This window comes from Opisthocomus hoazin, chromosome 4, assembly GCF_030867145.1.
Source record: "Opisthocomus hoazin isolate bOpiHoa1 chromosome 4, bOpiHoa1.hap1, whole genome shotgun sequence".
Lineage (NCBI taxonomy): Eukaryota > Metazoa > Chordata > Aves > Opisthocomiformes > Opisthocomidae > Opisthocomus > Opisthocomus hoazin.
This window is the reverse complement of record NC_134417.1, coordinates 68854912-69431627: the sequence shown is the minus strand read 5'-3', so window position 1 is coordinate 69431627 and position 576716 is coordinate 68854912. Positions and strand designations below refer to the sequence as shown.

Here is a 576716-nt window from a genome sequence, read left to right as displayed (position 1 = left end):
ATTCTTTGTGCTTCCACGTTCCCAGTCCTAGGCACAATTTACAGCATAGTCAAGCTCCTTATCATGGCTAGATCCAGGTGTGCATCTAGTCAACCCTCAGTACTGGAGTCTTCACGGAGGGGAAATCCAGGCATGCTGGCCAAACAGACTGTATCAGCTAAGCAGAATGGCAGCCAGTGTTGATTCTTGACATTACTGGTACCGAAATTTGGGGGAAATTTTTGTCCTCAGCACAAGTTTTGAAATATTCTAAGGAAAGCTATGCCTGAAATGATAACCAACTCTTAGTATAAAAGTGCAGTATTACTGTAATGTTAATGGGATCTTCTATATTCCACAGTATTCTGAAAATCAGGACACCCACATAGGATTTAAAGAACTATGCTTTAGCTTAATAACTTTCAAATGCTTCTGCTGAGATAAATGGAACTAAAAGGGGTGTGCCTCATGAATAAGATGAAGGGCAATATGCAGTTGGTACCCAGTTCCCAAATCACTTCACTACAATTTGGGCACCAGTGTCTTTTTGACATTTCAGCTTGTAAATTGTCTTTGAAGTAGCTCTAAAAATAACACAGATTGCTTTAATTCTCCCAAAACAGTCTACATGAATTTTCCTGGTTTAATTTCATTTTAAAGAAAGTTCTTCCCTCTCCATTCAAATGTGAAAAATGTATCTGTTTTCATCCACGTAAATTTCTTTCTAATTGGCTGGACTTCTTTGTCCACTGTATATACCAAGAGAAGAATTTCAGATCATCAGTGACCTCATCCGAAAACTTTAAATGAAGGAATTACTTCAAGTTTATGTGAAATAATAGCAATCCAATCAAATGCTTCTTCATTATTTTTTAATTGACAGACAACTTAAGATTTTTTTGGAAAAAAATCCCCAGATACTGCATCCCACTATTCTTCGGCAGCTGGTAAAGAAGGTAGTTGTTTTATTGTTTACAAATCATCATTCTACTGTTATAACTATAAAGGATTTTTTTTGGAAATACTGCTTATCATCTACAACCTACCTTCCAGCAGGCAGCACGTCCCTCTAATTGTAACACACAAAAAGAAAAGACTTTTTAAAAACACTTTTTGAACTTAGGATAAATTTCAAAATATGATATGCTGTCTCTTATCCAAAACGCACTATTTTGTCTGTCTTTTTTGTCAGTTTCCAGCATCCAGCTGTATTTTCCAATGCCTATCAAAGCCTTCTACGTATGCCTTAAGTAGATTGCATGTTTAGAAGACAGAAAAGGAACCAGAAGTCAAAGTAGGTCCCACTGTTTTGAGTAGGTTAACACAGGAAGACTGTACCCAGTCAGCAAACAAACAAAAAGCAACTTGTTCTCCTCTAGGCATGAGTCCCATTTGCTGCAAGGATGCTGCCAGGGATGCGGTGGCATTTCCTTAATTCCATGTAGGAATCTGAGCTCATTTGAGCACTGAGTTGTTTCGTCACGATGGGGAGAACCAACCACTTTGCCTCTTTCCAGCCTCAGCCTGACATGCTCCCAGCACGTCCTTCCTCCACCTCAAGAGCTTTATACATCCAGCAATGATAACACCAGTACATGGGAAAGAGTGAAAGTAATGCCATTGAGAGGGGCATAGATTTCCTTAGTGCCACATCTGGCTAGAGAACTTTGCAGCTGCAGAAGATCCACCATAAAAAGTTCCGTGTCAGGGACCCAAATGAACAGTGTGCAATTTTTGTCCAGCACAGAGAGAGCACCGCATTGGTACAAGCAGTGCTAATGAAAGAGGCTACAGCCATCTCGCGGGTAAGTCCACTTGCACGCATTTCCAGTGCCCATTCCAATGGGGAAGCAGCTCTACTGACTACGAACCAGCTGGGAGTTTCTCCCATAGCCACCTTAATAATCCCAGGTAACTAGTCAAAGCTTTTATCCGGCACCTTTACTCTGACTGATTTAAAAAAAAAAGAAAAGAGTTAAAAGGATGTAGCTCAAAAGGTGCCTCACTCAGCATGAACTTAACCAAAACAGCCACTTCCATATGTCAGTGTCTGCAAGTATTTAACTGTATGTTTCTGATTTCTTCATCTCCTTGATTTCATTTCATCTGCTCAGGGTTCATCAATAGTCTGCAAAGAATTTAGTTAGGGCAACTTAACTAAGTATTTGCAATTGCTATCAAAAGTGCACAGACATTCCAAACTGAGCAAACCTAAGAAATCTGTAGCTGTGTGTCCTTAGAAGAATAAGAAGCCCAAACCACAGAAGCTCTGCAGCATCTTCATTTAATAAAATTAGAACTTTCATACATTCAAAAAGAGATGGGGTTCAAGTAAAAACATTTAGTGTATCTCTTGCCAGTGGCTTCCCCTAGGTGACTCAAATCATAACGAGAAAAAAAAAATCTTAAATAAATATGCTGAAAGCTGGGAAGATAGGAAAAGCATTCTGCAATGCTCCTGTTGAAATTAAAGGATTGCTGTTAGTAGAGTAAGGATTGATTTTCCCATCCTCAATGTCAAGCTAATTTGTTTCTAATTTTAATGGGATTAACCTACACAAATTATCCATTGGTCAGTAAAGGCTTCTAAGAACACAGCATCTTACAGCACTGCAGCATTTGTAGGTTTAACTTCCAGCTTATTACAAGCTTACAAAACAGTGGTTAGTATAAACTATACTAAATATCTTTTGAAGATTTTGTATTTTTGTTTTTGAATTGGCACCTGATGAACATCATGTGATTGCAAGGAAATCTGGGCTGCATGGTATGAAAGTTTCTGTGCAAAGAAATCTCTGACACAGTGGAGCAACTTCCCAGAAGACAGGCTGTCAGTTTTTTAAACTGGATGGATCAAATGGTCAGCAGGATACCGGCTGTGTTATTTAACCTCTTTTCATATAGAGGACGATTTACAGCTTTAAAAAAAAAATACAATAAAACTTAAAGACTGTCTTGTATCTCACAATACCTTGTCATTTCCAACCAAATAAAAATCAGGCTAAATCTTGAATATTTGATACTCTTGTTGCCCACTATTTTATTTGCTTACTTCTTTGTTTGTATTCCAGGGACATTGTAGCTGGTTTTTTACTAACTTTTTCCAGGGCAAGCTTTTGATGTCTTACAGATCAACAGCGATCCATGGATCACAAGGTGTGAAAAGCAGTCATACAGATAAATGAAGCTAACGTTCATGATATATACTGCCCTTAGTTTCCGTAATATATTTTACTAACATTCAGGAGGAAATGTGTTGAGAAATACACAGTCTCAAAAGACATTTACAGGTATTCGACCTTATCAATGGGCTAGACCCAGAAACAAAATCTGAGTGCTTCAGCAATGACGTTTAAAGATACATGTGTATCTACTTCAAATTTTATGCTTCTGTGCAAATGAGGAACAATTTCAGAATGGAAAAGGAAACTAAGCCCTAGGGTATAAGTATTTGAGGGAGAAGCTATCTTTTTAATTAGTATTTTCTATAGAGCACAACTAGACTATTTAGCTACAGTCATAACGAATAAGGTTAATAAAGGGAAGTACATTTTTAAGATAAAATCAGTTGCTGGGGCAGAAGAGTGCAATGTCATCTGTGTTACTTACCTGGATAAACACTTGGCAGGCCCAGCTGAGGAAAGGCCATAGACCATGTTTCTGTGCATGCAACAGTGAATGGAACATCCTTACAGATTACAGCCGACAAAGCACAGCAGACGAAGATTTTACCACGGGCTGAAGCGCTGAAGTGTTGGCTTACCCTTTTGCCTCGGCAGTGACTCTCAAATAGAGCTAGAAAAGGAAGAGCAAAAGAAAGGCTGTTCAGACACGTAGAGCGTGCACTGGGAATGATGGATGAGCAGTGCCTTGGGTGTTCCCATCTCGATAGGAAGAGCCATCCGAACCCTCTGTGATCTATTCTCTGAGCAGCAGGAGGTTAGATCAAGGCAAAGCCATTCTTTTCCTGTCTTAGACACCGCGCACACACGAGTCAATAGCTGGCTTTTATCAAGCAATAAGTTACTTCAGTAAGTCAAACTCCTTTTGGAGTTTTTACATTAACATGCAGCCTAACTGGTAACATTTTTAACAATGATGCTCTTGAAGCTTAGGTGAATCAGATTTTTCTTTTAAACTGTTCACTATTCAAATGTAGGATGGCATATTTTATGTGTCTTCACTGCCACCTTTTGGTCAAACTTTCTTTGTATTGCTTTTTTTTTTATTTTTAGTTTTGTTTCTTTTTAAAGCACTACACAAAGAGCAATATAACAAAACAAATAAACCGAAACAAAACAAAACAAAACAAAAAACTCTAAAGTATATCCAGAGCAAGAGAATGTGCAAGATGATACAAATCCAACTTTTTGGTATCAACGTTTTCAAAGCCTAAAACTAGAAAGAAAAACAGAAAACACAAACAAGAAAAAGGTCAGATGAGAAAAAAAACAAACCTATTTTATCCTGAATTCAGTTACAGAAGGGTTCACTGCTGTTGACTCCCAGCCCTCCTGAGGTACTGTGACTGAATACAGATTTATAAAGCTGTCTCTGGATATGCTGACTTCAGAGCCAGCATTTACTTGTTTTCTCTCCATACATCAATGCCTCCCACTTTTCTCTTGATAGTTAGCTGCTTTTTCAGCAGTATTAGAATGCACATTTGTTTTGTGTTAATGCACAGCAGAATCCTATTTCACGATGAAGGCTGCTTGGTGTCACTGAAATATACACAAAACATTTTAAGAAATTATTATTACTGCTATATTAATGTAACATTTATACAGCAAAAGCACTTAAAATGCAACTGGAGAAGACCTCACTGTATATAGACATTAGCAAAGTGATTATTCATGACCAAAGTATTTACTATTCCAAAGAAAATAAGAATATTATTGGATTTGTTGATTCCTCAAGTAACCTTTAATGGTCTTCAGTGTTGGGGAGCCTCAAAAAGGCATGGAGTGGGCAGTCAGCTTTCTCCCTTTGCTTTCTGTAGTCTTAGCAGAGGGAGGCAGGGAAAGGCTGCAAGGAGGAATGCCTATCACCATCCACCCTGTTATTTCCACCCAGTGAAAGGTTCTGAAGAGGGCAGCTCTGACTGGTATTAGTTAAAATAATTTTCAGGCTGTTCTAACACGTGCTGCATAGTAGCAGAGCACCAGAAACTACTAATCCCTGACAGTCTTTTCTCACAGCCACCACCAAAGTCATCTGCTATCCTCAGGAGACATAGCACAAAATCTGCTTCCAAGTGAAGCTATTTTGCATTCTGTTAAATCAGAAAAAAAGTACATGCAAGAGAGCTGAACATTATTTTAATTTGTACCTCTGCAAAAGAGAGTCATTTACAAGTATCTAGCACATGCTGACATCAACCAAGATCAGGACCTATAATGTGCCTGCTCATTTATTAAGGGCTTAACTCTTCATTCATCAAACAAAATGTTACACAGATAGCAAGCAGCATTACTCCTTTCTGGCTGCCACAAAGCAGCCAAATGAATTGAAATCAGTAAGAACCCAGAACACCCTGGGCAGGGATATTCCTTCTCTAGGAGACTGGGTAAGATGAAGGAACGTGTGGTAGAGAAGCGTATCAGCCTGTAGGAGTATATACAAGTAACAGAGGCATTTGTACTTTGGTGCTACACACTTAATAAAGTCTCCGGCTTACAATTTAGCACATCCCAAGCCTAGTAAGTACAGCAATTGCTACTACCCTTGCTCTGCTCTACCATTCACCCTTCATGATCTCAAAATATTTTCATAGACATCAGGATGAACAGCCTTATGTTAAAGAGGGGGAAATGGAGACACAGAGCAGTGATGAAACTTCTCCAAAGTCACACAACACACTGTCAAAAGCGGCCAAGAAGGAAGTCATCAGAGTCCTACTCCAGGACACTTTCTTCCAGCCCACCTTGGCTCTCCCACCAACCATGCAATGGCTCCTCTGAGAATGCTCCCTCAGGACGCTGCCCATCACAGGCAGTGTCCTGGCCTAGGGGACAGATGTTCAGTTGAGAAAACTGATATTCTGAAGCGGTTGGGAAGCACTGTTGCATTTGGGCTTACATTGCTGTGCATCTTGTCAGGATAAACACAGTGAGCATCGTGGAAGATATCATTCTGAAATCTCTCTCCAGCATTAATAATCACTTTAATACTCCATGATTTGTCAAAAGTTCTGATGAGCAGAATATGCTGACTCATACACTGGCACCTTTCTTTTCAGCCCCGGTGATAACTTGGTGGACTTCTGTTTACAGTGGATTTAGGAAGTAAACATCTATTGAAGAAACAATCAATGACTAAAAAATAAAATTAAATAACCTCAGCGAAAATATTAGTTTACTTTACTGCTTATTTCACCTTTCTGCATCCTTCAGGGTAAGTTTAGGCCTCCATTATGAAGTATTTAATTACAGAGATTTCATTGCTTAATTCTAAGTGTTTATTACTTCAGGAAGGCATTTCAAATAAGTGTCTAATACTGTTTCATGTCACTCAGTTTATAAGGAAATAGATGTTTTCACTGTGTTTTTGTTCTTGTTGGACATGACTTAATGCACTTCTATAATTAAAACTGATTTACTCCTGCTATAAAAACCATAATTGATACAACATTTTAATTCCAATTTGTTGCTAGGGGTGGTAGTTGTAGTCATGCTCAGACTTAGAGTCTCGTTACAATCTGACAGCCACTTAACAAGTTATTGAACATCAACAGAGTTATTGTAACTTTACATGTGCTCCTTCTTGGTGCACAGCACATATGAGATACTGCAGCTTCACATAAACCCCAACCTCATCTCTCAGGTGCCTCTGCGGAGTGTCAGCTAGGCACTGTGCACATTCACCATGGAAATCACAGCAACGTTCTTCTCTAGTGCTCAGCTTCAGAGGAAAGCAAGCATCAAGTCTGACACTGACCTTCACTTTGGAGCTTTTGGGGTAAGAGCTTCTTACAAAAGCACCAGACATGAAGTCTGTTGAAGTCAATGAAAAAAATATCTGCCCTTGACCTCAAAGATCTTTTGATCAGGCTTTCACCCCTACAAAAACTCTGTGCTATTTCAGTGTGAAATGGATTGGTGAAATAGTGGCAGAGCCCCTCCGTTCCATCAGCAGGCCCTCTCAAGAGCAGGAGCATGTTCCATCACAGTCAGCCTCTGCGAAGCGAGGACCACTGACTTCTTAAATCATTTTAATTTAAATCATTTTAACTTAAATCATTTTCACTGAAATCTTGGCTGCTGCAAGCTGAAGAGTCTTAGGGCTGTATCAGGATGTGGGCGTGTTCTTGCATTGTAGCTAATTTAGCAATAGTATTGGGCATGCAGCAAAACCAACTTGCCAGAGAACCCAAACCAGACGGACACAACACCGGATATTGGTTTGTTTTTTCACACTCAGAGCTTTCCTCCATTTTACTAGAGTTGGACTTTGCACAGGCTTTTTCAAAATGAAGTCACTCACATCCAAGTTTCAGTTTCTCCCAGATAAAACAAAACAGATGAATTAGGACAATGGAAATAGCTTCTTCAGTTTATTTTTAATCTTAACAACAACAAAAAAATCTTCTACTGAAGTTTTACTCTTCAGGCCACAGAAGGTGGCCAAGAAAGTGGGGTGGAGAAAAAGAATAGAAAAAAAAGAGTAGAAGCTGTTTTCCAGAAACAGAGTAATTCAGTTTCCAAAGTATGTTCTTCTGGAGAGGGAAGGTCGTCACAGGGAAGCAGCTGGCTGCATGTGGAAAAGGCATCAGATGGGATAAGGAGGGAAAATATGTGGGAAGTAGTTGTCATTTTTTTCACTGAGTCAAAATATCACTTTATCTGTTTCGGATACATAGCTAGATAGACTGGGGGGAGGAGGAGTGCATGTATGCGGCTGCGTATGTAAACACACATACAAGCACACATGGGGTGTTTCAATTAGGCAAAGACAGCAAGGCCACTAAAATGTTCAGGACTTCTGAATGAAAAGAGAGGTGGCCAACATGGCATTAAGGGAAGATGCTATCTCATGGGAGAGTTTTGCCACTTGCTCGTACCATCAAATCTCGAAAGCTGTTCTAGCAGAAAAAAAGGGTTTGGGAGTACATGGATTAACATTCCCCCTGTGGATTACACTCTAAAGTGCTGCTGTTCAAGGGTGAAAGCAAAACTAAGAGTATAATTTTCCAAAATTTAAAGCACCACAGCAGCAAGCTCTTTCAGTACGGAATAATCCAGTGTCTCACACATGAATGAAATTGTCCCCTAACTTACTGAAGAATTTCCACAGGGCATACTTTATCAGGCTAAACCGTGTTCTGTTGTGATGATAAATAAGAAAAACTTCCAGCAAAAGTAACACAAGACAACACTAGTGTCAAGTAGATGTGATGCTGAATCAAGTCCACAACAGCTGAATTAAGCATCTCTACCAATAGTTTTCAAATTACTGAGATAATTTTAAATACAGGCCAACTTCTTTCTCTGCCCCAATGCAGCCCCACTTCTTCTAAATCATATACACTACTCTATACCAAACACCTTCAGAGTTTCTTTTAATATTCATTTAATATTTAATATTTCTGACTTCACAATAGAACTACATTTTAGAGCAGGAAGAAAGACTTGTATGAGGAAACTGTATTTCTTTTTATCTTATATAATTTCTACCCTTTTTTTCATTATAATTGTATGTATACTTGTTTAGTACTGCTATAATATTTGACTTGTTTAAGAAAATCCTTGCAACATCTGAATGTTCTGTGTAAACTTGTATTTGAAATTAATGTTTTACCAAAAGAATTTATTTCATCACAATTTTACTTTGCTCTACTGATCTGTGAAATATGTTGCACGTCTCTTCCTTTCAAAGGCATTATAAAAAAGACTGACTTGGGGGTTTTTTCTAGAATTACGAATAACTACGCACGTTTTATAAAAATTAGCTGTGCAAAAACATACAAAGGCAGCATTTGGGGTTTTTTCTTCATGACCAAAGCAGTAATAGTAAGGCAGAGCTCAGTATGAATAAAACAAAAATTGGACAATATTCTGTAATTTATTTTTGTTACGTTGCCAGCACCTTTACTGAAATGTAATTAATCCCTTCAACGATATTTATACCAGTGATTTTTAGATAACATAGAAACACATATTTTTCAGTTATTTTTAAACAAGAGAGTCAAGATAAGTGAAGAAAATCAAGATTTCCAATTTCTGTCCATGTAAAATAGCCTTTGTGAGTCCAAAAAGTTAAGTAACACTCTAGACTATAATACACAAAGAATACTAAATTACAGCTTTTGAAAGTATTTTGTTCTAACTTTCACTTCTAAATTGTGTTTTGGGAGTGTACATTAGGATGGGTTGTCAGGATTTCTGTTTTGCTGAAAGCGCTAAATTTACAAGAGGCGGCTGTAGGCAGGACTGAACCTTTGAGTCATGAGTCAGTCAAAAGGAGTATCTTCTTACAAACAAAGAGGTTTATGGTTTAACAAACCAGTTTGTTGAAGAATATTCATTAAATACTTCTATAGCAGTCATTTAGGCAAGTTCCTCAAAGATGCTAAGGCATCCTTAAGCATATCAGCCTACTTTTAGGTTTCTTAGGGATGCAAAGCACCACAGTATCTAAAAGTTAGATCAACGCCCTGCAGAATGGAATTCACAAAGCTCCAGACAGTTGTTTGAGGCAATACGAAGAAAATGCTCATAAACATAAGGGATCACTTAAGTGAGAGTAAAGGATGAAAAACAGCACTCAACCCCTTGTAGATCACCTAATAACATTCAGGAGCATTCCTGTCTTTGAAAGCTCTATTTTTCCATGAACTGTTGACTAAGGAAATCAGGGCAATGTTGTCAGCTGATGCAGATTAGGAAGGAAAAAAAAAATCATGTTGTTGTTTATGCCAAAGCCAGGATTGTTACAGATCCATATTGACAGTCAGGGAACTATAATAATAAATCATTTTAAGAAAAACTTGTTTCCTTATCTTTGCTGCTCTTTATGAATGCTCAGAATGAGTTTCTCTATACTGATTCATCTTCTGATAGTTTCTGAAAACAGATATAGGAAATGAGACATACGTAATTTTTCTACTGTCTAAGTAGTATAAAGATCTTCTGGCTTGACTCATCTCTTTGTGAAGGTATTGCCAAGCTTTCATTTGTTAGCCTGCAATGATTAAATCCATGTCAACATCTGTCTTTGCTTTCACTGCGCTCTCCCTGCTTCCATTTTCACTGAGATCTCAAGTAGATTTGGCAGAGACAGAGTTCTCAGAGGGTCATTAATGCTAAGTCACATAAGGTCAACAGCTCTAGTAAAACAAGTCTGCCAAATAGAGTAGCAAAATAGCAGAAAACCAAACTTCTACTCTAGACTTGAAGTATGGGCAATAACCAAACAAAAGATTACCTGAACGCAGATTTCTGAATACACTTCCTATGATATGGATTTAAAATTCTCATCAAATTCTTGTGCCCAACATTCAATCTCCATATTCAAGCTAGTGCACTCTCGAGTCCAGTTCCTGAAACCATCCATAGTCATTCGGGTCACATATTGCTGCGGAGTTTGATTTCAGTCTTTTCACAACCAATGCACCTTCTCAATCACAGCCAATCAGGATTATTTTTCTACTGTTTAAATGGAATGCCCTGTATTTCTGTTTGTGCCCATTGCCTCTTGTCCTGTCACTGAGAAAAGTCTGGCTGTTCTTCACTCCCTCCCATCAGGTATTTATACACATAAATAAAATGTCCCATGCCTTTGCTTCTCCAGGCTAAGCAGTCCATCTTCTCTTATGTCACATGCTCCAACCCTTTAATCATCTTTGTCACCCTCGCTGGACATATTCAACTACAGCCATGTCTCACTCGTACTGGAGAGCCCAGAACTGTACACAGCACTAGATGTGGAGAGCCAAGCAGAGGAGAAGGGTAAGCTTCCTCAACCCAATGGCGATGCTCTGCTTACTGCAGCCCAGGTGACTGTTGGTCTTCTTTATTGCAAGGGTGTTCATGTTCATTTGGTGTCCACCAAGACCTCCAAGGCCTTTTTGCCAAGCTTCTTTCTAGCTGGCTGGCCACCAGCCTGTACTGGCATATGGGTTTACTTCTTCCCAGGTGCAGGACTTTGTTCATGAGGTTCCTGTTGGCCCATTTCTCCAGCCTGCTGAAGTGACTCTGAATGGTAGCACAACCATCTGCTGTATCAACCACTCACCCCAGTTTTTGTGCCTCCTGCCAAGCTTACAGATGGAAGCTTACAGTTTTTCTCTGGAGCCTGCAGCATGCTAGAGCTTGCTATTCTTGCTCTGCCTGAGCTCCCTGTCTCTGTTCCAGTCCTGCCTGATTTACCGCTCCAGCTCTTCCTTGAGTCCCTGCTCTGCTTCTAGAGTAGACCAGGCAGCAGCAAAAGGTCTGAACAAAGATGTCAGCTCTTGGACTATTGCCCACAATTAACTTCAGCTATCTACTGTTGTTTGTAGTATGTAGTGAGAGAGCATAACTAGTGCTTCTGGATGACAGGAACATTTTAATTTTGACCATGGATAGTATTTTTGAACAATCAGAATATTGAGCTAGAATTCCAGTATGTAGTTTTGGATAAAATATCTTTTTCTTCGTAAGTAATAAAACTGTCTGGATTTAAAAATACTCTTGCTCTAAGAATTTACAATTGGTATGAAATATCAATATTAGCACTTCAGTTGTTGAAAAATAATTCCAAATCTTGTAAAGTATCCAACTTAACAAGCTCTAATTAGCACAATTATTTCCATATTGAAGACATATGTGTAACTGTGTTGTCAGTCTTTGCATGTGAGCAACAATTCCCTTACCAGCCAATGTATTAATGTAGTAGTTCCACATAAAAAAAATTGCCCAAAATCTGATGGCAGACAACTTTGAAGTATTTATTGCTTTATTTAAATTAATTATGGTATTATTTAAATTGTTCATAATTATTAAATTATTTAAGTAATTCCAAATGTATTGGCAGGTTCTGTTCAACATTTATTTAGATTGTATCAAATTTGTAACAACTGTCTGATCAACCTGGGGTTTTTTTAAGTACCTCAGTACCCTTAACATAGCATTTTAAAATTTCTCACATCTGCTCACATCTGCAAGACATCGTGGTAACCAAGAAACGACTTACAAGTTCTGACAAAGGAATTTCTTGCCTTCCTTCAAATCCCTCTTCAAAATTAGGAAGCTGTTGTTACTACAGTGGCATCCAGCAGTTGGAACTGCTGTCATCACACTGGAGAGTTATCACCACAGCCTGACATGCTAACCATCATCGTCTCGCTACGTTCCCAAAGTTGTGTTCAGCTCTGCTTCTTCCCTACGTGCTTGCATCACCCCTATCCTATTGTTTCAGATGTGAAACCTACGTTGTAGCCTGCAGAGAAAGTGTCAGTATTTGTGTTTCACCTTTGCATAGCATCTAACACTAGGGACTATGGTTTGTAGGCACTATGGTAATAGGACAAAAAAAATGATATAAATGCTAGATATAGTGTCAAAAAATCCCCTACACACTGTAAGGGTTTTAAAATATGGTATCGGAAGCAGAAAGGTTTTCTCAGAAATTCCTGAGGTAGAAGGCCTGGGAAAGGACGTGGTTGTGGGAGAGATCCTGTAACATTTTGACAGTTTTGTGGTCTCACCACATGCCTTCATAAGTCTTCAGTGGAAAATATAATGACATTAGAATGCCTTTGCTAAACAACAAAATCTGTCAAAGAGCCTTAGTTATGGGCAATAAACCACGCTAAATGTTTTTCACAAGGTATGCTCCAAAGCATCTTAATCTCAAATAACTCTTGTAGAAATACTGTAAAAAAAAAATCTTTTTTAACAATTAGAGGTAAGAAAACCCCATATACATCTCAGCAGAAAATATACCACCACTATTCGCTACTATATAATCAGATTTAAGCAAAATTATTTTCTGTAGAAAAAAAAGAAGAGGCAGAAATGTAAAAGAACTCGTGAACTGGGGTGGATCAATGCCTACCTGCATGCCAAATATTCTGGCCTTGCTCAGTAACCCGCACCCGTGGGTCCACTCCTTCCCCCGTATCCTTTACATTTTACAGTCTCGAAGTACTACAGCTTTTTTTTTAATCTGTATATAAATTACTGTTAATTTTGCTATCACTGGTTTCATTATTATAAGTATTTTAGGGCTGCCAGCTCTATACTCCAGTGACGTGTGCAGTAAAATCATGAAATCATCAAACAACACAATCAGAGAAGTATCATAACTGCTTCAAGGGATAACGGTACAATCTTAGATGTTATGTAAGTAAAAGTGACAAACACACTTAGAAAGGCAAACATTACTTGTGATTACACACAAAGAATATCACTATGCCTGATTCAATCAAATTTTATTTTTGTATATCAGACAAATTCTTCTGTGTTACTTCCAAGAAATTACATGAATTATCAGAAAGGATTTCTGTGCAAGGTGTTAGTTCAACAAACTAGGAGTGGAAGTGCTTTCTGTACTTGTCTATAAATTATATACTTGACATCCAGAATGTAATTTCTTTTACAAGGAATGAGAAAATAAAATACTGCTGTTCTCCTCTACTTTGAGTTGGTTTTCAACTCATTTAATTGAACTTTAACTGAAGTAGTCATGTGGTCTTTACTTGTACTTTAAACAGTGTCTAAAAGTATCACTGTTAAAAATTATTTGGGTGTCATGCAGCTCTATTGATTTTTCATAATTCAAGAGAAGCAGTACATAATTTTGTTTCTTACATGTGTTGGACTGGGTGGAACAGCACTCTCCAACAGTTTTGAGCCTCTGGGTTTTTTCACTGCATTTCTTATCCTCAGCTTCCCGTAACTTGGCACTGATGACTTAAATCCTCCAGAGGAATTCAAGTATTTCAAGTAGTCTGAGAGCCACTTCTTTGAACCAGAATTTGTGTGATAAATCCAGGCCAAGTAAGAAATTTGTTTGACTTCAACAATGTTACTCACTAAAAACAGCTGGTCCTTTACCTCACATTCATTCATCAGGGGATACAGCAGTTGCCTGCTTATCTGATCTCTTTCTATCATATTCCCTTGGATAAAGCAGTTTATTAAATGACAGTAAACCACATATGTTGTCTCGTGTCCCTGTTCTCAGATGGCCTTAGCCCACAAGGAACAAGCATTCCCTGCCAGGTGCATCTGCAGCTCCCACTCACAATATGAACAGAGGGCACTTATCACTTCCATTCCCAACTCAGCTCCGTCCTATTTAGGAGCCAACACTGCAGTTTTTTACGTTGCAATTTTCAAAATCAGGTTAGACTTGACTGCATTTCAAAATGAATTATTTCATCATTTTCCAGGTTCATACATGGTTCTTTGTAATGCAGGTTTTTTTAATATTCCTTTTTGCAGATTGCTGTGGTTTTGAATTTTGAGCAATAGTCTTCTTTGTGGCATCTCACACATCTTCATGGCCAAAAACATTAATGCAGTTGAATTTTGTGTCCACTGTCCCACCCAGAGGAAGACCTCTGCCAATACCAGGTCAAGTCCTAGGCTGCATTACGAAGAACACTGCAAGCTGGTTGAGGCAGGTGATCCTTCCCTTTTTCTCAGCAACTTTGAGAGCCATCTGCAGCGCTGTGTTCAGTTCTGAGCTCCCTCATGCAAGCAAGACACAGATGTACTGCAGCTACTTCAGTGCAGGTCACTACAAAGATGATTAAGGGACCGGAGCATTTCTGCTACAAGGAGAGGCTGAGAGAGCTGGGACTATTCAGCCTGGAGATGAGCAGGCTCAGGGAGGCTCTTAACAATAAACACCTGAGGGAGGAAGGGGAGTAAAGAAGATGGAGCCAGATTCTTCGTAGAGGAACCCAAAGAAATGACAAGAAGCAATGGGCACAAACTGAAATACAGGAAATTCGATTTAAAAATTAGAAACTCCATTTAAACATAAGATTAAAGAAAAAAATAATTTACTGTGACAGTGATCAAATACTGGAATAAGTTGCCCAGAGAGGTTGTGGAGCCTCAGTCCTTAGAGATATTAAAAACCCAAGAGGACAATGCCCTGAGCAACCTGCTCTGTTAACACTGCTTTGGGCCAGGGGAGTGGACGGGGGTGGGCTAGATGATCTCCACAGTTCCCCTCCAACCTCAATAATCCAGTGATTCTGTGAAGTCATCCATCACTCTGTATGGCAAATTTTTTACTATTTCTATGATTCCACCATCCCTCTGGATTTACATAACCCTCACAGTGAAGAATTTTTTCCTAATATCCAGTATGAACCTTTGAGCTGCACCTTGTCATCGCTGACTTTCTCACACTCCCTGGCACTACCAAGGGCTTCATCACCTTTGTACCTCCCCTTCAAGCAGCTGACGCTTCCTACTACATCACCCCTTAGTCTGCTTGTCACCAGACTAACCACGCCAAGCTCCTCCATGTGTCTCCTCAGGGAGCACGTGCTGTAAGCCCTTCACCACCTTGGCAAGCCCGTGCTGAATCCCCTCCAGCGCCATCCCGGAAACCCAGCCATTGTTTCAACAGCTGAACCAAGCCCATTTGCACTTGTTTAAATTACAGGGAATGGCTTCCACCCTTCCACACTGCTTCCCCCTATGTAGCATAATTTCTGAGTCACCCAAGGGCATGCTAGAGTCATCTTGCTGACAGTAATAGTTACATTTAGCTTACTCAACAAGTTCCAAGTGAGACTAAGTGTTAGTATGATTATATGTAGGCCTGTGTGTTACTGGAAGGCTGCACAACTTTTCCAACCATTTGGCAAGTTGTTCTCAGAGCTTCTAGTCCAAAGAGCAATTGCAGAAGCAGGCAAATCGCCCTGACCACAGACTTCTCCCTGTACAAACTGTGGTGAAAATGTTCTACAAGATTAAAGCACTGTCAGGCAATCTTGTCAATGATGCAATAATTTTTTTTCCTCCAGAAAATGCAATCTACCATTCCCTCACATCTTTTGTCAACATCACACACAGACTCTGTCCAGAATGAAGCAGGACTAAAACACAGACAGCCTTAGACAGAGTGACTAGAGTGTCTTTCATCTCTGGAAAATACTCTGTCACACTTCAGCAGCCACAGAAGTATTACTCTTTCTCACCCAACTCACCCAACAGTTAAAGAATGCTGACACTCTTCTGAACGTTTGGAGCTAGCTGGATCTGCACAGCTTCGCATTTTTGTCAGTGAGATCATCCCCATTCTGCATGTGCCAAGAGAAATTATCTCATTTTGAATCAACTCCTGATTGCTGTGGTGTTTCCTACCTTAAGTCTCATACTTCTTGCATAGCACTTTGCATAAACATCAGTTCAAAGCTGTCAGCATGCAGAGGCACCATCTGGGTGTAACAGTCTGCAGGAGTATTGCCATGCAGTCTGCTTTCCAGTAACCACTCTAATACAAGGGGTACTTTGAACAACCTGGAAGTCATGCCTTAGGGTAGCTAAGTTTTCCTAAAGGAGAGTTTTCCCTAGCATTTGAATCTATTTCTACCTTGTCAGCACCTACGTAAAATGAGCTTCCATTTTTGTTCACAGACAGGCAACTGACAGTGCTCAGGATGCAGAGACTAGAGAGAGGATTACCTGGCCAGAGGTACCTCGGAGCGCCTGCGCAGAGCAGCTCACTAGGTACGTGTTTAACAGCCAGGTTCGCCTTGGCTGGCTTTTCGTCTCATCTTCTGAGAATGCTTATGCAGGAGCTTAGCTCTTACGTGTTTTATGAAAAGGCTGAGTATATCTTGAGGGTGTCTTAAGTACATCCTATCCTTACGATAGGATATCCAGGTGCTGAAATCTCTCAGCATCTTGAGCTACCTTTTGGTCTATAAACGTAGTCCCCATCACACTGGCTTACACCAGCGACTGCTGAGGAGAGCTTTACCATGGAGTCTACTTGGAACAAGAGGACGCTTTCAGCCCTTTGGGCTGGGAATTCTCTTCTCCGTGGTGGGTAGGTGCGGCCCGGTACCCCTTGCCGCAGGCAGCCTCATCCTGTGAGCTCCCACTGCCAGGCATCCCCCGATGGATGCCACGTACTGGGAACGGAGGGGAAAACCCAAACTGACAGCACCGAAAAGGAGTAGAAAAGAAAATGAAACGGCACTTCCACAAAGCAAGGGCATACAAAAGTTAGCATCCCTTTCAAAAAAGTAACTAATAGAAAGCACATAGAAAATAGCCTTCATGCAAATCACAGACAAATATTCTAATGAAGGCAACTATAAAGAAAAATTAGAAGTTACAGTTTTGCTTTAACGCAGGAGAATCAATTATTCTATGTTCTATCTCTTTTGATGCAGTCTCCTCTTTTCTGCCAGAGCTGGCATTCAGCTGGAGGGAGTCTATGTCCATCTACCGAAAACGAGAAAAAGTATGTTCCCAAGATATATAAAAAAAAAGATGGAACTTGGCACTATTTCTGTGAAGACACCCCGAGGAAGGTGCAATGAGCTCTGCGTGAAGAAACGAAAACTTTTTTGAGACAGATTGCCTGTGTTTTCTGCAATGTCAGTAAGCCGCTAAATTTCAACATACCCACTAAAACAGAGCTTTCACAAGATGATGCCAGTTCACACTACTGCGTGACTAAACTTTCGGGACACTACTGCCTTTTCAGAATCGCCAGCACAGAAAAACGGTGCGAGATCACGGTATTTGGAAAAAAAATTACATTTTTTGAAGCGAGGACTGCTCGTGTTAGAGGCAGGGTCTAACACAGCGAGCCGCTGGGCCGTGAGGTTTGGAAGCGGCAGTGGGGAAGGGAGAACGGGCTGACAGGCGAGGGGGCGGTCTCCCGGGCAGGGGCGTGCGGGGTGCAGGCAGCGGGCAGCCGGCGGGGCGGGGACAGCCCGCTCCGGCAGCCCCCGGCGCGCCCCGGCAGCGGGAGGCGAGGGGCGCCCGGGGAGGCAGCGCTTCCTCCTCCTCCTCCTCCTGCGGGGCGGGCAGGGCGCAGGTGAACGTGCCATTTGTCCGGCCGAGGCCACAGCTTCTTGGGGCGGCCGGGCCAGGCACCGCGGCCCCGGGCGGTGCCGGAGGGGAGACCCCGAGACGGGGCCGCGGGTCGGGACGGGGGCCGGGACTCCGGCTCACACCCCGCCGGCGCGGAGGGGAGCGGGATGGGCGCGGGAGGCGGGGCCGGGAGGGGAGGTGGAGGCTGCGGCCGGGCCCCCCCCACGCTCCCCTCTTCAGAGCCCGGCCGGCGCTCCGCCGCGGACCTCAGACCGCCTTCCCCGACAGAGCCGCGCCGCGGCTGGGCACCGCCGCCCGCACGGCCGCCGGCGGGGGCTGCCCGCCCCCCCGCTGAGGGAGCGGAGCCGGGCCTCCGCTGCCGCCGCCCCCTCGGCGGGGTCTCCGGCCTCCGGCGGGAGGAAGGGGCTGCGCCGGCGGCGGGCCGAGGTGGGTGAGCCCCGGCGCGGCGGGGGGGCGGCGGCCGCTGGCGGAGCCGCCGGGGAGGCGAACGCGCGCGCCCGCGTGGCCGGGTTGCGGCTGGGTTCCGGCGCGGGGCCCCGCCCGCCCCGCGGCCGCCGGCGGGACGGGACGGGGCGGGACGGGACGGGTCCCACGGCGGCGGGGCTCCCCCGGGCAGCGGCCGGGCGCCGGGCTGGCAGCCCACCCGGCCCTGCCGCGGTCCGCCCCGGGCGCGCTCTGTCCGCGGAGGAAGGCCGAGCGACGCTCCCCGGCCGCAGCCCCCCGGGGGTTTGTGAGGTTTTTCCGCGGAGCTGAGCGGAATTCCTGAAGAGCGGGGAAAGTTCCTGGCCGCGTCCCGCCACCGGACGGCTCGGTGCGGCGGGGGGCAGCCGCTCACCCCGGGGAGCCGCTGCGCGCTGTCGCTTTCCGGCGGCGCCGAGGGAGAGGGACGTGGTCCCTGCCCCGTGCCCCGTCCATCGCCCCGTCGCCGTCAGCTGAGCCGGTTGATTTCAGCCTCTTCTTTTCCTCCGTGCAGCCAGCCCTGAAACCCCTCACCCCCGAGAACCGCTCGCTGACTCTGGGTGATGGTTTCTCCGGGTAGCGTCCGCGCCGTGTGGATCCCTGTTGGATCAGCGTTATAGCGGGCGTTATAGCGAGCCCGTTCTCGGTACAAAACGCAGTCGCGTTCTCACAGCGCTGGAAGCTCGGCTGTCGGCAGCCGGACACCCTCCGTCCCCGTTCACAGCTGCCTCCCAGAGCAGGAGGGGGGCGCACCGGGGATGGACCTTGCGACAACTGTTGCCTTCCATGACAGCTGTGACTTAGATGGGGCCATCACTGATTGGTTTCTGTCTCTCACAGGACTCCTAGACGGTTTTCTTCAGGTGTGTTCCAAAAAGACACGTGCTGTAGATGGCTCCTCGCTGGCAATTCATAAGACAGCGAATAATGGAATACGAGTGTCTTGTGTTGAGGGTTTTCCAAGACTATTGCTGTTCTTTGTTATTGGGCATACCCAAGAAATAGTTTTGTGTTAACTGGTATCAGAAGCCAAGTGGACTATTATGGTTTGGCATCTATGTTTCCTTGCATGGTGTCACATAGCTGTAACCCATATTTCCATGGATAAGCATATGCATTCATTCACACACGCTTTCCTTTTTCTTTCCGTTTTGTCTTCTGCTGCACAAACCATTAACACTGTATTTAACATTGTATTAACCATTGTTTCCCAAAAGAACTGATAAACAGGCTTTTAGGATCAGCAGCTGGCATTATAGCTCATGGATTTTTTTTTCACATCGTGGTATCGTTTACTGCCTCCTCATCAATACAGACCTTTAGCTAAAAGCTGTTACTGGTCTCTTCATTTCTTAATTTTCTAAATGAAGAGTGATAGCAGCATAAGAATCAGGTAAGTCAAGCTCTTCCAGACAGAGCTTCCCAAGCTGAAATAAATATGCTTTTGGACCCCCAAGATAGTGTGGTAGCCAGAAGAGGTGAGTTATGAAGTGGCTGGGATCACTGTGTAAGCTCATGTAGACTCGTGATATTAACAGTTGAAAGCTCAATGGAGATCAGCACAGAAAAAAAAATTAAAAGCAACAAAGATCTGAGCCACAAGCTGTTTTAACAATTTTAAGAAGTCATTCTCATTACATAAAAGAGTAAAAAGTCAGAATATATGTTTATGTCCTTTTTTTTTCCACATCGAGCTTTAAAAATCAGAGGGTAGGCCTCAAAAACAGTGTGACTGCCCTGCATGCTCTTGAGTTCTTTTAAAAATAGATCTGGAGTTCACTTTATTTGTTGTAGTTTTTTTCCAGGTAACTACATTATGCTGAGTTCTGTTTGTAAACTATTTTCCATTTTAACATCTAGAAATACAGTAAACTAAAACACACAGAAGTAGAAATTCTTAAGTAATCATGGGACTGCAGGAGCTGAGGTTTTATGAAAATATCTCATACCCCTAAACTTGTGATAAAGTCACTAGGACCAGCCCGAGGAATAGGGGGGGAAAACAGCAATGTACCTTCATTAGCTCAAGCTTTCTTGTGTGCAGGATATACAAACCATCCATTAGCTGGTGTAGGAAAGGGTTAACAGCCTGACCTTCAGACAGAAGCTCTTGTTGACCCTACTCTGCAACACTTGGCTGAAAGGTTATGCCCAAAGGGAGAGCTTGCTAGCAGGAGGGAAAAATCCAAAGAGAAATACTTGGGAAAAGAACACTTTGGCCTCAGGAGTCTGGTGGTCTGGCAGAAAGCAAACCCTCGTAGCAGACATTACAAGACTGTAGGACTCATCCACTGAAGGAACCAGACAGTAGAAAGAAGGACAACTGTCAAAGTCGGATTTGTCTGTACAATTTTCCAAAAGGTTTACAGATATAAAAGAATGAGTAGTTAGCAAAACAGTTTCATATCTAGTAATTCAGCTGTTCAGTGGGAAGGTACGTGGAGGAGCTACCTAGTCACTGTCTCAAAGATAGCCACAGAAAGTCATGGTGGTGTGTCACCCTGAGCTTCCAGTGGTGTGGTGCCAGTGCCTGTCCTCCTCTTTTTTTCCTGTTTTCTGTTTTTCTTGTAATGCTTAATAGTTTAGAACCATTTCTGGTGGTACTTGTGGTTGATGGGTGTTGCCAATGTGCCTTGGAACAGCATTAGTGAAGCTGCAGCTGGAGTTTCCTGGCAAAGGGAGAATACACCTCTAAAGCCACAGAGTGAGTGTCAGGTAGACCAATCCTAAAACCTAAATCTCAAAACCTAAAAAATATTAGGAACAACACATTTGCATGGGTTGCTTGCATCAGCAAGTCTCAGGAACTTAACATTTTACATGTTATTTGTTAAGCTGTTTCAAACTTATTTGCTGTAATTTAAAAACTTTCCGCCTGAATTAATGCATTCATTCCACACAGGCATTTAGCTTAAATATTATTTTTCATCGGTGATTTTGTTCTGTTGATTCATATCCTCTCTCAGTCTCTGCTTTACTTAAAAAACAAGCTGAGCTTTTCTGTTCTCTGCTCAGAGGACAGGCTTTCCTTTCCCTAGATTATTGTACATTCTCCAGCAAATGGGCGGAGAAGAGGGAAGAAAACATTTTGAGGGAAAATGGGCCTCAAAGTTCCAGTAGGGCATTTCAAAACCTGTTTTACATCCTGTGTTTGTTTTGCAGGGAGTTTCCGCCATGGAGAAGAGGGAAGGTGATAATTACGCCATTGATCAAAATGCAGGTCAGACCATCATGCCGAGAAGAAATACAGGAAACCTTAGCAACTTGGTAATGTTTCTGTAGAAAAGCAGCTCATATATCACACAGAATACTGCAATCTTTTGTTTGATTTTGTCCAGAAGCACTGTGTTCCCATCACACTGGCATATCATCAGTACTTCTACAGTCTTGTCACAATATTGACACGAAGAGATAAAAAGATAAGGAGCATCTCATTCAATTTAATCACAGCCCATGCTAAAAAATACATGAGGTTAGTTGTTAGTTGCATTCTACCAGATGAGCAAGGCTCTGTAGAAATAATTTGGGGTTTTTATACAGGAATATAAAAAAAAAATTTCCGAGAAGTCTTCATAATTGCCATATGGCTTTTAATGAGTTTTGCTCATCACACAAAAAAGTCAAAAAAAAAAATCCTCTCCAACAGCATTTGCCTCTGTGACTGCTGATGCACAGAAGTTCAAGCCACAACTTTCTATTGTAACATGAACTGTCTCACAGGTTGTGAAATACTAAATTAGGCTTTACAGACTATCTCTTCAAGAAACAGGTATCTCTAGGTGAAATTGGGTTCAGAAGCGAATCTCGGTGTAATTTATACCAACTTCTGATTCTACAATGCATAGACTACACTCTACTTTTCTTCACAGATTAGAGAATAGGTTACTTAGGCTACACCTTCACTATTTCAAAGATGTTTTTATCATCAGATAAACATGTATTAGCTACTCAGCTAAAAAATCCTAAAGAAGACCATGCGCTTTAATTTTACTGTGAGGCACTGTAGGCAAGTCAGTCACACGTGGTGGGAAACAGGATACCTTGTCTCCATTTAGGATTTTACAGCAAGAGAGCAGTGTACATTTTTTATCTCTCCATTAAAACAAAACAAAACACCTAGGTATCATTGAAGACAAACACAAGACTTGCACCCACTTACCCTTGCATTATTTACGAGTAATGCCTTGTTTGAATTGACCCCTTAATCAGCTTCAATGCAATATTTGAGTCTTAAGAATAAAGCCAGATAATATTGCTGAGATAGGAAGATCTCCCATATGCTAACAGAATGCTGACTTACAACTTTCAAACTACTAGTGTTTGCCTTCCTCAAAACGGACAGTGCCATTTTGCTTTCTGGAGGTCTGGACATCTGCCGCATTAGCCATTCTAAAGCTGAGCCATTGCAGCATTAGTTCAGTCTTACTTTATATTTCACTGGAACATTAAAGGACTTACATGTTTATTACCTGATGTTGTCAGTTCGCAGTTCTCCACCCCTGGACAGCTCAAGTGCAATGTCCTGCTGTTGGTACATGTATTTTCATTTTGTAAGTGTACTGATCATGTACCTATTGCATGAACTATAACTATGGGACAATGTTTAAATATATTATCTCAGTGTGGAATAGTTTATAATGTTACACTAAAATTTTGTACTAGTTTAGCTCCTTCTAAAGTCTGTGATAATTCTGCCAAGATCTGTAAGACTAGAATCAAGCCATGCCTACTTGGCAGCAGAATAGTCATCTTTTTAAACCGAAGTGACTCAGTTTCATAAGGTTTCATAAAAGTTAAGAGGACACTATTACATTTGTGAAGGAAAGGAAGAAGACCATGGGACTTGATGCTGGAGTTGACACATGTGCAGCTGATCTAATACACTGGATCCCAAACATTTCTACTTAGATCCTTATTCCCCCAGTTAAATGCCATTAAAATAGCAGTGACTGAATGAAATAGTTTATTGCCTCAACACCAGATTCTGTTATTTTGCATAGTATTTGGGCGCATCATGAAGTCTGTAGCTGAAATTTGACACTTGAATTCTGTAGCTCATATCATAAGAAGCTGTAATGATGCTTCATATAATGTAATCCATCTTCCCTTATGGTGTAGTTAACTTCCTGGAATTAAAATTTATTTTGAAATTACCACAGATAATGAATGAGTAATGAGAAATCTATGCTGAAAGTGCCTTGCTCAACTACTGACTATGCTGTTTGAAACATTATATTTTCAAGCTACCTTGTGTTTAATAGTGTGTATGTTTTGTATATGGTTTCAGTGCAGTATGGTATAAAAGCCACGATGGCAAATACTGTCGTTACTGAAGTTTTTGATCTTCTCTTGAACTCACTTAGTGTTTCCTTTCTGTCATTTCCAGAATGTGGCTATGCAAGTCACCAACCCACCAGAAGCAGCTGCACTTTTTAATTTACATCAAGCACACCATTTTGGTGAGTTTGAACACTCTTCAGAACAACACTGCAAGCAGGATCTGTTCCCCAAGTGGCACTTACCAATGAAGATAGCATCTGTGATCTCATTATTAACGTTTATTTACACTTCTGTGAGAGATGTCATATATCCTTTCATAACCAGAAAGGAAAATGTTTCCTATAAAATTCCAATCCTTGTCATAAACAAAGTTTTACCAGTGGTTTCAATTACCCTTTTAGCCCTAGTATATTTACCAGGAATATTAGCTGCTGGTTTCCAGCTGTACTTTGGCACCAAGTATAAAAGGTTTCCCCGGTGGTTGGATAGATGGATGTTATCGAGAAAGCAGTTTGGACTTCTCAGTTTCTTCTTCGCTGCAATGCACGCCTGCTATAGCCTATGCTATCCAATGAGAAGATCATACAGATACAAGCTGCTGAACTGGGCATTCCAGCAGGTATGATGGGCACACAAATGCCAACCTTCCTGTATTCAGAAAAACCTTGTTCTGGTCATTCAGGCAAATGTGGATTGAGGGGGAAGCCATTTTCATTGCCTTTGTTTAATTTTGAAACAGATCCCCACAGAGCACTGTTAAGGGAAGGAGCGGGACCTAGTTGTTAAAGCATGTAACAGACAGTCAAGAGTCATCACAGCTGTGCCAGTGTGTATTAAATAAGTCATTTTCTTCATTTGGGATTTTTTATGTCTGTAAAATGCACATAATTATACCTGCCTCATGGGAACATTTAAGTCTTTCGCTCACTGTTCATTTAGTGTGGATTAATCTTCTCCGCACCAGTGGAATCTAACTATCTACAAAAAACTGAGCACACACCATTTTTAGACATCTTCTTTGTAAAGTGAATTAGCCAGTGATGAAGGAGGGCTGAGCTAAATCACTGTAATCTGTATTTGCCACAAACTAAATTTGTGAATACTGATGGCTCCACAATTGGGCTGATGCACACTGACTTGTTAAAAGATGGAATTTCAATCACGCTACCAAGTCATGGGCAATAATTGGCTTGCAAATCTCTCTAAGATCCTCTGTGAGTAGAAAGTTCTTAATACTTGCATATCACCATGGGTACCATGAGTATTGCAGTACAGGGAATATTCCAATATAAGGTATAGACTGCAAATGTACATTTTTATTACCCTCAAAGTCTAATCTAGAGTTTTATTAAAAACACAGTATGATGTTAGCATCTTCTTAAGAATTCTGTAAACAGCTGAACTACCTGTTGAAAACCCTGAAATCATCTTTACCAGTAATCTGACTTGAGTAGATTACCAGAAATTTCTTTGAGAGTCCAGTCCTCAAGATGAAGAAATTATTGTATTTGGGGCATCATTATGCCATGGTGATCACTAGCAGCATCAAAGGGCTGTTGCAAGTAGTCATAAATAGGAGAGGCTTTGACATCAGTTTATTAAAATCACAGCCTTTTCATCCATAACAACCATCATGTTCAATACAGCTGAATGTACCAGAGTTAAACAGCTGTCCTGGCAGGATACCATCATTAAGAATGCCTGCTGAATTAGCTCCCTAAAATAGTGTTGTTAATAGATTTCCTGTTGTTATGATCTCCCAGATATGGTATTTAGCCATAGATGGATTTTTTTTTGTCAAAGAATAAGATTTCTCCTGCTGTGAAGGCAGGCTAACAGGCCTCCGAACCAGCCTCTCCTGGGCCAGGACGCTGATGAATTCTAAATTATTCTCACTCACAGCCCACCTTTGCCTGCAGATACTAGTGGAGACTTTGTCATCAGCAGTAAATAGCAGTTACATTCAGACACATTCAAACAAACAAAAATACTGTGTTTCTTGGCTTATTTCCCGAATATTGTGGTGAAAATAGCTGTATTTCACACAAACGGCTAAGTGTGCCAGTCTGTCGTTTTAAATACGGTGTTCTTTTGGCAGGTCAAACAAAAAAAAGAAAATGCCTGGATTGAACACGACGTCTGGAGAATGGAGATTTATGTGTGTCTAGGAATTCTAGGGCTTGCTTTGCTGGCCTTGTTGGCAATAACATCAATCCCGTCTGTCAGTCACTCTTTGACCTGGAGAGAGTTCCACTACATTCAGGTACGCATAAATGTCACTATTGCATGTCATTAGTCCTCATTTGTAGGACTGTGTGTTACCAACTAAGACCATTAGGAGTTAGAAATATCAAACACAGAGGAGTTAGCGAAACCAATCTGAAAGTTTGTTCCGTACTCTTTGTTAATCGCTTTGCAAGAAACATTCATTTCATTTGTTATTTTGTCAGGAGAAAAGGCTGTCAGGTTCAGGGTATGAACTGGGAAGAAAGACGGCTCCAAACCACTTTTTTGCTCCTCTGACTTCATGATCAGCAACAGTTGTCTCTTCAGGACGTGTTCTTAGGTCAAAGACCCAAGTGTTGAATTAGGTCCATGAACACCAAAATCTGAAAATTCAGTGACCTACTAAGTACCTGGCATTTGACAATCTGATCTGAATTGGAAAAGTAGATCTGAAATGTATCTATTCCTACATTCTACCCTATGAAGTGCATCATTTGTAAGAAAAGTTTTTAGCTCTACAGAAAATCTGTGTGGACAGGTTTAGTGCATGATTGGTTTCAGAATAAGCATCGTGAAGTAACTCAGAAGAGTAATACTAATATATTGGATTAGTTTTATCAACAAATAACCTTTATACTTGAAAGTGAGATTCGGTAGATTTAGCACTTGGAAGGGCAGTGTTTGACTTCACTGGTGACTAATTCCATTTTTCTAACAATATCAAAATTGATCTGGAACAAGAAACTCAAAATTACTAGTTAAGTCAAGCACAAAATTTTCTTTACTCCTGAATTTCGTAGACATCCTAAGCCACATTTATCGCTGTAAGTGGAATGAAAGTCTTCAGTTTCCTGTAGCTGTGCCATTGCTTTTGTCATAGTACTGCACTTACTAGAGTTTTCTGACCTTAAAGTGTTTCTTTGCAAACAATCACTTAAGCCATTTATAAATCTGCTTTTGGACTCATAATAATTTATCACAGAAATAAGTAATTTAGAATACAGATGACGTCTATAAATTGAGATATTGAGAACTGACCCTTTTTCAAGAATAGCCTGTAATCCATGATCTCTTCTGTGTATTAGCTAAGTATCACAGCAATAGTTGAAAAACGTGCCTCATCTGTTTTCTCTTAAGGTGGCACAGAGGGTTGCAGTTAGATTCTTGAATTACAGTTCTTAAATTTTAGTTCAAAGCCAATGGTCTCCTTTTTTTGACTTAAGTGTGTTGGTTGAGGCCCTTCCTGATTTCCATATTTGCTTAACAGACTACTTCTGTTGCCAAGTTGGAAAAAATAAATAGCTTGGTATTTTCCTTCTTTTTTCAGAGCAAGATGGGATATTTAGCTCTGCTGCTATGCACTGTTCACGCACTGGTGTTTGCTTGGAATAAGTGGGTTGATGTTAACCAATTTATCTGGTATACACCACCTTCATTTATGGTAGCAGTTTTTCTTCCTATTGTAGTTCTGCTGTGTAAATGCATACTGCTCCTCCCATATTTTAGGAAGAGGATAAAAAAGATCAGATGTGGTTGGGAAGCTAACACTCAAACCAATCAAACCAGCATGACTTCCAGACTGTAGATCAAATATGGACATTTCCTGACTACGTAAATACGCTCAAGGCCATGAAATGCTGACTTGCGAGCTCTGTTTTCGTATTTTCCATAGATACTTCTTTTTTACTTCTCATTTCAACTTCAGGAGCATGGGATACTTGATGCAGTTTGGACTTTTGCTAAGAGAGGAGGTGGAAACATTCATTTTACACTTCAGTCTATTCAGTGTTCTGGTATTTGATAATTTCTTTCTTCTGACTCACTGCTTTTAACATCCAAGGGCTTCATTGCCTCAATAGTAATTCTTTCGTAGGCAAAAGCAATCATAAATCATTGCCTCAGATGACCACAGAAAGTAAATAAACAATTAGGCCACAGAACCCAGGAATGCTTTCTGCTTCCCTGAGCCATGTTTGTTCCTCCGTTAAATCTCAGTATTATGATGGGACAACAACTACAGTATTTATCATCCCATTCCCCCTTATCGCCTGCATCCTATGTTTCACTCTGCAGAATGGGGACCTTGGCACATGAGCCAGAGAAAACTGTATTCCCACCAAGTCTTGAACTTTGACAACTGGGCAAGCAGAATTGCAGGGAACTTGACAAGGTGAATCTCTCCTGAGGCTTGGGCACTGTCTAAAAAAAGAGTTTTTAGACTCAGATCTCCATCTTACACAGGACTAGGTGTGTCTCTGTTTACTTGAAACGATAAAACATTTCCCATTTTTGATTCCATGAACATGTTTCTTTTGTTTCTGATGCTGGAAATTTTCCATGCTTTTGACCTAAGCCTGCAGCCCTTGAAATGTGCTAAACTATTTGAACAAATTATTCCAGTGGGATAACTCATGTCAGGTAAATGTGTTTACTCTTTGCCAGCACAATTGTGTGACTGGAAGAAAAACGTTAAAAATAGACATTTGAATTTTGACATTGATTTGGTGAGATTTTCATGTAAAATGGCTTCTGAATGCATTTGCTTTTACAAAAATTTTCACATAAGCTAAGTAAACCTCACTTTCTTTATGTTGCATAGGTCTGGCTGAATGTTTTAAATGACTAATTCATTTGTTAGTATCTATTTTAAAATATGTTATGTAGTAGTTAATATTTTGACCCAGCATCAGGAATATTTCTGCCAGTCTTCCTGCGTGAGTTGACTATGACATGGACTGATGATGCCACCTATTGCTGAGATCATCTGAATGAGAATTGTAGTTGGTAATGGCTCTGGTATTAAAACAAACAGGAAAACAATGTATGCGTAAAAAAATATGTAATACATGGTGCTAATGATTCTGCAGCTAATGATACTGTTGTACATTTGTGGACTTGGTACACTGAGCATAAATAACAGACAAATAGCTACAGGGATACTACATTTTGTATTTTCTGGTTATAACTCCATTCAGTTATTGCAACTTAAAAGTTGGCCTTGTTATTTGCACTTAATGTAGTACTGTTAAAATAACCGGGGACATGGTGGCCTGTATAGACTGAAGAGAAGTGAGTGGCATTGTGTATCAAATCAGTAATGCATGACAGAGGCAAACACTCTGTAAAACACAGGAAGCTAGCCTGCAGTGTGAAGATATACGAAATTTCTAACAGAACAGGAAAAGTGTGGTTGTCAGTGCATTAGCATTTACATTTCTATAAATGAAATAAATAAAATCTTTTAGAAGTCATATTAGGGATAAAGAATAATATTTGCCAAAGGCTTATTCAGAATATTACTTGCACTTTGTTGTCAGGAGTTATAAAAAAATAATAAAATCATGTTTCTAATTGTCTTTGTATTGTCCACTAGCTACCCATAAAGTGTGCTCAAACTTACTACTTAGGGCAAAGCTGAGACCCTTAAGTCCTCCAAGCAATCACTGTATGCACCCATTGAATAGAATGACATTTGGTTTTATCAAGATGTGTGCTAAATTGTGTTAAATTGTGTTCTCCAGAATCAGCCCTGCTGCTCCTTTATTTAGAAAGTCTGGAGAATTTAATTCAACCTCCAACTTTGTTAAATTCTGGTCAAATAGTTGGACTAACTGTTTACGGCTGGTCATAGAAGCCAACCCTTCCTCAACACAGAGGAATATAAACAGCTTCAATGTAACAAAGAGAGCAGAACCTGACCCTTGATAACTGAAAACTGAAAAGAGGTGAATGAAGACACTCCTTGGAAGAAGCCATTCAAAGCTATTCATATGGCATGTACAAAACAAAATCAAGGCAAATTAATATGTCTGTGCGTTTGGAGAGCAAAATAGTTCAGAGGAATGATAATGGGCTTCAGGGATTTTCATTTTATTATCAACATTACCAACTGTGATCTTTTGCACAGGGGCTCCATTATGGATCACCTAGATCAGTAAGAACTGAGTAGAGGAATATGGTCAGTATGGTTATGAAATTAATAGAAGCTGAAAGTTAAGCTTCTGTGCCTTTGGAGTCTGCATCTTACTGCACAGCAGTAGGATTTAGGCCACTAAGTCGCTTTTGAAAATGGGACTTTAATTCCAAGGTTGGTTTGGCCCTTCTGAAATTTTTGTCCAACTTCTTAAAACCTTCTCTCTCTGTAAGATATTGTCCAATTTAGAGATGAACAGACAGATCCTTATTGCAGAAATTACTATAGGTACCACTGCAAGAAAACAGATCAAGAACTCCATGTGCGTGTAAACATATTACCTACATTCAACTCTTTGTAAAAGTTTTTTGAGCCATCTGTTCTAACACAACTTTATCCAGGCAGCAGGAGGGAACTGTTGTCTGTACCATTGTATTTAGTGCATAAAATCAGAACAAGGCACATCAAAAGCACAGAACTCCTTTCAGGAAGTACTAAAGAAAATGTTTGTATGTGTACATCTTTCTTTATCTTCTATTCATGGTGCAGCAGTGATAAATTTAGATTCATCCCACTTCAAGTGGTTGACAAATTGTGTCCTAACTCTATTGTAATAACCTGCTCTCGCCACTTGTTACACAAGGTAATGCAGACTAGCAAAACTTCATTAATTTAAATCTGTTAATATGGGCTGAAATTCTAATACAAATTACAAATGAAAACCAATTTAAAGATCATCACATACTATCCAAACTGACTTTACATTTGTCATTTAGCAGGGGACATTAAGCACACTTCAGATTCTTCTCTCTAGCATTGCTCAGGGGCAAAACCAGAAGTGTCTTCTACCAGCTGAAATTTGCATACTATCTACAAAAGCTGTTCCTAAAATCACACATGATATCTAAACATTCAAGCAGGCTTTTTTCCTACTGCTTCTCTCAAGCAGGAGCCAGATTTTCTGTCACAGCTAGATGTGTCTCTAGAAAGCATCACTGAATGTTTAGAGTGAGAATTTGAGACCTTGTGTCATGTCTGTTCCCTGCTTTGTAAGCCTTCAGTAAACTACTTCACCTCTAACTCACTCACTTCCCAATCTGCAGAACTGAAGCAGTAACACTTTACAGGACATTGCAACAGTCAAGCTTTTAAAGCATCCAGTGAGGGAGGAGGGTCATGTAAGGGCTATAAAGGGTTACAGAAGAAAGTGCTATTGACAGTATTTTATTCCTCCCTTTGTCATAAATATGCTTTACTTCAACACTAAGTGCGTATGGACTTTTAATTTATGGTTATCTACCTATTTCAAAATTCAGTGTATTAATATGCTTATATACTACTCTTAATACATAAAATCAATGTGTGTGCAAATTTTAGGCGCTTATTTGTATAACGATTACTTTTATAAAACTGAGGATCATTAAATGCTTCCATGTATACCGTATCTGCCATTGTGTCATACACATCCAGGGTATAAGGGTAAAAAGGCACAGTAGACTCTAGAATAGAGCTGCTGCCATGAACAATAAAAACGGCTTCAGTCAAGGGGAACCTTTCTCCCCACGCTGGTGCAGAGCCTGGAGTCTCCAAAGGAGAGAAGACAAAAATGTGAACAGCAAAATGGACACTTTTCGTAGGGGGACGTAATGAAAGCACATTTTTCCTGACAGATCTTTTAACTGACAGACTGTACATTCTAGCATTCAGAGGAGACCTTGTGGGAAGGAAGAGATGGCTGAACTGGTTGTGGAGTGCTTTGGAGGGATACCTATGATCCCTGAAAACACTGATCAAAGACCAGGAGAAGCTCAAGAATGGTGAGGACTTTGAGGAGAGGAAAAGAACACAGGCATATTTTGGGGTAAGAATCCATCACTCTAGCATAAGTGGGTTTGCAGTGCCTCTACAAAGGCTGCAAAGTCCTTCCTTCAGTTGTTATATTTCCCCAATGTACTTAAATCAGGGACAGAGAATTGAAACTCTGGAGAGATACTCATAAATTGTTGAAGCGACTTGAGGAATTTTATGCCAAGTTTACCTGGGGTAGTCAGATCCCAGAATACTATTCCAAAGAGTGGTACCAGCAATCAGTGCCAAGGAATCTAGAGCCAGGGCTGTGCTGGCTATGGTTTAATGTAAATTCCTGTTGTAAGCAGTCCCTCCCTTTTGCCACTCTTCTCTCAGTTCTGGAACTTGATCCAGTTGAAAAGTAATGCAGGGAAAAGAATGATTTAGCCAGATCCCTTCACTGGTCTGAATCACCTGACAGCCATGCACATATGCCAGCAGGAAGGACAAGAAAAGGAATGGCATAAAGGGGCAGCTTAACTTAAACCAGCTTAGACTGCACAGTTGCCAGTGCTCCTAAAATTCAAAACTTAAGTTATTTCATCCTGTTTTGGTAGCAAGAATGTTCCATAGCTTCACTTACTTGTCATGTTCTTAGTTTTCCGTGAATGAGTAGCAAAAATGTGTTCTAGAAATTGTCACTAAAAAACTTACAAAGCTGACTGACCTCTACATGACTGTGGACCACGTGGCTTCATTTGTAGAGATGATGATCTCACGTCTTCCCTTCTTTTCTGCTAGAGCCATAGTTTCTAGTACTGTCCCTTGATAACATGAAATATTAATGTTAACCATTTTTGAAATTCAGACTAATTTCTTTCAAGCTGATTTTCTTAAAATGGCATTAAAAGAATCATTTAAAAGAACAAAACAAAAAGATTTGTGAAAACATGCTGAATCCACCCCTGGAGAGTGTAGTCTGCTGTAGTCACTGTAAGTGTCTGGCAATGGCTGATCGTTGCCACTGACTTTTTTTCAGTAGTGCCTGGATTTTTTGATCCCATCAGCATGCTCTGTTGCTGATGGCAAAATCATTTCTTTTGGTGAGAACTTGGACTCTTTAAAAAAATCTCGCTGAATTCAGTTGCATCAGGGTTCAACTTTTACATCGATTGAAATTTTCTGTAGATTGAATGTAACATTTGAATGTGTGTGATGAGGCTAATTTATTAAGTATGCACAATAAGTTTTCAGAGATATTCAAATGAAAATATACAAATCCATCAGTGAACCAAACTCTATGAACTATAAAAGAAGACCACAGCTACTTCCAATAAAGATCGTGCAACAGAAGATACAATTATTTTGTCTTTTGTTTGTTTGTTTCTTTTTATGTATATTTCATCTTTGTAGCATGAAAGTATATTACAGAGATAAATATGCTATGTCCTTGACTTGGTTAAAGATGTGTAGTCCCTGTGGAACTGGTAGAATACTACCACTGCTATTGATGGAAGTATTTGGTCCTTAAATGTCATCTTTTTGGGCTCACTATTAAAAAAGAAGTGAGGCAAGTGTGGGTTTTTTTTAATTGGACAGTCAGTCTTGTAGTTTGCAGTCATGTGCAGTCTTTATATACATGCTTACACTGTTCTGTTGAATGTACTCTACTGAAAAAAATTTTCCACGTGAATGTCTCCATTACATGAAATGCTGAAAAGTATCTTATTGCTGGACTTGAGGAATAGCCACATAACCCATGTCTGTTTTTTTCTCTGTCTTTTTTTCCAGTCCTGTGACTCATGTATACAACTGAATGGCATGTCTCTCTTGCCTGCCCACCTATACCTGTGCATATACCAGAAAAACTCTTGAACAGTGCATCTCATTCATTCAAAAATATTCTAAGTGTTCTAACAGGAAATCCTTAAAAAGAAAAAAAAAACAAGAAGCTGCAATGGGTAAAAAACGAGCCACTTGCAGGGCACCTCAAGCACCTCTGCAACAGTTTAGCCATCTAACAATTATTTGATGGCACCCATAATTAAAATACTTTTGGCTTTCTCTTGTGCCTTCTAATTTGCAATAGACTTAGTATATTCACAAGGATATGAACATACTAAATTATTTATTCCCGACAATTAATAACAGACAAAAGGGTATTCTGGGGCAGAGGAAGGCTGGGCCTTTGAAGCTGTGCAAAGAGGCATTAACATGGAATGGGAAGGAACAGGACAGTTGGAGATCTGGGACAAAGAGGAAAGGAGATATTGCAAGCACTCATATTTTCTTACGAGAGGAAAGAGTAAAGGAGCCCAATGCATGCTAAAGAGGAAAAATATAGGTGGAAGACACTGAATGAGATTAACGCAACATCATCAAGATAGTAGGGAACAGAAATCCTTAGTTGGGGAGATGGGTAAAATGGAGGGCAAGTGAATGCCAGATGGGGGAGAGTCCGAAAAAACTGAAATGAATCCTTGAAACAGAGTGGATGGAAGGGTTGGTTATCCGCATGGAGCTGGGGAATGGAATGAACAAATACAAAGAGCCCAGGTGTGTGCAGAGTTTGGCCTGCAGAACCTATTAAGCTGCAAACACTTCTCCATCATTGAAATACCATTTGAGGCATTTCTGGGGAAATCAGTTCAAATTCCACCGATACGTATGAACACCAGCAAAGTTAACAGTGGTTCTGTGACTTGGAGGAATTATTCTCTGAGATGTAGCCCTACAATTTTATTATGGGTGAAGAACATACTGTTTCTGAAGCTGGGGAGACACGAGTCATAGATATTTCTCCACTTTTCCTAACAATGTAAACATAAACTGAGTTATCTTCAAATAGATTGTGCTTATAGTGGAGCAGATGTGGCTGCTTTACTTCCTGGTAAAGTGTATAGTATGTTGTGCTAAATGAAGGAAAACATTTATGTAAGACAAAATGAAGCTAAGCCACATCACTTATGCAAAATAACGAACCAACTGAAACCAGAGAATTAGATGCTGCATTAGACTATATTCAGAAAAGTAGTTCCTAGTAACTTCAGTTTTATCCTTGTTCTGTTATCACTATTCTATTGCAAATATTTAATCCTCACTATTTAGTTCTTGCAGAGGCAAAATTCTCAGTGAAATCAACGGGACTTTTACTTTAGCTACTCAGAGTCAGGTTTGTCCCCTGCAGTCACATAAATACTTTGGGTCTGCCTTCTCCTTGACACAATTACCAATAAATTGCTTACCTTCTCCAGTGCTTGGGATGCACTCTATTCTGCCATGTACCCTCCATCAAGACAGCCTTATCAAGAGACCAGCACTAAAATTTATTACCATTCCTCCATTACCAGAGCCTGGCCTGGAGCACTCCACATCACAACACAGCAGCTGAGCCACAAAATCTCCTCCTCACCAACTCCCCAGCTTCATTCAGCCCTGTTTTAACATCCTATGCTTGTTTAGTTATTTCTAAGTTCCTCCCTGAAAAATACTCCATATAATTGGGTTCTTACACCTTTCTGACCCCAGGGTGCTGAAGGAATAAGGGAACATTGGTGGTGGGGAATGCCGGTGGTGAGGAAGAGAAAAATGAAGTACATAGGGTAAGTGTGAATGGGATACACTTACGTACTAGAATAAAGTGAGGGTAGGTGAATGAAACAGGGGGAGACTGAGAGCCTACCAGAAGTTTGGGAGATGGAAGGGAGGGGTGTTATTTACAGACTGGCCCTTTTAATACGATTTTTCCTCTGTTTTCTCAGTCTTATTCCTCTCTGATCCACCTTGGTCCCTCCCTTTCCCCACTTTTGGTCCTTTCTCTAGACATCCCACAGTACGTCTTGCACAATCTCACAATCCCTTTCAAATAGCCCGTAATAATTTTCATACAATTTTCTTACCCTCGCATACCATAAGAAGTCCCACATGCCTTTAGGAAAACACCTCTTTAGTTCGCATTACATTTCAGGGGAAAGAATTTCTTCCCTTGATCACTTTGGTGGGGTTCCCCCCAGGGACAATGATCTGGTCATTCCCTTTGCATGGTCTAGGCAGTAGGCAGTTTGGCTTCATTTTCATTGATTAGCTTGCTGGGATTCCTTTGCCTGTTATTGCTCCTCTGACCCTCATTAGGTCTTTGTGTTCACCATGATTAGCCTTTGATCATTTAACCTAACAGTACAGAGAAAAGCATGTCAGACAAGCAAGGTGTGGAGCAGCTGCTCTACAGGAAGAGACTAACAAGGTGGAGGGTCTTCAAATGAGAGGGGAGAAGGTGGAAGGGGATAAAATCAAGGTTTACAAAATATTGAAGACAGTGGACTATTTTTCACCAAATCCACATTACCAGGACTAGAGAGGATTCAATGAAACTAGCAGGAGATCAGTTTATAATTGATTAAGAAAGAGTATCTTCATGCAGTGCGCAGAGAACCTCTGGAGCTTGCTGCCACAAAGGGCTGTGGAGCCGAACACCAGCAGGTTCAAAAGGGGGTTAGACAAATTCAGAAACAACAGCCCCTAAAGTGACATGCAGGCATGTGCCCTATGACATCACTAAGACAAATATGGATTTGGGAGGAGAGTACAAAATACAGCGGCCAGACTTGCACGCTCTCCTTAAACAGCATTTTGTTATGCTGCTCTTGAACATCTACTAACCGGTTAGATAGGCTATTGGTCTAACCAAGTAGGGTGTTTCTTATGTTCCTATACTTCAAGAGGAAATCTCTCAGACTGATACACTCCTCTAAGTTTTATGGCTGGAAAACAAATGTGTTAGGAATGACCAGTTAAATCCTGAAGAACAAGCTATTGCCTTGATCTTGAAAAGAACTGCTTAGCTCTCAAGCTCTGTAGCAACTCACTGGCCTCAGTTCACTTCTGTGCAATTAACTACATAAATGTTCATAGGATGGGGAACAGAATTACTATTTTGTTGTTCTATAAAGATACCGATTTTCCTCTCACAGTGCTAAGCTGCTGTTAAATTATCACAGTTTCATTTTTATTTGTCAGGGAATATTTTACACACCTGGCATGGTCTCATGCAGTGAAAAAAAATGTTCATGTAGCCTATAAAAACGTACATGTAATAATGTAATAAGAAGGCTACAAATATTTTACATGTTAAATGATGTATTTTTGCATTTTCACAACCCCGATGCTACATACTACACAGTGTGATCTTGATTAACTTTCATTCCACTTCTGCTCTCAAGAAAAACCTGTGATCTGCAGATTTGTGAAGGAAATTTGAACTCAAAGAGCTAAAATCCTGTTAGTAAAACAAACATGCTAGTCTTTCGCTGCCAAATGGCGGTCAAACCATAACATGGCCTATGCTTCCCTCAGCCACTTTAGTATTCAGGCAAGTATTATTGTCTTTTAAATGAGTTTTTCAGTTTTGCAATATCTATGCTCCACTAGGAAGGACATACGTCTGCTCTTGGTTAACAGGTTAACTAACTGAAAGTTTTGCTCTAGATTTAATTGCTTGCATTCTAAAAATAATCTATTTTTCTCCTGACTTTCGGTTCAACAGTTGTTGCAGGCACAAGATCACACTTGTAGAACCTACTGCCTCACACTGTAGATGCCTTTTACGATGAGCAGCCACAAAACAAGAAGAAAAATTCTGACTTTCTGTAACTTACAGCACAAAGCAAATGTTGTTTCAGCATTATAGGGAGAAGCAGAAAGGTCACACATGACCTTGTACTCCATACAAAGCCAAAGAACAAAGGTTCTGAAACCCCTTAACTGGGCTTCAACAATAGCTATGGAAAACCATAGTCAGAGAAAGCTAGGAGAGGTTTCCTTCCTTCAGCTTCTTTCTGGCGAATAAAATTAATCTGCTAGATCATAAAAGCAGAAACAAGCCTCACTGTTTTTCTACCTGGATTGCCTTAGAAATAGAATTGTAAACCTGGATCTCCTGTACTTTTGGTTGCTTTGGGTTTTGGGGGTTTTTGCAGGCATCTTCTGTTTTGGATGAATCACCCTTAATTTGTAATTTCTCTTGGGAAGAAGGCAAAACCCTGTCTTGTTTCACATGATTTGCTAGGATTTCTCAACTATGGCTTATTAAATGTATTCTATAAAGGCTTTCCTTCTCTTCCTTCATTCTGTCTTTCTCTTTGTATTCTTTGTTTTCCTTTCCCTTTTCTTTCTTTTTTCTTTTTTCTTTTTTACTTTCTGTCTTCCTCTTTTCTCTTCTCTTCTTTTCTCTTTTCTCTTTTCTCTTTTCTCCTTTCTCCTCTCCCTTCCCTTCCCTTCCCTTCCCTTCCCTTCCCTTCCCTTCCCTTCCCTTCCCTTCCCTTCCCTTCCCTTCCCTTCCCTTCCCTTCCCTTCCCTTCCCCCTCTCCTCTCCTCTCCTCTCCTCTCCTCTCCTCTCCTCTCCTCTCCTCTCCTCTCCTCTCCTCTCCTCTCCTCTCCTCTCCTCTCCTCTCCTCTCCTCTCCTCTCCTCTCCTCCTCAAAAGAATATCTAAATATATTTATTTATCTGTTTCAGTTTGTCCTTATTTCCTTGCTATTGACTTCTGAAATTCAGATCCTACAGGGTCTGAAAAAAGTAGTGATAGTGGACAGTTACTGAAAAGGGGACGTCACAAATTGATGAAATCCAAAGAGTGAAGGAAGGGAAGAGATTTTAGTTGAGGTATTTGCCATTCATTTTTGTTTAGTTAGTGGTTAGTTGTTTTTTTTAAAGAGTATCTTTATTAAGAAACAACATCTTTTTAAGTAAACAATGACATCAGATTAATTAAAAAATCAGAAAAAGAACAAAGTACAATTTGTTTCTCCAAAAAGAAGTAAAAATATGTTTCAATTTTCTAAATCCCTCAGATCCATTTTGTCCTTATAAAGAATGGGTAAGAGGTATCAGTTTTATTTTTAGAGTAATTGCAGGCTGCCATAAGAAAAAAATTACTTGGCCTGAATGTTCCTGGCTGGGAAATACTGTGTTTTTCTGCTAAATTGCGACATAGCTGTGTTGAGGGTAGCATGCCAGAAACGATTGTATTTGGGTTTGTTGCCCTGATAGGAAGCAAATTTTTATGGTTTTGTTTTCACTCTCTTTTCACGGGGAAAATCCCTGGGGCTTTGCTTTCCCCTTGCCAAGAGGAAGAACCAGAATATGTGTTTCCATTTGCCAATTGGAAACTCCTTTGTTATGTTCCATCCCTTAAAGGAAGAAATAATAATGCTGCCCTGGACTTTGCTAAAGGAAGAAAAACACCTGCTAAGAGAAAATAATCTCCTTTTTTAACAGATTGCTTAAGACAGCCCTTTAACAGGATATTTGAGAACTATCTTGCCCATAGATCTTTGTATATAATTTGAAAGAACTATAACTATCCAATTTCATCATCGCCCTAAAGAGACATGGTCCAATTTTGTAGAGAGTGTAAGTATATAAAAGATATGTATATACCTTTGTTCTCATGCTAAACTCCATGCAAAACAGGGACCTCTTTACGCTTCTGCTTGAATGGGTCAGTTACACAGCAATGAAAGGGAGGCTGTAGTTGGTTTAGTCACGATTTTAAACAAGGATATTCAAACTGCAAAGCCTCAAAAAGGTGCAAGGAAAACATGAGATCAACTTAAATCCTCCAAACTGCCTGGACTTCAATTTTTAAATGTACTAGATTTCAAGCAAGTGGTGTCTGTTCAACAGGTTGGTAAATGACCACAACTCAAAAGTTTCCTCATCTACCCCTGTGCACAAAGGCTAAAGTTAGGTAGGCTTGCACACAGTGAGAGGAGAAACAACTGGAGAAGAAATGGATAAGGTAGGTGAGAAATGAGACTGAATGACACCCATGGGAACCCAGGTGGATTAGGCATGAAGCACCAGGGTTGGAGCTGGCACACCCTACATAGCGCAGGCTGGAAGACAGAACCTGTGACGCTTTCACATGGAAAACATAGCTAGTGAGCAACCACAGGCCAAACAGCTGCACAAGAAACGGGTAATGGTATTCAAGAATCATTAACCATACTATTTGCATAAGAAAAAATCCCTCTGCCCTCTCCTTGTTACAAAACCAACACAGATCTTCTAACACATCATCTCCTAAAGGTCTGAGTCTTCTGTTCAAGACTTTATGCTGCAGTAATAATACAAAAAAATCCCACAGGAAAACAATCACAAACATTCAGATTTACAGCCTTCTTATTACAGCTATAATTCAACTAAATTAAGAATTACAGGATTGTGACTACTCTTATTATGTATGATGCACTGTCATCCTGAGGTGCACAAGCTAGTCTCATGACTAAATATGCCTATTTTAATGTAAATACTTTTGTGGCTACAAGAGTCACATAACATAGCATATGAGGAAAATCAACCACAAATAATGCCAAAAAGAATATTCAGCTTTTTTCTTTCGATGTATTTGTTGGTTGGACTAAAATTTTTGAACTCATACTGCCATAGTTGTACTGACTACAGAAAAACAAGCCTAGGGTGACAAATTTTGAATCAATTTCAAAGAAAAGGAGAATATTAGAACAAGAAATGGAAGGGCTGAAATGCTTATTCTTGCCATGGAAAGGCCTTTCTGAGAAGTCCGTGGACTCACCTTTCCATTAACTTCTGTGGAGTATCGACCCAGTCCTCACCGTCTGGGAGTTGAAAATGCAGCCTGATAAATCAGGCAATAGGTTTTCTGTGCACCTGTTTACCAAATTAGAAAATACTTTAAAAATACATGTTTTCAATGTTGGGAAAATTACTTATTTAGTAACTGGGGGGAAAAGGGCTGCTGACAAACAATGGAAAAGTTTCTCAGCTCCCTTTTCAAATTCTACAGCATGGTTGCTCGTGATCGTATACTGAAACAAATGTTTGAACTGATTATATGGTTCATTCTGCGTAAGTCCTCAGTCAATGCACTACAGAAACAAGTCAGCATGCACACACCAAGGATGAAAACAGGTGTGTTGAGTGTTTCACCGTGGTCATACAGCTCCTCTTCAATCATCTGTGCACGTGTTAGTTTTTTGCTGCAATATGAGTGACATATATTATGATATGTGTTGGTCAGTTTTCAATGTGTTAAACACAAAGGTTCGAGGGTTACCTGTTATAGGTACGGCATAGCTTAATGAAAGATGGAATTTGTTTGGTAAATCAGAAAATGCTAAAATCAGACGCTACATTTTTTCAGTAAAAAGCTCCATTTGTATTCAACCAGAAATTTCCTTGGCTAAGTAATGTAGAATTCAGATCTTGGGGTTTAGCTTTGATTTTATGTGGTTGAACCCCGTATGTCGTCTCATTTTGTGTAACACTGAAATCAGAGCACAACTCCCACCTGCGCAGAGTACAGCGGGTGCACAGGAAACACGGGGAGCGACCTCCCCACTACCCACACCCAGGGAAGCCAGCCTGGGCCGCAGCGACATCCAACATCCCCTCGGAATTCATTTTTTATGGTGAGGGTGGCGAAACACTGGAACAAGCTGCCCAAAGAGGTGGTAGATGCCCCATCCCTGGAGACATTCAAGGTCAGGCTGAACAGGGCTCTGAGCAACCTGGTCTAGTTGAAGATGTCCCTGCTCACTGCAGGGGGGTTGGGTTAGATGACCTCTAAAGGTCCCTTCCAACCCAAAGCATTTTAGCAGGCAGGGTGGTGGTGGGTTGATAGTTGGACTTGATGATCTTAGAGGTCTTCTCCAAGCTTAATGATTCTATGATTCTACAATTCCTCAGCTGCAGCCCCGCAGCCAGCACTGCTTGAGGGCGAGCAGCACCCTTCTGCCGGGACGGAAGCAGGAAAAGCGGCCGGAGGAGGGCTGCTGCTGGAGAACAGACCCGGGCCGCAGCAGCCGAGGCCGGGCAGGGCCCGGGAGGGAAGGTGTGCGCTGCCCTCAGCGCCGCGAGCCCTGCCAGCGGGCCCCTGGGTGCGGGCCTGGGTGTGCTGGGGCTGCGGCGCAGGTCCGGGGGCTTTGTGGCCGGAGCGCAGTGACCACCGGGGGGGGGAGGAGCGCCGGCCGACCCCCGGTGCTGTCACGGCAGCGGCAGCGGTGGAGCGGCCGCAGGGGGCGGGTCGCAGCGGCAGGAGAGGCGCCGCCTTCCCGCCCGCCTGGCACTGCGGGGCCGGAGTCTGAGGAGGAGAGGCGGCGGCGCTGGTTCCGCGGGCGGGCGGGAGGAGGTGAGCGGCGCCGCGGCCGGGTCGGGAGGGGGCCCCATCCCCGCCGGGCGCCTCCTCGGGCCAGCCGGGCCCGCCGTCGCCCCGCGGGGTTTCCCCGCTGCCCCTCGCCGTGGCGGCGGGCTCCCGCCGCGGCCGCCCCCGTCTCCGGGCGGGCTCTGGCGGGCCTGGCGGTGTCGGGGTCCCCCCGGAGCAGGCCGGGCGGCGGGGCTGGGTGCGGCCCGGCGCCCCGAGGGGCGGCCCTGTGCCCAGCGGTGGCGCGGAGCCCGAGTGCCTCCGCCCCGGGGCGGCCGGGCCTGGCGGCGCTGCCCCGGCTCTGGCCGGGCGGCGGGGAGCGGTGTGGCCGCCGCTCCTGTCACGGGCGATGTTGTCGTTGCAGCCGGAGATGCCGGCCAGGACCTGGGTCCCGCCGAGCTCCTCTGGGGCTGACGCCCGCGCCGCGCTGCCGCCCGCCAGCCCGCCGAGGGGGCTCCGGCCTGCGCCCGGCCTCCGGCCGGCCCCTCACCTCAGCCCGCGCCCTGTAAGTTCCCGCCCGAGCCGGCGGACACAGGCTCAGTGGCTGCCCGGCTTTCTGTTGGCTCGTTTTTCTCCTCCAGTAGTTATTTTTCCGAGAGCAGTTCTTCACGTCTGTGTCGCCTTATGGCTGGCATGGCTCTGTAGTGCTTGCTTAGCTTATCTAAGGGCAAATGTCAAATTTATGTTGCTTCTACTGTTTTTTGTGCCTGTGAAGCCAGATATTTTGTAAAAGAAGGTTGGTTTTGTTGCAGTCCATTCCTGAACAACCCACCTTAGCTACTTATCATCTGCTTCCCATCTATTTGTTTCCCATCTAACTATGTACAGATTGATTGCTCAATAACTTGATGTAAAATCTGTCCAGAGGCTGAAGTTAGGCTAACAAGTCTTTGCCTACCTCGTTCCTCCTCCTCCCCTCTTCCAGAGGTTCGTGCTAGTCTGCCTCTCTTGTCCTCTCCAAGTTCTCAAGATGTCAGCATTTTAAGCATCAAGGCTGGATTTCATGACTGTCTGCTGTCTTGAAAATCTTATCTTTAGCTTTATCCTTTATTCTTAACCTTTTTCCACTTTGACCTCACCTTCTGTCTCCCTGTAGAAGGAATTTCATTAAATATCTGTTCACAGTTAACCTTTCTGCTGAGGGCTGAAATAAAGAAGACATTCAGCACTTTGTCCTACTTTGTGACACCTGTAATTTGTTCCTTTTGCTCTTAAGTTACAAATGTTGCCTTCTGTCTTTTATTGTATTTGTGGAACCTGTCCTTGTTACCCTTCATGTCCTTCACTAGTTATAACTCATTTCTGTACCATTGCTGTTCTGATTTTATCGCTACATGATAGCTTTGGCTCTTTATACTGTTCCTTAGCCATGCACACCCCTTTTTGTTTTTTGGGGATTTTTTTTTTGCTTTTTGTGTGATTTTTGAGGTCATGAAAGCTCTCTTGATGCAGTTGAAACAGTCTTATACACTCTCTTTCCTCTGAATTGCTTTTGTGCATTTAATATAGTCCCTTTCAGTAGCTGCCCTCTCTCTGATCTCTTCCATCTCTTAGGTTATTTGCCCGAGAGTTGTGTCTGCCTATTCCCTGAGTTTTTTTTATGAAGTCTGTTAGGTTTGTTATGTTCCTCACACTCTACTTTCCTTGGAACAGGCAGTGAGAAACTTTGGCCAGTGGGCCAAATTCAGCTCACCAGAACAATTCATCACGTCCAAATCCTTCATGCCCACAGTCCTAAGGATCCTTTGGACAAAACCTGAAAGTAGGCTGCAGTATGGTTAAATGGTACTTGTAGTGCATTTCCTCATGGTGGTTCCCTTTCTACCCCAAAGTTTTGCAGCACCTTCACGTCACATGGCATGAATGGAAACGGGCCTCTGTAATCACATGGTGAATGCATACATGTTCATTCCTACCCAGTTGATGTATATCTCTTATCTGATCAAAATACAGCTATTCTCATTATGTTCCTGGATGAGAAACCATCATGGTACAGGAAATACTGGTATTTTTGTCATGTGTTAGATTCATTTCAGGTCATGTGGTAAGAAAGAGGTCAATGTTTTTTCAGTCCCTGCATAAAAATCTACGTGATCTGCCTCTGCCAGAGAGATTCATTGTTAGAATCTTTTCTTAGAATACTGATTTTGTGGTCACTTTCACATACTGCTTTCCATCTTTAGTCTCAGTCCAGTTTCAGTGAGTTCTTCGCTTCTAGTCGAAGCTGAAAAGTGCCTGTTCTTCTAGTAAGTTCCTCAAATTTGTGAAACACAAAGCCACTTTTAATTGTGGGAGGTTGTTCACCACGCATGCTGTATTCCTAGCTGGTGGCTGGGTGAAGACCGCCACTGGTGATTAGTTACTATCATGTCAGCACCATCGGTGGATGGTGGCTCAGGAGGAGGTTCCTTCCTCTCCTCCTTTCTATCTGTGCTGTTCTTGATTGCTCCCAAGACAGTAACCTCATGGTTTCTGTTGTTCCTCCTTAGCCTGCCTTTCCTCATTGCTTCCTTCATTTTCAGAACTCATTCCTGTTCTACAGTGCAGAACCACTTATAAGTATGGTTTCACATGAAGAAATCTCTCCCAGGGGGGTTGTTTCGTTGTTTTTTAATGTCTTTTTGTCTTTGTTACAGCTTTACTGCAGTTCTGTGACCTCTTCTCTCCAAAACTATGGCAATATTCATTTTAATTTTCTGTGAACCTTAGCCTCTGTTCTTCTTCAAAGCCTCGCTAACTGCACTGAATTTGAGTCCTAAAACTCTCTTCCCTTTTATTATTGCATTAAATCTATCCCTTCCTGCGATTAGCTTTTTGTGGACTGCTATTCCATATGTTTGTCTCCAGGATTTATCTGCTCTGCCTGGTGAGAAAAATTCTGTTAGGCAAGTTTGTGACCCATAGCCTTGAATCCTTTACCCTTTCACCAACGGTTAATCCTTACACATCCATGGCCAGACCTAGCAGGCTGACCTAGCAGTGTCATGAGTGATCTCATGACTAGGCCTTGACAAATTTCCCTTGTTGTCTGTGCCACTGGATCCGTGTGTGCCGCCCGTTTCCCCAGCTGACAGGTGAGTATGTCAGATGGATGGCTATGTCATGGTGGTAGCCATGGCATTTGTGGCTATGAGACTTTTTCATCCCTTTCTTCCTGGCCAATATAGGATACCACGATAATAACCTGCATAAGCTTTTAATGGAATTCAGCTTCCATGAACTCACTGTTCTTATGCCAGCTACAGGCCAGCTATCTCTACCTTCTGATATTTTCCATAATTACCCAGTTTTCCTCACATGTTTCTTCTCATTATTCCGTTGACCATTAGTTTCAGGAGCACAGGATTATCTTGTGGTCCTATATTCTGGGGCAGTGGAACATAGAGAATAGGCGAAGATGGGAAAAGTATCATTTACTTCTGTAACTGCATTGTTGAAGTGCTTGAAGTATTTTATGTTTCTTCTTGTGTTAGTGACACATTGCAAGACAAAATTGATTAGCACATATCTTGTTAAGGAGAAAATATAATACGAAACTTAGAACCAAATATTTTGCTCCCAGAGATGCTTATGGATTCTGATGTCTTGTAAAACTCTATGATGCTGCGTTTTTCTTTCTGTTGTTTTCTCTTCTTTCTTTTTTTTCTTTTTTTTTCAGAAGGAATTACTGTAGATTTGGTGTCTTGCAAGTATGGAATCAATATCTATGATGGGAAGTCCCAAGAACCTCAATGAAACTTTTCTACCAAATGTTGCCAATGGCATCAAGGATGCCAGTAAGATAACAGTAGGCATCATTGGAACGGGAGACTTTGCTAAGTCATTGACAATTAGGCTTATCAGATGCGGGTACCACGTGGTTGTAGGAAGCAGAAACCCTAAACTTGCTGCCGAGTTGTTTCCCCATGTTGTTGATGTCACTCACCATGAAGATGCAGTAGCAAAAACAAACATCATTTTTGTCGCTATACACAGAGAACATTATGCCTCTTTGTGGGACCTCAAGCATTTACTCACTGGTAAAATTCTGATTGATGTCAGCAATAACACAAGAGTAGACCAATATCCAGACTCCAATGCAGAGTATTTGGCATCACTTTTCCCAGATTCCCTGATTGTCAAAGGATTCAATGTTGTTTCAGCTTGGTCACTGCAGTTAGGACCAAAGGATGCCAGCAGACAGGTAAATGTTATATTTGTAATAATTTAAGTTGTTTCTAAGATGAAAATGACAGGAACAGAGCACTAGAACTCATGGGATTCATCCTGCCTGACCTAACGTACCTAAGATGCTGGGCCTTTAGTTTAAGTTTTAGTAGCCAATAAAACTTTCAGAGTCTAGTTCATCCCAGTGTAAGACATATAGAGTAAGTGGTCCAAATTGTCCCCTGGCATACCTGTTTGTCTTTGAAGATTGCAGAGGAAATGTGGTTGCTAACTTAGACTAGACAGCTGAGCTTTAGATGACTACAGTCAGAGGAAAGGAGTTGAGTCTTCATGTCTTCTGTAGGAAATATGTTAATTTTTATCCCTATGCTGTATACAAGGATAGAGGCAGCCTTTCCCAGTATATTTTAGTTTCAGTATAGGTTTACATGGGGTGAACTATTGAAAGAGATGCACAGAAACCTGAGGTCCAGATCCCAGGGCTCAAGAGTCAGCTGTTCTAAAAATGCTTGCATTCAACATAACAGCAAAGTGAAGGAAAGAAATTATCTAGCTTTTAGAATACCCCAAGATCATAAATATGAGAAAACAGAAGGAGGCACATACGTTTCTAAGAGATCATTCATTTGATCCAGGACTGCTTGGGAACATCATGTTCAAATTCCTTCCCAGTGCATTCTCCAAATCCATCCTGCATAGAGAAAAGGCAGCTTTATGTTTTTCATGCTTTGCTGAAATGATACAAAGGATTTAAGCCTATGCAAGAACCCAGTCATTCACAGCTTTGTGGACCCTGAGAAATGCATGAGAAATGACTGGTGTAACGTGACCACTGGAGACTAAATTGAGTTTTTTATCACTTCAGGTAGATTTCAAATGGAATGCAATTGATATAGAATTAGCATAATTTTAAAAATAATCTTACTATACTATTTTTATCCCCTTTCAGATTAGCACTGCACTATAAGTAATTAACTTCTGTCAAAACCGATTATGTTTGCTCTAATGCAGATGAAAAGAAAACAGTGTTGGGCAAACTACAGCCCACTGTAAATTTTGAAGGAACTTTAAAGTACTTTGTAGCAGTACATTTCTATCAATATGTAATAAACAAGTCTTTAGAATGAGTTCTTATTTGGCTGCTGTTTTTTGTCTTTTCTGTTAAACGTTCAATTTTTGTGGAAATCTGGATTGTGAAATTAAGCTAAAATTGTTACACATGGAGAGATTACACAGTTCTCTGCTTTGCATTCTGTTTGTGCTACAGCTGGTCAACATTTGTATTTTTGAGAGACTTCTGATTTTCTGAAATGCTTTTAGCTATTGTTTCAAGCTGAATCCAGTCCTGTAGACATTTTGGGGGGCGGCGGGGGGGAATTTCAGTGTGCAGATTACCAGTGCACCCCACAATCAGCTCATTATTAACTCCAAGAAAAAGCCAATTTTGTTTTGGTTACTCTGTTGCTAAAGCAGTGTGCATCTTTCCACTTGGACTGGATTTGTGTGTGGTTTCATTCTTATCTCAGTGATACAAGCTGGGATAATGGTGTACAGTTTTAGCAGTAGTGCTTTGGTTTTGACCTGGAGGGCCTTAAGGGTTTTTTTCTCGTTTGTTTTTTGTTTGGTTTTTTTTACCTTTGAGTCTCTGACTACAGACAATTCACTTGACTTTCCCAACAGGTCTATATATGCAGTAACAACATTCAGGCTCGCCATCAAGTTATTGAGCTTGCCCGTCAGCTCAGTTTTATTCCTGTTGATTTGGGGGCATTGTCATCTTCAAGGGAGATTGAAAACTTACCTTTGCGTCTGTTCACGCTGTGGAAGGGGCCTGTAGTGATTGCCATCAGCCTGGCAACGTTTTTCTTCATCTATTCCTTCGTCAGAGATGTAATCCATCCATACGTGAGAAATCAGCAGAGTGACTTTTACAAGATCCCCATTGAGATTGTGAACAAGACTCTGCCAATTGTTGCTATCACTTTACTTTCTCTAGTGTATTTATCAGGGCTTATTGCAGCTGCTTATCAGCTTTACTACGGTACGAAGTATAGGCGATTTCCACCTTGGCTGGACAACTGGCTCCAGTGTCGAAAGCAGCTTGGACTGCTCAGTTTTTTCTTTGCAACAGTGCATGTGGCATACAGCCTCTGCTTACCTATGAGGCGGTCAGAGCGATACTTGTTCCTCAATATGGCATATCAACAGGTAAGCCAGTCTTTAGTTCAGTAAGCCAAAAATGCCTTGCTGTATCAATATGGCTCATTAATACAATATCTATGTTTTCTTAATGTGTTCAACTGTTTTCAGCAGAGAACGTTATGGGTTATCTTATGTATAGCTAGTGCCGAGTAAGAAGGGAGACTAAAAGAAACATCTGTGCATTGTGCTCACCTCGTGGGTCAAGCTGCAGTCAAGTTTGTGTGGTAGGGGGAATCAAGGATGTGTGCTACTTAAATCCCTGATAGGAAGATACACAAGGAGAATGTAGGTTAGACAGGATAAAAGCAACAGCAGGAAACTTGTGAGTTTCTGAGGTATGTTCCTCTCTGTGCATACTGAACATATGGGGGAAGTGGCGTATATCATAAGTGCATTTACAAGTGTGAAAAAAGTATAAGGGTAGAGACCATAATAATGCTTACAGATACATCTGTGTTTACAAAATGTAAATGTTGTTACTTTGTAACATTTTGGACTGTCAGTAAAAATATTCATTAAAAATTCTGTAAACATCATCTATTACACGCAACAGAAATTGACTCACAGTTCCCAGGAGCAATTGGTCTCGCATAACCCTGAAACAATCTCTGTCAAATCTGTCATCCTTTAGAAGAGAGTCTGATGCTCCTTTGTCACCTTTAAAGTGGCAAAAAAGCAGCATTGCCATTCAGCACATTAAATCTGCAGGAGAGAGAGATGGAACAGAAAGAAAAGCAAACTAAGGAAATCAAATCAGATGGAATAAATTAAGGGAGATTGGGTCCACAAATTCGGAAAGGGCTGGCATGAAAAACTGAACTTAAGAGAAAGGCAGGAACAGCAAAATTATAAAAGGCAGCAAGAAAAAACACACTTGGTATTAGTAAAGGACTGAATGATACTTTTACTAAGAAATTATCTTGGTTTTAATAATATTGTAAAACTCTCACTTGCTAATATTCCCAGTGAACCCCTTTCAAGACACGCCATATCACAGTAGTTCACCTGAAAGTGGAAAAATAACTGAATATCCAAGCCTCTTAAGGACCTGAGTTGTTACTTTTTTCTGGTAAAGCTCTCCAGTGAGAACAATCTTGAATGTATCTGATGTCAACAGTGAGAGGCAAAATAAATTGGATTCAGCATGGGGAGCTGAAGCAAAGATAGGAAATGAAGCTAAACTCTTTCTAAATGTAACAAACTAAAAACAAATTGCAGGTTTACCCGATTTGTGTTAGAGAATTTAAGTTTCCAGGGTCTGAAAAACACAGCTACTTTTTTACAGTATATAGGCATGCGCAGATTGATCTGTTTTTATGACATAATTGTTGCAAATGGTATGTAATGTTACATTTTCTTTTAACAACTCGTCTTAGTTTCTGTGTTTAACATTTTTTTGATCTAACGAGCCAATACAAGCAGTAAGGAAATAGTTGTTTTTCACCAAGACATGAGGAAACCTCTGAAATATCTGACCCCATTTTATAGTTGTCCTGTGACTGTAGACTTTTACTCAGCAAAATAACTTCTGCTGGTATTTTAAATATTCTGTTAAAGTACTTCCTTTCTGTTATTTTGCCAGGTTCATGCAAATGTTGAAAATTCTTGGAATGAGGAAGAAGTGTGGCGAATTGAAATGTATATCTCCTTTGGAATAATGAGTCTTGGATTACTTTCTTTGCTGGCAGTAACTTCCATCCCTTCAGTAAACAGTGCCTTAAACTGGAGGGAGTTCAGTTTTATTCAGGTATGCTACTTTTTAAATAATAAGGTTTTGTTGTTAACAAGAATTCTTGATGATGATCATGATCATGAACAAAAGCACTTCACAACATGATGAGAGCTTTTTTTACTTCCCCTCTCTCCAGTAAGTTAATAAAAACAACATATCCTTACTCAGCAGATATATTACCATGAAGGCATGTTAAGCATTTCATAAGAGTTAGAATAGGAATTTGCATTTTACACTTCTTGGTCTTAAATACCCAACATAGCTAAGACCAAATGATCACTAATCTATTCCTTTTCCATTGTTAGAATTTCTTGCTAAATTCAAATTAGATCAGTTTGGACAAACTCTAAAAACAGTGATACTGATGAGGTACTCCTGTATGTAGATGCACACAGCTGTTAAAATTGAAGACTTAATTGGTCCTGCAGGATTTTTATTGCGCAGCCCTGTGACAGCCGTGGTGTCATTGATTCAGTTTTGCTTCCCCTCCACTGTGCGGGAATTTATATAGCTCTCAACTGCATTGTTCCAATTAGCTGAAAATACCCATTAGGAAAATACAAAGCTTTGTTTACTAAAAGCAGAAGCTTTTCGAGGTTCTGGCATGCCTGCTGCTGCTCTCCTTCCTCAGATAAATATCTACAACAGGCAGACCTAACCAGCATAAAATACTGAGAAATATAGGCTTTAACAAACATCTTAATGTTCATGTCCAAACAGAATTGCTATTAGTTTTAGGTAGCAGTCAGTGAAGATAACAAATTTCATTAGGATTCATTCTTGTGATAAATTTCCCAAGCGTGTACACACAGTTTTGGGCTTTTTTATGTTTTGTTCTGTTTTCTGACTTTGGATTCAGTACTCTAGTCTTAACTCACACTTTTCTGATTAACATTTTTTCAACATAGCCACTGTAATAATATTGCGTAATTCTTAGTCCTGTCACCACACTGACTTCACTGTTCAGGGCCTGAGTTGTGCTTCATAATTTACAGACATTTTAAAGTGATAGCAAACACTTCTTTGGCTGTAGTTGTTAGAGGTCTTCTGTCTGTAAAGTCATGTCTTCCCTTCCCCTAGGGTTTCCATTGGTGGAACACTCCAGGTAAGCCAATAGAAAGTTTGCTGAAAATTTTTTCAAATTGGAGTTACCCGGACAGAACTGTTTATTCTCGCTCATGGTTTTGAGCCTTCAGAGGGAGTAAATACCCATTTTGTATTGTTACACCATCCCTGCCACCCAGAGTTCTTTGTGCAGGGACAATAGTACTGCTGTTGGGTGGTATAAAACATTAGTGCAAAAGGGAAAAGTATGTGTTCACTCATGAGTGAGGTGCTGCCTTTATGACTTCCAGCCACAAATCCAGCATTTGTGGCTTATTTTTCCTTACTCAAATTTCCAAATTTCAGGCTTGTGTGACTGAGTCAAAACCCACACAATGATCATACAGTGATGTGTCTACAAGGGCTTTTTTTTATTGTGTCATATTTACTGCAGTTATTTCCACTGTAAATAAAGTAAAAATAGTTCCAAAGTTAAATAATTATGAAGTTCAATGAATCACCTGTCAGTATTTTGAGGAATTTGATTGGAAACAAGTTGTTTGCTCTGGAGGTATGTTATAGTTGGTACTGCATTACATGCTGAAGAGAACTGGTATTGGTAATTAATTGTGGTCATTTGCAATTTTTAATCACAAAAAAATACTGAATACTAAAAATTTCCTTAAAATTAATGATCATTAAAGGTACTTTACTTTCTCATTAATTACTTCTCAGGATGTAAGTTGTTCTTCATTTAGTTACTTGTCCTTTAGTTAAATAAAGCTTGCTTTATTTAATCAGAAAACAGAATTTCAGTGATTCCTCACTAAAGTGAGTCTGCATTTCTGCACAAGCTTCATTGTACCCAGTATGCAAGTAGAACAGATTTCTTTTCTCTTTTAATTCTACTGAAGTGCAATATGATGAAGTGAATTTGAACTTAATTTTCTCAATCTTCTCTAAGTCAGAGGGACAAACAGTCTAACTATTAGCCCATCGCAGCAGTGCTGCTATTTTTTAGCTGGGAAGAGCAGTATGTCTCTAGCCTTAGTCCCGAATCTCAAGATGATTTGCCACAATAATTGCTGAGCTTGTTTTGCATCCGGCAGATGAAGAATTACTCAGCATACTCAAGACAGTTTGTCACCTCAGCACTTTCTACTGAAAGCAACATACTATTGCTTGCTCACCTTAGGAAATGCAGTTTCATCAAAATAAAGGTCTGGCCTCTTTTAAAGAGTTTTACTGCTAAAATATACTCAGTCTTGAGTCCTACTAGGAAACTCTGAGTTTAGGATTAACAAATTAGTAACATATACAGTATAGACTATTTTCTAGCCTCGTTCCTGTAGTACGTGCCCTGAGCAGCATCTCCCCTGCCTACAGTAGTTCAAACAGACCTCTACCATAGTCCTCCAATACTGTAAAGAAACCTCAGTTGTGAATGTTTTTGCCCAGAAATCATTGCTGCCTTTGATATCCCCAATTATTTTGGAGATGTCTCCATCTTACCTAGCCTGGTTTCACAACACAGGTGTCAGCAGCCCCAAAAAATCCAGCCTGCTTGATCAAGCAAAAAGGACTTTTAAGAAGAGAAGCAGTGCAGGTTGTGCTCGTTCCCTCAAAGTATGAATATGAACAAAATGAGATGTGAGAAGGTTGAATAGTGATGTATAATGAAGTTACTGTGTCAGCCCTACCAGGAGCTGAGAGACCAGCAGAAAACTTGGAGTTGCTGCAGTACAGAGGTGACCACTCTATGAAACAAATATCTGATTACTTCATCATGATTTGGAGAGAAACACTCGTAGCATCCAGATGGAGGAGCCACAGAATGAGACAGTGATGAAGAGTTTGCTCAGTAGGAGATCCTAGATGATGAAAACTTAGCGTGAAATTTTGCAGGCATCTTAACACAACTCAGAGTTGGAGCTTACTGAAGAAGGAAGCAGCAAGGAAACTGGGGCTTGTAAACCAATGCATCAGTTTTCTTAAACACTACTTCAGTACTCTTCTAAACATATTTGGATAAGGAACAAAGATAGACATGCGCAATAAATAAAAAAGGATTTGTATTTTGTTAGAGCAGGGAGAAGAACTAGCCTAAACCAACACACTGCAAACAGAAAAAGACATTTCTTGAAACCAGCCCTTGAGTGTTCACGTAAAATACATCAAAACAGAGACTGTTGGCTGCAACCAGTGCTGCACCGGGTCCTTCAGCCTTCTGAAGGAAGTTAAATTGCAAATATATAATGTAAGCGTAAATGACTGCTGCTTTTGTTTTCGAGTCTGAGTTCAAGTCCAAAGCACATCATTCAGAGGTGCACTGGACAGAGCAGACTGGCTTTGAAAGCTGAGCTTTATGTTTCTTAGCAAAAATCAGTGCAGATCTGCCATTTGCATAATAGGAAGCTGATCTTTTTATAAACATTGCTTTTGTCTGCTAGCACAGTCCTAAATTTTTTTGGATACTATTGCTAAAACTTTTCTTGCTCACATGCTTTGAGGAAATGCTGTCTGCCTTGGTTCTCCCACAAGAATAGGATACTTTTCCCCCAGAGTAAAGAAGAATGAGGCCTGAGTATTTAGCAAGTTTATGGATGAGATTCCAGTCAGAATCTGAAGTATACCTTGCATAAATCTAGGCTGTGGAAAATACCTTTTGTATATATAAATTCCTTGGAACTTCTTGACCACTGTGAAGGTAGAAATTCCTGAGGGAGATTTGTGTCTCTATATATGTACATCCTCCTGGTAACATTTCAGAGATTTTTCTCCTGCATCTTTTCCATGCCTCTAACACTTTTTTTTTCACCACAAACAGTGCCAGTTTGTCCAGTTTATCAGTGGCCTTGGCTGGGAATCTCCCACACTAGCTAAAAAACCGACTGTGATCAGGAAGGAAAAGAAACAAAACAGGGAAGGCTTACAGAAAAGCTAGAAGATTGGGGAATCCGTAGGAAATGTGCTAATTCATTACTCAGCTTCCAGGAAACACAGCATTATTAAGATAAAGCAAAGCAACCAAAGATGTTCTTCCCCTTTTTGCAGCAGCCATCCTAGCACCTCAGCAGAGGGTTCCCAAGACTTATAATTGATATTGTTACTCATTCACCCATGTGAATTTACCAGTCAGGGAAAAGTTTCCCTTCCTGCTGCTTTCAAAAGTCCTCTGCTCTTAAAGAAGTTATCATACGGTGCCTCTCCTGGGCTCCCTGTGGTAACATCAGTGTAAGTGATCTTCCAGCTCTCGTAGACATATTCATCTCTTTCTTAAGGAGCCAGGAAAAGATGATGGAAATATGTATATTCCATCTGAAGCACAACTACGTTTTAGGAAATCCATTGCCTTTAATCCCTGTATTCCCTCGTCCACATTGTCCAGTCATAAACTTGTGCAGAAGAAAATAACCTTGGATACCTGAATGATAGCAGCTCTCTCACCTTTCCAGAGTTTAACAGATTGCTATGTAGAAATTAATAACTCCCACAGCACAAACATCATTTATTTCTCAATAACTGAAATATCTTTCATGTTAGCATACGTAGGGATCGTCAACTTTGGAATATGGCTATCTGACACTACTGCTGGCCAAGATTTGTAGTATGATGCAGTGCTACCAACTGATGTTATTTTTACTGTTCGGCTGCCCGACAGTGCCTTTTCCTGTGCTAGCTGATGTCTTTTTGTCCAACCCTGCTTCAATCAGTTCTGAGTTTCCTCACTTTACTGCCATACATCCATTGCTGTAGTCTTTAAACATTTGCAGATACAGAAAATTCAAGTCTTTGTAACAAACACAGAAGTTTTGTACTGACACAGCCTCCTGCAGCGGGGTTTTACTTAAGTAGCAGTCTTGATTGTGCTTTTGGAAAAGTCATTGTTAGAAGCTGCAAGCTGGGATAAATGGTCTTAATGGAATGTTCTAGTGCAGATCTGCCCTGACTAAACAAACCGAAGACTGCAGAACGCTAAGTTGTGTGGAGGACATCCTCTTTCTAGCTAAGTGGTGTTATTACTGTCAAAAGTACAGCACAGAAATACAGCAAAGAAGGGCCTGGTAGAAGAAAATACCATCAGTAGCTGACAGAAGCTCCTAGAGGAGTGTCTTTGTTGTCAGATTTTTAGATGAGTGGTTGAAATGGTCCTGTATGTACTAGCACATGCCCTACCAACACTTCAAATAAGCATATGGCAACTTTCCACAGGGCAAAAAAAAAAGAGCTTGATAGAGATGCATCATACATATTACTTGTCTTTGTGCTGTTAGTTCAAAATGGACTGATAAACTTACCGATGTACTTCTTAGCTTCCATTTTGACCATCAGATAGAAAGACATGTATAGATGTCTCAAAACTGTAGTTTGCAGATGGAATTTATATAAGCATTAAATTTTTTCTTTCTTTTTTTTTTTTTAATTTGGGAAGAGTCTGTATCACATTTCCCTCCTGTTTCTTTTTCAAGAATTGTTATAGTTCTTATCAGTAAGCCTGATGAAGAAATGAGGGATATGATTCACTTATGCCCTTTTCCCTGCTGGCAGTGATATAACAGCAATGAATTCAAGACAGTCATACCAGCAAAAATCTGCAATAACATACTCAAATACAAGGTTTGATAGTGTTGTTTGCTGTTCGAATTTCTTAACCGAATTTCTGTTCAGATACTGCATATGCCATTTTCATATCCATAAGTGGTTCTCTAATTTTTCTGTTTCATATGGAATATTTCGGGAGCAAATTGTTCTCTTTTTTTTTAAAAAAAAAGGTGCAGCATATCTAAAACATACCAACATGGCTCTGAAACCACTGGCAAAAAACCGCATAAATATTGGCAAGTTAAAAAACATGATACCCATCTCTAGAAATTAACAAAAGTATTTTCCTTTTTATACCATTATATCTGTGAATCCTTGCAAATATTGTTAGCTCAGACATTTTCCTTTCCCTAGAAACTGGTTAATCTTGAAGTAGAAAGAATTGTTTCTTTCACTAACAATTACAGAACCTTAGGCTGCATTTTTCTTTACCTCTCTGTTTACTGGAATTAAACCAAACCTTGGTAGCCAGTTACCTTTCGTAGTATTCATTCTCTGTTTCAATTATTTCCTACAAATGTTTCCCAACCAAGTTTGTCATTAAATCAGTTTCGGCCAAAAATAGTTTTTTTTCATTTGATCACCATCAGAATTCAAAGCATAGTACTCTTTTTTTACCATGGTTTGGGAAAGTCAAGGTTAATACATTTAACTGAAGTCTGCAGAGCAATGCTACAGGTTCTTATAAAGGTCAGAAATGGTGAATGACCCCTGTTAGCGCTACCTTCTGTGGCGCGCTCTAGATCACGTGATAAGAGGTCCTCTGCAGTATGCTGTGGCAACCTGCTACTTCATGTTTCATCCAGCAGTGGCCGTTACAATAAACTGCATTGTTGCCTTGTGCCATTATGCCCAAGTCCTACAGTCCAGATATTCCCATTAACCAGTAGACAAAGCTGATGGAGAAAGGTAAGGAATGGTTTATGCTAACTTCAGACAAGTGGATGTAGGCCATTGTGAGGAAGAAGCAAAATGCTCCTCTCAGAGTGATAAAAATCTGGAGTGTTAGGCCCAGATCTGTTCCGGCAGAATTGCATTGTTCCATAATCATGAATCTTGGAAGTGATCTACCCTCATAGTTAAGAAACAGGGAACTTGTTTTCCAGTCACAATTGATGTTGTTCCAGTAACTTCACTGAGATTGCTCCTTACTTGCACACATATTCTGAAGCTGACGTCCATTACTTAGAATCTGGGCAGACATCATCTTCATTTCATCTTTGTCTAACGCTTATAGATGCTAGCAGAGATACATTGTAAATCAGTGTTCAGTCCGTAGTTTTCAGAACATGGGAACTTAAAACCACATATTGCCAATTTAAAATAGTGTATAGGTAAGAGATTTTAACATGATGTGTAATAGAAATGTTAAAATAATGGGGTAGAGCTGTTGGATGAAGGACCAAGTACAATTATCTCTTCTTTTTTTCCCTGTTTTCTCTCTTTTCAAAGTCTACACTTGGATACGTTGCTCTGCTCATAAGTACTTTCCATGTACTAATTTACGGGTGGAAAAGAGCTTTTGAAGAAGAATATTACAGATTTTATACGCCGCCAAATTTTGTTCTTGCCCTTGTTCTGCCTTCCATTGTAATTCTAGGTAAGATCATTTTGCTTTTGCCATGCGTAAGTAGAAAACTGAGGAGAATTCGAAGAGGATGGGAGAAAAGCCATGTTATAGAAGAAGCAAGTGGGTCTGCTCCACATCTCTCCCCAGAAAGGATAACTGTGATGTGATGATAGGCTAGTATTTGTTAGCACCGTTTTAGATTTCTTTTTCCATCATAAACTTGTATGTTCAGGAGTTTAGTTAAAGTATGAGTAAAGTCACTGTGGACTTGCTTGGCATATAGTACAAGCTCTCAACCAAACTATGAGAAATTTATAACTAGAAGACTACTACTTCAGATAACTACTAAGTATTTATGTTTTGAATTACAGAGGGAAGATGATTATGAAATCAGAATTTTTTTATGCTCCTTTGCACAGTTATATCACAACAGTATTTTATTATAACCATGCTTTCCAGATATTTCTTTGACTTAGAATGTATGTGTCAGAGTGCTGTTTAATAATACCACATTTTCTGGGCAGTGTTTCTTTTATTAAAACCACACTTCTGGGTTACTGAGTTCAGAATATATACTAATAGAGTTAATAATTTAGGGAATAATCAGGTTTTGAAACAAATTAATTTGTAATGATGTGTTGCATATATACAGTATATTTATTTGTGTGTGACTTTACACCATTACATGATTTGAATATGCAAAACCAGTTTCAGTTATGGTGTAGTTGTACATGTTGTAAGCAAATAGTATTGTACTAACAGGGTCGTTTTTTTCAAAGTATCACGTAGGATTTTAGAACTTTGGCATCTTTTTACTTCCACACATGATACAATGAAAATTCAAAACAGTTTTACACATGTATAGAAAGACTTGCAGATATGTCTGCAAGCAATGAGTTTTTGATTTTAGAATGGTTTTGAAATATCAGGAAATATTAAAAAAAAAAAAAAAGCTGAGAAATCTGCAACAGTAAAAATGCATTTTCACTCTGAAACTTCCAGCATGTTGGTACAACAAGGAAGCATCACAATACTCATATTCTATGTGTTTGTACACTGGAGTTTCAGTTATTATATACAAATTTCCCAGAGTCTGTCTTACAAACTTAGTGTCTTTTTGTGCAAATACAATCTTCTATTTTTATATAAAAAGTCTTACTTTTACAGCAAGTGTCTCTGGGCTATGCCTGCATTTTTGAGAAACAAAATTATTATTCTTATACTTAAAAATGAAAATTTATCTCTAAAACTTGACATTTGCATTCCCTGTGGGATTCAGAAGAACATTCACAATTATTTATTACAACCGATTTGTCAAGTTCTACTCTTCTCTAACAAAATAGCCAAACTCAACTCCTATGCCTTCAGGCCACTCCTGCTTAATCAGCAAAACCTTTATTTCAATGAATCAGAATGTGTATTTGGTCCTAATTTTCTTTACTTGTAAGAAATTATATTTTTATTACCTGTCGTTGGACTGTTTAGGATCTCTGACTTTCTTAGCTGAAACTTCACATATTATTTATTACTTTGGAAAAATTTGTCATCAGTATGATACCTCAGAAATATACAGTACCTAAGCCTGAATTTATCCTTAAACATCACTAGTCCTGTAAATCTGTTTGCAATGAAATCAACAGGTCCACAGAACAAGAATCTAGAATCAAACTCTGCCCTCAGTTACACCAGACTAAATCTAAAGATTTCATCATAGTTGTTCTTAATTTCATTTCAAACTCAGTAAATCTACGACAATTTTATCTTCATCGTAGTATCCATATTCCCCAAACTTACACATCAAGCTTGTGTATATTCAGGGTTTGTTGCAAACGAAGAGACAGTTGAACTTTCTTTCATTTTAAGCATGTTCAAATCTAGAGATGAAAAATAAAATATTTGTATTATTTTTTCCAGAATTAAAGCATTTTTATGTATCTTTAAATGTGTTTTGTGTCTAATAAGAGATCAGTGAATCCTGTTTCTCTTTGAAAACGAAGGTTTGTGAAAACATTCTTTTGAAGAAAAAATCAACTCTATTTCATGTCTGTCAACAGAAATTTGAGAATTTTTTTTCAGTTCACAAATTTTCAATTTCAAATAGTGGCAATTTCAGTAGTTTTAGCCTCCTTTTTGAGCTACAGGGTGAGACGAAGCAATTGGAAAGAGAAAATTCATTTTCTTTCACTATTGTTTGAAAAGTGAACGATAATTAACAGCTATAATTGGCCACACTAAGGTCTTTGAGACTTGTGTCCGATAGCTGACAAGTGGGAGATGCTTCCAGAAAGAGGGCATACGTCCAGTAATTCTGCTCCTGACATCATCTCTCAGCCTCTTAGAAATCAATATCCTAAGGTTTATTTCAGACAGGTGCTGCCTCTAGACAACTGTATTTAATAGCTACTGCCTCCAAAATGGATCTCACTTTTTTAGAAACTTTAAACTTTCCCATTTTTTTCCAGGAAAAGAAAGGAAAATATGGAAAAATGTTTAATAAATTTATCAAATTTATAAAAAAAAAGCATTTTTTTTTTTTCCATAAATAAGTTAGTTTCAAGGTACTGATTTTATTGTCCTTCTTCCAATATGCAGCTATTTCAGTGATACTTGTGGTGACACACATGCACAATATTATTTTATCAAACATTCTAGGCATCGAGTGAAAAACTTGTCATTGTTGGAGACAGACAAGAGTGTAATCTAGTACAAATGAGACTTCTACATAAGAATGAAAAACAAGTGACAATTACAAAATCTAACTTACTTTTCCTGTCTGTAAATACATTCCATTACAGAAAGCTGTAGATTTCTTGAAAGGCTTGCAGAATTACATGTAACTTTCTTTCCTGGCCTGTTTCCTGTTCCATTATTGCAGAGGGAAACCACACAAAGCTTAGGCATTTGTGCTTAAGTCCTTTAAATAAAATTAATTTACAAAATCTTAGAATACACAAAGTCTTGGAGAATTTTAGTGGGATACCACACTACATTCTACCCCAGTCCTGTGCGTGAAACCTGACTGAAACCGCTAGAATGGGATGGTATAACTGAGAGCAGAATTTCATACCTCTGAACAAATTTAGGGCAGAAACCATTACTGTTGACAATCTGATTACATTTCAAAATTAAATATGCTTCTATTATTTTATAGTAATTCTACAGTTCTGTAGAATAGGTAATTAACAGTCATGTTCCCTACAATTATCTAATTCATTTGATGCAATAGCGATAATGTTGCAGAACTAAGATACTGTACTAAATGAAAATTACTGTCAAAGTCCATATATTTTGTGCTGTAATGCACCCACTCACACAGTATATACAGAAATGTTTTGGCCCTCTTTCCCATGCAAAAAGTAATTTCATCATATTTCTTCAAGAATGTTTGAACTGTTACATTTTGAACTGCCAAAGGTGTCTGGAGAGAATAATGATGTCTTGTTTCTTTTTCCAAACACTGTATGTAGAAAATAAAAAATGTGTTTTGATTTTAGAAGTTACTTGAAAGGTTGAAATGTTAAAGTATTAATAAATAGATTATATTTTTAGATCAAATATATGAAGATATTTTGTTAAATATTTGTGCTACAAAATGACCTATGGTTTCCCGTTAGGCCATGTATTTACTTGTGACTGGAATAACAAGTTGACTTGTGATTCAGTAGCTTGTAGTGTTCTTTAAAGACCAACTGACTCTAACAAGACACTGTAAGTCTGAAAGTAAAATGGCACTCATTTACTACACATTATATGTCAGATCGTGCATATGTTTGGTCACATAAGGAATCTTTATTCCTGTGATCAAACACATTTGTTTCTGTAGAATTCACATTAGGACTTCTCATTGGAAAAAGGCCTGAGGCTAAAAGTTTAGTTTTGATTGCCTAAATATAAACAACTAAATTAATTTAGACGTCTTAGTTACTTAGGAGAATAAATACAGATTTTGAAGAATAGACTGCTATAAAAATATTTTTGTGTAGCTTTATATAAATTGCTTACTGCCTAATGAAAAATGAATAATGAAATAAACTTAGTTTCTCTTCATTACTGTTCAGTAAAAAAAAATAGAGCTTACTATGTAATACAGAACTGTACACTTCATATTAGAAAATGGAGACCTCTGTATCTAGCAACAGGTTATTTGTTTTCTACGGATATTAAGGTATTCTTGCTTAACATTCTCTAAAATACAGTTTTATTACAGGTTCCATATGTGTCTTTAATTTTATCTTACAATTCTATTAACTGTAGCAACTATGTACAAGTTAAGTAGCCAGCCATGTTCTTGAATTATTTAGAGATTAATTATTTTGTAATTGTTTTGCAAGTTCTTTGCATATCTGGCTTGTGGTAATGGTTACTGTGAACTGGTGCCCTGTTTAACTTTTTGTTCCAACATTGTGCGTTATATGATGTGTCAACATGAGAAAGTACATTTGTATTTTCATTTGGCATTAATTGCCTATAAAATAGTATGTCTCTGTGTGTGTATGTCTGTATGTTATTAGCTATACATGCTGCCCAACTAGCTCTAAGGGAAATTATTAATTAAAATAAGGCAATGAGTTCCCAAGTGGCTATGAATTTCACAGGTATGAATAGTTAGGAAACAGCTTTCCTCTGAATGTGAAGATTTCCTCTGAAAATTACGTATATCAGGTGCATAAAAATTAGATAGATTGAGTTTTTCAGTATAACATTTTCATATATGCAGTGGTAATAGAGGCATATGCATAGTTCCTTTCAGACAGTGCATCTCCTAATACACAAGTTCTTGATCTTTCGGCTCTTCATCCTGTAGTATTTTCTATCAATGTAATGAGTAATGTTGCAGTACTGATATTGTATCATTATATAATACTGGTTGAATTAATTACATTACAGCCTTTAGATAAGTGACACGTTGAACTGACTTGAACAATGATGTCTATCATTATGTATTGTTTCTCATACCTTGCTGGCAGTGTCTTGGAGCAAGCATAGTGCTTCTCCCATGTGCAATATTCTCTTTGTAGTTGTGTTTGTCAATTCATTTGTGTTGTCTTTCTGAACAGGGCTATTATAAATTATTAGTAATGCTTTTATCTATTTTTCCATAGACTGTGTTTTACAAAAAAATCAATAAAAAGTCAATGTCAGGTATTTGGCTTTTTCTCCTGTGTTTATGCATAATAAATTTTAGCTTGCTTTGCTTCATAATGCATGTGTCCTCCTCTGATCAACATTTTCTCTGAGAGGTAGAACTTGAATATGAGTTCATAAAAAAAAAATCTAAAAGGCAATTTGTTTCTTTTGCAACAGCTGGATAACAAATACTTCACGCAAACACACTGGAAAGATATATCCCATCTCCTCCTGTAAGGTGTTCTCCGTGTTTTCAGAACACAGTGTGAACACTACAGTACTATCAGCATATATTCAGTCCACTTCTCATTCAACAAATAAAAAGTTTGGCAGAAGTGACACTGCTAGACACAAGCAAGTTTGCCAGGCAGAGACACTCTTCCTCTGCCATTGTGTGTGGGAGAAAGCATTACTGTTTAAATGAGAAAAACAGGTGAACTACTTTGCAGTCCTTCATTGGAAAATATATAACTTTTTTCCAAATAGGCCAACATAAGAGGAAAGAGGAAAAGAATACGTGAGAGATGAAATCCTGCTTAACTAGAGGTCAGCACCATAAACTGTTCTGTGTTCAGAGAAGTTAAGTTGTGTGACTCAGTGAAGCTGGCAGGATTCACATTGCTTTCACATTACGTTACATAGCCTTCCCAGATTCCCAAATGGAATTCAGGTATTTTTAAAATTCAAAATATTTAATATCTATTTGTGCCATGCCTGGCATAACAGTAATGTTTTGCTCCTTGAAGTCTGTCATTTCTTAGCTTTTTTTTAAACCTCCCAATTTCTCTGTATCACAGTGCTTGTTTTATGTAGCGTAGGTAGCAGCTAGCAGCTGGGGCCCCGAACTTACACCTTTGTCCAGCTGTACCTTGTACTGTACAGAGGTGTAAGTTGTGTCTACTGTGACTTACTGCATTTCCTTACAATAATAAAGATCAGTGTGAAAGTCCCCCCCAAATCCGTACCACCCAGTGACCTGAACACTGTATTTCAATAGTGTAGGCAGGTAAATCCAGATGTTGGAAGCTCTGTTGACTTTACAGCTTTAAGGCAGAGCCTACCACCAGTGATTTCACAGGTCTTTTCTTTTTTCTGTGGATATCAAATGCGGGAGGTCTGGCAGGACAGTTCTGCACTTTCCTGTTCCTGTGCCCTGCCTTCTTCTTCCCCTTCCTACTGACCGAAAAAAGAAACAAGAATGAAAAGGAAGACAAGGAGTCAACAGACTGATTCTTACAAAGACTCTGATTTCTGTACGATAAAGAGCTCAGTGTCGTATTTGATAAGCAGTGCACGTGGCTTTGGAAAAAGTCTGCAGGTTCAATACAGCCACGGAAAGGACATCACTGTGCTAGGGCTGAAGACCCCCAATGCAGCACATGAAAGGTGTATCCTGCGCTGAATAATAGTCCTTCAAAAGCTTGCAGCTGAATTTGTAAGACAGCAAATAGAGAGTGGTAGAGGAAATAATTCACTCAGCAGAAGCGAGCAGGACATTAATGGCAGACCTAGATATGAAACCTTGATCTTCTAATGCACCGCTGTCCCCTACATGTTCAACTACATGGTCCTGTAGTTTTATGAAATTTAACTTTACTTGAAGTATAGAGTTTGCTGAAACGTCTCTTCACACCAAAAGCCTTTGTCCTCAGTCAAAACAGAAATCCTATCTACATCAAGTCTGCTTTTTAAACATACTTCTTAGCGTCTGTAAGACTAAACATTTAATACTTTTGAGTTAATACTCTCACAAGTAAGGTACTAGAGCCTTGATGTCTCAAATGTTATTTGTTGCCAACGGAAGACGTAGAAGTGATAAAAATATAAGCCTGTTTGGGGCAGGAAACTGTCAAGTAAATATTTTCACAGTTGATTGCAGGTTTTTGAGGATGGATGTTTGCCACTTGCCAGGGGCAGCAATCCCTGTAGTCAAACTTGCACAGTGTAGCTTTCATCCCAGTTTTAAAAAGCTTCATTTATGAAGAAGGTGCACAGTGAGCAAATGGAGCTTTGCAATACGATCTTTGGAACAGTCAGCCAACAAATGGCATGTGACCTAAGCTTATAATTTACAGACGAAGTTGCCCAATTTAGTCTGTATGGTATAGTTCTCCATACATATGTCATTCAAAACACAAATTAATAGAACTGAAAACCACTTAAGCCACAATAAAAGAAAATCGTAGCGCTTTTTTTTTCACAAGCTTAAAAACTGTGAATACATACAACTTCATTAATGTCTGGGCACCAACCAAAAAAATACATAATCCAGATTGTTCAGTGATAACTGCATACAGACCTGTAAGCATTATCATTACAATTCATCATAAATACTTAATAAAAGATCTTCTACCACCCAGTGCACGTCCAGATACAAGACCGCCGCTGAGCATACGTTCACAGAAACAAATGCTTAAGTAGAACATGGAAGGGCTAGTAGAATGGTCAGAGGAATGGAGGGACGTGTGTACAGGGATGGATGAAAAGCGCCAAACACCAGCTCCAAGCCTGGCAGCTGCATCGTCAAATCGGGTGAATGCACTGTCGTGTCCTACGGGTCCTGCCCTTGTGTGACCGGTGTTCCTACGAAGGCAACTCAGGAGGTTAAGGATGTCAAAGTGGCCATTGCGTTTTCCAAGCTGGAGTCCCACTCTACGCTAGGCTCTATTTTTGCTATCATTTTGGAGTGGTGTGCAGGATGAACTTCTACAAAATGTAGAGTGTGGATGGTGTTGTGTATTTCACCTTTGACGGAAGGAGGTCTGCGTAGTGTCTGTCAGTACTAGACATGATAGGCATCTTATTTATTTCTGAAGAAGGCAGATGGGAAGTGGCAGGGGTGTAGCATGCGAGCTGGGAAGAGTGAAAATAAGAACTGTTATAGTTGGAGCCAATAAATGTTTCTTGTTTCTGGTATCAATCACTTCTTTTCCTATAAAAGCTGTCTGGAGATTCAAACAGCCATGCTAGCGATTAATTTATTTACGTATTTTGGAACCACAGGATTTAAAAGTGACTTGTTAATAAAAACAGAGCTTGATGCCAACAGCGCCTGCAGTCCAAGACGTGGGGTATGTGCACACCCAAAGCTGCGTATGCGCAGCCTGTCCGAAGCGTATCCAGATCCCGTGGCGGGCAGCTGGAGTGCCTGCGGCCACGCCGCGACCTGTCGCCTTCTGCTGCAGCCACCTCCCGATGGCCAGCGCTGCTCCTCCAGCCACGTCCACCCGGCGCAGGCAGGCAGCGAGGGGCCTGGCGTTCCCGGACGGCGTGGCCTTGGCGGGCTGGGCCGCGCTGGGGAGTAGAACCGCTCGCCCGTCAGGCGCACACATCGCCGCAGCAGCGGCTGTGCTGGCAGCGGAGAGCTGAGGTGGCGAACCCAGGGATGAAAACTGCCAGGAGGCAGAAAGCACCCAAACCTCCTCACGCTTCCGTCCCTGCCTCTGTCGCTCCCCAGGCATCAGTCAGACGGTTTTTATCGGTCAATGCGGAGGAAAGGCTCCTTTCCCCCCCTTCCCCGCAGCCGCGCTACCCCGGGCACGGTTGTCCCCTCTGCGCTAGGCTCTGTCACGGTGGGCTCTCGTGGATCTTTTCACTGTCAGAAGTCACGGATCGCGCGGCCTCTCTCCTCCAGCTCCCCAGCGAGCGGGCAGAGCCCGGACCCCGCACCGCGCAGGGGTGGCGAAATGGTTTTCTCGCCGAGGAAGCGTTTTGTCGCAGGGCACGGGACGGCGGGGCGGCGGGGGGTAACCCGTGGGTGTCGCGGCACGGGTGTCTCAAGGTGCAGCACCCCAGTGCGGGTGGGGCAGGACTGGGGCCTGCAGGCCGGGGAGGGCCCCCCACTGCCCGCCGCCCCGCCGCGGGTGCCGTCAGCCGGAGCCGGGAGGCGGTGCCGCCCCGCTCACATGGCAACGGCGCGGGGCCGCGCTGCGGCGGCGCCGGGCGGCGGTGCCGGGCGGCACCATGACCTCCGTGCCCCAGCCCCCCGCCCCACGGGCGCCCTCCCGCTCCCCGGCGCTGTCGCCGGCCCCCGGCCCCTCTCGCTGCGGCGGGGAGCGGCGCAGAAACGCCTCGGACGCCGGAGGGGACCTCGGCGCGGCCCAGGTGAGCTCCCCCGCGGCCTTGAGTCGCCGTCGGCCGGAGGCGCTGCCCTGCCCCGGCCTGGCCTGGCTTGCTCCGGCCTGGCCTGCCCCGGCCTGGCTTGGGCGCTGCCTGGGGCTGAGAACAAGCCCCGGTCTGTGCTCCAGACCCAGCCGGGGTTTGCCCGTCCGTGGGTAGGTACGTGTTGGTTCAACGAGGCACTTCTATGTTTTAAGGTTTAAGCACATTTTAAGCACAGTTAAAAAAAAAAAAAAAAAAAAAAAAAACAAAAAAACAAACTCAGTTAAAAGTATGACTTTTCCAGGATACACAGTTAAAATCAGTGGATCTGAGTTGCGTCGTCAAACTGCTTGAAGATTCAGACTCAGTAAGTAAGCCTGACATCACCTTATTTCAGTTACATAGGTAGTTACGGGGCTTATAAAAATGTTTTTATACAATTACTTCAGTACCTGCACTAAATAAACCAAATGGCGCTGGTGGCTGGGGCTGCAGAGCACAAAGCTGAAGTATTTGTTGTGGTGTTTGAACACTGCTTCTAAGGGTGATCATTTGTAATAGAGAATGGTATCGATGATGTTTTTATATTAAAAAAAATACATATATTACCCAATATGTTCTCACACAGGCACTTGCCCCCCCAAAAAAAGACAAAAGCATATGCATTTAAAAACTAGAGGTGCAAAATTTCTAGCTTATCTGGGAAGTTTTGAGTGCCGAAACAGAAATACATACAGAGTTACTGAAAGTATGTCAGGAATTTATGTAATTGCCTGAGTTAACTGTTAACAATTTCTCCAGGGAGGTGATTTTAAAGGAAAGAGAAATATACAAAAGTCAGTGTTGAGCAACAAATACGACTGCCTAGGCGCACAGGAGAGCGTAATCTACGGGGCTTCCACAGGCTGCTTTTGGTCTCCATGGGAAGATTTGGCAGACTAAATTTTCTAAGCCATCAGTTATTTTTGATCTAAAACCCAAATAATTTATTAATAAAGAACTCGATTAAGCATACCACTTTTTAAGTTAATGCCCCACAAAGAAGTAGTTCATCTCCTTTTGTTTTCCCCTTTTGATACAGAGCTGATAGAATAAACTTACTCACTGAAGAAAAATGTGCTGGATGACATTGTTTACTGCTTCTCTAGAGAGTATAAGATGTATGATAAAATGCCCTTAGGATTGTGGGCTGGCAGATTTCTGGAACAGCTTTCTGGCCTGCCTGAAGTTGCAGTGCTCTTGCCCAGCGTGGAGGTGCTCAGAAGAGCTGGAATGAATGCTGTGTATCACTTGACACACCCTGGCATATCCCCACTTCAGCGATATTCAAATTCGAATTTGCAGACTGTTCCCTAGTGGTGGCAGAGCACCACTCTAAGCCACTTAGATCTGCATTTTTATACATTTATGTCATGTGTGACATAGGTTTGGTTTTCCTAGTTGTTTTTCACAGAATCCTGGACAATTGAAGTGAAAGAGCCCACACGTTTGAACAAAAGACAGTTTTAAAAAGCCTCTTCAGTTACAAGAGCACAGACTCCGTAGTTAGAAATGGGGCTTGATCAAGGAGCTAATCCTGCTGAAAAGCACTTCCAGAATTTCATTGTGTCTTGTGATTTTTTTAATCTGGCTTCCACTTTCATTTGAATTTGAAAGGGGATAAACATAATCATTTCATGTTCCAAGGCAAACTGCAATTAAAACCTGCTTTTCATTCTCTTACTTAAGAAAGATTTGGAAAAAGAGCAGCTGAAAACTCTCAAGAAGGTAGTCAAACATTTTGAAAATGGGCTTGTATCCTTTTTGCCACTTTAGAATTCTGAAGTCTTGGTCATTTATGTGTGATAATACTTTGACTTTTCAACAAAGCAGCTTATGGTGTGCTGTGCTTCCACATGGAGAGCAGTGATAGTCCACATACATTCTCATTATTGGCCTTGTGCAAACAGAGCTAAGGTTGGTAGGTTAGCAAGATTCTTGGATGCTAGATTTGTTGGCTACAAAATTCAGTAGAGAGATCTCACCTGTACAGTGGTTGAAAGTGTTCAAATTGTAATTAGTTTGCTTTTGCTACTTAAGAAGCAGCAGATAAAATAGCAGTGACTTCCAGTGAGGAGAAGTTTTAAAGAAAAATAAAGTCAGACTAATTTATCTGAAGCTTTTTTTCTTATTTACAGTACAAATTGAAAGGCTTCCGATAATCAGAAGTACTAGAGAGGGCGTAGGCATATGGAAAAATGTGATTAATTTTGTACAGTTCATTTAATTGCCACAGTGATTTAAGCTATTTCATTACTTCACAACTGAGTTGTGGCTGAGCACTTACAGGCAGTTTCGGTGAGTGAGCAGATTGGTAGCAACTTCTCAGTCTCAGTGATCTGTTCAAATCTGATCTTGTGCCTCTACCCTAAATTAGATAATATGTGTTTTGGGTCCAGATTTTCGAACTTTAGTCAGTCACTTGGGACTAGAGTAGGAAAGAGTTTAAGTACCTCAAGGCTGTCTCAGAATTTAGATAGGTAAATCTGACACTGTGATGTAAAAACCTTTCATCCTATATTTTTAGATATTCAGTGCTGAACTTCCAGTGAGCTCAGCTGATAAGAAAGCTAAATCAGATTTGCAAGAGTTGTACTTCTGTAAAAGTAAGGCTGTTTCAAAAAACCTAAGTATTGACTCATATGCTTCAATTTAGACATCTAACTTTGAAAGCCTTGGACTTGTTTTTTCTTGGTTGTGTTTCTGAAGTATCATGAATACAGTTTTCAACTTCTGATTCATAACAGTACAAACAATCTGATTTCCTTAACTTTAAATTGAAAGCCCCTTAAGGATTTAGCACAAATAATTGAAATTCTTAACCTGTGTGCAGAAAAAATTAATGAACAAGAAGCTTTCACTGAGCCATTATGTGAACTTATTAAATTATGTGGGTAAGTACTTCAGCCCTTCTTTTAGAGATTTAAACGCTGCTTATGCACATGTTCATACATTTTTCTAAGACAACTAACATATCCATACAACATCTATCTACAAGGCATCTATATCTGCAAGGCATATATTATATCACCCTTCCTTTTCATGAACTGTCTTTTCCTTGAGTCCAGTTTCTTTTGGCATGAAGGAGGGACCCATTTCAGCAGTTCAGTATCTGTGAAGCTACGTATTACATCATTCAAAACTATTGTAATTGGCCCCAGCTTGCTTGGAAGCAGGATTCCCCAGGGTGTCTTACTGCCTGAGTAAATTGTTCTGGGACTGCTGGCCTCAAAAGATTCAGCAGCTAAGTCCTGCTGAGGTACATTTTGCTGTTTCAAACAAGCTCTCTAAGTGAGTTTAAAAAACTGAGTTGACACAAAGATACTTCAATACCTGAAAGTGAGCCTTACAATATGACAGGCCAGATTGCAGAAGAGAGAGAATCGCAACAACTGGAGGATTTGGGATTTATAATTAATTTTAAAACATTTTGCATGAACTTTTGGGCATCTTCATTGTCATTTGTAGAATAGAATTTTGGTGTTATCCACGCTTGTCAGTAGTTTTCTCCTCCTCAGTAATTTAAGGAATTTACTTTTGGTATGCTTTTATCTACAGTTACTCCTGTATTTAATTATAATTGCAGAACATAAGGAAGAGAAGAATTATGCCAGGCAGAAAATGAGTCACATAGTAAACCAAATATTCCAGTAGGTTTTTACATAGCTTCCTCTCAGCTGTTAGGTTTAAAAAATGTAGTACTTTTCAGCTGAATCTTTTAGTTTCCGGAGCACCATCAGTTGTACTGCTTTCCTTTGCTGCCACACAGTGGAGAGTGAGAAAGTATATAACGAAGTTTCATTTTCTTTGGTGTTTGGCAGAAGCGTGACAAAACTGAAAATGAGCATATAAAGTCAATGAAATGTAGCTGTGAGTAAGACTCTTCATCTCTTACAGCATTTCAGCAATAATTGTGGTTTCTGGAATTAACATATTTTGGAAGATAGCACCCTTGGGTTTTACTTTTATTTCTGTACCATGGAAATTTCCCCACAATTCACTACTACTTCATATGACAAATAGAAGTCCATAACTAGAGGAAGGGGCTGTTATTTAAAATTTCATTTCAGATACTAGAACTCCTATAGTAAAATTTTCCACTCTTTCATAACTGCTTCCGTTTACCTGACTTCTTCCCACTTTTTTTTCAATGTCTGTTTCTCCCCCCCCTTTTATTTGCTTTCTGCTTTCTTTTTCTCTGACTGTGTTTACAGAGGTAAACCTACTGGAAAACTGCTTCTACACTGAGCTGCAGAGACCTTAGCATAATATTTTAGTGTTTACTGCTAGAGAATTTTTAGCACTTACATGTTTATGTTGTATCTGAGTATTTTGCAGATGTTACTGAATATTCCTTAATAACCTGTTTTTAAAAATAAATTTGTCGTTGGGCTATTTGGAGTCAGTTTATTGGTTTTATTGTTATCCATTTCAAGAGGTCTTGCCCAGGGATATGATCCTTTATTTCCACTTCTGCACACATCTATGGATAGTCTAGCTGTGCAATAGCTTTATGGTGCCTGGGTTCCAAGATTTAATCTTCCACATTTAAATGACATTTGTTTATTCAGTACCTCTTATTGCACCAATATAAATTATGAAAATGTTATCTATGAGCATGTACCCCTAATGGCCAAAATGTAATTGTCGGGTTATGGAACAGTAACTTTCAGTGTAGAATCAGTATTGCAAAGAATGTGTTTGTCCTGGGGAAGGTGTCCTTATTTGCAAAAAATGTCAAGGAAGAAGAGAAAAGCTATTGAGCTTTTCTGGTGACTTGATTAAAGTGTTCTTCTGCAGTGTTTTAAGTGTAGTTGGAATATTTTTTTAATTTAATTTCACAGGTTACCATTTCAAAAAAAGAAATTATCTGATGAAGTAAACTTTTCTATGGCAGTTTCAAAATCCATTGCACAACTGGGTGAGTGTAAACTGTTAGGCCACAATAAAATTATTATTATGCCATAATGAAATTAACTGTATTATTAAGATGATTTTAATTGCTTGTTACCTCCTTAGTAAATGTATTTCTTTCAATTATTCATTCAGTCCTCTGTGCTTTTTAGTATTAGAAACCATTCTTATTTTGCTGTTCTGCTAACCTGCAGATTAGCTAGCAGGATTACCTATTTGCCAATGTCAGAAGCTACGTGAGATAACTATCAGTACGGCTGAAGAGCTAAACCTCTCTGTAGCCTGTTTCATTCCATTTCGCTCTGAGACACTGATGTATTAATATAAACACTGAAGCCTGGGATAAGGGGACCATGTATCCTTCCTGCTTTTTTGAAACCAAATGGAAGAAACAAGTGAGAAACAGTAACTCCTGACTCACAACTCAAAACTTCAAAACTCTGAAGTCTGAGACCTATCACATACAAAGGCAAACTACAGCGAATCAGTTGAGTGCTATGACTTACTAGGAGTAGCAGTTACTGAGTTCAGCCTCCTACTGCATCTGAGGCATGACCTTCTATCTTTCAGAAATCTGTTTTAAGAGAACTGTTGAGGAAAAGGTGTCAAAGACATGTTTTAATGTCATTGAACCTCTTAGTAACAAAATACCCTTTTATGACCTTGCATGTCATATTTGTGGTTTTCAAAGAAAATACTGCAAACGCTGTAGGTCAAAAAGGATTCAGAATAAAGGAGGAGAGATATATCAGCTCACTTAATGGTAAGATTTAAATGGTAAAGTGGTAGCACAATCAGCCTGTCACACATGAAAAAAAAAGATTATACTTGAAACAGATGAGAAAAAAATGTTTTTGTAAGTCTTTATTTTCACAGGTCCAAGTAGATCACAGAATGGCCTCCTGGTTTCAGATAATTCCAGATTCTCTTTAGCATGTCCAAAAAGGCACTAAAATCTAAAAGGTTGTTTATATTATCTATGTTAGACACTGGTAGCTGTCAGTGGAATGCTCTTTACCTTGTGGGAAAGGATCTCTTTCTGTACTCCCTTTATGTCTGCTAGAAGAAGAGTTTCTGACGTGGTAATGATGACAACAACCTAGGGTAATAGCTTTAATCTCAATTCCATAACTTCTGCAATAGCATCCAGTCTCTTATAAGGATCTGTAGCAATAAAGTAGAGGAGGTCACTTTTTTGATTAACCTTATGCTGCTCCTCCAGGACCCTTTTGTCCTTTTCACTGTGGGACTCCCAGTCCCTTGAGTATTTTATAATCAAACGTTGCATGAAATGACAGATTTGTAGTGGGTATGACCAAAGGAAACACTAAGTATTCTAAACAGAAGTGTTAACATTACTTTCTAAAAAAAATATAAACTTTGTAAATTACATTTTTTTTCTGTTTCTGACAGGTTATTTGATGAGGGTGCCAAGCTCTCAAGTTAGAATACAAATCTGTAAATGCGTTGTTAGCTTTTATGATATGGAACTACCAAGAAAAATACTTTCAGGTAAAACACAGTGTTTTCAAGTATCACAAGAAATGAAGTGTTTGTGATCCCAGCTACTTTAATTAGCTATGGATTAATTTTTCTTTATAACTATAGTTACTCTATCTCATATATTAAATATATAGCATTGGCAAATGTGCAATTAACATGTTTTTATAGAAATGCATGCTCAAAATCTACTACTCTTTATTCCTTTGATCCTTATGATGGTACCAGAGGCTGTTAACGGGCAAAGTCAGTCACGGATCCCCTTCCTAGATGGGCACAGGATCGTGTGCTGTGAGACAGCACTAGATTTGTAGGCAGCCAAGCTACGGGTGAACATTGTCACAGTGTGGATCCAGAGCTTAGGTCAGGGAGCGTGCTGGATGTCAGTGTGCTCTCTTGCTGTGTTCCTACAGTGTGGCGCTAGTTCCTGTGCCCTCTTGCTAGTTTTCATTTGTTTCAGGAGGCTTAGAGAAGCTGCAGCTGCAACAGCCCTCACAAGATTCTAGAAACAGGAAACTATGTAAATCTCACAAACCTTACAAACAAGGCTCAAATCCTGTAAGCAGCTATGCGTGCATTTAGTTGTATACAGTTCCATCAAGAATGTTGAATATTAAGAGATTTTATTCTTCTTCTGCAGATTTAGAAGATATGTTATCTCAAAAATGAAGAATGTATTTCAGTCTGATTTTTAAGGCAAATTCTTCATCTTTAAGCATATATGTAAATATTGCTAAAGTTTTATCCTGCAGAGTTCTCTTACCTAGAAAGTAATACCAACTTACAGCCTATCAGAGTTTATGCTTAGTTAAAACTTGTTTCACCATGTGCATTATCTGCATTTATCAGTCCTGCATTCATGTCACTTGATATATATTTTTTAAGCTATTTAAGATAAAATTTCCTTTCATGAGTTAGCATATATAAATGTAAATTTCTTTTCTCAGTGCTTCCCCTTCACTTGCAATTCAGTAATGAAATACGGATTTGCATATGCATGGACAAAAGTGAAAACAGGGACACGTTAGAAAGTCAAGCTTATAAATCAAAGTTTGGGTTCACATATTTTAAGTAATACGATAATAGAAGGCATTATTTCTCTAGTGAATAGGCTACAGAAGAGATCTAGGTCCTGCACCAACAACTTATTGCATGACCTGAAGAAGATTTTTCACCCCTCTATAACCCTGCTTGTTCTTTCATTCTGTAAACTCTAGGAAGCAAGTAATTTGTGTATACAGCATGTAGTCTTCTTGAGGGTGCTTTAGGCACTATTAATACTCAGATATGAGAGAAGCTGCTCTTGCTGTTTATTGGATTTTTTTTTTCAGTTGGTTTTAGGAGAAAGGAAATATGATACTCTGTTCTCAGTCCTTTCTTGAGGAAGGATGACTATTTTATGAAGTAACCAAAATTCTGAATATTTACTGCATTATAACTAAAGCTATTGTATGTGCAGGCTACCAGCCAACAAGTGCAAACTACAAAATTCAGATGGCTGAATTAGGAGGATTAGCGGAAACTCTCGTTTTGTCACTAGCATTAGTTGAAAATCAACTTACTGAGAAGTTGTGGGTACTTAAAGCTCTCCAGCATCTCTCCAGCTCTGGTTAGTACAAGCTGTTCTTTAAACAACCTCGTTACCTCTGATCTTAGATCATTTGTTCTCTGAACATGCCTAAAACAGTCTGAATCTGAATTAATTATTCAGATTTTCATAATTTCAGGAGTAAATTGCAGACTTATGATGAAGGCCCAAGCAGCCAGCAGACTCTGTTTGTATCTAAATGGTGTTGATCCCTCAGGACAGCTGGTGTTTCGCTCCTCAGAAATCCTATGGAACCTGTTAGAAAACACTTCAAAAGAAGAAGTTGTTAATCAGCTCAGTAGCTTGGAATGTGTACAGTAAGTACAGGGAATTATTTTATGAATTAATATTGTAATTTTGGAGATGTCTAAAGCATTGCTGTTTTGTAGCATTTTGTTTGAAATTAATTGAGAGAAAATAAAAACAGGGAATAGAGGTCTCTTATTAAGTCCTCATTAAGATTTCAGTATTAGCATACCTGATTCCCCAAAATGGAAGCACTACTGGATCATACCTCATAGCCCTCAGGCATCTGTTTCTGTTTCAGCAAGTTCGATAGCACTGTGCCCTGTGAGATGCCAGGAAATCATATATATGACCAAAGAGGTGCTTGCCAGGAAGGTTACAAACTCAGTGGCCAGGGTCCAGCTAAAAGCACATCCAGTCAACTTCAAAACTATTTCATTGTTGAGCCCCTGTTTATTTCATGAACACAGCAATCCACCACCAGTTGTTTCTGTTACAGTGCAAGAGGGAGATCAAGGTGCCTCGCTGCATAGCGCGGGAGGTATAGCCCTATCTGTTGCTTTGTATGATGAAAAAGTTAATTGCATCATCTTCAAGCTTGCATGTTAGGCTTGGTAGGCCAGTATTACTGCACTAGTGAAATGCTTATGTTATAAAATTAGTAGGAAATCCAATGCTATGATATACAAGGCTTAGTTCTAGATCCTCTGCTGGAGTAAATAACAGGTTCTTCCTTCGTGAGTTACACTGTTTTAACTATTAGACCATTTCTTCTCAATAATCATTCAACAACATCTAATTCCGTGCTTGAATAAATATTATGTCTTTCTGTTAATTAATTATAAGACATACAGTGGAAGGTGCAATTTGTAATACATGCACCTTGCATACATGCTTAAATTGGATGTTTAGTGGTACATGTAAGAATCCATTACATAATAAAGTTTTAAGTTATTTCTCTTGCAGTTAAACCCTAAGGCTTTAAAAAGTATGATGCTGAATGAGAATTTGTATACCTAGAGATGTCTAAAATCAGAATATGAAAAGAAAAGGTAAAATATATTTCACTTTCTTTTAAGTGCTTTGAAAGAAGTATTTATAGACCTTCTTATGCATGGTTTCCGGCACTATGATCGTCAGCTAAGGAATGACCTCTTGGTGATGGCCACGTTACTAGCTGAAAACCCTGCAGCACCTATGATTGTAGGTATTTATAGTTATATTCTGGAGACTAATATCTTCTCCTTTGCTATTATATACTCAGTATTTTCCCCATTAGGTTTCTAATATTTTTTCTACTCTGTCTCCAGTGCATTCCTCTTTCTCAGATATGCTGAGCAAGAAATCATTTTTCTTTCTGCAATTCCTTTACCTCAAAGAGACTTCAAATCTGTAGGTCATTAGCCTGGAGTACTAGCATGTACCTTATTTAATACTTAGAAAATTACACTAACACTATTCATGTGCAAAAGTTACTCTCTTGTACAGAATCACAGAATCACAGAATGTTAGGGGTTGGAAGGGACCTCTGGGGATCATCTAGTCCACCCCCCCTGCCAAAGCAGGGTAACCTACAGCAGGCTGCACAGGACCTTGTCCAAGCAGGTCTTGAATATCTCCAGAGAAGGAGACTCCACAACCCCTCTGGGCAGCCTGTTCCAGCGTGCCGTCACCCTCAGAGTGAAGAAGTTCTTCCTCGTGTTCAGATGGAACTTGCTATGCTTCAGTTTGTGCCCGTTGCCCCTTGTCCTGTTGCTGGGCACCACTGGAAAGAGTCGGACCCCATCCTCCTGACACCCACCCTTCAGATATTTATAATCACTTGTAAGATCCCCTCTCAGCTTTCTCTTCTTCAGGCTAAACAAGCCCAGCTCCCTCGGCCTTTCCTCATAGGACAGATGCTCCAGTCCCCTCATCATCCTCGTAGCCCTTCGCTGGACTCTCTCCAGTAGCTCCTCATCTTTCTTGAACTGGGGAGCCCAGAACTGGATGCAGTACTGCAGATGGGGCCTCACTAGGGCAGAGTAGAGGGAGAGGAGAACCTCCCTCGACCTGCTGGCCACAGTCATCTTAATGCACCCCAACATACCACTGGCCTTCTTGGCAACCAGGGCACACTGCTGGCTCATGGTCAACTTGTCATCCACCAGCACACCCAGGTCCCTCTCCACAGAGCTGCTCTGCAGCAGGTCAGCCCCGAGCCTGTGCTGGTGCATGGGGTTGTTCCTCCCCAGGTGCAGGACCCTGCACTTGCCCTTGTTGAACTTCATCAGGTTCCTCTCTGCCCAACTTTCCAGCCTGTCTAGGTCTCAATGAGTGGCAGCACAGCCTTCTGGTGTATCAGCCACTCCTCCCAGTTTGGTGTCATCAGCAAACTTGCTGAGGGTACATCCTAACTCTTTATCCAGGTCATTGATGAAGAAGTTGAACAAGACTAGGCTGAGTACTGACCCTTGGGGAACCCCACTAGTTACAGGCCTCCAACTAGACTCTGCTTAGATGTGACATTCTGTTACAGTGAGTTTTGCACTAAATCTCATTTGTTATTTGAAGAGGTAGGAGTACAGGCTGTATTCACATGGCCTAAATTCAACTGAAGTATCTGTGTCTCATAATCAGGATCAAGATGGGTCCTCCAAAAATCAGCTCAGAAGCTGTAAATAAGATGCTGAGAAAATAATTACTTAGATGCAGTTAGTAAGAGGCACGTAAATTCTTTCTAAGACTAGGTCACCTAAATGTAGCCCAGAATGCACTGTCATGGCTTCCCTAAAAAGTAGATGACTTGTTTTTCTGAGTATATTCTGGAATTTTAATGAGGGAACTGCAGAGAAGTTAACTTTTTATAGATGTTAATATTCCTCTACTCTGTTGTTTTACAGTTGAGATTTAGAACTTTAAATGAAGTTGTGACATACATACTGAATAATTAAACAATCAAATTTCTGTAGATCTGTTGGCTGTTCAGCAACGGAATGCTGGGAATTCATTTCTCAATTTCAGTACAAGTTTCCCAGTTGGCTGTATTACTGTAATGAATCTGTAATGAAGATTGCACATTTTTCATTCAAGCTTTCCATTTTGTCACTAACCATTATGAAATGTCTATTACACTATTGCAGCAACATATTGGATGTCTGAAACATTCAAATTGTTTATCTGGCTGTAGAAACGGGGTGATTTTTTCCTACAAGATAAATCACCAGGACACTTTATTTTAATTCCTTATACTACAAGGGAGAAAATTTGTTTTGATGCAAGGAAAAAATGAAAATGTTTTAATTTAGATTCTGTATTCTCAGCCTCCCTAGAGATTTTACTTCACTTGTGGAGTTAAGGTACAAGGTGTAAATACCAGGTAGACAAAAACATTAACATTACCATTGAATCCTGCCTTGTAGATAGTACCAGAGAAATTTTCATCAGAATGTTCTCCTTTTTTCTTAATATACTATCCAAGCAACTTCAAAAAGCTCAGTCTTCTGTTGAACATAATCCAGAAATCAGCACAGGAATCTGAGCCTATGAAAAGGAAAATAATTTTCTCACCACAAATAAACTGGAAAATATATGTAAAGTAAGGTTATAGTGATATTAATTATGATTATATCTGTGTTAGAACAAAACTGTCTGTTTGGTAATTGCTTACTGGTTTCCAGCAGAATTTAGTACTGCATTAATCAGCAAGGAGAAAACATAGGTTTTTATTTAACCACTTGCAATGGTTTTATACAGAGAATATAGGTACTACAGAGACAAAAACTAATAGGCAATATAGTTATGTACTTCAGTATGTTCTTTAAAATTACTTTTGCAACATTTTTCTCATTGTTAAAATAATTCGGGTGTATGCTAATTTCCAGAACTAGTCGGAACAGATTTGAACCCAGCTTTTTGGGGATGCATCTAAAAAGCTGCTGCAAAACTAGTAGAACCACTTGATTCTGTGAGGATGTCAGTGTAGTGTTCTGTGAGCTCCACTCCTGTTGGGAGCTGATGGAAAGCTCTGTGGTGGCATTGCCATGGTACTGAGGCCAGGTTAATGTATTTTGTTGCTCAAGAAGAGCAATATCCTGGTAACCATGACTTCTGAACACCGCAGAAGCGCAGGTCTTTTGCCTCTAGTGTGCTGCGTAGACACCTCCTGGCCTTGGTCCTTAGACGTAGTTGTCCTTCTGTTAGCTCTCCAGGACCTATGAATTACAAGATTTTATTTTCTGAATTTTTAATACGTAATATTTGTAAATGCATGTTGCTCATACATGCAGTGTTCATATGCTTACTTGTAAATGCACTGAAGTTGGACATAAGCGTATTACTATGCACAACTGAAGGCACAAAATTCTATGTACTGATGACTCTGATGTATAAACTTCCACATGCATAAATGCATTTTAAAAAACACAACTCTAGCAGTACTGAAAATATAGTTTTCTGGTGTGGTACATTTTAGTAGTGAATATGTGTGTTTGGGACTTCCCCGTGCAAGTTCAGACTTATACTGAATGAGACATGGATTTAATTAATTGTACCCTTAGGACTGTGGTTAGTATTGTACAATGTCCAAATGGTTGATCTCTTCTTTAGTAACATTCTGTTTATTCTGCCATAGGATACATTAAACTCTGTGTTCTGAAGAAAAAAGCAAAACTAACATTGAATCATAAGTCTTAATTTCACTGCAGTTTAATTTAATTAATGTATGTTTTTTTGAATGCCCATTAGGAAAGTGGATTTGCAAAGCTGTTAATAGTACTTGCAACATTTACTGAAGGTAAGAGATTTCATACTGCATAATTACACTATTGTTGCTTTTAATGATGATTTTTTTGTAACTTATCTACAATTTCCTTCGTAGTTAAAATTCCAAATCCCTTGGTAAAAGGTCTTAAACTTACCTACTCTTATGAGGACTTCGAGATGAAGAAGTTACTATTTAATGTAATAGGTGTCTTATCTAAAGATCCATGTGCTGTACAGGTAAGTTGTAACGTAACAGAAGATACAGTAAGAAAAAAAAAGATCAAAGAATCACAGGAATATTATTTAGCTGTGCATCTGGCAGAGTTCAGTAGACTGAAATCAGCTGTTCTCCAAATCAAGAATTCATACATAGCCTTCAGACCAAGTCCTGCTGTTTGAAAGCAGAATACAGTTTGTGTTTTAGAAAAGTTACAAACTTAGAAAATGCTAGAAAAATCAGCTGAGAAATGATGGCAAAGTGTTGTTGAAATACACGTGAAGAATGTAATAAAGTTTAACAAACCACAGTCTGTGGGAATGCTACAGAATATAAACAGAGTTTGTCTGTACTTGTACCGTTCATGACATACTTTCTCAATAAAAAATAATTTTCTTAGTGTAGAACAGATAATTGACTCATTGCTTTAGATTTTTCTTATTTGCATGTGAAACCTGTAAGCTGTCTTCTCTCTCTCCTTGTGTTGACTCTGCAGCTTCTCAGTGAAAATGATGTGATGCCAGCTTTGCTTTATTATGTAAAACCAAATCAGAAGCCTGGATTTCATGACTGGTCTGCTGCCCAATATGAAGAATTACAGCTTCATGCAATTGTTATTTTGGCTTCAGTGGCTCCCTTGTTAGTAGATAAATATTTGTCCTTCCAAGCAAATACTCTTCTCCTTGTGTTTCTAGAATGGTGTATAGGCCAAGGTCAGTAGATGCTCATGGCTTTCATACACAGTAACCTCAAAACGTGACTCAGCTGGACTTACTTTCTTTGACAGGAAGGAAGAATGTAAAACTCGTGAAGTCAGAACTATTCTTTTTCAATTGGTCATTTAGGAAGCTAATCTTTCTAAAAAAAAATTGCCATAATATTTTTCTTCTGCTGAAGGATAAGCTGATGCCCCATTCCCTGTCTACCGCTATACTGATATTCCTTCAGTTGTGTGGGCAGCCACACAGCTGTACTGCCCGTGTTTTGAGCTAGTCAGATACACTTACGGTGGCAGCAAGTCCAACCAGTAATTCCTGCCATGAGGCAGGGCGCGTTAACTCAGACTTGGAGCTGTACACAGCAAGACAGCTTCCAGACAAGCTGGCTTGTGGCCATCAGCTAAGAGGATGGGGCCAAACTCTTTTCAGTGGTGCCCAGCGACAGGACAAGGGGCAATGGGCACAAACTGAAGCATAGGAAGTTCCATCTGAACATGAGGAAGAACTTCTTCCCTCTGAGGGTGACGGAGCACTGGAACAGGCTGCCCAGGGAGGTTGTGGAGTCTCCTTCTCTGGAGATATTCAAGACCCACCTGGACAAGGTCCTGTGCAGCTTGCTGTAGGTGACCCTGCTTCAGCAGGGGGGTTGGACTAGATGACCCACAGAGGTCCCTTCCAACCCCTACCATTCTGTGAATCTGTGAAGAGTATGGGCTAAGCAAAAAGAAAACTAACTGCACCCAGTGCCTTGTGCTGGTTTTCTGGGGATGGATAGTTTTCATCATAAAATTGGTAAGTTTTCCTAGGACAAGTTTTTAATTTGGGTCTAACTGAGATCAAAAGGTTGATATTACTTGTCATGATAGAGAATATATTTTGAGTTTTCGCACTGCTCATTACTGAGTAAGGTTAAAAAAAATTGTTGTAATAATTTTAAATGTTCACCAAAATCATACCTGCCTTATGAAAGTAAGTACAGCTCTACACAGAAAGGCTTATTACTAGATGGTTTTGAACAAGAAACCTTTCTAACATTAAGGGATTTTTTTTAATTTGTTTTTAGCTTACACTGATAAGCCTTTTATTTTTTCTGAGCACATTATTATTCTGAACATACACTGTCTGCCAAAAAAAAAAAAAATTCATTGTGATTGCTTCACAGATCCTTTCTTTGGCCAAGGTAACAGTTTCCATGGAACAGGTGGTCGTGGCAACAAACTTGCACAAATGCGCTACAGCCTGAGAGTGCTGAGATCTGTTGTGTCCCTTTATGATGACGCTGTGAACCTTAATTTGTGTGACCAGGGAGCAATTAGCCAGCTACTGGGTAAAGCACAGTTTGTATTAGTACATTTCTGTTGACGCTACGAATGTTTGTGCTTTTTCATGTGCTCTGGTTTTAGTGTGTTACTCCATTGACTGCTGAAAAACTATAAAAACTATAAAAACCTCAAACAATTAATCCAAGATGTAATTGATTTGATTTTTAATTTTTTTACACTTTAACACACAGAATTGGATGAATTAAGCAAAACAGACAGCTGTAAAAGCCTAGGTGTTTAATTTGAGACTGAGGACTGCCCCTTCTCCCTTTGTTGTGCTGCATTTGTTAAATCTTATTTTCATTGTGGTAGCCCCTAGGAACTCCAGCCATAAGTCTTGTTCTACCTAACTCTGCTATGGTGTCGCTCTCCACAACTGCTCTTTAGAGTACAAGGAAATTAATAACAATGTACCTTTATGTGAATAACATTATGAAGAATAAAAGCAGAATAAAACTGCTTAACCACTGCTCCTGCAATTTTAGAGCATTTTCTTGTTCCGTAACACATATCTAGTGTTCCATTTGGTTTTGAGCTCAAATACACACTGGCTTAAGTTCTTTTCTTACAATAATAAAAAGTTTCCAATTCTCTGAAAAAGTCACACTGGAAGAAACAAAATAGGTAAGATCCTTTGGAATTCAAAGAGTGTGTTCTAATAGAAAGCCTGGAAATAAAAGATTTTATATCCTCAGTGGAAAGTTGAGCTCCAGTGAAAACTCTGTGGAAACTTACAGATTTTAGTGAAAGCACAATTAACACTATACCTTACGTATCAGATTCAAGTAGCTTTTTTTTATTTTGAGGGAGTTCTCTCTCTGAATGTCCTCTTTCCCATAGTGGTTCCAAGACTGGTTTTCTCAGCAGTGTGGTGGTATTTTATGTCTCTCCCACATTTCCACTGTCAGTACAAATGTTTGTGAGGCTGTACAGTAGAGCAAATCAGTAAGTTCATTGCCTTTTTCTAAGAGTTCCTTAATTCAGATCAGTTCCCTGGATTCATTGCACTGGCACAATACAAGGGGCAGCACAGAGACTAAACAAGGAAGAACTCAGTGCAGAGTCATTAACTCTGTCACCAAGAGTAAAGTCCATGAAGTTACAGCATCAGTGTGCCGCACTTCTGTAAGCTAGTGTGAAACACAGGAGATAAAACTGAACAGCGTAAGCAGATTCCTTTAAAAATCTCTTGGTGTAAATTTGATTTTTTTTTTTTTAAATCAGCAGCTGTAATAGATTTCTGGCTCGTATATAGGATATTCACATGTATAAAATATATTCATTTATAGACATCCTAAAGTATGCAGCAAACAAATCTAAAGAGAAAGAAGATGCCATTCTACTGGAAATCCAAGCTGATCTATTATTTATTTTGTCTGCTCTCTGTGAAAATGATCTCCACAGAAAGGTATGTGTTTTCCTACTTCATACTGTTCAGAAAATGTCAAAACATGGTATATTTTCATTTAAAGGATACTGCTTTTTTTTTTTCCAAAAGCAGAAGTCAATTGTAGTTCATTGCTCAGTTCAATCAAGTCAGGACTGATAACTGGTTTCTGTGACAGTGAGAGTTAAAATGCAGAATCACTCAGAAATCCAGTAGAAAGTGTCTCACCTATTTAATTGCTAATTTACATTATCTTTAGATGAATATATGAAAGTGTGTTAACAAATGAGATTAGCAGTTTGGAAAAACCGAGTATCTCTCTTTCATATGTATATCATAAGGAATATATCCTGCTCTAACAAGTGGGCCAGATTTATTACAATATAAATACTTAAAATTTTCAGTTTCCTTTGTATTTTCTTATATCTAGCTATTTAGTAAATCTTATTAAAGACATATATTACTTTAATGTTTCAACAGGAACTCTTCAGCTATACAGGAGTGGATATACTTATCCCATTCATTCAGATGGATCCAAAGAAGTTACATAGTGGATTAGGCCACAATTGTCTCCTCTTAAGTGCACTCGACTGCTTGTGGTTAGTAGAGTATTTTAGCAGCGGTAACTCTTAAAAATGTCATAGGAACATAGAATCATAAAGTAGTTTGGGTTGGAAGGAACCTTTAAAGGTCATCTAGCCCAACCCCGCTGCAGTGAGCAAGGACATCTTCAACTAGACCAGGTTGCTCAGAGCCCTGTCCAACCTGACCTTGAACGTTTACAGAGATGGGGCATTTACCACCTCTCTGGACAACCTGCTCCAGTGTCTCACCACCCTCACGGTAAAAAATTTCTTCCTTATATCTAGTCTAAATCTACCCTCTTTTAGTTCAAACCCATTACTCCTTGTCCTATCAGAGCAGGCTGTGCTAAAAAGTTTGTCCACACCTTTGCTATAGGCCCCCTTTAAGTACTGAAAGGCTGCAATAAGGTCTCCCTGGAGCAGTCTCTTCTCCAGGCTGAACAACCCCAACTCTCTCAGCCTTTCCTCATAGGAGAGGTGCTCCAGCCCTCAGATCATCTTTGTGGCCCCACTGCAACAGGTCCATGTCTTTCCTGTGCTGAGGGCTCCAGAGCTGGAGGCAGGACTCCAGGTGGGGACTCACCAGAGCGGAGCAGAGGGGCAGAATCCCCTCCCTTTGTCTCCTGGCCACGCTGCTTTTGATGCAACCCGGGATACACTGGGAGCACACATTGTCGGCTGATGTGCAGCTTTTCATCCACCAGTATCCCCAAGTCCTTCCTGGCAGGTGCTGCTCTCAGTCCCTTCATCCTCCAGCCTGTATTGATACCGGAGGTTGCCCCGACCCAGGTGCAGGACCTTGCACTTTGCCCTGTGGAATGTCATGAGGTTCACAATGGGCCCACTTCTTGAGCTTGTCCAGATGCCTCTGGATGGCATCCCGTCCCTCAGGCGTGTTGACTGCACCACTCAGCTTGGTGTCATCTGTAAACTTGCTGAGGGTGCACCTGATCTTGCTGTCTATGTCACTGATGAAGTACAGACCCTTGAGGGATACCACTCATCACTGATCTCCACCTGGACATTGAGCTTTTGACCACTACCCTCTGGATGCGACCATCCAACCAATTCCTTAGCCACTGAACAGTCCACCCATCAAATCGGTATCTCTCCAATGTGGAGAGAAGGGTGTTGTGGGGAAATGTGTCAAAGACCTTACAAAAATCCAGATAGACGACATCCATAGCTCTTCCCTTGTCCACTGATGTAGTCACTCCATCATAGAAGGCTGCTAGGTTGATGAGGCTACTAGGTTGAGGCAGGACTTGCCCTTGGTGAAGCAATGCTGGCTGTCTCGAGTCACCTCCCTGTCCTCCATGGGCCTTAGCATAGCTTCTAGAAAGATCTGTTCCATGGTCTCCCCAGGCACAGAGGTGAGGCTGGCAGGTCGGTAGTTCCCAGGGTCCTCCTTTCAACCCTTTTTAAAAATACGTGTGATGTTTCCCTTTTTTCAGTGACCAGGGACTTCACCTGACTGCCATGACCTTTCAGATATGGGGAGTGGCTTTGCAGTGACATCAGCCAGTTCCCTCAGGACTCTGGGATGCATCTCATCAGGTCCCATAGAATTCTCTATGTTCAGGCTCCTCAGGTAGTCATGAACCTGATCTTCTCTTACAGTGGAAGGGACCTTGCTCCCCCCATTGCCATCTTGCACTCCATCCACTTGAGAGGTGTGGGAAAAGAGGCTCCCAGTGAAGACTGAGGCAAAAAAGTCAAGTCTTGTATTTTTTAGGTCTGTAATACTATGGCCTCTCTCTGCACAGGCCTTTCTTCTATTTAAAATGTATAAAGAACCTTCATACAATTTGGCTAAATAAAAATCATACAGAATAAATAGAATATTCTGCATGTATTGTTTTCTAAATCGGGTTGTATTATGCCAACCTAACTCCCCACACAGAGTGTCCTCCTGACATGCAGAATTACCTAAGACTTTGTATGAGAGGTGTATGTATGGTTAGAGGCTGTAAATAACTTCACAGAAGTAAGCAGAAGACAAGAGGAAACTAATATTAGTTAAAAACTGTGTAAGCATAAGAAGTGTTTGTAAACTGGCTATATTGAGCTAGAAATACTTTAAAGATTGCTGTCAGAGAATGTCAATACATAGGACGATAACCAAAAGTTAATTTGTTTTAAGGCAGAGCTTCGTAAACACGTCGAAAGCCAAATGATATGTTTGAGAGAAAAGACTGGTGTAGGAGATGCCTTCAGTTAGTGTGTTAATGACCATAAGTGAGGAAATAAGGGAGCAATAGCAACAGAAATGCTGGTTTTATGATCATTTTAAGCTGGGAGAAGCAAACACTGTTGCCAAAAAAAAACAGTCTTGCTTGTCTCATTCCCTTGATTCTGCTGGCAGAAATATTCACACAGCCCTGCAATTAGCCACATCAGGGACATGATCTAGCAAAATTTACCCTCCTTTAGTGAGTTAGTTCAAATCCATATTCTAATCCTATACATTGTGAACCTGCCAAATTTCTTGGGCTGCTACAAGGAAAGTGTGCCACCTGCAAGAGAAGAGCGAGCAGTCAGGCAGGGTATATTTAGTTACACAGTGTAAATGAAAAGGCATATGAAACATGATTTTTCTACTCCCTGAAGGTATGAAGCATATTGCATACCAAATATATTTATGCAATTCAGTAAAATAAATGCAATGCTTGTAGGATGTTCTAAATCATAAAAATGTTCTACACTGAAATTATTTCTGTTTAAGGTCCTGTGTCATTGGATGTTACATTGCAGAGGATTATTTTCTTGAGAAACAGGGTATCTTTCTCCTTCTGGATTTGTTGGCAGTAGGTATTTTTATTATTGTTGTTACAGAATGAGAGAGTAGTAAAACAACACGGAAAATTGCGTTATTTTTGTTACAGTATCTCCTAGGACTATTATGATACCAACAAAAAAAACCAGTGTATGTAATTCCCTGAGACAGGAAGGGAATCACACACCAGGATATCTGCTCAGAAATGATTGGACAGATTTTCCATGTATGTTTTTTAAAAAATAGTATTTGACAGAGAGAGTTTTATATTTACCAAAATTAGTAAGACCAGAGTTAGTATACACCTCAAGGCTTTAAAAATTTTGATGTTTAAAGTTACTTTGTACTTATATTTTCTATGTATTGCTACTTCTATGGATCTTGGACTTAGAGCTGGCACAGGTGTTTCACCTCTCACAAAATAAGCATGTGCACCTTCCTTGTTTTATTCCCTCCTCATTCTCACCGGTCTTACTGCCAGCCTCTGCTGTCCTCGCAGTGCAAGACTGCAGACCCTTCCCTGTTCTCAGCTGCTGCTGCAAAATCTGGCGACAAAATCGAATGGGGGCTGCGTGGTGCTGCTCAGCCACTGCCTTCAGAATCTGTTTCTTGCAAAAATAAATCTTGGTAGCAGTACATTCTCCAGCATATGAGCCTGGAGGCATGTATACAAAACCTGTTACATATTTCTGCACACAGGTATGTGCATCTTATATGATCCTACACTCACTCCCCTCATGTTCCTTGATTTATGGAAGTTTGCGTGGCAGGATTCCAGGAACTTGAAAGATTGACAAGTTTATACACCAGTTTTGTGCGAATAGTTGTGATGAAAAGTTTGCAGTTACTTGATTACAGATTACACAATTTCTCTATTTTTTTGAAGGTAGACATCACTGTGTTTTGAAAAATTTAAACCATTTTTTCCTTTTCCCTTCACCAAGTTAAAGCAAAAGAACCTCCACAATATAATTCTTGGAATCTTGGTTGAATTTTGTGACAACCCTAAAACCACTTCGCACATCAGTATCTGGCGAGGGGCCAAAGATCAAACAGCAGCTAACCTTTTAATACAGTTATGGAGACAGGAGGAGCTGGAGCTAGGAGTCAAACGTGATCCACACGGAAGGATTGTTGGTAAGTTTTAGGATGTATATGAAACTGTGAGCAGTTCCACTGAATAAAGTAAAACAAAGACAGTGTTTGCTTTTGCAGTCTTGAATCCTGATGAAAGTAAGTTGCAATGTTTATAGCTTTATGCTGTAATCCTTACCAAACCCAAAATATATCTGTTTTGCTAGAGTCTGGCCACTAGATGTCATTTTCTACATTAGCTGAGAATGAACCAGGTAATGTACAAAGCCATGACTGGTATCCTGAACAGCTTTTCTAGTGCTGGACAGTTAAACTATTTAATTTCTCCCACAAATGTTACTGTGTTTTGTGGTATGTTGTAAAAAGAAGGAAGGAGGGTGCTGTGGTCTTGCACATCTTTAGTCATGCTAATTAATATTTTCTGGCCCAAATTATGTTCAAATTCCTGGCCAAAGTATCAAAATGATTTACATACTGTTCACAAGGATGGAACTGCCTTCTTTTGGAGGAGACATCACAGAAAAGCACATGTCCATAGCTGCATGCTAAAGATCCTCATACTTCATTACATAGACAGCATTTCCTCTAAGTTCAATAGCTTTGGGAACATACTACCTCTTCATTCTTCACTCTTGTTTTCTATTTTGAAATTATTAGACATGAAGAGACCTATTGCTAGCAGCTTCCAGAAACAGCAAGAGGTCATCCCCATGCCTGCCAACTGTCCCAGCTTTGCCATCATGGAAATTTCAGAAAACATACGGGCAAAACTTTATTCATTATTTTGCAAGCTAGGTAAGACAGGTGAATTGCCTTGTCAGTGTCATATTTGTCATTAAATTGAACTTGTTCACCTGCAATCAATAAAGTCACTGTAAAAAAACAAAAGGTCAAAGGAAACTTTGAGGTGCATCATCAACACTCTGTTATTAATAGATGTTTGCTCATCCTGTTCTTAAAAGTCCCTGTTGATGGGCATTTCAAGGCTTCCCCAGTACTTCGCTGCCCCTACCATTAGGAAGAGTTTTCCTAGTATTAAAGCTAAAGTTTGCTTGAAATTTTCTGTAATTTGTTTTCCCACACACAGTATCTCCTTCACATATTTTAACACTTTTACATTTAATTTATTTCCCTAGATGAAGAAATATTACTTTCTGCAGATGTTGCTCACAGATGTCATTTTCTAGCATAGCCTCTAATTATTCTCATTGCTTTTTTTCTTGAGTCTTTCCAGTTGGTTCACATTCTTCTTGATCCGTCGTGTTCCAAAACTGAATACAGTAGTCTAGCGGAAGCCTCACAGCCACATAGAACTACATTCTTCTATGCATCTTGTAAATAAACATTCTGACATTAATATGACAATTGCTATATTCACAGTGGCATGATGTTGCTTGTTTATTTCACTAAGAATCTTGTACGGTCATCTGCCATCCTGGATTTCTATGGATGACTCTTCCTACATTTAGAATTTTGTATTTGTCCTTACTGAATTTAATTCTGTGGGTTTAGATAATTTTTCAATTGGCAAAATTAATTTGCATTAATTTTCCTTCAAAATGCTGCAGTCCCTCCTAATTCTATGGTTTTTACATTCTGAATATTAATATCTACTATGCCCTTGTCTAAAAACCTAAACTGAAGTCAAGATACATGATAAATTCTTTCATATCTGTAAGATTTCTTACCTGGCTGTAGGCAAAAGCTAGGTCAAATGACATGGTTTGCTTTTACTAATTCATGTTGGGTATTAATGTTTTCACTGCTACCATTTAACTGCATAAACATTATTTGTTTAATTATTTGTTTCAGCCTTTTTGAGAAACTGAACTGAACCAATATTCTCTGGCTTCTCCTTTTCCCCTTTTAAAAATAGGTATTAAGTTTGTTTTTCCAAGTCCGTCCTCCACAGGTTCAAAGATGGTCAGTAATTGTTCTGAGATTGCTTCACCCAGTTCCCTGGGTAACCTAGAGAACCAACTGGTTTGAAAACATCCTTAGTTTCTCTAATAAATTATAGTCAGTTCTTCCTCTGTTGTAACCCAGGTTCTTATTTTTATTAGTGTTACTTGTGTTAAATGTTGGATCACAGCTAAATTCTTTATTAAAGCAAAAAGGCATGAGATCTTGTTCTAGCTTTCTCCTATATTCACGTACCTCTTATGTTAGTTATATACATTGTAATGTCTCTTGTGAAATACTGAAATGACATGAAAGTGGATAATAAAAAGATGGAAAGATTTTTATAGTCTTTTTTCAACACCTTCCTCTTACTGTAGTCATGCTCCATAACAGCCTGTAACATGGTGGTCTAGAAAACCAGTGTTAATTGGCTTTTATTCATGGTATTTCTTAATTTCAAAACATGATGTGATTATACTTGAATAGATAGATGCTACATTCCCAGTTACCACACAGATGGTATGATGAAGTCTAGAATGAGATTTGATAGACTGTCATTTTAAAAATAAAAATAAAGGTATACTTAACATTCAGTGTGCAAAAAAAATGACGCATAGTCTCAGCAATCATACTTCTCTACCTTATTCTTTTACATGTACTGTAAACATTTTTTAAAAGATGGAGCCATTATGCTCAAGGCTCAAATCTGTGAGATGGAGACCTTCATTAAGCAGTTTTGAAACAAAATACTGAAGACCCTGTAGTACGATTTTCCCGTTGGCTACTTCACAGCTAAGGCAAACTCTATTTGTGCTGAATTGCTACTTCAGAAACTGTGACCTGTGGACTCAACTGTTTGTTTGCTATAATGGAAGATCAAACTCTTACCTCAAAAGCATAGCAAATGCAGTACTATCCTGGCCTTCCAAGTGCTTGGAAGTTCACTGGAGACACTCATAAGTAAAGAGTTAGTATAGAGTGAATTTATTATGTAGAAAATAGGTTTTTATCACCAAAACCTTGTTCGGGGTTAGAAGAGTGACTGACTGGTGTATGTGTGATGAAGATTTTGCATGTGATTATGTGATGGGTAAGATGGAATATTTCTTAGAACGTTATATTTTAAGATAAATTCATCATGCTGTTAATACTGATATGATTAATATTCCTTTAGGTTTTGAAAATTTACCTGGCTTATCTGCTAAGGATTTTGTCACACTTGCTATCATACGGCATTATATTGATTTTAAAGTGAGTATTGTAGAACAAAATATTGCTACTGTATCTGTGTTTGCAAAAATAGCAACTATATCTCAGAATACAACAAACAAATATTCAAAAGCTGTCAACTATGTCACAAGTCACCTATAGTTTCACAGAGTGCAGGCCAGTATTCATCATCAAAATACACAGTCCCACTTCCACGATTCCAGCACTCCCCAGCCTCTTCCTTTGTACTGCTACAAATGTTTGTGATGGCACAGAAAATAAGACTAGAAACCAATGCTAGTTAAAAAAACTCGGAAAAAAATGGTTTTAACTGTTTGCCAGCTGAAGAAACAGACTTGTGCCAGAATAGGAGTAAGAAATTGGGGAGGAGCTAGAGAGTAGGACTGCCTCTTTGTGCAGTAAGGTCAGTTGGGTTGGGAGTGGGGGGTAGTTTGCCGTTAAAAATGATCTTAAACACACATTCTGATAAAGGTTTTTCTGTGCTTTCCCATCTTTGTCCGCTCATGCAGTATCCATCCATACTGCCAAAAGTTAAGAGTGACATGCCTACAGGAAACAAGAACAGGATAACAAGCTTTGTGGGAGCCATCCTGTTCAAAAGATGCTTCAGTTTGTGCCAATTTTCTGCTTAGGAACAAAGTCTGTGAGAGCTTGAAGTGTTCAGGAACTAGCAAGACTGGATATTTAGTTGATAATTCCAGCTTCCATTTACATCTCCTGTGGCAGCTTGCCCTGATAATGTGCACAATTTGAGATTTTACAGAAGAAACCAGTAGGGCACACTTGTAATTCAGTATCTTGTAGCTATCTGTATTTCTTCTGAGTTTCTGTAGTTACCAGCATTCCTGTTACTGCTCTGTGGAGCCAAGCTTGGGCTTGAGAAGGCTTAGGGAGGATTATCATGAATGGATTTGGCATAGCATTACTGAAGTCCAACCTGGCGTAAAAATTCTGGGAAGTGAAACAACAATAAGGAGAGAGGTTGTTGCTCTATTCTATTTTGAATAATTGGAACTGAAAAAAGAGAGAAGTATCAAATAGTGTGGTGTGTGTTTCACACACAGGTTGGAGAAGTTTGGAGTGAACTGTGTGCAGAACTAAAAGAAGAATTCAGGCCTATTGCGTCGGATGAGGAAGCCTTGAAAGTTATTTCAGAAGTATCAGAAGATACTGGAAGAATGGTTGCTGCTCTGCAGGCCGAAGTGCTTGAAAGCCAACATCAACAAGAAATCCAAGAGGAGGAAAAAACATACGCAAAGGTAAGACAAGGAGTATTTAAACAAGTAAAACACATGTAAAGCTTTTTTGCCGACCTATGTGAAGATTTTCTTATTATATAATGTTGAGAAGTCTGTAATTGTACACTGCTTGAAGATATTTTAGTCTCTCAGCAGTAAAATTTTAACTTTAAATTAAATTAGGTTAAGCTCAGTTCTCCCAATTTGTATAATTTTGCCAATATTTAGAGAGCAACATGGAAAAGTGAAACAGTCTCACCAGTGATGCATCAGCAATGGTGTAAAGAGAAATGATCATTATGTTACAGTAAGAGTTGCACCTGTGTTCTTCTGTAGCAGATAAAAATTTGAAGTACCTATTATAACCACATCTTCTTCTTAAAATGAAACAGAAGCCTCTGTTATAAGCTCCCTTGGCTGAATATTCACAAAGATTCATTATTTCACAAAGCAGTGCTTTGTGCTTGCCGACATGCTCAGAGTGAGCAGGTATAGACATTTTCCAGCTTTGGATGTAAGGCAAGCGCTTGGCATTTTTGTTTATCTACTGTCCCATCCTCTCCTGCTTTCTGAGAGGTAAGTTCAATTGGTTCAGTTGTCTAAAATCTCATGGTAGTGTTTTTGAGGGATTGTCATGCATTATGATGCCTGCACTTGTCACCAGAACTGATTCTCTGTTATTCAGCATCTGAGAGTAAGAATATACAGAAAGTATTCCTGAAAGAGTTGGGGCTCTTCCAATGTCTGTGTTGGAAGAGGGGAAAATTTGTTTGCAATGGAGAAGGTAAGTCTTTTTTTTTTTTTAAAGACAGTGCATAAGGAGGTCTTTAAAGTACAAGTACATTACTACAACATTGTCATCCAATCTCGTGAGAGGTATGAGCTAAGGTAGCCGGAGGGGCATAGGTGAACATGCTATCCAAAAAGCACAAGCAAAGAGTTCAGGAAAGCTCATGAGAATAGGCTTGTGTTGTGTCTTTTAAATCTCGTTTATATTACAGATCCGGGCTATCCATAAGCAAAGAGAAATGGTGAATAAATCTTGGGAAAATTTCTTGACTCGGACATCAAACTATGAGGCGTTGAAGGTAAGAATTCTGACTGGTGGAGCAAAATTTACATTCACAGTGTAGATATAATAATTGGGAAGTCCCAAACACATTTCTTAATGAATTATGAGGATATTCAAGTAGAAGTTATAGTATATATTCACACAGACATAGATGAATGAATCATGAGATGTATTGGCAAAGCTACACAATCTTTGATTCTTCTGCTCTTTTATGAATCTATGATTCCATGATTTGCTCTTCTGATTACAGTCAAAAATTGGGGATCAGCATTGTTTATGCATTTGTAATTAGGAGCAGTAGAGTGAGTGTGTGTGTATATAGATGTGTATTTGTCCTGAAATTGTTGAAACTAAGTCTGGTCATTCTATTCTTTATTTTTTCTAATACTTTATTCCATATTTTTAATACAGCAGACGTCTTTCAAGATGGGATTTTTTTTTAATGAAAGAAGTTTCTTATAGCAATATTTGTGCTTTTTCAAAAGAACATTAGAGTCCTGGTTCAGTGATAAGACTAAGTTGGAGAATGAATGAAATCACACTTAAATGTTTTGTCAGTAGAATTTAATTTTTCTTCATTTCCCAAAGGACGTGCAAAAGATAACAATTTTCTTCATGTGCAAGCACCTCACTGGCCTGTGGTAAAGACCTATGCCAGAATTAGAAATTAAAAAGGACCAGAAAAGGATTTGGAGAACTACAAGCTGGTTAATTTTAACTGAGTCCCTGGAAAGCTGTTTTAAGCACATGAGGGACAAGAAGGTGATTGGAAATGGCTGTTACGGATTTATCAAGGACAAATCATGCCTTGCCAGCATGTTTGCCTTTGGTGATAAAATTATTAGCTCTGGAGAAGGATGTTATTTCCCTTGGCTTTAGCAAGGTTTTCAGCAGAGTCTTGTGTAGCATCCGTGTAGCCAAATAGGGGAGATATGGATTGGACTACATATAGGTGTTGTCCACTACAGCTGGACTGCAAATTGGATGAAAAACTGGCTGCATTGATGGACTCAAAGGACAGAAGTCGGTGATTAAAGTCTAACTAGCAGTCAGATTTGAGTGATGTTCCTCGGAGTTAATTATAGGGTTGCTACTGTTTAGCATTTTCGTTAATGACTTGGATATTGGGTCAGTATGCAACCTCATCACATTCATGCATGACACTGAGCTGGAGGAAGCAATCCATATTCTGGGAGGTAGGGACGCTATTCAGAAGGACCTTGACAAGCTGGAGGGATGGGCTGACCGGAAGCTCATGCAGTTCAGGAAAAGAAAATGTGAAGTCATGCATTTGGGGTGCGTTAAGGTTTTCATGCATCAGTGCAGCCTGGGGACAGATGGGCTATGTAGAGGTGTACTGTGCATGGGGTGACAAGCTGAATGTGAGGCAACAGTGTGCTCTTGTGGCGATGAAGGCTAACAGCATATATGGCTACATTAGAAAGAATACAGCCCACAGGTCATGGCAAGTGATTATTCCCTTCTCACCCTTGTGAAGCCATGTCCATTTATTCTGTTTTCAGGTCCCCAGTACAAGAGAAAATTATAGACCAGAGGGAGAGTACTGACAATTAAAGGCCAATAGAATTATCACCTCATTTATTTTGTTATTTTGTTTGTATCTTTTCTAACAAATGCAAATCATACAATTCATTCCGATTAAAACAATTTTGCCTTTTTTCTAACTATCTTTAGAAAGCAAAAAGGCTTCAGGAAAAATCAATAGAGGCTTCCAGATCTAAATCAAAGACTCAAAATGGAGCAGTACATTCTACTGATATTAAAGGTCTCGGTACAACAGTAAGTAATCCCCAATAACACTGTTTTATTTTCATTACTATGTAAGTAGTTTGGGGTTTATTCTGGCTGTATATGTGCTGCTGCTTACTTTCTCTCTAATAATGTTGATGTTGACAAGCCCCAAGTATGTAAGAAAGAATCTGTATCTCCCGCAAAGCACCACTTCCCCTTCTGACATATCCTCAGAAAACAGGTAGGTGGTCAGAGTGAGATTCAGATCTGCAAATTACTCATAAAAAGTGTGGGCAAGATGGTCCCTATGCTACTTGACATGCACCTCTAGTGGGACAGCCTTTCATGAAAACCTTGCTGAGGTCAAGACCTCCTTCATTTATTTTTGGGTAAATCTGTGTGATCTCCAGTGTGTTGGTAGAGGTGTCCTTTGTCAGTGAGCGTGTTCCTGACTGTCTGCAGATAAGCCACCCGTTGCATCTGCAGAAAATATTTTTTTTCTCATTTCTATCAATTAGTTGAAGTGTGAGAAAATAAAAGCCATTGTTAAGAACTTATTTGGGCACAACAGCGTATTTAGATGTTTTGAGAAGAATCTCCATTGCAGTCAGTAACTGCTTTTGAGCTAGCTGGATGATTTCTGTGTGAGTATCACAGCTAGGGAGGATTTTAGGAGTGAAGGATAGCTTCTTGGTTGCTTATAAGTTACTCTTGCATGTAAGGAGAAACAAGGAAGAAAAAACATGAGGTGCTGTTTTCAAACTTGCACAAAGGCAAGAGATTGTATTGTCATGGGCTCTCTGGCATGAATGAGTAATGACAACTAAGGTGGCTGCATCCTGAAAAAGAAAAGAGGCAGTTCGTTTTTGATGTGATGAAGAAAGGAGGAGTTCAATAGGAAGCAAGGGGATGGTCTCAGAGTGCTGGAGTAGGATTTGTAACAAATCGTATTTGCCCTAAACTTCTGAAAGATGTAGAGGGACACATCTGGGAATTCAAGGTGAAGTGGGCTGGAATAATTATTTAGTTACGTGCATATATCAGTGAGACTGTTAATCAGCGATATTTTGGAGGAAGAATCTGAAAAATTTAGACATAAACATGAGTATTCTGGAAATTGTTAGTAGAGAGAAATGCATTGTTAGATTTAGTTTTAAAGACTTGGACCTCAAGCCAGGATTATTCATTTGTTTGGAGGGAGAGGATTTAACAAGAAAATATTTTCATGGTTCTATAATCAATATTTCAACAACTGTAGACAAAACCAAGGAAAAGGTTAGTCCATTTGGCAGAATAAGTGTATTAAGAAAAGAAATACATCAGCAACATCAGATAAAATTCCTTGGGTACATTGCTTAGGAGAATTACAAATGACAGATATGGCTGGCAGTTTTTTTCACGGAACAATCTTCTTCCCTCCTCTCTGCTAAACACCCTTAGTAGGGAGAGATGAAAATTAAGCCAAGGTGGTTGTTGCAAACCGGTTAAGGTCAAGTAATCAAACATGTGAGTCACATGCACTCAAAGATTTTCACTGTTTGTTTTAGTAGGTCATGGTTAGAAGACAGAGGTGTCACTCGGGGATTTTTGTGCAAAGACCTGAGCCTATTCAGTATAAAGTGTAGTAATGCGACTGGAAAGTGTATGTCCCTTTTCTTTTTTCTGAACCAGTAGTTATAGGCAATTGTATTCTAAGAGAATCAGGGTCTGTTCCCTTTTTTTTGTTCAAAGTATTAATGCATAGTGAAATTCTGAGTTCAAAAGCTGTGGCTCGTGTTATATACAAATCCAAATAACATTGCACAACAAACTTCTGTTGTAATAAGGGCTTGATTTTCTTTTCCTCTATTCGCAAGATCAGACATGAAGGCAGAAAAGCAGAGTACATAAAGGTACCTGCTGAAAAACCACTCTGTCTTTTCCTTTGTATTGATGGGAACAATTTGTGAATTTGGTACAAAGGACAGTTTGAGTGGACTGCAGAAACCTCAGCATGCGTCTCCACCAGCTGAGTAATAGTTTTGAAAGACAGTTCATGATTTAACTCTCATCTCATTTTAAATGCTAACATGAATGTCAAGCAATACATTTATTTTGTTTTTCAGATTGGATCTGGTCGCTTAGTAACTGTCGAAAGTACACCTCAGTTAATTGGAGGGCCACTGGCTGTTACAGACCTTGCTCTTAGAAAGCCTTCTGTTTGTGAAGGAGCCTTAAAAAAGATCAGAAAAGTTAAAACGTTAGACTCAGTCAAGAAAGATTCGGTACCTGTAGAATAGATAGTGTTCTGAACAATGCTTTTAATATTTCAGTTAACTGTATGTGTATTTTAGATACCAAATAAAATCTGTTTATAATGTTTTGATGAATTGCATAGAGCACCTTGAGAGTAAACTTGTATTTTGTCTTAACTAATTCAAACATGGGGATGATGTATTAATAAAGTACCCGAGACAGTATGGTCCAGAAGTATATTGTGTCCAATAATTTTGTGTGCTAGTGTCAGGTTACCCTGATCCACTATCAGTAGGTCCACTATTTAGATCTCCATCTCTTGTTGGCACATTCCACACACTGTACTTTAAGTGTCTCGTTCTCAGAGCAGGGTGATGAACCTTCACATGAACCCATGCAGTTCCTCATTTTCCTGGATACTGTACCCATGTGCTTTTTGTGCAAGTCCATTTGTTTCTTGAATTGCTGCCTTTAGCGTCAGGACTTCTGACTTCTGTTCTCTCGGTTTTCATCTAAAGACGCACCAAGAAGCTTGTCTGTGCCAACAGTTTCTCCAAGCCTGTTGGAAAGACATGCTGAAGTGTTCTGCTCCTCATGGGTTTTCACAGCTCTTTAACTGGTCTTACTATTCTAATTATTTCTTCAGATATTGACCATATTGTCTCCAAAAAGAACTCATCCTCTTCCACCCCAGCACCTCTAGAATACCAACACAAACGTGTGAGCAGCAGAACTTTTTGTAGGCGACTCAGTTTCTAAGCTATTGTCTCTTTCCCAACTTGGGCAAAGCCAGAATTTGCTATAGAGCAAGATTCCCTGAGGCTGTTACTTCGTTTTAAAACCAGTGGCTATCCGCTGCTATGGCATAAATTGCTGTGACATTGCAAGGGATTCTGGGACATACAAGCTCTGGCATGTAGTCTGTCATTTCTGCCTGTAAGCAATATTTAGAGAAAATACAGGCTTTCACTTTGTTAAATGACAACTTGAAAAATGGAAATAAATTTGAACTAAGCAGGTAGAACTTCATTTCCAACTCCTTTTTTTACTTCCTGAAAGAGGGATGGGGGGTGGGGGTGGGTGTATAAGCATTGCTTAAAAATCTGTTTGTCCCTGTAACAAAACTTAGCAGTGCTGGCATTAAAAATGAAGGCAGAGATTTTTGTTTAAAAATTGTCTACTTAAATTCTATTAAAAGAACCTGAACAAAATAATGAAATAAAAGAAAACAGCCATATGAAATGGTACTTAAACTTTAGAGAAATCTTCACCTGTTTAGTTTCCAAAGATGGGAAGCATTTTCTCATGGGCAGGTCTGTTATACATTACATTCTAGAGTAAGACAGTCATCTAGTGCTTAAAGCTAGAGAAATTAAATCGAGCTATGCTAATTTCGCTGGCCCTTTGCTAATTCATCATTTTTAAGTATAGTCTCGTTTCATTATGTCATTTTTTTCCCAAAATTATCTGCATCAGGTTTGTTTTCTTAAACAAGCCTGTATATGTATTTCTTGCCTGCCAGCAAAGGTATGTAGAGATTATCTAAGTGAAGCCCTGTGTGTCAAGTAAAGTCTTGCTCAGTTGTTTATGTTTGTATTTCTCTGACAACTCTTCAGCAGCTATGCTGCTTTATTACTTTTTTAGAGAATGTGAATATATATCTATACACCGGGGCCAGAAAAAGTGTGCTCCATTGTCTTTTCACAATTAAACCAAATAATAAATATTTGTCTAGGAGAACAAAGACTGTGACATTTAGAGGTTTTTTATATGCTTGCATATATGTGAATGTGTGGGTGAGTCATTACTACTGGCAGCAAGGCAGATTTCCCAAAATGCTTACATTTATACTTCAAGGCAGATTTCCCAAAATGCTTACATTTATACTTCATGAATTAATACTAACACGAGGCTTCACAGCGGCATACGCAGCATTTGAGTTTGCCAGCCAGCTGTGGACTGTGGCCTGACTGCCAGAGGGGGAACCCAAGAAAACTCGGCTTGCTGTTCCTGCTGTAACCCAGGGATGGAAAGAGAGGGAGCACTGAGTGCTGGTGGAGAGAAAGATCATCCCCTTCGCTGTTAATCCCTCTTGCAGAGAGCCAGGAGGAGCCACCTCTGGCCTCCCAGAGCTCTGTCCTAGACAGCACAGGTATATCCACCTGGAATTTGTTTTGCTGCTGCTGCTTGTGGTACTGTGTTGCTGTTGTTCACAGCCACCTGCCCCTTTGGCAGACACTGCAGGGTGACAATAGATTGTTCAAGCATTCTGGAGCCAATTATGGTAGATGCTAAGCACCTTTCTCCTACAGAAAGCTAGTTAAAACAAAGAGTTACAGTCTGAGGGAAGATGGAGCTTTTAAAACTGCATAGGATACCTTGCTCTGGAATTCAATTAAAAGATCACGAATATAGGAAGCATTACCTTTAAAATGTTCTTACAATTTTACACTTCTGTAGGTGATGAATAAAATTATTTGTAAGTGTGAACAAGGGGAATTTATTTCTCTGATTTATGACAGTTAAAACACTTGATTTGTCGCAAATGCAATACAATACACAGCTTTATAAAGTGGATATTGCCTGAACAGATTAGGTGGTGGCTCTCAAATAGCTGCTCATCATGATATATCAATTCCTGAAACTGCTGGGTTTGGATGTGTCATGACTCCCTCTATTTGCTTAAAAGAAAGGGTGTATTTAAAATACGTTTTTGTATCAGGAACTTACAGTGATATTAATTTGTAAGAGAAATTTCTCACTACTTTTGTACCCTCTCTAGAATACAGTAGGAGAAATATTTTACAAGATGCAGGTCAATATTGTATTTACCTAGATAAACATTTACAAATCTATGAGAATTGTTGGATATTTTATGAACTATATATGAGCTAGGCATTATGTGGGATGGATTTCTTGTCACTTATGAAGGTTTATATGCTGTTACTGTGTAAGTACTGTTTCCTACAATAATTAAACCCATCTGGGATCTCATAAAAGGCTAGAACACAACAGGGACTGAACAAGCTGCATTGCCCAAGGAATAAAGCAGAGAACAGTGAGCATCTCTGAGTGTTCTCATTTGTTCTCAGGCTTTCTGTGCCCAGGAGAAATGGATTAACAAAGTGGTTAATCTGCCTGAATTAGCTGACCCATTCTGGATGGTTTCGTGTAATGGGAGCAATAGTCAAGCCAGTCTCTAACGCTTTCAAACCACTTGATGCATGAGTCTCTTCTCAACTGTGATGTTGCCTGCTATGACAGGGATGGATTGTATCATCTTATTTACCTGTATGAATGTGTCAATAAAGAGCAGGCTTGTGTAAAGTACTGTTCTTAATGTCATGTAGTAGTGGTCTTGCAAATAAATTGCTAATAGACAAGAAAATGACTACTATTTAGACACTGCTGCATAGAAAAATACTTTAATTAATCATAGCCTATACTAAGCAGTGATAAAATACAAAGTTTACACTGCACAGGACATTACAATGAGCATAAGCCTTCTCTTTAGCTTGATGTCACACTTTTTTGCAATTCTTAAAAGTAAAATTGATTGTATGTGCAAGACACTGTATCAAATGTTTGTTGACATTTTCTCCATTGCTTAACGTATAAAAATATATTGGGTTTCCTTCAGAATTAACTTTTAAAAAAAGAGAATTATTGGAAAAGATGAGCCTCTACAAAAATACGACACTGGCTTTGACTTACAAGCTTACCTGAGAGAACAAAGGTAAACATAAAAGCATTCACACATGCAGTGGGAAAAAGGCAACCCTGGGAGTTTGCAAGACAGGAAAGCAAAAGTGACAACGTGGGAGTTCATGCACTTATCAGTTTAGCAGTGATTAAAGTACTTTATACAGAGGAAAAAAAAACAGGTTGAACCATGCCATGGATTTGTCTAAGCGTCTACAGTATAGGCTGTGCTTTTGTGTTCCTTCGTTTTGATGTTGCCTTGCTGAGGTATCTTCATTTTCTCCCCTTTTGGCCTAAAATGGGTTGGTGAAAGCGGACCCTGCAAGATCATGAAAGAAAGGTTATTTTCCAAGGTTATTTTCCAAGCAATATGGTTAGGAATGCTAGGATTAAATGATCTTCATGTTCAGTCTGGAAACCTAAAACATCTGACTGGGTACATCAGAAGAAAGTCTGTTGCCGAGGAGGAAGGAAGCACACAGGTCTAGGACTGGCTGATAAAATATAAAGCCAATCGCCTATATAATCTCAGTTCAGACTCATCCCAGACCCCAATGACCAGAATTGGTCAATGTTTGATGATTCACAGAGACCATAAGATCACATTATGTGTCAATAGTTTTAACGGGAAGAAGAGGCTTCAAGCAGCCAGGGATTTGAGCTTCCCTTCTCACAGAGGGTCGATTCCCCAAAGCTGAGACAGAAGTCCAAACACCAGGAAATTCTGCGTATTGTAATGTCATTTATATGCACACAGTGATAAAGAGAGAATGCAGCATCCAGTTCCACACACTCCCACATGCATACCGGACATTTTTTACACTTCATTAAACATAGAAATGTAGTACTCAAACTACTTTGGACCCATGTATTGTGGAAGTAGCTACCACTGAAAGATGCAAACACTTTTGGCAAGTAGAGACAGAAAACTGGAGATGATTATATTGAGTTGTCTAAACAATCAAGGACGAGGATGGAACAGTGGTTCAGTACGCTAGTACATAACAGAGTAACACCATATCCTATAGTTACCTTCTAAAGTTCTATGTGAGTATGTGGAAGAGTATTTGGGAGACATTAATTGTCTTCTGCCCATTCCATGGGATCTTGAGAGCACGCAGTCTACATACATATCCCAGAAGTTCTGGGCTAAATGATTGAAGAGTTCGTTGTGCTTGGGCTTAGGGGATTCCTTTAGGAACATCATGAAGTCCCAGAGAGCAATAACCGTGTCTGCGACCTTGAGTTTCTTCATTTCCACCAGCCCATGGGATGACACCTCCCAGCACTGATGGTCAATCTGACCCAGGCTTGGAGGAGTTTCTTTCTGATAGTCTAGATTGGCATAAACCAAATTCAGTATCAATATACAGCCCAGCTGAAGATACCACCTTCGCTGCCATACAGATTCCATACTCCAGGAAGGTACCTGAAAGAAAGTGGATAAAATCACAGTGATTCTAATGTTACATAGTTCATTCTCACATAACTTTCAAGGATATCCCAAGAGATGATTTATGCATGTATACAGACAAATACTTCTTTTCAAACCATGGAATTAATACCAGGCAGTGAACCGTAACGCTGGAGCTAGGTTTGCACCTAGAAAGTTTTAATCCTGTTTAGAACATGAAAACCTGAAGCAGAAAGTTCATAGCCTATGTCGGAACTGCTCCTTGAGCTCAGGACTTCTTCCCTTAAACTCCTGTGCTTAGATCATCAGTGAAATCAGATGAATTGCAGATGCTGAACAAATCCTAGTGGCATTCTCTTTTGCATGATTGCAAACAAGTAACAGAGTTATAAATATAAAAAATATAATGTATAATATGTATATAACAGATTGTATATAGTAGAATAATTATAATATATAATATAAAATGTAGTAGAGGAGACTAAACATAAAGGAGAAAACAAACCCCAAAAAAGAACAAAAAAAAAAAGTGAGCCCAGTAAGAAGTCTGAAGAAAAAGATGACAGTCAAGACTCTCAGATAGAGCCCCTTATTTTGGTGTCCTAAATCAATAGTTGGTGCCATGGTCAGTCCCACAGTTTCCAATCCCCTTGCCAATTCAGAGTGTAAAAGACAATTACAAAATGATGTGAGGTTTTGTGCAGATTCAAGGCAATGCCTTGGGCAACCGTGAAGTTTACGGGGAACTTGGACAGAACTGCAAGTGTGCTCTCCCACTCAGAATATCTTTGGGCACTGGCAGCAGGAAAAGTTAGTCTGTGGCGTCTTCGAAGCATTAACACACTGATGTCCTCTCTGCAGCTCGTAGTGATACAATCAAAGAGAGGACAATCCACAGATAATACAACATCTGTGTGAACTGTCTACAAGAAGACAGAGTTGAGGGGACACCGTGGATTTCATGGTCATACTAGGCTGGGTCGGGAAACAGGACAGCTTGAGTTAAGCCCTTTTGCTGTGGCCTCAGGGTTCTGGGATGATTTTTAGTCTGAATGTGCTATTACACTGCTGCAGCCGTCCGAGGTCCCTAGACCCACCTATTCCTTTACCTCAACTTCAGGACTCAAGAGAATGAGACAGACCCCCCCCCCCCCAACCTAGCTCAGTGCTAAAGCTTCACTTGCTAGCTGCATTTCAGCAGGCAGCACGATCACCTGCCTCAGCATCCCGAGACCTTATGAATATGCATTAAATTTTCTCTTCCTTGGGTTGTTAGAAAACTGGCTCCAGCAAACAAGCAGGGATGGAAGTGCTTCTCTTCTCACTTCCACTTCACCAGGCACCAGAATTTAGAGGAAGGGCACGCTAGCAATTTAGCTACAAAGCGGGAAAACAGCAGTCAGGAAGCCACCAACATTTTGAGTGGGTTTGACTTCATGTTTTAATCCAGCTGATAACTAGAATGCCCAGAGTCCATTTGAACGCCCCAGACAGGAGCAGGGACCACAACAAGCCTCAGAGAGCCGTTGAACTAGTAACTCCTACTATTCAGTGCAAGACAGATGAGTTTCACAAAGGCAGTAACTAAAGAGCCATCATAGAAGTTATACTCACAGTGTTTCTGTGATGAGATGGGAAACGGTACCCTTGAAACAACAGTAGTCAGCCGCCTGGAGAGAAAGAAGACAACTCCTGAGAGGGCTGCAAGTGCCCGGCAGCTGCTGGATGCTCCGCGGGTGCCGGGATCACGCTGCACGGGGACGGCTCTGCCCCCGGCAAAGCAGCAGGAGCAGCAGCCGCAGCAGCATGAACGCAGGTCAGTGGGAACGGCGGACGGCAGTGGTGGCCGTGGCAGCCCCACCTCCGCAGCAGGCACCCAGCGTCAGCCCGGGCCGGGCTCCCACCGGGAGAGGCTGCCTGCGGGTGGGTGGGTGCGGCGCCGGGGGGGGGGGGGGAGCGGCGGGGGGCTGTCTGAGGGAGCCAAACACAAGGGGTGGCAAACCTTTCTTCAAATCAGTAACATTAACACTTTCCTCGTTTTATAAACCCAGGTTTCCACCCACCAGAACATACACCCATCAAAGACAACATTTCAAAATAACGGAAAACAGATGAACGGCCCAGAATTTACAGGCACAATGTGCGCCCGCTATTCACAGAATCACAGAATCACAGAATAGTAGGGGTTGGAAGGGACCTCTGTGGGTCCCTCCTGCCGAAGCAGGGTCGCCTACAGCAGGCTGCACAGGACCTTGTCCAGGCGGGTCTTGAATATCTCCAGAGAAGGAGACTCCACAACCTCCCTGGGCAGCCTGTTCCAGTGCTCCGTCACCCTCAGAGGAAAGAAGTTCTTCCTCATGTTCAGATGGAACTTCCTATGCTTCAGTTTGTGCCCGTTGCCCCTTGTCCTGTCACTGGGCACCACTGAAAAGAGCTTGGCCCCATCCTCCTGACAGTTCCAGTTCCCTTTTGGTAGAAACTCCCTCACTTGAGATCAAATTTACATTATTTTTTTAAAACCTCCCACAACTCTACTGCCAGCGATGTTTTCACTGCCGTTTTATTTCATAGATTCATAGAATCACAGAATGCTTTGGGTTGGAAGGGACCTTTAGAGGTCACCTAGCCCAACGCCCCTGCAGTGAGCGGCAATGTCTTCAACTAGATCAGGTTGCTCAGAGCCCCATCCAACCTGGCCTTAAATGTTTCCAGGGATGGGGCACCTACCACCTCTTTGGGCAACCTGCTCCAGTGTTTCACCACCCTGATGGTAAAGAATTTCTTCCTTATATCCAGTCTGAATCCACCCTCCCTTAGTTTAAAACTATTACCCCTTGTCCTATTGCAACAAGCCCTGCTGAAAATATTTTCCCCATCTTTCCTATAGGCCCCCTTCAGGTACTGAAAGGCTGCTATAAGGTCACCCTCCCAGGATGAACTGCCCCAACTCTCTCAGCCTTTCTTCATAGCAGAGGTGCTCCAGCCCTCTGATCATCTTTGTGGCCCTCTTCTGGACCCGTTCCAACAGGTCCATGTCTTTCTTGTGCTGGGGGCTCCAGAGTTGGACACAGGACTCCAGGTGGGGTCTCACCAGAGCAGAGCAGAGGGGCAGAATCCCCTCCCTCAACCTGCTGGCCACACTGCTTTTGATGCAGCCCAAGATACAGTTCGCCTTCTGGGCTGTGAGCCCACATCATTGGCTCATGCCCGGCTTTTCATCCACCAGTACCCCCAAGTCCTTCTCGGCAGGGCTGCTCTCAATTCCTTCATCCCTTCATCCCCCACCCTGTATTGATACCAGGGGTTGCCCCAACCCAGGTGCAGGACCTTGCACTTGGCCTTGTTGAACCTCATGAGATTCACACGGGCACACTTCTCAAGCTTGTCCAGGTACACACTACCTTGTTTCACCAGCCAACATCCCCTCCAGAGGCTGGTGCCGGAGTTCACACCTCATGTCTTCCAGCCAGCAGCAGCCCAGCTGTGCTGGTGGTCAAAGACTTCTGTCATTTTGTTTCTGGCCAGTTTTCTGTCCTAAGGAACTAGGCTCACGTTTAGAAGAACTCCACTTCCTCTGAGAGAGAGAAGTTTATGCAGGAGTTTACTTAGATTTCTAATTATTTCTTCCATACGTGTTCTTGTGATACACCAGTTGTGATGTCTCATTAGATATTGAAGTGTAAGACCAAAAATAGAGAGATTCTTGTTCCAGCTGCTGTGGATTTTCCATGTGTCTATGTGTTGTGGGTTAATGAAACCAGATCCAGTACACTATGTAAAATAACTTCTGTATCCTGCTAGTAAAATGAGGTTAAAAACACTGTTTTAATTGACAAGGGTCTCAGGGAGCCCAGAGTATTAAAATTTGTAAAAGGCCTTGAGATCCTTTGGTGGAAGATGATCTATTAGTGCAAAGTCTGCTCCTAAAGGCAAACTTCTTTCCATAAATCTGCAATTCTGTTTCTCCCTCAGTCCTCACAACTCCACGCTCAGCAAGCTGCACTTCTGGACCCTGTTCTAGGTATCTGTTGTGCCTAATTCAGGACAGGTTGCCCAAAATCAAATTCTACAAGGATGAGAATTATTACAGCTATCTTATCTTACATAATTAAAGCTTAGATTTCCCAACATGTACATTCAAATCACCTCTTGGATCATCTTCCTCGATGAATTGGCTTATATTCTGAAATGCAGATTATTTTTGAGAGAACTCATACATTGCAGACATGCTTTTCAAACTCTCCAAGGAGACTTTGGCTTTCAAGGAAAGTCATTGGTCTTTCACCCTTCAAAGGCACCGGAGTGCATTCACTCTGTCAAAGTAAAACCACTGGCAGCCAGCATCATTAAACTTGAAGCATTTTTGCAAATACAATGAAATTATGTGCTTTCTAACCTGGTGTGGTTCAATGTCATTGTAACTCCGCATGCAGCTGCCTGTGTCACAAGTTCCTACAGCTGGGAATATGCAACAAAATCAGTTATGAAAAATGGCACTGCTATCGATCACGCCTCAGAGACATTTCAGGATTCCTGTGCCCACTTCTGCGCTGAAGGACTGGATCTGAAACACTGCGGTCGCCCACTTCACTGGTGTCTCCGTGCAGCTCATCACTGTGCAAGGGAAGAGGAGTTCATAACCTGACAACTACCGCTCCAGGGACGTCCCAGCCCTTTTCCTGTTGCACATAACGGAAGGAAGCTGGTTTACTTTCTCCTTACCTGCTGGAGGCTGGAAATGGCTATTGCCAAGAGAGAAAGGCTGGGAGTCCCTGTGGCCCAGTGCCAGGGGTACCACAGAGGCACTTAAAACAAGTGCTCCAAATGTCATCGGCCCGGTGACTGCCTCACAGAAATTATGACTTTGTAAAGGCTGCTCGAAGGTTCACAGCGGGTGTCAGGTATCTGAGGCACTGGTAACACTGGGTCCACGTAGAAACCACATCGCACTGAACCTCTGCACAAACCCAAGGGCTCTTTTCAAGGTTGTGTGTGCAGTTTGACACGGGTAACTCTCCTGCATGGGATGTCGCCTGAAGGGACGTGGTCTGCTCCACAGCAGGAGTGGGCTGACGTAACTAAATTGCAGCTGCTCCTTTCCTGAATTCAGGTGTCACCCAACAGCTCGAGACTGTCATTTAACCTTTGTTTTTCTGTGCCGTACATCACCATGTATGAAAAATAATGTACCCAGAACGGTGATGTCTGAAGCACTTAAGCATGTAAAACTGGTAACGGCCCCAGTTCCAGAGAACCTCCTCTCTCTAAAGGAAGGCATGGCTGATGAGAACATAGGACAAACATGTAGTAAAATTGGGTCTGCCGGTTTCACAACATGCCTTGGTAGAACACAACATGACAGGAACAGTCTGTTCTTTCAAGTGGAAATGTAGTAATTTCTGTCATGAAAACAACGTATACAGTACTTAAAGGCAAATACAAACCTGCTCTGAATTGACAACATTGAGAATAACGAGCTATCATCTTCTGGAAGCCTTTCCAGCTAAGTAATGTAAACACTGTCTCAAAACACTGTTTCAAAACATAAGCCATGTTTGAACCTACACAGCTATACAGAAGAAAACACCTGGAAGATTGGAATATAGTGACTTTATCTCTGAACTGTTTGTATCACTGAAAGAAGCTAAAGCTGTACTAGATGTAATTACTCCTTGGAATTCTAAAGCAGCATTCATAACCAAGTTTCCTGGCGTGATTCATCTCACAGCCCAAATTTCCAAGGCATTGAAAGGCACGTACAGAAGCACGTAGCTGGACAGTTGCCTGGCCACTGCATCCGTTCCTTCTCGTCACATCGCTCCCACTCACGGCACCTGGCTGTCGCAGCACAGGACACTGGTGCACACGCAGGGATTTCGTTCCGCTCCAACAGCTGCTGACGGCAGCCCTCGATCCCTTTCCTTCATCCTACGGATTTATTTTTATCACGCTTCTCTTGCTTTTCCTAACCTAGTTAATAAATTCACAATTTTTAATCTTAAAATGAGGTATTCCCAGAACATAACGATAGAAATAAAAATGCTAAGGAACCGATTTTTCTTAGGAAAATCCTTTCAAATAAAAAATTCTTTTTAAAGTGCCACATCATCAACAATGCTCTCTTAAGAATCTATTTATCCAAAAATTCTTTAGTGATATCTAAAAATTCACCTCCCCAAGTGGAAATGGTTCTGAAGGTTGACTTTCATATTTCATTTTCCTTTATGTTGTTATTATGCATCTCTGTCAGTCAAGACCTGAGGGATCATCACCTATGTGAGAATGCCACCTGGAACAAGGAGGAACCCGTCAATTTAAATTGACAGAGATCAAAGTTATTGGTAACTGATAATCCTGCAGGACGTTACCCAAAGTTTGTAGGATGGAAGCACCATGAAGAGAGACACTGATCGTGTTTATTAGGTAAGCACAGTTCTTACAATTTCTATTACAGAACAGGCAAGGTCAAGGGAAGTCAATCCGTGACCATATTCATACAACCTGACGCACCCGAAAGCTACATAAAAGCTTGGGTTATAGGTGAAAGCCTTTAAAACCAGAGACGCTGTCCACGTACACGGGAAAGCAGATTTTTTTTTCAGCTGGTGACTAAATATGAATGGGATTTAGAGACAAATTGTGTTGTGTTCTCTGTTCCGCGAGGGCTTAGAAAGAATCCCAAAGATGCGGCATACACCACGTGTAAACCCACAAACTCCAGCACAGCCATTTCACACTGTAAGGCTTACGAGATACGATTACAGACAGAAGTGGCTATTTCTGTGATTTTGAGTTTTTTAGCTGATAATCAAAGTAAAATGTTTCCCTCAAAATTCTTCCAATATCAATAGTTTTTCTATAGCATGAGTTCTGAACTGTTGTTCTTCAGCTTATTCTTTTTATTATTGCAGCTGAGGTACCTCCATCTAGTGGCACTTTATTGTACTGAAAAGTGTATCCTTGGCATTCTCTTATTTAAAATTTTTTAAAGAAAAAAACTGTAAAAGTAATACATCAACTTTTTAGAACATCTAGACCTTGGATATGTTGGTGTAGGTATTTCTTTCAATGACAAAGACCTTTATGCCAGCTTCTCAGCATTGCAATGAACCATTGTGTGCATGTTCAGAAAGGCAAGGAAAGAAAATTGACCTGCATTTTTTCATTATTTCAGCTCTACTTTAAAAGAAAGCTACGTTGCTAAAATATTTCAGCTTAACTTTTAAATATTTCCACTGAAGTTAGTTCTTCTCTATACTGAGAAGAACAGCACATAAAGTACAAATTAAAAAAAAAAAAATGCTGCTGGAAACTTTAAAAATGTTGTGGAAAGAGATTTTACAGCTGCTTCTTGTTAGAGTTGACGACAGCCCACAGCTCATGATTTACATCACCAGAGAAAAGAGACAGAGAGGTAAAACCATGATTTGATGTAGCAGTACCCTTATGATTTTCAAGCTACATCATATACAAGTATTTGAAGTACACAATGGGAACAGAAAGAGCAGGAACTGAAGGATTATTTAGCATGAAACTCAGAATATGCATTGACTACGTACAAATCAGCTTGGAGAGTTTTAAAACACTATCAGCCTTTTGTATGACTGAGTTACAGGTATCTCTGTGACCACGCATGTGCACACTCTTAAGTAAACAGGATTCACTGAAGATAAAGAATTGAGTCACCCTCTGCATCACAGATCAGCAGCGTCTGAAGCAAAGCAGTAACAGAGTGATGTTCTGCGATCAGGCTGGACAGTGGAGTGCCTACAGCCCTGTTCCTTCACCTCCAGCACGGCACACCCACTAGCGATTAAGCAGCCGACACCGGTGCCGGTCAAAAGAAAAAGATGATAGGATCAGTGCGGCCCTGGCAAAACAGCGTCTCTTTGGGTGACCAGACAAATTTTTGAAGCAAAGTATTTAGAAAATAAACCATCTAAGTACCCTCAAACTTTAGAGCTTTAAGCGATTCAGTTTCAGTAATTTTTAGCATTGTGTATGTGTGATCATGTACTTACTGGCATAAAAGGTTCCAAAAAATGCACAATGCCACATTTCAAATGAAATGTTACTTAATTCCCTGCTGACATGAGCTTGCTCACTGCCGAAATAAATGTTGAAATGTCGACTCACAACATACACAGGAGACCAGTTTTTCTTTATTTATATTTTTTGAGGTTGAGTTGTGGATTGATTACATGAGTTGAATTAACATTAGTTAGTAGCCCTGCTGGCACCTCTGGACCAGTCTGCACATTAACCTGCTGTTGGATTTGACCTCCTGCTGCCTGTTAGGGAAGTTTAGCACACTGAATATCAGACTCTGCTCAGTCAACAAGCTACAGACCCTGATGCTCTCAACAGTCACAACGATTCAACAGTACCAAATTCAAACAGTATGCACTGCAAAAGCAGAGCAAAGCATGAAAACATGGGGCAATTTGATACATGCTTGTATTGGCATCCAGGGAGAGCTCAGGGCGTATGACTTGATCCTTGGAGAACTTTGGTGATAACCTTCTTGCCATCTGCAACTTCCCCGTGTCTTCTTCGTCTCACTTATAAGTTCTTTTGCTTATCTCCTTTTCTCTGTTCTTCTCTATATAACACTGACATCGTATGCTTTACTGAAGTCACAGTAGCACAGTCTAACTTTTGCATGTGTAAGGACTTCTGAACCTTGCCTGTGATTCAGAGCAGACTGACAAGTCCTTCCCATATTATGAACCATAAATCCGGACAAAATGTTCTGCTATTTGTACTACGAATTGGCATGGTAACACAGAACAGAAAGGTCCTCCTGAATGATAGGGCCCAGGTCCCTGCTGCTACAGAGAGCTCTGTTGTACAGTCGCCTCATAAATTTGTCAAGTGCCACATTAAAAACAGGTATATTTTTGTTCCCACTAATTCCACGGAAAAGCTGTTTCAGAATTTGATTGCTGTAATGACTAGATACATTCTTCTAATTTCCTGATATATTTATTAATGAATAGTACATATCTGTTTGTTCTTGTGTCAACATTGCCCTGCAAATTAAATGGTTTTCATCCTTCATGTTTACTTTCCTGATCTATTTATAGACAGCACTTATATCTCCCCTCTGGTTTTGTTTTACTGAAGTAAACAAGCTGAGCCATCCTAAAATTTCTTTGTATGAAAGGCTCTCAAGCTCTCTGGTGATGCGACTAACCTCCCTCTACCCCTCCTTCAGTTCAGCCTTAGCTCAGCTGTAGAATTAATTGGAAGTTTTCACAGTACCTCAAAGTACCATGGCCTTAAACAATGACATTAATACCTCCCTATTTAAATGAAAATACATCTTCTGAGATACTCTGTGTACTTATGACGATTCCTAAGTATACATCATTACCAGATTTCATCAGTATGGTCTTACTTATTTGATCAGGGCTACTACAAGAAACATCAAGTAAGCCCACCCTAAAACCAACCCTTGATGCCTGACATCTTCCTTTTCAACCTTACTTGTGGCTATCTCGCTTCACAATTTCTGTCCTAACCCCCCGTATTCTGATTCCTTCCCAGGTGATACTATGTCAAATGTTAACATCAATGGGGTATTAATATGGCAAATCTGAATTTTTCCAAAGCTTTGCATGAGATTGAGACCAAGCTTCAGGGTCTGTTGTTGGCCAGGTCACTTTTCAAAGATAAGTAGTTGCGGTCCAGGTTGGCACTGAGCAAAGACATACTTTGAATTCGGGGAATTTAACTTAAGCTCATTAGATGACAGTCACATCTTCTCCTGCTCTCCCATTTGTATCACTGAAAAATATTCTGCTCTAAAAATTCCATTACAGGATGATACAAGCTTGTCCAGTTGGTAGAAATGATAAGTATTTTTAGCTGAAACAGAATACATAGTAGATTGGTAAAAATAACACAGAACAGCAGAAAAAGCAAGTCAGTAATAGTCAACAGAACGAAAAGCTTTTGAATGTATTTTTTCCATACATGTAGGTGGAAAGAAAAGGTTCATAAAAAGGCCTAAGGCCTTCTAAAAATACTAGATAACTCCCATGACATACGACATTTCAACACAAAAAAATTCTAAAACGTTTTGTACTGTAGTATCTTAAAAATTGTATTCAATTGAAGTATATTATTATTTTATTCATTCATCATCAAAAGCCATCAGGAGTAAGCATTCTGAATGGCAGCCACTCTTCTTCTGTACCTCCTTCTGAATAACCCAGTTGCAAAATAAACAGTTTGGTTTTTTCAGTCAGAGAGAGAAGTGTGGGTCAGCTGAAAAGCACTGGATTAGGCATTTGGATTTTTTATTCATTCTTCCTTGATTTCTTTTAAAAGTATTTCTTTTCCCTCATTTATGTCTAAAATTTTAGCAAATTGAAGGTTCCTTTACCCAAATTAATTAATGACTATGTAGAACTATATAGGTAGGTTTTTTAAATGTAGGTATTGGCCTAACTTTTACAGTGTACAAAATAAAGCACAATTACAGCAAACATACAGACCAAACAATAATACATGGAAGAATCTGGCTATGTAACTACTGGTTTGCGCGTACTTTGTAAATCCAGTTTGCAAATCTGGTGTCCTAGGCCATGGAACAACTAAGAAACGGAGCACTGGAACAGGCTGCCCAGGGAGGTTGTGGAGTCTCCTTCTCTGGAGATATTCAAGACCCACCTGGACAAGGTCCTGTGCAGGCTGCTGTAGGCGACCCTGCTTCGGCAGGAGGGTTGGACTAGATGACCCACAGAGGTCCCTTCCAACCCTGAACATTCTGTGATTCTGTGAAACAAAACTAACAACCAACCAACAACACCAAATGTACATCCTTAAAATGGCACTGGAGAACACAGGTTGCGATACATCCTGGATACTGCTTAAATGTTCTGTTGGGCCATTCAGCATATGGCACAACACTGTTTTCTAAATTGCTTTTTTTATTATGTAACAGATGAAGTCCATTGTTGAACTTAAGTATTAAATGACTGTAAATGGTAATGATTCTTCTCTATTAGCCAACTACAACTGAGAATGTACAACCCTGTGGAAAGGCTGTAAGAAGGAATAGATGACTATTTGCTTTTTCATGAGGATTTGTGCTTTAAATAAGAAAATAACACTGAAAATATGCTCTTACTGTCCGAAAAATACTTATCTACAAAATAAAGACTTGTGAAATAACTAACTTGCGGGCGTTTTTTCACCAATTTTACCCATCCCACCTTATTAATGTTGTGCTTTACAAAATAATTTCTCATTTGTGACCATTTAAAAAATGCAAAGCACCATAAGCCTTATTAAAGCCATGTACTTTCAACAGGATCACCCTTATTCTGACACTTTGCCTCATTGAACGGTCAGGTCCCAGCTTCTCGAGGGAGAGCACATTGGCAGTGCGACCAGCAGCCTTTACAGGGTCCAACTGCACGGGCAGAGCCAACAGAAAATGCTGCAGCTTCCAGGCAGAACACGCTGCTGGAGACTGCAGATCTTGCCCGGAGCCCCGCAGCCCCGGCCTTGCTCTCACCTCAGCCGCCCCTGCCAGCACCTCGGCCCGAAAAGCCCCAGCACCTCTCGGCTTGAGACGCTTTGGGGGTCGGGGAGGACCGGAGTGAGGAGCTGACGCGTTGCGGCAAACCAGGCGCGCCCCTCGCCGCGCCGGGGCTACGGGGAGACCGGCTGCGGGGGGACCGGCCCCGCGGTAAGGGCCTCACCAGACCGCGGCGGGACGACGCCGAATCCCCGCCACAACCCCATGCGCCCAAGAGAGGCAAAAGCCGCGCACGCGCCCCCGCGAGCGGCACGGCTCCGCCCCGCCCCGCCCCGCCCCGCCGCGGCTGTCATAGCTTCCGCCGGCGTGAGGGGAGTAGCGGGTGGCTGTCCGCTTCCCTCCGCGCTCTCCCGGCCGGCAGCCAGACCCCTGGGGCCCGGGTGCTGACCCTGCTCGCCCACCCGGTTCTCCCCACGCAGCCCGGTGGGGCAGGGGCCACCGCCCCGCCCCTCCGCGGCCCTCCCCTCCCTTTCTCTCCCGCGGCCGGCCGGGCCCGGGCGGAGGCGGCGGCTGCCGCCATGGTGCGGTGCGGCGGGGCGGTGCTGCGGAAGGTCAGTGGGAGCGGCGCGGACGGGCCCTGCGTGCGCGCAGCCCCACGTGGGCACCGCTCGGGCGGCGGGAAGGGCTGGCGGGGAGCCACGGCTCCGCTCCGGGCCCCGCGGCCTCCCCGGGGCGGGCTGGTGGGGGCTCCGCGGGCACGACCCAGGCGAGCGGCCGCTTCTCTTCCCCCGGGCCGAGCCGCCCCGCGGCCCCCGGCGCCGTTTGTGCGGGGCGGGCCTCTCGCGGGAGGCCGTGCCCGAGGCCCCGCGGCAGCGACACGCGTGTCCCCGTGGGCGCCAGGGCAGGGCCGCGCCCCGTCCGTCCCCTGCGGCCCGGCAGCGCGGGCCCTGAGGTGCCCCTGCCGAGCGTGAGAGGTCGGGCGTTTCTCTTATTGAAAAAATACCCTGGAGGGTTGCAGCTCTGTTTCCTGAACGTCTGTTATAGCCGCCATAGAAGAGCTCTGTCCAGGCAGTTTTACTCACGTTTCAACAAAATAGAACGTAACACTGACATGAAACCGTTGTTTCAGTTGAGCCAGCGGTGTGCCCTGGTTGCCAAGAAGGCCAGTGGGATCCTGGGGTGCATTAGGAGGAGTGTGGCCAACAGGTCGAGGGAGGTTCTCCTTCCCCTCTACTCTGCCCTCGTGAGGCCCCATCTGGAGTACTCTGTCCAGTTCTGGGCTCCCCAGTTCAAGAAAGATGAGGAGCTACTGGAGAGAGTCCAGCGGAGGGCTACAAGGATGGTGAGGCGACTGGAACATCTCTCCTACAAGGAGAGGCTGAGGGAACTGGGCTTGTTCAGCCTGAAGAAGAGAAGGCTGCGAGGGGACCTTATAAATGCTTATAAATATCTGAAGGGTGAGTGTCAGGAGGATGGGGCCAAGCTCTTTTCAGTGGTGCCCAGTGACAGGACAAGGGGCAATGGGCACAAACTGAAGCACAGGAAGTTCCATCTGAACATGAGGAAGAATTTCTTCCCTCTGAGGGTGACAGAGCACTGGAACAGGCTGCCCAGGGAGGTTGTGGAGTCTACTTCTCTGGAGATATTCAAGACCCGCCTGGACAAGGTCCTGTGCAGCCTGCTGTAGGTGACCCTGCTTTGGCAGGGGGGTTGATCTAGATGACCCACAGAGGTCCCTTCCAACTGTGATTCTGTTTTGTTAGTACGGCAACTTCATAGACGATTTACGGCTGTATGTGAGAGGAGGAACTGGTGGAATGGGTTATCCCCGTCTAGGTGGGGAAGGAGGGAGAGGTGGTGATGTCTGGCTCGTCGCCCGAGAACGAACTACCTTAAAGAGCATTAGGGACAGATATCCCCAGAAGCGATTTGTAGCTGGACCAGGAGCCAACAGCAGGTACGAGTCTGTTTCATGCAAATCGTTCCATACGTCTTTTACAGACAGCAAAATGTCAGCTGAAGTTACTAAGCCTGGTTTAATTTCTCCCAGTGTTAAAGCTCTAAAAGGTGAAAAAGGAAAAGATTGTGAAGTTCATGTGCCTCTGGGAATTTCAGTTCTTTGTGATGATGGCAAGCAGATTGGTAAGAACTTTTGCTTTGTTTTAATGGATCTAGCAGATACTGTCGTATTTATTGATAGCATCTGGCAGACTTCTAGCACTAGGATGTTTTAAGGTTACCCATCTCCCAAAATATGTGTGTGTTTTCCTTTGGGCAAGCAGTTGACAAAAAGTACACTGTAGAAATTGTGGGAAAAGCAAGGATCACTTCCAGAAATCAGTAGTGGTCAGTTTGTATCGCTGTATGCAGCAGAAAGAAAATTGCCCTTGCAAACAGGTGTTAAAAGCTGGAAGCCACACTGATCCTGCACAGGATTATTAATGACCTTACATAAATTACGTGTCCACAAATTTGGGTAAGTGTCCCTATAACTTTACTGAATTGTGACATTGCTTAAAAGATAAAGGTCCTTGCTGAGTGTGAACCTTTCAGGTTATCTAAAATACTTACTTGTTTTTTTCCTTTTTTTTTTTTTTGAAGAGTGGTACTTGGTAGCAACCAGGTAGATCTCTATCAGTGCAGTGCTCTCGGAATAGCTCTCAGTGATTGCTTTGCAGTTTCTGACTTCTCATACTGTTCAGAGTTCAAACTAAATTCACAGATGACTCTGGTTTGGATGTATAGCAAGAACTGTTTATGACGTAGGCATGTCAGTGTCTAAAATTATCCTTGAATTATATACTCAAATGATGCCTTTTTTTATTATTCTAACCCTGAGAGAGATATTATAGCCTATTTCTTAATGCAAATGTAGGGAACATCTGCAGAGTTTGCTGTAGCCACATGTCTGTCAATGGAGATGTTTCCTTGCATTCTTGAATTCAAGTATTGGAGGCTTCAGAACTACCCTCTTGGCCATACTTTGCCTGCCTGTAATTAGCACTTTTCTTGAAGTAACTGTGTGACTTAGGGGGAATACTGGGGTGTGATCACTTTTGCTTGTGTCCGAAGAAGGAAAAATACCGTGACCCTGAGTGCACAGCTCTTGCGAGGAAGCATACAGAAAATTTGCTCTTCATTGAAGATACATTTAAGTGGAAAATAACAACTGAACTACTGTAGGGGGTTGTGCTTTTTCATTAGTGAATTTGTTTTTTCAGGAGAGCTTAATGCAGCAGGAGAGAGATTGCTAGCAGCTCGCGGAGGTCTTGGAGGCTCTTTGGCCACAAACTTCATGCCTTGCAAAGGTCAGAGGCGAATTGTTCGTCTTGATTTGAAACTTATAGCAGATGTTGGCTTAGTTGGGTAAGTACTGAAGTTTGAGAAGTGATACTAGAAAACAAGGTAGTAAATTTCAAATAGGATTTCAAAGAAATTTGAGAGTGTGGAGGGTGACCATAACTGTACATTTGCATTGCCACTTAAATTACTTGCAGTTTGCAAAAATCAGATAGAGTTTAAACCTATTAAAATTAATTTTAAGATTTGAAAAGCATTGGTTATGCTTTTGTGGGTGAAAAGCTTCATGAATCAGGGTAATATATAATTATTAATATAATCAGAATTCAGCAATTACAGCAATTATCAAAATACTTCATAAATATTAGCTAGTAGTAAGTAGGAGGTGCAAAACAGACCCAGGAGCACTATCCGTATTGCATCTTCAATTTCATGGTACTGGCACAAGTGGGCCCTTTCAGAAGTAGTGTTAAAGAGAGTTTCAAAGGCTGCGTAGCCTGCGGTCCCAAACAAACAGCTTGGAATGTTGGAAGGAAGTAATTACAGATTGCAATGGTAGGACTTACGTTTCAAAGTTGCTGCTTTATAACAATGCAGATAAATGTATTTTTATTTGGAGAAAGCTTTCAACAAGCTACAATTGTAAAAGTATTGGTCTGCTCAGCATGCTACCCCACCCCACCCTTGGTCCCATGGTCCTTATTAATGAAAACCGTAGAAAAAATAATGATGAGGAGTTTGAAGTGGATTGGTATACACCATTAAAGGATGGAAACTTGAAGACAACGTGGTTTTCTACCTACTTTTTTTTTGTTTATTAGATATGATTCTGTTAATGCCAGATTTATCTAAAGTTATATAATTTTCAAGTGTTCTTCAGTAATTACATGATAGAGAATTTTTTCTTGGTTTAGCATGTGTGAAAACATAGGAGTTTTGTGACACCGATGCTTCTTTAATCTTGCATTTTGGTTTGTATTTTAGCTGGCAGTTTCCCTTTAAAATGGATAAAAAGAATCACTATCAATTAATTAGAGGAGCATGTTGTTTTCTTTTTGAGAGTATGAATCAGCCTCTGGTAGTTTGTGGTTGTACTTTGATCTCTTTGTTATTTTTACTTCAGTAGATTTGCAAGTGGTTTGCTATTAGATCAGGTAAAAAACATACAGACTTGAGAAAGACCCATCAGGTTTGGGTACAGATTGTGATGTGTAGTGTAAGTTGCAATTTAAACTTCAAAGAGCGTATTGTACCTCAGTGGAAACAAAATACTCACTTGAAGAGATGACCGGAGTAACCTTCCGGAATGTCTTTAAGGCACCTTTCAACATCAGAGCACATTAAAACTACCCTCAGTAGTTCTCCTGTTACAACAAGAGTCGTTGTGTCTCTCTCTTAAGAAAGCCCCGTATACAACCCCTTTATAAAGCCCCTTAAAGTAATGGTAGTCTTGTTTTTCATTAGCTTGTGTTCTTATTACTTGCCCCTGCCAACAAGTCATGATTCTGCATGTATTGAAGTGGAGAGTATATGGTTTGCTGTGTGACGCGTGCCTTTGTATCTTGTGAACAAAGTTCAGTTGCCTGTAGACAAAAGTTTCTTTGATCACTGTTACACTGAAATGTTGTGCTGAATAACTGTGAATTTGCCTGGAACACGAGTCTTGTGTGGTCTCCCGTACGGAGCAGGGGCTATGAATAAGGTCTACAGTTTATCCTCTGTGTCAGCACTGGTTTCAAGTTTGGCATCGACAGATGCCAAACAGCATCAGCTGTTTTACAGCTCAGATTAATCTTTAAAATAAGCATGTGTTATAATTTCAGTTTTAACTTAGGTTTCCTTTTCAATGGGTAAGATGTATTCTGTGAAGAAGCTTTGGTAAAAGCTACTGTATCCCTTAAAGAACATTTTTGTTGTAGTATGCAGGTATAGCTACCCCTTTTAAGGGGAAGAGGTTACAACAGTCAGGTCTGCACAGACTAGCTCCTAGAGCTTCACTGGTATGCTTTTTGGTTTACTTGGTAACAAAGCAGGTTAGTCCTAATTTCAGGATCCCTCAGGCAACCGTGTTGCCTTAAAAACATAAACAAACTGTGTGTGTTTGTGTGTGTGTGTGTCTCTATACACAAAGTCTCTGTCTTGCTCTTTCCCCCTGCCCCCCACATACATAGAGATATACATACAGAGTTTACATATGCTTTGCTACACTGCTGTACTTGTAGCATAGATGTCATTGGTACTTAAATTATAGAATGTTTCATTAACCATTATTTGTATACCAAAAGTCTGTAGATCCAGCTGATAGGATGTATTTGCATGACAAGTGTTTAGGGTGTAAGCATGATTTACAAAATGAGCTATAGCATGTGAAGACTGAATTCAAGTAGACCTGGATGCTTATGCTGTGTTTCCATCCAAGTGACATCGAAAGATTTCCCTTAAATCAATTGCACGTGTATTTATGTATCTCTCCTGCCTGCATCCTTGGGAAGCATTGTTGGATTTAGAAAAATTATTCAGATTTGATTAAAAAAAAATCATAGTGATCTGGGTTTTACTGTTTTGTTGTGGGTTTTTTGTTTGTTTTTTTTAAAGTCTGAGTAAATGAGTCTACAAAAATTAGTTGATAGCATTGAGTTTGAATAAGATAATGTAGGGTACTTGGTAATAAAATGTACAGGAATCACATATGTGTTTATTCAATGTATAAATACTGACTTTCCTTCTAGGTTTCCAAATGCGGGAAAATCATCCTTGTTAAGCAAGATTTCTCATGCCAAACCTGAAATTGCAAATTATGCATGTAAGTTCATACTCTTATTTTTAGAGCAGTAATATTTCATGAGAGCAAGAAGTCTTGTCTCTGACTTTGTTTGCAGGTTTGTAATAAAGAACAGGGGATAACCGTGTTGCCTGCTAAATACGGTATGCAGATTTTTAATTATACGAAATACTTCAAAGAGAGACTTACTGTTGTAGTGTCCAGTTCCTTTAACCACCTCAGTTTTTCATGTGTACATGCTCATAATGCTTCAACCTGTTGATTCAGGGTCTAATTAAGATTTATTTTAGTTTCAGCCCATTTTTACTGTGTCTGAGACTCTCGGTGGTGTGTAATATCCTCAGTCAACTGAATATGCACCATCAAGTTCCTTTGCATAAATGTCTTGTATGCTTTGGAAATAGCTACCACCTGTATTTACAACAGAGTAAGATTTTGATTTTGAATCCTGTCCACTAAAAAATGAACAGAAAATTTTTATTATTTTTCTGTCAGTAAATTGTGATTAGTTGTCTGATCATTCTTTAATTAAAAAGCAATAGTACAAGTGCTGATAATTTGTACTGACCTTGTTGTGCCACTTCTGATTCTCTACAGCCTTCTTATGTTTTTCCTCATTTTGAAGAGTCCTGTCTCACTCTGTCTTTCGTTATTTTTCCCTACTTGAAAGCTATTCCATAGTCTGGATAATCATTTTTGTGTCTGAGACTTCTCTAGCTCCTCTATTCCCTTTTGGGGATCATGGGAACAGAACTGCAGACAGTGCCAAGATTTGGTGAACCACTGTTTTTTTGAGTGGTCTGATTTTGTTCTCTCTTGTTTTGCTTTTTCTTTATTCTTTTTCCAGTAATTCTTAACATCACATTTGCCTCATTTTTTTCCGCTACTGAACATTTGTTTCATTTAAATATGAAGTGAGAAAGTCCTGGAACATTTAAGTGTTTTGTAACAGTAACATTTTTGAAAATGTTAAAAAGTTTTGTTTTCTTCTCCTCCTTTTTTTTCCCCTTGTCATAGTTACAACAGTACAGCCTGAACTAGGAAAGATCATGTATACAGATTATAAGCAGGTTGGTATGAAAGTTCATTCTGGTTATTTGTTAAAGTTGTATATAATCATTAGTTATGTTGCTTAACAACTTCAGAAAGAAAAAGGAAACCTGTAGGTTTTTTCATATGTGTATCTATAATGTATACATATAAAATGCGATTACATGGTCTTAATGAGAGTTGTGGAGAAAGTACTTTTTTTGAAGTAATAAGAGAGCGTTATAGCCAAATGCAGTAAGATGACATTGAGCTGATTTCAACTCACTTCAATAAATAGCTTCTTATGTTCCCTTGTCACCTTTCTGTGGTTCTAATCCTGCTTTATAATCTTAGAGTTGTGAGCTTGTGCATGGAATTGAGATTGCTGTGTTTAGGGCTTTAAAAAAAACATTGTTTCAGAGACTAACTTGGTATTTTTGTTCAGAAGAGGCAAATTTTCTGCAAGTTGGCTATACAGAGAGCTCTGGAATGAGTGAGTTGTTTTCAGAATGGATTTTAAGCAGTGGCAAATGTGTCCAATAGCTGCAGATCTGCAGTAGTGAATGACAGGGAATGTAGTGAATAGAACTCATTTACCGTAATTCACTGTTTGGCTCTCTAGGTTGGCTGCTCTAACTTCCTTTTGTGGTTTGGGTTTTGTTTTTTCTTTGATAAAAAAGATTAATACAATAGTATGAAGTAATCTTTACTAAAAAAGATTCATACAATAGTATGAAGTGATAGTGCTTGCCAGGATAGTGCATTGCCTGAGAACCCCACACCTGGGTTCAGTTCCTTTTTGTGGTAGGCTGTAGCTCTGGAGGGCTGGTTGAGCTACTGCCCTACCACGTTGTTTTTTGGGAACCCAACTCTACCTATTTTCAGGTGAAATTGTCAGATAATTGTGTGGTGCCTGAAATCCTTTCTGCAGTATCCACTGAGGGGAAAACCAATGCTAAATGAGACTCTTACTAATAGATTTTGGACCCCGAGTTCATGTAAGGTTACAGCAAACATTTTGATTCCTCAAGCTTAAATCTTCTTTGATGTGCTTTTATTTTGTTTTTGAAGTGTATCATACATGCAGTACTGGACTCATCACTTCCAAGATAAAAGGCGAATCCATAAAAGGGTTTCAGATGACTTAACCAGAAGAGCACACCTCTCATGTGAAAAGACAAAAAATTCCTCTTTTCACTATCAGAAGCAGTCACCTTAGGGGGATTCAGTAGCTGATGCTTGGAACATTCATTTAACAACCTTTAACAAAACTGTGTGTTAAAGGAAGTAACTCTAGTTTGTCAGGTTCCCTGTAGAGATGCACATATCTAAGGGTATTTCTTTGTATAGTAATTTTACCTCCTGGTTTACAGTGACTTATCCTAGAAAGCTGTGCTGCAAATAACAGGGTTGTGTATAGCCTTTTAAAAAAACTTAACTACCTGCCATGATTCAGGACCTCTTGCTCTTACTGGTGTATCTTTTTTCAGCAGGAGAACTACTTGCACTCCTGACTGCTTTTTCTGCAGTCTGTTTCACATCATAGCCAATGACCCTTGTAGTTGGCTGTTTCTGCAGTTCATGGTTTTTATACTATAGTGTTGGGTGCTATACAGGAACTACATGGACAAAATACCTCTTTTTCTAAAATCAAGGGAACCAGTAATTGTGATTACAGGGAGCGTGTGTGAGTGAGAGGAAGTACTTCAGCTCTCAGTATTGCAAAACATAAGCAATTAAGAGTAACACTTGAGGTGACCATCCTGTATCACTCAAGGGAGACTGGCTCATTATATCTGGGGTTTTTTTCCTACAGAATATTGACATCTTTAAGGAAATACTTAGCAATTTTCTTATTGTATCTTAGTACACTATAACGAAGAAAATACATGCAAGTTACCTGGTGCCATCATCTGTTGTTACTACCTGGAAAAGAAAAGCCACAAAAGCAGAGGATCTGAGTATGACTCTGGGTTCAGTTCTTAGTACCAGATCATGGAAACTAGCAGAAGCATTTACATTTTCTACCAGAATATCTGAACCAAGTGCTGTTTCAAGAGAATATGAGTTTCTTTGAGCTCCGTAAAAAATATTCTTTGAAAAAGAACTAAAGTTGGGGAGAAGATTATGATGATGGTACTACACCACCCAAGCGCGTCACACCAGGAAGTGCATGTTTCTGTTCTAACTCTCTTGTTATTTTCTCCTTGTTTCAGTTATTCTGTCCCTGTTTCTAGTTGCAAGTCTGTGGTTCACCCAGCTGTTATCTCCTGTCTCTGTAGATGGAAAATTCTGAAGCAAGGCTTCAAATAGTTAAGAAATGCATAACGGTTAAAAGTTAGTGTGACACGTGAGTGGGAGTGTAACTAACTCGTAGCAGAAAGCCCCCTTCTGCAATACTTAGCACGCTGGAAATTTTATTCTGTGCTGGTTTTGTGGTTTTGGGCATGGTTTAATTGAATCCAGTTGCTGTCTAAATGGGTATTAGATAGATCTGAAGACCCTACTATTGCTCTCCTTTGCTTCACCGTCTGTCTTAGCTTTCTGTGAGTTAATGAGTAGACATTATTTGGGGGTTTTAGTATTCTGCTCTTTTTTGGTCTGTCTCAGCTCTCCTTTACAACTGTGTACAACCCTCCCAACCAGCAGAGAAAATTACAAGATCTCTGTCCATTGTGGCAGTCTTTGCTGGGCTCTTGTTGGAAGCCGATGTGCTAATCAAGATCTCATTTCAGTTGAAGAGCAGAAGACAAGTTCTTGGGGGAGCAATGTTAAGTGGGTTCGCGTTTGGAATAATGATCCTCTGTAGCCGCAAGGAACAGACAGTTTGAATTCTGTACAGCCATGATAGCCCAATCTTCTTGCTTTTCAGAGTCTGTTTTATTCTCAGGTAATAGGTAAATTTTGCCAGATCTCTCCTGGGGTATTATTACCCTATACTTTCTACTTCTCAGACAGCTGTAAATAGAGGGGGGAACAGGAGGAGCACAATGTCTGTGTAAAACTAGCGTTTTGTTAAAACCTGCTTCTGATGATAGATTCTAAATGTATTGAAACAGCCAATGCATACTGCCAGAGAACTGATCACCTGCACAGTTAATTTCAAGGAATACACATAGCTGTAAAGGGAGTCTCTCAAATTAGGTATTGCTGGCATTCCTTTGCCTGGGTTCTTTTGTTTATGTAAGATTATAATAGGTGTTGATAGTTTAAAATCACTGTTTTTTCTTGTTGGAAATCTTTTGTTTTAACTTTTGTTTTCATAGATTTCGGTAGCAGATCTCCCAGGACTGATTGAAGGTGCACATGCAAACAAAGGGATGGGACACAAATTTCTCAAACATGTAGAAAGAACCAAACAGCTTCTCTTAGTTGTAAGTAAAATAAAATCTACAGCTTATTGAAAGCAAAGGCAGCGCAGTAAAGAAAATGTATCTTAATTGCAATGTAGTTGCAGTTTAGGAAATCATTTGTAATTTGCGTGTTTTATGATAAATATAGCTGCAACTGTTTTCAGAATGGAATGCTCCAATGACCGAGGATAAATTAAATCCTTAAATAGAATTTATGATTAAAATTTGCCAATTAATTTAGAGCAATGACGTGTTCAAAACATGATTAAAGCATAGGGTGATCTTCTTTCTTTCTCTCCCCGCTTTCTTTCTCTCCCCACTTTCTCTCTTTTCTCTGTAAGATCCCCTGAAGAAAGAGGTTTGAAAATCAAACCTTTCAGAACTACTGTACCAGAGTCAAACAGTTTGTGCTTCCAGTGTCTATGGTGTTACTTTGGTGTACAGTTGCCCGCTGTTATTTGCCCAGGAAAGAGGGCATGTGCATGGACGTTTTACTGCAAGGAGTGCGTGGATGTTTTACTGCAACGTAGTTGATCGAGAGTACCTTGATACTGTAACATAATTTAATACCACAAAGCTTGTTTTTGTGTAACTTTTTCAGGTTGATATTTCTGGGTTTCAACTGTCTATTAAGACTCAGTTCAGAACAGCCTTTGAGACTATATTGCTTCTAACAAAGGTAAGTTCTCATTTTCCTGATTGACAGTTGTACTTACATGATGAGCCAAGAAAGAGACTCAGTTTTCATCAAGAACGTTCAAATGTTAGTGTGTCTTCTGGATTTATAATATAAGGCCAGTTAACAAGCTTAGGATTTTCGAAAATGATGAAATCTTTTTTGAACTGTGCAGGTGAAGCTGCTCTATTTTATGTTGGGCACAACTGTTCCTTCATTACTCTGTGCAGCATATGGGGTGTTTTTTACAGTCAAATAAAAGTGGAAAGACACATATTTTTCAGTTCCCCAGTCTGGTAGCATTTTAGAGAGTAGAAGTGCATAGGTATAGGTAAATCCCCGCCTTGATGCCCTTACTGCATAGCCTAATGGAAGTGAGACATCAGGCCCCAGCTTTGCAGACATTCAGTGTTTCCATCTCTTATCATTGCTTCTGATTAAATAATACATTTTACATAATTTCAACTTTGGCAGCTGTTCTCTCTCTGGCTATATGTCTTAAGATGATGAATCTTCTGAATTTCAACTATTGCTGTTCAGCTGATTCGTGGTTGTGATTTTATTTCTGATATTACCCGTAGTCCATTAAAATGTTTAAGAATCAGAAAGCTCTCCAAGGAATTTTCTTATATATTTTATAGATCTGAACTTTTTCTGAAATTGATTTTGTGTTTGTGGATATTGGAAAAACAAAACCAAAACTGTCATTCTTTTTGTAGGAGGCTGTTTCAGAATCGGCCAGCCTGTTTACCTGAAACATGTGTGTTTGAGCAAAAAAATCACTGAATCACTGAACATTATTTTCTTCTGTCAGACTGCTTTAATATATCAACCTTGAGCACCTGAGTAAATCTCACAGCTGCCTAAGCATGAAAGACTATTTAGGCAATTAAGTGAGAGAGGGGATGTAAAATTGAAGTAGCACTGGTTAAACTACAAATCCATATTAAGGCAAATTTACTTGTCTTTTAAGGAACTGGAGCTGTACAAAGAGGAACTTCTAACAAAGCCTGCGCTTCTTGCTGTTAATAAAATGGATTTGCCTTGTGCAAAGAATAACTGGAATGAACTTATGGAACAGCTACAGAATCCTCAAGGTAAATTAACTTTCAACAGTTACCTTGGACAAAAGTAGTAATAAGATTTCATCAGGAGTAACTCTGCTTTGGCAAGGAGTTGTTTGAAACTGAAGTAAAGTCAGCTATTAAATTTATTATTTGAGCATGTGTTGTAAAACCACTGCTTGCATTAAGAGCTCTGTTTGTATGCATTTGTAGTGGTGGCTTCACTGTTGGGGAAGTGTTTTAATAACACCTATCCTAGATATCCTAGAAGATCTTTCCCAACTATGAGATGGGAGAGTAAATTTCCAGTGTAGGTATCTGGGGTAACAGTAAGCTCAGTTGAAGGACTCCTTTACAGAGGTTGATTTATATACAATGTATCACGTGACTTTGACCAAAACACTGGAAAATTCTGGACAGGCCTATGCAGGGGTTTACTTCAGTTTTGCTATTACATGGGGGTGAATTTCTTCCTGTTTCCTGAAGTGTGTAAAAACCAGGAAGGCTTAAAACTATCCATCTCCCATGTTCTACAGCTTGCGATTTCTTTGTACTCGTCTTAAAGGAAGGGTATAGCATCTTCTCCTGAGGGTGTAACTGTGCTATGACTGCTAGGTTAGTGCTTGTCTTCTGAGACTTTAGCTATTTTTTTAAAGATTAATTAAGCAGATAATACTTCTGTATTAATTGTTGTTGTGTTTATTACTGTAATTTATTAAAGTTTATTTTCTAAATGTAATGGGATTTTATGGGCTTTGTAGTGATACTGTACTAACTCTTTCAATATATTTTTTCAGACTTCTTACACTTACTACAGGAAGAAATGATTCCTGCAAATACACTTGAATTCAAAGATATAATTCCTGTATCTACATATACTGGAGAAGGAATTGAGGAACTAAAAGCATGTTTAAGAAAATCTGTACATGAGGAGGCAGAGCAGGAGAATGAAGAATATCGGAAGAAGAAACTACAACTTTTACAAACTTCAGTAGAAGAACAAATGAACAGAAGCTAGCATTCTTGGCTAGATCCAACATATTTTAATATTGTTTGTCTGTACATGAACCTGCTACTATGCAGACCTTCCATTCAATTTTTATTCCCTCTATCACCACTGCCATTTCTCTGCTACCCACCCCCCATTGTCTCAATTTCTTGGGTGCAGCACAGTGGGGGGAAAAAAAGCAGGTTTTTCTGATTTACATTGGCTGCTGACTCAACAGAGTAAAGACCAAAGTATGTGCAACTCAGAGCACTGCTTATCAACTGATGATACCTGGAATATTTTTTGCCAGATGGGGTGAACAGAAGGAATATAACCCACAGAGGTAGCGAAGGAGCAAGGTCAACCGCTCTGTCTTTTGCCATGGACATCAGAACTACCCGGGGAAACTTCTGATAGAGCAATTTTCCAGGGCCTGGTGCTTCTAAGGTGAACCAGTTCTGCTGTTTTGACAGGCAGTGGATTGTGGTGGTGGTGGTGGGGGTGTTACTTTTAAAGATCTAAAGGAAAACAAAAATAAATGGCTGCAAGGAAGCGACTTGCAGGAGCACAAAAAAGTGAGGCTGATGTGTACTGGGGTTTTTCCCACCTGCTGGTGGCTGCTGTATTCCCCTTGGTCACACAAATCCTCATTCTGCATTCCCAGACTTGAAAGGAGGGACTCCCAAATTACGGAGCTGGGGACATGTGTTTCTGTGTGGTGAGGAAAACGATGGCTGCTTTTCAACAGAGCTGTGCGGTTTTGGGAATAGTTGATGTTCCAGGTTTTGTGTTACGAGCAGGCACGCTTACATTTTACTTTTTTTTTAAAGTCCTTTACTGTACAGGGTTTTTTCTACTTCAAAGCTATTACGCTGATTGCAAAGCGAAGTAAGATTGAAAACATCAAAGGCTTTTCAATGTGACCTCGGTTTGTCAGTATACCTGTCACTCCCTGCTTCTCTAGATCCTGTTAAAAGCGGTGGCTGGGCAGAAGGATGTGATTCCTCCGGATGCAATTGTTTTATCGTTGGTATTGGTTCTGATCTTCCTCTAATAGTGTTGTGTTTTGAGTTAACATATTTGCACGAGGTCTAAGTATAGGTATAGCCCACAATTTTTGATACTCTGTTTGTTTCATAGTGAAGAATAACAATTTTTTGGTCAGATCTCTTGACACTGATGTTAACCTCACGCATAAAAGGAGGGGGGAGGCAGGTTTGAAACGCGCCGGCTCGGCTCGGCTTTCCTCCAGCTGCGCATACAGAGTTCCGTGAGCTCGCGTTCGGTGCCCCGCATCCGAGGAGCGCGCTTCGGGGCGCTGCGACCTTCCTCCGCGGGGCTGCGGGCGGAGCCGCGCGGCCGGCCCGGCCCCGAGCGCCGCCGTGCGGGGTGCGTCGCGGGGGACGCCGGGAGTTGTAGTTCGCGCGGCCGGCCCGGGCCGGCAGTGCGGCGGCGCCGGACTACAGCCCCACAACCCCCCGGGCGCCCCGACCGGCCGCGGCCGCCCGAGCGGAGGGAGGCGGCGGAGGTCGGGGAGCGCGGCGGCGATGATGCCTTCTGCCGGAAAGGTGAGCGGCGAGAGCGGGCGCGGCTCCGGCTCCGTCCGGCGGGAGCTGCCGGCGGCCGCCTGGCCCTGCCGAGCGGCTGCCGGGCCGCCGCGCTGCCGCTGAGGGGGCTCCGCGCGGGGGCCGCCCGCCGCCGCAGGGCCGCGCCGGGGCGGGGGTTGGTCGCTGCGGCCCTCCCCGGTTTGTCCCAGCCAGTCTCGGCGCGCCTCGGCGGGGAGCGGCGCCTCGTGCGCGGGTGCTCGGCGGGGTCCGGGGGCGCGCACGGCCGCGGCCGGGCCCCTCGGGGTGGGGGCGGCGGGGCGTCCCCGCCCGGGCCTCGCCATGTCGGTGGGTAAAATCGTGACCCGTGCTGCGATTTTTTTCCCGAGGCTCCTGATGTGTTGGCCGGGAGTGGCAGTTCTAAGGCTTTGCGTCTGGATTCAGTTCTTAGTAGGAGTTTTGCGGAACTCGGGACCGTGCGACTGGTTTCCAGAAGGACGAAAAGTTGGCTGGTGGCACTGGTGCTGGGTCAGGTACTTCCAGTGGTCTGGAAACAGGACCGCTGCTGGTCCCCTCTTCCTGGGGATTGGGTCTCCAAAGCTCGTCGTGGTTTTTTTTTTTTTAGAGTGATGATGCTGTTGCGGATGGCTTCAGAATGCGTTTGTTGACAAATTGTGTTTACTGCGAACTGCCTCCTGCAGGGCTTCGCAGAACAGCAGTGGTTCCCAGGCTTGGGTCTTCTCAAAGCCCTTCTCAGTGGGAGCACAGCTGGCTTTACTCGTCGCTGAGTTGTGTCTCTAGCAAATGCCTTGTTTTAATTTGCTTCATTAAGCAGTAAATGATTTACCATTTTTTAACCAGCTTCAGGCACCATCTCTTGTTACAGCAACGTGGAACTATAGACTAGGAGCCATGGTAACATCTGTCCCTGAAGTGGTGTTAGGACTGGTATCTGGATCTGATAGAAGAGCCTTGAGTGTTACAGCTGTGAAATGCTTGGGGTGTAAGAAGCTTGAGCCTAGAATCCAAGGTAAGAGAGGGTTTCACCTATGCTGGCCAAAGTGTGCTTTTTTGCTTTGCACAGCCAGTTCAGAAGTGGCCGAGATCCCTAGCTGTTCAACACTACCAGTGACAGAGAATAAAATCATAGAATCACAGAATGCTTTGGGTTGGAAGGGACCTGTAAAAGCCATCTAGTCCAACACCCCTGCAGCAAGTAGGGACATCTTCAACTAGACCAGGCTGCTCAGAGCCCCATCCAACCTGGCCTTGAATGTTTCCAGGGATGGGGCATCTACCACCTCTTTGGGCAACCTGCTCCAGTGTTTCGCCACCCTCACAGTAAAAAATTTCTTCCTCATATCCAGTCTGAATCCACCCTCCCTTAGTTTGAAACCATTACCCTTTGTCCTGTTGCAACAAGCCCTGCGGAAAAGACTGTCCCCATCTTTCCTATAAGCCCCCTTTAAGTACTGAAAGGCTGCAGTAAGCTCTCCCTGCATTTCTTCCTTGCCGTTCTGTTTGACCAGCAGGCCTCAACTCAGCCATGCTGGTCTCTTGCCTTCCTTGCATGATTTCTTATACCTAGGGATCAAGAGCTCCTGTGTACTATGGAAAGCGTCCTTAAAGATCTGCCAGCTCTGTTCTGCTCTCCTGTCCCTGAGGACTGTTTCCCAGGGGGTTCTCTTGACTAACTATCTCCTTCAAGAGCTAGAAGTTTGCTTTCCTAAAATTCAGGGTCCTGACATTTACTGTTTGCTTGACCCTTAGCCCTCAGATGGACTAAACAGCTAGAGGAACAGAAAAGAAACTCCATGTCTGCGTGCAGAAAGGGAGGTCTCTCTGAGTTGGATGTTGTCGAATATTTCATACATGTTCTGTGTCTGTCTGTTACAACAGCTGGTGGCCACTAGTTTTCATCATTTAATGGGAGTGACTCTTGGGCTGGGCACAGCTCCCTTTCCAACAGGTTTGTTTGCCAGTACCAATTTTCTACTTAATTATTGTTGTTACTGAGCACTGGCTCGTATTTTGGGGTGTGAACCTGCAGAGAAAGATCTGCATGTTTATCTTGGCTTCAGTTGCTGCTAAATGCAGAGCACAGAGCTTGATAATCGCTGAGCAGTGTTAGTGAATGAAAACAGCTGCTCTAGGCTGTGCAGTAATACTTTTATTTTTTGAGATCCAAACTCAAAAAAATAAAAGGTTGCTACTTCTCCTCCAAATACAGTTAAATGTGCTGATACTGACCTCTGCAGCCCTGCACAGTTTTCCCCAATTGCTGCATTTGCTTCTAGCACTCTTGGTTGATTAACCTGGCAGTGGAAATCCAGTGGAATGCTTGATTTGATTGTGCTTGCATTTCTGTGTCGTATATGCAATGGCATTCCTGTTGGAGGATTCCAGACTTGGAAATTCACTTTCTCAGCCAGTGAAAAATCTGGGTTGCCTGAGCGTGTGCTGTCGGGTCTTTTTCTCGCCTAGATGGTTTGATAGAAGAATTTCTTTGATGTTACACTCCACGAGACTATGCATCTATAAATGTTAGAATATTTCAGCTTTTGATATAGGTCATTTAGAAGAAACTCTATGTTCTTGTATATGTTAATATAGCAAACTCACCTTTAGGTTGTAGCTCTTGCAGTCACATGATGACATGCGTGCGGGTCTGACGCTGTCTGGTGGAAAAGCGATTTTGCTCTTATGACCTGCAGAGCTGCTCTTGGGACTTTGTGGTGTGGATCCCAGATGTGGGTGTAAAGAGAATCCACACAAGAATTCTTCCTCTTCCTCTGGAAGAGCTGGACAACCATTGAAAAGGCATCACCAGTGCTTCTTGCCTTTCTCCCTCTACCTACAAACCTTTGTGTAGAAGCCAGGGAGGAATAGAGAACTGCAACTACATAAACAGTACATAAACGCAGAGTCTGTGTTTTGTTCTCTGACATTTAAGAAATCATTGCACCTCTTCCTCCCCGCTGTTTAAGTGCAGCCTGGTACCTAACGTCCAAAATAATTTTATATGACTTTATAAGAATTTTTTTGCTAGAAACAAAAAATTCAGGATGTGAACATCTCCATGTTGTAGAACACAGGTAAGAAAGGGAGTTTTTTTGCACCCTTCTTATCTGTTGCATAAAGACAGAGATGAGCAGATACAAAGAGAACATGCTCGTGGGGAAAAATCCTGAGGGAAGAAAGAAAAAAAGTAGTTTTAGTTGTGTTTTTAAGTAAGAGGAAATTGTGGAAAGGTGATGGAGTTGACGTGGTGTAAACATATCTGAGATTCCTTATTTCTGAATTACTGTGTGAACACTGTTGCTGGAATTGCCTGAAACAAGTGTGATGTTGACTTCTCTGCTTGTTCTGTTTCCTAGATCCGGTAACGCCTTTTTTCCTACTTCTGAAAGTTGCTAAGGTTTCTCTTGATTTGAACACACTGCTGGTGAGTACACTGAATCAGTCTTAATTAAGACAACATCTGTTTTGTTACTGTCTTAATTAGGGATTTGTAACCAAAGCTATAATTAAAGCTATAAAGCTAGCAGTATTTGCAAGATTGGACGAGTTTCCCCTGATGAGGGGATCGTGGATAACTTACCTACAAATTCACTTTTCCTTGATACCCTCTAATGGGAAAAGGAGTTCTGTGGTTTTCCCTTCCTACCTGAAGAGTAGCACTAAGGACTCTTTTATTTTTATTTTTTTTTTTTTCAAAAGCAAGCAAACAGAAGTCCTCTAAAACCCAAATATCACCAACAACCAAAAAAACCCCAAACAAACCCAAAACTCTTTTATTTTTTTTTCCAAAAGCAAGCAAACAAAAGTCCTCCAAAACCCAAATATCACCAACAACCAAAAAAAAAACCAAAACAAGCCCAAACCAACCAACCAAACAACCCCCACAAAATACAACAACAACAAAAACCCAATCAAAAAAACTACCCTTGGTACCTCTACCAGGAATGGGCAGCAAAAACAAGGTATGCAGGGTGGCCTAAACACACCTGGCAACTGTAGGATGAACTAGAGACTAAAGTCTTCTGTCCATATAACTAGTACAACAGAAGTAATAAAAAAATGCAAATTTTTGCGTGCTATCCTAAGTCCTGGCTGTGTAGTCCTTGCCATCGATAATGTAGAAGGAAAGAAAATAGCCCATTTTTTTTCCTTCCATCCTTTTGTGTTAGAGAACATGGGTGAGCCTCACATCACTTCTTGCCCACCCTGCATTAACTCTGCTCAGATTTTCATCATGTACCATTGCAAAAGAATTTGCAGAAACAGTGAGTTTCTGAAAAAGGTCAGTCTTGTGCTTATTCCGACTGCTTGTGGCAGAGCTCTGTCTCAAATTGTGCCCTGCCTGTACGGAAGTTTCATCCAGGTAAAGGCAAGCTCTTCATGGAAGGGCAGAAGGGCAGAAGTACCAAGCTTGAGGAGAACAAAATTTGATGCTGTACTAGATTTACCCCTCAAGCTCATTTGTTATAGTTCCGTTTCCTTGCAAGTTGGTTGCATTGACCTTATTGAAGCTGAGGTTAAGTGCAATATTAAATCAATTATGATGGAAATAAGTCTTGGGTCCCCCAACCTGGAAGGTACCCTATTAATGACCAGCTATCTGAAAAGGTTACTGCCATGAAAACAGTAGCTTGCCCATGCCCAGCTATGCTTAGCAAAAATATAGCACCATCTTTTTGACGAATAAGGTGCCTTTTTAGCATAATGTGGTTGTCATTGTTCAGCAGTGCTTCTTTAAAAGAGTATGATCAGCAGTTAACTGTTAGCCACACACCATTGCAGTCCTACAGGCTTAGATGTCATATAAAGTAAATAAATGCCTAATGCTTTCTTATGAAACAGATTGGACTTTATTTATTTGTCTATAAATCAATAAAATGCTGACTAGCTGTATAGTTTGGTAGTGCTTATAGTCTCCTTCCAGTATACGTGAAAATTCCTTTTCTGAAAAGTTCCCTGGGCATTTGATGTTTGCAGGTGTAGAAGGATAATAAGAGAACAGATCCGATTTCCTCTTTGGTTGAAACTATGCCTGTGACCTTTCTGAGATACGGATACTCAGTTATTTGTGTATGCGTTGGGCAGAACTTTCAGGTACCAAAAGAATTGTTTTGTGACTTTAGACAAATCAGCACAATGCAGTATAATGATTTGGAAGAAGTTTCAGTAGGAGTTTGTGACTTAATGGCTCTCAGAATTTTCAAAGTTTCTGCTCATTTTAGGTCCTATAATTTTTAGTGTCCTGCTTTAGGTACACTCTGGGATGGATGCTCGGTGCCTATTATGTATTAGGTCTCTTTAAAGTATCTCGAGCACCCAGAGATGGGATTACTCGAGTTGCTTTTTTACTTTTGAATAATTTTTTTTTCATCATTGAGGCTGTTTTCCAGGATCTCTGCAGGCAAGAGGCTATACTAGGCATGTGGACAGTGATTGTATTTAAAAGGAAGCAGTATGCTTTAACACTTCATCTGAAGAGAGAAAGGTGAATGCTGAAAAGTCATCTGCTTTATGGAATTGTTCGTGTGCTTGGACAGCTGGTTTTGAAAGGCAGAAGTAGTGTGGAAGAACTATTAATTGTTTCTGAAAAAAGTTGTAGTAAATTACTTAACAGAGCTTCCTCTACTAGCTTGCAGCTCTCATCAGCAATTTGTCCTGTATCAAATGTGTGTAACTGCCTACATGTGCATTCCTTGTCCAGTCTAGTGATGGTGGTTTTAAGCAATTCCCTCTTGCTTACGTGGCAGTGTGGTAGGACTGAAGGTGCACTCTGATATTGCATGTGGGCTAAAGAGAAGGAGCTGCCAGCTGAGGGAGAGGTGAGCTTCTTAACCCACACTTACTCAGTGATTCACCTTCTCCACTCAGACTCTGTGAAGTCCAGGAAGTGACACAAGGTGAAACGCTGTGTAAAACCGCATGTTAAAGTGCTCCTTTTTGATCTTGAATACAGTCAATTTAGCAGTCTGTCAGCTGAGCAATCATAACAATCTGTGAAAATCATCCAGGGTTTCATTAAAGCATGAACTTGGTAGCGTTACCTCCACGTAAGTGTGTGAGGCAGAGAAGCTGCCAGAGTTACTGCCTGCCAGCTACCACACAAGCTCAATAACCTGGTACAAGTCAGGTGTGGTCAGTCCTGTGTCCATAGACTTGCACCTACCAATTTTTAATTTTTCTTTTTAATTGCAGGAAACGACTTCCTTGGGCAAAAATGGGCTGCCGGGATGTTCATGCAGCAACAGTACTGGCCTTCCTCAGTGGAACAGCCTCAGTAGCTGGACTCCTTGCAGCAGTTCTGCTTCCAAACTGGAGGCAAATGCGACTGTACACATTCAACAAGAACGAGAGGAATGTGACCGTTTACACCGGACTCTGGATTAAGTGTGCTCGCTTTGATGGGAGCAGAGACTGCGTGATATATGACCCACAGTGGTACACTGCTGTCGATCAACTGGATTTGCGCGTTCTTCAGTTTGCCCTTCCGCTGAGCATGTTCACTGCTGTCTCCGCTCTGTTTCTCTGCTTGATTGGCATGTGTAACACAGCCTTTGTGTCCAGCGTGCCAAACGTCAAACTGGCCAAATGCCTCGTGAACAGCGCCGGCTGCCATCTCGTGGCTGGCCTCTTGTTCCTGCTTGCCTGTGCCATTTGTCTCACTCCCTCCATCTGGGTCATTTTTTATAACAATTACCTGAACAGGAAATACGAGCCTGTCTTTAGCTTTGACATCTCTGTCTTTATTGCCATTGCCAGTGCTGGCGGTCTGTTTTTCACTTCTGTTCTGCTACTTCTGTGGTACTGCGCATGTAAAAGCCTGCCTTCTCCCTTCTGGCAGCCGCTCTATTCCCACGCCCCTAGCATGCACAGCTATGCCTCTCAGCCGTATTCTGCACGCTCGCGCCTCTCTGCCATAGAGATTGACATTCCCGTGGTGTCACATGCATCTTAAGAAGGCAAAGTCTTGGAAGCCAAGTTCTTATGCTCACTCAAACCGTGAAAGTTGCGGGCTTGATTCTCTCTGCTGCCTTGCATTGAGCATAATCCTTTGTAAGGTCAAGTTTCCCAGGGTGCCAAGCAATGGAGACCTGAGTTCAACAAGTCCGTTGCTGTTCTCGTGTGTTACTTCCTGACCAACTTTCTTTTTTCTGTTTAACTCTGAGCTCACTACAGACAAAATTGCTGCTGATGCTGGGACAGTGCACTAACAGTAGTATCCGTTCATCCTTCTGATCAAAGCAGGTTTGAACCTGTTTGCTATTTGATAAGCTGTTATTAGGTTCTGATCCCATTGTAAGAGTTACATAGGTGGACTCTTGCACCCGTGTGTTATCCAGCTGTAGGCAGTGGAACTGGGTGCGGGGGGTTCATCGAGTTCCGTGTTCATCTAGACACACGTTCTAAGGTGCGGTGTCTGGAAAGGGTATTTGGCAGACTAATTCCATTCTGTAGCACTGTTCGTGGTTTTCCACTGCACACCCAAAAACCTACCTGCTTATGAACTTCTGCAGTAGAATTAGTGTCAAATTACCCTTTATTTTCAAAGTAGCTATCAGAACAAATAAAACTGATTTAATTAATAATGTTCTTCTGTACTGTAATAGCATTTTGTGGATTACTGGAGGTTAGGAACTTTTTTTGAGAATTTTATTTCCAGTCTGTTTTTAAGAAGTTAGCAAATTCACTAGATCTATTTTGTGATTAAAGCAAAAAACACTTGTATTTAAAAATTCTGTTTAGAAGCTTGAATATTTTATTTGAAGGCCATCTTAAAGATGGATTTTCCAAGTAGGCTTTAAAGTATTATTTAGTTCTGGAGAGAACTGTCACTCACTGCAAAACGGATTGGGAAAACCATGAAGAATTCTGAAGGCTCTGAAAGATTCTTTGGAACACTGTACACAAGCTATAACAACATCTCTCTAGGAAGGGGATTATAACCCTGGGGAGAGATTTTTAAAACTAGATTGGTTTTCTTTTTAAATGTATTTACGAGTAACAATGAGCTTGTGTATTTTTCAGAGTTAATCTTCATGGTTGTTGGACTGTTCATGCTGTAGCTTTCTTAAATACTGATTGAGACATAACCTTTTCAGCCACGTTCTTCAACACCTTTCAGGTTGAGCTATTTTAAAATCCAGTTATTTCCTGTGCTGCCACCTCACAGCTGGAGAAAGTTTCCCGTTCCTGTTTTCTATAAGATGAGGTTTTAAATAACTTGTGAGGTTTACCAAGCTTGTAGTTCTACAAGAATGAGAAGGCATTATAAATTCCCAACCTGGGATTCCTTTAAATGATTTCTTTTCCTTCGAAAATGCAGAGCAGCTCAGCCCTAAGGATGAAAGCTTTTCATTATGGGCTTTGAAATTACTTGGAAAGTTGATGACAGCGAGTTGAAAAGTGTTATAATTAAGGCAAGTATGTGATTTGCTCAGATTTTGGCAAATTGAGATCTTGTGTTTAAGATGTCATTCCAGTAAGAAAAGTTATTTTCATTGGTGGCATTCTGGAGCTTAGTGGGTATTTGTATTTCATTAATCCCAGATCAAATTTGCTTTGCTAAAAAATCAAATGGAGTTCTTTAATTCCAATTCTGCAAACTCATCCGAGGTCCTGCAAATCAGTTTGTTTCCTTTTCCATGCATTAGAAATAGGAGCAAATGCTGTGCTGGGAAAAATCTTACTCTGTTACAATCTGTGCAATAGCAGTATATAAGAGGAATCATTTTGTCTTTATTGGTAAGCCTCAGACTTTAGTGGACTGAGTGAGGATCTCTGTCGTAAATTCCTAGCATAGCCAGTAAAGTGACACGCCTTTCAGGCAGAGTGCTTGATTAAACTGCAGTCAAAGGAATTAACTCTGTTGATGATAAAGAATATTTAAGGAGACAGACCTCTAAAATTACATGAATTTAATACCCTCTTAAGTTTACAAGATATGATGTTAGATGAAGTATCTTTTTTTTTCTTTTAATCAGATCATGACTAGTATGGGATTAGAACATGTATAATTACATGCAAGCCTGCTTTTTTTCTTCAAAACTGAACTTTACAGTTACTCTGGTTGTCCAACCATAGATCTTGTTGCTGTTTCAGCTGCCCATATCCTTAGATGCTTTGTCAGGTAAAAGCAAAGGGACCACTGGTTTGTGATTTCACATCAGCTTGCTTCCCCATCACTTCATTGTGCCTTGCTTAAGTTATGAGTTGGCCGGTAAATGTTAGTTTACAGTCAGTGTCTGGTATGCTTTTTGAGCCTAAATTTACAAAACATTTTGATCATTTGTGAGGGATGATGAACGTATCTCTCAGTGACTTTAAAAGGAGCTGAATCTTCAATATCTCCAGAGCAAGAAAGGCAGCCTGGCAAACCGATGTTCTCTATGGAGAGTAAATGCAGCCAGTTTTGTTCTGTACACTTTAAATAGCAGATGTCTCTGACAGCTCTTTTGTATGCTGATTTTGATTTTTATGCACTAAACTTTCGATCAGTATTTGCTGCTGCCTAAGCTGGTAACTTGTTGCTTTGCAAATTTTGTCTTCTCAAAAGTCTGAGATGGATCTGAGTTATGAAAAGTGGGGATCCAAGAGTTAGTGGATTCCAGTGCGGGTTTCGATTAAGGTCATCTTTATCAAAAAGTCTGTTTTGTCATGTTGTATCACTGAAGCACGGCTGGGTTTCTTTCAACAGTGCTGTTAATGTGAGTTTCTGCTGGATCCTATGTGAAATTACCTGAAACTGCTGTGCTGTGTTTCTCCTTCTTTACAGAAGAGGTGGCCAACCTGTGACAGTTGAACCGAGTGCCGCTCCAGCATTTCTCTTGCTGAGGTTGCCATCGTGCCCAGCAGCAGGGCTGGGGAGTGAGAGGCCTCCCTGGATTTGGGGAGGATGGGTGTATCTGCCGGGGAGTAGCCACTGTGGAGTGGTGAGCACCCCTGCTTCTGCCAGCTGCCCCTGCGTGGGCGCTTCGCTGTGTGCAGGACAGGCGCGCTGGGCCTTGAACACAGACAGTTTTCAGCTGTGGCTTGTGCAGTCAAAGGTTGGGTGCTCTGGGGTGACAGGAATCTGTATTTTTTTCAAGTAATTCCTGTCCAACTTCTTAAGTTGTGTTTAATTACAGTATTGATTCTTTTTATGTGAAACAGAAGGTATGTATTTTTAATAAAACATTCTCATGCAGATGCCATTTATTTTGATTAATTTTGTGGAAAACAGTAACTGCTAGAATATGAAAGACTTTACCAGTTTTGATGTTGATCACCAGACTTGCCAGACTGTTTCAGATGCCTTAACAGGCTTAAAACATGGTGTATGTACTCTGTTTTAACTCCCTAATTTTATAGCACTGCTGCTTTAAACTAAAAAAACCACCAACCTCCAAAAATCCCAGGCCACCCTTTCTGCCACTTTCTGAAAGCTGGACTATTATTTATAACTTCCTTTTATTTTTATTGTAAGATATTTTTAGGAAGTGCTAAGATTCCTTTCACCTTTAGAAGGAGGAGAGTGATTTCCCTTCATGTAGATTATTCCTTCTCTGCCTGGGGCCAGGATCTGGTTCAGCCCCACAGCAGAGCCAAGGTGTCGGTGTGACGTGGAAAAGAGCGCAGTCTTCGCCCCACACCCAAAGCTCTCACTTCTGCCTCTCGCTCGGACATCGCTCACCCAGTTGAACTTGTTAACCCAGCTGGGTTAGTTTTCTCCCAGACTGGTGAGATTTGCATTTGCATTGTGTTCGTGTCGCACAAGAACGGCGGAGGTGGCGTTGGCCATCCTCCTTCCCCCTCTGCTGTGCTGTCAGCTGGAGAACGTGCTGCTGCCTCAGGTGTGACATTGTCTGGGCATCCCGGGGACTTGTGACGGTAATGGTTAGTGATGCTCCATTTCTGTTGTCAGCTGCTCCTGGCAGCTACAGCCCAGCAGCATGATGGTGATTCAGCACCAAGCCTTTCCCCATTGTTAGCAGGCTAAATAGAAACCCTTTGAGCATTGGAAATGCTGATACCGTAGTGCAAGTTCAAAATATGAACTATTTATGCAGAATATAGTGAAGCTCACTGGTAATTCCTTTGTAAATTTCTAGTATTCCAAACTGGCATTCTAGGAAGTTGGGGGTTTTAATCTGTTTGGGGAAGTAGTGTTTATATGAGAACAATTCTTATGGAGTATGTACAGTTGTTGCCAGTACTACAACACACTTGAGGGGATGGAAAAATTATTTGGTATTCTTTGCTTCTGTGGGCTCATTTCCTGCTTTGCTGTTGCTTTCAGACAGGCCTCCTGTCTCCAAGATTGGTATAAACCTAGGGACTAGTTGGGTGTTGACATCAATAATGTGATGCAGAGAACACAATTTCTCCCAAAGCATATGGGAGTGCCTCATTTTTTTCGTATTACAATTCCTAAAAAAACTACCCCATGTATTTGTGCTCATTGAAAACAAACCTCTCGGCAGATTTTCCTGTTCTATTTCACAGGTATTGAGTTCGTGTATGTGATTCTGCAGGTGTGTAACGTTACTTGCCCCTTCCTGTGTCTACTGAGCAGGCAGGTAACGTGCCCTAGAAGCAGCACAAGCTTTTTGGTACGTTTTTTGTTCCCCTGCTGCATCGGCATTCATCAAGCTGGACACACAGAGGCCTCATTGAAGGGTAAGAGGGTGGTTTCTGATTTCAAAACCGCTTTTTATCTATGTCCCAGTCAATTTGCTCATTCCGGTATCAGGCTGCTAGGAATGGGGGCTTTGTCTTTTTTGTGTGTAGCAGCTTCAAGGAGATGTAAAGGCTGAGGACAGGGCAGTAGAAATTGGGGTGAGCTGGAGGGTATGTGTGGTTAAGGCTGCTTTGAGGAGAGAGACTTGAAAGCTGGACTGCAAGGACAGGGTTGCTGTCCTAGTTTCTGTTCTAACAAAGAGAAAAATATGTAATTTAAGCTCTAAGTATTTGAATAAGCTTCACTCAGCCCCAAAGACTCCCAGAATATGATAAGCAAACTTTGAAAACACAGCGTGAGTGCTGCCCAAGCGGTGTGGGAACCACAAACACCAACCCAAGCACTGCGCACCACTTCCTAGCTGCGTGCCGTGCCAGAGGCTGCTGTGTAGCCACCACTGCCAAGGTACCATTTCAGCGCCACAGCTTGGCACTCACCAGTCTCTCTGTAGCCTCACTACTTGGCGTTACAGCACTCCCACCAGTCACGAGGTCTGTGGCCACTGATATTGCAACAGTTTTCTTCCCAAAGCCAAAAGATATTAATGAACAAATACGTAAGAACATTTATAAATGCACACTGGAGTTTGCATAAATACTAGCCGTTAGGTCAAAAATACATAATTTCCTAAAACAGCTCCCGAGTGTATCTTAACTTACTGCAGACACTTTTTGGCCTACGATTCTAACGGCTTCAGCATGTGATTTCTTGATGGGCTTAAGCAGATGTAAATATAGTCTGCTACCAGAAGGTGAAATCCCATCTTCTTGCTCCTTTTGCTATTTATCTTCTCCTCTGCTTATTTAGTTGCCAGGTGGCTAACCTGGTCTGCCTTCTGGTCAGGAGCGCTGCTGCCAGCACAAAGGAGGCAGCAGGAATAGGCAAGCAGAAGCAGAAAGGCAAGTTGTGGACCCCAGGTTGGTTCTCTATGAAACCTTACTTTGAGACTTTTGCTTTCATATTTAACGAGCATTTTACATATGAAAGAATGTGTTAATTCTGATTTTTTTTTTAAGACAGATTGCATTTATTAATTGTGGAGGCTGTTGAAAAATGCTGCATTTTGAGAAAAACATTGAACATTTATTAGCAAGGAAAAAAATCATGTTTCAATAGTGTGTTTGCTTTTCTATGTCATCCTCACTTAGAAAAAGAAGGTATGGCAAGGAGAAAAACATAATGAAGCAAAAAAAAAAGTTGATTTTTTTATTTGTATTTATTTGTATTTTATTTGTATATTACAGTTTTAAATTATGTATAACTTAAGAAACGTCAACAGATAATAAGTAAGGAAAAGAGCTAACTTTTGAATAGGTGAATAGTGCTAAATATCAATATTTGCATTAGCTTTATGGTTAGATCAGGATGGGTTAGTGTTATCTCTGAAGACACAGCATCATGGATGACTTATTGCACTGTTTTGACTCTTTAATGAAGTCAGCAACAATAAAATGCTCAGGTTCTTTCTACTGCTGTGCTAAAGGGTTCTATAGACAGGTTGAACTTTCTGGCAAAAGTATCACCTCGAGAAGCAGCTGACAAGGAATTACATTCTTGCAAAATAGGCTCAGTGGGAGGGTGGTTTTTTTGCAGTACAGCTGCAGGTAAATTGGACTGCACAGATTTGGCTGCCTTCTGTCGCTGCCTGTTCTGCTTGATTCAATTATACATCTCCCAGAGACGGCCTTCAGAATACAAGCCCAGTCATCAAAAAAGATGTCCACCTTTCTGCTCTTTCGTAGGCTCGTGGGGCAGGCACCTTCAGATCTGACCTGCCACCAGCAACTCCGACCAAATGCCGTCGGCCCCTCCACAACTGCAGAGGTTGAGGGCGTTTCCCCTGCAAGCAACTGGGAGGTTCAGCCTGGTGACTGGGAAAGAGCTCTGGCTCTGCAAGCGTGGTGGCACACAGGAAGCCACAGCACCTGAGGTTTCTGGCGCTGCGGCTTAGGAAACACTGAGGTGCCTGTGGGGCTTTTCTCCGGTCAGCTGCCGCGGGGTTACTGAGTTTATTATTCATTACAGTACATCGTTTCCAGTTAGTTTGCTTGTACGCTTCCAAACGCCGTGTGGCTGCACCTTAATTAGCCAAGGAGTTATGAGAACCTTGAGAAGCTCTAATCTTAGCAGCTGACGCCTACACGCCTCACTTGAGAAGTCATCTGAGAGCGATGATTCTCTCAGCACTAATCTGCTTAGAGCTTCTGTAGGAGATCTTGAACGCTGGGCAGAAAAGAATTTGCTTGGACTAGATTTCACTACTCATGGTAAGATTCAAACACATCACAGAGACTTTTTGGTTTAAAACACAAGAACTCAAAAAGGTCTTACTAGATAGGTAACATGAAAACAACATAATTTGATTAAACATGCCTCTGAGCTGCTTGTGTATGCATACTGAAGTACAAAACACTCTGCAGCTTCTGAGTTTGCACTCAAGTCAGCGAAGTAAATTACTGTTTCTTCAGAAGAAAGGTTGCCTTTGACAGTTTCTGTCCCTAGAAAATTGTGCTTTTCTTCTAAGACCCTTTCTATGCATCAGAGCTGTCCTTGTTTCACGGGCAGCCCTATTCCCGAAAGACTTCCAGGCTCTTCTCCCTGCTTTCCTCGCCTGGGCAAGTCTGTTCTCTGGGTCCAGATTTCTGCAGCAGCCCTCCAACAGGCAGCTTTTACAAGACAGTGTCTCAGGTGACACCTCCGATGTTTTTTGTCGGGCACCAGAGACAGCACAGGAGTATGTAAAAGCTTCTGTATGGTCTGTCAGAGATAACACAGCCTATGACTGGATTTGCTTGAACACTATTGTAAATTAGCAAACTAAAATGCTTCCTGGGTTGGTCCTGGAAATTATTTTTTCTCACAGCTATTTTTACATTTTTTTGCATTTAATTTTGTTCTTGATAATCCTCTACTGTAGCAATTTAACCCATTCTCTTTGGTTTATTTCCATGCCCAGCTGTCACAACTTTCTCCTAACATGAATAAACACAAGCTCCTAATGGACGAAAGCTATTAATTTGCTTTCTTGGGCTCTTAAACTTTCCTATATGGCTTGAAGTGATTATTATTATTATTTCGTGAAAATATTATCTGTCGAACCACCATGCGTTTTGTGTCTCTTGCTGGATAATCATGTAACTGTGACTGAACGTAAGAAGGGAGAATGCAGCAGAAGGCAGGACTTTCTTTTCCACTGGCATGGACGAAAACATCAGAAATTCGGACATCAGATCTGAACTGAAAACCTCCATTCGATATACGAGCCAGCAGTAAACAAATCTGTCAGCCGCTATTTAGAAAGAAACAGTCTGCAAATCAAAACAAGGACTTGATCAGAGTTGTTTTGAAAATGTCTGGTGTGTAAAGGCAGGCATCTGCAAAGGTGTGAATTCTCGACATCGCAGACCCATGCCACAAGCAAGGAGATTTGGGCAGGATGCTGCGTCCACTGGAACGCTTGCAGTGCTACTGCCTCCTGAACCAGTAGCTCTCTGCTTTGGGTAACACAGGTCAGTCTACATCTTGAAACTTAGTAACATGGTAATCAACGCTAACTTCTCTGTATCTTAACTTCTTCAAAGGAGCAAGACACAAATAATTGCTACAGTCAGGGTTCCAGGTTAAGTAATTCTAGGATCTGTGCTGGAACAATACATTCCTGTTTCTAATGGGAATTTTATACTGCATGTGAAAGCAGCATAGACAGGATTCCTTTTTTGCGATAGTGTAGAACTGGTATTGCACAAAACTCCTGGAAAATAACTAGATAAAGGTACAATTTATCCTTAATTGGCCTGAATTCAGGCGATGGAGAGGGGAAGATAGATCAAAGTTACAGCAAGATGTTTTGGTATTAGGATTCTTGAATTACTTCAGTTGATTCAAGGAGCAAATTATATTAGCATTTTATATTGAAAATAATCAGAACAGAGGTATATGAGATATCAGCACTACAGTCTTTTCAAAGCTATACAGCATTCTGAGCCAAATCCGAGTCTGCAGCATGGGGGGGAGAAAAGCTGAAGTGCTGACAAGCCAGGAAATACACAGTATCAAGAAAAAGATCCAGTGTCCAACAGTATGTTAACTCATATGATAAAGATTGTGAAATGCCAGGAGAAAATCTGGTCCTCTCACAGTTTAGAAAATGGACTAAACAAGAGCAGCTGTGTAGATAAATAGTTCTCCCATACTTTGGCATTAAATTGTTAGCTGATCTTTATCAGTCTTAACAAAGGAAATCTTTCAGAAGATAGATAAGGCCTGGGAAATGGCAGCCAAGGGATATTTTCTGTCAGTTTTTTAATCCAATAGCTTCAATCAAGCGGAGTTATTAGTAGCTGGAATGCAACAGGACCCTTCTTTTGTTGTGCTGCTCCATTTTGTAACTTTCCTGTTCACCCCACCCCAATTGACTGTCGCTCTACACTGTCTCTCTTGCCCCAGCTATGACTGAGGAGATTTGATAAGGCAAAGCCAATGATAAATACAAAATATGCAGTTAAGTCTCATTACATTAATTCATTCTGGGGGAAAAAAAGCAGAATCTTGGAAACAGATTTCTCTAGAGAGCAACAGCAATTTTAAACAGCAGAAAGCAAAACAGCGTGTGGCATTATAGCCATGTTCCCAGGGAAAGCCTGTGACTGGTTCAACCACAAGACAGAAGGCAACCCGCAGGAAATCACGAGTTGCCTATCTTATTTCACAGCTGGATGAGTGCTGCTCAGCACAGTTTTCAATTACAGAGGTGCTGCGGCAAGAGCTGCGGAATTTAAGTTTTATGAGACATACAGATGAAAGTCAAGTTGTCCTCCAGTTATAACTGTGGTGTCGCTGGGTCTTAGGGATGTCCCTGTGTGCACACTCTGTGCACTCCACTCGTTAAGTCTCTGGGAAGACCAGGGAACTCCTCAGCTAGTCCCTGCACAGAAGAGACACTCAACTGAGCAAAGGAAAGGTGACAGACCCAGCTCCTCACCACCTCCACAACAAAGCATTTGACTAACTGCAGGGGGAGATCTTCAGGTAGGGATTTCAGATGGTCCTGAGGATTCCTCCCAGGCAGCTCCTGCCGTGCCAAGACAAATTTCGATGCCTAAATGTGTCACTTAACATCCTGAGTGAAGAACCTGCCCTGCCAGAGACTCCTGGTGGTTCCTGCTGCAGAACTGACCAGATTACATGCAGATAAGATGCTTGTAAGTAGTCTGTAGAAACTGTTCCTGTAGATGCAGAAACGGTCACACAGGACAGTCTTTCTGTACATAGTTAATACAGTAGGATGGTTTAGTTTAAAATAAGCCATAGCGATGGGTAATGCATGTGCTGAAGTAGTGGCACAGGATCAGGGGCCAGCTGGGATGCAAGAACTGAGCAGAGAAGCGGCTAGGGGAGTCTTGTCAGATCCAGTGGCTCAGGTCGCTGCCCAGACTGCAACCAACCGGCCTGCTGGGAGATCTGAACAATGCCCTAGGCCGAGGTCCCAATCATTGCTTTTCTTAAACAAATATTCTGTCCATTTTTTGTGCAACACTGCTCAGCCGAAAAACACATCACTCCTTCCATCCAAGAAACGCTGCATTTAACAACTAGTCTTTGCCTAGGTAGGTCCAATGGTTTTCAAAATAAATTAGTTAGCCCTTCTAGCAGTGATCAGTTCAGTACATGTTATATTAGAAAATTCACTGCTCTCCCTTGTTTGAAAGATTAGAAAGGACTAAATGTTAACAGCTGTTTACGCACTGCCAGATTTTACCAAAATAGAAGTTTTGAAGCACTTGGTTTGTCATTTTGGTCACAGTGGTATTACGATAAACCTAAGAACAGACTATAATTCAATTGGATGGTGATTCAGTTCAACCATTCTGCAGAACCGTGCACATAGCAGTGCTACTTGCAACTTAAAAAAAAAAAACTCAGATGGAACATGAGATGTGAAAGTCAGAAGGCAAAAAATTTTCACTATATGTCTTTTTTGATAAGACTAGTATTTTTATCTCCCAGTATAGCCACAAGATAATTAGGTAATTATGTAGATACTGTTTGAACAGTACATTTACTCCCTAAATAATAAGTGTGTGGTCACCTGAGTATTGTGCAATGAAAAACAAAGAAAAACAGCTGCTACTTACCACCACCCTTAGAAGATACTGAACTCATCCTGTATATTCCCTAAGGTTCTCTCTTTGCAAGCCAAAAATCACCATGGGTGCAAATCTTATTTCCGTGACAGCAAGGACCCACACCAATTGAGAAGACTGACTTATTTTAACTGTCCCAGTAGTATTCAGCTGATCAAGTCTGAATTTATTAAGACATTTAACCGCCAATTTAAGCTCTGGTTTAATATCAGGGTCTGCCTGAAAGATGAAATTGGGCCATGGTATTTATAGCAAAATTGTAAAACCTTGAATAAAGTGTATCACTTGCTCTCTATACTGCATTGTTCTAATCCCTACAAATATCTGCCATCTGTGTATTTGCAGGACTGGAGCTAATCTTTTTATGTTACTTACCACTTCTAATTATTAGGATCTCTAGGAGTTCTGTTTCAGCTGAAGATTATTTATGGAAAGGTGGTTATGACAAGACAGAAGGAGGGTATTGACGTGGAAGATCTGATTTCCTTTGTTTGACCTTGAGAAATAGCCTGAACTCATGGCTGCACCTTTTCCTCCATAAAATGGCATTATTAATACTTTGAATTTTAAGAAGATAGTTGTAAGAGCCAATTTGTTAAAATCTGAATACACTCCTAAGGATGACTATATAAAGGTGTATATTCTTATTCAGCAGATCTGCTTCCTGTAGGTATTTAATCACAGTTAGTACCTTGCTTTAACAAAGTACTACACATGTACCCTCTTGCATGACTTCAACGATGCCTTAATATGAGGTCAACGTGCATTTAAGCTGGTTCTGCAACTGACAAAAGAAAAAAAAAACAAGAGGTCCTCCTTCTTCCCTGGGATATTAGTCGTGTCCTCACAATTCCTCTTCTGCTGTGCCAGCACAAGAACTTGGTCCCCTGCTCAGTGTCACACATAGGGTGTGACTGATCTAGCCAAAAAAAAAATTTCAGCTGCATTAGTTCACTACAGGACTGCAGAAAGTTTTTTTGTTCACATACCACAGTGTTCGTGGGATGCAAGCACAGCATTCAGAGACAGAAGCACAGGCTCCTTTTTGTGGGAACACTGACCTAAGTGCACATCGAACCGCAGCCTGAAGATACATTCGTGCTCCAGCCAGCCACAAACTAAAACCACCTTTCTGAACAATGTATTGCTGGGGTAAAATACCTTTTACCAGGGCCTATGTCCATAAGCCAAACACAGCAAGGGAAAAAAAGTGACATTCTAATTACTTACATGACTTATCAGCTGAATTATTTACGCATATTGTACATAAGGCAAGCTGGGTAAACTCATTCACAATGATGAAGTAATACTGTCATTAAGGGAATTAACTGAACACACACAGACTTTTTAACTCGTATATCACCTTTGAGATTGTTAGTGCTGGTAATAATGAAAAATAAACTGGCTAAATAAAGAAGACAAGACTCTGTCAGCCAAATCTGTTCTTTGTTCAGCTACCCAGTGTACAGATAGTTCAGCAAGGGAGGAGCTGGAGCCGAGATGAGGAAAGGGGACTCTGGCCAGAGCTGCTGTGGAAAATGCATGAGTAGAAACGCTGTTCAAAATGCCAGGCGGCATCTACAGAACTGGAAGAAAACCCCTTGTTATACTTTGAAATGAACATGGAATTATGACAGAAAAAAAGTAAAACCTGTTTAAGTTCTGAGATTTTCCTTTGGTTTGTTATCTTCATACGTACTGGTTGTTCCAAACCCAGTTTCTTGGTAAATCACTTTTTCATGTCTTCTATGCTCCATTTCCTGGGAATTAATGTCTGCTGAGGGAGTAGTTACCTAATCAAGAAAAAAAGCGATTAATTACTGTAGTTATAGCTATTGTGAGAAAATTACCATAGCTGCTTATAAATCATATTAATGTTTTTGTCCTCCAAAGGAATAACAAATCTAAATCAGAGAAGATGGAGGTAACCATACTTCTGAAAAGCTCTCAGGAAATTCTCTTTCTTCCCCCTCTCCCATAACTCTTTGCTCCAGTTAAAAGATACTTCCTTTGGAATAACCATGCTAGAAGAAACTCAAGAAAAAATCACAAACTCTGGCTTGGAATTTGAGCTGTTTTATGAGAAGTCATTCTTCACTGAATACATAAAAACATCCAAAATGAAGATATAAAAAATTAGCTGGAGGACTTCCCCTCTGCCTCAAACATGATTCAGTACATTTAACCAAAATCATGTGGAATAAAACATAAGCTTTTGAGGAAAAGAAAATTAATGAGAACAGCTATACAAAGCCATTTCAAGGACACTTTTCGCTCAGTGTCTCGCCTGAAATGGCAGTCAACAACAGATGCCTAAGCAAGAATGTCAGAGAATAAAGCCATCGTATAATGCATCTTCCTTGGCAATTGCACACAGCTTCTGGCAGTGTGGTTCAGGGACTTACTGAACCAGAGGGGATATCTTGGTATTTAATAACTGTTAACAGACATACTCATGGAAAAAAGACCCAATGTTTTTGGACCTATATAAACTTTCAGTGTCCTTAATATCCAAAGACAGAGCAACTTTGCTACACTTCCACCTGAAGCAGAGTCGTTCAGCACTAAAAAAAACCCTAGACCAGTATTTTGGCTATGGATTGCCCAGCATCAAACTTCCTATTATTTCTGAATATGGTCACAGAGAAGCTAACAAAGCTCAGGATTATTTAATGAAAGCGAAGTTGGCTGTCAAAGCATGGCAAGGTATCTCACTTCATTGGCCATCCAGGACTGGATTTAGAGCCTAACCACAGCTGTCTAAGGCCACTGAGATGCCCCCAGTTTCCTACCTGTCCTTACCCTGCCACCTCAGAGGGTTTGGGGTCTGTTTCTTACGTTCCTGTGTCGCATCTTGCAGCCCTAGCTCGGTGTTTCGTACACCCCCCGGGCACTTCAGAGCACCCTACGTCCTTCTGCAAGGCCACAGCAGGTGGGTCACCATGGAAAACCAAATAATCTCTTAAAATGGGAAGGTCATGGCAAATTTCCACACTTGTCTCCATCTCTTTATTCTGTCCTCAGGCCAGCCCTGACTTGAGGATACCTTTGCCGGCTCTGTTGGCTTTGGCAGCCCGCCGGCCGTCCTCACTGGAGAACACCAGCAAGGAGTCATTTCCCTGCCCTCACAGGGACCGGAGAGGCCACACAGCGAAGGCAGGGAAAAGCAGGGTCGGATCCCAACAGCAGCCAGGCTCGAGGGAGGGGGGAAAGCCCTGCTCCACCGCACCCCTCACAGCCGCTGCCAGGCCGCGGGCACAAGGAGCTCACGGGGGCGCCTCCGGGGCCGAGGCCCCGCCCCGCCCCGCCCCGCCCCGCCCCGCCCCGCCCCGCCCCGCCCCGCCCCGCCCCGCCCCGCCCCGCCGGCTCCTGGCCTCCCCTCGCCTCCCGCCCGGGCCCCGAGCTCCGCCTCCCGCTGCGGCCATTGGCGCCTCCGCGCGGTTGGTTCCCGGTGCGCGCGCGGCCCGGCCCGGCCCGGCGATGGAGGCCCTGCGGTCGCGGGCGCTGTGGCCGCTGTGGCTGCGGGGCTTGGCGCTGGCCTGTGGTGGCGCCGGGATGGGGCTGGCGGACCTCACCGCCACGGCTCCGCCAGCGCCGGCTCGCGGTAAGGAGGGGCGGGGAGCCGCGGGGCTGCGCGCAGCCGTTCCCTTGCTCCCCGCGGGCGCGGGGCCTTCCCGGGGCGTTTCCCTATGGAGGGCCGCGCTCGGCCCCGAGCGGGGCAGTGGCCGGAGGGACGGGCAGAGCCGCCCACCCCGCTCCCCCCAAGGCCCGCAGGCGCCCGGCGCCGCTCGGCAGCGCCTTCTGGAGGGCTGGCGGAGCGCCGGGGTCTGCCTCGGCCCCGGGCTCGGAGCGGGCTGGTGCCGGGCGGGGGAGGCGGGAGAGGCGGCCTGCTCCCCGGGGCCTGGCTCCGAGCCTCCCGCCGAGGAACGGGGCGGTGGCGCTGGGGCCCGTGCTGCTGGCCGGCTGCGGGGCCGTGGGTCAGGAGCCTTGCTGCCAGGAGGCGGCAACGGCCTGGGCTTTCTCTGCCCAGGGACGTGGCTTGGAAGGAGCGGCTGACGGAGGTGCTCTTGCCGTCCCGTTCTCTTGGAATCGTTCATCTCGTAGCCGCTTTTGGAAAGCGGTCGGTGAGGCTCGTCCTCAGATTTGGTTGCCATTAACAGAGGTGACCAGAAAGGTGGATGTCAGCCTAGTGTGCATTAAATTAGGGAATCTCAAGCGGACCTTGGCGTGTGGGCAGCGAGGCTGGTGAGGGCTCTAGAGAACAAGTCTCACTAGGAGGGGCTGAGGGAGCTGGGGCTGTTTAGTCTGGAGAAGAGGAGGTTGAGGGGGGACCTTATTGCTCTCTACCACTACCTGAAAGGAGGGTGTAGTGAGGCAGGTGTTGGTCTCTTCCCTCAAGTAACTAGTGATAGGATGAGAGGCAATGGCCTCAAGTTGCGTCAGAGCGGGTTTAGATTGGATATTAGGAAAAATTTCTTTCCTGAAAGAGTGGTCAGGCATTGGAACAGGCTGCCCAGGGAGGTGGCGGAGTCACCATCCCTGGAGGCCTTTAAAAAACGTGTAGATGTGGCACTTCGGGATATGGCTTAGTAGGCATGTTGATGTTGGGTGGATGATTGGACTTGATGATCTTAGAGGTCTTTTCCAACCTATGATTCTGTGATCCTATGATTCTGTGTGTGTTTAGGGTCCGATTTGAGGTGTTTCATTTCTTTTACAGAAGGGTTTATACTTGAAAAGGAAGTATCCAACTTTGTGAGACAACTAACTTGAAGCAAAAGAGAAATGGAACTATCGGTGTTCTTCAGTTATTAGAGAAGAAAGAACAACAGTTAGACCTGCTAATAACTGCAAGTTACTCAGTTTTTTTTCTGGTAATTCTGAGAAACATAAACAAAACCAAAGAGTTTGGTTGGAGCCAAAAAACATGTTGAATTAGTAGTGGAGCGGCTTCTGGATTCCATAGGAAAGAAGTTTTCACATATTGTTATTCTTATGTGAGTTTAAGAATTTGCTCGTGACACAAAGTTGGTTGTTGATACGGAGGAGGATCATGGCATTATACAGAAAGGTGTGGATGGCCTTTAAGGAATAAATATTAGAAATAAGGTTAATCTGAAAAATAAAAGATGGATTGTTGTGCCCTGTGGCTAGTATTATTTTAATCTTAAAACTAAGACTGTCAGATGCATATCACTTACTGAAGTGATGTTCTTGTGAAGAGAGAGATGGCAGTTTTATGGTAGTTTTGCAAGATTGTGGGACCTGATACGCCATTCTGCTCAGTGTTCCACAAGTTCAGCACCTGCATTCAACAGGGCTGGACTAGCACAAAGCAGGGCTACAGGGCTGTATTGTTCCCAATTTCAGAAAATACCAAGAAGAGTATAGTTTTAATTGCGGGAGCAGGGGGAAGGTTAAGGGGGAGTAAGAGTACTTGGAGAAGATACTTTTATACCAGTAGGAGGGAACAACTGTTGAAGAACAGTGTTCTCGTGAGAATGGGGGCAGAGAACAAATTAAAATAAACTAGCTATGAATTAGTGTAGGTGTTGAAAGGTTTCTGACTGTCTGAGCAGTTGCACTGTTTTGTTTTGTGGGTCATTGTTTTTACCCGCGTTTTGTGGAGGAGCAGCCTTTGTTCTGTATTTGTGCATTGTTACTCTGGTCCATGAGTATGTCTCCTACAAAGTGAGATCATATAGAGAATTGATGTATAGTTAACTTAGTACAATTCTTGTATGTGTAGGCAGCATTGTGATTGTTTTAAAAAAAAAGGTGCATGGACAGTAATAGCTTTTTCTTCCCTTCTGAGAGTATAATCTTCATACAGCTACAGTTCATTCTGTACAAAGTGTTACACAAAACTGTTTTGGTAAAAATAGCACCACTTATCAAGGTAATGCTTCCACTGTTTGGTAAACCAGGCTTGGTATGTAAAAATAATTTCTCATTTTATTCATGTTAGGTGATGAATGCTGATGTTATATGCTAGTAGGGAAGGAATTGTTACATTTGATAAATGCTGTTTAAAATACAAACCGAGTTATTAGTGGTGGTGGTGCTGTGGCTTACATTTATTTTTTTCCCCTATAAAGATAATGCAGTCGTCCCTTGAAATACTAGAGGGGGACTGCCAACTTGATATCTGTTTGAATAAAAAAAAAAAATAATTCAAAGTTGTTTTTGTTTATTGTGCTGGTACACATAGTGCTTTAGCAAGGTGGATTGGAAGGGATGTTTGTTGGGTTTTTCATCTTCTTTTCCAGTTTGAGAGGTGTTTTGTTGTATCTTCTGCTCTTGTGGAGAGCACTGTAACTGGTGGGAATTTTATATGTTTTTGTAAGTTATGTAACCCAGAGAAATATATAAAGCAGAATGGAAAAAAAAAATCACTCATAGTAATGTTAAATTTTGTAGCAGTGGTACATAAAGATGTTTTGATTTTTGAGATATGATGATATATTTTGAAGTATTTTCATTAAGACTCTCTTATGCTGTTCTTTAGAATAAACATAAATAATAGAAGTGTAATTTTTTTATCATTTAACCCCCTTTCTTTTGGTTATATGCCATTATAGGTTATCTGCTAGAATATGTCGGTAGGGAGGCAGTCAAAGAAGATAAACAGCATGAAAAGCTTGTGAGATTACCTCCTTTGATAAGAGTTTAAGGAAAGTTACATTTCTTCACTTTGCTGCAGTTACTGCAAAAGTAACCTAAACCACATTTTTAGAAGTCCTTGGTGTACTTGCATGTTGCTGACAGTACTCGCTAATTCATGTTCAGAAAGCTGGTTTGTTTAGGTGTTGTAAATATCTTAAATTGGAAATTAATGAAGTGTTTTTATAATAAGCATGGTGGTACTCCAAGTGGAATAATCCCATTTGAAAATCATTGAGTTTATACTGAGAACTATTTCCGAATCTGCTTTTCATGTTTTTTTCCCATGAATTGTTATATGGGGCTTACATTTAGGGTGCTTCTCGGTTAACTGGTACCTGTAACAATGTTAATTGGTACTGGAAAAGCTAGTAAGTGTTTTTTTTTCTATGGATATATTAAATAAAGCCAAATATACAGGTACATAAAATACATTTAATGTTAAGAATTAGTACCAGAAAGGTGAAATACTGAATTATGAAATGAAAGTATTGAAATATGCAGTTGTCTCAAAACATGCCAATAATTTATCTCAAGTTGATAACTGCTTGTGACTAATGCAGTTATTCATTAAAAGTAGAACTGGATTCCTGATTTGGAGATGTTTTCCCCTCATGTTTATGATATATGTGGAAATAACCAAAAGTTAGTTTCATTAAAAAGTATTAAAAATTATCATAGGAACTATTGGAAGAAACTCCTAGTTCAGACCAGGAGAGGAGACTGCCCCTCATCTGTCGAGTAGTTCATCTGGGTCAAGACTATGGCATGTACATGGTCCTGCGGGCAACAAATTATGTCTGCATTGTGGATAAAAAAAGATTGGTCATAAGATGACAAGTGTTCAGTACTTCTGAATGAAAGTCGTAGCCTTTGACTGGAATTCTCTCCATGTGAACACAAGTACATTTTCTTTTTTTAGGATAGAAGAGGGTTTTTAAAATCCAAAGAAAATGTGAATAAAGTCCTTCCACATGACTTGGCTTTTTAAACTTCTGTTAAGAGTTCTTGCTGACCTCTTACAAAACAACTTTGTGTCCTATGTTTGAAAATATTTTTTTATTGTTATTTAAAATAATGTTATTTGAAGAGCTTTATCTTTTAAAAACTTTTTTCCCCCAGAAAAAGGTTAAGATCTATGGAAGGGGGACCAAACTTAGGCAAGGGTCAGCTTTTGCTAGGCTTCCAAAGCTTTAAAACTTGGAATGCTCTCTAAATTGAGGTATAAAAATCTTACAACTGCAGCAGAGATGCAGGGAGGCTCCTGGGTTCTATCTCCCGCATTGTCCTTCCAGAAAGCAAACTGAAGTTAAAGGTAAGCTTGAATTGTTTCCCTAACTATGTCAGAGGTCAAACTTGAATGTTTTGTATCTGTTTGCTGCAGGTCTCCTGGAATGGAATTATTTACCTTTCATTACTTCAGTCAAAACTGTTGCTTGTATCTAGAAGTAGAATAAAGAAAAAGGTTAATATTATGTTAAATGCTTGACATTAGTGAGTAAAAATAAATGTATCACCTGTGTATATTTTTCTTTTTTTTTCTAGCATGTTCAGAGTTTTCCCAGAGGTCCTGTGAAGAATGTCTAAAAAATGTTTCGGTAAGATTTTTAATATCCTTTTTGATTGGTAAGAATTTGGTGATTTTTCCACTTAATATGAAATCAAATTGTTAGGATTTGTTTGGCTGTTTGGTGGGGTGTTTGTTTTGTTTTTAATGGTGATTCTAGTCAAATTACCCATAATAAGAGGAAGTCAAGATCAGTCAGTTCTAGTTTTATTTACATGAGTCAACTGATGTGGTGCTTCCCCTCTGTCACCCTCCACGCCACTGTGCTTTCACTTTGCCATGGTTGCTCCATCATTTGGTCACTCAGTATTTCTCTGAATGCCTGGAGAGGACAGATCGTGTAGCATCCAGACTTCCAGTTTCAGCCTGTGCTCAATGCTTTCGTACCACAACTGAGCAAGTTGGTGTTGCTGCTTGTTTAGGCTCATCCTCATTTTGCAAGCAGCACTTAGTTAAATTTCCCATATAAAAGGTCTAGATTAACTGAATCTTCTGTGGCTAAAATGCCTTACATTTCTTGTATGCTGGATAGGAGAACTGGGAAATTCATGTAAATAAACCAGAAATGCCTTTCTCTGGAGATGCCCCAAGAAATGTATTTAAGTGAGGCAGACTGGATCGGCTTTGTAGATGTTCAGACAAGTCAGCCTCTTCACTAATGACATCAGACTGCCAGGCTGGGTCACTGTTCTGGTAGCAGAGTGTTTAGATTTCCAATGAGATTGCGGTAAGACAGACATTTAAAACAATAAATTTTGTTTCTCTGTTCTTTGGGCAAAACCTTTTGAGCTCCATAATAACAGTCGTGATAAGGATGCAAAAGGTGTCTGTCCCTGTAGAGCAGAAGGAACTCCTGTTTAAAGTGAGAGATTGTCTTGAATTCTAACTTCAGATGCCACTGAAAAGAAATATTTCAGGAGTCTAAGTTACATAAGTTACTGCAAAACTTTTTCACTAGGGAAAACTGAGAAATTTCTGAACTTACCTGTTTTATGCTTGTCGTGCATCTTTTGGCTTTTAAATGGAAAAATATTAATTACCTTGTATTGATGTGGTTATTGTGTGTTGTCAGACCTGTATATGGCATTGTGTACAGAACACTTCATCTTCAAAAGCATAAAGTAGTAAATGGAAAATATGGGTCATTAAAGATTAAATGTTCAGCACTACCACTGCTGTGACTGTCACTTCAAAAAAGTGCTGCCACTGCTGCCGCAGATACACGACCACAGCTTTTATTAACCTGGGAGCTATGTGTTCACCTTGTGAGTAAAATAAATCCCTTAGCTGTGTGTGTGTACTGAAGACACTAACAGAGTTATAGATACATTGTTTTCAGAATCTGTCAAACCAATGACAGTGTCCAGGCTTGTTTTGGTGACAGAATGATGGATGATTCAGGGCAACTGCTTGAATAGCATCAATGTTAACCTTGAAGAAAGGAGTTTAGACTTGATTTAGACCATCGCATATACATTAATAAAACAAAAATTAAAGGCTACAGAACAAAGCCATTAGCATTTGTGTGAGCCATACAAAAACAAAGGATTGCTGAAATTACTATGTTTAATTGCTTTAGTAGAAAAAAAAAATCAGGTTTTCATATTGGTGATAATACAGATAGCAGCAGATAAAAATGAGAATTAAACATTTCGTGAACAGATAAAAACAGTTCCAAACAAACCCTAAAATGTAGTAATTTAGTTCAGTTAAATAAAATTATAATTAAAAATGCTTAGGTTTTGTTTATCATAGTTATAACCGAGTTGGTCTTTAGAGTTGGTGAATACCTATTTTGTCATGTTTTTATCAATAAGTTCTGAGTGGTTATTTTATACATATGTTGTTGCATTTCATCTTCTTCCTTACAATATGGTACTAACACGTAAGGGTTTTGATTAGAACTGTTGAATCCCAGAACTTAGTTTATTCAAAGAAATATTTACTATTATGACTAGCAGATTACCAGGTGTATTAAAATTTGAGAACTTTATATATTACCAGATAATGTGTAAATATCTATTGATTAACATCTTGAAAGAGTTTTCTCTTCATATTTCTAACTCCATATGACAGTGTAGAAGACAAAATACATCATGCAAGCACTAGTTAAAGATAGGACTACGTTTTAAGATCAGTGTGCAGGTGTAGAGCCTCAGCATTCTGGAGAACTTTGCAAAGCCTCATTTTTATCTTTCAAGTAGTCTACCAAGATGCTTTTCCCCTCGGCTGTTTATTTTTGTCATTCTCATCTTTGTCCTAATAAAAAACGTATGGAATCTAAATTCTTGTGGAAAATGGATTTTAGGCAAGCTGGGCATTAAAGAAAAAGAAGCTAACAGCTATAGGAAATTACATGATCAATATATACAGCCAATTTTTTTTAAGGAAAGGTGGGGATCATAGTCAATTGCATACATCTGTCTGATTGTAGAGAAGGAAGCATTCATCTTGTGTTCGTAGTTACTATGTTGTATCTTTTAATACTGAGAATATGTCCTTAAAAAGAGTGTGGACTGAATTAATGATGTTGCACTTCATTATCCACGTGAGACTCTACTGAAATAAAGTCAGTGATGTCCATCAGAGTGTGAATGTGGTTCCCAGCATACTCTGCAAAGGATCTATGATTTACCTCTAAATAAAATAAAATCTTTCTTGTCTTCATTTTGAGGTTATGTAGATGAGAATGAAAGTTAAGGAAACGTTTCACCCTTGAGTGTTTAGACTTTTTTGCTTTTTTCTAATGATTATGACGATTAGCTCAATTTTTAGCTTTGGGAAGGAATCGGTTGAAGTATTTTCTCTTACTTCAGCCTCTACACTAATCAGTAGCTGTATCAGGTATTGCCTTTTGGGCTGTACATTTTTTTTAATAGTTACATGCAGTAGTCTCCATCAGAGTGATACAGCTGACCTTTCTGTGCTCCCAGTTGTCACCAACAGTATAGTCGTTCAGGCTAGAAGAGACCTCATAAGTCATCTAGTCCAGCCTCCTACTCAAAACAGGGTCAACATTACATTCGAATGAATTTAGCAATGACTTTTAGTCTGCCCCTATTAGTAATTATCTTTGAACTCTTAATTCTTACTAAATAATTGATCCAACAAAAAAAGCATGTTCTTATCTAACATCCTTGATTAAAATTTAAGCTTAGGAGAGCATTTTTTTTTGCAAAGGCTATTCTGCCTCCTGAATCATTTTTGTTGATGTGTCTTGATGGGTATGCTTGACTTGTACAGTCTACCATCTACAAAATATGAATAAATTTTTCTTGTCTCTTTCTTCACTTTTTTCAAGAGAGCAAGATCTACTACAAATGGTTTCCTTTGTACTTAACGTTTTCTAACCCTTTAGAGCAAGATACAGACTTTGTGCAACTGAGGATGTATGACAGAGATATTCTTGATAGTACTGTTAGATAAAGCATAGTTCCTGGATGAGCTCTTTCTAGAATGAATCCTGAAAAACCCTGTTCTGTCAAGGATTCCTTTTACTGTCATCCAAAACTTCTTCATTGGTTGAGTTGTGTGGTAAAGGAATTTTGAATGAGTATCTATTTTCACAGATGAAAAACAGAACTTAAGCTTGATGCTTAGTGATGACCTAAAAAGCAAAAATGTTGTGCTGGTGTTGTAACTGTAATACATGTAAGAAATTTAAAAAATTTCCAGATACGCAAGTGTGCACAATTAAGGTACCCAATGTACTTTGCAACACAGATTGGATAAGGCTATGTCTTTTACTACCTTGCAGCAAAAGCTCTTGTAGAATTGTAAGGGTTCTTTACTTTTTCTTTTTGTTGATAGTCAAATATAGGGCTGAAGTAAGATTTTAAGTGTGTTTGTATTCCTCAAAAATAGGAAGTGTTTTAACATTCTGAACAGCTGGCTTTCTGATTTTGTGTTTCTTGTTAATTTCAGTAATTCTAAACCCAAAGCCATTTTATCCTCAAGTACATAGAGTATGTCAATATGTTCCTAAATATTTTCAGGCTAGTGTAAATATTTATTACCTATAAGTACAAAATTTACTTATTCACATTTCAGTTTAGGCCTACTAAGGAATTGTACCAGGAGTTCCGTAGATTTTATACTACAAAGCACTTCGGGTATATCTGTACACACTTAAGAATTCTGTCTGTGGAGACGAGCACTAAATTGTAAACTGTTTTTGAAGATCAATAATTTGGGGTTTTTTATTTGTTTCTTTTGCACAGTGCCTTTGGTGTTACACCAACAACACTTGTATTGATTACCCTGTAAGAAGCATTCTTCCACCATCTTCGTTATGTTCACTCTCAAATGCACGATGGGGAGTTTGCTGGAGTAGGTACTAATTTTACTTTTGCTGTAGAGATTTATTTATGAGTATGATTAGATAAGACTACCGCTTACTAGAGCTGATTCCTGATAATTGATTTGGAGGGGTGGGGGGAGGAGGCAGTGATTATGATTTGGAGCCATGATCTCTAACCTTCTGGACTTACAGGACAGTCATTGCTAAGGGTTCTTTGTGAACAGCCAGTACAGTTATGCTAATCCAATGGCTTTAAAACATTTACTATGTAGTGAAGTTCTGTTGGTGCTAAAATCTAAACTGGGAACCAATCATGTTGGAATGTTCCGAGTATTTTATGTAGGTAGTCAGAATTCACCTGTTTTGTAAACCATACTTCTGAGGTACAAGGAAATAAGGTCAGTCCCTGTTGACAAAAGGCGACCATTCTTACTTTTTTAAAAATTTAAAAAAATATTTTATGATATGCCTGGATCCACAGTTTTTATAGTGTATTGCAGTGGTAGCAGTGAACCAGTACCAGCGGAACGGAACCACCCAAAACACTCTTGAATGCTGTTTTTGCTTGAACAACTGAAAAAGTGGTGTGGTCTGTGGGTGCTGACAGCAATGCGGTTAAGGTTAAAAAGGAAACTGCAGAATGCCCCTGTAGGCTGTACTGCTGCATCATTTCCTTGTTCTTAGAGTTCCTTTTGATTTGCATTGTTTATTACAAAATACACTGCAGTGCATATGCTTCCATGGGGGTGAAATGTTTGGAGCTATTTTTGCAATACTGTGTATACAGATCTAAATTCAGACTACACTGGAACAGAGAACGAATAAGACATTGTAAAGCTTGTCATATGAAATAAGAGCATATCTTCAGTCCAGCAAAGCAAAGGCTTTCTGCTTTCTGTGTGTTTGCTTGTGAACACCAGGAGGCTAAAGGACAAAAACAAGTGGTGATGAACTATCAGTGACTATGTTAACTGTAAATTAAAGTTACCACACTTGGAGCAGTGAGATTATGGAGTAGTCTTTAAATTAGAGTAGCAGCGGTAGAAGATTGCTACTAAAATGGAACGTGCAAGTTTCTGAACACTCCCACTTCCTACAATACCTGCAAACTGAGGTACTAGATTGCACAGTACAGGAGAACTTTACCAATTCCTTGCTTGTAGCAGAATGGCTCTATGCTTCGTTTTGTGAGAGAAAGCATTTATGCTTAGACTTCTGGAGTTTTTTTAGATCTAGAGAAGGTATGTAATTTCGCTGATAAGGTGCACTTTTAAGGAAACTGGCCTTTCAATATGATAGTAAATGCTGTTCCTATGATCTGTTAAGTAAACTTTTTTCTGGAAGTGTGGTGTGTTGACTTCTGCTAACAGCTAAGTACCCACACACCTGCTCGTTCCCTCCCTCCCTCTTCTGGCCACAGTGGGATAGGGGAAGAAAATAGAACAAAAAGGGGATGTGTAGGGATGGTGTCAGGAAGGCCAAGGTGCAGCTGGAGCTGAATTTGGCGAGGGACACAAAGAATAATAAGGGCTTCTACAGGTATGTCAGCCAGAAAAGGAAGGTCAAAGAAAGTGTTTCCCCCCACCATGAGCAAGACTGGCAAACTGGTAACACTGGACAAGGAGAAGGCTGAGGTACTTGGCAACTTTATTGCCTCCATCTTCACTGGCAGCCTCTCTTCCCACACCTCTTGACTGGATGGACCGCAAGACAGGGACTGAGGGAGCAAAGTTCCTCCCACTATAAGAGAAGATCAGGTTTGTGACCACCTGAGGAGCCTGAACATAGAGAAGTCTGTGGGACCTGATGAGATGCATCCCAGAGTCCCGAGGGAATTGGCTGACGTAGTTGGCCAGGCCACTCTCCCCGATATCTGGGAAGTCATGGCAGTCAGTCGATGTCCCTGGTGAATGCAAGAAGGGAAACATCACATGTATTTTTAAAAAGGGTTGAAAGGAGGACCCTGGGAACTACCGACCTGCCAGCCTCACCTCTGTGCCTGGGGAGACCATGGAACAGATCCTCCTAGAAGCTATGCTAAGGCCCATGGAGGACAGGGAGGTGACTCGAGACAGCCAGTATGGCTTCACCAAGGGCAAGTCCTGCCTCACCAACCTACTGGCTTTCTGTGATGGAGTGATGACACCAATGGGCAAGGGAAGAGCTATGAATGTGATCTGTCTGGACTTCTGTAAGGCCTTTGACACGGACCCCCACAACATCCTTCTCTCCACATTGGAGAGATACGGTTTTGATGATTGGACTGTTTGGTGGCTAAGGAATTGGTTGGAAGGTCACATACAGAGGGTGGTGGTCAACGGCTTAATGTCCAGGTGGAGATCAGTGATGAGTGGTGTCCCTCAGGGGTCCGTACTGGGACCAGTGCTGTTTAACATTTTCATCAATGACATAGACAGTAGGATCGAGTGCACCCTCAACAAGTTTGCGGATGACACCAAGCTGAGCAGTGCAGTCAACACACCTGAGGGACAGGATGCCATCCACAGGGACCTGGGCAAGCTGAAGGGCTGGGACTATGTGAACCTCATGAGGTTCCACAAGGCCAAGTGCAAGGTCCTGCACCTGGGTCAGGGCAACCGCTGGTATGAATACAGGGTGGGGGATGAAGGGATTGAGAGCAGCCCTGCCGAGAAGGACCTGGGGGTACTGGTGGATGAAAAGCTGGACATGAGCCACCGATATGCATATGCTGGGCTGCATCAAAAGCAGCAGGTTGAGGGAGGGGATTCTGCCCCTCTACTCTGCTCTGGTGAGACCCCACCTGGAGTCCTGCATCCAGCTCTGGAGCGCTCAGCACGGGAAAGACATGGACCTGTTGGAGTGGGTCTGGTGGAGGGCCACACAGCTGCTTTGAAGAAAGTTGACTGTCCTAGCAACACCCATTACAGAAGTGCACTTGTGCTGTGTCCGTTTGCAAAGCAGTGATTACTGGTATCTACTGGTTCTGAGGGTGTTCTTGATGCTGTAATTCTGCTATACAAATGGCTTCTAGCTTCAGAGCTGTTTGTGTTACTAGATTGAATGCAGCTTAAACAGAGAATGGAGCACATTCTCAGCAAAAAAGGTAAAAGTGGGGAAATAAAAAACAAGAAAAATACTAACACAACAACGAAAAACCTCAGATATTAAAATAAACCTATTAAGGAGATGCATAAATTATACACAGCAACATGCCATGGGGATATATAGTCTTACTGAGACCGTCCCCTTTGGACACAACAGGAAAACTAATTACCTTGTGAGCATGGTGGTGTTTTTCCTTTTTGCAAATAAAATGAAGAGACAAGTATTGGCTCAGTGTTGCTGAAAATGAAGGTGAATATTGCAGCTCTCAAAAAGCGAAAAACAAATGACTGTCTTCCATTTACAATTTTTATGGAATAAGTCATGTTGACAGATGCTTAACCAGCAGTGAAAAAAAGATAATAGGATAGAAGCAACATAATACAAAGTAGCTTTATTGTATTGTTTATCATGAATAACAAGCAAATGAAATAGATAGTAGAGACAGGAGTGCAGCCTGAAAACTGATAGTGTTTTTTCTGCACTTGAATAGGTTCAAAATAAATTTTTTGTTTCAATTAAATAGCATTTTAAAAAGTAATATACTTTAAAAATAATTGGAAATTAAAATTTTTGTTTTTACTTCACTGAATGAGATATATTTAATTGCTTATAACTTGTAGGTGAGTAACAGAATGAGAAATGTCGTATGGTGAAATGTGTCACTTTCAAAATTTACATCTTCAGGATTTGCTTGTAACTAGAAGCTATGTATTAATCTGTACTATAAACTGTACCCAATACATTATAACACCTAAGCAAAAATATTTGCTGGGATCTAATCTTTGGCAAGATTACTGAAGGATATGGCTTGGCCAGATGTGAGTTGGGTGAGATCTGTAGCAAAGTAACGGACTCTTTGGCTTGTCCGTGTGATCAGAGAGCGTAGCCCCTCTGAGCTTCTCTTGCTAAATTTGGCTGTCTTAGCACTAGTATCTGGAAGCAGCAAGAAGTGTACATGCAGCTACTTTGTATTACTGCCACAGCATGAAGCTGCTGAATCTGGCTGAGTTCAGGGGCATTTATGTGGGAGAAAGGAGAAGAGACAGCTTCCCTGCCCGCTCCCCCCATCTTGTTTTAAAATAGACAGTGTGGGGTATGTGTGGGGAGAGGAGTTAAGTTTTTATCATCTCTGTTGTTGTAACTTCCCTAAATGATTTCATTTTGTCCTTAATTAGGTCGTTTAATTAACTCCTTGGGGTTGTGTTTATAGCTTTGCTTCTATCTTCCCTGTTTGCTTTCTTCTTGGGCCCTGCTTATTTTCAGGACATCAGGTTTCTGATTCTTTCTGTATGAATGCAAGCCTATTCTGGTTTAGAACAGCTACAGTTGTTATAGTGTATGCAGTTAAAAGAATTCCCCTCGATTTGTTAATCGCTCTTTGGGCGTAGAAGGTGACTCTCTTTGGACATAGAAGATGACTTAGATAGTTTTATGGAGAGTTTTACATTGGCTTCTTCAAATCTCTGATGTCTTATTTAATTGTGCTCTTTCTCTAACTGCTGCTTGTGATATGTGTATGCCGATCCTGCATCTGTATGACTTGTGCTATACATTGGCCAAGATTGTGATTGGGAGGACAACTGTGGAATCCTACCAGTAGATATATATCATATAAAGTATTATAGGATAACTTTTAATAATTTCATATATGTAAAGAGCAACTTTATTTAATGCCTGTTCAGTGTAGATTATGCATAGTAGCAAAATGCTAATATGATATGCTGAGTTTTAATTGGGGTGGTTGCACAGAATTGTGTTTGATTTGTTTATGATTTTTTTTAATACAGAGGTGAAAAAATGCTTGTTAAGGAGGGGAAGAATTAACAGAAAGACAAATGTTAGTGCTGGAGTCTAACAACTTGAATATATTCCTGTTTTTCAGTGAACTTTGAAGCTTTAATTATTGCTATAGCTGTAGTAGTTGGACTCATTCTGCTATCCATAGCAGTCTGTTGCTGTTACTGCTGTTACTGCAGAAGGCATTCCAGGAGGTAAATACATATATTTGTTTCCTTTACTAACTTTGGGTGCTGGTCTTACCTATCTACCTACAATCTTTACTCTCCTATATACTAAGAAGCTTTTCATTTGGAAGCAGTTTTGGTCACTTTGTGTTATTTGTTTGAGAGACAACCAAAAAAAGAGGTGTTTAGTGGCAGGCAGAATGACACTAGAAATGATGCTGGAATGACACTGAAGTGATGTTACTAGTGGTAGCATCACAGATACGTTCTTTAAGCTATTGCTTTACATTTCTACATTTTACACTTCCTTATTAAGATTGGATGGGAAATATTTCAGTGGCGGAGTACATACTTACTTGTTGTGATAACAGAACAAATAATTTCTTTCAAGGCAAGCTCCTGGTACAGCAAACAATGTCCTATGGCAGTTGTTATCCATACTCCAGAGTTTGCTCTAGCATCTGTCATCAGACAGTCGGTATCTAAGTGATTAGCTGTCTTTGATAATTCAACAAGATATTCTAAGCGTAAGATGATACTTTTTGCTCTGAGAAACTAAGAGTGACTGACATTTTCAAGTGAAGTAATACTGCAAACATTAAGTGTTCTTTAGCTCTTGGAGGATTTGTAGAACTTTTTTTTTCTTTCTACTGGCTTACTTTTTTGATTGGATAATATCCTTCAAAGGGAGGGAAATAATTAATAAGCAGCTAAAATAGGTAAGTCAGTGCTGCCATGTGAAGTGATCAGTGCTTATTCCCTGATGAAACACCTGGAAAGCCTTGTTTAGTGGGACAGCACAATATACTTCCTTGCATCACTGAAGCTTTAGCGCTCAGGTTTCTGTGCAATGTAGTTTCAGCTAGCTCTGTTTCTTTTGTCCTTCAGTATTTCTTGCGTGAACTAAATGTGGACCTTATTTCTTGATAGAAAACAATTTCTATACTATTTCACGTACCTATAATTCATTGTTCTTGTTTGAGGGTTGTTTGTTTTTTTAAGAATTTATGCAGCTGTACGGTGTTTAGTGCTGACCTTCAGGCCAGAGAAATACGGTACATTTGTGGCTTTCAGAAAAGGAGATAATTGTAAATAACATGTCATTCCCTTTTCTCTTCTCCAAGGAAGATGAATGCACCTGTTCTGCTGGTAGACTGACCTACCAAATCTGTCCTAGTGCAAAATTTGATAACTCTTTAGCCCTGTGCTGATAAGCCCTGAAGATGTATAGAACTGTTTTTGATTTTTGTGTAAGATCTGCCAGCTTCCTCTGCTGAAGAACTGAGTAGGCTCCTGTGGCTGACATGCCAACAAATAAAGCTTGATTCCTGTGAAAAGAGAGATTTGTACCAGACTTCAGTTTTAGCAGCTAAGTCGTCAATCAGTACTGTAACATCTAATTCTAAAAACAGAGGGTTATATGAGAGTCATCTTATGCCAGAACTCCAAAGGTGTCAAGCTTAATCTTCTGACACTCGGGATATAAAGGTCTTGTGAGAGTGGGGTCCAGCTTGTTTCAGGAGGATTCAGAATGTATTATTACACTGAACCCTGTTATATTACTGGCTTTAAATCCACTGATTCTCGGCAGAAATTCTTTTGCTGTCTGCTTTCTCACTTTGGGGACTCCTTTTCTACAAAACAAACTTCTTTTTTTAATGAATTGGAAGAAGGAAATTTTTAAAAATGTGGTATTAGATCTGTTTTCCTGGCTTCTTAGATGTATTGTCTCAGATCTCAGGCGTAGCCTTGTTTTGCAGAAGCATCAGTATTCCTTCTGGGAATTTTTAAGCTGTGGGGTTTCAGTGTTTAAGCAGCCAGGACTTATCTTCCTTGAACACAGAGAATACTTAGGTGCATTAACCCCCCCATCAGTGGCTCGTGTGAGGCTATCCCTACCACAGGAATCCTATTGATGCATTGTTTCAGTTCATTGTTTTTATCCTCTGCTTGGGCTTTGAGTCTGGTTCCATATACTTGAGATGTAACTATTCGTGAAACTATACTAAATAGACTCTGTTGAGCTTCTTCGGTTTAATAACCACTTTTTTTAAATTTTTATAATTTCAGACTTTCTGAATTTTGAAGAAAAACTCAATTACTTATAAGTGTCTAGAAATCAGAAGATATTTAATGCTCCTTTTAATTATAGGGAAGAAATATATTTTATGAATCCTATACCAGCATTTTCTTGTTTTGGTGGGTTTGCATTTTTGCAACACCAGTGTGAAGTGACATTGTTGCATAGTTACAAGACACTGGGGTCTCCAGTAAAATAGTTTTGCAGAAAGAGTCTCAGGAATGGGAGCTTCTGGTCTTCTTGGGGAATTCGTTAGTTTTACAGAAGTGTCTAACATAGCTTCGTAATAAAGGTGACCTGTTGCACGTGTTTCCTGCTACTAAACTCCCCCAAAATTTTTCTAACTTTTTATGTGGAAACAAAAAAGGAGGAGCTAGAAAATTTATATGTGAAACATTACATGGATTCTGAATTACTGGTTTGTATTTAAATCATAGAATGGTGAGGGTTGGAAGTGACCTTAAAGATCATCTGGTTCCAACCCCCCTGCCATGAGCAGGGACATCTTCCACTAGACCAGGTTGCTCAGAGCTCCATCCAACCTGGCCTGGAACACTTCCAGGGAGGGGGCAGCCACAGCTTCTCTGGTCAGCCTGTTCCAGTGCCTCACCACCCTCACAGTGAAGAATTTTTTCCTAATATCTAATCTAAATCTGCCCTCTTTTAGTTTACAGCCATTCTCCCTTATCCTATCACTACACACCCTTGTGAAATGTCCCTCTCCATCGTTCCTGTAGGCCCTCTTCAGGTACTGGAAGGCTGCTATAAGGTCACCCCAGAGCCTTCTCTTCTCCAGGCTGAACAGCCCCAACTCCCTCAGCCTGTCGTCGTAGGAGAGGTACTCCAGCCCTTTGATCATCTTTGTGGCCCTCCTCTGGACCCGATGACCAAGACGTGCAAAGACATGTATGGTCTGATTGAACAGATAGAAAAATTGAGTCAGATTTCCAGTTCTAATGTCTCTGAATTTTGTATCTGTTAAAACATTTGACATGCTGTAATTAACCACTGGATGTCAGTCTTGCCTAACCTGTATGTTGGTTGCTGCAGATGTGTGGTACTGTAACTATCCATTTCTCTATTAGCAGGTGTGTTAATATTGTAAATATTAATATCAAACATATTCAGATAGTGCATTCAGTTCTGAAAAACGATTAGCACCTGGAAAAGCATGGCAGGTGTCCATTCCCTAATCCTGAAGAAGTGTTATTGATTCTGTCAGGAAAAAATAAGAGACAGATAAATATTCATTGGCATTTGCTTTAGAGTTCTGCAGTTATAATGTGGTCTGTCTGATGGTTAAGAGAAGCTGAGCTTTCTCCAAGACAGGTCACAAAGCTTAAGTGCATGCATTCAGTAGAGCGTGTCTACACATGCACAGCTCAGATGTGCTGTGTAGGCTCAGCATTTCCCGGAATCACACAGCTGATGCACTCGGGTAAATCCTTGCTCGTTCCAGAACAGGGAAGGTAGCTGCCAAGACAGTTCATGCAGACTGCTTTCCTGGAGGCAACTTGAGATTGGATAGTGATGGTTGTTGGAAAGATAAATTGTTCTGGCATCAAAGGCTTATGAACCATCAATCTTCTTTCCAGGGATAACAATGGACTTAACTGTGCATGTGCAGTATGCTTACTCTAAAATGGGGTGTGACACCTGGGGAAAAAGGCAAGTAAGAGACCTGCTTTTGGAGCAGTCTGCAAGCTGTTCGTGAGAGACTTTAAATTCTCCTGTGGAGTTTGAAGGGCACATTGCTACAGTGGGGGAAGGATTTGGGTATTACAAAAAATGAAAGGGTAATTCTGCAAATTTGTCAATTATACTTACTCAGCAATTAAATTTTACATGACTGTGAAGAAGTATCTTGGGTCAGACTAGAAATCCTTTTTGAAAATAAGTCAAATGAGACTAAACAGTGATTGCCTAGTACTGAAATTGCTTTTTTCCCTCCTCTTATGCTTTGCTTCCTTCCTTATTTTTCTAGCAGACCAGATGAAGAAGAAGAACAGCTAGCTAGAAAGAGAGAGGAACGAAGACTACAGTCTCTTCAGAGGTAAGTCTTGACAGCCTGGTATATAGCTATACACTTCCTGATGATACAGGAGTATTCTGCCCTTCTAAGGAATACACTGAGTACTAAACAAAGAGGCATTATGAGTTACGTGTGACAATGTCAGGTTTTTACAAAAAGGGGCGTATTGTGAGGTTTGCAAACCTGATTAGGACCTGTATTTCTGTAAGTAAACATGGAGTCAATGGATTGTTGCTCAGTGTGGCAGGTACAAGTGCACTGTGCCAGCCAAGAGCAAACAGGAGGGATGTGTCTGAAGTCTTGCCTAGTCTATCCTGGACAGGTGCTTGTCTGTGGCATGAGTTAAAGCCCAAGTGAGGCTACGATTCAGAGGCAAAAACCACTTTTCAGCTTCATTTGGTAACTGGTCCTTTTTCCTTTAAAATCTGGCTGGGTAAGGTAGAGAAATTGATAGTGAGATACCTGTTAGAAATTTTGCTCAGGAAATGGAAAACTGGCTCAGATCTCATGTTAGACTTAATTCCACATTTCCATTCTTTCTGTTAAAGCTGTAGAGCGGTGTAGAAAGAAGTGCAAGAGTTAGCAGTGATACAGTGCTTCTCAGTGAGAGCAGCATTCTTTCAGATGTAGGTTTTTATAGCTTATTTCTTCATGTTTTTTACATTATTCTTTAGATAAACAATTCTTATAGGTAGGACTGTGATACCTAGTACAAGCCCAATGTACCTTTTGAATCATACTTCCTTTCACGGTCTTTATTTTGAAGAGTCACAGTGGATTAGCTTCAGCAAGAGAAGAGGAGAGTGCTAACCAAACTAATGCTAGGCTTGGGGCTGTCAGGTGTGGATTTGAATCCTCACAGACTGACAAGGAAATTGATCCTAGTTTTGCTACTTTTGGGTTAGGTTCCCCAAATACTCAGCTGCCAAGTAACAGATGGGCATCTTCACTGCTTTGCTGACACCTGCTGTTCTCTCCTGATCTCAGATTCATTGTTAATATGAGCTTTTGCATGAAGACATTGAGTTTCTCTGTTAGGCACATAAGAAGACAAGGCAGGTAAGCACACATGCTTGGTTTGCTCAAACATGTTACGTTTCTGACTGGGCACAAAAGTGGGAGCCAAGAAGGTTGTCTTACAGAGGTACCTAAGGTTGCTCATGTCTCTGGCTGGCAGGACCTGTGAGAATCTCTCAGCTCCATGCAGATCTGTTTTCTGGTTCTTAACTGCCAGGTTATATAAGCAAATACAGCAACTGTTTGCTCTGAATCTGACAATGGTTGTGGCTCTGAAGTAGGTGTTGTGGTATTAGGAAGCCAAATAGATTCTGCAGTAATGGGTTAAATTGATGTGTCCTTTAGTCTTGTACAAAATTCCTAAACTTGTTGGCAATAGAAGCAATTAGAATAGGATGCAATGGAGACGTTTAACAAGAAAGAATTTTGCAGAGCTGGACTTAGTGTGAAGCTTGAATGGTTAGTTTTGCTTCTATGACTTAAATTTTTTTAGAGCTGTTGCATACTAGCAGTTTAATATATGTACCTATTTCAGTTTTCTACTAGCTGTGTAATACAGTTTAGTAGCTTTTAAACAACAAAACTTAAACTTACCAAATTGTCTTTGTTCTGCACAAATTTTATTTTTACAGCACAGACTTACTGTTGCAGTAATGTGTATTGTGCACTTGTTTAGGCATAAGCTTTAAAGTAACTTTCTGCAGAGGGAAGGTGAGAATTTAGATGTCTCCTAGCGTAGTCGAGCTAGAATTATTGGTTTGAAAACGTGTATTTTTAAGTGTAATGGTGCCACTAATTTAACCTTTTAGATTATGTGTAATCTAAAGATTCTACTTCTGATGTAACTGCAAGCTGCTGATGGAAAGAGCACTCTTACTTTTCTTTCATGGCCAAGGCACAACGTTCCTTAGCTCTGTGCTATGCCAGATTTGTTTTGCAGAAAGCTATCCACATTTCTGTCGGGTTTTTGTCGTTTTTCATTCTGTTGGGTGGGATCAGTGAACAGTCTAAGCATGTATCCATAAGATTCTTGGGATCCACAGGATACAAGAACAGTGTGAATCCAGGGATGGGAGACAAGCAAAGAAAGCATTTATTTGAGGACAGAGTAGAAAGCAGTACTTCCTCTTTCACCATTGCAGGGTAGTGTCAAACTTTATCCAAGAAGAGAATGGATGCAAATTTGTTTTCCTAAACATCTTAATTTGTGAGCTGAAAGTGTCATACTTGAATGTGCACAGAAGGGTAAGGAATAGGTGGCCAGTTTAGGAAGTATGCTCATGCATAGTCATACCACACAGTCTGTCAGATAAGTGATGTTCAAGACTTGCAATGGGTCAGAAAAAAGGGAAATTTTCCACCTGCTAATCCACTTTTAACTAGTCATGGCACAATAGGTAGAATGCTAGTGTGAAGGTGATGTTTCTCCTGTATTACTTTTGTTCTCTTCTAAAGAAAAAGGGATGCTGTGAGGAACATCAACATTTTGTTGTATTTCAAAACCATGTGCCTTGTTGTGGTGAAATGTACATCCTTAATATTGTGCTATGCTGCTCAGTTAAATCAACATTTACCTGTGTTTATTACAAAGCAAAGGCTCATGATCAGGAGCATAGGGGATGATTGTGTAGCATAACCTTTCCCCTATGATTTGTGTATTGACTTTAAATTCTTGGTACAGTTAATCTGTAGGAAGTCTGGTACTTCTGGAGTGTAAGGTTTGCTGTGCACACACAGAGGAAGTGGTGTTGCACCAGGCAATTGGTAATGCAGAGCTAAGTCCAACTCTATTTCTGAATTAAGGCTAGGAACAAGGATCCGTAGGAGCAGACTGCTCTGCCAGAGCAGCCTTAGAGCAGCAGCCCTCTTTCCAAGCTTGTCTTGGGAGTGTGTCTGTGAAAGAGAGTAACTGCTCTCATTGCAGGAGAGAGCAGCCCTGGGGTATTTCCCGTGTTCTGAGCATGCATAACAATTGTGTGTGTGGCTGGGGAAGGACTGGTAGGGTCGTGGGAAAACACGAGGAGCAGGCCACTTCCAGCAACCGGAACACCTCACCTTACCCACCGCTTGCTTTCTGTAAGTCCTTAGGAGGATGAATTGCTAGTAGCAGCCTGTAGAACAGATTAATTGTCTCAAGAAGCCATTTTTGACCAGCAAACTGAAGGGGAAAACACTGTATTGGATTGTGTGGTCTTTCCTTTCTACAACCTATGAAGTTTTTGCGTAGCTTCTGAAGATGGCTCGGTAGATATTCAGATAAACAGTGTGGGAGGATAATAGGCACAGCCTTGACCTTTTGTCTGTCTGGGATTTTTTGTGTTGTTTTTTTTTCTTCTGTGGGATACAGCTACTTTGTGTACAGCTGTTCAGATCCGTTGGTAATGGAAGCAGAAAAGGACTAGTCTGAGCTTCATTTCCTCGTTCCATTAGTGAATGGTAAAAACAATGTGAGGTGGCCCAAGTTGTATAGTGTGTGGTTAATTCAAGCTTCAAGATAACTGCAGCACCTACCATGTTTTGGATTTTTGGGCACCCAGTAAATGTCTGCTTTGTGAGTTTAAAATTTGTGTAAACGTTCAGTTTATTATGGATACCTAGGAAGTGTCTTTTTGTAATACTTGAATGGCTGTTAGAATGAAGATCAAGGGTAATGACATTGGCCTTCTGCTTGTCTTCAAAAGGAAGAAACTAGCTGTCACTTCACCGAGAAGGTTGAAAATCACAGATGAAGTGTAGAGTTTGCACTTAGTGAGGGGCAGGACGGGAAGGAAATCTGGAGTTCAAATTTTGACTGAAAAAAAAACCACTGAAAGAAAACAGGTATCTTACTGCATAGCTTTAGTCCTTTTGATTTCATGTCATCTCTAACATGAAAAATAATTTTTAAACCTGGCATCAAGTAATAAGTCTTTTTCAGTACACTCGTTTAATTACAGCTGTAAATATATGGTACATTTATATGTTAGATTTAAGTAATTTATAAACCATGATGTATATGTTAGAAGTTGATAATCAAATGAAAAGCAATGGGATCTTCGTGAGATAAGCTGCCAAGTACAATTTGGTAGTGTAATGGTAAGGGAGAACAAGGTGGGGGGGTCAGAGAAAGAAAGGACTGCAGTTCACTTGTGAAGAGCCAAGTATGGAAAATCTTTTTGTGAATTGTTAGTATTAGGGAAAATACTTTCTTGGCTTACAGCAGCGGGGACAACTTGCATGAAGATCCAAGAATTTAGCATATAGAAGATGGAGTAATAGCAGCAGTATTAAGAAACAGAACCGACTCGAAAGACTGTAAAGTGAGTTCAGTTGGTCATAATGTAAGACGTGAACAGTGCAGTAAAGTGGCTCTGGGTGGCTGATGCAGTGACTGCCTGTTCAGAACTGCATCTGGTTCATCTCAGTTGCTGTATGCCTAAGACTTATTTACTGTACAGGGATTTAGCCATGATATAATTGTGGCCGCCTGTCAAAGCTTGAAAGTTTCACAAAAATGAGAGGTTTTACCCTTCAAATTTAAGCAATGTAAGAATTTTAGGTGTTTGGTGGGTTTCATTTTGAATAGCCTAGGGAGGTATTCTAAAGTGTTTCTGAGGTTTTAAGGCCTACACACTGATATTTTTTTTTATTTTTTTTTTTTTCTTCCCCACCCCTTTACCCTTCTTATGCAGCTACTTAGTGTTTTCTGTGTTCAGGGCAGATTCAGACTGACTGCTGAAGTACGAAGGCTTCAGCTGAAACTGCAGCAGTGAGTCTGTGTTATTTCAGACAGGGTATGCAAAACAGTAAAGAACATGCCACTAGTACTACCAGTGAACAAAACGTGATTTGAGGTCACAATGCATCACAGAAACTATACAGAAGTAAGGACTGGCTTTATACAGGAGCAGGCTGCTTTAAGCAGAATCTGTTCTCTTCCTGAGATCCCTTGCCTCGTATAATGTCTTCCTCTTACGCAACACAGAAAGCAAGAATCCTGTGGTCAGGTTACCCTCAGTAGGTAAATTTGACTCTGCTTCTTGTGCTCTTCAACCTCTCAGTCCTGGCTTTCCTCCTCTACATGAAATTCACTTAATCGCCCTGATTCCCCAGTTCCTCCCCCTCCTGCAGTTTGGCCAGGTTGCTTTGTTTGCTGTGCTGCCCGGGCTGAATAGTAGAAAGGGATAGAAGGGAGATACCCATGTCAGGGAAGTAATAGTGGAAGGTTTTGAGTCAGTCTTTCTCTTTAGGTTTTCTCACCATGCTTTGTCTGCGTGCTTTCCAGAAGTGCAGTTGCAGGAAAAGGCCAGTTCAGCCCTTCAGCTCTGTGGGAAGCAGGATAATTGCTTCTGAGGACACACAGGATCTGATTAGCAGTGGGAGTTGTCTGGAGGTGGAATATGCATAGGGCAGATGGGATCTTTGGTGAATTGAGCTGTCAGTCCTTAACAGCTTTCTGCTGAATATGTGCAAATTAGAATCAGCCGAAAGTCACAACTTGTGTAACTGGGTTGAATTTTGAGAGGGGCAACAAACAGCGTATTATTTTTTTTGTTAGGGGAACGTTGTTTTGCCAAATTCTATGTCCTTTCCTCAAAATGTATAGAACCTGGATCATCCTGGTGAAACAGTTGTGTAGGAGCTTTTTTGTTTGTTTTTAAACTAAGCAAAATAGATGTTCCCTTTGAAATACAGGAAAATGATCTGAGGAATGATGGAACGATTTCCATTTAAACTTCCTTCATTTTTCCCCCTGCACCTTTGCAAGGGGGAGGGGAGGAAGGGGAATAAGAAATTGACTTGTCAGATACTTGGTTCATGTGAATAATTTGGAAGTTTGGCAATATTAGATGCAGTCTTGAAAACTGTCTTGTGATTAGACAACATAGAGGCATCCAGTTTTTATATAGCACAATATTTTAATTTGTTTTCTGCCTGGATGCCATCCTGGATTTTAGAAACAAGTAGTTTTCACTTTTCCTTGCTGTACTGTTTAAGCAAAACGGTAATACACCTTTTATCTTTTTAGAATTATGATATTGAATTAGGATTCTGAAGCACACTGTATTCACAGCTAAATTTTACAGTTAAGCTCTCTGCTGGAAAGCATTAGGGAATCTTCCAATATTGCAGCTTGCTTCTTATGCATAGATGAATATCTCAGTGTGTGTATCTATATGGGATACCTTACTTCTATATAGAAAACACAATATTTTTCTTTGTACTTGGAAATATATCTTCTTTTGACATTATTGATTATTGAGAAGTTATAAGGAATCTTATAAATACATAAAGTGTATATAGAAAGGTAAAATATAACTGATAAATGTATTTTTTTTAATTTGTAATTGCATACTAATTTAAAAAATGCTGTAATTTCTTTCAGATGTAATTATATTTTGCTTAGAGCTCAAAACAGCCTGAATGTTATTCTGACGCCTTTATTTGTTGCAGGAAACATGAAAGAAAACTGAAGCATGATGAAATACGTAAGAAGTATGGTAGGTGGTAATCTTGTTTTGATACTCAGTATCAGTTGATTCCTTTGTTCCTGCTGTGAATTTTAATAATAATTAGGAAAATCTGCTTTATGAGCAGCAGAAGTAATCAGGCCCAGTTTCCTACTGATGCATGTCTTCTGTCACCTGAACACCTGATCTCATCACTGTTATGCTCCTGTTCTGTTCCTGCAGTCAGCAAGGGACAGTGTGCTGGATGGGGTGTTTGCTTGGGGTGGGCGCTTAAATATATTGATTAAAATAAGTAGTTCTTTCTGCCTCTTCCTAAGTAAGACCACTGATTTGTGGGTTTGTTTTTTTGTTTGTTTGTTCTTGAACTTGATGAACCAATCTAGTTGAAATTGGCTAGTAGACCCTTGGTTATTGAAGGGGAGGATAGACTGACTAGCAGATAGCAAGATTTTTAAATCAAGCTTAAAAAAGAAGGATGGAGGATGCAGCCTAAAATAGGGATTAAAATTGCTGGATTTTTTTGTTGTGTTTAAGTGGAGCTGTGATCCAGTGGGAGAAGCATATCGCAAGACTGTAGGACCTGCTGTGTTGTAAAGGAGGCTCTTATTATCTAGGCTTGTCAGAGCTTGCACTTTTAATTTGATTTGTTCATAGCAAATTTGTTCTGTGTATTCAGAGGCAGATATGCTAAAACTATGCTGCACTTTTTATTATGCAAATTACACTAATGTCAGAGAAGGTGATTCTAGGCGTCTGAACAGTGACTCAAAACTGTTAATTTTCATCCTCTTGTTAAACTGATTGGCAGAGTCTGGGAGTGCCTTCATGAATCTGCAGTGTGCCCTTTGGCTGATGCAGAAGCGATACGGATAATCTCTATAGGGAATTCTGTGCCTGGGGAACATTTGCAAAAGTATGCTTCTTTGCTGGAACGGAGGAAAACTTCAGTGTGAAGCTTGAACTGCAGGAGGAAGAATGTTGTAGAAACTAGCAGTAATTTTTGTTAAACATCAGTCATGAACTTCAGTCCTGTGGTATTTTGTAGGATAAGTGACCCTGTATCCCAACTACAATTCAGTTTCAAAAAGTTTCTTTAAGTGGTTGACAACAATAGTCCAGACTTAAAATAAACAAAATACAAACAACAGCATAAAACACCACACACTTTCTGTGTTTGTTTCTCTGTAGACCCTGGAGTCAACATCAACAAGTCTGAATCATTGGGATAGATCTGGTGAAGAACTTAAGATAGTGTCTATGTCTCCAAAGTAACAGGCAGCACTCTATACAGATACGCATATAACTTTGCATCTCCTTGAGGCAGTGCAGCTAAGAGAAGTGAACACTGTCCTGAATTCAGTATAGCTGTTAGTGTATCAAAGCACTGCACTGAGGTTAAGTGATGTTTCAGAAGGCTGCGTTCAGTTATATTCTGCTTGTGAAACCAGTTCACTTGTCTCTGGTTGGTCCTACATTTTAGTGAAGACACTTCTCTCTTCAGTGCTTAACTTTCAGACCTTTGCAGAATGCTTTGTTGGATATTGCTGGAATACTTGAGTTTCCTGAGGAATGTGATTGTATAATTCTGTGCCCCATACATATACCAAATTCAACAGATCTTGCCTGTAGCTATAGTATGCACACAGTCATATGAGAGCTAGTGTCCTTTTGTCTCCACTTGAAGCATGTTAGTCTATCAGTTACTTAATTAGAGAGACAAGTTCATACATTGATTGTGTTAATGGAAGGTGTACCTTCTTACAAGGAGTCAGGCATGGCATATTCATGTCTTCATGCAGTTATGTTTTGCAATGCAGTTTACCTGCAAAAGATTGTAACTCAACTATAAAACTTAGATTTCAATAGTAAACTTCTATATAAAATTTATTGACAGGTTTGCTTTATTGCCTATTCAAAGATTAATTTATGTTATCAGATATATCAGTTTGAGGCTTGGATTCTCATAATTCATTTTTATCCTAAAGAAAAATCTGTATCTTGCATGACTATTTGGCACGTACTGAATGGATGCATGTAACTGAGGAAATATGAAAGATAAAATATGTATAAATTCTGAAATTCCTAAATATTATTGCTGATATCTATAGTTTATATCCTGATAACAGAGACAAATGGTTGTCAGTGTAGTTCAGTGAGTCATAATGGAGTAAGTCTTGCTATAGCCTTGGATCGTCTGTCTTCATTTTTCACTGTCTAATAAAGACATTTGTTAGCATATTAAACAATCTAATAAAAATTGCTGCAAATAATTATGGAGACACTAGATTATCCTACACTCTTACGTACTGCAGAGAAGATTCTCAGTTAAGTAGGCGTGGATGAGTGGCAGAATGACAATGACTTTGTTAACCTGACTCTGTAGATTAAGATGATCATGCCTGAAATTTCAGTATTTGGTTGGCTTTAAGGGAATGCCTTTTCCCATTTCATCCACCAGCTTTCCTTACCCCATTTAAATGGTAATTACACATTTATAATGCATTGCAGGTGTCACTCTAGCCACAGTCCTTTGGGAGCACTGGAAGCAATAGAGAGCTTTAGCAACCAGGAGTACACACTTTGAATTGTTTCTTTGTTGCACAATCTGATAGTATTTTTCATTTGCTCACATATATGAATGCAGGATGATTACACAAATTATATGTTGACTGTTGGAAAATTTTAAAGTAGAATTCCGAGTACTTCTGCAGCTTGTGTAGTATACAAAGGAACTACAATTTAATTGCTGCTGCATTTGCTGCTATTGTATGTTCAGTGTAGCATTAGTGAGAAGCTGCTTTATCATTTTTTTATTTTAGGATTTTCCTTGGTATTAGTGGAAGGATTCTGTCTTCATATTTACAGAATTATTGCCTTTCATGATTTTGGGCTTCCACACCACTTGCTTCATTCTGCAAAGATTTTGGTCAGCTAATTTAATGATATGTAATCTTATCTCCTTTATTTTATGTGAGGCGTTGATTTTTATATTCAGTAGTTTGTCACAGTAAATGTTCCTTCTGTTCAAGATAAATACTTTATCTTGACCTTCTTCCGTGTTCTGAATTCAAAGCAGGGAAATCGTGTATTGCTGTACACTTAAAGCTGTTTAGTTTTGTATGTTAAGAATAGAGTTGTGAATCTGGGAGTTAAAAATAAGGAAGAGTATAATAGGGGGTGAAGACACACAGCGAACTCGTTCATTTTTTGGAGTGTATACAGCCTCTTGTAAGTTAATTCTATTTTTGGGCAGTGCTGATGTGTGATGAGAGTCAGATATCAATGACTGAGAAGCTCCATAGTTAGCATAGTATCTAATATAAACGAATATGCTGGGAAGAGGTATAAATTTCTTACAATTGCTCTGTCATTTCATACATATTAAGTGGCCTCATTACTTCATACAAGCTAATGAAAGATATTTGACTACTATACTTTTCACATTTTTAAGTGTTTCTTAAATACTGTTAAGTAGATTAAATATTAACCTCAAAACGAAGGTAAATACAAGTAAGATGTTAGAAGTTCTTGTAGCCATCTTGTGTGTCAATGTTCAGGTTCAGCAGTAATATATAATAGATCTTATTGCAAACAAGACTCATGAACCTACAAACATCTAGCTCCTCTGAACCTGGAAGCGTGAATTGCTAGTTGGGTAGTTGCTTTCATGTCAAATGGGAAACAGTCGAGAGAGACAACTCATGTCTGGTTCAAGGCAGCACACGAGCTTGAGTTGAACCAGACATGCTATCCAATTAGCATATGCTTGCAACTCGTCTTCGAGTGTCACAGCTAAGAGCAGCTGTGGCAGCTGACAGGAGCTTTTTGTCATGCTTTTTTATGTCTCTGGATTGTCATTGTCCACTTACTGGAGCCTGATTCAACTTCTTGAGTAAGAATTGGTGCAAGTGATGAGCTGCTGTATCCCTCCTCTCACTTAATGCAATCTTATGATGCACTTAAATGCTGAGGATAAAAGTAAACACTGGATGCAGATTTGAGAGCAAGACTGAGAGGAAGGTCGATCAGATGTTGTAGCCTCTGTGGTTGTCCTTGTTTGGAGAGAGGGCTTGCCACTTCTCTTGGAGTACCTTCTTACCCGGGAGATGAATTTCTGAAGTCATAACCAGTAATACTCACACTGGATTGACCCATAGTTCTTAAGGCGTGTTTAATTCCAGTGTTGTACAACAAAACAGATCAGAGAACTTTAAGTTGAAAGATACGAATGCCTGATTGGTGGTAATTATATTTGTTCATTGCTAAACATAATCATTCAGTAAAATTAAAGCAAGTACTACTGGGAATGGCATTTGCAGTAACAAGTAAAAATGAAACATATACTTGAAATATGAGGACTAGTGATCTAAAATGGCTTTTGGCTGAGTGTTTTGGGGGAGGAACAGATAAAAGTATATTTGCTCCTCGGAGTGGTATAGGAAAAGTTCATCAGGAGTCTTACACTGTCCTCTGATTAATTTGAAATTGGCGCTACTGGGTGTAGAACATTGCATTGGATTTCAGCTGTTTAAGCTGCAAGAGAACAGCGTCCAGTGTTTTACTGTGCTACTTTGAGACCTGTGAAGTGTCAAGTGTCTTGAATGAAATAGAAGAAAGATATAATAAGCACTTGCCAGACTATATATAGAGAAGTATGCAACCTACATGAATTTTGTCAGGGAATCTGGTACCACCTCTTCCCACTTTCGGGATAATTTTTTGACATTTGGTGCCTTGATTTCTAAGTGGAACTTAATGAGTGCAGGGAGTTTATGCAATGCCAGTTGTAATAAAAATGTTAATTTATGGTACTGCTGCTGATTTTCTGTAAATGTTGTATAGATGTGTTTTGTATTTGGAAAGGGTGAAATACAGAAGTACTGCAAAAATTTTTGAAAATTGGACTATTCGGTTGTCTTTCAAGTAACTAAATGTATTAGGATCCATAGATCCTAGCTGCGAAAATACTAACATGTCTGGAGGAAGGAGAGGGTGATGGTGTTCTGGAAATAAAGTAAATGTGTCTTCTCTGTACTTAGGTTGGGGTTATGTTAATACAGCAGTGTTACCTGAAGGCACTAAAGGTTAAATGGTAGACTAAGGATAAGAGCTTTTTTTATTGTGTGTTAGCTTACTTGTCAGCTAGAATAGACTTTAACAGACATTAGAACTTTTTGTTTAAACACTTGAAAGGTAAGATTAAAATTTGAGAAGTAACTGCTTTCTTAAAGTTTAAAAACACAAAAATTTCAAGATCTTGAAATACTGTAGATGATTCTTGACAATGCTGTCATCTAACCATATCCTTCTTGCACAAATGCTTAAAAGAATTTTGTTTTAAAAGCAATTACAGAAAGGGGTAGTACGTTTAATGCAAGGCACTATACCAGGTGAATAGACTCTTATTTCATTTTACCTGGCTGAAGCTTTATATAATGTGCCTGGCTTACCCATTCTTTGACAGGTAGGGGCCATTAAGTATGAGGGCTGGTTTTTATTTTAATGTTTTACAAATTGACTGCTTGTAATCTTGTCAACTTGAGTTACTGTAGGATTTTTTTCATACTTACTCCTTAATATTTGCTGTTCCCTATCAGGTAATTAGTTGCAGTTATTGATACAATAATCAGCACTAAGTAGTTGTGCTTCTTGATTGACATCTTAGAATAACCTGGGAGTTCCAGAGGAATGCAACAACTGCAACAAGGTAGACAAATGTGTAGTCTGCCTTCAGTGCTGTTAGCTTTTGAGTTTCAGATAGAAGAGTAAGCGTGCAGTATCTGTGTGCAGGTGCACATGGAAAAGAGGTATGGTGTGAAAAGGTCTGAGAGGAGTTCTTACAAGATTTGGCAGTGACTCGTGTAATCTTTGTTAGGCTTAGCTGTTTTCTGTCTCCATGCCCTAAACAAATGAGCTAGAGAAAAGTCCAGGCTTGCCAGACATCTGTATAAAAACCTTGGTAGAAAAGATAGCAGTATGTTCCTGTTCTTTCACAACAAAAGGTCAGCCTCTGAACTCTTACGGGACTCCACTATTTTCATTATGCACTTCTGCCTATCCTGAATCTGGTGTGTGGTTTGAAGTCTCTGAAATAATTGCTGTGTGGAACAGCCATTGCTCCACTAACTCGTACAGAAGATGGGTGTGCATATCCAGACACTCCGTGTAATTGGATGGCTTTGCAGTGCTTTTTGTGACAGTGTTCTGGTAAAATCGTTGAGAGTCTTCGTGATGGAAATGCACTGCAACCCGGATTCAGTGATGCTCTTGTTCTGGTCCCCGAAGGTTTTAGTGCATGTAGAAGTGATTCTTCATTTGTTCTTAGAGATTATTGTCCTGTTGCAGAACTGCTGTAACTGGCTGCATGTGACAGATAGTTGTGTGTATTTGAAGTAGAAGTAAGTCAAATTAGCAGCATTTTACATTTTTAAAGGATGATAATCTTATAATAACTGGAATTTATAAACTGGCCAGTCTGACTCTGTTTTTCCTGAACCGTCTCTATGCTTAGATTCAGGTAGACTTGACTCTTTCACAAGTGCATTTTGTAGGGTATACCTCATGAGTAATATTTTTTCCCATAAGAATTTTTTATAGAGAAATGTTCTTGCTGCTAAATCATGAAATACTTACAATAATAGTCTGAGAAATAAGAGTCTTAAGAACACTATCAGTTTATTATTATAGTTGAGCATTTGGGTAATAAAGCAACCATTACAAGACAAGAATTGCCTTTTGGTTTTGTTATATGGAGTACCCATTACAGCAAGGTCAGTAACTCAAGGTTTTTGTGTAATACTGGTAAGAAAATGATAAATGTAATCCTGTTTTGTTTTACAGGTCTTCTCCAGGATTCTGATAATCCATACAGCAGATTTGAGAATGAGTAAAGCTGACCACCTTCTTCTAGAGCTGTAACTCCAGAATACAGGAAGATTGTTTTCATTTGCCCTTGGGCTCTTTCTTTTCAAAGGTTTTTTTTTTCCTGGTGGTAAAACTAGGAATGGATAAAAACTTCCTGAAATACCTGTTTCTGTCATCTTCTACCTATATAGAACTAGTTTTTTCTAAATGTTTTTGGTTGTTGAAATGTTTGCTGATTTTTTTTTTCTTTTTTTTATGGTGACATTTAAGTGTGAAATAGTATCTTTCCTCCTCTTAAAACTGTATTTTGTTACCTGATGTAGATGGCTGATAGTCACAATCATGTGTTGGAATTCAGTCTTAACTGCCACTTAAAACAGTTGTTCCCATGTTCCTAAATAAATATTTTTCCCTACTGTATCTTTTTTTTTTTTTTTTTTTAAATGAAAGGCAGTGTAGAAGCACAGCTTCACTTAGCCAAAGTAGCTGATGTTGGTCCTGATGAGAAATTACTCCAGGCGCATTCTTATGTACTACCATAATGTGAGAACTGGGTGCACGTTTTTTTCTCTGGTAAGATGATCTTCAAGAGTGTAGTATCTAAGGGTTGAGAGGGGGGAGCATATTTGTCTTTGAATAATTCAGCTCAGTCGTGGAAATGTCAGTATGTACTTTAGATATGTCACTGATGTGGAAACAAATTACTTCAGTTAGCAAAATTGGAATAAGGTCATTCTTGAAATAAATGTAGTTATGTGTGCCTAAATTTGAGAAGAAACATCAGCTTGTGTGAACAATTTCTTCAGTAAGCTTAATATATAATTAACAACAAAACCCTGCCAAATGAGCATTGCCAAGGTTCTGCAGTTTCCCAGGGTTGACCCCGGCCAGCAGCTGAGCACCACCCAGCTGCTCCCTCCAGGGGGGCGAGGGAGAGAATGGGAACAGCGAAAGTGGGGAAACGCTTGGGTCGAGATAAAGACAGTTTCATAAGCGAAGAAGAGCAGGGTAGGGGGAACAGGTGATGCAGAGGCAATGGCCACCTCCCAGTAGATCTCTGCTCACCCTCCCCTCATTTTTTGTTGCCGAGCGTGGTGGTGTACAGCCTGGAATATCCCTTTGGTCAGTTCTGGCCAGCTGTGTCGCTCCCAGCTTGCCCACACCCGCTCACTTGCTGGAGCGAGCAGAGCGGGGGGGAAAATGAAACCCTGGTGCTGGGCAAGCAATGCCTGGCAACAGCCAAAGACTGGTGTGTTACCAGCACTGTTCTAGCCATGAAATCCACAGCAAAGCACGTTACGGGCTGCTGTGAAGAAAGTTACCTCCATCCCAGCCAGACCCAGTACAGTAAGAAAACGGTCTTTTCTTAACCTTTTATTGTTCTTTTGGTATTGCCATAATGTGATTTATTTCCTCTGCCTTTTCGTAGAGATGTTTCAGTGGTGAGCCCTTTCGCTGGCTTACCAGTATGATGCAACAAGCAAAGCTCTTCTTTTGCCTGCCCTGTCTAATGCAAGTGCCCATTTATTCTGTACAGTTTAAATAATCTCCCTTGCTGTATATTATCTATTAAACAAATGTACAATATTGAAGATGTTCATGCTATTTTTGTCAAAATAAACACTTTAACATCTTTAATTTGGTGATTTAGTTGTCTTGTTCTGTACAATTTTAAATTAACTTGGTTTAGAAGAAGTGATCGAGTTTGGGAGAACGGAAAGGATGCATTTTTGATTTTGCTGTTTTTCCGACAGAGGAATAAAATCTTAACAGCACCATAGGTGTGGTGGGTGTTAAATCTTGCCTGTGAATGATGAGGTGAATTGCCATTCCTCCCAGTGTCAAAGAACCTGCCCCTACTTGGGCTTTAGTAACTCTCACTTTGTCACTGGTTTTGGTACAGTGTGCACTTCCATTCTTTCGCTGGTTTTACCTCTCTGAACAGTTTCTCTGTACACAGTTTCTGAGGAATTCATGTAAAAATGTTTCTTAATTCCTGAATCTGTGTTGTAATTAGTGTTAATGGAATAATGATAGAGTTTCCCTTTATCTTCCTTTTTTCTTAACTATATTTAGCACTTTATTAGTAGGCACTGTGTTTAATCTCATGTTTCTTCATCTGTCAGCTGTTGTCAAGTCTGAAGTATTATTCAAATGGCTGTCTTTGAAGAATGATGGTCTGTGATAAGAGTGAGTTGATAGTGTGGAAATAAAACCTGCTGATGGTTTTCCCTGGAGATGACTTTTGCAGAAATGATGAAGGTCTGCCTGCTGTCTCACGACCCAAGTAGTGACATTCCTGACTTAATAGAAAAGCATTTTTCTTCAGCACCTGCTGCAGTATATGAAGGGCTGTCACGTATGCTAACAAAGGAGGGAGGAGGAACAACCTTTCCTGCAGTTTCAAAGATGGTAAAGTACTTGGAGAAACAAAATATTTTGAGAACGTGGAGTGGGTGCTGCTTTGCTGGAGGACAGTTGTGTTACATTCAGAAAGAAGGCTGAGTGAAATCAGTGCAGCCTCATACTCTACAGTGGCTTGTTGTTCCTAAGCCACGGTTGTGAGCATCAAAAGGTAATGGTCAAATTTGTCTTAACCAGACTTACTCTATACTAAGCCTTAACTTTATAGTGTAAGCCATAATTTAGACAAAATGTCAAGCTGGACATCTAATACTGTATAATTTTGTTCACAGAGTTAAAGGCAAGACTATTACTTTAATGAGACTATTGCAGACAGCAGCCTTAAAGCTTAATAGAAAATGCAAAAATCCCCAAACAATCCTGACTTTTCAGATTATTTAACTTTTTTTTGCCATGTTCACTGGACCAATTAATTGGATGGAAAATGTACTTATTTCAATATATTAATTGCACCCTCTCTGCTTTCCCGTATGTCAGTATTTCTTACTTCTACAGAAGTGCTGGATTTGGCTTGTCAGTAGAAAGGTTGCTAGTCTTTGTATTTAAGTGTAGCCACAAGTAATTGGGAAAACAGCTGTAGAAAGAGGTGACATAGTATCTTTGGTTCTCAGGTGTGTGAATAAAGGCATTTATCATTTTCAGTATGAGCTTCCCCTCCTCCACAGTTTTCAACAAAAGACAGAAGGGGCACAACATACAAGCAAAATGGAAGTAGGGAAACAGCATAACCTGAGCCTGAGAGCCATAATAGCTCCGCTAATCATCTGTTTTTCTCAAACTTCCCTTTCGTTCACACTCTGTTCTCTCTTTCTTCTGCCTTTACACTTTTTATTTTAGTGGGTTTTGCTTTTAATTTTAATAGTGAAGGTACTAGTGTCTGAAAAGAGCAGCAATCTCAGAAATGAAAAAGTTAAAATGTGTGTTTATCTTTCCACAGAACAGAACATCCAGTACTGACAACTCAAGTGAGTCAGCTTTAAGAGTAGTGTTGCTGGGTGCAATTTATTTGTGTAAAGAGAATTTTAGTAGGTTCAAGCGTGCTGTTTAAACTTACCTTAATGCAGGGACGTGCTTTTTGCTACTTCTGAAATCTTGGATTTGATGAGTCCATTAAGTTGTCTCCACCATGTCTTACTTAATTGTTACTTGATTATTAAGTAGGCATATGGAAATAATTTTGAAAACCAGTCAAATTTCTGGTTTTGTTTTTTTCTTACAATATCTTTGTTTCAGACTCCCATATGTAGTTTTCATCATCTGTCCTTTTAAAAAAATCAGTGTGCCGAACTGCAGTTTCTTATTACACCACTTAGGTGCCTGAGGAGTGGCTCTGAACTGCACGCCCGTGTCTTGCAGCCCCAGGATGCCCCAGCTGAACTGCCCAAGGTGCAGTTCTCCAGATTTTTAGTTGGTTCTGAAAGAAGTGGGAGAGAATCAGTTCACATGCTCTTCTTCCCCTCCTCTTTCTGAGTGTGGGGGCCAAACAGGAACAGAGTGAGGAATGAAAAAGAGAGGAAATCATGTGGAGATGATGAGGGTGGGAGTAGGGAGATAGTAGTCTGAGGAGACAGTGAAGTTGGCAGACATTGCATGTAGCTGTGCCGCCAGTTCCTGCCTGTCTCTGGGCTTGGTCACCTTTGGTGTGGGGCCTCTCATTGGCCAGCATCTCTGACTGACCTGTGCTTCGACGTGTGAATTGGGGAGGTTATGTGGGTGGAGGCTTTTCTAGGCTCACATGTGGTTTCATCTTCCCTAGGACAGCAGGGCCAATCTTGCTGTCAATTGACTGATTTATCCATTCTGTTGGCCTGGTCCTAGAACAGCCACTTGGAGGACAGAGAGGATGGAATGCTTGTCAAAGTAGAGTGGCATTTTGTGATCGAAGTATCATCATCTCCAGAATATTCCTAAAGGTGAGTTTCTGCTTGGTGACACTTGACAGAATCCTCTGAGACCATTCCACAAATGCTCCTTCACCCAAAACTTAAAAAAAAAAAGAGGGTCACGATTCTGATACCTTCAAATAAAATCCAAACCCTATAGATCTTTCATTTATTTTAATGGCTTCACGTGGTTTACACTCAAGCTCTGGCTGAGCAAAGACATTCAGTCTTTGTTGTGGCATCATTAAGGCTTTGGATTTGGCATGAGAGGAACAAATGTTTAAATGTTTAGAAGCGTGCATTGGCTCTCAAGCCCAGAGCTCTATTTTGTCAACTCCGTGTCATCTTCATGTCTAGGTCTTGTCACGTATCTCTGGTTATGTGTGAGTTCAAGTGCATTTGTGCTCAACAACACACTTCAGTTATCAAAATAACAATCTCTGCTTTCTTTTCTCATGCTGAGTTCCTGCAACAGATATTAAATTTCAGAGATGAGAACAAAATTCTTTGTTCCACCATGACTCTTTATTGCTGCTTTAAGCCATGGTGAAGTGGTGAAGGCTGGGCAGTGTGCAAGCAGTGAATGAGCCAAACCATCCATGAACGGGTAAAGTTGTGAAGGGAGGCAAAAGGGAATAGATAGTGGGGAAACAATAGAGCAGCGGTCAAAAAAAGGTGTTTTCTTTATACGTCTTTGATGAGATTTGCTTTTGTAGTTTATGTCCTGTCATCTTAAATAGAAATCAAAGTACACAGCTACATGATATTGCCATATCAAACATTCCCAGGTTGATTCACTTGCCGTATCAATAACCAGGCCTACTGTTGAAGACTGGCTGAAAATCACGAACTTTTCTGACCTATCTTACACAGTTTACAAAGAAACTGTTTAGTGGTGTCTTACCTTATGTGAGCTTCCACAAAGCAGGAAGGGCAGAAGGTAAGGCTAGACCTAGAGAGAACTGCCAGTGGATTTCAGCAGCTTAACAAGTTGTCTTCTGACTGAATGTCTCGACCATCAGTATGTATTATTAATCAGATGGAGTGACTTTTCTCTTGCTGATATAGCGATTGCTTCTAAACAAGAAAAAGTAATAGAGGGCAGAGTTTTTGAGCTGTCACTTTGAGTCAAGTGCTTGCTTGGCAGATAAATGGGTAATAGAGTAAGCAAAGTCACTTTGACAACCGTGTAAGCTGGAACCTGTTTGTGTATTAACATGATGAAGTAAGATGCAGGATGAAGATAAAGTTATTTGCAGTTGGTCCAGACGGAGTTTTTTTCTTTTTTTTTTTTAACTTTGACCTTCAGTGCAATCTGTGCAAGGAGCTGTCAAGTAGCAGCACAGCAAAAAGGGTTAGGAAATGTTTAATTACCCCAAGCTGAGGTGGATTTTCATAGCACTGTTTCTGTCACAGTTCCTGAGCTCACTGTATCTCTGACCTGCATCTCAAGGGCAACCTTTCCTGTACCCCTACTTGTCACCTGGCTTGAAACAGAATCAGGCACTTCGTGTTCTCCAACCAGGACCTGCCCTAGTTACTTATTTCCCATGCATCAGTTCAGGAATCACACACACATGCCACTCCTGCCTGCAAGTCCTTCGAGCTCCCATTACTTCTTTTCATGACTTCTTTTTCCTTTGGATGAACTTGGCACGCCTTATAACCAGATGACTTCTTAAGTCCTCAGCCCTGGCAAAACAGGGTTTGCAACTTTTTGAGGCGGTAATCTCCAAGGTCACAATTTTCCCTGTTGTACTGCAGAAGTAGCAAAGTTCTCATTAATGCTGCAGTCTTCTTGTACGTTCTTGAAGTTCTACTAGTCGAGATCACTACAGAGTGAATTCAGATCAGTTAAGCACTGGACAAATGATGTCGGTACGGAGGAGAGTCAGCATGGCATCTGCGAAGGGAAATCCTGCCTCCCTGACCTCCTCGGTTCTGGGAAGGCACCAGTGAGCACACAGATAAAACCCATGTAGTGAGTGTGATACAGATGGATTTTCAAAAAGCTGTTGACAACGCTGCACACCAGAGGTTACTGAAGAACCAAATTTGTCTGAAAGCTTGTTAAAGGATTGAGAGCAAATGATTTTTCAGAGTGGAAAAGATGAGCTGTAAGGTGTTCCAGGGGTAGGTGTTAGGACTCATCCTAATCAGCATGGTGGTGACCCGGAGAAGGGGGTGTGCAGTGAGATCTCCAGGTCTGCTTGATGATAATGCAGGACCAGTTGTGTCAAAGTCTGTGGCAAGACCTTACAAAACAGTAGATGGGCATATGAGCCTCAGTGCAGAGAAATCTGAAGTAATGCAACTGAGGAAAAATACCATGCCTGCGCGATGCTGAACCTGGAACTGGCACCTGAACCTCAGGAGAAAGATCTGAGAGTCATTGCTGACAGTTCTCTGAAATCATACAGTGGCCAAAAAAAAACCTTAACAGAATAGTGAGTGTCAGGAAGGGGATGAAGGGTGTCACTTGTTGCTGTGTGAAACTCTTTGCTTGATGAGGAGAGCCTAAAGGGCTGGAGCTCTCCAGGCTTGAGGGAGAGAGACTGAGGAGAGAGAGATGAGTGAGGTTTACAGAAATCAGGGTGGTGGGTAAGGTGAGCGCAGAACTGGGATCCCGCATTACCAGAACTAGGACACACTCAATGAAACTAGTAGGAGATCAGTTTAAAACAGATCATAGAATCATAGGTTGGAAAAGACCTCTAAGATCATGAAGTCCAACTGCCATGCCATCACCACCATGCCTGATAAATCATGTCCTGAAGTGCCACATCTAAATGTTTTTTGAACACCTCCAGGGATGGTGGCTCCGCCACCTCCCTGGGCAACCTGTTTCAATGCCTGACCACTCTTTCAGTAAAGAAATTTTTCCTAATAGCCAATCTAAATGAAGTCCTGGAGCTAGCTGCCAGGGGGTCTATGGGGACAGACAGTGTCTGAAGGTTCAGAAATGAATTATACAAACTGGTGGACAGCTAGTCGTCTTCAGTGAAAGAGTTGCTAAATGGACTTTATGGACTCCACTTCATCGTAAATAAAATTGTGGATCGGGGACAGTACAAGAGGAATGGGCTGCAGAGTTTGTGTTTTCTCCCTAAAAAGCAATTCCTTTTGCCACTGACTTCTAATTAATTTTCTTTACAAGCACTGAGTAGCTTATTTTAAAAAGCATGTTTTGTGGCAGAGCTGACTCTGTTGCAACGGATCGGTGAAGTGCTCTGCTGCGTTGTTTGCACAGCACACAGCCAGAGCCTGCAGGACAGAGGCTGCCCTCTGCCTCAGCCCGTTTTTGGGACGCGGGGTGCTGGTACGGCTGTGCTGCTTCCATTGCAGTTCTGAAGCAAGAGGAAGCACACGGGCATCTGCATGGCACCATTTCGCCACAGCTGCGTTTCTGGGCAAGCTGGTGAAGAGACGGCTCGCTCCTGCCTCCACGCAGATGTGATACCGTGTGCGGAGCCAGCTCCTGCCGCAGCTTGTCATTTGGAAAAGTATTTCCATCCTTCAGTACTCACCGGAGGAGATCACGTGCTGTGGATTAGAAGGGACAACTCCTTTCTGAGTTTTAGACTTCACGGTTTCATTTGTATCATTCAGCTTTCCCTTAAGCACGATTGCTTGTCTGATGGAGCTTTTGCAAGGATCGGAATGTCAGCACGGCAGGGTCAGCCTTCTGCATGTCCCCAGGCAAGGGGAATACTGGCCAAAAGGACATTTGATCTCACCCAGGAGAGAATTTCTTGTATTTTCAAGGCTGCTTCCCATCCTTCTTGTCTGAAGCCATTTGTGTAAGACTTACCGATGATCCCTTCCACTGTGCAGGCAACCAGAGCTAATCTTTGGCCACATGTGTGAGAATGACACTAACTGGTGAGAAACTCTTCAGAGAGCAGAAGTCAGGGCCTGAGATCAGGGAGAATTCTGCAAAACACAGAAGAGTTCATCATCTGCTGCAAAGTCTACCTGCTGCCTTTTTTCCTGCATCGTCTTTCCCACTCCCTATTTGTCCCTTATTGCATCTATTTATTTGCTTGCTTGCCTATCTAATAATAACAGCCTTGAAGTCCTTCCTGCTGCTGTGAGAACCTCTTATCTCCCATTTGTGCTGAAAGTTTGCTTCAGACCTTGCGAAATCTCCCACCATGATGTACTCTGATATCTTCACAGCTTTTACTTTTTAAGACATAAGTAATCCTTGCAGTTGTGCTGAATTTGAATTTTCTGCCATGCATGTTTAAGAATGTCATCTCTGTTTATATGTATGCCATGAATTTCTACAAGTTGTGGTCTTCCTTCTCTACTGTTTTTCCATGGTGTAGCACAGCTGACTGTCTCAGAGATGAGAGAACTCTTTTAAGACTAAGCCATGTTTAGATGGTCTCCTGTATTTCTGCACTCTTGTCACATATAACATGGCATGCACCTTGCTCCGTGATATGCAGCTTAATTTTTCGTGGTGAGAAAAGAGGCAGAACTGTGTAGAAGTCCAGTTCAGAGCTACCTGCGACAAAGAGTGACTAGGTTTGATGTCCAGTAAACTCTGCTTCTAATATGAGTCTCTAAAGAACATAGTGAGGCTGAGGCATTGCTTTTAAATTACTGGGAGTCAGCACTGGTCGTAAGTGCCCTGTTGGTTTGACATTTGAGATCCTGTTCCTGTGGAGGGTTAAAAACCACAGAGCTCAGCAGTGAGGCCACCGGCAGAGACCATGCTGGAAACAGGAGCTGAGCCCATGGAGACGGGAGTCAGAAGAGCTAACGTATGCAAGGAGCTCTCCTGGGATGGTGGCAGAGGAGTCCATAGTGGACACTGTAACCACAATCAAGTATCTCACTATCTTCAGACATTTCAGTTTCACTTTGCACTTTTCTCTTTATTCAGTAATAGTATTAGAGGCACGTTCAGAAATCCCCTGCCAGGACTAATTTCTTACTTCTTAATGTGCTGTTACGCATATGGCAATGGGAGCTTTATACCTGAATAACACAAAATATAAACTTTTAGGAAGACATTTTGTAAAAAAAGAAACTAAACATGTATCCTGGGGTACTAAAGTCATGACTAGCTGCATGCTCTGATTAGCTGCTGTGTCTGCTGAAACAGTTCATTTCAGTGCTCAGCTCGGTCCTGGAAATGAGGTTGATTCAAAGGAGATCAAAACTGGGTGTAGGTTGATACAGTGAATATGAGTCAGTGGGATCAGCGGGACTACGACTTCTAAGGGGCAGATACCTCCCCTATACCCAAATTATGAAAGTAGGTAGGATCCAAGCTAATTTCCAATTTCCCTGTTATCAGAATTGGTTTGTTACTGCCATTCCCATCTGTGAGGAAAACAAACAGATCAACATAGGAGTATCTGCATGAGGCAGAACCCCTCAGCCATCATCACTGTTGTCTTTATTAAACATCCGCATTCTAGGAATATCAGAAGTACCAGCTTCAACAGACTGTAACGTGCTTGATGTTGCCAAAATATGTTAATTGTCCCCTACAGCCTATCACACATACGTGCAGACATCTACGTCATATGGAGATGGTGTTTAAGACTCAAACATGGGGCCACAAAACTGATGAAGGGGAGTATTCAAGGCTATCCCAGTGCTGAGCTGGGCCCCTCATCAAATGTAGGGTTTGGTGGTTAGCCAAAGCTACCCAGGCGGCTGACATGCCAAAACTGGCAATAAAATGGTTGGATGCAGAAAATCCTCTAGCACAAGGGGCTTTTCTGCCTCTCAAAATTGAAAAGAGAAGAGTAAGGGGTAGTACAAACCCCTGTTCCTGGAGAGGCTTCGGAGAATCGCTTTTTCAGTGGGTTGATTTCCCGAGGCCAGCTGCACCTTGTTCAGAGGCTTCTCTCTGGGCTGCAACACACTGTACCAGCTGTGCCCAGTTCTTAACTCTGGATTTCAGCACTCTGTGTGTGTGTGTGTGTGTGAGTGTAAAAACGTTACTATCCTTTTAGCTCATTTCTTTTTACATAACTTGCAATAGTGCCAGTTACTTACCCTGTATTTCTATGAATGGCATGAAAACCCTAATCACCCAATTAGAAAGTGTAGTGATATTGTAAAAATCCCTATTAAACTGAGCAAAGGGATATTTAAAAAAGCTTTTAATAGTAGTTACTAGACATGATAGTAGAGGGAGGATAGATACATGAGGTTTATTACATGCAGATAACATGGTACTCTCTAAATTGAACTTCAAAGGACTATGCTCAGTTTATTAATGTAATTATATGAAAAATTAACAGAATATAATGAATAAATTAAAAATGTTATCTATACAGTACGTTATCTGTCTAGTTCTAGAACTGAAATTAAAAAGAACACAAATAATTACAAGAATTTAGGCTCTCATTTTCACATTCACATGGCATTTAAAATACTTCAATATCTTTTCTTAAAGTGTATTATAAATCAGATTTAGATAATGGAAGATAGTAATCTCTGCTTTCATTTGGAAGAATACACAAATTCAGTAATGTTTTCAGATATATATTGCTGGATTTGGCAACTTAAGCACTATGTTCCTCTCCTTCAGAGAATAAATCGAGAGTTTAGAAATTATTGGGAGGGGGGGAAGGTAAATAAATTAAATCCTTCCACTCCTTCTGCTTGCCTGCACTCCAAGGTAAGTTTTACCAGCTATTAACCTTGAGACGGTCTTCTCCTTTTGCCACTTTCTATATTGTTTTGTCTTCACCTCTTCCGAGGTATTAGCATGCCCGCCAGTAACGCGTGCACCCTGGCTGGGGTCTGCTCTCGCAGCAGGGGAGGGGAAGGCCGCGGGGTACGTTAGCGCAGAGCCTTCAGCTGGCTGAAAATTAATCACTTGAGAGGGGAGGTGGTATTAATTGTCAGCAGAATTAGTTCCCTGCCCCTGTGCGGGGCAGGACCAGGGCCTGCAGCTGCGGGGCCCGCACGTGGGCCAGCTGGAGAAATGCACCATGACAGTTTATTTTTAATTCACAAGGAAAGATTTTCCTTTCAAAAGAAAAGATTTTTTTTTTTAACTTTGGAAAACACAAATATATGAACTCTGCAAATATACAGAAATCTGTTAGTCGGAGAAGTTATCTAATGCCCCCGGGCTAGACACCACCAAATGTGGTCATCAGACAGCCCTATATGATGGACTTGGATCTTGGGTATGATGGAATGTTCTGCAGTGTTGGTTTTAACCACTGCATTGGTTATTACTTTTCTTAAATGAGTAGCACAAGGGAACTGTAATTTGAAGGCGTACGTGATCAGATTAGGATGTGAAGCAAAAAAAGGCACCATAAACCTATGTCTTTTATTACAAATTTCCTTCCTGACATTCTTTTCAGTACACCAAATGGATTAAAAAGGCTTTAATTTTTTTCTTTCATCTCTTAGTTGCATCAACTGATGAACTCTAAAATACAGATACATGACTTCAGTCAAATTAAGACAGACAAAAACATACTTAATGGAGGAGCATACTGAAGGAGCATAACTTGGGAATTGGGACTTACAGCAAGAAACAAGTATTGGGAACATTTTAATTCATTTTGAACGCAGTAAAGCAAGTCTTCTCTTAAAGTAATTTTCAGAAGATCTATGATACAAAACTGTGCTCATTTACTTAATGTGAAAGCTGCCCAGCTGGACAGAAGGCTAGATGCAGCCTGAGCTGTTTGTCATTACTGGGACCAATGTTGACATCAAACACAGACCATGAATCACAACAGCTGCATTCTGTGTTGGAAAAGACAGATGATCTTTGGGCAACACTGCACCACAGAAAGCCTGGCTAGGTCACTGGCTATCACTTTCCAAGGCCAACCTCTGATCCTCAGTGTGAAAGGTGAAAAAAAACAGAGCGATGCTGTAGAATCATCCTGTTTCTAGTAAACAATAAAAAAGCACATTTTAGATGCCACGACCTAAAACTGAACTTGGTTAAATGAGAGAAAACGTCCATCCGTGTACAATAGCTGGAGCTGCAGAATCCGATGAACCCTCTGTGAGTAGCAGGAGTTCTGTGTGGTTGCTGTGCCTTGGAGCACACTGGAGAAGGGTCTGGCTTGTAATGATGGTTGGGCACTACAGTGCTGCTGGTTTGAGAGTCCAAAACGGTCCACAGTCTTGAGAGAGCCAGCACCAGGAGTATCTCTGTCATGCAGTAAATAAATAGCAAGACGTTACCTGAGAGCTGTATATCCCTACTGAAGATTTCTTTTCTTCACTCTGATGCAGCAGACTGTTTGCAGCTGAGGACATCTTCCTTTTCCTTGAAGGACCATGCCCTTCACCTCCTAATCTGTTTTGTCCCGAAGAACGTCCAGAACACACTCCCTTTCTCTTCTGCTTGATGGTCTTTGTTCTCTGCTACTGTTCTAGTACCAAGGAGCTTTTTGTGATGACATGGGTTGTTCTGATTTACTCGCTTTCCTCTTCTTGTTCTCACTAGCAACTGAGAAATAGAGTGTTAAATTTTCATACAATATAAGGTTCTTCTATGGCAAAGGAGCTGTCTGAACCGGAGGAACTAGGTGAAAAGGTGGGTCTAAGGCAATAGAGATTTTGTTTCATTTAATTGGGGTGGAGGAATGAGGGCTTAGTGTCACCTCCTTTGGGATGCTCGGAGCACAACATGCAATTATGAGCGCCTCGTTCTGTGACCTCAGGAAGCTGGAATTATCAGGGGCTTTCTTTAGGACTGTATAACCCACAAACTTTTTTTTCTGAAAGACATTTTTCTTAGCAAGGACTCTGTCAAGCAAAGCTTTCGCCAGAAAAAATTACCTTGCAGGGAATTTGTCTTGGGAATTGCTCCTCAGGGACCTTTTTCCCTCAGTGTATGCACTTATTTATATTGTGTATCACCTTTTATAAATCTTAGAAATACATCTATTCTGGATGACCGTAACTGCAAGCGGAATTTCAGAAATACTGCAAATACTTTAGCAAGTAATGTGGCATTACTTACTTTCTAAACTCTTACTATATTCAACTGAATCACACTGCAAGTCCTGTCCATTTTATCACGTTTTATAGCTGTCTCCTTATAAAGGAGAAACATAAAATACAAATTCTGGAAAATTCTATACAAGTGAACGAAGTCCTGCCGCAGTACCTTGTGACTGGTGAATTTTTTCTTATATAAACTCAGAAATAAAAATGGGAATTAGTCCTGAATCAGCTACTTATTTTCATCAATTAGATAAAGGGTTTAGGTACTTAATTTCAAGCTTGAGTCCATGGAATGTGGAAAGAGGGACAGGCCACTTGGGAAGAGTGCAGAAACGTGGTGAGAGCATGCAGGGATGCGACGAGGAAGGCCAAGGCTCACCTGGAATTGAAGCTGGCAAGGGATGTCAAAAACAACAAGAAGGGCTTCTTCAACTACATCAGCAGCAAAAGGAAGTCTAGGGACAACGTGGGGCCGCTGCTGAATGAGGCGGGTGTCCTGGTGACGGAGGATGCGGAGAAGGCAGAGCTACTGAATGCCTTCTTTGCTTCAGTCTTCAGTGCTAAGACTGGCCCTCAGGAATCCCAGGCCCCGGAGGTAAGAGAAGAAGCCTACAAAGAGCACGACTTTCCCTTGGTCGAGGAGGACTGTGTGAGGGATCGCTTAAGTGATCTGGATGTCCACAAATCCATGGGCCCCGATGGAATGCACCCACGAGTGCTGAGGGAGCTGGCGGATGTCATTGCTGAGCCACTCCCCATCATCTTTGAGAGGTCCTGGAGGACAGGAGAGGTGCCCGAGGACTGGAGAAAGGCCAATGTCACTCCAATCTTCAAAAAGGGCAAGAAGGAGGACCCAGGGAACTACAGGCCGGTCAGCCTCACCTCCATCCCAGGAAAGGTGATGGAGCAGCTTATCCTGGAGGCCATCATCAAGCAAGTGGAAGAAAAGAAGGTTATCAGGAGTAGTCAGCATGGATTCACCAAGGGGAAATCGTGCCTGACCAATCTGATAGCTTTCTACGATGACATGACTGGCTGGGTAGACGAAGGGAGAGCCGTGGATGTTGTCTACCTTGACTTCAGCAAGGCTTTCGACACAGTCTCCCATGATGTCCTCCTAGGGAAGCTGAGGAAGTGTGGGCTGGATGAGTGGTCGGTGAAGTGGATAGAGAACTGGCTGAATGGCAGAACTCAGAGGGTTGTCATCAGCGGCTCTGAGTCTAGTTGGAGGCTGGTGACAAGTGGTGTCCCCCAGGGGTCAGTACTGGGCCCAGTCTTGTTTAACTTCTTCATCAACGACCTGCATGAAGAGTTAGAATGTACCCTCAGCAAGTTTGCTGACGACACCAAACTGGGAGGTGTGGTAGATACACCGGAAGGCTGTGCTGCCATTCAGCGTGACCTGGATAGGCTGGAAAGCTGGGCAGAGAGGAACCTGATGAGGTTCAACAAGGGCAAGTGCAGGGTCCTGTACCTGGGGAGGAACAACCTCATGCACCAGTACAGGCTTGGGGTGGACCTGCTGGAGAGCAGCTCTGCGGAGAGGGACCTGGGTGTCCTGGTGGACGACAGGTTAACCATGAGCCAGCAGTGTGCCCTGGCTGCCAAGAAAGCCAATGGGATCCTGGGGTGCATCAAGAAGAGTGTGGCCAGCAGGACGAGGGAGGTTCTCCTTCCCCTCTACACTGCCCTGGTGAGGCCTCATCTGGAGTACTGTGTCCAGTTCTGGGCTCCCCAGTTCAAGAAGGATGAAGAGCTACTGGAGAGAGTCCAGCGGAGGGCTACAAGGATGGTGAGGGGACTGGAGCATCTCCCCTACGAGGAGAGGTTGAGGGAACTGGGCTTGTTCAGCCTGAAGAAGAGAAGGCTGCGAGGGGACCTTATAAATGCCTACAAATATCTGAAGGGTGGGTGTCAGGAGGATGGGGCCAAGCTCTTTTCAGTGGTGCCCAGTGACAGGACAAGGGCAATGGGCACAAACTGAGGACAGGAAGTTCCGTCTGAACATGAGGAAGAACTTCTTCTCTCTGAGGGTGACGGAGCCCTGGAACAGGCTGCCCAGGGAGGTGGTGGAGTCTCCTTCTCTGGAGATATTCAAGACCCACCTGGACAAGATCCTGTGCAGCCTACTGTAGGTGACACTGCTTCGGCAGGGGGGTTGGACTAGATGACCCACAGAGGTCCCTTCCAACCCCTACTATTCTGTGATTCTGTGATTCTGTGATTCTGTGAGCTGACATGGATGTATACTAGGCTTGAAATCTGTGGGTTTTAAATTTGATCTTTAAATTCTCAGATAAATGATCAAAAGTTATAAACTTTGAATAAAGTTAGTTGCAGTGTTGCATGTGTTTGGGATCAGTTCATTACTGATGCAAGCAGACGTATCTTGTAATAATCCATGTTTACATACAGACCACCAACAATGAATTTGATAGGTCAGCAAGGTACCGAGACCTCTTCGCATCTTTAAATTCTGGAGCTGCCGTGGAATTCTGGCTAGCAGCTCTACAGGGATGACTCACGGGGCTTCCACTCCCTGCCAGACTGACTTCCCTCTGCTCAGATCTTGACTTGCTTCTCTGTTAACTCCTCCTGCATGTCCAGCCTAATGGTCCAGTCCACTGCCTTGCTCTTCGTGTCATCTTCTCGCCCACCTCTCCCTGACTTGCCTTCTTGCCTCCAGCTCTGGTACCTCAGAAACGCACCACTGGAACAAACTGGTCGGCCTGTTGAGAGCACTCCCTCCACCCAGCAGTCTCCACAGTATTCACTCACAATCCTATCCTTTCATCACCTATGGAGAGCTGTATGTTTCACGAGGTCCTTCCAAGAGCCAGTGGGATCCCAGTGAGGACTGCTGCTGTGCAGCACTGGTCAGCCAGTGCTCAGGCAATGGATGAAATGGACTCTGGACAGCACAGGCTACAAGAAGTGAAATTAACAAAGACACCATTAAATCTAATGCAATGCTCTCTGCTGTGACTTGTTTCTTGCTAGTTCATATGAAAGATGCTTCATTAAAGTAACTTGTGTTGCCACCTGGCTTATAGGGCAGCCACCTTGAGTTTTCACAGCACTGTCCTGACGAGACTGTCACAAGTGCCATAATTAGTTGGTATGCCTAGAGTCCGTCACAAATTTAGTACAGTAACCTGGGCTTTTCTCCTCCTAATTTTGCAGGAGGTCTCACCTTCTAGCATTTGCTCCACGCATTATTTAAAAAAAACACCGAGGGAATTGTCACATCTTATTTTCACAAAGGTCCAGGTGCTTTAAATCTGGCAGCTCCTTCTCGTTTGGTGTGGCTTTTCCTCTTCCTCCATGCAGCTAAAACCCTCTTCAGCTCACAGGTTGGCTGCCACAAGCTCCCAGCCTTCAGTTTTGACAAAGGTTCTTTATCTTGCTTCCAAAACCTGTTTTATAGGTCATCCTTCCAGCTCATCATACTCAGCATTTCTTTCCTGCTTTGTTTCTTTCTGCTGCCTCTCTATCTTCTGCTGCATTAAACGCCTCTGCCTTTTCTTTCATTTTAAAACTCCTAATTACAGAAATCCATGCACCACTTCAGTTCTGCTGTGGCACCAACCCCTGCCTCTAATTAGTGTCACCAGCTCCTCTTCAGTCGAATTTTCCCTAGAACGTCTTTATACTGTCTCCCTAACTCCTGGAAGCGGGGCTTTAAACCAGCACAAAGCCTCTCTTTCATCTTCCTCAAAACCTCGTCTTTCCTGGGAAATGCATTCCGTAGCGGCCAGTTTGCTGGGCCTTGTGCTTCTGACTCATTTTGCAGATGCTGGGCACTACCGTTCTCCAACTAGCACATCTCCTGTGAGAGTTCTCCAGCGTAAAATTCTGACGGCAATGCTTTTGCGACAGAGACCGTACCTGCATTGCCTGCCTGGATATCACTTCTGTAAGGCCCCTTATCGCTATGTAAGGCCCCTAAACAGCAACTGTGGTCCTTAATTTTGTGCAGTGCTTCGTTACCACAGTGATAGGAACTAAATAAAACTGTAAGATACGGCTTCTGAAACCTTCCCTCAGCGGAGAGTGGCATGTGGGCTGAACTGTTGTTAACTGGTTTAGATGCTGATTTGGGGATAGAGCTGCATGGAAACAGCAAACGATGTTTGAATACATGCCTGAAGTCCATCTAGGTTTTCATATTAAGAGGGAAGATCTCCATTTTGACAAAGCAACCTTTCATGTATAACCCCTGCAAACGTTTTGCATTATTTTGGGGGACAGTTGCTCTCTCTACGGGGAGGTAACATTCCCATTATACTCTGTCCTACAGATTAAAGCAGTCCGAAAAGGAACAGAGAGAGCTGAATAAACAGAGTCCATCCAATATGCTGCGTCTCTAACGTGCTTCTCCAATATGTCGGGTCTAAATGACAGCCATTACAAACGACTAAACTAGACGAGAAATGGGGAAAAAGTCCAAAACCAAACCAACAAAAAGTTGGAGATATCTTAGAAATAAAAGTAGGGTTCATCTTTTAACTTTGTTTTCACAAGATAGCAGCATATGGGTTTATAATTTTACATGTTGCACTTGAATATTCACACCCAGAACCAACTGGGTTTGTGTGCCTGTGTTTCCAGAATCATGAGTTACCTGTGAGAGGACCCTTGCCCAGGAGAAATTCCCCTGGCTGTGTATGTTAGGTATTTTATTTTCCCAGCCCAAGTCAGTCGGGCTTTGCATGCGTACCGGCACAGACCTTGGAGCTGTACAAACAGTGCTACAGTTCTGATGATAGCCAAGGATTTTGCTGCAAAGAAAAGTCGTGATGTTACAGTAAACACCCTGCATTCAGTATTTATGATAAAATGACATGATTCACACATGCTTTTTGAGTGTATCTAAATGGATCGGCCTCAGTCCTCCTGCTGTTTCATTTTGCATCATTTTCATCGTGAGAGTATTTGTTGAACTTTTCAGCGACTTCAAAACATTGGGATCTGATAGCACAATGGTTGAGGCCATTACATTTTAAATCCCATTTTCCCTTTTACTAGACTTTTACCAAGATGGCACAAGAAAATGAGCTCGTTAAAAGGTTTTTCCACTTATTTCACAAGAACAACACTCAGCATCAATGCCATGTTGCTAGGTAGCCAGGTGATCTTCAATTGGAACGCATCTCAGCTCATAAATTCCTGCAAATCTAACACACGTATACTTGCCCAGCAGAGTCTCTGAGATTACACAATTTATACATCAGCATATATTGTAAAAGCTTTAGGTTTATAATCAATAGTTATGTTACTTTGTTAGCTGGAAGTACGCAGGTTTCTGATGCATTGTCATTCGTTATTTTTCCTTCTCTGCTCTGTGTCCCCAGCGTGACTTCCTTCTGTCTCTGTGTGCTAGGTCTGGCTGAGATGGAGTTAACTCTCTTCATGGCGGCTCGCACAGTGCTGTGTTTTAGATTTGTGACCAAAACAGCACTGATAACACGTTCACATTCCAGCTGTTGCTGGGCAGCGTTTGTGCAGCATCGAGCCTGCCGCTGTTTCTCACGCTGCCCATCGGTGAATAGACTGGGGGTGGACAAGAGCTTGGGAGGGGACACAACCAGAGAGAGGACCCAAACTAACCAACGAGATATTCCGTGCCATATAACATCATGCCCAGAAGTTAAAGGGAAAAGAGGGCATTTTAGGGGGAGTTAGCCATCTTTTGTTCAGGAACAGGCTGGGCATCAGCCTACCTGCGGGAGGTGGTGAGTGATCACCTTTGTATCACTTGTTTATTGTTTTCTTTCTTCTTCTCCTTCTCCTTGGCTTATAGAACTATCAACTTACAAGTTTTCTTGCTTTTGCTCTTCCTTTTTTCTTCCCCTGTCCCACTGTGGGAGGGGGACGTGAGCAAGCAGCTGTGCAGTGCTCAGCTGCCTACTGTGGTTAGCCCACAACACTGCATCATGGCCAAACCAGAAAGAGCTCGCGCTTCCCTAGAAATGAAAGTGTACTGGTCTACGCCATGGTGAAGCTGCCTAACTGGGGTAGGAACTACAAGCATCAAAGTTCGAGATGCTGTGTTCCACCTGCAGCCATTTCACCCCTGATGTGATGGTAGAAAGGAAGAACAAAACAGAACAAGTGACCCCACACATTAGTGCATGAACTAAAGTGACCACGAGAGGGTACTGGAGACGTAAAACCACGGGTGGTTCAGTCGGTCACCTCTAACCAGCAGCCAGCCATAAGGCACCAGGAAAGCCAGGTTTATCCCACCGCGCCTTTGCAACGACACGTGTGTGAGCCCCAACTCATCCCTTCCTACCCCACGGAGCAGGGTCTGGCAATGGCAGCCAGGATGGAGAGGCAACATCCGAGCACGGGTGCACGGAATAGCAACAGGGGAAATTTCCACAGGTTAATAAAAACCGGGATTTAATAACAATCACCAATAAGGCAACACACGATACATCAGCTCTGAGAGCTTTTTGAGGGAACAAGTTACGATGTGGACATAGATTGCACAGGTCCTATTCTTCTGTTACTGCCGAAGTTTAATTTTTGTCATTAATGCATTTTCCTAGTAGAGCTTAAAGGTCATGTCCCTAAGGATACAGCACCATTTGTGTTAGCAGAGTGTGCCTTTCTCTTCGGATAACAGTCATCTTGGATTGAGTATTGCTAGAGGACAAGTGAAAGTGAGATTGTGATGGGGGGAAGGTATGTGGCTTTACATCTATCTATCTTCATCACTGGAGGGTCATGAAAGGATTGCTGTGTTAACAAGCAACACAGCTCCTAGCGCTCAGGTCCCAGACGCTGCAGCAGCGGGAGATCTTTTCAAGGTGAGCAGACTGGCCTAATGGAGAACATCCCCAGCCTGGGAGATTTATGAAGATCTACCTTCTACTGGCAGCAGAAGGCCAGGTGAGACTGTGCTCTCCCCGGAGGAGTTACTCTGACCATTCTGTCCTCCCCGGAGAGCCTTGCCGCTCTCCCTGGACAAGCCACTGGAGACGACGGCTTGCTCTGACCGCCAAACACTCCAAACCAACGGCGTTACCTGCCTCTTCCACAAACACACACTGCTTGTTTATGCACTCCTAAGGTCACTTGGCCCAGGAATGTAACTTGAACACACTGCCTGTTAAGAGCCCCTGAAGAGAAATGTTGGGGGGGGGGCACAAACACTGGGGCTCAGAGAGAGCTCAGATCACATGAAATCACTCTGTAAAATCAACAGCAAATGTCCTGAGATCTGGAAAGTGCACAGCTCTGCGGTACACCCTGAGCCACCATCTGCACCAGGCATCAGATTTATTTTTTGTTGTCTCATCTTACCCTGCAAGTAATGAACAGGGCAACCGTGGCTGCTCCAGCTGCAGCAAGGAGACTGCTGGCACACCCCTGGCTTCAGGCCCATGACCACACTGCTTACAGCCTGAAACCATATGTTATTTTACACAATAATGAACAAACTGCCAGCCCTGCTGTCTACCCTTCTTCAGAAATAGCAAACCCAACTCGTACCTCAGTGTGAAACGTTTAAATGATGAGGCTCGCTGGCTCGCGTGGTGCACGGAGGCAAATGTTTCCTGTTGCCCAACTTGCAAGTGATATCTTGGCAAATATTTTTCCTGCACTTGATAATCCTTGCATTTGCAGAGTGATTCAGCATGACTCAGTGGCAGAGGTCAGGATTTGTAGTGAATTCTTACCAAAGCCAGGCAAGGCGATGCTGGGGTCATAAAGTAACTCCAAGCAGGTTTTTATTTAGAGTGTATCTGTGGGGAGTTGATGTGAGAAAGGACACTGTAAATAAAGTGCCTGGCTTTTTATATTCCAGATGCCCCTTTAGATGCAAACATCCTTTACCTTGGTCAAGGCTTGTGGAAGAAGGCAGCAAACAGCAATATCATTTAGCATTTTTTTAATGTTAATTTTTTAATGCCACAAATTCCAAGACTTAAACATAAAAACAGAGCTGAAAGCCTGCCCGTACACGGAAGCAAAACGTCACCACTAGAATAGCTGCTGTCTCTGTGGTTTGCCAATTACACATTTCTGCTTTACTGGTTTCCTGAGATGGGTGATGGAAATACAGAGAACAATCAGAACTACCAGTTTATGAGCTTGAGGAAATCTACAAAAGTGTTCCACATTCCTGAATTCAGTGAATCTCCAGCACTAGTGTCCCTGGAAACAGGAGAGGTTTGGGTGGGGAAGAGAACAAAGAAGGACTTTAACAGAAATATTTCTGTCAAGGAAAGACCACTGAGGGAATAACAACACAGACTGCAGCGTGAGGATCTGCACAGCTTCAAGCTTGTCCTTCCTCTGGAGGAGAAGGTCTGGGTAACATCTCTGCAGACTGAGGTTGTACAGTTCTCAGAAGACAAGGCCTGGGTTTCTCTCACTGGCACCACACCGATGTCTAATTTAGGCAAAACTTTCACTGATTTAAAAGACTCTGACATATGCTTGTAGATCACTCTCAAGCAGCTGCAAAGCCAGATGCTCGTCAGAAATTCTAGGTTGCCTGTTCTTCCGTCAAAGAAAGCTGAACCCACTGCGGTAGCCTGGCAGAGGCTTGTCCTCCACAAGTGCTAAAGTCATCGCTTACCTAGAAATAGGGGCAAAAATGGGAATAGCGTTGCAAATTCACTAGGTGCTAGCATCTGGGCTAATTCACTAGGTAAGACAGCATCGATCAGTTAAGTGTGGTTAATCACAGGTTCCTCAGAAGCTCTCAGAAATGATGTCCCCAGTTGCTGAAAGCAGGCCACGGACTGAATTATAGTGGTGCCGGTAAAAGTCTCAGACAGGCAACGGGGTTGCCCAGCATGAGTGGTGTGCATGGAAAGCACAAAGGGCTCAAATGCTAAGCTCAGTTTGAGTTCCTGGGCCACTATATTTTATTTATGATGATGGCATTTTCCTCTCCACTCAGAGCAGGGATATTCTCCCATAGTAACGTCAGATTTAGACAAGGATGAAACTATCAACTATTATTAAGGACTTAAATGTCATTTTTTGCAGTGATCGAGTAAAATATCCTTAAGCCCCTGTGTGCTCCCTCCCTTTCTCCTTCTAAGCCCCCTTGTCTGTTTCTTCCTAATTTTATTTCTCTGCTTTTTCCCGGTGTTGCTTTCTGCCACGTTTCAGTTTCCACCTTTTCTCAGTTTCCTCCCATAACACGACATAGCCAACACTAAAAATGCCATTTTAGCTCTTGTTTCACAGATGCTAACAGGGTCAACAGGATTCACACTTCTGAAAGCCTTTTTATCGAACTGCCTGTAGATTCAGGGGCTGCGCGGAAGACATTTCACCAGCATTACTGTTCTGCTGTGTAGCAGGACAATTCCCCATGATCTCGTCTGCCACGAGACACAGGCGTAACCACGTACAACAGACGGATCTCCACCTCGAGGTGCTGCAGCTCGCCAGCCCTGCTGCACTGGAATCGAAAGGTCTGATCCCCATGCTTAGAACTGCGGATGGCGGCTACCCAGCCCACCCGCACGCTCGTCTGGACAAACGCGCTTCTAAAATCCAGTTAACAGCTCTTAGCTATGCCACCATCTAATCCCGGTAATTAAGTTCGCTAGCCTCATTAAAACCCAGGTTCATTTTAACCAGATAACATGCATTGAAATACAATATCTGAACCATGCAAACTGGGGCTTTAAAATTTGTCACCTAATGTGTATCGTTCTTGAAAAGTACCTGCTTTAAATATAGACACAGCCATCCATCTCGATGGGTTAAACCAATTTATTTTGCAATAACGTTGGTTCAACTAACGAGATCAGACGCTCCCCACGCTCACTAACTGGCAGGTAACGCACTCGAAGGCCCAGTACCTGGCTGTGCCTGGAGACGCACGCGGCCAGGAGCCCAAGTTTCGCGGCGAGGGGCTGGGTGGGTGCTCATGGCAGGCTGCCCGGCTCCTGCCGGCCTCACCCCGGCGGCCGGGGTACCCCTCCCGCCCGGGGTACCCCCCTCTCCCGGGGTCCGCAGCGAAGCCGGGCCGCCGCCTTCCCCCACCGCCGACCCCACACGGCCTCCACCGGGCTCTGCCAGCGGCGGTCCCGGAGCGCGGAGGGCTCTCTCGGCCCGCCCCGGACCGGCGGCCGCGGCCGCTTGGACGTGCATCCCACGGTGACCGCGGTGCAGCGGCCTCGGGCCGCCGGCAGCCCCGGGGGGACGCGGTGCCTTCCCCCCCCCCCAACGCTTCCACAAGCGGTGGCCGTGCCGCCCCCGTCCTAACGGCTCCCTCTGGGACCGCCACCCGGCCCGGAACGCGCCGGTCCCCACTCTCCCCGCCTCCCCCCTCACGCCCCCGCCACCGCCCCCTCCCCTCTCCCGCCCGGGGCGGGGCGGGGCCGGGCGGGGCGGGGGGGGGCCCGGCTCCGCCCCCTGTCAGCGCGGGCAGGGCCGGACCGCCCGCCCGCCCGCCTCTCCCGGCCGCGGCGCGGGGCTCCCCTGCCCGCCCAGGCTCCGCCCCCTCCTTTCTCTCGGCGCGCACGCCCTCCTCGCTCCATCTCCCTCCCTCCCGCCTCTCTCCGCCGGTGCCCGCAGCCCGTCGTCTTCCCCGCCGCGCCCGCCTCTCCCGGGGCAGCCCGGGGACGCGGGGGCGGGACGGGGCTATGAGCCGGGCGGCGGCGGCGGGGAGCCGAGCGGCGGCAGGGGCAGCCGCCGCAGCGTAGGGCTCCTTTCTCCCGGGCGGGACCGGGGCTGTCCCGCTGCGCCCGTGGGACGGGGACGCGGGAGCCCCGGAGCCGGAGCGGGGAGGGGGGCTGGGGGGGTGTCTCGCCCCCTCGCCGTGTGACATGATCGACTCGCAGTCCGCCGAGAAGATCAGCAGGATGAAAAAGTTGCGGAGAACTTTATCGGAGAGCTTCGGCCGAATAGGTGAGCCCGGGGACCCGCGGCCCTGCCCGGCGCCCCCGGGAGGGGATTGGGGGGGGGAGGTGGGCTGGGAGCGCCCGCGCCGACCCCGTCCCCAAAAAACCCTTCTCGGGAAGAAAGCTCGGGACAATCGGGGCCGTTTCCCGGCAGCGCTGCGCGGGTCTGCGGCGGGGTTAGCCCGAAGCGGGCTGGAAGAACCGAACTGTGCGTGAGAGTTGGCCGGCGGAGGGAGGGGAGAGCTCGGCGAGCAGCGAGCGGCCGTTGGCTTTCGGCTGCCGGTCTGGTGATCCGTTCCGGGCCGCACGCCGAGGCGTGAGGTGCTGCGGCGGCGGCGCGGCGGTTTCGGAGGCCAGACAAAAGGAGCCTGGCTGTCATCTGCCGCCGAGCCTGGCCGCCCTTTCGCCGGCGTGCGGCATCCCGAGGCGGCGTTGGCGGGACCCCGGTCACCTCCCGCTGCCACCGCGCCGCGCTGGGGTTGGGCACCGCTTCATTCTGCGGTCGAGTCCGTTGGCGAGAGCAATGCCGGAGAGTTCTGGTCTGCCCGGACTGGTGTTGCCCTTGGCCTGTGGCGCGGTGCCTGGCTCGGTTCGCTGCGGAGAGCGCCGGTTCCCACCAAGGCAGCTGGGCAGGGAGCTGTGGCGTTTGGTTCTCCCTTTGTAGCCCCGCCGGGGAGGTGCACGAAAGTGCGTGGGCATTATAATTTTTCACGTGTTGTGTATGTATTCAGTGTAATACCTTTCGCTTTTAAGGGCTGCAAACTTTAAGTGTAGGGTAACGCTTGAAATGAGGTATCCTTCATCGTCCTGCTGCGGGATGAGAAAGGCTGAGGAAAGCTCATTCATGTTTGTAGTTTCAAGGGTAAAACGCCAAGTTTCAATTGTGAAGCGAGTGTCAAGTCACGGTTATAAATCTCTCTGTCCCCGTATGAAAATAGCTTTCACCTATCAGAAGTCTTAAACTTGCAAAATGCATTTAACTTTTTTTGATTAGGAAAAATAAAAAAGCAGTCAGGTGTTTGGTCTGCCATGTGTCTGTGTACGTGTGCGTACTGTGTGCGTATATACATGTGTCTACAGAGAGACAAGGTTTTACTAATAGTGGAAGTCCCTGACAGAGAGAGTAATTTGAATGAAGATGCTGCTTTGTTGTGACAGCGGCAGTCCCGTTAATGCCTTCTGGGGAGCAAGGCCCCTCTGGCTGGTAATTTCTGCGTGTTTTAGTTGGCTCTGTTGGGTGATCATCTCTTTTTGTCAGTTCTCACAAATTAAACCTTTGGCTTTCCTTGGGAACTTTGGCCTGATTTTAGGTGCCCGGATTGCCAAGTCTGCCAGCTCCGCCAGTTCTTTGTGCGTGTGCACAGCAGTGCAGGAGCATGGTTGGGTGCCTGGCTTGTCTGTTTGTTTGTGGTGGTTGTTTTGTGATTAAAACTCAGCAAGACTGTTCCATCTTCAGATACTCCAGTATTTTGACCGCCGTTCTGGTAACTGCACTTTGAGCAAAAAGCCTGCTAATTTGTCAGTATGAGGTTTGAACACAGTCCACTCCCTGATACCCAGAGACACAGATAAGCCCAATAGAAGTAAGCCCATGTTTGAAAAAGCTCTTAACTTGCATACCAGGGAATCCTCAGTTAAAACACATGCTGTACTTAACTCTTATATTGAAATGAAGGAGAGTAAACCAAAACCTCATTAGAAGAAGTCTTTCTGGGTATTTGTCACTCTGGTTTTACAGCTGTTTTTTGCAAGAGCTGGTTCCTTGGCGAGATTAGGAAATAACAAATTTAATACGTATCTAATCTGGAATTTTGTCAGTCATCCGTTCAGTTGTGATTTGGTGGTTGGACTTGATCATTTTAGAGGTCTTTTCCAACCTTAATGATTCTATGATTTATTATCAATAACTATGATGATCTTTTAACTTTACCTGTTCTGCTGCAATTTGTGTGTTTTTGTAAGTTGAAGGACACAGTAGAGCATCATGAGCATAACCATATAAATGATGCAAGGGTGACGTGGCGTTTGAGTCAAATAATTAGCGAGTCAAACTTTCACATGCCACAGCGGGGAGCACCTGATGGCTGTTTTTGGAATGGTAAGGCACTGCCAGGCCTCCCGCTGTGCTGGCGGTATCCCAGATGCCAAATGCAATTCTTCCACTACTGCAAGACCCCTTCATTTTGGTACCAAAGTTTATATTAGCCTGTTGGATAAGAGTGATGAAAATGTATCCTAATTGTCATTGGCAATGTTTGTTTGTTTTTCCTAGGGCTTGCAGGTTAATACTTAACTATGTTCAAAACCACCTTCTCCCCACAAATTAATCCTCTCTATTTGAGAGGCTATAGCAGCAATGAATTTACAAGGTGTTTTTTTTTTTTTTTATAGTGTGCCACAGTATGTTAAGTAATGTTTGAAGCTATTTTCTCAGCAGCTTTAGATAAAAGAGGAGGCAGTCTTAAAACCATCTTAGTTATGCCTGGGGCACGGCAAAGGGCCGTTATTTGGTACCAGCGGTAGCCTCAAGTGGACTTGACCCATCTTCTTCACTGTGAATTGATGCTTTCCAGCCGCTGCACCCAGAGACTGGCAGAGAGTGTTGAAGATCTGGCTGTATTATACATACTCATCCTGCAAAATTGTGATCCAGCCCATAACTGTTAAAGTATCTAGTACTGAGAATGTTTATTTTGCTGGACTGAAAACTGTGATGTGTGAAATTGTCCATCTCTGAGCCTTCATTCTGAGCGTTTGTTTTGTGCTGTGCACACGTCTGGTGAAGGACGATACGGCACTGTGGTGTGTTGAAGGAAATGCATATGGCCGATGGTGCCAAACTGAAGTTAATATTCTAAAATAGACAAGATGGCTTTTTAATGCAGAAATTCTGTGCTCACAGTTCTAGAAAAATGAAACGTCTTTGCAGGTAAGGCACTGTTTCTCCTGGCAGAAGTTTTCTGGTGTTTCAAGGAGTCTGCTTCTTAAAATTTAGCTCATCATAAAGAACTTACATTGTTAAGAATCTGAAAAATTTACGTAATTCTTTTTATTGATAGGTTTCTGGCAGCCTATCCATTTTTATACAAACATCCAAATTAGTTTAAAAATTCTGATTTCCTTGCTTACATACCATCTTGTCCATATAAATGAACACATCACACTATGTTAACCAACTTTTTGAGATTCAGTTGACTCACTGTTTATTTTAGCATTTAAACCTTTATTAGGTTTGGTTCTGAGTTTTACACTTTGATAATTATGTAATTAAAATTAATAATGAGTAATTTTATGAAATTATCATCATGTTTTTAGTTATGTGAAGAGTTCTTGGCTATGCATTTGTTGAAGTTCATACAGTACTAAAAATCATTTTTGAGATCTCGTGCTGTTTAGCTTCTGTTTTCTTATGCAGTCTTTTTCATCAAAAGTAACACCAAGGTAGAAAGACAGAAAGGAAGGAAGGAAGAAACAAAGAGAGAAACTGTTGCTGAGATTGCTCACAGTGCGCTGAGAGCAGTCTGTGGCCCTTCTGAGCATCCCTGGGCTTTGTTACTAGCTGCTCACTAACACGAAGGTCATCTCCACTAATCTCCTCTAATGTACACTCACATAGCTCACATACCCGAGATAATGAGATGCTTGTTTGTAAGCAGTTTGTTTTAAGTTCGGCAACTTTTTTTTAATGGTTTAAGGATTGCATTGATGAGAAATCCCCCACATTTCTAATATAACTTTTTGTGTAAAATATGCGAGTTTGATGACTTCTTTTGAAGATGCTATGTAGTGGATTGCTTGACAGCTAAATTATTACTAAACAGAATCTGATTAAATGAATGGCCAGAACTCTCATATTCTTATTTGTGGAGATTCTTAAGAAAACTCTTCTAGTCAAAGGCAGAAGTTAGACAAGCCAGTAATGCACAGTGCACCACAGATTCCCATTTCTTGTTCTGTTACAGTGTTACATTGTGAATTTTGTTTGGTTGGCTGTTGTTTGGCTATTCCTGGAATGTTTTGTCATGTGAAAATCTTGTGTTTTGGTAAGAAAGGAAGGCTTGTCAGCATGACCTAGGTGTGTCGTATACTAATTTATAGCTTGTATGTCGTTCTGACCTAAAGTAAGTGAAAAGATTAAAAGTGTGTTCTCAAAAAGTGTTCCACAGGTTGGGATTTTTTTCCTTTTTTTTTTTTTTTCTTTTCCTTATTTTTTTTTAATGCCCTGACTCATAGTTCTGCGTGCTTGGGATTGGCAGTCTGAAAACGTTTTGTCTGGCCTTCAAAACCATAAAAATGCATTTCATGATAAAAATGTACAATATGTGTCTCGCATCTCATCAGCAAAATGCCAGGGTTTGTTTGTTTTGTTTTGTTACTGAGCATGGAATCTCGGTGAATAATTGTAACAGAGTAATCTTCAGAGAGTTGAGGGAAGACATGTTTCATGTCCCAAAGAAACGGGAGTTTTAAAGCAGAGGAAGGCTGGACCATCCCTGCTTTTCTGTACGAGGAGAACCGGGATTTGTGCCTTGCTGCCCGTGGCAGAGATTGTGGAGCTGCAGCACTTTCTGAGGAGGTGTCCTGCCTCTGCCAGGGCTCTGATACAGCTGCAGCAGTTTTGGGTGGGTTTTTTTTTTGAAGATGATTGATAGCGCTGTTGCTTCTGAAGACAGGGGTTAGAAGAGGTGGTGGTTTAGAAACTGCTAGCAATTCGAAGGCAGAAGGAGGATCTAAAAGAGCAAAGAAACTACTGGAGTCTAGATCCTGAACCGTGCTATTTATTTACTATTTATTTCCTGCAGAAATAAATGCGTTTCAAGTGTACAAAACATTATGCTGGTGAAGTGATGGAGAGGGAGCCTTCTGGGGCAGCACTGCACAAACTGCACGGTCACTCAGATGACCTCCCTCAATTTGCAAACCTTCGTGATTTAAACTGAAGTAGTGCAATCATCAATGCAATCGTTTGTCTTATTTTAGCTCTTCAAGAGAAGTGAATGAAGAGCAGTTTCAGGTCACGACGTGCAGTACATAGTCCCTGGTGGGTCTGGTTGTGGTGTACAAAGAAAAGGAACCAGTCTCGTACCTTCAGACTGACACGGTTCAATGGAGATTTGGGGAAACTAATTTTATTTACAATTCAGTAAAGATACCCAGTATGCTAAAGGAAAAATTTTTGTTAGCTTAATGTTTGCTACAACTCCAGAACTATTCATGTCTTTATTTTCTTGCTTTACCATTTCACATGCAGTGTTTTCCTCTTCCTTGTTTGTTGATTAATTGCTAGTTAACAGTGTAAGAAAGATAGAAATCTCTTCTGCTACAGTGTGAGTCATACTGTAAAAAAAAAAAGAAAGAAGAAAGAAAAAAGGAAGGAAAAAAGCATGCTACAATGCATACTACTTCATAAAGGTTTAGTACTTGACAAACTGAATGCATGGTTAGGTGTTCATTATACTTTTCCTTTTTGAAGTTCAGTCAAGCTCTCCATAAAGTGTTTTCACGCTCACTAGGAATTAAAATAAAAAAAACCCCAAACTTGCAAACTCTTATTTTCTTTAACCTGAGAGGATAATATTTTTCATAAATATGTAAATTTACTTTCTTGGAAGCACGCTGTGCAGTCCTACATTCCATTTACAGATTCAGATTTCGAGTATAAAATTGTTATTCATGCCAGACTGTTCTTTCCTATTATAACAGGAAAATGCTGCTCTGTTTTTCTCTTTTCTGGTGTTAGTTAATTTGTGCTCATTTAAATGCAGTAAAGATAACTATTTCTTTTTTCCTTTTATTTTAAAGCCTTGAAGAAAGAAGATAGCAGCTTTGATGAGGTAGGTTAAATATCTTTGTACCTTACATAGTCCAGGTATTTCTCACTAGTGCTAAAAGAAACCCATAGATAGTAGTGTTACCACGTGCATATGTGTTAATACATGCACATTGCTCGAACATGTTTTCATTTTCCAAATAACTACCGGATGAATTTGTTGGTCAAAGGCTCTGAATGGAATGCTTGGGTTGTTTTGGAATGTAATAAAACTGAATATTGTATGAAAAGTGGTCATTTAAAAACGTTCCATGCAGAGAAATGTTGCATGCGGAGAAAATATCTTATAGAACTTTACCCACTGTAATTCTCATAATTGTAGGCTTGTACTGTAACAGACAGTGAAGAAACATCACTCTTGAGAGAACACCTTATGTAAAGTGCTGCTGCATTGGCTTCATGCTGAATATGTCAACTGAGATAGATGCTTCGTATGAAATAAAAAAAACCAAACCAACACCGCCACAAAACCAACAGCTAGCTGTATTGGTAAAACAGATACTTGATTATTCAGTGTAATCAGTTTGGGGTCCTGACCTGTCTGCAGTATGGTATGTGTGTTAATTTGTAAAATATGCTGCTCACGATTAGTGCTTGCTTTTTCTTATGATAGGCTTTAAGAGGTCCAGGTCGGTGCGAGTTGTCCTGCAGAGCACACTCATGCAGGAAGACGTGTAGGTCCGGGTGTGATGACTGGTCGTATTGTAGTCACTGCTTGCCTTGTACTGCTCTCTGCGACCGTAGCTGGAAGCAAATGGTAGTGTTTTCATGTGTTGATGTTACGCTTCTGGCATTTCTGTGTTTTCTTCTTCATTTCATGTTGTAAGCTTAAATTCTTGGCTGATTACAGTGAGATAGCTGCTGTGTAATGCCAGATTCTGGAATAAATAAATGATGATGTAATATCCTTGATTCTGGATCAAATCAGACTTCATCTCTTTCTAAGCAGATTGCACTGAGTTTTACATCCCTCTGCTCAAATTCAGGAATAGCGATATATATGTTTTGTGCTTTTCTGGCATGCTCTGTAACGAGCTGTAACTCAGATCGACCCCGCTCAGGTCGGGAGTGAAGGTCCTGGGGTTGAATTCTGTTTTCAGGAAATCCTGTCAGATCACACAGTGGTCCTGACTATTGTATTTCTCTTATAACACTGGTAGAACTTGATTCTTCCCTGAAAGTTACTCCCGTGCGTGGTTGGTAGACTCTGAATCCTTGTTTTACAAATCTGGTCTGTTTTTGTCCAGTACTTTCTTCTGAAGGCTGCAGTGGTACATCTGTGGTGTAACATAGCCAGTACATACCTTTTATTAAATTCAATACAGAATTTGAAAGCATCTGTTAAAAAATGCTGTCTTACGAAGATGGCAGTTTTTCTGTCCCCTCCCCTTCCCCAGGATGGTTTATCTACAGGTTACGTGTATTTTCTTTAAACCTGGCTTTCTGTTTGAACAGGAGACAACTTGGGCAAATTTTTATTTAAATTCACCTGGCTTAGGGGAAAAAAATAATCTTTCAAATATGTTTTTAATGGAGTCTGACCGATTGTTGATGTGAGCTACTGCAGAGGCAGGAAGAGAAGACTAGTAGGAAGGGTACACAAAAGAATTTTCTTCCATCTCCTGTAAATAGGGAAGAGCTTGATGTGACATTAGCATCAATTGTTTCCACAGTTTTAGGTGGCATTTTTTAGAAGAAAGAAAAGTGTTCTGAGATTTTATGTTGTCCTTGTTATCTCTTCAACCTCAACACAATGTTTCTTGCCGATCATCTAGCCTGAAGTGTGAATCAGAAAATGGGCTGTACCGCCTATCACTTATTTCCTTCCTTTTCAAACATTCTTCAAATCAGAAGATGAAACAGTCTTTAGTGACAACAGCATACCTGATTGTAACGACACGTGCTTCTAAGGGAGACAGTACCTGTGAGCAGAGGAGTGGATGCATTTGTTGGTCTCAGAAAGCTATCCTGAAAAACACTACTAAGAGAGTACCATGATATAAAAGGAAAGCAATCTGGTCTTCTGGCTAGTGTGAGTACTGTTGATACACCAGGGATGCAGTTAAAAGAGAGTTGTGATGACAAGAAGTGGGAATATCAGATGAGAAGGAGAGAGAGGAGGTAGTTGTTCAAGCACTGTTTTACTTTGACTTTGTAGGTGTCCTACTACGAAAAACTGTAGAGCCAACTGTTGAAACAGAAATTGCATTTTTAACAAGCAGCATGTTCTCCCTGTACAGTTAGTGGTAAGATACTCTTTCTCCATTTGTGGTGCTGAAGGGAGCTGTGTATCTCTTCCCAACGTTTGTCTCTGCTTTCCTGGAGGGAGGTTGGCCTGTGAAGCGGAGCTTAGACAGGTAGCTGTGAACTTGTGGGGAAGGACTCTACGCTGCTGACGCCTCGGTAGAGGAGGACTCGTGTTTTAGCCTTCCAAGCTGACCAGAGCATTGGTAGCAGATGTTGGCCATCAGGGACCCAGAATCTCCAGGGTGGGAGGGAAAGAGGGATGAAGAGGGGGACAACCCTTCTAAAGATGCAAGGTTTGTGTTTGCAGCCCAGTCAGTTGTCAGGTTCATCTGCGTGCCGTAGGGTCTACGAGGTGCTTGCTTGTTTGTTCCTTGGGAACTGAGGGGGAAAAATTGAGCTGTTTAGTGGATTTTAGTCTACCTGCTTTAACTTGCATACAGGTAGAAACGTACAACATGTCGTGTTTCTTTTGGAGAGAAGCTAATAAAAATGAAGCATGACAGGTAAGCGTATCACATAACTGCTTTCAGTGGGTTATGAAATTAATCCCCCCAGTAAATCAGGACGAAAAGAATCATGAACGGTGAAGCCTGTGAATAAGTTGCATGTCAGAAAATGCTTTTAGTTGTTCTAGAAGTGTTTCAGGGGTCTTGGTGGTGTATTTAGTCCTGCCCATAAGCTCAGAGCACGGCAGCAGTGTGAAGGAGTAGTGTAGGATTTGTCGCTTTTTTGTACCTGCTGTTGTGTTGCTTTAATTAAATTTGGAATGAAAAAAACTCTTTTCTGTAGATTCTGCTGGCCTTTACTTCAGTCCATGAGAACACTTGCATTAATTTGTTTAAATCCACTGGTAGTCTATTTACCTTCCTAAGATATCAAGGATCTTCCAGAGATTCAAATGAATAAAGGAGTAGGATACAGACCACCTTACGTATAGTCTTTCATTCAAAGCAGCAAAGTAATAGTGTGCTTTTTGTCATACTGGTCACATTGTGGGAACTGGAACATGGGCCTGCTCCAGTACCTGCTGAAATCAGTGGGAAGATTCTCAGTGTTTTCAGTGATTTGTGGACTGGTTTCTTCGATCGTGATTTGTGGTTGTGTGTGTGTGTGTGTGTGCGGGCTGTTCTTGCATTTTTCAAAGTTAGTTTAGTGGAGTGGGAGAGAGTAAGGCATCTTCTCCTTGTGTCCTGAAATGCTGTTACCTGCTCACTGAAGAGAGCAAACCAAAAAAAAAAAGGAAACAAAGATTGATTTGCCCTCCTTTTCAAAGCAGCCTGAATTTCACTTTCTGAGCAGAAATTCGGCACGGAAAGCATCTGTTTCATTCTTTTAGGCAAAGCGCTGATTGTCTACTCTGGATACCAAGACAGAAGACAAACACCTCTGAGGAGCAGCGCTACCTGCAAAAGGTGGTCTATAAACAAACATTTGGCCCTTGAGTGAACATTTTATTTGTGCTCCAGTTGTCAAAGTTTAGATTAATAACTTCCAACTATGCAGGATTACTTTGATGTCTTTGACCATTAGTGTACCATGTGTCCACTGTATCTTATAATGATGGAACTATTTTCTTCTTCACTCACATGAATGTGATCAAAGCCAATAACACGTGGCTGAATTGCAGCATATTTGTTGGAATGACAACCAGTGTCGATATTGCGACTAACCTCACCGCAAGGCTGGTAACCTGTTCCTTTGGTCAGCTGCTTGCTGTCGTCATTTATTTCTAAATTTTTGTCCGTCAGTCTCGAGCTGTTGGTTCTTGTTCTTCTGTTGTTAGTGGTTTCTCTAAGTGCTTAAATCATGGTTTAAGACCTTCAGTCATATGTATGCACACTAGATAAATTAATATCAATGTCATAATGAAATCAAAACAAAATAATGTTAAGACTCAATATCGTTGTGAATTGCTGTGATTATTGCTTCTTATGTGGTGAGTTATATTGCTGTTGATGAGCTCCATTTTAATGTTAACTTTGCCCAGTATCAACAGCGCCCTTTTTTTATTTAAGGCCACGCTCCTTAGGAAATTGGGATACTGTGATTGTGCCTGCTGCATATGTAATACTTTCTGACTCCAGCCAGTAACTTTGAAGCTAGCCGACAATAGATGCCAAGATGCTTGGTGAAAAAACACGTGAGCTAGCTGAGGGATAGAGATAAGAATCTCCTCTGATGGAAATGCTGGAATGCAAGTTCTTGTGAATGTAGGAGAATGTGTTCGGAGGTGTTACGAATACTCTGACCTCAGCAAAATCCTTAATACTTATCTACTCCTTAGTACATTTAGTGTCTCCAACTTCGAGGAAACCAAATTTTGTTTGTTTCACTCATGGAACAACTTCTTGTTGTGTGTTTGACGTGGAAGTGTGTGAAAGGAGAGGGAATTTTTCCAAGTTGTTTCTTGATTCTGTAATGTGCTTGCTCTCCCAGTATCTCTCTCTCAGAATAAACAAAACAAAACAAAAAAAAAACAACCAAAAAGGCTACTCCCTCTGTGATGAAAAATGTCTTGGCTTAAAGGGCACCCATCTCTGAAACAGAACTCTTGTGTAGAGATGTATTTTGAGTTTGAAGAGTTACAGGGAAATGCTAGTTGTAAAAAAGTAGGGCTCCGTAAAGAATGAACAAGAGGAATTTGAATGCCGTAGTGCAGGAGGCACGTAATACACTAAATAGCATTTGTGCATTTTTAAAAGTTTTTTATTTAGAGTAAGTAGCTTGAGAGAGAAATGCATGTGGAAAGCATAGATCTGGAACTGTATCTTCTCCTCCTGCAGGAGAGGATTATGGGAGACAGAGGAGAGAGAAATCTAGCCTGCTTGAGACTTGGTGTTACTTTTTGTAGGATCTTGGAATAAACATTGATTATTTCACTCCTGGGAGACTTAAAAGGTGGGGTTGGTGTGTGACAGACTTAGAGAAGAGCCTGTGATACAGAGGGTTTCGCAAGACTGCTTGTTGTCCTTCTTGGGCGCAGTGATGCTTTACTGATCTAGATGCAGTAAAGTTGTTATGAGCCATGGCTGAGGTGTCTGCTTCTTGATGACTTCATTTATACTTAGGAAGCAGGAGACTGGTGACTACTGAACTGCTTTGTGTGTGGTATGTTGTGATGGAGAATTTCCAGAGAAGTGGTTATGGGTAACGTTTGTAACCTTTGGGGTGAGGGTGTTGCCAGTGCCGAGAGCTTGGGTTTGACTTGGGGTGTATGATGCTTTGATGCAGTTCTCATCTGCTTACTGCTGGGACAAGCAGGTAGTGTGTGATTATCAGCTGTGACAAGGCTGAAGGCTGATGGGAAGGAGATGTAGGAAGTCATGCTAGGAAAAAAAAAACAACTAAAAGTGAATTTGGAAAACAAACATAGACGTATAGATGTCAAAGCAGTTTCTAAATAATACCAGGGAACTGGGTCAGAAAATCTTTGTGTGGTCATTGAAGTTACTTTGCCAAATGTGTACACAGGTGGTTCAAGTGACTTGAGAAATGGGTCCGTTCAGATGTATGTCACAATACAAATGAGAGGAAACATAATTCCAGGCAGAAAATAACAACTCAGTATTGGAAGTTGCTGCTTGTGAAGCATTACTTGACGTGCGACACAGGCAAATTTTTTGCAAGGGGGGAGAGGGAGGTAAAAGCTCTGAAATGTCACCTGATGCCTTCTGTGGGAGGCCCATCTTCGTTTATGCAAATGTCGGATTCAGAAGATCTTTGTGTGTCGTATATAGATTTTTCTGTTCTGCCACCTTTAGGAGGGAAGATGAGCGCGGATGATGTTGTCTCATGAGCCTTTCCATTACAGAGGAGAAGCCCCAGGAGATAGTTTGGTGGGTTCATGCTCCTACCTCTCCTAACTCTACTTCTTTGTCCCCCCAGTACTGTTCACTTACTCTACTGAGGATCTGGTGTTGGTCCAGTGGTTCCCTAGCAGCAGATGGCTTAGATGTCAGCTTGCCCAAAAGATTTACCGGTCTCTGCTGCCATGTGCTATGTCTTCAAGGCCGTTCCAACAAACTGTGAATCTGAATTGTGTCGCTAGTTCTTAGGACTGGTGTTTGATGCTAGTGTGTGTGTGTTTGTAGCTGAATAGCGCCAGCACTTCAGGTCTTACAAAGCCATTCTCAGCTGCTTAAAGGGAATGGTTGTTCCCTCCAGATTAGGACTGGTAATATGATTAACAGGTGTGCTTCAGGTGAGTCTGAGAATGAAGAGCATGGGTGGAAGAGAGCAAATACTGCCATTCTGCTGGAGTGTGACGGCTTCTTACTGGATCAGCTGTAGGACAGATGTGCCTTTCACTGGTCTGTAAAAATGCTGGTTTGTGAAACTTACGGTGGCTCAAAAAAAACCCCAACCCTTGGACAGCCTCAATTGATTTCTCAGAGAATTACCAATATTTATCTGGTGGCTAGGGATTCCTGCCACTTCCCTGTGCTGTGTTGCATGTGGAGGAAAGTCGGGTTCTGGAAGACATAGGACACATCAGAACCAGGTCTATGGTTCTTAATGCAAGCTAGTTAAGGAATTGAGAAGTGTCAGCAAAGCTACCAAGAAGAGCTGGCTGCAGAATGGCTGCTCTGTTGTGTCCAGTTTCAAGGCTTTGAAGCAAAATCTGAGACCATGTGGAAGATTTTGAGATGTACTTGGCAATGACTTTTTACTCTTTCAGAAGAGGAATTGTTCTTAGTGTTGAGGGATCAACCTGGGCTTTAGGAGACCAAAATTTGAGTAGCTTTCTGTAGTTGTTGGGGGAGAGTTTTAATCTCAGAGGATCCCTTAAATCTATTGAGTGGCAGGGGTTTGACTTTTTGCCCCAGCCGCTAATTTGTTTAGTTGTGCGTTCTTCTGCCTGGCATGTTTGGTGACAGCGCATCCATTTACCTTTCAGAAAGGGTATATTATTTTCATGGGGTAAGAGAAGTGGTTAAGTCAACTGTGAAACTGCTTACTCCTCTGCCTTCTCTTCTCCTGTTGGCACTGGGTGGAAGAAGGATTCATGTTACTAATTAATATGTCTGTGTCCTTTGCTTAATTTTTCTTTGAAAATGGATGGAGCAAAGGAGCAAAAGCTGGTCTGAATCCATGTCTGCAGCAGTGTCTTGTGAGGAACTGGCCAAAATGCTGACATATAAAGCTCTGTTGTGATCTGCAGGCAAGTGTTTTAGCTATCAGAAATAGTGCAAAATGAAGCTGAATTTCCAGGCCTTCTTCTCTCACTTGTGCATGCATATCTTTGTGTTGGATGTTTCTGTGGACCAGATGAGAGGATATATGCATTCCAGAGATGTGGAGTCTGAATGCAAGCTATTACTATTATGCTTACATGTAAATCCTGCTGTTTATTTTCTTGGGATATATGGGATATAGTAATTTGTTGGTAGATTAAGTAAAGTAGAGTAACAAAACATTGTACGTTATGTATGGGATCAGTAGCTTCTTGTTCTTGGCCTTGCTGGGCAATCTCCTGGTTGCAAGGCAAGAAATAACCGTGTGACTTCCATGATAGCTCTGTCTCTTCCATCTTCCTTGTACTTAGATTTTACTGCTTTTTTTAATTTCTTCCAAGCCACACTAGTAACAGGTATATGACTATATTTAAATCTTTTCATGAAAGGATCTAAATGAAAACGATTTCTGTCTACTTTTTAGCTTTCTTGAGAAATTCTGCATGTATGGTGCCTCATCTGCTGTGTGTCACAATACCACTGACAGCCATATATTTGCAAGATCCCATCCACAGTAATCAAGGTTCTAAGTCAATTGACATCTCGCTGTCTGTTTGGAAGGGGTAAGAAAAGGAGATTGCAGGCTATGACTAGTTTACTTAAACAGTAGATTTTATGTGCACAAATCAATGCTGTTTTTATGATATTAAGGCCTAAACTGTCATTGCTGTACATCTCTATATATTCTGGAATTTTTTATCCTTTTTCCCTTTCAGCAAAGCTTTCTACTTCAGTGCCAATTGAGTCATAGTCCTGCTAGTACTTCTTTTGTTCTCTTCAGGTATGGCAATTCTCCTTATCAAGTTTGAAAATTAAAACCTGAGGATTACAAGGTAGTTAAATGTGAAATATTGGCAGTAATTTAATAACTAGGAGTGAATGCTGCTGAAAACTTAATGATAAATGATGGAGGCAAGGCCATCGAGAGAGCATGTAGTGCATTATCAACAATTCCAGGTGACAACTGGAACTATTTGTGTTTGAGCTCTCCTGAGATAGTTACCTAACCTGAGTTAAGTTTCTCAGGAGGATTTACGTGTTCACATTTTCCAGTGTTGAGAAATAAAATCAGCATTACTAGCTTCAGAAGCTGTTCATTGCTGTGCCGGCCCAGGAAAACCAGTGGCTTATGATGTTTTTCCTGCTGCCATGTGCTCCGCAGGGCTTTTCTTTGTATGTGAACTTCTTCATAGTCTGATGGCTCACATATAAAAAAGGTGTTCTTCCATACATACATGTTTGAGGAGTCTTCCTGTTTCTTTTAGTCAGAGTAAAATGAATTTCTTGTTACCAGTCGATTCTTACTTGTACGCAATCACACTCAGCACTGTTTTGTTTTAATGGATCGTTGTCTTCCTTTACTGAAACTGCACATTCAGATTCAGGCACGGATTGTGGCCATGGTGATCCCGAAACTGTAGCTGAGGCTGGCTTCGTGCTGTTCTTGAACTTATTTTCCGACTTCAGTCTTGAAAATTCAGCACTCTGAAGGAATTTGTTTGAGGTCACTTGCTGTGATTAGTTAGGTCAGATATGCCCTTCAGCTTTGAAATCTGGAAGACTTTCTGTTATCCCAAGTATGTTGCAAGAAGTAGTGCAGAGGCTAGGATGCATGTTTTGGTTCATATTATTTTTCTTAAGTTAATATCCTTTCAGCTGAAGCATTTTTTCTCACTGTGTTGTTAGGCAGCTGTGGAATGCAGTTAGAAGGAGAAGGTACTGAAATTCTTATCAAGCTTAATCATTGTCCCCTAGTGTTTCTCTCCATTAACATACAGTGACCGTTACTTTCTGACAGAGACATAAGATTTTCACATGTTGTTTTTTGGAAGTCCTTTTATTAAGTTTGTTTGGTTTTGTTTTTTGGCTTTTTCTTTGGAAACTAGCCACATCCCTCTGTCCCCCCATGGGACTGGTTTGTCCAGCTCTTGTATCTTTTGGAATTAGTTGTCCTTTTATTATAACAGTTTCTGGTTTCGTTTTATCCAGTGTGATGACAAAAACTGCATCGTAGTCCGAATAGGGTGTCAGTAGCTGTCAGTTAACTCTTAGGCACAGATAGATCTTGATCTCTTCTTTTTTGTTTTTCCTGCTGTTTCCTTGTTTCCTTGCCAGTTGCAGAGGCAGCCGCGGGGGCATGGGAGCGCAGCCGGGGTGGGAGCTCCTGTCCTGAGCGGGGTGGGCAGGGAGAGAAGGGAGCACCTGCGGGCTGGCTGGGGCTGCTGGGGCTGTCGGGCAGCGGCGGAGGCGATGGAATGTGTGGTTTGGTGCCTTTTATTTATTTATTTGCCTTCTAAGCAGCCAGACTTATTAGAAGATCTCCAACCTACTTTGCTTTGCTGGTGCCAATTACTGATGCAGTTATACAGTTAAAATAGCAATTTACACTTGCTCAGAAAAAGTTAGGTTTTTACCTTCTCCATGCAAAGAATGATGCCTCTTCCATTTGTCAGATTCACTGTCATTCTTACCGTGCCTTGGCTTGTTCAGATGTCTGAAGTCTCTCATGACTGCAAGTTTGGTCAGTTTTCAGGGAAAAAAGTGTGGCTTTTTATTTTTTTTAAAAAAGGCTATGATTTATCTTGGCTCCCATGCACAGAGAGGAACCAGGCAGACACAAGGTGTTTGTTACAGGCATCTCCTGCTGACCTTGGAGATGCACAGAATTCCAGAAACTAGAGAACAGTGTCTGGAGGAATACTTGACATTTTTTATTTAGTTAGTTATTAGCGTGGTATGGCTCAGTTAAACGCGAGGCGTCTGGCCATCATCATATCATGGCAGGCTCAGAGGAGATGAAGGAGCATGCTTGCCCTTCAAAAAGGCATGTGGTAGCGCTTTAAGACTTTTTTCTGTTCAAATCAGTAAGAAAATGGTATTTTTATCTTTGAAAGTAAGTTTGCAGCAGCTAAGCAGTTATGAGTTAGACTAAGCACATACATTTTTTTATATCTCAAGAACTGGTCTTTTCAGTGGTGTGGAGAGAATGCTTAATCATGCATTTTATACGGACATGAAGACAATGTTAGCGCTCATAATTTGAACCCTGAGTGATGATATTCAACAATGAAAAAGAGTTCTAACATATTTGAACAAGTACTGACAGAGAAGCTGAAACTCTTTTTTGAAAAGTTCTATCTTCTGCATTAATTTCAGCAAAGTTCTAATTGAGGTGCTCTGGTGGGTTTATTGCCAGCACTAATTATTTCATTCTTCGGAAGCGGGGTAGAAATGATGTAGATTTTTACAGTCCAAGTGATGTTTCATTTTAGTGTCACCAGTTAAGCTTCAGAGAAGACAGCTATGGGAATCTATGCCCATAGGACCTAGCAGAGCTCAAGACTATATTTAATACTCACTGATGAGGAGGTGAGCCCAAGAGGTGATTTCAGGAGGCTGCTGCAGTTCAGTGGTGGTGCAAGACTTTGGAGCAGGTGTTCTGCTGTAAGTGGATCCTCATCTTGGAAAACTGTGTGAATTGGGGTTATTTTATTGTTAAAGTTTGCAAGAATGTCATTACTATCTTCCTTCCTCAGTTTCTGTCTCTTGTGAAACATGCAGAGAGAAGGCCTCTTGGAGAGGAAGGCAAAAAGAGGGAAGACGTAATTATTTTTTTCTTTTGCTGAAGAACACAGATGGAATTGGAGATATTCAGTGGGAATCTATTGATTATACTTTGAGTTTGCTTCTAGTTTTCTTCAAAACTTCAAAAGTGATAGCAAATCAGGCAGGAGTTGGACTGAACTTTCGCAGCCTCAGTATTTAACCACAGAACCATATAACTTGCTCTCATGGTCGGTCAGTAATGGCATGAGCCACTCTGAGACACAACATCCAGAGTGAATCCTGTGTCATCCACCACAGCCTTTCACTGGGTACCAGATGAAACTCAGCCAGGGGAAAGGAAGGAGACTCAGTCTCTAAGTTCAGGCAACACTGTTTTCTAAAACTTGCTATGCTGGAGGCTGACCAACTGGAGAGCAGCTTTGTAGAACAGGACTTGAGGGTCCTCGTGGGCACCAAGTTGAACATGAGCCAGCAATGTGCCCTTGCTGCAAGGTGGCTAGTGGTCTCCTGGGCTGCATTAGGAAGAGTGTGGCCAGCAGGTCGAGGGAGGGGAGCCTTCCCCTCTACCCAGCACTGGTGAGGCCACACCTGTAGTACTGTGTTCAGTTCTGGGCTCCCCAGTACAAGACAGATGTGGACATACTGGAGAGAGTCCAGAGAAGAGCCACTAAGGCGATTAAGGGATTGGAGCATCTGTCCTATGAGGAAAGGCTGAGAGAGCTGGGACTCTTCAGCCTGGAGAAGAGAAGGCTCCGGGGGGGATCTTATCATAGAGTCATAGAATCATAGGATGGTTTGGATTGGAAGGGACCTTTAGAGGCCATCTAGCCCAACCCCCCTGCAGTGAGCAGGGACATCATCAACTAGACAAGGTTGCTCATTGCGTATCAATGTCTGTAAGTGCATGAAAGGAGAATGCACAGAAGACAGACCCAGGCTTTTCTCAGTGGTGACCAGTAACAGGACCAGAGGCAATGGGCGTAAACTGAAACACAGGAGGTTCCCTCTGAACATCAGGAAACACTGTTTTTACTGTGAGGGTGACCAAGCACTGGCAAAGGTTGCCCAATAAGGTTGTGGAGTCACCGTCTATGGAGATATTCAGAAGCCATATGGACAAACTACCCATCCTGTGCAATGTGGCCTGCGTGGCCCTGATTGAGCAGAGGGGGTTGGACCAGATGACCTCCAGAGGTGCCTTCCAATCTCCACAATTTTGTGATTCACGCACTGTATTGCAGGGTGTTTTCTTTCTGCAATCCGTTTCAAGCTTTTTATGTCACCCGTGTCACAAGCAATGGTTTTACTCTTATTTATGTCATATAGGATCACCAATAATATTTTAAATGTTTCTGGAAGGAGAGGTGATTTGCTTCACATGTAATTCTGCACAGTACATTGCAAAAAATAGTGGTCCAAGTTCTATAAAGACTGTAAGAGGTACTGCTTCAAAGCACTTGTTTATAAAAGCTTAGAAGAAATCCAAATGTGAAGCTTCTTTAGAAACATCTGTAATAAAAATGTTGTCTTCAGAAGCTCATTCCTATCCACCACTCATCTGCCAAAGACACCTCTGGAGAAGTCCTTCTGTTTCTTTCCCTCTGCAAACCCCAACACTTGGTACTCCAGACCAAGCAACACAGAGCTTATTGCTGGAGTTTGAATTTTTCCTCTTACAGAAATTTGTAACTTTGCCTCTTATCTCCTGTTTCCATGAGGGACAAAAAAAAAGGGGCCCTCATGTTGTTTGTTTTCTTTAATATGAGCAATACATGTGTTTAAGCTTCTTCCCTCCCTGCTCTTCCATGAGGTTAGTTTCAAAATCAAGCGACTCTGGCACTGTAACGTATAGATGAAAACCACCTATATTTATGAATCTCTAAAATAACTAGATGCTTCCAACAGAAATAAAGCTGTTTTCTGCTGGAAGAAGTCCTTTGTAGCAAATTGGTGCAGACATTTTGGGGCTCTTGATTGATTTGTCCGGAAAGAGGAAACGTTTGCTGCCAAAAGCATGGGAGTAAAAGTAAGCTTTGTCAGATTAAGGAAATTCTGCACCATGTCTTGATTTTTCCCTTTTTAAAGGACACTAGTGCAGCTGGGGGAAGGACAGTGTTAGAGAAAAGTGAACAACTTTCTTCTATTTTGTGTCTTGATTGTAGTCGCGTTTTTAGGCAGTAGGGTGAGAGGGGAGATACTGATTTTTCACATGTGGTTCTTCCTCCATAAACCTACGGGGGTTCCCCTGAGGGGAAGGGGGAAACACATATCTGCTGTATGTGTTTGTCTTCCTTGGTTTTCTCGCTTAGTTATTCTTTAGATATGTTTCAGCGTCTTCTTAAATACACATTGCATGGAGGTGTATAGAGCAAGTCTGAAGCCTCTCAATTCTTGATCTAAAGTGTGGCCTTTAAATGCTGCTTACGGTGAATTGCTCTGCTGATGGGCTTGTTCCTGAAATGTTTCCAGTTCTGGAATTGGCATTCACATTAAGAAATATCATGTGGAAACAGCTGAGGAATCAGGGTTTAACCCGAATTACTCATTTCATCTTTCCGACTGTCAATAGGACTCCTGGTTGTAATTCTGGCTTTAACACTTCGGGGTCTAACCCTTGATTTCTAGGAAAGAGTCTGTGAGTTGATGATGATAATAGGGCTGTATTCTTAATTTGAAAAGGCTGTGTTGTACCTATAACTTTTTTTGCTTATGCACAAAAGCTGCCATCAACATCAGTGAAGCACAGCTGAATGACCTCTGTTTGTGAAAGTGTGGCATACCTTTATTTCAGTGTTCTGCCCAAGATTGGCACACAATCATGTGTTTTACCCTTTATATGATCACGTTCTACCCCTTTGTTTACACAAAGTTTACCCTTTAAGGGGTAAACTGGCTTATATTAGCTTATATTTGTGTGGAATTGTCCCTTACATGCTCTTATTCTGGAGTAGCTGCCATTTTGTAATAGCAGGATGGTGCGCATCCTGCAAACTTGTTCGTGAAGCTCTGTCCTGAGTACCAAAGTTTTTCAGTAGAAGAGTTCAAAAGATTGTGCTCGTTATGCTAAAAAATGGTACCCTTAGGCTTCTGCTTCATCAGACTTGGGGATGCTTTGAAACTGGACCATAATTAATCGTGCAGTAAAACAGAACTATTATTAATTTATGTTTTGAAGAGAAGGGACTAAGTTATGCTCACTCTCGCTGTACAGTTTTGGAAAAGAAAAATATGCATTAACAAACAACATGTCTGTAATTAATTAATGATCCCCTGGAGAGGGCTTGCTCCCAAACTCCCAAATAGTAAAATACTAAAAAATTAAATCCCAAGATGCATCATGAAAAATCAGCTATGGGTTAGTGAATTGTGGTGATTGAAACAGATTTTTTTTTTTTTTTGTCTTAATGGCTAAAGTTAACAACCGAGACGGATGATAAAATGCAAAACAAAACTCCAGTGGTGAGGTGCATTCTGTCATTTCTAATTAATGAGCTTTGTGCAGTGCCACTAAAAATACCAAAAGCTCTCACTAGAATTAGTGTGAGCTGTAAACCTATTGTTTACACTGGAATGATTTGAAAAAGAGCACTGATTACTGTTTGTGGTTGTTTTTTTTTAATTACTTAGGAAGATCTAGGCAGGGCCTAAATGTTAGACTTCTCAAATTCATCGTTCCCTGCCTTTTCTGTTACCCCTCTTTAATTTTCTGCTGTGTCTGTTATTTTTCTCCATTTTCAGATAGACTTCTATATCTCTTGAATTTGATCACAAAAATACATTTCAGAAACCTACTGTTCTGATAACCTAGATGGGGGTCAGCAGTTTAAGTACCTTTTAATAAACAGGTTGTGGTGTATTGCTCAGTTGTAGTCATATTGTTGGTAACTGTAGCAGATTTTAGTATTTGGTTCCTAAATTCTTAGTGAAGTTTTTGCAAAGCGTAAAATGCGCTCTGCTTTGTGCACTGAGAGCCTCACTGCCTTCCAGGGAAATACATGAACATGTCAAAAATTTGAGTACTTGTAGAATCAAAGCCTTGATTTGTAAAGTGGTGCTTCATAAGAAAAATGGGCACAAGCTAGTAATTTTCTTGTTGAAAACAATGGTTATTGCTGAGGTAAATGTTAGCAGAATTGACTGACTGCTGACAGGAGGTATAGAAGTGATTAACATGACAATGTACTGACCATGTAATAACTTTTTTTGTCCCTTGCAACGGCAGCAGGCATATAAACTAGACTTTCAGGTTTCTGGTTTTTTGGAAGAAAAAAATGTGTTATGGAAAACTTGGGAGAGAACATTAAAATCCTTCCATACTTAATTTTTCCATATAAAGTCTCTGTGTAATGCTGCTTCAGCCTAACTGGTATCTATTTCTCTTACACTATTTAAGTGAAGCTTTGATGCATGCATAGGTACCTCCCCCCATCACTTTCTTTCCCTGCTCCTGAACCCTGTTATGTTATGCTTTAATATGAACAGATGAACTCTTCTTTAGGCTGCTTCTCAGAAAATGAGTTTTCTAACTCACTCTGCATAAGACTTTCAATCTTTGAAGGTAATGAGTGAGAAACACTTACAAATCTGTCCTCAAATGTAAGGGAAAATTTGGTATTGATTCTAAGTCTATTCAAACCAGTTTTATCTAAAAATTAATGAAACTACAGAATAAATTAATTACTGTTAAACTGCAGGTACCTGTCTTAGGCAGGTTGGGTCTTTACTTGCTCATTTAATCCCGTCTTTATCTGTTACATGGATTGTGTATAAACTTTACCATCTTTACTTGGTATAAATTATGTGTGTTAACCAGAGGGATTTGTGAGGGGAAGCTAGTAGCTGTGTTGCTACCATATTCTCAGCATTTATAGATAGTAGACATGCTGCCCTGCTCCTCCTCTGGTCTTGAGGAACTTGAGGCTTTGAAGGGATTGCGGAGGTGACAGCAGAGGGAGTCAAGGATGTTTCTTTCTTTGCATGCCTTTACAGAAGGAGTCACCATTTTCTTCTTTGATCTCTCTGGTAATCTGTCGAGGTGCCTTCTGGCATCCTTCTTGGAAAGACTTGCTTGAACTGGAGAACCCAAGTAGAGCAGCTACAGGGACATGGCACAGCTGTGTCGTAAGGAGAAATCCAACAGACTAGGATTGTTAAACCTGGAAAAGACCACCGAGGGGGACTATGACAGATATGCAAAACTGTGAATGATGTGGATGAGGTGAGTAAAAAAAAAACCCAAAATAATTAATTGGACGAAGGGAGGTTTTCTGTGGAGATCTTGGTTGAATTGATCTCATTGCCTTGTGGTGCTGTCTCTGCCTTCCCACAGTAGAGGTGTTCTGGGGCCGGGTCTGAAGGTAAAGACTTCACAGGACTTGGGTTAGGGATGATTTTTTTCCCATGATTTGGGAGAGCAAAGCATGTCTGGGCAACAGAGCAGATGCTGGAGGAGGGGACAAATGAAAAACATCTGGAGGTGACTCTCACTGGAAGGGTATGTGCATTCTCGCAACAGAAACCACAGAGTTTATCTGCTGAATGTCAGAGGAAGCATACTGGGCAGAGTGGTTTCATCCAATATTGGCATTTGAATGTTTGGGTTTTATTGCTCAGAGCTAGGCACACATAAAAATTGCAATGGCATAGTAATGTTTCTTAGGGATAATTTTGTTAAACGATGCTACTTCTGCTGGCAAAACTCCAGGCGTAGTCATAGCTTTGTATTGGTTCATCATTTGCAGTTTGTGGTTTATCTTACTCAGATGCCTGGCATAAATGAAGAAATAATTTTTTACTGAAATGAGTTGTCTCTGTTAGAAGTCCACTGAATCTCTAGAGCTGCTGGCAAATCCATTGTAGAATAGCCTCGGGCCAAGAAAGGAGCATGAAGCGAAGAACAGTAAAGAAAAAATGGAATAGAGTATAGTGAAGGCATCTGAGTGTTTTCAAGGAAGGGGAAGATGTCTTATTACTTGCATAGGATTCAAAATGTGACTTCATTCTCTAGAGATCTTACAAACTTCACAAAAACGCTAATGAAAAGGAAGTGTTTTATTATGAAGTTGTCTTCTTTCTGTCTTTTTAATCATTCTTATATACTTTAAAATAAATACTTTGAACTAAACTGTTTTGCTACAGCTCCTGTTAACATTTAGTTTCTCTTTCCATTCCTAGTTGGAATAGTTTCACCTTACAACGTGGGTTTCCTGTGCAGTGTTTTAAAATGGGACTGTGGGGACTTCTTGCTTTAGTTTGTTTGTATTCTGTTTCCTTCAAGCATGGATATCTCTGTGGGCATTTTTCTTGTGTATGTGTGCACGTGCTTTTTTGTTTAACACCAGGGAAGAGCTGGGAGTAGAGGCTCCTTTGCTATAGAAATGTAGTAAGCCTTACTCTTTGAGCTGGGAAATAAACATTTTATCTCTTTTCAAAGTACTGAGATTTCAGATGCTTTTTTTTGTCTGTAACTGGATGAAAACCCTCCTCTATCCTTTTCTTAAAGAAGATCCAGCCCGCGTATAAAAGCTGGTAGTATTTCAGCATGCATATCTTACAGCCCAGTTGAGTTTTGTGATCACCAGATAATATTCTGTCTTACAGAAATGAGGAGGCAGATCTAGCTCTGATTTTGGTTCTGAAAAATCCTTTCTTAATGGCAACTTTCCTGAAACCATTGTGCTTCTGAAAAAAAGTGGAAAATTTTTGCCCAGCCTAATTTTCTATATTTTTCTATTTCTTGACCTGAGACATAAGAATGCTTTATATTTACTGAACATTATGTATGTTTTGACCTCTTTCTTACTGGTGTGCTTATCGTCTGTATTTCAAAATCTTTTGTGTATAAGAGTTCAATTATCTGGCTTGTCGCTCTCATAGTAACATAGCACAGGCTATTGTATATGTCCATTTAGTTTTTCTACTTTGTATGTCTAATTTTGTGGAATCACTTTCATTTCCTCTTCTCTTTATGTTGGTTTTTATGCTTCAGAGCACTGCTTGTCTCAAATTAGCATTTTTTTTTTCCAAATGAGGATATTATTTTTTATTTTCACTCAGGAGTGTTAGAGTTTTTGCAACGTTGGTGCTGTTTGCACTGCTATTGTTAGGGATCTGACAAGCCTGCCGTTGATCTCAGCATTTGCATGAGTTCATAAATATGCAATAAAATAGCTCTGTGTAGGAAAGTGGTGTACAAAAATTTCATCTGAAAGGAAATAATAAAATAGTTTAGGTTGGAAGGGGCCTCAGTGGGTCGTTTTGTCTCCCAACTGAATAATTTAGAAGAATCCTGTAGAAAATACTTAGAAAGCGAGGCAGGCTGGAGGGGTTGTAGTTCTGCTCTGAGTTTAAAGAAATACAGAAGCCTAAAATACAGGCAAAGATTCACTTTAGAAGTACTCTTTTTGGTTTTGCTTCCCCCAAAAGGGGATGGGGGGAGAACAGAGTGTGCATTTCTGTTGGCATGCAGCCTCTTTCCACAAAAACGTTATGATTTACAGTAGTTGCCCGTATTTATGTAAAACTTGAGCAGAACTACAGGTACAATATTATTGGGAAGAAGTACTAGACTTGCTCTGTTTTGTCTCTGGTTATTTAATTACCAAAATTTATTGTAAGTACTTGCAGCACTTCCTAAAGGTGCTCTGCACAACAGCTTTCATTCACAGAGATACGTTTCTTGGTAAACAGGAGATCTGATCCTTAAAGATGGGGATCCTGAAAGTACTTTGCAATGCAGAATCTCTGTTTATTCTCAGCTATGCCCACAGTACCTTGCAGTTGTGTGTTAAACACTTTATTTTCATATTTGGATTTTGAGAATGTGGTACTCCTGCTATTTCATTTCAGGAAATTGTAAGTGTTTAAACTAGTGGAGAATATGAACTGTCGTCTGTAACAGACATATGTATTTTCAGCAGCATAATAACTTCACATTGCACATGTATTTACATTATAGCTTTTTAGAGGAGACCTTATGTGGTGGGTTTACCCCAGCCAACAACCAAGTACCCACCAACTGCTCGCTCCCTCCCCCTTGCAGTGCAGTGTGATGGGGGAGAGAACTGGAAGAGCAAAAGTGAGAAAAACTCGTGGGTTGTTATACAGGCAGTTTAATAAGTGAAGGGAAGGGGAAAAAAAAAACCCCACCAAGTGATGCAAAGACAATCACTCGCCACCTTCCACAGGCAGAGCGATGCCCAACCAATCTCTGAGCAATGACTACCTTGGAAAGATCAAATGCCCAGTTTTTATTGCTGAGCGTGATGTTACGTGTCCCAGAATATCCCTTTGGTCAGTTGGGGTCACCTGTCATGGCTGTGTCCCCTCCCAGCCTCTTGCCCACCCTCAGCCTGCTCATCGTGGGGCCAGCGTGAGAAGCAGAGAAGGTCCTGAGGCCGTGCAAGCACTGCTCAGCAGCAGCTGAAGCATTGCTGTGTTTTGGTCACAAATGCAAACAACAGCGCCATATGGGCTGCTACAAAGAAAATTAACTGCAGCAGCCAGAGGCAGCGTGCCTTACCTTGTTTTCCAGTTTACGTTGCTACAAATGGCAGCACTGAAGTGCTTTGGAAGGGCATTAACCTTGACTGTGCAGGACTCTGGAGACTGGAGCTCCTGCTCTGGCTGCTCTAAGGGAACCATGTTTCCCAGAACAGCTGTGTTTTATGAGGGAAAACTTTTCTGCTGTTAATAACAAGAAAACTTCTGCTAATAACTGCTGTTTCTTAGTATATTTTTATATAAAATTTAGAAGGAAAAGGGTATAACTTTACTAATGCCATGACAGATGTTGTGTCTATGAATTTTTATATCCTGATCATGCTTCTGTAGTGAGTTTCATTGTGTGACTTGGAAGTTTCTGGACATTAGCCTTCTGTATGTTTCTTTGTTGCCGTGAGCGCTATGTGGTAGCTTACTGTAAGTCTTTGTGGGATTTCCCTATTGGGAGAGGGCAGTCTGGAGCTCCAAAGGAAAGGTCTTAGGACACTGAAAACATCAGCAAACAGCATCCTAGTTCCCTCTCACTTGTCTAGCAAAGCCACATTGTCCGGGACCTCTGTAGTTGTTTACAGACCAAAAGAGAAAGAGCTGACCCATTCATGCCTTCTGGCATTATGTATCTCATGTCTGTGCTCTCCTGTCTCCCCATTTTCCCAGTAGACTCTGATGTGCTGAATGACTTGCATTCAAGAAAGAATACAGAACATGGAGTCTTGCACACAGCCATTGATATGGAGACTGTGGTAGAGGGGAAAAGAAAGTATATTGTGTAGAAACGTCTGTCAGAGGCGTAGAAGAAAGAAAGAAGGGCGCCTGGAAATGAGTACACCCCATCTCGTATCAGTGTGTTGGAGAGAGAGTGGGGAAGGACAGTCTTCAGATACCTGTTGAAGGCTCAGGATCCTTATAAGCTGGGTTAGAGGGCTTAGCGATGGTCAAATTAGCAAACAGAAACTTGAAGAGTCGTTCGGAGAGATGGACTGCCTCCGCTTCAGCCAATGAACTGAAATACAAGGAGATAAAGCAATTTAAACAGAACCTAGGTTTGATGTAGTTTACTGAAATATCTTCTGTTTGTTGAAAATAAGTCTTTCAGATGAAGTGAACCGGAATTTTATTACCCCCAAGGTAAAAAGCGGGAAAAGGAGAGGAAGTTAGGAGTGGTTCTGTGAGTGCACATAAGAAAAAAAATATCTTGGAAAGTGATGAAGTACTTCAGAAATGTCATTTGATCTAGGAGTGGGGTTTTTGACATGAAGCTCTGAATGTGGCATACCAACATCAACATGCCAGCTGCTGGGATGAATGACTCCTGGAATTGTTTTAACTTTGGGACTCTTGTCGTTTGGGAGATGCAGTTGACAAGAAACAAATTTCTGTTCAGTTCGTGTGGAAGAAGAGCAGGAATTCGTGAGTCTTTATATAGCATCTCATTTCACGTGCATTTCAACATTTATTATTCAAATAATAGTGAAGTGAAAAATCACTCCCATTAATTAATGACAAAGAAACGTTGACTGTATTTGAAGGACCTTTGCCCAGAAGGGAATTTAAACAAGTTTTAAAACATTCATGAATAGTCAGAAGTCCATGTGTTAAAGCTTCACATAAGCCATTGTCAGGGCTGTTTTTGTGTGTTCATTGGCATCTTTATTCAGTAATATATAGATAGTACAAGTGTGAGTAGGCATCCAAATGAGTTAACGCCAAGGTGTCTAAGGATACTGAGGGGAAAAAAGACATCTTGGCTCTTAGAAATTAGATCTGAACCAGTGTGGAGCTGTCTTATAGCGGAGGAAAGGCTGACTTCCCTTTCAAGATCAAAACAAAAGTTCAGAAGGACACGTGTTAGTGGTTTCCAGTTTCTTTTTGTTACGGAAAAAGGTCTTCACAGACACAGAGCTGGAAAAATTTATCAGTTTTCAAAATGTGGTATGAGGCAGGAGTTACACCAACTTACCTGTGATAAGTTAGTCATGAATGTAGGCTATAAATGACATGAGCAATTTGACTGATCGTCAGTGCTGTCTGTGTTTTCTTAGCAGATCATTCTGTCGGTATGTATAGCAAGTGTTTTCATTAGTTTTTTGGGGGTGAGATTCAGGTAAAGGAGACTGACAGTATGTCACTTTGCCAGTCTCATTTCCTACCAGTCGTGGTCGTGAGAGCTCGCCTCTGTAGATCTGGTGAGGGAAGGCAGTGAATTTGGGTCCCTGAACTCATTCTAGATCGAAGTGCTACATGCAGAAGGATATCATTTTCTATTTTATTCTCACCAGTACCTTCTGTATGCAGAAAGCAAGAAATTGGAAGGAAAGGAACTGAACAGTTATAGAATGGAGATTTTTTTTAAGTGATACTTAAAATTCTTCTTGAAATGTTTTACTGTTTCTTTTCACATAGGTTTTAGGTAGCAGTCTTACAGATAAATACTGCTGCTTTAACGTTTTTTGTGAATGTTTTGCCAAGTTTTTCTAGCTGTGTTTTAAGGTTGATTACTCTTTTCAAGCACTCATCATTCATCAAAAAGCATGAATTTTCTTGTCCAACACTTTTAATGTACTAATGTCTCCCTGGTGTTTTTTTGTTTTGTTGTTGTTCTTTAATTAAAAAATACAAGTGATTTTGTGAATTGTCATACTTCAAAAATACAAAATGAAACCAAAGCTTGCTAAGGTTTTGTGGAGGATATGCCAGTGAAATGGATGGATAGTCTGCTTGTTCTCGCTCTTGTTTCCCCTTTAAGCACAAATACCCATCTTTTTTAAATGGAGGAGGCAGACTGGAGCACTTCTCTGTCACGGGAAAGTACACAGAATATAGTGGTTACATATTTTTGAGGGCAGCAGGGGTGGGACAGAGCCTTGCTGAGTGGAAGCGAGAATCCCAAGACGTTTCTTTTTCTTTCTTCCCCTGACTGTTCTGGGGAATGTCAGCCATCTGAAGTGAACTCTGCATACTCAGAAAATAAAACATTTGCCAAAATATTTCTGCAAACTCTACAAATAAACTCTACGTGGCAGAAGGATGCCAGAAACAACGTATGACTGGGGATATTTACTGTCACTTCCTTCAGTTTTGTAGCATTACCAAGACCCCTCTAGGATATTTGAATGCTTTATTTTTTGATATAAAGACTCTGTTTTGTGTTACTAAGCAATAATGTATGGGAAGGAGAAGGAGTAAGACACGATATCATTTATTTCTCCCATCAGTCAGTGATACTTTGAGGCATTAATCAGATTCTCCTATGGCTGCGCTCAGTATGTTGGAAAACAAATAGGAAAAAGCCACCCTTCCAGCACAGAAGGCAGAAAGTAGAGTGAAAGGAATTAAAAAAAAAAAAAAAAAAAAGAGGTGTCTAGCCTGGCAGTGTTGCCACAAGAAGAGCATCAGTGGGGAATGATGGAGAATGTGGAGAAAAACTTGGAAGCTGAGGTACTAGTTGGGAATGTGTAGAGAGGTTTTTAGTGGCGTATGTCTTTGGGTTTTTCTTTTCTGGATTATGTCACATCATTCATGGAGAAGTCTGTGAGGAAAAATACCCTCCAACCTTTTGTGGTTTATGCATAAATGGAGGCAGCTGGTGGGAGTGATGCCAGCGGTTGCTGTTCTGCTCTCCAAAGCAATTGCCTCTGAGTTACTTGCAAGGACTGAGCAAAATGGAACTGGTATTGCTTTATGAAAAGAAATTGCTCTGAAAAAGGTGTTCTTGTGATTCTGTTGTTGTGAGTCTTGCAAGCAAATGATATATCAAACCAGTGCTTTCTTTTGAAGACTTTTAAAGAAAAACATTGAGACTGTGTTAGGAAGCGAAGTAGAATCAAACCAGGTATCTTTCCTAGTAAAACAATAGTTGATGTGTCACATTCACGATACATGCGAGTTGTTCTGAAGGCTGTCCGAGTCGGTGGTGTGGGCTGTAGGTTGCGGGGTTGTGTGCAGTGTCATCTCCCTCCTCCCCCCCCCCCGCCCCAGATCAAGCCGGTCAAGTGATCTGCCTCTGCTGATTCGGAGTGTATTACATTCAAGCAGCACTGAGATGTACACTGTGTTTTGGCAAGGCCCCTAATTGTCTCTACCAGTCATTGCTAGGAAAAGTAGTTTATGTTGGTGCTGTGTTTCCGATCCCGAGCATCCTGAGCTATCTTCAGTTGATAAGCTAACTAATTGGTGTAGAAAAATGGTGCTCAGGCCCTTGCTGCACAGCACCATGAATATCGTTAGAGGTGGAGATGAATCCAGGACGTAATCCTAAACAAACCACGCATTGCTGGACCTGTGTCAACCCATAGCAGCTGCTGGTTTGAACTCAGAAACATTTAGACTTGATTGATTAACTAATAAAATGGTGTTAGCAGTAGGATTGGGATGTATATGAAGCACCTGATAGGAACACATTACGAATGTACACAGCTGCAAAGTAGTGTATGATCTAAGCGGGGCTGAGATGAACGGGATATGCTCCAAATGAGATGAAGTGGAGCACCCCTTTGCTAATAGACACATAGATGGGTCATATTCGTGGGTATTTGATAATCCTGTCATTAGAGCTGCAAGATATAAGACCCTCTGAGATAACTGTTTGGCAGAATCTAAACATCAGTGTGGAAATGTGATGGGTTACAGTCCATGCACACGCATACCTTTGTGTCCTTCATTTACGTGCATCTGTGCAGCGTTGGCGGTTGCCACAGCTTCAGAAGCATTTGACCAAGTGGAAGGCCAGATCATTCTTTGTTGTTGTATTTCACTCCCACAGTATTCATACAATGTTAGAACGTACTTTCTCCCACTGAGAAGTCTGTAATAGCAGCCAGCTAAACAAATTACTTTGTAAGCTGAAGAGGTAAAGGCTCTCAGACAGAAGTCCTGCCTTCAAACCTGGGCAACAAATGCTCCATACATGCCAAATGCGTGTTGTTTGTGCTTTCCGTCTCAGATGTGGTAATTTAAAATTTAATCATGTGAACGATTGCATTTATTTTACTCATGTGTTACTAATCTGTGTAATTTAACAGCAAGCAGGGACATAAACTTCATTAAGATTCAGATGATAAAAAAGAAAAATTGGCTGAGGTCCCTCTTCTCATGCTAATAATACTGAAAGCAAGAAGTGGCACCAGGAAACTCAGAACTATGATTACAAAAGCTGTTATTTTTTGCTGATGACTGCTTTATAACCTGGGGTGATGGTGCAGTGGTGTTGGAAATGTCTTCTGTTTCTGCAGTTTGTATCCCTCAATGCTTGTCTGCTACGTATTCAGTTTGATTTATTTGGTTGGTTTGTTTGTACTGGCACCTAGGCTACAAATTAGTCCTTAGGATGGCCATGTGCCTTTTGCCTGCCAGGGCTGCGGTGGGTGAGTACCTCTTCTGCAGCAGGGGCAGGAGGTCGGAGAAGCCGGTTGTGTTCCTTAAGTCTTCATAAAAATGAGAAAACCCTGTTTTTTATGTATGCTGTTGTACTTTCTTTTGGTGCCAGGTGTAATCCATTCAGAGAATTCCCCAAAACTATGGTGTTTGGATTTGGTGGTATTTACTTGAACTTTTCGGTACTTTTATACTTATTAAAATACATTTAAAGTAGTGTTAGTTTGAATGAATTTGATAAAATTTCATTCAAGCTACTTTTATCAGATCATTGGGGAGGAGAATTGAAAGAAACTAATGTTATCTGCCTGTTTCAACACGTAAGTGTTTTAAAGCTAACTCTTAAATTCTTCACATTTTTTGACAAAATTATTTAGTTACCTTAGAGCGTCTCTGCACAACAGTAGTTCGATGTACAGTATTTCTTACTGCAAAGTCTATCCTGTAATGGTGTGGAAGTTCAGAATGTGTTTACGGATGATAAATATTTCATGTGTATCTTTTAGCTTTGATTGGTCTCAGGTACTGTAACTACAGGCTATTAAAGCGATGTTGATTATTCTTGGACATGGTGGTTCAGTGGGCTATTTTTCTCATGCTGCGGTTAAATTTGAGGATATGATTTCTCATCAAAAGGTACAATCAAAAGTTGTTTCTCATTTTACTTATCCCATACTTATTTCTGCCAAATTTGTGCCTAGCATGTATAGTATCTTTGTTTTCATTCTTCAGTGTGTTGCACATTTTGACTATTTAGATAGATCTAAGTGAGAGTAAGTAAATAAATAAATACATACATATACACACACATGTAGTAAAGCTTATTATGATGTAGACATACAATACCTGTGAATACCTGAGATACCACCACTAGCACAGAAAACCTTGTAAAAAAAGTATTTACTCTACATTAGTGTAAAAATCAGGTTCTCATGGTTTAAGTCGCCGTTCTAGTCATGTGTAGCTAGCTGCCTGTGTTCTGTACAAACGAATGCATTAATTTTGGGGAGCAGGCTACACAGCTGGAGAAAATGTGCTGATCTGTTTTGCAGAAATTATTCTGCTTCTTATTTTTAATAAACAGTAACCGATACATAAAAAGCATTGTATTTTGTTTGTCATAATGAGACACTTTATTTTTTTTTTAAATGGGGGTAAAAGGTATGTCAGAATGCAAATAAAAGGAGTGGAAGTTGGTATGAAAATGAGGACACTTTAATTTGCTCTATAAGTAGAGGAAACTACCTCATCAGCAGGAAAAGAATAAAAGGCAAAGGAATGAAGAGGACTGGAAAGTTTTTGATGTAAGGGCAATTTGTGGAAATAGTTGTTTATGCCCCTGAACAGGTTCCTGTTTATGTAAGTTCATACTCCTTTTTTTCTAACCTTAATTTTGTATAATTTTATACCCTCTAATACTTGTTTTGAAGTCAGACTTGGTAATAACTGCAACATCATGGATCAACACCCCCACCATCCCAGGGCAAAACTCACTCCAACGCATGAAGCCAGTGAAAGCTGGGGGCTGAGAGCTTGGGTTGCTGCCGTCTGAGGGAAGGAGCCACAACTAACAACAACCCTTGGAAGCTTTTGACACAGTTTCTCCCGATGTTTACAACTTCTTGAAAATGGGTTTGTCAGTCTTATGGGAAGCCTCCTAGGCTGAGGAGTTAGGCTTGGATATCCTTGGTTGCCAGACTACCTGAATGCATCTGGTTCCACATCTGGATAACAGCTTCTGAGAGCATGAAATGCTTTAACTACAAGCACATATTTAATGTCCCAAGCAGATAAACCCAAAACCTCTCCAGTATGCATACATCTGTATTTTTTTTCTTTTCTGTACAGATAGGTGAGGCTGAAGGTGGTTGGGTTGGAACTGAAGTGTAAAAGCTAAGCAACAACAGTATGTCTAATGGTGTCACACGTACTTTGAGGAAGTTATATAGCCCAACTGGTTGAAGATTTCTAGCTCTAGAAGTCAGGTTTTGAGCTCCAGTAACTGCTATTTTTTTCTTTGTCTGGGCATGGATATTTGGTTTGCTTTCTGCTTTACGGCAGCAGTTCTTTTTGAGTATAAATCCCTTTAAAAATAACTCTGCAAGGGAGGTCTCTTTCCTGGCAGTTACTTTTTTGGGAAGAATGAATGAATTTTAAAAATACATCAAGTCCCCAATTTAAAGAATTAGTATACTTAAAAAGCTTTAGTATGGAAAAGAGATATTAAGTCATCTGTATTTGTTGTCAGTAAAGGCTATTCAAATGAACTGGGATGGTATTTGATGTATACCAGCTATTGCTGGGAGTCAGTGACTTGTCATTTGATGCATTGCTGTAGGGTGGTAAGATAGATTTTGTATGGGAGTGACATTTTCTTTATGATAAAATTATTTTTCTTACTGACATAATATAGAGCTCTGAAAATAGGTGTCATGCATGTATTTGGCTGACTGGGTGTGAGTTTAAGGTGAACTAAAACTTACACTGTGACTGAGAAAGCTGGAAAATTTTTAGTTGTGTCCAGTGTATGTTGGTTTAATTCGTTAAGTGTGGCCTTTTGACATACGAAAGTCTGATATGCAGTGGTGTTATTATACTGTGGGAACTGCCTTTAAGAACAAAAGACTTAGCTGTGGAAATCTCTTGTTGAAAATGAATGCTTTCATTTCTGCTGTATAAATTAGTTGTAGTCTCTGGGGTAGTTCTTTCTTCCTGCTTACATCCCCCTTGAATTTAAAATGTTGTCATGGCAGTAATTTGCAGGCAAAAGGGCTATTTTGTTTCTGTTGAATATTTTTTGTGCATTCTGTTCTTGATTGTGCAAGTCTCTTAAAAAAAAAAAGAGACTAATTCGTGGAGAATGTGAGACACAGCATGGGTTAAAGCCTTTGACAACCTATCTGACTGAGCTGTTTTTGGCAGGATCAGTCATATGGCATTCGGTGACTGTACTTCTGATAGTGCTCTTGTTTCAGCAAAGCTTGTTTGAGGACACAACGATGTATGGCTTTGGACTCTGCAGACTTCCTAGTGGTCAGGCTCTCTGGGTTTATGAACATATCCTGAATTTTGCACTGAAGATTTAGCCAAGCTTACTCAGTTTTATTGCTGGGAACTTTAATGTTAAGTATCCCCATTTTTGAAAGGGTTCCTTTGTGTTAATTTTCATATTTGCAACCTCCCTTCATGTTTTGCTGCATTAGATGTTTTAAAGAGTTAAACTTCACAAAGAAAGCTAGGTAATAAACATAGAGTAAGTCTGTCAGAAGAAAATTTAGAAGGCTAACTCTTAATCTGATTTTAAACAAACTGAACCAGTTCTTTTGATGAATCAGCTTTCACTTATACTGGGCTTCTTTAGGGCAGTGGAATAAACTATCATGTGAGAAGTCAAGTGACTTCAAGTTGGAGGATATTAAATTAAAATGTGGCAAACAAATGAGTTCTCTTTGAGTTTGTTTTTGATATTGAAGGGTCCTGCTGCAAAATATAGAGGCCCTTTACTTCTAAAGGGATCTCTGCTTAAAGTCAATGCTTCTGTTAACTCTGTTGTCCAAGGAGAGCATTGTTTTCTGTTTCACAAAGTGCCTTAAAGTCTTAATTTTCATTTGTAACCTGTTCCTTCTGTGTTTAGTACCAGCAAGAGGCTGAAGGAAAATACACCCCTCTCTGTTTCCATTCAGTACAGGAGAATCAAGTTCAGCAAATAATGTTTGAAGACCACTGTACATGGTGCGTGAAGGCAGAAGAGGTAGATCAATACTGAGAAAGCTATTTCCCACAAAATATTTTTACAAATATAATTCAAGTGGATGCGGAGTACATCATTATCCATTCCCATACAGAAGTAGAGAGAATTGCTGCCTACACAGTAATTCCGAGAACCAGTTGTGTCATGATCATCGGGATTGTATTCCCTTTCTATATGTACACACAGACATATATATACAGACACATGTACAGCTAGCTTATCTACAAGATCACTCTTAAAACTTGAACTTACTGCAGCTGGATAGAGGATTTTCAAAACTGTAAAGGAAACAGGGACCCTCAAAATTTTTTTTCTTGATATTTTGGGAAGTATAAAGATGTCCTATTCCTAACTGTTATGGTGCCATTTGAGAGTTAGCAAATGACACAGAGACAGTAACCTCCCCTTGCCCCCAGCCTCACTTGGCACTGAAAGGAAGCAACAGCTGGATTCTAAATGTTTTTGTCCAAACCGGATAACTAAAAAAGCTTAATTTCCCCTAATGTTGACTCTGGATACAGAGGTGATGCTGTAAAATTGTGATCAATGGGGATGTGAAGGGCTCTGCTGGTCCTTTCCTGCTCTAGTGGAATCAATCTTTCTCCTTCTCTCATATTTTTAGATTTTTGGTACAAAATATTTTGACACAGCAAGATATAATGTATTTGGTACTGCAGGTAATTGTTTTTGCAAGGATATTTTAGGAGTACAGTGAGGCTAAATGCTATTGGAAAAGCTCTTAGTTTTCAGTAATTGTATCCCACACAAAACTGATTCCAGAACTGTGCTCTGGGAGTCCCTGCTGTGTGAAGGTGTGGCTAAAGTAGTAAGAGAAGATAAAACAGCTACTTTTTCATTCATTAACTATCTTCCCTTGACTATGCAAAATAAATTTTAGAAGTATGCGGGATAAAGAAAGAAAGTTTAGATAAAATGGATGTGTGAAAAACTGTCTTACTGTGACCGAATTAAATATTGGTGCAGGAGTTCTTAGTAATATCTTTTAGTCTAAATTAATTAACACAAATATACCCTCTAACACAAGATTTGCCAGTATATTTTCATCTGCCTTGGTTTTTTTTTCCAGTTTTGTAAAATGATGCAGCATTCTTTCTCTGCCAGCAGGACGTGTGTATCTATTGCGTCATGAAATGGGAGCAGGTTGAGGTCTTGTAATAAATAGCTCCAAGTATTTATTAAATCATGTTAGATAACTGCAGGATGCGTTACTTAATACCACATGTAATATTATATATATTAAAGTGACTGAACCAATGTGTCTTATGCACATCTTCTCGTTCTGTTTCTGTCTCTCCATCCTTCATCCCCACACAAATTCTAATTCTCTCACTCCCCTTTCAAAATGCCCTTTGTTTTCCCCTCTCTCTCTGCACATCTGGTTGTCCTGCTCTTCCCCCTTCCCCCCTCCAGCTTGACAGTCTCATTTTTAAAGCTTTGTTCCGCAAAGTACATAATTAAGCAGTAAGACACGACAGGGCATGAATATTGTTGTATTAATTGAGGGGGGAGAGAGAGGGAAACCAAAGGAAAACTACAGAGAAACAATACCAGCTGGCGCTCCGTGGGTATATAATTTGCAGTTCATTTAGGAGAAAGCTTGTCCGTGGGGTGGAGTTTTCGCTGGAAAGTGATAGCTGAGCCCATGCACCAACTGGATGCTTCTGGGACAGAGAGCTTTGCTTTGCGCCGGGGCAGCGTTCCTGCTGCAGCTCTTGCATCTTGGACCTGCTTTGGTCTCTGCTGCTGGCCTGTCGTGGCCGGAGGGGCTCTGCAGCCAAAAACCTGTAAACCACTGTGTGGGGTAGATGGTTTCTTTTGAAGGAAGGGCTACTGCAGTGCAAGTGACATTCTCCTGTGGAGAAGTAGGTGTTAATAATGTCATTCTATAGTTAGCCAAAGTGACTGTAACATCTGTCTGGGTGCTAGTAATCGTAACAGCCATTTCCACTTGAAAATGAGCAAAGATGCTAATGAGTGGTTGGCAAGGGCCTGCCAGTGCGAAGTCTCTGCTGCCTGTCAGTCCAAGTGGCATACAGTAAAACTGCATCTCTGAGAGGAGGAGGAGGGATGGCAAACGAAATCTCTCGGTAAGAGAGCAAGCTGGTAGCAGGCACAATGGTAAGAGCTGGGAGAAGCATGCGCAGGACAACCAGCTCCACTGCTCTAAAACGGGAACTGCTCTTCATTTTTCTGTAAATTTAATAGCATTCCAGTAATTTATACACTCCTTACAGAGCTGTAGTGACTTTTGTGCAATTGGGTTGAGTCAGACTGGTAACTTTTAAAAGAGAAATTCTGATTTAATCCAATTTCCATCCCTAGTTTCCTGGGCTTGCTCTGCTTTGCATTTCAAATGCAGTCCTGAGCTGAAGTGAAGCTATAGAACATGCCTATGGATATTTGAAACAACAAGGCTTCTGTGTGTAAATGTCATTGAGAATTAAACACATAGTTTAACTTTATCCTCAGTGTGTGTGTGAGCATAATAATACATTGCTGCCATAGCCTGTAATAGTACAGAATGCTAAGGGCCGGAGATACGCTTTGTGGCAGCTAATAAACTACAGAACATTTTGTCTTCTTTCTCAGGCTCTCATTCCCCTCAGCTGGTTACTAGCTTCCAAAAAAAAGTCCCAGCATTGGTCTTGGATGGTTCAAGAAATAGAGAGAAGTTATTCAGTTATTTATGGCACAAAAAATTGCTTTGTCATCTTCTGTACATTTGCACGTCTGATGTAAGACATGAAAATAGATAGGTGATCTTGGCTGTTTTCTTGGGGGCACCTTCTTTCTGTTCATAAATAAAGTGGCAGGCAAATATTCAGCTCTAAATGTAGTTTAATTACATGGATGCTGTGTACCATGCCTATGTATATATGACTTCTGTATCGTATACGAAATTAATGTATTTGTGTGTGATCAGCAAAGCTCTGGACACTAGTTTTAATGCTGAACAGCTTTTTCATTTGAGAAAGTGGTTTTTAATGTGTAGGGTTTTTTAAAACAAGTTACGATACCAGAGCATCGGAACCATAGCAGGACCAAAATTCTTGTGGGCAGTTGTGCTGTTCAGAAGAAATTCCAGATAAAACATTCCAGCTTATTCTTAGTAATTATCCTGGGCCAGAATAGGAACTGGGACCCACTGTGTTTTCGTGCCTTTTTTTCTGGCCGCTGGAAAAGACAGCCTTGTTCTAATTTTGAATTTAAAGTGAACAGAATCCCGTTATCTCCATATTCCTCCTGTAGACAACCTTGCTTTAAGTAGTGACTTTGACGTTCCAGAATTCCCTGCATCATAGTGATTAGATTTTCCTTCTCTCTTGTAGGGAGAGTAATACTTTTGCCTTTCGTGCCCGTGCCTGGAGGCTGCAGCTTGTGTGCTTTAGGGTGTGTGTGCTCACACTTGATGTGTTTGTTCTTGCTCCTCGTGAGCTGGGCTTCATTCACTTTTCGGGTTCATGGAGGCTGGTGGTTGGTGCATGTGGGCAGTGCCTGCTGATGTTACTGAGAGTTGAACGCGAATATACGTGGGCAGAACGTGGATCTGCTTTGAAAACTGTTGAAGTGAATTTGTTAATTTATTCATCCTGTATTATACCAGAGCAGCCTTGAGAGGGTTGTCTTGGTCTCATGGGATAAATTCCCTCATAAAGATAAATTAATAAATAATGAAAACTCATTGAGTCATCTTTTCAGTTACAACAAAAAAAGAACTTAGGGTATTTCTTCTATCCTAGTCTTCTTAAAATGTTAAAATGTAGCAAATAAGGAGCAGGAAAAAACATTTTTCTCTTCATTTTATGATGTTTTTTCTGTCTAGGTTCTGTCTCTGTTGCTTTATGAGGTATCTTACTTCCATGTTTCCATCCAAATGAGCTAGAATTTTCTGAATCAGGGTATTTTTTTAAATTCTGTTATTTTTTTCCCCCCAAAGGTTTAACTGTGCACACAGCACCATTGGGGAATGGACACTATGGGTTTTGACTGAAATTTTCATAGAAGTAGAGGAGGAACAAGATGCGTTCAGCTGGTTTTGTGGCTTCTGCTGCACGGTAAAGTTGCAGAGCCCTGCGGATCAATCTATCTTCCAATTAAGTGTACTTAAACCTTGTGAGGCTCTTGCTGTAGCTCTTGTTTTTTGTCACAATAGTTCCAGTTTCCCCATTAAGACTTTGTTTTTCACCACACTTAGGTGAGGATACCTTATCCTCACCTGTATAAAGGAGAGTGTACAGGGCATCTTGGGAGACTGCATGACTCCTTATTACTGTAAGTAACTGAAAATGACAATGGAAGCTTCTTTTGTCTGCTTCTCTCTTGTGATTCATTTAGTTCTAGTTTTCACCTCATGATTTTCATACATTTAGTGTGTTTTCTGTGTGTATTTTATTTATTACACAGTAGGAGAACACATCTTGTGTGAGAACGTGATCTTCGTTGAAATCATAAAGTCAGAAAACCCAAACCCCAGTTATTTGTGCTGGTAGTAAAATGGCTAGAATTGGTCATTCTCTTGCAGTATCCTTTAGTGTGTGAAAGATTTTGGTAAGCAGGAAGGATTTCAGACACCAGCAGTAAATAATGAAATATTACTGGGACTGCAAAAACCTATGGCAAGCTATGGCAAATTTGACTGCATAGGGATCGATATTGAAGGATAACTGTTCAAAATATTAATAAAGATTTAAATGTTTGAAATTAAAGATGGAAAGAACCATGAAGTCAATAGAAATGCTGCAACTAGAGGGAATTCTTACCTGTCTAGGCAATCTGTATTAAAAACAATGTCTTCCCAAATTAGTGGTTTTGGGAGTACTGGACCAGTGTTAACCTCAAGTTAATGGGCAGTTGCTGCATGGGAATTAGATTTTAGGTGCCCCATGCATCTCTTTCCAGGGCTGCCAAGTCAGTCTCTAACTCCAACATGATACACTGCAATAGGAAAATATATTGTGGGAATGCCAGATACAGTTATAGCAGGAAGCATAACTCATCTAAGAACACCAGCACATGGAAGAAAGGGTGGGGGAAAGAAAAAGCAGAGCAAGTGGAGCACAATGTTGTCCTATGTAAGTAGAAATATTTTTGGAATGAAAACTGGAAAGGCTTTAATGTTCCTGATTTTTTTTGGCTTTTTTTTTCCCCAGCCACCAAGGAAGAGTAGTGAAGTTCTGGAGTCAGTTTTCTAACGATATTGTAGAATAGTTACTATTTTAAAAAAGTTTAAAAACTGGTTGAGATGAACAGTTGTCAGAAATGGTTTCAATTTAGGCAGTTCTCTGGGAATGTCCTGCTTTCTAAGATTTAAGGATCAACGTAGATGCTTTCCAACCAGTGGAAAAAACTGAAGGTCCTGCAAGTCTCCAAAGCTGTGAACTCTTCCCAGTGCACATAACTTCACAGTAATGTAGTGGGCAGAAATTTATTCCTGATCTCAGCTGGTTATAAGTCTGTGCCCTGGAGCATGAAGACTGAGGTTCTTGCAATTTTTAGTCTAGTTACAGAGGCTATTAATCATTATGTTCAATCCCTTCTTGTATATTGCCAAGCTCTTTGTTCAATATGTTCTGAGCTATTGAACATCGCAGGTCAATTACACAGTGTTTATAAAGCTAATTCTAGATTTTGACCAGGAGTGAAAATGTAACCCTCAGTGGGATCAGGTGTTGCTTTTAAGTCAACTGTTGTTTCTGACATTACATAGGTGAGGGGAAAAAAACAACAATAAACTGACAAGATATTCAGACTTCAAAGAGAGGGAGAGGAGGCTAAATGCAGATGATTTTTTTAAATTTATGAATCTTATCTTTGGTTCTGTTCATGTTTCTCAATGGTAATTTTGGGGTTAATGCTAACTCTTAACAGATTGCTGACATTTCCTGTTGCCTTGAGTGGTTTACTCCAGTGGATGGATGTCTGCTGCTGCGGCAGTGCTGGGATTTGAGTCCCTCCATCTGGAGTATAGCGATGCTCAGCATGTTTAGATAGTGTGAAATTTCATTCCTCAGCCCCCAAAAGGCAAGGCATCTGAACATGGTGGGCCCAGATAGAGACCTGGGACACGATTCCTCTGTTCTTTTCTTTTTCCTCAAGTCAGTGGTAATTTCACTAGCCTAATTCTGGTGATGTAATTAAAAAAAACATCCTAAAAAAACCTCCAAGCACCCAACAAAGCAAAAAACCCTGCCAAAACACCCACAAATGAAAACAACTGGCCCACAGTGTTTTGTTATATATTCTGGAAATGTCAGAAAGTCATGGTTACTGTTAGGATAGCTGTCAATTTATAAAAGGACATCAGCTTCCCAGCCAATTTTGCGGACTTGGGAGAAGACCATCTGGAGGAGAAACAGAGCATATCCAACGATTGCAGAAGAGAATCATCACCGGTATCATACTCAATTAGTGCAAATGCTCAGCTGCTGAATTGCTGCATAAAAAGCTGACACAACAGCACCTTGATTTTCCCTTGGGGAACATTTTAGTAAAACATCACCCTATTCTGGGAATGAAAATTGCCTAGCATTAAGAGCATAAGCCAAAAGTTATATGTTTCTTTCTCTGCTAGAAAGTGTAGTAGCTGGCTAATTTGTATGCCATTAAATGAAAACTTCCTCATGAGCCTGCCATAGTGTAACATGCAGTTCATCGTAGTGGGAGGAATAAAGTCTGGGAAGTTTTCTCCCAAAATTAAAGATACTTCTTTTAGAAGATGTTTTTCCAGCTTGAACAGGCAAATATTACATCCCTTCTTTTGAAATGCTGGCTGTTACGCATCTCTGAATCAGTACTTCCACATATGGGAAGGGATGTATGTGTTCGTTTACCCTGACTGGCCTCTGCAGTGAGGCTGTTTGGGAACTGGCCAGTTTCTGTTCATTAGATAGGAAAGATACCAGACTCACAAATGCCTTCGTTTATAGGTACTAAAACATTTTACAAATTCAAGAAAAAGTTGTATGTCACATTTTAACTATAAACAGGGATTATTTGAGTTGCTTTGTGATTTTCAAAGCAAGACAAATGTGTTCACTGAAGTGACTAAGATATAATATGTTGTTGGTTTTTTTTCCTGCTAGACTCCAAACCTCATTTAGAAGTCATTCAAGTATGAGCAAATGAGTTGGTCTGAGTAGTCCAGTTAGTATTATCACCCTACTTAATATTGTGTCCTTTCAGTTTCTTAGTCAGCGAGTTGCCAGGAACCACTTTTTAGTGCAGAAATGGTCTTTTCAGCAGTAGAAAGAATCCTATGGAACAGTGGAATAATTCAGGTCAGAAGGGACCCGAGGAACTCTCTTGTCCCGCTGCCTGCTGAAGGCAGGGTCAGCTATGAAATGAGACCAGGTTACTTAGAGATTTATCCAGTCACATCTTGAAAACCTCCAAGGATGGAGACTGCACACCGTCTCTGGATAACCTGCTCCACTCCTTGACTGTCAGTGGGGTGTAGGAGTTTCTGCTTTATGTCCTGTCTGAATCGTCACTTTCAGTTTATGCTTGTTGTTCGTTTTCCTCCCACCATAAGCTATCATAAAGAGCTTGTCTGTCTTCTCATAACCTCCTTATAGATACTGGGGAGCTGCTACTAGGTTCCCCTGAAGATGTCTCTTCCCCAGGCTGAGCAAAACTTGGACCCTCAGCTGGAACAGGACAAGTGCTCCAGCCCCCGACCATCTTGGGTGCCCTCAGTAATACAGATGTGGTCTGACGAGTGCTGAGCAGAGGGGCTGATCACTCCCCTGGACGCAGTACCTGTGCTCCTGTTCCAGCTGTTGGCCCCGCTGCTGCGGGGGTCATGGGGGTCTTGTGTGGCTGCTCCCCCCAGGCCGTGTCTACCGAGCTGCCCCCAGGCCATTGTCCCCAGCAGGGAGCCCCAGGTGCTGAACTCTGCGTATGTGCTTGTTGAACTGTGTGAAGTTTCCGTCAGGCCACTTCTCCAGCCCGTCCAGGTCTTTCTGGGTGGCAGCCCTGACATACCAACATCCCCACCCCATCAGCTGCAAACCTGGTAAGAGTGCACTCCATCATCTCCTCCGGGTTGTTGATAGGGATGTTAAACAGGACATGTCCCTGGATGGACCCCCGCAGTATTCCATTCGTTACTAGCCTCCAAGTAGAGTACAACCACTACCCCCTGGCACAATTAACTAAACGTTTTTTTGTAACCCAACTAGTTGTCCAGCCATTCAGAGTGTAACATATGAATACAGGAAAGCTGTGGTAGACTGCCAGAAACCTTGCTAAAGTCAGCAATGTTCACCACTCTGATGTTGTCCAGAAATCCAGTCATTGTATCAGAGAAGGCAATTCAGCTTATTGGGCAAGATTTACCCCCGATAAATCCATGCAGACTGTTCCCAGTCACCACCACTTCCACGTGACTGGAAATGTGCTGCCAGAGGATTTGCTCCACAGTTTTCCCAAGGACCTAAGTAAGGGTGACCAGTCTATAGTTCCCTGATTGTCCTTTTGGTCTTTTTTTGAAGATGGTACTTTGCCTTTCTGTGGTCATCAGGGACCTTTTGCAGTCTCTGTTCCTAGGGGATTGTTATGTCACCCAAAGTCTACTTCAGGCAGATTTCAGCACGTAGTTCTCTACTTTGCAAGCCTGAATTCTTACCTCAGGCTGTCTGAAAATACTTGAAAGAGAAAAAAATGTCCTTTCACTGTTTGTTCTAGAATTTAAAATATTTTGAATTTCTTTCAGATGTGTTTTTTTTCCCTCTAATACTCTGTTCCCTATAGGAAATGAAGATTACGTTTATTATTATTATATTCAAATACAGTGAAGGCATTTCTAAGTTTGTAATACAGTTGATGGTCTACTTATGCATCTAGCCACTTCAGTACCTGGGAACTTCAGAAATGGTTGTGCAGCATGCCTCAGTCTTTTTTCTGTAGCCAGTTTGTCAGAGGCGCTGTGGTTGCCATGACCTGTTTAGCTGAGGATGCCGAGTACTCATGCAGGATGCCAGTGCCAAGGAAAATGGTGAGGTTCATTGTTTGATGATGCTCCCTGTTCTGTCCTTGGAGGGGAGGTTGGTTAAGATTCTGGGAAAAATGGCGGTCGATAGCTTTATTTTTGATGGACAGATGCTGTTACATGAATACCCAATATCAAAGGTGTGTAGGAGTTTGAAAATAAGTGTGTGTGCTGGATTTTTTCATTGCTGTCTGACCTCTCTCTAGCATCACCTGGATCTTGAGCACCGGTAGCTATTGTTCTGACAGAGCTTATTGTGAAGCGTGAGTCAGAGCTCTGAATGTTTTGTTTGTCTGAAAGAGCAACCTGCACAGCATCTACGTCTGCCCAGCTGTTTTCTTGACTCGGAGCATTACTCATTGGGCCGAACACTTGCTTCACTGACCCTTTTGCTCTCAGTAGACTCTGGGCAGGATCCTGGAATGCCTGAGCAAATACTGTGGAGATCTTAATCCATGTTTTTGACTAACACGAGCAGTGGCCTTCAGGTACCCCAGAAAAAGCTCTTTGAGTGTTGTACAAAAACTGAACCATTTGGGTTTTAGATAAGGATTGTGCAAGATACATGGATTTGTCATTACACAAATCATTAACATCTCTTTTTTGCCTCGCAAGGGTCTCTCTGTCACCATTTGCCCATGGCTGGTCTGGCCTCGTGGCGATCTGGTGATGAGCTGCACTGACGGTGTGGGTGAGCCTCATGGTGGTGGTACAGGGAAGCAGCGCTGCTCAAGGAGATGCGAGCTGCCTCTGTGCACGCCTGCTCACCCCAACCCACCCGTGGGTGCTTTGTGCTCAGAACCACCTTTTCATGCCTCCGATGTGCACCGCTAACAGTTGTGTACGTGTGGAACAAAAGAAAAATAGGAAATCAAGAATGTCTTGTTTGTTATAAGTGGCTGGAAATACACTGTGCTATTCCAGATTTATTAGCTTGTAAAATGATGTGGTGGGGCTTCAACAATAGTGTTTTCACTATTCTGAGAAACAGACATTTAACTGTAAATCATACTTGAGTGTGCAGGCTACTAAATACATAGCCTGCTTTTGTGATGTGCACACATACTGTGTCCTTACATCTACCAACTAGTATTGTATTGCAACCAAAGGAACGATGTGATTAGTGTGCAATACGGATCTAAGCACTGGCAGCTCTATTGGTGGTTAGCGTGCTGTAAATGTGTAGTAGGGCCTTATATCCAGCTAATAGTACATTGAATTAATAACTTGTTTTCCTGCGCTTACTTAGAGAAGAAGAGAATTATTACGGTGTATTCAGTGGTAATGATTTGCACTGGGATAAGTGTTGTATTACAGAACTGTGATTGGAGATTAGGTCATTAAGTTAAGCTTTTTATGGGACAGTCTTAAAATACTGCCTGTAGTGTGGTTGATGCAAAAATGAAAGTTATTTCATAACAGTATATCCTACAAAAACTATTTCAAGAAAGTTCTGTGGAGAAAATTAGAGACATTTAAAAGAAAAGTATCTGTTAGATTGAATTAATTGTAATCAGTCAAATATTTTGCCTTGCGGACAGTATTTTATTTGCTAAAATTTATTTAGCAAAAAGCTAATTTACTCATTTAAAGGCTGTATGTCAGTAAAAAGCATATTTTTCTTCTTCAGTTCTCAATTATGTGATAGAAACTGTTAAAGTGCTTGGAATGCCTTTTGTTTAGGGCTTTGCAGTGTGTCATCCTCAACTTCTTAGCTACTGTGGAATGGTTTAATGTGTTAATTTTGATGTATAAATGTGGAAAATCTCCAGGCCTTTTTTATGAGAAGTTTCTTTGCTGCTTGTATTTTGTAGCCACAGCCATTTTCTGGGTTGTTTTCGTGCAGTTCCTGGGGTTAAAACCTGTATCGCATCCCCAGCAAAGCCCTTGTGCTTTCTGAATCCACTTAAATTCTCAAAAGCTACAGAATGTATTGTAACAAATAGTTCATAGGAGAGTGACCCTTTCAATATATATGTGAAGGAATGATGTTTGATGGTTCTGCTTTTCCCTCCTCTTCCTCAGAAAAATCATGGAAAGCCAGATGTCCACAATTTCTAACCTAGAATTGAAATTCCATTACAAAGTAGTTTTCTGTGCCAGGTGACAAGTTTTTTCTACCAGTCTGCATGCCTTAAACTCAGGCTGGTTTTTGTGGGAGTGGCTGTTAAGGTCACCTGGATGCTTTGAAGTCTTAAGTCTTGCAGATAAAGACGGTTCACACATGCGGGGCTGAGCTTTGGTTTCTCTGATACATTACTGTGGTATCTTTTTCCAAACGAGATGAGGAAATTGGTGTTTGGTTTAGTTTAGGATAAAGCCTTTCTATCACTGCTTTTCTTTAAACCCCAAAGTCTTAGCTTGAGAGGTCTCCAGAACACGATTGTATCCATCTCTCTCTGTTCTCCTTGCCAAAAGTGTTCTTTGCCTTCCTTTTTTGGATTTTTTTGGCGCTTTACCTTTTCTGCTTACATCGCTTGAGCTTTTCTGCAGTAAACACCCGCTAAAATTGTGTTGACCCTTTTTAATCTGCCCTGCTCTTTTTGCTAGTTTTATTGCCATCCCTCTCGCCGTGTGTTTTGACTCTGCATGTTGCAGAGTAATTCAGACCACTCTTGTCACATGTTAGTCCATGTAAGTAAGTAAATGTTCCCAGTTTGTTACGGTTCTCCTACGGCGCGCTGTATCAAATGGCGGGTCTCAATAATATGATCCTGAGCAGGAGACTGGATTAGCTACTTGAACCAGGGATTTGGAAGGTGACTGAGTGTCAGATCCTTGTAAAATTGATATCTGCTCTGCGCACAGGAGCAGCTTAATCCCCTGGGATGCCAGCCGTTGGAGTGGGTAAAACGTAAGCAGAGGGTTTGGACTGCGCCAGCTGTGCAGCGGGGAGGCAGCTGGAGTGCTGCCGGAGAGCAGTTGGCAGTGCTGAGCAGCGACAGAGGGGCTTCGGTGTCAGATAGGAATGTAAATGCTCTTCTAGCTGAAATGATTAGAGGAAGTATTTCTGTACTTCCATTATTAACTGTTTGTGAAAAGTGGAGCCAATGTTTTAACCGTAAGCTCCGATATAACAAATAGACTCGTGGCGAATATAGCTTTTTTGGGACTGCAGTGAAACCAATGAAGTGGAAGCAGATTTTCTCTGTATGTTTGGTAGAGGGTTGTGGAAGTGTCATTGAAACATGCCATAGAAGAGTATTTTGTGTATGTTTTTACACAACTAAAACAACTTAAGCATTATGCAAATAGATAGGGTGGTGGAAAAACAATTTAAAGACAAGTGAGCAAAAAAAAATTTGTACATTTTACATTTTTATGATGTTCTGACAACCTTTAAAGCACTATGATTTAAAATAGTTTTAACTGGGCGTGCGGAAGAAATACCTTTTTGCTGAAGTTTCAAGTCGAACTGCTAACATCTTGAATGCTGAATCAGCTTCTGACAGTAATAGTTATTTCTGCAGAAATAAAACTTTCAACAAATGTTTTCTTAATTCAATAACTAGTTTATTCAGACACTAGAAGCTAGTTGGAAGCTGAAAATCAGAATGCTTTGTTCTCATCTTCAGTGTATGTGCAAAAATGAGCCTGAAGCAATGACATGTAGCAGTTCTCCAATCACAAAAAGAAAAAAGCAATGGGAAACCTTCCTGATTTATAGTAACTGCAGACAATAATGTACTTGCTAAAAGATAAATTACTTTTCTGTTTTTTCTTGTCTATCACATAATATGGTTTTATTTACTCAAAGATTTTGAATCTTGTTATTAATGTATTTTAGTTCCAGTTTCCTTTTAAATGCTGCTTAGGAAATAATTTTTGTTTTCTTTTTACTAGACCCCAGTTACATCTTTCTTAATACTGAAATGCAAATAGAGAATTTGAATACATATGTAATTTCTGAAGCTCATCGTTGTGTGTTTCTTACTTGGAAGAAACTGCAAACTTAATACAACATTTCTAGTTCATCGACAACAGATCTCTTGGTATACCAACTGATAATAGTAACCATTTAAGGAAAATAATTTTGTACAAACTTATTACAAGTTCTAAAATAAGTTTTTCAACTTGATTAAAATGGATGATGAAAGTTTATTTTCAATGGAAACAATAAGTAGGACAAACTTCTACATCTGTCCTTGGCTTTTATTCTTGAAGGCAAAAAATCCTGTCATTAGTGGCCCATAGAAGATCCAGACACAGATATCGTGGAGTTAAATCTTTGATCTAGCAATGTGCCACAAATAAAGATGTAGTTGAAGACCCACAGCTCATCTAGGGAGCCAGCAGCTGATGTGTCTGAGAAGAGGTCACTGGTTTTTCATTTGAGGGGTAATTTTCTTTCTATAACACACAGTAAAGAAAGTAGTTTTAATTACATTCATTCCATGCTGCCATTTCTCAACAAAGTCATGTACTTATTGCAAAATGTTTTCCCATGATGACCTTTTTTGTTTGTTATGTAACCATTTGTGTCAGACCAAGAAACCCTACATGAATCAAAGCAATTAAAAAAAAAAAAAAAGCACCCACCAAAAAAAACCCCAGAACCCAAAGAACCGAGTCTACTATGCAGGTTATATAAAAAGTGAAATGACAAGTAAAGTCATGACTTTTACAGTTGTGAGGGAGGTGAGACAAAGCCTGGAGTCATGTGCAGTGACTTTTCTATTTGTCTTCTGAAACCTCATTACATTATGCGAATTTATTGCCTGTATTAATGCTGATCCACTAATGCTAATTCTTTGGAGCTAAATATGATACATTTCTTCTGTTTTCTGACTGTCATCAGTAGCCATGAAGATATTACTTATATCCATATTTTTTAATGCGTTGTTTGGGGCCTTTTATTTGCGGTTGCTACTCATCAAAGCTAAGCTAAATTTTTGGTGACTTAAGTCCAAGCAATGTTGATATTCTAGTTAAAATTTTGGGAGAAAGGACGGTGTTACTTCCTCTGAGAGCAGATAGAGAAAACTTTTTTTTTTTTCATAATATGTTTAACATGAAATAAGATAGAGGCTGGGAATTAAGGTTGAATGGTTTGAATTTGAATGGTTGTGTGGTACAGTTTGCGATGTTTGAGCACAGTAGGCCATACTTTAGCACTTCCAACCCTAAAACTGCTTCAGAAGTGTTTAGGTAACTGTCAGTGCAAAATGTGGTCCAATATTTTTGAGCAATCCGTGGTTAGGCCAGCGAGCCAAGGTGACATGGGGTGCAATGTCGTGTGGAACTGGGGTAATATGCGCCTCCGAGTTGACTGAGTGCATGGTTGTTGGCAAACCTAAGTATGTGTGTGTGGGTGTACGCAGTTACGCATGGATGTGGGTAGGGATCCAATAAAGCTCACGGCCTGAGTTAAATTTGAGAAGCTGCCTTTTATATTTTTTGTTCAAAATCATAACTACAACATTTTCTGGTTGAAAACAAATACCAATGAAAAAAATCCACTTTATATAAAGGGTGTTTTAAAAATGCCTACAAGGAGTTGAGAGGTGATGGAGACGAAGCAGTGCTGACCCTGTGCCACCTACAGTGCAATGCCCAAGCATTTTGATAATGTCATTACTTTTTACATTCAGCTGAGTGCATTACAGCACATTTTCTCTGAAGTGTGTGCTGTAGTTGTGGCATGAGTGAATTCTAGGGCTTTTAAAGTATTGCAAGTGTTGTGTAGTCATGGATGCCTTGCAATCAGTTGCAGTTCAGCACTTGTTAAGAAACACTGTTTCTTTTTTAAAGGAAATGTTATGATGGAGGCGTATATTAATAGATTACAATGAGTGAAGGAAATTATGTTTTTGGATGGAAGACCTGAGCGGTGGGAGTAAAGATGACATGTATATGGTATTGCGCATAATGCCTTAAATCTAACTTTATTTCATGTCTTCAGTACCAATTGATGATGCTAATGTTAAGCCAAGGTGATAGTTTAATAGCGAACTTTAAAGCCCTAAGGTTGTTCTATTGAGTGGAAGACATTAAAGCGGCATCGAAGGAAATGCTGTCATTGGAGTTTGCCAGCCTTATAGCAGAACGAAATTTGTATAAAAGTCCAGGACTAAATGAATACATCAGATTTATCGGTCCTTCTAACCTCAGTACCAAGCTGCATTAAAATATCATGTCTTTTCTTCTGCAGAGAAAGTGCTCTGATGCTTTTGGCAAGTTATTAAACATCTAAGCCTTAATTTTCCATCTGAGGGAGAAGGAAATTATTATCTTTCTCTGTGGTCATTGAAGATGCATTTCTTAGCACATCTTGAAGATATTCAGATGTTACAGTACTAGGAAGGGAGGACAACCTTGGAAATACAAAAATGAAGGCAGACAGAAGTTATTCAGTATTGCTTTCCTTTGCCCCCATAACGCAAAGAAGTTTTATCCTGTCTAATGTGTTTTTTTGGATTGGTGTGGTTTTTTAGCCTTTGGTCAAAAACAGTGAAATGAACCTCTGCCAAGGCTGAAGTTTGGCAGCTTCTGGTGAAAGAGCACTTTTTTCTTAATGTTTTAAGTAAAAGGGCCTTCACATAACAGTCAAAGAGAAATCTCCCTTTCTACTAGAAAATAGCTAACTTAGTTCTGCTCTTAAGATTTTTTTATTATGGTAAACCACACTTTGCAGTGCAAATTAACAGCTGGCTGTGTACTATCCTACCTTTTCCCTAACTTCTGTGATAAAAGAAATGAGGAATCTGTTTTAATTGTTTACTTTAAGAACAAGAGGTGTATTAATAATTTTTTCAGATTAATATGTTAGTTGGACTTGTGCCAAGGTTGCGTTACCATCTTGGTTTGTTCAGATAGGATTTACATGCATTGCCATATGCCAGTTATATGTAATGTGTGATTCAGGGAATGATTGTAGCACTTCAGATTTAAGTTTTCATGTGTGGTTTTGGGGTTTGGCATGGGTTTTTGGTTGTTTTTTGGGGGTTGGGGTGGTTTTGGGGTTTTTTTGCACTCTATTAATGATTCTGCTATGTGTACCCTCTTCAGTCATGCATTGGCCTTTGCTAAAGGAAGATCCAGGTTTGAGGAGTTTTAAATTTATGCTTAGATAATAAAGTGGGGGTTTTATTTTGTGGTTTTCTTTTCTTGCATGAATGTTTAAAAACCTGCTGCTAGGTTTTTTGTTCTAGTACTAATACAGGCTTCACAGTGCGTTGTATGGAAATGGGTTCATGCCTTTAATTGGTATTCATTTTTATTACTTTGACTTGAGATTTTGGTTAAAGAACAGCTGTTTGATAAGGGCAGGCTTAATGTTGTTTGTATTACCTGGGTTTGAAATGAAAAGCAGCAATTAAAAAATGTAAATGAATATTTCTGGAAAGTGACCCCAGGGATGCACTTGATGTATGTTGTTTGCTACAGTTTATGCAATGGAGGCGTATTACACGGTTTAATATTCAATGATATCTTGCCCTCTGCCTTCTCAGAAGTTGAGCTTTAAGGGAATACAGTTGGCAGAAAAAGAATAGAGGCTGAAGTATTAATTTAGTGCAAGCAAATCCCAAACGCAAGCCCCTTGAAATCAGAGATCATATCAAATGATGCACCAACTTTGAAACCTGTATTGTCTTTGTCGGAGTTGCACAAAGACTGGTACATGCGCTCACCAAGTAACCTCTCCTGCTCCCTGCCTTGTGACAGAGCCCCTGTAACTTCTTCATTTGCATTGAAATGGCTTGGGAAATGGCAGCGCCCAGGCCTTGCATAATCCTTGGAATGATCTGGCGGCAAGGCCCATTTCATTTGTTTTATGATAGACACCTGCTACTAGCAGGGAAGAATAAGGATAAGAAAATTATAGTCTAATTATTCAGGTATGGGACAAGATTTTATTTCAGATCTCTGTAGATACTCGTGACAGCTTTTCCTGGTAATCGTTGTATTAAGCAGTCTTCAGTGAGCCAACAGTACTAAACAACACTTTTCAAAGATAAGCTTGAATTACTTGGCCGTCAATTGCCAGCTCTTTTTTTCAAATATGCAGTCAGTAAGTAGGCCTATCAAAAAATCATTGTGTGTGTCATTTTAGTTTCAAAAGTGCTTGTTTCAACCAGAAATACACCAGCCTAGAAACAAGTATGGGCTTTGAGGGATGAGATGGAGGGCATCCTTTATTCTTTATGTTTAATAAAAATCCAAATTATTCTGTTTGCTTTCTCTCCACGTTCCTGAAGGAGCGCAAGCACAGCCTAGAGTCCCTGTGACTGCGTGGCAAGGCAGGTAGAGCTGGTCTTCTCCTTACCTGACAGCATGTGCGCTCTGCAAAGCCAGGCTGTTTGCGGCATCACTTTGCAGATGCCAGTTTTCAGGAAAGTTAAGGAGATGTAACAATGATCAGTAATTTTAGAAATTACACATCCTATTGTCTCAAACACTTAAAGTTTGGTAAGGGGTAGTTTTGATTCCCAAAAGGAAGTTTCTTCTGCTTTCATCATTTTATCTAAGTTTGAGAAAACTTGGCACCCTGAGAATACCCTGAATGATGTTTATTAGAGACTTGTTAAAGCATAGCTAAGACTTTCTAGGATTTCATATTGTAGAAGGATACTGTAGCTCCTCACAGGATCTGTGCTAACCTACCTGTGCATATGCTGAAGCCTGAGAAGGGACTTAATCTGAAAAGGCACAGTCAGACTGCTGCTGTGACGTATCCCCTCAGGATTCAGGTGGTAGTCTGGAGGATGTGAGAGCAAGGGGACTGTTTTTGCCCTGAGTATGTTCAGTGCCTCTAATATGTGCAGGAAAAGGAGCCTAACAAGGAATTTGGAGGGTTTGGGAAGGTGTTGGAAAAGGACATTGGTGTATGTGGATATGTGGGGAGAGTAAGGGCATAAGAGTGGGTATGGAGGACTAGGAGCAAAGGCAGTGTCAGAAGCACCTTTAGGGAGAATGGGTGAGACTTTGGGAGCATAGGGGAGGTTGACCTCTAAAATGGGAGCACAGGGCCCTTTTTGGGAATTGAGAGCTTTCTGTGGAGTCCTCAGCCCCCCCGCCCCGTTCCGTTTCAGCAAATAGGTGTGAAACTCACTAATACGCATGCCCTACGCATGGTTGGTCCATTTTGGGATGGAAGCTATTACTGTTGTCACTGTTTAAACATAGTTACAGAAGTCTGTGATCTAGTCTTCCCATTAACAATATAGCTACAGATTAGTCTGTTTGGGAGAGAGCTGTATCATCATGTATTTTAGAGGAAGGAGCTATGTTACGTTACATACAATGGATTTGAACCAAAATGTCCTGTTAAAATTCAGCTTTAGCTGTGAAGACTGTTTCCTGCACTTCTTTTACTCATTTTTTTTATCCTGGGGTTTCAGTGTTGCCAGTCCTGACAATTTAATTGCAAGTCTCGTAACCTTTGTTCTTGTTCTGAAATGTTTAGAATTTGGCATTTATGTGACAATCTTCTTAGCATTTCAAAATGAAGAGATGAAATCAATGTGTATACTGAAGACCTACTTAAAATTGCATTGGAGATGTTGAATATGTCTTGTAAACTGCAACAAATCTTTTTCCTTTTTTCTTTTTTTGTTTGACCAAGAAGGGCAACAAGACCCGAGGGGGCTCGACATGTGAATTGGTTTTGTACTGCTGGTAGTGGCCTTCAGAGAAATTGGGAAAGGTGGTGTCCCCCTTCCCAGAGCTGTGACAACTGTGAAAAAAACCTATTAGCCATCTGTGCATGTATTGTAATTGGTGGTTCGTGCTGTCATGGGCACTTGCAGAACAACCAGCCCTTTGTGTGTTTATCTCTCAAAAGTACTGGTTGTACTGAGGTTAATGAGACTCCCCAGGAATATAAACACCTCAGATAAAAGTGTAGTGTATGAGGTGTGTATTTTTATTGTAACATTACAAATCAAAACTATTTGGGAACTGTCAGATTTGTGCTTGGCATATGAAATTCAAAGGCAGCCATAAGACATTTTAAAGTGATCTTATGTGGGTCTTTTTATATCACTGTGGCTTCAGTGGAATCTTAGATGGAATTCTTCTTGTCTAAGTTATTTCCACAACCTTTTCTGAGGACAGACAGATACCCTGTTACACATATGAGCCCTCAATATTACAAGCTCTAAAAGCATTGCAGGTTTTTTGTCATTTTTGTCCAAATTTTGCCAGACAGCAGCCATAATGTTATGCCTGAGTACCTCACACAGATACGTTCTCTCAAAGACATCCAGTTCTGTTGGGAATCATACCTCAAAAGAGTTGTTCTTCAGCATTTACATTTCTGAGGCCTGCAAACCTTTCCTCAGTGAAACTTTAAGTTGCACTTTGTCCTTGAAATGCTCTAGGGGAAACATAATTTATATGTTTTGATGCTCCCCATGCTCTAGACGTCTTTTTCCACTTACCATTCTTAATTAAATGCAGTATTGATTTTTATGGTAAAATTTTTGTTTTGCTTCTAATCCTGTAAAAGGTTTTGTAAACAGAGGGTTTTATCCAATGAAATGGGGATCTACACATAGAATCATAGAATATTTCAGGTTGGAAGGGACCCATAGGGATCATCAGGTCTGACTCCATGCTCCTCGCAGGACCACCTAAAACTAGACTATATGACTAAGAGCATCGTCCGGACACTCCTTAAACTCTGTCGGGCTTGGTGCCATGACCACTTCCCTGGGGAGCCTGTTCCAGTGACTGGACCCTCAGGGAAGAACCTTTTCCTAAAGTCCAGACTGAACTTCCCCTGATGCAGCTTCATTCCGTTTCCTCATGTCCTGTTGCTGGTTGTGTACATTTATTTGTAAGCTGGGTTGTTTTTTACTTGAATGACACTTTAAAAGCTGAGTAAAGATTGCCTAATGTTACGTGGGAGGCATATTGTTACTCATAGGTGTTATGTGAGGCAGGCACAACCTGGCTGAAGATGGAATGCTTTATATGAATACCAGACACTAGATAGCATGAGGAAAACAATTATGTAAAGTTACAGCAATTACATTGTTCAGATTGCAAACTAAAACTACATTTTATAGAAAGAAAATATATATTATGGCTGAGAGCACCTAACTAAAATGACAAGTACACGTCTTGCTACAGGTTTCCTACTTGGCTTTTTAGTAGTATCACTACAGTTTTCTTAAGCGGTTCTCCTTTTACCTCTCAACTTGCTTCCAAAACCCCTGCACTGAAGCAGAAGGCAAGGAAGGGTGGGGTTCCCTCCCTCTTACACTTGAATAGATGGCCAGCTTGGGCAGGGATGCTCACCTCGCTTCTCTGTCTATAAAGAGTCTACTAGAGTGGAGTCCTATTTTAATGGCTAGGCTGCTAGGGTAACACTGATTTTAAGTTTTAGCAAAGAAGACATCTTACTAATTGGAAGACCAACAGAACTATCAAGTATCAGTGATTCTGCTTCAGAAGAGTAGTTTCTTAACATCCAGACTGTGAAGAAATTGTGTTCACTGCTGCATAATTTTGTCCATGAACGAAATAGCTTGTGCTGCTTCATTTTTGAGAGTTTACTGTTCCTTTCTAAAAAAGAATGTAAGATTTCTATTCAGAAAGTGTCTGAAATAATACATTCGTATCATTTTAACCGCATGTAGATAGTCATGGGACCTCTTAGATTATGAGGACAACTGATTTGAGGGCTTTTGGTTTTGTTTTATAGTACAGTAGGAATTCTTTACATAGTAGTCTTCTGCTAAATCAGTCAGAAATTAAATATAGTACCAGTTTGGTTTTTTTTTTTTCCCAATAGAAGAGTTTGCAGGTGGGTTTAGTCTTGTGAGAATTTTGAAGAAGGACGTGTCTGAGCATCAAGGCAACCATGCTTAGGAGAGATGCATTTCTGCATCATTCTTCTCCTGCAAAATAGTTTGATATGTGCAGCCTTTTGATACCTTCTGGAATGGGCCCCCCCCAAAAAAAAGTGAAGTATTAAAGCAATGTATGGTGTTTTTGCTATGTGATGACTAACTTGTACAAGTAGTTTTTATCTTTGGTTTTTGGAAGCAAACACCCACCCCCACCCCCAATACTACAGAGAGTTCTCCTACAAAACTGTTAATGTTCAGTACTTCATAGGCTTTCTGGCTTGAAACATTGTGCCGTAAATCCAGTAGCAGTGATTTTAAGTGGAAGAAGATACCCATTCTCAACCTTCAGCCTGTCAGTTCTATGGAATCATTGGCCTGTTTTGTCATAGGTCTTCATTTCTTCAGTTTTCTGGTGTGGCAGGGAGTCTTCAGCTTGGTACAAGGGAGATAGATACAAGGTGGACAGATTAATCAATGTGCTTTTTCCATGTCATTTAACAAAGAGAAGTTTTGTTTGAATTTGAATTTGCTAGACTGAAACAGTGTTTCCTTTAAAGTTTCTTATAAAAATTCAGGAGGTTACTGGATAACTGAAACAAGGTAGTAGAAATTCTCTCTCCCCTCTGAAATTAGTGTTTTGCTCCTTTTTTAATTATTAAAACCTTTGAGCTTTCTTGAATTTTCTTGATAGGCCACTTACTTGCTCTTGAGCTGAATAGAACAAATCTGTTGATGTATGAATCTGTTCCAGCCCTCTGTAGCCACTGTGCTCAATTACATGAAAATCCATGTTCTTCTACTTCACAAGAAGGTGGTGGGGCAGAATATCGCCAGAGAGTCTGTTGAAGAACATACTCTAATGGGGTTCAGCTCCAGAGATGCTGAAAGAGATGGTCTGAGGAGGAAAAAAATGTTTAGGTGGAATTTTCTGTGAGAATAGGGGCACTGTTAACATGTAGGCTGCAGTAGCTTTGCTACCACTAGCTGTACTTTGTAGAGGTAGTGTTTATAGTGAGAGGGAGAGGCTTTATTCTCTTATCCTTTTGGAAGTTTTCTGTCTTCAGCAGCTCACTCCTCGTAAGATGCTTTCTATTTCTTGCCTAAGATGTACTGGGAAAATAGATAAGCTGCTCAACACACATTAAAGCCTTATCAACTTCTGGACTCAAGTTCCCTTCAGTAAGAATGCCCAGGTGAATTCATCCCCGTTGTCTGAATTACTGAGATAAAATGGGTCAAGAAAAGCAGTCTGCAAGGGGCTAGTGACCCAAACAGTAAAGGGCTTTGTAGGTCAAACCCAACACTTTGTATTTAACAAAAGAAGAGATAAATATTAGTGCAATATATGTAGTTCTGGTGCTTGTTTCCTGTGAGCACTTGACTTAGCATTGCATCAGGTTGGGCTTTCACATGGCTTTTCGGTGTGCATCATTCTGTGCCAATTTAATTACTAAAGAAGAAAGGTATGGGCGACTGTAGTGAAACTCTTGTGCATTAGATAGTGCAGCCTTCTGGACAAATATAGCTGGAAGGAGGGGAGATGATTCTCACAGCTGCTTCTCGTATTTGATCATGAGAACCAACAATATTCCCAAATCAGGTATTACTTGAATGTTTCTATTTAATTTTTTGTCAGCAACTTCTTTAATCTCACACCACACCATGATCTGACCTGTGTTTTGCTATCATCAGATTTTCCAATCGTTGTGATTTGCATAATGCGTATACATTTGTCACATCTGTCGTGTATGCCATACAGAACAGGTAAAATATCAATTTGTGAGACTTAGATGGGAATGGCAACTAACCCTCCAAAAAAGACAAAGACATGGAAGAAGGATGAAAAATTGGCAGGTTTAAAAAAGCTATTTTTTAGCTGAACTGCCAAAAGTTGCCCAAGGATTTTGCAGCGTAGACTATTTGGATGATAAAATGATAATAGCATTTCATGCTGAAATGTGCAAACTGATGCATATGAAGAACTTAACTGCAGCTATGCATGTGTAATGGTGAGTCTAAACAAATTACATTATTCTGGATAAGAATTACAGGGTCGCTGGAAAATAGCTTGAAGATAGCGACTCAGTGTTCAGCAGTAGTCTAAAAAATAAGTGAACCTTTGGAAAACAGTAGGAAAAGAAAGGAGAACAAAACCAAAGCTGCCATCATGTTATTGCAGAAATCCTGTTTGTGTGAATATCATATCAAATATTAGCTATCGTAGAACAAAAATGACACAGAAGATGACAGAGAGGGACAAGACAAGAATGATCAGTTGGAAGTGCAATATAGTTTCCATGGAGTTGAAAGTAGTAGATTAAGACTCATTAGAGTGTAAAACAGAGGACTGAGGGAGGATGAGATAGTAACCTGTAAGATCACAAGCTGAATTTATGCCGGTGAAGAGGCAATAATAGCGCAACATTTCTTGAGCTACTTTGTGGTTCCTACTGAGTGAGAGGTAATCAGAGATTTGTTTGATTTGGTTTTCAACTGAATGAATGGTTTCTAACTGCACGGTGTTGTGTAACTCTCTACCACCTGGAGGACAAGGCATGAATTACTTCAAAAGTGGAGTTCCTTCATGAAGTTGTGAAGGAAAGGTCGGGGTTTAATCTTTGAATTACAAAGTAAACTGCTGGTAGTTAGAAGGACATGGAGGTGGAAGGATCACATTTGTCTATCCTTACCCTCTAACAAACTTGGTTGCTTTCAGAAACAGGCTAGATGAACTTTTATTCTGCTCTTGTATGATTATCACTATGTACATTCCTCTGACATCTTTCAATTATGTTAATATTAAAAAAGTCTTCTTTTAAATGAAGGCCTTATACCTACTCTACAGTGATGACCTGTTCAGATAACTGAAAGATTGTAGCATCCCTAGAGGGAAGGCTGAGAACTGAACCTCCATTTAGCAGGACCAAAACAAAAGAGGATGATTTGTACACCTTACTATAGTACATTAGCATGCGATCTGTATTAGTTCAGTGTAACTCTTTCCCTGACATAAGCACATTTGTTGTCTGTTACAGTCACCATAGTAAGACCACAGCCATAGAGACTGATTAATACCATATGTGTCGAATCCATCAAGGCACCTGAGATGGTAGTGAATTGGTTATTTGTTCTTCCATTATGAGTTTAGGGCTTCATTTTCTATAGATTGCTGTAATAAACATGCTTCTATAGTGTCTCATATTTCTCAGTAACTTCCTGTGACAAAGAGCAGAACCTTAGATACCTTCCAGTGGTACTTCCCACAGAGCGTGCCTGGGCTGGTGGTTCTTCTGCCGCTTGTCTCAACTCAAAGACAGTGAAGAGTAAAAATGTAAACAGGTTGTTGGCTTGTTAAAAGGAAATAAGCTTGTGAGGAGTCTGGAATAATTGCTGAAATTATCTCACACCACAAACCACCATATTTAGGATTAAATGTCATTGTTGTGAGGTTCTTTTATTACGGGTTGCAGTTATCTCTGAAAACAGAACCAGTCAGATGCTTTCTTATAGCAACTGCCTGGAGAAGATGTCTTGCAAGATTCCCTCCCCTGCTTCACGTTTAGTACTTGGATATCAAGTTTCAGGCAGGTCAGAACCTGGGGCAGTCGTTCTGCCAGGATTCCACGGGACGTGTGTGCAGGTAAACCTCCTGTAAATACACAGTCATGTAAACCTCTTGAGTTCACTAATTTGGGGTACTTCAAGGTCCCATGTGAGCAAATGAAGACAAGAATAATTGTGACATTCCCTCAGTTCCCTTTTATTGTGAATGCCAGTGAAAGAAGATCTCAGACTTCTTGCTTGGTTTCTAGGTCGGTACTTTATTAGATTTTGTAAAGCGCAGTCCTCACTCTTCTGCAGATACTCCATCAGCCTCCTTCAATGCCTAAAGTGTGGTGCTTACTTAATGGAGCAGTTATAGTCACCTCAACAGTCATAATTGTCTTTGATTGAGAAAATACAGGATAAATTAAATTTTAAAGTAGATAAAATTTTAGGCTTCAAGTCAGTCCGAGAACACCTGCTCAAGCCATCTGACATCCTGTAAAAGTAGTTTCTATGTGCACTGTAGAGTCCACAGAGGAAGCTCTCAGGAGTTCTCATTAATTTTCTGAAAATAATCTGTATAGTGCCTAAGGTAGTTGGCCATATCATCTCACATTTGGGGTGCCTTCAGAGTTTGATCACTTTGTAGTCTGTATTGGCTTGAAGCTATAAAGTGGTAGGATGCTTCTATCCACATACCTTCTACCCTTTCCATAGAGGACATGGGAGTCTTGGCCTGTGGAACTCAGCTCATAGATGAGATGATCTTTTGCTGTGATCCTCAGTGGATTTTTCACCAGAAATTTTGATTATCCTTATTAATAAAGCATGTACAGGAGGGATAGAGGCAGCTAAACAGTGCTGCTGAGATGGTCTTTCACTTGCATGTTGGTAGTTCAGTTCCAGTGCAAGAGTTGTCAACAGTTATTCCCATCTGAAGGTGGTTGCTTTACTGTTCTTATAACATGAATTCACCATTTGTGTTGCGTGGCAAACTCAGCAGATAGCAAAAGCCTTAAGGACTGAAACTGTGCCCTAAAGGAACAATGCCTGATGAAGACGCGTAGCACAGAGACAGTTTTTCAAAGTGGGTTCCCTAAATATGCAACTGATTCTAGCTTCTTATCTATGTTGTAGGAATATGGAGGTTGATTTGGTTTTATATTTTTTTTAACCACAATAGCCTACATTTTGTGCATAAATCTTTTTTTTAGTTACAAAAGCTTGAGATTTTTTTCCATTGCAATGTAGAAAGACATCAGGTGAAATAAAAAAAACCCCACAAAACCCAGGAAAACAGCAAAACCTTTCATGTGAGTATCTCAAAGTGAAAATGAAGGGAAGGTAAAATCCAGTGCTTTCAGAGAAGATGAGAATTCCAGTGCATGACATATTTAAACTTTAGAAAGATAAAGGTGAACTCATCTTTTTGTGTTAAGTTTTTATTCATTTATAGGAAGCTTTTTCTCCTAGCTATAATGCTATGGAGGACTTTGAAATGGGATAATATTGAGCTTTGTCCCTGTATGTGATCCACTGTAGCAATATATGTAACTTGAAAATCAAACATTTTCAGGGATTCTTCCCTGGGGTTTATACTGATAGATATTAAAAAGCTATTGTTAATTCCTTATAACTCTCCCTAAAAAAAACTTTGTAAACTGTCACTAGTATTCATCATTAAAATTTGTGTCATACCCTTTCCTGATTAGCTAGATACTGGTCTTTTTTTTTTTTATTTTGTATTGCAAATATGAGAATTGTCAGCTATGTGGTTTTAGGGATTGCATAGTAGATGGGTTAGTTCAATTTAAACTACTCCACTAAGCCACCTTATCTTCCAGATAGAGTGCATACATTTGAAATTTATGCTACTTGAGTTCTTTGTGGTGTTTTTGAAAAATAATTGACTGAGATACTGATTTAAGTGTTTTTTTTTCTGAGTAGTCTAGGTTGTCGTGCTTTGTACACAATGTATTAGTAACATTAAGACTTAGCACCAGGACTCTTTTCAGTGGTACCCAGCGACAGGACAAGGGGCAACGGGCACAAACTGAAGCAGAGGAAGTTCCACCTGAACATGAGGAAGAACTTCTTCCCTCTGAGGGTGACGGAGCACTGGAACAGGCTGCCCCGGGAGGTTGTGCAGTCTCCTTCTCTGGAGATATTCAAGACCCGCCTGGACAAGGTCCTGTGCAGCCTGCTGTAGGTGACCCTGCTTCAGCAGGAGGGTTGGACTAGATGACCCACAGAGGTCCCCTCCAACCCTGAACATTCTGTGATTCTGTGACATGCAGTTGTATGTATATACAGGTACATTGTAAGTCATGGTAATTATGGTGCATTTTTTGGTCTAGAATTTTATTCATGTATTATGAAGATACCTCCATTTTTGTAGTGAAATGTTGCTGCTGTTGACAGCACATGTTAACTGTAGGATGCTGAGGACAAGTGACTCTAAAATTACTTACTGTTTTTCAGTTGGGGATGAGGAATTTAGGCAAACAAGATGCAGATTATTTTACCTGATGCTTAGGATAGGCTTCATACACTTTCCAGAAGGGTATTGTTTTTACAGTGTAATTTTAACATATTATAAAGATGTGAACGCAGAACTAGCCGAGATAGAATTCTGTCTGTGAGTAATAGTTGGGTTTGTTTTTGCAAGTAGGAGTGAGACATGGCTGGGAAAAGACTGTTTATTTATTTTTCTAAAGCAAGGCGTGCTTTATTATTGCAGGGTAAGGTATACTGGAGTCCTGTTTTGTGTCTAACTAGATGCCCGTCGCACGTGGAAAAGCCTACAGATCTGCTCTCCTCTTAGAAGCAGACTAATTATGAAATTCCCTACCTTGACTAAGCTCTGCATGTGGTGTCTGTGTATATTAACTGCTGGTCACACTGCAGATCTGGCTGCCTTGGGCCTTTGCATTTCTTCTCTTTAAGTACTTTTGGCTAATAAGAAGAAGCTAACAGAATTCTTTAGAATAGTGCTTATCAATACCTTCAACTAAAAGCTTAAAAAAAAAAAAAATGAGGCTTGGAAAATAGTGTTTGACTTCCCTAGCAAGAAATCCTAAATCAAGTTAAAAGACCACATTCAAGTTCTTGTCATAGATACATTGCACCAATGTGTTTTAGTCTGCATTATTTTATATATTTGAGATCTTTACTAGCATGGCACGGAATGCAGAAGTATCAGTAACAAGTAAAACAATCTCAGTGTAATAGTAGTGTTCACAGGAAGATGTGGCTTTGCAAAGAATGTTGGAGTTAGGTTTTCCAGTTGCACAGAAAGAGTATAATTGTCCAAAGTGGACAATTATAAAAGGATTAACCTTTTATATGCATAGGCTGCTTTCAGTGAGTTTAAAATGTATCTGGATTGATTTGAAGTGTTTTTCAGATGTGTAAAATCATTATACAGTGTTCTTCATGTTGTCACCGTTCCCTTTGAACTTGCACTTTAAACATTATTTATAATGCAAAGTATATTTAGAATCAATCCTAAAAATGTAAAATCTCTTTTTTGGTCTTTAGAGTTGCAAAAATAATGAACGCTGTGTTACATTGCATTTTATTTCAGCCAGTGACTTTTTAAGTGAAGTCCCACCATACCAGATAATGTAGATGGTGTAGTTCAAATACTGGTTTTGTGAAGCAAGTTTAACGACATGTTGTACTTGGAATGACTTGTCACGCATTCCATTGTGCAATATTATCCACTGCTTCATTTGCCATTGTAAGATAAAAATTATTTTCTTTGCGTTCAACACATTTTTGTCTCTGCTGGGTTGTTTTATTAAGGTCGTGTCTTGTGTACTCTATGCATTCTAACTTCAACCTAAACCCAAACTTACCAGTTTAGGGAAGGGGTCTTATTTTGTGTTCACCTGTTAAAGCTAGGAACTGAACTGCACTTGGACAGGTATTGTACCATCCAGCCCTCTCTTTCAGGATAAAACTTATTAAGAATCTTGTTAAATCAATTTTTGTGAAATATCATCAGTGGCTTATGAAGTGGCTGACTAGATGTCCAAATGACTTTCACAAGTGAGTAAATTTTCAAAACTGTAAAGTGTGTTTACTTTTTCCATGTATCTTCAGTCTGCAATTGTCAAAATGGAAAGGTATGTGTTGAAGAGCAGTGGCTCTCCTTTGTCATGCAGTTTCTTGTATGAGGAGAAAATGGGCTCATACGGACGTAGGACCCTTGTACAAGTTACTGCATGGGGTTATTACTTCTTGGAGAAGTATCCGTACTGATAATGTGAAACTTGTGTTTGCAGCTGGTTTCCATGCAGAGTTTTAAAACCGAAACCCATAGGTAGTTGACTTTTTTTTTAATTGTATTGAAACTTTTTTTTAGGTCAGTTACTCTCCCACTGCCTTGGAAAACAAACCAGTCCCATGGTACAGAGGGCTTTGTGTGGTCCATCAGTTCCAGCTGTAATTCTAGACAGCCTTTGCCTGCCAGCTGGGTTTCGCAGTCCACGGGCAGCAGCGGAGCACGTATTTGTGTTGAAGCCAAGCTGTGTTCAACCACAGTCTGCAAATGGGGTTGGGAGCAGGGGGAGGGATGGGGCTAGCACAGGGGAAGGAGGTGCAGAAAAATAGTAGGTAGTCAAGCCAAAATTCTGGGAAGCCTGTGTGGATGAACAAGGAGTTCCTAACAAGACTTAAGCGTAAAAAGGATGTATACAGAAGGTGGAAGGCGGGACACGTAACCAGGAAGAAATACAGAGACATCTTTCAAGCATGCAGAGATGCAGTTAGGAAAGCCAGAGTCCAGCTGGAATTGAATCTGTTGAGGGATGTCAAAGGCAACAAGAAGAGCTTTAGTGCAATAAATGCAGATTTTTTTTAAATAGAGTAAAAATAATTAAAATATGAGAGGGTTTGGCTTCTTTGAGTTAGATCCCATTACTTTGTAGGCTGTTTTCCTTGCTTTTTGTCTCCATACCTTGGCTCAACCCCTGTCTTGCTTCTGAAATGCATTTCCATGTTTCTCTGGCTTGCCTTCTGTGTTCCCTTTCCCTGTGGCTGTCCACCACTTTTCCCGTAACATGGTGCCTGTCTTCTCGCGCCTGTTGGTCTCTGCAGTTGCTTGCTTACTAGCTGGTTGTTTTTTTTTTCCTGAGGATCCTACTGTCCTCCTTCATCCTCAGACATATTTGATGTTGACAGAATAAGGACAAGGAATGTAAATGTTTTGAGTGTATTTACTCATCATTTCAGCTGGAAGCTTTTTTCAAGTTTTCTTCGGACTCCCATGCTTGAGACATCCAAGAAGAAAATTTTGGCCTAGAAAGTGTAAGTCTTCTCTTTTCGGGAGATGTGAAGCCTTCTCTTTGCTTAAAAACCGAGCTAAGAAACTCAGTACTCTTCTGCAACATGCCCCTGTGACTAAGGCTGGGAAATAGATGAGGGGGAAAAATAACACGTGTCGCTTGATTTTGGGAGCATCTTAATGGATTTGCTCATACCATTCAAGTTTTATCACCACTGAAGCCACTGATGCTAGATTCAGCTGTGAGCCTTGAGTCGAGAATTATTTAAGCATATGTTTAAGTCTTGGTGACTGTGGTGGGACTCGAGCAAATGTGAGGAGTTTAAGCACGCTGTGTGTTCTTCAAAGTGAGACTCTACAGGGGAGCCCATTTCCGATGGTCTTGTGACGTGCATCATGGGAGCTGCCTGGGGTGTGAGCCAGGGCTGTGTTTTGCCTGCTTAGTTGCATAGCACCTCCTCGCTACATAAAAAAGAAAAATATTTATGTGTGTTCAGGATATCTTCTCAGTTGAGTTGTGTTCTTTATCTCCTGAAGGTTTCACTTATACATATGTTACCATTCCGTGTCCTAGCGTAGTCTGTCCAGCACTTCCCCAAGCCTGAGAGGTTCCTGGGGATCCAGGAGCCATCTGAAGCAGAGGCCAGCAGGGGCTGCTGTAGGAGTAGGAGATGGAGAAGGTTTGCAGCCTCCCATTTGGAGAAGCCCTCCTTGAGGGTTTGCTCTTGCTGCCTGCTCTTCCCTCATACTATACCCCAGCTCGCTTGGGCTCAGCAGTGGCTTCCCAGCACGGAGTAGGTGTCTGTCGCTTACTCACAGCTTTGCATATTTTATATGTTCATAAGTTAAATATGATGCTTCATCATTACAATGTTAGAACTAACTTCAGAGTTCTTAGGTTGGCTCAATAAATTTTAAAATGCTTTTTCGTATTTATTATTTCTGTAGAAGTGGACAGTGGCATTCATAGTGCTTATTTCCAGATGCCCTTAGATTATGGCTTTAATATCATTTGCCACTCAAGAACTTGCTGGTTTCCTTCAGTTCTGGGACATAATTGAGTTGGAGATGATTAGTTGCATCCTTTTGGTTGAACGATGAGGGTTTTTCCTTAATTCCTGCAAAATCATCATTAGCTATTTTGGCTGCTGTTCTGTATTGGGTTGAGGCAGTACTACATTGTAAATCAATATCTTTTTGAAAAGACTGCTGTAAATTGCCTAGATAGCATATGCATGGTTACTTTGGCTGCAATGCTGCTGCAGAGCCTGGATGCTCTGCCTTTCTGGGAACTCCACAGGCAAGTCCATCATATATTAAAAAAAAAAAAATCTTTTTAGAAAGGACATGGTGTTGCTGGTGAAATTTAGACAGAGAAATATTGTACCATCGGTGCTGATCTGTACCTTTTGTATTTTACTCCACTGGGATTACCCTGTCTTGAGGGATTTCTTTGTTTTCTGCTTTAGATTTCCCCCTTTCTTAGCTGTAGTACAGTCGTAGCATTTCAGCTTGCTAGTGCAGAAAGATGTTGTGAATTCAGTTGCTGAATGAGCCCAGCCTGACTGCAAACACTAACATTGCTAGAGAGATGCCAAAGAGTTGCAGGTGAATCTAACCTGATCTGGGCAACAGCAAAACGGTAAGACAGGGCTTGTTTAAATCTCTGGGATTAATTGCGTGCTGGAGTTTCCCGTTTCAACCTGAAACCTAGTTATCACATGCTTCCAACTTGAGCAGGATTCATTCTGTGCATGTCAGGGTGGGTTTTCTCAGGAATGCTTGAAATCCAGGCAGAAGGGAGGTGGTGGGAAGCTGGGAACACCACATGAGACCTCTCGGCAGCCACCCTGGTGAGACTCCCCGGCAGCACTGCCTGCGGTTTGTAAATACCAGGGAAAAGGTAGGGGAAGGCTTAAACGCGATGCTTTTCTCGGTACAGCTTTGTATTTCTCTCTCCATCAGCCTTATTTATTATTGTATTAAGAGGATAGTATGAGCAATTTTTTCCGATACATGCTTGGCTGCACGCCCTCTGGGACGAGTGAGTGAAGGACGTGATCAGCCACTTTTTCATCTCTGCTAACAAGTCTGTGCATCTCGCTCGATCTGAATAAATGTCTTTCTCAGTTACAGATTTGCTTGGTGGTGGAACATATAATTAAAATGATCCTTTATAAATACATGCTCTGTCGTGGATGCCAGAAGATCTTTTTGCCTGGTTAACCTCTGTCATTATTTTATTTCCCTTGTATGCTGTCTTTATTTAATAAAACAAAAAGTGAGGTAGTCATTTTAAGTAGTTGTTCTTGAATGCTTATGTAGGAGTGTGTTGGCAGAGGTTTGGATCTTAGTGGAATATTTCAGTGTATGAAAGCATAGGGCAGCAGCATGTTCAGGGAAAGAGAGGAGGAAAAAAGCAGCAGTTATCATTAGGACAAGACAGAAAGATAAAAATGTGGCCATTGTATGGAATAATTTGAATTCTTTTTGATGACTTAACGGACAGCTAGTGTGTTTTGGTTGTCGATCAAGCCATAGATTATTCTCAGCAGATATCCAGTGGAACCGAACAAAAAGAAATTTTGCCATATGTTCTAGCATTTAAAGGAAAGCAACTGTGGTAGTAATGGTAGAGTGATGAAATATGGGTTATGCTATTACTAGTTAAGGGTAAAAGCAGAGGGTTTTGTTTCTAGAGGAGTGCGTTTATACTTTATGCACTATGTGAATTATACTCCAAGAAGAGATGAGTTATATATCAATGTGGGATCAAATAACTAGTTTGACAGCGATTCATGTTTGCTTTTTCTGTACTTGCCAATTAAGCAGTTTTTCTTCTTTGTCACTGAATATGATTAAAGGGGGAAGATTCAGTTCTGTCTCAATTATTTTCTGAAGGTTTCATTATTATTTTGCTGGAGTCCTTTATTTTTTAAAAAATGTTTTCTAAATGTGTGACACTGTGTACTGTAATGTAAGTGATGTGAAGTGAGCTGTTTCACACTGTATACAAACTTAATTTGCCTGGTTTTGTCTCAGAAAGTAGAGATGCTTTTTTTTTCAGTCAAGAATAACCTTGAATGTTTCTATTTACAATAATTATTGTAAATAATTAGCTTAATTATTTTGCAGCTGCAAGCATTTTTAATGGAAGTTTTCCTTTGCTTATACTGTCATACCTATTAATATATTGCAGACCTTCAGTGCACTGGCCATTGTTTAATGCGTAGAAGTAATCCAGCCATTTGTATTTGCTTTCATGTACAAGGAATGAACATCCGGAAACTCTTAGGCACGTGGGATTTTGTTAAAGCAAATTTTAAATTAGGGTATTTCTTGGTGATATTTTTTCATCTACATCCATATGTGAAAATTGTTGCTTCTGCCAGCTTTCTTCCGCCACGTGTTTTTTTCTCCCTGAATATGGAGCCATCAGCTCCATTCACTGTGTTACTACTGTCTCTGGAGTTCTCCCATTTTAGCTTCCTGAGCTTAAGAAAACAATAGTGTTTTGGACATTTTTTATTGGTAAGTAATGTTCTCTATGGTAATATTTAGCTGAACAGATCTAAAATGAACTAGAGCAGGGAAATAACATATAATGTGGAAAATGTGGCCGAAAGTTAAGAATGCAGGTGGGAAATGTAAGAAATACATAGTTTAACAGGCAGTGGGTGGTGCTGAGTGCTCTATAAAGAAAATTATCATCTCTGTGTGGATCAGTTTTGTTGCGAGGCTGAGGTCTGTCACAGCAGGAGACAAGAGCATACCTGAGGAGTGAATGTTTGCCACAATCTCCTTCAGGTCTCTGACTCCAGACAGAAAGAACTTCAAAAAGTTGCAGCTGAACAGGCTAAAAATCATCAGCATCACGTCTTAGAGCAAGGAGCTTAGCTGGCCTTTGAAGTCCCATGGCAAAAATGGTCACCTAACTATCTCTTTTTAGCTATTTTGAACGAATACTAACAAAAAATTGCTCCTGGAGGAGGCTCCCAGAAGCCCCCCAGACAAGGAGATGGATGGTACCCTTAAAAGCGCCTGCGCTTGGGCCTCCGTGCATGGCTGCCCCAGTGATCCCAAGGGCTGGCTGGCGCGGGCACTGCGAGGGCACGTCGCGCAACTCAGCCGGGCTCCTGTGCCAGCAGCGAGAGGAGATCTTGTCCTTCAAGGGAGATCCTTGCGTGGCGCTGGCCACCCCTGAGCTGCCTGCCTCGTGCAGCTCTCTGTCCCCTGTCCTGGCCTGACTGGCGTGCTGAGTAGGAGTTTAGGGGAAATCATAGAATCATAAAGGTTGGAAAAGGCCTCTAAGATCATCAAGTCCAACAGTCAACCCAGCACCATCATGCCTGCTAAACCACGCTTGTGCGAACGCTCGGTCTGGGTCGGTTGAGGCTTCAGGCTGTGATACGTGGTGACTGCTGAATAAATGGGAGAGCAGGGGTGCCCCGAAAGCTTGCAGGAGCTGCCAAGCAGATCCAGACAGCTTTGTTTGGGTTATTTCCCTTGGAAGTCCTGGCAAGGCACAGTGCTGTACACGGTTTGTAAATTGGGTTTGAGAATGCAAGCGTTATAATTTTCCTAAGTGTTTCAGGTACTGACACAATGATAATTACAGCTTACAAACAATGCTAAAATGAAGGAGAGTTAGCAAATAGTCATTGAAACAACAGAGAGACTATGTGATACCATTGCTCCAAAACCTGTTTCTGAACTAAAGAAAAATATAGCTGGTGTACTTGATTCAGGAAGAACAGGTTAAATACTATGTTTTCTGAGCTTGTGTTCCCAAGATAGGTCCACGCTGCTTCCAACATCTTGGATTAGGTTTTTCTTTTGGTACCGTGGCAGGGAGGTACGTGAATGGGAAGTTGGTTAGGTAAGGAACAGACTCTTAAGGACTTTATTTTTTTTAATCCTGCTATTACAACGTCAATGTCAGGACAGCTACTCCCAGCAGAAGCTCCATCAGTCATGAAGTGCTTCTTCCATGTACCTGATGACTTCTGGGTTTTGGTATAGTTCGGTAAATACCTTTCTTTGACTTTTTTTTGCTCTTGAGATAAGTTTATTGTGTATTGTCAGAATTATTGATTGTATGCGTCTTTTTCTTGTGTGGCAGATCTTCCACTGATATCTTCCGTTCCACTCCCTAATCTAAGCCTATGTGTAATTCTGGAGTTAACAATTTAGTGAAAAGCAAGTAGTGAAATAGCAATTCAGCGTAGTGCTCAGTATTGCATTCAGTGGACTGATTTTGTATTATGAGATTTTTGAATCAACAGCATAAACACTCTGTTTATGCTGTTGATTCCAAAATTTTGCCTCTGAAAGTAACTTTTGGGCTTTTCCTTGTATTGCTGGTGAACTGAAGTAATATTGTGATCTTGCTCTTTTGTTTACCATATTTCTGAGTGGATGGGCTTTTTCTGCAGTTCCTATGTCAGTTCTGGACTGGCCCACAGAGAATACAGAAGTAGACAGTTTTATCTGTTAATTGTCTTACTCCATGACGGTGTGCTAGTCAGAAAATGTGTGACAAGGGTGGGTGATTTTTGTTTTGTTTTACAGTCATTTATAAAATTTATTATTAGAATTCGGTTAAGTTAGTGCTACAGTAGAATTTGCTATCTCATTGTGTTGACTAGGAGATCAGTTGCCGCTTCTGATTGAAAAAGCTTTCTGAGAAATTTCAGCTAGATGTTATATAAATGTGAAGTAATCTAAACTAGTAGCGAACATCATTATCAGCCAGCTTTTGACCCAGTCTGTATTATTCTAGCCTGGAAATTGTGTAGAAATCGTGTTAGTTGTATTTCAGTTTTGCTGTGTAGGATTTTTATAATTTAATATTAAATTTTATACAACTTACCTGAAGAAGAAAATACCAAATTTTGCCAAGTGAGCAGTGAGGAAATAAAACCGCTACACAAAAGCATAATGCCTCTTTATGTATTATGAAAGCTTAGCTTCCTTTAATTCATTTCTGATGCTTTTCAGTCTGCAGGCTTAATATGTTTGAATATATCGTCTCCCAGTTTATTAAATCTTTGTGCAAAGAAAATGTATTTAAACGTGTTCAGAATTTGTGTAATATATGCTTGCCCAGACTTCCCTGTAAATAGCTGTTTTTTTAATGAACAAATGGGTTCCGTTGATAAATAGTGGCTATAGAAATGTTATTTTAATGTCACGCAGCAGAGTTGGCTTGGAAAAGTTCTAGGGTTTAGTGACGGGGGTGGTTGGTTTCGCTGCTGCCTGGGTGGTGGTTCCACCACTTTCCCATAACTTTCAAGTTGGCAAGGAGTTCCCCAATTTTGGCAAAGTAGTCCAGATACATAAAATTATGTAATTATAAAATGTGATTATGCTGCTGGTAGGCAGCTGTGCAGGAAAAGCCAAGCAAAATATCGGCAGTCAGTCTCAGTTTTGTGAAATATTTTCATTGGAAAATTAATGTACTGTAAGGATGGAGGACTTCTCACTGATGTTCTAATTTTCACGATAGATCTGAGTTTTGACCAGTTTGATTCTCGGGATTTGTTGTTCGTTGAAAGTGATTCAGGATGAACTCACAACTTTGGAGGTGCAAATTGCCACCAACTGCAAGAAGGCTTGGCTGTTTTCTACTGTTATGGCTTTCTCTTTAGAATTGATTCGAGCACGGTCTACTGTATCACATGTTTTTGCTTGAACACATCAAAGCAGCAGCAGTGATTTTCACTTCTGTGTTGGAATACCTAGTTTTTTGAAAAATGAGCATTATCTCTATGTTGTTCAGAGAATTCTTGTTATAAGAAGGATGACTGTAATTTCGTGATGAGCTCTTCTCACTGTCAGTTTGAAACCTCTCCATTTGAAGTTTTATGCATATTTGCAAGAAAAGATATACTGGAGTGTTCTTCATATTCTGAATAACCTTAGATACTATAATTTTCATTATGCCCCCGACAAAATTCTGAATTGTGGGTCATGGTTTGTCTACAGAGGTTCTGCCATTTTTTCCTGCATAGCACATTATGTATTGAGAAGCAGGTTTCATTATGGTTTCTTACACCGTTTTGCTTTGAAGGTTATTGTGCTACTGCAAGTCTGACAAACCTGCAATAGCTGTTAGAAAATTCCTTTAAGACTTTCCGTTCAAGTTGTATAGAATTCTGTAACCAGGTCATTTATGTGAGGATAAAAAGAACAAGTTAAAAAAGTCAGGTGTATGTGAGATCCAAATACAGACGAGGACTCTTTTCATTTAACTGTTTGTGAAGCTGGACTTGCCATCCTCATCTGAACTCACAAACTTTCATGAAAGAAAACAATGGCAGAAAGGTCATAGATGGCTGTTACTAAGATTTCTGGGAGACACAGTTGAAATACAGGTTATTCTAATCTCTGAAGAGTACTTGCACAAGAGGATAATGACAAAGTTGAAGCTCTTTTTCTGCCTATACCTTTATACTGTGCTGATTTGATAGAGGATACCTTGTCAAATTCAGTGGTTTGGAAGCTGATATGTAAGGGAGCAGATCTAGAATCACTCAGAGAGCTTGTCTTTCCTTGTGACATTGAACTGCCTTGGAAGCTGCATTTCTTAAGCTGTAGGGTAGTTGACCTCAGGGATGAAGCACCTATAAGAGCAGGAGACATTTCTTTCTTGGTACTAAAATTAAACTTGAAATGCATTGGCAGAATGAAATAAAAAACTCTCATTATGTACTTTTGCCTCTAGCTTTTGCTAAAGGTAGTAAAAAATAAACTTTCAAAGAGAAGGAAGGAAAGGAAAGAAGAAAAAATGCAGAAAAGAGGGAAGAGGATGAAGTGAGTCAATTTTTGTGGTTTTTTTTAAATGATGAAATTGGTCTAAATGAAGGAAAAAGAGCCAAAGTAATTTACCATTCTAGTCTTGAAATATTTCTTGGGAAGCACATTTTCAATGTGTACTGAAGGTAATGTGAGACTCCCATTCATTTGTAAAAATGGTACAACATGCTGCTTCAGTGCAGTGAAGGTTGCTGTCATATCTGACAGAAAATGGTTGTAAAACCTTTCCGCCGGCATATATTTTGCAAAGATGATTGTGTAACTTGTCCCCCTCCTCTTTTCTTTTTAAAGAGAAGTGCTCTTCAGTATGTATGTGAAGGTCAGTCTTGAGTTCTTAAACTATCTTTGTCTGACTTTTCGGTCTGAAACAAACTCTCTGGTTCATTGTAATGGTAAATTAAGTTTTTATCTCATCATATCTCATTGCTTTCATTTGATTTCAGCCTCACCAGATAAAAGAATTTTGTTGACTTCTTAGTTGAGTAGTTGGGCTTAGGTCTTACACTATCAGTTGCATAACCAGATCTGGCCAATAGCAGTATTTGTGTTGCAGTCCCTACTTGTAGAAGAACAATTCTTGCTTTCAGAAGTATTTGATGATACCTGTGAAAGAATCGAGAGACTTGCTGGGGATAGGTAAAAGGCCTAAAGGAAGTAGGTAGAACCTGTTTTCAAGGCATGAGGTTGTTTACCATTTATTTTCTTACAAACTGTACCGACAGCCTCAGAATTTAGCAAGAATAGGCATTTTGCTATCACGTCTCTCAAGATTTCTCACACTTGAATTTGGCAGTGGGAAGTCTTTGTGCATTTGTGGATATGCCTTTGATAACTTCGTGATCGGGGGGAGTGTTGGACAATAGAATAAAGTTATAAACCTGTAAACTCAGAAAGACTTAATAGAATGTTTGTACAGAACTACTAATAATGCACTTACAGAAAGAAAACTGTATGAACTTGCACTGGCACATGTAGCCATCTGTTGGAGCAGGAGGCTGATAATGGGAAAGGGATTGAAAATATTTTTTTAATCTTTATTTTTAAATGCTGTTCATATGGTTACAGGGGAGGATAGACAACAGATACAAATGGGTAACTAAGTAAAAGTGTGTAGAAACCACCTGTCACAATTTCATGGAAGGGTGTTTATGTTCAGACACATTCTTCACCACTCTGCTGGTTACCAAGGTGTTGCTGGCTCATGCCCGGCGCTGGAAGCTGCCTCTCCCACACCGACACCTCTGCTGATCCACTCCTCTCTCCTCCTCTTCAATTTGCTGGAGGAATAACCCTCCTGCTTTTGGATGCAGCAAGTCTGGAACCAGGTTAATGGAAGCGGCAAACTTGTTTGAATTGCAGGAATAGCTTGAATGCTGTATTACAAGCCTCTTACTGCTGGTGAGAGGAAAGAGTTGTGTAAGCACTGCCCATAATAACTTCCAGTATAAAACTTTATTTTTCCTTCATTCAGGTGTTTGCCTTTCTTTTCAGATTTGTATGATCTTGAGATTCCTACTCCAGGTCTGAGCAGTTGGCCTTTCTGTGAGAGTGACTTGTTTCTCACTTGGCAGTTCAGCACAGACATTTAATCTGTTCATTGAGTTCAGTGTTTCAGACGAACACAGAGAATTAATGTCAGAGCTTCCAGTTCAAAAATTCTTCCATCTGGCACTTCAGTGACCTTTTTATATTTGCTTTCTTCCATATGACAAAGACAGTTGGTTTAACATCAGCTTCAACTTCAGAAATAGAACGGCCGTTTTTGGAGAATGCCTTTGAGATGGGCTGTGGGAGATGTATGAGTAAGTTTGTGCTAGGTACAGAATGGAGCATACCACATCCCCGGATACCATTTTCAGTCTCCAAGCTCTGTTTTTGCTTGCATCTGCTAGTTCATAGCTGGCGTTGCGAGCAGTCTCTGCATGCAAATAAAGCTCAACAAATGATACCCAAGAATATGAATTACAGTTCTGGGCCACAGTTGAGCCTGTTACCCCCAGCGGTTACCAGAGAGGCCATCAGGACAGGAAAAGAAATGCCTGTTTTATAATTTTTTTCCTCACGTCTTCCTTCCTTCCTTGTGTGATGGTTACTCTATTTCTTGTCCTTTGTTTTTCCCCCACTTTACTTTTCCACCTTACTCGGATTCTCTCACTGCTTTTTTCAGCTGTACCCATCAAAGCTGTTCCAAGCAAAGAGCTGGTGCCGGTGATTACGGGGAAGAGTGAATGTCGAAGGATCTCTTTCAAATTTGGTCCTGATCGCACTGGTAGTTCCAGTATGAACTCGCTGGTGATGTCATGCAGCATTACATGCTCTACTTCCCCTTTCACAGTTTTATTTGCTCCCTTATCTCCTCGCTTGTTCTTGCTTGATCTTTTCCCATACTGTAGCATTCTCACCAACCAGACACTCTCCTTGACTCGCTTGTGTTTCTGCTTGTGGGTGCAGCCATCTTTTGCTGATCCTCTCGTCTTGGGGGAGATGGAGGGTGCTGCCAGCGGGGCCTGGAAGAAGCAGGCAAGACCTGTGGTTTTAACAAGAAAGATCCACCTACTGCTTTGTTCTCCAGAGAGAGTGATTCTCCGGATAGTTGCGTTTTTATTTTGAACAAAGCTGCTTATAATACTCCAGAACATTCCCAAATTGCATTTTGTAACTAGCAAATGTCAAGTTCCAGTGCTGCCAGGATCTGCAGATGACTTGTCTGGTTCTCAATTGCCATGGTATCAAGGCACGATAGAAGATAACATGCTTATGCAAGGTAATGAAAACTTATATCCAGATACGATTTTTTCAGTGAAAATTAATGCTAGCCTTATGCTCTCAGCAATATTCAGCTGTTAGGTTAGTAGTCACTTAGCTATTTATGATTTTCTCTTTATAGATCTGTCAACTAAATGCAAGTACTAAGTCTTATTCTCTGTTATAATGAGATTGTTGTGCTACCTTCCAGAGGGCTTTGGCTCTACAAATTGTAATCTATATCTTCATAACATTTCACTTAAAAAAGCCCAAGTGCCTTACAAAATTAATTAGTGCTCCCAGTTTCTACTTGTGATAGGGGCAGGATTGATATTATGAACAGAAAAATGGAATTGTGGAGAGGTTAAGTGACTTCCTTGTCTCAAGTCACTCAGTCATTTAGTTTTGCTCAGTGGGTGCTAGATCTTGCGTTTCCTTATATTGGGTCCTTTCATACTGCTTCTCTTGGAATGGTACAAATGAGGGGAATTCAGATGTTTGCTTCTGATTTTTCAGTAAGAATTTTGGGTGTTTGCTCTGGTATTTATCTAACTGACCAGTTTTTCCCAGGATGTACACAGTGGTAATTACTGGTAGAGAATAGTAGATGGATGGCAATTTTTTAATATTTTACAGAAGTCCGTAGGTACCGGATAACCAAAGTAGTCATTTGTAGGATGTTACATGTAGGAATTAAAAAACAGGTAATGCATCTTCCTAAAAGACATGATGAGCTTCGGAGTAGTGTGTCTTTTACACTATATGAACATTTTTAGGCTTTTTTCTGCTGTGTGGTAGGATGTATGGTCTGTCATGACAAAGTTGGTTGTTATTTCTTATTGAGGATATGTTTACTCATGTGGATAAATTCCAATGATATGGGACAGCCTATCTTTTACTAAGTACCCTAACAGGTGATTAATTCGGGGGACATTCATGACTGGTTTTAAAATTCATGAACCATGAGGACTATAAATTACTTACAAGTTTTGGCTGATCAGTCTCACTCTTTAAATGCTGTATTACTTTAAACAGTAAATTAATTAATCCAGCAACCGTTAATTCTAAGAATGCTGTTTGGGATCTCTTAATTTTGCTGCCAGTGATGAAGTGAAAAAATCTTGCATTGAAACTGTATCACAAGAAATAGATCTGATAAACCATTCTTTTTTAATGTTAATCCCAAATGCAGGTTAAGGAGTATTGCTTGAAATGGTATAAGGTGATTCAAAGAGATGTCTTTATTTAGAAATGATTCCATGAATGATTATACTGTTTTTTGTTTATTTAATGGGGCTTATTATGGACTTTATGCATGGAGCAAGAATACACTTGTGATTTCAGTCTCTTAACTTCAGCGGTAGTCTTTATGGGGACAAAGTGACTATTTGCAGACATTCTGTCTTGAGATGTGATAAATACTGTGATGTTAGGGTGGGGGCTGTAGGAAACTATAGCCCAGTGATCCTTACTGATGTAATGATGACTAAGCCTGTTTATCCTAGAGCAGCCTTGGGATCTTCTCAAATTGATTGTGAGATTGAATAGGATGAGAGGGGGAAAAAGACTGTCCATGCTGTGTTGTTGTCTGTCATGCATTGTTTTATGATTTCTGTCTCATCATCTCTCTTTTTGTCTTAGCTTTTTAGTTGAGACTGGGTAAGTGATTGTGGACAAATTCAAAAAGTGGGTTTATTTTAGTGTGGAGAATGTATGAGATGGTGGTTGCTGCAGTGGTTGCTCTGGTGACTACTTGGTGTACTGGCGTACTGTTTGGCAGCAGAGTGTGGAACAACTCGGGGAAATACAGTTGTGTATTTAACATTAATGATCCTTATGTGAGAAATGTAATGCGCGAGATGTTCATGGTGCTTCTGTCGGACCACACCTGGGCTGACAGGCATCTTTTCTCCAAGGCTGAGGTCAGGGACTCTCCACTGCTAATACTGTTACCTTGCTAGGTAAGAACAGTCATTGGTATTTTCAGATGAAATCCTTTCCCGCAAAGATATGAAGTCCCTGGACAGTTTCTGAGTGCTGCTTTGGAAACGCTTTTCAAAACAGTAACTTTGAACACAAAAAATTAGCTTCTGTGGGACCACTCTGTTCCCTGTGAAGAAAAGCAAGACTCCTTCCCAATGGAGATTTGCTGTTGTAGTCTAGTTTAGGTTTTCCAAGACTTTTATCTTGGAACTGAAGCATAGACTTGGAGGATGAATGTCCTGTATGTGAAGTTTTCTGGTGTGAATACCATACGTACCATTGCCATTGTTTTGTTTTACCTTTTTTCCATGTAGGAAATAAATACATACTTTTTTTATCATCTGCCACTCATCCTTACCCCTCTGTCGCTCTTTTTACCATCATCTGTTCTTCAGCATGCTAATCCTGTTGGAATTTGTGCCATGTGGGAATTTAGGTGGTGGCAGAAAGCAGCCGTACCCTCTCTTAAGTTTCATGTCTGGGGCCACCTAACCTACCCAAAGTCAGGGGTGGGGAATCAGCCACTGACTTGCTTCAGCCTTTACTGTCTAACAGAAGGCTTGGAAGGATGATACTGTCTGCTCGAACAATCCTTACATGACAGAGTTTTTTGGCGTATTGCCTGTTCCACTCGTAATAATCTGTAGTTGTTAAATGTATTAAATTGGCTGGCCTATTTTAAAATCCTGTTTCTTATAAATCGAAGATCCCATTCCTCTGCTCCCCATAGTTATGAGATCTGCTGGCAGAAATACCTCTTCTGAAAGTGACAACTGTGATTGATTGGGTTGCAACACTTTAAAAAACCAAATAGTTTCTGAAATAGTTTATACTTCTGAAACTTATGCTTTGAGTGTAGTTTGTGGTAGGAGAAGTACTGGCAGTAGCTCCTGAAGGGGAAAGAATTGCTTGAAGTGTTGATGTTCCTTACTGTTTACTTGTATGATGACTTTTGTTACAGAAACAGTAATTAAAACTGCTTAATGGCTCATGCTGTTTGCGAGACAGAAGTTTCTTTAAATGGATATCAAGTCTGTACTGAAAAGTTCTTGCCTCCTCTTGACTGCGTTTTGTAAACCCTAATTGTCGTCTTGTGCATGACGACCCAAGATATCACCTGTATTGTCTCTACATACATTTGAGCTAAGTACTTGTAATAGTTAAGGTGCCATTGATCACATCTTCATATAGCACCAGCTTTAGACTGTAGTGGCATTTACAGCTCCACTGTTTTAAGTACAGCATTACATAGATTTATAGAGCAAGGGCAAGAAGGGGTGATGAATCAGATAGATTGACTTCCTATATGTCATGAGCTCTTACACTTCTTTAACTTTCTTTTTTATTCCGGTAACTGTAGCTGAAGCACCTATTCAACTAAATCACCCAGTTTTGAGGCCACACTGGCAAGAGATAGTTTCCACTGCTTTCTGGACTGTCATCTTCATTGGAGTGCACAAGGGTTGTTCTGCGTGCAGGGTTAGTAAAAGAATAGCTCCCACTCTGAATGGCTTATGCAGATAAAACAGATGAAGTGGGATAAAAAGAAAGGTCCTGTCTTACAGATGGCAAAATGGACTCAGAGGGAAATTCCAGCTAGCCCAGAGGATCACACAGGAGCATCTAAAAGAGGCTGAAAATGAACCTGCGTCCTTTGTGACAAATACTATGGTTTAACTGAAAGATGGTCCTACTGTCTTACGTAAAAAGAAAGCTGGAAACAAGAGGGTGGGTTAAGCTTCTCCTGACTACCGGCAAGGAACTACCAGGTGGCAGATGGTGGTTTACAGGTCTGAGCTTCTGATGCTAAGTATTTGTACATATCATTTGAGAAGCTGAAATTTATAAGAATCATTTTTGTTATGCAGTACAAGGGAAAAAATATACTTAAAAGGCTGAATTAGTGTAACAGGAAAATTCAAACCTCTACTGTTCCTAAAAGTGATCTGGTCATGCTGGTGAAATCAAAGATCATTTGTATGCTCAGGAGGATATCCAGAATATGTAATGCATCAGTCTTGCTCGGTACACTGTTGGTGTTTTGCATGACAAGTCACTATAGAGTAAGTTTTACTGTTAGCTGTTAATGGCAGGTCAGCACACCCGCTGCCTGGGGGCAGAAGCAAGGCTATTGTGGTAGTTTAGCTCTTGCTGATGGAGGGAAACCCAAAATTACCAATGAGTTTACTGCAGCTTTAAGCTATGTAATTTTTAAGTTCTAGCCAGTGCACAATACTGATGTTTTAGACCTACTCCTTTCAGATTTTACAGAGCAGAGTTTCGGCGTGAAGTTGGACATCGCCTGTCAATGACAGAATATAAAACCACCACCTAAATGTTGTTTCTCTTCAGAGTTTTATAGGCAAGGTAGATGGATAGGAAATGTCTACCCTTCAACAACAGTGTGTGCTCAGCTCGGTTGTCTTCACAGTGCGCTGTGGTCAGCGGTCAGTTGGATAGAATTATTTTATATCTGCTAGGGAGCTATTGATACAGGTGAGAGAGGAGTGATGGATGAAACCCCTTGCCTGTGCTGGTGGGAGCAGCGCTGTGGTTGCAGAGTGGGCAGAGGAGTGCGGGGAGCATCTCCAGCTTTTGCACTTCTCTGTGGCCTTTGGTCTTTTCCACTGGTGACGCTGGTGGTCAGCCTGTGTAGCCACTGAGGTGTTTGACTCTGAGCAGGGGGCTGGTTGATCTACATCTTGGTTTTAGATATCTGCAAGTTCGAAATTCACCATTAGAAGGTGATTGTGGGGATTTTTCTCCTCCTCATTCAATCAAGTGACCTGAAGGTGAAAGTGTCTCCCTTCAATATCTAATTCCAAACTATTACTGCTTCCAGTAGAGATTATCAATAGTAACAGATGTCTTGCCTTTTTTTCTTTTTTAATGCGATTCTTTCTTAGCTCATGTTAGAGCTAGACATGGAGATTTTCCCGTGGAAAAAGGAACTAGAAACAGCACTCATGGCAGTATTAATAGAATAGTTTGGGTTGGCAGGGACCTTTAGAAGTCATCTAGCCCAACCCCTCTGCAGTGAGTAGTGACAGCTACCACTAGACCAGGTTGCTCAGAGCCCCGTCCAGCCTGACCTTGAATGTTTCCAGGGATGGGGCATCTACCACCGCTCTGGGCAACCTCCTCCAGTGTTTCACCACCCTCATTGTGAAAAACAGTCTTCCGTGTATCCAGTCTAAATCTACCCTCCCTTAGTTTAAAACCATTACCCCTTGTTCTGTTACAACAGGCCTTGCTAAAAAGATTGTCCTCATCTTTCTTATAGGCCCCCTTTTAAGTACTGAAAGGCCGCAATAAGGTGTCCCTGCAGCCTTCTCTTCTCCAGGCTCAACAGCCCCAGCTCTCTCAGCCTTTCCTCGTAGGAGAGGTGCTCCAGCCCTCGGATCATTTTTGTGTCACTCCTCTGGACCTGCTCCAACAGTTAGTAGTACTGACAATATAGTATTATCTATGGTATGTTTATAGCTGTGGATTCCAAACTTTTTAACTGGCTTCATTTGGCCCTTGGTAATTTGAAAGGAAGACAAGTACGGCTTGTGAATCTTTTCTCCCTGTCTCCTGCCCCTGTTTTCTAGATCATAGGATTTCAGAGGCTGAGAAATGCTTACTGATTTATCTGCATCCATGTCGATTAAGCAAAATGAAAGTGCTGCTATTTTAATAGTAATATCAGTTTATATGCTGTTATAACATCTTTGTTGGTAGCAAACATCGCAAGAACACAGATTTGGAGAGGACAGTGGGAAGTATGTGTGTGCATGTCTGTGCATGTATGTTGTTGTAGGGAGAAGCAGACAATTAATTTTACAAGAAGCCCAGTTAAAAATTCTTTGTGCAGCAGCTCTCTATCTTTTCTCTCTGATGTAATAGACCAAAATTACATAATTGCCTGAATTTTGGCCTGATAGGAAATTATCATTCAGAATGAAGGGGAGGGCATTCCTTTTCTCAGTTAAAACTTGGTTACATTTTAGTCTTGGAGAAACCATTTTAATGAGAAGAAATGTGAACCCTTGTAAAGCCTAGTTTGTAATGCTAGTAATGATGTCCTTCATTAGAGTTGACCTGGTGTCTGATCGTTAGGCCAGATGGCACTGTGCAGGAGAAGTATACTTTAAATTTTTAATGTACAAAAGAAATCTTTGATCTGCTGTTATAGTGGATCATCAAAACCACGAAACATCAAAACCACAAGGTATAGCCACCCAGTATTTCTATAAACAATTTAAAGAAGTTGGATTTCAAGGCACAGAATTCCTCGGGCAAAATGGCAGAAAATAATTTATTGGGGAAGTTTGTATTGGAGATACTTTGGGTTGTGGGGGAAGACTCCTGATTAAATGCTAACGGTAAATATTTATTTTTATTTTTTTTCACGTTAACTATTTTATGACAGCAAGTGTTGAAAAATGTTTAGATTGTAGGTGCTTTAATGGAACGTTATGCTGCCTTAATTGTATGTACATGAACATTGTGGTTGACAGCAAATTAACACTGCCTGTCTTTAAATACTTGCCAATATCTTGGAAAAAGTGCATTGTAGATTTGTTTGATTCGCCTTATGATTTAAGGAGCCTTTTGGGTCTTCTTGCATCACATTTCATATCTTTCCCCTGTAGCCTGAGAGCTAAAGGGATTTCTTCCCAAGTAAAAGTCGTCTCTTATGGGTCACAGCAGAAGCTGAGGCCTCAAATGTAACCTCACACCAACTGTGTGATTTAAAAAAATGTCTTGTATGTTGGAATGTATTAAAATTGAAAACATAAATTACATGACTGGAGTATCTAAACTTGCTGCTCTGCTTGTTTAGTTCTTTTGAACCTAGCAATAGCGTATTTTGGTAGCTCAAGCAGCAAGTTGCAGTCTTTGAGGCTTGGCAGAGTCTACTGTAACAAAGGATTGAACTTCTGAGCTTCAGTGTGCCATTAAGCTGCAGTCTCACGTTTCAGTGCCTGGGAATTGATTTACTGATTTCATTTTCTGAGACATATGGTGATAATAATAATAACACTGTATAAGCATTATTTAAAAATACAATAATGTACCAGTATTGGATCTTTGGAGGGCCAGCACCGAAGTGCACACACAAACTACCATCATTTATTTAAGTTTAGTCTCATCCAGTTTTAAACAAATGGAAATCAATACTGCTTGCAGATATCGGTGGCTAGATTGGAGAAAGAAGTCAGGTGGCATTGTTGCTAAGATCACGTTGTGCAGGAAAGCACAAATGTATTACTTTTACCTATGTTCCTCTTTTGTCTTTCTTTTTCAGGATCTTTTAGTACACTGTATGAAGATAGGCCTATTATTCTTATGACTCTGTTTGTCATCTATGTAAAATGTATCCCTATGTAAAATGCATGTCTTTTTGCAATTTTAATGTAGAAATAGAAAATAAATGCTTATGAAGTCCAATGCCTTTTTGATGCTGACTGATGTATGGATTGACACGGACTTTAAGCCTCTTAGTCAATGGATGCTGTTTTTTCCTTTCAGATATGTGTCACAAAGATGTCTACACGGAACTGCCAGGGAATGGATTCAGTGATCAAACCTCTGGATACAATTCCTGAGGATAAAAAAGTCCGGGTTCAGAGGACACAGAGTAGTTTTGATCCATTTGAGAAACCAACTAATCAAGTGAAGAGGGTTCATTCGGAGAACAATGCGTGCATTAACTTCAAATCTTCATCTGCAGGGAAAGAATCACCTAAAGTCAGGCGACACTCCAGCCCCAGCTCCGTAAGTGCACAGTTTGGACACCTGCACGCGTACCAAATGGTGGAATTAATAACACCAAATACATGTTTTCTTGCTTAAGAGGGAATTGGTTACTTGGAAACAAAACAAAAAGCTCATGTCTGCTATTAAAGATTTTTCCCATATGTATTTGTAGTGTTAGTTATAAAAGAGAATAAGAAAATAGAACTTGAAAAAGAAAGTATTTTGAAATTACTGTCAGATATTAGCTAGGGTGTCTTACAGGATTTCTAAGCATTTTCCTCTCCTGATCCTGGTATGGCATTACTGCTTCTATGATGTTTGTGTTGCAAATTTTGCAGAGGGTTGCTTATTTGTGAAGAGGAGTTCTTTCCCGGGAAGTTTAGGAAACCACATGAATTGCGTTTTTGATTTTTAGATATAGGTTTTAGAGAAACAGATCATATTTGACAGATTTTGTTTACATTTTAAAATTCTCTTTTTAAAATCAAGTAGTAAAAATAACATTTATTTCCATGTCAGAAACTCTGTGTGTGTGAGAGAGAGAAAAAACTGAGAAGGGTTTGGCAACACATCATCATTGTTATTTTATTCTCAAGTATTTTGAAAGAAACTAGATAAATAAAACATCATATCTTTCATGAATAATGCCCAGAACAGATTTCCCCCAAAAGACCTTCAAAATTATTGAAAAACTATTTCTGTTATGCTTTGGCAAGAAAAATCCATAATAATGTGACCTTTGAGTTGAAGACTACAGATCTAAGCAGAATGGATGTAACACTTCAAATCTTAGTTGGCATGAAACAATTTAAAAGGCTGATTGCCTTTTCTTTTTTCTTTTCTTTCTTTTTTGTTTTGCTCTGTCTTCTAGACATCTTCTGTCTTCCCTACAGAAGTTTGACTGAATCCTGTCAGACTTCTAAGAAGAAATGACAGAGATTTGTTTTCTGTAGATGAGCTTTGTTTAACCCATGTGAATTTAAGGGATAAGATGTCATGCCTCCAGGGGACTGTCCTTTTTAGAAAAGGTTACATTTTAAAATGTAGCCATCCATAGCAAAAGCAAATTTTCTTTTTCATCATCTCCTGGCATTATGTAGCTGCTGCCAAAGATGTCTCTGGCATGTTCCAGATGAGTCTGTAACAAGGAGTTCTTACCATAAAACTTTTACAGTCGTTAAGGATGGATGGAGCAGTTTGCACTGTGTTTATTTGTGCGTGATGCCTGATTACTGTTTGGCACCACAACTGTCAATTTCAATGACTTTGAAAGTCTTTCCTGAAGTTTTTGCGGTATTAACATGCTCCCCATCTCTGCTGTTCTTACCTTATTACTCCTAAAAACTATTACTAATTTCTGTTAGTGCTTTATGTACTTCTTTTCTATTAAAACTGAAGGGTTTTATTTGCTTTACTTCCTGAATTTTGAAGCAGAATTTTTTTGAAACTGTGTTTCTGGCATCTTGTTCTTTTCCGGAGGCCCGGTACTCTACTGCACCTGCGCAATCTCCTACGATCCCAGAATTTTATCATGTAAATGATTTTAATGCTTCCTCTACTAGCATGCTGCTGGTTAGAGCCCTAGCTAAACATACGCTTTTGCTAATGTTCTCCTGTGCTGACTCACACAGACTTGCTGGGGACATCTCATGTGTTAGAGTAGGTGCATAGGAATTTCCTGAAATATGATTCTGATTTCTTAACTTCCCGTAATTCTCGATGAAGTGAACTCACTTCTTCCTTCTGCTTGGAGGTAGTGTTAGTCATTTTTTGACTCTTTCTCACCAAGAGTGCTCTGGAGAGCACCTGGCAAGGAAAAACTTGTGGAATAATGTCAGTGTTCATGTTAGAGAAGAAGGAAGAGCAGACCTTCACAGCAAAAGGTGGCGTTAGCCCTCTGCTGATCACAGGTCACACCTGGTCCTGCCCAGCAGACCTAAGTTCAGACGTCCAAGGCAGAGATACAATCAAGCTGCCCTCTTCCCCCAGAGCCTGAATATGTTGCCTCAGGCAGGAGATGTTCTGATGCACATTTCATTGAGCCTATGTCTGTGTGGTTAGTTGCAGGAATTTGTCGTTCTCTGGTTTTGAATTACACTTGAATTGATGAAGGGGTTTGAGTTTTGTTTTTTTCTAGTCCTGATGTTGTATAGCAGATGCCCTTGCTACTTCCTCTTCATATCGTTACTCCTTTTTCCTGCATGTCAGAGGACTGATACATATTCTCCCTTATTGAGTTATAACTTGATTCTCTGGAAATTTGCCTGCTGTATAGATTGTACCAGTCTGAACGGGCATTTCACTTTCTGTAAGTGTTCTTGAGCATGCTATGCCTTCTGGGTTGTAGTGGCTACAGTTATATAGTTGTGTTTCAGTTTTGGCTCTGCTTTCTGTAAGCTTTATTTTAAGATACCCTAATAGATGTATGCTGCCTTCAATTTGCACTTTCTACGCTACGTAGACTAAATGGAAGCCTACCTACGTAAAGGAACTGAATTAAAGGTAGGCTTCTGTTTAGTCTCTTCCCCTTCATCATTTAAAGACCTCTGTAGCCATTAAGTGGGGAAGTGATACAGAAGGTAGGTGGCTGAGGCTTCCACTGCTTCTACTCAGGTGAAAGTCCTTTATCTGTCTCAGAAGATTTTTCAAGATGTGACTTGAAAGACCTCATTTATAATGTTCTGTGATGTTAGGTTCTGTTTTGATTAGTTTCAGAAGCCTTATCAGATCTCTGGCAGGTATCAGCTTCAGTGTTTGGTAAAGATCACCAAATAATACTCTGCAGGTGGCATGTTACTAATTTTGTGTTTTCTGTACCTTCAAAATGCTCTGCACTTTGTGATGAGCAAGATGACACACACAGGTTTGGGAAAGCTGGAACTCTGTGTCCCTGCCCACAGACTGTCACTTGGAAAATAAATCATTTGCTCTTGAACATGAAGTAGTTTTCTGCAGCTAATGTCACACCTCGTTGCAACCTGGTAGAAATCCTGTGTTGTTAATTAGTGCAGTAGCATAGACAAGAAGTTAGCATGCTATTTTTCGTTCTTATGAGACAAACTTAATTTTTACACTTAAAGTCTTTCCACCTGACATTTAGATACTCGTTACGTAAAAGTCACCTTGCATTGCATTTTCTTCCCCCCTTCTTTTAAACAGAAGAAAACTTCTGTGAGTGTGATTTCCAAATTGTTTAACCTGATTGAAATTGGCTGTTATTAAGGAATGAAATTTCCAGCAGAACAAACTTACCCTTCTGTCACAGAATAATAGATGATACTAACCTTGATGTAGTAAAGTAGGCATCTGCCTACCTGTGCCTCACCTGTCAGCCACTGTTAGAAGAAGGGAACTTGGCATGACAAACCTTTGCTCTGATCCAGCCCAACACAATATGTATGTGTATATATACATATATATTGTATACTTGTAGCTATAGTTGTGTGTGCGTATTTATCTATGTCTGTTTTTCTAAAAATCTTTTGCTGAGTCTTTTGCCCTAACTGAGGAAACAGTAAAGCTACAAAATGAAATGGACAAAATAAAAGAAGCACAATTCAAAAACAAGCACGTGCCACTCTTCCCAAAATAGCACTGGCTTTGGAAGATCGTTTGACCCTAATTCTCTGAAAGTTTTATTTAAGATCCGTGCTCTTTAGGCATGTGACCTTATTTATTTTTCTTCAGTACAGGGTCAAGTTTTATTGTATTTAATGTACACAATTTATACATTCAAATAGTACTTTTCACAGTATGTAAATAGAACAGTGCAAGTGTTATAAGCTAGCCGTCTGGTCAAGATTTAGTTACCTAGTGATACGGATCGGTTTGTTCTCCTTGAATAGCCTAAGATCCATGGCAGTGAATGAAAATGTTATGCTAAGGTATATGTACTCCCTTTCAGTTGCTTTTTAAAAACTAAATGCAGGAAAACACGAATCTTCCACTAACTCGCATAAACGTAAAAAGTTCGTTCGGATAAAAATAATTCGATAAGCAATGTTTTCCTGCATTGACTCTGCCCTCTTTTTGGGAGAGCAGCCCCTCTTCTGGTTCTGCAACGTCTATTAATTATCAGTCCTGTTATAGGCAACTTTCCTCCAAAAAAGTGCAAGGAAAAAGCATGAGGTGATCCTATTAACACGTAGATCAGCTACGTAAGAAGTCTAACTTTAAGGCAGATGCTAAAGTCATATTTTTTTCTAGAATTTAGGCATCATTTTGCCTAAACACTTGGTGTGTCATTCTCGCGTATCTACCTCTTCGGATGTATGCAACCTTCTCCAGTTGTAGGAACCTATTAATTAGTAGGGTAACTGTATCCTTTCTGGTCAATACTTTTTACTGAGGTAAGATAATTTCAGAGTTCAGTGTAGAGAGCAGATTTTTCTTTTCTGGCACAAGGGAAGCTTTAATAATCATTACCCTGGAGGATGCTCTCTAGATGACAAAGCAGATAAAACGTGGCAGTTGGTACAGCTCCTGTGGTTTAATAGCCCAGAAAACAAGAAAACAGCTTAAAAAACTGCATCAAGCCATTTGACGAAGAGCTTTATGGTCAATCCTGCTCAGGTTGCTCTTAATTTACAGCTGCATGTTAAGGGGTTAGAAGGATGCCAGCAACAGGACAAGATCAGATAGTGATACAGCTCAGATTAATGCTAGGTTTGGATTCTTGAACATCTTCATATCCCTTGAACAGTGCCCTAGAAAACAGTACAACTTGCAAGGTTTAAAAAGGCAAGAAAAAAGGGTTATCAAATTGACCTGTTACTTTATGTAGGATAAAACCTTAAGAATGGGGACTAATTACTGTGAAACTTGCATATGGGTTTGTAAAAGAAGCTTTAGCATTGTGTCAAAGAAGACAAAATATAGACTGGTTAAAAAAGAAAGAATCTTCAGTTCTTGAATTTAATCTCGGTTAAGCCTCTTGGCCTGCCTTTTACTTTCAGGTTTTTCTAGCAATGAATTTATTTCTTTGTAGGCATACAACAAAACGGATCTTTAGTTTTGCTTTTCAATAATTTACAGTGGTACTATGAAGATAGTATTTTTCCTGTGAGGGCAGTTTTATATTGAAGTTTAATATCCTGCAGTCTGAAAAAAAAAAAAAAAGATCTATTTAAAACTTAGGCTTGGGAGTGTGCTGGTTAAGTGTGACATTCACAAGCTGTTTTGCAGTTATGAAAAATGCATGAGAACATAACCCACACAGCTTCTATAAGAATAGTCAGGTGTTTTTCAGTGTAATTTTCCATTAAAGCTTTCTTTACTACATAGATTCTGAAAATTTCTGAGAAAGAGAACTATTCATGTGGCAAGGTAGTGCAAGGACTCGTACTGCAAGATCTTGGATTAAGCCTGTTATCCCTCCCACAGTCTTTATCAATGAAATGGCTATTTGAAATGACCTGGTCAGAAAAGACAGTTTCCTCTCATTTCTTTTTCTCTCTGTTATTTTTAATACTCTCATGTCAGTTTGAATTACTAGCTGCTTCTATTTCTGTATTCAGCATTTTGGCATACTCTTCCTTTCACAGAATAGAATAGAATCACAGAATAGAATAGTAGTAGGGGTTGGAAGGGACCTCTGTGGGTCATCTAGTCCAACCCCCCCGCCGAAGTAGGGTTTCCTTGTTACTATGATCTGTGTTTCCTTAACCAGAGGGAAAAAAATATCTAATCTTGGTTATTGTAAGCTGTGCTGCTAAAGATGCTCCCTCCCTGTGCTCAGTGGTGCTCTTAGACTAATCTTGCTCTGGGAGAAATGTAGGCTAACAATAAGAAAACTACCTTAATGGAAACTATTTTCAAGAAAAGTGAAGCATAAAGGCAAACAAGTAAAACCCTCAGTGGGTTTCCTGAAGAGAAAGACGTGCGCTCTTCTGTGCTCCAGTTGCCAATGTCCTGTTGGGGATATAACATGATCTACCACAACCTGTTCTGACTTTCACAGTGAATTGGGACTATGTTCAATTCTTCAGAGGCCTGAGGACCCTTACTCACTTCTGTCGTAGTAATTCATCTGTCTTTCCCATTTGAGGTCTCTGGAAGTTTTCTCCCTAGCATGAAAATTCACTTTTCAGTGATTTTCCAGTGGTATCAGTTTCTTGCTGATTGGTTCTTTACTGCCTGTTTAACTTTTTGCCCATTAAATAGTTCAATCTTGGTCACACATGCACCTGTGTTTTATTTTTTTCTTAGCTTTGAAAGTTCTTATTTGCAGCAAATTCAAAGCTCCAACACTGAGCAATGGGCTTCTTTGTGCCTTTGTAGTCCCACTGATGTTCAGTATATACAAGTCTGTGTGGCCATAGGGAGGAGGTCAGGAGATCTCCCTTTGGCTTATATCCAACAAATCATGATAAAATTTTTATAGAAAGGATCTGAAGGCTTTAATTAAATAAACAAAAAATTTACACATTCAGTAAATAACCAGTTTTCAGACATGGCAAAGATTGTCCTTTTATCACAGTCACGTTATGTCATGACATATTTTGGTCGACAGCCGGCTGAATATGAGCCAGCAGAGTGCCCAGGTGGCCGAGGCCGATAGCACCCCGGCTTGTATCAGAAATGACATGGCCAGCAGGAGCAGGGAAATTATCGTCCCCCTGTACTCAACACTGGTGAGGCTGCGCCTCGAATAACTTCTGTGACAATGTAGCCCACTTAGTGGATGAGGGAAGGGCTGTGGATGTTGTCTACCTGGGCTTTAGCAAAGCCTTTGATGCTGTTTCCCACAACATCCTCCTGGAGAAACTGTCTGCTCATGGCTTGGATGGGTGTACACTTCACTGAGTGAAAAAAAATGGCTGGACAGCCGGCTGAACATGAGCCAGCAGTGTGCCCAGGTGGCCAAGAAGACCAACGGCATCCTGGCTTGTATCAGGAATAGTGTAGCCAACAGGAGTCGGGAAGTGATCGTCCCCCTGTACTTAGCACTGGTGAGGCTGCACCTTGAGTACGGTGTTCAGTTTTGGGGGCGTCACTGCAAGAAGGACATTGAGGTGCTGGAGTATGTCCAAATAAAGGCAACAAGGCTGGTGAAGGGTCTGGTGAAGAAGTCTTATGAGGAGCAGCTGAGGGAACTGGGATTGTTCAAACTGGAGAAGAGGAGGCTGAGGGGGGGCCTCATCTCTCTCTACAACTACGTGAAAGAAGATTGTAGTGAGGTGGGGGTCGGTCTCTTCTCCCAAATAACAGGCACTAGGACAAGGGTAAATGGCCTCAAGTTGCACCAGGGGAGATTTGGTTTGGATATTAGGAAAAATTTCTTCACTGAAAGAGATATCAACATTGGAACAGGCTGCCCAGGTACATGGTTGAATCATCACCCCTGGAGGTATTTAAAAGACGTGTAGATCTGGAACTTAGGGACATGGTTTAGTGGTGGACCTGGCAGTGTTAGGTTTACGGTTGGACTTGATGACCTTGAAGGTCTCCTCCAACCTAAATGATTCCACGATTCTATGAATGCCGTGTTCAGTTTTGGGGACGTCACTACAGGAAAGACAGTGAAGTGCTGGAGTGTGTGCAAAGCAGAGCAATGAAGCTGGTGAAGAGTCTGCAGAACAAGTCTTATGAGGAGCATCTGAGGGAACTGGGGTTGTTTAGTCTAGAGAAAAGGAGGCTGAGGGGAGACCTTATCTCTCTCTACAGCTATCTGAAAGGAGGTTGTAGCGAGGTGGCGGTCAGTCTCTTCTAGGATGAGAGGAAACGGCCGCAAGTTGTGCCAAGGGAGATTTAGTTTGGATATTAGGAGAAATTTCTTCACTGAAAGGGTTATCAGGTATTGGAATAGGCTGCCCAGGGACATGGTTGAGTCACCATCCCTGGAGGTCTTTAAAAGACATGTAGATACGGCACTTAGGGACATGATTTAGTGATGGACCTGGCAGTGTTAGGTTTACGGTTAGACTTGATGATCTTAAAGGTCTTTTCCAACCTAAATTATTCTATGGTTCTGTGTCAGTGTTTTAGAGGGTTAAAAACCAGTAAGGACTGAAGACAGGAACATTAACAGTGATAGAAGTATTGTAATGTTAGATCTTCAAAAAGTAGCTTTGAACAAACATTTATCAAAACATGTGCATTCAGCTAAAATTCACTGAAATTAGGCTAAAATCAGTACTCTCTTCTGTTGAGAAATCTTTCTGGGTCAAATTGGTGAATTGCAATAGCTTTCTAAAAAATTAGCTTTCTAAAATGTAGGGGAACTTCTTCTGAGTCTGCTGCTTGTGAGATATGTCAGTGGCTGATGTAAGGGCTATACATCTGATGTGCTCTGGATGTGTCTCCTCGCTACGTGTATTTCAGTTAACCGCATCCTAGACAGAATATGGGACTCTTGTGACTTAACAAACACAAATCTCTGTGTATATGTGTTTCCATATATTTTACCGGAAGGAATAAAACACTTTAAAAGAAGAAATTATACTTACAGGTGAATTTTCTATATTTGATTTTAACATTTGTGTTTGTTTAAAAAAAAATGGCACTGTAATCTTCCTATAATAAGGCGTATTTTTTTAACAGAAATGGTTGGAAAAGGTAAACTAATATGGAGAAATCAACAGCAAAATTCATGTCCGTGAAGCTGAAAAAAATAGCTATATGAAAGGGGGATTGTGATAATAAAGTGAAGTAGGCTGAAGTGGTTATAATTTTCAGCAGCTGCATGGAACTTCAGGTTGTTTAGATCCCTTCTGTAGCCCTTTATTGAGATCCCTTTCAGCTTAAAACTCAAATTTTGGAAAGTTTCATATTTTTGCATTATCTCAGTCAGTCTTTGCCTCTTTTATAATCCATAAATAAAAGGAAAGGTAAGAGTGCCTGAACTTCTTACCTCTGCAAGCAATTTGTAATTATAAGTTTGAATTAATGTGTGAGGATTCATTTAAAAATAAAATTTGAGAAAATCTTGGGGAAATGATAAATTTGTTCCTTCATTTTCTAAAGTAATGGCATGTGCTGAGTGAGATCTGTCTTGGTTTTTCATTAAGAAATGTCGTGCAAATTAGTTTGCAGCATCTTCTGCTGCCTCAGAATTTGTTTAAATTCTTTTGGATGAAAATCCTCTGAAGTGCTTTTCTACACCAGACAGCTTCCAAAATTGTAAGCCTTTTAAGGTTACAAATGCAAGGAAAAATAATATCTGTGTTCACAAAGGGAGATCTAATAGTGTGAGAGGATGGGATGGGCAATCCCATCCTGTGATCCAGTCGGAATAGAGCTGAGCTCCGCTGTGGAGATGCTGTAACCAGGAAAGAGGAGGACATCGGCCATGTGGTTCTACCATGTGTGGGACAGGCGGTGGCTGGCGGCTTGGGGTTCTCTGGTTGTTTCTGGTCTGCTCTTACCTGGCACGAGCAGGCCCCAGACAAAGGATTTGGGCTGCCTGGGGAGGGTGGCAGGTCAGCCTCGTCGCTGCAGAGCTGAGCCCCGGGGCACTGCGTGGGGTTGCCCCTGAGGACAGGACAGTCGACACCAGCACCTCTTTTCTACCATCAGGAGTGAGCTCTCCTCCCGGTCCTGCCAATGCGAGCTTTTAGCATTTTGCCCCTTCTTGGTGAGGATGCAGCAGCTTCCAGGAGGAGAAGGAGTCCAAAGGCATGACCTTAAATCCATGCTTGTGGCAGCTGGGGTACGGAGAAATGAGCTTGAGGCTGTAGGAATATTTACTGCTGATGATTTACTGTGTGGTAATGGATTAAAGGCATCCTGTTTCCCATCAAGATCTTAAGGCCTTACAAGTTGTTGTGACCTTTCTATTATGGTTTCCAGCGGTATAAAATAAAAGTAACTCTCAGTGTGAAAATAGAAATGGATGTGAAACACATGTATAAACCCTGTCCTTTTTCTTTCTCGCAATGAGGAAACCAACAGTGAGCCATTCACTGTTAACTAGGGCAGGATTTCAACTCCAAACAAAGCTGCTCACTGTGTGTTCACTGCAGCCTGCAATTTGGGAAGTACTTTGCTATCCTTCTTCATTATGCGGGAGACGCTTAAACATCTAAACACTTTTTTTCTATAGTTCTGTAATGTTGCATGAGTCCATAATTGGATACTTAAATGAGAAGGCTACTTGAATAAATATTTTAGTCACCTCTATTAGTGATATCTGTAATAAAACTGTGATTAAAAAAAAAAGTTTCTAACCAGGCACAATGCGTTTGTAAGCGCAGATGTGAAACAGAGAATATTACTGCCTTATCTATAATGAAGTGTTCCAAATAATGTAACAGGAAAATGATCTGAGAGTTCCCATATGACAAATTTTCACCAGTCTATTAATATTTAGGACTTGGATAGCTAAATAATAGTTGTTCTGTGTACTGGAGGGAGATGAAAGGGCTCAATTTTGCGAATATACATGCGTATATCCTGCTGCCATTCGATAAAAATCTGGGGTGTTAGTCTCAGAAAAGGTGTATGTACACCAAAGTGCCAGAATTTTGGCTTAGGACAAATGTAGAATAGTTGGATAAAGAGAACTTGTGATTTTTCTGGCTAAGGTTTAATTGGGTGTAGTGGAGAGGGATGAGGTACCAAGTCATTTTACCTGGGATGCTCTTGTCTGTTTAGATAGAAGTAATTCTTAGGCTCAGTTGATTTAAAACTTTTGATCACGGTTTTAAAGGAATTTACACACAGATGTGTCCTGTACTGTAATTTTTCCCTTTCAAAAAGCTGAAACTTGATTGCTTTCTGTAAATCAGGCGTAAGATTGTAAATGTGAGTGTACACTGCGTGCAGCTGCGCATGGCTTAGAGTCTCCCAGTTGATTTCAGCCCTAAACATGCTGGATTTGCTTGGCTGCTTTTCTTTGTAGTGTTATAACCAGAGTACTAACAAGTCAGTCCCTGTATGTGATTTGAGCATCAGTGCTGGCCCTTCAAAGTTGCTGCTCTATATTCTTTTGGTTGCTTTAGGTACAGGACATCTGAGCACTGCAGTCTAAAATATACATAGATAATGCTGAGGGCAGCTGTAGGTCAGTTTTTTGAAGTGTCCTTCTGGTCTTGGGGAAAAATAAAAAGCCCTTTCCTCGGGGAAAAATAAAAAGCTCTTTCCTTCCAGACAACTGGAAAATGGGGAAATTTGGGAAAATGGGATGTTTTCATGTTTTCGTGTCAGGTGACTTTCTGTTGTTGCAGCATTGTGGTGTTCTCTGTTAGAACTGTGTAAAAGTGGGGCAAGTAGGAGTTTATCACAAAGGTCAGCTGAGCTATCTGGCCCTTTGAGCAAGAATAATTGCTTAGCTTGGTTCAGTTTTAGACTCCTCACTTTGCAGATATTAAAGGTGCAGGACTTCATTCAACTATGCTGCATCTACATGCCATTAAAAGTATGGTGTGATTATATCCACAACCTGAAGACTGTAAACATAATTCAGAATCAAGATACTCTCATTAAGGATGCTTTCCTGTGGTATTTTGACCACTGTCTAAACAACGGTTGATGTATTGGGACATTGACTATTTAGAGCAATGTTTTTGGCTGGGCTATAGTCAAAAAAAAATAAAAAAAGAATTAAGCAGCTCTTTTAATCTGATTTTTGTAGGGCAGATTAAGACTGTTGCTTAGATCTCTTAACAAAGATAAGATAGCTTAGTTGTTAATGATCTTTTTCCCTGTATGAAGTGATAAATGTGCAACATAAAATGTCTCTTTGATTAAGAACAAAATCCTTTTGATAGTTCCAGTGATGTAAATGTATGGTTGATATCAGCAACCACCATCTGGGGTGTTGAATGATGTTTTATTTGAGTAGCCTATTATATTGTTTCATTAGCTCTGCTATTAATTATTTTTTTATTGTTGGCTGCTGAAAACATGCAGGTCTATGGGTTTTGATAGTGACGTTTGGTCTCTAAAAGCTGAATCAAAGCAGTTAATGTGCAATACATGCTGAAGGGTCATCTTTTTTTGTTTTGTTTAGCCTACAAGTCCCAAGTTTGGAAAAGCAGACTCATATGAGAAATTGGAAAAACTAGGGGAAGGGTCCTATGCTACAGTATACAAAGGGAAAAGCAAGTAAGTGGTGTTTTTTAAAATTTAATTTTGTGTGTAAATGAAGATAAGCAGAAAGTATTAACTGATGTTGCTGCACTTGTACATAGATCCGTATGAATGAATGCAAAGTGCTGCTGACTGCCATGTGCTCTAGTGAAAGATGTTGAGACCGTGTAGCATAGATAACAGCTTTATTTAAAAACTTTATCTAGTGAATGATAGATGTGGCAACTTTTCGTTCTTAGCAGAGAGAGTATCATGACAGTCATGGGACAGAATAACTGCTGAAACAAGGAAATACATGCTAATGTTTTCCAGGGTCATGAAGTTAGGTAGGTACTGAAAATTATTTTTCTCACTGAATATTTGTAATAAATCAGAATGAGGAGTGTCCTCATCTCTCAGTAGCTTTGAGACTGATGAGCATAATGGCAGCTGATATGACTGAAAACATGTTCTAAATGTAAAAGATGTATTTACACTTCTGCCATGCCAGTGCACGTATCGTCTTTCACTGGCAGCTTTCTTCAAGAAAATGCGGTTCTGTTGTATTGTTAATGGCTTGGTTACGCATCACCATAAGTTCCAGACATTATACATATGTAAGATTTTTGTTGGGTCTATGTAATATAAGAAAGCCATATAGATATCAGCTTGCACCTTATTACTAAACCCCTTTAAAAATCACAGCGCATATCTGGTGATAGTTATTCCATATGCCTTGGCCTTCAATAAGATTGAACTAAGGCAACAGAGCTGTTAGCTGTCCCGTCAGTCAGTGGAACAGTCTGAAAGTTAAAAACAAAGCAAAGCACTTCCCTGAAGCCATTTCATTCCGTGGTGATTTGTGAACGTGTGATGAAACATAGATTGGTTAGAAATATTCATTTGTTGTAGTAGAGCTGACTGCAGATCTGTAACAAATATTTCAATGATTTTAATGTTGGTTGAATAATAAATTGAAATTACTGGGCTCTGAATTCTCCATTATGATTCTGCTTCTTTATAGCATCTTTTGCAAGGTCTTAAAAATGTACTTTGAAAAAAGTGTGTTTAACTAGAATGTGGATAAGAATGCATATGCAGAGAATATTCCTAATGTTATAGTAATATTCCTTCGCCTTAATTTTCATAGAATGATAGAATGATTTGGGTTGGAAGGGGCCTTTAAAGGTCATGTAGTCCAACCTCCCTGCAATGAGTAGGGACATCTTCAACTAGACCAGGTTGCTCAGAGCCCAGTCCAGCCTGACCTTGAATGTTTCCAGGGATGGGGCATCTACCACCTCTCTGAGCAACCTGCTGCAGTGTTTCACAACCCTCATCATAAAAAAACATCTTCCTTATATCCAGTCTAAATCCACCCTCTTTTAGTTTAAAACCATTACTCCCTGTCCTATTGCAACAGCCCTTGTTAAAAATCCTCTCCCCATCTTTCAAAGTGTCCCTGCAGCCTTCTCTTCTCTAGGCTGAACAGCCCTAACTCTCTCAGCCTTTCCTTATAGGAGAGGTGCTCCAACCCTCGGATCGTTTTTGTGGCCCTCCTCTGGACCTGCTCCAGCAGGTCCATGTCTTTCCAGTACTGAGGGCTCCAGAGCTGGATGCAGGACTCCAGGTGGGCTCTCACCAGAGCAGAGGGGCAGAATCCTCTCCCTTGACCTGCTGGCCATGCTTCTCTTGATGCAGCCCATACGGTTGGCATTCTGGGCTGCGAGTGCTCATTGCCAGGTCATGTCAAGCTTTTCATCCACCAGTACCCCCAAGTCCTTCTTGGCAGGGCTGCTCTCAATCCCTTCATCCCCCAGCTTGTATTGATACTGGGAGTTGCCCCGACCCAGATGCAGGACCTTGCACTTGGCCTTGTTGAACCTCACGAGGTACACATGGGCCCACTTCTTGAGCTTGTCCAGGTCCCTCTGGATGGCATCCTGTCCCTCGGGTGTGTCGACCACACCACTCAGCTTGGTGTCATCTGTAAATTTATTGAGGGTGCACTCAATCCTGCTAAGTCACTGATGAAGATATTAAACAGTACTGATCCCAGTACGGACCCCTAAGGGACACCACCCGTCACCGGTCTCCATCTGGACATTGGGCAGTTGTCCACTACCCTCTGGATGTGACCATCCAACCAATTCCTCATTCACCGAGCAGTCTACCCATCAAATCTGTATCTCTCCAATGTGGAGAGAAGGATGTTGTGGTGGTCCGTGCCAAAGGCCTTACACAAGTCCAGATAGATGACATCTATAGCTCTTCCCTTGTCCACTGATGTAGTCACTCCATCATAGAGGGCCAGTAGGTTGGTCAGGCAGGGCTTGCCCTTGGTGAAGCTATGCTGGCCATCTCAAATCACCTCCCTGTCCTCAGTGGGTCTTTTGTTTGGCTTACTTTTTTTTCCCTGCTGAGAAAGGAATAATTCCCATATTACACAGCATCATCCAGATTCAGCAGCTCCAGTCCAGACATCTTTTTACTGAAGTAGAGAAACAGCTGAACTACTTCTTATCAGGAGGAGATTATTCCTTAAGAACAGAGAGAACACTACAGGGGCTATCTGCTATCTCAAAAGGAGTTGCTGGTTGAGATAATGTGTTGCTGTTACCTCTTCTGTCCCAATGAGAAACAGGAATCTCTGGCCTAGGTGATATCCCTGAAGAAGAGGGAGCATCACTGCTACAACATAGTATTGGGGAAGATAGATGGATGGGGGCTGTTGAACGGATGGGCCAACGTTGGCTCCAGCCATTCCTTGAGAACCTAACTGCTGCTGCTTTTCTGGCAGATTGACTCTGATTTTATAGTTTTATCTAAAATGACACAGGAATAGATGGAGGAATTTTTTTTCAAGCACCTGGTGTAGATACGTAGGGTGGGTCTGTGCTATGCATCACTGTGTTCCCCAGGCTACAGGCTCAGTGGGAAACAAGATGAGCAAAACAGGTCAAAAGAGAGCTGTTTGGTTTGGCATGTGCCCAGTTTTGACTGCTGAACGATTAAGCCCTCATGATGCACCACAGAACTGCAGACATGACATTTATTTGGAAAAGTTGATAACACTTTTACAACAAGAGCATTTTGGTCAAAATGTTTGAGAATCCCTAATTCTCAACCAACTCCAATGCTTAGCTTTCTCATTGTGCCGAAAAGTTTCTGAGATGTGTCCTGAAGTGTAGTTGAAGATGGAGAATTTAAGATCAGATTGAGCTGTTTTGAATGACACTTTGTACTGAGAATTAATATGCTTAATATTTATCACCAGCTGCATGTGGCAAATAGCGAGGTTTAGGTTTTTTAATGCATTTCTTGAGATATATTTCAGCTTTTTAAATTATTTCCCCTGCTGATCATAATGATGGAATGAAAAAATTCTTGAATGTAGCTTACTATTTGGAAAGACTAAAAGGTAGGTACCTGCCTCCAAAGACACAAAATTAGACATTCCTTTCCTAAAATGTAAAGAAATGTGTGCAGTAACTTGCTTTCAGGGGAAGCCTGGCTTTTTACAACTTGGAGTAGGTTCAGTAATACGAGTCCTTTGCCTCCCTATCAGACCCATTACTTTTCTGTCCATTTGAGTATTTGTGGCAGTATCCCAGGAAAGTGCAATGAAGTGGGCTAATTCCTCTTACTGGATGATGGATTTATCTTTTTGTAGTCAGATATAAAAATGATTCCCTGGAGTGAGGGAGCGGCGGAGTGAACAGGACTGTGTTATTGAGGAAAGTGAAGCAGTATTCTCTGAGGCTGGGCTTTTTTGTTTATTGGAGAAATAGCCAAGCAACCATTTGCATCTGGCTGACAATTGCATCAATAGGCAAATCTATTTGATTTCATGTGTTGCATGTCAGGTATGCGAAATGAAACTCATCTTGGCATGTTCATTTTCTACTTTCATTCAGGGTAGATTCTCATGTTACTTTGTTGTTTAAAATCCGAAGAGGCCGCTTACTCCATGAAAGTCAGATCACTTTGAAGTGATTTCTGCTTTTTTTTTTCTAATGTAAAATTTTGGAGATGTAGGCCTAGTAATTTACTGATAACATTGTAGAAAATGATGCAAGTTTCATTTACTGTGCGTTTGGCTAACGCCTTGAACACTTGCCATACAATAGGTGGAAAGCAGTAGGTGCCTTTTGAATTCCTATATCATTTCATTGCACGGTTGAGCTGAAGAAGTGCTGCCTGTCTGTATCCACACGTCTATATCTTCCTGCTGCCATTGACCTTCTTCCCTCTTGAGCTTGATTATAAATTCACCTGAATGTATAGCAGTGGGATCTGGCTTGATCTGGGGCATGTAAATGTTGATGTGAGTTATGAGAGTCTGGAGACGAAGCTGGTGACGGCACAGGGCAGCTGCTGCCAACCAGAGCCCCTTACAACGCACTGTGGAGGCCTTGCATCCCCGCACTGGGAGCGCTGCATATTGCACTTAAGGGAAAAACCTGTGCTTTTGGCAATATGCGGAGTTGGCATGGTTTCCGTCCTCTCTTCCCACAGTGTTCAATTGCCCTTCAAGGCAAAGAATTAAAAAAGATTACCTTGGTTAAAGTATTGTGATCTGTGACTGCTGCTTGCACAGCATGCATCTGTTCTGAGAGGCAAGCCAATGGTATCTCCACTGCTTCTGCACTGCTGTGATCTCGATCTACTTCTTGCTCGTCCGTGTGATTTTTAGCGTACCTTTACTCTTTGTGGCACCTTTACTAAGTTGCAAGTGCTCAAAGCATTGCAAAAATGTGTAGAATTTGTAACAGAGAGCTCAATCAACACATTTTTGCCTAATTTCCCTACCACACAATTACATAATTTTAATTTATCCCTAATAAAATGCTTATCCTAATAAATTGTGGTCCCTATCCCTTTTAACTATAAATATGAGAAATTGGTAGAGTGCTGAGCAGAGCACAGCAAAGGCTGATGCTGTCAACAAGAGCTCAAGGGCTGCAGAGGTGTGGGTCACTGCCTCAGTGGAGGTACCTCTCCTGTTAATGTCTGAAATCTGATTTTTTTGTGTTCAGGGTGATTCCAACGTGTACCCAGAGATGAAGGGTGTTTTTTTCAGGTAGTTGGGGCATTTTACGTTTATCACTATCAAAGGTAGTACCATTTACTATTCACCTGAAAATCAATAGGGAGTTCATGGTATAAAGCATGGATCTTACAGAGAAATTGTGCTCAGGGGGGGCAGGCACCATGCTCTGCACCGGCTGTGGTTTCCATGCCGTGATATTTTTGGGGCAGCAGGGAGTAGCTGAATGATCAGTGGGAACTACTTGTATTTGTTGTTGGCATGATGTGTTGTGGTATGCATTATGAATATCGAGCTGACCATCATATATATATATTTGTGGATGGCTGCTAACAAGTAAAAGGATGATTTAAGTATTTTAAATTTTATAGTTATGATGCTGAAGCCTTCACTGAGGATGACTGAAAGGACTAATTGCTGTTAGGACTTTTTTTTTTTTCAAGTTGCTGAATTTCTTTTACTTGTCATGAAACCTCCCTGACTCTTTCATGTCTTTTCTTCGTTTTATGTGCAATCTATTGCAAGTGCCATAGGCTTGGGATGGCCTGAAGAACTTGCCATAGTTTGTCTGTTGTGCTGTCACTTTTCAGTCATTCCCCTAGCTGTACTCTGTGCCCGTGCGAGGTGTTGTGTTCGCATGCTTCCTGGTGTGTTTCCTGTGCAACCCCCCAGTCCACAGACAGTATTTTCTTCATGTTTTGGCCAATTTATGTAGACTGAATATTTCAAAATTGCTCTGATTCATGTTGCCTGAGTGACCTAAACTTTCTGAACCTTTTCTTTTATTTCCTGCAAATTGTGTGAGATCAGTGTTCATCCACAAATGAAACTCTCTTCATTTGAGGATACCAGATGACTGGAAAAGGAATATATATTCGTGGATTATGAAAAGGCACTTTATGGTTACTTCACAGAGCTTCCCATAGTTTTTTCTTCTTATTTTCCCCCCCCCTTATTATTTTTTAACTGATGTGCTTAACTGATTTTTGTAGGCTGCTTTTTATTATTCATTTTAAAGTCATGACATGGGTTTATAAAATATCTACTTAGATGGTTTTAAAAAGATCTCTAGCACTGTAAATCTTTAATAGAAACAATAACATCAAGTTGAACTAGGTGCAAAACTACTGATAAGTAGATGTTGAACTAAAGTGCCAAATGGTGGAAAAAGTTGTTAAAGTAGTGTAAGTACTAAAATAAGTTACTGAGATTCTAACTAGAAGATGAATCATTGACTATATTGATCACTTACGGAGTGAATTTCTCAGTGTTTAAACGAAATCTTGGGAGATTTTTTCATGATAGGAATGGTAGAGCAAACACTGAAGTAATTTGCCAGCTAAATGCCATTATGCACCAATGTCTTTTCTGTTTAGCCGTGGAACGGCATCTCTCAGAAGATCCCCTGTGACTGTTGGTGTGCAGGGTTGTAAGAGGCCACTTTACTTAGAAGCGATACCACTATGTTTGTCTTCAAATTCTTTACATGAGACGCGAGGTGTGTGGAGGAGGACCAGCGCTGTGCATCGCTCTCCCTGCTGCCAGTCCCAAGCAATCTGCTTCCAGCAGGCATGGGGCGAGTGCAGCCCCTGTGCTTAGATGAGCAGCTGGTTAGTTGGTACTCAGTGATGTAGGCTGGGAGGTAGGGATGAGAGACCTGCAGATAAATGCTCTGATGCTGCTCACCGGCTCCTGTTCAAGTGAGGGCTGCCACATTGTTTGTGTGAGACTGCCTTGAGTCCTGTGAAGAACAGGATCCCTGAGTTCCAGTGACAACACTAATTAATAATTTAAATCCTTCTTCTCTCTTGGAACTCTTTGATCTTCTATTTTTCAGCCCTAATAAATGTCGGCATTGTGAAGTATCTTTAATCCACTGGCTTCTTCTAAAACACAGTAACTTTTGTTCACATTGGAAGTTAAAAGATGGTGGGAGTCAAGAAGAGAAATCGAGGGGCTGTGTTAGGCCCTTGAGTGTTTGCACCATAGGGCTTTAACAGGACTGTAAGTGATTTTTGTAAACTACAAATGTAAGTCCTTTTTAGTAAGAGAAATATGATATAAACCGTGTTTACACTGAACTGTCTTTCATGATGATGATTAAAAGAAGCGTTTCCCTCTATGTGGAATTAGTTACTCGTTGGCAGAATAATCAGAGGTGACTAAACCTGCAGTGAATTTGCCTCTGTCAGGTTTCTTCAAAGGAAAATTCTGGCAGAGCCTGGTTTCATTAGGGCTCCGTGGTCTGTTTGGGGTTTTAGATGCCTGTTTGTGACGTTAATATCACTACAGAGTAGATCTAATTAGATATTCTCAGGGTTTCATCATCAAACTTTGAGCTTTTCATGTAGATAAATATTTAACAATTGAGAGTTACTTTTCTTCATAAGAATTAGTTTCTTGAAATCTGCATCACAAATGAGAGCATTGTCCCAATACCTTCTACTGATTTTTCTTTGCAGAAGTGTTCCCAAGCTGAGTACTTGCTCGAGTTATGAACTCAGCCTCAACTCTGGCCAGTGGTTAAACTCTGTATTAAATAAACGGATTGAAATCAGAGTGGCAGATTTTATGTTAATTGACTCTTTTAAATGTGTTATGTTTAGAACATTTATTGTGTCTAAATGTAACTGAAGAACTTGAGAAAATAGTGTTATTATACTCTTTTGTTCTCTGTGTGGCATCCTCAGCACTATCCCCAGTGAAGCCAATTAAGTCATCAATTGCTTTATATTCATCAGTATTTTATGTTCTTAATGATGCATTAAAGCATGAAATAATTTCTAATATTTTCTACTTCCTCATAAATGGTCATTTTTATGAAAGCATTTATTTTGGTAATGCTGATATGTGCTGTTTTAGAAAAGGCAGAATTACACATATTAGCTTTTTTTGTAATATCTGGCTCATCTGTATTTTTTATAATATACATACTTTTACTATATGCCACATAAACCAATTCGGACTCATTTTTCTTTTGCCTACATTGCATATAAAATCAGAAATGTATTAGAAGAGATGATGTAACATTAAAATGCTGAATTTCTGTAAATTGGAAAACTGTCCATCAGCTGCTGGTGATTTGCCTAAAGTAGCTTTGTGTGGTAATTAGAGAGGCTTCAGGATTTCTGTCCTTTCCCTGAAGATTTTTGGGTGAGAGAGAAAGAGAGAACAAGTTAGTTTAGGAAGGAGGACAGCTTGTAAGTTAGAAAATAGGAGTTTTATAATCACTATTGTCCTTAATAGAAACTAATGAGGCAACTGACAGGCTGGGCATAAGATGCTAAGATAAGTGAAATCCCTGACCTGGTTAAGTGTATCGTTTTGAGAAGCTGTGAAATTGTTTACTTTGGACAGTGAACAAGAGAGGTGATTTAGTGAATCCTAGATGTTAAAAGGGGCAGCAGCATTGCCTTTTCACTGTCTGAAAGGTTGTCTGCCTGTCAGTTTTTCTATATGTATTTGATAACAGTGAAAATACTGAGCATGCTTTGAAAGCTGTGGAAAACAAATGTGAAGTAATATCGGGGAGGAATTCTGCTAACCTTATCTGATCACTACTGAAGACTGCAAAGACAAGTTCTGATAGGTGGTAGAGGTAATTTTCTCTGGGTCTGTCTTGTTCAGTGTTGTTTTTAAGGAAATTGCCACATTATTTTGGCATGTCATCACAAGATTCAGGGAATAATTTCCTAACGTAGCTGGCTTGATCCCGTGGCTCGTTGCTTCTCAAGAATTGGTCCCAGTTCTTCTTTGCTTATATTTTCGAATAGTTTTTGCTTTTAAAATGTGAAAGTGTGCCTTTATTATTTTTTAAAATGTGATTTACTTCTTTTGGAAGGGCCAGTCTTCTCCAATTTAAGCTCCCTAAGCAGTCTCACTGCAGGGTCTAGCAGGAATAAGAGCAAATACAAGATGGTGACAGGAGCGTGCGGCGGGGATTTAGCAGAAGCAAGGCTGTACCCTAAGGTAGCCCTTAACTCATCTCCGCAGCGTCATCTAACTACATCCTGAGATTGCATCAGTGGGAGAATAGTTAGAGGATGTGAGTATACACACCTGTCTCTTTTAACTGATGATACTTCATCATTTCTCACATCTCCAGTTTTATACACTCATTTTTATAGAAAATGAGCTAAAAAAAAAAGGTTTAAATGACTGGGTAGTAAACGAGAATAAGGAGGCTGTTTTATTCTGGAAGTTATAGATTGATATATTGGAGATAAATAATACTAAAGGGGAGAATGAAATTGCAGAGGAACACTACTTGAGATTAGTTAGGCCATTTCGATAGTGCTAAGAGTTGCCATGATGTCTATCGAGATGATGGTAGGTACCAATGACAAAGTGGCAGTGACAACTAAATAGTACAGCTCACCTACTGTGTTTAATTGTGAATTCCTTGGAATGAGTTCCATACTATTGCTGTTTGTGTTATTTATTACTCTTAATGAATTAATGTAATGTAGACCTTTGGATTAAAAAGAACATAATCTGTACAATGCTATGTGCTATTTGCCTGTCTCTCTGGCAAGAGACTCCACATCCCTGTTTCCTTAGGACCTCCTTGGTCTGCTTCTTTCTATTGTCTTCTGCGTTGCCTTCTCTGAACGCACTATCTGTCCTGCTCTTGATCTGCAAAGTGATGTTGCTTTTCTTCTTTAAATTCCTCCTGCACGGTTATTTCATCTGTTCTAAAATAACCGTTAGCCAGGTGTCTTATTTATATGTATGTGATAGGTACAGTGGTGTATTGATGGAGGAATTGAAAACTACACATGTATATGAAATGCACGTCTGTCATCAGTCTTTCTACTGCTTTTATTATGGTTTATTCTCCTGTCTGTATATGACACATCAAGTTACTTGGGGCAAGGCTTATCTTTTTCTGATGCCAGAAGTCCTGTTAAAATCTAAACAAAAATATATGTAAGGCAATTATAAGGAGAAGTCCAGATAATCCAGTAGGGTTAAGCTGGTAATTATCTTTCAACAGTGACTGTTGGCATGAGACTTGAACTGATGCCAGTCTGAAGTATTACAAGTGGTTAGAAGGTGATGAGTAAACCCTCTTTTGATAACCAGGGTTTCTTAAGTTGCTCAGAGTCATTACACAATGCTGTGCATAGGGCTAATGAGATTCTGGCAGTTATAAAAGAAGAATAATCAGAAGACACAAGACAGTAGCCATCCTGTCACTGCAGTCATCTAACTGCAAAAATTAAAAGCCTGAGGGAGAAGATGAGTTCAGACTTGGTAGGTGTCCATATCGTCTTGCTTAGGAAAATGAATACATCTTCTAGGGCTCAGTACAACAGGGATTTACCTCCATGACTACTGCAGTGTGAAAGCTCCAATGCTTCGTTGGGCTTTGTGGCTGTAAAGGCTAATTTTGCTTTTACAGAAAGAAATTGCAATAAAAATTAAAAATATTTTTTTTGCCAACTGTATCATGCTGGGGAGTCTGTTAAAGTTTCAGAGCATGAGTTAATTCATGAGGAGGGTAACTGATACGAGTTTTTATCTTTCATTCAGTTTTTGTGAGATTTACTTTGGATGAACTGAACTAACTGGATTTTTTTGCAAGGCCTTGAATGTGGTTCATGTGTGGTGAAATTTTGAATGCTAGAAGTGAAACCAACCAAATAGATTTTAAACTTGAATGACCTGTTGTGAAGTTTTGTCCCTTGGAGCACAAAAAAATTTTAGTCTTGTAAATGGCAGTCATTATAATCTAAAACCAGCCTGGGCCATATAGTTGAGAAGGTACCTTGTGAAAAATCCCACCCTAATGGGAAATGGCCAGCATCACCTAAAAAATATTTCCCATCTCAAACTTCCAGAGCTTTTTGAGAGTGATAGTTATGGGTGCGATGCAGTGGGAAGGAGGCAATCAGTATAAATATGGATATACTGCAAATGGGGTGGTTGATGAAAATCACATTCCCTTTTCTTTGAACAACTGGATCAAATAAAGGACAGATACTTCAAAACTGTGTTTTACAATGTGATGCTTCTTAACAAAGCTTCAATTTAGCGCTGTGATAGAAAGGAAACAGACTGACTCACAGAAAACTGAGATCATTTCTTGGATTGCATCTTAGTGTGAAAATATAAAGTTGACATTATGGAAGCTATGAAGTATTTCTTACAGTGCTATAAATGAATCACTGGCATTGACAGGAAGAAATTGAATAAGTACATGATGGGAAACAAGTTCTATTATGAGAAATACTGTTTCTGCTTTAATTTTGTTTCTTATTTCTCCTTCCCCTCCCCTCTTTCCCTTTCAGGGTAAATGGAAAGCTGGTGGCACTGAAGGTGATTAGATTACAAGAAGAGGAAGGAACCCCATTTACTGCTATCAGGGAAGGTATGCACTCACATTTAATGATTTTACATGGGTTTTTTTTTGTCATTACATTGCATTTCTTATTTCTGTGCCGTGCTATAGCAAATAGCTTGAGAATTCAAATTATATGGTTATGTTCTCAGTAGGAAGAAACTTTGGGGCTTCAAAAACAAAGCCTTTGGTGTGGGAGTTCTTGTTAAAGAATGCAGCTCTGCCTCTGCTTTGGCTCCTGTTAGATTTACTATACAAATGAGTACTTAAGAGCATGTTTTAAGGTGGGTGTGAGAAGTCACTCTGGAAGATGGGGGAACTGTGTAAGTTGCGCTTCTTGCCTGCAGGCAGAACCTAAGGTGAAGGTCGCTGTAATTTTTCACATATCCGCAACATGAAGCTGTGCTGGTTTTGTCTGGGGTAAAGTTAATTTTCTTCATAGTAGCTAGTATGAAGACTGTTGTGGTTTAACCCCAGCCGGCAAGTGAGCCCCACACAGCCGCTCACTCACTCTCCCCGGTGGGATGGGGGAGAGAATCAGAAGAGTAAAAATAAGAAAACTCGTGGGTTGAGATAAAGACAGTTTAGTAGGTAAAGCAAAAGCTGCACGCACAAGCAAAGCAAAACAAGGAATTCATTCACCACTTCCCATCGGCAGGCAGGTGTTCAGCCATCTCCAGGAGGGCTGGGCTCCATTACATGTAACGGTTACTTGGGAAGACAAACGCCATCTCTCTGAACATCCCCCCTTCCTTCTTCTTCCCCAGCTTTGTATGCTGAGCATGACATCATATGGTATGGGATATCCCTTTGGTCAGTTGAGATCAGCCCTCCCAGCTTCTTATGCACCCCCAGCCTACTCGCTGGTGGGGGGGTGTGAGATGCAGAAGAGGCCTTGACGCTGTGTAAGCACTGCTCAGCAATATCTACAACGTCGCTGTGTTACCAACACTGTTTTCATCACAAATCCAAAACATAGCCCCATACTAGCTACTGTGAAGAAAATTAACCCTACCCCAGCCAAAACCAGCACAGAAGTGAAGAGAAGCATTTCTTGATGAAGGCACTTGGAAGATCAGGGAGCAAAAATACAAGCATCTTAGCTGTGTGTAGTTTGGGACTAACTTTTGTTTGTTTTTCCTTCTCCATGGACTCTAACTTCTGTGGCTTGGGAATGACTCTTATCTAGCAGACACAGAGCTGCCTGTTACGCTTTCTGCTCTGCTCCTTTATCCTTCCTTGTCAGCCTCTTGTGGTCCCTAGTGACGGCTGCTTTATCTCAGCCTGCCTGTGTTGAGCTCCTTTGCAGAAACTGCTGGATGTGCCTTCTCTGTGTGGGCCTCCTCTGCTAGAAGGTACTAAAAATCAGCCTTGGTAGAGGAGTAATAAACAATTTGCCATCACACCACTGATTCCGACTCAGCTGAAGTTGGTAGTGAACTGAAGAGACGAGACTGTTGCGGCTTTTGAGGGACCTTTTAAAATTGTGCAGACTGTCTCAGCACAGTTTCCGAGGTGGGATGAACCAGGGAGGTCCCAAAGCATCAGCCCTCCCAGGCCCTCAGCATGACCCTGCGTGGAAGGCACAGGGCTTCGTGGCCATCGTAGCTGCAGTCCCAGCAGCTGCAGCTCCCTTGTCCCTTGCTCATGCCTGTGTTCCTGCAGACCTCCTTATGCCAGATGTCTGTCTGTACAATGAGCCCATTTTGGGGTGGACTGGGCAAAAAACATACATTTCATGTGATTGACACCCTGAAGTTAGAAACCTTTCAAGTACTGTGGATTTCCATCCCAAGTTTGCGCATTTTAAGGGAAAACCGTGGATGGCAAATTTATGAAAGAATTTCAGCAGTTCTTCTTACTGTTTTGTTTGAGTAATAATTATTGAATGATCTGTCACATTTAGTCATAATGATATGTATTTTATCTGTGAGCTGTCTGTGCCCGCAGCTGTGCTGCGATAACGAGGTGTGCAGAGGGTTACGAGCACAGCTTTCAATATTTGTAATGCCGAGTTCAAGGTGTAACAGCCTGTGTTTCAAATACATTTATTGTTCCCCAGGTTTTTAGTTGATATGGTACTGACTTAACAAAAAAAATAGTAGATACAGCTTTCTTGCGCCTTTTCAGTGACACTTAAAAGTTTTTTTTAATGTGAGCTTGGTCTAGATGAAAGTTTATAGCATTATAATTGTCAAATACAGTATAATGTGTTTTCCTTCACAAATACTTTGCTATGTGAGCTCATTATAAATGAGGATTTGTTAGAAGAAAGAACAGAGATTTTTCCACTTGATGTTTTCTTAAATTATAAAGGCACACTTGCATGAAAATACTTTTTACACCATCACTGGAGAAGTTTTCCTTTCTGACTGCAGCACTGTGGTTGAAGCCAGTTAAAATTCTGGTACTTTAATATTAGTAGAACAAAGCTCTTGTCTAGAAAAGCTCTTAAAGTTATTAATTAATACATATTTTCTTAAGTATGTGATGTCTCACTGATTTTGATAGATACGTCCTTTGTATTTCTAAGTGCTTATCTAGACTGGGACTAGATCCAAAGAATATTAGGCTAATGAAAGGGGGTTTTCTCTACTTTTGTAGACTCTTGGTTAGGTTGGGTCAGACTCAGGTTGTAGGTTGTTTGTTTGTGGGGTTTTTTTGGTAAATGTAATCCTGTCCTCTGGGTAGTGGAACTTCATTCAGATCTGTGGGAGCTATCAGTAGAAATACAGCCCTGTATGTTTTACATCATGTAGAAGTTTACATGATGTGTAAGATGGGAAGGGGAAAAATCTGTATCTAGTTTGGCTTTGGCTTTTCTGCTGTTTGTTTTGATTTTGTCAGAAACAAGTATTAGGGCCAGAAAAGTGAGGAAGGCTGTATTACAAATACAGCTTTCAGAAGGTAATCTCATTGCTTTTGTGCCAGACCCTTACTATTTGACGGTAGCGCTACAGCTGTGGACTGCACTAGCAGAACTCGAGAAAGCTGTTGCTTTCCTTTTAGCAGCATCTGATGTGGTCTTGGACATTCTGGGTTCTGTAATGCTGATCTTGGCTACATGGGTGGAAAAAAAAATGTTTATATAAGCTCTTGAAGTTATCTCATAAGTTTGAGATCAAAAAACAGTAAGAATGGGACACGGTGTTGAGCAGATTTTTCTTGATCTCCATTGGCTGACGGAGGGCTCCAGCCCTATAATTTAGACTGGGACAATTAGAACAAGGACAAATACCACCAAAGATGACATCAACTTCTAATTTCAGTTATCTGAGTAGTAGTGTTGCCCTAATCAAAAAATGCATGTATGGCATCATGAGCCAGAGGTCTGTTGGAGGGCATTTCTTTCCAAAGGCTTTCATAATGGAGAAACCAGGCAGGTTTTGACCCTGACTTATTCCTTATTTTCTTATTTTCCATCAATGCAAGGCAAATTCAGGCAGATGTCTAATTATTTGTAAATCAGAACTACTGTAAGTAAATTGTTTAACATTTCTCATGGCTCCTTCAGTAAAGCAGTGAGAGAAAATAGCCTTCCTGTGCTGTGCTCCTAATAGGGATGCTGTGTGATGTTAATTAGGGGGAAGTTACAGGCTGATATTTTAAGCAGTGGTCATGCTGAGGGAATTTTGTAGCTCTCTGTGTACAGGGAAGCATATTGTTACTGTTGTGACAACAGCAGAATGAAGCTCAAAGAAAAACAAAGCTACAAGGAAAAAAGATTAAGAGAAGTAGGAAGATGTAGGATATAAATATGGAATATGTGACGGCAGAAAAAAGTGCTAACTTGGTTGAGACAAAAAATGGAAGAAAAAGTAAAAAAACCTGCCTAAACAGTAAAACAGCGTTAAGAAAAATTATTGTTAATGTTAGTGACAGCATGAAGCTTAGCTGAAAGTTCGATTAAAGTTTCTGTTTATAAAGTAATTCTGCTTCTACAGCAGATGTAGGTTTGTATCTTCTACCGTTTATCAAAGTTGCATAGGTTTGAATGAAAGTAGTTAAATGTGGCTTATTTATCAGTGCTGCTGAGCTCTCTATTGAATTTCTAGTATGAAATTTAGAAGTAGCCTGTGCTAATTGTTCTTTCAACTTGGTGTGAGTCAGTTGCACCAACTTATTAATGCTTTTATTTAGTGACATGTGTTTTACAGGATATTTCACTCTCAATTTAGCTCGCTTAGTCTGGGGTAATCTAATTTTTTTTTTAAGTGCCGGGGGAGAGCAAAAGGAGAACTGATTGGATATGTATACGTCAGTGAGTTGAACTTATGTGTTCTTTCTGATCACATGTATGGGAGTGGTGCAGGCCACTGTGTTACTGTTCGATACTAAATGTGCCTGCCGCTGTGATATCTGAGACAGTATGGAGTCTGGAAGTAATTTACATGCTATTTTCTCATTTAAACTAAATTTGGTAGAATACAGATTAGCAAATGATTTTTTATTTTTCTGTGTTGGTGTAGTCATGGTTTATTCTTTTACTTGTATTATCAGCTGTTCAGAGATGTTTCAGCATCAGACTTGAAGTGTTATTAAATCCACTGCAGCCAGCAGAAAAGTTCACTAACCTTAAATTGTGTCACAGATATTTCATTCCCCTAATTTCCTGTAATATCATACTTCCATCTAGGCTAAATACTGAACTGTGTGATAGATTCTAATTCTGGAAACAGCTTGATTTACTATTCCGTAGTTATCTTGTTTGATTTCTGAGTAATAATATTGCTTGTATCTAGCAGGACAGAGATTCTGCTTTTTGGGTATGGTAGACAAACATCCCTTGGTTTTATTGCTGCCTTGCTTGTGAGGTTAAGTTGCTGACTGTCTTCCTTTCTTGGGCAGTAAAATTATTTCTTCCCTATCCTAACTGTGCAAACTGTCTTATATTTGGTTTTAATTTTCCACCTTTGAAAATATTGCTGCTCCTTTGCTCTGCTTAATTTGATGTGCTATTAGTAATAAAATTCTATTCTAGTGCTTTGGTATATGGTAATGTTTCATTTCCTGTAGGCCTAGATGATGTGTCAAGGCATCATCCAAACCGGGTATGTTTGGTAGGTATTTTTGTACTTTCCATTTAAATGCCATGATTAGGCAACTTTTAGTTTATTCCTCTCTTTTAATTAATTTTTGTGTTTACATCTTGTAATTAATAAGTATCAGTACCTCTTTGTGTTTTACATGTAGAAGTGTTCAGGTCAGAGACTTTCTCTATGTCTTCGGTTTGACAGATGCCTAGATAATTATTTTCCATCTACTCCAGTGTTGAAAGCTGTTAGCTTAATGCTGAATATGGATAGCAATGTGGAAAAATAGCACATAAATGCTTTGGAAACAGCCAACTGTATTGTATTATAAAATTACAAAGAACACAGGATTTGCTTAATGAATTTCTTTAAGTTAAACTTTTAAAGAGCAGTTCAGCATGTGTACTGGATAGATTTGTTTTGTGACTTTTGGGAGACAACTTAATGCATTTGAGTGCCAGTATAGAGCAGGGAAGAGAGATGCTTAATTCTTGGCCACAAAACATCTTTAGAAGTCTTCAAAGTTTCAGGCCTCTTCCATCCATATCTCACTGTGTGGTAGGAGGGAAGAAGAGAAACAAACAATGAAAACCTTAAAGGGTCTCTAAGAAAGAAGTGCGAGTCTGCCTTTATGCCTGAGACTGGACAGACTTTCTGAGGTTGGGAGGTTTCTGAGGCCTCCCCTTCTGAAGCTGTTGGGCTGGAGAAGATAAATCTTCACAAAACTTTTGTCCATGGAAAACTGAAGCAGGGTAACTGCAAAGAAGAAAGTACAGGGAAGATCAGCGTTTTGCCAAGAGAGCTCTTACCAAAGTGAAATGTGTGATTTATTGCACGGTGTTTCTAATGGGTGCACAATGGAAAATACTGCTTTGTAGTAACAATACTGCAAGTGATGTAAAGCAGCTGTGCTGCTGTATTATCCAAGAGAAATAGCACAGTCTGTATCCAGACCATCTAAGGAAGGGCTACAGAAAATTGTATTTTTACTCAGTAGATATAATTCATGTGAGCTCATATTGAATTATTACCTGCACGCACTTCCCAGCTCAGTGATTTTTGACTGATATATAGCGTAATGATCTTTACAACTTCAACTCAACAAATGACCTCATGGCACTAGTTAGATGACTCACCGTGATAAGCCTCCTGTTGATTGTTTTGGAGTAGGTCTGGAAGGTTGTATGCTGTAGGTCAAGGGCACAGTGAAACAATGTCTGCCAGGTTTTTTAAGAGTCGTTGTTGGTCATTCTCCTGGCAGAAGGTAAACAGGAAAATTGCAATGGGAATCCCGTCTTCATCTGCCAGTAGAGTAAATTATTCTCTTTTTTTTCAGAAGCTAAACCATCCTCTTACAAAAAATAAACCTATTCTTCCTTTTATGCAGGGTTTTTAAATTTTTTTTTTTTAATTAAGGAAGCTTGACAGCTGCTTTCTTTTGAGTGGTGGAAGTTTGGAGGACTTTCACATTTCCTTCACAAAGTCCAGTCAAGAAACTTAAATTTCCATGACTGAAATGCCTAAAAGCTTCACATGTGTCTGGCTCAACAAGCCTCAGGGAACTTCAAGTGATTACATTTAAGATTATGGAGATGTAACTATTCTGAGCATGCATGTCACGTGAGTTACTATAGGGGTTTTGTGTCTTTATGTTTTTAGGGTCTGAGGATAAGTTCACTCTCCCCGGAAGCCACATTGCTTTGGAACATTTGAAGGACAGTAGCTTGGCTGTAGCTTGGGGAACTTGTTCATTGCCTACAGAGGTGGCAGAGCTGGTGTCTACTGCAGGCTAATAGCTACAGTTCAATTAACTGTAAAGTCCCTGCAAAGCCAATGCAGCTTGTAGTCATAACAGCTTTTTTTTTCAGTGCTGTTAAAAATAAAACACACAAGCCAAGAATCTCTGGGACACTTTGTAATTGGATATTTAAGGTCAAGAAGTATTCAAAAGTAAAGGAACTCCAGCAATGTTAATTTCTCTGACTGGTCTCTTTCTGCTATGGGCATCCTGTACCCTTACCTGAACTGCATCCTTCCTCAAGATAAAAGGGGAATACAAGATTTCCAAATTAAGATAGGTTTGGCTTCAAAAACCACAGTACATTTGGAAAAGGGTGTTCCTGGAACATTTCTTATGTTACTTATTAGTAAATAAAATGTCATGTTGTAGAGAAGTGTGTATTCATTCTTAATGAACATTAATAGTAGAAAAATTACCTTTAATTTCTGGAGGGTTTATGACTGAACATTTTCTTGATAGCTCAGATTTTCAGCTGTGTTTTATTTGTGCTTTCTCCTATGTGTGTGTTTGTGTATATCTGAGAGAAGCATGTTAGCTCCTTGGCGATGTGGAGCTTCGAGGCAGCAGAAGCTTTTATCTTTATTCTGCTTTCCCTCCTGCTCTTCTCCTTAGCCCTGACTGACTGCTGACTTTTTTTTTTACTGACAATATTCATTTGCCTTTCTTTCAAAGCAGTTGGACTGACTGGCTGAAACAGGTGGACTGAATTTCTGGTCATCTCAGATGAAGGTGGGAGAGCTGATAGTTTCCCAGTCTTGGATAGAGTGCACATGGTTACTGTGATGTTATTGTATCTTGTTTTTCACTGTGTCCAAATTGCACTGTGCTCCTTCCTCACTTCTTCTTGGTGGACCAAACAAAGGCTTCTGTTCATGTAGGGTGCTCAGAAATGGTAGAGATTAATAAAGTCTGTCCTGCTTGTTTCTTTGTTCCTTGCTATGGGCTGAGCATAGTCTTTCTTCCCCCCCAGCCACACTTTTTTCTTTTTACCCTCTAACAAATCAGTGGTTCGCACATTTATAAAACCTTCAGGAGAATTGGCATTACATAAATGCACCATAAACGTTGGTGTTTCCCTTTGAGAATCATGATATATATTTTAAAGTCTATAATGAACTCCCATCATGTGGGATAAGTGTCATGCTCTTCTGAAAAGTACAAATGAAAATTCTGAATTATTCAGCTTCACAGAACTAAATCTCTTCCACAGAATATTCTGTCCCCTCTGTCCTTCTCCCATTCCCCCTCCAATATTTCATCTGTAGCCTGCTGAGACGGAACACGGCTGTATCAGTTGAATCTTCATTCAGTACTTTCGATGTGCAAGCTATGACCTTCTTCTGGCTTTTGTTCTTGAGCACAGTTCAAGCAAGAAAAGAATGAGGTGACACATGGAAGATTTTTAATATTTTTTTCTTTTTTTTTTTTTTAATATCATCATTTCACCATCAGGAATCATTTCCTCATCCTTGTTACCAGTTAGCTTAATGGTAGACCTTTCAGACTCTGCCCTTTCACTGAAGAAGTTGTCTGTGCATCTTAGGTATTCACGTGGAGGGTATCGAGTAAGGGAACTTGTGCTAGTTCCAGCACTAGAAGGTTACAAATCCGTTAGTTCAGGGACACCACTGAACCCTTCTCAGTAAGGCATTTGCCTACAGTTTCTTCTGACCAGAGTTTCAGGGCTCTCTGACTTGGCTTTTGGCCCTGCTGGGGTCTTCTGCTCTGAGCATTTTTTTCTGTTCAAAACACATTTCTTCTCTTCCCTGTTTAATACAGGACTTGGAAGTTGTGTTACAGAGTTGTTTGGTCTGCCGCTCTCGCTGTTCCTCATAGTATGACAGGAAGGGTAGTTAAAAAGATGGCGATTACAGAACATGGAGGATAAAATGAGGGTGTCAATCCTTTCTTCATATATAACTATAATACATAACTATAAGTCATACAGAACCCTTATGCAGCCCTCGTGACTTTCTTGTTTGAGTGGAAGTTGGTGAGGGTCAATCTTCTTATGCTGCATGCAAATTTATCCTCCTCTTATAGCACATGCTACCACCATAAAACATAGAGCTAAGTCAATCCTGCTGCAGGTAGCATCAGTTTTTATCTTGTGACCATGTCCCAGCTGGAGTGGATTGAATTGGTGATACAGATACTAGCTGGTTGTTAATATGAATGGAGATGCTAGCAAGTGATGGCATCTCAGCTTGAATTGCGTAGAGACCCTAAGGCACCCTTCCAAGTGCCCATACCATCCATGGCCACCTGATGAAATAGAATTTGATATTATCTGGTATTGAGGTAAAGAAATGTCTCCTGGACCTAGCCAGATCTTCAAACTGTTTTTTCTTTGTTATATCTCCCTTTTGTGAAAGGAGTAATCTTAGCAACAGTGTACCATTTAGTCTTGTGATTAAAGTGGGGACTTTAAATCTGCACAAAGACATTTGTCTTTGTCAAGACCTCGGAGTGCTTTGTGTGTATTTTTCCACCATGTGTTCTGTATTTTCAAAGTACCAAGGCAAGGTGGCAACTCAGTGTTTGAACCAGTTCAGTTAGTTTGAGTTTTCTCCTTAGTCTTTTGTGCACGTTTAACTACACAGTAGGTGACTGTTGTATCTCAGCAGAACTGGTTTCAGCATTGGGTAAATGCAAAATAAGGATGTGAGAAGGTTGTGTGGTTTCCTGGTGTTAGATCTCTCCCCCGTTGAAGGAAATACATCAGTACACATATGGAAAGAAGCGTGTGGGCACGTATGTATTTTGTGCGTGCATGTGTCTCTTGTATGTCTTAAAGACTTGGCATAGAAAGCCGATTAACCCTGTCCCGAAACAAGCAAATCCTTTGTGAAGAGTTGTGTATTGGCTCTGATCAACCCTGATGACTAATGTGAGTTGGATGTGTAACCACATCCAGATGAAGATAAAATGCTTCTCATGAAAGGTATGCATTTTCATCAGAAGTTGAGTCTGAGACACGTGACCATCTTCTTGCTACTGACTACAGTCATCATTCATAAACACATCAGCAGAACAGTTTTTTGTGGTTTTAACACAGAAAGTTCACGAGTGAATTATCATAATTCTCCTGATGTGTGCAATTCATTTAGAAATACGGTATGAAACAGTCCTGGTTCATCAGGCATGAGCAGAACAATGAAGACATGCGCGCGCGGCTACTGGATCCGCAACGGTGCCTTTGTTTTCAATGCTTTTATATCCATCCTCAGCACAATAACTACTTTTTTCCTTTGAAAAAAAACCAACTAGTTGATTGCAAATTTGTAACTTCTTTATAAACAGGTCCTAAAATTAAGCACCAATAGTCTCTTTCCAGACATAGGATACCATTCTGTCTTAATGTCTACATAAATCACTCTTATATGAGAAAGAGTCGTATTTGCAAATGATGGGGCCGTGCCTTCAGAAGAGGCTTGCTAGTTGAGAAGACGGGCAGCCTGAAAGAGGATAAGGCCACGGCAGTATTTTGTTCTGCTGCCGATAACTCCCATTTTTTGTGGTAATGATTCAATTCTTCCTTGTTATCTATCCAGGGAAGTAAAAAATCCCAGTACGGTAAAATGCTATGTTTATATCACTGCACTTTGCTTAAGATTTTAAACATGAACTGTTTCTAAACTTCAAAATACTTGGGAAGTGTTTTCAGTAGCCTGCATCTTTATACTGACGTGAAATATGACAGCAGCCACTGTAGTCAATAAGCACACACTAATACCTTCCTCACAGGAAGAAAAACATCAGTTATAATCAAAAAGTGAAAAAAGCGTTAGCAAATACATCTTATAATGAAATCATATATGTGAGGGAAAAAAGACGTTTCGTTTCCTCCCTTGTTTTTGTTTTGCTTTTCTTCACAGCCTGCTTTTTTCTTTGGTCTAGCTGCTGCTGGATGCTGTAGGCACAGTTGTCTGGGTCAGGCCATTCCTTCGGGAGAAAGCAGTGCTCCTTTTACTCTCTTGTATTTTTCCATAGGCTGAAGATTATGTTGGAAACATTGAAGTTCAATTTTTCAGTTTTTACTGAGAGAGGTGGGAGATTTATCATTCAGGAATCACATGGAGCTGAAATACATGCTTTGTAATGGGATCTCTTCTTGCAGGATGGGTGGAGTTAACTGCTTTCAGGCTTTATAATCAATATGAAGAGAGTAGCATTTCAAAATTAGAAATTGACCTTTACTGTCTTCCCCAAAGCAATGAAAATGAATATCCACATTATTTTACTTTTGAATGTTCCTCCCGAGTAAGCAATATAAAAAAAGAAGCTGATAATGTATCGCATTTTTCTGCTGAGATGAAGGGGATCTGGATGGTTCACAGACTGGTAATAGGATACCGTGACCTTACATCTCTGACCCATTTATTAAAATACAAGCCATGCCAGTGGAGTCTAACAGTCATCACTATGGGATATACCGCTGTAGAATCTGTAACTGTATTCTGAATTTTGAAGGTCTGGGCCACTTGTCACAAACTTCCACAGCTTCTCGTCTGGCAGCAGATTTAGCTGCAGCTAAGTGAAAAGTGAACTAACAACGAAATGAATGGAGGAAGCCCTGTAAATAAGTATGTATTAGCTGTGCTAAACTTGGTGATTTATGTCTGTTCTGATCTGATATAGCTTGTTTGTCCTCCTTGTTTTGTGAAGCTTGATTCAGAGTTCGATTAGTCAATGCAAAAGTGGTACCGACTAGTTTTCTTTGACTGTTACTTTGGGATGTTAGGAAGGGGTTAATGCAAATAAGAATGCTGTGGATTTTGCCTTAAGAAAGTGCTCAAAGCTTGCACTGTAAACGAGAGTTAATTTTAAGCATTTGATGGTTTGTTCTGGTTCTCCTGTGGAAGCTTCCGAACACCGTTTTTGTGAGTATGGGTAACTTAAGCTGAGAGTTGGTTATGTGAATTACATCTTGGTTGTACAGCTCAGGTAATTATATAGCAAATATCTTCAGGTTTTAGTTAGTCTTAATTATCACCTGGTTTTCTCTGAGCAGAAGCAATCAAGAAAGTAAAAAAAGGTGGCAGAAATCTTGGTGTACTACCGTGCTAGCTTTGCAGACAGGGTGATTGCAGTGCCAGTGTGGCTGGCTTCCAGCTGAAAGCATCCTCATTTCCCTCCTGTACCCTAAAACGTTAGAGGACAAAGTAACCCAAGTTATTCTGATAGGTTAAATATGACTGACTGGAAAAAAAGATCAAAACTGTACTTGCAAAGTAAAAAGAAAAGCTGTTAAGTCAATATATGTCGAAGTTCTAGTTTGGAAGCGATCAAAATTGACCTACTTTTATGTGGTCCAAATATTGTCAAAATTTTATAACTGGAAAAAAATGTAGTCTACTCTGCTTTTTACAAATTTCACCCTCAAATGGCAGGATAACACACACACACACACGCTCACTTCCTTTCCCCCTATTTCTTTGAAATCCAGGGCGCATGCTTGCTCTTTTGTGTGCTGTGAGGGCTCAGAAAATGTGTTTAATGCTGACAGGAACACTTTCATACATACATTCACTGGATTGTGTGAGGGTTTTATTAAGAAAACTAGAAAACAAAAACCCTAAATGTTTAGCACATTAAACTCAGGACAAGATAAACTTTTGCATTTGCTGTTTCCATTGCTTTTCACAGCGTAGGTGTGCCTCCATTGCTGCTGTTAGGAAACTTTTAGTTCCCGAATGGGCGTCTAACTCAAAGCAAAGCCCAGCGGGTCGCAGGCCCACTGACAAAATATTATAAAGAACTTTCACACTTTCCCAGGTTACTTTATCTCTGTGCATTTGTGGTCCTAAAAGATATTTTTCAATTTGCAATTACGTGTTTCTCAGGAAGTCTTGATTATAAAGCTGACATGGTTGAATTACTGGCTTTGCATCAAGATTTCGAACAGAATTAACATTTGAATCACTTGAGGCCCTATTCACAAAGCAGAGGACGATTTGCATAATCAAAAATGCATTATTTTGCATGCCAGTGGAGAAGCAAAGGGTTGTAGCTGTGGTTCACGGACAGAATTCAAGTGATTGGTATTGATGTGTGTCTGTATGCGGCTGTCTCTCAGCCTTGCTTGCACAAAGAAGTACAAATCTATACAAAAGCAGAAGAAAACATTTTGGAGCTATGTGTAGTCTTCATTCAAAGCCTGACTAAACAGGTTTTGCCTAAGTTGTCAGTGTATGGATTAGATGGACTTCCCATTCTACCAAATGTGGATGAGGGTTGCAGGCACTTTTACGGCTGGGTTGTTGTAAGAGGATGGATGTCTTTCTAAAAATATGTTCAGTAAAAATTTATGAGCTTGAAAATTGCTCCTTCTATTGAGGAGGTCAGACTAAATAACCTGTAAGAGTATTTATCTGTGGATAGTGGGTTCAAGACCTTCTTAACACCTTTCTGTCAGATTTCTGCCAGTAGTCCAAGAGGCTTATGAATTATGTCATGTTCAAAGAATTTGTTTTTTTGCATGTAAATTAATTCCTGATCAGAGCTCAAGAGCATGAAGCAACTTCTAACCTCTCTAAGGCAATATGAAACCTCTGGTCCTTAAAAATACCGTTAGGTATGAGGAGATTTTACTCCTTTCTTTTTTTCTGGAAAGAACTTCTGTTATGCTATTGCTATTAAATCAAATTCTTTAGTGAAGTTTAGATGACGAAAGTTTTAGTTCAATGAAGAAATTTGGGTTATTGTCATTGCAACTTCAGATTATTTGACCTTAAAAAGGAGTATGATGTGTTCCAGCCTTTTAATTGCCAGCATGTATCAACTAATTGAATAAAAAATATCATCAAGGCATGATATGAAATTTTTAAACAAATTTTGTGACGTTTTCAAGTCTTAATTGACCTGCTTTTAGGTGGATTGAACGTTTTTTTGAGTAAGGGACTTGGAGCTTTTGTTATCAGTGCTATTTAGTTCTAATTAATTTATTAAATACTAATTTTAAATAAAAAATAAAAGAAAGTGAGGTTGAAATTACATGAAAATCATCGTGGATAATAGATTATTATCACAATCACAGTATGAACTTTTAATCTGGTGTTTGTTTACTTTAAATTATGCCTCTGGAATATAAGTATTTCTCAGATGCATCTATGTCTGGATATCAGAATAGAGATTGCATTAATCTCTATTCTTAGAATTTTAGGTTTCAAAATACTTCAGAGTCTAAGCACACCATTAAGAGGAGTATGTCCCTTTCTGTATATTGCTTTAGAGCTGTTTTACTCTGGTTCATACAGTCAGGTTCTTTGCAGAGTGTGCTGTTTTTATGGTTGACTGAAGTGCATAAATTTAAAGTAGTTCAGTTTCTCATTCATTTGTTTTAATTACAGAGGCCATTAACCTTGTCAAATCATTGACAGAATTATAAATCTACATCTTTGAGAATTATGTAAACAAGTTTATTAAAGTTCCTCGAGTGAAATGAAAGCCATACTGTACAAAAAGACAAGGTTTTATTAACAGCGATTGTTAAAGCCCGAGAAACTGCTGGAAAAACACCTGCAGATAGTCGCACAGTCCTTCACGACAGTGACGCCACCACAGTTCCGCTGGTGTGCAGCACTTACTGTGTAGTTAAGGTTAAAGATTCCTTCAAAATACAGATACCCGACTGTAGTTTCTTCTCCAATAAATAGTTGTTCTTAATATTTCACATGTAGTTTATCGCGGTCACGCACAGCTTTGGGAGAGGAGTGTGTTTTAGTGCCTCAGGCCAGGTTTGTCTATCCATGGCGATGTTGTCTGTTTCGAATGTTACCAGGTTGTCATACGCAAGCATCCTAACCAGCTGGGGAGAGGCATTTTGATGGGCCTGTCGAAGGCTGTGATCTGTCATCACTGGGATGCTGAGCGCTAATTAGAAATAAATTATTAGTGTTCCTGTGCCTGTTTCATGGGCTGATCTTTCCTTTTTCTGTTCGGGAACATTTCTGTTCTGCTTTTGCAGGGCTTGGTGCTGTTTGAAATACTGAGCTGAGGTGTGAATTCAGGGAGGTTGTTTAGCCCAGCGAGTGTTAGCACTTTGGCTGCCACTATTTTAATATGCATATCTGAACTGGAATGTGCTCTTAGACTTTTGGATGTAATCAGTTCTTGATTTTTAGCCAAAGCTTTCTGGCATGAGTTCGAACAGTATTCCTCATTGAGTAAGTTCCTTCAGAGGCGCAGTTTACTGTTGCGAAGCATCTGATGTAGCATACACACTGACTAGCCATGCTGATGGAGGAAAGAAATTTATTAACATCTGTGGGTACTTGCTTCTGTCCTAATTCCTGTGACCTTTTTCAGGTCAGACTGTGTTCCCTTGGCAGAGAAACTCATCCCACAAAATTTGGTGGCTTTGCTGAAGGCATTCGTTGATTCACTTGTGATGAGGTGATTGTGTTTGACCTTTTGCAGTATCTCAAAATACTGTTGGAGATGAACTTGCTTCAAGAGTTGCTTGGAAAAGGCTTATTTAGAGAAACATGTGTTCTGGAGACTTTTGAAGGTTCAGAAACTGCTTCAAAGCAGAAACGGTTTTGTTATAGTCCTGAACCTTGGCATGCCACTGTTGTTTACACTGGAAACATTCAACTTCTGCGCAGTTGCACAGCACTGAGGAATCTCGTGTCTGTGTTGGACAGATATTTTTGGGTTCAGTTGGCAAGATGATAGAGTCTTATCTTTGACCATGTGATTCTGATCCATTCATAAGGAGATAATATCCAGTAGCTCTGTGATGTTCAGGTCCCATATTGGCAATGTACTGATACGCTGAGTGATCTAGTCCAATCTGTGCTTGATCAAATCACATCAACAGCTGAAGTCTGATTTTCTCCTCACTTGATTTTTGTAAATGCAAAGGAGCTCATCAGTTAGAGTTACTGAATTCTGCCACACAACCCAGTAGTATTTTATTTGCTTTAGTTTCTAACTAAAAATGGAAGTTATAGAGAAAACAATTATCTATGCATGTTTTAGTTCTCCATCTAGATCCTGCTTCTTGCTAAGGTGGCCTAGTTGTTTTCTGTTCCATTTCTCCTCAGGGACAAAAATCTCCATGTCTTATGTTTTTGGTTAACAAGTCACTTTTGTGTTCAGCCATAATAATAAACAAGACAAATTTAAAGAGACCCACTAAAGAATTGTCTTTATCTCAGGGGTCATATACAATGGGAGACGATGAACCGAGATCTAAGCTCTGGTTTTTGGCTTGCTGGCTTGTCCTAAGCTTGTGAATGGCATTCAAGTCCCCTCATGAAACTGGCTTTTCACATGGAAAATTTCATCGCAGAAGTGTCAGACCCCATCCCCCCACACCCTTTGTGTTTAGTTGTGGGTTGGTTGGTTTTTTTTTTGTTTTTTTGTTTGTTTGGTTTTGTTTGTTTTGTTTTTTGGTTTTTGTTTTTTTTTTCTGATATTGACAGAGTTGAAAACTCTGCATGCATTATCCACTTCTTTTTGTCCCTTTTTCCCTCCTGTTTTCTATCTACTGTCCTTGCTCCTGTTCCTGCTGTGCTCTGGTGGCCTTGGAGGTGACTGCCTCACTGAAACGCTGGGCACTGTCCATGCCCAGGCAGTGGTAGAGAGGAGAACTAGCAGAAATGTGATGTTGAAGGTGGCGGTTAAGAACAGACATTGGTGTGAGGATGTTGGGAAGAGGATTACCATTATAACAGTGGGTCTGGAAGAACGCAAATTACAGAGACTGTTCAAAGCAGCACAAGGTATAGAAAGCAGTAACAAGAAGGTCAGAAGGGCTGGTGGCTTTGGCCTCAGCCAGGAGTCTTTGGAATGGAGATGGGGAGTCTACCTGGACAGGGCTAGCATTTCCCAGCCTTTTTGTCAGTGAGGTTGAAGAGTGAGAGGGGAGCAGAAATGAAGCAAGGGACTTTGATATACATTCAGCCAAGAACAGGTTTGGGGTTGTGATTTTGGGGGAACTGTCAGAAGAGTTTTGCTGCTGACACTGTCGCATCTATAACTTAAGTCTGTAGACTTCTTGACTTAAACAACTTCTGTTTCTGCCAAATATCTGGATGTTTAAGCGCACTCAGGGAGGATGCATTCTCTGGGAGATTGTAGCTGTTAAAGTGCAGCTTTAAAGTACAGTTTTCCACTGACTAGATGTAAACTTTGACAAATTGGACAGACTTTCAAATGGGAAAAAGCATGTCCTTGACCAGAAGTGTAACTTTTGAAGGCCGCCTTTCAGTGCATGAGATCTGAGAACTGTTTGAAGAAAAGGTCACCAACATTAAAGAGCATAGTTGTTCTCTAGTCCTCTCTTGGAAAAGACTGACCTGTTTTGGCTGGAACAAACACTGCAACACTAACTGCAAAAAATGAGGACACTTGTTCAAAGTTTGGCAAGGCAATTTTGGCATCTTACAGGAACTGGTACTTTAAGAGGCAGTGCTATCAATTTTGCTACTGTCATTGTTAATTACTATGATTCTATAAAAAGAATTTTATCTGGAAAATCAATCAGTGAATTATTATAATTGATACATGACACAACAGGATGGAAGAACTGAGTATACTTTCAAGGGGCTGGGAAGTGATGTTTTGTATCTGTATGTAGTAGACAGACAAGCTGTTGGCTGTTGAGTTGGCCTTTAAAAAAAAAAATCTTACTGCCTGTGGTGTTAATGGGTTATGCTGGCAGATCACTTTAATGTATTTTCTCATGTTTCTTGGGTGTGTTTTAATTGTGTTGTTGCTCAGAATGCCTTCCAATATGGATTTAGAATCCATAGTTTGCTTGGTATCCTGCATCTACACAGGTAATTGTGAATCTGTACTTGAAAATTATGGGGATGTTTTTAGCAGAAGTAGGAGGATAGAAATGACTAGCTTACCTCAGTTAGGTCTCATCTAAGCATCACTTAACTTTCGCATCACCCTGTCACTGTCAGCTGTGGCTGTCAACTCTGTGAAACTGAGACATTCCTTCAGCCCATCTTTTATATTCTAGCACCTCTCCTGCTTTCTCTGAGGGCAGCTGCTTTTGAAAGAAACATACAGGGCTTACCATCTTTTGCTTAAAGGAAAATTTGTGTCCTTTAGAATGCAAATTTCAAAGTTGAACAGTGTCCACAAGGTTTAAATAAGCACGTGCTGCTCTAGACGATGACGTGGTAATACAGATCTTAACCATCATTTAAAGGTAAATTTGTAAAGTTTGCAGTCATCCTGATTTAGATTCATTTGTGTTCAAGGTGAATAAAGCAAAAATCCTGTGGATCTGTTTTATGGTTTTCTGCTTCCTCCCGATTACTTGCACCTTAAATAGAATTAGCATTGTTGAGGAGTGCTGTAAGAGTAAGTGACATTTAAATGACAGAGTGAGAACCAAGACAATACTCAGAGACCGCAAAGGCAGAAGGAGAACAGCATATCTGTTCTTTGTGAGCTGATAGGGCCTTTAGATGTGAAAAGAACACTTAAACCGTATTTTCAGGTGTGACTGCAAAGTGGATGACCAGCAGTGTTGGCACCAACATGCTTTGCTGTCAGTGGTACAGCATCACGAGCATTTTCTGATACAATCTCTTTCACCTGATTTAGTCTGGAAAAAGATTTAACCTTCACTTGAATTATCACTGGGTTTTGCTGCTGTAGTGTCTGCCAGCTTACTTCATCCCTTTATTGCTTTTTTTTCCCCATGCTGGAAATTAGTTTACAAGTTACTTGAGGGAATCTTGCCATTTTGTAGTTTGCATGCTTAGCATATTTTTGGATGAGAAAGAAAAATTTAATCCAAATTTTAAAACAGGCATCAAAGAGATCTAGCCAGAATTAAGGTTATTTCCTGTCCTTAAAATTTTTTTTAAATGTTCTAGATGTTATTCATATTCTAATTATACTTAAAATCTAGTCATTCACTATTTTGAGTTGCTTTTTAGTGTAAGTTATGCTATGACTGGATTTCATTCACTTTATTATGAAATCCTAGTTCTTTTCCCATACCCACTCCACGTCATTCTCTTTTCAGTTACAGAACAGTATGCCTTATTTTCACTGTGATTGATTTTGTTTACTAAAAATATGCTTATTTTTTTTAAAATGGGTATTTGCTAGCTTTCTACTGAAGCTGACTTTCTTTAACCTCTAAATCATTCCACAAGAGACAAAGCGATGCCATGTTTGTTCCAGCGTTATTTTCCAGCTGTGGGCGAAGAGGCATGTTGAGCCTCATCCACCCAGAAGAAGAAAATTGACATGATCCTTTAAAGGCTCCTGTCTCACTCCCTCTTTGAAAAATAACAAGACATATGCCACAAGCCTTTTTTTTTCCCCTGCCACCTAAAGTGTATGCTGACAAATCTGTCTGCTTTTCATGCAGGGTTTTTGCTGGAGGAGATGGCCCACTGAGAAATATAGCAAAAGGAATTTTTTTTAAAAAACAGCTTTGCTGTAGAATTTCTCATTTGTAAGTAGTGGTTGAAGTATGCTGGTAGGCAACTGAGTTTCATGTTAATACAATTAAATTATTTCCTAGGATGCCTTTCTGTCTTCTACGTACAAAAAAATCATTTGTTGCAGGTACATACAGGTAAATGATTTCTTGTCACACTGACGCACTGGGAAAAGTGAGTAAAGAAACTCGCACTGACTTCAGCAGGGCACGAGTTCCAGTACTGGTACTCAGTTATTTAGTCGCTCATTTAGACACTGTAATACTAATATTGCACGTATATCATTTACAGCATAGGGTCATTATTAAGGTTGCAAATTCAATCATTCAGAAGTTGTCAGAATCAAGTTTACCTGTGAAAACTTAATTTTGTCCCTCTACTTGTACTGTTCATCCCTTAATTACACAACAGCGCCATGTTCACTCCTACTGTGTGATCTCTGCTTATGTTGGATGATGCACGATTAATTTAATTCTGTGTTCTTGATGGGTGGCTCTAGCTGGATGCACCTACTGTGCATTATTAGAACACAGATGGCTTTGAGATTTTCTGGAACACTCATCACTGTACTCTGACTACTTAAATATTTGTTCATCTTCTCAGCACCCCGCTTGCTGAGAGTCCTTTTAAATTATGATTTTGAGATGACTTTCAAAGTGCTTGCATAGCATTGGGTAATATCAGTGTACAGTGTCGCTTGGGGTTCTGTAATAATTGTGTACAGCCTGTGGTTCTGATAAGCGTGAATGAAGATCAGAAGTTGCAGTGTCCAGAAAATGAAGAGCATGGTGATGATACCAGCTTGAGTGACTTAATGTGATGCTCAGGCAATGGTAGAGGTATGGGTAAAGATCTGATTGATTATCTTCTGACTTGATCCTGGTGGACTTTTCAGCTTCTCTGAAGGATGGGCAAGGTTACTAAAGCTGGACAAAAAAGCTGGATCAAGTTCATACCTGCACCTGTATAAAAATAAAATTTAAGCAACCACTTCTTCCATCTGTGGAAAAAAATAAAAATGAAAGAGCCGGGAACAGTTAATGAGTTGCACAAGCGCACAAGTTGGTCACTGCACGATAAGTTAGGCTGCGAACTTACAGGTTGTTAAAGTGTGAGATAAATACAAGACAGATAAGAAGCAGCCATGCACTGAAAGCTTGTACCCAGGCTTATCTCATGTAGTGACTTCAGGAATGTGTATCTTAGAGAAGCTGAATAAAGTGTTGCAGAAGCCCCTGTAATTGTAGTTCGTCTTTGCTTTGAGCACTTGGCATAGCATTCTTTATTCGGATTTTTGTTTGTGTAATTTTCTAAGTGTGTGAAAAAGCAAGGGGAAATCCATATTCTATTTTCTGGTGTTGCATCTGCACTCCAGTGTTTCATCATGCTTGCAAACTCTCATCTGGACGTGTCCTGCTTGAACTGAAATGCTGGCTGGTAGCTGTCATAGGTTGCTTCTGTCTGTAGGCTGAAATCGGAGGAGAATGAGGAAAACTGCCAGGCATTTTCACTGACCCTGCTGAAAGCAGTGGGTTGGTAATCTGTGGGAATCTTGGGTTCTGTTATGAGCGTCAGTGGAGAATATGTGCTAATGTCTGTGGGCTCTTGTCGGCTTCCCCCTAAATGTGAGTGCATACCCACCCCATGCTCTGCGTCCTGTCCCTTTCCTGTCTTGTCTGTGCACTCTCACTTACCACTTTGCCGCCTGTGAAGGCTGTTTGGTTGTCCTCTGGCTTTTCTTTCTCCTTACCCAGCTGTCCTAGCTTCCACTGTGAATCATGGCTCCTCGTGTCGTCTCCCCTTATCTGCATTCCTCCTTCGTTTCACACTGCTGATACTCACTCTGACCCAAAGAGGTGATTTCAAAAGCTTAGAACTTGACCAAATTTAGAGGATTTTCGTAGAGATGGCGAAACGTGTCTGGAAGTTTTCAGTTTAAACAGTTGTTCCCGTCTCCCAAAAACCAGGCTGTAATAACAACTGTAACCTACTGAGTAACTTTCCCCTTGAAAACAAAAACCCTCTAAACCCCATGTTTTGGAGTAGAGACTCAAAATCTGGAAATACAGAGACCTTTAAAATAGGAATGTTTCGACTGAAAACTTCCAGAGAACTCATCCTGATGTAGATAGATATTTATATGAAAACTGTGTCTGAAATTCAGCAAGATAACAAGACTAATAACAGCGAGCGACAGTTTTATTAGTAGATTGTGCTACTAGTCCCAGTCATGCTATGCGTGCATAAAGAAGTAATAGAAAGACTCCTGCTTTTCCATGCTGCCTGCGTGGTAGCGTTGTTTTCTGTACGTGCAGACATATTTTTGGTTTACACAGTTTCCTCCTCTTGAATACTGAAATGGATAGTGAAGGCAAGATATGACTGGCTGCTACAAGATAAGAGTAGCATATTACAGTCTTTTTCCATCAGAGTCTGGCTTTAGTAGGATGATGTCTCATTATTTTTAACCTCCATCTGTACTTGTGTAGAGCATTGGAAAAAATACACAAATTTATCTCTAGAACATGAGAGAGACATTTATTTCGTATGGCAGCAGTCTTCTGTATAGTTGTTAGAATAATATATTGGAGTGCTTTTTGGAGCTTATTTGATCAGTCCTTCCAATGCTTTATTCCAGATGAGTAGGCAAAGAGATTTCAGCAGGTTTGTGACTTCTCTTTTGCTTAGGGGACTCCAGCTGTAGCGAGAAGCACTTCTGAAGGTGTCAATGTGTTGCTACACACACTCTTTTTCTGTATTTTGTATTTAATAGCATACTACACTTCCAAGTAGGAGCAGCAAGTAGAAATTCCACAAATAGAAAAAGTACTTGGTTGAAAGTTTGACCCACTCCTGTGTCAGCCTGAATTTCAGCCTGAGGAGGTAGATACATCTTACGTGATCCATGTAGTCCCTGCAGCAAAGGAGACTACAATTGAAGGGCTAGCAAATCCTTTCTTGCAAGGATGTGAGGCACTGTGCGCTTCCTTAATGCCAGACTGTCTTTTTTTTTTTTTTTTTTTTTTTTTTTACTTAAATGAAATCTAAAATAAGGACCATTTGTTAAACTGGAAGAGACTGTCGTGAGGTTGGAATTGGCGGTAAAGAAGGTGATTCAGTTAAGCCGATGTAATAGCCCACTGGAAGGACTTGATTCTTTTTCTGTTCTTCTTGTAGCTCATGGATTCTTTTGAAATTTCTTAAGAAACTTCCTCCTAGAAATCCTTCAAAGCTGAACAGTGATCTATATATCTTTATTGCGTTGTGCCCACTAAGATCAGAGTGGAGTCTTACTGATTCTGTGCATTTATAGTTGTGCAGCTCTAGAATCAATTACTTGGAATTACAAATAATGTTCACTCTGCAGAATGTATCCTGTGGTGAGAAGATGGGAAGTCTGTGGTCAGTGCGGTCTTACCTAGGATATATGGTTTTCACTGAATTGAATTTTGTCATATTAGGGTTGTAGGAAAGCAAAGCTATTTGCTCGTAGTGAATTATTTCAGATGAGTGAATAGGAAAATAGTAAAGTGTAGATTTGGGGAGTGTATTTCTGAGGAGGAAATTTCTGCACATTTATTACTGCAAAACCAGCAGACTGCTGAATTCCTGTCTCTGTGCTGGAATTGTAAGCAACGTTTTGCACTCAGAAAGTCCTGCTGTGTGGGACGTGGATGAGAAGCATAAGGGACACTGTGCTCTGATGCCAGATTTTAAAAATCGCTGTAGAAGGAGTGTAGATGGAAACATAAATTGCTAGGAAGGGAAGCAGAACTTCTGTAGTTTGTGCAGGCAATAAGACACATTTGAGTATGTTTGTTCAGAAGACATGATGAGGGAAAAAACCCATGAATGTTTTCTCACTAAAGATGCCTTTCCAGGAGAGCTCAGAGACAGAACCCAACTGTTTGTGAGAGGAAGCTGGCACTCTGTCAGAGAGCACCATTGTGTCTGCAGAGTGTGGCAAGCCGCAGAATTCCACAGATACCTCGTTTGGCTCTGAAGCACAACAAATTACTTGCTTTCATGAATTTGTGTTACTGGCTAGAACATACATGCTTTGGCATCTCAGAAATTAAACAGGGCAGCAAACATGCACAGTTGCATTAACAATAGTAGATAGATGCAGACTGCCATGATGTGCTGTCTTCAAGAGTAAAACTCTCACAGTGCGAGATGTCCTCCTAGAGTGACAGTGAGAAAGGGTGACCAGTGGATGTAGCGTGGGAATTGGCTGAGATGGGGAGCACTGGTGCATGGTAGCCTCAGAGGACACCTCAACTACTATATACTGAGCAAAGCAGGCATTTTCATAGCTGTACTTTTTTGGAAAAATTATGCGAATATCACAGCCTCTGCATGTAGTAGGAGATCTGAGAGAGTATCAGCAGCAGTTGTATATTGCGGTGAATATGAGCAATATGAGGTTGAGTTCTGCTGCTGCTGTTGAGAAAAGCTTCCAGGCCACGGAAATATCAGACAATTTGAAAATTGTGAATGATTCTTCTATCCAGGACCACAGTGGAAATTTGTGGTTTTTCACAAAGTGAGAACAAGATGATAGACAGGAATGGCAAGACTGGATTAATTGTGATAGAATGATCATTGTAATTGATATTCAAGCTTACTGTACATGTCCAAAAGTACCAACATTGCTAGTGCTGCTAGTGGAAAGTTCTTCCTCCGTGTGGCCTGGGAGTTGATAGTACTTCTGTTGATTTTGAGATACAGCTATGAAATGTTACTTTTGAGCATGGTGGAATAACCTTTTTGAGAACTCTCCAACAACTCTTCCAGAGGTAAATTCAGGGCTGATCTGAAAGTCAGAAGGCTTTGTTAATGGAGTGTCAGTCTTGAGCTGATGCTCTAAACCCTGCAGGGAGCAAAGCACTGATTTACTGATGCTACTCAGGTTTTGGGTAAGAGTTGGCTGCAGTCCATCTGACTTGGCTTGCTCGTGGAGTGAGCATACTTTAGAACCCAGCTCATCTGGGAACAGCAAAAAACTCCTTGACCAGCACAAGCAACAAGGCAGCTTGCCAGCAGTTCATAACAGATGAGAGCATCCCCTTGTTGGAAGAGAAATCTGTGATGGTTATTCAAGCAAATACAATGTGTTCCCTTCAGGTATGCAAATATGCTTATTAGCCCTTGATGGAGAAGTGCTGAGTGTTGGTACTTTCAGTGGCTCAGGTCATGAACTTCTGTACAAGTCACAGAAACAATCGTCTTGGATGTCATTAATTATTGAAGTATGTCACCAATTCCTCTGCCATGTTTTTTACTGCTAGAATTTGCTGCAATGGAATGTGCAAACACATGTGACAGAGCAAGCACCATCCTGTGCAAAACTATATAATATTTTGCCCAAAGTGTTTTAAAAAAAGCGTTTTAGCATAATTTGCTGCTGTGCCTTCTCAGAACTCTTTGGGGAAATGAATTAAAAATGCCGCCATCTGTTTATATTAGATTTAATACCGAGGATCAAAAAAGAGTGCCAGCAGTTTTGAAGCAGCATTATATAATTTTGTTTTTAAAAATACATCCTGAGGATACAGTGAGTACTAGTATGTTGCTCCCACTTCTGTCAGTTCTTGTAATGATTTTTCGACAAGGTTTAGTCTTTTTATCTTAACTCTGTGTGAAATCTGTAGGTGATAATCACTGGATGGAGATGCATTCTCTGGGAGAATTATTTTGTTCTAGAAGTAACACCAGGCACAGCAGCACCTGACTTCTCACTGAGCTCCAGCAGCAGCTGCATTGGCAGCTTCAAAGGTGAAGTCAGACTTGTCTCAGGCTGATGCTGATAGATTCCCTGGACTCTTTTTCATTCTCTTGGATGTGAATTTCTGGGTTTTGTCTTTGAATTAGTGGAGTTCATCCAAAATTCTATCCCCTTTGAGCAAAAAGTTGCCCAGAAGTGGAGGTGTATTCACTGTTTGTTCTGAAAGGGGATGTTTCTGGGGGAAAAAAAACACTGGGCACCATCAGTTCATACTTCATTTTGTTTTTAAAGTACTCTGCGGAGGAAGAAACAGCTTTCCTGTTTCAGACAACTTTTTTCTTTTTTATTTCATTTTTTCCCCTTTTTTAAGCAACAAAGCAGTGTATTCACAAAGGCAGGCAATCTTACTAGTAAGAGTCCTGATAGAAGATCACATGGGGTCACCAGCTATGCTTGGTTTGTCACAGTACAAGTTGATAGTGGAATTGCTTCTTGTTTCTGCAGTGTAAAATTAGTGTAATTAAGATGATTTTGCTCTCCGTGCTGTATTATTTACTGTATTTCACTTGGACTAATGGAGAAGACAGAAATCTCACCCTGCAGGTGATGTTTAGTAGCTCTAGTAATATATGGCAGATATTGAATATTGAGGCTGTAAAAGGGGAGAATTGGATATTAGAGAAGATAAATAAGAGTGGGGGAGGGGACTGAAGAGGAAAGAGTGTTTGCGAAGACCTCGGGGTAAGCTGCTTTCAATGTACGGTTTAAGCTTTAATGACCCATATACAGATTTTAGCAACAAAGTAATGGCCAACTAGAGGAATTAAAGGCCTCAGGTGATGGTCTAAACAGCAAAAGCTGACAGAAGTCATAAATACTATTACAGTTCAACACAGTCTCTGGTAGGAGGCAGTTTTTGTGTTCCCAGTCTCTCTGCGTGTCTGGTCATTTGACAAGGTTTGAGGGAAGAGCTAGTGAAAGCTCAGTTACTGCAGATGAAATCCTCTTTGGGTTCCCCCAGGTTTCTGGTAGAAGGTACCTTTTGGAACAAGTGTTCTGATTATCTGTTGTTTGTATCCGTACCTTTTTTAGTAGCAATTTTTCGTTGTTTTCGTTTAAAAAAGCCAACATACCCAAATCTCTCTGAGCTTTTACTCAAGAAATTCTGCATATTCTAAGAAGAGGATCCTATGAAAATTGTGCAAAGCTCTCCCTTTGAGGAAAAAGCTTCTACTTCATTTGTGCAATGTTAAAAGTTACTGGAGATGCACTGATCAAATGTTTAGAAACAATAATAGTAATTGCAATAGCTGATTTATAGCTCAGTGGCAACATATTCAGAGCACAGGAAAGACTCCTCTGCGCTTACCCTCTGAATAGCATGAGTTGTGGAGTGCAGTCCAAAGGAAGATCTTCTGAAACATTTCTTCTCACCTCTTAGCAGGTTGAAGAGTTGTCTCATTCCTGGTCATGGAACTTGCTTGCAGGTTTGCCATCATGTCATCAGGATATCTATGATATACTCACTTTGAAGATGTATGTTTTTTTTCCCCTTTGCTATCTACCTTCTGCTTAGCGTTAACTCCAAAGGAGTTTTGCTGCTGAGGATGCTTGTAGAGAGACACTGATTCAGCCAAATGCCGTGTTGCTTCCTAGAGTGACATCAGATTGTCAGATCAATCTCTTAAAGACCAATATGAGAGATGATATGTACTTACCCTAATTGAAAGCCATATGACCCCTGAAGTTACCTCAGCCCGATGGAGCACACTCAGTAGGATAACAAAGGGTAATTGTGTTGTGGAAGCTCCTTAGCTTCCGTTTTGCACAGTAGTGGAGTGAGACACACATTTGGTGTTTCGTTATTTCCTTTAACAGAAGAAAAAGAGTGACAGAGGAAAGTTCCATGTTGCTCAGTACAGAAATATGCCACTCATTTGCACATCTCTGTATCTATTGTTGACTTCGCTGTGGTGACTGGTAGTCCTGCTTAGATGTGTGCGTGAGATGACAAGGCACCAACAGCAGAATGACATTGGTAACAACACATGGTTTGTCAGCATGTGTTGCTAAAATATGCCATGTCTTGTGGAATGTTAAATATGTCATGTGGTATGAACATTAAGTATGTATTATGGTGCAAAGGAAATTTAGTGAAGGAGATCACCTGGAAGTTCACTAGAAAAGTCTTTATTTGTCAGTAGTCCAAAAACGTAACCTAGTGCCATCAAAAAATATATAAAAATATGGTGAGAAAATACCATTTAGTTATTCACACAAGCTAATACAAATACTTGCATCACACCTGTGTTATGCTTGTGAGAAAGGGGAATTGTTGCTTAAAACACTATTTGTAGGATAGATATTGCACTTGGATTAGAAAGCTGCTCTGCTGTGTTAGGAAACATGATGTTTTGAAAAAACATGATTGACTTTTAGCCAAGACAAAAATGATCGTAGAATCATAGAATCATTTAGTTTGGAAAAGACCTTTAAGATTATCAAGTCCAACCGTAAACCTAACACTGCCAGGTCTGCTGCTAAACCATGTCCCTAAGCACCACGTCTACACGTCCTTTAAAGTCCTCCAGGGATGGCGACTCAACCACTTCCCTGGGCAGCCTGTTCCAATGCTTGATAACCCTTTCAGTGAAGAAATTTCTCCTAATATTCAAACTAAATCTCCCCTGGCGCAACTTGAGGCCATTTCCTATTGTCCTATCACTTGTTACTTGGGAGAAGAGACTGACCGCTACCTCGCTACAACCTCCTTTCAGGTAGTTGTAGAGAGAGATAAGGTCTCCCCTCAGCCTTCTTTTCTCTAGATTAAACAACCCCAGTTCCCTTAGCCACTTCTCATAAGACATGATCTTTGAATAGAGAAACGAATTTGGTGTTTGGGTAATCAGAAGTTAGTGACTGGCTCACGTAGGAGGCTGCTTGAGGAAAGCATCTCTAGCTGCAGCTCATTTTTGCCTCAAATGAGGCTGAGTTTGACCAACAAGATGGAGAAAATTGCACTAAATGGGAAGGCGTGATCTTGAAACATATTGAATGTGTAGAACTCATGGATATAGAAAATACCAAAGTACAACTACTGGTTGTCAGGAAACTCAGATGTCAGAAAAATCATCAAAGTCACTAAAAAAACCCCAGCCACTCAGTGTAAAATATTTGGATCCTTTTTAAAATAACATGTATGTTTTGCTTTTCAGCTTCTCTTTTGAAAGGACTGAAACATGCTAACATTGTGCTGCTTCATGACATCATTCACACCAAGGAGACCTTGACACTTGTGTTTGAGTATGTGGTGAGTAAAGTAATTAATGTTCTGAAGATGGTCCAGAGTGTATTGAATTTGGTGGAAAAGCTCTCTTTACCATTGGTGGTCTACGGATCAGGCCAAAACAACCCTTTACTTTCTTCAGGAGAGCAGAGGCTGTAAGAGAGGATGCTTTATAGTGGAGTGGGCTCGAAGTGGAAGGCTGGCTGGCCTAGGCCAGTCAGAGTTGGAGAAGTGGCTACAAGAGCTCTCGAGCGACCTTACGCTGTTCAGCTGACTTTTCAGACTGCTTCATTACTCTGCTTCCTAGTTACAGGTTGCTTGTTAGAGCTGTTTATTCACTGATGTGATCAAGTAATTTTAAAATACGTGAGCATAATGTAGGTAAGAAGAACAGGATTGAAATGCTTAACAGGTAGTTTTCATCAAAGGCATGCAACAAGTTTAAATGGCTTTTGTTGTGACTGCCTTGTGTGTAGCGTCTCTTTATAAGCAATGTCAGTAAAAAGAAGTCTGACACACAATTCAGAATTTGGGATTATTAAATTTTTTTGCCATGACTAATGTTTTAGCTACTAATTAAAACTTCAGTTTACATAGTACACAGTGTAATGATCTAATTGTGTTCAGAGTATTACTTTCCGAAGTCTTGGGCTTGGCCTCCTAATTAATCTTTTTAGTTTTTCTAAGACAAACATATGGTATTTATGTAGAACTACTTCAGCATTTAGCTGTGGAATTATGCAATGTACTATCATAATTAACCTCCCAGTTTTCACAGATGGGTCCAAGAACATGTAATTTAAAAGAAGCAAATGAGTTTAGAGAAGGTTAGATTTTCAGTGCAATATCCGTTATTGTGTTGTAGTCAGTAAGGCATTATGTTTATGAAGGACAGTGATTACTAGTTTGGTTTTTAAAATGGGAAATATTCTGACTGTTTACTCTTAGTACATCCCTACTTCAGACAGATGGAATTGTTTTGTGTGTTTCTTGGGAGCGGGCATTAATTTTTATCTGACAGTGTACACAGCATCTTATCTGGAGAAGCCATTCACCTTGTCTATTTACACAGAAATGCTACATTTTAGTAGTGTGGGTATTCAGCTACAGGAGCCTGCAGAGCAGTTGCATGCAGTACATATTTTTTTACCTCAAGTGTAGGGTTGATTCATTTTCTTAAAACTGGTGATTTTTCTGCTCCTGACATATACACTGAATTAGCATAGGAAAAGCCTTGATATTTAATTTTATCTAATGGTCAGTGTAGACTTATTTGCATAACTTTACATGAATACATTTTACAGTCCCTTTTGTCAGTGGCTATATTTAGCTGAATTCATCAGAAGTGATTGAGAAATGAGATCTATAGAATATGTTTCTCCCTAAAATAGATAGTTTTGCCTATCATATTAATGTCAAATTTCTGGATTTTACATCCAGTAGTAATGTTTACAGACTAGCTCCCAGCCATGTGTTATATCATGTTGCTGTCTGTGATAAGCACAAACACAGACTAAGCGTCATACAGTGACTAGCTCTTCTAGAGAGTTGGAGTTCTTCAGTCTGGAGAAGAGCAGTCTTTGGGGAGACCTCCTTATAACAGCCTTCCAGTACCTGAGGTACTTTTTATGAGGGCATGTAGTGATGTGGTAAGAGGTAATGGTTTTAAACTGAAAGAGTGTAGATTTAGATTAGATATAAGAAAGTAATTCTTTACTCTGACGCTTGTGAGGCACTGGAACAGGTTGCCCAGAGAAGTTGTGGATGTCCCCTTCTTGGAAGTGTTCAAGGCTAGGTTGGATGGGGCTTTGAGCAACCTGGTCTAGCGGAAGGTATCCCTGACCATGGCAGGGGGGTTGGAACTAAATGATTTTTAAGGTCCCTTCCAATCCAAACCATTCTATGATTCTGGATTCAATTAGCTGTTTGTTTTTCAACAGGGTGCTGTTGGGATCAACCCTGCTGGTGCACCTTTTTCTTCCCATGGTGCTTGGTAGCTATTGAAAACTGTTTCAAGATTAAGTTGGTGAAGGGTGTAGAGAACTAGTCTTATGAGGAGCAGCTGAGGGAACTGGGATTGTTTTGTCTGTAGAAGAGGAGGCTGAGGAGAGACCTTTTTGCTCTCTACAGCTACCTGAAACGAGGTTGGTAGGTAGGTATTAGGAAAAATTTCTTTACCAAAAGAGTTGTAAAGCACTGGAACAGGCTGCCCGGGGAGGTGGTTGAGTCACCAGCCCCGGAGGTATTCAAAAAGTGTGTAGATATGGCACTTCGGGAAATGGTTTAGCAGGCATGGTGGTGTTGGGTTGATGATTGGACTTGATGATCTTAAAAGTCTTTCCCAACCTTCATGATTCTATGATAAGATCTTGTTTAGTAATGGTTTCTAGCAACTGATTCAAGTACTGGTTTAGTATTTTGGCTGGTGGACAGAGTCTCTTAATAATGTGGTGTTCAGGAAGAAGGGGAAGGATGCTTTGTTCTCTCCAGTCATCCTAAGGACTGTATTGCAGGGATGTTGTAACTTGCTCCTGTGCCTTGAGGTGACAGAATTGCTTAACAGAAGTTTGTTTTCATTGTTAGGTGATGTGAAGTTATAGTCTGACCGAATAACTAATGCTCTCTGATAATGCATACTGCTTGAGAATGCCAGTGTAACCTGAATTGAATTCTTGTGGGTGTGCATGATACAGGTTTTAACTGCACGACTGCAATGACCTTTTTTGTCCCTTTTGTCAAAGAGCTCTCATTCAGTGCATAACATGAATATGCAGAGGCAAAAATTACAGTTGCCCATTTAAATCCGCATATGTTGGCTGGTTGACTATGCAATCAATCTGTGTAATTGGTGTTACTGAGCTCTGTGTGTGTAATGTCTGTTTTGTTTGGGTTTTTTTCCCCACCTGTATATGGATTAGCTCAATGATATAAGTGATTTATACTGAAATCAGGAGAAATATTCATGTGATTAAAATTACATTGTGGCATACACTTTTGAATGACAGGCCTGACAAACCTAAAAGGGGTTGAATTTGATTTATTTCATGAAGTGACATCATGGAACTGATACACTATTGCCATTAATCAGTATTGGCCATTTCAAATGTAGTAAAAATTATTTGAGTGAGATGTCATGATTAAATTAGGGATGAACAGTTAGTGATCCAAGAGTTCTCAGAAAATGGAAACTTTGGGTCACTAGGTCGGTGATGATTCCATTGGGAAATTAAGACTGATGAAACGTCTGAGGTTATCAGAGGTGTTTGGTTTCAGTATTGACCCTGAAAGAGTAGAATGAAATTTAATTTCATGTAGCACCTTTCATTGCAAAATGCATTGCAGTAATAAGTTAAAAGCTGAAAGCAGAATATCCTCTGAAAGGAAATGTGGCAGTGATTAAATTCTCTGGGTACCTCAAATTAGAATTTTTTTTTAATATGAAAGTCTGTCAGATGAAAACATGACAGAGCTTTTTACCTTTAACCTTGGTGATCACCAGAAGCAAGAAAAGTCAGTCTTTAAAAATTCTACCTGACAGTTGAACATATAAACATTGTGGTGTTGTGTGTGAAGTCCTTCCAATGTTTCTGTGGAGGAAGAGAAGGGGTGCTTGCTCCTTCTGAATCAAAGAACTTAATTAAAAATAGTTTCATATATAGATGCCTTGTTAGTAGGGCATAATTTCTTTGTATGCTTTGGTAACTCTTAAATCAGCTATTTATGACTATTGTTGGGCATTGAAGCGTACTGAAAAGGAAGGTGAGAGCTCAGTTTTGTCACTGCATGACTGAGAGCCTTTGCTCATAACCTGAGGAGTTTTGAGAATGAGCTGCTTGGAATCACCTCTACAAAACCCGAAGGCCGATAGTCTTTCATGTGTGAATGGTAGACAAAATGGTTTCGTTATAGTTAACTGGGATGTGCTAAACAAGACCTGAAAACAAAACGTGAAATTTTGGCACACTTTGCATATGGTATCTGAGACTGCAGTGACTTCCAAGCAAAAAAGGTCAGTTCAGACTTGCAGTTCAGTGGAGGAGTAGGACTGTTCACATCAGTTTTGTTCCCCTCCTCTCCAGCTCTATCCAGGTGTTAGTTTATGCGACCTTGTGGGTCTGCCAGCTGTAGCGCAAGTGTCACAGATACGCACAACTTTGCCCAAGGAAATGATGAATTTTACAAGTGAGATCTCGGACATATTGAGAGATCTTTGAAGACAGGCTCACATCTGTTCCTTCTAAAATTATCATTAGCTACTAACATTTGTTTCTTCACTTGTTTATTTAAAGCGAAGACAACAGTATTTAAAAACACTTAATTGCTGAAAGGCAATCCTAACCAATACATATTGCTACAGGCTTGGTAGAATGATAATGAGGGTTTTAGTATTATGCATAATTATGTAAGTATATTATTACCAATAAATGAACCAGCAACTTATCCTATTTCTGGCATATACAAGTGAGCTTGTATAGCAATACTTTACATTATGCTTTCAATATTTATGAACTAGATTTGAAACAAGAACAGATACATTTATAATTGGAAGTATGAGTAATGAGTAATATTATTTCTGCCTCAACAGTGAAAAAGCTCCAGACTAAACTAATAGTGTAATTTAAACCCAAGCATTTTCAATTGCCCTGACTATTTTGATCTTTGTGTATGTACTTCCTTCTTAAAAATTACTTTCTATTAAAGAAGAAAGTTTAATTCTCGTTGCTTGATTACAGCAGCTAAAATAGGTTGTTATACAATGAGTTGGCTTAATAAAGTTCATTAATTGCATTTCCCTCCTATTTCTTGTACGGAAAAAAAAATAGGTCTGAGTTTCTCATTTTAACGCTGAATGGAAATTGAGATGTTTATTGGAATTGAGAGACATGGAACTGATATTTCAAAACCTCAGATTTTGAGTTAGACATGGGGCATATTAGAAAAGTATTATTCAAGGACATGGTCAACACTCATTGCCTAAAAGGATGAAAATTTTTTGCATTGGAAATGTTGAATTTCTTATCACTTTCCATAATTTGGATCCAATACTATTATTGGCCTTCTGGTTTTGTTTATTTTACTATGGAATACGTGTTGAAACTAAAGGCATTGCTGGTATATGAAAACAAACAAAACCGCACTATTTAGTGGATGAGAGAGCAGGAAAAATCAGTAGAGTCCCAGAGCTGCTTTTGAGCCCTGATCACTGGAGTCGTTCAGTGGTGCTTAATACCTAGAGGAAATTAGGGAAACTGGGCCCAGGAAGGAAGCAGGGCTCTTCTAATCCTCGACTGAGAGTGAAAGTTATTTGGAGGCTACGTTACCTTACTTTGATGAGAGTGAAACAACAGGCAATTTTCTTCCCGTATGAGGTCAAGGTGCTTGTCCAGCCATGGTAAGCAAGGACTGAAAGCCAGCGAAGCTTTGCAACGAGCCAGATGCCTCCTGCCACCCTCCTGGCAGACACCTCTGCTTGCCGTGAACATGCTTCGTCTGTCCCGGGAAGGAGGGGAGCCGTTGAGGGCTCCCACCACAGGAGTGATGGAATTTAGTAGTTTCCATTTGCCTTGACCAGAGAAGGAACCATTCTCCTCTTGTTTTAACCCTGCCTTGCGCCCCAGGCTTGCCCCAAGTTGCACTATTTAAATTGCAGTCAAACAGATGACAGAAGGAAGCTGAGAGGAAGCAGAGAGAAAGGAAATCCCCTACGACTAAGAGGCAGTGAGGGAATACTGCCCTTGGGAAAGCCTTGTTTTTCAAATTTTAATGAGCAGACCAGAGACAGGAGCTGCTGATATCCAAGTATAGGTTGGAAATGCAAACAAAGTCAGCTTCTGGAGGTGGGGATTCAGAAGGGATTTCAGAAAGAAATTGCTTGGTGCTTTGCTGAGAGGTGAAGACTGTGCCAGACATGGGAGTCAGCAGGAAAAAAGGAATGAACAATTGTATTTAAATTTAAATAAAAGTACTCCCTGCTAGGCTAAGAAGTTTACACAGGTCTAGTGGGAGGATTAAAGATGTTACTCACTTTGCCTCATCATCCTGACTTTGCAGGATCTCGCAAAGGTTGTGTAGACTTCATACGGAGAGTGCATAAAATTAACCAAGATTTACAGTCCAACAGATTGTGAGACTGTGTATATCTGAATGTCTATTGTTTGTATAGTTTCCTTCTGTTTTTTATAACCTTACCAAATATTGTTTAGATTTGCAGTGTGCTTTTCACCATTTAATAATTAGCATGTATTATTTATTATTCTTTTTATTAAGTATTAATAACTATATTCAGTGTAAGTATTTAAAAAAATCCTCAACAAAATCAAAGCATAAAAACATCCAGAGTTGAGCTGACAGATGGCATACTGGAAATCAAGTTAGAGATTCTGTCTACGGACAGATCTCAATTACTTTTTTTTTCCTAAATTACAGATAAAAATTTCAAATGTCATTGTAGTCCATCAAAAACACATACATGTAGTAAGATGCATATGCCAGTGATAACACTCTTCTCAATACAGGTAGGGCCACCACCCAAAATGATAAATTGGTATACACAAGGAAAACTTGAATCAACTGGAGACCTGAGGGGGAGAAAACCAAGAATGAGCAAACGTCTAGAATGAAAACTTCTGAGGAAAAGTCAAACAAAGGAGAGCTGTACAGAGTTGGGGAAAAAAAAAAAGGATGAAACTTTAAATATATCAAAGAGTCAGACAGTAGCCTATTTCCATGTCAGTGGTAAAGCGGATAAAAAAGAAAATCTGAAATTGCAGTAAAGGAAGAGAAAGATTAAACCATAGGAGTGCCTCTAATGGTAAGGGCAATTAAGCACTGAAGCAGCTACTGTGGAGTGATGGTTTCTCTAATATTGGCAGTCCTTAAGGACATTTTAGACAAATAATCAGCAGAATGACGTCACTGATAGTAGATATAGGTAAGTTGATTATTTTTGCTTTTTGAGATTCTTTCTATGTGTATCTTCCTGCACCTCAATTCTTATCAGTTAAATATAAATACTGGTAGTCTTTCAGTGAAGTAAATACACTATTACTCTCCTGTATCAGGAACTGAAAAAAAATGTCAGTTTATTTTACTACTTTAAACAAAATTTTTAAAATAATCATTCTAGTTTTAGTATTTTATTTTTTTCATAATTGATTCTTTCTAAGGTACAGATTTCTGGACAGCTCTACCATCAGTAATATTCTGGTGGCATCCCACACATTCCGTATCTTCTGTTTTCAGTAATAAACTGGCATTGTCCAAGTCCCTCTGAGGTGAAACCTGGCAGTATCTCAGCTTGCACTAGAGACTGTCCAATCTAATTAAACTTTTCTCAGTTTCTTTAATAATGTGAGTTGTAACTGCTGTTCAATTCCTCATTAAATGGGAAGCTTTTATTTATTCACTACAGATTGAAAACAAACAAACAAACAAAACACCAACCCAAAAACTGGCTGTTTGGAGAACGATGATTGCCAAAATTCTATATCTTAAAAGTAGATTTTCCTTCCTGAACTAACAGTATGCAACTTCACACTGATATAACCATATTGATAGAAAATATATCTATGAAATCTTTAAAAACAGAAACTTAGAGTGAGCAGTTTTGGCAAAATAATAATAAAAAAATCCTGGAGTCAGAATGAAGAGGTAGTAATTGCAGTTTTCTTCATAGTATGTTTATAGTTTCGTGATACATAAAAATAGTTAAGGGATGATGTATAAGAGGATCAAGAATCAAGCTTGAGTAATAAACGGAGCCAACACTTGAAAGTAATAAAAGCCTGTTCATTTTTTCTTGTTTTACTACTTTGAGTAAAGAGGTTATAATCCACGGAAGCATAATTTTTCTTTTGTGTGCCTTGCAGTCTGAACTGCAATTTTCCATAAAAAATGTTTACTGATCTTATGATCATACATGGACAGTTGGGATTAGGAGGCATGGCAGAAAATAGTCACTCAGCCAGTGTGAAGAGAGGTCTACCATAGGATGACGAAGCTTGTAGAGAAAGTGTTTGCGCTGCTTTTTTTCCTTCCCTGAAGACGGTAATTTCTTTGTAGCCTAGCACACCACCATAGCAAGGGTGTATGTGCCAGCTCAGCTCTTGTAGATATGTCCATGCCGTCCACGGCCAGTTCTGTGCCAGTATTCATGTGGATACCTGGTGCACTGTGGCTGTATGTGGGCTGTCAGCCTCCCTGCTGTGTGTGTGCTCTGGTTACGTGGTCCTGGAGTGAGCTCTCCAACCATAAGCTTAGGGGTATCTGCCATGCTCTAATGAGAAACTCTTTGTATCTTCAAATTTATTTGTTAATATCTGGATATAATGGATATCTATAGGTCACTACTGTGGAAGCCTAATGACTTTACAAGTTAAAGTGCATATGCACACTTGTGCCCATATTACAGCTTGCTCAGCTTGTAAAAATTGTCCCAACCCCACTGACTTTGGGCACTGTAAGTCCATCACAGTTTACACAAGCTGATGATCTGCTGCTAGTTTTGATCATACCAAACAGAAATTCCTACTGATTTTTGGGATGTCATTCTTTTGTTAAAATAATCTCACTAAATAAAATGTTTACTGTCCCTTTAACCTGATTTACTAAGAAAACAAGGCTGATACAATTATTAAGGTGGCCAGAGATTAAGGAAGAGGATAAACTGGCATGTTTAGAAAAATGGGGTTTTGTTGGAGATCTTTTAGTTCATTCAGCAATTCTTTCTGCAGCAGTGTGTGTCTCGCCCACCAGAGTCACAGACCGGACTGTTCTCTCTGGAACAGGCAGACACTTTGTATCAATAAATAAATATGTATTTTCCAATCGCAACCAAAAATCAGACAACAATGCATTGCCCTTTCTCTCTGGGATTTTCAGGTAGGTTGGTATATATATTATGTACTCCCCCACCTCCCCACCTCCTTTTCTATGTAGTATTGTTCGTGTGGTTTGAAGTGTATTTGTCTTTGTCGACAGTGTGAGAGAAATCTAAGGCATTAGAAACATCTGTTAGCAAAATTGTTTTCATTAAAGGTGTCTTGTGGGGTGGGTTTTTTTTCTTTCTTGAATCCCTAATATATACCCTCTCCCTGCTGCTCAGCCCAGCTGCTCTTGTTGCCTTTTGCTGTTTTTCTGGAAGTTGCTTAGTGTCACCCAGAGATAGCTTGTGGGATACTTTTTGTTAGCATGGTTAACACTGCGTCACCTCATAGGGGGAAAAGATTGAATTATAGAAAGCCACAGAAATACTTGAAAATGAGAGTCTGTTGAAAGTACTGGCAACTTTTGAAAGTACTAGCAACATGAAATTAGTTTAAACTGTGGTGCAGTAACCTGCAGAACGCTTAGGTTGGAAGATACATGCCATTTAAATAGAATTAACTTTTCTTTGTTCTCCTGTCACTTCAAATATTCCTACTGCCTGTGCTTTTATTGGTAAATTATATTATCAGTTTAAGAATTTGTTGGTGACAAAAGGGAAAGTATTTTAGTCAGTAAAACTGCTAGGGCGTAAATAATGTGTGCTCTCCTTTGAAGAGAGAAGAATGGCTCGCAACAGCCTCGCTGCCTCAGTGGAGCAGCACAATCCGTCTGCTGCGTGATGGCATCGCCGGCAGCCAAATACTCCTGTTTTTGTTTTAATGGAAGGGTTCTTTCACATTGCTGGTTTTACATGATGGGAATGCGGTTGGAAATGCTTCCTGTTCCGTTCACAAGCCCCAGGCTCTCCATGCATTTCAGCTTCAAAAATGACAGCTGAAACCAATTAGGCAGAATTATGGGACAGCTAAGTCACATGGAGATTTATCACGGCGGAGGAAGGGGGGGGGGGAAAGAATGTATTGCATGGGAAGTAGAAGTGACTAATTTAATTAGAAGAGAATGACAGTCATGTTATTATTATGGAAAAGGGCTGGCGAAGTAGACCTCATTTCATGTCACCGGCCGTGCCTTTGAAAGGAGACATCCTGCCCTTTGTCTGAACACGTTTGTGTTTGGTAACAGAGATTTCTGTGCAAGATAGTTGAGCAAAATAGTTGACGTTAAAGCGAAGCGTGGAGTGTATCTGAGGACATTCAGAGCTTGTGGTTTACTCATCTCTTTGCAATTCGAATTCCTTCTGCAAGTGGAGAAGGGAGGAGTCTGAACTATCAGCGTTTGTCTGCTTTTTTTTCCTGTTTGCGTACTCCTCTCTCCCAGAAGTAGGATGTGATGTATATAAAACTTGCTTCAGCTGTATAAATACCAGCCTGGATTCTTTTCCCTTCAGCAGATGCTTATACATAGTATGCTCACAAACATAAACATGCATGGGTCTACTAACATAAACCAGAGTCTTGATGAATAGAAGTGACTTTCATGCCCTTAAATACTGCCACAAGTTTAAAACAAAACCCCAATTAATTTCTTCATGTGAGTCTGGAGACAGTATGTCATAAGGTAAATGAAACTTTTTGTCGTATTGTCGTGGTAGTTGATGGTGTGAGGGAGAAGTGAGTGAAAAACATTACAGAGAGTCTGAGCAAGCATGCATTTTACCTTTTTTCTTCTTTATTTTTTTTTCTTTGTACTGTGTTTTTTTTCCCCTTGTTCCTTGTCCCAGGCTTGATTTTTCTTAATCCTTGTACAACTTTGTTGATTTTTATTTAGACTCTGAGCAGTTGTATTGGATAAGTAACTTAATCTGTCCCTCATTTTCAGGTACCGTTATGAGTTGTGATACTGGTCTCCATCATAGGGAGGAAAATATTCCAAATTCCTTGAAGTTTGGGTGAAATCTGGGCATTCTCTGATGTGCTTCTGCATAGACTTTGGAAACAGGAGAATGGTGGAACTAGTATAGCTGAGCATGAATTTTCTCCTCCTTGTCCTAAGAGGTGTTGTGCAGTCTCTGGTCTAACCAGAACTTGTGCCATCCGCACCAGGAAGGGTCAAGGGCTAGTTACATGAGATTTGCACTGAGGAAAGGGTTTGTACTTTAAATTGCTGAGAGAAGGTAGAGCAAAGCCTTGACAGAGCCTTTTCAAGGATGTGGAGCTGTGTGTGCTGGAACCCTGAAGAGAAGTCCCAGCCCTGGAGCAATGATGTTCTGGTGCGATTCAGGAAACTACAGCTATTTGAAGAAACAAGATACCAAAGTCTGCCTCAGGTTGCCTATATTTTTAAAAAAATTTCAGCTAAAATGGCCAAGATATCTCAAACCTGTAGTTGGGGGACCCTTATTGTAAATATCCAGGCCTTATAGCACAGGTTTGGAATTTGGAGAATGGGTAGCCTTTTTGGTGTGGGTGGCATGGAGCTATCATTTTGCAAATTGCCCCAAATTTAGTCAAGTGATAAGCTTCAGAAAAACTGTTGTTTGTACTTAAGAACTATTCCTTTGAAGATTCCTCATCTCCTCTCAAAGACTTGGCTTTAGTTTTCCACAACTTCAAATACTGTAGATTGCATCCCCAGAGCAAGTGAAATTGCTTCTGGGGGAGGCAGCAGTGGGAGGAAAGATCAAGTTGTTCACTTAAAGCAGAAAAGTTTTTGCACAAAACATTCTTGTGTTAGTGAGGTAGCAAAGTCACGTTCTTAGAATTGGAAGATGCCAAGATAAAGATGGCCTATGCAGTCTCCTTTTGCCATCCTTGTGGAAGAGCCTGTTGTGCAGCTCTGCAGAGCACTCGCTGGTGTAGGCATGTGGTCATTGTTGAACTTTTCTCATTTTGGGGGGATGTGGGAACTACAGTGCCTTCTGGAGTTCCTGCCTCCTTCAAAGTATCATTTCAAGGCAAGGTAGGTAATAATGCTGTAGAGAACTGGGTTCCATCCCTTCTACATTGGGAATCATTGTCATCACCATAATTTTTATAATGTTGTTGCAAATTGCTGTGATCGCCATTCAGATATGACAGACTTCTGCTATTCAGGCAGGAGATTCCCAGTCTCCCTTGCGAACATGCTATACATTCACAGCTGTACCTGAAGTCAGTGAAAACACAGAAGGTGATATAGTGCCAAATACTCTAAAAAAGTCAAAACCTAACTGCTTTAAAGTGAGTTCCCCAAATCAATGATACTTAAGAATTTTTCTTTTTGCTTCAATTCCCTACCGGATAAAAGGGAATAATGCTGCATCTCCCCTGGATTGCTAGGAAATTATTTTATATTTGTGAAGCATGTGGATAGCGTAGCAATAAGCAGAGCAGGAAAGCCTATGAGATTAGTATTTCTGCCTTCAAAGTAGCAAATAAGCCAGAGACTGCAAGCTGCAAGAGAATGGAAAAAATACTCCACAAAACCAGCACAGCTGTTCTGTAATCAAGTCCCTCCTATTCTGTTCAGTGACTATGTCTAATCCTGTGAGGGGAAAACAGTATGTGATCACATAACACATTTAGAAAGTTATCATAATGTACATTCATTAGGCAAACAAATAAAAGGTTGGATAAACCCTGTTAATTCTGGACTTTCGAGCTTTTGAGTCTTTCACTATGGAAACTTGATTTATCTCTGTTTAATATTTTTGTGTGGCTTTTGTGAACAGAGGAGTGCTAATAGACTATTTGTACGTATAGGTGTGGGTAAACTGGTGGAGTGTTAAGAGCAGGAATGAATGGGATTTTGAATTTAAGCTAAAATATCGTACCTGCTGTCAGCATGGGATTACTTGCGGCGATTTATGTGTGTGTGGGATTAACAGCATGGCTGATACAGTTGTTAAAAGCTAGCTCGAGGCAGACTTGGTCTAGCCAGGTCCACCTGGCATCCGTGTGTGTGTGACGCATATTTGCAGTTACTTGGAAGTCTCTCAGCTGTGTTCCCAATGTATCCTGCCTTCCCTGTGAGGTGTCCTCACCCTCTGAGACAGGGGAGAAAGGACTGTAAACGTGTGTCGGTTGGTTGGTTTCTTGTCTTCCTTCCTTGTTTCAGCACAGTTTTATGTCATTGCCAATAAGAAATTGTACCTTGAATTTTCCTTTAGGGTGTATATTATTAGATCAAGGTGGTAACCACAGCAAAGACCCTAGTGCCAGAGTGTGGCATGCTGTATCTGCAGCCACTGTTCCACTTGGGAAAGCATGTTGCCTTCTACCTCGAAATACAGCGTGAAGAAAAAGACTCCGTTCATTTATATGGTACCAATTTCATAGAATAACATTAGAAAACTGCTTCCATCCAGTTTTCTCTCTGATTTCTTTTTTAATGCTTTCCTGAAACTTGAATTCACGTTGTCTTCTTCAGTGTCAGTTGAGCACACAAGCATTGGAGCAGACACTTGCCTGCCAAAAGGGAAAACAGGTTTAGAAATAGTTGTCCCTGCAGTGCTGTCAGCTTTCCTAGCTATACTAATATTTAATTCAATATGCATTGAGTCCCTGTCTTGGGAAAAGAAGAGCAGCTGATGTTGCCTTTGCTTTACCTCTACCTTCTTTTTTTTTTTTTTTTTTTTTTTTTTTAAAAAAAGTGAGGAGCAATGTACTGTAAGTTGCTTTTCCAGTTGGTACTGTAGTGTTTAGTTGCATTTGTGAGGACTCCAACTTCGTTTTATTCTTGAAAGATATGAACGGAAAAGATTTTGCATTCCTTTTTACTGTCCGAATGAATATTTAGTAGAAGTTTCTCTATGTCTGTAACATGTGTGTGGAAAAAAATAGATGCCAGAAGACTGCTGAACAGTTGACTCTGTTAGGCTTTTAGAATTCTGTAGAAATTGCTGCTCACATTTAATTTTAGGTAGATGTGGGCAATCAGTTTTTGAAGGAGAGAACTACTGATGCAGAAGGTTATACGAGGCTACCAATTGTCCTGGTCCTTGGGTTAAGAAGAGGAGGCAAATGACACATAACACAAACATGACTGTAGTTAATGTTCAAGTATGAGGGAAACGCATCCAAATAATAACTAAAATGTAAGTGCAAGAAGATGGGGTTATCCGCACAATTCGTTACAAGTATATTGGAAACAAAAAGACAACTTACTGCTGTTACTAGTGATGTGACTCTGAGGAGGATGTTCTTAGAAAACTTTTGGTGAATAGAAGAGTGGAGCTAGTGGGCAGGAATGTCCCCCAGGAAGGGGACCTTCAGAAATAACTTTGGGTTTGTCTTCCTCTGATCTGGTTTCTGTTGGCTGACTAGTTGTAAATCCTAGAAATCAGAAGAAGGTGAAGGAGGCAGTAAGTTTCCAAATACTGGGTTATCTGTCACCCACAAAGGCTGGAAGACTGAACTGCAGAGAAGTGATAATCCTCCTCCTTCAGCGAGCCCGCGCAAGGAAGCGTGCTGTGCTTGAGGGCCGGGGTGGGTGCGTCAGAGGACGGGACAGCACTGCCCTCTTCACCCTGCCGGGCTTTCTAAAGCAAAATTTGAGGCTTTTCCTTGAACTTCTCCCAAGCACTGCAGGTGCTGTCACTATTCAAAGATTTGTGTTTAAGTTAAAGAGGAGAATGTGTTCTACCACCAGGCTGACAAATTCTCTTCAACAACAGATAACCCGTTAAAATGGGGGAAAGTCCCCAAACTTCATATATGACACCACCTGTCGTCTGTACTAATGGCATTTCAGGTGATACTTTGCCAGAGGCAGACTATTGTGCAGGGGTTAGTCCTCAAAACCTGTTAGTTTTTCCAAACAAATAACAAGGTTAGCAGATGGCTTTGCTCAAGTATGTTTCCTTGGTGTTGACACAGCAAATGCGGTGATGCATACAGAAGGATGACTGGTCCATTTTGGCACAGTTTATTGGTACAGTCCAAGAAAGCTAACTGGGAGAATAGAAGACGAATACGTACCTGAAGTAGCTAAAGATTTTACAGAAACTAGGAAATAAGTCTTTAAGCTAAACGTAGACTTTATGCAAAATGCACTTCACTGCCAGTAACTCTTCACTGTTAGAGGTGTTTTTTTCCATTTTCCTTGTAAATGCATTCACTGATGTATTAACTGTACATTGGAGTATTGCTTTGCTGTAGCCTGTGTTTTGGAAGAAGCTCTGTGGTGTTGTATTTAGTGTGATTTGCCTGTTTCAGCCTGCCCTCTGCCCTTGTGGCACACTGTTTTGGGACTCAAGTGATTTCGCGGAGACAGGGCACTCTCTTGCTTGAAGCCGTGTAAGAATTCCTGAAAAAAGGTGTCCTAGTGCACAACTTAACCACTACATCCTATGCCATTGCAATGTTAATTCTGCATGCACAGTGTGTTTTCACAGTTTATGACTTCAGAAGAGTGGATTGTACGGAACAGTTGTGGCTAGCTCAAATTTTGTGTCTTAGAAGATGTGAGCTTTCCTGTGTATCCATATAATTCTGCAAAAGAGCACCAGAGAGTGACTCCTGGACTGGGAAATGTTGCACAGAGGAACCATTTCACTGTGTTGAAGGCAGCTTTTGTCCAAAACTCTCACCTTGAAAACTGCCTATATTTAGTTGGGCTGTTCTGTATGTGAGGCAGGTATTGCCAAGTAGCTTTCCAAGGAATGCAGGATGATTTTTACCAGATGTGTTCCGAAAACAGATGTGGAAGGCAGAGTCAGTCTCCAAGTTTTCGGTGGTTAATCTAGTGCGTATTTTTGCTTTGATTATTCTGAACATAATTCCAGAAGCAGAGTTGTGCAAGCAAATCAGAGAAGCAACATCCCATTTCATTGAAAGGATGCTGCTGACTGGTAGGAAAGTGAAGATATGCAAGAAAAAAATCAGAGAAAATAGTGTTTCCATAGTAAAAGCAATAAATACTTACTAATTAAAAATAACATTAATCTATACATCCCAAGCCTGCTTATTTTCTGAAGAGATTTTATGGTATATTTTTAGGGAATATAGGCAACTATGAAGTGAAAATTTAAAGTTTGAAGTCTTCAGTGAAGCTGGTTCCTAAAGTATCTGTGATCAATAGCTGTACGTGTGCATAATATGCGCTTTTTTTTGCGCTGGAAAGTATCATTCAGTACTCTGATACGGAATGCCTTTCAGATTTATTTTCTAAACCATGAAGCCATCTTTATCTAGAATCACCATAAAATTACATTTAAAAGGCAATGTTTTAATGTGAATAAGAAGAGTAGCATGTGAGGTTCTCCCTTTAGGTTCTTCCTCTTCCCTCCAGATATTATTACCTTTATGGTGTTGATGGGGATTGTCTTTACAAGGTATAAAATGATATTAAAATTCAAGTAATTAATTTACCATATAGAGGATGTTAGGATAAAAAAATCGTTTGCCTTTGGTGAATATTCATATCAGTCAAGTTACCATGGTGGTTAAATAAGATGAAGTATACAAGTGTGTGTGTGCCCATGTGGCTGAAAAATCTCCTTATTTTCCATCTGTTCTGTCCACTCCTCACTGGAAGGATATTTATTGCTGCAGTCATACAGATATTAATACACTTTTTTCCATCTGACTTTCTTTTAGCACACTGATTTATGTCAGTACATGGACAAACACCCTGGAGGGCTTCATCCAGAAAATGTGAAGGTAAGAGTCAAAAAGAGCACACATTCAAGGCAAATGCAGTAACAGTAATTTTGTGTAAAATGTTATGTCAGTTTCACAGAAACTGACTGTTAGCTAAAGGGAAAATAATTGGCATATGAACTATATTTTAAAATATTTTTTATTTAAAAATAATTAAAAATGCAAGTATTTAAACATTCCCATGAAAGAACTTGTGAAGTCTGTAAAATTGATCCAGAGCCAGAATATATGAGTAAATACTGTTTCAGTGTTGGTAACCCCTCCCCTCCATTCAAACGTTTGCTCTGAAGAGAAGACAATACTGCCCTAAAACGCCTGAGTAAACTTGCTTTAGGCTGTCAGTACTAGACCTTCAGTGAGGTAAGTCATTGTAGGCACACTGAATTTGAAGGAACTGTAATGAATTGTATTAGCTGAATGTACTGCTTTTTATATGAGCATATAAAATCTTCTGTGATCTTTTTGCTCGCTTACTTTGATGAGGCATTTTCATAGCTCATTTTGCTTTTTAAAAAATTTTTCCTTCTATGGTAGATACTGAGAATCATCACGCAGGAAGGAGAGAGTTTATTAGCAGGTTTTAACGGAAAGATCGATTGGTAGAGACTTGATCCAGTTACTGTCTGGGAAGCCAGCCAAATGATTTTAGCATCAAATGGAAGCCAATCAGACATGCAGAATGTCGTGTGTGTATAGATCACCCAGATGATATTTGTTACACTTGTCTTGCACTTTGACATCAGTCCCATTGTTGTTCCACTTTGGAAGTGTTTAAATCTTCACTTGTCATGCTGAGAGCTTTATTCCAGTATTTAGTTTCTTGAAATTGAGAGGTTAATGGAAAAAAATAAATCTCTCTTTCCTGGAAAACTCTGAAGGCCTGTTTGGTTTAAGGAAAGAAAATATTTTTAAAAGAGGAAAGATTTTTTTTTTCCCCCAATAGCTGATCGTTGTTGTATGTCAGCAAGTTGTGTAAAGTAGATGGATTATTTTCTGTGCTCTTTCACTGAAAAGTGGCATCTACAACATACAAAGTTAGATGATAATGGCTGCCAACTAAAAAAAAGAAAAATCAGAATAATTCTTCGTTGCTGCATGTATTTGGCCAAACTGGGGGGGTAGGGGACGGGGGAAGTGTGTGAAGCTTTTTGAAAATACATGATGTGTATGCAGCAAAAGAGCATCCTTGTAATGTACGACTGTCACTCAGCCATTTTGCTAGCATGGACAGGGCCAGCCCATGGGTCTCCTCCCAGTGCCAGCTTCCCAGTGCCTCTGTGAGTGTGGCACCGTGAAGTGGCTGAAGGTGGGTGGGGTGGGACCTGCTTTTCAACTTTTGAGCTCTCTTCACTGCTCGGTTTTCTAAGGAAAGTTTCATGTGCTGAATGTGCTTGTTAACAGTAATTTTGTGTTTCGTTTCCCTGGGTGGATACTTTTACATTTCACTCTCTGAGGTTTGGGATAAGCTAAGACTGGCTTTGAAAGTTCTTCATGCTGCTTCGGATTTGTAAGACCTACTCAAAGGCTGCAGTATTCATTGTAGCTGTAATTGTTCCCCGCTGAGAAGACATCGTAATTCACATAACTGTACTTTTGCTTGATCGTATCAGGGCCCAGTGAGCTTGTCTTTGAGGAGGATAGGCATATGCAGATAACTGGGCTTGCTAATGCGTCACTCCTCTAAATCCTGAGATACCTGTCTTTTAAAGCAGGAGCTGCAGAGGGAACTGCAGCAGCAGCATTTGCCTTTCAAATTTTGCTGCATGTATTCCCGTGGCTATCTTTCACCATCTAACAACAATGTTCAGCAACATTTCTGAAGCTTATGGACATGTTAGAAATATTTCTTTCAGTAGTGAAGTGTAGAGTCCTGATGTACTGCTAGTTCAAGCTTTTTAAAGTCCAGATGGATTATTAATAAAAAGACAACTGGAAAAAAAGAGAAAAAAATACTGGCAAGTTGGAGCAGATGAAGCTAACCTTCAACCGTGAGCAATCTCACTGGACAATTGCAATTCTTTTTTTTCTGTTAAAAAATATTAATGAAAATTGATTATATGTATTTAGTAGACTTCTTGCCAGGCCAGCAGCAAAGGCTAGCCTTAATTCATGCAGTGATTATTTAAAACTAGCATGATGATTTGAGCTCCTACCATTTTAGAACTGGATCAGCCTGCCTGGGGTTTTCAGTGCAATACCTGCTCTCAAAGCTATGAGTGAAAAATACCTGCGTAGCCCAACAGAGTGATTTCTTCAGCTGAGAGGACAGGAATTACAGAGAGAAGGGAACCCAGTCGTGGCTGCCAACAACTCCCAGACCTTCACCAGCATGCAAAACTAAAAGCTTGTGCTCCTCTCTTCTTACAGAGGAAAAAAGATGGTTACTACATAATATCTTATTCCTTTGTTGTGTGGTGCTCAGTTTGTTGACTTATGTAATTGCAGTTCTGAGACCTTGCCACCTATTTCGGTTTTAGCTTCCAGACAGAGTTGTCTGTCTGGAGCTACAGCTGATTTTTAAGGGTGGAGCTGAGCCATGTTAGTTAGCCTTCTCTCCCTGCCAGCCCCTTCTTGCTAGAGATCATTCAGGAATTTCACTTTTATTCAGACTTTTAGACAGTGTTTGTTCAGAATCACTGGTTATATGATCCCTAAATCCATTTTAAAAAACTTCCAGTTGAGCAATTGTATTCTATTAGCAATAAATTAGTCTCGGCTCTCTGGGCTAACCTGTGGGATTAAGCCATTGATGCTCTCCCAGTCTGACAGAAGGCCCCCTGCCTTTTAATTTTGTTCTTGAGGAAAGTATTACCTACTGATAGATATTCCTTTCTGGCTTGTTGCCAGTTATCATAAATACAAAACCATGTAATCACACATCTGTCTCTTTCCAGAGAATGTTATACAGTAGTTCCTGTAAAACAGTACTTAATAGGAATGCAGCAGCAAAGCCATTATTTATTTATATTTTGATTTCTGTAGGACATCTTCAGCCTAGTTATATTTCTGAATTTTTCTTCATATTTACAAGCTAAAGACAATGCTTGTTACCTCAGGCTTACTTTTAGATTAAGAATCATAAATAGAATAAAATCCAAATTACTTTGATGGACACACATTGCTGTCCCCTTGGGTGTTGTGTTTGGCATTGCCTTTCTTTGTGGTTTCAAATAGGGTATTTGCTGTCACTTAAAAATTTTAAATAAAGAGTAAGCAGAGTATTGTAAGTATATAGAATTGTAAAGAATGACTCAGTTGGGCAGTTGTAGGAGTCTTGGGACAGTATGTTTAAGCAACAAAAAATATTGCTTCCTGAAATATGAGGGTTTAGCATTTTTAGTGTTATGTATGTATTCACACATAATGATTGCAGAATTTTGTAATTCATGCGTGGAGGCGCAAGTCTTACAAATAACCTTAGGTTTTAAACCCTTCAATGAATTTGTGTGTGAGGCTGAGATGTTACTATCTAAAGTTGTTTTTTAAAATACCTATCCCCGAGAATGTTAAACTAAGTATGCTGATGACACAGATGTGGTTAGGTACCTGCAACATCTTCATCAGCTAGAAGGGAAATTAGCAGAAAGCAGTTATTTCAATCCATAGATTCTCCAGACTCTCTTAGCTCCAAATACACAGTTATATACATCTTTGGTAATGAACAAACCTTCTTATCTACCATTTATTTATAACTATATATTAATATACTGTGTACAGTATTACAGTTAGAGATGAGGAGAGAAAAGGTAATTGGTTAATAAGTCCCTGTTTGGTAGCCTCATCTTCTCTGGTTTTGAAGATGTCTTGCTCAGTTTTTCCAAAACTGAAGGCAAGCAAGAAATCCTAAATACACAGCCTCACATATAATTATGTTTCTGTTGGAAGCTACTGCTGCAGCCTTGTGCATGGTTGGAGCTAAGACTTGATTTATGGATGTATACCATGTGGAGCTTGCCAAGCTGCAAAGTGTGCTGTGGCAAACTGAGGTACAAGACTTGCTCCTTACTCTCCCTGTGCTGTTTTCCTGGCTTGGACTACTGAAATCTGTACTCTTGGCTTGCTTTCCTACAGCTGTTGCTGCCTTTAGAGATAGTTCATACTTCTCGGACTCTCAGTTGAAACATCTGGATTGCTTCCTACAGCAGGAACTCTAACGGGTCACAGCAGCTAAATGACCCTGCCAGTGATTTTTTTTTATCATGGAATCATAGAATGTTTTGGGTTGGAAGGGACTTTGAGAGGTCATCTAGCCCAAACCCCTGCAGTGAACAGGGACATCTTCAACTAGACCAGGTTGCTCAGAGCCCGGTTCAACCTGGCCTTGAATGTTTCCAGGTATGGGGCCTCCAATCCCTCTCTGGGCAACCTGCTCCAGTGTTTCACCACCCTTATGGTAAAGAATTTCTTCCTTATATCTAGTCTAAATCTACCCTCCCTTAGTTTAAAGCTGTTACTCCTTGTCCTGTCGCAACAAACCCTGCTGAAAATATTTTCCCCATCTTTCCTGCAGGCCCCCTTCAGGTACTGAAAGGCTGCTATAAAGTCTCCTCGCAGCCTTCTCTTCTCCAGGCTGAACAGTCCCAACTCTCTCAGCCTTTCCTCATAGCAGAGGTGCTCCAGCCCTCAGGTCATCTTTATGGACCTCCTCTGGACCCGCTCCAACAGGTCCATGTGCTTCTTGTGCTGGGGGCTCCAGAGCTGGACATGGGGCTCCAGAGCTGGACACAGGACTCCAGGTGGGCTCTCACCAGAGCAGAGCAGAGGGGCAGAATCCCCTCCCTCAACCTGCTGGCCACGCTGCTTTTGATGCAGCCCAGGGATACGGTTGGCCTTCTGAGCTGCGAGCGCACATTGCCGGCTCATGTCCAGCTTTTCATCCACCAGTAACCCCAAGTCCTTCTTGGCAGGGCTGCTCTCAATCCTTTCATCCCCCAGCCTGTATTGATAGTGGGCATTGCCCTGACGCAGATGCAGGACCCTGCACTTGGCCTTTTTGAACCTCATGAGGTTCACACAAGCCCACTTCTCGAGCTTGTCCAGGTCCCTCTGGATGGCATCCTGTTCCTCAGGTGTGTTGACGGCACCACTCAGCTTGGTGTCATCTGCAAACTTGCTGAGGGTGCACTCGATCTTGCTGTCTATGTCATTGATGAAAATGTTAAACAGCACCGGTCCCAATTGGACCACTGAGGGACACCACTTGTCACTGGTGTCCATTTGGAGAGTGGCTTGGCAACTACATGGGCCAGTTTCCTCAGGACTCTGGGATCCATCTTGTCAGGTCTTCATTCTGTGATGATCTTCATTCTGATTTGTGTTCTTTTCTGTCTGGTACAGGACCATCTCCACCAGCATTTTGACTTGGTTCTCCTGAGCCTTTGTTTGCAGCTGTCCATAAATGTTTCTTGTTTTGTAAATTAATATTTTAATTTTTAAGTATCTTTTTTTTGTGCATTTCAGCAGTCCTGCGAAAATGTAACTGTTCTTAACTTCTTTCAACCTTTGAAATATCATCTTTATTTTAAGTACATCTTTTACTCCTTAGTATTACACTCCCAGTAATGCAAGTAAATTCATCTTTATGTTTTGATGCATTTATTTTATAGTGGAGTCCATTTTCTGTAACTCCTGTTACTTGTGGACCAAGTAGAGCACAGGCTTGCGTCTGTCATGCCTGCATTGCTAGTTTGCATTCCTGCCTTAAGAATAAATCTATTAGTGAAAGCTGATTTGCTTTTTAATTAGCGATGCTGCATTGAAACTGCTGTATTCTTTTGGGAAAAGCATCCTTATTTTTTTTCTCTCTGCCTTTTTTCCTTTGCTTGTAGTGTTAGAGGTAATAACGATTTGTTGTGAACATTGGACTTCAAAAAACCATCTTTGACAAAATAAAACGACAGTTGCCTCTGACCCACTGTTTGTCAATCTGAGCAACACCAGCCTGAATTACAATGGGGTTGTCAATGAGACAAAAACTCTCTCTGTCTTTTAATCACTCTCAAAATCTTTTACTTCAGTCAGCTTGGAAGGCTCCTATCATCTGCAGTGACCATAGGGAGAAGGATCTTCCAGTTTGTTCCTGTTCTGCGTAATGTTGCTGCTCTGATTTCTTCTTCTCCCTGGGCAACTTTTCTCTTTCCCAGGGCCAAAAAGTGTTGTGAAGAAATAGGCAGACCCTCTTTTTGAACTTTGCATGCAGCGAACAGGAATATTCAGCCTTCTCCCAGGAGCCTTCAAGACGTCAGCTCTTACCGATCTCAGTTCTGAGCCTTCCTTGCTCCTAGGAAACAAGGCGTAGCAGTGTTCTATGCATAATTGATGGATATTTCTGAAGCAACACCTCAACCAACTAAGCTCTACCACCACCACAACCTTTAAAAATGTGTTTTATCACTGTAATACCGAGTCAGAGAAAATAGCTGACTGTCAAGGTCACGTGTAAGGTGTGTGGCAAAGTGTGGAGTGGAATTTAGGTATAAATTTTCCTGGGATAGCCCAATAATCTCTATGAAAAATATGCTTAAATTTCATAAAAAAACTGTAACTAGTTTCAGTCTTAAAAATTCTACAAAAATAATTTAAAAGTAATTAATAGGAATTATTGAAACATAATGGGATGCTGCAACATTTTTCTGTGCTGAATGCTCCAGAATAAATCAGTCAACTTCATAGCACTCTAAGTCAAAAAAAATTAACAAAAATCCCATATCAGATATGATAAAAATATTGGGTTTGTTAAACCAAGGTGTTAATACACACCTCCTAAACAAGATGAAGTGCTTGATATATAGTGAATGTTGTCTGATGTTATCGGAAATCTCTGGCACTTAATTGCTTGCGGTATTTATTCCTGTCCATAGTGAAGTACTGTGAGTGCTGTCCTTAACTAATGGTTGCAGTTCTTTTGAAGTTTAATCTGGTTTTGTCAGATGAGTAATTTTGGCATTTAGTGACTAATATGAAAATTAACAAAGAGTCAAAGCCATAGGGTAGGTGTCATCTGCTGTCTTTTGTAAACGTTAATATTTATTGTTGAACTGATTACAGCTTTAGAATAATCTGAAGCACAAAGGGTAGGGAAGCATTCAGAACATGGAAGGATTAGGCAACTCCTGTATCCCATCCACGTGAGGCTTGCTGCACTTGAAATGCAGCTGCTTGAACTTTGACATTAGCAGAGCATTGGGTATTGGCTCTTGCTACACATTAGCTGCATTCGTTATTAGTAAGTTATAAAACCGTGTGCTTGTTAGTAAAGCATAATGTCTGAAAAGTACGATGAAAATGCTTTGGTTTTTCGGTTACAGTTGTGTTACCGGTGTAGGCCTCCCTGGTGTGCTTCTGTTTTCTTTGCATCGTGTGATTGTATAAATATCTGTGGCGTGGACAAGAGGTTTGTGTCCCCCTTCTTTGTGGGAGATGTGTGTTGACTCGCATGGCCAGTCCTGTATCCGCGTGTGACAAATGAGTGATTGCATGATGCAGCGGAAGCTGTGGCATGTGAGCGCCTGCGTGTAATTGGAGGTATCTGACCAAAAGGTTGACTGCCATAGACTTAGGTACACAGGAATTGGACAATTAAACCATGATAATACATTCAGCTTTGAATTTTCATGTCTTGTTTCACCTATCGTGCCTCATTGGAGTTTGGAGGAGACATTCTGTTGTACTAAGGTGAATGCCTGCTACGGTGGTCCTTTTAATTTTATCAGTCGTTACTGGAGGCAAGTCTTAATGAATGTCATGCTTTGGAAATCTCTCTTGTACTCACTGAAATTAGTGGTGCTACTGATGTAGAGTTGAATTAAAAATATATTTCAACAGATATGCTAAGTAGGAAGGGATGCTGTTTAATGTGGTTGAGAAGTTGCTATTTTTCATTCCTCATTCAGCGAACAAGCAGGTGTACAGCAGACAGAATAATGTTATGCCAAATTAAGGTCGTCTTTTGCACATGGCATTGAGAATTGATTATTTAAATTAGACTTTTTAGTTATCAGACATTAAATATGGCATGAGCATTTCACTCTATGTCAGTCTTGTCACTTAAGCTAATGATTTGATAATATGCACAAATGTGAACAGTAAACATAGAATCTTTATCAGTGTGTTAAAATTCATGCTAGAAGAATGTCACTTTCGTATCTAGTGTGCGCATATGAAATTTATTGTCTGTATGATCCACATGGTTCACATACAGCAAAAAATATGGAAATATTGTAGGGGTGAAAAAAACATGTTTTCCAGTGTCTTTAAAATTGGTGAGGCACCAGTTGCCACCCTGACCTAGTTCAACATGGAAGCGAATTGGTGAAAGGTAGAAAAGGAGTTTTAATGGAATTGAATTTATTTTTACTTTTGCCATTCAGAAGAAAAAATCTGAAAGAGCCTCCCACTTACTGAACATTAACAGATGACTATAACTGATCATAAGGGAATGTCATTATACTCAGTTAATTAAGCACACCTTCCTCATTGCAAATGTCTGTAGTAGTACCCAGAGGGGACAAAAGATGATTAAAAGAACTTCAAAGAGAACAGAAGTTAGCATTTTAACACTTTCCAATCTCTTTCCTTTGCAGTTCTGCTGCAAATACATGGAAAAATCTGTAGGTTTAGTATCTTTTTTGAAAGTAACGATACAATGCACATTGCCAGTGGCTGTACTGTATGCATTTCTGTGTGACATTGCCTTTGGTAAGCCTCTCATGTCCAGAATGCAGGAGCAAGTTAGAAGCCTTTATAATTGCATTTTGGGGAGAATTATTTTTAAATTCTTTTGGAGAGAACTCAGATGGTTCCAGGGAGGTCAGATAGGAGAACCTTTTATTGAGATAAAGCTTATTATAGTCATGAAAATCACGCTGGTTCAAATGGCTAACAATTTTTTGTTCAGCTAGGATCCTGTATTCCTAGGGATGCAAATTTATCTCAAGTCAACACTTTGTTTCTGGAATTTCTTCTTCCGACAATTTAAGCAAGAGAGCCTACAAAGCTTTGACCTAAAAAGTTCAGTGTTTCCCCAGGACATTGTTAGAAGTGAACAGCTGAATTATGTGTCGTGGGTATTATGCTGGTTGGGAAGAGGGAAAAGAATAGCAAACCAACAGTGATAAAAAAGATTGTGCTTGATGTGCTTTCGACTTGCTAGCAGACGTCACGCAGAGAAGTGATAATACATATTACCAGGTAGTTTTTTCTTATGTTAATGGCTTAAAATAAGTAGATCTAAAACTCCAAAACAAGCTAATAAACCGATACATAACTGAACATTGTGTTTGGCTGTGTTTATTTCCAGGGCTGTGGGGATTTAGTACCTCCCTTTGCCTTTGTAAATAGCCAGCAATTTGCAGGAGCCTGCAATATCTGCTGGATGATAGGGAGAAGTACACTGGTTGCAAGCATGACGTGAGGTGTCCTGGGTTGGGTTTCTTTTAGTGGTATTTTCAGATTTGATGGCCTATTAAGAGTGAGTCTGATATCGACTGATGCTGAATGCACACAAAGGAATTCAGATGATTACGTGACACCCAGCTGGTGTGCTTTGATACATACAGCAAGCAGGAGCATTTGTGTTACCAGTGATGAGTGGTAATAAAGCTTGTGCAGTATTGTGTATTACTTTTCAAAAGTAACTATACTAATAGAGCAATACGAGCTTGCTAAAGGACTGGCACATTAATCCAATCTTGCTTTCAGCTTTTCTCTGAACTGCTGTGAACTCCTAGTCCAGGTTAGCTCAGCTCCATTTGCAGTCTCTTGCAGAAAGAGCAGAGCCAAGAGTTTTGTGCATCTTCTATAAACTAAAAAGTTCCATGTAGCTTTCTACTTCTGTATCTAGGGCTAGGTCCTTTATTCCCACAATACAGTATGTGGTAAGGGAGCTCAGGTGCGGGAGATCGTTTAGAAATCCCTCTGTGCCATCAGGTAAAGACAGTTCCTGACCTAGAAAAGTCCCCCACAGGCCTCATTAGTCCGTCTGCTGGGGCAGCATCCTTCTTGTCGTTGGGGTCCTTGATGCCTCAGCAGACACTGGGTGGAAATGGTACATTTGCTGGAGAATCTGTCTGGCATGTTGTGAATTTCTTTCTGCTTTTCACTTATCCCAGCATCCTTTGCCAGAAACTCTGAACCATGTCTGGGAATGGAGAGCAACTATGTAGAGTCATCTCAGCACTTCTACGCAGGTCACCTGTACATGAGCATCCCCGCTTATCATTAGAGTTGTGAGAGCTTTCTGAACTTCAGTCAGAAAGTGTTAACTCGCATCAGTCCAACACGTTGGATGTGTTTTGGATGGCCTGTGTTAGTGTTTAGCTTATAAGCTTGTTTGGATGAGAAAAGCTCAAGATCCTATGTGACATTCAGAAGCCAACAAGGTAGTAAAGCATCCTGGTGCACCTGAGCTGTCTTGCAGCTGTTAGATATGTGCGTGTAATGGTCTAGCTTGTACCCTCAGGATCATGAAAAACACAATGAAAGCAGGGCTGTTCATCCGGGCAGCTGGCAAGTCTTTCAGAAAATGTGGTTGGTTTAAACAGGCATTTGGTCAAATGTTGCCTGTAGCTCAAGTGGCTATCCAGGCCTTGTACTTGTGGACGCTAACCTTTTTGTGGAGTTGACTGCTTTCTCTTGTAAGTTTTAGGAACTGCTAATACTCTTTTAATATCACAGTCCATAAACCTCTAATTAGCTTTTACCTGCATGCATTTTTCTCACTGACAGTGAAGTCTTCATTAAAATATGTTTCTCATTAAAGTGAGAACTGCATAAGTGCTAGGGGAAAAGGGTATTTTTTTTTTTTCATGGCTATAATAAATAAGCAAGGCTTGAAGCAGAAGTATTAAATTTTTTTTGGTCTGAGTGTGGAGTGTTGAGCCTCCTAATGTTAAGCTTTGCTGAAAACCTTACTTCTGGAGACAAGTCCTGTTCCTGTTTTCTGTCTTTTCCAGCTGTCATCACAATGATCTTTGTCATTTTATGAATCTTTCATTGTATCACCAAAAGCTCTGTTCTTACTAATAAGCTACAAACTGTACATGAGTGATGTCCTAGTTTGTTTGTTACAGGTTATTTGGCACTTACACAGCCTGTGAGACTGTGAGAAGGCACAAGTGTTTCCTGAAGCGTCAGAAACAGTTCTTTTCAATTCGTCGTTTCTTTTTGTGGAGTGGGAAACCATTGGGAACGGAGAGCCCCTTTTACTGGTCTCTCTTCCCAAGCAGTCTGAAGAGGCCTGTGGTTTGCAGAATGCTCTACTGACAGGCATTAGTCTTGTGTTTTCACTTAAATCTTTTCACATTTAATATTATCAAATAAAAACAAAGGTGAAGAGGAAAAGAGAAAGCAACAAAATAATGGCTGAGTTTACCCTGTAATGTAATTCCCTGTAACTCCGGGAGATTTTTTTTCCTCTTCTTCTTTGTGGTCTTTCTCCAAGGAGGAAGCAATTAATACAGTGTATATGACTGAATTAATTGGCTTTTGTGGAAGTACTCGATGAGTACAGCAAGTTTACAAGTTTGGAATAAAACTACGTTCCAAAGTTGTCCTCAAGAGCAGACATTTATTCTATTTAGCTGTAAAATTGTTGGGTTTTTTTCTTAACACATTGTTTCAATTCACTTGACTCTTTGCATTAAAGCCAAATGAAAGCCCACATTAATAAATATATTTTGAGTTAGAAGGATTACAATGCAGTAAGGTAATATGATAATTGAAATTTCATTGCATATTTAAAAATAATGTTTGAAGTTAAAAACCATTGATTTAGCCTAGCAAACTGGATATTTTCCCTATCTTTTTATTAAAAAAAACCCAACCATTTTGAAGTCATTTAATAGAATTTAATTTGTATTTTAAGGCTGTAATGAAAGCCATTTCTGCTTCCTGCCCTTATTAAAATAGTTTTTAAGTACTGTGGGTTCCATTTTAACCAGAATTCAAAAGGAATGTGCGTGTCACTTATGACTTTCCTGCTATTCTTTCTTTTGTTTCTGTATTTTGGTCTTAGGCTTCCTCAGCACATTGTTAGACCCAGCCCTGGCAAGAAGGTGATTGATATGGCTCTTTGTGCCCTGGTTAAATAGCTAAACATACAGTGTATTGTGTCTGCACTTTGAGAAAAAATGAAATGCAATTACATTCATTTCAACTTCAGTAACATGACATTTCTGTTTCTTTCATGTCAGCCTTTATTCTCTTCTGTAATCAGATTTTGTAACCGTTTTTATAATATCTCCTCACTTCAGCAGTCACTAAATAGGATAATTGTGTTGCAAGTTAATTAGAAATTCTCGTGTGCCCTGGTTGACTTTTCCCAGATCTTTGGTGTGGTTTCCACATCTTCCAAGAGAGCACATCTCATTGGCTGCTGAGCTGTGAGGCACAAGGTCCATGTCCACTCTTGAATCCTCCATGTTTGGCTTTGCAAAGGCTTGTTGTGTTCCCATTGGAAACTGTAGTATTTCTTAAAATATTTCAGGCATCAGGAATGCTCTGTATATTGGGAGAAATTTTTTCAAAACTGACAAGAAAACTCCAGGGAAACAGTCATTCACTCTTTGTGTTGATAAAATCCATGAGAGTCAGCCTTTCACAGAAGGTGCCGATAAGAATGCAGGAGAATGATGAGAGAGGAGGTGAAAAGGGGAGGACAAAAGATCTCCATCATCCAGCTCGTTGTTCATAATTGTAAATTACAGAAGTCCACAATATCAGTGCTTAGCTCTAGGGAAAGCATTTGTAGAGTCCAGTGAAGGGTTAAAAGAAACATGGAGGAGGAGTTAGGTTCTTACCTAAATTTGCATTAAAGGCGAGCATGAGTAGGTTTCAAAAGTCATCTTTAGGTTCAGTGAGAATTATTTCCTATTGAAAAATACATAAGCAACTCCCATTAAAAAAATCTTTAAAGGAGAAAACCTATCATACTTGCAGATTTCCTTGGGTACACAAGCATTATTGTCATACTATTAATTTCTTCTTTGTTTTAGCTCCAGTGTCCCATCCCCCAGCCTTATCTCCCCATCCCTATCCACCCTTTGCTGTTGTTTCCTATAATTAGTGAAGATACACATCTGGCTTCAGGCTACCACCTAATCTCTAAGGCCATATGGGTAAAAGGAATACAATTATAGTTTGGTAGAAACTGAGCCTTCTGCACATGGTTGTATTGCTCTTGTTTTTAAAGCAGGCAAATTGAATCTATGATATAGTAGGGCTTGGAGGCTGGGGTTAGTCCTTGCAAAGTACATATTTTTTAGATGGAAATTTCGCTGTGTTAAATTTGGGTGGGAATTACGCCAGTTTGGGAGGATTTCTGACACAATGTTACCACAATATGCATCACCCTGCATATTGTGAAGAAATCACCTGTGGTTATATGCAAAATATTAACAGAGGTCATTTTTTGTCCCCCTCTTTTTCAGTTATTTTTATTTCAGTTGCTGCGAGGACTGTCTTACATCCACCAGCGTTACATTTTGCACAGGGACCTGAAACCACAGAATCTTCTGATCAGTGACACGGGGGAGTTAAAGCTGGCAGACTTTGGTAGGCAAGCAGTTAATTACAAGTCTCTTATAATGTTGTAGGAATGTCAGACAGATGGTTCCATTGATTTCTCTTCCCCCCACCCTATTACTTAGACACACCTTCGTCATTGTAGATAATTGCACATTTTTCTCCTGAGTGAAGAAATTGATTATGGTCAACAAAATGCTTGATTAAAAGGGAGCAAGTGAAAACCAAATATATACTCCAGTTCTCACAAGGAAGATAATGCTGAAAGTATTTCAGTTTTATTTACCATGAGAACTCTGAATTAGAATTCAAAACCTTTAAAAAGAACAGCAAAAAAAAAAAAAAAAAAACAGACCTGAGGAAATACAGACTATGTGAAGAGCACAATCATTTTATGGAAGTAGCTCTAGGTTTGTGGAGATGTGGATTAACTTTCATAAAATGGTCATTGAAAGAGACTGAAGGACACAAGAATAAATAGCCCTTCTAAAGAATAAAGGAAAGTCCAGGATCACCTGGACTGCTTTCAGTATTTGTTAGTCCCTTATGGGGAAGCCTTATGTGGAGTATAAAGTCAGGGGAAATTGTCCACTGGAAGGTTAACCTTTTTGCCTTTTTTTAATTTAAAATTTTTTTTTAAATACTTTCTAGTGGCTACACCAGGGCAAATACTCTTTTCTCTGAAAACCACTGTGAATGCAGTTGTGGAAAACGGCACTATTTTTCTTTTGTGGTTTTTACAAGATGTTGTAGGAATTTCTTTCTTTCCTGTAGGTCAACTTCTCAGATACTGATGCCAGTAGAACTGGAGTAAGCTGAAAATGTGACCTATCGGCTTTTTAAAAATGTGTTTTATTTTTATGACTGCTGTCCACATTGGGCTTCACATTTCATGCAGCAGCAATAATGAGGGAGCCTTATGTGCTAATTGGCAATTTCGCTGTTAATGTAGTCGTGTTTTTTAGTCTTTTAATTAGCGTTACTGCAATTAACAGCTCAGTGTGTTATTTGCTATACTGGAGAAGGGAACAGGACTTCAGGTGGAGACAGCCCACAAGAACTTGATTGGCCTTTCGATTGTAAGGCAATTAGAGAAATAGTATTAGAAACAATTATTATCTGTTTTTACATACCATTTTCTGTTGCTGTTTTTCAAAACTTGGAAGATGCCAGAAGTGTTCTAAAGATATACTTAAAAAAAGCATTCCTGCATGTTGCATTTTACTGTGAGATTTTATTTTTTAAATACACGAAGCAGGTGAATCATTAAGTGTTTTTGTAGTGAAACACAAGTTAGTTCTCTGTTGAAGGTGCTGTGCTGTTTCAGACGACTAGTTTTGTTGTATCATTTATACATATAAAACACTAGGAACTTATCTGACTTCCAGGTATCCCCATATTATAAGTCTTTCAAGACACTGTGGTGATGGTGCTCTAGCTTTGGTGGATACTGAAAACTCTGTAGATGATCTTACAAACTCTTTTGTATGTAAAATGTTTGGGGAGGGGGGAGGAGGGAAGTTGCTGAAGCTCTATGGCTTTTGTGGCTGGGGAGAGGGAGGCTGCAAAGTTTTCAGCTGTGCTTTAAGAAAACAAAAAAACCCCCGCCGTTCACCAGCACTGTTCAATGCCTTGCTGGAGGTGTGAACTAATCAATGAAATCAGAGTGGTGTCAAGAGGATGATCAAGGCAAGTGTCAAGAGGATGAGACCAAACTCTTTTCAGTGGTGCCCAGTGACAGAACAAGGGGCAACAGGCACAAACTGAAGCACAGGAAGTTCCACCTGAACATGAGGAAGAACTTTACTTTGAGCGTGACAAGAACACTGGAACAGGCTGCCCAGAGAAGCTGTGGAGTCTCTTTGTCTGGAGATATTCAAGACCCGCCTGGACAAGGTCCTGTGCAGCCTGCTGTAGGTGACCCTGCTTTGGCAGGAGGGTTGGACTAGATGACCCACAGAGGTCCCTTCCAACCCCAAACATTCTGTGATTCTTTGAAATGTCTGGCTCAGATGTAGGTTGACCTCTCTCTGGTTGTATTGCCCGATGTTGCCATAGAACAGAGGAAAGGCTGGGACGTTTGCTTTCACCCTGCTGTAGCACAAAATATAACCATCGCTTCTGATTAAATTAATGCCTCATTGTGGCACTAGGCTAAATATCACAGTGATGAGATCAAAGGCATGATTTTCCCAGCTTTACATTGGCAGGAATTTAAGGTTGACTGTTGTGTATTATTTTGAGAGAGACAGTAGAGGCGTGTAAGTACAACCAAAAAAGAAATACCCAGTAGTAGACATAAGAACGTGTAATATTGTGGAGAGGATTTTTTTGATCTTGTAAATTTGTCCTGGTCTAACAGAAACATTTGCATAATCTGCTGTTATACTCTAAGAGAAGATTATATATCTCCATTTTTTTTAAAGCTAGGTTTTCTTTCATGCCTTGTGACCTTGTAAAATTGAAGACCAGATGGGTTAAATTTCTCTTCTGAGAACAAAGATGAAAAATTAGAAGGGATGAGGTTAAAGTCTAAAGGGTCATGACCTCTTTCAATGGAGGCATGAGAAATGAGAGAACACCCGTGTGCTCTGTCTGTGAACCCCTGTGCATATTAACTTATTTAAATACCATATTATTATAGCCCACCTTCCACTTCCCCAGTACAAAAGATTCTTCTTAAACAAGATGTGAAATACAGTCCTGTTTCTCTTTATGTTTTCCTCCCATGAATGACTAATTTGCAATAATGCGCTTGGAAAGGAAGTTGGTTTAGATTGTATATTTGATTAATTACATAAGGAACAGTATGGAAATTAGAGAGATGGGTGTTTTGCTTTCAAATGCACTGAAGGCAGGAGAAAACCTATGAAGAAATCAGTTTCTATCAGAGATAGGATTGACTTTGCTAGCACAATAAATATAATATCCTGGAGCAAAGGCCTGTTAGTCTCTAAGGACAAGACCTTCAGATTTTAGTTTCATAAGTTTACAAAAAATCAACAGTGTGGCTGAAGTTTTTAATTTGGCGTCAGGCTTATTTAATCTCCTCTGTGTAGGATATCAAATACTTACTTAAAAACAGTCTGTAGTAGATCATAGTTCTTGAATAAACAAGGAAAAAGAAAGGCTATTCATGCCTGCCAGTGCATTGCACTGTGGCTGAAGTGGAATCTTTGAATAACTGTGGGCATGTGTTTTTCTACGACTGGGCTCCCAGACAGATATACTCCACTGTGTGGGAGCGTCTTTGTTCAGATGAACGGGGGTTTGCTGTTCTATTCATTGTGCTATAGCTGCTAGGAAATGAACATTTATGAGAAGACTCCGCAGTCAAATGAAAAGGGAGAACAGAACATAGATGCTTTATCAAATTAAAAATAGATGAGCTGTGAAAAATGGCTTTCTTGAGAAGGTACAATAGGGGAGACTACATCCTGAATAATTGTTGCTATGAAAAATAGTCCTTGAACTCCATTCCTGCATTCTTTTTTCAATCTAATTAAAATTCCAGGGGAAATTAAAGTATGTTAGGAATTCTCCTATGAAATTATTAAATAAGTGCAAAAACTATTTTTGATCCTGTGGTGTGAATTTGGCTGTCTATGGGTTGATTTATTTTCCCCCGCACATATGTCTGTCTTGAGTAGAAATAAAGAAATTATAAAACTTCAATAAGCAACACCATAAGCAATTTCAAACTGAAATGAATAGAGCCTTGTGCTTGAAGCTCATCAGCTACTGCACAGGCTGGGCTGCACAGCTGTTCCTTAGTCTTTGGTTAGTAGTTTCTTCACTTTAACTTTTCTCCGCACTGTATCCAGATACATTTGTTTGGCCTTTGGATGTGTGTTGACTTAAAAAAAAGAAAATCCTTGAGCTTTTGTTTAGAAAGTCATTACATAGTGTTAAAAGCAAGTATGTTTCTAGAATAAATGCATTTGTCTTAACTGTGAACTGTCAGATGGCTGGACGGTGCTGGGTAGGAGCATGTACTGAAAGATCGAACACTAAGAATGTCTTTTTCAAGAGTTAGTTGCAATCAGGTGATTAGTAATCTAAGCAAAATAGTTATCTAAGCAAATATGTGATTTGTATTCATATTGAACAGTAACAAATTCTTTGCTTTATTTGTATATAAGAGCTAATTATTATAACCGGTGCCATGTGTCATTTCAGTGATCCCTTATTTTCAAAATATCACTTTGAACCTCTGAGAAAGACGTGCCAAAGACTATAAGAACAAACATAGGTGAAAACACCAAAGGAACAGGCGAGCTCTGCTGGGCTTTTTGCCTTTGCCTCTGCGTGAAGCTGCTTCTGAGTGGCCACAGCCAGAACGGTCTGAGCTGTTGGAAGGGTTTAGATGGTAGCAACAATCTCTGTGCGGAGATTAAGGCACCTGGGAGGAAAATATGTTGAGATGAAGAGGGAGGCAGGCAACAACAGGGTGTTGAGGAAGCAAAGATAAGTTGCTGGAAGAGCAAGAGGGCAAGAAGAAGTATGTGGTTGTGGAAAATGTAGGCACAGTACTAAGTGGGACAGGTGATTTAGTCACAGCAGACTCTGATGAGGCGGAGGTGCTCTATGACTTCCTATGAATAAGATCTCACAGGCCTTTGTTCTCAGAGATGGGGTTCAGGGAGGAAAGGGGTAAGAGGACAAGAATTGAGTCAGGGATTTTCTGAGATATCTTGACCCATACAAGTTCATGGGTCTGGGCAGGAGGCCTCCAGAGGGTACTGGGAAAGCTGACTGATGTCATCGTCATGCTGCTCTCTATCATCTTTGGAAGACTGTGTAGACTGGGGGAGGTCCCCAATAACTGGAGAAAGGTTAATGTTGTACCCATTTCCAAGAAGGGCAAGAAGGATGGTTTGGGGTACTGCAGGCTTGCCTACCACCATCCCCAGGAAAATACTGAAGCAAGTCTGCTTGGAAGTCATTTCTGTATACTTGAAGAAAGTGTTTGCCAGTTTTGATCAAGATAAATCTTGTTTGAGGAATATGATTGCCTTCTGTAATGAAATGATGAGCTCTGCAGTCTCCCAGTACCTAAGAGAGGATTACCAGGGGCACGGTGGTGCGCAGTAGGAACGTGCTTTTTACTGAGATGCACAGTGGGAGAATGAGAGATAATGGTCGTAAATTGAAACAGAACTGGTATAAGGATGGGAAGGTTCACTGTAAGAGTACTTCAGTGTTGGACAATCCCAGAGAGGTGGCAGAATGTCCATTTGGTTCACTGACTGACCAAAGCCTTGAGCTATCTGGTAGGTTGGACTGGGCAAATTCCCAAGCCCTTTCCTTCTGTGACTTAGTATATACTGTGGTGTAGTTTGGTTTGTTTCTTAGCAATGAGGTGTTAACATTTATTTAGTGTGTATGATGACATAAATTGAGATTGGCTAATCAGTTATGTTTGCATCCACATTATCATACTTAATGAACTCCAGCTCAAAGTCCCTAAATACCAGGTAGGAGATGGATCCCACCTTCCATGTGGGACTTTGCAGGAAAAATTACTCTTTCTTTGCCTTGTTTCTTATTCTCTGTCCCAAAACATCCACTAACAGCTTAATATTCTGACTATTTCAGGGACAATGTGGACCTTTACTCTGATCATAGTATGGTTATTCTTACATATACTTTAGTTGGAATAATTTTGTGCTTTCTGGGTTGAAAAAGAGTTATACTTGTTCATAGAGGTTTTCGGTTAAAACATTTACAAAGCTTTTGAGGGTAGCCATGTTGACATCACCTTTTGATGTATTGAGAAAATCCTTAGGGCATGGGTGTAGAGAACAAAACATTTAAACGTGGCTAGTACGTGAGGCGGTGGTAGCACTTCTGAGGGAAACGGGCCAAATCATTAGTAGGGCCCTTGTCCTGCTTTTATCTGTGAGCAGATCAACTTGCTGCTGGGGACTGTATTTTAAGGGACTGTTTCTTTGTGAAACTTCCTTGCAGTTGCTTTTCCCATTTGTCTTTTCTGCCAGGCCTGCAATAGAAGTGAACTGCACAAGGTGGGTGGATGAGGAGTTTGAAAATCTGTTTGGTCTTTATTTTGGATTCTGGAGTTATTGTAAGTGCAAGGACCTTCTGTGTAGTCACATCTTTTAGCTGAGATGCCATTCTTTTTAGTACATACACTAACCTTTTCTCCACGCTATGGCTTCAAGACACAGTGTATGACTATGCAGGCACCTGAGAGGCAGAAGTGCAAAATACGATTTCAAAGTATGAAACAGCAGGTCTTGAAGGTATTGTTAGCTTGACTGTAATTTTCAAAGATGGGAAAACTTGGTGATTGATAATTATTTTTTTTTTTTTAAGACTGGAATAGAAATTTCCCCTTCCTCCCATTTCTTGACCCAGTTTTTGTTAGTTTTGGTCCTTTAAAAAAAAAAAAAATCTTCAAACTGCAGTAATTCCACAACAAATTTTAGTGTTGCAAGGTGAGTGAGGAAGAGCATCAGGAATTTAGTGCTGTAGTGCTTGTTCCTGCAGTCAGAGACTTGCTCTTTCTCATCTGTGGGAGTGGTCTTTAGAGAGCCAAACATCATAAGAATGTTAATGGCAATGTCTTTGCTTTACTCTCACCAATGACACTGACCCTGAAGCTTTTCCTGTCAACTTTTTGTTGTCTTTGGGGATGTACTTGGATGAGTAAGGAGCTGCAGGAGGTCTACATTGTGGTGGAAGTCCTGCCTTATGCTTTCAGAGTTTTGTTAATATAAAGCCCTGTGATGTAGTAAAGGAAAGAATCAAGTAAGTGTGACTGAACCATGCATCCTTCTGGATACATAGGATGATTAATAATAGATAGCAGGAGCAAAGAGGCTTGAGGTTTGTAATAAGGAGAATTACATTCAATGGAGTTGCAGTTTAAAACTGCAGCTGAGTTTTAAAGAGGATGTTTCCATGAATTTCCATATAGATTTTTCTGTGGGGAGCATATCAGGGATATGTCACGAGGGACAAGACTATTGCTGTATAGTTTACTGTTAAAATGATTAAAGCTGTGTTGACAACTTGAAAAAAAATTAGTTCCTTTTTCACAGTAAGAATACCGTAAGGAATTTCTTTACAATGTACCATACAAGATTCATATGAAAGGTTGGATAGCATAAAAGATTACTTGTGTGGATAACTGCTATGTTTTTCTGTGTAAATGCTCCACGGAGTATCAGTTGTTGAAGATGCTGGTATAAGGAGTTGTCACGGTGCCTCAAGAGCTGCTACTTTATATTGTCAGCAATGCTTGATGACATTGTTTGCAAAACTCCTCTGAGAGCACCTCTGCTAACATTGGCTGGATGCCTCTGGCCTTCCTGGCCCTGAGGAGCTCGAGGAGGAGCGAGCCATGGCGCCGCAGCCACCGGGCATTTGCCACGGGCATGGGCTGGAGGAGCAGCCCGGCCACTGCCAGGAAGGCTGGTCCACCACCGGCTCCTTCTGCCGGTTCCTCAGGGAGTGGGAGTGGTGGAAGCAGTCTGGATTTTTGTTATCAGAGGCTGCTATGGGTAGAGAGAACTGGCTTACCCAAATGTAGATCCACAGACCCCTCTAACACCCCATTTGAATTGAACAGAGAAAGAAAGAAAGCATTTATTTCCCGTATTCCTGTGGGAGGTTGCTGTTTCCCCAGGGGCAGCCTGGTCCCCTCTGATAACAGCCTTTGAAATCTGAAGAATTTGTTCGCATAACCCCCAGGAAGGTCAGTAATGGGTTTCTTTGAGGGCTCTATTTGTATTAAATACCAAGAAATGAAGATGACTTCCGTGACTGTGTTGTGAGTAGGTTGAAAAAAAGGAAGTGGGAACCCGGAAAGTGAAACCAAAACTGCTCAAACCTGCGTTAGCTTGCATGTCTTCATAAAAGACAGTTATTTCTGTAATTAACTGTAAATACAGTATTTTCCATTGTGAGCAGAAGCTGGTAACACTGCTCACAGTGGCAGCTGGGCTGGAGGCCTGGAGCAGCCAAGCAGCCTGCGTGCCTTTGTCCTGGCCTAACCTCAGCTGCACACTACTGAGTCACGGAAAAAAGCCCTTGCCATCCCTGTTGCCTTCCAGATGCAGGGAAAGGGAGTTGTTGGCTTCTAACAGTATAACTGGGTGCTGTCAGGGAGCAGCCAAAGTTGTCTCCTTCCCCTCCCCTCCCAGGAGCAAGGGCTTCACGTGCTGTGCTCGTGACCTTCTCACATCTTTCCCAGATCTGTGGTGAAAAGCGAGAGGAGACATGTAGGTGGCAGGAAACTTCAAGCAACAGCGGTGCAAAGGGGTGGATCTGATTTCTGGGATTTGGGCTGAAGAATTCCTCTGTGTGTTGTTTTAGAGGTGAAGATGTAGGAGAATGTGTGGTCTAGTGCCGCTGCAGATGCTTTTTGTTTCTCATATCTGGTTTGTCATTCTCATCGTGGAACTCCATCTAATTAGCTTCATAAATCTGACGGTTTTGTTGAGGTATGAGGTAAATCTAAATAAAAAATTGTGAGAGTCAAAGGATACGTTACAGGCAGAAATGGGTTTCCTAGCCCATAGAGAAGGAATAGATTTGACACACGTTTACTGTCTGGAGATGGCAATTTGCAGAACTGTGAGATTCTGGACAGAAATTTGGTTTCATAGCGTATAGAGGAGGAATAGATTTGACACAGGTTTACTATCTGGAGACAGACAGCAATTTGCAAAAACCGTGAGATTCTGTTTTCAGCTAAGAATTTAACTTCTCTCTACTGCTAGTAAATACAAGGTGGAGCCACACACTGAATTTTTGTCTGTCAGTCTTCATTGATTGCTTTTCAACAGTTGAAATTAAAATCCTTAAAATATACCAGTCTTTTCAGCTATTACTAAAGTAAATGCTGTAATTTAAGCTCTTCCCACCGAGAAGCACTGTGCCGGATTATTGGCTGATAAGGATTTTTTTTTTTTTAAAAAAGCAGCATGGAGCTGGAGATTGGTGTGACTCACTAAGTGGGTCCCCTGTTAAACGCATCTCAGATTACTTAGGGTTCAATCCAGTTTCCCATTGTTACAAGTTAGAGTTGTGTTGAGCCTTTAATAGGACGAAAGCATCTTAATTATCCATTAAGGGCAATAAAGGAAGTTGATTATGACACCATTAAAACAACCGTGATGAAAAATCTGTTTCACTGTTTGGTATTTAAGCAGAACATGGGACTTAGATGTCGTCTGTACCGCAGCTAGCTCAGTGCTGGCTGTGATCTTGCATTATTACCACAATCATGATTTTTGCTGTTGTCATGTATTCCCCCACCTAAGTGTCAACCAGGCTGTTATGTGATAATTGCACAAAAAACATGGAGAACTGTGATCCTCTGTTTGTACAAAAGAGATTCATCCATCCCAATGAATCTGCAGTTGTATTAAAATCTGGGCAGTAATTACAAGTTTTTTACTGCAAAAAACTTTGTTCAGTCGTGTGACCATGTTCTCCTATCAGTTTTATATGAAAACATTTTTTCTTCCTACACATCTTCCTTCTTTTATAGCCTTAGCTTTTTAACTACTGGGGCTACAAGCCCCTGTATTTAGAATATTTTAAAAATAAATTTTAAAAACTGAACCTGCTTTAAAACTTTCTTGTTCTGAAGCTTCTTTGCTTGTTTCTGGTACAGCAGTTATGGGGCAAAAAGACAGCTATGGTCATGGTAAAGCTTTTGAATATACCCATTCACGCTGATCCCACAGTACTCTCCGTCTTCGCTTTCTAGGTCTGACTGTGATTTTGTTTAATGTTTCCATATTTAAGAGAACTTACTGTATTATAATACAGTAGTGAGAAAATTATGCCAAATTTTAAAGTAATTTTAATGTCATTAATGTCATTAATAGTTATACAGATTTGTTTTACACAGGAAATAATCAGCTATGTGGAAATTAAAGGATAAGTAGAAAAAGGTGTGGATTAAAGAAGAAAGAATTCATCATAAGTCAGAACAAAAATAATGGTATGCAAAGAAAAAGATTAACGGGAACAGAGACTGGCAGTTCGTTAAGAGAAATGTGCCATGTTACACGATATGAAACAATTCCATAATTGAGATAGCATTTTAAAGAAATTATGGCTCTGTAATTTATACCACTGTTTGTTTTGTCCTCAACAGATTAAAACCTTACGTTACTGCAATACAGTCACTTTTTATCTGGTAGTTTTTAATGATGTATTCAGGGATTTTTCATTCTTCCTGAAGGACACAGTGCTGCATATATTGATATATTTATAGATGCAAAATTCGTACTGATGTAAATGAAAGTCACACTTGCAGGTACACCTGCATTAACATGAGCATTTCCCGTGCCGCAATTGGCCTGCGCGATAGCCAGAAGCGGTCAGGAAGTGCTTGTCTTAGTAATACTTAATACTTCTCCAGGGATTTACATTTCCGAAGAGCTGTACAAATAAGCGTTAACTCCACATAACCACCATATGTATGTTAGAAATAACAAAACTTCACTTGACCTCTTGGTCTGATAGTTTAAAAGACAAAAAATTAAAAGTGGGAGATCAGGAATCAGCAGCTTTTTATCTGGGTGAGGTGGGGACATTAACAGTTGCTTTGCATGAGGAGGAAATGCTGCTGCATGACTTTCGTGTTTCATGGTAGGGAGAATGGCTGGTTAGATCTTCACCTTGTTGAAGGTGCCCAAGCTCTCCTCCAAGGTCAGTTCAGCTTTTCCCACATTTGGCTTTTATGGCTTATAATATGTCAGATATTATAGCAATTTTTTTTTCTGTGGTCGCTGGAAATAGGAAAGACGGAGACTGTCAGATGTCCTCTCTTTTATTGCCACCCACAGCCACGAACATACTCATATCCTTCTTATTGTAGCAATTCTAAAGTCACTTGGACATCAAATTTTGCAGTTGTATTTGCTCTTGTGGCTATATTTGCTTTTAAGAATATTTCACTGCAATGGTCTTAAAGTTAGATATTAACTGCAGTGGGTTGATCAGACTGTAAAAGCATATACTGAGTACAAGGCACTAGAAGGGGAAAACTTTTGATGTTGATACTGTCATCACTGATGTTAAGTTCTGGACTCTGCGAGCAGGCTGAAAATATGACTCGGCTTTGAACTGTCTGTAGACCTTAGGAAAAAAGCAGGTAAATTTGAAAAAAAAAAAAAAAAGAAGAAAAAAAAAAAGAATGGGAAAAAAAGGCAGTGGCTCACTGAAATGTGCTTTATAAACACAAATGCCTAGTGTTAGCTTCTTGAAACTTTGGCAATTCTTTGCACTTTCTGTCTTACAGTGCTCAGGATTACCACTAACTTTACTGCACAGGTTGCAGGATGTGCTACTAAATGAGATGTGGTCAGCTGTACTTACAATTTGCTCAGACATGCGAACTTGAAATAGTAAGTGGTTTAAATAAAACATGAAATGTTTCAAAGGTACTAATAATATGACAGTAGTATTTTTGTCTGTGGTCAAAATACTGTTAGAGAACCTTTGCTTGCAATTTTTTAATCAAGAATGGAGAATGCATGGAGAAGTATATCCATAGTGCTTAAGTTAAATGAAAGGATAGATAAAAGACTGGCTTGGTTTCAGTACTAACAAATTTTCACGTGTTTTGTTCAGTCGTGATACAGGGTTCTGCAATTCTACTGACTTAGTAGGCTTATATCTGCACATAACAGACTAGATTTGGTTGTATAGCTCAAATTTTGGTGTCTTGGCAGTGGCATTTCAGTGTTTCAGTACCATTGTAGAGAAAGGTGCCGCATGAGGAACAGTTGCTTTTTAACTACCTATTTCCAGAATCATACTGTCAAGGCACAGGCTTAATGCTCTTCTAATGTAACGTTTTTTTAAAAATGATTTTGTCTGTTCTCATTTCTTCTTTTTCTGTGACGAAATTATATTAAGAACTGATTAGGTGCCTCTGTAGGAACACAGATGCCTGATTACTGATGTAAAGTCAAATAATCATTTAGACCTAAGCATATTGAAATGTCTCTCACATAAAACTTTTCTTCTAAGATTTGCGATTCAGCTAATTTAAGATGACATGTACATTAAATGAGTTTTTGAGGAGCGATTCAATTGAACAGGAGGATCTGAGACTCCAGAGATTCCTGTCATAAGATGTTGCTTTATAGTACTGCTTTACAGAAACAACAGTACTTACACAGGTTTTCTTAATGGTTTCACACTTGAAAGCAAAATAAAAGTAATTTTTAAATTTAGTGAAACCTTTAAGTCTCCTATAGTTATTTTCTTCTTTGAAGTATTTCAAAAAGCTTGGAAATAACTGAGAACATTTTTAGTTTTGTTGCCCGTATTGTACTGTACTGATGTTTTCAGATCATTTTTCTCTGACCTAAGCCAGAGCAGGCAGATGTAGTTTTTAGATGCTGTGGGTGTTATCTAGTGTGTGAATGAAGGTACTAATGTGATAGCACATGCAAAATATACTGGAGTTACTTGGCAGAACAGCTGAGACAGTGTTTTACCTGCTAAAGGAAATACCTAAGCTGCAGAATATAACGTATTGTAGCAATGACAAAAATCATCTGAGTATTTGTCTGATCTATAAATAGTCTGGCTCGGGTACTGGAAGCAGCCTGAATTAAACTCCATGATCACTAGAGAACCGTTTGTGCCAGGCAGGGCAGCCCTGGTTCAAAAGATGAGGCTGGATAATGGAACAAATGCAGCTGTGTCCTGCAGCGCAGAAATGTATGCTCGGGTGACACCTTGGCTGGAAAAGCAGGCACATCAAACTTAATTGCATTGGCTGCGCAGTACAGGGGCCAGGAGTCGGTGGCTGATAGTTGCAGAATTGTGCCATTATACATGAGTCAGACCTTGTACTGTAAGAATTGATGGTTTCAATTCCCATGTGGTGACAGTTTTTCAAATTCACAAATTCCACTCCTGCAGGGTAATGTCAAATGGCAGTGATGTTTGATTTATAAATCAAACAGTTGTTAGATCTGCTTTTCAAAAGTACTGTTTGTTTGTAGATGTTAATATTGTTCAAATAGTTGCTTCTCCATCTAGCCCTGTTCTTGTTAAATTAACTATCCTAGACCAGTTCCTGGGATCTGATCTGTTTGTAAATAAAGTTGCAGGTACTTGATTAGGCTTTTAGTAGTTGACCATGACTTGAGGTATTCTCTTCATTAAAGTTCTCCAGATATTTTACCTCTGCATGGGAAGTGATGGATCAGCAAAACTGTATTATCTCACTGGAATAAATCATTCTGTAGAGTAACATCACTGTGGTCATGCGACTGTTGTTGCCTTTCATCAGTGTTCCAGCCCTCCACAGATTAACTGCACTGAGTTGGGGACCCCATTAATAGATGGAGAGAGTGGTATGTGTTAGCTGTGGCATCACCTTGTCACTGCCAGTGTTGTATGGTCAGTTAAGAAACAAAATTACCTGAGTGTAAACAACTGGGATTAGATGTTTAAATATAAAAATCTTGGTGAAACTTAGCTTTTGTTATTCTGTTTGCATGACTGTGAATCACTACAGTAGCACCAAATTGTGCTTATTTAACAGTTCTGCAGCTGTCAGATTTAATACAACATTAAACTAGAAGGATTTAAATGGTACTGCTGCCTTGTACATGATAGGCATGAATCTGGTATGTGTTCCATCCTCTAAGCACCCGAATGAAGGCAGAGGCAGTTTGTCTACATGATGATTTTCTAAAAAAGAGAAGTCTTGCATAGCAGAGAGCAGGCGTGTTTTTCTTTACTGGTATGCCATATTTAGCCTGTCTCATGCAATAGGTCAAGTACCTACTGCACTTTTATCAAGTGGTAAGTTATCAAGGTACCAGTTGATAAGGGTTGGTTCATTTTTACTTGAACCCCAGATGGAGTGATCCAAAAATGGCGCTTGCAGTCCTGCTTTTAATTGTACAGACAGGGATCATGGTAAATTGTTAACTTCATACACAACAGCCTGAAGTAAGTTGTTAACTTCTGTGGCTGGTGCTTGATGGAGTATTATACTTCACCAAATTGGACATCCATAGCTTGTCTGCATACAACACTTTTCCCCTGGATCACTTTATATTTTCTTTTCTGAATTAATTTGATTTGTTAGGGGAAAACCCTAATGACAATGAAACATTTGTACCTCAAAACTGTAGTAAAGTGGTCCGTTACCTTTCTAGTCTTCAGCAAGTTGATTGCTCATGTGTCTTAAAAGTCCACATATAATTTTTTTATTGTTATTCTCTTCTAAACTCAAATCTTTGTCCAGTATTTGGCTCATTCATTCATAGCAGAGACCAGTTTTCTCTGTTTTCTGAGGGAATATTAAAATATCCTGAGATACATTACCTCTCATTTTCAGTGAAGAACTATTTTCTGCCTGTTTTTCCTTTCTAGAACTTCCTCCCTGCACTCTGCAGATCTTCCCAATTTAAAACCATCTGTTCAGCCATTGTTAACTCTTTCCTTCAAACCTAGTAACTTCACTGTGAATAGAGTAATTCTGACATTTTCACTTACAACCTTATTAGCAAAGTGGTGTGTTCATGCTGGGATGTTGTTAGGAGTAGAGGGCATCATCTTCATATGGATTTTTTTTGAGACAACAAACTGAAGGTCATTAAGTAAAAATCCAGAATCTGGAAAGCAAGATTTAAATCAGTCAGCTGTTAAGGTATTGTAGGCACGTATACCATATCCATAATGAATCCAAGTCTTTTCAGTAATGCAGAAGTCATCTTTGATGTGAAATTGCTTGCTGTCCTTGAGTTCTGTTAGCTTTTGTGTCTGTGTGAATGTTTACAGTGTTGGTGCAGGTTGTTCCTTTTTTTTCCCCCTGCCCACACTGTGTTTTTTCTGCTTCCAGATTAGCAAAGGCAGTTTGAACATATTCATGCTAACCCAGAAGACCATGGGAATAGATACATATTTCCAATGTTGAAAATGGAACGTATATTTCATTTGCACTTCCGTAACACTTTTTGATTGGAACCGAATTTTTGGTGTGTTTCTTTCTGCTAATAGACAATGAATGAATTCGGCAGGCATAGTACATGTTCAGCATCAGTGGGCTTTTTCAAAATGTGTCAGAAATCTTTTTGTAAGGATTTTAAAGCAGGGAAATAAACAGCTTTATAGGTAGGATGGCTCTCAGTCCAGTTAATCAAAGGGATCTTTTAATATACAACCACCAGCTGAGCTCTTTCTCATATCCCACTTTTACACTGCCTGTGATCCTTTGGGTGGCTCAGGAGGCAGAGGAAAGAGTTGATGTCAAAAGAGATGCTGCTGGAGTTGCTGAAAAAAGAACACTTTTCACGAGGGCTAGAGTTGTTCTTTATGGTAGCAGAAAAAGTATTTCTGCGTCTCCCCTTTCTGTAGCTTGTGGTTATCAAATTGACGCTAGAGTCCCATTCACAGACCAGAACAGTTATCACTGGCGTTACTCTAAGTGTTTGTCTGAAGACACACATGAGATAAGATTTGCAGGGAAAAATAATCTTTTATTAGAATAACTGATACAGCTGGGAAAACCAGACAAGCTGAGAGGCCCACATGCCTTTTGCCTTACTTACTGCTGTCTCTTGCAGACTGACTCCTGCACTCCAGTTTGTGTCCCAGTCATTGCTCGAGTGCATTTTGGGAATACTAATTTGGGAACCTAATTAGGCTCCCTCTGATAGTGGGTAACTTTTACAAATGAACAGCACTACCATAATCTAGTGGCTATATTAGGACTTGGACATAGGAAATTATGGGTAATTTATCTTATTTGAAAGGAATTTAACGCTGATGCTCTGGTAAAGCTGCATCTTAGAGACAGATGCACTCAGGTAAACAGCGGAGGGGCCTACAGGCTGCAGGACACTGATTGCTGCGAACTGGGTTCTGGGTGAGAGAGCTGGCTGCTTCATTGAAGCAGTGTCAGTGTTTCCACCCATTTTACTGCTGTTTTGTTGTCATTCAGGTATTCACTGAAGAAATATGCTTCTGTTGGAAAAAGCTGAGTAAATAGGTTAAGTGAAGTTGACAGTTCATGATCTACCACAGAATACACCAACAATATTTTAATATAGTTACTGAATCGTAGTTGTGGTTTTGTAAGCCGTTTTACCTTAAACTCTAGGTAATTGTTAAAATAAACAAAATAGGAGGCCAAAAAAGAAAGCATGAAAAGCATCTGAGTCAAGGAAAAACAGCAACAAAATCCCCTTTTATGAGGTATGCCTTGCTAGAATCCTTTTTGATACATCTAAATCAAAATAGTAAATAGCTCAATATTTTTAAGGTCTAATGGAAAGGAAAACCATGCACATGGTTGGCAAGCCCTTGTTTCTGCAGACGTGACTGGTTTCCTCATTTGCAGAATCATATTCGCTGTGAACAAAGGCTTCCTGATTGTTGTATGAACTTGACTAGAAAGCTATCCTGCAGCTTAAGAGATATCAAATATTAATATTGGTGCTCATGTAGCCAAAGGTGTGTGTACTGAATAGGTCTTGAGTCTGGATATAGCTGCAGTCTCTTGTAAAAGCCAAATACAATTTTAAAATTACAGTGATAAATCAGTGCAATGTGTTTTGTCAATAACTGATGCTGGGTAAAATCAGATACAACCTCTGAGTCTCAGATAAAAGATAGAGCCAGACGAAGCAGAGAGAATTGTATTTACCAAGAAAGGAAATATCTTCTTACCTTTTTTATTTTTTTTTAATTCAGAGTAGGAGGCAGCAGGAGGTTTGGTGTGTTAAAGACATATACACATGTAGGCATAGATCATTCACTCTGTGTTTTAAATACAGGGCATTGCAGGGTATCCTGAACTGTTGTTTAATGAATGGGTTAAAAGAAAGTTGTGTCTTGTGTCACAGCACAGGTAGGTGCTGTTGTGCAAGCCTTGCAGTACGTGATGCATCCAAACGGTTTCTGCTTTCAGTTTGGGTAAGTAATAGCCATGGAAGTATGTGCCTGGAGAACACTGAACAGTGTCTGTTCTTCCTGTAATCACACACAGGTTCCCCAGTGGGTCTGACGCGACCTGGCTTTTAATAACCTAGCCTTATGCGTGGCTTCCTTCTCTCAAAATAAGACTGCAACAGCAGGGCATGTGTTGACCTTTTATCTTTTGGAAAACATGGGGAACCCAAGGGGAGTTCACTACTTGTCAGGAGGTCCTCCCTCCACCTTCCCAGGCAAAAAAGTGCTCAAGCTGCAGTATGTAGATACTCGGTACTCACCTGGTGATCTCTCCATTTACCTTTTGGCTTTTATGCACACTGGCCATTAAGGTTTGAAGTTTTGATGATCCCCCATCAGCTCTGTCTTTTTGAAACAAGATTGTCGCTTTTCCTGTAGTGTAACCATGGAAACAGACAGGGAACCCTTAAAGAAGTGATTGAACATGCTGTGCTAATTAATCCTACCCTTCAGTTTTCTTTCAGTTGAAGGATGTGGTTAAATAAATTTTGCATGAGTAAGCATATTTGGATGTGCAAAAAGGTATAAAATATGTAGCAAACTTTCTTGCAGAAGGATATCTGAAAAAAGACCCTGGTAACTGTCATCTATTTGCATCTGGAGCATCCAAACAAGAAATGCAGTATCTTGTCAGTGTTTCACAAATATATTTTGATAGCATTCTTTTTAAACTGTAAATGTATCTGAAAGATGAGGATATTTTTTCATGCCTTAAGTGTGGTGACAGACGTTTGCATTAATTTTGAGTCTTTAAGTGAAAGTGTTCATAATTGCAAATGCCTTCTTTACACAGAGCATTATTCAGAAAAAGCAAACTTTGCTCCTTCCGTGAGAGAAAGCGGCTCCTCCAAGGCGTTAGCCTAATTCAGGCCCTTTCAGTTCTGCACAGGGGCAGCGACTGACTGAACAGAGTGACTGTGCCAGATTGCCCTCTGCCAGATTTTAGCCTTTGTGAGTATTTCCCGGAGTTGTTCACGCCTGCTTTCCATTGGGCCATTTAGTCTCCAAAGTAGTGCCCAGCTAGGAAACCAGTTGGCCACAACTTAAAACATATGGCCTGTACGCATAAACCTCTTAAACTCGGTGATGCTGTCTGATGCCAATGTATGACCTCAACTTGCTTTTACAAATTAAGCTTTTGTTTATAACTTTCTCCATTCCAGGAATGATCCTCTTACTAATTGAGAAACCAGATGTAACAGCTAACCTCAAATGAGGCTTTCATGGTGTTTTGGGAGTGAAGAGCAGATTAAAGAAAAATGTTTAGTTGTCCAACAGGCTTGGATTAGCCCAAAAGGGCCAGCCTTTGAAAACTGGATGGATTTTAGTTCACCTGGAATGAATTAGAGGTGGAGGAGATCTAGAAGCAGTGGGCTGAGGAAACAGGATGGGCAGCAGTCCCAGAAGGATGGGAGGACTGGTTCCGTGCTGGACGGTCGCAAAAGAGGAGGAAAGGTGTACTTGGGCTCACTATACCATTTGCCAAGCTCCATTCTAGCCAGTAAAGTGGCAAAAACTGGCAGGCAAGCATGGTTATTGTATTATTTGCAGCATGATTTCTGGTATGGCACGTTGGGTACTTATTCCTCCCTACATGGGAGATCTCTTAAGTGTGCGGTTCAAAGACTTGTGTCACGGAGCCGAGTTCCTTTTTCACCCCACAGGCTCTAAAGTTTTTTGACAGTTTTCCCCAAATCACATGACATTGCTGGGTGCATAAAAGTGCCTTTTCCCTGCCTGCATATGCCTTTTCTCCTATCAAAGCTAGGTAGAAGATTGGAGAAGAAGTTGTTTGCAACCAAATTCAACCTTCTTCAGGCAAGACTAAAGGGAGGCAGGCCTGAGACAGGCAAAGGAGGAGGGGGGCATTCACCATACAGGCTTCTCAAATCTGTTCGTAATTTTTGTTTACCTTAATAGTAGGTCCACATCCACAGACTTAGGGACTACTGTTTCAGTTTAGTCACGTGGGGTATAGGTGCTCAGAAACTCAGATTTGTTAATGTTTTTCAGGGTTTGGAATAAGAACTATTCACCAGTTAGAGCATTTGGTGGTGTCTTTTCTCCTAGAAGCAAAACATTAATCTGGAGGCTGAGGCACAGCAGAGTGTGTGATGTGACCTCTCCTCTGGGCCTCTTTGGGGCAGTACCTGGCCAACCCTGAGTTGTCTGTGTGAGCCAAGTTATTCATCAAGCTGGTAATCAGGTGCACAAAAGTAAAAGAGAGAGAAGTCTGGGGGGGGGGGGGGAAAAGCTATTCGTATTTGAAATGTAATGGTTTTTAGAAAAGATTCTGGCATACAAGTCAAATTATTCCCCTACACTGGTCTAATTGCTATAATCAGCTGATAGTGTGATCTGCTGGCAAGATTTGCCATCATTACTATGGAGATGTATTCACTGAGATTAACTGTTCTTAAATAGCTTCTCCAGTGTATGAAGAATAAAGGTGCAAAGGACTTTCATCTGCACTCTTACGTGAATTCTTATGTTGTATATTTCTTTCTGAGTGTATGACTTTGATTTCTGTAAGGTGTAAGACATGACCTTCTGTTTTAGTAGTTTCATTTTTTTGTGTATGTGAAAGGGAAATCGATAATTTTTTGTTTAGGAAGACTCAGAAAAATCTAGTAGCACATTCTCCTGATTTCCATTACTTGTGCATATCCAGTGTTCCCAGTAAGGGAGTGGATGGTCTCAAGGCAGTGACTAGAAGCAAATTATTTGGAAAAGGTGTTTACAGGCACACGATGGGAACAGTCAGTGTAGCCCTGAAAATCTTTTTCCATTTCCTGGAGGAAAGAGGTTTCTGTAGGAGAACAGTTAGAAAGATGTGCTCTCTGCTGCTGTTTTTAGCATATGAGGGTCTCTCCTAAAATCTTTCCAATTTTACATGAGATTATGATTATGATTTTGTGGTAATGTGAATTATTTTAAATGACTGACAAGCTTAAAAGACAATTATTGTAAATAGTATATCTTTAGCAGGCCACAGATTTCACTGAAAATATTTCTGCTTCTGAGATTGATGCACTGCCAATATACATTTGTTGAGAGAGAAGAATTTTGCATATACCATTTTCTGGGTATTACTGGAAAATTAATATTTATTTGAATGGTAATGTGTAAGTGTGTGTACTGCTGTCATATATAAACTTGAATAAGCAAGCTGGGGTTTGCAGTGTAAGCTGTGGAAGGTTTGCTTAGGCTTCCCTAAAAAAACATTTCTCATCTGTGCACTATTTATCTGAGAGTTTCCTTTTAATTTCCTTTTTCTAAAGAACATTGAAGTGAAAGACTGTCGATGCCTAAGGATGAGCAGTTAATGGAAACGAAAATCTTTGTTTATTTGTCTTTCATTTAGATATACCACGATGTGTCTTTGCATCTCTCTTGAGCCTATGGTTGTCATTATGAAAAGAATATTTTATTATTCTTTCATAATATTCAAAGATCTGTTTAGCCAGGTACTAAATGGCAGATGCTACAATGTTCTTTCGTTAAGCAACTTATTCTAATACTAGAAGAAAAGAAAGCTTGCAACATGCCATCATGTTATGTGATGTGTGCTCATATATCCTTTTAGAATCGTAACTATACAGCAAACTATTTGTCGTGGTTTAACTCCAACTGGCAGCTAAGCACCGTACTGCCACTCGCTCATTCGCCTCCCCAGCAGGATGGAGGGGAGGAGAACTGGAAGGGTAAAAGTGAGAAAACTCACAGGCTGAAATAAGAACAGTTTAATAACTGAAATAAAATAAAATATAATAATAATACTAATAATTAATTGTAATGAAAAGGAAAATAACAGAGAGAGAGAAATAAAGCCCAAGAAAGATAAATGATGCAAATGAAAACAACTGGTCACCACCAATGTACCGGTGCCCAGCCTGTCCCCGAGCAGCAACCCCCCGGCCAGCTTTCCCCCTGGTTTGTTGCTGGGTGTGACATTGTGTGGTGTGGGACATCCCTTTGGTCAGTCGGGGTCAGCTGTCCCGGCTGTGTCCCCTCCTGACTCTTTGTGCACCCCCAGCCTACTCGCTGACGGGGCAGTGTGAGGAGCAGGAAAGGCCTCAACTCTGTGTAAGCGCTGCTCAGCAATAACTAAAACATCCCTGAATTATCAACACTGTTTTCAGCACAAATCCAAAACATAGCCCTGTACTAGCTACTATGAAGAAAATTACCCCGGCCAAAACCAGCACATTCTTTGTTTTGTTTGCATTAATTTATTTGTTTTTACCCCACAGGTCTTGCAAGAGCTAAATCAGTTCCCAGCCATACATATTCTAATGAAGTGGTAACCCTGTGGTACAGGCCTCCGGATGTCCTTCTGGGATCAACAGAGTATTCCACCTGCCTTGACATGTGGTAAGTATAGAGTCCTTACACAAAACTCTATGTAGGTGCTTTAACTCTGGTTTGGTTTTTTTTAGATGTGTAAAACAAAAACAGCGAGACTAGTGGTACAGGTTGAAAAACTTGTGTGTAGTAATCTGTGTGGTTCACTCAGTATCTGCCTAACAGAATCCCCTCTGCCATCCCGCTGGCTGGCACCTGGCACCTGGCCTTGACATGCCACTAGAAGAGCCATTGGTGCTTTGTTAGAGACTGAGTTGTTACTTGACTGTTGTAGTCTTAATGTGGTACTTTGATATGATATGATACTTATTTTGGAGAAGATAGACTTCCACCATGCCCAGCTGTAGCAAGGACCAAACTAGGATTCTCTGGATGTGAGGATACAGTCTCAGTTCACAATCTATCGTACTTGTTAGCAGTAAATCAGTGTGTGACACATCACTGAATAGTTTTCTTTCAAACCTACAGATTTTCTTTAGACCTGCAGGTTTGAAAGGGCAGTTTGACGGGTACAATATATAGCACCTTGCTCCTTTTTGTTAACATCATTTAGTCCTGTGTTGAACAAAGATGATGTTTGGGTTTTTGACTGTTAGAAACAAAGATGGACATGTATCCTGTAGGTTTTGAGGCCATAGGATCTCTGTAATCTGTACGAATTCTGTAATTGGTAAGAGCTTCAACCGTGTTAGTAGAAGCAGTGCATGGGGATTCAAGAAACAGAAATGTGGAAGAAATGTTTTTCCTTACAAAGAAAGTCTCTTTCTCTGGAAGGCGTTAATTTTTTTTGAATGCATATTTCACTTTTTATATCTATACAACTTGTTTTGTTTGAGAAAAAAAATATACTGAGCAAGTTTCAGAAAAATACAATGGTTCTGTTGTAGTTTGCTGAAATATCTTTCTTTAATAGAGGCAACCTAAACTTAGAATTATGATTATGTTAAAATCTAGAGGTAACTGTAAGACAAGGTTAAAAGGACCTTATGTTTTCATATGGTCAGTGAATAATATTTGTCAAGGTAATCTTGCAGTGGAGTACTGAACCTGATGACCTAGCAGTAGTATTTTTTTGCTGAAGGAAGGGAACTAAGCATGACTAGGTTATGTTCAGTCCTGTAGCTGAGATCAGAGAATGTGGGATGAAAAGCTATATTTTTCTGAAAATCTCATCTAGTTTTTCCCCATAGCACTGTTAAGTCTTGACTCCTAGGGGCAGAGAATCTTCAGCATTGTTTCATTTGAAGGCGTTACAGAATAGAAATACCAGATTACCTAATACTGAAGAGCGCATTTAATGTGACTGGGCCTCTGGCTGCTGTGCATAGGTGAACCAAGAGGCAGGAGAAGAGAGGGTGAACAAACACCTCCAAATGTGAACATTGTGATATTGCAACTGCACCAGAAAGGCAAAGCCAACATCTTCAGTAGTTGTCTGCTTTTCTTCAAACTGTTCTCTACCTTACATTACAGATCTAAAATACTTTGCCCCTGCGTCTCAGCGTCTCATCTATCCTAAAACCATCCTGTTTTCCCGAAAACCAGGTTCAGCCTGGTGTCTTCATAAACTGTATGCAATCTCTGCATCCCATCTGCTCCTGACCTTTTCAGTCACCTCTTTTCCCAGATACACCTCTGACACTCTCAGCAAGAAGCTCGGCTTGCTTGGGCTGAGACAGGACAACTGCATCAAAGGGTGGAAACAGCTGAGAGACATAAATAGTTCCTTCTGCTCGTTTTCTTGTCGTTCATTCTACATGTGTTCAGTTCTTGAGAGTCTCACATTTTTGCGTATATGTGTACATACATGTCTCAATTTGTAAAGAGCAAAGAGAATGAGAGAATATGTGGAAACCGCTAAGGAAATTTTTTTACTGCTTTAATAGAGCAAACTGCTCAAGAAATCCTCTAAAATGCTTTTTTAGTCAAAAGAAACATTGTAATTTTTTCAAGGTTTACCAATTTAAAAAATTACTGCACTTTGAAATTAAGGGGGGGTTTGATTGTGTTTCTTTTTTTCAGCTGAACAAAACATTTTAAAACATATTTGATTCTTACCGAAACTTTTTTCACGAAGAAAAATGGTTCACTGAAAAGTTTGATAGCTCCTAAACCCAGATATTTTAATGTTCCTCCCAGTAAGGATTTTAGTAAAAGAGGTGTTAAAAAGCATAGTGCAACTATGTGATGTTGCTGTGGTAGAGATAAAATTAAGCCATGCAGCTAATAGAAGCATTTAAAATCTATTATAATTGCAGACTGAGCATTCCTTTCATAATCACATGTTTATAGTCAAATTACCATGAACAGCAGGGAAGATCAAGGAAGGACTCAAAATGCTACTTCAGCAATCCAGGTCATATTTTTGCCAGGACTTTTATAATGATGCAAGAGTACTGGGGAAGAACACAATAATTACATCTTCAATTATAACAATAAATGATGTCTTCTTGTACAGAGGGCATTTCATATGGGTATAAAAAGATGCAGTTGCTCAGGGATAGAGGTGGTGAGTTTTGTTTCAAATGAAAAATGATGTGATACTGCTCTAGTACTAGATTAGTAGCCCTTACAAATTTTTGCTGCCCTGTACAAACTGAAGAACTATGAAAAGCTTAGAAAAAAGCGCTAGTAATACAGTTTCTTTCACATGGCAGGAATTTATGTAGAGGCTCAGCTACTGCCACATCACAAATTAGATTAGAGTAAATGCATATTGTATGTGACAGAAGAGCTTTAGGTTTTCACTTCTCTGCTTTGCTGGGTTATCCTAGACAGCGCTTCCAGTTTGATCGCGAGAGGTGTGGTTGCATGGTAAGGTCACTTACGCTTACTTGGCACATCTAACAGTGAGCTCTGCTGCAGCACAGACAGGCTTGGGGCTTTATTTGTACAACAATTGTACATAGCTGGGCCATAATTACATTAAAACCACTTAGCGACATCCCAGAGTGGGAGGAAGGGAGATGCAGAGAAACCCACCTACCATGAGATTCCAAGGTAATTTGGTAATTTGTTATCAAAAGTGTGTTTGTAGCATTAGCATTTTTATGCAATTACTGGCATTATGTCCTTATGGCAGATAGTGTGTGCTCTCCTGTGTCCTTATTGATGATCTACGTGATGACAAAACTAGGCAGCCACTTTACTAAATATTTAAATAATGTTGAGGTAGAAAGCACAGCTGTTTCTTCCGTTCAGGAAAAAACAAAACAGGGGAGCTTTGCTTTTGCCATGATAAATGACATTTCATGGTGGTTCCCAAGGAACAGAAAGTGGAGCTCCTACTGAGTAGAAGACCAGCTGCATGAAAAAGGAGTCCAAATATTAACCACTGGACAGTGGCTGGGAAGCAGGTGGCAGAGGCTGCCGGCTATTTTTACACTTCATTTGCCAGTGTAGGGCATTAGGACAGTAACTAAAAGCTAATGATCCACATGCAGTTTTACATTATCCTGCATTCTTTTTTTACATAGCCACTGGCAATAAAATAATATTAATGAAGACGTACATGCATTAGTGGTGTGAGGCTGGTGATGGAAATCGATGTGGTGGGCTTTGTGATTTACTGCTGACAGCGTCTGATACAGCAGTATTGTGTGAATGTATTATACTACCCAAGACGGCATCAAAGAGATGTGATAACCTTTGATATACCTTCCTCCCCCTTGATGAGGACTTACCAGTAGCAAGGAAAATGGCTTTGCATCGCCTCTGGTGTAACTTGTCCTAATCCTTGAATTTTACAGTCCTTTGAAAGTCAATGGAAAGAAAATAAACTTCAATACATAAAGGGTTTATCAATTACTAAAACCCATATATAAGTAATACAGAAACATAGGGGAAAAAAATCTCCAAATGAACCTATTGTATTTGTTCCTTACAGGAAGAATACAGTACAGTAAATGAAGCAATTTACACAGGTTATTAAATCCTTTTTGATTCTGGTAATGCATGTGCTGCTACATCTGGGTTGCTTACATCAGGAAGTCACTAGGGATAGTTTATTTTGAAGTGCAGCTGGCTTTAAACTGTGTTTGCTAACAGCTGACCATTTTTTCCATATCCTGTTGTTTTGCTTTTTAAAAATACACTCTTATTCACAGTTCGGGTAACCTATGAAGTTACGGGCCATGATATATTTTAAATTCATTTTTATTAACTAACATCAGCTATGTTTAGTGCTGCGGAAGAAAGCACTTAGAACTAGGCCAGCCAAATGTTACGGAATCGCTTGTTAAAACACTGTTATTTAACTTTGTAACATCTGGATTGCTATGCATGATTTCAATTCTGATTTTAATTTAGGGAAAATTCTGTATATATATGGAGTTTTTCTGTCTATCCTATATTTAGAAAAATATGTGGTATTTTTCAAGAACAGACCATTTCCCACACACAGCCTGCTCCCAGTGCAGATTTGAGTGCTCACTGTAATTCCATGCATGCTTCCATGAATATTTGACCAATGAAGACCTATGACAGTAATTAAGATATTTATTAAATAAAAATGAATCTTGTCTTAGACACAGGTGCACCAAATTATGTTTTTTACACGGGGGACATTACAAAGGCATCTTTGTCCTGTATCTACTGTAAACAGTTTGTAGTGAAAGAAATCTGAGAGCAGGAGTCCTGGTACGCCCTGAAGAAATACTGCTTGGGGCCTGAGAGAGAAAACAGCGTAGGGTAAATTAGTTCTTTTTCCCTTGATGTTCTTTACGATTATGACTTCCACTCCAATGAAATGCTAATCTGTAGGATTAGGATATTAAGGTGAGGATATTGCAATAACCGTCAAGGTATTATTAATTAAACTTATCGCATTGATAGTGAGCTCTTCAGAAGTTGTATCAGCTGAACTAGCTTTTGTTTGGAAAATCCTCATAGGGTTGAATTCATAAAAACACTATGTGGGAGGAAACCACCTTGACCATAGTTATTGGAAGGGTGTTTCAGTTCCTGTCTAAAAATTACTTTTATCCATTTGGAACATTAGATTTACTCTCACTTTTCCACTGCTAGAAATACATTTCGTGTGTATCAGGAAAGTACCTTAAAAAGGTATCTGGATCTGGAAAACAAAACCAGGAAGAACATGTTCAACAGGAAAATATCTCATGGCAAAATGTTGCTCAAGTTTGAAGATTATTTTCTTGCACTTTTTTATCATTTTGCTTTTGCAGAACAAGTGAGTCTAGTAGAGAGATTCTTGCGAAAAGGGATCATGTACATTTAAATCCTTCATGAATATAATATTTCTTGATAGAGAAGCTGAGCATTGCTACAGAGGGTTGGGTTGCAAAATAAATTTCTGGAGCTTTTATTTCTAGGTAGTTCAATGATACAGGCAAGAACATGAGCACTCTATTTACTTGTAATTACAATTGCTCAAGAATGACTGTAAAGAAGTACTTTGAACTATCATACTTTCAAGTAAATTGTTTCTCATTCATTGCATCTCAGACAAGATAAAAATCTCTGTGCCCTTCCAACTTGTTGCGTATTTCTCATGGATTTTAGGGAAGAGGTTCCAGTACTGCCTCTTGGTGATAAATCCATAAAAAAAGGAGTAGTTTGGTTTTGAGGGGATTCTCTGTGTGTTTTGGTTTTTTTTGTATTCTGAGATATTTAATGGACAAACTGCATGTAGTTTGGGAAACTTGAATGAAACCTCTACTGTTCCTCTGAATTTCAGGAGTCTTACCAGGAGGACTGCTGAAAGCAATTACTTGGTTTTCATAAAATGCCTTCCCCTTCTGAAGCCAAATCCTGCACACTGAAAACAGTCTTCGTGACCAGACAGAAACCTGATGTGAAGACCCAGCATAGGTCTTCACTATGAGGAACATGCTGAATGTCATCACCTGCACTGAGCCTGCTAGAAAGCAGATCTGTTCAGGGCAGAAAGTCAAACAGTTTAAAACATACATAGTAAGCATATAGGCTGTCTATAATCTTGATTTAAGTGTAAACTGAAACTTGGTTAGGAAACAACTCCTCATTTCAGAGTGTGTCCATAGTCTCTTTTATGGATCCATCAAGAAAAATCAGAGTATTAACAGAAGAACACAACCCTAATAATCTTTTATAGATCATGCCTCACCAAAGCTTTTATGTTTTTTTTACAGTATTCAAGTACAGATAGGCTGGAGATTCTTCACATCACTATGCACAAATGTTACACAGAGACAGGAATGTGAATTTTTAAACCAGAAATATAAAACAAACCCACTAGTAAGCAAGTTAATTTTAAGGCAGTACCCTCCTGAATTATAAAAGCTGTGCAGAATTAAAAAATGCGGTTTTCTGAGGCATCCAACTTCATTTTTACAGGCTCATTTACTATGTCAATTCAAATGCGACAATAACTTATCTGGCTGTGCTATTAACGCTTACTCCATATAAGGCTGTATGGTGACAGCCAGACTTGCAGGAAATTAAGCAGGACAATAGAAGAGCAGTATTAGGTGGTTTGGCCACATATGGTCTCATCAATATATCAATAGGTTTAGTCACGCTTTTTGTCATCAGAGGGTAAGCCACCTATTTCAACATTAAATGGCTGTCACTTCTACTTTGCAAGGTTATCCTATGCTGTTCCATTGCAAAGATCTCTGGATGAAGTTGCAGCATTTGCCTTATGTATTCAAAATCAGAAGTCCTATAAAGTGAGTAGGAAAATCTGAATTGAATACACTGAAATATGTTAGGCTAATGTTAATTTGTCACAAATTATTTCTCAAGTGCTGCCTGAAGATGGCATTGTGTGCTGAGTGTGCACAAACAATATGTAAATAACGTAACCTTGGAGATGCATGCACATTAAAGCCAAGTTAATTGGCTGTATTTCATATTTCAAGAAGTGATCTTTGTGTCATAGAAACTAAAGATGGGAGTGATCTGCGAGCTCATCTTATCCACCCTGCTGTTAATGTAAGTCTGCTCCCTGAAGAATATTCTTAAGTGTTTCTGCTTGTCTAGTTTTACATGACTGCAACTGTGGAGCTTCAAGTCCAGTGGGAGGCTGGGGTATGGCACAGTTGTTAAGTGTATTTCTCTAACACTCACCCTAAAATTTTTATTTTCTAAAGACATTCTGCAATTTCTAGTTATACTGTCTTGGATCTACCTACAGTTCTGGGACCCATTAAAATCCTAATCAGTTATTCCCTGTCCTTCATTCTGCATACTTTTAAATACAGAGTCATCACATTCTCCCTGTCCCTTGTGTTTTCTTGTAGCCATGAATGACATCTTTCTCTTAATTTTTCCTTGCAAACCAGTTCCTCTGGCATAAAAATAATTTTTGCTTTGCTCAAAAATCTCGCTGAGCTGTTTAATAGTTTGTGAGGTCTACAAAAACAAGACTATTTCTTTTTGTGTTCGGTGTGTGTGCACTTAAGGTTTGTGATTCAGGGATCCTATTATATACTCAGTTTCTACTTGCTCTGAGCCTTAGATTCACTGATGCCTCTAAGACATCTAAAATACCATTCAGCCATCTTAAAGCCTTTATGTGCTGTTACGGCTTTCTGGATGTTTCCTATCTGTTCGATGTCATACCTTTTATTATTATTATCATTATTATTATAATTTCTCTTTTTTTTTCAGTATTCATTTAATCGTCTCTTTCTAGTGGGCTTATTCTTCAATGTGCTGAACACCATAAGCTTTGAAACCAAGCATAAGCTTAATTTTTAAGTGAGCCAAAGGGAACAGCACAAACCTCTAGCACAAACCGTGAAGTTTGTTTATGTTTCTGTCCTCAGTGATTTTAATGACCTTTTGATTTTTGTGTTAGTTGTTCATTTAACTCCAGTACTCTTTCACTCTCATTTCAGCTTGTGACTAAATAGAGTACTAGGTTCCACAAGAGTCCAAGACATATGATAGGGTTCTTTCCAACCAGGAAATTTTTCTTCAGTAGGGTTGTTTGCAGTTCTTACTTGATTTTGGGTTCATTCTTTTGTCAGACCCACTAAAAGTGGAAAAATTTGTAAATAGGTTATGTGAAACAGTATAAAATTTGGCAAAATTGTCCTGTTGCTTTTGCATTTCTGTTCAAACAGCTAGCTGAAGTTTCTCTGCAGATAGCTGAACATGCCCTCAAATGATACACTGGTTTAATCAAATGCCTGTTTTCTGGCTGCAAGAATAGACCTCTAATCCTCTTTTCTTTAGTCTAAATTCAGTTGTTTTATTTCTCATCTCAAATAAATGGCTTCTGACTGAAATCTTGAATTTTTCCTTACCTGAGATCCTGATACTGTTTATAAGTATTTGACTAAGATAAATTGTGTCTATCTGTGCCTAATGAAGCACTAACCAGACTAAATGATGAACGGCAGTTTAATCAATTCAGTTCATTCAGCAACCAGCAGAAGCATATGGAACATAAATTTTAACCTCTTTTTTATTACACCTGAATTATTCTAAAATTTGACCAGAACTGTGCTTTCCAAACTTTTCCTCCACTTTTCAATGCCTAAGGAGAAACCTTGCTTATTATATCTATGCTTTGGGGCATAGAATTAGAAAATAGTGATATACGTTTAATTTTCTTCTTAAAGAAATTTGACTATTAACTCTCATTGTCCTGGAACGTAAAATTATTTCAGTATTCAGTAGCAGTCAAAGCCTTCAGAGGTGAGTAGAGCATGGGCTGTCTGTTGATAACCTTAGTTAGGTGATATCTATAAATACTCAGCCCTGGCCTTAATGAAAATATGCAATCTATTTTCACTAAGTTGTTTTATTCTAGACTTCCTCACCAATATATGCACACTTATCCCTAGAATTAAATGCTACTTTCTGAATGCATTGCCACAATGCATAAGCAATGAAAAGGTATGCAATTACTACAGTCCAAATAATTTACTTCTGAAACCAAAGTTAAATTAGAGACTGGGATTTTCTGACACAGAAACACAACTCTCAATTTCAGGGAGAGGTAGTACAGTAGTTAGTTTTGCGGATTCTTATTTCATTTTGATATATATTTTGGGTCATTGAATTGTCATTTGTTTTGGGTGAAGGTTTTTTTTTGTGTGGGTGGTTACTTACACAAACATATTTATACAGCATATGTAGTTGTTTGCATGCGTAAGTTGTAGAAAAATGTATGTAGAAAAATGTAATTGAACAAATTAAAATATATAATCAAATTCTGCATTATTGGTAGCCGGGGGGATGTTGTCTCTTACAATTATTTTTGCTGAGGGAACAAGCAACTCTTGAGGACTCTTCATCCAGAAAAAATTCAAATGCAAGTTTGTAATTTGTTTTGCTTTTCAAACACAGGAGTTCCGCAGGTTATCCGAAATTTGAGTTAGAGAGCCACAGAAACATTCGTCAGCTTTTGAGATTCCATTCTTTGTGATGTAGTTAGTTATTTTTTCCCCCTGATCTCCCAGTACTTATGCCGGTGGCTTAACTGAGTGGGATGAAGGGGACTCAGGTGAAGTGGGTTTTGTGAGAGACCAGGGACAGGAGCTGTGATGAGGGGGCTGTCACGGCGGGAAGAGGAGGGAGCCTGTGGCTGCTCAGCCCATCGCAGCACCTCTCAGCCAGATGTTCTGGGGGACAGGATCAGCAGCCCCCTAGAGCTGTGGGCTCCAGGCTTCCTGCTTTTGTGCTGGAAGAGGGGAGAAGAAATCCCAAACAAGCCCGTCTCAGAAGTCACCTGCATTTGGGCAGTAGCTTAGTTCAGTGGCTGTGAGCAGCCATGTGCCCTTTCCCTTTTTGCTCATTTTTTTTCCAGATTCTCCTCCGATGCTAAGCCCTTGCAGCGTGCCTCCATGCTGCAGTCCTGTCCCCATTCAGCTTCTCCCAGGGGTGCTCTTTCATTGCCATTCCCACATCCCCAGAACTTATTTGGGAGCAAGAGTATGCTGCTCAGGAAGCACTCATACAGAGAGCCTTCATTGGTCTCAATAGCCGCCATCCATATTCCTGCTGCCTCTGCACTTGGCTTCAAACACCTTGAGAAGTATTCGTACATTTGTTCTAGTAAATGCACATGCTTGTCCTTCAGCCTGGTGTTGATTTTTAGAAACAAATTAATATCATTTAAATGCTGGTGTTGGATACAAAAGCGTTGATGCTGGCCGTTTAATCCATAAGAAATCTTTCTAACATTGCATACTTTCTTTTTTTTTTTCCCTCTGTAGGGGAGTGGGTTGTATCTTTGTAGAAATGATACAAGGGGTCGCTGCTTTTCCAGGAATGAAAGACATACAAGATCAACTTGAAAGGATATTTCTGGTGAGTTCTTTATTGCTGCAGTAACGTGCCATAGACAGCAAACAACTGATTGATTGATAAATGTTCCCATATTTCTTTGTGTCAGGAATTAAATTACTGATAGAGCCAAGAATCAGAAGCCTAGTCCACAAGCTAGGTACAGTTTACTTGATATATTCTTGAAGACTATGTAGTAAGTTCAGATCCTAATTTTTTCAATTACTATTTTTCAAATAATCTACAGAAAGATTTTTATACAATTGTGGAAAAAAGCTTTCCGAAGGTAAGGCAATGGAAATCTAGCCAGTTTGTCATCCTCACCTTGCAAGTGATCACAACCAACAACTCTGGTTGGTGCTCTATTGATATTATGCTAATACTGTAATGTCAGTGGCAAGTATTTTTTTGTGGGAAAAGTAAGATAGAAAAATGAGGTGAGAAACAGAATGGGAAATCAGAAATCATGCTTATACTCAAGTTCAACAGGAGTCCTTGACTATGGCTTCTGCAGCCTGGCTGGACCCTGCATAAGGTGTGTGTTTAGCTCATAGGCACTGATGATACGTCCACACCAGGAGAGAAATGAGAGGTAATTTGTATCGAGCACAAACCATCATTTACACATCTTTCTTTCCAGGGTTGTGAGGGGGTTTTGGTTTGTTTTCTGGTTTGTTTTGGGATTTGAGGGTTTTTTGTTTTGTTTTGATTTTAATTGCTCTTTCTCTGGATCGGGCAGTTCCCTTTCAAAAGGATAGGGAACAACTTTTCTTGACTCTGTAATAAAAGGTTTTGTTTACTCCAGTGCCTCCTGGGAGCTGTGCTGCTGTGGAGTGGGTTTATTCAGGGAAGCTACTGCTCACCCAGATGCTAGCCAAAATGTCTCCTGCTACTGCAAGGTGGCCACTGGGAAAAATATCACAAGAGCAGCTTCTTCCCTCAACCTGGCAATCTCTGGTTTGCTTCCAACCACAAATTTAGAAGGGAAGCAAGAGTATGCCCTGGCTTTTAGAGATTATTTTGTTAGTAGCCATTTATTTCAAATGCAGAGGATTTATTTGGGGTTCTTTTTTGGCCCATGGGGAGGGAAAGAAAGTCTTTCATAATGTGTTCATAAAATTTACATTCTTCGTTTTACTCAGTCTTGCATGTACTATGCCCTTCTTGTTGGGACATCAGGGAATTTAGCAACTGCTTTTAGGAGTGACTCAGAAAAAAAATCTCTCTAAAACAGGACCTTATTTGATTGTGATATAAAAATATCTAATTTCCTGTAAAATATTTTGTTATTCTGCCGGCTTGGCTAATACCCTGAAAATTCTGTGCTGTGGAAAAATAGCTGTGCTGCAATGTACAGAAGGAGCAGCAGTTCTGAGCAGTTCCTGTGACATGTCTAATTGCTTCGTTTGTTTGCCAGCTTGTGTATTTTAAGCTAGAAACTTCTGGGCCAGTTTTAGTGACTTACTTTCTTAAATTATTATGCTTCTCATTTATTGGGATGAAATTGCCTCCTTATTTATAGAACACCAAATTTTCAAAAGAATAGTTCTTCTCTGGGTCTTCATCTCATTCAGTGTGGTAAAGTTTTAGGGAGTGGTTTTGCTGAGGACATTAAGTAGACTTCTAACAGCGGAAATCAGTGCTTCCTTTAACTGGGCCTTTTGGTGCTATATCATATGAGATCGTATGATGTAGTGCAAAAAGTGATAGAGATAGGTGTATCATATAAACCTATTTTTATATGCTTCTTGTAAATCTTTGATGTATTCTCATTTTATTTTCTTTTCCCCATACTTGCAATTATTTGTGAGTTAGAATGCCAACATAAATACACTCCAGGATGAGTTTTGAGGCCTGCCAATTTTTTAAAGTTCTGGTTGAAGACTGCAGCTGCAAATATTGAAAACAGTGTTGAAATAACAAGGGATAGTTTATTGATACTGTTTTTTAATTTTATCTTTTACAAACCTTCAAATAAAAAGATAAAATTTTGGACTGGATAGTTTTATAGTCCATTGTAAATCTGAGTTAATTTTTAAATCTCAATTAGGCTTTCTAATGGAAATGTCTAGTTACCCTTAGCTAAATAGTTTCAGCGAGTGCCTTCCTAATGTGCTCCAAGCATCATTAAGGATTTAAGTTATCTATTTAAAAGTGATAAAACAAAGGATTATTCTTGTTTGGTTTTGTATTTGAACAGAAGGATTAAATTTGTTCATTCTCCAGTGAATCATGTATAGTGTGGTAGTTAATAGCGCTGAAGTACAAAATTAATCAGGTTGTTATACCAGATAATTAGCACAATTAACTCCCACACAGTGAGCACTTACACAGCTGTGAAAGAGATCAGCCAGTGAAAGACTATTCCACAAAGTCTTCCCATAGTTCGCATTTTCAACATCCAGCAGTAATGGTTTTCTTGTAACAAAGGATGGTCTTCCGAAAATAGTGTCCGCCTTTGCCCTAATCCTTTTGTTCTGTAGTCCTCTTCTAAAATACACAATTTGCATCAAAAGGTATAGTAATCTGTGTCATAACTGTTGCCGTTGTTATTAGTCATAGCTACACATCCACAGCACCTGAGAGTCCAGGTTGCAGCTTGAGGCTTTTAGGGCCTCAGTTACATTGTAGTAGGAAAGTCACAAAATGCTTGGAAAGAACGGTCAGGAAAAGTGAACAACATTTAATGTGAACAACAGTTTAAAATTCTTAAATGGCTGTTTGATTTCCTATTGTATAATTTCCCATTATTATGTAAATGCAATTAAAATACATTGTATGTATGCTGTTTCAGCGATTATCAAGTGGAAGCCAAAGAGAGATTCTCTAAATGGTTTTGCAGATCTCTACCATGGGCATTCTTCACATCTACATAGCGAGAGTAGATGCAACCCAGCACATATGTTTCACATATGTTTCTTCCTCATTATGATTGATGTTTATTTATTTTTAATAATGGCGTAATTAAGTTATTGTATATAGTAGATTAAGAACAGAGATTCCACTTTCAGTTTTAAGAACTTTTCTCTTTAAGCTTATGTTTCCTGACTTCTATTGTTTTAAACGTGTGGGTTTTTAAATGGTAATATACACTGATTCTCTATTTCTGTAGTGGCATCTATTTGTAATAAGCATTCTTGGGTTCCATTACTGCAATAGGCTTCAATAAAATAGCAAGGGTGTATAAACCAGAATCTGTTCTCAGAATTGGACCAGCACTTAGAGATGATGATGAATGAGCAAGCTGCATGTTGTTATTGTCATACTTAGGATATGACAATATGAATGCTTTTTCCCACCTATACTTAAAAGTGTGAATAATGTCTTTTTAAAAAAAAAATACACTTGCCAAACAAAATGGAAATAACACATATAAATGGGTTGCTTTTTCAAAGAGGCTTAACAGTAAATAAAATGTCTTAATGCAGAGGTGATTTGGTTTGTCAGTGTACTATTATATCTTTACTCCTACTTTTTTTCCTACGTATTGGAACCAAGGTTACTTTCTGGATAGAAATGAATCATAGAAAATAAGAGAGAAAAGTGTAGTTATAGCCTGTAAGAGCTAACAAGCCTTTTGCCTGAAAGTATCAAACTATTGATGTGTCATCACATCTACACAGCACAACTGAGTAGATCCAGCAAACTGTTTGTTTTGCCATTCTCTGAGATAAGCAGCTTGAGGTTTTGTTGCAGGGTGCTAGGTCTCATGCATGGACCAATAACCTGATACAGTGATCTCAGTGTTTCTGTTTAGTCTTGTAATACATGTGCAAGACAGGATGGAGCTTCAGTCAAGTGTGGGTTGAACAGTAAAACCATGGGAATAGGAAAAATATGTGAGGCAATCTGTTGAATCAAAATAAAACCACACAGAAATGAGAAATATCGTTTGGCTTCTGATACGGAATAGCTAGGATCTTTATCAGTATTTTATTTCTGTTGATCATTTGTTAGCATACATTTGTCTAGATGCAAACTTTGAGGTTTTCTGTATCAAGAAGAACCTGCCATTGTATGTAAGCTTTAATGATGTCTAGAAGTAACAGCTGCACCAAATGCCTTCGAGTTAGCCCTGTACTGGGGAGAACTGACAGCTCTTTGGGTCTGGTAATGATCAGCATGAATTAGTTGAGCGTTAAAGATGATTACACTGAGAAGCCTGCAGTATGGCTGTGCGTGCCTTAGCCTGGCCACGCTGGAGGTACCAACTTGGTTACAGCTCTGATTTTGATATAAGGATGTGCTTTTACACTTGCTATTCTTAACAGATTCAAACCAGATCAGAGTTGAATTTCTTCTACTGGCTTAATTTTTCTTCTGGAAAGAAGTTTTTAAGCGGGAAGGTATTTCTGTCTTCTCCACTTTACATGAGGTTTCTGAGAGCCACTGTAGATCAAAGTGAATTTTCCTCCCAGGCTCTGAAGCTTTCCAGAGATGGGAATAGTCTGTGTATTGGCTGAACTTAAGTCTTGGTGCCAGCTACACTGAAAATTACATTTCACTGCAAGAATAACGTACAAAGAGTTCTCCTGATACTTTGTAGATCCCTGTACAGGCAGGACAGCAGCATTTAAATGCTGTTTTATTTGTAAAGGGGCATTCACTCTGCAAACACGGTTGCAGGATGCGTGCGCACCCCCCCAGGAGCCTCATGCCGCAGGTAATGCGGCACAGCGGGAGTGGGAGTTTGCAGCCAGAAGCTTCTGTCTTTGAGGACTCTTCTCTGGTACTGGATGCTATTGCTCTTTTGGGTGCCATAATGCACAGCATTAAAAAGTAATTAAAAGGGAGCAATATCCATTTGTTGAGCCCAGCAGCCTGGTACGCGAAAGGGCAACACCAGAAATGCTACCTTTCTGCATGGAGCTGTACAGCAAAGACTCACAAGAGTTTGCGATTTCAGATAGCTACGAAAAATGGCATTTTCCTTTTAAGTGAGAATGAAAGTGTTGCTTCTGTTACTGAAGATTTAAAAGCCTAGCAATAAATTTTCTTTTACACATATACACATACATATATATATGACTGCACGCCTGAAGTGTCTTGTATCATGTAATGCAGGCTGGTAGTGTTCCTATCGCAACTCTAATGTTAACAGGCATTTGTGAAGCTGTGGAGCTTGCTCCCTGTGGTTCTGTATCTAAAGGTTTGCTTCATGTCGCTGACGTCCTCCAAAGCCTGAAGGAATATATTTTAACAGGCCTCACTTTCATTTAAGCTTATGACAGACCCAAAGGAACCGTGCTTTTTGGTACACTGTGTTAATAACATCTTTTGGGAAGCTGGTAATGTTAAACCCAAGGGAGCAGTACTTTTAACTATTGGGTTTTGAAGTTCACTTGTGTAATGAGATGTTTAGTCAAACTTATTGGACTTTTATTCCTGTTTCATTATTGAATACATTTTTTTCTGTTACTTGGTAAATGCTTTGGCTCTGAAATACAGCTTGTTCATCTCTGATGGAATAGATGTATTTGTGAGGCTGGACCTGAGCTGAAATTTTGTTTTATGTAGGTATGGTATCTATGGTGCCTTACATGTTGCATATGATGAATCTGGTTGGAGAAGTCATCATCTTTATGAAATAGATAGTTCTTGCTTAGAGGGGAAAAGTTTTCTATAAACTTCTTGTGTTTTCCTCCCATCTCTCTCCATCTGTCCTCCCACCAATGACTTCATGAGGAAAGCGAGGGGTTTTTTTTGAAACTTTTATTAAGTAGAAACCTGACTGCTGAGTTCTGGCTTCTGTAACACAGCACGTAAGTAGAATGAAAGGAGTGCAATGTATTATATCCTGCTAATGAATTTACCTCTGCTTTGCTTTATTATAACAATACACAAAATACTTCTCTCCAGCATGACTGAAATTAATTAAATAAATAGCAGGCTTCTCTATGTGTGTCTTCTCTTTAAAGTTATTAGCACTTACTCAGTATTTTACTGCAGTTGCCTGCAGGTTTTGCAATGATGCCACTTTTATAAGATTCCTTTCTGGGCTTTATGTCTTACGCCAAACTTCAAATGAAAGTAAGTCTGAACTAGGCAAGTATGAGGTGAATTAACCTTTAAAATGATCTTTAGAAAACAAACTAAACCTTTTGTGTATTCATGCTTTGTTATAGATTTTGGATTTTTAAGAGGTTTTTAAAGGAGTTTCAGTTCGATTTCAGCTCTCTGACCGCACTGTATTGTCTTCGGCATCACTGCACGTATAGTCTTTTTCCCTTACAACAGGGCACAAGGTATTTAATGCTAATTTGCATTTACCTCTTACAAAGAACTCCTATCCTCACCATGCCTGAGTAGCCATAGTCTGTGTTGTTTTTTGACTTACGTCATTAAACCCATATGGTATTGGGTGAACAAACTAGGCCTTGCATTTTAAAATAGCAATCTTGTAAAAATGTAGGAAATTTTCTTGAGGAATATTGCCTATGTGTGTCTGGAAAGGAGACTTTAAAAACTATTGAAGTTATACCTCACACTCTGTTAACATTTATTTTAGAAAAGGGGACATGTAACCCCCTATCCATCCAAATTTAAAGTCATAAAAACACCCAGCAGTACCTGATGGACACTTGCCAGGAGAACTACCAGCTGGTGGCAGGAGGGAAGAGGAGGAGGGGAAAAAATAAATGGATGTGTAACCCCATCCTTGACTTTCAAGGGCTGGCTGGATGTCAGGCCAGCCGGTCACACTACCTGATGCACATAGGTGTCACTTCTGCTTGCGAGAAGATGTTCCTGTCCAGCTGGCTAATTCTGAGCAAAACCCTGAGCATGGCTGGGATTGCAAGAGCTTGTCTTATCAGCTTGGTCGTGCAAAACGTGAACAGTAATTGGCTATCAGAAAAAGAAAACAAATTAAGATGTAGTTCAGTGGAAAACAATGGCTTTGTGGTTTTCTTTGTAATCTGAATGTTTCTTCAGTGTCTGCCGTATTTCAATTGCTGAAGAAGAAATAGCCTATAATCATAAAGAAGCATTGTTGCTTTTTCAGGCTCGCTTCTGGCCTTCAAGAGGGTGGTTACAGGCAATACACAGAATAAAATGTGCTGAGACTCAGCTGCTGTAAACCAGTGCAGCTCTGTTTACTTACGCTGGTGTAGATCTTTGCAGGCACCTTTCTTGTTGACCCCATACACCGTAAAAACAGATTTTTTTCCCCTCTAAAGTCTCTCTCTGTACAGATTGTGTCCACATGTGTTATGGGGCTGTAGTTGCAAACATTTTTGCATGCAGGTGACACTGAATGGAAATGCAGTTGCAAGCAATTTCTGCATATTATAAATGGAGCTGAAGCCCATTCTGAACAAAAGCGTTAGTCTGTTATCAAAAAACTTGTGCTGCAAGACAGTATTGTGCCGTATAAAAGCACAGGCCCATTCATAAACCTGCTGTCATATGCTGGCTTTATTTACTAAGGAAGATAATAAGTGATTAGACATCGAACAGTCATATTGCTTTCTCTTTCCATTTCATAAATAAAGGAACGATGTTTAATACACTTGAATCTTCTCTTTTCTCTTTCCTCTTTTGCTTGTTTCTGGATTGCATGTTACAAGCCAAAAGCAGGTTTTCTGAAGAGCATCTTGATTTTCAAAATTGTTGTTTATAATCTGCAGCTCAAGTTTAAAATGTCGAAAAATCAATGTGAGGCAGTTTTAGATGATGATTTTAGAGACAGGTGGTGAGAATCTAAGATTGATTTGCGTTACCTGTCTGCATATGTTTCTTAAAAGACTTCAAGAATAACAACTGATTTCTTCTGCCTTCCGAAGAACTGGTAAAAGTACATAGCTTCTTCTGTCGTGGTATCTGGGGGAAACATCCTCTTAAGCCCATGTGCATGCCTGAGGTACCATTTGCAATAGGCCTAATTTGAATAAAGGTAGACTTTAATACCTGTTTTGGTGTTTCCTAAATCGGTGCCCTAGACTAGGTATTAACTTAGCAAGATGTTGACTTGCCATTAGTTTGTCTTCAACTGTCACTGCCATTTACATGAGCTGCTGGTCCTCAGCATCTTTCTATAAGCTGAACATGAATTTTCAGATAAGCTTAGTGATTTCAAGAGGTGTCAGGTTTTCAAGGGCTAACGTTAATCCACCTTGATTAGGACAGCTGCTTTTCTAGTTCATTAAATTTCTATGGTTAAATAATTTAGGCATTTAATTTGACATACGTTAAAATTTGTATAATCTCATCTGAGTTTTAAATGTGCATATAAAAATGCTGTCACAATTTCTGTGTGTCTACTGTTTATGTGTTGCAATTACTTATGTGACTTGCACAGAGGAAAGAAAACCAGAAGGAACACATCTCCCCTGATTTTTTTTTTAGTCTAATTGGTTTATTTATCATTACTGTCTTTTTGTTATAAGAGAAAAGTAACCAACAGGAAAAAAGCTGCACTAGTTTGAAACTGCCTTAAAAAGCATTAGACAAAATCACTATTAATAAGTAGGAAAAGGACAGAAAAAAGAAAAAAGGCTACAGAAATGGAATATATTCTATTTCATAAGAAGATGTCCAAAAAAAGGAGGTCTCATGCAGGAACTGAGAGCAGGAGAATTGACTAAGCTCTTAGTGCAGTAGGTATTCTCAGCTGTTTGAGTGTAAAATGAATAGAGCATGTATTGAAGTGTACAATATTATGTTTCATTCTTGTTGCTTTAGTACTTCCTTCTCCAGTCTTCTCAGTGCTCCGTTTAAAATAACTTTGAGGCCATAGCAAAGCTGGATTCTCTAGCTGTTAGTTACAGGAAGAAAAATGTTCTGTGTTCACTATTTGTCTTTGGAGTGTGCGTGTAAATCACAGTGTAGCAGTATTTCTGGCAATTGAGGTCTGTTTCCGAGTACATCGGAGAGAGCTAATAATATGTTTTGTGAGAACATAATGAGAATTCTTCACGGAGCTTTCTTGGGGCACAACATGATTCAAATGGCCATGGTGTAAAGTCTCCAACCTGTCAGTGACAGAGCAGAACAGCATATGGTAAATTCTTAACGGAGAGTGTAGTATGGTACGATAGGTATGTTCTGACATAAATATGATTGCCCTGATGATGATTACATCCAGAGGAGAAATCAAAGGAAACTTTTAGGCATCTACTTATTACACTGAAAGTTTATGTTGGATTTCTATATTTTTGATGAGTGAGAAAAAAGTTGACCTTGTAAACTTTCAATTTAATTAAACTTAAGGTGTCAGAAAGAGGAATTTATGTTTTTAGCATGACTCTTGCTCAATTTCTTTTACAGTTATTTTAAAATATTCTGCAGTTACTTCCCTTCTTCAAAAAGGAATGATTTGCACTCATTTTCATCTTAGAATGTATTATATTTGTGGGTTTTTTACCTGTGTATCCTGAATGTAATTGCTTTACAATAGCTGGTAATTGTGCTTTTCTTGTACGAGAAAGAAAAGTTGCATAAATTTTGTATCACTGAACTGGCCCTTCAGGAACATCGGAAGGAATACAACCAGGGATTTTGTCAATCCATTAGTTATCCTTGTCTCCTCTTGGTGTGAATCCACACAACATGTTGCCTTAATTACCTAAAAACAGACCTTAATAATTTGGGTGTTGGAGATGCTGGGCATTTCAGTATAGCCTGCTTTGGTCTGATGACTGAGACATTTGGTTATGACATTTCTATGCTGCTGGACCAGCTGGGTAGAGTGTGCTGGTGCTGCTCCTTTTTCTTGGAAAGGGAGGGGTAGAGACGAGGTCCTGCTGACATCACTGTGTCATATCACTCTATCAACTGCTCAGCAGCTCAAAGCAGGATGATAACTGTAGTCAGGGCAACTCCCCTTTTGTTTATTTTATGGAGCTTTTCATAAAATCCCTGCAGTACCCTATTCTGTAAAAAATAAAATAACTTAGCAGACCAGTGAATGTAACTGAAAACTAAGGATAGTGAAACATCTGTTTCTTACTAGAGTCATCTCTTCTTTGGGATTCATTTACGTTCAGTAAAACGTACTTTCAGTGCAATTTCCTACTGCTTTTGCTTTATATTATGTTATTCTTGCTAATGCTTTCATGGTTTTGTTGCTTTTGCAGCCTTTTAACTAGCTTAATGATAACATCGTGCTGCTCATCTGCATTCTTCACATAGTCCAAGAGATCAGCTGTGCCTACACTGTAGAGAGGTTGATTTTTCTCTCTGATAACTTGCATACTTAGTCACCTTATTTCATTGGTGTAACATCCCCCTTTGTACTAATTCAGTGAGATCTTTAAAGTTTACCTCTGAAATATTTTGCCTTTTAAGAGCAGGATTGCTCATGTTAAAGAATTAATGTGGTCATTTTACTGTTCTTGTACCTGATCCCCCGTCATATTTCAGCTGTTGTGTCATCAGCCTGTCAGGCCGTGCATTTCTGTGGACCTTAATGTATTGAGGGGGAGGGATAAGAAACTGTAACTCCAGTCTTTTTCTTCTTCTCCATCATTATTGACTACTAGTGGTACTGAAGCTCTTTGTCATGTGTCTGTGCCAATTTTCATTTCTGTTTTTACATATCCTGTTTATTTATTTATGCATTTCTCCCTCTGGTTTGGTTGTTTTTTTTTTCTGAAAAAGAATGGACCATGATATGCAGGTGTTAAGCAGCTTCAATCTTTTGAGGATTTGCCTTCATTCATTCACTCGTCATTGTTGATGGCTTCAGCGCAAGCCCCCTCAGTTCCTTTTGGAGCTGTAGGCAGTGTGTTCTCCAAATCCTGCCCAGTCCTCACAGCTCCTTTCTCCCGTGAGTGGAGAGGAACAGTTCCAGCAGCTCCAGCGAAGTAGTTCCCTTTTGCCCAAAAGTGAGGCTGCAAAGAGCAAGGACTTCCACCGCAGCTGCCCTGCACGTGGCGTAGAGCAAGTTTAAATGGAGACAGGAGATGACAACACCCTAATCCCCGCTGCCTGCTGTTTTTGAGAGCTCAGAAGTCGTAGGCAGAGTTACTGAGTGGACTAATGTCAAAGCAAAAAAAAAAGGGTTCACTGAAGCTGGGAGGGCAGCTGCCACTACCAGTTGATCAACACCTGCTTTCACCTTCATTTAAATAAGCAAAATGAAAAGTCACAGGCCCCCTGCCAGCTGACTGGTAAAGCCACAGCTGCTAAATGAGCAATAAATGGTTAAATCACACAGTTTCCAATTTTCAGAAGATTTGAGCATCTCAGAATTTGGCACTCTTTCAAACCCACTTCTGATCTCTACATTTTGGCATGTACTCATAGTGTCAGGAAAATGAACTCATTCCTCTTACTGGACTTCCAAGGGAATGGGTAAAGAAGATGTCAGGAAAATGAGTAGATGCTCTAGAAAAAAGTTCACTGGAAACTTCCAGAGTGCTCTGGAGTGAGGTGTGCTAGCTCGCTACAGTGCAGTGGAAGATATAGGGTTCTGTTCAGCCACAGCCTCCCCATTGATCTTACTGTCTTCTGGGTGAGAATGAGTATATCCCTGGGATTCTGCCCCAACCCCACTTAAAATGTCTCGGCTGCTTTTATAGCCAGTATCTCTCCATCAGAAGTAGGCTAACATTTCCCCTATTTTTAGGGAAAAAAAAAAAAAAATCTGTACTACTTAGAGACTTCAATTTTTCATTCCACTTGATTGTTCTGTTCCCATGATTCAGAACGATAGTCAGAACTATAAAACTCTTTTAGCAGCATAATACTGCTGTTTAGAATGAGTACGGCAAGCATCATGCTGTGGTTTGTGGTAGGAGGCACACTTGAAACTGAATCACTTGAAATGGATTTTTAGTGACAAGGTTAGACATTTATAAAAGTGATTCGATTTGGGAATTCTGATAAGGTTCAGTGTAGGAATCAGCAGGATATTTAGACATCCAGGAAAGAGTGCTTTTACATCCACCACGTATACCCAGCACAACTGGAGCTCATTATTAATGTGCTCACTGTTTCAGAAATACTGTAACACCTGGACCTGCACATTCTTCAAATGGCAGCATGACTGGCTGCCTTCATTTACTACAGATTGAACAAATGGTTACTTAAAAAAACTTGACAAAATACCCACTGCTTCACTGGGCTCTGTGTGGCTGCTTGAATCTATTCAAAATGGAGATTATTACAAGATCAAGACCTTAGTTGGCAAAATAGGGAGTTGGCAAACTTCTGGATGATCTGATCTGATTGTAGTATCACGCTGTTCTGTGATGCTGAGCACCAGGCTTAATATATATGTCTTGGTATATGTTACCTCCCCAGGATTTTTAGGTGAGAAAAAGAATTCTTATGGAATTATTTTAGGTTTTTTTTCAGATGGTGACCTCAGTAGCTGAGTTAGCCCAGCTGTAATATTCTGTCTGCCTTAGTACAACAGCTTTCCTCTCCACTGCAGATGTATTTCTGTCACGTAAGCGGCACGTCGTGAGTTTCTGTTGTGCCGTGCATATGCAGTTCCTTGTGCGTGAGGAATGGCGAGTCCTGGTGCAGTCTGACAGCAAGGCACACGCGTTCCTCTGAGGTGATGTGACTGGACACCAGACAAAGGGTCTCCAGTGTCCGAGAACTACAGTGTGCTTCACTGCTTCGGAGTGGGGTCTTGCTTGGGGAAAATGTGGATTGGTTTCTGTGAAACCCGTTGGGTCAGGTCCTGGTGCAGTGAAGATCCTTACCGGGAATGGATCTGATCCAAAATATGCTGGTTTGTTCAAATAGTTGCAGTAAAATGATGGTGTAGTGAAGAAACATAATTTTACTTTAAATTAAAATGTTTTACTTTCTATTTTTTTGATGATGCATAGGAAGATGCATAAGATCGGTGTGTTAATTATTTCAATAAGCTCTCCAGTCAATGGCAACTTTAAGCCCTTAAATATCCTGATGCCATGGTGTAGCTTTGCATGTGCCAATGAGACTGGACACTGCAATAGTCAGTAGGAATTCGTGTGTGTTAAATGAGCCAGTTTTATGGTCTTCAAAAAGACCATAAAGCCAGCTTTATGATCCAAAAGCAGCATTGCTTTTCCGATAAGCCAGCATTTCCAAAAAAATCCTGTGTAGTGCATACCTGGAATTCAAATGAGCCGCTGCTGAGGCAGCACAGCAGGGCTTGTGGAAGTACATTTCATAAAAGCCTCCCACAGGCTTTTGGCTTTTCTTCCCCCCTCCCTTTTTCAGTTTAAAGAAACAAGTCTGTAAAAAAACCTTGAAATACATTTTTAAAGAGCATATTTAGCAGAGGACTGTCTGTTTGGGTGGGTTATTACACAGAATCACAGAATGGTAGGGGTTGGAAGGGACCTCTGTGGGTCATCTAGTCCAACCCTCCTACTGAAACAGGGTCACCTACAGCAGGCTGCACAGGACCTTGTCCAGGTGGGTCTTGAATATCTCCAGAGAAGGAGACTCCACCACCTCCCTGGGCAGCCCGTTCCAGTGCTCCGTCACCCTCAGAGGCAAGAAATTCTTCCTCATGTTCAGACGGAACTTCCTGTGCTTCAGTTTGTGCCCATTGCCCCTTGTCCTGTCACTGGGCACTACTGAAAAGAGTCTGGCCCCATCCTCCTGACACCCACCCTTCAGATATTTGTAAGCATTTAGAAGGTCCCCTCGCAGCCTTCTCTTCTTCAGGCTGAACAAGCCCAGCTCCCTCAGCCTCTCCTCGTAGGAGAGATGCTCCAGTCCCCTCACCATCCTCGTAGCCCTCCGCTGGACTCTCTCCAGTAGTGCCTCATCTTTCTTGAACTGGGGAGCCCAGAACTGGACAGAGTACTCCAGATGAGGCCTCACCAGGGCAGTGTAGAGGGGAAGGAGAACCTCCCTCGACCTACTGGCCACACTCTTCCTAATGCACCCCAGGATGCCATTGGCTTTCTTGGCAGCCAGGGCACACTGCTGGCTCATGGTTAACCTGTCGTCCACCAGCAGTCCCAGGTCCCTCTGCACAGAGCTGCTCCCCAGCAGGTCCGCCCCAAGCCTGTACTGATGCATGGGGTTGTTTTTCCCCAGGTGCAGGACCCTGCATCTGCCCTTGTTGAACCTCATCAGGTTCCTCTCTGCCCAACTTTCCAGCCTGTCCAGCTCACACTGAATGGCAGCACAGCCTTCTGGTATATCTACCACTCCTCCCAGTTTGGTGTCATCAGCAAACTTGCTGAGGGTACATTCTAACTCTTCATCCAGGTCGTTAATGAAGAAGTTAAACAAGACTGAGCCCAGTACTGACCCCTGGGGAACGCCACTAGTTACCGGCCTCCAACTAGACTCAGCGCCGCTGATGACAACCCTCTGAGTTCTGCCATTCAGCCAGTTCTCAATCCACCTCACCAACCACTCATCCAGCCCACACTTCCTGAGCTTCCTTAGGAGGATGTTATGGGAGGCTGTGTCGAAAGCCTTGCTGAAGTCGAGGTAGACAACATCCACAGCTCTCCCCTCATCTACCCAGCCAGTCATGTCATCGTAGAAAGCTATCAGATTATTCCAAAGTTATTCCAAAGTCTTTACAACACAAATAGGATAGGAAATCTGAAATGCAGAGTATATACCTTTCTGTACAGAGTAAATCAGGGCAGATTTTAAAGGATATGTTAAACAAGCATGACTTGTGAGCCAGGGGGTCCTTCTGACAGAAAATTACTGTCTTCCTTCTCCTTCGCAGTGAAGAAAACAGTTCTGTTTGTTCCCAAATGGTAAGGAACAGACCTTCCAGCACAGAAATCAGCAGCAGCTGCTTCTTTGCATGTATTGACACCAAGTTCTTACTTGGTGAAATCATTCCCTTTTTGTAACCTTATTTGAGAGCTCACAAGCTCTGGCAGTGCCAGAAGAGCAAACTTGCCTCCTTGGAGGAAGGACAGAGAGAACTGTTGAGGTCAGCTGTAGTCCTCTGCATGAGTGTTCTTCCCAGCCTTTTCCTGATCCACAGCTTTGAGGTCTATAAAAGCTTCCAAATACCCTCCCCTCCCCTCCCCTCCCCTCTCCTCCCCTCCCCTCCCCTCCCCTCCCCTCCTCTCCTTCATCCTGTTGAGGTGTTTTATAGTTTCTGCAGCTCCAAAGCATGTATTGGAGACACAAAGTCTAATTTAATGTCAAGATTTTTTTATTCTGATGATGGGATTGTTTGCTGATGGAAGGAGGCTGCTCGGCACAGGTGGCTGGGAAAGCTGGAGGGACAGGTTCTCAGCTCTGCTGCTTCAGCCGCTTCAACATGGAGCATTCCTCACAGAGGAGCCCTCTTTTCCTTTCGGAGCTAAACAGTGTCTCCTTTCAGCATGTACTGCACTTTTTAATTGACTTGTAATTTGGCTAAATTGCTGCATGGTTGCACTGGTTTAAGAGAAAGTGCAGTCTCTGTCAGGAGTTTTTGTCTTTTTTCCTTTTGCTGCTGTTTTCAGATTCTCTCCCCCTCTGTTTTCAAAATAAGTTTGCCAAATCCTTTTTTCTTAGTGTTTTTAGCATTCATCTCATTCACAGAAATGTTTTAGTAAGAAGCACTATATAAAAAAAGGTTTTTTCACCACGTGAACCTTTATGAAAATTTTAAGTTACTGAAATAGGGTGTTACGATGAGATGTGCTGACTACCTGTAGGAAGAGGATGCTACCGCCCAGTGAAAGTTGTTTCACACTTGCTTTTTTCTCATTGTGAAATTTAGATTAAATGACTCTGGTTTTGTTCTGTCTCCAATTCAGATTGGATTACGGACAAAATTAGTTTCTAAAAGTCATCTCATTGATGGAGCTGTTCTTGCGATGCAAAGTGTAATGTGTATTTAGTACGTCCTTTTCAGAATAAACAAAACTCTCTCCCCTGACTGAGCAGTTATGGAAGGTGACATAACAAACCTCGGTAGCGCTTTGCGGTAAGGCTGGGGATTTCATTTAATCCTGTGCTGATGATCTGCAGTGTGGTGCTGCTTGCTCTGTTCCTCCTCCTCTTCCTCCTCCTCCTCCCAGCTGTCACGCCTAGCTCGTGCCGAGCGGGTGGGTAGAGCCTGGATCTGCGAAGGCGGATGAGCGTGTTGATGAAGTCTCCAGTCCCTGTCATCCTCCTCGTGTTAGCACAGTGGCAGCCGTGTCGCTGCCAGGGTCACTCAAAAAGGTAGCTGTGGTTACCATTGGGGTGAAGGGAATGGTGAGTTTATTTACTTCTGCCACAAACAGTGTGGAAAATGGTGTTGCAATAAATTTAACTTTTTGATGCAGGCAGCTACTCAAATATCATTTATATACAGAAAGTAAGGTTGGAAAAATCCCATATTAAAAAGGTTTCCTGGCGAGACTTCTTTGTTTTTTGCCTCTGTGGGGAAAGGATGTTAAGAACAGTTGGGTCCTTTACTGTTTCAAGCATGTCATTTTTCATCCTTGACAGAGCTAAAGCAGAAATATTAGTTGAACGTGACTTTTTTTTTTTTAATTAATGTGTGTTGTTAGAATTTTGTGGAAATATTGATAGTAATTTCATGTTTTGCATCCCTCGTCCATACTGGCACATTACCTAAATGTTTTTGAAGCCAGCTTCATCATAAATCACTCCTTATGCTCAAAGCAAGTGGTTTTATTACCCATATATGTATGGATTCCTGGTTTAGGAACTCTATGTGATTTTTGCCATTCATTTAATGAAGTAAGACTTCAATATTTTAAATCTCAAGGGCAATGAATAGGCATATGGTCTTTATTTTTCATGAATCCAAATAAATATATTGTTGCCATCTTAGCTGATAGGCATTTTTTCTCTAGCAAAAAATGAGGTGACTTTTTCATTGTAGCTGGGATCCCTGGAACATCCACAACCTTCCCAAAGTCAAAATGTGTTCAGCCTCAATCTAACAAACGCGTAGTGCATTACAGGAACTGATAGATTTATTGTACCTTACGGAAACTGAACTGGTAAGCTACTTGTGTGAAGAAATGACTGTTATTGAGGCAATTCCATTTCTGTCTCTGTCTTTTGGATATTAAACTTGACACTCATCCATCATGCCCAGTAGAGAGTCGAAGGAAGCCTTGCTGCAGTTGTCAGTCAGCAGACTCTGAGTCAGCATGCGTAATACACAAATAGTTGCTAATTTTTTTTTTTTAACCCGTTATACTAAGACCAAACGCTAAGCTGAAGGACGAAGTTCCTTCTTTGGTCTTTCCTACTACAAATGCTTTGTGCTCACTGGCATTACCAGGAGGTAATATAACATCTTCCCTGATTGTGGCGGGTGTGGGTAAGATCTGCCTGACAGTGACTCCTTGGGAGGGGAGTGTGGCAGTAGGTGGATCATCTGGACAAATGGCTCAGCACCAGGACAGACTGGGAGAGAGAGAGATCGCATAAGCTTCTCCTTTTCCAGACCAGATGGGAAATTCCATGTTCAGAAGTGGCTCTGGGAGTGGTGGAGCTGCTGTAGTGAAACCCTGGAACTCGCACTGCTTCTCAAGAGCCAAATCTAAAGCAGTAACATAGTTTAATGAAGAGCAAAAGAACTCCTAGGTTTTTGACTAAGTTGAAAGCTTCATTAGAGATGCATGTTTTGGAAGAATATAGCAGATTTTTGTTGAAAAACAGAACATCTGAAACCTCCAAATCTCACTCAACAGAAGGAGACTGCTGATTTGGAAATGGCTCTGCAGCACTTACCTCTTCCACTTTTCATTAAGTTTGGTTGCTCAGACAGCTATAGTCTGCCATGGTACATCACAGCCAAGGACTCACTAAATTCAGTGTGTTTTAGCCAGCAAATAGGAACACTGGAACAGAAATCTTGATCATCCTTAAAAGGAAAAATAAAATAATAAAACATTGTTACATCCAGCTTGTAATTTTTCCTAGTTAAAATTCTAGGGCATTTTTCAACAAACTCCTCCTTCCATTAAGAGGGGCAAGGGCGGAAATTCCCTGACTTTTTTTTTTTTTTTTACTGAATTTTCTTTGTTCATCAAGTTGACCTAACATGAAAAAACTTGAAAATTCAACACATTGCTTAGCCTGATTTCCATAAATGTTGTCTACAGAAAGGCAGCTCATTTGCATGCTGATCTTGTTTTTCATTCTGCTCTGTTGCTGCAAAACCCTGAATAATACTACTGGCTGCATATTCTTTGTCTTGATGAAGTCCAAACCATTGCCTTTCTTGAGGATCGCCAGATCTAACAAGGGTTAAAGCATTATTTTAGTAATATACGGCTTTGTGTATTCAAAAGTTGTAGCGCAAATGGAAATACTTATTCTTTATTAATTATGCCAGCACTTGGGAAAGAACTGGTGGGAAAAATTTGCACTGCTGCTCATCTCACAAGAGATTCAGATGACTTCTCCAGATAAATTGTTAGCCAAAATTACCTTATTACATGATAGTGATAGGGAGTGTTTTTGCATTCAAAGCAGAATACAGGACAAGATGACTAATTGTGTTCATAGAGTGGCATAATGCTCACCATAAAATAATGATTCCCTTGCACACCAGGGACTGGGTTAATTAAGGGAATGATGAGTCCTTGTAAAATCAGATGCAAAAAGCAAACAATTTTTTTCTTATATTAAAAAATCACGGCAGTGCAATAGAACTTTATGCATTTGTGTTGCGTTTCCTGGGAAATCTTTCTATATCATGGAGATTTCAACAGCAGGTTCTGTTTTCATAACTTTCTGCCACACTGTAACAATCTCAACTGGCAGTTAAGGATATTTGGCCCTCAGTACCCTGATGTATTGTAAATCTGTTCTTTTCGTATAAATAGATTTCTCACCCTACAAATTAGATTAGTATCTGATCCTGATTTTGAACAGCAAGTTTCAAATTACAAAGTCGTTTTATCTCATTTGTTAGGGAATAAAAGAGCCCAGAGTGTTGTATGTAGTGTGGAACAGCAAAACCCCAGTAGGTTTTGGAGTTTTCCTTACAGAAACCGTTACCATCCTGGCTCCTGGAAAACATTAAATCCATTCAATAATTGTAGATTATTCCTGTGTTAGTTATTCAATTAAAATAATAGGGTATCAAACCATGCAAGTTAAATGTTTACCTTACTGAGAAGCAAATTATTAGTAGAGAAGGCACACAAGTTAGTCTTATTTTTTTCATATAATTCTCGATGGTAGATTAAAGCTTATTTCCAGTATTAAGTTGGGCTTGTTTGCCATGACAGCAGTGGTTATTTTCATGTTTTTGGAACGTGAAATGGAAAGTGTTAAAATGCAGAAGAGACAGAACTACCTTAAAAATGGTAGGCATTTAGATGATAGAAAACCCTGGGTTTTTTTAGCCTGACTGCTGCCCTTGACAGAAGGTATAAATATTGTACGTGGTTTGAGTACTCCAGTGCACAGAACTTGTGTGTAGATGGCTAGCAGCAGATGTGCTGGAATATTATTAAAGAAATGGAATGGAAAACCAGTGAAACAAAAAACTGAGAGTCGCATGAGATTCATTACAAAAGTGATTTGCCATCAAGCCCTCTGTTAATGGACCTGATGTTACTTCAAAAATCAGAATAATCCATTTTTTAGCTCCAAGTTCTACATTGAATTGGTCTGATAAATACTCTACTTTGCACTGGAAGTTTCAGATTTTGTTAGCTGGTTTTAACATTCATCTATACATGCCTTAGCTGCCGAAGTCTCATCTAAAATAAGAGACAATTAAGAACACATATGTAGACGGAAGTGGCTAATTTTCTTTCTTTTCATAACATTTCGTGATAGAATATTCCTTTGATTTGTTAAGAGGGGTTGCAAAGTTGAGGACCGTATTTCTTAATTTGAACTGAGCATACAAGAATCTCTGTTTCTAATCCACGGGCTCCCTCTCCTGGGCTGGAAGGCGCTTGGCACCAGGAGCTTTAATACAGAAGCTAAGTGAAAGTTATTTACAAATTCATTTAGTGACATAGTGTCAACGGTGCCTCCTAACTTCTTCGACATTTAATGAGAGAATTGTGCTTTCCCTAATAGCAACAATGAAATGAATACAGGTGTTGTGATGCATCAGGGTTGCAGGGCCGGGTTATCTTCCTCAAATACGGATTAAGACATGTTTCTCAAGGACTGAAAGCCATGTCCTACAAACAATATTTACAAATAAAATCAGTGAACTTGCAGATCCAAATAACCACATGAACGTATACTGTCTAATTGCATTGGTACTGTCATCTTTGTTTCTCTGGAACCTTGGTGCTCTGCTTTCACCTCCTACTGGTCACACAACATCTAAATCGGACTGTTTGCTTGTTGTGTTTGGTAGTGGAGAAAAATGATGTTGGCGTTAATGTTCTTAGATTAGAAGTGCTTTAGTATTGTAAATTGCTTAACAAATTTGAACACCTAGAGTCATAAAGTACACCTTGCAGGTAAGAACTGTGTCTATTTAAGAGGTCACTTACTTTTGCCTCAAGTTTTTAAGCCCATTTCTAAATTTTATGAAATAAACTTCTGGCAGAGTCGAAGATAATTTTTTTTGTGTTTTAGCTTCCCAGTCTTGCTTCTAAGAATTTTTTTAAGCTTGAATTTATTGACATAAATAAATGTTTACATAGCTTAAGAAGTGTAACAAATATTCCAGAGTGGTCATTCTTTTAATGCTCTTAATGTATATGTATATTGCAGCAGACACAATGAGAAAAAAATCTCTTCAGTGCTGCTGATTGGGAGTAGAAGTCTTGTAGCTTGCTCTGAAGTGGCTCAAACCTTCACATACTTGGACCAAAGTTTTTCACACTAACTTTGTGCTTGTTTTGTGCTGATGTAAGTGACCACAGAAAATCACAGTGACTCAAGATATTCAGGTCCAAAAGATCTATTCAGAAGATCTGCAGTGCAGGTAGGGGCAGGACTGGCAGAGGGGTTTGTTCATTTATGACAATGCAAAACAAGCACCAGACTGGTGTGAAACGCTTTCACTTTAGAATATCAGCCTTTTATTCCAGGGCTTGAGCTTATAACAAATATTGAAAACAGTCCCCAGCATTTTCATTCATGTTAGAAATCGGGTGTAAGTTTGTAAAAAGAAAGATCCCACTAGTGAAATATCAAACTCCACAACTCATTCAGAAATGCATTTCTAGAGCTGCTAATTTAGGTATTCCTCTTGGCTCCACTTAAAGCAAGTGGTGACAGTTATGTCTTATGAAACAAAACCAGGTCTGGGAGAACAAATTATAGCAGTTCTCTCAATTTGCTTATTATTTGTTCCAAAGGCACGGGGAGGTGAACCTTTCCTGTGAGCAGAGGGTAGAAGAAGCACATGAGAAATATTACATACTTTGCTGCTGAAAGTCGATCTGACTTACCCTCCAAGAAGCAGGACAGTTGAAGTGAATAGAAACAAAGCATATTGCCTGAGTGAAAGTTTCTATTTCCTAAAATTTACTATTTTTATGTATACTGCATCCACTTAAAGTGACAACTATTTGCTGTGCATTCTGTGCATTCTTGTTTATGCCATAGTTTTGGTCAGCTGCTTCACTGTCTGTGAAAATCTTCTATCCTAGCATCTATTAGGTATCTGTTCGTCTTGTTTAAGTTTACAGGGATTGAAATTATTTCTGCTAAAATATCTAGTCTCTGTAACTCTGGCACTCTGAGATATGCAGGGAGCTTGACACTTCCCAATGGAAAGTAGCTTTAACATGTATTGGTTAAATAGGCAACCTGACAGGAACACAGCACCATTACATTCTTTACTGACACCACTGGTACCTAGAAACTATGGTAATCATTTAACTTCTTGTCCTCTCTTCCTCGCCCCTGTCCCCGCTCCCCTCCCCCCCCCCCCAATAATTAAGCCTATTTAAAGTTTAGATTGTAAAGTACATTGAGCTTAAATGAGGAGTGGCTTTATGCAATGCTATAACTTGTTAAGTCTTTTCCATTAAAGCAACATGTGTTTCTTTTCTTTTTCTTTTTTTCTCTTTTTGTGCACAGGTACTTGGAACACCAAATGAAGACACATGGCCTGGAGTCCACTCTTTACCCCATTTCAAACCAGGTAGGTTGAAGTACCAAGCTCATGTACATTCTTTTCCTGGAAATACAGGACACAGACAATTACATCCCCATCCACAAGCTTCAAAATGACCTGGTATGCAATGCACGAACCATAATGCACTTTTTCTAGCTGATTCCTTTTTATTGTGCTCTGGGTGTGGGTTTTTTCTTTTGTTTAAGTTCTTTTTGCTTTCTTTTGCATTTTCTCCTGTTTATTACAGTGTGAGCCCTGATCTGCTTGCATGCCTTAGCCCCTGAGTATGGTAGCTTTCAGCTTCCTGGTAGGCTGATCCCCGGTCAGTATTACTTCTCCGCAAACCACTCTGAACTTAGGGATACTAAAGGAAACTAAACAGTAGAGAAAAGACTTTGTGAAAGCTGAAGTTAGTACTAGATCGTGTTAGTACCTTTCTACAAAGGTTCAATTTTTTAATGTGCATTGTACTTGAAGTTGTTGTATTCTACAACCATTCTTGAAAAGCTGTTTCACCATTTGATACCTTTGTGTAAGAGGGAGCCGTTTGTTCCCTAGAGACTAGAAGTACACGATCAACTTTATTATGCTATATATGTATGTATGCATTTATATGTGATATATATAGTCTTGTGAACTTTTGGATAGGGATCTTAGAAATACTGGTTTTTAAACATCCCAGCAGGCGTGTGAGTAGGAGACAGGTTGGCTGGTGAGGTTGTGAAATGCTGGAACTGGTTGTCCAGAGAGATTTCACATCATCCTGTTCAAAACCTGACTGGACAGGGCCTGAGCAGCCTGAACTTGTTGGACCAGCTGTGTGTGGGTTTGAACTAGATGGTGAAGAGAAGGTTACTAGATGCTTTCAAGTGAAGCACTTAATTGGCTCCCAGTATATTTCACTAGGATGAGTCCTCAGTTTATAACCATATGAAGTGAGTGACAGGATTGATCCGATTTCAGATGTTTTTGTCTTTGCAGGCCTAAGGTCTCTTGGTAAACTGGTTCCCCTTTACTGCAGATGATAGTCCCTTCAGCTTTTGTCATAAACTGTGATAACCTGGCATCCTATGTCACTTAAACCTAATTTCCAGGTCATCTTATAGGTTGGACGTAAAGAAGAAATTTCCCTTTTCATTCGAGACTATTTTATTCGTCACATCTGCAGGATCATAGTGACTTATTTGGGGCAGCGAAGAGGCAGGAGATGAGGCAGAGGAGTTGAAAAGGACAAAGAGATCTAGGTAGTTCTCAAAATAAGAGATAGAGAAGCAAATATATTGTAGGGCTTACCCTGATGGTAACACAAAGACTTGGGAAAAGGGAAGGTAGACAGCTTTCTTGCACATCATTGCTTTTCAGTCTCTGTCCTAGTGCTGTCTTATTGCTGTATAGTGAAATCACTCTCTAGTGCTCTTTAGTGAGTTAGTAGAACTTTTTTAACAAGTACAATTTTTCACTGAAATACTAAAAAAACTCAGTGTTCTTCCCCAAAGCAGTTTCTCATTAAATTTACAAGCTTTTGTGATTCTCATCCTATTAAATATATATATTTAATCAGTATATACTGTATATACTGATGAGTATATACACAGAATCCTTACAGAAATATAGTGGGTTTTAACCGCAGTCCGAAGACATTGTTTTTATTCAGTAAAGTATCCAGTAGTAATGAGGAGGAGAAAACCTGGAGATGTCAGTGAGTGCTCTTTGGGTTTGTTCTTGTTTTTATTCTTCTGTGTGATATAGGAAAGTTTTGAACAGTAGATGGCAGCCAAGAAATTTCCTGGGTTTGTTTTTCTTTTTCGCTTCCAAGTGTGTGAAGGGATGTGGATTTATTACCACAGAAGAACATCGGGAAATAAATCCACAGTAGGCACTTCATTAATTCTAATTTTTATACAGGCATTGTGTTAGACTTGCTTTTATTTTCTCCATCCCGGATTATGGATTTTATCAGCTATGAATACATAGTATTTATACAAATGCAGAATGGGAGCAGGAGGAAAGATGTCTCCAAGACAATGGTCATTCGGTGTTTTCACCATTTCTGCATGGTGTGGTCTTTGTTCTCTCAGATCCTTTCCACATTTGTGAAGTGTGTAGATTTGCAAGTCAGAGTAATTACTATTCTCGCTGGCAGTTATTTAAGCTTTCTAGGGCCTGTTAATGCAAAGCTCTGAGCTCCTTAATTCCCGTACACTGTGGAGGTCTGAGAGCACTCCAAAGGAAAAAGCCCTCTTCTGTATACACAGTAAGCCCTCCCTTTGTACCACCCTGTATCCTTCATGGCCTTGGTAAAATGATTTTTTTTTTAATTTTTTTTTTTTTGTCTTATGGTTCCTTCTTTGCTGACTTTAGGAATTACAGCAATAGAAAGCGTAATCTAACTGGACAACCACAACTTGGCTTACATACCCCAAAAATGAGTAATTGAACTTTATGCTGGTAAAGTGTGGAAAGGTTAGAGGAGAAAAACTCATCGTTTCTGGGATCATACTGGGTACCAGCATCTAAACCATGCTCTGCACAAAGTGCTCTGACCTATGGGCTGGGCTGGAATTACACTGTTTGCTCATGCCATTAGAGTTGGTGGAGCTGTTTGGTCATGGATACCAGGTTGTCTGTTGCTTCTTTTAAAAAATGCTTTCCTTCATGTCATTCTGTGCACAAAAGTTTTCTGGCTATGGCAAGGCTGCATTGTCGCCTTCCACAGATGCTCAGCCAGCATTGCAACCCTTCCTCTTGGTCTGAAATTATTGTTACAGCCTGGAGAAAATCTCCTCACTGTATGGGACTGAAAGACTGTTCTTTCCTGACTTCTTTGGAGCAAAAATAGAGGTTACTGCTTTAATAATACATTTAAGATTACTTAATCTTTTCCTTTCATTAGCAGAAGAGTGCAGGAAGGAACCTGAAGTGTCTTGCCAAAACTGAACCAATTCCATTATTCTTTAAGATGTGTGAAATTACTGTATTTAAATATAAATGATATGGGGTTAAGTAACTTGTGTGTTTTGCGTGTCTTTGTGAGGTTTAAGACCAATAGCTACAAAGAGAAAGTGTGATAAACTGAGAAGTGCAGAGAGTGCTGGTGATGAGGATATCAACATCCACTCAGGCAAGGCTTTGATGCAATAAACTGGATTGTGTAAGCATAAAACAATATGATTTGAACAGAAAGTATGAGTGATAAATAGTTACTATAATTTTAAAAATGCTGGGCACATTAAATGCCTGCAGAGTTGTGAAGACTATTGAGAGTAGAAACAAAATTTCTTTGTATTTCTTGTTTGCATACAGACTTCAATAACTAATTTTCATGCTGTGATTTGATAGGGCATAGTCCTTGGCTGCAGAGAGTTGATCACAATTTACTAGGAGAAATGTCTGAAAAACGTGGCGTTAGTCTGTTCTCTACTAGAGTGGACAAAAGTCTGATTATAATGGAAAGCAGCCAGCGGATAAACAATGATGATCTCTGACATCTTAATATGCAGGAACATTTCTGAGGCTGAATAAGAAATGTGTTCCTAAGGGTAGTGGTGGGTGGCTCTACATCATCTAAACTCCTAACCTCAGGGATTTTCACAGCCTGTCATTGTGAAAGTAAAACGGTCGTAATTTGTTTTGCCATTTAAGAAGTCAGAAAATGACTTGTATTTTACCTGCCTGCTTTGAGATCTTTCATTACTTTCTATCTTACAAACACTCTAAGTAATATGGGAGATATTTGAAGCTGAAAGTTGCCCAGCGACAGGACAGGGGGCAATGGGCACAAACTGAAGCATAGGAAGTTCCAGCTGAACATGAGGAAGAACTTCTTCCCTCTGAGGGTGACGGAGCACTGGAACAGGCTGCCCAGGGAGGTGGTGGAGTCTCCTTCTCTGGAGATATTCAAGACCCACCTGGACAAGGTCCTGTGCAGCCTGCTGTAGGTGACCCTGCTTCGGCAGGAGGGTTGGACTAGATGACCCACAGAAGGTCCCCTTCCAACCCCTACCATTCTGTGATTCTGTGATTCTGTGATTCTGTGATTCTGTGATTCTGTGATTCAGTCTTGTGTCTGAGCCTTCCTGATATTTGTGTGTTATTCTCTCCATTGTTATTAAATCTCCCATTTTTCTTAGTCTGGAGTCTTACCGTCTTTTCTTTCCTGCCATTTCTCCTGGATTCAGAATCCTGCCCAAATAATTGAGCAAGATAAGCCTTTGGATCACCATCTACGCTTAAGTGAAGTTTTCACTTTTCCTATATTCTCACTTAGTGTTTGGGACTGATGCTGCATAACCTCCATCCTGCAAAGTTAAACAGAGATTATCAGAAGGTACTGTCAGTGAGCAAAATGGGAGAAGGTAACATACAGTCACAATGGAAGACAAATGTGGTGGTGGCCAGGAAGAGAGGGTAACAGGCAAAGAGGAGTAACTTGTTAGTAAGGTGGATAAAATGCGAGAATGCTCTGTAATGTTCACTGTGCATCAGTTTGCTTACAATACTGTTTCTAGGTGAAAGAAAGTTAAGTATTTAATCTTGGGCTGATAGTGTAGGAGCCTGAACCTCACTATGTTCAACGGATGATCAGATATAATATCAAATACACCTGAAAAGGTGCCTTTATGAGACAATGGAAACATCTACTGAGCACTGATTTTAAAAAGAGAATCCCTAAAGTCAGGATGAAAAAAAGTTAAGAAAAAGGGACTCTCCTTAAGGAGAAGGCAGAAGAAAAAAGAACTAGAGTGAGAGAACAGCATTCATAGGAAATGCTGCATAACACGGAGTCTGCCAAGGATTGACAGATACTTCATGGGTTTATTAAAAAAATACCGAGTCCGTGACTGACGAAACCACTGCAGAGCTGATGTTCTGACTCAGAAATTCTGCTTTGCTTCCTGGGTGGTCAATATATATAGATTTGGTTTAGAAATATGATCTGCCTACCTGCATCTTAACAGCTGATTGATAGCCAAGTTTTTTCAAAGGATTAAGTCTTCATTTAGAATGAGGCTGGGCAGAGGGACTAAACTCTGGCACAAACCCATGGAAACACTGTATATGAGGACATATGGCTTTTCAGACTTTCATAGCAGTTTTTCCTATAGAGATTCACCAAAACCTGTCAACAATTTGTTGCACGCTGAATCAATATCTTGTTTGTTTACATCTACACCAATGCCAATGAATGTTCCCAGGCGATGTGTGAGTCTTTGCTGTTAAACTGCTAGAGCAACCTCTGGCATGCCTTTAGCTCATGACATCTAACACTTCCCACTAATTAATTCCTGGGCATTGTTTGGGAGTTAGTGTGGGCTAGGGACCGTTCCCGTAGGAAGACAGAAGTTCCCACCTCCTGTGTTGGAGGACGGAGCTGGAAGGGTGCTACAGTAGTACAGACACAGGACAGTGATGGTGTCTCAGCCAGACAACAGTCCTGAGCACAGTTAAATTACTGGTACAGATGCAGTCTTGAGGAATTTGAATGCTTGAAGAAAGGAGAGAGAAGGATCTGTAAAGGAGAATTAATTTCAAATTTCTCCCCCTCTTCTTTAGTTTTGGCAAAATTGTAGTATTTGATGTTTCCTCAAGCCTATGGTATCCACAACCCATGAAACTGAGAAGTTAAAGTAACTATTATATATGCAAGGGAGTCAGGGTGAGCACTGCTAAAAGGCAGAACCTTTTAATATAAAAGTCCAGTGCTTTAGACAATGCTGGCTATTAAAATTACATTTTCTAGTCATACTCAGTAGGGTTCTTAGAAAACAGCATCTATCCTTCCTCTTTACACAACCTGCGCTTTGCTAAAGCAGATGCTTTTGGAAGGGAGGGCAGGAGAGGGAATGGGGATGGGGGTGGAGGGCGTTTGAGACGTTGAAGTAATTTTTCTCAAGACATTTGGTATACAAACAAGTAGTTTAACTCATGGTTGTGATAAAACTCCAGTTGTGATTGAACTTCAGCAAAAACCGTAATTGCACAGTAGTGCTGCAAATAGTGCTTGAAAATTTGCTTGTCAGCATGGATACTTGTCTTTATATCTTTAGCTAACATAGTTTAAATATTTTTAGGATTGAATCTTTAATAAAAATATCATGAGTCTTACATATCACAATACAGCATTAGTCACTTCAGACTTATAATTTAAATGTAAAAAAAATTTTCAATATATGAATTATGGTGATTTTTAAATATTTGCATTTAAGCTAATCGCATTTGATTTTAAATAGAGAAGAACATTAATCAAGGAATGCATATTCGACGGCATGTTTTGATTAACAACATAAAAAATGCCTTGAAGTCAAACTGCATTTTAAGTTCTTTGGTTTACAATAGAAGCTGATTAGCAATAGTGCTAAAAAGGAGCTAAAAAATCAAAATGTAGTCTGCTTCTAATTCCTTATGTAGCTTTTTTTGCCTATTCTAAGTCCTTTCAAGGCAAACGTGGCAAAGGTATAATAATTCATGTGTTTTTCTGACTGATAAAAGAGAAAAAATGCTCATCTTGTTTTATGTTACTTAAAATGCAAGTGCTTATTTTTTGAATTCTCACGGCAGACCAGTAATTCCTTCAGTGGTCTGCTAATAAGCTCACTAGTGAGTTCTGCCGAAATTCACTTCTGTTTGAACCTGCCCTTGATGTGGGGCTGTCAGATGAAGCGTGTTTATCAGGCAGATAATGATGTTTGCAGTGGAGACCATGTAAGTATATATGTGGGCACATGAGTGAATATACTGTAGAGCGGTTGTTTAGGGGAATTAAGAATCAGAAATACTGTCTATTTCTGTAAGAGATAGAAATACTGTCATTTCTAAGACCATTTAATACAGCTGGGTGTAATGGATGAGCATTCTGGCACAGGCTTTTCCCCCCCGAAGTCTTCAAGCTGAGTACAATTTGGGAGCGGTTGTTTTAAGAGCTTAATTTTTTGGATGCATCAGGTTTGTCAAATCAACCAGCTCGAGAAATTTCCTCCTTATCTTCCCTCTGGTTGCTCACTTCTGCTTCCATTTTGCGGTTGTTATTCCAGTAGCTTTGTTGATGCTGCTGTTTGTGGGGCACAGTCCTAAAAACTTCCTTGGCACGTGAGGCATTGAATAAGCTGTGCTGCATGGTCTGAAACAAAGAGCAACTCAAATCCATTTACTGCTGGAACAATGTGTAATGACACTGCCCACCATCTCTGAGGCTGGGCTTCTGGCGGTGTGGATGTTATATATTAGGCTGTTCCTTTTCTATACTCTTTTAAAATCTCAGAGTAAGTGGTATGCTACAGGAAGATCTTGCAATAGGTACTTCTTGCAATAAGGAGTATGAGTACTGTATGTTTGCTTTTATTTATGCGGTCCTGTGTAGAGATCTCTTTACACAGCATTTGATTATGAATACACCACTTAATCAAGATTTGGCTAACTTGGCCTTATAAGAAGCAAATGGTAAACACTTCTAGGTGCAGTGAGATTTAAATACAAAAATCTCTTGAATCTTTTTTTTCACATAAGCAAAAATCACCTTTGACTAGTGAAATACAGCACCCATGTGAAAAGCCAGCTCTTTAACAGTGAGACATGATTGCTAGTGAGGATGATAACTGTATATTTGAGATAAAAACAGAGGATCAAATTTTGTTTCCCAAATTTGTTCCCAAAGATTTGCAAATATTTAAGTGTTTGCTTAAATGAAATTAAAATCACACTTTTTACTTTAAATTTCAGATGAGCTTACTGTGTCAGTCTTCCAGTGTTTTTATTCAAAATAAGCACATTTAATACCAATAATCAGAAAAGATTTGAACTCTAGTATATGTACTCACAATTTGAACTATAAAAATTCAGAGTACGTCTGAGATCTAATCTTGGTCTGTAAATGTGCAGTTTTTCAGGTTTCTTTAATCTCAGTGTTCGTGAGAGTGAGCAGCTGCCTCAGCAAGACGGTGTGCCTCACGTTCTTGACAGCGACTCACATGTGCCGCTGGGCGGATGGGTGGGTGATAATGTGAGCGTCTGCGTGAAGTTCTCACGTGTGCCTGGTTGCCTTTCAGTTCTGAGGGAGGTGTAGTAAGTTTGTGCTCCATGGGGTTTCTTCCACAAGGTTGGACCGAGATTTGGATCGCCTGTGCTGCTGCCTTGCATAATGTATGTCAGGCAAAGCTTTCTTTTTTTGTTATTCTGCATTATTCTCAGGATCTTGCATACAGTCAAGATCTACTGACTGATATTACTATTTTTTTATGATGAAATCAGTGGGAGCATCTGAAAAAAAAATACCAAAGATATATGCTTGACAGTGTCATAAAATGTAATTTCATGCAGTTAGTCGTAGTCAGATACGTATAGCTTCAGATCTGGTTGTAGTAAATCCATCTGGCAATAAAGGACAGAGACATTCATACAGGTGTCACATTCAGAGCGAAAACTTTTACCCTGAAAAGTAACTCAGAAGCGAACTTGGGGATGTAGTTGTGAGACTGAATTCCAGTTCTGTCATTAACTGGACACAAGCAGGAGACCCTTGGATAAAAGTTGGGAGGTTAAGTTCCCCTTTTTTTTGCCTGTGTTGTAATTGCAGGATTGGTGTTTGTAGGTATGTAATATTGTGGTTTCACAGTTCAGGACTTACAAAACTGGTCATGATGGCTTAGCTCAAGAACAAGATTATTGTAGCTTCTCTATTCTGACAACTCTGAAATAAAAATCAGCTGGTTTTGTTACTCTGTTTTTTGTTCTCTAAAGAAGAATTAGTTCAGGAAACTTAGTGAGGGCTGACATGTACACGAGGCTGGGCTTAATTACCACAGTAGTCCCATCTAGTTGTACCGTCCATGAAAGTTAACAAGACTGTGGTTGGTGGTATGACCACAAAATTGTGTGGAAAAATGTGACCTGTATTTTATCGATATGTGGTTTCTTTCTTTGTAAAGAATTTAAAGCAAGGAGCCTCTAGCCTGCTTGAAGTACAGAGGAAAAAGGTGATACCAATAGTTAGGAGAAGCATGGTCTGCAGTCACACAGGATATAAATGGAGTTTGCAATTAAGGACTTGGGACTAGCATTTGCCTATAGACAAGGTTTCATCCTGTTGAGGTCACGCTGAATGGCAGCACATTTTCTTTTTTTTCTTTTTTTTTTCCTTTTTTTTACAGCTCCACCGAAATGGAGCCTCAGAAAATTCCTCGACACTCATGCCTGTTCCTCTCCACGGAAATCTTTAGCAAAAGGCGAAAGATTTATACGATCTGAAGAGAAATCAGAGTAGACCTGGTTAGGGTATAACCTATCACCATGAATGTGCTACCATTCAGCGTGACCTCAACAGGCTGGAAAGTTGGGCAGAGAGGAACCTGATGAGGTTCAACAAGGGCAAATGCAGGGTCCTGCACCTGGGGAGGAACAGCCCCATGCATCAGTACAGGCTTGGGGCGGACCTGCTGGAGAGCAGCTCTGCGGAGAGGGACCTGGGTGTCCTAGTGGACGACAGGTTGACCATGAGCCAGCAGTGTGCCCTGGCTGCCAAGAAGGCCAATGGCATCCTGGGGTGCATTAAGAAGAGTGTGGCCAGTAGGTCGAGGGAGGTTCTCCTTCCCCTCTACTCAGCCCTAGTGAAGCCTCATCTGGAGTACTCTGTCCAGTTCTGGGCTCCCCAGTTCAAGAAAGATGAGGAGCTACTGGAGAAAGTCCAGCAGAGGGCTACGAGCATGGTGAGGGGACTGGAACATCTCTGCTACGAGGAGAGGCTGAGGGAGCTGGGCTTGTTTAGCCTGAAGAGTAGAAGGCTGCGAGGGGACCTTATAAATGCTTATAAATATCTGAAGGGTGGGTGTCAGGAGGATGGGGCCAAGCTCTTTTCAGTGGTGCCCAGTGACAGGACAAGGGGCAATGGGCACAAACTGAGGCACAGGAAGTTCTGTCTGAACATGAGGAAGAACTTCTTCCCTCTGAGGGTGACGGAGCCCTGGAACAGGCTGCCCAGGGAGGTTGTGGAGTCTCCTTCTCTGGAGATATTCAAGACCTGCCTGGAGAAGGTCCTGCGCAGCCTGCTGTAGGTGACCCTGCTTCGGCAGGAGGGTTGGACTAGATGACCCACAGAAGTCCCTTCCAACCCCTAACATTCTGTGATTCTGTGATCCTGTCCATGTCTTCCCCCTAGTTTTCCCTCTCCCTGCCTGATAAATAAGGTATATAAGGTATTTCTTTAAAAAGAGGTTTAGAGTAGAGCAGTAGACTGAGTAAAGAAGGAAGATCCCTTTGAGTAATTTATTCATTTTGCTTCTGTATGTTCCTTATAACAGCGTTTATATAACTGGTTCTAGTGTATCACTTTTCCAGTAAAACCTCATGTGGCGTAGCAATTTTTTTTGTTTCTTCGAGAACTGAAACAGATCTTTGGACATTAAGGCATTAAGGCAATTTGGCCAAGTAGTTGACTCCATGTTTTCCTCCCTCAGTGAAAATAGCTTAAATTGATTAAACTAAACCTCTAACAGTCCAGTCAAGAAAATATGTCGTATATGATACTTCTCAACTGTTTTAAGTGAATGTCGCTCTGTTGAAGTCAGTGTTGCTGTGCCAGTTTGAACCAGCTCAGTATCTGACCAAAACATATTGCAGAATGACAGATAAAATCAAAATCTGTCTTTCCCCAGGTCTAGGTTAGCTTTTCAGCGATGCTTCAAGTCAGTTCAGTTCTTTTTCCACCCAGCACATTTCTGCACCAAAATATATCAATGTGCAAATCTGCACTTCTTTAGCTGAAATCTCAGACTTGTTCTCACGCAGCACTGGCTAGTTGCATCTTACTTTGCAGTCCTTTGTCATAAATGAATGGACAGTGTTGTGGTTGGACTATTTACTTACAAAATACAGAAAGTCTTTCTTTTTATTCCAGTTTTTATGGATAAGTATCTGCTTGCATATATGTTTTTAATTCACATTTGTAAACTGAAATTCAAGGATGAGCTCAGGTCCTGCTGAGGCCAATGCAACTTAGCTACTAACCTCACTGGAGCTCAGGCTTTTCCTCTGGAGAGCAGAAGCTGAATTAGTAAACAACAGGTACAATTTGAGTTGTAACGTTGCTCTCCCTTGTAAGTTTGAGTCATACTCTCAATGCCAATATGATGCTTGACCTAATTACTACTGAACATGTACTTCAGTACTGAGTTTTTATTTGTGCTATTGGATATTAAAACATAAGCACTGACTCTGGTGCCATGTTGCTGGTACTGAACCATGGCTGCATCTAATCATGATCCTGATTACTCTGCCTTGCCCTGCCTCAGGGCATTGGCACATCTGTAGTAGATGCATTGCATGCAATGTATAATAGAGATGAAAAGAAGTTGGCACTTCCTGTAGTTTTAATCTGGATGCCACAAGTGTGATAAGTTATTTTGTTGTAATATGCACACAGCAAATTGTAAAGAAGTCTCTTCACTTGCTGCTCTGGGTAAGAATGTACCCAGCAACTTCTGGTTTTCTCCTCTTTAACCCTCATGTTCTGCATTCATTGCAGTATTGCGACAACAGAAAATAGAGAAAAAAGCTACTACAATGGTTTAAATTGCTTTTGCTTTTTGTAGTATCCAAGCTGCTAAGTGCCTGGGATAACTCACATTATTAGTAATTGGAAAGTACTGTAGAGCTTCTAATTTACAAAGTTTAGGATAATGTCAGTAGTGTGGTATTCAATCTAAATGTTTCTCAAGTTCACACGAAGTAGTATGGTAGCATTTTCAACAATGAGACATTTTAGAAATTAATTCAAATATGTTAAGAAATGTGTATGAAATTGGCAATAAAAATATTTTATTTGGTGAGATATATATTATGGAGCAACATATTTTCTGTTAGTAAAATGTGCCACATGACCTGTAATTTATTTCTTACAACATCCTAATCCTAACAACATAATAAAGGTTTATAACACTGTATAACATTGTTCATAAAAATTCAACCTAATAATTTTAGTTTGTTGAGAACTGTGTAATGATAGTACATCTGATAGCTGCTGCGAGTCTGTCTTCTTAGCTAAACTTCTTCATTCTGACAGAGAAGTCAGCTAGGTGCTGCTTCAGTGGTCGTCTACAGTGGTCAAAGATTTTCCAAGTGCGGAAACTGTTTGTTGGTAATACAAAAATAAACCAATCAAACAAAAACCCACAAAAAACCCCGTTCAAACTTTTGTTTCTAAGTTCATCTACATGTAAAAGCCTTTAATAATATGGCTATGTAGTTAGCATTTGGCTTTTATTGCTAAGAAAGTTGTTTGAGTAAATTTAGATACAATATTACATAAGAGATAGTTACAATTTATATTGGTGCTAAAACTAGTTACAGTCACGTTGCTTCCAGTTTCCAGTACACTTGTTGTAGGTATCTAAGAGGGAGTGATTTCCTTGCTTTAACTGCATCAGTATGGTTAAAGCGACAGAATTCGTAAATGTGAAGTGGCCCTCGGACACAGTTTGCAGGGCTACCACTTACCAAAAATTTCCGATAGTCAAGTCAATGAGTGTTGAATTTTCTGCATATGTATTTTTAGTTAAAAAAAAGGCAAATAGTTATAAGAAACAAAATCATCCACTATGATGCTAGAATTTTCTGTGTGCCATAGTTTTGACATCTTTAGAACTGACTACCTATGAAGTATGTATGACAACTTTAGAACTGACATCAGTGAAGTATACAAGTACAGGAATTTGAACATAACCCCTCCCAAGTTACATTTACAGTTGTTTTGCACAGTAAGATGCATGTATATGTGTATGCATATATATATATATATATAAAAATACTGTTGCAACTGTACAGTGTGCTTATTATATGTTGTGCTCATGGGTGGAGAGGAAGCAAAATTAATTTTTGAGGTTTTATGGAGTATTTTGTAAGTTTAGGCCTTCTTCACAGCAACCAATGCCATCACACTAGGTTAGTTAGCCAGGGTGAGTACCAGTCTACATGGTAGGATTTCAGTGTGATGAGCTTTCATGGAAAATGTTGTATTCTCCAGCTGGATTGCAGTTGTTTCTTCGTGAGAAGTGCTTAGCTCAAAGGGCTAACAGAGTACTGACTCTTCACTTCTGCAGCAGCTTTCATAGCGTCTTCCTCTGCCAACTAGAGTCCTACTGCACAGCAAGCATGTTCTTGAATATGAGAAGGAAAGCACTTCTATCTGAACTTGAGAACTTAATGTTTGAGTAAATAAGCTGTCATTGTGCTTGTTACTTCTTCTCATTGTTTATATGTGTTCTTTAGAAAGTGGACTCTCATGTGACCGTCATATTTTACGTGTCCCTGTGTGTCATGCAGACTCATGCTTACCGTTATGCCTCCTGAGAAGCATAAAAACATGACAGTAAGGTCGCAGAGAATTGTATTTATGATGATGAAGAGAATAAAAAATACTAGATTTCAGGCTTCTTTTTTTTACCTAGCAGTCAAAAACTACTTCAGAAATAATTGTAAAAATTTCCATTTCTGGTGATGCTGCAGTAAATGAGCTTTACGTCATGATGGTTTGTTTGTTTGCTTTGATGAGTTGGGGTCTTTTTTGGGTTTTGGTGGTTTTTTTCTCCCTGTTTGTATGGCAATTGCTCCTATGCTGGTTTTCTTTCCCTGTCTTGGGACTTGAGCTGTAGTAGTTACATAAAAATGATGACAATTGGCAGTAGATAAATATATTTGAAAAAAAATCCTGGTTTTAGCGTAAATAATTGAATATGCCTCTTCTTTTTGTTACAGAACGATTTACCCAGTACAGCCCTAAAAACCTTAGACAAGCATGGAATAAGTAAGTCTTCTTTTTTTTTTTACTTACTCCTTTGACTCTTCAAGGATATGATTCATGCCAAGCTGCAGTTACCATAGTTAGTTTAGAATGGCTGTATACTTTTTAATTACAGGACAAATGTAGAATTACTGAAGTATTATTCCTTCCTGCTTCTGCCAGTTCTGCATGTTTTTGAATTGCCAGTTCCCTGTAAATAGAGAGAAACTGTATAATGTTATATTTTCTTCTTGGGAATGTCAGTTGGTAAGTGTATTGAGTTTCTTGAGAGATGCTGTGTTAATTGCTTTGGGCCATCAGTTTTGAATCTTGTTTTCTCCGTGCCACTTCAATAATTAAGAGACTTTTAAACAGTGTGTTTCTAATCAACTTTTGAGTGTTGTTTCCACATAATCATCCCCTGTTGCCAGGTCCATCTGGCCATTGCTGTGAGCTGATGACCATACTGTTGCATATTTTAATTATCATAACTAAAAAAAGTCGACATGAATTTACCACCTTTTATTCAACTTTTAATGTTTCCTGAATTTTTTCACATTTACATCAAATGGACACTGATATAAAGGTACTGTGCTCAAAATCCAGAAAGGGTGCCTAGTAAGCCAGGAACGCCCAACCAATCATCTGTGTAGAGTTTACTAGAAGATTTCTCAGCGCACGAAAAATCTTTGTAGACAGGGTATCTGCGCAGCACTGTATTGAGTGATTAACATCTTTTATATTTTGAAGAAAGCACATACAGATTGAGTTGGATGGGCAGGGTAAGAGCTATGTCAACAATTTGTCTTGCCAGAAAAATTGTTAGAATTTTTCTCTACTCTCTTTTGACCAAAATTTTTTTGCAATAAGCTAAGCCTTTGCTGCACCAGCATTGCTGTTTTCTTTCTGATACTCATTCCAAATTTGTTGTTGGTACCAACTGGCTGTCTTGTTGGTAGTCTAACAGGGAGTTCAAGAGATAAATCAGCAGGAGACTGAAGCATCTCCTCCTCCAAGTTCACCACTGAAGTTGAAGATACAAAATGTTTTGGTGAAGGAACTTTCTCATTATAAGGAAAAAAAGTTACTGGTAGAGTAGAAGTCCAAATCCTTTTTCAATATCCTAATTTATTAGCAGTGGAGTGTGTCTACAGCTCTAAATTTCATAGCATGGTCGCTTGCCCAAGATGTGATGAGGTTTATACTCACTTTGCCATTCCATTATTTCTTCTCCATCCGTTCCTTCCTGAACCAATTTGGTCCAGTGTTTTGGACCGAAGCACAACACCATTTTTCATTTGAAAAAAAAAAAAAATCTTTTGAAATTGTGGTTAACTGAGAGAGGAGAAATCTCATAATGTAGCAGATTCATAGTTAAAATTAGGTGTTAGTTGTTGGATGTGATACCATCAATGTTTACCCTTTGAGCTTGAATTTGTATTTCTGCAGTGCCAGACGTCTTTCATGACCTTGTAGCTTGCTCTGCATTACTACTGGATCCTCCATGGTTAGGAATAACTTTCTAATTCCTGCAGTGAGACACATGAAACTGGCACTGAAGCCAGTGCAGGCTTTCCCAAAGGTTAAGTGTCACCTACCTGAGTTAATTTACTTTCAACAGCCTGTAGAGAATTTCCTGGCTTGTCCAGTTCAGACTGGGAGCCTAATTTAGTGGCTTTCATGGAAGAGTCCACCTCATATGTATTCTAGAGGGAACAATGGGAAGGTTAGCTTCACTTATAGCTGACTTTTGTGAATATCTCAAACAGTTTTGCCAGTTCTTGTGATTCTTGAAGGCATCTTGCAGTGTTTGACTGTACCTCAGTCTTACTGCTTGGAATAATGTAATTCCCTGAAAGTCACAACTTTCATTTTATGAAGTAAGTCACTAGAATTGTCTCTATTCTGTCCTTTAACAATGAACAAACTTGCAAGTTCATTTTTTCTTTGAAAGTAGTTAATGAAATCTAAAAGCTTGGAAGAAGCAATTATATTACAACATAGGCAATTACATCTGGATTGGGAAAAAGGGACAAGGAAACTAATACTGATGTGAATGTGCTTGGGGGCATCTATATGCGTAAGTAATGTGAACAGATACTGGCACGCTATTCCATCCATTCTGCAGGCATGGACTGAGTGTTTGTCAATATTTTAACAGCAGTTAGACCCAGCAGTATCTCCGGTGTATGAATAAGTACAATAATAAATTTGAATCTAAAAAGTTGATATCTTGTGTTTCCTTCAAGAACATTGCATGAAATTTTTGTTTTCATAAAACAGAAAAAAAGAACAAACCCCAGTTTGCTTAAAACAAACCCTCAATCTCCAACACTTCATAATTGACACAAATTATGATCACATCACAGGCTGACTCAAATAAGACCTGAGCATTTTCATGTCTAAGAAACCTCTTCAAAAATATTTATATATTTTCAATGCTCCATGCATAAAGGATTTGCAATTTTTCAGCATAAATGAAGGAACTGAAAGACCGAAAGCAATGACAATACATAGAGTTCAGCACTTCATATGTGTGGTTCTACTATAATAGGAAATATTCAGTGCCTCAAAATTATGTATCATTTGCATTTGAAATGTAAAGGATTTTCTCTTTTTCTAGTGTAAATCTTTGTGTGCTGTATTAGACTGCTGTTGCTTGCACAGCTGTAGTTAAGGATGTATAAACATTTCTGTTATAGACATCACATTCCCAAGGGTTTATAATTCCGCTATAAAACTTAACACATGCACAGACTGATTCATTCTAGAAATTTTCTTTTTTTATTAGCATGTTTCAAAAAGCAGCAATCTCTAATCTGAAAAAAAAATTCCTTTTAAACCTCTTGATTTAATTTCTTGAAGACTGTTAATGACACAAAAATGTGCCATTTGAAATAGAATTGTTTTAAGCGTAGTTGGGATAAATGTGAGACCTAAGATGTGGAGAAAAGCATATAGCCTTTAGTTTTTAAATAGGTATTTTTGTTTCAAATACGTTACAGAGTTACTTCCTCTGACATCTTAGTGCCTTTGAAAGATACATCTTAAAGAGTAATGCTTATGGTCTTGGAAGGATTTACATGTGTGCTTGAACTTCTCTGAGGTGAAGTCCTGTTGCTGCATTTTATAGAAGGGGGATTGAGATACAAAGAAATTGAGGAATTTGTCACACAAAAACTGCCATAGAAACTGTAAAACAGAGCTTGACATTGAACTTTGTGCTCCCAAGTCGGAAGAGAACACCTTTGATTTTCTAAACACAATGAAGCTTTCACCATCTACTGTTCTGTCTTTCAGGCACAGTCTGGCCCTTTATCTTGTTCGTAGGTATGTTTTGAGGTCCTGGTGTGGAAGAGTGAGAGTATGGGTTTAGAAGTCTTCAAGGAGCCTTATCTCAAAACGTACATTGTAATTCAATTTATGCAGGGAGAGGTTACTAGAAAGAAGACTAACGCTTCCAAGATCTACAGAGCCAGCTTCAGGTCTGTGAGGCAGAAGGGACAGGGGCAAAAAAACTCCAACCCCAAACCCTCCAAAAAGCACAGATGGTAGACTGGGGGCAAAATAATTGCACCTGACTCACTAACACCGTCTTCCATGAGATGCGAATTTTAATGGCAGAGCCAGACAATGGAACAATGATGGACACAAGCCAGTAGCTCTTCTATTCCCAGTCTAACTGGTAATTGGCTAAAAGCATGGAATGTAATAGCAATGACAAAGTGAAATCCAGGAGGCGCGTTATACAAGAAGCAAGATCCCTAAAATTCTTAAAATAGAATTAGTCAATATTAGAGGCTACTTTTGGGAAGTGTTTGAGGGAAATAACGTGACTATCACAGTGAATTAAGTTATTTGGAGACTTTAACACTTAATTTCTTCACTGATTGTTGAACTACCTAAAGATTATAAAGAGATAAGATGGGATTTACAAATTTTGTAGGAAATGCTTATAATGATAGGAAACAAAACTTGCATTGACAGTTGCTTCCCTCTAGTATGAAGCTTCACATACATTGCATGACCTAACATATTGTGGAATGTGATTATAAAATACTGGTCTAAAAAGAATTAAGATGTGGTAATCTGATCTTCCTACAGAGTTCATAATGAATTATATTTTCCCCTATTTTTGTGAACTGTTCTGTTCAATTGTCTTTACACAATAAAAACCAAGACCAGCTCTGCCTTCAGAATTCAATGCAACCTGTTTCAATTTGCAAAAGCTTCTCTACGATAATAAACCCTTACAGAAGAATAACAAAAGAGAACTAATTATTCTTGTGTATATTTGGTAGGATATAAAAAGCTTTTTCAGATCCTTCTGTCATAATGGGTTGCATTGTGAGAAATTAGCTTGGAAAGAAAAGGTGCAGGTGAAAACAAATTCTGCTCTGCATGAATAGGACTACTACTTCATAATTCCCAAACATGGCAGTATTTATTATATAAGTAAGACTTTATTCTCCCAGCTAGTCTCACTACTGGGGATTTCTTCCTCTAGCAGGATGGCCTCTGTACTTGAGACCTCCCTTCCTGCGACCAGAGTGTTTAAAAGTTGCATTCCAGGATGAACTAGCCTGTTTTGGGGCTGTTATTCAGTGAAAACTTCCTGAAGAAAGCAAAGTGAGTGAATAGCGATGAGTCCATGTATTTTGAGTCTGTATTTAATTCCAAGCATGACACAGGCTATGGAATTATTTAGAGATGAGACTTTGGAAGGATTTTGGGGTTTTTTGCTTTTAAGAAGATCTTTGCCTAGGTGGGGTTTTGACGAAAGACAAAATTCTCTTCTAATTGTTGCTTTTGTCCCCTTCACCTCCTGTCCCTTCACCAACATGGCTCGTTGTAATGTAATCTGTAGTGCCACTGAAAAAATATTGAAGCGCAGAAGGAACAAAAAGCTTTATCATTGTGATTGCTAAAACCTTTCTGATGGTTAAAACTAAGCAACAAGGATTTAAAAGTATACCTGTGCCAAAGGTGGGGTCTGTGCATACAACTGTGTGCCGTTGGCGTGTGTTGAGGCAGCTGTGGGCTGTCCCCTCCCTCGCGCCTGAGGAGTGGTCGGGAGTCAGGCTGGGGCAAGCAAGGATGGAGACAGGATGCCAAATGAAAAGATTTTCTTGAAGTCTTAGTGATTTAGAGGCAACAAACCTGCCTCTGTCTCCTGATGATTTGCAGTGATGGTTCTGTACTCAAAGAAACATTGTCAATTTCCAATTTTGTTTCATATTTCCCATAACTACCCCTTCATCAAGCGTCATCTTTTGCCCAAGGGACCTTGGACGTCATGTCATGACAAAACCCACATTAACCAGCAACACAAACAAGAAGTCATTTACCAGACAGCAAATTTATTACACTATCTTCGTAAAAAAAAAACCAACTTCTCCACGGGCCGGCTGAGGCGCGGTAGCTGTGGGCCACGAACACGCATGGGCGGCGTGGGGGGGGCGGCAGCACGGTGGTGCCGGCGCGGAGGGGAGCGCTCGGGCCTCGGCCGGGGGCCCATGGGCCTCGGCAGGTTTTTGTTACAAATGTTTTCCCAGCACTGCTGTTTTGTTTATTTCACCACTTAACGGGGTTTATTACATTAATTTCAGGGCGGTGGAAGCTGCTTGTTTACACTCAAGTGCTTTTTTGTATGTCTGCTACCGTACATTGCCCCCACTTAGTGCCGTTCTCTGTGTTTCTGGCAGCAGAAAGGGGCTCAGCTACGACAGTGCAGGGGGCAAAGTTCTCAACCCAGCCCAGGAAGGGTTAGTGCGAAGCTGAAACACACTGCGGGTTTTGTCAGCTTTACTGGAATGAATTGTATGATGCTGACTGATGCCAATGACTGAGAAAGATCTCTAGAGTTTCTGTTTATCCTTTTGCCAAGTTTAAAAATTCTGTACAGTTTATATTTGAATGTCCCTTTCAAACTGGAGCAACTGTAAATTGCTGAAGTGTTACACCTTTTAAAACTTTGGTGGAAGGTTATTCCTAACAGACCTTGTTGACAGAATGTTTATCCTGACATTCAATTTATTTTTGCTTTATTTTAAATTCCCCCTCTTTTCTGTTGCTAAGCTTTAGGTATTGTGTTACATCCTCTTGGCCCAGTCAAAAATATTAATAAACCTCCTAAACTGGACTACAAAAGCCTTTGTCCTCTTTTTCAGAGCACTAATAACTCTGTGTTGTTTCATTAGTAAAATTACGTTGTTATCCTCCTGTACTTTTCCCATCCATGACAGCTGTGAAAACACATCCCCAGTGTACGTGGGTGTTTTTTCTTGTCTTCTGCAACACTTAATTCAGTTTCTGGCATTGGACTAGAGTTTGTTGGCACTATTATCTCTGAACCCATCCATATTTTGAGTTATTTTTCCCTAGAATTAATTGTTTGTAGTTCCCTGTGCTCTATCTTGTTCGTAGATTTTCTGCCCATAGATCTCAGTTCTGTTAGCCTCTTTGTACTAATTTTTTTGTCTTCTATGGTGTTTTCAACGTCGAGTTTCATCTAAGAATTGATTCAGTATGTAGTGTATCCCTTAGTAGTCCAGTTCATTAATAAAGATGTTAAATAAAACTGTGACTAACGCTAATCCCTCTGGCACACAGCTGGACACTTCCCTTCCAACTCAGTACATTGCCACTCATCATTACCCTTCGCTTATAGTCTGTCAGCCAGTTTTCAGTTTATGAGATAGTGTATCACATCCAGCTCTTGGGAGTTTGTCCACAGAGCAAGATATTTAGAGAAATTGTATCAAATATTATCTCTTGTCACTTTGTTCCACCACTGATTAAGTGCATTTTTTAAAATAATAAATTTATCTGATGCCTTGTTCATTAGTCATCTCTTCTTTTGATTGCCATTTTGTCTGACGTTTTTTCCTAATTTTGCTTCCGTATTGTTGATGTTTTGTTTCTGTTGTCTATATTTTGCTTCTGTATTGTGTGTCAATGTCCAGCAAATATTTGCCAAGATTCCCTTCTTTATTTGAAAACCAGAAAGGAAGTAGGTCTATACATATATGTTTTTAAGTCTAGTACAATACGATAGAATGCAGAGGAAAATTAGCTGATGGTACAGTAACTGATCCACAGTAGTAAGCCTGTAAAGAGAAATGAGGAAAGAGAACTAACTCTCCCTGTGTAGATTTCCTGGAAAAACTTTTAAAAGGTGCTTTACATTTGTTAGCTGTCCTCACTAATTCCTTAAGAATTCCTTAAGCTATTGATACGTATATCAGATAGATATGTTTATTTGGTGTTTCCAGGTACGATTTTTTTTTCAAAGTATGTTCTTCATTAACGTTTTTGAGTACTTACTGATCAACTCTTTTCAGATGTTTCCAGTTGTTCGTTCTCCTTATGCATGCCAACGTTTTATTAATTTCTCAGAATTATGTTTTTGGTAGTCTGTTACTCATATGTTGCCATAGTGTCTATGTCCATTTCTTGGTTTGAAGTCTAATACTTTCTGATCAGAGGCACCAGGTATCATTATATCCTCACATTCCTCATTCTGCCCTCTTCCTGGAGTTCTGTACTGTTGACCTCTCTGCTGAAATCTTTCTTGTCCAGATAATGACATTGAGGACAAAATTGAGTCTCTCAGATGCATTTTAAAAATATTTGAGGAATTGAAGAAATACTGTGAAGGCAGTAATATGAGTGAAGTGGACCTTACTGCTGGGTCTCTCATTATTTGTATGTAGCCATTAAAGGCAAGATTTCTCCAAAATGAGAGCCAAAACAATAGGCACCTTGAGAATTGGGCTGGCATTCAAATGTGCTTAGTGCTAAGCAGCCACTGTTGGCTTAAGTGGCTTGATATTTTCCACTGCCTTTCGTCATGTGTTACAGATAATTTTTCTTTGACTGAACAGTTCCTTTGATTCTCATCTTAGGGTCTCAGAAATGTATGTAATTTTGGGAGATGGTGCAGACAGGCAAGAAGTGTAATAATATGAATAATGCTACTGAGTTTTGTCACCTCTGCAGATAGTTTAAGCCAATCTTAAAACCCATGCCATTTGGCTCCGTTGCCAGCCAAAGACTTACAGACAGTAGCTGAGGTTTCTGCAGAGCTACAAATATCACTGAATATCTTTGCCTTAGACAAATACTTATTTTACTGAATTTTATGATGATTTGATGTGGGTTTTTCAGCGTAATTTTGATCACCACCTTTTCTGTGGGAGGATGGTGATCATACGTATTCAGATATTACCATTTGTGAGAAACTCTTGTGATCATCTCCTAAAAGTCATTGCAATTTTGTCAAGAAAATCTTAATTGCTTCCTTTCCTGCATTTCTGGCTGTGGCCTTCATATTCCTGACTTCTTTCCTGCCATATCACAGAATCACAGAATCACAGAATGGCAGGGTCACCTACAGCAGGCTGCACAGGACCTTGTCTAGGCGGGTCTTGAATATCTCCAGAGAAGGAGACTCCACAACCTCCCTGGACAGCCTGTTCCAGTGCTCCGTCACTCTCAGAGTGAAGAAGTTCTTCCTCATGTTCAGATGGAACTTCCTGTGCTTCAGTTTGTGCCAATTGCCCCTTGCCCTGTCACTGGGCACTACTGAAAAGAGTTTGGCCCCATCCTCCTGACACCCACCCTTCAGATATTTATAAGCATTTATATGGTCCCCTCGCAGCCTTCTCTTCTTCAGGCTGAACAAGCCCAGCTCCCTCAGCCTCTCCTCATAGGAGAGGTGTTCCAGTCCCCTCACCATCCTCGTAGCCCTGTGCTGGACTCTCTCCAGTAGCTCCTCATCTTTCTTGAACTGGGGAGCCCAGAACTGGACAGAGTACTCCAGATGAGACCTCACTAGGGCAGAGTAGAGGGGAAGGAGAACCTCCCTCGACCTACTGGCCACACTCCTCTTAATGCACCCCAGGATCCCATTGGCCTTCTTGGCAGCCAGGGCACACTGCTGGCTCATGGTCAACCTGTCGTCCACTAGGACACCCAGGTCCCTCTGCACAGAGCTGCTCTCCAGCAGGTCCGCTCCAAGCCTGTACTGATGCATGGGGTTGTTTTTCCCCAGGTGCAGGACCCTGCATTTGCCCTTGTTGAACCTCATCAGGTTCCTCTCTGCCCAGCTTTCCAGCCTGTCCAGGTCACGCTGAATGGCAGCACAGCCTTCCGGTGTGTCTACCACACCTCCCAGTTTGGTGTCATCAGCAAACTCGCTGAGGGTACATTCTAACTCTTCATGCAGGTCGTTAATGAAGAAGTTAAACAAGACTGGGCCCAGTACTGACCCCTGGGGGATACCACTAGGTACCGGCCTCCAAGCCGGTATATATAGGACAGAGAAACAAGGTTTTTTGCTTTTTCATGCAGTTTTTTTGAAGTATTTTTGCCAAAACATGTGGCTTTTGAGGAGACTAGTGAAAACAGTGATTTTTGTTTCAAAACTTGATGTTATTTGCTAACCAAAAAGTTTTCATAATTAAATTTAGTAATTTCTTTAAATAACCTAGTTTAGAAAGTTTGACACTCTTGTTTGACAATTTGTGAAAAATGCTGGCTGCATCCAGATCATCATGTATATATGTTCAGTGCCTGCTTGACCTGGGTGTCAAAATGGGAAGATAGGAGACAATAATCTTCGCTGGTGCATTAAAGTGGAGAGGTTAGATTATGTATCTTCAGCAACACACTGTGAATAACAAGCCTCAGCATAGGGCTGGTGCACCTGGCATTGCTGGAGGGCAAAGAGGCAACTGGTTCCAAGGGGAACTGACCTTTCTCTTTCAGGCATTGAGTCAATCCCATATCCTAAGGCACACATTCTGTGTTAAAATTATTATAACTCTCCTGGTATTATGCTGAACAACAGACTCTGGTGAAAATCTATGGGAAAAAACCCCTAAAATTATGGTGATGGTAGTTTGTGTATTGTTTTTAATTAAGCCTTTATAGGAAATACATTGTGTAATTTTAAAAGACATAGTCAAAACAGTGAAGTTGTTCTCTGATAAAGATAAATTTAATTGAAGTTTAAAATAAAAAAATTTTGAAATGTTGTTTGTCTGAATTAGCAGTTTGCTGGATACCAAAATGGAAATGACAGTGTTTATCACTAAATGATTCCTAAACAAACTGCATCCTTTTAAATAATGTAATGTATAATACAGTGTATATCCACTGTCTGCTACCTCAGCTGAATTTATATGTGTAACGTCTGACTTACAAATAGACAACTTTCTGTTAAATTATTCACATCTCATAATAATTGATGTAACAGAGTTGATCTTATATTGGAGCATATTTGATCATAAATTCAATGAAAGCAGCCACCATCTTTGTGATGTTTGTCCAACTAAATCCTTCAGTGAATAGAATAATAAAGATACCAGCTGTGTTTGTTTTATGATCACTGCTGCAACAGGAGACTGGAAATACAAATGAAAAAAAGCTCTGATTTTTCATATTGGATTTATAAACTTAGAATCTTACTGCAAAGAATTAAAATGGAAAAAAATAAGATTTTTACTTCTGTCACATTTTCATAGATTTATTATTTACTTTTTTGTTCCTATTGTTTAGGGATCTGGAATAGTTTTAAACTATTGCTGTTGTTTGGACACCCAAAATCCAAGGAAATCTTATAAAAGCAGATGAAATTTACGCTTTTCTCTGTGACACCATTACAAGTTAAGAACGGACCATCATTTTTGTATTCACTTCTTTGGCTGGATTCTGTAGCAGTCTTAAAGCTGTGTTTACTACTGTATACTGTTAGTATGTCTCAAACTAATTTCACCATCCTGACATAAGAAATCATGCTCCAGATTATTATTGGTCTTCCTTCTGCATTATGACTTTTGTAGAATAGTGTTATAGTCCTTTTATTTCTTTCATATTTGATCCTTAAAGTGCCCTTGAGTCAAGCTTTATTCTGCAATCATGAGGGCATGAATCTTCCCTGAGATGTTGACAGCTAGTGTTTGGTGAATATCATTTTTCTGTCAGATACAGCCTGCATCTACACGGCTAACTAAAGTAGAGCCAGGGACTATCGCCTGGCCCCGAGGCCATGCGGCAGACCTTAGCTACAACTGTACTGAGTAACACTCGAGCATGCATCTCCTGTGGGCTTTATGTGGTCCCCTTGCAGCTCTGCAAATGCAATTGTTATTTTTGGGGGATGCTCAGTATTAGTTTTTTAATTCAAAATTTCCAGAATAACGTAAGACCCATGTTGCAGACCACAGGAACTGTGTTTTCTAGCAAAAGACTGAAGGTAATAATTTCATCCCCTTCTTGTAGGAGCCTGGTACATGCCACCTTTTGGGAATGGTCCCTGGCGTGGGTTGTTCCTTGAACTGCGTCTAGGAGTGGTTTTGGAGAGTGCTAGGTGGCATGGGACAAAATAATCCAGGAGCCGGTGTGGACACTCAGTAGTTGAGCAGTCAGTCTCCCTAGCCCTGTTTAATTTGACGATACAGGGTTCAGCCGAGAGGTTCTTGCTGTTCCCTGCCCTGTGCACACCCAAGCATATTCCCAGTGAAGTTTCTCCTCTTACTGTAATGCGTTGTCACCTAGGCCTGCAGCTTTAGGGATCGTTCTTATCATTTCTTTCCTATGTCATGCATCCAGACTGCCATATACATTTTACAATTTTCTTTGCTTTCCAGCTTTTCCAAGATAAGTTTTTCCTTCCCCAACCAACTCTGTCACTCAGAATTTGGTTATTGTAATACTCTTCTCATGTCCTCTCCTGACCAACGCCCTTCCTCAGATCATACAAAAAGCAATCAGTACATTCAGTTTATTTTTTTGTGGATTATTTAGCTCCCCTCCCAACACTGGCTGTTTCACTCCATCATTTCTGAGCTCCTTCTTATCCTTTTCAAAATCCTCCATGATTACATCTCTTCCTCTCTTCCTTCACAAAGCTGTGTATTTGCTCCTGTTCTCTATTCTTATGTCAGTGATCCCCTTACTCATATTTAGGCCGTCTCCAGTCCCCTAGATAGTTCAGACTCACTCTCAACTGCTGTCCTCCATTCTGGGAATCAGATGGGCTTGTGCCTGGGTAGTGCATTTACCAGTTGTTTGCAGTCATTTTCTCCACGCTTCTTGTTCTCAGTTTGGAAGCTTCTAGGACTAGTCTTTGTCTGCCCCAAATGAGAAGCTTAACATCCATTTAGGACCCTAAAATGGCACCTAGATGTTTATTTACCTGCCTGTCCCGCTTTGGTGGCAGCACACATGACCAGATGTGTTGCAGAGCTCTGTGGATTCCACAATTCCACGTGTACAAAATCTTTTGAAAATCCACCTGCTTATTGTGGGTCATTAGAAGTGGCATGAGCTCTACTGGCAGTCAATTTTTAGTGCTGGCTGGCTCTTTGGGAAATCTGACCTTTAGTGGTCACTATTACAGATAACAGTTTTGATTTAGTTCTTAAATCACCTATGCTGATTTGTGCCTAAATAGCAGTAGCTCCCTGCTTAGCTGTCTCTCTTTCATGCTACTTTGACAGGTTAGGATTTTCAAAAATAGTTCAGGTTTGAGTCCTTCCCTACTGCAAGCCAATTTCTGAGTGTCAGAGAGCGCTGCATCCTCACACATATACAAGTACGTGCACTTAAAATCCACATATTTCAGTAATTGGTAGCTAAAATATATGAAATTTGTGGTTTGGTCATTCATCTCCAACACTAGGTGTTTTTTCCCTGTTCAAGTTCAAAGTCAAATGCAGACTTCTTTTAACAGATTGGCACAACTGCATTTGTCTCTTAACAAGTATTACTGCTGTTGGTATCAGGCACTGGATTTTCAGTCTGCCACCTTCTCCCTACGGGAAGATGATCTATTGTTCACTTTAGAAAGTATCTGTCCCCTTTAATGTAAAGAGAAATAATGGTGTGCTAATTCATGAGGGTGAATCTAGAGAAGGAATTATGCCTTCTGCACCACGATGCTGGTGCGAATGTGGCGTCCTATCCTGTGTTCTCTTCTAACGTCACCTGAGCCAAGTACAGGAGGGTCAGGGACCTGCAGCTAGTTCTGTACGATGTAAGTCTGTCTAAGTATCTAGGCGTAATAATACATAATATAGTATTTTTGCCTGCATAGCTTTGAATATATTGCTCATATGCTGTCATTATAACCATCTTGGTCTCCTCCTCTCGATGTTTACTAGTGCTTCATCATTTCCCTCTCATGTCTTAGCTTAGAAGTATAGTTGCAAAAAGACCAGGATGCCTACTTGTACGTAATTTCTTAGTCTCATTGGGTTCAGCCAGGTGACTCATATGCATAAAGTTAAATACCTGAACATGCCTGGGGTCCATCTTCCTGAGCTTCCTAGGCTTAGGGTATTCTCTCTGCCTCCAAATCTCTATCCAACTTTAATGAGCTGTATAAATAAATATAAAGTACTCCTATTCATTACATATCCATAAAAATGTATTTTATTAGCTGAGAGGTATACAGTAATAGAAAAGATCAGACCCATCTGATGTTTTAGGGAGCTGTGGGAGGACAGGACAAGTAGCTCCTTCCAAGTGGTTGATGGATCTGAGGCCCTTGCAAGACGGGTTTGTAGGTTAACTGTGATAAGTGATCTTTGGCTTCACTGACTAAAGCGAGGTCACCCTTCTCGGGGCACTGCCTGCATGCTGCAACCTGGCAGCAAATTCTTGTTGAACTACTGGGCAAACAGACCAGTTCTTGTTTACATTAGAATGAAATTAAGACTTCTCAAACCCAAGATGGTAAAATGCCAGACAAGAGGGCAGAGATTTATAAAGCAGTGCTAATGTTCATTTACTCGAAGTTAGTTTTGTGTTTTTTTCAGTTTTCAAAAGGGAATAGGTCCAAAAAGACAGCTGATTTTTCTTTCTGTAGTCATTTAATAAGGGAAAATAGGGGAAACTTTGTTTACTGCCCTAGTGGCTGCATCCACTTAACAAATTTGAGATTCAGTTTGGTTGTTTTTTCTTTTGAATGTTTTTTGCTTGGATTTTGTTGGAGAGAAACAATCCAGGTCATTGAGGGTGGGAGGGGGAGAAGCACGGAGCTTTTTGTGCCAAAGGTTTATTTCAGTTATTTCTGTTTTTTTGGAGGGGGGTTTATTCCCTCCTTTTCTATGGCCTATGGCCAGCCAATGAGGAAATAAATATGTGAAGAAAGAATGCTATGGAATGTTAACTCCGCTGCCGTATTTTCTTCCTTTTATCATGCCCCAAGATTCAGTGAAGTTGATATAAATTTACCGTGCCTTCTTTTAAAAAGCATAACAGAAAGGCATTCTTCCTTTAAGAGTCAGACTGTAAAAGGTGATTTTCTTTCACTCAGTTTGGTTTAAGCCTGTAAAAAGCATTAAGTGAAAAATCTGATATATTTGTTAGGGCATTTATTGCATTACTAACTTATATTTTCGGTTCTCAGTGAAAGGTTTATAGCGAACATAAACCTTGAAGAGTTTTTTTCAGGATTAAAGATACATTTTCTCCATTTTCTGGTGAAATAATATCTCATAAAATGATTGGAATGTTAGTAATTATTTTTAGCTCTTATTTATTTTCCAAGGATATTCTGTTCATCTTGCAGAAGTGCATGAAGGCAGTCTTTAAAAAACCACTCTCCTTGATCAGAAGATTCATGCCCTTTAAAGAATTTCAAAATAATCAAAAGCTTTTAATGAGATGTAGCCACCATGTTGTTGTTCTTCGTTAATTACACTTACAGCAAGCAAAGATCTTCCAGTAAGCTATAAAGCTAGCATAAACTATAAATCTCTCATATTCAGTAGCAGTCTGTTGTGGTGTGATACACTATGTCTTCCATAATTAGTATCTTTAGGACTGGGCTAATTGGGATGATGAACAATTAAAAATGCTGAAAAAATTTTTTAGGAAATACTTTCGGAAATATCTGTATCTGAGAAACTGCTGAAAACTGAGTGAAATAACATGAAACACTTCAGCTATTCTTCTTTTAGTTTAGAAGTAGTTGTGGTTTTAAGCGGTAGCGTTACACTGTACCCAGCAGTGATGTTGCCTGGAATATCACAACCTCAGAATTCCCAGGAATTAAGGAAGTTACGTGAACATATTACAGGAAGCCACATTCTTAATAGCTTAGAGTATGTTATCACTGGACATATATTGTATATTTGTTGTTTAAATAACCTTATTTTTCTTCTGCCATGCAGACTCCATAGTTCTTGCTTCATTTGGTGCTTCAGCATATGTTATCCTGGTAAAGAGATACCTAGTATCAAATGTAAACCTTATTCTGTATAAAATGGTGTAGAACAAGCAGGGGAAATACCTGCAATATTGTCAATGAGCGGTATTGGCTATCTTCACGCCCTCAGCTCTCAACAGTTGGCACTGGGTTTCTTTGGAAGGTTTCATAGCCCAGTGTATTTATTCTGAGGCATCAGAGCGAGAGCTAGCCTGGGTACCTGTCGAGCTATAGAAGGACAAAACCCAGGATACTGTTAAGTCTGTTGTAAATTGACTGATTTTCTTTAAGCTTAACATTTAAAGCTCAAATCAACCAAATTAGATTTTTAAAGATGTTGTCATCTGTAAGGGTGTTACTGTTCCGCTTTCTATGTAAAGCAAACTTTTAAAGCTGGGTGTCGCAAGCAGCGTTGTGTTGCAGAAATACAATAATACATCTGAAACGGATGCTAAAACACATCAAATCTAGCGCAGAAGGAGTCAGGGAGAAATAAACTCATGTCTAAGTGTTTGTCTTGAGTTACATTCAGTGATGACACATACAAATAACTTTCTGATCCATTCATGACTGAGCTTAATGGCTGTTGTCTAATGTGGATTGCCATGCAAGGTTGGATCACTTCGTTGTCTAGCTTAGGTGTGACCAAACGGGGGCTCTGAAGCCTCACGTGGCTCAGCAGCTGTTTCACTAAGCATCTTAATTCTCCATTCTGAGAAGTTAAGGAGCTGCAACTATAATTATGGTTTACCTACTGGGTCAGTAGATTCTTTTAAAAATTTGCCAAGTGTATAAAATTGATATACCTAGAGGTAAATCTGTGTTAATTAAAATAGAAAAAAATAACCTAGTTGCCTGTATTGTTAGAACCTTGATTTGTTACATTCACTTTTTTTTTCATGAAATGCTATTCGTCTTAGCCGCTTTCAAGCTAATGGCATCTGTGCAACTGTCAAGTGAGAATTATTTCAGATGGGTCAGGGTTATTGTTACCTTTCTGGAATACACTAAATGAACTTGCCTCTACAGCTTTCCAGATGGGGCTTTGACCTCTTTTAGATCTACGTTAACAGCAATACCGAAGAATCAAACACCAATAGACACTTTTAGTTTTGTGCAATATCAGTGGATACCTATAATTGATTGTCATGGCTTTTATTTTAATAATAAACATTTTGACCACCTTTTCAGTACTTCAACAGCTAAGACTGCTGATGCTGTGGTATGGTAAAAGGTATCAAACTAATTTCTAAATTTCCAATTGGATCGTTTCATGCACTCTTATGGAAATTGTGAGGCTCTGAAGACTGTGGAGTGCAGTGTTGTGCAGGAGCACAGAGCAATGACGGATGCTGGGAGCAGTATAACCACGTTAGCACAGGACTTGCCCCAGCCTAGCTCACTGAAGAAGCCTGAGAGGTATGTTGCACTAATGTGGCAGTCTTGCTCCAGTGAGGTACCGAGCTAGATGGGTGCCATTGAACCGATGGCCTAGGGAGCCTGGAGACCATACTTTCCCACCTTGCATGTGTAGAGAGCTCAGTGTTTCTGAATGTAAACTGCTGCCCGCACCTCAATTTGGGAAGAGCAGGAGGGGTGTTTGGAGACATGCCTCTCCTAAGGAGTGTGAGCAAACCAGCACAGCGTTAGGACTGCTGTTGGCAGCCCCGTGCAGGTGTGGGGGACAATCCCAACACTGAAACGTGGTTCCTTTGGCTGTGTTTGACTGCAATGTTTGCTGTCTAGTTTGGCTTGAAGTATCTCTATGCTGTTCTGTAGAGCAAATTCTGTATTTCGTGGTTGATCAGCAACAAGTAAAACCCTGCTTCAGTGGAGCCCTCAAAAGCTTTTGTCTCTCTTTGTTCATCAGTTTCAGTCCTCAGTACCCTCTGTGTAAACACACCGAGAAAAATGGTAATGTCTTTACTGCGTTAGATTGTTATCTTGAGGTGCCGCTTTATGCCTTCATCTGTATCAAAAGCTCAAAGCAGCGCATCAAAACTTGCATTCACTTGTTGCGGTGGTTTCATGATGGCTGAATAAACTCTACAACAGCTCCGTGGAAGCACACCAGGCGCGTTAGGGAAGCGGCTCCCGCACGCTGAAGCTGGCACGTTGGGTCTTTGAAGACGGTAGGTGTTCTCGGCATGGCTGTAACAGCACAAAAGACTGTTGATATTTAGTGAAAAGGAAATATTACTTAAGGTAGGCCCTGCTCCAATTTGTGTGCTGCGTAGCTGCTGCTAGTAGGGTCGTGCATATATTCAGAGGTGCAAACTATCAAGACACACAAGGGCATGTCTGTATCAGTTTTGTGTCAGAACTCAGGAGAGGCCTAAAGCCTGGGCCAAGGGGGAAAGATGCCATCCTTGAGCAGAATTGGGTGAAAACAGGGAATGTGACCCTCATGGCGGTGCTATGGTAGGTGGGATGCCACAGGGACCGTACAGGAACCCTGTTGTTAAGGGGAGCACAGTGTCCCCTGCAAAACCAGCTGCGAGGAATGGCCTGTCTGATTTGCACCAAGATGTGAAATTTTTCATTTATTCTCTTCTTGCCATTAAATTTTAAACTCTGCTAAATGGTGTGATCGTTCAGGTTAACTGTGGTTTTGTCTTTCAGCACTTCAGGTTGCAAGGGATTACTTAGAATAAAGAAGCAGAGCTGAGGTTTCCAAAGGGAATTAGGTGCCTCACTCCTCTAGGCCATGCTGTAAATGGCAGTCAAGAAATGAATTAATGACACACTGCAAGAGTTGTAATATGCACAGTAACGATTTTTGCTTTGGGAAGTATTTACCTCATGCTGTTACGAGTATATAGACAGCATATTATCTCCATTTGTTTTAATGCCCATTTGTCTTAATTATTAATGTGAATTTGAGCTGCCTTCTTCGTTGCATTTAAAAGCAAATCGCCCCAAGTTCAGAAGTTCACTGCACATGCCCAAAACTATTTTCTTCTCAAGAGCTTAAACCAAACTTCAGTGATCTTGGTCATGTTCTGCTTGACCAAATACTGACCTTCCCCTGCAGTGGAAAGACATTTAACACTGTTTTCTGAAATTAAATCAAATTCTTGTAATCCAATGAGATTTACAACTGCTCAAGTCTAGTCAGATTCATATATGTTTAAAGTGAGACAGGTTCATATAGTGTTTGCTTTTGTTGAACTAAGGCTGCATATAGTGTTTGGGATTAAGCTGAAAATCGACGTGTTTCACAACTGTCATCAGAGAAGGTCTGTAAAAATATTCCCAATATTTCTCGAAACAATATCTACGTATTATTTAATACTCATTGCCAAAGGTTTCTCTGTATTCTGCTGTACACCACGTTTTCTGAAAGTATGTATGCTGTCATGGCTAGTAACTATTCCTCAGTGATTAGTATGACAGTAAGTGAAGCGTGAACATTGAGACTTGCCATATCGTGCATGCCAAGTTCCTATATGGCCCAACTGCTGTGAGACAAAACATGCTATTATGTTTTCAACACAAAGCCATATTGTATGAAATTCCATCCTGTCGCATATTGAAGGAGGTGTATTTAAAAATCAAATCTTTTTTTTTCTTTAGTTTTTTTTGTTAACTTTTCTGTATTAGATACTTGGACTACTGAACCCCATCAGAAAATTCAGCCTTTGTCCCTATTGAGGAATCATATTTCAAACTTACATCAGATAAATTGTTAATGTTTTAAGGAAGAGATTTTAAAGAGACTATTGGCAAAAAAAGGGAGGGGAAAGAAACAAAATCAAGTGTTCTGATGTTCCAGACCACTGAGGTTACGCACTAAATGGGTTTCTTCAAACAGTTCTGACATAGGAGATGTAATTTAAATACTTGGTCATACAGTGCATTTTTCAGAAGTAAAAGAATAGGTTGTCCTTAAACAAAGCATCAAAATTAGTCATGCATTCCACTAAGACATCAGTTTTAAGACTGACAGCCTTAGGAGCCCACATGCTTATGCCTTTTGCAGTGTCCACTGATTTCCAGAGGTGACCTTTGCAGTAGACATGGGTTTTGGAGAAGAATATTTTTCATTGCTGTGGAAAGCTCTGTAAACAAAGCAAGAACTTTGATGTAGAAATTTAAAGATACAGGTGAGGCTAGCTAAAAGTGATGATTTAATCCAAGAGTTACTTGGATGATGTTCTTCAGCCTGTATTAGACAGGAGGTGACACTTGATTGTTACGGTTCTTTCTGAGTTTAAAATCTATAAATACTTGGGAACGTAATACTAGTAGTGTAGCAACTGGAATCTTCAAAGCACTGTGTAAACAACTAACACCCGCCCCCACTACTACTCAAGAGTATTGTCAGGGCAGGTAAGTGTAATAATTATAGCAGATTGAATGATTTTTGCAGACCGTGCAATGAATTTAGTCTTTCTTCTAATTACTAATTATAAAACAAGTTCCAATTTTGACCAATTTATTGACAATTATTTCATTAGTTGATATGATTATGTTGCAGTCCTAGATATTTTTGTTGGGTTTATACTGTGTTAATGTATAATCTACAGATTTGATACTTATATTTGGCTTCTTCATTGATCTCAGTAAACTGGTATCTTTTCTGTTTCTAAACTGGGAAGGTGACTTTGGCATCCTAAACTGTTCTTGCTCAAAATGTTTTCAATTTATGTTAGTTAATCTCACTTTCTTGCCAAAGAAATCTTTGCAGTATGCCAGGTACTTTGGTGACCATTAATACAGTCAAAATGTTGGCACTACTCTGTTCAGGAGCACCAAGGACCTAGGGTGTCACCATCCATAATTTCACGTGTAATTCAGAATTCATTAATGTTTTAATGTTCTTTTCTCATGCTTTGCCTGACTTAATTAGCATCTTCACTATACCCGTGGATCAGCTAAGGGATGGTACAATTCTTATAATGGAGGGTAATATTTCGCTACTTAAATTTAAGTGACCTCATTTTTCTGACTTAACAGTAACTTTCATTCAAGACAGAGCAAATTTACTATGGTTCTTAAAAGGATGCATCTACCTCTGTGAGGGAAAAAATATGTTGGTGAAATGATTTGCCAGGACCTCTGAACAAATAATTGGTGCAGGTAGGATTAGGACACAAGGAAGGCCTCACAGGCTCAATTCTCATCGGTCCATGGGAATTTTGGATGTGTAGAAGAATTAATAACAATTCTCCATGAGTATTTACCCTTCCTTTTCCTTTTTTTTCATTAATTTTTCTGTGTTCTGTAATGAACTTTCCTGTAATTTTCACAAAAGTTTAATGAAGCAATTTCTACACGTGGGTAGTTTAAGAAGTCTGGAATGAATCTAATTTATAGTCTAATTTATAGGCAATGACTGTTTCATTCAAAATGCCTTGATTTTGTCATGAACTGAAAATGAAAACAGAAAAAATGATACCCATCAGAAACACTGGAGTTCATCTTATGTTTAACCTGGCATAGTAATTCCAAATCCTAATCCTGGGAATTCTGTAAGATTATGGCTGATGAAAAATAATGTCCTCAAGTAGTCAGCACTTCTAGGCAATTGATGCCTGGGTAATTTCTGGACAAATATCCTGCCGGTTCTCAAGAAGAGATCAGATAGGCACAGTATTCAAAAATTCCTATCTAGCATACAGTTGCTAGAAATTAAAAAGACAGCCAGTGGCATATTTTTTGAATCATTACAAATATCAGCATATCATACGTATGCCAGCACATAATTTAGTAGAGATGTTTTTGACTTTTAAATTTATCTTTTTTTTCCATACTGAGCGTAGTATGGGCATGGACAAAAAGTTGTTCCTATGACATTTGTGACTTAAAGTTCTCAGTGTAATAACAACATTTTTTCGTTTGGTGTTTTCAGAGTTATCTCTTCTGTGTTGCAGATATAGTTTTCACCTGTGCGTACACTGATCCTTATAAATTATGCCATGTCAGCCCAATATAATGTGAAAATAAAAGAGTAGCTCTGTTCAATCCATCTTCCTTGAATGGTTTCCCAGAAAGTCCACTTGAGCTGAACAAAAATGAGTATTTGCATGAAACGTGCTCTAGGATTATCCTTTCCCGGGATGGAGGTGAGGCTGACCGGCCTGTAGTTCCCTGGGTCCTCCTTCTTGCCCTTTTTGAAGATTGGAGTGACACTGGCCTTTCTCCAGTTCTCGGGCACCTCTCCTGTCCTCCAGGACCTCTCAAAGATGATGGAGAGTGGCTCAGCAATGTTTAGGAGACAGCTGTAGGTTACTAGACCCAAGTCACATCTCGACGATTTCCATTTTACTCTCTCCCTTCCAAATCTATTATTTTTACTTTATATTTTCTTGTACTATTCCCAAGCACAGAGCTCCCGGTAAAACAATGAATTTTCTCAGAATTCCCTTGGTAGCATAGAAAAGATAATTCACTTACAGTTCAATGTTTGCGTTGCATTAACACCTGATGAAGAGTCAGCCCCCTGCTGTGTGCATATATGAAAAAATAAGAAGTCAGTGCTTCCTGAAAGACAAATGCCTTTATGAAACATGATGCATGTGTTGCGTGTTAAGTGTCACTGGATTTTAAAATTTGATACTTCACAAAGTTATGTGAATACTGCTGTTATTTTAAGCTTGGATTTCATGGGTTTAGATAGTAATAATCATTTGTTTCCAGCACAGTAAATTTTCACTCTGTCAGTATGCTCCAGTAAAACATAGATGGAAGAATCAAAACAGTTGCTTTCAAGATGCTGTTGCTCGTGATGCTTTAGTGTGCTAGGCAGGGCATATGTGATATGGTATATTATATGCCCAGCATTTGTAAAATTTGTATGAATTTTGAGCTGTCAATCCAGAAATAATTCATTGACTCCCTAACCCATGCAGTATCTTTTCTGGTAGTTCTCCCAAATAGGCTTTGTCTTTGTCCTGGCAAGCAGGACTCGGTGTTTCAACTGTGCTGACTGCAGATGGAATTAGTAAACAGAATAATGAGATTGTTTTTGAGAATAACCTTCTTGTTTGCGTTTCAGGCTGAGCTATGTGAATCATGCGGAAGATCTAGCCTCCAAACTACTCCAGTGTTTCCCAAAGAACAGATTGTCAGCACAGGCAGCCCTGAGCCATGAGTATTTCAGTGATCTGCCCCCACGGCTATGGGAGTTAACCGATAGTGAGTATAATCTCCTCTGAATCAATTAAAGACAAAGACGCTGGTTTATACAGATGCATGCATGTATGCTGACCCTCACATGCAGGCAGCTCCATGGACATACACAGCCACACACAAAATACATGAGTGCATTTGTGTAGTTTGAAAATTATATAGTTAGCTTGACACGGGAAGAAATGGATTCTTTTTTTTTTTTTTTTTTTGCTATCTCTGCTCTGCAGTCTGCAGCCAGCTATCTTTGTATTTGGTAATGTGTGCAGCCAAAAGAATTATCTGAATTGTCATAAAGCAAAAGGAAAAATACAATTTACATATTTAGTGCTTTTCACTTTATAGCATACAGTACTGCTTAACTAGCTGCAGCATACAGGATAAAAATCCGGCTGTGTTTGATCCACAGAATCTCTATCTGTTATAACAGTAACCTTTAAGAAAGGACTTGGCATTTGGAAGTCTGTGAAACACAAAGTAGACAATCAGTTAATTTGCTGAATTAGACTGTGTAAGAAGAGGATGGCAGATGATATTGTTAACTAAGAATGCTTTCATTATTTACATACATCTTTTTATTTCTTTTATTAAACAAAATGCATTCCAGTTGGCTTGGCAAAAATGTTCCTATCATCATGTATGTTGTTAATTATCTCTTTAGTAATTGTAAATCATTAATATCATATATATGTCCGTATCTTTTTCCAGTATTAAAAGCACACTACTATTTACTCTGGGGAAAAATATTATCATGCACAGTAATTTTAATTCAGAGAAGGTTCTGTTATTGAAAATAGATTTCACAGGGGAATAACAATCAGCATTTTGCTTTAACTCAATGTGTTGAAGAGAAGCATGCTTGCATTAGAATAGCATGTTATTTTCTGCTTTCAAACACACATCCATTAGCAAAAGATCTAAATCCAGTACTCTGAGGCAGAAAGTTCAGAGATGCAACAATGGCGTGTGTGTGTGTGTAACTATGGCTGATTTATAAGTTTGCTTGTAAAAACTGAGCTCCCTTTCTGAATATTAATCCACAATAGGTTCTGTTTACATCAGTGTCAGTATGAAAACTTTGTCTACCAAAAGTTTCTCTCTTCCATCATTGACAGCTCTAGGAGTCACATTTTGAGCTGGTTCTGTGGCCTGGCTGTCCAAGTACCCTAATCCCCGAAGAGCACTCTCCCATTGGTAGAATATAAACACTAAGATCAAACTAGCACCATTAATTTTTGTCCATGACCGGCTCTGTCATAGGCCTGTGTCCTTGCTCTGCAAGAAGATTCCCAGATTCCTCCTCTGCCATGCTAACCCACCACTCAGTTTGCTGAAAATTGAAAGGATGCAGTGTAAATTAGGGCTGCTGTTGAAAGTCTGCCTTTGCTGAAACAGATGCAAAGAGAGTCATTTCTTCAGGAATAACGAAACATCAAGAATGCCAGTTCATTTATCCTTTTTCCACTAAATGGAAAACAAAAATCACTCCGCAGTGGTGACATCTCAATCATTCTGACTGTGTGATTTAGTCTAGCCAGGATTTTGAATTCTGAATTCTGCAGTAGTACTTTTCTGTTAATATGGACTGATTACCCACTTGCCACTTAGTTTATCAGTCAGTGGTTAAATCCAGTTCTATCAGTGAAGTAAATGCCTACACATTATCACTCTGCAGCAGGCTGCCAACAGAGACAGTCTTGTCCTAGTCATTAACAAGCACAATGTATGCAGAACACCAGAGGGGAATTAAAACCACAAAAAATACCTCAGGGTGGTATTTTTAATATGAGAATTTAATTTGTAATTTCACAGATTAAGAATTTTGGCTGCATTAATCCTTTTATCAGCTCACAGCAGGTTATTTGCAGAAGCATAACCATAAGGCGATATTCATTGGCAGAAACACGTCTTTGCATAACGTTAAACATCAGGAGCAGTGAAACCTTTTGAAGGGGGGAGAATAAAGATGAAAAATCATTATATTTTAAAGCAAGGTTCTTCTGAATGCCTCCAGTAAAATTTTGAGTTTCAGAAAGACTGTTTCTGTGTCTAGTAGATAATCATTATGAAGCATAAATCCAGATGCAAGAAAGGACAATCCCAGTATCAAATACTACAATCATTTCTATTTAGTAGGACTTGGATATACTTGTAAACATATTTACAAAACAAAGGAGTCCTATACTTTGGAGAATTGGGAAAATGTTTACTGTGTAGTGAAATTACCAGGTTTTGTGATTGTAGTTCTCTGGGTTAATATTCTATATTGGGAAGGACTTGCTACTGATAGTATATTAAATGTATGTATAAATACAGTGAGACTTTATGCACAACAGAAGTGTGTGTACTCACAACATCTACTGCTTTCTAATCAAGACACCGCTGCAATTTTACAAAACTCTCATGTATTCATCATGGAATATGTTTGGTCCAATTTACTCCTAGTGCTGAATTGTAGATTTTGGGATTTAGCACTAAAAATCAGTGAAAGACTCTCAGGTGAGGAGGAAGAAAGAGAGAGGAAAAAAAATCAGTCAAATGATTTTCCATCAGAAAATATTGTTTCTTTGGAATCACAATATTTCACAAAAGTATGGTGTCTCTGTCTACATTGAAAAAGTCAAAAAGAAGTGTTTCCCTTCTTGTTTTGACTTCATTTTTGCGTATTTATATTCTGTGTAATAATTTACAGGATAACATTTTGATCTTGTCTTTTATTTTAAAAATGTGCACAAAATGAGTTTATGTGAAAAGCAAAATTTTGGGTTTTGATTCAGTTTGGTCAAGATTCAGTCAAGGCATCCTTTCAACTGCATTAGAAATTCAGTTTCCAGATGAGCTCTGTCTACCATCTAGCCACTTTCAGTTTTTAAAAATATTACATTAAAAATGTAAGAGTTGTGCAATTCTGCTAAAAAAAATATTATTGGGGAATACAATACAGTTGATGAAGAAACATAGCCTTCATTCATCTCAGACCTGGGCAGTAATCTACAGATTCACATCTTTTGCTAAATATGTGTACTTGTCATTTGATATCAATAATAAAAAAAGAATCAGTCCTTCCCCTTTTCTGCTTTCATATATGAGAGCTCATACTGATTTGTTTGCATAGAATATATGCCATTCATAATGTATATTATCAAGGCTAGCAGAATATTAAATGGAAGTTGAGATGTCAAAAATACAATGGGGAAACCTTGTGTGTAAAACAATAGCTGGGTCTTACATGCATTCATTTTTGTGAATGAAAGATTAGCTCAAAAAACTTACAGCTGTACTCGTTGTTAGTGTGAAAACAGAGAAAACTGTTTCAGCCCTGATCAGCTCTTTAAACAGTCTATTAACATCTCCTCATGCAATCCTGCAGTGGCAGCTCTGCAAGGATATTTTTATGTGGACATTAGTTCTTAGAAGATATTAAAAGTCCATGATTTTTCCCCACGAGTTTGAGGCATTCGAAGTAAAAATGAGTTTTTGTATCATCAATGTGTGAGTCCTTAACCGTGTTCAGTTTGATCCTGGTGATTAATATCACCATGTTTACTAATAAGTAGTTGCCTGGTCTTATGTGGAAATCTTCAAGGTTTTTCTAGCTCATGCAGGAGGGCGTTTCTTTATGTAAAGGCTTTTTGAGTTGTTGAGATATTTTTAACAAGCTTAGTTGTCTTTAATAATAAAATGGAGTAAAACAAAGTATCTCAGTTCTTCTGGCATCAGGATTTTGAAAATGTAATACATGATGTCAAATTATTGAAAAACCTTGCTGCATTTTTTACATTCTTACTTCTAAATGCTGTCAGAGAAAAAATTTTAAAATGGAAAATATGAATTATATAGCAGTGTAAGGACAAGCAAACAAACACACACACCCTGGAAACAGTTTTTGGTGCAGACGGATGCAGCTGAGAATGTTTGCATCATACATCTGCCCTCATAGTGCATGCAGGTTCTTTCCATTTGCAATTTTTACAGTGCTTACTTGCATAAATACATGGTATATGTAAAAGCTGTATATACTTACTCAGTGTTGGGTTTGCCATATATGTTAACTAGTTATTTTTAAATTGCTACTTTCACTGAAATAAACAGTTTCTGAACTGACACTCTTTTTTTGCAGTGTCTTCTATTTTTACTGTTCCGAATGTACGATTACAGCCAGAGACTGGAGAAAGCATGAGAGTCTTTGGAAAAAACAATAGTTATGGCAAAGGTGTATCAAACAGCAAACATTGAACAATACCCATGATCACAACAGATAATGCAGGTAAGACATGGTTATTGGAGGGCATATCTTTGAAAATACTCCTGACTTTCATTCTCTTTAGAGAAACAAAATATAAAATTCAGCTGCACTGTTCTTATGTTGCTCATGTTCAAGCAGATAATCTGTAGTTGCAGTATAGATGGTCAATATGAGAAGTGTAAGTTCCTGGCCTTGCGGGCAGGATCAGTGTCACTAACAAGTTGCAAATATTGCAGAAATTGGTGCCAGCAGATTAAACACTAGGTTGCCTTTAATTTGGACTGATATTTTTTTCCCATGGTAAGATAATGCAAGATAAAATATCTCTTGCAGTTCTGTTGTTAAACTGTGGGGCAAGGACAAAAAATTATTCATTTAGCAGGTTTGGCAGAAGGATCCTTCATAGCAGAAGGATGTTCTGGATACAGAAGGAGATGCTGTCGTGTTAATGAATTTGATCTATGCCTCTGAATTTACTAGAACTGGATTTGTTCTTGGATGGCTTTTATTCAAGACTTCATCTTTTCAACCCTAGTTATTCAGCAGTGAAAGAGTGTGCAATATGACTTCAGATTACCTAACAGTAGAATAGACCTTGGGAAGGGCAGGGGAGTAGAGAGGCTACTTACTAGCTTATAGTAAGGGGATGGTGGTTGTTCTATCACAGCAATAACTCTGTTCTGCCCATATGCATCGCGTCAGTGTTTGTTCAGTGGGATTTACCACTTGACAGACACTTCCAGGTTAGCAGTATTCCCTTCACAGATTCACAGAATCACAGAATGGTAGGGGTTGGAAGGGACCTCTGTGGGTCATCTAGTCCAACCCCCCTGCCGAAGGAGGGTCGCCTACAGCAGGCTGCAGAGGACCTTGTCCAGGCGGGACTTGAATACCTCCAGAGAAGGAGACTCCACCACCTCCCTGGGCAGCCTGTTCCAGTGCTCCATCACCCTCAGAGTGAAGAAGTTCATCCTCATGTTCAGACGGAGCTTCCTATGCTTCAGTTTGTGCCCATTGCCCCTTGTGCTGTCGCTGGGCACCACTGAAAAGAGTCTGGCCCCATCCTCTTGACACCCACCCTTGAGATATTTATAAACATTTATTAGGTCCCCTAATATTTTACTGCTGTATGTTTATGTGCAATTTTTTTTTTAACCCTGTAACGTTATGAAGGCTGTTTGCCTGACAGGCAGCAAGTACTAAAAAACTGAAATTAATAGATTTCAGTCTTGACAGCCTGTCCCAATTTTTGCACGTGCTCTTCACCAGCAAACCATTTAAGATTTTCTAATGTCAGAAATGAGGCTGCCTCAGAGCAGTCTGTTTACATCTTCATTGACAAGCTAATCCCTGCTTTTTCCTGGGGCTGTGTCCCTGCAGACATCTCTTCAACCTTGTCTGTTCTAACGTGACATATCATCCATCTGAAGTAAAATTAGAATGTGCCCATCTGTGCTAAAGACCTTTTGTGTGGAAACTTATGTACAGAATCTCATTTCTCCTATACAGAATCTCCTTTCTGTTGCTTCGAAAGAAATGCAATTTTTCATTTATACAATATGCAATTGAAAGTTTGTATTTGCAGACAAACATGTAAAATAGCACAAAAGATTATTCTTACTGAATATCTGTTTAAGGAGGTACAAGTGACATTTTTAAATTTTATATGTAAGCAGAAAGAGAGAGCCATGCATACCTTTGACATACATCACTGTACTGTTGTGGCTACTCAACCACAGCTTTAATACAGAATAGCACTTTTCATTGTGTAAGGTCTGGAGGCATGTAACAAACATTAAGTTGTGACGTGTACATTATTGGTTACAGTTTTCCATCATGGCTTGGGACTTTGTTATGTTAGAAGCTTACAGTGCAATAAAAGATCAGTTCCTGGTTGGAGTATTTGACCTGTGGTATAAGACGGGAAGCAGCAGATAATGCTGGAAGAGTATTAGTATCAAACAGAAGTCCTCTTACTTGTACAGTGTAGAGAGCTGGGGACTGATGAGATTAAACTAGAATAGCAGGGGAGGCAGAACAAATCTGGACGTGGAACCTGGACCTGGGTGAGGAGTTGTTAGGATGACCAGCAAGCAAGAGGAAATAAGAGTCAGTGTGAAGAGTGAAAGGAGTTGGGGAAAAACCTGCAGTTTTGATAATGTGAACAGGAGGTCTGGTGAAGGCTTAATCTGAGTAGCAGGTGGCTGTGATTTTAAGCAGTAGAGCAGTGACTGGCAAGTAGGATGTTCAGTTAGTACAATGGAAGAGTTAGGAGCTGAGTCAGTTATTCTAGCAGAAGACTAGAGTTGCAGTAGGCAGGATAGTAGCATTAAGGAAAGGGTATTTATTACAAGATAGTCAGTTAAAGTCTCCATTCACAAGGCTTGGTGAAGCAAGAAGATGCGTGAAAAGCAAGAAGAAAGATGACAGTAGCTCTTCAGGGCCATGAAGTTAACAGGTAAGCACGACAAGTAGAGTTAGAGGGACAGAGGCAAACAGCACAAGCTCTTAAAATGTCAACGAGCACAGTCAGATAACATCCGCTAGTGGGGATAAAGGAAAATTAAAAGATGCCAATATTGCGAGGAAATAGATCAGATTATCAAAAAAACAGAGGCAAACAAATACTTATAGCTTGTCTCCTGGACAAGGCAGGCACATACGTGTTTTACCCATCATCTTGAATTGTCTTTATGCATATATAGAGGTGTTAAGGATGTTAGGAAGGGCTGGAATTTTGAAGTATTCCAGTATCCCTCAGGAAGCTGTGAAAGAGAAAAATTTGTAGATAGTTGCTCTGTAAATTCTCTGACGTGTGTGGAGGGGAATGGTTCTATTTTTTTATAGATTTTATACATTTTTATATATTTATACATTGTAAAGGAATAGACACACACAAAAAAATGCAAACAAGGAAACATCTTAAACCACCTCCAGAAATTTGATGGTGTTGAAGGCAATTCTAGTCTTATGTCTTGTGTCTGGCCCTTCCTTCCAAGTGTTTCTAATTTCCTTTTTTCAGGGTAGAATAGGAAATAAAGTATAGAGTGCCAACAAATAAACTGTGCCAAATCTTGCTGTGATAATTTAAGAAATTATCGCCTCCTGCTGTGCTCTCCACATGCTTGCCGGAACTTTCTGCCCTGATAGTGCACCCACTGAATTAAATCCACCTTTCTTTAGGGTGTGGAAAGCAAAGAGTCTGGGATTTGCCCAGAAGTGACAAAGTCATGGGCAGACATTGTCATCTGCCAACTTTGGAAGCAGCAATTTCTGGCAGATTGTTGAAGGAGAGGAGCTAAGGACGGTAGCTTTTCAAGTGGCTCCATTATCATTTGTTGGTGGTCATCTGCTGCCCCCAGAAAGAGCTGCAAGGAGCAACTGAAGAAACTGGTGCATAGTTCAGAAGTTCTGCTGCCTTTGGAACAGTGTCGTGCTTCAGCTGCCTGTCTGCAGCATAGCTGCTTACAAATCAAAAAAACTCCCTGAAATAGCAGTAACCTAGGACATGTTTCTGAAAACCTAGATAATCCCCATCAGACGCGGACTACTAGTAGAGTCTTTTTGGACCACACTGTGTCACTGTCTTGGGCTCCAGGAGAGAGACAACACATCACTTCGGTGCCGGTGGAGAAAGAGCTGACGTTTGAAGTTACCAAGGTCATTGCTGAGGCTGCTCTCTACTGGAGAAAATCAGCAAATGTGTGGTAGTGAGCTCTATTTTACACAGAAGAATCTGTCAGCAGTGGATTAGATGGGGCCTTTGAAGGAGAAAGGAAAGAATTCTTTTGGCGATATCCAAGCATGTGTAAAGCTTTGTGATAAAGCAAAACATTTTTATTTTGTGCCTGATATTTTTCACTGATATGTTTTTCTCTGCGGGCTGGAAGCATCTCTGTGGAAGTATTCCCCATCCCTACATGTATTGTTGAGAAATATGGTATACTGTGTTCACCCATCCGTACAGATATTCTTTTACTGAGACAGTTGAAACTCTAGAGCTGTGTTTTTCTTTGGGCAGTGGAATACATGGCTAGAGCTTGTTCCTCTCTGGAGAAGGATGAGTCAAATTGTAATTGGAAAGGCAAGGCGTTACCTGATACCAGCTAGCACGCGATGTTTTCTCGTGGTGATTTATAATCCTCAGTTCCCATTGGCGGTCCAGAGACACGAGATGTGTTTCTGGCCTATTGTCTGCCTCCTGGAGCCAGCAGGGACAGCTTCATTCAGGATGGTAACACCATATGCTTTTAAAGTATTTAACCTGTATTACCATAATGAGATCCCCTGGCTTTCTAAATCTCTTTGACAATTCACTGGAGCAAAACAAAAAGTGGTCTTTATTTGTATTGCTTCACCACACGCACATGCATCTGAGCAATCCTGAATTTCAATCGCAAGATGCTGAATTCTTTTTTCTGTGTCCATTTAAGCCAGCAACTGACACCAGCCCAGCCAATCGAAGGGGCGATGGCATCATCTGGGTCAGCTCAGCTGCGTAAAACAGAATAAAGCTGAAGAGGTGACAGTTACCACTATAATGGCAAAGACTGCTAGTTACTGGTTGGGTTTCTTCTGACCAGGGGTGTTCAGCAGCACAGAATTGCTAGGTAAAATCACCTTTTTCTCTTTGCTAGCTAGAGAGGTGACTGTTGTTACATCCCCATCCAAATAGTTTCGTTTTTGTTTGTCATCTTCAGTTTTACATTTACAAATTGTGTAAGAGTGCCTGTTCAGCACTGCTGTGTGGGAATGTACTTTTTCCCTGCTCTGCCCTCATCGAGCCACAGGGAAGCTATAGTCCAGCAATGTTTGTGTCCAGCATTCAGCATTGAAAAGTCATTCTCATTCACCGCTTCCCTGCTTTTACTCTGTCCTGGGTATCCCAGCATTGCTGAATCACCATGGAAAACTGTGTACTGTCCTTCTAAGTCTTCATCACTTCAGGGGATAAAACCGTAGCGATTACAGTGGAAGAAGGTCTGCATAAAAGAGAAATTGTGGACTGAGTTACTGTATGTCAGCTAGATATTGTCATTGTTGATTTAATCAAAAGCTGAAAGTAGCTGGTAGTGCTCTATAGGTGCGAGATCTTGAAATTCAGTATAAACCTGGCTTGGGAGAGAAAAGCAGAGTTATAAAAGCACAGCAGTTAACAGTTGCATTTCTTTAAATGCACTTCTTTCTTTTTAATAGATGGATTCAAATAGATGTGTGCAAACAGTCATTGTGCTGCTGCAGTTGAAAAGATGGAGGCCTAAGTGCTAAAGATGGGGAGGTTTAAATTTCTCTTGCATCTTTTAGTGCCAGACAACGTCTATACATGAGTGCTGCGGGTCAGTTTAATTATTTAACTAATACTGGATTTGCATAAATTGGCTTTCCTGAAAAGGCTAATAAGATGCAGTTGTGGTGGGCAGCTGAAAGCAATTTGGGTTTGAGTCCAGTAATGACAGTACTAAACAGAGCTGAAATTGTAACATCAATTTTGTAAAATGTTGAATTAGTATTAAGCTGTGAAAGATAACTGCAGGATCCAAGATACTGGATATCTCTAATACTTTTAGTGCCATTATTTTTGTATGTTAACAACATAATGGTTTTATGAGACTGTTCCAGCTGTGCTTTACTTAATATCAAAGAATAAGATCCCCACACTGATGGAATATGCCCTAAATTTAACACACAAGGGAAAAACTCCAGGTGTTGGACTATGCTCTCCTTTTGATATCTAAGAATTTATTATCGTAGAATCATAGAATCTTGTTCCTGTTAGTCTAAAATGAGAGTTAGAGATGAATTTTGCCCTCTATTCAGCCATAAAGAAAAGCCCGCAGTATTCAGTAGGCGCTGTGTAAAGGGTGAAATGGAGTGAGCAAACAGCTGTCCAGTGCAAGCCTGTCTCCATATAAACCCCCTGTCTCCCTTAAGCGACAGGCAGTGACTGAGGATGGAGCAACCATCCCTGCAGAAGTCTGTTAGGTCTCCCAGTATGCCTCAGTAAAGGGAACCCACCACTTGATCAGGGAGTTGGTAGGACTTGAAAATCTGTTCAGTGGTGTTCCTGTGTCAGTGCTGTAACAGCTCGCCTTGTCCGTTGTCATGTGAAATGCATTCTCACTTAATTGCACTCCGTGTAAGTAGTGGAATGTGCAGCCTCGTGCCTTTCATGATAGAAATCCTTGTTCAGAGTTGGTAACCTAATGCATAGAGGTGTGGAAAGGGAATCAGGGAAGGTGGCCTCGTGGTCTCGCTAAGCCAGCTGAACACTGCTGCTGAGAGCTGTCTGGTCTGTAGGCTGAAAGACCGGGGCAGCATCTACACCTGGAAATATGTAGATGGAAATAACTAAGCATGAACAAGATTTCTAAAACCATGGACAGGATTCTGGGAGGAGAGGTAGTTTGGGAGTTTCTTTAGGGATGAAGGAAGAAGAGGAAAAGATGCAGGACAGAGACAGAAGGACTTCACATTTATTATTACCTACGGTGCTTGGTAGGACAAGTGTTTCAAACCTCTGTGGCTAGGTGAGATTGATGTCTACCTTGCAGTTATACACAGCTTGTTACTCTGTGTGCAATTAGTGGCTATGTACTTACTGGTATGATTTTTTTTGAAGTTGCAGTGTTTCATGGCCAGATCAGCTGCAGAACTGGCAGAAGAAAAAGGAAGCATTACTGCTGTTACGGATGAACTTTTGTCAAGGGACAATATCGTATTTTCTTGTACCGTTGCATAGTCTGGAGCCTATTTTCAGTTCATTTCTAATGCATGATAACTTGCCTTCAGCACTGTGAAGATTCATTTTCAAATAATTTTTGGTGTAGAGGTTTTTAATTTAACAGTTGCTTACCCTGTGGGAAAGATATTGGTGATATTTTCATGAATGCATGTGCTCAGTTATCTGTCTTTCCAGTTTGTTTGTTTTGTTCTTACATTTGGGAGATGGAAGGAGGAGTCCTCTGTGCCATAAGTGGACTGTATTGTATTATTAATATCGAGACAGCAAGTGATTCCCACTAGACGGTCTTTGTGGTCCGTTGATGCTTTAAGAAGTGTCTAGGCATGAAAGGCCGTTTGAGTTGCAGTGGGCTGGTAGTCTGGGATGACATTTGAATGCGGAGAGGACAATGTATAAATGACAATGACTGGGAGGGAGGCAAAAGCGGGTCTAAACTCTCCGTATTCTCCCATGGACAGTCGCCTCTCCTTTAGAATTATTTCCTCACGTGACTCCTCAGTTAGGCTTTGTCTAAGAGGAAAAGTGGAACCACTGAAGGGGAGAAACTGAGGTTTCCAGACAAAGCAGAGGTTTCCAGTGCTGACACACAGCCCGTAACCCAGAGAGACAGGAAAGCTAATGAGAGGCATCGCCTCTCAGGCATCATTGGCAGCATTCGGAATTAACGGAACATTTTACTTTCAGCCAAATCATAAAAAAAAATTAGTTTTAGTAATGCCATACACCAGAATTGTTTCCGTGGAGAGTGAGCTTTGTGCTGCTATTTTGAGCCTGTAGTTTACATTGCCTGATTCTCTATGAAACAAAGAAACTAAAACAACCACTGCAAAATTGGCTCTGGAGGCAGCAGCCCTTAAAGAAAATGTGCACTGAATACTCCTGGTTGTGGGGAGATTCTTGCCTAAAACTGCAGCAGTGGTTTACAACTCATTCATTTGTTCTGCCCTGTAAGCCGGGGTGAGGGTGGATGGGTTTCCCACATGCTCCTATTGTTAAATTGCTATGAAAAGTCTGAGGAGGAAAACCCAAAAAATTCAGGAAAAAAATGCTAAATTATCCAATAAAAATATATAATATAGAAGAATAACATAGAAACAGAATCTTCATGTATTTTAAGAAGTGGAAACAGAATTGGATATTTCCATGATTTTGTAGTCTTGTTATAGATTATTAATGTTGTTTTGGAGCATATATGTATTTTGAATTAGTAACAGTACAGTCACAGCATGTGATATCATGGTATAAGCCATTTTATTTAAGTTTTCTCCCTGAAATTTTTCTTGTACAATTGCTTTTAATACCTCTCTCGTTCAGTATGTGCATTGCATGTGTACTGAAGTCTAGTTCGCTTCCAGTCCACCTGCTAAGTTTGATTAAGAACAAAACTAGTTGTCTGAAGGCAAAGATCTACACATTAAATGTGTCCTTTTGTGCTTGAAAGATTCAGCACTAAGTAATCTGTCACATCATAAAACGAACAAATTCAAAACAACTGAGTCATTGGCATGACTCTGCTTGATTTCAGCCCACAAAGTCACATCTAGACTATGTAGATACTGTATTTGTTGTTTTATGTATTGGTGTGCAGACACTTGTAAATAAGGAGGTGTAAATGTTGCCAGCATTTAAATTAGGTTAAAAATGCTATTTATAGTTTGCATCAACAACAAAAAAATATTCCTAATCGTCCCTAGGTGAAGACACTCATTTAACGAGCTTACAGCTCCTAATTAATTCTGTAAAGAACACCATTTGGCAGAGCAGAATTATGAGGTTTGCATATTGATGGTGTCAGGGAAAATGTATCTGTTTTCTATTTATATGGTAAAATTAACTTGTGTTCCTCAGAAAATGGCACATCTCAGAGGTATTGCTCTCAAAATGAACTCAAGGTGGAAAGAAATCAGTAATTACAGCACCAGGAATTCAGTTCTGTCCTAATTTTCCCACCAGTTTTTCAATGTTTCAGCTGCCTGTGAGACTTAAAGTACTCTCATTAGGTAGCTGTAGAGGCTGCCTGCTTGCCTGCTTCATCACTCTCTCGCTAGCTTTCTCTTCTCTCGCTCTCCCTTTTTTTTGCCCCTCCTGCCTTGGGAGTGAGTGTGAAGATCATTTGCTGGCGTGATTGGCAGGTTAGAGGATTCGATCAGATGAGTTCCTCTTAGTGCAGGTCAAAAAGGCTAGTTAGCAGGAGCTGTCGAAAAATGCCAGCAGCATTCGAAATGGGAAATGTCATGACTTCGAGGCAGGGGGTGCCACCTGGAACAGAAAGCCCCCAGCTCATTAGCAAGTTACAGGATGCGAGCTTAACTGGAGGGAGCAGAGGAGGAAAGATAATACCCAATAGGGAAAATTATTGTGAAGTGGAATTGATTTCATGTATAATTTGTTTATCACTAGAGGGGACAAATGCTGTCCTCCTGACATCTGCAGAGGAGCGTGGACTGTGAATGAAGCAACTTAGCATAATCTCCAGGTTGAGCTCTGGATTTAAAGAATGCCAACTTCTTTCTTCCCAACTGTGGAAATGATCAGGTCATGTTGTATTAATTAAACCTGTCATACTCTCAAATGGTTTATCTGGGCAATTTTAGCAATTTAACAGAACGTGGTAGATATGAGCTGCATTCATTATTAACACAGGGCAGTGTTTTGTTTTCTGGATGCACTGAAGTTGGGGTTTTTTTGCAAGCTGCTGTTTTAAAAAGACATGTTTCTGTTGCAAGTTGAATTATAACAGAGCTCTTTTTTAGTGCTTAGTCAGACTGCACAAAATCAGAATGCAATTCCAGTTGCATGATACAAGTTCATTTCCGGGAAAGGCTACATATCCTTAGAAAGTATGGATTTAAAAATAAATAAAGCGTTTAGGTTTAGTGTATAAAATTTAATCTGAAATGAAGACTACAGGGTCTGCTGCCTGTCATGGACTTAAAGAATGCTTATATAAAATATCAGCATTACAAAATGCTTTGTCTTCTCCAAGACATTCTGTAGTGGTAAAATTACAGTCAAACTCTTCATCCCAGGCAGTTTAGCTAGCCCCTGCTAGCCCCTGGCTATTAATGTTGCTAACCATCCATTTGCTTCACTGGTCTGTATTTTCATATAAAAGGCATATTGCATACCAGTAGAAATGAACTACATAGATTTCCCCCCCCATAATTTTTTTCAGAAATGTTAAGAAAATAAGATGGGATCATGGTACCTTCCCGGTTCTTTTATCATGGTATCTTTGTGAGGCTTGGAGTCCAGCTCTGCTCCTCCTGAAGGCAATGGCAGAGTGGCATGGACTTCAGCGGGAGTAGGGCCGATTTCCTTACCAAATCTGAAGTAGACACAATGCAATCTCAGTCTGAGTAAATGAGATTTAAAGGCTGCAAGCTGTTCCTGAAGAACTACTTTGTGAACTATATCTCTTCTTGTTAAGGAATTTTGTCTTTTCTGTATTAAACATGTGCTTCGCTCGGAAGCTTGCAGCTCATGCTTAAGCAGTCTCTTCGTTTGAATGCTGAGGAATGTTTGCTTAGTTTTCAGATCTTTGATGATTTTGTTTTTTCAGCTTTCATTTTCTTCCATCCATCACAGTTTTAAAGCTGGTAATGAAGTAGCCAGGGTTTACTTTATTGAGTAACCACAGGCTGCTGAATTTCCCTTTCTCCGCCTAATGTGCATCAGAAACAGATTTTTTAAAAAGACTTTTAAAATCAAAATATTTGTACAGAGACTTTCAGATGAGTGTTTTCTGTTTTATATTTCATGTAGAAAGGTCAGCATTAACAGTCTGCTAGTTTGCCAAAAAGAAGAGTTACTAAAGCACTGTAAACACAGGCATTCTCTATCTTTCAGATAACTTTTTTAGTGCAAAGTTCTTTCAGACAGGCACTGAGAATATTCGCTGCCATAGTCTGCACTAATGAATGCACAGGCTCAGTCCTTTGCAAAGTTCAATAAAGAGAGCAGAATATCAGAATCAGAATATCCTCTATGTAGATCCTGTGGGAGAATTTTTCCGGCCTTGGGTAGCTCTGCAGCTGCCCAACTAGTAAACAACAACTGAATAAAAAAATTGGAAATTAGTTTGAAAAGTTCAGAAGGTATTCACTACTCAATGTCTGCTCTGGTGCCTTGTCTGAGGAAGTGACATACATTTACATTATTTGAATGGAGTTTGAAAACTAGACTGCTGTTGGGAAAACAGAGCAAGCTCTCCAGGAATTCTCCAGGTCCGTTAGCCCAATGGAGTAAAGACAGGGATCAGTACGCACTGGAAAGACAGGCTAGACTTGAACCCTGAGACGTATTTGACTGACTCGTGGTGGCTATCATATCTATCTGCAACTGGCAGTCCCTACTTGGACATGAGCAGAAGGATGTTTTGGCTACAAAGTCAGGCAAGGTCAGATAAGTCTTTCCTAGGACTGTGTGTGACACAGGTTGGGGGCCTGTGCATGTCCTAGGTTCATGACCAAAGAAGTTATCACTCAGAATTAGAAGCAAATAGTTAAACAACTAATAATTCCCACATATCTACATTTTCCGGCAAGTAAAAGAAGCGTAGCCTGAAACAGAAGGAGTAGTTTAACCATTACTCCTCATTTCTTTTTTTTAACCAGACAACTTCTGTTTTTTTCAAAATCAGCTCAGTGTTTTCTTAGCTTCTAGGAACTTCATAATGTAAATGAAGAATAGTAGCCAGGAAGGAATTAGTAAATACCTTACCGTCCCTCAAACTTACTATTCCTTGCAGTGGTTTTTCGTTCACTCCTATCGTGACTTTTTATCCTAAATTAATCCTGTTTTGTTCTTTGACTCTCTCAGGAAGATCAGGCAGGAGCAGTGAGTGGAAGAATCACATATTCATCATCTGATTTGTACATTTCTTCTTCCCCAGATTTCTGAGAAATCACTGGAACTTGCTGGTGTGCATTCTGCGAAGTTCATAGAATCATAGAATGCTTTGGGTTTGAAGGGACCCTTAGAGGTCATCTAGCCCAACCCCCCTGCAGTGAGCAGGGACATCTTCAACTGAATCAAGTTGCTCAGAGCCCCGTCCAACCTGACCTTGAATGTTTACAGGGATGGGGCATCTAGCATCTCTCTGGGCAACCTGCTCCAGTGTTTCACCACCCTCACAGTAAAGAATTTCTTCCTGATATCTAGTCTAAATCTACCCTCCTAAATCTAGTTTAAAGCCATTACTCCTTGTCCTGTCGCAACAAGCCCTGGTGAAAATATTTTCCCCATCTTTCCTATAGGTCCCCTTCAGGTACTGGAAGGCTGCTATAAGGTCTCCCTGGAGCCTTCTCTTCTCCAGGCTGAACAGCCCCAACTCTCTCAGTCTTTCCTCATAGGAGAGGAGTTACAGCCCTCGGATCATCTTTGTGTCCCTCCTCTGGCCTCACTCCAACAGCAGCATGTCCTTGTTGTGCTGGGGGCTCCAGAGTTGGACACAGGACTCCAGGTAGGCTCTCACCAGAGCAGAGCAGAGGGGCAGAATCCCCTCCCTCAACCTGCTGGCAATGTGCTTTTGGTGCAGCCGGATACGGTTGGCCTTCTGGCAGACATTGCCGGCTCATGTCTGGCTTTTCATCCACCAGTAGCTCCAAGTCCTTCTTGGCAGGGCTGCTCTCAATCCCTTCATCCCCATCTTTGTTACTCATCTTTGCAAGTCACTATTCAGCTGGGAAGATGCACTAACACATGGTCCATATTCCGTGTCAGTCACTCCTTTTATCATTACTTGTGTGTAAAAAACCTTACTGTATGAATTGCCTGTGTGTCTTTTTGAGGGGGGTGGATGTGTCGAGAGTGTTGGAAAAATCCAGTGAGGACTGAGGTCATCTAAACAGCTCTGTGTAATGTGAGCAGCTGTTGATGAAACGTGGTTCAATCACTACCATTTCAACTTTTATGTATTATATTTCAGATTAAATAGGGCAGTATAAAACAATCCACAAGTTGAACCTAGGATTGGGCCACATAATTTTTTTAGTGTGTGTCTGTATTCTTTGACCTTGATATCACTCACTCTCACTTTTTCGTGTTCTTTTCCATCTGTGTTGTTAACCATGAACTGCAGTAAACTGATCTCTCTCAAAATCCTTTTCTAAGACTTTCCCTCACCACTTTTTTTTCTTTTCTTTTTTAAAAAAAACTAAATACTACCCCTACATTAAATATCCCACACGCTATTTACATGTATTACTAAATTTTTAAGGAGATATGCTTAGATAGAGTGAGGCACGTTGGAGATTTCTTGACCTGATCCAGTCAAAATCCTTGACCAGGAACTTTATGCATAAGTCTTGGTATTGATTTTCTTAGCAGATGCAGCATTGCTTTTGGATCATTAACCCTTGCCATATTTCCTCAGAGAGCTTAAAAGCTGAAACTTTCTGAATTTTCAGGTCTTGAACTTGCTTTCTTGTAGGCTGTACTCTTCACTCCCTAAAATCATCTTCAAACCTCACAGTTTTCTGGGAAACTATTGTACCAGCTTCTGTGATATCGAATGTAGGAATGTTACTAGTAAGTCACAGCACTGCTTTTGTCACCAGACGGCAGGATGTAGTCATCTGTCCTGCTGCCAGACTCCTAAACGCAGGCCAGAAAAACTGCAACACACCGGGGAATTTAGAAAGGTGTTTGAAAAGTGCCTCTGTGGAAAACAAATTCTCTTTCTGTGAGTTGTTGTGGAAGGCAAAGAGTAAATGCAACTCAGCCTGAATGCGTGGGTCTTTGTAGAAGCATAAGAAGTAGAAAAACATCTCCAGCTGCAGGACTGGAGGAAGCCATGCTTCTCGAGAGCAGCTGGAACACTGCGGGGAGAAATGGAGGAACTCCACCAGGTGAAATCGGCAAAGCTTCTTATCTATGTGGTGTTTCACACCTATTTTATATGCATGAAAATAAGCATAGTTTCTTGCTAACATTGTGGAAGCATCAAAATTTTCAGCTCATGCCTATTGAGAGAAGCTTTTACTGGGTGTTCTGAATTTCCGTTGTTAATCCGCTGTGTGCTGTGAACGTGATAATGCACAGAAGTAAAACAAACAACCCCCTCCAAACCTCCTCCCCTAAGAAATCAAAAATCGCAGACCATCATGGTAAAATAGTTGATCTTGATTTGAATACCATATTCAATTACTTTCCATTCAGATTCCAGCAACAGCTTGTCGGCTTGGCTCTTAGTGTGTTTTTGCCTGCCATTACAAACCTCATTGATCTACAAATTTGGTATAGTCTCCAAATAAAGGGAGGGGAAAAGAATTTCAGAAACCATTTACCCAGTTTACTCTTTAACATTCATTCTTCAAAAGGTAGTTGTATTCTAGTGTTTGAAGAAAAAAAAATTACCGTCTTTTCTAAAATACTCTAGAAGTTTAAAGCAAATGTAGTGTAAGAGTATATGCTAAAGGTAGGTGGATGCTACGAAAAAGTGAGACCAGAATCACTAATGTGTGAATGTGAGTAAAACGGGTTGTTCCATGACCTTGTTGTCTGAAGCTTTGCCCTCTCTCTCCCTTGTCTGTTTCTTTGTTTGACTTCATTTCTTGTATTACACCTGAAACCTAGAATCTAAATGCTGTAGATCACGGATTTTGCTCCTTTCGTTCTTGGAAGGTCTACCACATTTTGTGACACTGGAAAAGTGCTGTATAATAGTGAGGAACCTGGTGCTGTGTTTGGTGCTTTTGGCACAGTTGCTGAATTTGCAATGTTAACAACCCCCTCACAACCCCCCAGCCCCGTCGTGGATTCTTTGCAAAAGCCAGTGATTTCTCTGCTCTCGGTACACATCCAAGTGCTTTTGTATACAGACTATGTGCATTTATGATGGATAGGTATCCTGTAAGTCTCAAACTTTCTGAAAGGCAACAGAATTCCAGCAGACACAGAGTTAGTAAGTAAACAGAGAGTGCTGTCAGCCCTTCCTTCATTTAACCTAAACCAGAAAACAGATAAGGGCAGACATGAGGTCACATTTTGCCTTGTAAGGTAAATAATCCATGTCAGCTTCCCAAGGCTTTCCATCCCAACAGTGATAAACGTGGTCTGTATATAGGGCTGGATCCACCGTGCCTTATTCCTGTGAGAACCCCCACTGCGCACGGTTGGACTTGGTCTGTGCATGTGTTGTGGGGAAGGGGGAAGAGTCGTGTGTGAAGTGCATTACATTTGCATAACATATACTCTGGCACTAACGGAACCGGAGATCACTTATCACCATATCTAAGGAATTAGAAATGTATATGCATGGCTCCCTGTTACCCAAATACGATGTCCATCATTCTGTATTAATGACATAACTTTTTTCTACTCATTGCATTTTTCTTTATGTTCTACCCAGCTGAATAGCTCTGTGCTGCTATGGGGTCCTCTATCGTATGGCAGACTTTGCCTTTTGAACTGCCTACATCACAGTTTTCTGCAGCTCCCTATCTCCACCATCATTCCTTTTCTTTACTTTAAATGTTTCCAGGGAGGTGAAGAAAGAAAGAAAAGATTTTTTTGGGGTTTTTTTTTTTTTTTTTTAAAGGAGGAGGGGAGAAAGAGACTGCTGTGGAAAAATAAAAGTTTAAAAGAAAACCAGAATGAATGCTTCACTTGTTGGCTTTTAGCACAATTACCATACCTTAGGAAATATGCAGGGAATAGTTAATTATGACTAAATGAGCTCCTTTTAGAGTTCATGGCAGGCCCCAGCATCCAACTGTCAGTGTTGTGAAAGATACTGAATTGGAAGGCTGGTCTCCCTGTCAGCCGGTAGGATGGTCTGCCGGAGTAAAATAGACAGTGAAAAGATAGCTGGGTTAGAGTAGCCTCAGTGAGGGAAACACATATAGCATTTGCATACTTCTCCTGCAAAGGGGGTTTAATCCGAATAAAGGAGGAGATTTCGGTATTGTCAGCCAAGGCTTTGTTCAGGGTGAAGAGCAGAAGGAAATCTGATGAAGGGGCCTTTCTGAAGCACTTGCTCACAGACTGGAGGTTGTTCTAGTAAAGTTATGTACTTTGGGATTGTTTACACACTATTGTCTGTTTGAAGATCTTCTAAACCAAAAGACTCAAAGTATTCCTCTTTGCTAACACAAAAGCAGGGAATGTGTGGTAAAAAATACTTACACTGCAAAACTGAACAAGTTCTTTTCATTATCTGCTCAAAATATCCTAAAGTTCCTTTTTTGGTGTAGACAAAGTTCCTTGGTACTTCTCAACTGAACTCATATCACAAATGTTTTCAGAATACAAGAAAAACAGGAGAACTATGTTCTCAAAGTTGAGAGTGCAGAAAAATCAGATACCCTTCAGGCTTGAAGGCAGTCAAATTCTTGCTGCCTCCTCCAAAACAGCTCTTTGTTAAGCAAATAGACAGTTTCCTGCCAACTGAAAACAGTGTTCTAAAATTTAGCTGGGACAAAGGATTGTGCCTCTGTGAAGATCTGTTCTGCACTTTGGAATCTTTTTTCTCACCTGAGGGATGAGCCAGAAGCCAGACTAAAACTCTTGTATATAAGCTCTAGCAGACCCAGTCCATTCCTATAAGTTTTACAGATAAAATAAGTGATTTGTGTTTCAAAACCAAAACCTATTTAAAGACATTGACAAGCAAATTAGTCCTCCTTGGAATGACTATCTGATTACAGTGCATACTACCACCTCCCAAGGTTTTCACATGGGAGAAAGTGCATCATCTCAGGGATGTAAGTAATATTTAGGGACCAAATAGACCATCTAACAGTATAGCATCTGAAATAGATGACTTTTGCTTTTTGTTTCTGTAATTTTTGTGTGATAGTCTTAATGATTTTAGATAATATTTAATTATTTATGTGGATCATAGTAAAGATCACATTACTTGTGGAAATAGTTTATATAATATTACACAATTACATAATATATAAATATATATGTACATACTTAGCATATTTTCTCATCAGCTATGTAGCTAATAGTCATTGTAAAGCAACGTATGTTTCCCTGTCATGCTTTGTGAGTGTAATGGTCAGCAAAGTCCTTGCTTGAATATAGCTTGAATTTTTTGTAATAAAATTGAGTAATATCTTTAAGGTTTGTTTAAAATCTAGGAAAGAAGATGAAGCAATTCATAAGATACCAAAGAATATGAGTTTGGATATATCTGTATGGATATATTTGTGTTCACTCTGCAGTTGTTTAATAGTTATAGTTCAGGAAAAAAATTAGAATCCTCTTAATAAATGACTACAGATCCAATGAAATTTGGCTCTCGGTTGTACATGCTGTGACTTGTTTTGGATTGTTTTTTTAGTCTCAGATGCTTCCTTATGCTCACTCAGAGACAGATACCGGGTTTTGTTCAGCTATGATAAATGTGAATCATTAAATACTAAATCATCTATTAGCCTTGTTTGTTGCCACATGATTGTCATAAAACCACACAGAAACACCAGGCAGAAGCAAGTCTGCGAGGGATGGGCTATGAGGCACCAGGGCACCTCCGGTCTTCAGAGTGTAGATGCAAATTAAAAATCAAGTGCCAGAAAGGGGAGGTGGTTGGTGGAAAATATGCTGCATCCAGTTGCTTGCTGAGCATTATCTGCCATCTGGACTCAAGAAAAGCCTGAATGATTTTCAGCATCTCCTTTTCTCTTCCACCCTAGAGAAAGCTGGAAGGGGAGATCAAATTTTGGCTGAAACGGGAGCTGAGCTGAGGCATCAGCTGGCACTCAATGTGCACTTCACACCTTCTCTTATTAGTTTAATTTATTCTTTAAAGTGTTTACATTTTTACAACTGATGCAAGTAGTAGAAAATAAGGTACAGTGTGTACCTTATGAGGTTATTCACCAAATGGTATTTACTGCTGGGAAGCATAGCAGTGCTATCCGTAAAGTAGTTTTTGACTGCCTACAGAGACAAACAGACAGCCCGAATCCAACCTGGGTTTAATGCAGTATGCAATTTCGTAACAGTTACTTTTATATTAAATTTTTTTATATTAAGTTTTTATTGCTTCATGAGAAAATGATAACGTCCTCCCATGGTTCTTACCTCCTCAAGGGAATAAACTCCTGTGACTTTCTCACATGCTGGCCATCTTTGTGCAGCCGTCGGTGGTTATAAAGAACTCATACTTCAAAACACAGTGTTGGGAAAACAAAGGACGGACCATGGCAGTAATAAACATGTCATTTAAACCTTACAGGAAAATGAATGTGGTTTATTCAAACATCCCTTCTAAAGAATAGCTAACGATAATATTTTAGTAACACAAAGAGCGAGATCTTCTAATGCTCCCACTCCTGGGCTCTGTTCCCACTGAAGGCAGCAGGAGCTGCACGTACAGATCCAGAGGGCTGGCATCTCAAATAGCATCTAATATGGAGTTGAAGAGTTTTAAAAAATAGGAACCAGGCTCACTCCAACACTTACAGTCTGCATGTAGTGAAGTAATGTTTTCACTTTTCATCTCTTCCTTTTTGTTGCGCAGTAACGGTGCAGTCTCCAATTAGAAATTGCCCTTTGTTGGCAGTAGTTGACGATGACGCGTCCCAGTTTGCGTTTTTCCTGTGAGAAGCGTGTCAGAATTTGGGGGGACTAAATATATGCCTTTGTTGGCGAGCTTGTCAAGCACCGCGCTGTGTTCGCTTTCCCACCAGGAAGGTCAGGGTGCTGGGGGGCCGCTCTATTTGCTGAAATGATCCCTACTGTCTGTCCATGCTGTCTGACAGATTGAAACAGTTGTCTGTGTCACTGCTTTCAATGCTTTTTAAATGCCTCACTTTCCATGAAAGACATGAAATATGTAGGCAATGGGGGAGGGGGGGGAAATGTAAGACGAACTATACTTTTTCCTGTGTAAAGAAGTATTGGGTTTTCTTTTTGAAAGTAAACTTAATTTCATTTAAAATATGTTTATAAGCTGACGTAGGGGAAAAAAAAATTGATCTGGAAGAATGGGTAAGTCACAGCTTACATGTTCTATTTCTGAAACCTCGTTTTAAAATGAGGGTAATAAAATTATTAAACACACACTCATTCAGTAGCTGAAGTGAAATAGTAAGTTTTCTTTGTTCGCTTATATTTCAGTTTAATATATTTTGATCTGAGGTATGTTAAAAGCCTGAAGAAATTGGTACTGTGCTGAGCCTCCAATACTCTCCAGATAATTGAACTAATTAAATCTTTACCAACATTAACACAACGCCAGCATTCCTTGGACAGTGGTTAATTATTGCATGAACACAGCAAGCTTAAACTAAACAGATGAAAATAGAGTCCTGTGGAATGGGTATTGAGTTTATGCTTTATTCATCTTTTGATAAGGTTTAATTAAAACTGCCTCTCACCATTGTGGTGAGAATGAATGTACTTGTTTTGTTAGTGAAAGCCAAATTATTCACTTCAGCCATGGTTCAATAATCAAAGCCTTTGCAAAGTTTTGGGTTATATTGTAGTTGTGGAGATATAATTGCTGCAATTCTCTATGAAGGCTTTATCTTTTTATTACATTTTCTTTTAATTTTTTTAAATTCATTTAGAAAGAAATTTAGAGCATCCATTTTCTGCTTCACCATTTTAATGTGCTTTAAGCAGGGTATTTTTGTAAACCGGGAGTGAGCTGTTGAAAATAAAATTTAAAATAGAAGATTTTTTTTTGTAATCAGGACGCAAAAATTCTTTTAAAAACAAATCCAAATTCTAGTCTTTTAGACTAATGCACAAAGTAAAATCCAAGCATGTATCAAAAGCTATCTTTATTAACTGTTGCATATTAGTAAAGGAATGGTCATTTCTTTTTATGACAGTAACGGTGGGGCAGCTATGATGACTCACCATGCTGGTGCAGTGGCTCGTTACTCACTGGGCAAAAACTGTTGAAAGAAGCGGTATCAGCTTATTATCAGATGATTATTATCATCTTAGAAGATGCAACTTTGTGAAGTTGGTAGAGCTACCTAACTGTGTGTATAAAGTGCAAACTGCATTATCAGTGGTATGATGGAGAAAACAAGTCCTTGGAAATCATGTGAAATTTTGAGCAAGAGCAATGGGGTACAACTGAAGGAAAATGAGAAGAGCTTGCAACCAGGTATACATGCATGCAGGCTGGTATCACATGTGTTGCCATGGACTTGCCTTTCCACTTGGAAAGCAGTAAGCTGTAGAACTGGGCTTCAGCTTTAACGTATAAGCTCTTCTTGCAAATCCACATACATTCATTGAGAAATGACATAGCAGGTAGGAAATGGATCTGTGTTCATTTCATACAGTTCTGCAGGTGCCTTAGGTGGACCACCAAAAGGTCATCAAGAGTTGCACAATTTTATTTGTATTCTGGTTGCTCGTTCTGGCATGTGTTGGAATGATGTCCTGGCAGAATCTTGGTTTCCTGTCAGACTTCTGCTTCCCCATTTATGAAATATTAATTTCACTTTCTGTGATTTATCATAAGCAACTGTGACATTGTTCTGTCGTGGGCTCACATTGTCATGAGGGGATTCCAGGCTGGCACTGTGGTTTTGATTTAAGGGAGGAAAAAGTGTTTTAATTCATGAGTTGTTTGTCTTACAGTGACTTTCTCTGGGTAATAAAAAATTTAAGACTATGAGTCAAATCCTGTGCCAAAGGAGAAAATAATCTGAGCAGGGAGTCTCTTGAACCGTGGAGTTGGACTTAACTGGTAGCTCTTCCTCCTTTTGAGTGATGATCAGTAGCATGCTTGGTGCATGTCAAGTGAATCCAGAGCTATTTGGAGTCACTGGCCAAAGGATCATCTGCTGGGAAGTTGTAGCCGGGTCTACAGAAATGCTTTACTCATGCGCTTTGTCATGAAGTGATAGCATTTGTGTCCCAGTTGACCTCTGTAAAGATTCTGTAAGTGCAGCCATTTAGTTAGGTTTTACACTGAAGTCAAGATTTGCTCTATTCTGTTTCCTGCAATATGGGAACGTACCTCCATCTGGAAGAGGGGGTAGACTTGATGTTAGCCTTGGCCTTGAGGCCGTGCATGTGGTCAGTCTCATTCTAATGGTGAAAGTTGTATCTGCTTTCCTGGTGACAGAGTAGCAAAGTCATTAGAAATCCCTCCCAAACAACGTTAAATTAGGTCATCTCTGAGACCAGACATTCCCTTTCATTTTTTTTCTAAATAGACCTTTCCTATTTTGAGTAATTTGTTTTTATTTGGCATAAAGTAAATAGATGTGGCAGAACTGTTATTTTATCTGAGTTCCTTTCGGTAACATTTTGTCTTTCAAAGCACTGGAAGTCTGTTATTCAAGGAAATAGATTTCTTAATTATTTTAAGGACTTTAATGTATTTTTGCATGAATTTCACTCTGTTGGAGGTTCTGTATATTTATTGCCAGCATTTACTACAGTTAGGCTGTGGTTCCACAGTCATTGACATGGGGTCTCTGCACTCCTGCTTTCCCAGCAGTGCAAATTTGATCTGGATCAAGAATGGACACCCAATCTCATTTATGGAGCGTACAGTGGCTCCGTGCTGGGGAATCACCATAAAGCCTGCCGGCTCAAGGTTAACCCATCAGATTTTTTTGATCAGATTTGAAACAACGGAGTTAGATTGTACTGGGTCAGCATGATTTTCACTCAGTCTTAGGGGCTTTAAAGCTGGATTTATAGCCTTGTCACACATACTTATGTCAATCAGATTCTCCTGTACTCTTAACTGCAAAATTATCTTCTAATACTTGGTTACAGTAAAACAATTTTGTGGGGTAATTTATTTTTAAATGATGATAATAAGCTTGAATCAGATAGGAAAAGCCTGATGTCCTGGAAATAAGAAAGGGTTTCTGGCTGGGGCTGCTGAAAAAACTGCTTGTTCAAGAGATCGTAATCTAATCTGAGTGGATTGAAAGATTTGAAAATGTCTTCTTTAAATGTGAAGAGATTGTTGCATGTTAATTATTTATTAATTCATGTGGGTTAATACCCATTAGCATTTTTTAATATGGGCTGTACTGCTTTGCATATCATCCCTACAGATGTCTTAATTTCGTGAGATTCTTAAGCACTTGGCTAATACCAGGCATACACCAAAATGTGTATAAATGTGTTTATTAAGGAGCTTCCCAGCCCTCCACCAGTAGCCATTAGGTAAAATGTGCCTTCTGAGGTGCAAGAGGACAGACTGGACTATCATGACTTTTGACTGTGTTAATTCGTGTTGACAATAATGGGATTTTTTTTTTTCAAGTGATGGGACTCCTTCATGTTTCTTAAATTGCTACATAAGCAAGAATAATTCTGCTTGTTTCTCTGCTTTTTTATTTGTCATAAAATCTACAGGAGTGCAAAAAGGTGATTTCCCCAAAAGCAGGCCATGTATAATTTACAGGGCTGTCACAAAGAAATCCTAATCACTTATACATATGTGAGTATTATTAACTTGCCTCCAGCCACAACATTTACATGGTAATAAGTTGTCATCTTTATGCTATCAGCTTCTACTTGATCCAATTCATGTTTTCTTTTCTTTATTGTTACTATGTCATGATGATCAGTCCTTGTATTTGCTGTCAACTTTGCTACTCGTTCGTCTTAGGAAGTTCTTCATAATCTGCAGAATGTGGCTGGTCCCTTGCCTGAAGTAGAGAATAAGGTTTTGGCACCACAGTATTTTAAAATTTGCCACATTTTTGCCTCTAGAACTGTTTGGCTTTCTTGAGGAATGTGTTCTCTGTATTATGGAAGAGCAATCGCATTATTTTACATTCATTTTACGATGTGGCTCCCGTAGCTCAGAACAAGTCTAAGTTCAATTATGCTAAGCACCATGCAATTATATATTAAATAATATTCTTTCATGCAAAGATCTCAAGCCATGTGTGCAACTTTGCAGACTGCTACCTCCTATGCATGAAATCTGCTTTTATTCAGGTAACTGGCCAGCCTTTCCATTTGAGATTCATTCGTGGCTGTTCAATGATACTTAAATGCTCCAGTAATATTAATTTGTAGATGGGAGTCTTGAGTAATTATTGAATTTCTATGTCTTATAAGAAATTCTAGGTGCCTTATGCAGACAGATAGGAAAATAGCATGTAGAAAAGAAGAATATTGCTTTAGGAGAAATGTTAATGCACAATTGCAGACAATCCCATGAATGTATATTATTAATAGAACTCACAATATGAAGAACTAAAAACTGAGACAGAAGTAAATAACTAGCATTTATTGAACTTTCTTAACTCTTAATTATTTGAACAGTGCAACAAAAATATAATCAAATCAAGCACTTTTGGGGGGCTAGAAAATACTGTTTCTAGGTCCCCAATGTAAAGGCTTTACTCGCTTCCTCATCCTCTGCAATGAAAGGAGTCAAGGTCCACACCTCTACGCTGATGCACAGAAGAACTGCTGTGATGAGCAGGAGAGGTGGCTGAGCGGAAGAATTCGGTCCATTTCTTGAGAACGCTGTTAGAAATGTCCTTGTAGCTGTGGAAGACAAGGTAGCCCAGACTGTTTTAACCGCTAGTTAAACAGGCTGTATTCACAGTTCTAACTGTATTGGACTTGATCCTCTGAACCAGGACAGAGTGAGTGAGGCCGTTTCAGAAATGCTCAAGAACCATAAACCAGTAACAAAGGAAGATGTGTACAAAGCTTGAATAAAAACAGAATACACAAGTTTACCACTGATTAACTTGTTACAAAGGGTCACAGTTAGAAAGATATCCACTCTATTGCCTCTAGTCTTTATTATTACAGATATTCCAGTCTTTACTTCTGAGTATATCTGAAGGGGAGCTGACCTGTAAGATAATCCTAAAAAGCTTTCAAATTCAAGATGCTTCAGGTAAGTTTGGGGTTTTCCCCCCAGAATATAACCAGAATGGCTGGTACTCAGACTGAGGAGTAGCCTTGCCAGTTATGCACAGAGCATTGCTGGGGGGTGGGGGGAAAACCACCCAAGCAAAAGAAAGATCCCATTCAAGTGAAGGTGCATTCATTCATGGAAGAGCTGGGTAGTTCAGAATGAGCTGGCATGTGGGAACTAACATGATACCATGCAGCTATTTCTAATTACCATCACCCATCACAAAGGGGCAGAATCTATTAGAGATAAGCAAATATAATGAGAGAATAAGGCACAGAAAGGAAAATGACCTTGTGATAAACTCAGATGCAGAGTAGGCCTTACCAAAGGACAGGGCAAACCAGCCTCTCAAATTCAGAAGCAGAGGAGACATGTATCCAGCCTACTGTGGAGGGTGCTTGACAGAGGACTTCTTAAAAGGCAAGGCTGCATAGTTTGCTGTCACATGAAACACTGTACAGTTTTGTCTGAGTGATTTGGCATTAAAAGATTGTTTCTCTGAGTATAGATAAATGGTGTTCTTGAACACATCTTGAAACTTTTCACTAATTTTTCACTGGTCCTCAAGCCAAGACCTGACATCCCTCTTCCCCCACCACCAAATCTGCAGATAACATTTTCTTAATGAAAAGAATCCAGAAGTGGGAGTTAAACCTTTCCGTGTTCCTTTGGGTTTTATGCAGTCTTTCATCATCACAAGGAAATCATGTAGTCTAAGTGAAGAATCAAATCTCAAAGCACTGCACGAGTAAATGAAATCTCTTTTGTACACTAGGGACCTTTTCATCATAGTTTTGTGTTTCAGGGGATTTCACAACCTTTACTTGAGGGAAACAAATATCAAATCCCAGTTAGACCAGAACAGAGGGAATATCCCAGGTTCAATTACCACTGGAGTTATCAGCCTATGAGATTTTTTCCATTTGTATCTTCACCATCTTTTTTGTAAAGTTCTGCATAAGCTGTTCCTAGGATGTGGGAGAACAGAAAGTGAGTGACCACTTTGAAACTAATCAGAAGAAGGGATCTGCTAGAAGCCTCAGAAAGTGCTGGAGTCCTGAGCAGCACATGTCAGGTGAAGTCTGACACTGATGGTTTTTAAAGAAAATCCACCTGCATGTAGAGATATATACAGTCAATCTTTTTCAAAGACAGTGAATGTGCAAGAACCATTTCCCTATTTGTTTACTATTATTTTGGATTAGATGAAATCTGGGAAAAGCACAGTCTACTATTTTGTGTTGCATGTCATTCACACTCAAAGAATAAGCGGAAATAGTTTATTATCCATTAAAAACAAAATCAAATGAGCAGAAAAGACTTTTGAGATATTTTATGTGTGTAGAAATGCTACAAGAGAAGTGGTGACGTCCGTGGATATGTATCATCTGTGGATGATGATGGCCAAAGAACAAATTGGGCAGCATGGACTGTATTTTCTGTGGTTCCTCTGTTGTTTGGAGCTGGTGCAACATAACAGTATTTCGCTCACTGTGGCATGGACTATGGATTTTCTGGCTATTTGCAGCTGTGTGTAATCTGCTGACTGCATGTGGTATGTGGATAGCTTTGACATTTTCAAATAAGTAGTATTCTAAATGCTGTGTAGCTTCAGGGGTTTCTGACATATTTTATCTATTTCTTTGTCCTTGGAGATTGATAGATGGGAATGAGATTAACTCCCACACTTATTAGCTCTCATGCTAAACCTGCCATCAATCTCTAACATTTTTTGGAATATCCTACCTACAGGATGTTGCAGCCAACTGTAGTGTGTTGTGTCCTTGTTTCTGAGGTACTACTAAGTGCTATGGTATTATTTATCCTGTTTCCTTTCCTCCTCTTTGCTCGCTGCAGTGGTGAGGTGGACCTTTTCTCGATCTCGAGCTCCATTCTGTACAAAGAGAGAAATGCATTGGGAGAAAAAGTAGACAGTTGCTGCAAATTGCAAAGAATGTTCGTACTCAACATTTTTTTTTTTGCCTTTGCTGCATATAATAAGACTCAGATTTTTACTAAAATAATACAAGGGTTGAATTAAATCACTGATATTGCCCGCTTTAAAGAAGTAAAAAAAGTAATCTCAGGAAATCAGCTGTGCAGCACAGTGGGAGAGTAGACCCAGTGTCCATTTGTGCAAGAAATGCAGGTTCTGATTCTTCTCACACTTAGAGCAGGACAGGGAGGAAAAGTTCTACTGAAGTCAGTGAAGTTGCACCAGTTTAAAAATAACATGAGGTGAGAAAAGAATCAAGCCCCAGGGTGTTTCAAAGCTATGTGCTGAATCACTGGATCATAGAAAATAGGGCAGGAAGAGCCTCAAGAGGTCATCTAGTCTATCCTGCCTTCCCCAAGGCAGGATCAGCCGTATCTGTGTCATTCTGACAGATGTTTGACTAACCTGTTTTTGAAAACACCCAATAATAGCGATTCTACCACCTCCTCTGGGCAACGTGTTCCAGAGCCTTCCTGTGCTTACCGTTAGACATCAAGAAAGACATTCCAAGCTTGGCCACTTCTGCTGTGGTTCAAGTCCGTAGGTACTTCTCTTATTTACTGCAGACATGGAGAACAGTCGAGTTTGCAAAAGCCATTTTAAATATATAAACACTTCAGTCCTCCGTAGGTTATAAAGCAACGGTTTTTTTCAGTCTTGGCAAAGTATTCTGGCTTTTTGAACTCTGCAGGATGGAGGCGGAGGACTGAGGGTTTGTTTGGGATTTAGAAGAGAAGGATAGACTGAGAATTGAAGTTAAAAATGGTGAGGCAAATTCCCACCCAGCAGTGAGATGGTTTACTTTCTTGGGACAAGTGAGTGGATGCTCTTCTGGTAGAAGAAATAGTTTAACAATATAAACCTATAGTAAAGTCACTGTTTTCAAGGGTATTTATATCAGGACAGAATCTGACCTTAGGGCTTTTAGCAAACAACTTGAATAATGTAAAATGGTCTGCAGGATTGTATCTAACACTGCTCTACATCCCTCTGGGATGGCTGTCCTCCAGATCAATGCCATTATTTCGTCTTAGTATTATTAAATGACAGTGATTTTCCACCAAGAGTGTATAGCCATATGAGGTTCAACTTGCATTGTAACGTAGTTGGTCTGAAATAGATTCACATCTGACACTGTTTGGCTTAGTGCAAGAATAATTCCTGGGAGTAAGAGTCTTTTGTGGTATGTAGTGATCATTCTTTTCAAATAACAGGAAAAAAATATTATTTCAGACAAATGTTTGATTATGCAAAAGTAAGGTTTCTAATATGTAGGTATGGGCTTTATTTCTATTATTAAATTATTCTGATTTATCATCAGCCTTCATGTTAGGGATCATTACCCTGCCATCAAAAAAGTGTATGGGGTGAAGCTTGCCTTGTAAAACTGGTAGCAGTCTGTAGTGACCACCTTTTCATTACCAATAACTTCAGATATGTTTGGATCTATCTTTAGGCTTTTCATCGTGGTTCAGGAAAATCAGTACTCCAGTGTGTGCTACTAAGCTAGAAACTTTTTGGAAATGGCTCAGAGTAACTGCTGTGTTGTGGAGCGGATTGGCCTAATTCTCAAGCTAAAATATACCTGCTCAGCCCCATTCCTTGATCTAATCATCCTTCCTACTAATTAATGCTATGAAAATATCATCCAGAAAATTTAGCAGTTTAAACCTGTCACTTATGTTTACTATCTGCTTAATATAAAATGGTGACTTTTTTTTAAAAGAATAGTAAACCTTTTGAATGTCAAATGGATTGTACTACCAAGGTATGTCAGTGCAAGCTGTACAGATCACTTTGTTATGTCCAGTCTAATGTAAACTAGCATTCAAAGGAGAATATTAACCACTAAGTTTTCTTCATTTTTATTAAAAACTATATGAAGAGCTTATTTTTTACAAATTGCACATCATTATAATGACAATGAGCTTACAGCTTGGAAGAGATTTTGTATTCTCTTCTGTTATGTCCATGTTGCTCCATGTGCTTTCTTCTTCTTGTTGACCCTAGCGTACAAATCTGTAATGAAAAAAATTGATTGACTCTTAGAGCAGGGGATTGCAATGTCATGATTTCACGCTCAGTTGTTGGCTAACAAGGCTCTGTAGTTTTTATTTGGAGAGGCCCAGTTGCAGAAAAAATGAAGAACTGTGTTAGTCCCAGCTGCCAAGGTTACAGAGCAAGCGGCTTAGAGGGCTCTGGGGTTCCAGGCGAGAGAGGGATTGTCTCTGCCCAGCAGGTAAGGGATAGAGCTAGACAGAAACTGTTGTGCACAAGATGCTGACTGACCCCAGCAATTCATAAATCCAAAAAATTACAACATTCTCTGCTTATCAGTAAATGGAGCAGACACTCAGCTGTGTAATTAACCCTTTGAATGTTATGGCCATGGTGCAGCCAGCTCGTCTGCAAGATGCTTACCCTTTTCTGAATGCCTCCCTCATAGCATCCTAGGGATAGCTTGGGTACTCAAGGCACTCAAACACTACGGGCACTCTGTTATGTATTATATGTAAATACTTAAATCCATCCTTAGAATGGATTGCTTTTTCCTTGTTCTTACAGTCGTGCTTAATTGTTTATATCTTTCCACGTGTCACCTAAAACATTATGCTAAATTCTCTGAGCGTCTCCTGTGTGTGTCTATAGATTACTAATCATGGCAAACCAAGAATATCCCTTAACTTAAGCCAATATTCAGACACACACATTGTCGTCTTCTGTGGACTTTGTGAGGTACGGTAATCTTGGCTAAATTTAGTGGCTGGTATAACCAGTATTGTCTCTTTCAGATTAAGATTAATCTCTTTAATACACCTTAGTACTGTATTTTCTCCCACAACTGCCAACACTCACTCTGCCTTCCAGACATCATTTGGTGTTACCCAGATGCTATTTTCCTATAATTCCACTCTATCAAGATGCTGCTTTCTCATGTTATTTGGGTCCAGTTCTGACATTTGAAAAAGTTTAATGCAGCACGCTTCACCTACATCCCCGGGGTGTCTGATCTATCATGTGTACTTACTTGCTTGTATTTCATGATCACTTACTATTCATATTTGCATTTATAAATCATGTGTGAAACTCATTTGCAAATCTGCAGGCCTTTTTCTTCTGCAGTATCTATACTGTAGTTAATATCCTTTAACATAAACTAAACTGCCCTTTTATTGCACTGCTTAATATCAGTTACGGGAGATTTCCAGGGTGTGATTTTTTTTTCTTTTGAAGGCCTGCAAAATTGTGTGAATATTTTTAAAACTATTCTTAGAAATCTGGAAAAATTGGCCATATTTTATTACAGCAAATTCTTGCCATATTCTGCTTGTGAAAGTAAAGCTACTTTTAAAAGAAAAGTGTACATGCATAGCAGAAGTTCTTATGACCACAGACACTTCCATTTGTTTTATACTCATTTCACTTAGTCAGCTGAAAGAATTTTTTTAAAAATACTTGCTTGGAAAGATTTGCATCATTACTGATATTTTTCAGGTCAAATTCAAACCTTTATGCAAAATTTTTCGAGCCCTAGAATGTATTGCTTACCCTATTGGATAAATAACTATCTAGTTAGCTGAACAGAGACATCAGGCAGTATGTTATTTCTGATCCAGTGTTGCAGAGCATATTGTTTTCCTTTTAATTAAATTGCTGCGTGGTGTTCTACCCTTCCTTAAGACTGTGTGCTTGCATTTCATTATCACTTGTTATTCAAACTTGCATCTCATTTGAAATTTGCAAACCTGGCAGGTTTTTTCCTGTCTTTGTTATGAATTATTACTTCATTTCCCATCTCATCTGTTAAGAGTGCAGCCTACTTTTAATGGTGTTTTCTCATGTGTAATGTTTCTCCAGCTCTGGGTTCAGTCAACTTCGACTTCATTTCCCCCCACAAAGCTTGCTGGATCTCCGTGATTTTATTACTTTTGATTTACTTTCCTTATGCAGCTTCCACCCTGATTTGCTGTTTTTCTCCTGCTGCCATAGAGCACTTCTGTTAAAAAATCCTCCTTCTGGTTCAAAATAAATGAAAAGGAAGGAAGTAATATGAGATTTATGGAGTGAAAAGTACACTGGTTTGTTTAAGAGGGGGCAAAAGTGTAGTTGGTTCCTGTCAGCAAAGAAAGAAGCTTCTAGCACATAGTAAGTTTTTATTTTATCCACTCTAAAAAGGCTAAGAAATCTGTACAGCTTGTAGCAATCTGTACAGCTTGTAACCAAACTGGGTACGATGTACTCCACTTCCTATTAAATAGTAATAATTATTATTTGCTTACAGAATGTTTAGGAAAATATCAGCGTCTGCCATTCTGCCATTAAGCTACACAGCAAATTGCTTTGATACTTGGATTGCTTCGTCCGTTCCCTGTTTGTCTGGAATGAGAGTGGAAGTTGATGCCACTTTCTTTCCTCAATCCTGCTCTTCATTCCCACCATGTGTGTTTATGGGATACTTAAAATTACCCATGGAGAGGCAGAGAGAACAGCTGAGACCAAGACTCTGGATAGAAGCTGCAGGAATTTCAAAAGGAGTCCCTGAGTGCTATTTCACCCTTCAAATACTGTTTCTTTGTACAAGATAAAAACCATCTTGTATAAAACTATCCTCAATCCTTCTTACACTCTGGCTTTGCCAGTTTTGAAATCCAGCTGTGAAGCGTACATCTTGAATGCATGCCCGAGTACACATACTTTAAATATTCATTCTGAATTTATCATGCTGTGTTTTTACAGCCCCACTGCAGGCCCCTATGGAAAGACCACCACAGGAGCTAGCTGCGAGGGAGAGGGCTGCGGGGGCTGCGGGGGCCGATTTAGACCTCACTCAGCATTGCTCCTGGGGGCCTGAGCTGCCCTGAAGCCCCTGATGGAGCCTAAAGCTCTCCTGCCGCTACCCTTTCAGAGGGAAACCCGTGGGAGTAAGAACAGGCAGATCCACACTCTTCCACTAAGAGGAAAGTGCATTTTTCATCTCCCAGGGACAGCTTTGCTGTGTCATGAGTAGAGCAGCTAAGAAGTGTACGGTAGAGAGAGTTGTCCTTCTCCTGTTGACCTCAGAGGAGGAGTCAAATCCACAATGCAGGAGTTCATGCCAAATGTCATCTGCCTGTATACCAAGGAGCTGTGCTCCATGGGATCATCTTTGGCAGAGCCGTGGAGGCAGATTAGGTGATACGTAGGAGGGGAGGAGAAATTATGGGTTTGCAGCAATGTGGACCGACCAGCCATTCTTCATTTCCTACAGGTGGAAAGCAGAAGGAGGAGACTCTTGTCTCCAGAACATTGTGGTCCTCAGCTGTGCCAGTTTCTATCTGTAAGCCTGGCACAGGGAGTGAGAGCAGACTTGTATCTTCTCTTGTTATACATTCTCGGTCCTATTTCATTTGGCTTACAATTTAATTATTAGACATTTTTCTGTTAAAAAATATTTTTGGGGAAGAGGTATTCTTCATTATGTCTTTAAGTGGCGCAGGAACTCAAGACAAAAAGAAACATTTACTAAATTGTTATTTTTAGGAGAGGATAAATCTTTACCCTAAATACAGAAAAAGGCAGATAGTAGAAATACTTATTGTAGCAAATACATCTAATTTAAAAATGACAAAGTAGATGGATAAAACCTGTCTGTGTAGAACCAGATTGTAAAGATTAAGTATTTAAATGCATACCTCAGGACTGCTCATAAAAATGGTAGTCACATCGCTTATTGGTGTCCTTATCCATTTAAGGAAAATGCTTCTATATAGCATTAAATTCTGTGAGCCCATATTATAGGCGTGTGGTTTGAATTATGGTTACAGTGCAATACTGATCCATTTGGCTATGGAGATAGCACGCTCAAATGAAAAACAGCACCATTTTTTGACAAATGGTATCTGGCACCTTTATGTTGCTCTTAACTGAAAACATAAAATACTTGCTCAGGTGTCAGGTTCACTGAAAAATGTAGACTAACGCTATGGATGGTATTATGAGAGGAAATAGATGGGAAATTAGGAGTCTTTCCTGGTTTCTCAAGTATTTTTTCCTATCGGGAAGCCCCTGGAATTAAATAGTGAGATTTTTCCTTCATCGCTTAATCTCTGCTACTGTAACTGTGAGGAGCCTGGGTATGATGAGAATTTAACATGATCTGTCATCTGGAGCTATCTTTAACTCAGAGACTCTTCCATATATAGGAACATTTGCCTCAATCATTCTCATCCTACTGAGCTCGAAAGTGAGAGTATTTGTTGGGGCGGGAGGAGAGGAGGTATAATGGGAGAAAATACGTGCAAGAAGCTTCTTTCCCAGCTTTGCCATATAAGTAAAAGAATTGACTTAAACTTTTTATGTTACTTCTAAGACTTGATTCTATCTTCAGCTTTCAATGTGTCACATTTCTGAGAGTGTGGCTAAGCATGCAGGCACCTCTGCGTGGTGGTACTCTTCCAGCATCCCTGGCTGGGGAGGTGCTGTCGATGCGGTTTCAGTCTCCTACCTATGCTGGAAAGCATCAGCCGGTTAGATAAACACTGAAAGGACTGCATTGCATCTGTGATAATGAGAGGTGATAGTTGGACATCGCAGGAGATCTGTTGCACACTAGTGGGCAATGTTTAATTACTGTTGATGGATTTTCTTTCCTGATGAACTTTGAGGCTGTCACAGATGATCAGAACAGTTTTCATTGTGTGTGTAGTGCAGTAAGATGAGCATTTTTATCTACTATGGTAAATGCACATTCTTTTCATAAAATACTGTGTTTTACTGCAGAAAAATGCAATTTGTAGGACACGTATTGATATTGAATCAAATCCCAAGATTAGGTGTTTCCGCATGGATTCATCCACAGGTCACAGTCCCTTCAACTCAAGTTCACACTGGAGTTCCAGCCTGCCCAGTGCAGCGGCACAGAAACAGCAGCAATGGCCTGGCCATCTGCCAGCCCAGGCGCATCGCCATTGCTGTTATCAAAATGTTCCCAGGCACAGCAGAGTAAGATGATAAGCAGTGCAGCAAGCAGCGAAAGCAAAAAGCAGTCACTAACGAGCACTAGACTGTAATATACAGTAAGGCAAGCAAGCCCCGTGGCAAGCACAGAAGCCTGTCAACTAATAGCTAAACAGCAATAACAGCAATAAATTTGATCTAGCACATTCCAATCAAATCTGTTGTTATCTCGAACCCTTGGAGCCCCACACTGGGTGCCAAAAAGGCCTGTCATGGTTTAACCCCAGCCGGCAACTAAGCACCACACAAACACTCTCTCATTCACTCACCATCACTGGGGTGGGGGAGAGCATCCAAAGTGTAAAAGTGACAAAACTCATGGGTTGAGATAAAGACAGTTCAACAGGTAAAGCAAAAGGCATGCGCACAAGCAAAGCAAAGCAAGGAATTCATTCGCTGCGTCCCGTCGGCAGGCAGGTGTTCAGCCATCTCCAGGAGAGCAGGGCTCCATCACACATAACACCATCACTCCAAACGTCCCCCCTTCCTTCTTCTTCCCCCAGCTTTCTGCGCTGAGCATGCCATCATATGGTATGGGACATCCCTTTGGTCAGCTGGGGTCAGCTGTCCCAGCTGTGTCCTCCCAGCTTCTTGTGCATCCCCAGCCTACTCACTGGTTGGGTGGGGTGAGAAGCAGAAAAGTTCTTGATGCTGTGTTAGCACTGCTCAGCAGCAACTGAAGCATCCCTGTGTTATCAACACCGTTTCCAGCACAAATCCAAAACACAGCCCCATGCTAGCTACTGTGAAGAAAATTAACTCTATCCCACAAAACCAGCACACCTAAGTACTTCCAGTTCTGTAGGGAAAAAATGCATGTTTTTGAGAATAAAACCGTTTGTGGGTAATTTTTTCCCCCGTAAAATACCTAGGATGGTAGCATAAAATAGAACAAAACCAACAGTACTGAGTGTTCATACCTATCTTAGGTATAGGGTATGTCCCTGAAAAAAACTGAAATTTCATTTGAAATAGTGACACGCTTTCACAGCGTTTCGATAGGATCTGTATAATTGCTGCTTTCTGATGTTCTTTGTCTATGATAAACAAGAAAAAAGAGGTTCCTCTGGGCACACTTTCTCCTGTACTGAAAGAAAACGAGTACAGTCTGTAAAACACACCAAAACCTTTCTCACCGCAGTCCTGGCTGGTGATCCACAGCTTGGGTGTGAAAAGCAAAACAGAGGTGAAACGCACTCCAACCTGTCACTGATACAGGTACAATGAAGAAAATGTTTTTATTTAAAAGACAGACAGCTGAGCAGCAGTTATTTGATCCATGCTGCTTGAGGGACAATGGGGAAAAGGTATTTTTGTGATCGTTCTTCAGTAATTCTTGTGTAGCTTCGTGGCTGCGGCTCCAGCAGAAACTGGAACTGTAATAACAACACTGCAATAGGCTGGAGTTATGTTGTAAGCATTTTTGGAGTTGTACTTCACATTCACATCCAGTTTTGATTGCTTCCAGACCCAAGATATCTAGTCTCAAAAAAAAAAGAAAAAAAAAAAGCTTTATCTAGCTGAAAAGAACTTGCACACTGAATAGCACATTTATAAATGTGAACTTCCATTCTGTGGACATCAATTAAGCAGTTCCTTTGTTTTGGAAGTATTATTCCTATTGCTGTCACCAGCATTTGTTTTGTAACAATGCAAAAGAGACAGTGAACTGTGCTAATAAATCCTCTCCTCGCCATGGGCTGAGAGTAAGCGCCTTTGTGTAAAACTTGTGTGCAGAGATGTGTGCACACCCTGAGAGGGGTGGACGGAGCTTTCAGATGTATTCAGCCTTCAGATCATCTATTGCATTTACATGATTTCATCTGCCGAAAGCTTTTGGGTGAAAATAGAAATGTGCTTGTGTTTGTGTACTTAAGTAAAAAAGCTAATTATATGTGTATGGGTTGTGTAAATAGGAAATATTTGATCACGTGGTATTTCAGTGCTCTCTGCATAACCTCCCTTTTTTGTTGCCTTGGCATTTCTGAATTACAGTATTATCCCTATTCCTGTCAATAACACCTCTGGCTCTCATCTTGCCACTATCCTGACCGGGCAACGTGAACTCAAATGCATAAGAAAATTAAATAACTCCAAAATAATCTAAAGTAGTAACGGTCGAGGGTAGGATTTTTAAGGATGGTGATTTGAGCTCTGTACATACTAGTATTTCCTACCCATATAGTTCAAAGCAAATGATGAGCCCATTTCAAAATGTACCAGTTGCTAGTTCTTGAGAACATGAAGTGTTTGACCTCAAATCTGAGGCATTTCTGTAAACACAGAATCGCCATTTCTGGTGCCAGACTGAATTATTTAGAAGCCATGTCTCGCGCTGTCAGCCTGCAGAGCAGCGCTGTCGCCACAGGACTTTCCTTTCCTTACTGACTCTCCCAGACATGCTGCAGTATTTCTTAGGAAAGCAGAGGAGCAGATAGGGAAACCAGTGGGAAACAGAAGGTGGCAATACAAAGGGAAACAAAAAAAGAAGGGAAACATGAAGACTGTGGTTCTTTGTTATTGTTTAGTAATGCTTAAGGGTTTTCCTGAAAAACTTGCTACATGCGTGCAAATATTATCAACATCTTTAGAAAGAATATAAAATTAAAGCTTTACCTTGTCTCTTCATGTAACCAATACATGTAGAATTTTTGTCAAATCCATATATATCTACTCCTTCTGTAAAAAAATGTAAGGAGCATAAAGAACTTTTCAAATCTATTACCAAGCTTAAGATTGCTGTGAAAATATTCTGCTACTTGCCTAAATTATTGCATATATGGCATACATAATATATAATATATGTAAAGGGAAGGAGAGACTGTTTTGCAGCTAAAGATTATTTTGTTAATGGCTGTATCTCTGTTTCGAAAGCCTGAATATGTTTGTCCTGAAGATCTCAGTGGGTCTGGCCTGTATGTGCATAAGTACACAATTTTTAGTTTTATTTTGAAATGAAACAAGTGCATGAATTCCAGGCTCACGTGGAGATTTCTAATCAGCAATTCTCTTTGTAATTTTAGAAAAGAATTCATGAGAGCTTTGTGTAAGAAAACAATGTGCCAAGTAATGAAATCATTATGAGCTAATTGCGAGCTAACTGCTTTAAGCTAGCTGCTGTTTGCCCTGCTCCTCTAATACGGGTTAATAACCACATACAAAATTATGTTACCAGCATACCATAATAATTATAACCAGGACGTTTTTAACATAGAATTATTGAAGAGCTCTCAATCTTCCAGCTCTGTAGCCTAAAATGGGAGCCTTGCATAGGGCTGTGCTCTGAATCATCGCTTTGGTCGCTTGTTAAGTGGAGCTTGTAGTGGTGCGTGTTGTTAATGACAGTGTTTCGGATGTAATTATCATGCTTATGGGATGACTCTCGGGGCCTGCTGGTCTGCGTGTATTGACTGTCTAGCTGGTTGACCTATCCAGTGGAAAAATTGCTGCATCCCACAGAAAAAAATGGAAATAGTCATCGATCGTGTGCCCGGTGACATTGCAGAAGGAATTGCAGAAGCTGGGATTCAGGTACTTTTCATGTACCCCGGGGCTGCTTCTGCATGTCGCTTCTCCTCGGCTCCTGCCATGCCGCACAAGCTGTAGGAAACTGATCTCTAGCCTGAGAATAATGTGAGGAGAAGGAACTGATGGGAGAAAAATATGTACTGTACTATGGTTTTCCAATAGAGGATGTGGGAGAGAAGATTTCAAAGTGAAGTGGATGACAGAATTTCTCATAATTGTTGTGAAAAACCTTTTTCCAGATATGTTTGTCTTATGACTCTGCCACTTCCACTTTCTCTGGAACTTTTCTTTCTCAGGGAAGATCAGTCCTTAGGATGGATTGATATTTACAAAAAACAGAAAATATTAAAACCTATTCTTACATGAGAATAAGGTAGCATTTGCAGATTAATTTTTTTTTCCCAAGACTGTGGCTTCGAAGAGCGGTCACAGGGCTGCAAGCCGTGGGAAACTTTCCACTTTCTCTTATTTCTGCCACCAACTATTCTTAATCCTTTTCATTTATTCAGGCATCTACAAAGATAATTTACTTAAGAAACCATTTGTAAAACAGGTGAAGTATTATCTGACATGTAGACTAAGATAGGCAGCGCTTGTGTGATGCTTTCTGATCCCAAGTACGTCCCTTAAGGTAGCAGGTGCACTGGTGTTCCCGCTTGTGGGAGGGGAGCACTGGTGCTTGGGCAGCCACGATCGCTGTAAAAAGCTGCTGAGGTGGGGGGCCGTACCCAGGCCAGCGGTGGTGAAGCTGAGGATCGACCTCGGCACTGCCGGGAGCATTCATCTGCATTTATTCTTCAGTCCAATCTTGCCAACTCTTGCTTGTCCAGCATAAGGGGGAAGCCTTTCCCGGGAGAGCAGGAGGAAACGGTCCAGCATCAAAGCTTTCTGCTTAAAATAAAGCAAGACTGGAGAAACCCAAAGATGCAAAACCCCTTCACGCTGAGCTGTGGTGGCTCAGAAACCTCCCAGCACCTCAGCTGTATTTGGGCCAGTGGCTAAAAAGACAGGGGTTCAGCGTGGGAAGAGGCAAAGTGGAGGAGAGTGCCTGCAAGTGAACGGAGGATGCATGTGTCCAAGAAGGTTGGGTAAGGACTGGGCCAGGGCGGGATGGTAGTCTGCTGTGGAAAAGAACTGCAAATGCATGTGTAAGTGAATGCCAGGCATGAAGGGTTTTATGACAAAGAGATTAAAGGGTTTACTGTGCAAGTGGGTGTTTGTATTTATGGTAAGGAGAAAGGGAGGGTTGTAATTTACTTCTGCCTAAGGTGGTAACTTTTTTTTTTTGACAACTTTACAATCTTTGCCAGGGTCAGCAATTCTTAAAAGCGGTCCCCATGCCTGTGGTGGACGCTCCACAGAACCAGATTAAACAGTAAAACTTCAGAACTTCTCAGAGGAGGTTTGAAGGTCACAGAGTCCTGTTGGTTCAGATATTTGGAAGGCTTTAGTCTAAATCATAGCATTTGGATTGTTTCAGCAGCTCGTACTTCACAACTGTACAGTTTGTAATCGAGATGCCTTCTCAATGTTTTATTCTTTGCTCCTACATTTCATATTTGTTATTGCTGAAAGTGATTACCAGTAATTGTAAAATTGTGGAAACTATTTTGAAACAGCGTAAAATTATTATAGCGTCATCAACTTTTTAACTTTGCAGACAGATGTGGTCTGATAAAACCTTGTTGTCTGAATACGTCTACCAGCTTTCAGCTTGCACAAGATTGCCAGAAATACAAGACATTGTTTACTGTCTCGTCATCTCATTTGTTCCATATTGCAGCCAAAATAAATTCTGCGTTGCCTTACCCATTTCGTTCTTTCCTCATGCAAGATGTCAGCTCTGGATTTCTTTTTTTTTTTTTCTGTCAGGGAGCATACTTTTGTTCATCTGATTGAAGCATTCTAGCAATGAGAATTACAAATATCCAGATTCTGTGGATTGTCTACAACCTGACAGATACAGCATTCAATATCCTGTAACTGTCCTCTGAAACAGGCAGGTTTGTAGGTGATTTGTGTCTACCCACAAAGCAGAACTATGTGTTTCCTACCTATCTATGCTAATTTTAGGGTTATCTTAAGATGGTAAAGATGCTGATTTCATGAAAGTGAAGTTTCATGAGGAGATACTAATAAGCATTTTATGGGAAACTAGTGACATGTATGCAAGGACAGACATTTATGTGTATTAGTGTGTAGGATTCAGGAAATGGGAACATCTGGTTTCTCTTAATAGTCTCTTCTACTATTTAATTAATAAGAATTATTTTGATCTCATTCACGTCTGACCTGAAGAATTCATGAAAAGTAGTTCTCTCTCAGTCAACACATCTCCACTGTGTATACATATTCAACACGTCTTTGTGAACTTAGTAAATCCATCTGTTTGAAAGGACAATGTGAAATTCTGTGTTAAACTGTGGTCTGCTACACACATGTCCATTCTCCTTCTATTTTCTTTGAACACAGAACACAGTAAAATGTATTGTATGGCGTACCAGTTTGATATCACTTTGATAGACATGATGTGACCTTATATACACACTCCAGTGTACTCTAATCTGTGGTCTCCCAGCTCCCACTCTGCAGGATTTCTGCGATGTTGATGGAACCCTGTGATTTCGCAGAGCAGCTGCGGTGACCCCTCGCCCTGCTCGCTGCTGCTGACAGCTGCCTACCATGTGTAGAGGAAACCTCACAGACTAAAATCTCCCTCATAAAGCAGAGATCTTTAGATAAACATGCAGGTCTGATCATGCTACTACTTTATAAATAAATACTTTAAACCCAGAACTTTTTGTGTGGTGCTAAAAGAGCGGTAGCTAAATATTCAAAGCATTCTGCCTGGTAAAAATAATGGATATGTGACACAGTGTCTCCTTTTAAAAAAAGAAAGAAGAAAAGTTCAGTATAAACAATGAAAGGCATCCTAAGCATAAATAATCTGCATATGAAATTAGTTAATCTGTCTGTTAGGACAGGTTTGACTCGCTAAACAAGGCTCATCAGGTTCTTCTGGCTTATGTTTAAGAGTAGTGTCATAACTACCTGAAGTCAGAAAAACGTAGCCAGCCAATAATTCATGTATCAAATGGGAAAGGCTGATTTCATCTGAACTGTAACGTTTACCCACATGGTGGATTTACTTCTACCAGGGTTTTTATTCAGGAAAAAATAAAACGGAAGGAAGAGTTTAAAATACAACTGAAGAACAAAGTTGGGTGTCATTTAAAAAAAAAAAAAAATACAAAAACTTTAAATCATTACTATGGTAAAAACAGGTTGGCATTGTACTTCCTAAGGCATTTCATTCACATACAGTACCGAGAGTTATATCATTGCTAATGTTCTCCTGCTGAGCTACCGTCATCTCTTGTCTTGCTGTCATAGTATTACATTGATGTACCTTCCCTGTTTGGGCAGAGGTCGTCATCCTGGTGCCCGGTTGCGTTGCCACTGCTGAGCAGGTTAACTGCTTGAGGTCTTTTATGTAGACAAATGTTTTACCGGCACTTTTGCTCCACGATGACACAAACTGTTCCTCAGAGGTCATATCCATCTGAATTAGCAATGCTGTGATAACGTGTTCCCTATACGTTCACACACGCTTTCAGACCCATGGGAGTAAAGCTATCAGCTTTGTGAAATGAATAAAAATAGTGATTCAAGTGTCCTTTTTACCCAAGATTTACTTCTCCCGAGTAAGTACTTGTCTGTTCTCTTCATTTAGTATTTTTAAGTGTCACTGTAAAACTGGGTTGTCAAAAGAATGCCGTTTTACAATGCATTTTGACAACTGTATGGTAATCATAATGGCCAAGTCTCACAAATAAAATGTGTGCATAATGAGCACAATTCACAGTTCACACATTTTTCATGTGTTAGCTAGTTCTAGCAATACCTTCCCTGAAAATAGCAGCTTTGATACTATTAGCCATTCCCTGTCCATTTTTTGGTAGTTTCTTTCTGTGCATGAGTGATAATTGAGAGACCAAATAAGAAGTGAGAAAATGCCCTAAAGCTTGCTCAGCAGGGCTGAGATTTGACAAGATCTAGGTGATATGGGTACTCCACAGATGGATAATAACATTAGGAGAAGATGTAAGAGCCTGTTAAAATGCATATTTAGGGTACCAAAGCTTGCAAGAGATAAAGCAGAAGTACATTTCAGTGTTCATTTCAACATTCTTCAACAAATTTCTCTCCTGTGAGGAAAGGCTGAGGGAGCTGGGCTTGTTTAGCCTGAAGAAGAGAAGGCTGCGAGGGGACCTTATAAATGCTTACAAATATCTGAAGGGTGGGTGTCAGGAGGATGGGGCCAAACTCTTTTCAGTGGTGCCCAGCTACAGGACAAGGGGCAATGGGCACAAATTGAAGCCTAGGAAGTTCCATCTGAACATGAGGAAGAACTTCTTCACTCTCAGGGTGACAGAGCACTGGAACAGGCTGCCCAGGGAGGTTGTGGAGTCTCCTTCTCTGGAGATATTCAAGACCCGCCTGAACAAGGTCCTGTGCAGCCTGCTGTAGGCGACCCTGCTTTGGCAGGAGGGTTGGACTAGATGACCCACAGAGGTCCCTTCCAACCCCAAACATTCTGTGATTCTGTGTAATTTTAAGTTGAGTGTAATATAGATGTGTGCGTTTAACAGTAAAATCAAAGAGGTGGGAAAAGGAAGAAAACGTTGGTGTTTGGAACTAACTTTTATACCATCAGTTTTAAGTAAAAAGGTCTAACAAGTTCATATTACCCATGTTCAGGGTTTTAATAGATCCTGTCAGCCTTGTCCCATACAGAAAAAGATTTGTACACGACCTAATCCTCTGTATCTCTTCACAGGAATTTGAGGGTATTCCTTGTTTTGTGAAAGAGTATTTTATATGACCTCGCAGAACAAAAGTGATGAGTACTGTGATTTGTCATACAAAGGAGAGTCTCTTTTCATCTTCTATTCATACAAACTTCAATTTAGGAATGTAGCTGAACAAATATTTAGCTTTTAGGGATGTGATTAAGACCCACTGAAGCACATGAAGTTTCTGGAGGTGCCAGTGTGGGGAATAGGAATTATTCTCTCAATCTGGACTAAATTTCCTTTAAAATTTAAAATTTTTAAGTTTAGAACGACAGAGGCAGGATCAAGGTCACCTGCCTTCCCAAAGATCTAAAGGTATCAATGTGTAGTAGGATTTCAGTATTTATTGCTTTAGCTGCAAGTATTTAATTTAGGTTGAAAATACTAATATACAAATTTAACTCAGTAATTCCCATCTCTTCCTGTCTCCCACTGGGAAAGCCACACTGACTTCAACTAAGCTCTATGTGGGTACCAGTCTCTTTGTGTGAAGTCCTTTAAAGGGTCAGGGCTACAATCTGCATATGGTAGTAAAAAAATCAAGTTCAGTTTTATCCATGTGTGTGCATAAATATACATATCTCAAGGTATGTCTTGTTGCTTCATAACTTACAACCAAGTGCACCTCTGAGCTTTGGAGCCAGCACTTACTGGTCATGGGTGATGGCTGCAGTCATGTTAGGAATCCAGCTGCCGCACAGAGTCTGAGGGAACATGCCGTTTGTATGAGCAATCTTTTCATTTTTTGTTGGTTAAGGTGGTTGGGGTTTTGGGGTTTTTTTTTTTAAGTAAGTAGATTTTCTTTAGTAATGCTTACAAGCAAGATTTTGGAAGAGTTTTCATGTATGAAAGCACTGGGAGCCAGAGTGAAAGAAAATTGTTCTTCAGTCTGAATTACGATTTAGGCCTGACAAAGACGTAGTTCTTTGGACTGGTTTCACTCTGGAGTGGACAGAGGTTTTTCAGGTGAATAGGAACTGATTCAATTAGTGCTTAAATTAATGAGTGGTATCTTTTCACTGTCTGCTGTCTCTAGTGGGGTTTAGACTCAGTCTGCCAGGAAAGATACGGGGCTCATCTGAACTACTGAGGCCATAAGGATGCAGTGAGGGTATAGACAACTGGCATTTTTATTTTTCAGTTAGGGCAATTAGTTGCATTAGCTTAATCATGTCCATGTAGCTTGGTTCTCACAAGGAAATTTTCTGCTTTGATACTAAAAAAAATGATCAAAGACTGTCACTCGAATTTTATTTTTGTTTGTCATAAGAGTTCATTTAGAATATGCCAGCGGCTGCTGCAGCCAGTGAACCTAAATAAATGACTGTTGGATATCTATTTAGCAGCAGGCTCCATTTTTTTCAGCAATGTCTCCATGTAACCTTTTAATCTAGTTCTTGTCTTTGACTTTTCATATTTCATATATTTAACCCCTTGATGCAGATATTTTGCATTAAGTGCTTTAGAAATCCTGATTTACTGCCTCAAGGGATTAACCAGAATTGCAATATTCTTGCTTTATCTACATTCATTTATACAGCCCATTTATTTCTAATAAATATATTGGCCAGATCATATTTCTCTGCAAACTCTGTCCTGAAAATAAATTTATGCAGTGACATAACAAAAATAATAAAAACTGTCTTGCATATTGCTGTCATTCTCACTTTAAATATCAACTTCCAAAGCACAGTGGGTTTATATTCTCCAAGTAAACACCACCTTTGAGGTTCACGCTGCAAGGCTCTAATTTTTAGTTGACTTCTAAGAGGATTTAATCAAACTACAGGATATATGATTCAAAGCAAAAAATGTAATTAAGAAAAATCTTTTTCTGTAGGCAAAGAGCAGCTTGTTTTCATTAATTTTATGAAAAATGTTGTTTTTCTTGGCTGAAGACTTAAACTCATGGGACAAAGGAAGATTTATGGGGTGATCTGCAAAATCGCACAGGTTTTGTGTTGCAGTGCTGTTTTTGCAGTGACCACTAGAGTCCCTATAGCTGAAAGTTTATCAGTGTTTCTTTTTATAAACCTCTATTTTCAGAAGGGGCTTTTATTCAAAGGTTGGCTTTGAGCTAAATATATGCACACAAAGTCTCAGTGTGTATGTTGTGTGGTAAGCATGTATATTTTAATGTAAACAATTTATAATACTTTAAGAGCTCTCACAATGAAAAATGAAACTGAAGTCAGGATGGCTATTCAGACCTCCCATTCATATACTGCGTGCACTTCTCTGTTGTTACGCTTTATTTATACGTATGACAAACTCTCCACCAGTTGCTGAAAGCCACTGGAATAGAAGATCAGAGACACAATGTCTCTTGCCCTGATCCTCCAAGATGTCAACACCACTTGTGAGGTGCTTGGGCCAAAGATCTGTGCGTTGTATAAAGTTTTCACTTTCATGATCGTTAGGGTGGAGGTATAGAGCCCGAGATGAGGCTGGGTTATTGGGCAGCTGTTTGGCTTATTTCTCCCTTCTGAATTTTCACCTCTTAGATTTGAAGTTCAAATTCAGCTTTAACTTTGACACACGTATTTTTAAACCAAACAATATGTTTATTTAGTTAACTGTATCAAATGAAATACCTTTTGTATCTTTAAAAATCTCTCTTTAAGAAGATCAGTAGTTTACGAACAGTAATGAAACAAATATCTTAACAGAATGCTCTTTCATTCCCCATAATGTCAGCAAAAGTGTCTACTTGTTTAATATTGCAGTAAACAGAAAAGTTCATGGTTCAGTGCTTAAGCCTCTGAGCTGTCTCCCCAACTGTTCCTGGCTGCCAGCATTTTACTTACTCAACAGGAAACTAATTTAATTAGTACAAAGAACAGGCCAGTACACATGCCTGTATGAAATTCTTTCAGTTTGTAGAAGGCATATGCGACATTAGATTCAGTTGAAAGACATAGAAGCTGATAGTAAATTTTACCCAGGCTTATATTTCATATTACAACTCTCTTCATGCTATTTGTGAGTAACTGCAAAAATGCACTATTAGTTCTTAGCAATACCGACTTCTCCTGAAGTCTGCTTCGAGAACTTTATTAAAGTGGCAAATTCAATCACTAGTTAGGGAATGAGAAATTAAGGTTTCATATTTAATTTCCTCCACCTGTGGTTTATGCATTCATCTATCGTCTTCGTTTACAGGAACATTTACTATTATTTCTTTGGGACCTCAAATCGCTTTTTGACAGGATAATGAATTGTGAACACAGACAGATAGTTAATGTTTCTTTTCATCTTCATCATTCACTGTTTGATCCTATGCATTATGGCTATAGCATCCATAGCCTGCACCAGATACGGAATCATTCACTTCCATGGAGGCTTTTCCTGATGCATTGTATCTTAGTTCCCTTTCAGCATTGTGAAGCCACCTTCACAGTACCTCCATGAGCTGAGGTGGCATGGAGGTGTCCATTTTACACACTAGGAGCCGAGGCACAGGTATTAAAATGGCAATTGTTAAAAATAAATCAATTTTTCTTGCCTGATTTTTCAGAGCTCCTAGGATCTTTTAGTGCTTAATATGTTCAGATTGGATTTCATTTCACGTTGACCTCAACTGGAGCAGTGAATGCTCGGTGTATGAGCAGCCCAAGCTAGGAACCGTCTTGGATTATACAGAAAATTAGAATTGCCGAGTGAATTCCTGCTGGAAAAAAAATAAATAAAATAGGTTAATATAACTTCTTTAGCAGCGCGTAGGAGCTCTGATAAAATTTTTCTAGCACCACATAGAAGCTATGGCAGAAGCAGGACTCAAGTGCAACTTTTGAGGCATTCACCTCCTGAAACTTTCTTGCTTTTTCTTGTCTCCTGCTCACCTTACTTGAGATCTTCCAAATTCCACAATAAAGGAGTCAAGGGTCTTATTTTCAATAAAACTCTGTGTCTTACAAAAAGCGGCATATAGTTTGAGCAGTGAATGTGGCAAGGATCTCGTGGGGCAAGAAAATAATTAAATGTTAAAGACTGCTACAGCTGTAGAAGGGATTAGATGCAATATTGCAGAAGCATTTTTAACTCCTTTCAAGAGTTTTAATTTCCCAAATTTTCAGAAACTGAGGAAGTGGAAGAAAAAAGTTTCAGTGTATGGAATCATACTGATTCCTTCTTTCACCTTCATCCAGATGTGTTGTGAGCAGGATTCATACCTTGCAACCCGCCGTGTGAGGCTGGTGGGTAGCAGTAGGAGGTGATTATCCTCTGTGTCTGGCTGACACAAGAGAAAACACGGTGCGCTGTGCAAACAAGCTTACCTGCTGTTTGTTGGACAGGAGATACTGTTGTGTGACCCAGGAAAAATAGGTCCTACTGCTGCTGCTGAAAAGACTTCTAGCCTCCTGGCTGTGTGCTGTTTGCCTTCTGCCCTCTGCCTCTCCGTGTCTCCTTCTGTCCCTTTCCTTTCCTCTCACTGTCAAAAAGGGTCAGTCATAGGATTATGCTCAGTAGTGCCTGTCCTGATTACTGGGTATTTGACTCCAAAGGTATTTTTAATATCGGTCTGCTGTTTAACCCCCACTTATCCCCCCCCCCAAAAAAAAATGGTATTTGCAAGGATGGAAAAAGGAGTCCATCCCTCTCCTTATCTAAGTTAAATGTTATGAAAGTTGTTCTTTCTCTTTCAACATGTTATCCTTCTGTCTGTTTTGTTTGCCTGCCTGTCCTGATCAAAGATTGAATGACTGAGAACATGGCAAATCCTGGCTTTCTCGTTTGGCCACTATTAATCACTTGACATTGCATTGAGAGCTAGTTTGCACAAGATATATGAAAAGCAAAGAGCCTCACTCACACGCTGGCTTAACTGCCAGGAACATTTTCCCCTCCCATCTGCTGCGTTCATTATTATTTAAAAGCAAATCAGGAGCCAGAATTGGATTAGCAGAGTGGGTGGCACCAGTGGAAAACAAGCTCTGTGCTGGCAGTCACCCTGCCAAGTTCATGTGAAATTGCCCATTTTAGCTGGCAGCTTCAGCTTAGCTTGGTGTGATGACATATGGGCCTGGAGGGTGAGAATCTATTTCCATATTACAGCAGCTTCTGCTGCGAAACCTCGTAGTTTGTAGCTGTGTGGTTGCCTGGCTTTGGCTGCAGACTGCCCTCCTAGTCTGCTCTGCGGCGCGGGGCTCCTTGGCCGTCGTCTCGGCTTTCTCCGGAGGTCCCCTCGGTGGCTCTACCTGTGTGTTGATACCCAGTTTGCCCCCAGCTACTCGGCTGGTCTCAAGCCATAAGCGTGTTGAATGTCAAGAAGCGAAATAGGGAAGCTCATAACCCCTCGTCTGTGGGGCCCCCAGAATCAAGGGAGAGAAATCAAGCCCTTGCTTTGGCTCTTGAGGGTCAGTAGTTTCTCAAAACAGCAGCGATACGTAATTTAGGTTTGAAAAATAAATAACATAGCGTGTATGTTATACGTCAACTCTAAACTCAATCACCTCATAAATATGCGTTTACAAATGAAAAATTAACTTATGTAAATTAATAAAAATCCCCTGTTTCAAATATTAGTGTTTTAAAATTTTCCAGGATATGATTTCAGCATCCAGTGTTGACCATTGTACTTCTGCATAAGGGAAGTTTTGGTGCCTTGCATTGAAATCCATGTAACAGGGATACCACCAACTTAGTCAAATAAAAAAATAAGCTGTAAAATAAGCTCAAAGATATTTCAGAAACCAGACTGCCCCAAAGTCCCTCAGCTGTGATTAATGAGTTAACAATAACATTTCTTATTTCAGAAATCTCTTTTTCATCCTCCACTTACTATATAAGGAAAATAATTAAAATAGCTCTGTGCAAAGCCTTTTCAAAGCACAAAGTATGTATCTCTCTGAGTTTACAGTACCATTATTGTCGGTTATTACTTGTAGGGATAAGAATGTTCTGAGGGGGGAGAGTTACAGGCTGTTGACATGCCTTTAAACTATTTATTAGAATTTCCAGAATTTCCAGTGCCTTTTTTGATCACTTTTTTTCTTTCTTTTTTTTCACCATGGGCATGCTCTACTGCTAGGCCTTCCTTTAGAAACCTTTGTTGCATGGATAGTGAAGGGGGTGAGGGAAACCTGGCTGCTGAGAGTGTATGATCCACTTCTGTGCAATGTGAAAAATGGGAGAGTTTATCTCTATTAATCTTTGTTATCACAGGCTGTGCGCGGTAGCAACCCCTGTCTAATGTAGTTTGACAAAGGTGGACCAAACGCGATGCGTGACGCCATTAAAAACCCCCAAGCACTTGTAATAAGATCAGTTGCACCCTGGAAGATGGGAGCCGGCATGCAGGTCTGCCTCCTGGCCTGTGCCCGTACCTCTCTGCTCACACTGCGGTGGGGGGCTTCTTACGCACGACGTCACTGTCGTTGTCATCCTCCTGCTGTTACTTCAGCAATGATGGGTTGAGAGAAGCGTCAGGAAACGGGCAAGTATGTCCCAATCAATGGTCAAAATCTAGTGCTCTTGAATATGTGCGTATTTATCACCAGATGGCTGCAAAATCGGAACATAATGTACCAGTAAGGTGGTTAGATAGCATCACTACTAATATATCAAACCAAAGGTTTTGGAAGGATTTTATTCTGTGATGAACTCAGGTTATGAAGTCGCTGCTGGGGCTGAGAGATGTGATCAGTGCCCAGGCTCCAGTGGCAGCATCTTTGTCACTGCCTGTGCGGAGACCTGAACACGTCACTTTGGCACAAAGGGGCAGCTTAATTCTTTGTTCATTCTTTATGTGAGCTAGTTACTCATTCCTTCCTAGGTAACTGCTACCATCCCTCACACACAGATTACATTTTGTTTCTGGATGAAATTAAAAAGTGCTGTCGTTTTTTTGGAAGGGTCTAATAATCTGAGAGAATAGGGGTGTTTATATTCAAAAGCTTGTATTTAAGGTAAAAAGAGATAATTGTATACAGAAAGTCACACTCTGTAGAGAGCAACGCGGTGTTCTCCTGGTGCATCTATTTCACCTTCTTTGGATAATTAGACCCAGAGCCTGTCTGTTACAGAAATGCCGGGTATCATCCTGTGTTGTTATTATCTGCCCATCTGCTCTTCTCTTTCTTTCTGTCCATTCCTGCAACAGTTTTCAGCCTTGCACCTTTGATATTTTTTTGTAGAGACCACTGACACTTTACAGGACTCATAAAATGAATACAAGCTGATCAGGTGGATTGAGCTCCAGTCGCCACGGACGCATAGGGACTTACTGTAGTGCAGTCCTGTTCAGTAATGCTAGAGAAGTTTCAGTTTGAGAAAAGCCATCACAAATTAATTTATGTGCCCACCAAGATTTATTTTAATTAAAACAATCCATGAGTCTTGGCTGTTGCTTTGACTACTAAGTACTTACAAATAAGCTTAATAGACGTGTTTGTTTCTTCCACAGCTGTAAAAATACATATTCTGCTACATGATTGTTTTTTTATCTGATTTATTTAAATAGAGTTAGGTAAAGATGCAGTTTATAGGGAAGGTTAAAGGGTCAAAATCCTATTTAATTAACTTATACCCACTTGGGAAGCAGCCAAGGTAAAAGAATGCAGTGAAAGTAAGCTTCGAATAATATGAAATCTTTGAAAAGGACTAACCACCTTTGGAGAAAGGCTTTCCTGTTCTTAACCTTGTGTCATTTAAACTATTTAAATGAGCTATGCAAAACCTTACATTTATTATGGAGCTTCAAAAAAAAAGGATTAAGTATTTGTTGAAGTTACAAGAAAACTGATACTTCTGGCAGTGAAAGAAAAGCCTTTAGTACTCCATCTTACCATCATCCCTGTCTTTGCATACCACAAAATGCATGGTATGCTGCACCTGATTTGACATCTATTTCTGCCACATGTATGAAGCCTCTCAAGTGTGTGAGACTGCTTTTTAAAAACATGTCAGTCTTTCAAAAAACAACGGGGGGGGGGGGGGGGGGGGGGGGCTCTGTAATAGCTGAAGGAGGCCTGATTTTCAAAGTGTGTGGATGCTGCACAGTTTCTAAAAACTGTGTCTGTGCGAAGTACCTCATGTTGGATTTCCCAAACAATGCGTTAAATTTGAACATCTTAGTCATACATGGGGGAAAGGTTCTTACCACAGCCGGAGTGGGAACTCTGAGAAATAAAATAACTGAGCTGCTTTGTGATCTCTTTGTATGCTGGATAGGATATCCTCATTGCTGTAGTGATGCTGTGTAGAGGTGCCAATTCTGGAACATTTTTTCCATTTAGTGCCACAGAGACCGCACTGTGGAAATATTTCGGTTGCAGCGCTCCATATAGTTTTGTATGTAAAAATGGAACTGGCGGGGAAAAATGCAGCTGGCCTGAAGCTGCCAGTAACTATTTCTAATGTCACAGATTTTCAGCAAGAATCCCAAGTGGGAGCTGTGTAGGTAAGTACCAGCAGAGCCTATAAGGAATGAGCACAGAGGCAAGCAGTATTCCATATAGCCACCACTGCATTTCCTAAATTGAGATTTTTTTCTCCCCTGTCCCATTCCAGTCTTCAGAACTGTTGGGTTGGGAAACAATTCAGGCTTGAAAAGGTCAGCTCCAAAGACTTCCTGATCTCTCTGTCAATACCATTGTATGGCATTCATGGTGTGGGTGGACACATAGCCTAAAAGCTTTGGACATAATGGTCTTTGGAAATATATTCCAAAATTTAAATATATCTATTACTTAAACTCACCATTAATTTAATATAGTATGATTGTGGGAAAGATCCTTCTGATTCGGCATGTGAGGTCTGCATTCTAATTTTATGTGTGCTTAAGGGTTGCAGTGCTGTCCTAAAAAATTTATTTTAGTTGACATGACCACTTTGGTGTGATGCTCAGTCTCTGAAAAGCCACAACAGCAAACAGAATGTATAACCAGATGGTGCTTAGCTAGAAGGATCTTCCCCATCCAGAACGTGACTGCAATGATGTCTGTTCTGTCAAGCTAAAACAAAAGCATTCATAACTCCACATTCCAGATTAATTAAGAATTCCTTACTGGTTTGAAAAGTACTGTCCTTGCTGGAAAAAAACTAGGAAAAATACTAACAAAAATAAAAATACAGGTGAGAAATGGATTTTTTTTTTCTTAGTATACCCATCCCTTTTTCTTCTTCGGTCTCCATCTGAACGTTCATTCTCTCGTCAAAAAAGAATTAACAAACATAACTTAATTCCAAACTGCCTGTAGGTAGTTTCAGGCTACTACCATGATTTTTGTAGTGGTAAACATTCACGCCTTGTTTTCTTAATGTTTAGCATTTATCTGTGGGGACTAAGGTAGTTTATAGTGTTGTGATCCCTTGCAGAAGTATCTTTAAATTCCTGTAAACTGACTAGCAAAACGATCCACACCCAGCTCAAGACTATCCCATAGCTACTTTGCACTGATTATGCTAGAAGCATTAAATTTGTTCCAAGGGCACTTATCTCTCAAGAAGTAACTTGGCCACTATTAAGAATCGCATGTATACAGAATGTTCTATTTTTAAGTACCTGTGGACACTTTAATCTTTGCATGAGGCAGTGCTTAATTTTCAGGAGGAGCTGGATGCTAATGAGTCATCTGGCAGGCATTTAGTCTATCGTATGTCCTCTTCTCCAGCAGACATTGCTTTGGGGATAAAAACCATGACAGGGAAAAACAGGAATAAACTTGCAAATAAGTTCTCTGAATTTGTTTAGTTGTTGTTACGTTAGATAGGGGGAAGAGGAGGGAGATGGTCAGGCACATCATCTGATTTGGCTTTTGAGTTGGTCAGCTGTTGTGCTTCAGATAGAAGAAATATGCTTAGGTTCAAGCTAGTAAATAGTACTGTTAAATAACAATGACCAGCAGTCCTGAGACTGGCAGTCAATACGTTTCCTTCATGATATTTGGATTGGGGCAGAGCTGATCTGCTCTCCTTGAACTCTAGGGTTGTATTCTTCATTCAAAGCCAGATACAGACCTATAAAGAATCTGAAGCTTTTCTGTCCCTTCTAAAGTCTCTGGACACTGGTTAAATATAAATTGAAGCTTCACAAATAGTTAAACATCTCCTTGATATGTTGACAGGCCGACATATTTTTATTGCTAAAAAATGAAAACCAACCAAAAACATCCAAGGAACTTCCAGTCAGAGGCTTGGGCTCTCAGCCATCTCTTGTTTCTGCTCCCTTGAAACGTGTACAGGAGATTATCCTTATTAGGCAATCTTACGGGTATTCCCAGATCTTTTGAGTATGGTTTTCTTCCTTTTTAATTAGTAGGTCATTATGCGACAACTTCTGTCTGCTCTCCTAAGTGGCCAGCTAAGGCATATTTCACTGTGTTTCTGGATACCTGAGAATAATTAGCCACTGGGAGTTGGGAAGTGGCTTCAGACTTTAGAAAGTGAAGCTGTGTTGTGAGTAATGCACTGGGGAACTGCTGCTGATGAAAAATAAGGATGTAATTCCATGTTTTTGTCTTTGCAGGCAAAAACAGCTTGATAAATTTCTGCCTAGCTCTATCCAGGCAGTTCCTCACCAGTTTCCAATCCCATTAGTTGTGCTGGTGCAACTGTTTATCAGTTTGATATAAACTGGATCACTATGAAGCTCTATGTTCAGAATAATCCCACTTCTGATACTTCTAGTGATCCAGTGTGCAGGGAGTCCCACCGACGGTTTTGTCAGGGCAAGTGACAGGGGCACAAGTTGCAGGGCAGGAATAAGGAGTGAGGTTTGTGGGCAGTGGGAATTCCTCAAGCTGGCTGTGCTGCAGAGATGAGACACAGCGGAAGGGTACCACAGCTCCGCTCACTTGCACCCAGTTGCTTCTGGTTGAATATCCAGTCCCTTGGCTGTTTGGTTTAGCAAGAGAGTGCAGTGAGGAAATCTCCCACCAGCTCTTCCTGGCGCTCCTTTTCTCTGTAGAGGGGTTCAAACCAGTAATAAACTTGTGAACCAGAGCGTTAATGGCTGTGTACCGTCTTCCAACAGGTATTTCCTTTTCTGAGTTCCATGCAACCATAGCTGATAGGCTCTTTTTAATTTTTTTTCTTCTTTCAGATGTTTTAATTAAGCTACATACAAATTTTACTCAGGCATAGCATTTACTTACCTGTTTCAGAGTAGAGAGCTGGCACCGCAGCTGAGATAAGCATCCTGTTCTGTCAAATACTGGCAAAAATTGTAGGTTGAGCTTCTCCCATTATAGATCCAGGGAGACAGCATTTCTGCAGTTCACTTCCAGTCAGTTCCTCCTTGGCAGGTTTTTTTGCAGGTTATCAGGGTGAGAAACAGCAATTTAGACACATCACATTAATCAGGGGGGAAGAAAAAACAAAAAAAAAACCACCAGAAAAAAGGAAAGAAGCGGGAGGGCTTGTTTGAGCTTCTTGCACATTGGAATCTAGAAAATCTTTGAGTTCCATCCTTCAGTTTTTCTACTGATACAATCACGAGTGAAAATTTATGCCTTTATAGGGATTCCATTTCAGAGGAGACAAATCTTTAAGCCACTAAAAATATAAATAACATACTGAATCCTGAAGCCTTTGGAAAAGGAAAAACAAATCAGGAGGGTGTAAGAAGTTGTAAGGATTTGGCTGTTTGTCAGGTTTGAGAAGTATGTTCTTGCAAACAAGGAGCACTGATATTTTTCTGGTCTTGATGTGTACCAAAATCCTCAGCTTGCTTTTTTGTTTTTAATAAGGTTTCTATGGCTTTGCTTGCAAACCATATTGAGCTCAATAACACTGCTGTTTTTGTAGTATCTTCGTCTGAAGTATTAGTTTTCCCAGAGCTCACTCACAGAGGGCTGTGCTTTATTCTCAAAAACTAGAAGACGTGTAGTAGATTCAGTCCTGGCCATTTTTCATGTGAAGCCTCATTCAAATGGTAATTGTAAAAGGCTTTGTGGACTTTGTTCTCAACTCAAAGAAAAAACTTCAGCTGTGGGCAGCTAGGGTAGGAAAGAATTTTTGCTGAAAGACTCGGAGAAAACTAATTTGGAAGTTACCACAGCCACTCGAAAGTTAAAGGTATACCCACAAATCAGCTGTGAAACCAATCATGCTATCAAATATCATTGGAAGTGAATGTTGTGAATAAAATATATTACAGTGAGGATCAGGACTTGTATTCCTTTTTTTCCTAACAAGACACGCTATTAAGGAATTCATTACAATATTTTGAAGTGACCTGTGTGGAAAGGATGCATGGTTGGCTTGCAATTATTGATATGCATATATGCTACTTAGCAACTGGTGTATAATTTAAGGGTAAGTCTTGGCTCTTCAGAATCAGTCTCCCACACTGGACTGTTGGATGCACGTTTACAAAGTCCTAGGTGATGTAGGACTCTCATTTTGGACTTTTATTGTACATAAAGGTACAATCTGGAAAATTCACAGTCCAAGTAAGGTTTTCAACAGCTTCCAAAGTTTGCAGCTATGCTAATATTGCATTTTCATTAAATTCAACTGTATTTATATAATGTGAGCTATTGGTGGCTCCAGCTAAAATTGGGCACTCATTTGGTGAGACACTCTAAAGCCAGAGGCTGAGGTATAAAACAGAGCCACTGTTACAAAACAGAGGTTACCGGGGGATCAAGTGACATGCCTATGATCACATTCAGTAGCAAAGGCGAAATCTTGGTTTCCAGCCCCATGTCCACCATGCCACAGACCTCTTACCTTTAAAAGGTTGTGTCACTTATTTAATGTACATATACTCATAGAATCATTTACTTTATAATTGTGTGACTATTCTAACTTTTTATTTTCTGACTAGTTTATAGTCTTTGTCTAGCACTCATTTCTTTTAGGGTCATCCCTTCACACCCACTCTGAAACTGCAGTCACCGCCCGTACGCAAATCCCTTTATCTGGAGTTGCAGTGCTCTGCTCAGAGGCAAAGTCCGTCCGTGAAAAATTCTTTGTGGGAAGAGGAATTCTTAAAACAGGAATGTGTCCATATGCAATCTGTATTACGATTCGTATGTTAGAACTGTGGAGAAGAATATACAGCCATTTTCACCACTGGAGATAGACCCTAGGAAATCCAGAGTGTCGAAGAATACCGACACAGTAACTAAGATGCAGGGGAAAAGAGCAGGAAAAAATTAATCAGTAAATCCTTTGTTACTTATTTGTCAAGTGTGGTTTAGTTTTAATGACTGATAGTAGTCATTATTGTAATGTGTAAGTATCCCATACAGTGCTGCGTCTGTGAAAGAATAACAGCCAACAGTTGCCGAGATAATCCAGAGGTGTCCTGTAAACATTAATGAGATTAAATATTGCTAAAGAAGTGTAAAGTGAATTGGAAAAGGTGGCCCATCTGAGGGGAGGAAGGTGAGGGTGTTCTCTCTTTATAAAGTTATGCCCCATCCTGGGGAATAGATGGGAAGTCATGCTCCTAGCGTCCTTGGCAAAGGAGGTTACATCTGATGTTTTGGCCGCACAGGTAACTTGCGTGTATTTTGCTAAGGCTTCTTTAATTCATTACTTACAGCAGTGCAGGATCCTGAGTTGATGCTGTAAAGTGACCATGTCAACACGAACTTTGACACGAGCTGAAATAAAATTGTAGTAATTCAGCTTCGTTCAACTCCTGAAAGTTGCTTTGTAGTCACATCACAGAGAAGAAGATATTCTGTTTCAGTGCTGTTTTAGAAATGATGCAAATCCACCATTTTCCTGTGTGTTTTTTGAGTTCAGGAATCACATACCAGCCTATAGCAGAAAATATTTTCTTCAAGCCCTTTTCAGTTTGTAAAAAAATCGTATTTTTTCTAGTGTCAATTTTTTTTTTTCAAATAAATTTTTAATGACAGCCTTAAGCCTTGCCTCTCCTGTGTATTTTGGGGCATGGATAACTAGATAAAACTAAAGCCCAGCAGAAAGCAATTTTAGTAATCTTATGTTTAGCCTTAGTGAGCAGTATTCCTTTGGAATCCACAAACAAGGTGTAGTCCATCGAAGAATAGCTTTCGACAAAGCTAGGCTGTATACTGAAATAATCTTTGAACTACCACCTCTGAAAATACGCAGAGCAACTTTACAGGCAGCGGTCTACTGAGCCGTGTCCATGGGGTAATTCAGAGCCTGAGCTAACAATACTGCAGATTGTTTATTTTTCATCTATTAAAACAATTGCATTTCTTTTCAATCTCACAGAAGTAAAACTTCCCATAAAGGAGAGCACTCTATACAGCGTGACAATTGCATGTTTTAAAGCATATGTTTATAGAAATACATTTATGTGCCCATGCTTTCCACACACATTCAGATTCATACGTACACGTTCTTTTTATGTTTGCATTTGTGCACATATAGGCACAGATACAAAGTAAGATGTGTATGCATGTATGTATGTGTATATGTATTTGAAGGGGAAAAAGAATTCATGGGAGGCTAGCCAGATTTAATTTGCCTGCTTGTATTTAGCACTTAAGGGCTTATATACTCAGTTTGCTCAGAAGAGTGAAGAAGTACTCCTTGCTTATGCCTCAAATCAGAAATGCATGAAGTGCAGCTGCAGAGATAATACATTCTCCCCAAAGGCTTTGGCTGAGCAAATTAGGTGTCAATGGGGTGCCCGCGCAGGCAGTACTCTCTCTAATTAGTCTCTTGAGCCTAGTTGGTGGCGGGTATAAGATGATCTAATCAATTGGTCTGTGTCTGATGGTACGTATAAAAATCCTGGCAGGCAGAGCTGTCTCCCACAGGTCACTCACCTGCACAGCGGGAACGCTCATTTTCATTTTTCATCTCTTCCATCACATGATGCTGACAGTTGGTTTTAAGAAAATTGAATCCAAAAAATATCTAGTTCATAGGGCATCTAGGTCAAAATAAAGTTGCATTATGGGTATTGGTGATCCAATTAATTAATATTTATAGCAACGAATTGCATGTACATATTATCTGAGTGCAAATAGTATTGATAATGTTTGGCTGGCTTTTTAGAATGACTTCTCTAACAAAGGCAGGAATAAAAGGTGTGGGGGAAAAATTCACCTGTTAATAGTTTACTTTTTTTAGAGAGAATGAACAGTATCTGCGGTGTGCATGTGTGGTGGAGGGAAAAGCAGTGATGATCTTAAATACCCCCACATTTCAGCTCGTAGAGAATACAGCCTCTCCAGTTGTCAGCTCACATTTTTGTTTTAAATCTGGCATTGTGGAATGAATACTCTTATAATAATGCTAAATCAGCTGCAACGTAACTAGACCTGCACTCCTGAGTGTGCTTTGCATGCTAAGGACTCTGCAGGAGCACAGCTCCGCCCTATGTGATAATTTATACAAAAATTAAAAACACCTAGAGAAGGATGCAGATGCTGCCAAAGGGAGCATGTAGTGAATTGGTGATTTGCATTTTTAAAGGAAATGACATTCTTTTACTAACTAAAATAAAGAAAAATATTTGGGATTTAGTCACCCTCATCTGCCTCATGTCTTGAGAGCATGACTAAAGTTTAAATGACAAGCTCTAGTATCCCTTCCTAGAACCACTGTTACATCAACAACTACTGCATTCTGAAGTTGGCCTCTGCCATTTTTAAGGTGGATTGCGGGTTGACACCTTATTTTGTCCCATTTGGGATCTGGGACAAACAGTATGTATGCAGCAGGTGATTTCTCTAGATAACAAACATACAACTGAGCTACTTGATTTAGGTCACTTGATATTTCAAGCACATCATTAACTTGCTTGGAACCTTCTATTAGGTTTAGTAGAGATGTCATGAAAACCAAAAGTACCTGGACCTGTGGTGAAAAAATACAGGTTCATTTTTAAGGCAGTCTGTTACATTTCAGGCTTTGTTGTTGTTTTTTTTAAAGGAGATCTGAAAGAACCCCATTTTGCTCTTGGGAAATCACAAGTTGTAAATATTCCATTTAACAATTTATGCTTTTATAAGCAAAGCTGTGACCAGAGGCCATAAACACAATCTGCCAAGTCACCAGGCAAAACTTTGATTTGTGTGATCAGGAAAATGTATTAAATTCTAAGCAAGGATATTTCTGGAATACGTCTTAAAAAATGCAAACGTGGAATACTAAGCCATCTGGGAACTGAATGGCAGCGCTGTGTAGAGGGCTCTGCCTCGGGTCTTGTTTGTGTGAACAACTGATGTCTCAGTTGAAGAGCTCCACTGAAGAAACAATGCTTTTTTAATAAAAAGATTGGTTCACACCAGTCTAAAATTTCTTGTTGGTTTTATTGTGGATTTTCTGCTGTGGACAATGAGATACCTTTCTCTTCCTCCAGTTCAGGGCAGGTGTCTATTTGATGTGATGCAATGAGTCTCATCTTAAACAAGACCGTGGCGAAACAAAGGTGTCCTGTCCCACAGCGCAGCAATGGCAGCGCTCCTCTGCAAAGTGGCGTATCTGTGTTCGGGTTCTTCCTCTGCCGCAGGATAGGTGGACCTCTGCTCCCTGGTGCCCAGGAGAAGGCTGGTGCTCCACGAGGGCATTCCGAGGCCAAGGGAAGGGATCTCACCTGTTGACTCCACTTTGAATCGACAATAAACATTCAGTGAATTAGGGATTCAGGTGCAAATGTTACATATTCCCCATGTATATACTCCTAAGCACCAGGCTTGTTCGCTGTGTCAGGGATCATGTAAGGATTTTATACACAGTGCAATTGTTTCGGCAGCCAAAATAGAGGGTTCAGCCTCAGAACGACGTGGCCATTGGGGTGCTGGCCCAAGCAGCGGGGGCTATGATGCACACCGGCTTCCCAAACCGGGTAGGCACTGTGTTTCGGCATGGCTTCAGAGAAGCCGTGACCACCAGCCGTTCCCTGGTGCCAGTTGCACCATGTCTTCTAGCTTTCCCCAGCCAGAACCACTGGAGAGATGTGGCATCAAATTACCTCTTTTCCAAAGAGAGAGTTTACTTTTTGATCAAGTGTAAATCTTGAGCCTGCACAGAAGGTGGGAGGTGGCTTTGCCAACACTACTGTTCCACAGGCACCCATCTGCCCCAGATGCAGCACTGGCATAGCAGGACCCAGCAAAGTTGTGATCGTAAAACTGTCAGCTGCCTTATACTGAGCCAGGGCAGGAGAACAAATGGGCTTCAGCAAAAAACTTTGCAATCTCCCACGCACATTTATGTAACCTCTGCTACCCTTTCTTAGTCCTCTCTGTTCTGCCCTTGGTCTGCCTTGCTGCTGGCAGTGGCTGCCAGTATGCGAAGGGTTTCCCCTCCCCGTGTTAAATGGTAGCAGCTGTCAGTTCATTCGTTTCTAAGGAAGCTTTTAATGTTCTAGGGCTTGATTCTGAAAGTGCTAAGCTTCTGATGAAGGTATACCCCATTTCAGAGGCTCTGGCCCTGCCCTGGAGAACATGTCATCAGCCTTGCCTGCAGAGCCAAACTTGAAGCCAGTAAACGTAGTATTGTCACTGGGAAATTGTAGCACAGTCCTGGAGAAGTGTGATGCACATCTCCTTTAGAAATTGTCCTGAGGTCCACTGATAGAAAGGGAAAGTTCTGTGTAATTAATGTAATTGCAGTTGTTCTCAAATCTGAGCAATTTGGTAACTCCTGGAAAAGTCTCCATCCAGCGCCTTTTCTATCCAGATCATTTGGTTACCTGGCCTAGATGTCTCTGCTGCTTACACCAGTCTCTGGAACCCCAGCAATCCGGGCTAAGCCTGAAGTCAGGCCAGCTGTTGTGGATCTGGGCAGAGGTGACTTCCAAACTGCAAGCCCGCCTTCCACAGCTGTAGTGTCAGTGGCAGTGGGGAAAATGGAAGCTCCGCATTGGAAGGAGCTTTAGGAGTCTAGTTGCCTCTTTACAAGGAGGGGCTCCAAAGACGTCATTCCTAAAAGTGTTTCTGAAGGAAGGGCAATGTGGATTTTGGGGAATATTGTCAACAGTGTTTCACACTTTAAGCAATTGTGAATCTCTGCATGTTCTGAACACTGCTTTTTAAGCTTGTGAAGGGTAAACTAAATGGGTCAACTCTAATATGTTCCTTGAAAAAAGATTTATTAGCACTTCAGCCAAGCTCCTAGACCCTAGGGGAAACTGGGACTTTCATGTGGCATAGACATTCCACACAAACTCCAGAGGCGTTTAGGAAACAACCCAAGAAGGACGCAAGAGGTGGTAGACCAAGCTCTAAGAGGGCCCAAGATGCTGCCACGCATCATTAAGAGCAGGCTTTTGTTAATCCAGTTCAGGTATTCTGGTGCTTAAAGGGCAGAAGAAGAGCTCTCAAGAACCACAGCAGGAACCCTGGAAATTATGAAAGTTAGATGTTGTGTAGAGATTACGCTGTTTTGAGGAAAGCCACAATTAAAATTTTATGCTTGAAACTGCAGTTCAAAACTGATGCCTTGTTTCTCTCCTGCTTTTGAAATGAGGGCTAGACTAGATTCACTGGCACCTGCATCCAGTTTGACTTACATAGTTTTAGGACATGCTAATACAAACCAGTTCCATGCTCAATGAATATTTCAGCGTTCTTTTTCTTAAGTGCTAAAATTCCTCCATATCTGACTGTCTTCCTGCAACTACATTTTAAAAATGTAGCAGGTCTGTAGTTACAGTCCTTGGTCTTGAAAAACCTTGTAAAGCAAATATATTCTGAACTTTAGAAAACTACAGAATTTCTCAGAAAGTGTCACTATTACTTGGCATAGAATTCTACTTGGACATTTATTAAGAGTCAAATACATTCATTATAAAATTCTTCTAGTGGCTCCACTCCATCTAGCCTTCATTTAGTGTTCACCTGGCTCTTCTTGCAGTTGTTAGATGCTTTGTTTTAAGGTAATGCTTCCCAAGTTCTCAGCCTGCCTCCTGTTTGGTGTAAATCTCAAAAACGTCACAGTACCTTCTCACAAGTCCAGTCACTGCTTTAATCCTGCACAGACAGGAATCATCAGCAGTGGGAAAGACAATTTTAAGCAAAGCTACTCATACAGTGTTTACTTTCTGTATATGAAAGGAGAGGTTTCAGTTGTCTGCCTATTAATAGAAAAACACCGAAATAAAGGTAAATACGTGTAAATGCAGTGCAACAAGGAGCTCCCTTATCTGGTTGTGTTTGCAGAAGTGTTCATGACATGCCCCAAGGTTCCTCAAAAAACTCTGGGGAAGCAAACCTGAGGAGACCTTTCCATGAACTAGTTGCAAGCATTGCTGTGAAGGTGATGGCAAGGGACTCTGTGAGAGAGGGGGCAAAAAGAGCTTATGAACTCCTGAAGCTGTGCCAGCATTTAGCAACCTTCCTTTGCATGGATGGAGTGTGACCATCTTTAGAAGAGCCTGCTGTCTATTTGTGGCTGCCCGTAATTTCATGGAGAATGCGAGTGCTGATGGCACTGCTGAAGATTAGCACTTGGGGGAGAGAAACATGAATATAGATTAATATATCTCACTTTTGGGCAACCACCCTGGAAACATTGGTGGTTTTGAGGTACCAGCTCTGAAAGTGCTTTGGAAGTCTGTCCTTTGCTCTGAGCTGGTGTCTTCGTAACCGGCTTTGGACTGACTTATTTTTTAGCAAGTGAAAAATCATTAAAACATGCAATTTGTGAGGCTTATTGTAATTTATATTGTTTCCTTGCAGGATTAAATTTACCAGTTTGGAGGAGGGAAACAAAAACCTGATGTGGAGGCCGACACCAGGAAGGAACCACGGCCTGTTTCCTTTCTTTCTCTATGGTGGATTTCATTCAAAAGAAAACTGAAGCTGGCAAGACCCTGTTTTTTCCCTGCAATTTATTTAAAACCTTGCACGCATTTGGATACCTTGTGATTTCAGAGAACTATGTGAAGATTAAGCTTTTGCTTACTGATACATGGCATGTACTCTTTCAGTCTTTTGTGTTTGATTTTGTTTGATTTTCCACTGCAGCGCTGCATCTTTGTAAAGATTTTTATGCTTTCACCAGCAACGTCTTAAACACATTGAGACAACACATTTGGTGTTCACACTTCTTCAGTAATGACTGTATAAAAACAGCCAACGGTGGCATAAAGCACTGTGTGGTTTTTTTGAGAGTTGTGCATATTTTGCAACCAATGGGAAGACTATTTCTGCCAGAGCAAGCCCAACTTGTCTGATCGGCTGACGATTACAGCACCTTCCCACTATTCCTGAAGTGTTGTTGGGTTATTTCTTTTTTCATTATCTCCTCAGACCATTCATATCCATTTTAAAAACATGGCAATAATTGCATGTTTACTTCAGTACTCTGAATTTGGTTACTCTGCTTAGGCTATGTAGCATGCCAGTTTTCAAAATAGGCCTGTGAGAAAGACAAAGCAAAAATGACGAGATGTACGCAGCTGACAGATACACAATGAATTCTTTATGGTTTTCTTCCCTTTAAGAATATTTCTTTCATTTATGGGTCTTGGCTGACATCTCTATGTTTTTCCTCACACTATTTACCTTTTGGAATGTGTTTTCTTGATAACAGAGATGATGAAACAGTTCTGTTTAATTCAAGGCAGATACTAAGGTACAGAAAAACTTTTGTTGAACGAGCCATTAAATCTGGCTGTGTTACTTTGCCGCATACAAAGCAAAGTGGAGAATTTTCCTTATTCCAAAATGTTTCCTGTTCCACACCAAAGCACCTCTCGAGTTATTTTCCATGGGTATTCTGAGCTGATTGGAAGGCACTACCAGATACTGTGTCTTTAGATAGCTTTTCTGAATGAATTATTCAAATGCAAACTTGGAAAGAAAGACAGTTGTGTGATCTTAGAAAAGGAAAGCCCTGCTACATTTTGGCTGGGGAGAACATTGTGTTCAGGAGTGCGATAAAACTGCCCTGACCACGTACAATGCTTTGCATTCAGAGAGGGCAGGGTATGGTGCAAAAACCACTGCTGAGATATAGTCCTGCTCGGACAGAAACACTTGCTAGGCAATGTTATTCTACACATAAATTCGACATCCTTTGCTTGCTGGATGCATTGAATTACATTTTTAAGAAGTGGGGTAACACTTTGGTGAGCTTTCCGTGTTTAAAAGGAGGGGAAAAGGATTTGTGCTACTGCCATCTTATTAAACTCCAGCAGTGTTTAATAAGAAAAAAAACACTCAATAAGGCAAATCCTTGAATGTGCAAGTAGCTACAAAAGGGCTCTTAATGAACTAGGATACAAGTCTACACTTTCAAAGAGCTGAACCGTGGAAATATTCTCAATATTTGCACAGCCATTGCAAGACGATTTTCCCCAATGACATCTCTGTTTCAGGATCTGGTAAAAGCCATCTGAAAGCTACTTTCAGTCACAATCCTATTCAGAACTTACTACAGTTTTTCCCTTGTGTTTATAAGGGGGGAAAAGTGACCACTGAACTTTTGAATTTATCACACACTGAAACTGCCTTAGACGTGGTTTGTTTGGGTTTCATGTTTCTTTTTTTTGTAAAAGAAAAGTCTTTTATACATTATCTTTGCTACTTAAATCGTGTGCAGTTTGATGATTAAAATTAGCTATTTTTAGAAAAAAAACTTGCTGCAAAAATCTGAAGAATTTTTGAAAATGTAACAAAGATTTCAATTAGGAATATAAGGGTAGTTTCATAGACACATCTACTTGGCAGCTTAAATTGGGAGGCAAGCAATTATGCTGCTCAACTAAACATCTGAAGGTTTAATATAGAGAGCAATTCCCCAACTGTTCCCACAAGCCTAGTGACTCATGTACAGTGTTTGCTTAAGGGGGGGGGGGGGTGGGTGGGTGGGGGGGTGGGGGGGGGGTGGGTGGGTGGGTGGGTGTGGGTGTGGGTGTGGGTGTGGGTGTGTGTGTGTGTGTGTGTGTGTGTGTGTGTGTGTGTGTACACACACGTGCGCGTGAGATTATCTGCTCTGTCCCATTCTCACTTTTAAGCAACCACTGAAATAAAGTTGGTCCAAGAATCTGCAAACTCAATTGTCCGAAGGAAAGTGCATAAATATCTAGGTTCCTAAATAGTAACTTGATTTTCAGCAGTAGTGAGGTTATCTCAGCTATCGATCAAGGAGTGACCAGGGCCTCTTACTTATGCACCTGCTTTCCGGGCGTGCTGACTGCCCGCGGTGACATGGCTTTGCTGCTCTGCTTCGGAGGCTCTGCGCCCTGGGGACGTTCTCCCAGCACCGAGGGGACCTGGGCTTAGCAAGGTGGTGCCGTTCACGTGAGCACTACAACTTCTGGAACATCCGATCTGCTGGGAAAGGTCACTTTTTTTTTAGAAAGTAGAAGCTCCTTTGTCTAGGGAACTGACGGTACAGCCTTACTTCCCTCTTCCTCCTTCCAGCAGAGCACTTACTACATGGTTAGCCTGATTGACAGGCATCAGTTAAGGCCCCCTGACAGCTAGCCCACCTCTCCAGCATCTTGCAGAAGTGGGGTTTTCCCCACAGCTCTTCTCACTGTGACAGAACAGACTGTTTAACCCCCAGCAGTGCTCTTGAGACAGCTTCAGTGAAGATCAGTAGTGTTACCGTCTTTTTCTCTCATCCTTCCCAAAGTGGTTCCCTGCAGAATCTTCAAAGGGACCAGAAGAAGTAGGCTGGCCCTTCCAGAAGTGCTGCGGGTGCCGGGACCGTGGTGCTTCATGCCGTCAATAGCGAAAAATGGGCTTAAGTGACCAGTAGTCTGTGGGTCACAGTCCTTGAGAAATGGTGGGACTCGCGTGGAGTCGATAACCGGCAGCAGCGTAACTTCCATTTTCCTACTGCTTGGCTGAGCCACAGCAGATCATTCCTGAAGATACTGAGAGGATGTGGCTTCGCTGCGAGAGGGGAGAGCAGCCACAGGGCAGCAGGTGTAGTAGGCAAATCAAAGTGGGAGGGCATGTTCTAACTCTGTATGGGATCTAATATTAAATGAATGGGGAAGGGAAGATGGCGATAGAGATGGTCTGCATGATACAGAGGTTCCTCACAAGTTCAAGTTCGCAGAACCTGACTTCACAAGTCAACCAGCTGCAGATGGCTTAGTCCTCTCTCCTGCTGGGTTCAGATCGGCTCTAATCCACACCCAGCAGGCACCGCACCAGTCAGGACACTCCAATACTGCCGACACTACACGGCTGCATGGTGTCCCAGTTCGGTTGGGTCCTTTTAATTCTCACTATTGTTTTTAACCAGAACCATGGTTTAGGAGAAGTCGTCAGTACATGCAACGCTGAAAATTCCATCTGCAGTAGACAGAGGCACAGGCGTTTTCGCTTTCTCTTCGGTGCGCAGGGTCCTGCCCTTCAGACTCCTGGAGAAAGCAGGGAGGGTAGTGAATTCCCTGTGGGCTGCGGGGTGACGCACACTCCTGCGTGCTCTGTGTCAGTGCACGCACCCGAATGTGTACTCAATGCTCTGGTATGCTCATACACAAAATATTAATCTGTGAATATTATTGGGTTTGTAATCTTTGTTATATAAAACATTTAGGCTGTACAGACTGGGGAGCAAAATGCAGACACCCCATATAAACAAAATTACGTTGCATTACTGGCATAACAATACTCTCCCCTACCAGTGTTTAGGTGGAGTGACTGTATGTTACTGCCTGTCACATAAGCAAAAGAACTAAAAGTAAAGGATGCACTAACAATTCCCATCCCCCAAAATGCATTTCAATGGTGCTGCATACCAAAATCCCTGCTTGCCAGCTTCCACGTGGATTTTTGTATGGTGCACTAAGAGTTGTTCTTTTTTAACAAATAAAAAGGGGAGGGCTGGTACATGAAAACAATGTTAATGTAATTAAATATATATATATACTTCAGAAGAACAGCATAGTAAGCAGTACAGTAAAATAAATGTCGCATTATTTGTTACACCTTGTAATTGTCTGTATTATGAAAGATGTAATGGTTTGTCAGCTGTAACTGTTGTTTTCTTGTAACATCATATTGAATAAAGTGTAGCAGAATCTCTCTTCTCCTTCGTATATGTGATCTAGACCTAATCCAGGGAATAAAGCCTTTCTTTTACTTTTTGTTCTCCCAAAAATGAACAAGGAAATGGTTGTAAACAACAGATTTTTAAGGGATGAAAACTACTTAGAAGCAGGCAGGCACTAGACAGTAATTAGTTGAAAAGATTAGGCACTGATTCGGTCAAACACATGAACTTAATCAAAACTACAAGGCAGTGCTAGCTACACAGGGCAAGGTTCTTTGCATTTCATTATTTGGTGTCTCTCTCCATTTTGTTGTATGTGTGACAAGGGACCTATTTACAGTACACTGGGATTTAACTGAAGTAGTAGAAGGGCCAGTTTCCTGGCAAAAAAAAACGAGGTCTGATTTAAATATATCATTGTATGGAGAATAAACTCTGGCTTACTGCAACTTCTCTTGAAATAAAAACCTGGTAATTTTAGTGGAAAATCGGGCAAAACATACAATATCACAACTTTGATATGGGGGTGTGATTTACACACATTCATACTTGGTTATTTATCTCAGTCAGTGAGTATGTGCTGCTTGGATTCTGAACCTGTTTTTCTTGATTTGTGCATTATAGCATTAGATAGGCAAGTGCTCATTCACACTGAATATAATCAATATGTGCCTTCAGTATTTTCTCCTCCTTTCCATTGCTTCTAGCTTTTTTGGTACCAGCATCTTGCTTGGACCTATTTTTGGACAATGAAAGTTAAATCGATGCAGCTTGCACAGACTTGGTTAGAATGTCTGACTGAAATGTCAGAATATGCTATTTTAGCAAATGCAGGAATCTGTAGGAATCTGGTGGTTTTAACGTCATTTCCGTCTGGGATGGGGGATGGCTGGAGAGCAAGTGCTTGTACTCTCCTGGCTGATGGGGAAGCCACTAGACTAGAGTATGGGTAATGGAAGACCTAAATTCTGGTCTTGGCTCCGGCTCATTAGAAATAATTGAACATAAAATGATCCCCCTTAGAGTTAGGACAATATAGGCTTGATTGTGGGTCTTCAGTGTCCCAGGTCCTATCTGGTAGAATCATGTTCCGGCCCAGTTCTGATGGCAAAACTCTTCAGGAGAAGAATCCCCACTTTTAAATCTGAAAGCTAATGCCAAATGCCATCAGCTGCACCCAGAGGGCATTGCACAAAATGAAACCAAGGAAACGGATGCACGTTCATCGATTTCTGGTTTACCCCTAGTTCTCACTGGCTACGGCAAATTTAGGAAGGTGCTGCCTTTTCATAGTCTGGGTTAATAATTTGTGCTTTCAGCTGAGTATCTGATTTGTTTGGTATTCCTGACTCACTACCTGTGTGGCAACTTTAACCTACAAATCTCTCAGGTACAAATGAGGACCAAGAATTATTACCTAAAAAGGTCTGTATATTTGAGCACAGGGTACGAGGAAGTATATTCAGAGTCAGCTTTTAATTACGTAGTGTAATCCTTAAAGCCGTCTCCTGACCCCCTTGGCTGCACTCCTAGCCTGTTTAGCCCCAAGGTTTTCTTCCTAAACTAGCCTGGCTGCTACAGCAAAGCAGGAGATGCACTTCGCTGGAATAGCAGCCACCCCTCCCCCGAGAGAAGGAAAACCAGAGGGAAGGTGTTGGAGCAACCTTGTGCCACTGGGTTAACACATACAGTTTCTCAATAATGCCTCTCCTTGTAAACCTCTGCAAAGTAAACCCTACAGCAGCGGAAGGGCTTGCTGCTACCAGTGGGGGGTGGTGTTACGGACATTAGATTTGAGAAGCTTACATAGCACATGGGCGAGGATAAAGGATACAAATCAGAGGAAAAAAAACCTGAAGAGATTAAAAAAAAAAAAATCCAGGGCCAAGTATTTACTGTTCATTCCCCTTGCAAGTGGTGTTATATATTGTCTGCAGTGAGTCATGCTGAGAGCGAGCCAGGCACAACAATAGCTGAGAGCAGTCCTGCAGCCCCTTCGTTATTGCCTGTGCTGGCTGACACCAAGTTGGGCGACAGAAAGTGATTACAAAAAAAGTTCTTTTTTTTTTTTCTCTTCTCCAGTTTCCCAAAGGGCCCGGTAGTGATTGTTGGGGCTGTACTACCTTGAAAGAACTGCTAAACTGAAATCAAACGTATTTCTAAATTAATTTTTGCAATGACCAATACGGTGATTCACATAAAAAGACGTAACAGCCTTAAGTGCTATACAACAAAACACTGCAGTGCTATATACCCTAATAAAGTCCTGCACCCTAAGGAGATCTATGTTATAGAAACATTTTAACCTCACCTTTCAACTGGAATTAGGACTACAGTGTACGTTTCAAAAGGGTAGGTGTTCATCTCACAGTCCAGCTAATTATAATAATTTGCCCTCAGCTTCCACCTGAGCAGCTCAGAGATATTCATGCATTAATGAAATGAGCCATACACACAGCCCTGGGATATACTGTAGAGATGTAAAGATCCATATTTTGTAGAAGTAAAAAAACCCCAACCCACCCCAACAACCAAGGCACAGATTCAGTTCTCTATTTTCAAAACTTTGCATGGGCACAAGCACCCAGGGGAGTATTTCACTTGGTGTTTGGTGAAGACCGAACATCCAAGATACTTTTTTAGAATAGTTCATCACAACAACAAAGAAATGGAACTTCTGTGTTCAGCACCTGTCACGTTTCACTGTATAGATGGATGGAAAGATGCTGAGGCATTACGTGACAAAGTGGTGCTGCCTAATAGGACTGCATAGAGTTGTTCGCTGACCAAATGCCTGGCATCAAGTCAGTGTGGAGCAGGAGAAATTGCGTGTACCATCACATCAGCGCCACTGGGAAATACTGTAAATGTGAGCTGCCACTTGGATGCATCAGGAGACAACAGATGTAACTACTAAACTCTTCACAGACTGTCTCAGGTGTTCTTCTGTAGCCCATTTTTTTTGATGATGCACAATACAGACAGCAAAGCAGAAGTGATCTTCTGCTCGGGAGGCAGTCCTCTACAGAAATCGCCCCTTTCATATAGGTGGTTAACATTTTATAGATACTTCTCTCCCAGCATGCTGTTCCGGCCCATTACATGTAATAAACGCAAACCACTATAGCCCTAACATGCCCTTTTTATGTACATTGCTGGCTGCTACAAGTGCTCGTCTATCTGCTGAGCACTCAGAAAGCGGCCCAGCGCAGGGTATTTTGGAACACAATTGCCTCTTTGGTGGGGACATGAATCATGGAAGAGCTGCACTTCTGGTCTCCCACATCCACTGGGTCCTTTCCAGAAACGCCTGTTTGCATCTGGGCAATGTCCGCCTTTTCACTGCCGGCTGTTCAGCTTGCACTCGTGCATGAGGAGTGACTAATCTGGAATAGCAGGAACCTGTAATTTTGGGAGCAGCTCCATTAGTGGTCAGAGATACCCTGCTCTTCTGCTAGTCCAGAGACAGCAGCTCTGTTTGGTGGAGCCAGGTTTTACTGCTCCATCACTCCAACACTGCTCAAGCACATCCATCGGTGCAGCAGGACGGGAGGTGGAGGCAGCAGGAGAGAGGGCTCGAGACAGAGACATGTGTGTGGTCTGGGGGCAAGGCCGTGAACCTGGCTGTGGTTAGGAAACGGTCACAGGCCATGTGTTAGAAAAGTCCTGACTGTTCACCCTACGGCTAGCTGAGCCCTTCTTTTACAACCCCCACATGAGAAAGGAACATTTGGATACCTTCCCAAACCCCTTCCCCAAGCAACCGTAATTTAGATTTAAGACAACTGATTGATCAAAGGAAAGGGGAGAGTCTCAGAGGGCTTCAGATGAGCCCTTACAAGTCCCTAAATATGAGGAAGTGTGCGATACACTCACCGCCTGTAACAACACAGAGCTTTGAACACCCCAGTGCGTTCCTGCAGCGTTCGCCAGCGGCGTTTCCTATGCCAGAGCTGCCGAGGTAAACAGTGCCTGGGTTTTGGGAGAGGAGGCTTGTGACAAGCCCCAGATTGGCAGCAGCGCCAGAGGGGCTGGAGGAGGTGCCACCTTCACCAGGGAGAGAAAGGAGCCAGGGCCACGAGGTGACACCGGCCTCTCCTGATGACAAGCTGCAGCTAAAGCAGCTTTGTCCCGTGCCATCAGGCTACACCTCATTAGCGCTGTCCTGGACGCTGTGCATAAATCAAAGCATCGGTGGCTCACTCTGTTCCCTCATCCCCTCGCCCGACAGGACCGTGCCAGGTATACGGTAACGTTACGGCGAGAAACCCACAGCGCCCTTCAAAACACGGAGCCCGGTGAATTCCCACACCTGCGACTCGGGCTGCCAAGCTCGCTTCGCACCAAAATAATTTGACTGCAGGAATCTGTCTGGCAGGAGAACGTGCCAGGAATGAACAAGGAGCATATTTACGCTTGCCGGCCTTGCTGAACACCACTTCAGACACACAAACACGTTTCTCAGCAGCTCTGCTGGCACAGGCATTGCGTCGCTGCGGAGGGGCCACAGGCACGGCTCCTCTCACGGCACGTGAAGGAGGGCCCGCGGGGAAAAACGGGACCTGAAGCTGAAGGGCTGTCCCACAGAAAATGGATGCCCGCTGTGCCAGCGGACAGCGTTACCAGTCACGGCAAGACCCAACGGCAGGTCTCCCCCTCGGCAGCTGAGTCCCACCAGGGCCAGGACCAGAGCCAGGGCCAGGTCTGTCGTCGTGGTGCAAGGGGGAACTCCAACACCAGTGTGAGGGAAAAACGACACCGGGGTGTCCGGTGTGGAGCGGGCAGCGGAGGTTCAAGTCCCTGGTTAGTCAGGTGGCGGCCTGCCGCCAGGCTTGGCACAGGGGAGGAACAGTGTTGCTGCGAAACTTGGGGATTTTGGAGACTTCGAGCTTTTCACTGAAATTTTTTGAATGTTTTATGAAACGCCGCAGTGAATGGGGGTCCTCTTTCCCTCAGCCATGGCTCTGGGCTTGCACCGGATGGCGCGGCATTGTTGGGCAGTGGACACCAGGTGTCGCTTGCTGGGACAAGCCAGGCCCTCGCTCCCCTCATGGCGTCCCCTCCCCAGAGTCCGTCTTTGAGGTGTCCGGAACCGCGCATACAGCCTGGCCATCAGCACCCACAGGTGCGAGCCAGCATCCCGTCATTCCTGCTGACGGCTATGCTGGACCCCCAGTGCCTCCTCTTTGCCACATCCACCCAAACACTGTCACCCGCCAGGGTTTCCACCAGCTCACCACACTTGCAGGCACTTGGCTACAACCCAGCAGTTCACGTGCAACACCTTCAGTCCTGTTTACTGTATTCCCTTCCATCCGTGCTCAGCCCTCAAATACATCCATGCAGCAGACGGTGCAGTAACAGGGGTTTGTGCTGGTGGGCCAATACCTGGAGATGGAATCGGACTTCGCACCAAGTGTAAAACACAGTATCAAACCCACACTTGCCCCAGACCCTGATCTTTTATTAATTTCTTCCATAAAGAGAAGAAAAAAAATTGCAACCAAGTTCTTTTAAAGATATCTCTGGAGCCTGAGTTAGAGAAATGGCCTTAGGTGGATTTCTTCTTTTTTTTAACTTGGACATTTACTACAAAGAGAGAAAGAAAAGGTGCTGTTTAATCTCTCTTCCCATGTGATCCTCAGTCTCCACCTGGTTTATTTTCCCCACATATGACCTCCTTTGTTCTCTGGTAGTAGTCACCTGAACAAGTGATTAACAGATGAAGGATCAGCCTGCAATGCTCCAAGCTGCAGGATGCGATGCAGGGAAGAAGTGAAGAAATCCACACCGGTTATTTTTCTGACATGCCTCCCAGTACTACAGTATCCCAACAGAGAAATCGCTGTTGTAGCACACGCTTTTTTCTTTTGAGTTGTCCCTCAGCACTTCCCCAAATCTCCCAGACCTCCCTGCATCTTCTTTCAAGTAAATTGCTTGTCTTAACTTAATTTGGGACTGTTTAATTAGAACTGGTTGGAAGTTTTTCCCAACAAAGCAAGGTTATTCAGCAGCTTTGAAAATCACTGATTTATCAGGAGAGAAAGACTTATCTTCCAATTAACTTCCTTCACCTGTGGGTTGCCAGGAGCTCAGGTTTCACAGCTCAAGAGACAGGTTTCCATTTGAATGACTGTGGGGCTGGAGAGCTCAGGGACTCTTTGCCTCTTGGCCATAGAGCTGGGAGCCCACGCTGGGATCCTGCAGTGTGTGCAGCTATGGGGCAGTGCAGATGCCAGAAACTGGTGTGATCGCTGTGGTTTCAAGGCACCATGAGCTTATGTCATGAAACTGGCCAAACTGCTATCCCCAAATATTTCAATATTTCATATTTTTGACACAGTACTTCAGCTCCACGAACACGTTAATGGTTTTGCTTTTAGTTTAGAATGAAGGATTTCCTCATGAAAGAAGGAATAACCAATCATCATTAGCAATGAAACCTATCAAAAGGGGATGACAAGCTTCACAGGCTGGAGGAGACTATGGGTAAATTCAGACTACAGCTAAGATGTATTCTTTCTAAAGAAAATCATGACTTAGTAGATCATGTTACCACTCATACAGGAGGTCTGGTTATAATCCAGTTTGAAATCAACTGGAATCCTGGCAATGCTGAAGTAAATGAATATTTTTTTGCATTGATTTCAGTAGCATTAGGACTTTATCAGAGATGACTTGCTAAGATAGACACTTCAGTTTAAACATAAATTGGAGCTTGAGGCTAGATTCCACGTGCTGAGTGTTGATGGCTTATGCAAACAGGAAGTCACACTTGATAGCCTTATAATTTGTTAATTATATGAGAGGTTGCAATGGCTATGTGGTTTACCGGTGGATAAATTTAGATTTTGTCCTATTCTAACATATGTTTTAACAGATCTTACTGGTACATTGCTTCACAGTCCTCTTTTTTACCTTTATGTGATCACCAGCTTTTGTGGTTTTTTTCCTACTATGAATACAGATATCTGTATTTCTGAGAAAAAGAAATGTGATTGTCTAAGTAATGCAGTGCAGAAAAAGGAAGCCAGCCTCTTTCCTATGGCCAGTGTTACATCATTTGAAACAGCACACTATCTCAAAATCTCCTAAGGACAGAAACTGCATCATAGTGGAAGGATTGAAATCTTAATTTGCAATACCATAAAGGTTCAATTTGCAGTCTTGCAAAAATCAGCTGTTACTGGGCTTAAAACCTATTCTTATTACAGCAATAAATGTTGTCTGTTATAGTCTCAGTATGCAAGGAAAAAATGCCATCTGCAGAAGAATATTATTTAATAAAATATACCTACTTCTGTTAATTGTTCCTGTAAGAAAGCTTTACTTGAAAATACATTGAAGTAGGATGTAGCTGACTGGATAGAGGCTAAAATGAGGTAATTAACATTTTGTTTTGCTTGGACTGAAAACTGGTTGCTTTCTCCTTTACTGAAAACCTTTGCTTTCTCCTATGGTTTGTCTCTAATCAGCATTCCCACTGTTCTAAAAAATTGATTTGAATTCTAAGTTGATACAGGAGATGCATATAAACAGATCTCACCTCCCCTCTTGTGAGGGTAATTTATGCAAAATAAGTTTAGGGGCTCTGGGATTTAAGGTTTGCTGACTTTTGTCTGTGGGAGCTGGAGTGACACTTTGCACATCAGGAACATTGTCTGTGAATTACCTGCCTTAAGGGGGATCGTTAGCACATGAATCAAAAGTGGCTGGCTAACGTAGAACATCTCAAACAAAAGGATTAGACAATAGCTCAGATGGGCCAAGATGCATTTTAAATCAGCTGAAGTGAAATTAGGTGCTTTTTAGTCTTATACCTCTCTTAAGCATAATGTTGAACAACGACTGTGAAAACAGGAAGATCTGGGTACCCTCATTTTGCTATGGAGACGATGCCATCTATTTATTTTCTCTTAAAAAACAGTCTGCTTCCTTTACCCGTGGTAATGGTGCTTGCTCAGTCGTGTGTTCTTCATTCACAAAGGAAGAGCTCTGTATTCCTCCGTGCCACAAAGTCCATAGTGATTCTCCTTTGGTTATGTGGGTTAACACTCTGGGGAATGAGACGGTTATGCACACGTATTTTCCTGTATTTTTATACGGCAAAATAATGGTTTTTTCACATTGGCCAGAATGACTTTCTGCTCCCACTAAAAAACCTTTGCAGCAGCGGCAGCCTAACGTGATGTTCACCCTTGAGAATCCCACTACAAAGACAACCAGGCCTGAGCTCAGCTCCGGTCGTCTCGGACATGGGGTCTTGCAAACACTACGTCTCATCGCCCCCAAACTTTCCGGGAAAGTTTAAAGCACCAGTGGGTTAAACGCTATTCCGCTTGGTGGCCAATGGAGAAGACCGATTTCACCTGGTGTCAGGAAAAAGCCAGGCAGGTCTGCAGGTCTCACCTAGCACACCGACCCGCTTGGCTTGCTGAATGCTCCCTTTGGGTGGCAAGGTGATGCGTGGCCTAACATGCTGTCTCCCTCCATCTCCAAATCAGACACCACGGGAGTCTCAGACAGATGAAATTCACTGGGTTTGGCCAATTCTGATCCTACTGAAATGGGAGCTTAGTTCAGTGGGATCAGAATTTGGCCCTAAGGCAGTAAAGGTGCAGAGTTTACTGTGCAGAGGGTTTCTTTGATAACTTTCTAAAGAGCACAGAAAAAGAAAACTACTGCTAAGTACAGCTATTTACTCTGGGCAACAGCTTTTGGAACTAAAGAGTTGACCAACGTTCTCAGCAAACGACTAGTAATATTTATTTTACGTAGTGCTGCATGAATAACTGGTCCTATTTGGAGGAAAGCTGTGCTGGCAATATGGGGAAAAAAAAAAAAAGGAAAAAATATTCTTGGATTGACATGAAACCAGAATTTTTCAGACTGTATGGTAAACAGGAAGGGTTTTTTCCCAGGTTGAATAAAGTATTTCACACTGATTTGGGACATTTCTAACGAAGATGAAAAAATAAATGAGATGAGAAAATAAACTCATGGAGGGTGACTGGAGCAATCACCGCAAAACTGAGGAGGGGAGATCCCCTTTTGCAACTTTCACTCTTTTGGTGGGAGACTCCAACTGCTTGGTAATCCCCAGGTTTTCTGCTCAGAATAATGTCTCAAACGCCAGGCTGTAAGGCTGGCTGCCCAAGCTGTGCCTCACAGGCAGATCAGATGAAACTCCTGCAATGGACGGTGCCTGAGAAAGCAGCTCTGCTGGATCCACGGCTGCTGGGCAAGTTGTACATTGCGGGCCGGGACCGGTAAAACAGCAGAAGCTGTGGTGGTGAATGTGGCCTCGTGTTCCTGCTCTGCCACCAGCCCAGCCCTCTTTTCTGACAGATGTGGAGCTCCTGACCACCTGCAGGCATTGGTACTCGGGGCAAAGAAAATTCACTGTGGCTACTATGGAGGATACAGAGGAGACTCTCTCTTGAATGCTAATGTGTCCAACCTCATAGAACTCATGAACACTCACTGCGTAAGAAAACAGGTGAGGATTATGGCATGGTCTGGTGTCCAGGACACTCATCTGAATTTTCCAGTCTCTGCTTCCAAGCGTCTTCAAAGCCAAAAATTAGAATTTGTCCCACCCAGAATCAATATCAGTGTGAAAGAGGTAGGAGGCCCATGATTTTAAGACCTAGCTTTAAATTGAGTAGAAAAGAGAGCGGATATTTGCCTCCAGGCTCACAAAATTTAGTTGGTATGGCATAAGGATGCTCTTTTCCCATTTTCTGTTGTTCCAGAAATGGTTTTCAAGCCAGCTTGTAAGTCTTGCCTGAAAAGTCAAAGCAAAAAGCTATTGCAAAAACACCAAAATAATCCCTTCCACATTTTTATTTCAGGTGAAACTGTTGACTAAATTTGACTTGACATTACAAGTGTTTGCATTTTTCTGTGACTAAGTGATTCCTTACACACTGTGTGCTCAGCTCTAGCTTGAGCTCTGCTGTTTTTTCACCCTCCTTCTATTCTGCTTTGGGAGCATCTAAGATAACTGCTCCGTTGCCGAGCCGCAGCCTCCTCCGCAGGGACAGGCGGACGTGCTATCTTTGTGGTTGCTTTGTGGACTTTTCCAGCAAACTGGTTTCCGAGATAAACACCTGAGGTGCTAAAGAAATAGGGCTTCAGTCCTCCCCTTCCAAAATCCTCATCAAGCCTATATATTCTGCCCTGGCAGACGTTTCATTTGCTCTGTAATCTGTGGAAAACGTTAAGAATTGATCTCTCAGCAGTGCTGCTAAAAGCTGCAGCCACTTTGCTTTGTTTTCCCTTGGAGAGTGTAAATGTCTTCTTCGCAGATTTGATTTCTGGGCGGCTCCTGGCTGGAAACACTATCAACAGCCCTGACTTCCCTCGCGGCCTGTCACAGGCAAGCCGTCCTGTGATCGAACAGCAGCCCACAACTATCAATACCCATTACTGGACTTCTTAGCCGGTGTGCACTGCTCTTCAGCACACTGAAAGCAGAGATGGACCAGAGGCAGATCTTCATCTCCAAAATGTAGGGCTTGTGGGTACAGACCTTGGAGATATTCTGAGCCACGAAGCAATGAAACCATGTTTGCTTGCACCCCAGCACTCTGCACCCCCACTGAGATGTCACGTCTTGCTGGAGGACTTTTATGTGTAAATCTGGGCTGCGCTGTGGCTCCCCTTCCTCTTCCCCCCTGCCAACCTGGCTTCTTATTAAAGCTCCTGCTGAAAGTGTGAACTCAGCTGGAGAGGGGTCTGTCTCCTTTTCCAGCTTGCTGTAGACTGCACATCTCAAAGCACAAGAGGGGCAGGTGATGTGGCCCCTGCCCTCTTCCAGCAGCTGCAGCTTCAGGGAACCACAGGAGGAGATTTGCTGCCTGCACTCCTCATCTGACAAATGAGCAGGTTTTCTGCCTCACTCCTGAGGCTGCCTCTTTGTCCAAACCACCATACATGGGCCCTCCTTTTGTCATCATCTCTTGTTAGCTCTTCCTCTGTGACTGTAGGTTCCCCTGAAAGCGAAGTGGCAGCTTCCTTGTGTGGGGTAACTTTGCCATGTGGAGACCTGCAGCGGGGCAGCTCTGCTCCTGTCAATGCTGCCAAGAACTCAGCAGCCATTGCACGGGGCTCTCAAGAGACCAAGCCCATGTCTATGCTGTGAGTCTTGGGAGCACTCAGCACCTTCTGGGGCTTAGTGCGTGCCATGGCTGTATCCTGCCTCACCAAAATGGCCTTAATTCTCGGCACAAAAGACCTTCTGCCCAGTACCATATCCTCCAGTCCTCCAACGCCATACCTGGCAGCCAGTGCCTGAGGAAGAGTATGTGAATAAAGAAAGACCATAGGAGTATCTCCTCTAAATACTCTCCTAACTCTCAACAGTGTCCAGATAAAGTATGTCCTGAGCTGGAGGTGGGGCCTGTCAGGGGCTGGTGAATGCCATTTTACTGCCCCATGAGATAGCAGCCTGGGCGAAATGGCCAGAAGGAGCTATAGCAAACTGACTAGAACACGCCTGTCCCTCAGTGTCAAAGCCATGCCTAGCCCTGCTGAAGACATTGCTTGGCTTGAACATTATCTCCTCCTTGTCCTTTACATCCAGATATCTGAAGGGTAAAAGCTGCTCGCTGTGCAATGTAGTGCTGTGCTGTTTAAAGTAAATCTGGAGCTGTTCTTTGTATTTGTTAGATCATCTTTAATTTGGGACATCAGCAAGGGCTTCTTTGTGTTCTTCAGTTGCCTTCCTCCAACAGCTTGTATCTGTGGGTATGAACTCTAGCTCCCTGCTTTTCCAGACTGTAGCACACATGTGCCTCTTTGCTTAGTGCCATCAGTGGATATGCTTAATGAGCAGATTCTTTTCTGTTGATTTGTGCTGGATATTACTAATTGCCAAAGTCTCTTCTTAGTGATCTTTAATTGTCCGTTTTATACTGTGGATCGGACAAGCCCATCTCACACTGTGGACTGGGGATCAGGTTGCAGATCATGCAGAGACACAAACATGCGGAGAGAAAAATGAGCTGTCACCCTTGCAGATTTGAAGTCTGATTCCGTATCTTGATATGCCTGTCGTCTTGTGTCGCAGGTCTTCATGGCAGGAATATTTCTAAATCCCACAGGCCTGGTGCTCTGTTTTGCTCTATCTGTTGTAAAGCAAGAATATGTTTGCTACAGTTAGCCTGAAGCTATGTAAATGAAACTGGGAAAACTGAAGCAAGCCCTATGTTTTTAAATACTCATGTGTATCTCTGTCATAATAATGACTTTTGTAGAGTCAAAAGGGTCTTCCTCTTTATCCAGCTGCTGTGTTAGCTTTTATCTCAATTTATAGGTTGAGTTTTGCATTACCCTGTTTGTGAGCCTACTGCATCAGCAAGGCCCAAATAGTTGTTGATCATCTGGGCTTTGCTATCACAGGATTACACTAGAAGAAGGTATTTTCTCTTCGTTTTCTGCTGGTTTTTTCCTCCTTCACTTATTTCAAAACATATGTACCACTATCTTTCCTGTGGAACTGCCTGTAACTCTGCCTCACCTTTGCATGTATGCTGTTTTCCGAAAAGTCAGGTTAGAAAAATCCTTCTCTAGCAGCAAGTGAACTTTGAAATACTCAGCTATGCTGCACACTATCTCCCCACTGCAATTCATTCTGCTCTAAAATGAGAGCAAGCCTGCTGAGATGGCTGCGTCTAGCTGGCCTTGGGGTTATTGAGATCCTCAGGAACGATAAGTTTCTTAAGTGCCAGCCCTGGACCTGTGGTGAATGAGCAAACCTACTCTGCATCTGGAGTCCAGTGGAGAGAGCAGTAACACTGAGCTGTTTTTGCAATAAGGCAAGCACTGCAACCGAGAGCCCGGGGCTGGAAGTGCTCAGGGACGGTGTGTGTAACCCTTTTTGGGCTTTATCACTCAGCTGAGATTTTCAGCAAGATGGAGAAGAGGCAAAATCAATTTATCAGCTGTGGAATTCCTATTGAGGACGAGATGTCTTGAATCCCCATCACCACGGAGATTAAGAAACTGGTGAGCATCTGTGTATAAACTATATATATTACAACCTGCTTAGCACAGCTGATTTCTTGAAAGCCCTTCCAGCCCTGTTTTCCGTGATTGAATCTGGGAAAACAGCCGCTTGTTTAAACTATGCAAGGAAGGGTACGGGGAACATGAAAAGGCATGGCTGCTGCTTGAGATGCTTCTACCGATTGTTTTGTAAGTCACACACTTTTGTGACTGAACTCAGAAACAAGCTGCATCTTAAAAAAAAAACAACAACAAAACATGCAAAAAGCCTGTCCCATAAAGCAGGAGCATGCAGTGTCTGTTGTTAGAGATGAGCCCCAAAGCCACAATCTGGTTTTCAGAGCAAAGTACTAGCTCTACCCGTCCTTTGCTTGAATGAAGATACTGCTTGTGAAATTGGAGCCAAGATCAGCAGCCAAAAAATGTAGGTGTTTGGGCTTAGGATTTTAACCCTAGCCTATCAGTACTGATTGCTTTTACAGATATTGTACTAATGTTAAGGAAAAGAAGAATAGAGTATGGCACATGAAAAGAGTGACTCCTCTTCCAAGCACACACACTCTTGTTACAAAAGCATATTATGGGAAGATATTTCTGCTTAGGGTTGATTTACCGAAATGAGATTTTTATTTTAACTGTCATGGACACTTGTAGTGTATTTTGTGCTGGTTTGGGTTTATTTTCCCGGTTGCCATTAATTTCGTGACATTGCCTGGGACTCGGAGGTGCAGCCAGACAGATCTGCAGAACATATGAATACTAAGGAAGTGGTTTCCCTAGTAACAATAACCACGTAGCAGCTCGCACAACTTCCTGCCCTTCCTTACGGGATTTGTTTGTTTGTGTGTTTCTCCCTGGGTCAGATAGAGGAGACACCAAAATCGGAGCTGGCTAAAATGCATCCACGATCAGCTTACTGGAAGTGGGGAGAATAGAAAAAAATGACTGCTGCATTTACAAGCGGTAACATTACAGAGTTTGGCTTTGGTTTGGTTTATAGGAGTATTCCGGGGGCATGCTCGTAGCTGCCTCTGAGCATGGACTGAACAGACTCTGGTACAATTCCGGTTCTTATTTCAGAACATTTTGTACAGACGGGTTTTCTTGGTTTTTGCCTTTTTTTTTTTTCTTTTACAAATTAAACTATTTTCTTAATGGATTAAGTGCAGCTTTGAGACAGTAATTGATGAATGGAAAGCAGAGGGGGGGAACAAATATATACATGAAGCATGCAATCTCCATGCAGGGCTTACTGCTAGCATTTTAGAGAAGGTGAATTAAGCAGCATTTGGGAACATGGATGGATGTGATTCTGGGTTCAGACTGCTAGTAGCGGGTTGTCTGGCTGGCACGCTCTTGCTATCGAAGAAGAGGGGAGATTTGTTCTCTAATATATTGCAAAGTATTCCTGAAAGAAAGTAGCTATACCACTGTTCAGGTAGGGGATCCTGGTAGGCACGTTAGGTCTGATCATTAAATTGGGTTATCTTTTTAGTCTTCTAATCAACCAGTCTATTTACAGCTCACTTGAAGCCAGGTGGAGCAATTTGCAGCACTAATCCCAGGTATTAGGTCTGCTTCTTCAGGCACTAAAAAGCTGAATTCCTGAATTTCATTAGCCATTGTTCACATATGTATATTAATTGTTGTGGCCACTTTTGTTTCATTTTTTATATCAAAAAATCAAGGTTAGTATTACCTGTCAGCTCTCTGTAAGGCTATGTCTTACTTAGGATGGGTCTGTTCCTGAGGAAGCTGAAATGATTTTGTCCATTGCTAGAAGGAAAAACTGATAAGGGCCAAACTGCAATCAGCTGTGAGTTTACTGTTAAGATAATAACTTGAACAGACGCTGTGCAGAGATCAGCCATGCTTTGCTTTTTCAAGATCTTTGACCACAATGAAATCATGACATTATCTCAAAGCCGACACATGTAACTCTAGTCATACAGTTATTTACAGCTAAAAATGATAACCTTGATCCTGAGAGATGCTGGATACACCCATCTTGCTGCTTTTAACAGCAGTTCTGGGTGTTCAGAGCCTTTGGATCAGACTAAAATCGTCTCAACAAATCACAGTGAGGGAGACAGAGAGGAAATGGCTATCAGAAAACCAAAGACAGGCTAAGATTTTACCCTTATCAGGCTGAGATGAGGTGACTCAGAGCAACAGACCGATTCTTTTCCCAAGCTACATCAAGTATGAAGACTGGCCAGCGCACGTCAGTTCAGGACAACCGCAGAAATAAGCATGAGCACATTTGTAACTAGCACTTACGCTCTCCCAGCATGCATAACTCCCACTATCACAACATTATCTTCCCATCGCTGATAGCATAATTTAAACTAGGCATTTTAAGCAGTTGTGTTAGGGTCTTCTCCTGTAAACCAACCGTGTAGGAATCCTTACCAACCAAAATCAGTGTCAGACCTGTGCGCAGTATGATCTTGGCAGAGAACAACGTTTTGTGCTCTCTAGATCGTTGACAGCAATGAAATTATGTTGCTGTCTTCCAAGTTGAACACGGGTTAAGTGCAGTCACGTGAGAGCACATGATGTTCTTAGAAAGCAATGGTTAGTAAAATCTACCTTTCGATTTTACAATTTCCCTGAAGGTAGAGTCTTACAAATTATTGCATGCCTTACAGAGTTTTTCTTTGTTATTTCTTTGTTTCTGTTTGCAAAATAAACTTTGCTATTAATACGGAACAATTAAATAAATCCAGTGGGTTGATGTGTCTGATGACACGTGCACATCAGCAACAATCCTATAAATGCATATGCAGATGTGAGCATGAATTCAGATGAATACGGGATCACGGCCGTATTCAATACTGAAAATAATAATCCAGCTCCCAATTATGTAAATAGTTGGCTATACTGATTTAAGCCAGTATAATTATTCTGTTTTCTAACGGTACATCGATGGACCTAAAGACTGTAAGTTGCCAAAGTTGAATCAGACACATAACAGAAAATTTACAACATTCACCATTTTGTTCAGTATCAAAACATTCTTGTTTTCACGTGGTCTAATGTGGGTGTTACAGTGTAACAAGAGCTGTGAATCATTTGAAAATGTGTGATATCTTTTGTATATCCCAGATGCTTTTCTCATGAATAAGGAACTTTTCACCACAGGAAGATTTTTATGACTCCTGCTTGTTTCCCAGTCTATTTCTAGGCTAAATTTACTGTAAAGAGAGAGGTTTTGCATCTGCCTGTGTCAGTTCTCCAGTGTATTGAGGTCAGCTTCCATTCTCCTTGGCTCTGATGCTTGCCTGTATAAATACAAATTCCATTTCCATCCTATTATTTTTCTAATCAAGGGTTTGTCATGCAAAAGAAGATCTGAGGTGACTGTTTTCCATTATGCAAAACATTTCATTATGATAATATCTTCAGGACAGTCTTATAAAGGTGCCCTGCCCAAAGAAATCACAAATGAGAGCAGTGAAATAGTAGACAAATCCTGCATAATTTGCCCTCTCATTTAACATTCAGGCCACAGAGTTCACCCTAATTTGCCATACACATTTTCTCCGACATTCTCGATCTGTACATGTGGTAAAAACAAGAATTGGCTGCTTTCACTGAATAGACTTCTGTTAAGTGCCTATCAAAAGAAGAAGAAGAAAGGGGTTGTAAAATGCAGTCATATTTAGTACAACCTTCACTTTCTTTTGCTTTCTCTGCTAAACTCACACTTAGTAAAATCTACAGTCAATGAAATTTACCTTTTGAGCTCAAGTTGTTTCCATTCAGAACAAAGTAAAAAATACGCCAGCAAAGAAAACCTGATATTTCTTAGAAATTCTCTTTTCTTTCTTATGCCAAATCCCAAGGGGCAGGGCTCCACAGAAAGGGAGTTTATTTTCTAAATCCTTTGAACACAAAGCTCTTACATTTTCTAGGACAGGATGTTTTCCTAGACAATCTCAATATTGTACTTTTGTATTAATACTTTTGTCATAAAGGTGAATACACACACGTATTTTGTTGTATATATTTAATTTCCATTAGATGCCATTTCAATTATTCAAATATGAATTGGCTAACAAGCAGACTCCTGTGAAGACTTGTGTCTCAGTCTTGGCAAGCACATCATATTTCTGCAGTTTCTGTGTATTCGATTTGTCTGTTCTCTCTTCTAACTGTGCAAATTTATGTGTTGTATGTGCATGTGCATACGTAGGGCAATGAATCTACACTGACTTGTTTGTTTGGCAAAACTTCTGAATTCCTGGGGTTTCTACAAGTTTTCAATGATGATGGTTATTTTGGACTATTTCTATAGCCAGCCAACTGAATTTTAGGGCTGTAGAAAACTTAGGCATTTTAATTATCATCCTAAATAGGTAAATTATCCTTTTCTTCTCTGCCTGTTCTAGAGTGTCCTTCCAGAACTGGGGAACAGTATGCCATTGCTGGTCATTCCTATTCAGGGATTATTACACTATTAAAAAGAGCTTAATTTAATGCAATGTCCAGTCATGAACTTGATATCAGCTTTTAGACCTAGACTCCATTTCTTTTTTTATTTTTTTTGTGTCGTGTAATGATGTGGTCTGGTGTATCATCATCATTATAATCTTTTTAATTAAAGTCAATCCTTTGCCTTGATTTCCTGACTCAGTCTCTGATGTTTTAAAATGTTTTCCATTTCTATGTGCAATCTTTTGAACAGCTTCCTCTCAACTGTCTCCAGTCTTTTGCAATTTTATCTCATTTAATGGAGCTGTTTTCAGTCCATGAAGTAATAATAAATTTGAAAATATGGATAGTAGATGTATTCTCCTTATTGAGCATTTGTGACTGAGCTACATGACTGTTTTAATTCATCTTTACTGAACCACTGATGCTGAGTGACTGATGCTGATGTGGATATAACTACATGGACTAGACTTCTCTGTAACTCCCTCAAGCTGCATGTCAGCACAGTATGTACTCTTCCTTCTCCAAGGTGCAACCATTTCATCTTCTTGGAACTAGTTTTAAGTTCAAGTTGGCAAAACCAGTCTTCCAAGGTGACAAATAATGCTTTCATTAAATCAGACATGTTTGCCAGTGGTGCCATATCATTTACAATTACTGTAAAGCTTTGCGGTAGATCTTGGCCCTCCAAGCCATCTAACAACAACACTCAGCTTCATGATGAAAACTGAGCATGATTCCGTGTGCCCTACTCCTTAAATGAAGCTTTGACTTCCCAATTGCTTGACTTTTCTACCATTTCTTACCGCACTACGGGAGTCTCAGTACACACCTTTTATAATTACAGTTATCTGAAACTCCATGTGATGTCCACACCCTCTATATTGCATCCACTCAAACCAACTCAGCTGTTTTCCTCCAAAAGCTTTAATCCATCTTTATTACTCCCCTCCTACCAGTTGTCAAGGGTGATAATTTGATCAATGCACCTTGCGTCTGCTGTGAAGTCACACCATTTCTGGCCCTCCGCTTCCTCTGAAACTGGCCTTTATCTGTTGGTAATTATGTTCAGGATGATTTTTCCACCAGTGACTAAGGTTAAACTTCTATAATTATCTGGATCAGCAGGATCCTCCTTTCTTTAAAGCTGGTACAGGTATTGCCTTTAGCTGCTTACCCGTAACCTCCTAGTGTTCCTGTACATCCGTGTATCTGTTTTGTGGCTGCTCTGCTGGTGCTCGCACTGGAAGCCTTCAACAGCTCAGCCCTTACACTGTCTGCTCCTGCAGCTATCCCACTTCTGACTGTATTTCATTACTTTTCTCACTTTTCTTTGTCTGCAAACGTAAGTTGTACCAATGGATCAAACAGCATAGCAACCAGCGCTTTTCAAATCAGTGATGTCAATATATTTTATACTTTACGAAAAAAAACCATGATCAGGATTATTGGACCAAGGCCCAGCTTATCACATCTGTATGCATGGCTAATATATACACATTTACACTATTTTTTTGAGTTCTGATTTCTTCAAAATAGTCCCCAAACCAAGTTTCCATCTTCACGGGACACAGGGATGCAACTTCGGAAAACCATCCCATGTGTATTAACATGCATTGTTATGCAGCCAGATTTAAAATTCTTGGTTGCAGCAGGCAGCTGTATGAAGCCTGAAGGCCAGCACAGGCCATCAAACCTGCTCTGTGGATCTCCATGGTTTAGCAGGAGATGTTTGGAATGGAGCTTGCCTCTCCAGTCGTCACTGCTGCCACAGCTGCTGCTTCTCTCCTGCTCCCGGTGTTCCACAAAGCAAGCCAGCATGGCATTGGACGTACAAAGCTAACAAAATGCTCACAGCACTGTCTGCTCTCTCTTGTCCTCGGTGGTGCTGACCTTAACTGAATTTGGATGGAGACACTGTGCCGAGATCAGCTACCACAACAGGTTACTGTGCAGCTGCTGATCTGCGGTAACAGCTCACTCTTAGCTTGCAAAAACTGCAAAGGAAACAGGGATATGAAACTGTAAGAACCTGCGCGTCCTCCCGGTTGTGACTCCGTAGTCGTGATGTGGTCAAAAACCAAAGCACTTCTGTCTGCAGTCCTGGGCATTAGCTCCAGGCACATGCTCACTGCAAGAGCTTTTCAGATATCATCGTATTTTTACTAATTCTTCTTGAGTTCTTTTACTCATTCTTCTTAATTGCCACACTGTCCAAAGCCAGTAAAATAGCCAGGCTTTCTGAACCAAACTGGGGAGAAGTTGTGGTGAGCTCAGTCTCGTGGTACCACTGTGCTGGGCCCCAACCAGGCATCTTCTGCCCAGGTCAGTTCAACCACCACCTATTCCCCGTGCAGGAGCGCAGAAGAACTGTGAGGTGAAGCATAAATGAGAGGACATACTCTGCCCCCACTGCTGGATGAATTTGAAGAGTGGGCCTGCAAGAGAGCATATTCTACCTGCTCAGTACCAAGGGAATAAAGTACCACAGTATATGCCCTGGAGGAAATGGTTGCAGTTTCTTGCCTATGAGCATGTGATCAGAGCTGTGCTTTCTGTTTCACTATCAAGGCCATTATCTGTAAAACTGTACATTCCTTTAATTAAATAGCAAATAATGTGTTTGCTTAATTTTACTTTCTATTGCAAAAACACATGATAGTGGAAATGATGGATTCTGGTGTCTGCCAGCTCCCTGATACCCTTATGTGTTTTAGAATCTAGGCAATTAGAGCATTCATGTGGTAATTCCTCCATTATACTTTTCACATTAATATGATAATTTTTTCTGAATTGTTTAGTCAAATTAATTGCATTAAGCCTTATTTCGGGTATACCAAGCACCCTTCTAAAGAGAGTTATTAAACTACCAATTTTTATCTCACTTCGGAATTGCCTTAATAACAACATTCAGGAAAGCTGGTTCATGATCTGATATGGTGATAGCTCCAATTTTTATATGCATTGTGTTGTCAGGCAGCTTGTGAGATAATAGAAAAGATCTACTCTTGGCTAGGGAGAGGATGAGATGTGAAGTTTTCTCTGCTGGAGTGCATATGCCTTCAGACATCAAAGCTTTTAAAATTTGCCGTAGAGCAGAATGGAAACAGGACATTTTATCACCTGGGGTGCTGTCTGCTCCCTACTGCTCTGCCTGCCCAGCAGCTCCCCAGGGCAGGAGCAAAAGCAGTTCAGATCAGAGGCCAGAAGTGGGGGCATACTCCTGGCTACGGCTGTGGGCATCCACTGACAGCAGTGGATAGATGCCAGGACAAAAAAAAAAAAAAATGATAACTGTTTTTCTGGGGAACTATATAATGACAACAAACCTCAGTAAAGCAGCTCTGTCCTGGGCAATTATAAACCAAGCACCTGCAGGAGACGTTTGTTCACGCTTTAAAGGCTCTGACCTTCAACTTCGGATCTATCTTCTCTTCCAGCACGGCACGGAAATAAACTGTAATCGTGTAGCGCTGCCAGTCTGTATTATAGACTCTCCTGTTACAAGATAGGATAGATATCTGGTTACAAAACGGGAATCTCCTAAAATACACACCCAATTTCTTTGTCATTAGTCTACAGCAACATGAGAAAGCTATGCATGACGAGTTCAGAGGCAGATGCTACATAGGCTGCACAGAACTGGTCAGGGAGCAGCAGTGAGAAAGACGCGGCTGTCTCCTGCAAATGCAAAAAGGGGTCTCTGAACAATGTCAGATATGAATTTGGAAGGGTGACATTTTTATTTATTTTTATTGCGTGATTATCCACTTGTGAGAAATACAGCCCAAGACTTGAGTCTGGGAAAACTAATTATGTCTGGAATTTATCTTGATAAAATATAAAGGCAGATTATGTTCCTTGGGTCAAAGGCTGTTAGCATAAGTATGAGATTATGAGTTTCTTGGTTCTTTACTGCTTTAAGAAAAGAGACAGAGAATTTTTAAAGAAAAAACAAGAGTAGTGAAATAATGACTGTGTGCATGCAGAGAAAATTTGTTGATTAGGCTGGTAGGTACTTCTACAAAATATTATTTGTGCTAATTTTAGGTGTCATGCGCATTACCTCAGCCAAAATGCTGTTATCACTATCTACAGGCCAAAGGAAGAGGAGGTGAATATTGGTTACACACTAAAAGTTGCGTACCCATGAAACTTCCAGTTCAAATCCCAGCCAAATCTTCCCTGACTGGCTTGAGATAAATAATCACCCAACAGAGAAATTAAGGCACCCAAGACGCTAATCAGCAAAACGAAAATGTTTGGGTTTTTTCAACCTTGTTTTTAATTGAGCAATTTCATATTTAAGTTTCTTTGCCCAATAGTTACTCCAAATATTTTAAAATGTATTTTCGGTATGCACCACTGTCCTTGGGGGTTCCCTTCCGACCAGCTGATAACGTGGGTGCTGCTTACAGGGTCTAGTGTGTATTTAAATTGCTATTGACAATGGCATGCTGAGAGAGACATTTATTAGTTAGAGCTTAAAAGGGAGGTAGGGAGAGGAAACCGGCAACGAAGCAAGTGCGTGAATAAATAAATATAAACATGCTTAGTCAGAACATTCATCTGTCATATTGATTGCTTTGAAGATAAGAGAACATATATGAAGAAGCTTGTATGCTACTGTGATAAAATACAGTTTAAGGTGATAGCCTGGCCATGGTCTAATACTGTGACTTTAAACAAATCCATAGTAAAGAGTCCTGCTGTACATAGCAGGGGATGGATGATAAATGATGGCCTCAAGTCCCATTGCCCCTGTTTTCAAAGGACTGAATCAGCATCAAGGTGACTCAAGGCCTTTTCTGCTCCCAGGTCCCTCAGCCTGGTGCACCCCTCTGCAGTACTGGAAGGAATAAAAGAAGAGGGATTTCTCCCCGTATTTGTCCCCTCAGCAGTTAGGCCAATCGCGTCTAGATGTTTTATTTCAAGTCTGAATAACTAATGATTAAACTGGCTTTGTGAAGGTGCCATCCAAGCTGCAGCTTCACGATTGCTTGATGCCCATCAAAGCTGGGGCTGTTGCCGACAGGAGCCATCCCCTCCTTCCCCATCTTTCAGCTCATGCCTTCCCTTTCCCCCCTGCTGTCACTAGCACCCCTGCAGCCATGCCAAGAGCTGGAGAAAGGAACTGATGCAGCTGGAGGCGTAGTGAGGTTTGCTGGTGAGCTTTCAGCTGGGGCGGTCGTGGCTCCGCTTCTGCCCGGGCAGCTGTTGCATGCCACAGGAGTGGGAGAAACCAAATGGCCAGGAGCAGGAGGAAGTGTGGGACCATCTCCCTCAGTGGGCTTGAAACAGTTGTGATTCACAGCCCTCCACAGCTTTCCAGGGAGGAAAAATAGGCCTCAGGAAAAAGAAAAGTGTGTGCAAGCTTTAGGTTAAATTCCTTTTGCTGTCACAGACTTCCTACCTGACTTTGAACAGGTCATTTTAATCTCTTTCTGCCTGAGATTTCCCTCTCCAAAACCAAGACAGAGGAGCACTTTTATCTTTCAGAACAAACACATTAGACATTTTGAGGTGCTGAGGTGCCCGGGTACTCTGGGAATAGGGGCACAGAAAGACTTTTGATAGGTCTGCAAATATTTTTAAAGTGCTTCTGCCTCAAGCTTCGCTTTTTAATTGTCTTAATTGTGGACAGCATTTGTACAGCACAACTAAGCTCTTTGTAGCTTAACATTTTGGAAGTATCCATGCTTTTGGCAAATCATTGGTGTAACTGAATTTCAGGTATTAGAATTCAAGGCATAAAGATGAGATATATGGGAAAGGATGGCAGGGGTTTTTCAGGCTTTAAAAACGTTTGCACTGTGTTTCAAGTTTCAGTTACTTTTAGTGGCGTCCCTCAACAACAGAGTGAGCAAGCACATCACGATGAAAACACCAACTCTGGTCTATTTTACATGCAGTTACCTTTCAGTCAGTCCTACCACAGCATTACTTAGTCCACCCAAACCTGAGCCTGATCTGAGATCAATGCAAGTTCATCAGACCTGGCATTACCATCTTTTTTCCAACAGAGCTAATGTATGGTTTCGTTTGTGACCAGACCCATCAATTACAAGGCTTCAGAGTAATAAACTTGCTTTAATACAGAGCAGAGTGGTTGTTTGGACCGCAACCATTTTTCCAGAGAGGGATGATAGTACCACATCAATACTGTCATTGTGGTCCTCTTCCTAGTCTAACAAGCTCTGCTCACAGAATAATATTTGAAATATTTATCCCTAGAAAAAATACTTGGTGTAGCCATAACACGTGCTAGAATATCCTTTTTGCCTCAGAATTTGAGATTAGAATGTCTGTCTTTGTATCTAAAGGAGGATACCACTAGAAATAAATATTTACTATGGTGGTGATATTACTACCAGGGCATATCTTCATTCAGGAAGAAAACGTGAGTCTTGTATTTACAAAACTCAAATGAGAGATTACAGACTAGCTATTCTAGGATTCATCTGTCCATCTCTGGCAATCTGATTTTAAAGGGCCAATTACCAGAAACCACAGGCACCAGCACTTTTTACATGTAAGGTCCCTGAAAGACGCTGGGACCAGGGGTATTCAAAGGCATTGAGCTGTTTCTGAAAACATGTCTCTACATTTTCTCTCCAGCTTTACCATGTACTTTTTGTTTTGACCTTGGAAACACATTTAATTTCTCCACGTTTAAGTTCCTGCATTTAGAAAACGAGGATTAGGAACATAGATACAAAGTTGCTCTAAGTTTATGGATATTTGCAGCTTTCAGAGCTCTAATGGGTGGCACCATATGAAGGCAAAGAGTTCCTCACATTTTACTGCAGTGATTCATTTTTCAGAAGGCCACAATGTTGTACTGCAAATCTTCAATGAGTGTGGACTTGCCAATTTGAAGGAACAACTGATTTAACTAAATGGTTTTTCAAAGACTTCTAGAGAAATTGGTGCAACCCCATCACAGAGATAAATTTGTATCAGGCTGAGTGCCTCATATTGATTAAGCTTATGTCAGCAAGGAATCAACTTGCTAATTCCATGAAAGGCACTTTTAAACTGAAATGAGTGTCTGTACAGGGGGTTAGTTTAATATTGGCACTTTTTTCCCCAAACAAGACAAGCCTTTAAGCCCCATATCCCCAGTGCTGTGCATTTCAAAGGAAAAAAAAAAAAAAAAAAAGAGAAGTGGCATAGCTTACATGGCAAAAACAATTAGGTTTAAGATATATCCTGTCCTTGGCACTCTGAGTGCTACATTGTCTCAGAATTAGGCTTGCTATGATTTGAAGCATCTTTAAGTCTGCTGCTATTTAACACATTATGGGGCAACACAGTTCTGTCACAGTTTTTTAATGGCTCAAACGATGCTGACTGGCATATCCCAGAGAGATGTGAGTTCGAGGCTGCTGTTGCATGGCAGCCTAAACTCTACTGCAGATCAACTCCAACTATGAAATCTTCATGTCATGCAACCTGGAAGCCACAAATACATCATTTGTAAGAAGGAAGGAAAAGGGCCTCCCAAAGCAGGTCGGTAAACCCTTTTGCTTGCTGTGGCAGTGGTGCAGACAAAGTTTACGACGAGCTGCTACTAGCCCTTCTCCGACAAAAGGAGGACCCAGACCTCCAACTCATAATTGCCATGACATATGTACTTGGAAGGATGGATGTGTAGGCACAGTGTACTGTATCACAGACTTTTAAGCAAATATTTAAATCAGAGTGCATTTTTAAAAAGTCATGATGCATTCAAAGAAGAAAGTATGCAATTGTAGAAAAGTACACAAATAAAAATACAAAAACTCAATGGCTTTGAAGAAATACTAACTTTTTTCTGTCTGTCTAGCTATAATAAACGGCAAAGCAAAAGACAATGTCCAAAGGAATCACATTAGCAAAGTGCTTCCTGAATTTTAACAATGATTTCAACATTAGTTGATAACAACACATAAGAGCCGGAAGGGTCTTGCCTTGTCTTCCCTTCCCTTGTCTTCCCTTCTCATCCCTTTCTCTCGCTTTCTATTCAGTGTTCATATTTTTAAGTATATCTTTCCTCATGAATTAAAGACCTTCCAAAATTGAGGAGTAAACGAGAAGTCCTCGTCACCCTCACCTCCCTAGTAGAGTACGTAAGGGTGGAATTTCTCCTGCTTTCCAAGGGTGTGACTGGACCTTGCTTCCAATGGTGTGACTACCACTGAGAGTCGAGAGGTGTTTTCCTCTGAAAATACAGAAGTACATCAGCATGCCAGGATCTTCTGGGTGTTACGGGTTCAGACAGCCAGCTGTTGCACTAGCTGTGTCTCCTGCATACAGGCTGACTCCTGCCCAGCAGACTTGAGGCTGAGACTGTTACCGCAGTGGTATGCTGCTGTCACGGGGCTGTGGTTGCTGAGACCAGCCATGACTTGGATCAGTCCATTGTGAGACTTTCAGATAAGGCAGAAAACCTTGATAGACTCTGCGCTTGGCATGCAGCCAGCTGAAGGGAACAGAACTCCTGGGACACTGAGATGACGTGGCTTGTCCTGCTGGTCTTCAGTGCTGGGAACTCTGCGACAGTTTTCTTAATGTCAGCAGTACCATACGAAAGCACACAGAATTACAATAACCATCCCTGCAGATGGTAACTGTGTGGCTTTCCACAGATAAATCCAAATCCAGTAAAAACTACACAATCTTGTCAGTCACTATGGAAAACAGAAACGTCACCAAATCCAGAGCAAAGAGTCCAGATGCGCACAGATGTCCAATAGCTTAATGTTCTGACAGGGGTACTAGGGACGAGAGGCTTCAACACTTTGCAGTTGGGCTGTATGTTGTGACTGCACATGTGGGCTATACAGCATGGCCACCTCTCGCTACAGGGAATTGAACTTTATCACCCTTAACGTAACGTTCACTGCCATGAAGCTCGAGATTTTTCTGAAGTGCTGCTTCTTCTCCTCAAAGACTGTGGGATCAGGCTGAGGATGGTTTACCTGGGGCCAGCATGAGATACCCGACACGCTCCCACAGGCACCAAAGTGCAGAGCAGTCCCTGTGCAGCCGGGCTCTGAGAGCGGGGGAAACGCTAAGTAGAAAAGTCAGCTGCAGAACCAGGGGAAGGTCTAGAACATTAATCTTGTCTATCCTTAAGATAACTCCTTTCACACAACCAGCCCAAAGTTTCTGAAAAGAATTTGCTTCAAAATGCAGCTGACCTCTCCTACATGAGGAAGAACGTATTTAGGGGAGAAGTGCTTACAAGCAGATCCTAGTGCTGCATTCCTTTCAGTCTTGCTGGGCACTCTGCCTCTGTTTACACTGTTTAAATATATAAAGCTATCTTTCCAAAGTAAAGCAAAAGCCCCAAAGATTTCTCCTAAAGTGAAAGTTGAGATTGTCCTTTAATATGTACCAAGCCACATTCCACAGAGAAAGGCAGATACAGGCTGTGGAGTACTCCCTGCTCAGATCGCACCCTGCTCCCTCTCTTAATGACATTTATGGAAAATGCACGCACACGTAAAAGGCACAGAAAAACAACTTTCCTCCACTCTATCCCTCCATCTCACACACATACCTTTTCAATTTGTGTATCTTGAAATACTAATGCAGAAAATATGATCTGAATCTCGTTTACATCAGTGGAAATGAGGAGCAATTTCTTTAAAAGGAATGTACTTAAGGCACAGCAAAAGCAGCGCGATTCCAGAAGTAAAAGCTCATCACGTAATTTCTCCTTGCTTCACAGCCTTGTGAAGCTCTACTCGCTTCCCTTGCATCCATGAAATCAGCAGGTCTACTCCTGGGAGTAAGGATTGCCGGCTTAGGCCCTTAAATCAGCCTCTCTGTGTTTGAAGAACAAGAGAGAGTCTGTGTTTTCAGGCACGGTATGTAACTGTAGAAGAACTCACTCAAGAAAGGGAAATAAAAAGAGTAAAAATGTTCGCGTTCTCTCTGAACAAAATGAGCTGTGATCTGCAATTGCCCTTTTAAGACTTGTGATTTTTTCTTGTTCTCCGGAAAACTTCTGGCAGCAGCAGCCGGGCTGCAGACCCTGCACCTCACCCCGGCGCAGAACATGTCAGGCAAGGCAGGCAACATACGGCTTTAATTTGCAAGGGATCATCTACATTTCTTCTGAAGAGAAAAGAAAACCAAATCAAATCTCCGCATACTCAATCTATCTTGAATAAACAGCATTAAGGGAAAAAATGCTGTGGGTATTGGGAGGAAGAGACTCTTTGTAGTCCGCTTTGACCGCGCATACCTTTTCTCCTCGTGCCTCTTTAAAGCATATAAAATCACTGTAATGGGGGGCTGACTTAGACGAGTGCTAGTCAAAGATTGCTCTTTATTCCCAGCCCATGCTACACGGTAGGAGTTTGGGTTACAATAGGTGTCACACAGCAGGAGTAAATTACCACTGACTTCAGCGGCCAGTGCTGCATTTCCATTCTATTTCTCTTATTCCCACAACCCCCAAATACAAATAAAAGTACAATTTTTACCTGAATTGACCATCACAGACTAACACAGCCAATTAATAAAAGGCACATATGAACGCATCTGGGATGAATTTGAGGGTAAGATGATCTCGGCCACCTGATGGTAAGAGAATTACTTGGTATCTTGTCAAATGCCTGTTCCTAACAACTGCCTCACACCGAGCTGACTTTCTGAGCGCTTGGCTGTACAGCCTTGAGACCCTTCACTGCAGTAAGCATTCTGGCTGCTGACTGCACCATCGCCTAGGGTTCATGTTCAGCTCCTACTGATTTTCTTTGCCAATCGCTGCATGTGTTTGTTATTTTTGTCAGCACAGGCATACTTCCAAGCGTCTTCTAGATGTTCCAAGAAATAGTCAATGTCCAAGGTAGGCTTTTAAATTTTAAGGATTTTGTTCTTCTGGCAAGACTAAATCCATGAGATGCTGTGGCCCATGGCCCTGGGGCAGATGGCTATGTCACTAGCATGCTGCAAAATGAAATATATATCTTACCATGCAACTGTAAAAGCTGCTTGGGAGTCTTGTCCAGATAATTTCTTTTCAGAATTTTGGTCTGTAGATCTGTGCGTCAAATTCTAGGGTCAAACAATTTAGTTTAAGGAGTTTGTATCACCTGGATTAAGGATTTTATCACTTGAAATATATGGTAGCTTTAATATGGCAATGTAAGGGGTTATCTTACTTCATCTTACAATTTGATATGTACGACACTGTAATCACCTCTCCTTCACTTCACTGCATTTACACCCTTTGCACTGATTCTTCAGCAAGCCTTCTTGGCTGTGCATTGTGACGACTTGATGTGACGTACACTGCCAGCACCGAAGAGAGAGATCTCGAAGTGAGACCCACCTGAACTGTGGACATGTACAGTCTCGTCTGAAACCTCCTAGGTCACTCTGAGAGGTTTTAGGAATGTAATATACACATTGCTGCCCATCACAGATTATGTACTTGAATCCTGCTCTCTATCAAAAATCCTTTCTTTCCATACAGAACTAATGCCCTCACCCTCCAAAAAACGTTAACCGTTCTCATCAGCCAAGGTTCTTGCTCAACGTGAGACAAAAATCATTATGATGATCATAACTTTAACCCCTTATTTGACATTTAAATAATGAAATCTTGAATCAGCTAAAAAGCTCATTACCTGAGCATGACTTTTGCTTTCATTTGGTGGACAAACATACATTTATGCTATCATCTGTGTTTAGGTGTTATTCATTTGGGTGGTCACTAGCCTTACTACAAATATAGTTTGTGCTTATACTGCATTCTCTGTTTGTAACATAGGACTGTGAGATAAAGCTGAAAAATTTCCTCAAGAGAAACAAGTTTTCCTTAAATGCTGTGGAAAGGAAGCATTTGCTCTATCCTATTTCTGCCAGCCACTTTGAAGAAAACAAGAAAATACTGCAACTACTTTTTGCTTTGTTTCTTTCCAAAATGAAAAATTTAGATAGCTTCGGGTTTTTTGGCCAAAGATTTGTGTCGTGCCTGCCCCGGGTAAAAACAGAACAAGCCAGCACCCTGAGAACAGCAGCACAGTGAGGATGTTACCAGGATATCAACAATACAAGAGGACAAAACTCAGTACTCTTCCCACCTGCCCGAGTCCTAGTTTCCCCTACTGTCTACTGTCACAAGTAACAACAGTGCATTGTTTCAAAGCAAAAGTTGAAATTTCTTTTAAGGTATGATTTTAATGTCCAGATTCTGGTTTCTCTTTGGATGGAAAACCGTATTTCCATGGGAAGGGGAAAGAAGAGTGCCAGTGCTTTAAGGAAGACACTACTCGTCTGTGTAAGAACATGATTACCATTGCACTGACCCAAGCAAAGGTGGCATCCAGTCCAGCCTCCTCTCTCCAGCATTCTCCCGTGGCAGAAACCTGAGGAATCATTAAAAGATAAAGGCAGACACACAGTGAGAGTCTCCCGTGGACATGATGTGCAGTACTAGGGTTGTATGACGAAGTAGTATCTTTTATTAGACCAAGACATACAGGTGGAAAAATAAGACAAACTTTTGGCCACACAAACTTTTCTTCAGTTAGAAACACCAGCTGCAGCTCTCAGTTAAGAACAATTGCTTAACATTTACTGAGATATTTATTAATTAAGCCAGCTCCGAAAGGAAGAAGATGGTCGCTGTAGAATAGAGAGGATGTTAAAGATGTTAATGATGCAGAGGATGTGAAGGATGGGAGAAAGAGTGGCATTTATTAGCTAAGCAAGAAGGAGAGACAATTACCTTCCAGCCTGTTGATCTGGAGAAAGGTAGGCAAGGGGATGGAAGCAGAGGCAAACTACAGCCTACTGTCAGACCAGCGCCTCTGCTGAGTCCCCGGTTTTGGGTGTTGGGCAGAGCTGGGACACCCAGTTGCCATGCTCACTTCTGTGGGACAAGTTCTGTAGTTTCCCTCAAGGATCAGAGGGAGAACATCCTGCCTTGTGAGAAACTCTCCCTCACTGACAGCACAGTGTTTTGGTCTATAAAGACCGACTCTGGGAGTTCATGCTGGTGCCGAGTGGTCATTTTCGGCAGCAAAAACTACCAGGAAAGCAGCCATGTGCAGGATGAAGTTTGTTACAGCCCCGAAACAGCAAATGTAAGATCGGAGGATGCGGATGGTTTGATGGCAGGGAGCGTTCATTGCTGTAGTAGCAGATGGACATCAACACATCTTAGGTTTACTGCTCAGGCACGGTTTAAACTGATCTGGTGTTTTGGGCCACAGAGAATTATGCTTCTATTGATGAGTTTTGTGGTTTGGGGTGCTTGAAATGTAGGACAAGTGCTTCTGGGAAGATTCTGTCCACACAGGATTTTCTTCTGTTATGTGAAAAATCATTAAACAGGTAAAACCAGCAAGTCCTAGGAACTTTCCTGAACTCACCAGCTCTGAGCCCTCCTTCTTCCCCCCAAAACACCCCCTCCACCCCCGTTTCCACTTTTGCTTTCTGAGCTGGTCTCACTGATACATCCCTATCTACGCTCTAAGCAGTTGTTCTCAACTTACTGCTTCAGAACCGAAAAAAAATATCTTGCCAACCCAGAAATTTGTCTACTTTTCCTTCTGTACCAGTTGGTCTGAAAAAAAAGCTGTTACCTACATGTACAAACCTTGTCCTGTATATGCTGATCTTTCTCCTAGAACAATCTTCTGGCTTGTTGCACACAGCAACCTAGAACAGCAACTTTCCAGTGTTTTTCAGTTTGAGAAGTGAGTATTTCCTAAATATTTCAAACGCGGACCCCCGTAGCTAGAATTTCAGCCAACTGATGATGGACTTTGGCGTCTTAACGACCTTTCCTGGATTTGTGTGATGTGTCCCCAGCTCTGAAGAGCACAATCACAAGGCCACATAGGATTCCTGAGACTAGTCAGAATTCACACTCATTTTCTATGAGAAAGAGCATGTATAATACTGGTTCCTATCTAAGGATCCAGCGTTCCGTTGTTTTAGGACGAACAGCAAAACAATACTGTCATTTAGGGCTGAATATAAATTAGGTTTTGTGCTAGAAAGGAGTTAGTAGTTTTAATTACTGATGTAGATCTGAAGAGGAAAATCTGTAGCTTAAAACTGTAAATGTGATATGCAAAGAATGAAACTTTTTTTCAGCAGAAGATGGAAAAAGATATCATTTGTGCGTATCATTTTTGAACTATGGCTCTCTGAGGAGAGACCTCTTGACAGAACTCAGTGCGCCTCAGTACACGAGGAGATCCGCAATCGACATCTTTAAGGTTGTGCAATCTCTAAAGGTGATCCCGCTCCTGCAGTCGTTACACGGCATAGATCTCGCTGGTAATTAGTTTGAATGTGGGACAGCACTGCTGGGAGCAAGAAAGTGGCCTAAATAGCATGGTCCAAATTTTGTCTGTAGGTGACTGAGAAATGCGGGTGTCTTATTAACCCTCGCCACTGTGACGGCTAGAAGTAAAGGCTGGGCTCGTCTTGTTCCTGGTGGATTTCTGCAGCTCATCCTCGTGTAAAGAGGAAAGGGTGAGAGCACGCTGGGCAGGAGGCAGACAGCTGGCCCGAGGAGCTTCGCGCCCGCTTCGGCTCCGAATGGCGGCAGCGACCACCGGACAAGCGCGAGGACGTCCGTGGCCACCGCGCAGAGGCTCGGCTGCAGAATGTCTGGAGAACGTGGCGGGGCTCTCCTCCTCCTCTCCGGGAGCACGGTTTATTGCTCTCGCTGAATCCCAGCCAGCACAGTGAATCCCCCGCCCGGCCTCCACCATTTCCCCGCACCTCGGCGGGGCCGACGGGACCCCCGCTCCGCGCCAGCCGCCGGGCTGCAGGCACCGGAAGGCGCGGCCTCCGCCCGTGGTCACTCCTCAGCGCAGCGCGGCTGACGGGAGGCGTTCGCGGGCCGCACGGCGCCCACCCCGAGTCACGCCGGAATGGCTGCCCCCCTCCCGGCACCGCAGCCCCTCCGCCGGGGGGCACGCCGATGGGCCCCGGACCCCGCCGAGGCGCGCAGTTCAGTGGCCCTAACTACCGTAATCACCGGGCAATCCAGAAATACCCCCCCGGGGCCGGCGGCTCCCCCTCCCGCGGCGGGGCCCCCTTCCCCCGCGCCACCCCCGCCGCCGCCGCCTTGGTGCGCCCGCCTGCGCCCGCCCCCGGGTGAGGCGTTGGGAGACGGTCCCTTACGCAGGAAAGTTCGGCGTCGGTTTCAAGGCTCCTCCTTCCCGGTGAAAGGCAGACTGCGGGGCGCCTGGAAACCGGTCGGAGGGAGCGCGGCGCGGCGCGGCGAGGCGAGGGGCGCGGGCTCGAGGGGCCGGCACAAATGGTCAGGCGGCGGCGGCGGCGGAGGAGGCGGCGGCGGTAGTCGGCAGGCGCGGCGGGCGCTGCCGCCGGTGCGGGCAGAACTGCGCGCCGCGGCCGCGCGAGTGGCGGCCGGGGCTGCCCCGTCCCTGCCCGCCGCTCTCCCTTCATGAGTCGCAAGTTCGGGACGGGAGGAGCAGCGGCGGCGGCGGCGGCGGCGGAGGGGCGGCGGGAGCCCGGCTGGGCGGGCGGCACCGACTGAGCATGGCCGAGCGGCGCGGGCCGGCGGCGAGCGGCGGCGGGGGAGAAGTTGGCGGCGGCCGGTGCCCGCGGCTGCTGCCGCCGCTGCTGGTGCTGCTGTGGGCGGCGGCGGCGGCGCCGGCCGGGGGCCAGCCGCCGGCCCCGCAGTACAACGGCGAGCGGGGCATCTCCATCCCGGACCACGGCTACTGTCAGCCCATCTCCATCCCGCTCTGCACCGACATCGCCTACAACCAGACCATCATGCCCAACCTGCTGGGCCACACCAACCAGGAGGACGCGGGGCTGGAGGTGCACCAGTTCTACCCGCTGGTGAAGGTGCAGTGCTCGGCCGAGCTCAAGTTCTTCCTCTGCTCCATGTACGCGCCGGTGTGCACCGTGCTGGAGCAGGCCCTGCCGCCCTGCCGCTCCCTCTGCGAGCGGGCCCGCCAGGGCTGCGAGGCCCTTATGAACAAGTTCGGCTTCCAGTGGCCCGACACGCTGCGCTGCGAGAAGTTCCCGGTGCACGGGGCCGGCGAGCTCTGCGTGGGGCAGAACGCCTCCGAGCGCGGCACCCCCACGCCCGCCCTGCGCCCCGAGAGCTGGACCAGCAACCCCCACCGCGGCGGCGGCGGCTCGGGGCCCGGCGAGCCCCGCGGGCGCTTCTCCTGCCCGCGGGCGCTGAAGGTGCCCTCCTACCTGAACTACCGCTTCCTGGGCGAGAAGGACTGCGGGGCCCCCTGCGAGCCCGGCCGCCTCATGTACTTCGGGCCCGAGGAGCTGCGCTTCTCCCGCACCTGGATCGGCATCTGGTCGGTGCTCTGCTGCGCCTCCACCCTCTTCACCGTCCTCACCTACCTGGTGGACATGAAGCGCTTCAGCTACCCGGAGCGACCCATCATCTTCCTCTCGGGCTGCTACACGGCGGTGGCCGTGGCCTACATCGCCGGCTTCCTCCTGGAGGAGAGGGTGGTCTGCAACGAGCGCTTCGCCGAGGACGGCTCCCGCACCGTGGCGCAGGGCACGAAGCGGGAGGGCTGCACCATCCTCTTCATGATGCTCTACTTCTTCGGCATGGCCAGCTCCATCTGGTGGGTCATCCTCTCTCTCACCTGGTTCCTGGCCGCCGGCATGAAGTGGGGCCACGAGGCCATCGAGGCCAACTCCCAGTACTTCCACCTGGCCGCCTGGGCCGTGCCGGCCATCAAGACCATCACCATCCTGGCCCTGGGGCAGGTGGACGGGGACGTCCTCAGCGGCGTCTGCTTCGTGGGCATCAACAACGTGGACGCCTTGCGGGGCTTCGTGCTGGCCCCCTTGTTCGTCTACCTGTTCATCGGCACCTCCTTCCTGCTGGCCGGCTTCGTGTCCCTCTTCAGGATCCGGACCATCATGAAGCACGACGGCACCAAGACGGAAAAGCTGGAGAAGCTCATGGTGAGGATAGGCATCTTCAGCGTCCTCTACACGGTGCCGGCCACCATCGTCATCGCCTGCTATTTTTACGAGCAAGCTTTTAGGGAACAGTGGGAGAGGAGCTGGGTCACGCAGAGCTGTAAGAGCTACGCCATCCCCTGCCCCAACAACCACGGCGGCCACCACCCGCACATGAGCCCCGACTTCACCGTCTTCATGATCAAGTATCTCATGACCTTAATCGTGGGTATCACCTCGGGCTTCTGGATCTGGTCGGGCAAAACCCTGAACTCCTGGAGGAAGTTTTACACCAGGCTCACCAACAGCAAGCAGGGCGAGACCACCGTCTGAGACCCCCCCCCTCCCGGAGCCCGACATCCCCGGAGCTGCGGGGCTCCGTCCGAGACCCCCGGAGCCGGAGGTCCCGGCAGCAGCGGGGCTCCGCCTTGGGAAGCGGCTCCTTGCCCGGCCGGGGCGGACTTTGGGGACCGCGAGTGGCTCCGGCGGGCGGCGGGGAGCGGAGGACGAGCCGGGTGGGGACCCCTGCGCCGGGCCCCCCTGCTCTGCCCTCCCGGGGTCGCTCCCCTGGGAACGGACCCCGCCGTCGCGTTGGGGAGAGGGATGTAAATAGCCTCTGTAAGATTTTGTAAGTATATTTGTATTTAAATTACAAAAAAACCTCACTTTTTTTTAATTATTTAGGACACTTTTAACCCGTTTGCGGATTTTGCTTCCCCTCCCCTTTTTTAATTTAAAAAAACAAACGAAAGGCGCTGGATTTTTACTTCGTAGGGCAGGACGGGAGAAGCCGCCGGTGGGAAACATCGAAACAAGCCCCTCTGCCCCCACCCCCGTTTTGTAATGGCTTCGCGGGGAGCTCCAGCTGCGCGGGCAGCGGGGCGAGGCCGCTGCCGGCGGCGCCTCCTGACGCGGGCTGGGCCCCGGCCCCGGCCCGGGCCTGCCGGAGGTGCGCGGCGGCGGAGGTGGGGCCGGGGCCGGGGAGGAGCGCCGCTTCCCGCCCCGGTCCCGTACCGGGGGGGGGGGGGGCCACAGACGGCCGCCCGTCGCGGAGCCGAGCCGCGCTGACCCCGGCGGGACCCGCCAGGCCCCTATCGGGGCCGGGGTGTGGTGAGGGGGGACAGGAGCAGCGCCCGGCGGTGTGCCCGGCCTTTCCGCGCAGGGAGGCCCCGTCCTCCGGGGCCGGGGCGATGGGCCGCCGGCTGCCCCGCTCCGACGTGACAGAGCTCCAGCGCCCCGCGCCGTGTGAGGGCAGCTGGCCCGCTCCAGGCGGCGCGGGTCTCAGCCCCCGCTGTGGGTGCGCAGCCCCGTGCCGGGCCGTGGGGCCGGGGCCTCGGCGGGACGTGGCAGGGCCGGGCGCTGGGGCTCGGCGGGAAGCACTTCCCCGGGGTGCGGCGCGGCCTGCGGGGTTTTCTTGTTATTTTGCTCTGTTGTATCCATAAAGCTTCCTCTGGGAAGCGTGCGAGCCACCGCCAGTTCCCCCGACTTTGAATTCGTTGACCTTTAATTCCTTGCACATCATGAGAGTGTGGCGATTTTTGCCAGTAGTAAAAGCAAAGGAAGGGAAAACAGAAAACCAGATGAGGTTGCGCGCTCTGGTGGGATGTGAGACCTTAAAAGAGCCTCTGCTGTCTCTTCTCTCCCCCCCCCCCCCCCTTATTTCGGTACAGTAATAACATTGCGTACTGCAAAGAGAAGACACCGTGTGTGCAGTGTATCTGCTGCCTTGTATGCGCCTGGTTCTGTGGGATTGTGCTTCTTCAACAAAAAAAAAGTTAAAAATGAAATTGTAACTTCTGATAGATGCGTTTGAATACTGAGTCCTCTGTACGAAAAACAGCAGAATGCTTCTCTCCAGATTGTATTGTTTTAAACTTTTTTTATATTACAAATGCCTGTATTTAGGTTCATAAACATTATCTATGGCTACCATACCCTGAAATGCAAAATTATTTGAATTTGGTATGCATTTATTTCTGTTCATTATCACAAGATCATCTATATTTATAGAGGAATAGAAATTTATATATATTAAATACCATATTTTTAATTTCTCTGAAATAAATTGAGGTTTTGTACAAAACTATCTTGTCCCTTTACGTATTCCTCTGACTAACTCAAATACTGTGTGAAAGCAGTGTGTCTACTACAAGATGTGTGGGATTCCTTTTTTCTTTTCTTACGTTGAGTTCACAGTAACAAGCTGGAATTCAGTGTAGGAATTCATTGTGCATTTTGGTTTTTATCTCTGGGCCGGTCTAGATTAATCCTTCAAAAGAAGCAATGTAAACTGTTCAAGATCTCTGACAGGGTCTGGCCGGTGGTGTGAAATCCAAGAAGAGATCTGCTATATGGCAGGAGAAGAAAGAAGCTCACTAGTTGGTTTTTTTTTTTTTTGTTAAAGAAAAGGGTTCTCTCAACCTAGCCTTTCTTCTCCTTTTCCTATTAAAATAAAAAAACCAGATTTTCTCACTGCTCTAAATGACACACAGACTGTGTTGCAATATTGTCAGAATATTTTAATAAGTAAAATAGTTTTTTTTCCTGGATTTGGAATGTTTGGTTAATCCAGAGGTAAACGGTATGTTCAGGGAAGCATTTCAGCTCTGTGGAAAGTACACGCATTCTTAAACCTTTCAACACAACACATCCTTTATTTGCCCCCCCCCCCCCCCCCCAATTCATTGTTCAAAGTGCCGTTCTGTAAGCAAGGGTTTGTTAGGAAAGACAGGCTCATTACAAAACTTGATTTCTGATTTCCAGTGTTACAAGCTAGTACAGCATTTCATTCTGTACATCTGGAGGAAGATGTACATGATTTTTGGCCCGTTTACTTTTTTCAAATTGCGATGCTTAAAGAGCCAGAGGAAAGTAGGGGAAACTTAAAAAAATGGCTCTAATTAGGTGAGAGAAGAGGACAGATTTTTTTTCGTTATTTTTTAATTTGTTTTACACAAACGTAGTTCCTGCTTTCTCAGATATTTTGCACATTTTTCTCAAGTCTTTTGTTTTTGTTTTGATATTTTAGCATTTAAAATTGTACTGGTCAGCACTCAGCTAATGACCTGAAGTACAAGCCATTCAATTTCAGTTGCAGTGGAATTCTTTTTGGTCAGGGTACAATTACATTTGAGCCATTTTGACTGATCTATTTTCTTGCAGCTGAATGTATGTGATTTATTTATGCATGGCAGAACACATTTATTTGTGACAGAGACTTTGTATTTATGGTAGGAACGGGAGGACCAAATTTTAAAAAATGCTTTTCAGAGATGAGTAATGGAGTTGTCATTTCTACATGAAGTAAAATGTTAGCATTCGCGGTTCGTGATTTGCGGCTCATGGTCTGCAGCAGATACGGATCCCCTTCAGTTCTTTAGGATTTTTTCATAGATTGCAGAGCTGAAGCTCCATGCTCAGTCTTGGTTATTTTAATGAATATACTAGAGAACACAATATGTTTGTTTAAACATCATTTAAAAGCGCAAAGCCCTGTTTTTTTGTTTGCTAATTTTTATGAACTTTAACAGAGCAGTGATTTGCAAAGGTCGCAGTCCTTGCTGAGCGCTGTGGTGCTGTCTGAATGATGTACCTACTTTTTCGTACTTTTGTTTCTCAACACATAATGGTATTTGAGGCTTTTTATTAATATGATACAAAGGTGTCTTTTGCATGAGTGTGTTGCAGTCATCACTAATGTTTTACCTCAGTGTTAAAACCAAATCTATCCATTGCTCCAAGGAATTTAGACAGGATTTTTTACAAGACGGTCTGTCCAATTGATGTGCCATGTTTACCAGAGAGAATCACTGTATACAAAGAAGCAGTGCTGCACAGTTCTCCTGTCCCCGACAAGAAGGAGAATACAAGAACAAGACTGTGGTGTAGGAAAGTTTTTTGGGCTGAAGGTATTTGTTAAGGCATTCCTTAGTCAACAGCTTTGCTTTCCCTCATGGGATGTATTTATGGCCTGAAATGAAGGGGCACTCCGGATCACCATTCCCCTGAAGAGGGCTGTGGCCTGGAGAGCTGGGGCTGCTGAGTTACCGTTCATCCTTCAGCAACAGTAATGCCCTTTAATGTAGTGGCAAATTTGTGGTATTGGAATGAAATTATGTGCTGTTTCCATAACAAATCCTATTGGGAAGGGGAAGGATTTCTGGTTTGTTCGTATAGTAACGCCCCGAATTTATATGCATACGCTTTTAGAAGTGTTGGGTTTTTTTAGTAGAGTGGTGAGGCTGCGATCTAGTGGGCCTGGATCTGGCCCTGTGGATGATGCCCACCCTTCGGCTGCCATCTCAGTGCTTGTTGCTTGGCACGAGTACAATTACAGGTGGTGCTGGGGATTCCCTTCATTTAAATGGACAGTGTTTGCATTTTTTACATTATTCAAAGGGATGATAATTAGGCATGAGAAGAGACTGCTCCTCTGACCAGTATTTTTCAAAATGGGCTATGGGCTAGTACCTCGTCAGCCGTTTGCCACTCCCAGTCACAAGAGACAGCTTCCAGACCAACATGGTGATCCTTTCGAAAAGGTGAGCACCCTGCCGCTGACCAGAGAAAGCGATTGTGGGTTTGGTGGGAAGCGCGTAGCTTAAAACCATGGAGGGTAGCCTAGCTTCAGCTAGCGAAACTCATGACAGCTGAAGAGCTGGTAAGTAGGAGGGTAAATATTTGCCTGTAGAAATAAGGAAACGGAGGCAAGGCTCTATTTTCATCTCGAATTGACCCTCTAGTGCTTAAACACTGGTACTGCGTTGTATTTGATGTTTCCAATGACAGCACTACAAGACTGTGGCAATACCCTGCACAATCAGTTCTGAGTGTCAGCCCCCCACTTTTTCGTTCTGTTGGGTTTGTATTTGTTGTTGAACCTGGAGCACCATTCCTCTGCATGTAATGCAAGTTCAGAGTGAATGCATCGTATGGATTCCAAATTCAAATGTTGATTTAAAAACGCAAGTCCTTTAGCTGCCTGGTCCCGTTAGAAGTGAGGGTTGCTCTCTGGTCCATAGCTGTAGGGGTTTCTCATATTTGTAAATCTCCTGCTTCTGTTGTTCATCAGTTGAGCTGGAAGGCTTAGGCAATGATTCATACTCATATGGGGAATGGGAACTTTGTTTTTCTTGCCTTGGACTGAACCTCGCGCTGCCTGTGTGTTTACAGCACAGAAGTGTCACCGGAGAAATGCTTTGGTTTGAAGCTCCTGGTCAGTTTTGAAACAGTAGTACTGTAATCTAAAAAATGGGTTAGCGGCTTTAGCAAACAAGGCTCGGTGACTTAAGACTGGGGCTTTGCTTTTCACAGTTTAGTTTTTAGAAGTCTCCAAACACTTCAAGACATGAAATAGCTGCTTTAGGACAAACTAAGCACCCTGGGGTTACGTCCTGGACTCATCACAAGAATTCTGAGCCCCAGATTCGTTTGAGAGTAGCCCAGTGACAGTGTTAAAGCAGTGTAGATAATACTCTACCCTGTAAGAAAAAAGGAGGATGTAATTGTATTTCTTTGTGAAATGGAAAAGCAAATACCATTTCTGTCATATGGGAGAAATTTCAGTGAATTAGCAAAATGGGCCTTAATCAGCAAGATAGGATTGCAAGCGCACAGTTTTCCAGATAAAAGCAATACCACTGTGACAGTTTAGTTGTAGACAATGTTTTTAAAAAATTTAAATACTTTAAGAAAACATGCTGATTTTGTAGGCCATGACAACTGTGTTTCAGATCTCAACTCGTGTTTAGTCTAAACTTCCAGTGTAACCACATCAGAGAGTCTTCCACGCATGAGGCCTTGCCCTTGTTTGCATTCAAATCAGCAGCATTAAGTTGCTTATCTTGAGGTTGAATAAATAAACTCTAGTTTTCTAGTGAGACGACATTTAATGAAGACCCACATTCAGCCACCAACCTCGCGTGAAATGCTGCCGGGTTGAGCCCCCACAAGCCTTCTCCAAGTATCCCAAGGCTTTGTTGCAGTGCGTGGAAGTATTGGACGTGACTGAACTGCATGAAGGTGGAAACTTCGCAATAACCATTAAACTCTGGTGTAAACACACTGCATTGGGAGGCTTGTGTCAGCCACCATGAAAGGTATTTTTGATGGCCCATCTTAGAAACAACCTCTTCAGAAATATTGAAGCAATAGACTTATTTGCAGTTAGCTGCCTTTTAGATAGTTGCATTGTTAATGAGCCTGCGATGTTTAACAAGGTGTTGTCAAAGGCTAACATATAAGGCTACCATATGTCAGTAGTGCAGCACGGTAGGTGCAATTTGTCCACGTTATATCACCAGGATCCCTTTGGGTGAGGGACAACAGTATTTTTGTCTGATTCTAATATCACATGGCTAATATTAATTACTTGCTACAGCACAAATTTAAAAGTCATTTATCGTGGGGTAGTTTGATGACAAAGATCACAAGAAAAATGAAAGTGGCCTGTATCCCTCAGGTGGGATGTCTGGATGCTGTTTTTGTGCCTACTTGTTTGTATAATTCAGATCTTTTATAACTGTTTCACATTCTGTGACTCAGGGTTAGTCTCATTGCTGTGTTTAAATGAGACTAACACTATGACTCACTGATACTGGATGACTTGCTGTGTTGTCATGTTCATGTTAATTACTACTGCTTTGTTACTGGTAACTTGTTTGACTTCCACTACCATATTGCAGAAATTAAGGACAGAACTGATAGCCATAGGAGTATACCAAGACGGGAGCACGTCAGTCCACCCTGGCAGCTTGCCCACCACTGGTTCAACGCCTGCGGCCGCATCTTGGACACCAGGCTGTCACCCTCCCTCAGAGGTAATGCTTCCACTCCACAGATGTCCTACTGGCAGCCGCACTGCTGCGGCTGTGCTGAACTGGCTGGTTTTCCCAGCTGCCTGGGCGATGTGCTGGCTCTTTTGTGTTTCCCCCACCTATCTAGGGTGGAGGCTATCCTGGCTGCTCTTGATCCCCACATTTGACAGAGGAACTTTAGGGCAGTGAGTGCCATTACAATATCCCTGGCTGACTTTCTGTGGCTCAGATTCTGCTGCTCGCTTGCCCATGCCTTCTCTGATAACCTTGCTGGAAGTTGCCTTGCTCTAACCATTGCCAGAGTATAACTCATTCAGATCGCAGTTTATTCTTCAGGATTCAGTGTGCAGCGTTCGTTGTGTTCATCACAAAATCATTGCTGTCTAAATAGAGAAGTGACTTACTCTCAAGTTGTTTGACAGCTTCTTTATTAATGACATTTTTCTGTTAAATACAAGCACAAATACTATGCCAAATGAGCTGATCTTGAGTTAATACTGAGAGTGTAGTGTGAGCAAAGAAGGATTTTCCACTTGTTCAAATTCAAATATTACTCTACATTATGATAAATTGCCTCTATGTAAAATTGAGAAGAAAAGGGTGCAATCTCAACTTCGTGATTGCCTTCAGGAAAATTAGTGCTTCATTTATAGACTGCTTGTGTACAAATGCATCTAAAGAGGAAATAAAATAATAAAAAAAAAGCCAACACAAAAACTCAAGGTGGGCTTCTCAATATATTTATATAAATGAAAAGAATTGCAGGAGCAACAACTTGACACAAAGTCAGGTTTTGCTATGACTCGTGTTAACTTTTCAGTACTTCTTTGTCTGTGATGGTGAAAGCTTCACTTATTTTCTGTGAACAGGGGGGCGGATTAGTCACTTCTAGCATAAAGTCCTCTGTTAAAGGACTGTGAGTAGTTTATTTATTTACTTCTTCATTTAAAAAAAATGCTAATTCCAAGGGATGTGAAAGCAGATTTTGCAACATGCTGAAGGGATTAGTATTGTGTGGGACTGGGCACTTCTCTGTTACTGAAATTAATGGAAGCAAATGGTGCTCAGCTGCAAAGGTAAGAAAATGGGACGTGACTGACTGCAGTCAGGAGCTGTGGCTGGGAAGGCTGTGAGGTGGTGTCTGAGTCCAGTCCCTCCTTCCCGACACAGAGCTTAGCAGCCCTGGAGTGGTGGAACGTACCAGCCCAAAGCCCGAATGTGACAGCAAATGGAGACCACCGTGAGGAACACTGCTAGACCTGTCACCCTTGTCCCTGTGCTGGGGCTGCTGTCCCCTGCTGCTGAGGACGTAGGGAGGGAGAAGGACATGGGGGCCTGGAAAGGCGGGGGGCCGCGGTGTGTGGGCGAGGAGAGGTCAGAGAGGTGGGACGAGATGGCTGGCTGCAACCATCTGGCTGCATGGTGGACTGGGAGCTATGGCTGTGCAGGGCTGGTGCCTCTCCTGCCAAAGGCAGCTGAAGGCCACCATAACTCAGACACGAGGCAGGTATGGCTGCCCAGAGCGTGCAGAAACCACGGGGAAGGTCCCCCAGCGTGTGTCCCTGAGTCACGGGAGATGGAGGCAGGGAAACGGCTTTTGTCTGGGTGTTTCTGAATCACAACAAGACAAAACCCCCTTCGTTTCTTCGCACAAGCGGGCCGGGCAGCGTGGGCCGCAAAGCTGGGCCGGGGAGCAGGGCAAGGTGAGGGGCCCGGCCAGAGCCAGCCCCTCTGGATGGCAACCACAGGGTTTCGCCAGGTTTCCCTGGGTACTGTTTTTCACTCCAAGGTTAAAAATCTCCCCTCAGGGGAGAACGAAAAGGAAATTGTGTGGCAGGCTTTGCTGTGTTTCCAGCTGACTTTTTCCATAGAATGGGCAGTTGGGCCCGGTGTTTCTTAAGATGTCTTTACAGTAAGAGTAAAATCCTGGTTCTGCTGAAGGCAATAGCAAGCATCCCGTTGGCCTCGGGAGGGCTGTGATTTCATCTTGGCTTCAAGATTCATTAGGAAGTGCATGGAGATCCTGGGGACACAAAAAAGGAAAGTCAAAAAGAAAGATTTCTCATCCAAAAGCTGTTCATACGGCTTAGTTCATTTCATCAGGCTTCAAAATGTTTTCAATGTTTTCTCTGATCCTATTTATTAGGAGTATATAGGTAGTATCCAGGCGCAGACATTATCTAAGGCTCTGTGGCTTCAGTACCTCGCTCCTCAGTTTTGTCGAAAAAAAGAGAGATCAAGATTAGTTTCTTAAAAATGATCAGTTACAAAAAGCTTGTTTTGTTTGTAGGGTCTTTTTTTCCAGAAAAATACAAGTTGTCACTGTTTGAAATGGGGCTACTTCTACGCATGCTGACAATCTGAATGTCTAGCAGGTATTTCTACCATCATTAGTTTTTCCAATTCTTTGTAAAAGTCCCATTTTATACTTTCTCAGAAGTGTTTTTTTTCTCACAGCAGTTCTGGAAATAGCTTTTCTTCGCAGCCGGTGAGAGGATGTGTACCATCCGTGAAGGCAGCCTGGGGAGCAGGCACAGGCAAACTGCTAAACAACAGAACTTGTGGAATTAACACTTCATGTTGACACCCATTAAAAATATTCGGAGATTGACTCAGCCTGCCCATGTTGCACAAATAATGTGCTTGGCTCTGAATGATTTACGATCTTATCTGCTCTCAGCGCAAGTTCAGTGTGGAGGACCTGATCCTGTGCTCATTAACCTCCAAAGGAGTTTTGCTGCTCACTTCAAAGAGAATTACATCAGCAGCCTTTGCAGTGGAGCACACACATCTCCTGTATCTTTTCCCTTTTTTCTTTTTCTGTTTTTTTTTTTTTTTTTTTTTATTATATTCCAAACTACAGCGAAAGAAAAAAAGGCTAGGAAGCAGTCGAAATAAATCTGCTCTCTGATAAGCAGTGTTGGTGCATGAGAGCTCTGTTTATTTGGAGTTCTTAAGTGCAAATGGAGAGTAGAAACCAGGGAGAGCTGAGATTATCAAGGGTTTGGTTATATTTGTCGCTGAGTACCCTCAATTCCCATTGTCCCTGTGACGGGAGCCTCGCACGGTCCGTGGTATTTCTTTGCCCTTTGCACAGCTGTTTGCAAAGAACTGGAGCTGAGCCATTGCGTTCAGCCACTGGTCACGCACCGGTGTAACCAGCAGTGCCGGCAGTGGTCACTGCAGGCGGCTCCACCAAGCCCCGGGGATGGCGACTGTGTTCCTGCTTTGTTCTCCCTGGGCATAGCTTTCGAAAAGGAGGAGGCAGGTATGGAGGCAGGATGGGATGGAGCAGCCATTGGGGATTTTGTTTGTTTTTCTGTTTCTTCTAGGCTGTCAGATTAAACAGGAGAATGAATTCACCCGTATTTTGCCTTTTTAGTTTTATTGTTTTGTAGAAGAAAAGCTTTGTGACTTTACAAACACACTGGTTCCTATGGGGGAGGGAGCAATAAGCATGTCACTCAGCTATTTGACATACTTCATGTGTTTTAAAAACCCTCTTTGTGCCAGAAGGGCACGGCACCCCGAATGCGTCACCCACCACAGTGTGCACCAGCAAAGCCTGCCCCTGGTTCCAGAGGAACTGTCCCTGCCCATGGAGGCCCAGAGGGACTCCTTGCCCCTGATGTCCCCTTTCCTCCATCTCCAGGCCATAACCACAAGCACCTGCCTTGGTTCGGACGCTGAGCTCTGCTGCATGTTTGTCCATCAAGAAGCCACACAAGATCGTCTGCTGCTACCTGGCACCCAAAGGTAATGAGATAGTGACAAACTTAGATAGTTACTCCTGTTGTCTGCCAAACTCAAACCTTGAGACTTCAATTTAAGGGGTCTTGTACCCCCATTTCCTATCCTCTGAAGCTTGCTTGCCTGGTTTCAAACCTATGAAGTCATCCACTGTGGGGGATGCTCTGTGCCGTCCCGAGGGAGTAAACACGAACCAGCTCGCTTCTAGTCTTTGAGTGTTTTTCCCCCCTGCCCTGCTGTTGCCCTGTTTGATTCTCAGTCAGCCTTGCCAACTCTTTGCCGTGCCAGAAGATGGTTTCCTCACCCCCATGCTGCAAACACCAACTTCACTCCTGGCTGTGGGCAGGCATCCCTCCAAGCTGTTTCCTTCTCACTTTGGCAAGTCTTCTAACATGAGAATCGGGGCAAATGACAAGTGAGGACATGAACCTCTGCTTTTTTATCTACCGTAACTACTTCAGCCACTGAAAACTTTGCCATTCTCCAGTAGGTCCTGATGAGTGTCACCATCTTGGCCTCTACTGCTCTCCACAAGTATTCACTGAAATACAATGGGAGTCTGAGTCTGCAGTTCAGGGCTTAGTGTGCCCAGTGGGACTTAGGGTCTGGGTCCATGTGTCTGCTCCAAGGCCAAGAGAGTGGGAATAGGACTCAAATTTTCCATCTGTCCCTTGTGTATCCTGATAAATAGGTTATTCTGAGGATGTGTCCTCTCTTTTTTTCACAAAGGAACTACTAAGCATGTTAGGTTTCTCGTAATACAAGATGGGAAGAAAACTGAAATAGGAAGTTTCAGAGGACAGGTAGGTGACCTGTTTCCAAAGCATCATGACAAGTGTCTGGTGCTTGGCTCTTTAGTTTGGCCCTTGCATTCTCTGCTGTGTCCTCTCTGGTATCAGGAGAACCCAAACACCTTTCTGAAATCCACTGGTGAATTTTGACATGATTGATACGGAAACAAGCACACAGTTTTGGCAGTTAAACTGCTGATGAAAGAAACACCCAAAGGTTTTGGTGGAAGCTCTTTTACTTGGAGCATTTAAATCCAGGTGAGGTATCTTCCCAAAAAGATAAGCTTTTACACACCATCAAATTATTACGTTTGATGCAGCTGTTACTGATACAATTCTGTGTCTTGTTTGAGGAAAAAGGCTAGATTAAATGATTCTAAATGTTTCTTCTGGACTTCATCCAGTCATCCTACAGAGAGGATGACTTTCCCTTTGTCGAGGAGGACTCATGAGGGATTGCTTAAGCGATCTGGACGCCCACAAATCCATGGGCCCCGATGGAATGCACCCACGAGTGCTGAGGAAGCTGGCGGATGTCATTGCTGAGCCACTCTCCATCATCTTTGAGAGGTCCTGGAGGACAGGAGAGGTGCCCGAGGACTGGAGAAAGGCCAGTGTCACTCCAATCTTCAAAAAGGGCAAGAAGGAGGATCCAGGGAACTACAGGCCGGTCAGCCTCACCTCCATCCTGGCAAATGGAGCGGCTCATTCTGGAGGTCATCATCAAGCAAGTGGAGGAAAAGAAGGTTATCAGGAGCAGTCAGCATGGATTCACCAAGGGGAAATCATGCCTGACCAATCTGATAGCTTTCTACGATGACATGACTGGCTGGGTAGATGAGGGGAGAACCGTGGATGTTGTCTACCTCGACTTCAGCAAGGCTTTTGACACTGTCTCCCATAACATTCTCCTAGGGAAGCTCAGGAAGTGTGGGCTGGATGAGTGGTTGGTGAGGTGGATTGAGAACTGGCTGAATGGCAGAACTCAGAGGGTTGTCATCAGCGATGCCGAGTCTAGTTGGAGGCCGGTAACTAGTGGTGTCCCCCAGGGGTCAGTACTGGGCTCAGTCTTGTTTAACTTCTTCATCAACGACCTGGATGAAGAGTTAGAATGTACCCTCAGCAAGTTTGCTGATGACACCAAACTGGGAGGTGTGGTAGGTACACCAGAAGGCTGTGCTGCCATTCAGCGTGACCTGGATAGGCTGGAAAGTTGGGCAGAGAGGAACCTGATGAGGTTCAACAAGGGCAAATGCAGGGTCCTGCACCTGGGGAGGAACAACCCCATGCATCAGTACAGGCTTGGGGCGGACCTGCTGCAGAGCAGCTCTGTGGAGAGGGACCTGGGAGTGCTGGTGCACGACAAGGTTGACCATGAGCCAGCAGTGTGCCCTGGCTGCCAAGAAGGCCAATGGGATCCTGGGGTGCATTAAGAGGAGTGTGGCCAGTAGGTCGAGGGAGGTTCTCCTTCCCCTCTACTCAGCCCTAGTGAGGTCCCATCTGGAGTACTGTGTCCAGTTCTAGGCTCCCCACTTCAAGAAAGAAGAGGAGCTACTGAAGAGAGTCCAGCGGAGGGCTACAAGGATGGTGAGGGGACTGGAGCATCTCTGCTACGAGGAGAGGCTGAGGGAGCTGGGCTTGTTCAGCCTGGAGAAGGCTGCGAGGGGACCTAATATATGCTTACAAATATCTGAAGGGTGGGTGTCGGGAGGATGCGGCCAAACTCTTTTCAGTAGTGCCCAGTGACAGGACAAGGGGTAATGGGCACAAACTGAAGCACAGGAAGTTCCGTCTGAACATGAGGAGGAACTTCTTCCCTCTGAGGGTGACGGAGCACTGGAACAGGCTGCCCAGGGAGGTTGTGGAGTCTGCTTCTCTGGAGATATTCAAGACCCGCCTGGACAAGGTCCTGTGCAGCCTGCTGCAGGTGACCCTGCGTCGGCAGGAGGATTGGACTAGATGACCCACAGAGGTCCCTTCCAACCTCTACCATTCTGTGATTCTGTGAATTAATCTCTGTCAGTGGCAGCTGGAGGAGTTCATCTGAGCCTTCTCCAGCCATCCTGAAGTGAGTACATTGCCAGCATTTGAAAATTGTTTGGATGGTTCTGCTCGAGTTCCTCTGGTAGACATCATCAGAGAGATCCATGGGGACTCCCAGACAGCACCCTAACAACTGGCGAGAAGACTAGGGCAGCAGCATGACTGTCAGGAGCTGTGCTGCTCAGCAGGTAGATGGAAATGCTGCAAGGGTAAGCAAAGAGACGAGCCCTGCCCTGCCACCACGGCCCCTCCAGGGTGAAAAGGATGGAGGACCTAAAGGAGGACAGCACATAAAGGTAACAATAGCTCCTTAAGAAAGCGTTGATGTTCTTCTGTTGTGTTCTTCCTGGAAAAGAATGATTTTAGATAATCACAAAAACATGTCCTGTGGCAAAACCCAGTTCCTACCACCTCTGAGTCTGTTCAGAAGATGACGTGCTTTTGGCAAGTGCTTCAATAGCCACTGAAATGCCCAATGCATGTCAATGATCTAACCAATAAGTTATAGGTTCATATTTTTTTTTATATTCATTGAAGAACATTGACAAAACTGCAAACACATGTTTCTGCTGCTGAAGCTTAGTCTTATCACAGTTTGAATATGTGGAAAATCAATTACATGCTTTGAATTACTCCCTTTATTGCTATAAAAGAATTTCTTCATTCTTTCAGGGTAGTGTACACTTGGTAACATCTACCGCTAACAGGCTGTTAGGACTTTCTGCTAAATTAATACACTACAAGTAAACTAAACAGAAGGCCGGTGGAATGCTAAACATCCACTTTCTCCTCTGTTGTGGCTGTGCTG

General features: G+C 40.8%; 9 protein-coding genes and 1 non-coding gene across 36 annotated transcripts; 8 read left to right on the top strand and 2 right to left on the bottom strand.

Moving 5' to 3' along the window:
* Positions 1–18342: 18342 nt before the first annotated feature.
* Positions 18343–31297, top strand: STEAP1 (STEAP family member 1). Of its 2 annotated transcripts, none has more exons than XM_075417475.1 (5): positions 18343–18425; positions 21621–21725; positions 23845–24357; positions 25837–26001; positions 27292–31297. In XM_075417475.1, exons 2-5 carry the CDS (start codon positions 21633–21635, stop codon positions 27547–27549), a joined length of 1029 nt encoding a protein of 342 aa, XP_075273590.1. In that variant the 5' UTR covers positions 18343–18425; positions 21621–21632; the 3' UTR covers positions 27550–31297. The 2 variants fall into 2 exon arrangements, with proteins under 2 accessions (XP_075273590.1, XP_075273591.1); XM_075417476.1 differs by lacking the exon at positions 18343–18425 and adding an exon at positions 19092–19234.
* A 10452-nt stretch (positions 31298–41749) lies between these two features.
* Positions 41750–62306, top strand: STEAP2 (STEAP2 metalloreductase). 6 transcript variants are annotated; one of them, XM_075419395.1, is made up of 7 exons: positions 41750–41832; positions 42209–42349; positions 45503–46027; positions 47692–48219; positions 49796–49960; positions 57044–57191; positions 57533–62306. In XM_075419395.1, the coding sequence occupies exons 3-7, from the start codon at positions 45536–45538 to the stop codon at positions 57541–57543; spliced, it is 1344 nt and encodes a 447-aa protein (XP_075275510.1). In that variant the 5' UTR covers positions 41750–41832; positions 42209–42349; positions 45503–45535; the 3' UTR covers positions 57544–62306. The 6 variants fall into 6 exon arrangements, with proteins under 6 accessions (XP_075275510.1, XP_075275505.1, XP_075275504.1 ...); XM_075419390.1 differs by having other exon boundaries at positions 45506–46027; positions 57044–62306; XM_075419389.1 differs by having other exon boundaries at positions 57044–62306.
* Positions 62307–66236: 3930 nt separating this feature from the next.
* Positions 66237–100463, top strand: CFAP69 (cilia and flagella associated protein 69). Of its 8 annotated transcripts, none has more exons than XM_075419379.1 (23): positions 66237–66392; positions 66694–66756; positions 68118–68183; positions 69213–69322; positions 71273–71349; positions 72756–72854; positions 74302–74451; positions 74648–74747; positions 75756–75879; positions 79402–79450; positions 79535–79656; positions 80133–80349; positions 81518–81682; positions 82967–83085; positions 83545–83663; positions 86374–86455; positions 87369–87561; positions 88177–88314; positions 90596–90672; positions 91716–91910; positions 92891–92977; positions 94657–94761; positions 96819–100463. In XM_075419379.1, exons 1-23 carry the CDS (start codon positions 66252–66254, stop codon positions 96990–96992), a joined length of 2772 nt encoding a protein of 923 aa, XP_075275494.1. In that variant the 5' UTR covers positions 66237–66251; the 3' UTR covers positions 96993–100463. The 8 variants fall into 8 exon arrangements, with proteins under 8 accessions (XP_075275494.1, XP_075275493.1, XP_075275498.1 ...); XM_075419378.1 differs by having other exon boundaries at positions 74570–74747; XM_075419383.1 differs by lacking the exon at positions 74302–74451.
* A 480-nt stretch (positions 100464–100943) lies between these two features.
* LOC104330901 (protein FAM237B) lies at positions 100944–102064 on the bottom strand. The gene is made up of 2 exons (XM_075417474.1): positions 101683–102064; positions 100944–100969 (listed from the first exon to the last, which is right to left on the bottom strand). Exons 1-2 carry the CDS (start codon positions 102062–102064, stop codon positions 100944–100946), a joined length of 408 nt encoding a protein of 135 aa, XP_075273589.1.
* An 11840-nt stretch (positions 102065–113904) lies between these two features.
* On the top strand, positions 113905–127765 carry GTPBP10 (GTP binding protein 10). 2 transcript variants are annotated; one of them, XM_075419388.1, is made up of 10 exons: positions 113996–114166; positions 115319–115512; positions 115606–115697; positions 116777–116921; positions 119585–119658; positions 120655–120707; positions 123933–124040; positions 124621–124698; positions 125669–125792; positions 126557–127765. In XM_075419388.1, the coding sequence occupies exons 1-10, from the start codon at positions 114134–114136 to the stop codon at positions 126775–126777; spliced, it is 1122 nt and encodes a 373-aa protein (XP_075275503.1). In that variant the 5' UTR covers positions 113996–114133; the 3' UTR covers positions 126778–127765. The 2 variants fall into 2 exon arrangements, with proteins under 2 accessions (XP_075275502.1, XP_075275503.1); XM_075419387.1 differs by lacking the exon at positions 115319–115512 and having other exon boundaries at positions 113905–114166; positions 115557–115697.
* A 424-nt stretch (positions 127766–128189) lies between these two features.
* Positions 128190–147702, top strand: CLDN12 (claudin 12). Of its 8 annotated transcripts, none has more exons than XM_075419377.1 (6): positions 128190–128315; positions 128681–128824; positions 129153–129321; positions 130191–130260; positions 131669–131736; positions 134505–134535. In XM_075419377.1, the coding sequence occupies exons 1-4, from the start codon at positions 128295–128297 to the stop codon at positions 130202–130204; spliced, it is 348 nt and encodes a 115-aa protein (XP_075275492.1). In that variant the 5' UTR covers positions 128190–128294; the 3' UTR covers positions 130205–130260; positions 131669–131736; positions 134505–134535. The 8 variants fall into 8 exon arrangements, with proteins under 8 accessions (XP_075275492.1, XP_075275490.1, XP_075275489.1 ...); XM_075419375.1 differs by having other exon boundaries at positions 128192–128315; positions 129178–129321; positions 134505–147702; XM_075419374.1 differs by lacking the exon at positions 128681–128824 and having other exon boundaries at positions 128192–128315; positions 129178–129321; positions 134505–147702.
* Positions 147703–149611: 1909 nt separating this feature from the next.
* On the top strand, positions 149612–182830 carry PTTG1IP2 (PTTG1IP family member 2). 2 transcript variants are annotated; one of them, XM_075419369.1, is made up of 7 exons: positions 149612–149772; positions 154377–154429; positions 158619–158727; positions 163668–163776; positions 167817–167882; positions 174312–174358; positions 181169–182830. In XM_075419369.1, the coding sequence occupies exons 1-7, from the start codon at positions 149649–149651 to the stop codon at positions 181216–181218; spliced, it is 558 nt and encodes a 185-aa protein (XP_075275484.1). In that variant the 5' UTR covers positions 149612–149648; the 3' UTR covers positions 181219–182830. The 2 variants fall into 2 exon arrangements, with proteins under 2 accessions (XP_075275484.1, XP_075275483.1); XM_075419368.1 differs by having other exon boundaries at positions 167814–167882.
* A 22250-nt stretch (positions 182831–205080) lies between these two features.
* On the top strand, positions 205081–525959 carry CDK14 (cyclin dependent kinase 14). 5 transcript variants are annotated; one of them, XM_075419363.1, is made up of 15 exons: positions 205081–205347; positions 211143–211174; positions 287552–287797; positions 299730–299824; positions 311132–311211; positions 339384–339478; positions 355858–355920; positions 369348–369471; positions 390663–390783; positions 400947–401040; positions 422914–422977; positions 436691–436739; positions 458936–459075; positions 463187–463333; positions 523848–525959. In XM_075419363.1, exons 1-14 carry the CDS (start codon positions 205266–205268, stop codon positions 463300–463302), a joined length of 1401 nt encoding a protein of 466 aa, XP_075275478.1. In that variant the 5' UTR covers positions 205081–205265; the 3' UTR covers positions 463303–463333; positions 523848–525959. The 5 variants fall into 5 exon arrangements, with proteins under 5 accessions (XP_075275478.1, XP_075275480.1, XP_009934449.2 ...); XM_075419365.1 differs by lacking the exons at positions 205081–205347; positions 211143–211174 and adding an exon at positions 271015–271130; XM_009936147.2 differs by lacking the exons at positions 205081–205347; positions 211143–211174 and adding an exon at positions 271284–271391.
* On the bottom strand, positions 432092–432206 carry LOC142361263 (U5 spliceosomal RNA). The gene has a single exon (XR_012763858.1). It is a non-coding gene; the product is annotated as a U5 spliceosomal RNA (small nuclear RNA).
* Positions 525960–561099: 35140 nt separating the features above from the next.
* Positions 561100–564573, top strand: FZD1 (frizzled class receptor 1). The gene has a single exon (XM_009936174.2). It carries the CDS (start codon positions 561100–561102, stop codon positions 562840–562842), a length of 1743 nt encoding a protein of 580 aa, XP_009934476.2. The 3' UTR covers positions 562843–564573.
* Positions 564574–576716: the final 12143 nt, after the last annotated feature.

Coding starts and splice junctions, on each gene's coding strand:
- STEAP1 (XM_075417476.1), top strand. Junction 21,726..23,844: donor CAGGAAACCTTAGCAACTTG/GTAATGTTTCTG, acceptor TGTCATTTCCAG/AATGTGGCTATGCAAGTCAC. Junction 26,002..27,291: donor GAGAGTTCCACTACATTCAG/GTACGCATAAAT, acceptor TTCTTTTTTCAG/AGCAAGATGGGATATTTAGC.
- FZD1 (XM_009936174.2), top strand. CDS start 561,100: ATGGCCGAGCGGCGCGGGCCGGCGGCGAGCGGCGGCGGGGGAGAAGTT.
- CDK14 (XM_075419363.1), top strand. CDS start 205,266: ATGATCGACTCGCAGTCCGCCGAGAAGATCAGCAGGATGAAAAAGTTG. Junction 299,825..311,131: donor GTATACAAAGGGAAAAGCAA/GTAAGTGGTGTT, acceptor TTTCCCTTTCAG/GGTAAATGGAAAGCTGGTGG. Junction 339,479..355,857: donor CACTTGTGTTTGAGTATGTG/GTGAGTAAAGTA, acceptor ACTTTCTTTTAG/CACACTGATTTATGTCAGTA.
- CLDN12 (XM_075419372.1), top strand. CDS start 134,527: ATGGGCTGCCGGGATGTTCATGCAGCAACAGTACTGGCCTTCCTCAGT.
- GTPBP10 (XM_075419388.1), top strand. CDS start 114,134: ATGGTGCGGTGCGGCGGGGCGGTGCTGCGGAAG. Junction 115,513..115,605: donor GGACCAGGAGCCAACAGCAG/GTACGAGTCTGT, acceptor AATTTCTCCCAG/TGTTAAAGCTCTAAAAGGTG. Junction 120,708..123,932: donor TGTATACAGATTATAAGCAG/GTTGGTATGAAA, acceptor TTGTTTTCATAG/ATTTCGGTAGCAGATCTCCC.
- PTTG1IP2 (XM_075419368.1), top strand. CDS start 149,649: ATGGAGGCCCTGCGGTCGCGGGCGCTGTGGCCGCTGTGGCTGCGGGGC. Junction 163,777..167,813: donor TGCAGAAGGCATTCCAGGAG/GTAAATACATAT, acceptor TTATTTTTCTAG/CAGACCAGATGAAGAAGAAG. Junction 167,883..174,311: donor AGACTACAGTCTCTTCAGAG/GTAAGTCTTGAC, acceptor TATTTGTTGCAG/GAAACATGAAAGAAAACTGA.
- CFAP69 (XM_075419378.1), top strand. CDS start 66,252: ATGACCTCCGTGCCCCAGCCCCCCGCCCCACGGGCGCCCTCCCGCTCC. Junction 68,184..69,212: donor AACATTTTGAAAATGGGCTT/GTATCCTTTTTG, acceptor TTAAATTGAAAG/CCCCTTAAGGATTTAGCACA. Junction 91,911..92,890: donor AGGAAAAAACATACGCAAAG/GTAAGACAAGGA, acceptor TTTATATTACAG/ATCCGGGCTATCCATAAGCA.
- LOC104330901 (XM_075417474.1), bottom strand. CDS start 102,064: ATGGAATCTGTATGGCAGCGAAGGTGGTATCTTCAGCTGGGCTGTATA. Junction 100,970..101,682: donor CTCACATAGAACTTTAGAAG/GTAACTATAGGA, acceptor ATGATCTTGCAG/GGTCCGCTTTCACCAACCCA.
- STEAP2 (XM_075419390.1), top strand. CDS start 45,536: ATGGAATCAATATCTATGATGGGAAGTCCCAAGAACCTCAATGAAACT. Junction 46,028..47,691: donor CAAAGGATGCCAGCAGACAG/GTAAATGTTATA, acceptor CTTTCCCAACAG/GTCTATATATGCAGTAACAA. Junction 49,961..57,043: donor GGGAGTTCAGTTTTATTCAG/GTATGCTACTTT, acceptor CTCTTTTCAAAG/TCTACACTTGGATACGTTGC.